This window comes from Odocoileus virginianus, chromosome 13 (genome assembly GCF_023699985.2).
Source record: "Odocoileus virginianus isolate 20LAN1187 ecotype Illinois chromosome 13, Ovbor_1.2, whole genome shotgun sequence".
NCBI lineage: Eukaryota > Metazoa > Chordata > Mammalia > Artiodactyla > Cervidae > Odocoileus > Odocoileus virginianus.
The window spans coordinates 12,650,258-13,197,803 of NC_069686.1; the positions used below are offsets into that span (position 1 = coordinate 12,650,258).

The following is a 547,546-nucleotide window of genomic DNA, read 5'->3' on the forward strand; positions in this document are numbered from 1 at the left end:
TGTAAGTGGTAGAAAGTGAACCCTGCCAGAATTCTGATGAAAGGATTAAGCCAATATGGTATTGATGGGAGATGAACCCACTACTGCAAACCCTCACAGGGGTTTGCAATGGCAAAGAAAAGATGGGTACTCTCTTCAAGTATACTTTTTCTTTGCCATCGGTGGTCCAATTTTGATACAGCCAAAGCTGGTCAGTCTGTCCGTCCCAGAGCTCTCCTCCACTGCTACAGGTTCTTCCTAAAGTCAGTCCTACAAGTAACAAGCTGTGATCCCTTCCCTACCTTCCCCCAATGTCAATGGCCACTTATGCTTCTTAAATTACTAATGTACTAATGTGGAAGAGGAAGAAAGCTTTTTGTGCCTAACTGGGGCCCCAAACCAAAATAACAGAGTTTGTCAATGATGAAAGGAACATTATGTATTTTTATATATCAGATCTTCCTGTATATTAGTAGATAACTCTATTTAGATGACTTTAAATCTCTTCTTTTAGCATTAAAAAAAAACCCCACAAAAATAAAAGAAACAAAATCCCTAACAACTCTGTGCTAATAAATGCTGAGACCTATAAATTACTAACACTGGAAAACAGTAATATCTGAACAAGAAAATTACTAGTAACACCATTTACCTTCAAGATCAGAAACGGAGAGAGAGGCAGGAAAGTTCAGAGTGTAGATTAACAGGAATAGCTGTGAGTAAGCACTTTGGTTATCCTACTGTACCCAGCAGTTTCCCAATTATTTGTGAAAAACAGTACTTGCTTTTTCACACATTCCTGATTTTTGCATCTCAAACATTAATAACTTTCCTTAAACAGTCTGCTAAAGCCTTCCTCCCACCACTTCTGCAGCAGTGTGGTCAGAAAGGCAGTCTCTAGGATGCCATAGGAGCTGCAGTCGTGGTTAGCTTGGAGTTTAGCTAGCTCACGTGGACCTGGACGTTTAGATAGTGGCTACAATTCATAGATGACAGTCATTGGACTTTCTTTTCCTGTGATAACCACTCAAGTGGATTCTCACAGGACCTGTTAACTTTCTCAGAGTGTAGTGGGACCTGCGTATTCTCCTGAGGACAATTCTAACTAAATACAGCACAGTCATTGTAATGAATGAACTGCAATTTCATATTTTAACTAAATATTTCTGTTTGACCCCCTAGCAATACCATACCTTCAGTTCACAGGATCCACTGTTCTTGAGTTACTGTTTCTAGAAAAGGAAATAATGCAATCCATTTATTAGAATTCAGATATTAAAATGGAACTTCTTACCTAGTAAGGATGACCATTATGTTTTCTTTCTTTACTGAAATCATATGTAAAAATAACTGCCATGACTTTTACTAGAGCTTACCACTCACATATGGAAGAAATAAGACTTGCATGTGGCTGTATTGCTGGGTGAAAAGGCTATATAAATATTTCACTTGTTTCTGCCTTTACTGCTATTTGGTTTTATGTGGTCATAAGAAGTTATTGACAGGTAAACTGCACTTAACATATCAAAAGATTTTTTGGGTGCACCAAAAAAACATTCATTTTATAAGATTCACTTTAGGATTGTAGTAATACTTACATACATAGACATGATTTCTGTACCCTTGTGATTATTCTACTCCAATTTTTTAGATACTAATGATATCACCTTCAAGCTCTTTGCCATTTAAAAAGAATGACACAGATTTAGGAATTTCTTCAGAGCCAAAATCTGATTCACTTATTAACATAATTCACTTCAAAATAAATGTAAATAGAAAGTAAAATTAGGTAGAAGCTTTCAGTGACATAAAGCAAATAATTACCATCCTTCAGAAACATCGAAAAACATCTGCCAACAGGAAAAAGCTGGCCTGACATTTTGCTATTTGTGAGACGGCTTGTGTTTTTCAATTTCTTATGGTAATTCATATGTATTGATAACAAATTGAGGGAAAGCAGATGCTTAATTCTAAAAAATGCTCAAGGTAAACAACTTGGCAACTTCTCAGGGTCTTACTTTTACAACAGTCCAGCCTAAGGTCCAATATGTGGGATCTCTTTAGGTCAGTATGCCACAAAGTCAATGCCAATGACTACCTTATCAGAATCACTCAGAGACCCTGACAAAAAACCCAACCCAAACCTAACACAATCAGTGTACCTGCATTCTAAACAAACATATGAGGTGACTCTTGCAGACACCAAAGTATAAGGACCACTGCTCTAGACAATACAAATTCTATCATGTCAGGCTCAATACCTTAGATACCACTGGAATGCTGTACTTTCTGAGAGGCAATTTTACCACCACCTAGTGGTAAGGTCTCTCATTTCTATTTTCTGTTCATTAATATTGAGTAGGTTGAGAACACACTTCTGGGAAGGCTAAAATTTTTGAGTAAAAGTTCCCTTAGTATTTTGTATTAATTTTTAATCTAGGGTTGGATAAAAAAGTTTTTAAAAAAAAGCTTGTAAATAAAATGACACCATACCATATGAATAAAAAAGTTTACATTCCAGAAGAATCTTTCCTAAAAATTACTCCTTCTAATACTAGTGCCCTGTCTGTAGTATGCCTCTAAAAACACACTTAATTCACAGCGCAAACTATGGTCTTTTTTAGAGTTACAGGGCTGGGGTACACTAGCAAATTAAAGGCTCTGGAAGCTTCATGGTCAAAAATACCTGTGAACTAATAATAACTGAACATTTCCTAAACATACCGGACCATGAAAACTTCTTTCCAAAAGAAATACTTCTTGACTTCTCTCAAGACAATAGTGTTTCCAGGAACATAGTTTGGAACATGATGCTCTAGAAGCAGCAAATCTGAGAGCTGCTTTCAGTATGTGATGGACCATAAAAGATCTGACAATGAATTTACAAAAAAGTCTGATCAGGATTTATTTTAAATGTTATTTATTATGCAAACCATATATTTGAAAGAGAAGTTTATTGCTCTATATTGCTTAGCATTTTCTTTGAAATAAAAAAGCACTAATAAAAACCACACTATGTTGGCAATTGCATGGTATCAAAATGTCTATACATTTCATTCTTATACCAAAAGTGCAATTGAGAAGTAAACATTTAGGTGAAGACATAAGCACTAGCTTATTAAATGCTATTTTTTAGGTTCTAGAATTTCCTCATTTTAAGAAAAATGTGACATTCTGGCTTTTAAAGTTTTAGGGATCAACGGCAAGAGACAGGAGAGCGGCAACAAGGCTAAACGATTGAGAGGATTAAGATTAAATGCATATGGAAGCCAAAGTAACAGTTATTCACTGAGGCATGCAATTGGGAGAGAAAACACAAGAGAAAGTTGCACTGTAAAAGCAATGAAGTGTTTTGCAGGCAGAGACTACTATACCTTTTTTTTAAAAGAATTTATATGAAGAATTCAAATAAACATGGACAAGGCACCTTACTGAAATCACGACTGTTTACTGGAACTGGCTACATCACCTTAAATGAAGAATAGAAAACATGGAGGGCTGGAGGGTATATGATAGCTCCCATGTGAAAGAGTCAATTTCTACAGGGTCTAGTGAAAAACTTCAAGAATAATAAGTAAAATAGCAAGAAATGAGGTTTTATGTCAATAACAAGGATTAACCAAACATGCAATGGACTCAGTTAGGCAGTAGGGAGCTTCCTATTTTTACATTATTTGGATTAACCATCTGGCAGGAATATTTGGGGGAAAATTCAAGCATTAATCGAGTGGTAGAGCTAGATAAACTTCAAGACACAATTTAATTCTAATCTGTGAAAATGGAACTACATGTGCAGTAAATGAGTTTGGGATGAATAAATCTATCTATTGGTAATTATTCCCTAATTCTCTTCGGTTAAGTTTTTCATTTCTAAAGACATCACTGGCTTTCTTTTTAAAAGATGGCCTTTGGCTAACAGAAAGATACTTGGTTCAATTCTTGTTCAGTAAGTCTTGCCTGGAAAGATAAGACAGGATATTTTCTTGTCTAAATTCGTTAAAATTAGTGATTCAAAAAAAGGATTTTAAGTTTTTAACAGAAAGATGTCCAAGTATGAAATATATTATTATGCTTAGTGAATTTAATCTTTTCACTGTTTTTAATTTAACTCAGGATGGAAGAAGCATGAGGAACCAATTAAGTGGTATTTAACAACTGTATACCACTTAATGTCTTTTTTAAGGTGCCAAACTCTCAACTTTATACCTTTTTTGATATGTATCATTCACCTCAAGAGAAGATAAAATTTTTTTCTTGCATTTTCAAAATAGAAGCAGAAAAAGTTCATAATTTTTAATTTTTTTTTGAAATGACTGTTCTTCCTATCATAGTTTGTTCTGAAAATTGCTTACATGTCCTATTTTTGGAGCAGCCATTACATTTTATATTTATAAAGGAAAAATGTCCACTTACCAAAGCCACTGGTATTTATTTAAACTTATCAACAATAACTTAAAATTTTTCCTTATCATCTAAATTGCTGTAAATCTTAAAATCCTAAAAGATCTGTACAATATAGCCAACAAAGTATTCTGGTATAACTACAAAAAAAGTATAAAAATATTTCTAATGACACGTCTTTTAGCCCTTGCTTCAGAGTAAGTGTAAGGAGCCAATCTACATGTGTAGATTGAGTAGCAATTACCATATTTCATTGAATCTAAGATGCAACTGACTGAAAAAAGCACCTTTATGTTCCACTGAGAAAGAAAAAAAAAAAGGCTGTTAATTATTTACTGATTGATATCAAAATATTTCCAATTTCAGAGTGTAAAAATGTGAAAAAATGTGCATCTCAAAATCAATGAAATGTCATTTAATAAATTTCTAAACACTGTCTATTAAGTTTTTCTCATTCTTATCTTTCACATAAATAAGGCATGATTTAGTTAACCAAAGAAAACTTTATTTCTGCCACACATAACAACATATTACTCTAAGAAACAACTAATATATTAGTTTTAGCATTAATGTGTGGTTGAAAAACACATGTCAACAATCCTATTCCCCAGACAAAACAATGCTGCGTACAAACTATCAGGTATATGAAAAAAAAGCCGTCAACTGTCCACAGGGAGTGCGTCCAGTCACATTTTCAGTCAGTCAGCTGAGGATTATGTCATTATTTAGTTTTTGTTCTGTAGAAAGAACACAACACAAGTATGAAAATCATCACCTGGAAGGAGAGAGCTGTTGTATATAGTATTCTTAAAATGTTAGTTGTTCCCGTATTTCAATATACCCAATATTATCTGCTTACTTAATCACAGATGTCCCCAAATAAGCAAAACCAAACTTACTGAGAAGGATGATGCAAGTGGGTACTAAATTTTTGGAGGGAAAATGCATACAAAAATCATGCATGATTTGAGGATGACACCTTTGGGTTTTATCCCTACACACCAGGCTGATTGAGTGGGTGCTTGTATTTGTCTTCTTAACCATGAGTCCAACTAGAGCATGTATGCTAAAATATTTTGTTCTTTTAGGTAGCTAAATTTAATTTAACCATAATTGTTCAATAATAATTGAGAAACAAGGATAAAGTTAAGAGGGATTTCCCTCAAAACAGTATGTCAAGATACAAAACAGAGGAAGTGAAAAAAGCAACAGTTGTACAAACTGTTTTATGTGACTAAAAAAAGGAAATGGACCTATACACACACACACACACACACACACACACACACACACACACACAGATTAGGATGCTCTAAAATACTAAAATTCGAGTTTTCTTCAAATAGAAAGAGAAACATATTTTGCACATCAGATCTATCTCAAAATAGAACTCAACAACTTTCAAAGTGATATCCTTAGACCAGTTTCTTCTCCGATTTCCTAGGCACAATTCAGTTAAGCTTATTTCTCAGACTAAAAGAACTAACCTTCATAAGCAGTGTTTGTGTTCTCTTAAAATTAAAGAAACAACTGAAAAAATGTCCCCTCCTGTCTCCCAAAATCTTCAGTGGCTACAATCATGTAAAATTTAGGAAAGTCTTCATACTATTTCATGGAACCTTAAAATAATATATTTAATATACTAACAGAAGAGGTGAATTTCATTATGAAATCCACAGTAAATGAGGATTCAAAGGAAAAATAAATAAAAAAGCCGTGCTACAACTAGAAGACATTCAAAACCAGCACAGTTCATTATGTCCTACCATTTTCAACTCATCTGACCCTACTGTATCTTTGCGCTGAATATGTATAACTGTTCAACAAAGGGAAAAAGGATAGACTTGTATTTCATGACTAGTCATGCTGAAGAATACGCACTTCCTCTAATTAGGGAACTGGATGAAGTATAACCCTTAAACATGGTATTTTAAAGCTTCATTCTCACACACCTGCTGGCCAGAAGGCGGTTTTGTACCATTAAACTTAATTTCTGACCATTTTTGATGATATGACATAAAAAGTTTCTTTTTTTTTTTTTTTTTAGCTGAATCTGTGATGTTTTATTTTTTTAAATATCTGAAACAAATATGCTAAAAGTGTAAAATCAGTTACATTTAGGTGGTATAAGTGGTACCAGTTATATTATTTTTTATAACTGGTATTGTAAGAGTTATTTTTTTGTAACTCTTCTGTATCTTTGCAATATTTTGTATTTTTTTTTATTTTTATTTTTTCCATTTATTTTTATTAGTTGGAGGCTAATTACTTTACAACATTGCAGTGGTTTTTGTCATACATTGAAATGAATCAGCCTCATAAAAAGTTTCAATGAAGTCACCAATACATGAGTTTTAGCTCACACTTGCAAAGTATTTTAAAATTTTATTTTATAAGGAATTTTGCTGACTCATTTTCTCTCAATAATCCTGTGGAGAAACTCAGCCTCAGAAAGGTGAAGATAACTGCCAAATCACAGTTAAGTGTCAGAGCTGGAATCCCAATTCCAGATCTTCTGATTTTAAGTCTAATATCCTCTATACTGTATAAATAATTATTGTATAAAAGGCTCACTCATAGGAGTAATTTATATATTTTCCTCATATTAAGAAGTTAGTATTGTCCTCTTTTAAGGACAAAGATTCTTTGAATAAGAGTAAGAATTACTACCTATATTTTGAAAGAGTCAAAGACATGAATAAGCAACTTTGCATGCTATTTTAGAAGACAGCTTGTCTAAAGAGAATTCAGTTCTTAACATTTTATTTGTAAACACAAAAAGCTGCTTTAAGAAAGACTTGTTAATTCTTCTTCACTGGCAAATTTAATATTTCAACACTGTATGAAGTAATGGGAGTGGATTTTATAACACTTGAAAATATTTCTAAATTGAGATATTCATAATGGCCCAATGGGCACTTCTATCGACAAGTGCCTTCTGCAAGAAGGAAGTAATCATGTGACTTGCTTCAGCCAAGGAAGAGTCATCTGCAGTAAGGACCCAGACAATTCATTCTGATACTTGCGAGTTCTCATAACTGGTCAGAAAAGAAAACCTCATGAAAAGAAAACTGCTTTTGAGCCAGTAACTTCAAACTGAATCGGATGTGCTTACCAGCTGCTGTTATTTGACCAGCAGTGGACTTGGGAAGCGGGTGTGTATGTGGAAACAGGGAAGCACTCAGCTTCCCCAGAAACTCAGAATTCATTTCCAGAATAAAAAAGTGAAAGAGTTGAACAATGCTAACTTTTAATAATGTTTCCCCAAACCGTGGAGATGTGAACTGTCCTATATATAGAAATTTAGGTTTGATTTCTTAATAGTAACAAAAAAGGCATTCAGAAGGCTGTATGTAGTATTATGTATAATTGACAAAGAGTTTTTGGTAAACTGTCAAGGTTATTTTTGAAATTACACATATGTACATGAATGTGTAGTTTTAATGCACTTATTTCTGAATGTGTAGTTTTAATGCACTTATTCACAAATATGAGTCCAGAAAAATACCATTTAGGTCCAAAAAGATGCCTTATAATTCACTCTTGAACAATGTGGATGTTAGGTGTGGTGACCCTCTACACAGCTGAAAATCTGCATATCACTTATCGTGAACCCTTTTATAAATGTGGATCTTTCATACCCACAGTTCTACGTCCACAGATTCAACCAACCTTGGACCCAACCAACCTCAGATCTAGTGTTGTATTACTTACTACTGAAAACATCCACATGTTCACAGTGGATACATGCAGTTAAAACTTATGTTGTTCAAGGGTCAACTGTATTAGATATTGCTTTTTAGGCATTTCACTAATGCCTGTCAAGACATACTTTATAAAGACTGTCATGGGCATGCTAAGTCGCTTTAGTCGTGTCCGACTCTTTATGACCCCATGGACTGTATAGCCCATCAGGCTCCTCTGTCCATGGGACTCTTCAGGCAAGAATACTAGAGTGGTTTGCCATGTCCTCCTCCAAAAGACTGTCATAAATTACCTCAATTCATAACTTAAGATGTTAGCTAAAAAAATCTTTAGAAGTCTTCTAATCCTAGAGTTTATGTAACCATACAGTGAAGTCCAATTCTTAATATCTAAAACATTCACACACATACACAAATACTATTTAATCTTCTAAATTGAAATCTGATTTTATTTTACAGAAGGACAAAAACATTCTCCCAATAAACATAAAAGACTTTTTTTTAAGTTTAAAAAGCCCAAGTTTAAAAAATATATTGTAAAAATTTTCAGCAAACTTTTAAGTCACAGTGTTTTTAACCAACAACTTCTAAATCCCTAAAAAGAAATTCTATATGTATTCCTTTCATTATACTATTTAGCCAATGTGTTTTAGAATTTATATTATAAAGACCTTACCTAAAGAATCAGTAAGTTCTTTGTCGTTTGTTAGATTCTTCTCTTGGGGAGTCTGCCAACATAACTTTGAGTCTGACTCCATTCAGGATCTTTCCATGTAAAGTTGTAATGGCATCGTTAGCACTTAGTCTATCAGCATACTTGGCATACCCCACATTTTTTCCTGACACAAGGTAAACTTCAATCAGGTTACCAAATCGACTGAAAGTTAAAAAAAAGAAAAAGAGATCAACTGAAACTGTTAAGCATAGACACTCAGGTCTAAAAGTCAGGATCCATTCTGGACTCCTTTTTCACTCCTTTCCGCACATCCAATCTAGCATGTGTCCATTTTTCTTGTTAAACATTTCCTCTATCAATTAATCTCTCTTCACTCTCACTCAGGTCTTTTTCCTCATTGTGAGCATCATTATCTTTTTCTTAGTTTATTCTAATACCTTCTTCAACAAAGGTCCGTATAGTCAAAGCTATGGTTTTTGCAGTAGTCATGTATGGATGTGAGAGTGGGACCATAAAAAAAGCTGAGCACCAAAGAATTGATGCTTTCAAACTGTGGTGCTGAAAAGACTCTTGAGAGTCCTTTGTACAGCAAGGAGTTCAAATCAGTCAATCCTAAAGGAAATCAGTCCTCAATATTCATTGGAAGGACTGAAACTGAAGTGGAAACTCCAATACTTTGGCCACCTGAGCTGACTCACTGGAAAGACCTTGATGCTGAGAAAGACAGAAGGCAGGAGGAAAAAGGGAGAGCAGAGGATGAGATGGTGGGATAGCATCACCGACTCAATGGACGTGAGTATGAGTAAGCTCCAGGAGACGGTGAAGGACTGGGAAGCCTGGTGTGCGGCAGTCAATGGGGTTGCAAAGATTCAGATTGGGCAACTGAACAGAAACAACAACAAATACCTTCTTCACTAGTTTCCCTGCACCCTGGGCTTATCCCTCTCCAACCCATTCTCTACCCTGTCTTCTGAGTGATTTTTCTAAAACACAGAAAGGATCATTTCCCGCCACAGAGTCCCTCTGGCCGCTCTTTCTGCCTCCAGGGTAAGGATGAACTCCCTAACAGCTTGTGGGCCTTTCTTGACTTGGGTCCCTGAGCTCTTCCTGCTCCATCTTTCCTCATCTCCTAAATCCTATATTCCCACAACCTCTTTTCATGTTCTCTCTGGCAGGAGTAACCACCCACATGCCCAAGTTTCTTCCTTGGCTAAATTATTTTTATCCTCCAAAGAAACCTTTCTTCTTCCAAGAAGCATTCTCTGACTTTCTAAAGCAGTTGCCCCTCCCATATATTTCATAGCCTGAACATTCCTTTTCACAACACTAACCTCTCTAGTTGTAATTTCCTATTCACTTATCTGTCTCCTACATGTGATCAGTTCTAAGAGGATAAGAACTATTATGTCTTGTTTACATAATATTGATATAATGTTTACACAATGTCTCTGGCACTTAGCAGGTACAGAAGAGAGGTTAATAAATGAAACAGAATCAATTAGTTAGATAAAAATCAAAACACTTGAACCACATTGCTGATATTTTCTGAAACTCTTTAACAAGTTTTCTATCTATCTTTTAATTCACTAACATTGTTGTAAGGCAAATAGGAAAAGATCAAAAAGAATATGTTAAGGTTAAAGAAGTTATACTGGAAACAAGTGTCTTCCCTTTTTTAATACTTATTATATATAACAGTAAGCATTACAATCAAGTAATTTTTTACTCAATGTAATTATATTATCCTTAAGGATCCAATAGCGTGCTGACAAAATAGAAGATGCTTAGTAAACACTGTTTAGTTGATTACAACTGCAAAGGAAAAGGAAAAGAATTCCATAGGCCAGATCTATACACATGTATTTTCTATCAAGAAACAAATGATTTGTTCATTCTATGTATGTAATTTGCAAAATAATACTATATGTTTTATGTCTTCAAAACAAAATAGAAGGAAATTCTGTGTGGGGATTTAAGACATATAAATAACAAAGAAAAGGAGATAACTAACTATGTATTTTTAAAGGTGATATAAAACCACAGACTTTTTACAACCACAGAACAAATCATCTCCACCTGAGAGGTACTGGACACAGGAAGTTTCCAGATTGCAAGAATGCTTAAATGTCTAGTTTACATAAATTATATTATTTTAAAATATTTATTAAAATTAAAACAAACTTTGTTTTGGCTGCTCTACACAGCATATGAGATCTTAGTTCCACACCAGGGATCGAACTTGCATGCCTTGCATTGGAAGCATAGTGTCTTAATCACTGGACCACCAGGTTAAGTCCTGGTATGACTCTGCTCTTCCAATGAAGGTGTGGGTTTGGTCCCCAGTTGGGGAACTAAGATCCTACATGATGCGTGGCCGAAAAAACCAAAAAAGTTTTAAATAATAAGGTAAAATAAAATATAACTCTATGGAACTGAAATCTTACCAGAATATATCTTCTAGTACATCTAAAGGCAAAGGATGTGGATTAAACACGATAAAAAGTCTTTCCTTCACAGGAGTGTCAGGAGGAGCTTTTTTTTTGCATGATGGTAGTGCAACATCCGTCTGGATTTGAGGCAGCTGTGATCCAGAACTTCCTCCAAATTGCTATTGGAGAATTAGGTTCAAAGTGAGAAAAAGAAAAAACCGCACTTTAGGGATTTTATAGTAAGTCAAGAGCTAAAAATAGATGTGTTATCATGGCACCTATGTGGTCTTGAGAAACCTGTATGCAGGTCAGGAAGCAACAGTTAGAACTGGACATGGAACAACAGACTGGTTCCAAATAGGAAAAGGAGTACGTCAGGGCTGTATATTGTCACCCTGCTTATTTAACTTATATGCAGAGTACATCAAGAGAAATGCTGGGCTGGATAAAGCACAAGCTGGAATCAAGATTGCCGGGAAAAATATCAACAACCTCAGATATGCAGATGACACCACCCTTATGGCAGAAAGTGAAGAGGAACTAAAAAGCCTCTTGATGAAAGTGAAAGAGGAGAGTGAAAAAGTTGGCTTAAAGCTCAACATTCAGAAAACTAAGATCATGGCATCTGGTCCCATCACCTCATGGGAAATCAATGGGGAGACAGTGGAAACAGTGTCAGACTTTATTTTTTGGGACTCCCAAATCACTGCAGATGGTGATTGCAGCCAGGAAATTAAAAGACGCTTACTCCTTGGAAGGAAAGTTATGACCAACCTAGACAGCATATTAAAAAGCAGAGACATTACTTTGCCAACAAAGGTCCGTCTGGTCAAGGCTATGGTTTTTCCAGTGGTCATGTATGGATGTGAGAGTTGGACTGTGAAGAAAGCTGAGCGCTGAAAAATTGATGCTTTTGAACTATGGTGTTGGAAAAGACTCTTGAGAGTCCCTTGGACTGCAAGGAGATCCAACCAGTCCCTCCTGAAGGAGATCAGTCCTGGGTGTTCACTGGAAGGACTGATGCTGAAGCTTAAACTCTAGTACTTTGGCCACCTCATGAGAAGAGCTGAGTCATTGGAAAAGACCCTGATGCTGGGAGGGATTGGGGGCAGGAGGAGAAGGGGATGACAGAGGATGAGATGGCTGGATGGCATCACTGACTCGATGGGCATGGGTTTGGGTAAACTCCGGGAGTTGCTGATGGACAGGGAGGCCTGGCGTGCTGCGATTCATGGGGTTGCAGAGTCGGACATGACTAAGTGAATGAACTGAACTGAACTGATGTGGTCTTTTACTATATCTCTGAACATTTTCTTACACAGGTAATAAACAGAGGCCACATTTATTTTATACCCTAATGGTGTACTGTAATGTTAAAATTCTTACCTACTTACCAGAAATTGCTGCTGACTTGGGTTATTCCACACCATTGATGCAAGCTGTGCAGCTACCATCTGCGTTGCCATTTTCCTAAGGAGACTGGAGATAAGAACAGGTAATTTACAGAAAACTAGAAATACTCAAGTCTCTCAACAACAACTTGCTTTGCATGACTTCCTCACCTGAGAGGTCAATTGTTTTCTATTTAGTCATGGCAAGCACACCCAAAGTCTGGCTTTAGACTAGCTCCTGGAATGGTACTTACTCTGTTGCATTACTCCCATCATCAGTGAAGGAAACACCTATCCGATTCCCAGGAGGGTACTGAAATCCATGTAACTTGTATTTTGCATAAATAGCTGATGCTACATTAAAATACTGAACCACTCCATGACCTAGAAAAAAGCAGAGAATATATGGGAATTAAAAAGAAAGGAGACTTAAAACCTAGAGTCTGTGTTGTCACAAAGATAAAACAACATAGAAAGACACAATATCACAACATTAATAATATATAATCAAATGTATCAGAAAACAAAATTCTTTTATATTGATACATGTGTTCAACAGTCATGTTCCTATAAAGCAAAATATGAACCAGATTTTCGTACAAACATGAATATGATATTTTTTTTAAAAAGAGTATCATTAGCTTAAGTTCTATCCAAAGAATTTAAAGATGCTGGCTTTTCTTGTATGACAGAGATACACCTTAAAAACCAACGAAGTTTTCTTAATGTTTCAATTCTATGAAATAAACTTCAAAATTCTAAAATTTTCCGTATCATACTGAGTAGGAAATGAAATGAGAAGTGATATACGAAAAGAATATACAGTCATCTTGGCTAGCTGAAATGACATAGAGAGAAAAAGTGATAAATGTATGAAAACCAAAAAGTAGGGAATAGATAGAGGGTTTCGGATCAGACTCACATATTTCACATTCTTTTGAAGAGCTTTTTGGGGGGGGTGAGGATAAATTGGGAGACTGGGATTGACACGTAACACTACTATATATAAAACAGATAGCTATTAAGGACCTACTGTCTAGCACAGGGAACTCCACTCAGCACTCTATAGTGACCTATATGGGAAAAGAATCTAAAAAAGGGTGGATATAGGTACATGTTTAACTGATTCACTTTACTGTACATCTGAAACTAACACAAGATTGTAAATCAACTGTCCTCCAATAAAAAATTTTTAAAAGTGCCACTGGAGAAAAGCCATTTTAACAGACCACAGTACATTTATAAACAATAAAGACATTATTTTACCATAGTTAGAATAAGGATCTCGTTGGACTTCACAGTATTCCAAGCCTGGTACTATATCAAAAATGCTGAAAAGCTGCTCTTCAGTAAAAGGAACTCTTGATACAACTGACAGGCGTTTGGAGATAGCTTCCTGGCCTCTGTTGTCATTCTTGTCAAAACTTGAAAATTCAGATTGTTGTTCTCCAACAATACAGAAAAAAAAGCAGATCTTTACATTTCTATTCAAAGATTCATTTAACATTTTAAGTACTAGAAAATAAAATGAACTGTCATTAAGTCCTCTGCATTGATCTAAGGCACTGTTTTCTGTAGGATGCTAGTCATCAGCACTATCAGCAGAGACAGGATGAGAAAACAGACAACTGCCCCCATTTCCTCGCCTCTGTTCAAAAATGTAAGCCGAAATGTGTAGTCTAACTTCACAGGAATATGCTTACTATGCAAAATGGCAAAATATGGCAAGTATTTCCCCTAAAAGGATGTTTATGCTAAATAACAGTTACAGGTCTCACTATCATCATACATTTCCCCCCTTTTTTTAACTTTTACTTTTATCATTCTGCTCTTTTCTCTAACCCTAATTTTAAAGCATCAGTAATTTAGGCATAAAATTTTAGGATTCATACTGAGGGGATAGCTATGTAAGTTTTCCAGACTTCTTGATCAGCAACTCAATCAGATACGTAGCAACTCATCGTCACATAATGACAGTGACATAGTGTAACACTTAGATAATGCAAAACTAGCCATAAAAAAACCCTAACTGGAAATAAGTTAAAATAAATGTTAAAGAATAAGGACATTAGGGATCATGACCAACTTAAAAAAAATCCTATAAATTCTCTTATGTACTGTGGGAGATTTAGACTGCTGATAAAAGAATATTAAAAAAAAAAATCTCCAAATCAGACTTAATATTTACTACTTATACCATTAAAGTAAAGATAGCCTACTTACCAAATGAAAACATATTTACCCTAGGTTCATGTCCCAAAGTCTCCTGCCTCATATTACTATAATAATCTTGTTCTGACGATTCAGATGATTTATTTTTAGGTTCAGCCAAGATTGCCCTATAACCTGAAAAAGACAATCTATAAATTTCAAACTTTATAGCAAATTTAACACACTTACAAATATATTCAACTGCTACTGCTTGATTTAGTTTTATAATTGTATAAAACAAAATCTATACAAACAACCATATCCACCAGACTTACCTATATTTTTGTTTTTTTGAAAGATAGAAGAGTAAATGAGAAACAGCAAGAATCCCAAATTATGGGTCAATAGAGACATGAAAGACCAGCGATTCTATCCTATCCTTTCCAATCAATCAATCAATCAATCCCTACTACAGATGACATCATCATCATCATTCATTCACTGATCAATCAATCCCTATTACAGATGACATCATCATTCATTCCCTCAGGCTTCTCAACATCAAAATCTAACAGTGCTTCTTCACACCCAACTGCCATCAAGATTCTTCCTTTGAAATGTACTTAGAGGATGCTACCTTTTACTCCAATTTCCCTGCCTGTTTTAAAATTATATTCTCTTCAATTAATTACAACAATCTTTCGACTGATCTATTTGCCTCTGGGTTAAGAGTTTTAACCAGGTGTCCAAAAATGAGCTTTATGTGTATGCGCACGTGGGCGTATTTCAAAGGGAGAAGGTTCACAGCTTTCACCATATTATTCAGTGGCTCCAAAAAGGATAAAACCACCTTTTGAATTCTTTCTCTGGAAATTCACTCTTGATACTGTGTTTAGATCACTGATCCTGAAATAGTTTTTGCTATTTTTCTTCTCTTGAAGCAATCTTCAAGGGAAGTTCTAATGTGGACTAAGCTTGAACTTTTCATAACCTCCTGAATATGGTTCAATTGTACCTAGATTACTTTTTCAACAGGAATAACAAGGTTTACTCAGATTGTTGCCTTCACACTATAAGGCAAAGATATTTATTTCTTAGATATTTTATGTCTTTACTAACATTGCTCTCATCGTCTGTCCTGGCTACTCCACACCAAATGCAAATTCTACTCCAGATGTATTTTCATGCTGTACTGGTGCACTTGTTTTTCACCACTGATAGGCAATATCACACACTTTTAAACATTTTTTCATCTGGCATATTTTTATTGAGACTACTCTAAATGACAAAATCTTTGCTAGAGATCTCAGTAAGTCTTAACTGAGGGCTCACTACTATACTGAGAACTACTAAGAGTAGGACTAGGTACTTGGGGTGACAGACACTGATAAAGAAGACATATACCTTGCTTTCAAAGAGCTTAAAAAAATCCTCTAACTCTTCAACTATTTTTTGCTTATTAGATCTTGGCTATCCAAGATAATTTATAGCTATAAATTTTAATTTATGGCCATTAAATTTATAGCTATAAATTCCTTAAATGTCAGGATTGCTATATAAATTCCAGTTGTATCCCTCTAGTTATATTGATGAATATACCATAGGTACTCAATTAATGCTGGCTGGTTGATAAATTTAGAAGGATCTAAGAGAAAATTTTGGTGTGTAACTTAGGATTATCTAAGCGCTCTACTGATTAACAATAATTATTTCCAGTATGTATTTATTTTATAATATCCTGAAACCCACTAACTGAAATAAATATTCTACATCTCATTTCTAAAGCTCAATATAATCAGAAGTATGACAACAAAGAATATCTTCCTTGGTCTCTAAAGTTCTAATTCTTCAGAATGTACACCAATAACAGTAATGTCACTCTAGCTTCAAATTAAGCCAATGTGCATTTACTTTCCAAAGTTATCAAATCTTGAAAACCCTATCTTTATTAATTATATATTTATTAGTATACTTACTTCTATTTAGGGTTTAAGTCATACACAAACAAATATTACAGACTACTTGAATTTCTTTAAAATACAAAGAATAAATATTAAAAAAAAACAAAAACAAACCCAACCTGAAAGGGCTAGTCAATGTTTTTAATTTCTAAAATTCTAAAATAATTTAATAAACCCAAAGCCCTGTAGGAATACTAATGAAACTAGGACAACAGCATTTTCACTTAATGAGTTAATGCAGTTGCTTATATTTTTCAAGACAGTGCCTCAATGAATGCTTAATAATAACCCCCAAATTATTTTCACCCTAAGACTGTATATATTTAAATTACCATTGCTGAGATTAAATTAGCAGGTATGGCTATTAGCACAAACAACTATTCAGATAATTAGATTAGCACTTTTTCAAATAACAATGATAAATGAACACATCCTTACTTCGATCACAGTTTTCTATTGCTTGGGCAGCTTGTGATGGTTTTAAGTATCGAACATAGCCCAAGCCTTTACTTTCTCCAGTTACTTTATTCTTAATAATGCTGCAATACTCGATATCTCCAAACACCTATGAGAGTTAAAAGAAATGATCTTAGAGGAGTCAAGATTAATAAACTGAACAGATTTCAGAACTAACTTAAAATCTGTTTACTGATCTTCTTGCTTGCTAAAAAAAGAAAACAGAAACTTTTTAATAATGGAATAAGTATGTCACAAACTAATAAGGTGCTAGAAAAATAATCTTAATGATGATAAAAACCAAATAATAACATAACCAAAATAATGATGCTTTTTATTTACTGAACATTTGCTTTACATATATCACTTTATTGTTACAACAGTCCTTCAAGGATATATATGTTACATTGCTTATTTCACAGACAAGGACACTGGGCCTTAGAGAAATCAAATAACTTGCCGAAGCCATGGAGGTAGAATAAGAATTTGTTCATGGTCTGGACAGCTTCAAAGCCTTACTCCAGAGACTCTGGAACTGAATCTTCTTTATCCAAATCAGCCACTTAAAAACTGGGCAGCTGAGTTGCCCTCTCTGAGTCTATCTCCTTACCTGGTAAATGGGGCTAATAGCTGTACCTACCCAGAGGGTTGTTTTAAGGGTTAAAAGAACAAAATACACCTAAAGTGCCTAAACAGGGGCTGGGACATAGTCAACACTCAGTAAATATTACCTATAATTATTTATCTGCCTTTTAACATAAACATAAATAAATAATTATGTATTCTTTTGAAGCAGTGCTTCTCAAAGTACATCTTTAAAATATCCTGGTTCACTCAAAAAGTTAATACGCTATGTAAGAAATATGTGGTAAGTGTTTACTTTTAATGTTGGGAGAAATACGGGGTATAAATTCTGTTTATTATTTATTTTACAGACACCAATTAGTAACTTTACTATATATAAAAATGCCATATGTGCTCACTCAGAAAAGGATAAAAGTTTGTCAGTATAGAATGTATGAACTGTTTTCTTACTATTGGGAAAAAGTATGGAGTATATATATTTAGTATTTGTTATTTTTCAAGTATTTTATCCAATCCTCATTTAGGTAGGACAGAGGAAGTTTTAAAGTTACTTTTTATTACTTGTTTTCCTTCTTGCTTATTGCCCACAGTGATTCAGTAGTTGGAAAGGCACTGAAAAATAATAAAAAATTACAACTCAAAAGACAATTTTAAAATTACTTTTGAAATAGTTTTTATGAAAGTGTATCACTGCATATAAAATTCAAAGGCTAAAAAGAGATTTTAAGTTGTCTCCAAATTACACTGACTACAATCTAGCTAAAGTAGGTAAACTGAGAGCTATAGGTAATTTTTTTTTCTTTCAGTATAACTCCTTCAAAGGCCTAATTTTAAAACATAAACTATAAAGGATAAGCCTTTATGTGAATAAGTACATCAACACGTCACAAGCTTACAGTAAATGTGAGATAGTACAGTTCAAACACTCAGTTCATACACTGATGTACCTCAGTGAGAGGCAATAGAGACTAGAGTTAAGAGGGTGCTTCGAAATCTTCAAGACCAAGAGCAGATTCTGGATTCAGACAGCCTGGGCATGAAAAATGGCCCCACTGCATAATCAGGTATGTGACCTTATTTAAAACTCTGAGCTTTACACTTCAATTTCCTGAATCTGTATTTTTGCTAAATGGGGGAGAAACACCATCATTAATATTTTCCAGGTTTCATATATATTTTCAAAAAAATTATTTTAGTTTTAACATTTAAAAGCTAGATTGAAATAAGTGACTTAAAAAGTTATTTAATTCTCCACCACCAATCTAATGATCTAACTCAAACAACGTAAGATTTAGTAATTGTACAACCAATTTAAGATTGTAAATTATCACGAACGTCAGCTATTAGAAGCACCTTAAATTTTTCCCGTAGATCTTCTTCTGTGTAGGACTTTGGTATCATAACAAATATTCTTGTAAGTTCTTCATCTTCAACATCTCGGTGACTTCCAGATGATCTGGACTGAGCAATGAAAACCTAAGAAACAAACAAACCCCAAAGAAAAATGCAGAAATATCAGTCAACTGTTTTTCTATTTCTTAAGAATACTTACTTCATTATTAGTGTAAGATTCTTGTTAGGTTACATATAATGTGATAGGATCTCATCAAACAACATTTTAAAGTAAATTTTATTGTAGTGACTTTTTATGAGATGACACTAATCATCACATTATGGTTTTTTTCAAAAATTTTTTCCTTTTGTATTTAATCTGTCCGCAATGTGGAGACCTGGGCTCAATCCCTGGGTTGGGAAGATCTCCTAGAGAAGGGAATGGCAACCCTCTTCAGTAATTCTGCCTGGAGAATTCCATGGACAGAGGAGCCTGGTGAGCTTCAGTTCACAGGATCGCAGAGTCAGACATTACTACACGACTGAGCGACTCACACACACATATACCAAGAGCAAGAGGCAGTGCAGAGAGAGAATGATTGTGGGGTAGTGGTCAACAAATGTCAGTTACACAATTGATTAAGTGTTACTAAAATGTCACACATACTTACTTTGTTTCCTTTTCTATCAGAGACTGAGTGTCAAAATATGATTATGAATTTATCTTTCCTCCTTTTAGTTCTATTAATAATGCTTCATGTATTCTGAAGTTCTACTATTGGCTGCATAAACATTTGGAATTATTTTGTACTTTTTGACTGATATTTTTATTTTTAGGAAATTATTGTTAATACTCTTCCTGTTGAAAACCATTTTTGTCTGATACCATACCAGCTTTCTCTATCCTTTTATCAACTTTTTCTATTCTTTTAGTCAATATTTTCAACCACTTTGTATCTTTATACTTAAACTGCATCTCTTGTAAACAGCACTTAGTTTGGCCTTTAAAAAAATATTCTGACAATCCCTGACTTTTAATAGGAGCCAGTTTATGTTTAATATTGATATAGTTGGATTTAAGTCTAGATGGCCATATTTTTGCTTGCTTTCTAATATTAATCCTTAAAAGAGATAACCCAACTATATTCTGGATCATCTCAGTTACCACCTGAATGACTTATGTGAGCAAGAAAATGCACACAATGAACTGAGGCTCTGTTTCTCTATTAGCAATTTAGATCTACTGAAATATCATCTGTGACATTAGGTTATTACTTGGAGTGTAATTTGCTTTGTGGTATTGCTTTTATTTTTAAAATTGCTTTGGTTTTACACTATTCTAGAAGCATGTGTTAACTACGGTTATGGATTTGTTTATAGAGCTACGAGCATATGGCTACGTTTATTTTTCTTGAAGAAATGTAATAGAATTAATGTAAATCACCATAATACAGGGCCCTTGAATTTCTTGTCTTCTTCTGTCTTTGAAGAGGGGCTATATACCACTCAGTGGGGAAAACTTGAATTTCAGAGGTAGGAGGCAGTAACTAAAAAACCAAAGAATTTATAAGTATTTTAGAAATCCTGAAAAAGAGGGTCATTATATTTGCTTGGAAAGCAGCTGTCACAGAGGTGTAGAACCTTGCTTACAAGATATAGCTGGAGACATCTCTAGAGAACATCTACTTCCATGTTATTCCTTCAATAAACATACCAAATGCCATCAATAAACATACCAAATGCCAAACACTGTATGAGGTATTAAGTATAGAGTACTGAATAACACAGAAATAGCCCACTAGAAAGTTAGTCCAGTGGATATATTAAGTAATGGATGGTCTGTAGGGAAATACAAATAGGGAACCTTTAAGTATATGAGAAGACACTAGGAGAAAAAAAGTCTCAAGTACTCTTTGTGACTGGAGTTGCCATCAGATCACAAGTTTCTAAATTTTAGAAGACTGGAGCATTTCAAATTTCTGATAGAGGAGACAATATCTAAGTAGATATGTATAATAATTAACCACCTACTTGATGATTTCGCCTAATATTTTATTCTTCCAGTTTCTAGGTTTTACCCTTTTCCTCAAGATAATATAGTTGATCACTTATTGGACTCTCATTTGTACAATCCTTTTTGGCTGTAGGCCTGTTATTAAAATTTTCTTATTTATCTTGTAGGACTTTTGAAACTTTGCAAAAGCAAAGTACATGAAGAAAACTGAAGCTGAATTAATTTAACTGGAAATACTGAAAAACAGAAAAAAAAAAAAACACCCCACAACAATGCAGTGGAACACGGTGGGCACTGTGAAGAGTGAACTTAGACTGTCCAGCTAAGCACTGTAGCCCAAAAACCCTCTGGCTGAAACTGAGTGGGCAATATGACAAACAAAATTTAAACTTTATCTTTGGGAACCATTTAATTTCTCTGTGGCTAAAAGGGAAGGATACATTTTAGTGCTGAGACTTTTACTTTTCTTGTAGGAATTTAGTCAAGGAAAGAGGGGGTCTATATGTTTCAAATTTGGGGCATTTGGGAAAGCTTCCCAGGAGACCACTGTGGTTATATTCAAAGTACAGAAATTCTCTCTGCTAAGATCATAGTTGAAAGAAGATGAAAATTATCAACCAAGTGCAGGAGTCAACAAACTTCAACTTCCTGCTTTTCTATAGTCCATAATCTAAGAACTGCTTTTACATTTTTTTGAGGGTTGTTAAAAAACAAAAAGAATGTGTGACAGAAACTGTATGTGAGTCACAAAGCCTAAAATATTTATTGACTCTTTGTAGAAAGTTTGTCCCCTCGATTTTATATGCTGTGGCCTTACACTTAACTTCATTAATGATCTGTTTTGACTTATTTCAGACTGTTTAGAAGGTGGGAGGAGATGGAATGCCTATTGTCTAATGTGTTTGGCATTTCCCCGCTCCTCTGTTTTCTGCTAAAGGAACTATAGGGAAGAGGCTGTTACTATGGACAAACATGGTACAAGAGGGCTTACCTTATACCAGGCACTGTGCTAAAAGGATAGATTAAATCAGATAACCCTCAAAATCACCCTTCCTGCCATGTGTCAGTATACTAATTTTACAGATAAATTAGATGTGGAAACTAAATATAAATACCACCAAAGTGAACTAGGAATATGCCAAGAAGCATTTAATAATAAGACAATTTACACTATCATCACAATGATTTGGCTCGTTTTCCGCTTTTTTTTTTCTTAATTTGGCTCTTTTTAAGGCAGTTTACTTTCAAAGAGAAGTGACAGTAACAAATAATATGACATTAATACCTTCACAAAGGGGCTTATTTATAATCGTAAAAATTACAAATTTTTACATAAGTGTGATAAAGAGTCAATAGTAGTAGTTTTAATTAAATATTATATACATGTATACTTTTGTTTGGTACTGGGAAAATGCCTAACTTCAGAGGGCCACAATTAAATCTACTTTTATCAAGTTGTTAAGCACCTTACGACGTGGGGAAAAGTAGAGTTAACTACTTTTATACGTGGTAAACCAAGACGTCTGAGAGAGGAGAGTAACAAAAGTTCTCATAGCAGGTCACGGTCGGAGTTGGGAGCTGAACTGGTGACGGCGGGAGTGGGGCAAGGCCCAGCCACCGCAGCTCTCCGCCCGAGTAGCCGCAGAAACCTGGCCCGACCCGGAAGAGGGTGTTCTCTCCGCGTCCCTCATCTCCCGCACCCTCTTGCAGATTTTCGCGCAGGGAGGTCCTGGGAAACCCTCTTTGCAACGCGGTCCTTCCCTCGCCTCGCCCCGGACCGCTCCCGCGAGCGAATGCACTGCCCTTCCCGCACCCCGAAACCGCTCCCCTGAGCCCCCCAGCCGGGACATCGCGTCCCGGGCACCCGCACCTTGATAGGCTTGGTGTCGCTGGGGGTGAGGCACTGGCCATGCATCTCCTCCATGGCCCTACAGGCCTGCGAGCTGCGGGCAAACTTGACGAAGGCGATGCCCTTGGACTCCTTGGTGTGCCTGTCCCGCACCACCCAGATGTCCTGAATTTCCCCAAACGGCGAGAAGCGCTCCCTCAGCACCGACTCGGAAGTGTACTTGCTGATCACCAGGAAGATGCGGCTGTTGGGCGGCTCGTCCAGGTTGTCCACGCCCGGGCGGAAGCCTCCGCCGCTTGCACAGCTGCCCGCTTCGTCCATGGTGCTCCACCCCGGAGCGGAATACAGGCTCGCACCCCTTTACTCCTCTAGCTCCAGCCGCGCCAGCCACGACCGTCGCACCACACCCAGCCGTTGCCGGTCAGGGGTCCGTTTCCGGAAGACTGAAAAGTTTGGCTCCCGGCGCAGGCCGGACGCGCAGTGAGACGGCTTCCGGGGTGGGGGGTGCTGGGCAGCCTTCAGCGCCCCCTAGCGGCCCGGGGGAGCCCGACGCAGTCCAGGCCCCCAGTCCCGTGGAGCCAAGGCCCACACTTCAGGTGTGCAACCCTGGTTCCCTGTTGCTAGAAGAGCCCTGTCTGGCGGGAGAGCTTTCCTGTTGCTGGCTCTGCCCATCCTTTACAGCCCATGGACTCTTCCACCAAACCTGCCATTTTGGCCGTAAGCTCACAAGAACAGCTCCATAGGACTAACTTAAAACTGTTCAGCTTTACTGCTGATCATCTAACTCCAGTCTTATTGTTGAGAAGATTGAGATGAAGAATTGGGGCCCATCGCATAACAAAAGGCAACAGAAATATTAATACAAACAGCAGAGCCCTAACCAGAAGACAACTCCATCTTGGTGTGTGCTAAGTGGCTTCAGTCATGTCCTACTCTTTGCAACCCTATGGACTATATAGCCCCCCAGGCTCCCCTGTCCATTGGATCCTCCAGGCGAGAATACTGGAGTGGGTTACCATTTCCTACTCCAGGGGATCTTCCGGCCCCAGGGATCAAACCCACATCGTTTTTGTCTCTTGCATTGGCAGGCAGATTCTTTACCATCAGAGCCGCTGTACTCGATTCCCACAAGCGACCATGGGTGGTTTGAGGGCAGAAAAAATGCAACACGCAACTGTGGAGCTAGGAGAAATGTGAAAGCTAAAGTGAAAGTGTTAGTCACTCAGTCCTGTCAGACTCTTTGCAACCCCTCGACTCCCCTGTCCATACAATTCTCCAGGCCAGAATACTGGAGTGGGTTGCCATTCTCTTCTCCAGGGCATCTTCCCGACCTAGGGTTCCAACAGGGATCTCTTGCATTGCAGAAAGATTCTTTATCCTCTGAGTCACCAGGGAAACCCTAAGGTTCAGATTAAGTGGGAAATCGGTACTGACTTCTAAAACTTGCTGTTAATGGAACTTGAAGACCTGGGTTGCTCTGAATGAAAACATATAAATACTGTTTATTGTGTACCAACTATAATCCAGGATCTATATCTGTTGCCTGGAGAATGCCGTGTACAGAGGAGCCTGGTGGGTTATAATCCATAGGGTCACAGAGAGTTGAACATGACTGAAGCAATTTAGCACATAAGCAAGCTTAATTAATTCATCCATTCTATTAGCTCAGAAATGTTTTTGACTGTCTGCTATGTGTTATGAGTGATATGTGTAAATGATTCTCTCCTTACTTCATGAAATTAATAGATTGGGCTTCTCGAGATAGGATTATTTGAGATAAGATATATGGGACTAATAGCCTAGTGATCAAATGAGACGTGTACAATGTACGATAGACATTTAATTTCTTATTCCATTTGTCTATGGTGTACACTCTTCCATTCTTAATATTGTATAGTTGTATGATGGCAACTGAGTTAGGGATTCTGGGTTCTCACTTAGGTTTTAGCACAAAATTGGTACAGTTTCTCCTTGCATTACATCCTACGTCTGTAAAATGAGGAATCTGTTTACATTGGAGCTTAACAAGTTAAGGAAATACCTTAATTTTCCACTTCTGTTTATCTTGCCCAGACCAGTCAAAGTGGATGAAAACAATGTTGTAATATAATATTTTTTTTGATGTAAAGAAAGTGCAGTATTCCAGCAATAGTATTTGAACACCAGTGCCATCTAGTGGAAAATGCATAATTTTTTTAAACAGCATTTTCTGGGAAATCTCTCTTCTTTGTAAAACAAGATTACTGATTGATATCCTGAGAATTTTAGAGTAGTTAATTTTATTTTAGAAGGAATGAAAGATTGGAAAGAACAAAGCCAGAATCAGAAATATTGGGTAATACTGAGAAAGCAAAATTTCTTTACCATTTAATCATGTGAAATAATACCACATATTCAAGGAAAATAAGAAATTTACCTATATTATAAATTACAGTAAATAAATTTTTCTTTGACTTGTCTATTTTAAACAGATTTATTGCTATATAATTCAAATATATGATTCACCCATTTAAAGAATTCAGTTAATTGCTTTTTAGTATTCCCAGAATTGTGCAACCATCTCCACAGTTATAGAACATTTTCATCACTCAATAATGACAGATTTTTTTTTATTTTTCAAATCATATAAAGTCACATTTGACTATAAATCACATGGAAGTAAAATAGTTGAAAATTCTGAGATTTTAAAGAATGATTACTAATTTGTCTTATATTAGAGAAAAGATATGCTAGGCCATTGCCGATTAAGTGAAATAAAACATGTAGCCTACAATGCACAATTATTAGAGTGATAGACACTGAATTTCACATGAAATTCAGATTTGCCTTGAAATTTTTAATAAGTTCTTACTAATCTTTTTTAAAAGTGATGATATTATAACTTATTTTTGAAATGCAAGGATAAAATAATAAATTCTTGTCATTGCATCCCCAAATTTCTCTAAACTATGATCTAATTACAGGAAGGCTTATTGGTTATTGACATTAGTCTTTGTGTGCTAAGTCACTTTAGCCATGTCTGAATCTTTTTGACCCTATGGACTGTGGTAATGACCACACATATGTGAACAGGCTTCTCTGTTCATGGGATTCTTCAGGTAAGAATACTGGAGTGGGTTTCCATACTCTTCTCCATGGGATCTTCTTGACCCAGGGATCGAACCTGGGTCTCCTGCATTGCAGGCAGATTCTTTACTGTCTGAGCCACCAAGGTTGTATAATTATAATTATACATTATATTTAATTAAGTAAACATGTTTTGCCTTATTTGCAATTTTTTACTGGATTTTACCACTGATATTTATTGGTGATCAATTAGTAACTTTCAGATTGTTCTGCATGAATATGGTCCAGAGTCTCCATTTTACCATCTACAAGTCTACTGATAATGTACGTAAGCGCCTAACTTGGCATGTGGTATGCACTCAAGAAATGGTAGTTTCCTTTTATTTCCTGAGTTTGGTCATCTTTGAGTTTGAGAATAATATTTAACACCAGGTTTTTTTCTCTTTTTGATTCAATTTGATGACACACATCTTTTAAATACGTGGCTCACAGGACAGACACATAGGTACCACTTAGAGTAGTTTCATTCAACCATCTGTTAGTTGTGGCTATTTAATTTAAAATTAATTAAAGTTAACTCTAATTAAAATAATAAAAAATTCAGTTAGTCACATGAGTCACACTTAAAGTGCTCAAAGCTACTTGCAGTTAGTAGACAGGGTCCACACTGAATATTTCCATCATAGTAGAAAGTTCTATTGGACAGCACTCCAGAGAATATGGGTAAATCTTGCACTTACCTAACACAAAATTTAATAAGCTATATTATTTTAATATTTTTATTTCTCTGTTAATAGCCTTTACCACTCACATCTCACTCAGGTAATCGTGTAACCACAGGTGAACTACCTCCCCCCTCACGTTTTCCTAAACATAGCTTTGACTTTCTCACCTGTCTGCCTTCAGTACCCTCGTCTTCTTAAAGCTTTCTCACTCTCCTTTTTATCTCCCTCCCTTGCCGCTTCAGGACCCATTCTCCGTTTCTATTCATACTCTAGTCTGCTGTTCTTTTGGAGATGAAACAGGCAGCTTGCAACTTTGCTGTCAGTTCTTGTTTATTGCACTTTTATGTAGCTCATTTATAGTGATTTAACTTTTAATGTACTTTAATCTTGCCCCAGCTGGATTATACCTCATAGAAAATTGGAACTTCAGTTCAGAGTTTGTCCTTCCAAGTTGCCTGGCACAGCGTCTTGCCCCCAGTAAGCACTTGCCTTGTTCTTTTATTGACGTGATTTGATTCCCACAGTCACATTAATGAATCATTCATAAAATGTTGAGTTCCTACCTCAAACAAGAACTGGTATATACTGTGAATATACATAGATAACTCTTAAGTGAGGTAAAAGTTAAACAAATAAACATTTTGTCACGTTTAGACTCAGTCAGTGACAGCTCTGCAGTGCCAGGTTTTTTTGCTCCTGCGAGAGTTGGGTTCCTGCGGGATTTGAGGACCAATCAGCAGTGCCGACGGGGCCCCGCCTTCCATTGGCTGGCGTCGTCCCGGAAGCACATGCTGGGCTGGGCGAGCAGTACAGTCTTCGAGGCGCTGCTGCGGTTTCGCTAGCATTGATATCAGGACAGACTGTGGCTCAGCCGCTGCAGGTTGACGCTAAAGGTTTTGCAGGGAAGCGGAGGACGGAGCCGCTGGCCCTGAGGTAAGTATGGGAATAGCTAGGAGGGAGTGGCCTGCGAACTCATGTGATCTGAGCACCGTTATGGACCACGATACAATTTAGGCCTGGGTTCACTCAGAGAGGAGTATCCCAACCGTCCGGGTAGTAAGAAGCTCTCCCTTAGCTCTAGCCAGGTGGGGCCTGAGTAGCCCTAAGTGCAACAGAAGACTGTTTCTGCCAGGGGCCTCGCTGCAGCCTTTCTGATTTCTGGATGGGACTGATTTTGAGTGGAACCTTCGGCCCATATTTAGCAGCAGTCAGCCTCCAAAAGGAGGTGGTGGCATGCAGAGATTCAGTTCAGTCGCTCAATGTCCGACTCTTTGCGACCCCATGAACCGCAGCACGTCAAGCCTCCCTGTCCATCACCAACTCCGGGAGCTTACTCAAACCCATGTCCATCGAGTGCGTGATGCAATCCAACCATCTCATCCTCTATCCTCCTCCTCCTCCCGCCTTCAATCTTTACCAGCATCAGGGTCTTTTCCAAGGAGTCCGTTCTTCGTATCAGGTGGCCGAAGTATCGGAGTTTCAGCTTCAGCATCAGTCCTTCCAATTAATATTCAGGACTGATTTCCTTTAGGATGGACTGGTTGGATCTCCTTGCAGTCCAAGGGACTCTCAAGAGTCTTCTCCAACACCACAGTTCAAAAGCTTATCTGAGCTTACTGATACGTCTTCAGGCAACCTTGATTACAGCTTGTGCTTCATCCAACCCAGCATTTTGCATGATATACTCAGCATATAAGTTAAATAATTTGGAACCGGTCTGTTGTTTCATGTCCAGTTCTAACTGTTGCTTCTTGACCTGCATACAGATTTCTCAGGAGGCAGGTCAGGTGGTCTGGTATTCCCATCTCTTGAAGAATTTTCCAGTTTGATGTGATCCACACAGTCAAAGGCTTTGGCATAGTCAATAAAGCAGCAGTAGATGTTTTTCTGGAACTCTCTTGCTTTTTCGATGATCTAGCAGATGTTGGCAATTTGATCTCTGGTGCCTCGCTGCCTTTTCTAAATCCAGCTTGAACATCTGGAAGTTCACAGTTCACCTACTGTTGAAGCCTGGCTTGGAGAATTTTGAGCATTACTTTGCTAGCATGTGAGATGAGTGCAATTGTGTGATAGTTTGAATTTTCTTTGGCGATTGGGAGTTTGGAAAGCTGGATTCTTGTTCCAGGTCATAGGTACAAGTACAGAAGATTAGAAAGGAGAAAGGCTATAGAAACACCTATGCATGTGGTTCATAGACATGAAGTAATTTACCCAGGGTCACATCTTTGTGATACACTCCACTCCAGTGCTTTTCCCCACTACAACATGCATAATCTCACTTAATTAAAAGTCAGTGTAGTATTCATCCTTAAAATATTCTAGTGAGCTTCCCTTTCCTCTTTCATCACTTCAGTTATATGGACTTCTTAGACTTTAATGGTATCTTAATTGTTCTTACCACATTCCTCTTTTTATGGGCGAAATTAGAAATGTCAGTGGTATGTAGCAGTATTAAAAAAGTTTTTCACTTTACTCCTCGTTAAGTATTTTCACTCAGTTTAGCATCTGCAGTGTGTCAGGCATTATGTTCAACACAGAGTTGCCTCAATCACTCTTAGAAGGGAATCGTTGAAATTAAAAAACCTAGGATTATAGATGTAATTCTCTCATCTTTCACCATCTCTCTCTACTTTTCTTCAGCTTATGACTTGAAATGAGCTCTATGTGCTTCATTTTTCTCATCCATAAAAAATGGAGATGTTAATAGTATCTATCTCACATGGCTGGTGTGGAGATTAAATACATTAATAATGTGTACAGGCTTACACATTAGAATATGCTTGGCATTAAGTAAGGATGTGTAATTGCTTGCTACTCTTATCTTGGTCTATTTAGCTTTAGAATTCATTTTTGGATGAGTGATCATTCTCATACCAGATGTCATATCTTTGTCTATTTCAGTGAGATATTTCTTCTTAGTTACTAAGTACTAGTAGAGTGCCAAATGATTATAAGACAAAATGACTTCCCTTGAGATCCTTCCTGGTCTTCCTATGTCCTCCCTTGCTGCCATTGCTGAATCTACTGGTTTAATGCACTTTGAAGAGGGATCTTAGATACTTGTACAGCAGTGATTAAAGATGGCAGCAGTGTTTTGTGTTAAATACCGGTAGTTTGAACAGTGACAGTGTATATTTTCTTAGTGACTTGCATGTAAAATCTGTGTGAATAAGCAATATATTTTGTTTTATCCTTTTTTTAAAGTCTAGTTTTCTGAATTACCAGTAAAATTTAATTGGTATAAAAATCAATCTGATCTTTCTGCTTTATATAAAAACTGGAAAGAAAGTTTCTTTTAGTACTGAGATGACATTTGGGTTTTCTTATTTATTTTAGATTCTTTTTTTAAAATTTATTTTTAATTGGTGGATAATTGATTTATAGTGTTGTGTTGATCTCTGCCATACAACAGCATGAACCAGCCATAAGTATACATATGTCCCCTCCCTAATGTTTTTATATTACACAAGCTTTACTGGTATCAGTTCAGTTCAGTTCAGTTCAGTCGCTCAGTCGTGTCCGACTCTGCGACCCCATGAATCGCAGCATGCCAGGCCTCCCTGTCCATCACCAACTCCCGGAGTTTACTCAAACTCATGCCCATCGAGTCGGTGATGCCGTCCAGCCATCTCATCCTCTGTCTCCCCCTTCTCCTCCTGCCCCCAATCCCTCCCAGCATCAGGGTCTTTTCCAATGACTCAAATCTTCACATGAGATGGCCAAAGAACTGGAGTTTCAGCTTCAGCATCAGTTCTTCCAATGAACACCCAGGACTTATCTCCTTTAGGATGGACTGGTTGGATCTCCTTGCAGTCCAAGGGACTCTCAAGAATCTTCTCCAACACCACAGTTCAAAAGCATCAATTTTTCGGCACTCAGCTTTCTTCACAGTCCAACTCTCACATCCATACATGACCACTGGAAAAACCATAGCCTTGACCAGACGAACCTTTGTTGACAAAGTAATGTCTCTGCTTTATAATATGCTCTCTAGGTTGGTCATAACTTTCCTTCCAAGGAGTAAGTGTCTTTTAATTTCATGGCTGCAGTCACCATCCGCAGTGATTTTGCAGCCCAAAAAATAAAGTCTGACACTGTTTCCACTGTCTCCCCATCTATTTCCCATGAGGTGATGGGCCAGATGCCATGATCTTAGTTTTCTGAATGTTGAGCTTTAAGCCAACTTTTTCACTCTCATCTTTCACTTTTATCAAGAGGCTTTTTACTGGTATAGTGAATCCATTTTACTAAAGGCCATATGTTTATTTTTGTGACTCAGGTTTTCCTCCCTATGTCCTTTGTTCGAAGGTTCAGTGAATTCTGTACCTATACAGAAAGTTGATAGAACTCACCTAATTACAAATTGAATGCAGTGTTTTGGTTTAAGTTTGGAATTTTAAAGTAATCTTCTCTTGGATAAAGTGTCTTCTTACTTCCCTTTTTATTAGACCTAAAGCACTGATTAACAGTTGAATTGTTTTGGATACTGCCCAAAGAAAACTGTCTTCCCTTTAAGTGGATTATTGACCCTGATTTGGGTTTCTACATAGATTAAAAAAAAGAGTAGTGGTATTTTTAGTAGTGCTGGTAGTGGTAAAGAACCTGCCTGCCAATGCAGGAGCCACATCTCTTGCCGATGGAGAGACACAAGTTAGATCCCTGGGTCAGGAAAATCCCCTGGAGTGGGGCATTGCAGCCCACACCAGTATTCTTTCCTGGAGAATCCCACGGACAGAGGATCCTGGCAGGCTGCAATCCGTAGAGTCCCACAGAGCTGGACACAACTGAAGCAACTCAGCATGAATGCACATAGTACATACATATGAAATACTAGCTTCACTTGTAATTGTTACGTTGCGTGCTAAGTCATTTCAGTCGTGTCCGACTCTTTGCTACCCCATGGACTGTAGCCCGCCAGGCTTCTCTGTCCATGGGATTCTCTAGGTGAAAATACTGGAGTGGGTTGCCATGCCCTTCTCCTGGATAGTTACTTTAGTTAAACAATATTGTTTTTTCAATAGTGTCAGAATAACACAAACATTTTCTATTTCTCAACTGAGCTATGAAGGTAAAAATGTGCCTAGAACCTGTCAAAGAATTAGGAATTTTCATGATGTCTGTAACAGTAACTGTTATGTTGGAATCCATCCCCACTTCCACTGCCCCAGCACCCATTCTTCAAAGAACACAAGCTGCAGGAAAACAAAACCAAGGTACTGCAGTCATTAGCATTTTAAGCTACACTTGTTCAATAATTCAAATTATTTTAGTTTTTATATCATTTTAGATGGATGAGGCATTTATTTAGGTATACAGTAGAGTTTTTTTGCAGTCTTAACAAAAATATCTTTGTACAGAATTTATTGTGTATGTCTATCACTGTAAAATCTTTCCTACTTAGGACCACATATTTTCTGCTATGAATACTAATGCTGACTGAACTCAGTATTGTTATTTGATTATTTTCAGGTAATGCTTGATTTAGGCTTGATAGATTTGTTTACAGCTTAGAGTATAAAGTAAACATGAAATTATATAATATATGTATCTTGCCTCATTCCATATGTAGCCTCATTCTGCATGGTATTTTATAGTTTTGTCTATTATTGCAGGCATATAAGTACTTATAATAAATATTGTATTTAATCATCTTTCCAACTTGTTCTGTCTTTATTTTTAAATGCTGCTGCTAGGAAGTACCAATTTAGACATATATGCTTCACATAATTTTTTATGCACATACTTTTTGAAAGTGAAAAGAAAAATAGGATATAATTGATTTAGGTAAATCATTGTAATTGTCTGAAGAAGTGAAGAAGTGAAGTTGCTCAGTTGTGTCTGACTCTTTGCGACCCCATGGCCTGTAGCCTACAAGGCTCCTCTGTCCATGGAATTTTCCAAGCAAGAGTACCGGAGTGGGTTGCCATTTTCTTCTCCAGGGGATCTTCCTGACCCAGGGATCAAACCCAGGTTTCCCACATTGCAAGCATATGCTTTACCATCTGAGCCACCAGGGAAGCCCTTAATTGTCTGAAGGCTGATGTAAAACCAGGTTTATACCAATAGCAGTTTCTAAAGTAGCTATAGCTAGAAATTAAAAGTAAATCTGTAAATGAGATAATTCTTTATAAAACTGAATGCCATATTTGTGTTTTTGAGCACTCAGAATTCAAAGCACATGCTTTAAATTATATTTTGGTTTAATATCATTAATACTTCAGTCAAAGTATTGAAATTTCTTTTCCTCCAGCTTTGGAAATCTGATATTTTCTTTGGTCTGTGGTTTAATATTTAATTGCAGAACAAAATGGCAGATGCTGAAGCAGGCAAGAAGATCTTTATTCAAAAATGTGCTCAGTGCCACACAGTGGAAAAAGGTGGAAAACACAAGACTGGTCCAAATCTCTGGGGCCTTTTTGGCAGAAAAACAGGACAAGCGCCAGGATTTTCTTATACCGAGGCAAACAAAAGCAAAGGTAAAAGCTAGGCGGTGGTTGGAGCGAACCAGAAACTTCGTAGTAAAGAAGAAAGCACAGGATTTGATATTATAATAATTTCCTAATTTGCAGTATTAAAAATGAAATCCACATGTTTATATTACAAAAATATTAATGTATATCAAAAGGTCTGTGTTTGGAAAACTGGTCATGTTTTTATCAGCTAAATTAACAATCCTCTGTAGCATTAATTTTTTTGCCTATACAAGGCACTTCATTTTATTTAATACATTTATCTTGAAAAAGCATAAGCTAAATTTAAAAAATCAAATTATGTTTTAATGGCATAATGGTAATTTTCTATTTGTGTTAGTGATTCTTAGCAGGGTGAAAAAGTATATTCAATTTAAAAACATATATTCAGTTATTTTTCAGCTTGAAAATGTATAGTCAGTCATTTCTTTGTTGGTAGAAGGTATGTAGATGGCAGTTAGTTTTATGTTGAAATTAAAAATAGTTGCAAAAGACTGTAATATGTTTGCAAAGCAATCTATTACTCCTGGGGATATCTATATCTATATATATTTATAAATATAGTTAGCATTCACTTAAAAAATAAAGTACTTCTGTGTTTTGAACTATTCTTGGGATCTGAGCATTTCTTACTGGTCCAAATTTCAGATAACTACTATACTACTGTTTGGAAAGATTTTTATTTTACTTTATTTTATATTTCTTTTTATTTTTCTAGTAGATGAAATTCACATAAATACAATTAGCCATTTTGAAGTGTAAAATTCAGAAACATTTACTGTATTCACAGTGTTGTACAATCACCACCTCTGTAGTTTCAAAGCTTTTTTGTTATCCCAGAAAAACCCTTGTACCCATTAAATAATCACTCCTCATATCTAACTACCAGCCTTTGGCAATCACTTATCTGCTGTCTCTATGGATTTGCCTACTGTGGATATTTCATATGAAAGGAATCATATAATATATGATCTTTTGTGTTTGACTTATTTTGCTTAGCATATTTTCATTGAAATTGAAGCATGTATCAGTAGTTTATTACTTTTTTATGACTGAGTAATATTCCATTGCATGTATATGTGCGTCTATGTATATACGTATATAATTTTTTTATTCATTCATCAATTGATGGACATTTGTATTGTTTCCACCTTGTACCTATTTTAAACAGTACTGCTGTGAACATTTGTGAAAAAGTGTTTGTTTGAGTCCCTGTTTTCAGCTACCTTAAATCTATACCTAGGAGTGAAATTGCTGGATCAGTTAACTACACTTAACTTTTTGAGGAAAAGTCAAACTATTTTCCACAGTGGTTACACCATTTTTCTTTTCCATCAGCAATGGAGGAGGATTCTTATTTCTCTATATACTCACCCACACTTGTTATTTCCTTTTCTTCTCTTTTACTGCCATCATAGTGGATATGAGGGCTTCCTGGGTGACTTAGCAGTAAAGAATCTGCCTGCAATACAGGAAATGCGGGTTTGATCCCTGGGTTGAGAAGATCTTTGGGAGAAGGAAATCACAACCCACTTTAGTATTCTTGCCTGGGAAATCCCATGGACAGAGAAACCTGGTGGGCTACAGTTCATGGGGTCTTAAAAGAGTTGGTCACAACTTAGCAACTAAAAACAACAACAGTGGGTATGAAGTAACGTTGGTGACTTTGCTTTGTATTTCCTTAATGATCCATAATGTTGAACATTGTTTCCTGTGCTTGTTGGCCATTTGTATATTTCCTTTGGGAAAATATCTGTTTATATTCTCTACCCATTTTTTATTTGAGTTGACTTTTTGTCAGGTTTTAAGTGTTCTTTCCGGGTGGTGCAATGGTAAAGAATCCACCTGCCAATTCAGGAGACACAAGAGACATAGGGTCCATCCCTGGGTTGGGAAGATCCCCTGGAGTAGGAAATGGCAACAAGGCTCCAGTATGCTTGCCTGGAAAGTTCCATTGAAAGAAGAGCCTAATGGGCTACAGTTCATGGGTTCACAAAGAATTGGACACGACTGAGCACACATGCGCTGCACTGTATTCTGAACATTAAACTCTTATCAAGTAAGTGACTTGCAGTTTTTTTCTCTTATCCTGTAGATTGTCTTCATTTTTAAAAATAATGTCTTTTGATGAACAGTGGTTTTTAATTTGTATGAAGTCTGTTTATTTTTATTGTTGATGTTGCTTGTGTTTTGGATGTTAAATCTAAGAATCTATCACCATATCAAACGTCATAAAGATTTACCCTATATTTTCTTCTAATAGTTTTAGTTCTTACATTTAGGTCACTGTCTTACCTCTAATTAATTATCATTAACTTTTTATATAGAGTGAGGTAGTGGTCCAACTTTATTCTTTTGCATGTGGTTATTTATTTGTCCTTGCACCATTTGTTGAAGAGATTCATTCTTTCACAGTTGAATGGAATTTACTTGCTTGTTGAAAATCAGTTGACTGTATATGTTAAGGTTTACTTCTGGACTTTTGGATCGCTTCCATTTGTCTGTATGTCTGTTCTTGCAGACATACAGAAATGCAGCCTCTTGCCTTTCTGTTCTTATACTAGTGCCACACTGTTCTGGTTGTTGGAGCTTCCTAATAAATTTTGAAATTCGGAAGGATGAGACCTCCAACAGTGTTTTTATTTTTCAGTATTTTTTTCTTTTCAGGACCCTCTGTAACTTCCTGAGTTTGAAGATCATTTTTCCATTTCTGCAGAAAAAGGCCTTTAGCATTTTGATAGAGATTGCATAATATCTGTAAATTGCTTTGGCAAGTATTGCCATTTTAACAGTGCTAACATTATATTCTATGAACGTGGGATGCCTTTCCGTTTTTTCACATGGGTGCTCAATCCATCACGTCTGACTCTCTGTGACCCCATGAACTGTATCCCATCAGGCTCCTCTGTCTATGGAATTTTCCAGGCAAGAATACTGGAGTGGGTTGCCATTCCCTACCCCAGGAGATCTTCCTGATTCAGGGTTGAAATTCGTGTCTCTTGTGTCTCCCGCATTGGCAGATGGAGTCTTGACCACTGCACCACCAGAGGAGCCATGTTGATCTTGTACTGTGCAACTTTGCTAAATTCATTTATCATCTCTAGTAGATTTTTTGTGATTCTTTAGTATTTCCTTTATAGAGAATTATGTCACCTGTGAATAGAGACAGTTTTACTTCCTTTCCAACCCGAGTAGCTTTTATTTGTTATTCTTTGCTAATTGCTCTGGCTAAGACTTCTGGTAGAATTCTGAATAGCTCTGGTAAAAGTGAGAATCTTTATCTTGTTCCTGATCTTAGAGGGAAAGGTTTCCATTTTTTACCTTAATATGGTGCTAGCTGTGGGTTTTCCATAAATTCTGTTTTTCATGTTAAGCAAGGTCCTTTCTGTTGCTAGTTTGCTGAATGTATTTTTCATCATGAAAAGGTTTTGGATTTTGTGAAATGCTTTTTCTGTGTCTGTTGAGATAATCATGTATTTTTTTTCCCTTTTGCTCTGTTAATGTTTTTATTATATTATTTTCCTATGTTGAACTACTCTTGCATTCCTGGGATAAATCCCCCTTGGTCGTAGTGTGTAATTCTTTTAACAGTACTGTTGAATTTAACTTGCTAGTCCTTTGTTGAAGATTTTTACATAAGAGATAATTGGTTTGTTATTTTCTTGTGATGTCTTTACTTGGTGTTTGAAGAAGTTTTAAATATAGATTATTGGCAGCTGTGAGTCCTTTCATTAGTGATTTGAATTTAGTATTAAAAAATTTCTTAATAGGTTTTATACTGCTTATATAGACCAAATTGGGCTTCCCTGGTGGCTCAGTGGTAAAGAACCCACCTAGCAATGTAGGAGATGAAGGTTCAGTCCCTGGGAAGATCCCCTGGAGAAGGAAATGGCACCCACTCCAGTGTTTTTGCCTGGGAAATCCCATGGACAGAGGAGCCTGGCGGGCTACAGTCCATGGGGCCGCGAAAGAGTCAGATATGACCTAGCGGCTGAATGAGAACAACAACATGGACTGAATTACCTTCCTTGATTGAGCTTTGCAGACCATGTTGTAGGACAAAGGCTTTAATATGGGTAGTTGGCATCTCGTGTACTATTTTTTATTTTTGAGTGCACATGTAATAGCATGCTTTTTGCTGAAAAAGAGATTCTACTTATTTCAGCCTGTATTAATGTTTCTAGTAAGATAGTGTTTGGGGTTGGTCTCAGCCTATTGCATTTCTTATTATGATTGCAGGGTGCACTTTACTTTAGCAACAACCATCAGGAAACTGGACAAAACAAAGTTTATTACTCACAGATCCTTGAGGGTACACAGCATGCCTGGGGCCACACAGTGTGGTTGCAGGTAGAAAGAGAGAGCACGGGCTGCGTGTTTTGCTTTTGTTGGGGTTGAGGATGGGTTGCCTAGGGTTTTATGGGTTCACTCTTTGCTGGTGAATTTAAAATATAAAAGCATGAATTAAAGCCTGCGAAGGGGAAAGCAAGCAGGTCCGTCAGATAGGTGTGTGGGTCCACCAGAGCTTTCCGAAGAAAGGGGACTTCATGGGCGGGCAGCCTGGCTCTCCATCTACTTGTCTAGTTGTTGCTCAGTTGCTCAGTCAGGTCTGACTCTCCGTGACCCCACGGACTGCAGCATGCCAGGCTTTCCTGTCCTTCACCATCTCCCGGAGCTTGCTCAAACTCATGTCCATTTAGCCGGCTGATGCCATCCAGCCAAATCGTCCTCTGTCATCCACTTCTCCTCCTGCCTTCAGTCTTTCCCATCAGGGTCTTTTCCAGTGAGTTGGCTTTTAGAGTCAGGTGGCCAAAGTACTGGAGCTTCAGGCTCTGCATCAGTCCCTCCAATGAATATTCAGGATTGATTTCCTCTAGGATTGACTGGTTTGATCTCCTTGCAGTCCAAGGGACTCTGTGTAGCTGGCAGTGCATTTATTTAAAATGTGTATACTTGAAGGAGTTGCCTCAGCAATTGAAAGCTTAATGTTCAGCACTTACATTACAATCAAAAAGATTAATTGTGAGTTACTTATACTACAGATAGATAAGATGTAGTGAAATTTTTGTTATCTGGAATTTTGAAGAAAGAGACCTTATGGATAGCCAAATGGTTTGAGTAAAAGAAAATTAACACATCTAGATTACCAGCTTTTTCTGTGCATATGTGAAAGTAAGATACTTTTCATTTTCTCAAAGCCTTGAGAGCAGTGCCATTAAGTAGGATGGAGAAGTGGCAAAGCCATTTGTTCCTAGACTTGGGTTCCCAGGCAAACCCTGATGAGGCGGGAAGTACATGCTCAGTCTGTGTTAGAGCACTCCTGGTACATCTTAGCCTTGGAGGGCCATAATAGTTTCCCAGGGCTGCTGTAACCAAGCACCATAATTTAGGTGGCTTAAAACAGTGGGAATTTATGGGTTCAGAGCCCTGGAGGCTAGAAGTGTAAATCAGGATGTCAGCATGATCATGCTGTTTCTGAAGCCTGAGGACAATCCTCCCTTGCTTCTTTCTAGCTTCTGGGTGTTTGCCAGTAAACTTGGAGTTTGGGGCCTTCAGTTGCATGACTCCAGTCTCTGCCCTCATTGTCACATTGTCCCCATGTGTCTGTGTTCATATGGCCTTCTAGTTAGGATACTAGTCATATTGGATTGGGAGACCTATCCTCCTCAGTGTGGCCTATCTTACTTTTCACTTGTGATCATTACTAATCACAGCTGCAGTGACCTTATTTCCAAACAAAGCCACATTCTGAGGCACCAGAGGTTCGGGGTCTCAACACAGTTTTATTCAGGGGACACCGACAATTAAGGACCACATACATATAAAATACATATACAGACAATTGATAAAAATTCTTATATTAAAGCAACATAAAGTTTAATCTTTGTCAAGTCAAGGGTGTTTATCATCTTTTAAAAACATCTATGTAGTTGTTACATTACTTACTTTGGGCTAAGTCGCTTCAGTTGTTTCCGACTCTTTTCAACTCCATGGACTCTAGCCTACTAGGCACCTCTGTCCATGGGATTTTCTAGGCAAGAATACTGGAGTGGGTTGTCATTTCCTACTCCAGGGGATCTTTCCAATCCAGGGATTGAACCCACGTTTCCTAGGTCTCCTGCACTGGCAGGTGGGTTCTTTACCACTAGTGCCACCTGGGAAGCATAGTTGTTATAATACAATATCATTGTATTTAGTATATGTAGAAATGCTGGTTAGTAGATTTTCTTTAATAAAGAATTTGTCTGGTCTTTATCTCAGGTTCTTGGGAGGGCCGTAAAACATTGGAATTTCCCAGTGATAAGAGGGTTTGCCCTGGTGGCTCAAATGGTGGGAAAAAAAAAAATCTGCCTGCAATGCTGGAGACCTGGGTTCAATCCCTGGGTCAGGAAGATTCCCCTGGAGTAGGGAATGGCAACCCATTCCAGTATTCTTGTATGGAGAATTCCATGGAGAGGGGAACCTGGCAGGTTATAGTCCATGGAGTCACAAAGAGTCAGACACGACTGAGAGACTAACGCACATGTGCGCGCGCACACACACACACACACACACACACTCATGGGTGTCTTTGTTGTTCAGGGTTGGGCCTTGCTATTGCAGCCTGAATTTATGCTAATGAGAAAACGTGGTAGGGCTCCTTGATAGGGCTGGGACTGGCCAAGCTGGAAAGACCACCTCTTTGACTGGAGAATTGGGACTTTGGGCTAGGTGATATCAGTCTTATCTCCAGGTATAGGGGGTAGGGGCTGGGGATTGAGTTCAGGCCCATGGTGAATGATGCAATCAGTCAAGTCTATGTAATGAAACCCCAATCAAAAACTCTGACCGCTTTAAACTGGAAGCTCTGCTTGAGCTTCCTGGTTGGTAAACACATCCGTGTACTAGAAGGGTGATGAGTCCTGATTCCACAGGGCCAGGACCCTCTGTGTTTGTGACTTCCCCAGAACTCACCATATGGGTCTCTTCACTTGGCTGATAAACTTTGATTTTTAAGTGGTGCTTTTCTGAGTTCTGTGAATTGTTTTACTGAATTATCATACCTGAGGGGGTCCTGGGAACCCTTAAATTTATAGCCAATTGGTTAGAAGTTTGGATGGGCTGGGGACCCTGAACTTGCAACTAGTCTAAAGTGAGGCAGTCTTTTTTGTTAGTAAGATGGAAGTTTGGTTTTAAATTTTTTTGATATAAATTTATTTATTTTAATTGGAGGCTAATTACTTTACAGTATTGTAGTGGTTCTGCCATACATTGACATGAATCCAACATAGGTGTACATGTGTCCCCCATCCTGAACCCCCTCCCACCTCCCTCCCCACCCCATCCCTCAGGGTCATCCCAGTGCTCCAGCCCCGAGCACCCTGTCTCATGCATCCAACCTGGACTGTCAGTCCTTTTCACATATGATAATATACATGTTTCAATGCCATTCTCCCAAATCATCCCACCCTCGCCCTCTCCCACAGAGTCCAAAAGACTGTTCAATACATCTGTGTCTCTCTTGCTGTCTCGCATACAGGGTTATCATTACCATCTTTCTAAATTCCATATATATGTGTTAGTATACTGTATTGGTGTTTTTCTTTCTGGCTTACTTCACTCTGTATAATAGGCTCCAGTTTCATCCACCTCATTATAACTTATTCAAATGTATTCTTTTTAATGGCTGAGTAATATTCCATGGTGTATATGTACCACAGCTTTCTTATCCATTCGTCTGCTGATGGACATCTAGGTTGCTTCCATGTCCTGGCTATTATAAACAGTGCTGTGATGAACATTGGGGTACACGTGTCTCTTTCAGTTCTGATTTCCTTGGTGTGCATATGCCCAGCAGTGGGATTGCTGGGTCATATGGTAGTTCTATTTCCAGTTTTTTAAGGAATCAAGTGAGGAGGTCTTGTTGGAAACTTCAGAGTCTGTGCTAACTCTAGACAGTTAGTGTGAGAATTGAATTGCATTTATTACAGTAGGTCTTAAACTTGCATTTATTGTTTGCATTTATATGGCTCTTTAACTTTTCAAGTAATATTTTTCTATAGTGTCTTTATTTTATTATCCTCTTATAAGAACAGTCAACTTTTAAAGTCCTGATTTTTAGAACGGTTATTATTGTCCCTCTAGTTGCCAATGTTTTGAAGATTTTCTTTGCTTATTAATATCAATTTGAAATCATGTTAAAATTTATTACAAATATATCTTTTATTATAGGCTATTGTCAAAGATAAAAGGCTTACAAGGCTTGGCTTTAACATTATTTAACAATTAGAAATAAAATTTTCCTGAGTGAGATTGTTTAAGTGGTATTTGTAACTTATTTGGGCATATAAGTATTTGTTAGTTTTACTAACGAAATAAGAATGATAAGTAGCAGAATGAAATTGGACTCTATTGTATATTACTGACAAAAAATAATTTGAAATGCATTAAAGATTTAAACATAAGACTGGAAACCATAAAACTCCTAGAAGAAAACATAGGGGAAAACACTTCTATATTGGTTTTGACAGTGGTTTTCTGGATATGACATCAACGGCACAAGCAAGAAGAGCAAAAATAAGTGAGACTATATCAAACTAAGGTCTTCCCTGGTAGCTCAGCTGGTAAAGAATCCACTGCAATGCAGGAGACCCTGGTTTGATTCCTGGGTTGGGAAGTGCCCCTGGAGAAGGGACAGGCTGCCCACTCCAGTATTCTTGGGCTTCTCTGGTGGCTCAGCTGGTAAATAATCTGCCTGCAATGCAGGAGGCCTGGGTTTGATCCCTAGGTTGGGAAGAGCCCCTGGAGGCGGGCATGGTAACCCACTCCAGTATTCTTGCCTGGAGAATCCCCATGGACAGAGGAGCCTCGTGGGCTATAGGCCATGGGGTCGCAAAGAGTTGGACACAACTGAGCAACTGAGCACAGAACAGCATATCAAATTGAAAAGCTTCTGAGCATCAAATGGGACAGTCAACAAGATTACAAGGCCCCCTGCTGAGTGGGAGGGCATGTTTACAAGCCATGTATCTAATAAGGGGCAAAAATCCAAAATATATAAAGAACCCCTACAACTCAATAGAGAGAAAACCAAACAGCCAAATTAAAAAATTTACAGAGGAACAGAACAGATATTTTCCCAAAGAAGATACACAGATGGCCAACAGATACATGAAAAGGTGGCCATCATTAGTAACCCAGTAATGCAAATGAGATTGTCACCTCACACCTTTAGAGTGGCTGTTATCAAAAGACAGGAAATAACAATTATTGGCAGGGATGTGGAGAAAAGAGAACCCTTTGCATTGTTGGTGGGAATGTAAATTGATGCAGCCACTGTGGAAAACAGTATATAGTTTCCTCAAAAAGTTAAAAATACAACTACCATATGATCCAGTAATCCCACTCCTGGGTATACATCCAAAGGAAATGAAAATAGAACCTTGAAGAGGTATCTATATCACCATGTTCATTATAGCATTATTTACAATAGCCAAGATACTGAAATGACCTAGAGTCCATCAATGGATGAATGAAGAAGATGTGCTATTTATACACAATAGAATACTATGCAGCCATGAGAAAGAAGGAAATCCTGCTATTTGCAACAACTTGGATGAATCTCGAGGGCATCACATGCTAAGTGAAATAAGTCAGACAGAGAAAGACAAATCCTGTATAATATCACTTACATGTGAAATCTGAAAAAGCCAAGCTTAGAAAATAGAGAGTAGAATAGTAGTGACTGGGGTGAGGAGTTAGGGTAATGGAGAGATACTGGTCAAAGGGTACAAATTTCCAGCTACAAGATTAAAAGGTTCAGAGGATCTAATGTATAACATGGTGATTATAGCTAATAATCCTGTATTATATACTTGAGAGTTGCTAAAAGAGTATATCTTAAACGTTCTTACTATAAAAAAACAATGGCAATTATGTGATGGGGTGAGTTTTTTGCTCTTGCTATGGTGGTAATGAAAACCCAATATATAAATGTATCAAATCAACATACTGTACACCTTAAACTTAGGGAATGTTATACATCAATTATATCTCACTGAAGCTGGTAAAACTTAACAGGGTTTTAAAATAATGTTATTTAGAATAAAATAAAGATTTGAAAAATACTTTATCGAAGATAAGGTGACCATAGGTTCGTGGATTTATCTCTGGGCTTTCTATTCTGTTCCATTGATCTATATTTCTGTCTTTGTGCCAGTACCATACTGTCTTGATGACTGTGGCTTTGTAGTATAGTCTGAAGTCAGGCAGGTTGATTCCTCCAGTTCCATTCTTCTTTCTCAAGATTACTTTGGCTATTCGAGGTTTTTTGTATTTCCATACAAATTGTGAAATTATTTGTTCTAGTTCTGTGAAAAATACCGTTGGTAGTTTGATAGGGATTGCATTGAATCAATAGATTGCTTTGGGTAGTATAGCCATTTTGACAATATTGATTCTTCCAATCCATGAACACGGTATATTTCTCCATCTGTTTGTGTCCTCTTTGATTTCTTTCATCAGTGTTTTATAGTTTTCTATGTATAGGTATTTTGTTTCTTTAGGTAGATATACTCCTAAGTATTTTATTCTTTTTGTTGCAATGGTGAATGGTATTGTTTCCTTAATTTCTCTTTCTGTTTTCTCATTGTTAGTGTATAGGAATGCAAGAGATTTCTGTGTGTTAATTTTATATCCTGCAACTTTACTGTATTTGTTGATTAGCTCTAGTAATTTTCTGGTAGAGTCTTTAGGGTTTTCTATGTAGAGGATCATGTCATCTGCAAACAGAGAGAGTTTCACTTCTTCTTTTCCTATCTGGATTCCTTTTACTTCTTTTTCTGCCCTGATTGCTGTGGCCAACACTTCCAAGACTATGTTGAATAGTAGTGGTGAGAGGCAAGGATATACAATGGAAAAAAGACAACCTCTTTAACAAGTGGTGCTGGGAAAACTGGTCAACCACCTGTAAAAGAATGAAACTAGAACACATTCTAACACCATACACAAAAATAAACTCAAAATGGATTAAAGATCTAAATGTAAGACCAGAAACTATAAAACTCCTAGAGGAGAACATAGGCAAAACACTCTCCGACATAAATCACAGCAGGATCATCTATGACCCACATCCCAGAATATTGGAAACAAGAGCAAAAATAAACAAATGGGACCTAATGAAACTTAAAAGCTTTTGCACAACAAAGGAAACTATAAGCAAGGTGAAAAGACAGCCCTCAGATTGGGAGAAAATAATAGCAAACGAAGCAACAGACAAAGGATTAATCTCAAAAATATACAAGCAACTCCTCCAGCTCAACTCCAGAAAAATAAATGACCCAATCAAAAAATGGGCCAAAGAACTAAACAGACATTTCTCCAAGGAAGACATACAGATGGCAAAAAAACATGAAAAGATGCTCAACATCACTCATTATCAGAGAAATGCAAATCAAAACCACAATGAGGTACCATTATACGCCAGTCAGCATGGCTGCTATCCAAAAGTCTACAAGCAATAAATGCTGGAGAGGGTGTGGAGAAAAGGGAACCCTCTTACACTGTTGGTGGGAATGCAAATTAGTACAGCCACTATGGAAAACAGTGTGGAGATTTCTTAAAAAGCTGGAAATAGAACTGCCATATGACCCAGCAATCCCACTTCTGGGCATACACACTGAGGAAACCAGATCTGAAAGAGACACGTGCACCCCAATGTTCATCACAGCACTGTTTATAATAGGCAGGACATGGAAGCAACCTAGATGCCCATCAGCAGACGAATGGATGAGGAAGCTGTGGTACATATACACCATGGAATATTACTCAGCCATTAAAAAGAATTCATTTGAATCAGTTCTAATGAGATGGATGAAACTGGAGCCCATTATACAGAGCGAAGTAAGCCAGAAAGATAAAGACCATTACAGTATACTAACACATATATATGGAATTTAGAAAGATGGTAACGATAACCCTATTTGCAAAACAGAAAAAGAGACTCAGATGTATAGAACAGACTTGTGGACTCTGGGAGAAGGCGAGGGTGGGATGTTTCAAGAGAACAGCATCGAAACATGTATATTATCTAGGGTGAAACAGATCACCAGCCCAGGTTGGGTGCATGAGACAAGTGCTCGGGCCTGGTGCACTGGGAAGACCCAGAGGGATGGGGTGGAGAGGGAGGTGGGAGGGGGGACCGGGATGGGGAATACGTGTAAATCCATGGCTAATTCATTTCAATGTATGGCAAAAACCACTACAATATTGTAAAGTAATTAGCCTCCAACTAATAAAAATTAAATGGAAAAAAAAATCCTTTAGCACAGCTTGATCAAAGATAGACTTGATAAGAATTACTATTGTCAAAATAATATTTTTGGGGGGGCAATGATAATTGAGTAAATTTTAGAAATAAATTAACTCATGATTTGCCTAGGATTCTGTGCCATTGAGTGATATAACTAAGATTCAAACTCAGTTCTTCTTGGACCTTTAATGAAGTCATATCATGGGGTTAACATATTAGCTAAACTAACTTATTATTAGAGATTAATCTTATTCCTTTTATCATAAAGAGACAATAGGACATATCAAATCATAAATGTACTAATAATTTAATAAATAGTTTGAAATCATTTACACTATCTGAACATTCAAATAGTTCAACAGGATAGTCACCATGTAAGTGATGTTCATGTCTCCCTGTCCTCCCCTATTCCTTTCCCTTCACCAACTAATTTCATATGGTAATCATCTTCATAATTTTAGTGGTCATAGTCATACTTTTAAGTTATATCACATGCCTCTATTATTTTATTTAACTACTTACAATAATATCTGTCTATTCTTCACTCTGGAGGATGAGAAAATCAATCAATCAATGGGAGGTTGTACAACCTCCCATTTTTTCCATATTGTCTCTTAACTCTTGCTACTTATGTTTTTATTTCTGCCCTGACATGATATATGTAATTTATATCCTATGTGATTATAATGACCATAGTTGCTTTAACACTTGTCCTGTGTTTAGATTGCACTTATTCCCAGCTTTTACCACAGTGTCTGTATTTATCTTTTGATTGGTAGAAGGTTATCTATCAGTAGTTATGCTAAGAAAGAATTACTGGGGCCATATTATCTTAGTTCTTAATGTTTGAAAGCATCCATGGATTCCTGTTACATTTGAATATTTTGGCCAGACATAAAATAATTGGATGATTCTTTTAGTTCCTCAAGATTTTGTATGCTTTGTGTTGAATTATTCTTTGAAGAAATCTGAAGCCAGCCTGACTGTTTTCCATTATAAGTTAATTGGTTTTATTTTTATTTTATTCTTTCCCCCCTAAGTTTCAGTAAAATTCTTATTAAAATTTAGTAACTTATTGAGTTGTGTGTAAGCCTTGGTTCATCTGTTTCAGGTTTTCCTGGGATATGTGTTCTTTCAGTTGGTAGACTCAGAACTTTTATTTTTGAAAGTTTTCTTGCACTACATGTTTTAAAATTTTTATACTTTTTCATTTGCTTTTTAAAGAAATATTACTTGGGGCATCAGTTGTATATGTTTGGGATATTTTTGTCTACATATCTTCTTTAACTTATTTTTCCTTTGACTGTTTTAAACTTTTTATTTTTTTTCATTTTGTTTCATATCAATACTTTCAAGCCTGAATGTGCTATCAGCAATATCTATTCTTTTCACTGCCATTTATGTCTTCTGGTTTATCATTTTCTCCTTGACCCTTTGTAGCTCTGCTGTAAACCTTTTATTTGTAAAGATCTTTTTTGAATCCATGGGAATGTAGTCATGATTTTTCTGATAATTTCTGATGTGTATATTTCATTTATCTTTTGGTTTTTGTATTTTTTTCTGCTATGTGTGTGCATGTTGTGTGTTTGTGTTTTTAGTACTCTTTCATGCTGATTCCTTTTTGATTACTACTCATCTTTTGATGAGGATGATTCATCAGGATGGGTATTTGCAGAAGGTCAGTAAGAGTGAGGGTCTGAGCTTTCCAGTTGGTTATGAAGTCTTCCTTACCCACAGTTATGTTTTAGAGATATATGTATGTGTGAATGTTGGCTGGGGGTTATTTGGCTCTTCAGCTGACCAAGTCTGGTAGTTCCAGGGTTACCCAGTACCTTTCTCTTCTATCCTGTAACAAGGTAGAGCCTTTCTTTTAAAGATGTGTTTTCTTCTTTAATCCTGGCTCCTCTGGCCCTCCATGATATCAAACTGAATTTAGACTTTCAAAGCCAGTCGATATATACTACACTCTTTTTGGGCCAGAGGGTTATGGCTCTGCCCCTTAGGATTTGTCACCTGTTCTGGAGAACTTTTGTCTTGAAATTAATGACAAGTGTCCTTTCACTCTGGTCCAGGTTTTATGTCCATGGTAATTTTCTAATTGTATCAAATTTGGTGATAGAGGCACTCCCTTGAGAATTTTATTAAAAGTAGAATTAGCATTCCTATTTCTCTTTGTTCATGTTCTTTTCAACTGGTTTCAGAAAGGAAAAAAAGTTAGAGGCAACCTTTTTCTCTGGTTTTAAAACTGGATTCCTGAAGTCATTAAGTTTTTGGTAGAGATCTAGACAGAGGCAGCTTGCTATGATTGGTAAAAAACCAACCAACCAACCCCCCACCCCAAACATGGAAATATGAGTTACTAGTCATAGATTCTTGACTCTGTGTAGCCTTGTCATCTTAAGGTAAGTTATTATCCTTTCTTTGGGTCATCATTTACTTATCTGAAAAATGAGGATTTGGGTTAATTGATCTCTAAGATCTTTTCTAGAATGAACTCTGTAACTCTAGGAGGATGGCATACTGCTTAGGCACAACATGTCTCGCTTGGTGGTTCATTGGTGTACCTTAGATAATCTTAAACAGCATTGGATTTCTATAAGAAACCCAAACAGTAGATCATCAAAGGCTAATTTTGGAATTTTCTTATAGGTCAGAAACTATAAGTATTTTCGGTTATAATAGCCTTCTATTGAGTCCAAAAGTAAGCTTTTGTGCACAAATGTAGATCACATCAATAAGTTTTATAAATGTAATTATGCAAACTTAAAACTTATTTTCACCTTTATAGGCATTATCTGGGGAGAGCAGACTCTGATGGAATATTTGGAGAACCCAAAGAAATATATCCCTGGAACTAAAATGATCTTTGCTGGTCTTAAAAAGAAGAGTGAGAGAGAAGATCTTATTGAGTATTTGAAACGGGCAACATCTTCATGAAATGTTCTTGCAACTTAAAAATTATTAATTATAAACCAAAATTTTCCAATTTCAAATACTACATGTTTAAAGAATTCATATTAGATCTTTCTTGATCAGCCTGTAGTAAGTTTAATATTTTAAAATAAAAGTTGATATTTTTGATTGTGTGTAACCTACTGATCAAATGCCCTTCAGAGTCTGAACTTGATTTTGTCTGGTTGCTAAGGATGTGAACGAGGTCAGGGTGGAGGAAGAGAAAGGAGGAAACTGAAGCATGCTGTTCTTCAGTTGTCTCTACAAGCACAAAATATTTTATAAATCTAGCAACTACAGGTGATAGTGGAAATAGTTTCCACATACTTATTTCTCTGCGTTTTAAATGTAAATATAGCAGACATTAGGTTTAATTTTCATTAAGTTGTTTTGGTTATATTTTTGCCTTTTATTATAAACAATACTTAAAATAACTTTAAGGGAAAAAAAGTAGGGAAAATGAAGTCAAATATATGATCTTATCTAGGAATATTATTGGGGATAAAATTACAATTGTTGACCATAGGTGACATAAAATAAAACCTAGAGAGAAGGAGAAAAGCATGTTCCATGTTAATTGACATTTATATCCATAACATACACATTTTCTGCATTTATCTTTGGGCATTACAATGCCCTTCTAATCCTGAGTAATGTAAGGCTGGACTGTAGGGAGGGGATAGCAGAGTCCCTGAGAGACAGGGAGAAAGAATAACAACCTTCACCCTAGATGTGACAGACCTCCCACCTCACAGTAAGTGGGAGTGAGGCCTGGTGGGGCAGGCGCACAGCAGGCCTATGTAGAAGGGAACAGAAGGCTCTGTGTGGTGTGAAATGACCCTTGTCATCTCCAGTACTCTGTCACCCGAATGGTACGGCCCCATACAAGGAGAAGCTGTTTCCTTGTTGATGGCATGGATAATGGACTTGTTAGGTTCATGATAGTTGAAGATAGGATATCCGTTATCCCATTTGCACTTCACAACATGGAAATTTCCATCTCATTTCCACTCACCACCACCCACCCCGCGCCCCAGCACACACACACCATAAGGAGAAGTTTACCTTCTACAGTGAGACTTGGAGAGGTCTGGTGACAGAACCAAAACTTGGGTCTTCTACTCCAGTTCTTAATAACTTTTTGCCATATAATAGGGATGTGTTAGCTAACATTAATAGATGTTACTACTAAGAAGATATTCCTGTCAGAGTGGAATACGGTTGAAAAGATGGTGATTTCCAGAAGGTTCCATTAAATCCTTTAAGTGCCTGGGACTACTCTTAATGCTTCTAGCAAGTGGGAAAGGATGTACTCCTCCTGGAGCCCAGGTCCACTACTGAATAGGAGAGTGTGTCCCTGGGGGCCAAGAGAAGGCCTTAGGCAAAGCTGACCTTGTGACTGTCTTCCTGGAGGAGTTCTTTGATGAGTTCAGAGACATCTGTAGGGACTCTCAAGCGTATATTAAGGCTGTTGCCAGTGTTAGAGCTGAGTTGAGTTTGCAGTGATGTAGAACTGGGTGACATACCCTCTGTTCTGATCTGCATGAGACATAGAGCTCTGTGAGAAAGAGCTTGAAGTCAATTCATATTCATAGTCATAGTTCAGATTTATACAGTCCTGATAGATAAACTTGGTGGTACTGAGAAAAAGCCAAGTTGCATAGGAGAGTGAAGGCCTCCTGTTTGGAGTTTAAATACTTTTTGACCTAGGAGTAGTAAAAAGACGGTAGTATGAAAAGAGCTGAAATGATAAAAGTCATTTGGTGGAAATGGAGAAGTATTAGGTGGACCTTTTCCATTTCAAAAATTATCAGCTAGTGAAAAGTTGTTCAATGTTGATTTACATTTATGAGTATCCAGGTAAGAGCAAAATAAGTATCTCTTTGCTGGTAGCAATGTTTCTAATATTAGGGAAAACATTTTGAGGAAAATTTTCAAATAAACACATTGATTAAAATTCTGTATTGTCATAGGCTTTACTACTGAATGAATATATGTGGACTTTGAGAGGCTTAAGTCCATCTTAGGATCAATTTACATGAAAGAACTTTTGGGCACTGTGGTAATTTAGCACTGTGCCAACTTAGCTAAGTTGGAACTGTTTTCCAGAAGTTTCTTCTCTGTATGACTCCTGGTTAGGACTGGTCACATGAGAAGTCTGCCTGAGATTTGAAGAGCAGCAGTTAGATGGAAGCCTTTACACCTGTATAGTCAGTGCAGGGTCCCAGGTGCAACTCATAATTGCTGTCACTACTGTTGACAGCAGCCTTTGGGTGGTGGGGCAGCCGCCGGGCTCTGGGCTCCTCCAGCTCCTACTATGTCCCTTTCAGCTCTTCTGAGTCCTGGGCCAGGGGCCAGGGTCTGGGCTGTTTTGAGGGAAGAGACTTAGGTCAGGTCATCCACATAATCAATGTGCAGAATGGTGAGAAACAAACCACACCGGTTCCAGTTTGTCACAGGTGTTTCCTTGCTCTCCATCGTTTCTCCTCAGCTCTTCTTCCCGACTACCTGTCCTGCTGACCTACAGCAACTTTAGGTCGGTCACCAAGATGCAGAGCCAGTCACCTCCTGTCATCTTCTTTAGCTCTGTTTTGTGGTCTTAGGAACTTTGATTCTTTAGCAAAGAATAATTACCTTTACAGTGATCTAATGAGGTCTCCAGTCTTAAAGATTCAGTAGAAGAAGGGTTCATGTTAATAAGAACACATTCTTGTTATTATGAAATCTAAGAGAAAGTATGTATCCTTGCTTTATAGCAACATTAACAGGACCCGGGAGACTTCAGTGACCAGGAAATCTTATGCTGTTTGCATTCCAACACAAAGATATTTGAAAAGTATTGTAGACAGTTGGATGATTACATAAGATGTGCATTTATGACTTTTAGCATAGACAGTTTTATTATATATCTTGAGGATTTGGAAGAATAAAGTGTTACTTAATTAGAGTAAAAAAGTGAGATCATTTAACTTGGCAATTATTTGTGTGTCTCAGAAGGAACAGAGAGAACTCATCAGACAGCAGTGGAACATTGTTAGTTCTTAAAATTTTTTACACTAGCGAGTGAAGTACTTCCCAGATGTAAACCTCTAGTCAGGGGTTCTTGTGGGAAACAACATACCATTTATTACTTAAGAAAAGTAATTTTTTGAATTGTACGCTTGTGTCCTACAAGATGTCATATATAATACAGCATGATTTTGAGAATATTTTATTGGCTTATTCTCTCTCATTATCACTTCTAAAATATTAACATGGGTAGGAATTTAGAATCAGATTTTTTTCTCTGTATTTTTCACTCAGTAATCATTGTCATCAACTTGTGAGTTTGACATCACCATCCCATGCAGTTCTTCATCTTGAATTCCTCATTCTCCACAAAGTTGGGCATCATATGAGACAGGTGCTCAGGACTGGTGCGCTGGGAAGATCCAGAGGGATGGGATGGAGAGGGAGGCGGAAGGGGGGATCAGGATGGGGAACACATGTAAATCCATGGCTGATTCATGTCAATGTATGGCAAAAACCACTACAATATTGTAAAGTAACTAGCCTCCAACTAATAAAAATAAATGAAAAAAAAAAGTTGGGCATCATTTAACACAGAATACTATGGTTGTAGGGCAGCTGAGGATAAGGAGCCACTGTCGGGGTCGGGTGTTGTCCAAAGGAACAAGAGCTGATGACAGGCATGAAGAAGACAAAGGGAAGGGTGTGGAAAGGGACAAAATCTATAAAATTCCTCATCTATAAAATGGGGGGGAAAATAAAATGGGAGACTTGGGCCAGATCTCTCATTTTCAAATACATTTTATTTACAGAACCATTTGTTTAAATGTACTCCTCCAAAGAAAACTGAGTATGTAAAATAATGGTACTCTGACTGAGTAAGAGCTGGACACATCCCTCCTCCCCCATACCTTTTTTCCCTACCTCCAACTGCTTTTGAATAAAGGATATAAATGCTAGAAAATGTTTGAAAACTATTAGCTCTCATAATCTCATTTTGCAGTTGAGAAAACTGAAGTTAGAGACTTCCAAACTCAAACATTCAGTCAGTGTTGTCTTCAAAGCTAGATACTTTGCTGCACATCTGAAATGGGAACGACACTGTAAATCAACTATACTCCAATAAAAATTAAAAACTAGGACTAGAACCTGGGTCCTGATTTCCAAATAACTGATTTTTCAATTTTTTATGTGGGATACTTTTAATTACTGTTATCAAACATACTTCCTCACATTTAATTTTCCTTAAACTACAACAATGATATGGAATCAAACTCTATGAAATAAAATCTTTATTAATCCTGCCAAGAGCTTTATTTTTGGTTCATTTTCCTTTTTTGGAATAGAGTGCAAAAATTATAACTATGTAAATGCTGTTTGATAAGGAAAATAAGGGGCTTCCCAGGTGGCTTAAGTGGTAAAGGATCCATCTGCCAATGCAGGAGCCACAGGAGATGTGGTTTTGATTTCTGGGCCAGGAAGATCCCATGGAGGAGGAAATGGCAACCTGCTCCAATATCTGGCTTGGAAAACTCCATGGACCAAGGAGCCTGGTGGGCTACAGTCCATGGGGTTGCAAAGATTCAGACATAACTGAGTAAGCACACAATGAAAACAAGGGTGATAATCTTATTAAAGCATTGTGTGTCCACAATAAGAATATAGTCTGCTACAGTGGAAGGTTATTAATAAATAAGCTTACTTAATAAATATTTATTGTGCATCTTGGCAGCTGATCTCCAAACATGGCTGTCAATAAACTGGCTTGCAGGTGTTCATGCCTTTGTGTAGTTCCTTCAAATGTTGAATCTGGGCTGACCTTGATTCATTTCAGTGAATAAAATGTGGTAGAAGTGATGCTATTCCAGTTCGGGTCTTAAGTCGTAAGAAGCCTGGCAGCTTCCACTTTTGTACTTTTGGAAGATCTAAGCCACCATGTAAGAAGTTTGGCAATCCTGCTGAAAAGACCACATGGAGAAACCTTATGACTAATGAGAGGGCCAGAAACTGTAGAGAAAGAGAGAGGAGAAGGAGAGGAATTGATTGATTGAACTGGGGGAGTGAGAGAGAAAAATCAACAGATTGAGCTGTTTCAGAGTCCCACTGAGCCCAGACTTTAGATGTCTCTGTGAAGGGGCCACACAGAGTGAGCCATCTAGTCCAGCCAAGCCCCCAGATGACTGCTGCCCAAGGATTGTTTTATGTTTACTGTTTTTATGTTTAACAGTCACAGTTCTTTTTAACACTGTCCTTTAAAACACACTCCTTTTTCTTTTATTTATTTTCTAATTGAAGAATAATTGCTTTACAGAATTTTATTGTTTTCTGTTGCGCCTCAACATAAATCAGCCATAGGTATACATATGTCCCCTCCCTTTTGAACCTTCCTCCCATCTCCCTCCCCATCCCACCCCTCTAGGTTGATCACAGAGCCCCGGTTTGAGTTTCCTGAGACATACAGCAAATTCCCATTGGCTATCTATTTTACATATGGTAATGTAAGTTTCCATGTTACTCTTTTATACCTCTCACCCTCTCCTCCCCTCTCCCCATGTCCATAAGTCTATTCTCTATGGCTGTTTCTCCATTGCTGCCCTGTAAGTAATAAAACACAGTCCTTATTTAAAATACAACCATCTCCAAGCATCTCTTTGATTTTTGTTCTTTTTGTTGATTGTACTTTGTACCTATCAGGGCTTTCATGGAGTCTTATTCTTTTTCTGAGCCCTTTCTTTGCCCCAAGACTATCTTATTTGACCTGTGTTGCAGAGTATTTTCAAATTTCATTTGAAATTGAGATGAGAAACAGTTGTAGCTCTCAGGATGGCAACTGTAGGATTTCTGGGTTCTCTATTTTCCCTTGCATCCTGCTTGTAGATAGGCCTGTTATTTTCATGAGCTTACCTCTTTCCTAGAATCTTGTTAAATATAGCTAGGAGTGACCAAAGTACACTATTACCATTTTGTTTTAGATTCTCTTCACCCAAAGCCATAAATTTATTAGGTTTATTACCTGTTGTTTACATTATTGCAGGTGAAAATTGTACCAAATTTTTGATACTTGTATAACATGATTCACCATTTTTCTAGCTCCAAATTATATAGTTTCCATGCCACCTGATATCTGGTGCAGAAGGTAGAGCCACAGAGCAGCACCCTACTTCTAGGTGCCAATTTCTCTTTTAGTCAACTTTGCTCCAGTAACAAAATCTTAGGGGCTTGCAACAACAAAACATTTCTTTTCTCTACATCCTTGCCAATACTTTTTGTTTCTTGTCTTTTGATAATAGTCATTTTATCATGTATGAGGTAATAGTCTCATTACGGTTTTGATTTGCATTGCCCTTATGATTAATGGTGATGAGCATCTTTTCATGTATCTGTTGGCCATCTCTATGTCTTCTTGGGAAAATGTCTATTAAGTTCCTTTGCCTCTTTTTAAATTGGGTGGTTTTTTCCCCCCTGTTGAGTTGCATGAGTTCATCATATATTTTGGATATTAACCCCTTACCAGGTAGATGATTTGGAGATTTTTCTTGTATTCTGTACGCTGCCTTTCATTTTGTTGATGATCTCCTTTGCTGGCAACTTTGCTACATTCTTATTTCTGGTTTCTGTGCTTGTTTGCATTTGCTTGCTCCCATCTCAGGCTTGCTCAGTTCTGCATTCTGGCTTGTGAAACCATCAGCTTTGCTCTGTCTTGGCTCTCCTACTACTTCTCCAATTCTGATATGTGAGGGGAAAAAAAAACAACGCCTTTGAAAATTCCAATTTTAGATTAACTGTATACTCATTATCAAATTATTGAGCAACTTTACTTGAAGCATGAAAAATTAGTTAATTTTGGTAGCTAGGACTAGACGATTCTATTCCACTATTATATCTGAGAACACTGGTGAACCACTCAAGAAGATAATTTATCATTAAAAGTCAAGTTCTGATTTGGAAGAGACAATCACTTCTCTTATACTTCTAGATAGAATAAACATGGTCTTTCTTCTTGAAGTGTTAATTTTGCTTAAAGATAAAAGCCTTTTTTGAAGTTTTGTTCTTGTGAAAGGTTTTATATTTTCTGATTTGGAAGGATATCTTTGATACACTGTTGAGTAAAGAAAGCAAACTTCTGATTAATGTTATAGAATTGTTCAACTTTATATACAGTTTTTTTTTCTGTGTACATGCAAAAGTATGTATATGTAAAGGTATCTATACAGCTACTTGATACATGCTATATGATAAATGTGTTTCTATGGAACAGGGATGGAAGGCTTTTACTTTTCTTTTATATAATCTTGCTATATTTAAGTTCTTATGAGTATATATTTTTCTAATAAAAAAGAACAAAAGGCACTAAAATTCTGTTACAGATATAAAAGTAAAATCTGCAAATTCTTTTTGTGTGCCAGTAAATTTAAGTTTATAAAAATTTAGAAAGAAGGACATTTCCATGCATAGCGAGCTATTGGGAAGCTTACTGTGTGTGTGTTTCGGGAACGTGGTGTTAGCCATGCCGCCTCTCAGAAGGCATGGTGGCTACTGTGGCAGGGAGTAGTGATGCAGACACTTCCTAAGAGGGCTGATTGTGTTGATCTGCAAGACTCCCCTGAACGTGTGAGAGACTGGCACAGCCAGTTCTTTTGAAAAGCAAGCATGTCATCTTTCTAAGCAGTATTTTTTGTTTGTTGTTTTTTGGCTCCTTGAGTTGGTTCAATTTCCTGCCACAATTGTGCTCCTTCACATGTTTAGTTCTGTTAAATTCTCTCTCTCTCTCCAGTGATTTTTTTTTTCTTCAATTACTCCAACTAGCAGAAATCGTGGTTTTAAAAATAATTATTAACATCAGCATTTATGTTCTTTAAAAATAGTGTGTTCACAAATTATATTTTCTTAAGGAATATGGATTGGTGGTTCAAATAATGATAACAACAACAATAATAGAATAACTAACACTGGCTGAGAGCTTACTAAGTGTCAAATACTGTTCTAGGTGCTGTACATGTATGAACTCATTTCATCCTCCAGACAGTTCTGTTAGGGAAATGATTCACATTTTATAGATATAGAGCCTGAGGCATAGAGAAATAAATTGCCCTGTCATAGCTTGAAACTAAGGAAAATATGCAAAATAGAAATTCTGACCAACCTAAAATCATAAAGGGCAGTGACACAGATGGTCCTGTGCTCCCCACAATGGCCTTCACTGTGATCATGATGGTGACAGGTAGCACCACTTCCACTTCACCAGGGAATTGGCTAAACGAGAAGAACCAGCCTACCAAGCACATAGTTAAGACATGAGTTTGCAATTTCAGAGAAAAAAAAAAGGACCAGGTTAGAAGCAATACAATGAAATTACTCTAACAAGCAAACAAACTAACCGAAACTGATGTAAATTCCCTCCAAGGTCACTGTCAGAGTATCCTTGGAGGGTCATTTAATAGGGAAAATTGGAGAAGCCCATTAGAGAAGCCAAAGAGCAGATGGATGAAAGAGTGCAAAAAAAAAGCAGCCAGGGTGAAAATGACACGTTTTACTTTGCTCAAAAGAGTATTTGGATGAAAGACTGAAATTAACTTCATTCTTTATTTTATTATTATATTGTGGCATGAATTTAATTATTTGGCCAATTTTTTGTTTTTTCTTTAATATATCTGTTATGTTGATATCTGGTAAGACATTTAAATTGGCTTACTTCTTGGTGGTAAAATAACTGTTAAAGAAATTTCCTACACATACAAGAGTCTCATTAAGATGCAGGTTTTATGCTGGAAAAAAAATATACACAAGTGAGAAAATCTTTCAGAGACTAAATTTCAGGGGAAATATCCAGCATCAGGTTCCATCTTGGATTAACTGTTTCCATGATGGCACAAGGCTTCCCAGGTGGGGCTAGTGGTAAAGAACCCACCTGCCAATGCAGGAGATGTGGGTTTGATCTCTGGGTGGGGAAGATCCCCTGGAGGAAGTCATGGCAACCCACTTCAGTATTCTTGCCTGGAGAATCCCATGGACAGAGGAGCCCAGCAGGCTATAGATCTTGGGGTTGCAAAGAGTCGGACACAATTGGAGTGACTTAGCATGCATGCACGCACCAGGCTACACTCATTAGCTGTTCTTAAAGCACATAACAGTGATGTAATTCATTTCTGGGATGATAACTAATTATGTTAGCTGCTATTTCACATTATATAAAGAAGATTAATTTGGCAAGAGGTTCATAGTTTCTCGAAGTTCAAATTGTCTTTAATCTTCATGTATTTATTTTGGGGAAGGTAAATTCTAACATTAAAACATTTATAATGTTTTATGGATAACATATGGTATATTTTCAAAATACATTAGAAACTTATAGCTTGACCTTACCCTCATTTATCATAATCACTTGAACAATAAAAAATAATTAAGAGTTGACATGTTTGCTTTTTTGTGTTAGTTGCTGTTAAAGGTACTGGGGAGTAATATTTCATCTTTGAATCAAACCATAAATAACAGATGAGACAAATGGAGGCTGCCTTTTAAATGATAAGGCATCCTCATTCTGTTCTTATGGTGTTCTTCCTGTAAGACATGTAAAGCAATAACTGGAATGATTGATTACTTTTGATTTAGTGAATGAAGGCATGGCAATTAAGAAAAAGGGCATCAGTGGAATTCCCTGGCCGTCCAGTGGTTAGGAGTCCATGTTTCTTCAGGGGGCATGGGTTCTATCTCTAGTCTGGAACAAAGATCCCGAAAGCTGCCCTGAGAGGCCAAAAAAAAGAGAGAGAGAGAGGAAAGTCATCATTATTTAATATTTATTTCTATCCTTCTTCTTATGTTAATTCCCTAAATGAAAACTAAACCATCTATTGTTGAATTTTCCTTCAATTTTTACCTCCTTTGTTCTGGTATTAGTAGGCCTATACTTTCAATATTAATACTAATTATGAATTATTATTAAATATAAACAATACCATATGACACTTAAGAATACCTCTGATTTCTTTTCTTGATCTCTTTGTGTCTCCTACTCCATCAATATTATCTTGTATCGTCAATTGTACTTCCCTGGTGGCTCAGATGGTAAAGAATCTGCCCGCAATGCAGGAGACCTGGGTTCGATCCCTGGGTTAGGAAGATCCCCTGGAGAAGGGAATGGCTACCCACTCCAGTATTGTGGCCTGGGTCGCAAAGAGGCAGATACGACTGAGCGACTTTCAGTGTGTAAATATCTTATCTCTCTAGCTAGATTATAGGTAATGTTCTTTGAAGAAAGGGATGAACCTTTGACTGTTTTTTTTTTTTTTTCTTTTTAACACTATGGCAGGCAAAGTTTATTTTAAAGGGTATACAAAGCCCTCAGCATAGACACTGAGAGGGTGTGAAGAGTCACTGGAGGTGGGAGTAGCAGATGTTTTTATATCTTTATTGGCCTTGATCTGTTTGTTTTTGGTTAGCCTCGGGCTGGATATGTGCAATTTCTTTCTTTTTTTTTTTTTTTTCATTTATTTTTATTAGTTGGAGGCTAATTACTTTACATCATTGCAGTGGTTTTTGTCATGACTGTTTTATATTCTCAGTGTTTAACTAAATATTTGATTGTTTAAGATATTTTTGCAAAATTACCTTTGTAAAGATTCAAGGAATTTTAAGAATATTGAATTTGTCCACATTCTGCTATCTGAGTCTCCAAATGCAGAGGAAATACTTTGAGACAGTCAAAAGCCAATCAATTTATTTTACCAACAAATCATTCTTTAGCAAGATACTTTGATTATTTCTGATTTTTATTCTGAGATAAAATTCTCAATTGATTTTAAGGAGATGAGGAGAAAACAGAATATATAAGTATTTATGGCATGATATGGAATATTTTTCTGTTATTTTCTGCATATTTTTCAGTTATTCTCACTGGTCATTATTGTTCACCTAGGTATCTTTAAGTTTCATCTTCTAGGTAATTATTACTCTTTAAAACAGTTATGAATGCACGTAGACTTTTTGCTTACAGTGTTTTCAGTTTCTAAATTGACCCCCCAAAAAAAGAGAAATGAAAGAATAATAAAATGTGCTTTGATGTAAAACCTTTTTAAATGGAGAATTAAATGCATCACATTGGGTTAAACAGAGACCAACTATTGAATGATTTATAGCAGATATATGACCAAAATGTATGAAAGCAGGAGGACAGATCACACAGGAAGATAGAACACTGCTTCTCACTGTGGAGGCAGGTAAAACTTCATTTAGGATGTGACATTTCAAATATAGGTCTTAACAGAACAGAGAAGTTAAAGAGCAAGACAGGGGAGAAGGACTTTTCGGGAAGAAACAAGAGGACAGAAGGCATCTGCTTGGAGACTGTGTGGTAGAGAGCCGCAGAAGATGAGAGCAGAGATGACGCATAGAGATACAGTGATGAAGATCTTCTACTTATCTCCCAGGGTTGGCACAACAAATTACCCCAAACTTGGTGGCTTAAAACTATAGAAACTACTCTCTGACAGTGCTGACAGCCAGAACTCCAAAATCAAGGTGCGGGAAGGTGTTTATTTATTTTTTTGGAGGCTCTGAGGGAGAATCCACCCCTCATCTCTCTCCTAGCTTGTGGTGGCTGTCAGCAATCCTTGACGTTCCTTGACCCAGAGAAGTATCATTCCAATCTCCACTCACATCTTCTCTCTACTATCTCTATCTTCTCTTTGCTATCTTATAAGGAAGTGTCACTGGATTTAGGCCTAAATCCAGGATACTGTTATCTTGAGATCCTTAATTATATCTGCAAAGACCCTCTTTCCAAATAAGGTCATGTTCATAGGTTCTGAGATGACATATCTTTTGGAAGGTTGTCATTCAATCCTCTACATAGCTTTGACAAGGACCTAGCTTTGACAAGGACTTAAGTCTATAAATCCTTCCCAGGTGGTAAAGAACATGTCTGCCAGTGCAGGAGATGTAAAAGATGTGGGTTTGATCCCTGGGTTGGGAAGATCCCCTAGAGGAGGGCATGGCAACCCACTCCAGTATTCTTCCCTGGAGAATCTCGCGGACAGAGGAGCCTGGCAGGCTACAGCCCATGGGGGCGCAAAGAGTCAGACATTACCGAAGCGACTTAGCATATATGCATGCAGAAGTCTATAAATAAAAGAGTTTATAATCAAGGCTGTGCCATTATCATACTTGTTATAAGACAGTACTGTTCAGCAGAGAATTAGGCAGTTAATGAAGGCTTGGATTGAGGCAAGTAGGTTAGGAGAAGAGAATCTGGTTTCAAAGAGAAATTTCTAAAGTAAAATATATAGAGTTGAGTGATTTAAGGTAGAGAGGGGTGAAGCGATGTTGGAAATGATAACCTGAAGTGCCTGTAAGACATTTAGGAGTGCATGTCTTGCAGCAATTGACGATGTGGGTAGGAGATTCTGGGGAGAGCTGGTGGCTCCCAGTGTCCCCCACCAATAAAGATGCACATTCTTGTCCCTCCTCTGCAGTTAGCTTGACTATATGGTCGGCTTTGGCCAGTGGGACATTAAGTATGACGCGAAACTTAATAAGCTCTTGCACACTGGGCTTACCCTCTTGAAATACTCTTTCTTGAAACCCAGTGGCCACACAGTAAGGAAGGACAAGCTGTCCTTCTTGAGAGACAAGCCCTATGAAGAAGAACTGAGGATGAGACACTAGGTGGAAGGAAGCTTTTGGAGGAAAACCGATTAGCCCCAGCACTGAGGTCCTGGATGTGCGCAAGAGGCCTTTTCCTGCCAGTTAAATGCAGCCACAGGATTGACTCCTGCTGATTCCAAGTGGAACAGAAGAACCACTGGTTAACCCACACAACTGTGATAAGTAAACAAACAAACAAATCCTTTGTATTAAGCAACTGAGTTTTGAGGTGGTTTGCTGTACATGTTTATGGACTAAATGTTTGTGTCCCTGCAAAGTTCATCACCTCCAATGTGATGGCGCTTAGAAGGGGGGCCTTTGGGAGGTAATTAAAGTTAAGTGAGGTCTTAGGAGCCCTGGTTTGAAGTGATTAGTGCCTTAATCAGAAGGGACACCAGAGAGCATAGGGCTCTGCCATGTGAGGACACAGTGAGAAGGTGGCCATCTGTAAGCCAGGAAGTCAGCTCTCACTAGAATACAACCATGCTAGTATCCTGTCCTTAGGCTTTCAGCCTCCAGAACTGTGAGAAAGTAAATTTCTGTTGCTTAAGACACTCAGTCCATGATATCTTGTTATGGGAGCCCAGCTAAGCAAGATAGCATCCACTGATAGAAAACGGAATCATCTTGTAGCATAATATACGGATTGGAGACTGTGAAAACAAGAGGTGGTAACTACAGTTGCGGGAATGGACCTTAAACGGGTAATTGCAGCTGTTAAGGAAGGCCACAGGAAGTGTAAAAACTAGTGAGGTAAACTGAGAAACGATGGTTAGTCACTCTTTTGAGAGAATGTGATGCAAGTCCATTCAAATAATACAGAATTGGGAAATGGTGCTGTCAAGAGAAAGTTTCATGAACAGAGGACGATCATAAAACTAGTATGAAGATTAAAATGGGCCATTATATCTGACAGCTGGGAGGCCATTGAATGACACTGGTAAATAAACACAGAATCTTAGCACTGCAGATGGTCTTGGGACAGCACTCTCAAATAGAACTTTCTTAAGGTACACACAATCCAACATGGTAGCCACTAGCCACATATGGCCATTGGGCACTTGAAATGTGAGTGCCCAAAGAACTGACTTTATAATTTTATTTAATTTTAATTAATTAACATTTAAATTTAGCTAGCCACATGTGTCTGGTGGACACTATATGGGATAGCACAGTGTTAGGAGCACTAAATCTAAGGAAACTGAGGTCCTTGTAGGTTAAATATGAGAGCAATATTTTGTTCAAAGAGAAGTTTTGGAGAAATAGCTAAAAATGTTAATAGTGAAGGGAGAGGGAAGAAACAATTGAAATGGAGTAAGAAAGAAAATTTAACATTAAAATATTTTAAACAATAAGTGTACCATTGTAATTTACTGTCTTTGATTATTGCTAAGAGTATATGAGTTATTGAGGGCAACCTGTTAATTTGATTAGTGATATAGGAATTAAGTCAATTATACTTCATAAATACAGCTATAATTGTCCAGTGAAAGTGAAAGTCACTCAGTCATGTCTGACTCTTTGCGACCCCATGGACTTAGTCCATGGAATTCTCCAGGCCAGAATACTGGAGTGGGTAGCCTTTCCCTTCTCCAGGGGATCTTCCCGACCCAGGGATCAGACCCAGGTCTCCCACATTGCAGGCAGATTCTTTACCAGCTGAGCCACAAGGGAAGCCCTAGAATACTGGAGTGGGTAGCCTGTCCCTTCTCCAGCGGATCTTCCCAACCCAAGAATCGAACCAGGGTCTCCTGCACTGCAGGCGGATTCTTTACTAACTGAGCTATGAGGGAAGCCATATTTGTGCAGGTGGTGTGTAAATCCCAGGTGGCGCTGCTGATAAAGAACCCACCTGGCAATGTAGGAGGCATAAGGGACGCGGGTTTGATCCCTGTGTAGGGAAGATGCCCTGCAGGAGGAAAAGGCAACCCACTCCAATATTCTTGCCTGGGAAATCCCATGGACAGAGGAGCTGGCAGGCTACAGTCCATAGGATCACAGAGAGTCGGACATGACGGACGTGACTGAAGTGACTTGGCACGCTAGTGTGTGAATACATGCTTCAGAATTTACATGCACAACTTCTTCTTCTTCAGTAAAAGAAACAGACTTCATTCCCAGATGCCTAGCTGGACAGGGCTAATCTAATTTACCCTGCCTGGTGTATATAAACCCACACTGTTACTTTATATACTTGGCATTCTCTTGTGAGTTACTGTGGGTTATAAAGTTTCATGGATTAAGGTGAAATCACTACTAGGATAGAAAGTGACAATTTAAACAGCCACATGTAGAGATTCTACACAAACAGAATAGGGAAAAGGCACTTACAAAATTTAAAACCAGGTAAGGTTCCTGTAATGGTTAATTTTATGTGACAACTTGAGTGTGCCATTGGGTACCCAGATTAAACATCGTTTCTGGGTGTGCCTAGGAGAGTATTTCTGGTTGAGACTAACATTTGAACTGGTTGACTCGGCAACGTAGCTCTTCCCAGTGTGGGTGGGCGCTGTCCATTCCATTGACGGCCTGAATAGAACAAAAGGTGGAGGAAGAAGCAATTCACCCTTTCCTTCTGCCTCACTGCTTGAGCTGGGATGTTTAATCTCATCTTCTCCTGCCCTCTGACTAGGATTTACATCATTTTCTCCTCTTGTTCTCAGGCCTTCAATCTCAGACTGAATTATACTGCTGGCTTTCCTGGATTTCTGCTTTGCAGTCAGCAGATTGTGGGGCTTCTCAGCTTCCATAATCATGAGAGCCAAGTCCTCCTAATCAATCAGTCTTTTCCTCTATCTCTGTCTCTATCAACATCTCTGTCTCTCTTTTCTCTCTCTGTGTAGGCTTCCCAGGTGGCTCAGTGGTCCAAGACTCTGCCTGCCAAGCATGAGACTTAGGTTCGATCCCTGGGTCAGGAGATACTCTGGAATAGAAAATGGCAACCTACTCCAGTATTCTTGCCTGGGAAATCCTATGGATAGAGGAGTCTGATGGGCTACAGTCCATGGGGTCTCAAAAGAGTTAGACGTGACTTAGTGACTAAAACTAAACCAAACAGCATAATCCTGTTGGTTCTGCTTCTCTGGAGAACCCTGAGTGATACAGCACCTCAGGTTTTGGATTTGGTATAGGCTATGACCACTTACGATGTATAGATTTCATATAGATTTGATATAGACTATGACCACCTACGAAATTTCTGTAAACATCTCTGTGGAAGTTTTCATCTTTTTCGAAGGGGAATAACCTATCTTCTCTTTGATCCTGTGGACTCCTATTTCCTAAAAGAATATGATGCCAATTTTATTTTTGAAGTGAAGGTTTCATTTTGAAAGTTGGATCAACCTATCTGATGACGTCTAACGGTCACAAAAATGAAAGTCTGTTTTAGGAGATGGAATGATTAGGAGACAAGTTTAGGTAACAGAAGTTCGTTGACTTCAAGAGGTTGGTATTGAGTTCTGGATGTAGAGGTGGGATGGGACCAGGGGCAGATCAGAGGTTGGACTTGGATGGTGACTGTGGATGAGTTAGATATCTGCTCTGAATCTCAATTTCCACAGGCGTGAAATGAAAGGGAAGTATTAGAAGGTCTCTAAGGTTTCCAGGCTTCAGCAATACGTAAACCGAGAACTTACAGATGTTCAAGCTGGTTTTAGAAAAGGCAGAGGAACCAGAGATCAAATTGCCAATATCCACTGGATCTTCAAAAAAGCAAGAGAGTTCCAGAAAAACATCTATTGCTGCTTTATTGACTACACCAAAGCCTTTGACTGTGTGGATCACAATAAACTGTGGAAAATTCTGAAAGAGATGGGAATACCAGACCACCTGACCTGCCTCTTGAGAAACCTGTATGCAGGTCAGGAAGCAGTCAGAACTGGACATGGAACAACAGACTGGTTCCAAATAGGAAAAGGAATACATCAAGGCTATATATTGTCGCCCTGCTTATTTAACTTATATGCAGAGTACATCATGAGAAACGCTGGGCTGGAAGAAGCACAAGCTGGAATCAAGATTGCTGGGAGAAATATCAATAACCTCAGATATGCAGATGACACCACCCTTATGGCAGAAAGTGAAGAGGAACTAAAAAGCCTCTTGATGAAAGTGAAAGAGGAGAGTGAAAAAGTCAGCTTAAAGCTCAACATTCAGAAAACTAAGATCATGGCATCTGGTCCCATCACCTCATGGGAAATAGATGGGGAAACAGTGGAAACAGTGTCAGACTTTATTTTTCTGGGCTCCAAAATCACTGCAGATGGTGACTGCAGCCATGAAATTAAAAGACGCTTACTCCTTGGAAGGAAAGTTATGACCAACCTAGACAGCATATTAAAAAGCAGAGACGTTACTTTGCCAACAAAGGTCCATCTGGTCAAGGCTATGGTTTTTCCGGTGGTCATGTATGGATGTGAGAGTTGGACTGTGAAGAAAGCTGAGCACTGAAAAATTGATGCTTTTGAACTGTGGTGTTGGAGAAGACTCTTGAGAGTCCCTTGGGACTGCAAGGAGATCCAAGCAGTCCATCCTAGAGGAGATCAGTCCTGGGTGTTCATTGGAAGGACTGATGCTGAAGCTGAAACTCCAATACTTTGGCCACCTCATGTGAAGAGTTGACTCATTGGAAAAGACTCTGATGCTGGGAGGGGTTGGGGGCAGGAGGAGAAGGGAATGACAGAGGATGAGATGGCTGGATGGCATCACTGACTCGATGGGCATGAGTTTGAGTAAACTCCGGGAGTTTGTGATGGACAGGGAGGCCTGGCGTGCTGCGATTCATGGGATTGCAAAGAGTCGGACACGACTGAGTGACTGAACTGAACTGAACTGAAGGTTTCATCCAGTACTAAAATTTAATGGGTCTGCTTCGGAATAACAAAAGTTACCTTGGAAGTAACCCAGGGCTTTGCATGTTGCTCAATAAATGCTAATTGATAATGACAGTGATAAAGTAATGAATACTTGGATCAAGTTATACTTGAAAATGAGTTATTCTTGAAAGGAATAGGAAGGGAAGACCCCTTGATCTACTCCAGGGAGGGGCTGCTTGGTCAATATTTCTAGTCTGGTGGAAGTATAGATGGGGAAGGAGCCTGCAGAGTTTCTCCCTTGAGATGACTGATCTATCTTCATGATATCATATCTTTTCAGGGTGAGTACCATAGGGGGTTTTATTGACTGCAAATGTGGGTGTAGGGTATATTATAGACAGTTCTGATGGAATTAGCAGGGAGCAGAAGAGGGCAGAATTATACAGAAAATTCTTTGGAGTTATAGCATCAGTATTTCCTAAAGGGACTTCCTCCAGGTTCCATATTGGGCCAAGTATTTGTCCTCTACCCCTCCAGATATTACTCAAATCCTGCTCTATTCTCTGCCCAGGAGGGATGACATATGGATTCCATCAACAAGCTCCTCACCTCTAGCTGGGTCTGGTCAGGATAGGAGGGAGAGGGAAGAAGGAGATCAAGTTATTTATTCCTGAGATCCCTCCTTTGAGGTCAGCTTGAGCTGTCCGTGTCATTTGACAGGCTGCCACTGCTTCTCTCCCGGCTTAGTCAATGCACAAGCCTCTCTCCTGCTCTCATCAGATCTAGGGGAGGTGACTTCCTTGTGGCTGTGAGTCCCAGTTCCTTTACTATCACTGTGGTTTACCTATATATTTCACCTTTATAATTAGTCCCTTTGTGAATTTACCCTCTTAGAATTACTTTGAGTGCATTCTGTTTCCTGCTGGAATCTTGAGCAGTGCATATAGTGTTCTACAAATGGAGTATGAAAAGGAAATGGCAACTGGGGCCATATTGCCACACATCTTACTATGTAGCCCTCCACCACAGCCTCTGGACCATATTAATTGTGCTGTCTGTCACCTGTGCATTGTCTTCCTCAGATTGCCTTCTTTAGTGACTTCGTGAGCCAAGCAGGGAATGAGGCTCCAGCCCATTCAAAACCAAGCCAGAAATGCTCAGATTTGCCCCTACCCTTCCCAGCATTCTACTCCCACTGCTCTTGGCAGAGGAGACAGAGATTCTTAATCAAAGGCAGAGGTTTCATCTTGGTCTTCTTTTGTTCCCAGAGCCTGGAACATAATACATGCTAAGCAAGCACTTACATAATGAATACATGGAGGATGGAATTGAGGAAACGTCCATTTATTAAGCCCTGTTTCCAGGCAGCCCAGGGGTGGTCCGCTTCTCTCCCTTCCTTGAAGAAGCTCATTGCTTCTCTTGCCTCTTGCCCAGCAGTCATGTGCTGGTAAATGGCTTTTGTTGTTGTTTTAATAACAGCTTTAATGAGATATAATTCACACGCCATACAATTTTTCACCCTTTTAAAGTGTACAGGTCAGAGGTTTCAGTATATTCACAGATCTGTGCAACCATTACCACATTCAGTTTCAGAACGTTTTGATTACTCCTGCAAAAACCTTATACTCATTAGTGGTTATCCCCCAACACCCAACTTTCCTACATCTTCCCTTGCCCTCATCCCCTGGTAATCACTAATCTATGGATTTGCCTATTTTGGACACTTTATATAAATGAAATCATACAGTATGTGGTCATTTGTAAGTGACTTCTTTCTTTGCACACTATTTTAAAGCTTCATTCAAGTTGGAGCATATTTTATTTTTTTTTATTTTTGGAGCATATTTTAGTACTTCATTTGTTACATATACTTTTTTTCCACTGTATGGGTACACCATATTTTATTTATCCATTCTTCAGTTGGTGGGCAATTGAACTGTTTCCTCTGAAGTCTAGCAGGTATTTAACAACTAGCAATCGGGGGTTGGTGGGGAGGGGGGTAGTCCTGATTCATAGCATTTGTTGATTTCATGGTGTATATACTCCCTATTTTATTTATCCATTCTTCAGTTGGTGGGCAATTGAACTGTTTCCTCTGAAGTCTAGCAGGCATTTAACAACTAGCAATCGGGGGTTGGTGGGGAGGGGGGATAGTCCTGATTCATAGCATTTGTTGATTTCATGGTGTATATACTCCCATCATGGCTGACTGCAAGCTACATGATGTCACTGAACATGAAGTTGGAGAGATGCTAAAACAGGCTCTTGTGAGCCCCTGCAAGCCAGCTCCAGTGTCCCACTCTGATCATGTTTACTGATGAGTCACTCAAGTTACCAGAGACATGGCCACACACTATTACTTTGTGGGTGTGTGTACTCAGTCACTTCAGTCATGTCTGACTCTTTGTGACCCTGTGGACTGTAGCCAGGCTCCTCTGTCCATGGATTCTCCAGGCAACAATACAGGAGTAGTTTACCATGCCCTCCTCCAGGGGATCTTCCCGACCTGGGGATCGAATCACATCTCCTGCGGCTCCTGCATTGCAGGCAGATTCTTAACCCCTGAGCCACCGGGGAAGCCCCAATATTACTTTCGGAAAATAATAATGATAATAATAAAAGTAATACAACAAGGGACTTTATTGAGCACTTTATTTGTATCAGGCACTATGTTAAGAGCTTTACCTCATTTAATTCTTGGCCACAACTCATCCTCTTAGCAGTCTGCAGCTCCAACTACCAATATTCTATGCTTGCTTCACTGTCTCCTGGATGATCTCTCTGCTGTCTCATAAATGCTCCCAACACATTACATCTCACAACTTCAGCACCCTTCCTCTTTCTGGTACACTCATTTCCACAGATATTAGCATAGCTCATTTCCTCATTTCTACCAGATCTCTACTCAGGTAGAGACCTTTTCACCACCTCATCACTTTATTTAATACTTGGCCAAGTTATGTTTTTCTTCATTGCACATATCACTGAAATTCTGCTTTTGTATACAGTTGACCCTTGAACAAAGTAGGGGTTCGGGGTGCTGACCCCTGTGCAGTTGAAAATCTACCTATAACTTATAGTTGGCTCTCTGCATCAGTGATTCTGGCTCATGGATTCAACCAACCCCAGACTGTGTAGTACTGTAGTATTTACTGCTGGAAGATAACTGTGTATTTGTGGACCTTCCATTCAAAGCCCTCTTCTTCAAGGGTCAACTCTATGTATTTCATTTGTTGACTGGCTGCCTCCCCAGCATAAGGTAAGCTCCATGAGGGCAGAGTCTTTGTTCACAGTTGCACTCCCAGTGCCAAGGCCGTACCCTTAATCACAGCACTAAGCTGGGGTGTTTGGAATTTTTGAACAAGTGCCTCTCTTCTCCCTCTCTCCTCCTCCCATGGCTGTCAGAGGAAACTTCAGGAAATGTTTAGAGAACATTCTGCGCCAGCCCCTGCATCTCTGTTACCAGCAGAGCTAGGAGTCCTCTTACACAGGTGGGAGACAACCCACTGATGCGGCTGAGAGTGTGCCTCACTCTGGAGCCAACCTCAGTAGATCTGCATCCTGGCTCTGACACCACCTCACTGTGTGCGTTGGGGACTTTACGCAACTTCTCAGTTTCCCATCTTTAGAACAAGATAATAAGAGTCCCCACATCATAAGTTTGTTGTGAAGGTTAACATGTTAGTTTAAAGTGATCAACATAGCAAGTGTTCGGTACGCTTGTCGTTTTAGCTGTGAGGACATCATCTGGAGCAAGCGTTACTTACTGTGGAAGTCACCTGCCTGTCCCGCCACGTGGAAGCCCCATAAAAATGTCATTACCTGTTCCCTCTGCAGCTTTTCTGTTACCCTCGTTGCTGGCATCCTGTAAGAGCTCGTCTAGATTGTCCTGCTGTCCCAGGGAACTGGATGATTCTCCAGCTGCTCTTGTTTCTCACAAAAGAGGAGACCCTTGGGCTTCAAGAAGGGGTCATCAGGCTGTGTGTCTTTGCCAGGAAATTACCCAAGCTTAGTAAGTAGGCTGGAAAAGGCCCAAGGGAAACCTGGTGTCATTCTTAGCCTAACTAGCGGAGACTAGCCAGATCTGGAGAATCCATCGGGCTGGGGAAAGAAAAGCCTCCTACAGAGGAGAAACCTTTACCCACAGCCCTTGGATACCGAAACTAAAGGAAGCCTTGCCTTTCTTGCCAAACTGAGTGGAGAAAGAAGGAGATGGCAAGTGGTTCAGGAAAAGAAGACTAGGCACCCTGTCTGTATGCAGGAAGCCCCGAGGCTCTTAAGTCTACTTTACTGCGTGCTCCTGCTAGGCAAGGCTCCCAATCCAAGGGACTGTGTTTTATGGCCTCCTTCCATGTGCCACCCTCCTGTACCCAACCCCAGGTCCATGAATTTGGTTCAAGTCATGAATTGCTCAGACGGGGTACTTCATTTAGTAATTTCCGTAAATTCAGTTCCGTACCTATTTACTGAACACCCACAAGGAGCTGGGCAGTATTAGTGGGCAGTCCCAGGAATCCTAGGAGCCAAGAATCCACAGTCACATCCCAGAAAAATAATCCTCCTGTCTCAGAGCATCCTCATTTCCTCGGAGTCAGCGTCTGGGTCTGATCCCTGCAAAACATAAACACTTCCTAGTACTTGGGCTCCCACTGGGCTCCCGCGGGGCCTCCGTGAAACGCTGGAGGATTGAGGGGCGGGGAAGAGGGAGGGCTGGGGAGGTAAGGAAGGAAGGAGGGGGAAGGAACGAGGTGCGTCTCCCCTCTAATCTTGTCCCAGTCAGGAGTCTGCGGGTCGTGTTCCCGGGCGCCGATTCCGGCCGGCCAGAGACTCTTCCAGGAACCGCCTGGCATCCTGGCCGGGGACTCTGGCGGGGCTGGAGCTCGCGTCTCCCTCCTCCCGCCCTGCTCCTCCCCGGGGGGCCCCGCGCCCCGCTCGGGGGCGTGTCCTGCCCTACCGCGCGTCCAGAGCGGTCCACTCATCCGGTACCGGCAGCCGCGGCGGCGGCGGCGGGCGGAGCGAGAGCCGCGCTCGCTCGGCTTTTGCGCGCGAGCTGTAGCCGCGGCGGCAGCGCCGTGCGGGCACCTGTGCGGCGCCCAAGTAGCGGGACCAGGGTGTGGGGTTCCTGCCGGCCGCCGTCTGAGCCCGAAGGAAGGGGCGCCTCCCAGCCCCTCGGGGTTCCGCTGGTCGGCAGAAGCTCGGGGCCGGGATCCTGGTGGGGTAGCCATGGGCAGGACCAGCTAGAGGCCGGAGCAGGGGCTCGTTTGGTCCCAGTGTAGAGAGGCAGAGGGAAAGCTGAGTCTGGGACCATGACGGCCTCCCGCCTGGACTTCGGGGAGGTGGAAACTTTCCTGGACAGGCACCCAGAGTTGTTGGAAGATTACCTGATGCGCAAGGGGAAGCAGGAGATGGTGGAGAAGTGGATGCGGAGGCACGGGCAGGGTCAGGGGGCGGTAGGCCCGAGGTCCCCCCCGGCCGCCGACACGAGCGGTGGCGGAGGCAGCGGCGGCCTTGGCGGTGGCCCGAGACCCGACGGCCCTGCCAGCAGCCAGCCCACCCCGGGCGGTGGGGACTGTAGCGGGGGGCCCATGGGCCCCAGCTGGGCCAGTGGCAGCCGGGGCGATGGGGGCCTGCAGCGGAGAGCTTCTCAGAAAGAGCTGAGGAGGAGTTTTGCCCGCTCCAAGGCCATCCACGTCAACAGGACCTACGACGAACAAGTGACCTCCCGGGCCCAGGAGCCCCTGAGCAGTGTGCGGCGGAGGGCGCTTCTCCGGAAGGCCAGCTCCCTGCCCCCCACCACCGCCCACATCCTCAGCGCCCTGCTGGAGTCGCGGGTGAACCTGCCTCAGTACCCGCCTACGGCCATGGACTACAAGTGCCACCTCAAAAAGCACAACGAGCGGCAGTTCTTCCTGGAGCTGGTCAAGGATATCTCCAATGACCTTGACCTTACCAGTCTGAGCTACAAGATCCTCATCTTCGTCTGCCTCATGGTGGACGCAGACCGCTGCTCTCTCTTCCTGGTGGAAGGGGCGGCTGCTGGCAAGAAGAGCCTGGTCTCCAAATTCTTTGATGTGCACGCAGGGACCCCACTGCTGCCCTGCAGCAGCACGGAAAACTCAAACGAGGTGCAGGTCCCCTGGGGCAAAGGTATCATTGGTTATGTCGGGGAGCATGGAGAGACGGTCAACATTCCTGATGCCTACCAGGTAGGACTTTGCATTGTCCCCTTCCAGAGCCCCATTGGTCTGGGAGTCAAGCCTTCTGTTACCCTTTGGCATCCGCCAACACATTAACTTCGATTCTTTACTATATGAATTTTGCTATTTAAATTCCTTCTGAGTTTAGATTAGTTTGAATGTTACTATACCTTCTTTGACAGAATGGTCTTTTACTAACACACAGTGACTTGTGGAAAATTCATATAACACACATTTTTGTATCCAGTAATACCTCATGTTTCTTTGTCAAGATACCTTGTCTTTAAGAATATCAGTGTGTGGTTTTAGAATGCATTTTTTTTTTAGGTGCTGGAAAAAGATGTCTACTCCAGAATTCCAGTGTTAGTCTGGAGAAAATGGGTATGTTGGTGTCTCTAGTGTCGTTTGGGGACCATAATGCATTTCGTTCTCATTCCAGATTGGGAAGGGGTCAAAGTGCCTAGCTATTTCCTTAGCCCCTTCTCTTACATGAGTTCCAAGGTAAGGAAGACGAAGAAAAGAGGAGGAAAGTCAAGGGAAGAATGGGCCTCTGACCCATTTATGTCTTTTTTTTTTTTTTTTAGCATCTATTTTAACTGCTTTTGTTGTGGAGTTGAGAAAAGTTGGACAAATTGAAGAGTTATTTATGTTTAAATCCAGCATTATCTGCAGTGGGCTCTTGACTGAGCAAATAGGTTTTTAGTTTGTGAAGCAAATGAAAAATGGATAATTTTCTAGCAATTCTAAAGGCAATGAGCACAGTGAATGTGCTGGATTCAGGTAGAAAAGGAAGCCCATCATGCTGTTGTCTGGTATTTCTAAGCCTTTCATTTTCACAGTGATTTGAACTTGCTATTAGATCCTGGTTCTGAAAGTCAGTCCATTCTAATTTCTTCGTATCACTTCCCTGAAAATAATGAAACTGGATGCCACTTTCTAGGAGACTTCCTTGGGGTTCATAATAATGGACAGTTCTTTTCCTTGGTCATGAAAGTTTTGTTGTAATTTGATGAGCATGTCCAGTTGTCTAGTAAAGCTGCAGGTTTCTCTTGAGCTTGATGCTGCTGCTCAGGATAGCAAAAGTGGTGGGAAGGACCCTAAAAGTAAAATTTTCTCTGTTTCATCTGAAACTTGGTAATATTACATAGAAAATTGAGGAGCTTGTCTTGAAACCAAGTTTCTTGTTTTTGTGGGATGTCTATCAATATCATGTTTTAATGTTAAGGAATGCCTACCACAATGTCATTTTTGTTAACTTGTTTATTGATTAGATTCATTATTCATTATATCCTTCTTAAAGACTTTGGTCAGTTTAGGACAAACAAGCAATGAGTGATCTTTAATAGGTGTCTATTTCTCTATAACCCTAGAAAACCATGGGAAGAAATAAAAACATTTATTAATTGAAATGTTGAAGATTCTGTAAAAAGTTGAACAATCACAAACTTTTCTTTCTCATTATTTCCACATCTTTATTGTGTGCTTGGGTGGAAAAAAAAAAATCCCTTCTTGCTAGGATGATGCTTGTTATAGCCTGGAATTGCAGTCTGTTCTCTCTATTGCTTTTACTTTTCTTATTCTTCCCCAATTGATTTTCTCCCATTTCTGTAGTTTTTATTTTTTACTCCCTTCTGATAGTTCCTAACTTTTATTTAATGCTGTTCATACATACTGTCTTCTCTTCAGCAGCATAATTCTCAGCTTCCTCAGCAGTTAACTCGTCTTCCTGCTGCTAGTATTGTGCTAGAGGTGTTATCACAGGCATAGAAAATCAGGCTTTCAGAAGCTGATGTTTCTTCTGGCCCTACTCTTATTCTGAAGACAGAGGGTAAGGCAGAGTTGCCTTTTAATATTGGAAACTGACATTTAGAATGAAGAGTTCTTTTTAACTTCCCCGGGTAGTAATGATGGCTGTAAAGACTGGGTTGGTGAGAGAACTGGCCAAAGGCAGGAAGGGAAAGAGTTATAGAATTATAGAGTTTGAGATCTTGATCCACTCCTTGTCTTCATTTTGATCTGCTTAGGAAATTTCTCTGTCTTTCTTCAGACAGAGAAATTTGGTTTCTTTCTTTGGTTTCTTTCAAAATATGTATTTTTGACCTGGTGTGTTTTGCTTCATTTTTATTTCACTACTTTTCCTTGATAAAATTACTTTTTTTCTTTATTATGGTACACTAGTCACCACTAGTGTGACTCTAGGAGAATTTCTTGATTTCTGAGTCTCAGTTTACTCAAATGTGAAGTGGGAATAATAACACCTCTGTAGTAAAGATCATTGTTTTGAAAGTAAAGTGAGATGCTGCACTAAAGCCCCCCCAACAGTACCTGGCACAATCCAGTTATTCAGGAAATAGTAACAGTTTATGATGACAACAATAATATCTGGTTTACTAGTGTTCTTCTTTTTCCTCTTTCTCTCATTTTTAATTGTTTTTCTTCTTATCTGGGGCTGAGATATGAACTCAGCACATATTGACCAGCCTTATCTTTCCCTAAGTCATACTTCATCCTTAAATTAAATATTTTAGAACTAACTTTTCATTCAAGGAATATGGAAATGTCTACTCTTTCACCCTTTGCTTAAGATTACTCTGTGATTGAAAATTCTTGACCATATCTTATCCTATCAAAAGTTCTACATTTTGTTCCTTTTAGAACTCATGCAATTTAAAACTTTTTATAGTGTTGTATTAATATTGCATCCTTCCTAAGTTAAAGTATTTTCCCTTATCCTTTCCATTTCTTGCTATTATAGATTTCTCTTAGTGAAAACTGACCACCTTCCAAATGCATGTTCTCTTATCACAATATTGTTGTAATTCTGATCATATATGTAAACATCTTGAAGTTCCTATGTGAAAATATAACTGTTCTCTCGGATTTTTTATTAACTACTATATTTTTAAGGCATTTCTTGCTTAAGTTCAACTAGTGTGCTTTTTTTCTTCAGGGGATGAACTTACCACATGGAGTTTGAAAATTTAATCATTTAATAAGATTGATGATCCCCTTAGAGGTTCAGAATGTGGGTGAGAGAAAGGCACTGAAAATGCTTATGAAATTACGATAATAAGCATGGCATCCTGAAGTCAAGAATAGACTAATGTGGTACTAAAGTCGAATAAAAGTTTTGAAAGCAAAAATACTTCTTAGTTTATTTCATTATTTTTCACTACTTTCCTCAGTTAGTCCTGAAAAAAAGACTTGAAATTAGGAGGCAAAGAATTGCAAAAAAAAAAAATAATTCCTTTTACATAGTTAGTGTAGCTCACAGTGACTGCAAGCTACCTTTTCCCCTGTCAGCTCTAAGTTATTAAACAACCCACTTTAATATAGTAATGAAAAAATTGCCCTCAAGAGGTTGAAAATAAGAGCCCTCAAATAACAGGTGTTCTCTTTGAAGTTATTCTAAGCATTCAGAGTATAGCACTTTAAACATTAATAGAAAGTGTGAGATGATATTTTAGTTAGTGTTGGTAATGATGATACAGGTGTTTGATAGGCTTTGGGTTTGAAAAACAGTCAGGATGTTTTGTTAGGTGAGCTGAGAGGAGTAAACGGGATGACGCAGAAGGGTTACGGGTGTGCCAGGCTTTCAGAAAACCTGATCTGTTTACACAACAGATTCATTTATTCATCAGTTTCAACAAATATACACTGCGTGCCTATTATACCTAAGCCCCAGCTAGGGAGCCTGTGGGCGTACAGAAGTAGAGGACTTGCTTCTTGCTTTCCAGGTACTTCCAAGTACAAGGCTGTGGACTATTCATGAACAAGTAATGCCAAGCGGTACTAAATAAATGACACGAACTGAATGGCATTAGTCAGGAAAATGGAGTCACACTGTGACTTGGCTCATTATAGAAGACTTCATGGAGGAGGTGTCATTCAAACTGGGACAAAGGTTAGATTTCACTGTTGGAGATAGTTGTGGAGTGGGGAAAGGCTTCCAGGTACAGCAAAATGACCTCAGCAGAAACACAATACAGGCAACCCAAAATATGTATAGAGGAGAGCGAGTGGTTTAATTTGGCTAAAGTATTGCATATGCTGTAGGGTGAGTATGCAAGAGTAGGATGGCGGCAAAAGAAAGAATCTTGAGTACCCGACTAAAGAATTCCAGCTTCCCTAACAATAAGGCGTGGGGCTTCCCAGATGGCTTCGTGGTAATGTATCCCCCTGCTAAGCAGGAGACATAGGTTTGATCCCTGGAGAAGGAAATGGCAACCCACTCCAATATTCTTGGAAGACTGGAGAAGGAAAGACCCCCCCTACCCCAGGAGAAGAAAATGGCAACCCACTCCAATATTCTTGGAAGACTGGAGAAGGAAAGACCCCCACCCCCCCCAGGAGAAGAAAATGGCAACCCACTCCAATATTCTTGGAAGACTGGAGAAGGAAAGACCGCCCCCCCCCCCCCCCAGGAGAAGAAAATGGCAACCCACTCCAATATTCTTGGAAGACTGGAGAAGGAAAGACCCACCCCCACCCCCACCCCACCCCCCCACCCCCAGGAGAAGAAAATGGCAACCCACTCCAGTAGTCTTGTCTGGGAAATGCCATGGATGGAGGAGCCTGGTGGGCTATAGTCCATGGGGTCACAAAAGAGTTGGACACGACTTAGTGGCTCAACAATGACAACACTAAGCCACAGGAAGCATTGGAGAACTTTTTAGCATGGTCAGAGTGGTGTTTTGGGTAACCTGGTGGTAGTGGCTGAATGGATTGAACAAGGAAAGGCTCAAAACTGTGAAAATAATTTGAAATCTATGATGATGGCATGGTGGAGTCAGATGAACTACTGCACTAAAGCACGAAAAGTAGGAATAGACAGCAGAATTATGTGGGGATGTCCTGCAGGTGTGAATTTGGGCAAGGAGAGAGGGAAGTCGGTGATGACTCAGATTCTACACCTGGGAAATATGGAGAAGGGTAATGCTGTCATTAAAAATAGAAAGAGAAGCTTGAACGAATAGAGATTTTAAGTGGAGCCAGCTACATAATTTGTGGAGCTCAGTACAAAATGATTAAGCAGGAGCCTGGCTGGAGGTGGAGAAGGCAATATTGCCTTCTCAAGGGTCTGCTGCCCCAACCCACAACAGATGTGTGACCCTCAAGTGGTTTCAACGTGCATGCTGAGAAATTCTCAGTACCTGGACTGTGAGCAAGAGGCCCCTTTGAGTGGCCTGCTGAATGCGCCATAGAGCTGCCAGCTCTGGGTGGGGATGACCACCGCCTTGTTCCTCTTCATGATGGAGTGGGGCATGCACCTGACCCTTGCCCCATCCCACCCAGACCCCAGCCAGGAGCAGAGGGCAATGGCAAATCAGTTGGGCCTCACCTCCAGCTGCTTGCAGCTCTGGTCTCAGGGCAGGGCTGACAAGGGGTATACGGGTGGGGCTTGGGGTACCAGGCAGTAAGAATCAGTGGCCGAGAACCAGTCCTAGGCAGGCAGTGGGATGGGAGACCGACTGTGAGCTCTGGACTCATATACCATTGTCCTATTGGACTTCATTTACAAAGCATGACTTCAAAGATAAAATTATTGAGAATTTCACACAGCCACAGCATTAAACCTCAAGCGGGGAGCCCCCCTGCAACTGCACCGGTTACATGCTTATGAGGCCAGCCCTGATTCTGAGTCACACTGGTGGAAGAGTTCAATTTTATTCCAGTCTAGTGTTTACTGCTTTTGTATGGCCTCAGCTCCATCCTAATTAAATTCTGTGCCATTTTAAATGCCCAGATAGTGCTTTTCTATTTCTCTGTATTTCATCCTTTCTGCCAGGACGCCTCTTTCCCCATCTTTGCTCATTCAGGTCTTGCTTTGCTTTCTCATGATATAAGAAAGGAGAGCTGATTGCTTCTCCTTGAAGAGACAAAAAAAAAAAACAAACAAAAAATTATGCAGAAAGTTATATTTAAGAATGCATTGTACTATACTGCTATTATTAACATATATAAAATAATAATACAGTGATTATATAATAACTCATTTTCACAGAATTTCACTGTTCACTTTATTTTAGAATAATTTTCATTGAAATAAATACATTTAAAAATGTTTGGTTTCAGAGGGGATCAATTTCATGTGTATAGAAAGTTCAATGGTGAATATGCTTCATTTCCTGATAAGCCAGTGCTGATCAAAATGGGTCTATAGCCCTGTGATTGAGTTGCTGAGATTTGCTCAAAAGACAGATGTTCATCTCACCCCAACACTAAAATTACAAAACAGTTTCATGAAATCTTGTTTCAGCTTTCTCCATAGTGTTTTAAAAATTCCCTCAAGCCCACAACCATGTTCACTAGCCCAGAACGAGAATTGATTTTGTGTTTGAAGCAGGAAACATTTGCTATTTCAGCTGCTCTTCCTGACAGACACATGATCATGATAAACACAGTGACAAATTGCATTTGCTGCTTTGAACATGAGGAGAGATTACAGAAAAGTACAGTTCCTACAGAATCATGGAGAGGTAATTTAAGGCTAACTTAATTTTTTTTCCCCAGTCCATAAGCTAAATGTTTACTAATCTGACCAATTTATTTTGGTTCCTAAGGTTTGGGTCACCTGTTTATTTACAAGCTGGCTTAATTTGGAAGTCAGTGTTTCATGTTTAATATAGTGTTGAAGAGTCATATGAAGCTTTCCACTGAAAAAAACTTTGAGTTGTTTCATAGGAAAGTCAACAAGATATTTGAGTCCATTACTTGCTACTTTAGTCACTTATTTTAAGGGTGGTTTTCATTTAACCACATTCTTTTGGAAAGAGGAATTTGAATCATAAAAGAAGTAGTTTGCTCATAAATAGTGGGTTGGATTTCTAATATTTTGGGAGAAACTTTGGTTTCCAATCATTCATAGGCATTCAGGCTAAATTTATTTGTTTATTTATTTATTTTTAGGATTAACATAGTAAAGAAATTTTCCTGATGTAAAAAGCTGTTTATTTTCTATAACTCCAAGAGTTTCTTATTAATTGGTTGTTTCAATGACTGAACAGTGTTTCACACATTAATGATAAATTCAGTTTCCTTTCCTAAAATATAGCTTTAGACTATTGCAGATTTAGTCAAAGAGATCTTTTTCACCTGAGTGAAAAAAAATGAGGAAGCTTCAATATGTTTTTTTAGGGTGTCAACTTTTAAAAAATGTAAACATGATAGAAGGGAAAAGGAAGTCCTGCTGTTGATTAAGAAGAACTCTATTTATGCAGCACTAACTATGAACCTGGCATTAGCTATTGAACAGGCATTGCCTCTTTTAATCCTCTCAACAATCCCCAGAGGTAGCTATTACCACCCCCATTTTATAGAAGAAGAAACTAAAGCTTGGAGAGGTTAAGAAATTTGCTGAAAGTCACTCAGCTGTTAAGTGAGGGAGCTGGGATTCAAGGTGAGGTCCTGGGACTGTAAAACCTTCATGCCCAGGTACTCTTAGTGTGGTCTCTATTGACCATTGACTGTTATGTGTCTATTCAGATCTGTCCCTTTGCCTTTCCTTTTTCTCGACTCATTTAAATTCTCTCATCCTTTAAAGCCTATCTTTATGAAACTCTTTCTGATCCCTGGCCCAGGCCACCTGAATTGGATATAATCTCTTCCTCCTTTGAACTTCTGTAATGCTTTAAATCATGAGAAATGCTGGGCTGGAAGAAGCACAAGCTGGAATCAAGATTGCTGGGAGAAATATAAATAACCTCAGATATGCAGATGACACCACCCTTATGGCAGAAAGTGAAGAAGAACTAAAGAGCCTCTTGATGAAAGTGAAAGAGGAGAGTGAAAAAGTTGGCTTAAAGCTCAACATTCAGAAAACTAAGATCATGGCATCCGGTCCCATCACTTCATGGCAAATAGATGGGGAAACAGTGGAAACAGTGGCTGAGTTTATTTTGGGGGGCAAAATCACTGCAGATGGTGATTGCATCCATGAAATTAAAATATGCTTACTCCTTGGAAGGAAAGTTATGACCAACCTAGATAGCATATTAAAAAGCAGAGACATTACTTTGCCAACAAAGGTCCATCTAGTCAAGGCTATGGTTTTTCCAGTAGTCATGTATGGATATGAGAGTTGGACTATAAAGAAAACTGAGTGCTGAAGAATTGATGCTTTTGAACTGTAGTGTTGGAGAAGACTCTTGAGAGTCCCTTGGACTGCAAGGAGATCCAACCAGTCCATCCTAAGGATGATCAGTCCTGGGTGTTCATTGGAAGGATTGATGTTGAAGCTGAAAGTCCAATCCTTTGGCCACCTGATGTGAAGAGCTGACTCATTTGAAAAGACCCTGATCCTGGGAGGGATTGGGGGCAGGAGGTGAAGGGGACGACAGAGCATGAGCAGGTTGGATGGCATCACTGACTCAATGGACATGGGTTTGGGTAGACTCTGGCAGTTGGTGATGGACAGGGAGGCCTGGCGTGCTGCGGTTTATGGGGTTGCAAAGAGTTGGACACAACTGAGCAACTGAACTGAACTGAATGCTTTAAATATGCTTCTTTCTGGGCACATAAATGACTACTTGACTGTGAACTCAGTATCATGACTTTTTTCATTCACTGCAGTGTAGGGCTTAGTACAAGGTTTTCTATTCAATTGAATAATTACCACTGACACCTCCTTATATGCTTAGTTCAACCACCTCTAAGCAGAAATTTTAGCCTATTCAGCTGATATAACTAATATTATTCAGCTAATGTGGACACTTAAACCAGGAAATTCATTTCCTGAGCACATCTTTTAATTGTTTGTACCTTATTTTATAGATAATAAAAATAGGAGCTTATCAAGCCCAGATAACTGGTGAAATTATCTGAACTGCTTTTCTGCATTAATTGATTTTTATGTTAATTGCTGGACCCCACCCCCCCATCTTCTCATCCCCTCCATTGTTGTTTTCCTTTCACTTCATTTCATGTGGAGACCATATTATAGAGAAAGTGGACTGCCACTGACCAAATAGTAGCAACTAGCAACAGCCTACTGCCAACTTCTTCAAAGCAAAAACAGGCTGGGGCATGACCATTCCAGCTAATTGAACTTTCTAGTTTTCTTATGATTACCTCATTCGTAAGAAATGAGGACGACAGAGGATGAGATGGTTGGATGGCATCACTGACTCAATGGACATGAGTTTGAGCAAGCTCCAGAGCTGGTGATGGACAGGGAAGCCTGGTGTGCTGCAGTCCATGGGGTCGCAAAGAGTCAGACATGACTGAGTGACTGATCTGAACTGACTGACCTCATTCATACAGTATAACTTATTGAAGATAAAACATCCCTTCCAGGATTAGGAAGTTAGGATTGAAAACATTAGAATTTTTTCTTTGAAAATATTTTCAGATATGAGGGATTATATTGACCAACCTTATACTTACTTATAATGTGCTTATGGAGCTCTTTATTATATTGACCAACCTTTCAGGAACATTGAACTTTCCAGGTTTATTGATTGCATATCTTATGTTTCATATGCTCAAAAGGTCTCATAAAAATTTTAACTTCTGAGATGATTGCATTTTACATCCTAGTCTTCCCAAGATGTAGTTATTAGATGTCCATTGGGCATGTCTAAGTGAAAGTCATCTCTTTCCCTTCTGTTCCTTACAGTTACCTTCCCAATAAATTTAGCTGTTTGCTACACCTCCTCCTCAGCACTCCTGGTATTTAAGGGTAAACAGTACAGATACGCTTGCTTTGTAGAAATGAACTGCTGCTCCTAGATCTGAAGAGGAGGGCGCAACTACCAGAGTCCTGTGAGAGTTACAGAGCTCTCTTTCCCACAGGGCTGGGAGACGAGCTCAGCCACTGGCAAACCATGACCTGGACCAGAGGGGCCAGGGGAACATTAGCCTTCTCACACCCTCTATGGCCTGCCAGTGCCACTCACTGGTTGAACCCAGGCTTGGTTGAGGTAAAGGGGGCCCTGGTCTTTGGAGTCAGCCTCCTGGCACAGGACAGGACAGTGAAAGGTGGCAAGTGCATCTGGAGAACCAAATGGGGACTATCCAGGGTCACCAGGGATATTAGTTTATTCACCAGGGATGTAAATATGTAGGGACACCAAGTCAGGTAGGAATAGCCTTCACTGAAGACTGAGTTTCATGAGTCTAGTGCACAGAGATTGAAATCTGTTGAAAACAAGTTCAGAAATGTTCTCTTTGGCGCTCTTATTCTCTCCAAGTAGTTCTTGTTACTCCTGATGTCCTGTTTCCCAGAAGAAATCCTATAGGAGGCAACCTGGGCCAAAGACACTCTCAGGGAAGAGATGACCTTGGTCTAGTTTATGGAACTTCTTCCCTGCAATGCCTGATTAATCCCACTTGTTTGAGAATTGAATACTTAGATCACTAATTGTTAAACTGTAAGCCACATCAGAGTGTAAGAGAACATGTTCTAGACTTGGCGACAGGAATCTTGGATTCTATTCTCAATTTTGCCTTAGTTTTTTTCAGTTATGAGGATAAAATGTTCAGACATGTCTACCCCATATGGTATTTTGTGAGGATATAATCATTTGATTCTAATGAGATAGTAGTTGGAAAGCATATTCAAAAGGATAAAGTAAGAAATGTAGGCTTTATTAGTATTTTTAACTGCAGAGTCTAGCAACATTTGTTCACAGGCCTCGCTCTGGCAAGGACCTTGCACATGAAAGAACTTTGACTTAAAACATGGTAGTACCTGTATTTTCTTTCTTTTTTCATTTCTAATTTGCTCCCATCATCTTATTTTGAATTAAAAACCTTTAAAAATTTATTTTTTAATTGGAGGAAAATTGCTTTACAATGTTGTTTTGATTTGTGCTGTATGACAAGGTGAATCAGCCACAGTGATACGTGTATCACCTCCCTGTTGACCCTCCCTCCCTTCCCTCGTCCTACCTTTCTAGGTCATCACAGACCACCGGGCTGGGCTCCCTGTGTTATGGAGCAACTTCTCACCAGCCATCTGTTTTGCACACAGTACTGTATCTATGTCGATGCTACTTTCTCCATTTGTCCCGCTCTCTCCTTCCCCGACTGTGTCCACAAGTCCATTCTCTATTTCTGTGTCTCCATTCCTTCCCTGCAAATAGATTCATGAATACCATCTTTCTAGATTATAAATATATACATATATACATATATATATGTTAATATACTATCTTTCTTTTCTCTTTCTGACTTACTTCAGTCTGTATAACAGGCTCTAGTTTCATCTACCTCATTAGAACTGACTCAAATGCATTCTTTTTTATGGATAAATAATACTCCATTGTATATATGTACCACGACTTCTTTATTCATTCATCTGTTGATGAATATCTAGGCTTTTTTTCTTTCTGTATTATTGGTATTCTTGGCATTTGGGACATCAATCCTGGAGAGACTGCCCATTCGAGGGTTAGCTAATACCTGGTCATAGCAAATGACTCCCCTTTAAGTGCACCTTTAATCTGCAAAGCAACCAATCCAGAGCCCACCTCCCCAGATATCTCTTTTACAAACTCTTACCAATAATCTATTAAACCAATAGCCCCCACCCTAAGTCACTGCAGGATCAGGTCTTGGACAACTGGGAACCACCCTAGGGACCACCCCTAAAGTCCAGAACCTGTTGACTTACTCAAATCATCCCCTGAACCTGCCTTGCACACTCCTTCCAGAGAGAACATCAATAAAGATGCTTGGCCATGCTCTACCCTCTCCCCTTCTGCTCCAGACTGACTCTGGTCCATCCCCATGTGGCCCTGCCTGTCTCCTATTTCTAGGGATCTGGGAGTATAACCCTCCTCATTCATGACAGTCATTTCTGTATCTGCATGTCTTACCATACCTGATTAAGATGAATCCTGGGCACATTTTAATACACATAGTACATGATGCCTTATACACAGGTAATGATTACTTTGAAATATAAAGCAATCAAATGCTTTAAATGAATATTAGACTGTCAGGATTTACTGACCATAGTACATATTCTGTATTTAACAACCATAAAAAAGTTGTGTTAAATATTTTTTCACAATTGATCAATATGCTTATTTTTCTACTTTTGCTATGCCAAAGTTATCCACTGGATTTCCAGGCAGTAAATTCTCATGTGAAATCTCCAGATTGATCATTTGTAGCTTTATTCTCAAAATCCTAGGGATCTGACAATATTTGAATCCACTGTACATATGTGCATGCTACTCTGACTCTTTGTGACCCTATGAACTGTAGCCCGCAAGCTCCTCCGTCCATGGGATTCTCCAGGCAAGAACACTGGAGTGAGTTGCCATGCCCTCCTCCAGAGGATCTTCCCCACCCAGGGGTCAAACCTGCATCTCTTAGTGCCACCTAGGAAGCCCCTACTTCTGAATGAAATAAGCTCTAGCACCTGACATTAAAGGGTAGATGAACATTAAATCTCACTGCTTGTAATCAAGCTAGGTAGAATCTATGACATAATTTTAAATGTGTTGACTATTCACTAAATAAAAGATAGAATCTATCTTGTGGTTTTTTTGGTTAGGACTTGGTGTTAATTTTAGTGCTATGCATTACCCTTTTTGTACTTTTGCTACATATGTTACTTTGTCAGATTATCAGAATGTTTTAACCTTTACTTTTTTTCAATTAGAAAAAATTACATGATACTCATTTTTCATTTAAATGACTACACACAGTTTAATGAGCTAATAGTTTCCATGGGTATTTGGCAACTTAATGTGTATGATTACATATTTAAAGTTTTAATAACGGCTGTGATGGAATTAAGAACTGTAGGTTTGGGACCTTGTGGACAAGATTATCCCAGGGTTGCTAAGGAAACCAATCTAGATTTCTATTCTTTTCTGCACAGAGTCCTCTGGAAAAGTGAAGCTATAACCCTGTCTCTTGGCCACCTTTTATGGAGTAGCCACTTTCCCCCTTAGCCTCCTCCTCCTCTTGCTTTCAGAGGAGCGCTCAGTGGTGGAGTGTGCCCTCTGTGCAGTGGGCAAGTCTGGCTTCTTTTTTCCCACCTTCAGGTATGAGTCTGGGGCCAGATTCTTCTCTCATCTCCTCTGTTTGGAGCACTAGCTTTGAAAGCCCAGGCCAGCTGCAGCCTGGAGACCGTTTATCGTAGCCTGGAGATGCTCATGCAGCAATGCCAGGAGGAGAGGAGCCAGGGGCAAGGAGTGTGCCAGACATTGACCAGGCAGGCGGAGGAGTGCAAAATCTCTGGAGAGGAGGCTGATGGTGCAGCTGGGAGCCCAGGCATCTCTAACTTCTCTCATTTGTCAACCACATCTTAAATGAGCAAATGAGAGGAACAGCTTCTGCTGATTTGGTCCCTCCTTCTTACCGTGCCTGCTGTGAGTCTCATGGAAAAGCCAGAAAGGAACCGGCACACAGGGAGCACCTACTAATTTAAAACAGAAAGGGCAGGAAAACATTTTTCCACCTCTGAATTAATCAAAATGAGATCTACTATGTTAAATTAAAGAATGAAAAGATCAATTGAGCAAAGAGGAGCCACTGTCATCATAGGGATGTTTTATACTTAAAATCTTGGGTTTCTTTTTCTTTTTCATTTATTTTTATTAGTTGAAGGCTAATTACTTTACAATATTGTAGTGTTTTTTGCCATACATTGACATGAATAAGCCATGGATTTACATGTGTTCCCCATCCTGAACCCCCCTCCCACCTCCCTCCCCATCCCATCCCTCTGGGTCTTCCCAGTGCACCAGCCCTGAGCACTTGTCTCATGCATCCAACCTGGGCTGGTGATCTGTTTCACCCTTGATAGTATACTTGTTTCAGTGCTATTTCTCAGAACATCCCACCCTCGCCTTCTCCCACAGAGTCCAAAAGTCTGTTCTGTACATCTGTTTCTCTTTTTCTATTTTGCATACAGGGTTATTGTTACCATCTTTTTAAATTCCATATATATGCGTTAGTATACTGTATTGGTGTTTATCTTTCTGGCTTACTTCACTCTGTATAATGGGCTCCAGTTTCATCCATATCATTAGAACCGATTCAAATGAATTCTTTTTAATGGCTGAGTAATATTCCATTGTGTATATGTACCATAGCTTCCTTATCCATTCATCTGCTGATGGGCAAGATCTTGGGTTTCTGTTAAAGAAACAACCAGTTTTATTCTATAGAGATTGCCTCAAAATAATTAGGATTGAGCATTCATGTATGTAGTAATATAACAATATTAATCATTTCTTGTAGCGACCTTGTGTGTGTAATTTAATGCGGGATTATATGGACATAATTTAATGCAAAATGATATGAAAAAATATGAAAATATAAAATGATATAGATGTGCTTTCTGTCTAGCAAGTGAAGCCAAAATTGACGTCCAAGCCACTTCTTTCTCTGCTCATGGGTGTTGATCTGACCTTCCTCCTCAATGCTACTTGAGCACCTACCACAGCATCTGGCACATAGGGAATATAGTAGGCTCTTTGTAAATCATATTTGAATGAATAGAAGAGATGTTAGTACAACTTTTATTTAACCTTAAGGGTGACATGGACTGAGGGGACCACTCTGTCAGTTCGGGTGGCACTGTTGGCATTTTAGACTGGATAATGCTTTGTTAGGCAGGGAGAGGGGCTCACCTGTTTATAGTAGGATGTTTAACAGTATCCTCTGTTTAACTCTGGCTTCTATCTGCTAGATGTTTGCTTGGTCTTGACAATTAATAGTGTCTCTCAGTTCAGTTCAGTTCAGTCGCTCAGTCGTGTCCGACTCTTTGCGACCCCATGAATCGCAGCACGCCAGGCCTCCCTGTCCATCAAACTCCCAGAGTTTACTCAAATTCATGCCCATCGAGTCAGTGGCGCCATCCGGCCATCTCATCCTCTGTCGTCCCCTTCTCCTCCTGCCCCCAACCCCTCCCAGCATCAGGGTCTTTTCCAATGACTCAACTCTTCGCATGAGGTGGCCAAAGTATTGGAGTTTCAGCTTCAGCATCAGTTCTTCCAATGAACACCCAGGACTTATCTCCTTCAGGATGGACTGATTGGATCTCCTTGCAGTCCAAGGGACTCTCAAGAGTCTTCTCCAACACCACAGTTCAAAAGCATCAATTTTTCAGCACTCAGCTTTCTTCACAGTCCAACTCTCACATCCATACATGACCACCGGAAAAACCATAGCCTTGACCAGACGGACCTTTGTTGACAAAGTAATGTCTCTGCTTTTTAATATGCTGTCTAGGTTGGTCATAACTTTCCTTCCAAGGAGTAAGTGTCTTTTAATTTCAGGGCTGCAATCACCATCTGCAGTGATTTTGGAGCCCCCCCCCCCAAAAAAAATAAAGTCTGACACTGTTTCCACTGTCTCCCTATCTATTTCCCATGAGCTGATGGGACCAGATGCCATGATCTTAGTTTTCTGAATGTTGAGCTTTAAGCCAACTTTTTCACTCTCCTCTTTCACTTTCATCAAGAGGCTTTTTAGTTCCTCTTCACTTTCTGCCATAAGGGTGGTGTCATCTGCATATCTGAGGTTATTGATATTTCTCCCGGCAATCTTGATGCCAGCTTGTGCTTCTTCCAGCCCAGCGTTTCTCATGATGTACTCTGCATAGAAGTTAAATAAGCAGGGTGACAATACACAGCCTTGACGTACTCCTTTCCTATTTGGAACCAGTCTGTTGTTCCATGTCCAGTTCTGACTGCTTCCTGACCTGCATATAGGTTTCTCAAGAGGCAGGTCAGGTGGTCTGGTATGCCTATCTCTTTCAGAATTTTCCACAGTTTATTGTGATCCACATAGTCGAAGGCTTTGGCATAGTCAACAAAGCAGAAATAGATGTTTCTCTGGAACTCTCTTGCTTTTTCGATGAGCCAGAGGATATTGGCAATTTGATCTCTGATTCCTCTGCCTTTTCTAAAACCAGCTTGAACATCTGGAAGTTCTCGGTTCACGTATTGCTGGAGCCTGGCTTGGAGAAGACCGAGCCAGGTCTTTAGATAATGTCTCTAGATACTGACAAATGTCCCTTAGGGGGCGGTTTCTCCCATTTTTAGAAACCACTGATGTAGAATGATTTGGGAGTAATCATGTACTGCCTTAGGAATATTTATAACTTTTGATATAGCAATTCCAGATTGCCCTAAGGAAATTTTTATGGATATGTGCAAAGATTTGTTTATATGAATGCTCACTGCAGTCTTATTTATAATAGTGTAAAAATATCAACTCAAACATCCAACTAGAGGGTTGGATAAATAGACTGTGGTACATCATATAATGGAAAATTTAATCAGAGAAATTGCTCACAAACTATTAAGTGAACAGAGCATATTTAGCGAACAGTAGCATCCCAGTTATGTTAACAATAATAACAAAAGCATGAGGAAAGGGATTGAGTTTGGAATCAGACAGACTGGATTCAATTCTCAGCCCTACCACTAAGAGTTGCATCCTATTTCACCTCTCTGGTTGTTAGTTTCTGCAGTCCTAATGTGAGAATATTGATTCCTGTCTTAAAAGGATGTCAAAATTAAATAAAATTATATATGAGAAGTGCTTAGAATTCTGTTTGTTACCTTTTGAGGATTCGGTGAAAAGAAATTGGAATAGCGCCTACAGAAAGGAAAGCGCTATTTGGAAGATGATAAGCCAAAATATTGACAGAGTGATCTCAGGGTCGTGGACTTATTTTTCTCTTCTCCTTTGTATTTTTAATTTATTTTCCCCCAAATTTTGCATATGTATTAATTGATAGAGAAAGTGTTGTTGCTTTCGTGGATACACCTCCGAAGCTCAGTGGCACACTGGTAACATGACAGAAGCTTATGTCCCACTCCTCCTGAGCTCTCCTCCTTATTGATAGGCTGCTCTCCTCCAAGGATTCCCTCCTTCCTAGGTCTTCACACCTTCAGCATGGGACTTCCAAGGTTGCCCTTAGCATCAACACGGCAGATGAGGGGAGAAAGAACTGGACAAATGAAGTGGGAGGATGTAGTGGGTCAGGTCTGGAAATGGTCCACATCATTTCCTGCTCCCATTTCACTGATTTTCTAGGCTCTAGCACTCAGGCAATCCCTAAAGAAAGGCAATCCCAAAGAATGCTCAAACTCCCGCACAATTGCACTCATCTCACATGCTAGTAAAGTAATGCTCAAAATTCTTCAAGCCAGGCTTCAGGAATACGTGAACTGAGAACTTCCAGATGTTCAAGCTGGTTTTAGAAAAGGCAGAGGAACCAGAGATCAAATTGCCGATATCCTCTGGCTCATCGAAAAAGCAAGAGAGTTCCAGAAAAACATCTATTTCTTCTTTATTGACTATGCCAAAGCCTTCAATTGCGTGGATCACAATAAACTGTGGAAAATTCTGAAAGAGATCGGCATACCAGACCACCTGACCTGCCTCTTGAGAAACCTGTATGCAGGTCAGGAAGCAACAGTTAGAACTGGACATGGAAAAACAGACTGGTTCCAAATAGGAAAAGGAGTACATCAAGGCTGTATATTGTAACCCTGCTTATTTAACTTCTATGCAGAGTACATCATGAGAAACGCTGGGCTGGAAGAAGCACAAGCTGGCATCAAGATTGCCGGGAGAAATATCAATAACCTCAGATATGCAGATGACACCACCCTTATGGCAGAAAGTGAAGAGGAACTAAAAAGCCTCTTGATGAAAGTGAAAGAGGAGAGTGAAAAAGTTGGCTTAAAGCTCAACATTCAGAAAACTAAGATCATGGCATCTGGTCCCATCACCTCATGGGAAATAGATAGGGAGACAGTGGAAACAGTGTCAGACTTTATTTTGGGGGGGGCTCCAAAATCACTGCAGATGGTGATTGCAGCCCTGAAATTAAAAGACACTTACTCCTTGGAAGGAAAGTTATGACCAACCTAGACAGCATATTAAAAAGCAGAGACATTACTTTGTCAACAAAGGTCCATCTGGTCAAGGCTATGGTTTTTCCAGTGGTCATGTATGGATGTGAGAGTTGGATTGTGAAGAAAGCTGAGTGCCGAAAAATTGATGCTTTTGAACTGTGGTGTTGGAGAAGACTCTTGAGAGTCCCTTGGACTGCAAGGAGATCCAACCAGTCCATCCTGAAGGAGATAAGTCCTGGGTGTTCATTGGAAGAACTGATGCTGAAGCTGAAACTCCAATACTTTGGCCACCTCATGCAAAGAGTTGAGTCATTGGAAAAGACCCTGATGCTGGGAGGGATTGGGGGCAGGAGGAGAAGGGGACGACAGACAATGAGATGGCCAGATGGCATCACCGACTTGATAGGCATGAGTTTGAGTAAACTCTGGGAGTTTGTGATGGACAGGGAGGCCTGGCGTGCTGCGATTCATGGGGTCGCAAAGAGTCGGACACGACTGAGCGACTGAACTGAACTGAACTGAGCACTCAGGCAGGTAGCCATACCTAACTGCAGGAAGGCTAGCGAGTATAGCATGTCCTTATCCCAAAGTGGTTCCCAGCCATAGGTCTCATCTAACTCATGCAGGCAGCTCAAACTGCAGTACCTTCAAGTGGGTAGCCATCTCCTCTAGCAGATCCTTCTGTTTTTCACAGGCTGGGACTCATGTGCATGATTAATTGTCCACAGCAAGATCTGAGAGGGAAAATGAGCTGCGCTTTGGAAAAGGGACTTGAGAGTTGTGGGGAGAAGATTTGGCTATTTTATCTGACATTGTTGAGAATGGATTTTATTTGTTTATTTATTTATTTATTTTTTAGTGCAAAATGTATGCTTTTATTTTTTTTTCTTTTTCTTCTCCGTTTATTTTTCTTAGTTGGAGGCTAATTACTTTACAATATTGTAGTGGTGTTTGTCATACATTGACATGAATTAGCCATGGAGCCACACGTATTCCCCATCCCGATCCCCCCTCCCACCTCCCTCTCAACCCAATCCCTTTGGCTCTTCCCAGTGCACCAGGTCCGAGCACTTGTCTCATGCATCCAACCTGGGCTGGTGATCTGTTTCACCCTAGATAATATACATGTTTCGATGCTGTTCTCTTGAAACATCCCACCCTCGCCTTCTCCCACAGAGTCCAAAAGAGACACAGATGTATAGAACAGACTTTTGGAGAATGGATTTTAGAATAGGACTCTGCAAGCAGGAAGTTTTGCCAAGGAGATTGTTGCCTCTAAACTCAAAGGTCTGAGGGTTAAAAGGTCAAGGAGTGGGGCCGGACCTGGGTACATAATTTCTGGGACCCAGAGAAAAATTAAGATGGGGGTCTTGGCAGAAGTCAGGGAAGTCTGTCTCCCCAGCCCAGCCACCAGATTGCAATCTCTGTTAGAACGTGCTCTGTACCTGGATCATGGGTGGGTGAGAGATCACTACAGAGGCTTACTATCAGCATGGGATGGGGACAGCCAGCCCCTTGCCTCTACCATGTGATACGGCAGGGCCCTTGACCCTCCTGGTATCCATGCCCATGACCTCAGTGGGAATGGAAGGCAACACCAGAATGTGGGCACCCTCCCTCCCAACACATCCCCCGGCAACCAGATCCTGTTATGGTCCCGGGTAAAAGAAGTAGAGGAGATGGGGCAGAGAGGGGGAGACTGGGAATCTACCGATAAGCCAGATAGTGTAAACCCCTGGGGCATGCTCCATCAGACTTCACCTACAAAACACAAATTCAGCTTCAGCTTCAAGTGGTGGGGCAGGAAGGGGGGATTCTCACCATGGGGCCCTGTGACCACATTGGATCATACCCATAAAGCCATTTTGCAGCAGCAACTATATTTTGACTTTAAGAATAAATAATGAGGGGCTTCCCTCGTGGCTCAGTGGTAAAGAATCTGCCTGTCAATGCAGGAGACATGGGTCTGATTCCTGATCCCAGAAGATTCCACATGATGCATGGCAACTAAGCCTGAGTGTCACGACTATTGAGCCTCTGCACTAGAGCCCAGGTTCGATCCCTGGGTTGGGAAGATCTCCTGGAGAAGGGAATGGCAACCCACTCCAGTATTCTTGCCTGGAGAATCCTGTGGACAGAGTAGCCTGGTGGGCTACAGTCCGTGGGGCTGCAAACAGTCAGGCACGACTGAATGACTGACGCTGACTGAGAAGCCGGGAGCTGAAACTCCTGAAGCCCATGCGCCCTTGAGCCCATCTGTGCTCCACCACAAGACAAGCGATGACAGAAGCCACGACAGTGAGAAGCCTGCGCCCCACAGCTAGAGAGTTGCCCCTGCTTGCCGGAACTAGAAAAAAAGCCTATGTGGCAATGAAGACCCAGGACAGCCAGAAATAAATAAATAAAATTATATGAAAAAAGAATAAATAATGAGGATGGCAAACTCCCCATGGAAGTTTTTTTTCCTACCTATTTCCATGGCACTTTGCCCATATGACTTTTGCTATTTAGTCCATTTTTGATAATTTCAATTTTGGCTATCCTGTCTTTCTTTCCATTAAGCTATGAGTGCCTTGGGGGCAGATGCTATGACTTCCACAGCTTTGTAGTGCCCCTGTGTGTGGCACAGTGCCTAGCAGGTAGTAGAGAACCCTCAAATACTTGTTCTATAAATAAACGAAGAAAAGGAATATAATTGAGAATTTGGTTTACAAGGGCAAGTCGCTTAGGTATTGTACTAGTACCAGGTTACAAGGTCACTTACGACCAGGGGTTTAGCTAAGAATACTGAAGTAGGCCACTTATAGGCCAAGGGGCCTATCATATCTTAGCAGAGGGAAGAATTAGGATCCCCAGGTCAAGTGGTCAGGTACAACACTCTAGTGGTCCAGGCTATGAATATTAGAGAGAGGAAGGCACAGGGAACCAAGAACTGCATCTATTATCAGTAAAAAAAAAAAAAAAAAAAGAGGAATTAGCAGATTTGGGAGGATAAATACAAGAGAAAAAAAATCAGCTATGACTAATATAGTAATCCTGGGGCTTTGAGAAAATAGTGATTATGTTGTGAGAAATGGCAGTGTTGAAGCAAGGAGGTATAGTCTGTTTTTCATATGTTTATTTAAATGCCAGCAGTGGACTTCCCTGAAGGACCATTGGCTGACTCCCTGCTCCCAAAGCAGGGGGCCTAGGTTCAACCCCTGGTCATGTAACTAAGATCCCACATGGTGCAACTAAAAAGAAAAAAGGATCCCACATGCTGCAGCGAAGACCCAGTGGAGTCAAATAAATACATAGTAAATATTTTTAAAAATAGCAGTAGTGATGTCTTTTAGGCCAGGCAGATCATTTGCTGGGGAAAGTGTAGAAGGTGAGACTGGGATCTCTCAGGGTGATAATTCACACCACATCCATGTGTGTAGGGAGCCCAGCACCTTGGGTGTGAGCAGTGCACACCACCACTGCTTGCACCTCCCCCCTGAGAACCAGAAATATTTATATTTCTTTAGCCTGTACGCCTTTCCAGGAAGCATCCTCCAAGATTGTCAGCTTCTTTTTTGGACTCTAAATTTTTTTTTTCATTTTTATTAGTTGGAGGCTAATTACTTTATAATATTGTATGGCGAAAACCACTACAATTTTTTTTAAGCTATTATCTATTATTACCTTAGAAAAGAGTCAGTCCTTGGAGAAGTATGTAATTCTTCTAAAGTCATCTGTGACCAGTTGTGGTGAGTAGTTAAATGACATTTGCAAAGACAGGGATCACAACTGTTATTGCTTCAAAGTTCAGTGGAACAATATTGTCAACAAGCGTATTTACAACATAGTTCAGAATCCTTTGAGCTAATGGCTTGCCTCAGCCTCTTTCCTTTTCCCCAATTTCCTTTCCTCTCTCATTTCCTTGTCTTATGCTCTCCATTTCCTCTTTTTCTGACACCTCACACCTGTCTTTTTTGTGTGTAACTGCTTCCCTTTTCCCCTCTCAACTCTCCTCCTCCTTATCCTGTCCTTCCCTCCCCATCCTTCATATTGCCTGTGTCTCTTTTTCCTTATTCTTTATTCCCTGTTCCATGTCTTCTTGTCCTCGCTGGTATTACTGACTTTAACATAAAACAGATATAACATGGAAATAGTTTTTTGTTATCATTTCCAAATCACAATTTAAAATCTCATAGATCTCCCTCAGAAAACAACTCTTTTGTTTTTTACTTCCATGTGACCTGTGATTAGTATCTTTCTTTTGAATTTTAAAGTCAGATACATGAAATATTGGCCTTTCTGTTAAAACACACAGATTTTAATTACATTTCAAACTGCTACCCCGTGGGCCCATGATTATAATTTAGTTCCTGCAGATCAATGCCTTGCAATGTAAAAGACTTTGCCTCTGAAGTACATTATAAGTAGAACAAGCAACGGGAAAATTGGTATTTAAACACTTGAAATAACATCTAGGCTTTTATTAAAGTGAGAACAATGATAAATACTATTTTTTTTGACATATCTCTTAGCCTAGTATCCACCAGGAATTCTTAGCAACAGCAACACAGAAGTTACCATGCCAGCAATTCTCAGGCTGACGGATTATTTGCGGTTTTGCCTCTGTTAACCTAAAATTCCTACTGGTGAATGTCCCCTGCAGGGTTGTTTTTTTCCCCCTTTTTGTACATTGAAAAGAAATATTTTCCATCCTCCTGAATCTACCAGGAAGCATGTGGGATTTAATCACCTCTGTTATTATATTGCTTCTCCCTCAGTGTATTAATGCTCTGGAACTTGCTTAGTCATTTGTAAAATTCACCCACAGCACTTGCCTCTGCCCTTCTGTGGCAATCCATCAAAGGCAAAGTCCACCAAACTTTGTGTCCACCAAACTTTGTGAGCTGTGTGACTCTGGTTCCTAGAGCTGATGTTTTCTCTTGATTGAAAACCACGTTGAACCTCAACATCTGCCTCTTGCTTCATTATTTCTAGCAGAATGTAATGTCTGGCTTGTGTGTGTGTGTGTGTGTATTTTTCTTAATTGTCATTCTAGCTTTATGAAAGAATTTTTTCCCATCATTGATAAAGGAATCCATTCGTTAGGAATGTGTTTCTAATTCTCAAATTCTGTATAAATGTACAAAGCTAGAGAATAGGGCAGGTTTTCAATATTTGAAATAGGAAATTTGAATAAATAAGCATTAGGCTACTTTTCCTTTTTTTAACTACATGGCCTCACCTTTGGTAAACTGCCATTTGCTTAAGGAGACATATGTAATAATATGTATGTAATTATTGTTACAATGTAAATGTTGATTTGTCCATTTTTGTATGTTGCAGAAATCCCATTTTTAAGGTCCTTAGTCAATGCCTTTGGAACTAAAAGTAATGTTTCCTGTATCTGAATGTTAAATTGAGCCTGGCATTTTTACAGAGTTATCTCATCTGATCTTCATAGTAATCTGGTGGTAAAGGGAGACTGGCTGGTGTCCTCTCCCTTTTATAGCTTAGGAAACAAGCAAGCACTGAGGCCTTTAGTCCACAGGGCCATAACGGTTAGATTTAGGATTCTCCACTCCTGTATCACTGTTTCTTCTACTCCTGGCTTTGAGAAGATCCAGTAAACAGCATCTCCCTTTCTGACCGAGATGAGAAATAAGGCAAAAGAGGAGATAGTCTTCCAGTTTTGCCCTGCTCTCTTGTGAGGGGCACCGTCCCTTCACACCAACCTCAGAACCTTCGTATGTAACATGAGGGATGAAGAAGCTAGGAAAACAATTTCTAAGACTCTTCCGGCTCTAACATTTCATCTTAATTATGGATCAAAGATCAGAAACCTTACAAAACAGTTCTGCTTCTGAGTTGTAAAATTAATAGTTTGTAACAAGATGTGCTTAGTTTTGAATGGACCTCATGTCTGAGCCTGGAGAAGGAAGTGGCAACTCACTCCAACATTCTTGCCTGGGAAATCCCATGGACAGAGGAGCCTGATGGGCTAGAGTTCATGGGGTCGCAAAGAGTCAGCCACGACTGAGCACACACGCATGCCCGTGTCTGAGCCACTCTCCGTGTTACCAGCTGGCTGCTCCAGAATGTTACAGGAGAGAGGCTCGGGCTGCCATCTGGCTGGCAGTGTAGTCTAGCGGGGTTGTAATAAAGTTCTATTTGCACAGCTACACATTGCCTTTATGTATCTTTGGCAAGTCTGGAGATAATCCATTCCTTGGTATTGTCACTGGTTGATATCTTTAGGAAAGAAATGATTTGGTTCCAGGGTTGCTTTCTGGGTCTTCTGATTAATTGCAATAGAGGATGTAGCCAACTATTATGTAATAGGATATGAGTCTCTTTGTCTCCAAGTCCAAAATCAAAGAAAGTTTTTCTGTGTAATTATTCTGATCTAAGAACTCTAGTGAGTCCACAGGAACAAGATGGGCCTAGACAAAGGAACAGTGGGCCAAAAAATATCAGGCAATGATATTTCCTCCAAACTGACAACTTCACAACCTATACTTCTACTATTATTGCTTAATTTCCCTCAGAATTTCTGGTTTTTCCAACTGTAAGAATCTCCAAACATCTGAGAGCCCATCAGCTGTGAACAAGTTAATTAATAGTTAACACAAACAAAAATAAATTGACCGCTCGGTAAGAAGAAAAATGGGACCAGGATAGGTTTGAAGACTCAGAAGAGTCGAGGAAAGCCACTGAGGACCCAACACTGGGCGGGTTAGCTCAGCTCTGCTGAAGACCAACCGCGGTGGAGTCATGTCTGCCTGACGGGAGTGAGGCGGTTACCAGCCCTCCCTGACTAGACGTCCTCTGAGCTTCTCTAGGACCCTATCCTTCTGAAGTTCTGAGCCAGTTCTTACATCACGAAGACAAACAAGAAACATTAGAAGAAAGGAAGCATGGATGATTCTATTCTATTAACCACCTTCTCAACATGTTTCTATATATTTCTTAGATGAATTCTCCAGGATTGTTAAAGTTTATAATGAACGTTTCAAAAATGCCTCTTCATGTGAACTAAATCTGACATTATAACAGCACAAGGAAAGACTTCTGTTACTGTTGCTAGTAAAACTTCATCTTTACATTTTATCCTTAAAGTATCAGCTGCTAAAAGAATTTTTTGATTAGTTCACAGGCAAATAACTAATTTTCAACTGAACTAGCCAGATTAAAAAAAAATGAATAGCAATAGCATATAATATATGCTAGGCACTGTGCTAAGATTTAGTTTTCTCTTATATTCCTCAAGAGTTCTGTGAGACAGATATTGTTTTGTTATTGCTCGGTTGTTTAGTTGTGTCTGACTCTTTGTGACCCCATGGACTGCAGCACACCAGGCTCTTTTGTCCTCCACTATCTCCCAGAGTTTCCTCAAATTCACATCCATTGAGTCAGTGATGCTATCTAACCATCTTTTCCTTTGCTGTCCCCTTCTCCTCCTACCCCTAATCGTTCCCAGTATCAGGGTCTTTTCCAGTGTGTTGGCTCTTCACATCAGGTGGCTTCAGCTTCAGCCTCAGTCCCTCCAATGAATATTCAGGGTTGATTTCCTTTAGGATTAACTGGATTGACTAGGACAGCAGGGAGACCAAATTCTCAAGAGTTTTCTCCAGCACCACAATTTGAAGCATCAGTTTTTTGGTGCTCAGCCTTCTATATGGTCCATCCATACATGCCTACTGAAAAAAACATAGCTTTGGACTTTTGTCAGTAAAAATACCACTACTTCCCACATTTTACATCTAAAGAAACTGGACTTTGGGAGATTTAGTAAGTTACCAAGGTTTTCACAGCTAGTAAATGGGAGAACCAGGAGGCAAACCCAGGTTATCTAATTTTTTCAGGTCTCTATACTCATGCCTTGATCATATATTCAAGGTTGTAATAGTCCTTTACAAGAAAGAAGGCTCTTTGATAGAATAAGAAGTTCAAAAATGTGTTAGAATGCCTTCCAGAAGGTTTGTCAGCAGTTCACATTCATTGACATGAGGTGTTGATTATTTATAGGCAGAGATCCCAGGAACTGTATCATGTTTGGAGAGTTTGTGACAAGATGCCTCAGAAAATTCCACTGCCTGCAATAAAACCCATTAATGCCTGTGAAGGCAAAGTAGTAATAATAATAAGAGGTAACATTTATACGATGCCTGTTGTGTGCCAGGCATTATCTTAAGCACTTTATATAGCCAACATAACGATTTGTAAGACAGATCTGTTATCAGTCCATGGCACAGTGGAAGTAACTGAGGTACAGGCAAGTCACCTGTCCAAGACCACACTGCTAATAAGTTGGAGAGGCAAAATCTGAACCCAGATTTCTTGGGGCCACAATTTGTGTTCTTAAGACCCATGATCTGTAGCCTGTTGTGGTGTAAACAAGTAATGAGCTCTTCAGCAACATCTTTTCACAATTGTTGTTGTTGTTTAGTCACTAAGTTGTGTCTGACTCTTTTGGGACCCCGTGGACTGTAGCCCACCAGGCTCCTCTGTCCACGGAATTTCCCAGGCAAGAATACTGGAGTGGGTTGTCATTTCCTTCTCCAGGGCATCTTGTCAACCAAGGGATCAAACTCACGTCCCCTGCATTGGTCAGGGGATTCTTTACCAACTGTGACAACTTTGACATGGAGCACACAGTTGGTATTTCTGGAAGCTGGGTAGTGAGTGTACAAGATGAACAGTTCCTTTAGGATGAAATGTTTAAAAACATCACAACTGCTCAGTACCAAAACCTACCGAGAAAATTTGTTTACATCATTAGGATTTAACTGGAGGACATTTTTAACAGATCTCCTATGATATTTGAGCAATATTGATAATTTTTAAAGCAGAGATAGAATTATTCTCTGAAGATTTTGAATTGCATGTGTGCATTGTAGAGTAAGACATGTACCCTTGTTTCTGAGAAAAGAGCTGGAACTTTGGAGTATATAAGCAAAGAAATTATCCTAGAGTAAACTGCTGTGAAACTTTTTGGAAACTATAGGTAAACTGTAAGTAGGGCATTGGCGTTATAGCCATAACAGTGATTTATTGATCCAACAGCTCTTTCCTGTTTGACTAGAAGGCAAGTCCTTTGGCGGCATTTGTTGCTTTAGTCATGGGTTGGTTTGATTGCTGGGGAGAGACACCCACTGAAGCAATCAGAAATAATAAGTCACGTGACGGATGACATCCAGAAATAACATCTAGGGAAATCTCACAGAACTCGAGACAGAAAGTAAGTCAAGCCTTATGGGGACAGAATTCGCAAATTGGAGAGTTCTTAATGCTTCTGGTTGGATTCCTGTTCTGTATTCTGAATGTGGGGGTATATTTCTGTGGAATTTATGATTTATAAAATGCTTCAATCTGTACTACATCAGTTCACCCTTACTGCTGTGAGAGGTCGGAGTCATTATCCGCATTTAAAAATTGAAGAAATGGAGGCTTAGGAAAATTAAATGGCCTAGAAGTTTGGCTCTAAACAGTAGCCAGACTAGGGAATTCAGGACTTCTGGCATCACACCAACGGTTTTCAGACTTCCTGAGAACTTCCGCGGTCAGGAGAGATTTCCAGAGCTTCCGTGGTGGCTCAGATGGTGAAGAATCTGCCTGCAATGCAGGAGATCAGAGTTCAATCCCTGGATAGGGAAGATCCCCTGGAGAATGGAATGGCTACTCACTCCAGTATTCTTGCCTGGGAGATCACATGGACAGAGGTTTAACTCAGGGGATATATCAGGCAATTGTACTTACATATCAACCTTCTGGTTTTAGAAAATTAAGATAAGGATTCTAACTCCACTTTCTTTGGTTATTTCATCATATTTATGAAATGGGCTGCACCTGGGGAAAGATATTTGCAGTTATGATGTGCCTACTTGTCATGAAGCAAGAGCTTCAAACTTTACAGAGATAAACTTAATTCATTCTGTGTTTTCCTTCTGCAGAAGTCAAGCTTTGCTAATATATTTAATTATAGACTAGAAAAATTGTGGCCGTGGCATTGAGCTGGCCAACAAGAAGAAAGACAAACAGTATTAACTTCTGACTCTGTTCTAGTACATTAAGTTGAACATAAACTATTGTTTATTACCACTGACAGATCTTTTTATGGTTTTGGAGCTGCATTTAACACCATGGGCAGTGGCCCCAAACACAGATGGCTAACTCTTCGAAGTAACATAGTATGGTAAAAAGAGTCCAAGCTTTCAACTCAAGCGTCCCTGAGTTATTAGCACTTTAGTTCAGTTATTGGTAAATTACTTACATGGTGTTAAGTTAGCTGTGTTTTCACCTCAGGTTCCTTGAATGTATGATGGGACCAATCATACTCACTTGGCGTGGCTGTTGTGACTATTACATAAATGTGAAACACCTGGTCCAGGTACTGGGTCCATGGGAGGCTCTTGGTAAATGATAGTCATCATTTTTATTATCTGAAGAATCAATTAATTCCATAATTACCTCAATTCCTTTATAATTTAAATAGATCACAAGTCTTGTTTAGTAGCTCTGTTAAAGGCTAACCTAGCACATGCAATGCCGGAGTAATTGGTGTGACACTGTCTACTGTATGCTTGTCTGATGGCTTAGAAGACCAAGGTTGACAGTCAGAGTAACGAACTGCCTGCTGCTGCAAAACCAGATTGCTTTGCAGAGCTGCTGTCTCTTGAGTCAAGTTTAGTGTCAATAGAATCCTGACTTGTCTTTTCTAGATGGAAAAGTGTGTGTGTATACACACACACACACACACATGCACACACACACGGATAGATATATAATGTATATGTTTGTGTGTGTATGTGTGTGTGTGTTTATACACTGGATTTGGCTAAATCTTGAACTTAGTGTGAAGGGAGGGACCTGTGGAGAAATTTCCTAGGGAATTCATGCTATTGATAAGGCATCAATGTGAATCATCTGCCCACGAAGATACTATTTGTGAGGAAAATAGCATTAGTTCCTCTCAAAGCCATGCCATTCCTTAAATCCTACTTCACAAATGCATACCGAATATCTAATGTCCATCAGGTATGATTATAATAGTATAAGGCGACTTTGCACGAACCACAACCAGAAATTGTCTGTATGACATTAGTTAGAATCTGTCTAAAGTTTATAATTCATCCTTATACTGTAAAAGGAAAAAAAAAAACAACTATAAAATCTTTCTCTCCAGCATCATGAATAGGTTCCTCACCACCCACACCAAGGGGGCCAGCATCTCAATTTCTCACCACAGGGAATTGTTTCAGGAGTTGCTTTCCACTATTCTGTGCCTCCCACCATATGTTGCGAATGTGTGAATGTGAATCCAGTCTTCTTTGCGAGTGTATCTAGACTGTTCCTCTTTTCCTTGTCCCTCTGATTGTCTGACTGACTGCCTTTTACACGCTCCTCTCAGGTTTCTTATTTGGCCCTTTTTTTTAACCCCCCTTTTTTTTACCTGTTCCCCACCCTCTTCTGCCTTTTGATCTCAAGAAAGCACACAATACCCATCCCTACACTTAACCAAAACTTTTGCTGTGTGCCACACAGCTCTAGATCCAGTGTCCTGAGCCCTCAATTGACTGTTGGAGGAGGTAGGGATAGAGTTTAGACTTCCTGTCATGAACCATTAAAGGCACTTACCTTTCCTTGGGAATTTATGAAGGAACCTTGGCCAAGAGGCATTGATTTTTGCATGATCAACCCATGGAAGATTATTTTAATAGTGATTATTCCATGTCATGATGGCTTTAAGGAGATTGAATTATCTCTGATTATTACTGTGGGAAGTATACCTTTAAATCAGTTATTTGCAAGAATATGATCTGTAAGAATTATTTCTCATCTGCTTTAATCTCAGTTGAATTTAAGGGATCTGTGGCTAGGAAATTTATACGCTGTCCTGATCCTATTTCATGCAGGAGGCCAGTCTGAAAAGATGGTGTCAAATATTAGGGATGCCCTTGGGTGGACGGTTAGAGATGACAGGTCAAGGAGATTAGGCAGGTTTCTGTCCCTCATATGTCACTCTATGCCCTACGATTGGAATTAATCAGGATGAATTATTAAGGGCCTGAAGACCTCCATCAAGACTAAATTGAGGAGCATAAGACAAAAAAAAAAAAAAAAAAAAAAAATTTTTATTCCAACTGTAAATGTAAGTCTTTGTTAGCTGCTATGGATCTGTACCAAAGTTGGTTCAAGTTTCTCTTCAGACCACATGCCATATAAAATCTGAGTACACAAAGTGGATTTTGAAAATCATGCAGTCCTCTATTAATATCCAGGCTCAGTGCATTGGGTGCATTGCTTAGCTGCTGATTGCCTCAGTTTTTGTATATGTAAAATCACTGCTATGTGGCTCTGATGGTGTTCTTCCCAGCTGACAAGAGCAAAGCCATTAAAGGCATCAGGGTCTTCTGTCATTGGTATTTTGGGTGTATTTTTTTTGTATTCTGAACATCGAAATGGAGACAGGTGTTACGACTGCTTGGAAGCTCTGGAATCCAATGTTGGTGAATTATTTGGATGTTTTTATCCCTCGTTGCCTGCTTTGGTGATTTAGCATGAGGTTGATACAGAGCAGTTTTTCAGGAAAAAGCTGCGTCTGGCTTGGATACAGTTTTCTTTCTCTAACTGTTGTTTTAAAAAAAAAATTCTATGTGATATGATAATAATTTTAGAGACTGCATAGCAGAATATCTTATATCATTTCAGGATTTTAAAATCATTTTTACTATTCTGAATATTACTTAACAGAATCACATACTGAGCCCCATTATGGAGAGTGAAAGATACATCATCTAAAATGGATTACCTATACTTTAGTGTCTTCCTATATACATACAAGTTTGTTTATTTTGATTAGCCATCTACCCTTCAAAACTGGATTTGTAGAAATTTCTGTTAGACCTTTTATAACATAAAATAGAATATATTAGTAGTATGGATTTTAACTATATGTATCTTTAGAATTATTGCATATTTATGTTATATGTGAAGCCAGCTGAGCCTCTGTGAGAAAACTACCACCTCTACCAATTGTCCCCTTTGTTCACACAAGAAAGCATTCTCATCATTTGGATCCCTATAGAAACATAAGAAAAGGATAGTGATATTTATACTATTTCTTTAAAATTTTTTTGAATAAAAGCAAAAACTTCTTATGTGGGAAAATTATTTTTGTGTGTTCATCTGAAGTTATTGTCAGATGATAAATATGAGTCTTATAAGAAACTTATGTTTAAGGGAGTCTTTGAATTCCCAAGCTGGCTCAGCTAATTCTGTTGTAATATCTAGGGGAATAGTGCTTGAAAATATTGTCTTTTCTTAGAGAAGAGGATATAGGGCAGGTGTGAAATTGGACAGGTAGTACATGTAAAAGGGGAATTAAGTGCTTTGGTAGTATGACAGTGACATCTGTCATACAAAGTATTATGGAGAAACTGGAGAACTATTGCCATGTGGACTCCAATATTGGGTTTTGCCACTTTTGACAAACGTTTGCTTTGTGTGTGAAAATAGCTAATTGTTGGTTTTATCCAGTTAGTGGTTGAAGAAATAACATAGGTAAAAAAATTATGATTGCTCATTGTTACCAATCTATATTTTTGATTAGATTATTAACTTAAAATTACATATCAGTAGTATCAAAGTCATAAAAGTTATCAGAACAGAGCAATGTGGAGAGAACCACAGAAAAGGAAGGCAGTTCTGTTTACTAGGTTCAGTTCAGTCTCTCAGTTATATACCGCTCTTTGCGACCCTGTGGACTGCAGCATGCCAGGCTTCCCTGTCCATCACCAACTCCCAGAGCCTGCTCAAACTCATGTCCATCGAGTCGGTGATGCCATCCAACCATCCTATCCCCTGTCATCCTCTTCTCCTCCCGCCTTCAATCCTTCCCAGCATCAGGGTCTTTTCCACTGAGTCAGCTCTTCACATCAGGTGGCCAAAGTATTGGAGTTTCAGCTTCCATATCAGTCCTTCCAATGCATATTCAAAATGTGGTCCACTGGAGAAGGGAATGGCAAACCACTTCAGTATTCTTGCTTTGAGAACCCCATGAACAGTTTAATAGGTTATCTGTAACATATGGTAATGTCAGCACACTAAACGAATGAGAAAAGTGAACAAATTGAGGTGTGTAGTTCTCTGAATAAACATTCCATTTTAGTACCAATAACTCCATGGAGTGAAGTTTTAGTTTAGTGGTTTAGCTGCAGTGTTCCCATTAACATAGTGAGAGTTGGGTTGTTAACTGCTCATGTGCATTGCTAAAGCATACCCCCTGGACCCCTGTAAATGAAAGTAAAAACAAAATGTGTGCTGAACATACTGGCAATGACAACAGCTGTGGATATTCAGTTTTCATTTTTGTCCATTGCTTTTCTTGAAAATTGTGAAATGTATCACATATCCAGAGGGGAGAAAATACGTATGTACAGAGTAAAAAATAATTATAAACTGGACATCCTTCCTATTTACACCAGATTAAAACATAAAATGCTGTCATTACTCCTGAAGTCGTGTGCTGCCCCTTCACAATTTTATTGCCCTCCCTCCTGAATCCTACCCCTGTTATCACCATCCTGTAATTATTGCCTTGCTTTTTTTGTTTTATGGCTTCACTGCCTATGTATGTTTTAAAATAAAATATGCAATTTTATTTTCTCTGTCTTTGAACTTTGTATAAATGGAATCATTCTATGTACATTTTTGTTTATTGCTTTTTCTGCCCAAATGCAAAGTCATAATACCCACTGATGTGCAATTTCCCTCTGAATAAATATATCACAATTTACCTATTCTATAATTGATAGACTTTTGAGTTATTTCTAAGGTTTGCTGTTGTTGTTTTTTCTCTTATAAATAATGCTGTTATAAGCATTTTGTACATGTCCCCTAGTTTACTTTTGTAGTATGTTGAGTAATGGCTTCTCAAAGATGTCCACATCTTAATCTTCAGAATCTATGAATATCTTACCTTATAAGACAAGAGGAACTCTGAAGAGGTGATTCAGCTAAGGATCTTGATATGGGGTGATTATTGTGGATTATCTGGGTGGGCCCAGTGTAGTAACAAGGGTCCTTCTAATAGAGGCAGGAGGGCCAAAGTTTGGAAGATGCTGTACTGCTTTGAAGTTCATTTGAAAATGGAGAATTGGGCCGTGAACCAAGGAGTGCAGGCAGTCTACAGAAGCTAGAAAAGGTAAGCGGAAGAATTCTCCTCAGAGCCTCTAGAAGGGATGCAGCCCTACTGACCTTAATTTTAGAACTTCTGACCTCCTGAAACGTAAGAGAATAAATTTAAATTGTTTTAAGCCACTAAATTTGTGTTAATTTTTTACAGCAGCAATAGACAACTAATACATGTGAGTGAGGTTTCTTTGGGAGTATATACCTAGAAATAGAATTTGGGGGATCGTAATTTATGCACATGTTAAAATTCCCACTAATGACCAATTATTTTTTGTGGGCTTTCCAGGTGGTTCTAATGGTAAAGAATGCACCTACCAGTGCAGGAGATATAACAGATGTGGGTTCGATCCCTGGGTCAGGAAGATACCCTGGAGTCAGAAATGGCAACCCACTCTGGTATTCTTGCCCGGGACATCCCATGGACAGAGGAGAGGGTTCAATCCTTGAGTCAGGAAGATCCCCTAGAGTAGGAAATAGCAACCCACTCCAGTATTCTTGCCTGGAGAATCCCATGGACAGAGGAGCCTGGTGGGCTACAGTCTATAGGGTCACAAAGAGTTGGACACAACTGAAGTGACCCACATAGCAGATTTTCTGAAATAGGGTTGATCAACTGCATTCCCTCTAGCAATGTATTGGTTTCTGTTGCTCCACATTCTTGCTAACATTTGATATTGTCAAACTTTTTAAAAAGTTTTTGCTGATCTGGTACACTGAGAATTGTATCTTATTGTGGTTTTAATATGTGGTTTTCCTTTTCCTGGTGATTAAAGATGTCAATCAATTATCTCTTGCCTTTTTTCAGGAGATGGTGATACCATCAGCATGATTTATCTGTACTATAAAAACAGAAGCACTTAAAATCATGCACATTATTTCCATTTCATGAAACTTCTTTTCACAATTACATAAACTTTCCCAGTATAAAAGACTCCTCACAAAGAGTTTGATAATATTAAACTGAAGAACTAACTTTGTAAAAATAGTGAGTTGTTTTCTAATTTTGGCTTTATTTTCCAACCTATTTAAAGAATAAAGAGTGTTGAGAAAGTAGAGACAAGAGTTTCCAGCTGATGGATCCGGCATATTTGAAAACATAGAAGTAACAAAGGAAGAACTTCAGAGCAAGATGACAGATGAGCAGTTCATGTATCAATTTCTCCTATGGAAGAGATGTGTTCCTAAAAAATATTTGTCTACAGAATCTTCTGTAGGATAGTGTTGATTACCTCCAATGAGTACTAGATTATACTAAACCAGTATTATAAGAGCCCATGTACTTTTCTAAAAGTTCACCCATTCTATCATTTAAATATTTAGTTTTTGGAATGTGTTCAGTATTGGTTACTCCACTGCTATTATTAAGTGTCTTTGAGAGTCTTAACAGAATTATGTTGCTGTTGTCTTATTGTGGATTGAGATATTCTATTTTTGTTAAATATGTGTATTTATTCCCCTTTACATGCTTTAAAAAAGCTACATCTTCATAAAAATCCAAATCCATTTGCATAACACTAGTTTGACAAATAAGTACATCACCTATGCAGTACAAAAGTGCAGGGATCTCATGCTGTTGGAGCTTATCAAATAAATTCTCATATCCTTCCTTGAACATGTTTTCAGATTCTTCCATAATATTTTTAAATTTAGCTTTTGAGGAAGCTTGTCAGCAAGCAAACTGTGACTTATTATACTCTTCAGCCATGGAAAGGTGCTTCTCACCTCTGGTAAGAACTGATCAACTTCAAGAGAATATCTTTCCTTCAGTTGAATATCTTTTTTTTTTTTACATTTATCTGTAACCAGTTTAGAGTTGTCAGTAATATTATGACATCCTGGACATCTTTTTCCTTGTATTTACTTAGTGTCATATCAAAGACTGTTAGTGTCTGAAGTATCACAGCTTCTCCTTTGACAAGACCACAGATAATTTCCTCTATCTTTGTAGAATTCTTGATGTGAGCTGAATGTTTCTGTAGTTTTAGCATCTTTTTTTTTAAAACGACAGTGGACTCTTGATTAGTCATTTCTTAGCTATCCAACATTCATCTCAAAGACCTTGATCTTCCACTGTGTCTTCCTCTTCAAGGTGAATGTGTCTTGGGTCAGCACCACCAACTGCCACCAGATTGCAAACTCTGGCACTTCCTACTGAGTCTGCTCCCATCATAGCCACCTGTTTCAGGGCCTCAGTTGCCTCCCAACCAGGAAAGAAGAGGCCAGTTATAGCAGGCAGCAAGCCATACACATGCTCCATAGTGAACCCTGTGGATAGCCCCTTGAATCATCTCTTCATATATTTGTGTTTTGTATTTCCTTTTCTTTGAATACTTGTCCATGTCAGTTGCCTATTTTTTCTACTAAGTAATCCTTTTTCTTATTGATTTGTAGGAGTTCTTCATACATGTATATATGCATATATCTTTCAAACACCACCACCCTTACTGGTTATGAAAGTGTATTAGTTGCTCATTTGTGTCCAACTTGGCAACCCCATGGACTATAGCCTGCTAGGCTTCTTAGTCCATGGGATTCTCCAGGCAAGAATACTGGAGTGGGTTGCTATTTCCTTCTCCAGGGGATCTTCTCAACCAAGGGATTGAACCAGGGGACTTCTCTGGTACCTCAGCTGGTAAAGAATCTGCCTGCAATGAAAGAGACTCCAAGTTCAATTCCTGGGTCAGGGAGGTCTCCTGGAGAAGGAATAGGCTACCCACTCCAGTATTCTTGGGCTTCCCTTTGTGGCTCAGCTGGTAAAGAATCTGCCTTTAGTGCAGGAGTCCTGGGTTTGATGCCTGGGTTGCAAAGATCCCCTGGAGAAGGGAAAGGCTACCCACTCCAGTATCCTGGCCTGGAGAATTCCATCGACTATATATTTGTGTGTAGCATATTACCTTTTAAATTCATCCACATTGTTACAGATTTTCTTCCTTTTATGGCTGAGTAGTATTCCATTGTGCACATGTGTACTCACACACACACACACACACACACACACACACACACACACACATACTTACACACACACACACACATCTTTATCCTTTCATCTGTTGATGGACACTTAGGTTGCTTCCATATCTTGGCAATTATAATTAATGGTGCTATGAACATTGGGGTGAAATTTTTACTCTTTAAAAATTCTTTTCCCAAATGACATTGATACCTAAAAGTAAATTTTAAGGGGAAGGAAATTAGTATTAACAAAATTACTACTGTGCGCCAAATAGTCAACATAGGTTATTTCACTTAATCCTCACAACTGTTTTATTGCTTATCTTTCTCAACATTTATTAAATAACCCCAATGTGTTAAGCTTTGTTTTTTGAGATTTTCTATGTAAGGTATCATATCATCTGCAAAATAATGAAAGTTTTTGTTTCTTTTTTCCTAGTCCTTTAACTTTCCTTTTTCTTGATTTACCATGCAAGGACTTCCAGAACAGTGTAGAATATGATTGATAAAAACAGGCATCCTTATATTGAAATTTATCTTACAGAAGATGCTGTTAGAGTTTCACTGTTAGTTATGAGATGTCTGTGGGTTTTTTGAAATGCCCTTTATCAGGCTGAGAAAGTGTCTTCTATTCCCAGTTTGCTAAGGAGATTGTTGCTGTTTTTTTTTCACATCATGAAGAAAGTGAAAGTGAAAGTCACTCAGTCATGTCCGACTCTTTGCAACCCTGTGGACTGATACAGTTCATGGAATAGTCCAGACCAGAACACTGGAATGGGTGGCTGTTTCCTTCTCCAGGGGATCTTCCCAACCTGGGGATTGAACCCAGATCTTCCGTATTGCAGACAGATTCTTTACTAGCTGAGCCACTAGATAGCTGTAAAATTTTACCCAGTTTTCCTACCTTTATTAAGATACAATATTTTTCACCTTAACGTGTTAATGTGGTGAGCTACTTTAGTTTATCTTCTCATGATAAACCAATCTAGGATTCCTAGAAAATACCAACTTGGTCATAACAAATTATCTTTTTATTCACTGTCGGATTTGTTTTGTCAAAATGTTTATTTTTAGAGGCTTTGAATCTGTATTCATTCATTAGTGAGATTGGCCTATATTTTTCTTTGCTTATAATATCCTCATTTGGTTTTGAAAGCGAATCTATATCACAAATGATTTTTTTCCGCAGTGTGGAATAGGTTGCATAAGATTAGAATTTCCTAGTGCTCAAATGTCTTGTAGAATTTCCTGGAAATCTGTCTGGTTCCTGTGTGTATATGTGTATGTGTGTAATAGGACTATTTTGAACTGCTAATTCAATTTCTTTAAAGCTTGTAGAACTCTTAATGTTCTCTGTTTTTTTATGAGTTTTTAAAAAACTGTATATATTGTTTACTTCATAAGTTTTCAAGTTTATAGACACAAACATGTTCATAATGTCTTATCTGTTTAATCTCTGTAGCAACTATAGCTTTGCCCTTTTTATTCCTGATTTAAAAAATTTTAATGTCTCTATTTTTCCCCTGTGATTATTTTCTCCAGAGATTTTTTTATGTTTTGTTACTTTTCTGACCTCTGTTGATCCTCTTCATTATATGTTTATTTTCTTTTTCATTAACTCCTGCTGTTATTTTTATTATTTTCTCTCATCTTCTTGAGTTTGTTTTGCTGTTCTTTTTTCTAATTCCTTATGGTTGGTTGATCACTTCAATAAGTTGTGCTTTGCTTTTTAACGGAAGCATCTAAGATGAAATTTTTAAGAACCTCTTTAACTCTGTCCTACCATTTTGGTACATAATCTTTAGTTATAATTTCCATTTTATTTATTTTTTGCTTGATAGTTTAGAAATGCATTTTAAATTTTTAAATATTTTTCCTCTAGTTACTTTTTTTCAAAATAAAGTGCATTGGGATGAAATGATATATTCTGCACAATACCAATTATTTCACATAACTCTTTCAAATTGGCCAGCTTTATCACCTAGCTCGCAGTCCGTTTTCACAAATGTTCAATGTCAACTTGCCCACTTATATGAAGTGTCCTGTTGTGGGGTTTAGTGTCTCCAGATGTATCAGATGTACTTATATATGAGCACAGGAGTGGGTGGGTTATGGTGGGGGACACAATTCCCATTGATGCCCATTGATAATCTTTCTTTTTAAGTGAGACAGAGGGACTTACTGAGACAGAGGGACTCACTAGTAAGTTTTAAAGTTGAAGTTTCCATAGATGTCAGAAGTGCATTATTGCTCTGTCTAAAGGAGCATGTCGAGGGCTTATAGATCCAAGCAACCAAGGATTTGTTGTGGTTTCTGCTTTTGTTATTCCACCCTATGCTGTTCCTAAACCAAGGAAGAATTGTAGTTGGATTAATTGATTGCTTGTTTTATTGAAGCATTTCAGAAGTAAATTATGATTCATAGAATGGTCCCTGATCCTGTTTCTCCTGTGAGAGTGAGTGCTAGCCGATACACCCAATCTTTCTAACCCAGCAGAACCCAGACCTGCAAAATATGATGAATGGTATAACTGACTGACTCTGCAAAGGGCTTGATCCAGTTCATAAAAACACCAGTGTAGCATTCTGCCAGGTGGCCTAGGAAATATTTGGAACAAGGCAGTAGGCAGGAGACCAGTTCTAGGAGGCACTAACCAACTCTGTCCAACGTGGAGTAACTTAAGACAAGGCTGCCAAAAATCAGACCGACTCAGTTCTCCAGGCAGTATGTCTGATAGAAGACTCCTACTTGCAAGCTTGTCTTAGAGAGAACAGCATTGAAACAAGTGTACTATCTGGGGGTGAAACAGATCACCAGCCCAGGCTGGACGCATGAGATAAGTGCTCAGGCCTGGTGCACTGGGAAGACCCAGAGAGATGGGATGGGGAGGGAGGCGGGAGGGGGGATCGGGATGGGGAACACATGTAAATCCATGGCTGATTCATGTCAATATATGACAAAAACCACTACAACATTGTAAAGTAATTAGCCTCCAACTAATAAAAATAAATGAAAAATGAAAAAAAAAAAAAGAAAGTATCCTGGCACTTTATCCGGGAAAAGGCATGCTGGGTGCTGAGTCCACTCCTGTGTCTCTCTTGGCTATTTGTGAATGAGTCCTGCTGATGAAAACAGTCCTCTGGTGGAAACAAACCATGTGTGAACACCTTCAGTTTGGTCCATTACTCTTCCTCTCAAATTTGAGGGCTAGAGATGCGTGCCCCCAGTGTTTCGTGGAGCACATGGCCATATACCTTCTGGAGCGAATCTGGGTACTCTCAGCAGAGCTGCTTGTTGGCAGCCAACCTAGGTGAGCACCAGGGAAATAAAGCCTGGCATGGGAACAGGAAAGAAAGGCGTCAGGGCCACAGTGGCTGACAGTGGGGACGGGCATGTGTATGGAACCAGCCAGGCCCAGGGACTAACCTAGAAGATTAGAGGGAAGTAGTGACATGCTGTTCCCAAGGCCTTTGTGCAGTGAGTGATGTGGCTTTTTCTAAATGGGGTTTTCAGTGGTTGAACATTCTCTTGTGGCTAGAAGATTTGTTCTTATCATTTTCTTCCAAACTTACATCTCCTGGTTCAATAGTTTGGTGAGAATTTTGTTTTAGAAACCAATATGAGGCTACTGGTTTTTGATTTCTGATATTCAACCGTTTTGTAAATCAAATGTTTTCCATCATTTTACTGTTTATGCTATGCTGCGTTAAGATGTTGTGATGTTTACCAGTTAAATGTGGAGCGGGTCAGAGTCTGAGAGAGTTGAAAGATCCATCCATTTCACATATTAGAATATTGCTCAACTATAGTATCTTGGCAGTCTTTTTGTTCTCAGTTCTCTGTGATTTTCAGAAAATATCAAATTCCTTTGATATTCTGTGTAGCAATTCAATTGGGCTTAGTTTTTATGGCAAAGAGCTTTATGGCCAGGATGATAATGACTTTAAAAAATAACAGGGTGCTATGCTATTTTTCACATAATTTATTCTTTGTGAAGATTGACCTACTCCCATCTTGAGAGTTGTCATCTTACCTATCTATTTTACCTGCAACCCAATAATATAATGACTTCTGTTTTTTTCAGGGATACTTTTGAAACCATAGTGTGGTCCTGAATAGTAATCCCATCACTTTGAGGGAACTGTTTTTAAACTTTTTTTCCTTTGTCACTTTCCCATGTCAGAATAAAATTATATATATCATGTATAATAACCTATAATACATTTTTATAGTAGTGCATATATACCATAACAATCAATTTCCTGTTGAATATTTAGATATTTTTCATTTTTTACTTATGAATTTCAAGAATAAAACTACTGTATTGAAAAGTAAGAAAAATTGAAAGGTTTTTATTACTTATTGCTATGTGCACACATGCTTAGTCCCCCAGTCGTGTCTGACTCTTTGTGACCCCGAGGACTGTAGCCCACCAGGCTTCTCTGTTCATGGGATCTTTCTGGGAAGAATACTAGAGTGGGTTACCATTTCCTCCTCCAGGGATCTTCCTGACCCAGGGTTCGAACCCATGTTTCCTGTGTCTCCTGCCTTGCAGGTGGATTCTGCTGAGCCATGAGGGAAAACCATACTTATTGTCCTCCATGTGTATTGCACTAATTTGTATTCTCACTGGCAGTGTAGTATACAAAAGTATTTCCAGAAAAACTTTTGATTAAGTTATGTATCTTGACACTTTACATTTTAAATCTTTGCCAATTTTATAGAAGAACTATAACTGTTGTAACTCAACAGTTTTCATGTATTTATATGAAATATGAAAATTTTTTCCCATCAGTATTTTCTCTTGTTAATTTCCAATTCCTACCTATTGCTCATTTTTCCTAATTAATTTGTAAGAATTCTGTATGTTTAGGATTTAACACTTTGTCAGCCAGGTGTGTTTATATTTTTTCAACTTTATTTTATTCTTAATTCTTTGTATTATTTTTGAGATCTAAAATTTTTAATTTCTATTAGTCAAATCTCTCAGTATTTATGCTTCCTTCTTTTGGTATTATGGGTTGAGAGACTTCCCCTTAAGAGATGAGATAAATTTTCAGTTATATTTCTTTAATTCTTTTATTATTTTACTTTTGACATCTGATTTTTTAATTTTAAAAATATTTGAATATAATTTTCAAGTGAAGTAAATGATGATTTAGTTTATTATGTCATTCATTCTCATACTGAAACTTTCCACCATTTTTATTTCTGATAAGAATATTAGCCAGAAAAAGAAAACAACAATGTTAGCTGAAATGAACAGCTAAAAGAAATAGAATTGATCTTACTTTTACTGATTGTTTTGGTTAAAGGTTTGGTAGAAAAGAAGACCAACATTTGAACATAAGGCCACTGACTTTTTGAGTGAAAATTTAGGATTTATTTGATAATATGTGGGATCTGTGCATTCTCATATTATTGACTATTATAATTAATATCCAGACTTTTTTCTCATAGTATTTCGTGTTAAAATAAGAAATGTATCTTGGCAGGGTTTGAGTAATCTGTCCCACATTTGCAGTTCATCAAGAGATGAGTATATTTATCTCCTTATTCAGCTTGCAATTAACTTTGATGTATAATGTGAGAAAAGAGTCTTACTTTCTCCAAATATGTGACTAATTGAATAATTTATTATTTTGTGACTTATTTGAAATTATATTCTTATTAAGTACATTTATTCACACACATCTATACATATGTGTATATACACATATAAATCTGACTTTCTACTCTCTTTCATCAACTTTATGAACCAGTATCATACTTTTAATTATTGTAGCTTTAAGACATATTTTAATATTAAGTAATCATGTATTTATAATCATGTTATCACAAGAAAGAATGATTCAAAATATTTTTAAAACATTTAAAAATGAGTTTAAAAGTATTTTAGAACTTTTAGAACATTTAAAAGCAAACTTTAAAATTACTTTTTAACATTAAGCTTTTGTCATACAGAAACAGTCACTTCCACTTATTACCAGTAAAACCTAATTAAAATTTGTATTAAAATATAACACTTACACTTTATACTAGAAATTACTATATTTTTCATAAATGTGGGAAAGTCAGATTCTGACTGATACAGCTGTTTACAAATCAGTTACATTTAGAGGCCACTTTCCCTTTGTCTCTGTTGCCCAGAGCGGGAAGAACAAACAGGCTTCCTATTGGAGGCGATCCTTGTTGGTTGTTTTTTTTTTTTTTTTAACCCAGAGCTTTTACTTAATTTTCCTTCCAGTTTTATCCAGATACAATCGACATATAGCACTGTATACGTTTAAGGTGTACAGCATAATGATTTGACTGAAATACATCATAAGATGATTACCACAATAAGTTTAGTGAATATCTGTGATCTTTTATTGAAGGCAAGAGGAAAAGGGGATGACAGAGAATGAGATGGTTGGATAACATCACCGACTCAAAGGACATGAGTTTGAGCAAGCTCTGGGAGGTGGTGAAGGACAGGGCAGCCTGGTGTGCTGCAGTCCATGGGGTCTCAGAAAGTCGGACACAGCTGAGATACTGAACAACAACAACAAATGATCTTGTATAGGTACAGAAGTAAAGAAATTGAAAAAATATTTTTCCTTTGTGATGAGAACTCTTAGGATTTACTCTCTTCACAACTTCCTTATTTAACATACAGCAGTGTTAATTGTTATGTTGTACATTACATTCCTAGCACTTACTTGTCTAATAACTAGAAGTTTGTACCTTTTGACCACGTTCCTCCAATTCTGCTCCCACCTCCCACCTCTGGTTGCCACAGATCTAATCTCTTCTCCTATAGTCCTTGTTAAACAAGTGAATGAGGCCAAATCTCTAGTGTGCCACTGTTAACCTTGACTCCTGATTTAGACCTGGCTTTCTATGCATCACTGTTTTGACCTTGGCTTTTCCTGTAGTCCCTGGTTCCTGACTGTTTGGTGTCTGAACCACAACCCCATGTTGACAGTCCTTTGTCCATAGTCACAGACTTCTTGGCTTTCTTGGTTCTACCTGTAGGCTCACCTCCCTGATTCACCAAAGTCCTTAGATGGCTCCACTGTGCCAGGAAGAAAGGTACTTCTAGCCTGCTGACTTACCATGCCTGTCTCTTCATATGGTGATGCTTGGCTCAGACATATTAATTATACACAATAAATGTTATAGAACATGGAGTTGCCTTTTAACTCCACATACAATTTATCTGCACACTTACAATGTATCTTTAATAGCTACCTGTCCCATCTATTAAAGAAATTTAAGATTTCATCATTTTGTTTCATCCCCTACCACCTCACCAACTTTGGTTTCAGCTGTGCCGTGGTTCTTCCATCTTCCTGTGTCTTGAGATATATTTGTATCTCTTATAAGAAAGATAAATAATAATAGCCATGATGACAACAATAAGACAGGACCAAACAAAAATGCCAACTAAGAGAAAGGAAGAAAAGGGAAATAAGATCAGCAAACTAAGTTGACTTTAGCAACACAGCTGAAGGAGAGTAACTTGGTAATGTGTGTATACTAAGTCACTTCAGTCATGTCATACTCTGTTACCCTATGGACGGTAGCCCACAAGGCGCCTCTCCATGGGATTTCCTAGACAAAAATACCAGAATGGGTTGCCATGCCCTCCTCCAGGGCATCTTCCTGACCCAGGGATTGAACCAGGATCTGCTGCACTGGCAGGCGAATTCTTCACTGCCGAGCCACCGGGGAAGCCCAACTTGGTAATAACAATGGCTGTTTCTAAACCTCATATTAAGTTCTTTTATAGTGTCTGTTAACCACTAATTCAGTTTGGAAGACTTAGATGAATTTAAGGGTGTCCTTCAAGCATTTACCATACCACTTCAGGTCCTTAGAAGAGTAACACTTCAAAAACATACATATTTTTGGGAATATTTTGTAGTATTTAAAACTCTACACTTTTGTGTGTGTGTGTGTGTGTGTGTGTAAAAGAATTCAGAGGGAAGATTTTTGTTTGCTGTTGAGCAATGACATTCTGTGAATACATATTAAGAACAACAGTGATCATTTTGCACTTTTTCTTGGCAAGTATCAAATTAGGATGCTCAAAGCATTAGCTATCTAGTTACCATATGCCATGTCTTTGTTTTTGTGCAGTATATCCTCAAGCCTTCCATCAATTCAGAACAATTAATTATACTTCTTTGTATGGAGAAAAGCAGAATAGTACACTTCAAATCGTTAAAGACTAATCAAAATTTTTGAAAGCTTAGCTTTCCAAGCAATTTTGGGAAAATAAGTGGTGTTTATGATCAGTCATAAATGTGAGGAGATGCTTCTATGAATTGGAATTAAATGGGTGTTACTAACTGATGTACCAATAAAAGCAGTTTTCTTTTAAGCTTCAGACAGTTGGTCAATCTATTGGTTTGCATTTCAATGGCTTATTCATTCTATATTTTATATTTCCATTAGCTTCTCTTCATTGCAGCTCCATAAGGCATTTGAAAGAGGATGTAGATGAGATGTGGGACTGAACTTGGTCTTCAAACCTTTTGTTGTTGGGAGAAGGGCAGTAGGGTTCTGGGTAAGATATGCAGGCCAGTGCACTAAGCCTATGAGGAAAGTGGGTGGAAAATATAACCAACCTAACCAAAACAAAAGCTAACAAACAAATGTTCTGAAAACTCTAAAGTAGTAGTTCACAAGACCCCTCAGATCCCTTGTGGCCTTGGACTTATTAAAGGACCTCTAATTCTGTGGTTCTTAACCCTGACCAACAGTTAGAAGTCAGATCCCCTGCACAACCCCTCCTCCCACCAATTATGATTTAATTGGTCAGGGTGGGGCTAGGGCATGAGTAGTTACCTAAAGCTCTGCAAGTGATCCCAGTGTCAGGAACAGTTGCTAGCAACTGCTCTGTTCTTATGAACACCTAACAACATCTGTAGACTGAAGTATTACTGTATATATACATGTGTCATGTATTACTTTTGCTCTGTAATCTATGGAAACAATAACTCAGATACAAATTCATTAAATGTTTCATGGAGTTAACAGACACTTTTTTGTATTTACATGCTTTCTCATCTATGTCCCATCATGTGGACATTTTCAAACTTGAAGAGTTTGATAACCTTGGCTATGATCTTGGCTATGAAGGGCTCAGGGTAGAGTTGAGATTGTGGTTAAAACAATCACCCTTATAGGTGGTCAAGACTATTTCTTGGCTAAATCACAAGCCCTGGATAATCTTACTTTAAAGTGTTGGGAAGAGAGCTCTTAAACACAGAGAGGGTAAAAGAGGTTTGTGTGATGCATCCTTGCTATGATTCTGAGAACTGAATGAGATTCTTAGCTCTGGCTCCTGCCTTGGGGAACCTGGAGTGGCTTCTTTGAGAAAGTGAAGAGAAGACAGGATAGATTCCCTTTTGCTTTGAGGCTTCTTACGTGCCTCTGAAATATGTCTCCCCGGGGCAGGCCAGGTTTCTTGAGTGCAGTAAACATAGCTCTTTTTTTCAAGGACCTGAAGGCTCAGACTGCAGAAGTTAGTTCTGTCTACAGCTTAAGTGGACCTTGTGGGTGGGACCTGCTTTCTGGGTGTGTTCTGTGGCATCACGTTCAACCCAGGAATGTGCAGAGGAGGCTGCAAGCCCGAGATCCTGGCTCAGAAGTATATCTACCTATGGTTCTCTCTGTAGCGGGCACAGGTCAGTTCCATTGCTAAAAAGACAGAATTGCTTTTGGCCTTATGTCTTGATCTTTTTAAATATTAAAAATCATAGCTGGGTGTCAAATGCAAAAGGTAGTTCTGTACAGAAGGCACTGGGATCCCTGCACTTCTCAAGAACAGTTACACTTAAGATATCTGTGGTAGGAAAAATATTATGACATAAAAATACTCGAAGCAAGAAGAGTCTGCCACAATCATAAGAAACTCATTCCAGATTTTAACAACCTTATTAAAGAAGCTCTTACTTTAATTTATTAGAAATCTCTCCTGTTGTAGATCATTTCTTGTTTTTTATCCTCAGGGAGATGAATACAAATTGAACATCATTCTCCATGTGGTATTTCATTATCGACCTGGAGGCATTTGTTAATTTCCTATTTAAGTTTCTGTCTCCAGCAATAAATAGGCCCAGTGTTTTTCTCTTCTTCCTTCCCCTGTCTCCTCCTTACCTGGCCTTCTGTGAAGCTTTACTGGTGTGTGTGGTGAACTCCTGAAGACCTCTGGTAAAGTTATTGAGCAGAGTCCTTCATTCTTATCTAAGTTCTCCCTTATTGGGAACTTCCCTGGTGGTCCAGTGGTTAAGACTCCAAGCTTCCACCGCAGGAGGCATGGGTTTGATCCCACATGCTGAGTGGCCAAAAAAAAAAAAAAAGAAAAAGAAAGAAAATTAGTCTCTTCTTTGTACTCCAAGTCCATTTCCTGAAATGAGAACACTTTCCTATCTACCTATCTATGTCTCAAACATGGCGATGCTACCACCATGTGAATGGCCCATGGTTCAACCGCAAAACAGCCACAAGGGAACTCTTGTTTCCCGCTCAGAGTTTGTCCTCTTCCTGTGTTCATCACTCAGTGAATCTCTGCACTGGATGCATGGAGTTATTTTTTTACTCCTCTATTAATAGCATTGGCAACCTACATCAAATTAATCAGCAGGTCCTATTGATTCTACCTCCTAAATGTCTTTCAACTCAGTCCTTTCCATCACCCCTCCCACCAGCAGCCACCATCCCAGTCTAGAGATAGTATCTCTCTCACCTGGATCTCTTATTTCCTGTTCATTCTTTACATTTAAGCCATAAGAACTCTTTCTAAAATGAGGAATCAGTCACATTACTCCCTTCTACCTTCTTAAAACCCTCTAGTGACTCCCCGTTCCTCTATGGTAAATTCACAATTCAAAAACCTGGTGACTGAGCACCCTTTCCTCAGCCTCGAGCTGCTCAGTTTTGCTCCATCTCTGGCTCTTCCCTAGAGGACCATCTTCAGCTTCTTTCGTTTCCTCAGATTCCCCAGCTTTCTATTGCCTCCGAGTCTTAAATACTATTCCCTCTTCCTGGGACACTGATCCTTTGGCTGACAGCTTAAAAATTTCACTTTCCTTGAGAGATCCACCCCCACCCCCCACCCCCACACTGTGTGTTCCACAGTGTCCTGAGTTTCTCTTACTACTGTACTCACCTGTGATCATTGCTTGGCTAGCAAGATCTATTTTTCGCTATCTTCCATTTTTAAGCTTTCATTCCTTCTATAATATCAGAGTAGTATGTCCCTTTATCCAGTTATTCTTAATTCTCTTTATCTCCTGCCATTAATTTAAACCTCAATTTTGGGCTCAGCTTTCTTAATTTTCTTAAGTTGGAAATTAATCTAGAGGATTAATATAATTAGGGAAGTATGCAATTGTATCAACTCTCCTGATCTCTCATTAGATGAATTATATCAAATTTTGATTTAATTTGGGAGAATATTCCCATAAATAGTGTGATGAAGACATGGACAAAGTATGCTTTACCATGCGTTATATTTAAATAACCATTAAGACTTAATGAAATGAATCATTCTTCTCAGCTTTTAAATTGGAAGGTTAACACCACATATATCAATATAATTATCTTTTTCTCCTCTAGTTAAAAGTTTATCAGGTGAATGTAGAGAGTTGAAAAGAGGGTGAAGAGGGTTTACTGTATTTTTGTTCCCCTTGGTCGTGACTGAGCATCCCTATGTCTGTTGTTTTCTTGTGGCTTTGATTGTTTTGGCAATGAATACCCCGTAGTCTTGGTGGCTGATTAACTCAGAGTTGAACTGTGGTGGATGAGGCCCTTCTCCAGAGATACAGACCATCACAAAGATAAGAGCAGAAATGCTTGCCTATTCCAGAGTGGATTTTCAAGTCCAGTCTCACAGGGTCCACATCACTAATATATAACCACCAGAATACATGCCATGATATTCTCTTTCTTCCTTCCCATTTTAAGGCTTTTTTCTTATTTGTGAACTGTATTGATCTTACTAGTGACTAAGCTCTTCATCATTTTGTACAATTGGTCTCATATGAGAATCATTTATGAGCATTTAAAACCAATTAAAAACCAAAGCTTCATACTGATTGATTCAACCTTCTCAAGTAATTCTCACCTGTAGCCAGAGTAAAGAACCACTGATTTAGGTCACAGGATGCACTCATTGATTTATCAACCTTCTTTTTTTAAAAAAATTTTAAATGTTTTTTTATCAACCTTCTTGACTTTCTTTATATGTAGACTTTCACCTTCATCTCACCCTTCCCCATCCCAGTAAATGGTGCTTCCATCTGTACAGTTTCTCAAATTAAAACCTGAGATTCTTTATCTTTCTCTAGTTCCCCATCCCCAACCAATGCGTCAGGAAGTACTGCCAACTCAACATATCCATCTATTTCTCCTTACCGCCATTGCTTTCTTTTAACCCAGACCATCGTCTTGCCTTACCTGGACCACTGACATTTCCTAAATGGTTTCTCCTAATCCAACCCTATCTCATCTTCCACAAGGTTCTTAACTTTTAAAAAATAGTCTTAAACTTTTATTGTAAAATATTTCAAACTTTTAGATAAGAATAGGCAATCAAGTTTTATAGAGTCTTAACATTGTACTATATTTGCTTCAAAGTTTTTTTGTTGTTGTTTGTTTTTTAGCGAGGAAAAATCGGTTGTTAGGAGCTGAAGCCTCACCCTCCCTTTCCCTCATGCCATCTCCTCTCTTCTTCCCTGCAGCTAACCAACCATGCATATCAGTTTAGAGTTTATTATTCTCATGCATGCAGTGTACTTTGCTATATAATATTTAGCATTGTTTTTAAATATTGGTGGTATTGTATAGATGGTATCAGATTGTAGCACTTTGCTTCATTTAACATGTTTTTGATATTTGTTCATGTTAATACAAGAACCTTTAGTTCACTCATTTAAATTGTTCTAGAGTATATCAAAACAAGACATCATAATGTATCTTTCTGTTGGCCATTCAAATGATTTTCAGGTTTTTTCTTTTCATAATTGATGTTGCAGTAAACGTTTGTACATCTCTCTCTGGTGCATGTGTGATAGTACCTCTAAATATATGTCAAGAAGTGAAATGTGGGGTCTCAGGGCCTTTTTAACTTTCTAATATTTTGCATAATTGCAATATAGTTTTTAGAAAAAAAGTTCTATTACTCAGGAAAAATGTGGAACACCTCCAGTATGCCAGTATGAAGTAGTAAATGAGAGACAAACGCTTTTCTGTCTTAGATCTTATATACCAGTGGCGGGAGAACAAATAAACTAAGATGATGCTTTCAGAGAATACTGAGTGCTGAAATGAATCATAGCATCCTTCTGCTTCAAGATCTTTGGTGATTTTCCATTAGGAACAGTGCAGCTCCTGCCTGGTCCTGTTAAGACTTGGCACCACCTGCCTCCTGCCTTGCTCTTCCATTCTCCCTTTGGCTTCCTGTTCTCTTGCCTTTGACCTTTGAGTGTGGGGAAACTACGAAGCTTTTTCTTGCTTCTGGACCTTCACATGTGCAATGTTTCAGCTTCCTGGAAAGTTTTCCCCACCATTCTTTGACTGACAAATTATTCCTCATGAATCAAGTCTGAGCTTACTTGTCCTGTCTTCAGAGAGACCTTCCTTGATCCCCAGAAATTAGATCCCTTCTTCTGAGTCTGTCTCATGGCACCTTGCTCTTTTACTGACTATCAGTTACCACAATACATGGTGTAGATTTATAGGCCTGTCACCTGCCTCACCTGCTACACTGCATGTGCCATGACGGCAGGAATGATGCAGCCTGACGCATGGTGGCTCCTAAGTGAATGAAAAACAAAAAATAATAATGCAAAGTAGTGTTTTTCTGAGAGTTTGGTTGCAGGCTCATTTTGAGCAGGAGATTTGGTTTTGCTTGGCTTTTGGTTTCTGTCTCTCCTTTAGGGTTCCACTCTTCCTAACTAAGGGTTTAGAATGGCCTCCAGAAGTTCTGGACCAGAATCAGGTCTTCGTAGGGGAGGGCTCCAGTTTTTTCAATTATGGGGATAACACAACCCTCGTAGAAGGCCAACAGTGTTTGCTCTGGGGGCGCTCACCTCATCCACAGCCAGCCTCGGTAGGCCCTCAGTCAGGTGAAATTCGTAGTTCTAGATGGTGGTAGATGACAGTGCTTTGCTTCTTATTTTTAAGTCTCTTTCAATGAGGAAATGCCAAGAGCACTGGCACTGGCATTTCAGCCAGTTCAGCCCCTAGCTTGAAACAGTGAGCCTGGATCCAGTTTGTCTTCTTCCTTGGAATGTTTTTAGCTCCCATTACCCTGTCAGAAGCCAGTCTTTGCTCTCTCTCTCTCACTCTCTCCTTCCTTCCTTCTCTTTCCTCTCACCCTCCCTTCCTTCTCTTCTTCCATTCCTTCCTTTTTCTTGCTTTCCACTTGAAAGTAAATTGAAGGCATTATGACATTTCATCTCAAAATACTCTAGCATGCATATCCTAAAGATAAGAACATTCTCCTACATCATTACAATATCACTATCACACCCAAGAAATTATATATTGACACATGATATTACCTAATATATAAAGTTCTCATTCAACTTTCTCTAGTCATCTTCCCCCTAAATTGTACAACACTTTTCAATGTCATTTAGGTTTCAGATCTCTTCAGTCTTCTTTAAACCAGCACAGCTCCCATGGCTTTATTTCATCTCTCCTGATACTGACATTTTTGAAGAGTCTAGGTTAGGCTTCCGACAGAACGACTCATGATCTGCATTTTTCCTAATTTTCTTTTCCTGAATTGATCAGATTCAGAGGTTGGACAAAAGCATTCCACATTCTTGATGATGTTGTGTCTTTCTTACGGCATCACATCAGGGAGGCAAATGGTGCTATTTCGTCTCATTAATGGTGATGCTAAGTTTGATCATTTTTAAAATCTTATGTCCATCAGATCTTTTAATAAAAAAGCATCTTTTCCTCTTTGAATTTAATGAGGAATCTGTGGGATAGCCCTTTGAGACTAAGTGAATAACTTGTTTAACAGTATTTTTTCACCTAATGGTATTGGCATCTATTGATAAATGATTCTTGCTTGTATCCATTATTGTATTGGTAGTTGCAAAATAGGTATTATATAATTTTATCAATTCTTCTATGTTTTTAGCTAACATCCTGTAAAGAAATCTGTTACCTCCTTCCTGCCCATTACATTAAAAACATTTTTTAAAGTATTTAAAAAGTATCAGTATGGGCTCATACATTCTATTTTTTTCCACAGGATCATTTTGACTGGAAGAAAAGTGGTGCTTTTCTGCATTTTTTTTCATAAGGCTTAATATATTTATTATGTATTTTTCTGATATAATACTTTGTAGCCAGTTGTCTTTGTGAAATAACATATTTTAGTAAATAGCATAGTGTGAAGTTCTACACAAAACACTTCCCCCTCCGCCAGTTTTGCTATGCTGTTGTGGTGGGGTTTAAAGTTTCTCTTTTCATTTACCGTGGTTAACAACTATGGGGGTGATTTGTTTTCATTTATAATCCTTTGGTGAATTCAACATGCAATCAAATGTGTTGTTGTTATTAAAAATCAGTGAGGTGAGGTTCCCAATGATAAGTTCCTATACACAGAAATAGACAAAAATACACTTCTTTCTCCTTCCTCTTGACAACCAGGCATAGGTAACCAATGCCCTCTCTTGTCTTATTTTTAGGATCGAAGATTCAATGACGAAATCGACAAACTAACTGGGTACAAGACGAAGTCGTTACTGTGCATGCCTATCCGAAGCAGTGATGGCGAGATCATCGGCGTGGCCCAAGCCATCAACAAGATTCCTGAGGGAGCCCCGTTTACCGAAGATGATGAAAAAGTAAGACTTCATGAACTTTGTGCTTTGTACTCTCCTTCTTGATTACTGATTGCTATTCTCCCTGAAAAGGACAGGAATTATGTGAATAGCTGTTGGATTAGACCATTCATGGATCAAAGAACTTTTTCTCCTATGATATGAAATATAATGGGAGCTTTTTATTCTATGTCATATCATAGAATGTAGTATAATTGAAAATAATTACTTCATCTTCACCTTAACTTGCTTTTCATTGCAATCCCCAGTAGTTTTCTTGTTATTCCATAGTCTTTATATTTCTTATAAATAAGCTTTTTAATTGAGGATCATAATACCAGCACACACAGCCCAAGGGAAGATAGGGGAGATAAAAAGATTACTGTGTTTCTGAAACTCAGCCCTTTTCTTCTATTTTTATAACTACTGTGAAGAATTATTTTCTCAGTCCTTCAATAAAAATCTCAATAAAATGAATGTTATTTAATTGTTATTCCAAATTGCTAATAAAAAGGACATTATTTTTGTCCCTGAAGAGCAGTTGACCTTGGCAGAAATGATGTACTCTTTGCTCTGAAATGTTGAATTCTCTCACCAGTATTTTATCCACCAGCTCGTTTTAAAAGAGAGAGCTTCAAAGAGCTGAAGTTCTGGCTTCGAATCTCTTTCCATTCCTGTTGAATAGAACCTGGTGGAATATTTATAAAATCTGTGGCAAAAGCAAATCTCAAGTTAATTTGTTTCAGTTTATGATTGCCATACTCCTGTTTGATTCTAAAAAACACTTTATAATTTAACCTTCTAGCTGTGAGATTGCTGTTTGCCAGTGCAGATTACTAATGCATTAAATTAATACAAATGTTCTGGTATAAAAGGTCAACATAAAATATGATTATAAGGAAAAAGATTTTTAAGAGATTCTTTTATTGAGAGGTCATTTCTCTAGTCAGATTTACATAGCCCAAATCCCAGAAAAGGTTGATAAACTCTTACTCTGTGATAGGACCTCAGGCAAGGTCTTACCCATTTAATAGTCAGCTATAGTGTGTAAGGTACTTATGCGGGGGCCATGAGAAACAAAGGTAAATTCCAGATGTGCTACGCTGTGTGGTCTGCACAAGGAGGAAGGGGAGGAAGCGATTTAGATATTCTAGGACTGCTGTGAGTGCCTAGGAAAGGGAGTGCGAGGCTCCCTTGAAGACTCTGAAGAGGCATCTTGGAGGAGATGACCTCTGATCAGACCTCTGAAGAAAGCTTTTTAGGACAAAGCTAGGTGAGAAGGTGACGCTGTTTAGGAACACAGAAAATGTAGTCGACCTCATTCACTATGCAAATATTTCCATGGAATGTGCAGATAGAACAAACATTTTATTTTGCTCCTTTTGTACCAAATATGACAGAGTCTTATAATAATATACCTCCTATAAGGACTTACGGGCTTCGCTGATGCTTGGATGGTAAAGAATCTGCCTGCAAAAGCAGGAGACACAGGTTCAACCCCTGGGATGGGGATACACCGTGGAGAAGGGAATGGCTACCCACTCCAGAGTCCTTGCCTGGAGAATTCCATGGATAGAGGAGCTTGGCAGGCTACAGTCTGTGGGGTCACAAAGAATCAGACACAACTGAGCAACTTTCACAGGAACATAATAAGGACTTATAGAAGGATTTGAGTTTGGTCTTTCCAAATGTAATAGCATTTCCCAAACAGTTGAGTTTATCTACAGATATTAGTCTTGCCTTGACTCTGTCTCCTTCATTTAAGAGAATTCCATTATATATTTAATTTTCATCTCTGATTGCATTTATGTTAGATTTATTTGCTGAACTTTTCTCAGTGGATTTGTACTTAGAATCTACGACTTCATAAACTCTGGATGATTGAAAGGGAAGGTCTGCAGAGGGCCTTGTTCCTGCCTTGAAGAGCATCAGTGCTTAGCTCTGCTGAGAATGAGGGCTAGGCCCAAGCTTCAGCTTGGCTAAGGACAAACAGCCTGCTTTGGGTGAGCCACTTAAACTCTGACTTTCAGTTTCCTCTTTGGTCAACTAGACTGTCTAGCATTCTACAGCATGAGAGTTTAATAAGGTCATCACTAGCAAATACTATGCAAAGTATAAGAAACTAGGCAAATGTAAACATAAATTTTTTAAAAAACTAACATTTTCCCCAAAGAATTTCAAAGTGTTCTTCTATATTTGTCACTTATTCCCAGGCAGCTTATTTCTTACATTAAAATGTTAGAAATTTACTAAATTTAAAGACATTTAAATGTAAGTAACATTTTATTTTCCAGGCTCCACAATTTTCTCACCTGATTAAAAAACCTTACCCTAGTCTCACTTCTTGGAAAGAAACCTCTATCACCTAGGGCACATAAGTTATATTATTACAGGTGACACCTGGATGGAGAGTATTTTTTATCTCAGATGCTCTATCTGGTGATTGTTCTTTACTGCAAGAACTCTATAGTAAACCAAACAGGAGCTGGGAGGAAGAAAAGCAGAAAACAAATTCTAGAAATGATTAACAGGAAAGAATAAGATCTAGATGCTTTTTTTTTTCATGTAAGAGAAAACTGTGGCACAGTGGGCATACAGGCCAGGTAGGGAGTATGGTGGTGATTTGGTTGCTCAGTCGTGTTCAACTCTTTGCAACCCCATGGACTATAGCCCACCAGGCTCCTCTGTTCATGGGATTTCCCAGGCAAGAATACTGGAGTGGGTTGCCACTTCCTCCTCCAGGGGACGAGTGTACTTGGGTTGAAATTCCAACTCTGCCGTAGCCTGTGTAACCTTGGGCAAGTTACTTAGCTTCTCTGTGCTCCAATTTCCTCCTTTTAGGAGAGAATATAATAAAAATACTCATCTCCTAGGACAATAGGGGAATTAAATGAGAAAACACAAGGAAAGAACTTGGAAGAGCACCTAGCACTTAGTAAGTCTTCATAAAAGATTAGCTTGTACTGAAGCCACATTAGTATATGTGAGATACAGTCAGGTCTCAGTTAAAGAATTACCTTTGTATAATATAAGTCTGTAAGTTTTTATTAAGCATAGTCTATGTGCCAGTTCCACTGTCAGAATTTCAACAACAAAATTAGGGCTATACTTTGTAAATTTACAGTTCTCTTGTGTTTATGATTGTTTATGCACATACTGTTTTACTTGATTGTACAAGATTATACTTATACCAATTTGTATTCTACTTTCTAATTTAAAGTTATTTCTTACATATGTGTCCACATATAGCCTTCATTTGCCATTTTTAGGGATTAGAAATTTTCTTCTTTGTCTGTATAATCTAGCTTGCTTAGTCCTTGCCTTATTACTGGAAATTTGGGTTGTTTCTAGTTTTTCACTAATACAAATAACTCCTGAATGAGCATCTTGAACAAATTACCATTTTCTTTTGTGTTATTTCCTTGGGGTGTATTCCAGAGGCTGAAATTACCGAGTCAAAGAGGAAGAAAAGTTTTATAGCTCTTTTTCCAAGTTATCAAATAGCTTTCAGAAATATTGAGCCCATTTATAACGGTAGCAGCATACCCATACCTCTCTTCACAGAGACCTGCCAACTTTGTTCAATTCACATTTAAAACTCAAATTAGTTTTCCTTAGTCTGCCAGGCAGGCTTCAGAGAACCTCCTCCCACATTTACCAGTATCAACTCCAGCAACAGAATTTTCATTGTTGCCTACAAGTAAGGAAACGAGGGCGGGGAATGAAAGTGCAGTGTTCAGTGTCGGTGAGGGGCACCAGACCAGACAGCCTTCAAGGCTTGTTCAAGTCTTTGCCTGGTGTGGATTAGCAGAATGACCTTCTGCTAAGGTCAATTCCTCCTAGCCTTGGACCTCCTGGGGCTATTGTGAGGAGTTAAGTAGATAATAGATGTAAAGGTCTTATCAATAATGAGCTGAAATCTTACCATCTACTCCAATCCAAATGAATAAAATTTGAACTATATTTGTTATTTTACTTTATACATATAACTGCTATGTCATCATTCATATGGATAGTGATAAATTTATTGCACATTTAGCATAATGTGATTTGTATATCCTGATATCCTAAAATGTCAACTTCTGGAGACTATCAGCTGTGTTATGTTTGGTGTAATTCCAACACATTTTGCCATATGAGAATTGGTAAGTTATTTGCCTGGGATAAATTAAAAATTAAATGTGTTACATTCATTTCTAGGCTATTTACATCTCTAACATAATGTGCATAGGATCCTACTGTGTTTCTTAAAAACTCTATACGTATGTATGTTTTGGTGACTGTGCCATATCATGTAATATTTGATGGCAGCCCCCAGAAAGGTCATCAAGTCCTTTTCCTACAAACCCTGTCCTCATCCAATGCAGAAATCTACCTGACAGATGGTTATCCTGGCTCTGCCTAAAAATTTCCCTTTCAATTATTTTAAATCATCATATTATTTAAAGTTCTTGCATAATTAGCAATAATTTTATCAGTTATGGTCAGGGTTTGTATGAAATATAATCTACCACATGCACATAATTTAATAATTTAAGTTATATAATGACAAATTACTAGTTTGGCAATTCATGTTGCAAGTGCACCTAAAGGTGGATCATACCCAAGAGGTGAGCAGAATTTCCTGGTTCACCTCATGATTTCCAGCATACGTTCCTGTTTTCCTGTGATACATATACACTAGCTGCTTGAGGTGGTATGATTAGACTCCTTGCATCCAATTAATTGATCACTTCATTATTCCTGACTGAAAGGAGGTGTTATCTTGCAAAATAAAATGAGACCTGGATGGGAGCAAATATTTGGGATCTCTCAAGATGTATGGGCACAGCAGGGGAAACCTGGGATATGGAAATAAGCATGGGCTCTTATCCACCCTTCCTAGCTTGTCATTACTTGAGCCCCAAAAGAGCTGTTTATTATGTCATTGTTGAGTGAGGACTATGTCCATTGCAGTTACTTTCCATAACCATCTTATAAGAAGTTGTGGCTTGAAGTTCTTCTCTGGCTTATCGCAGAGGGTTTCTTTAGCCTGTGATCACCTCTCTCCAGCTCACAGTTTGGAGTGTTCAGCTACCCTGCCTCTCTCCTTTGTGCGAGCATGTTCAGACACCCTGCAGAGCTGGGATGCAGCCAACCGAGGTAGGCTGCCCTGGGACTGGACACATTCCAAGAACTTATTATGGTTGATGCTGCCCTGCCAGTTGGTGTTGAGGATGGTGCACGGATGATGCTAATGAGTCTTGCAGAAGCTGGAGTTTTGTTATCTGCAACAGGCCTGAGATAGCCACAAAAGGGAGGATTTCCTAAGCTCCTGGTCTTACATTTTTAAATTGTTCCCGATTTTATGAAGGCTAATGTTTAGGATCCTGGTGAGATATCAAGGGTGCTATAGATACTAAAGTTCACATTAGTGGGGCTGAAGGATGTTGATACATCATGCTGATAGGGGTAACAAATTAGTGGTCCCAAAGAGTGGATGCAGCTCACAGATGTTTGTCTTGCATGGAGTTGGTTTGGTATAGAATTTATTTATTTATTTACTTTTTCAGAAAGCCTTTAGATGTGCCTGTAAGCTCCAATTCTGCCATAATAGACAATCCCCAAATTACTAGTCAATTTAATAAAATCAACTTAAGGAAGCGAAGATGGACAGGTTTCTTCTGTCATCTTATGAAGTTAGTTTCTCTCTGAAGGTACTTTTCAAAAGTGCTTTTCAAATCATTATGTTTAAAAACCTTGTTACATGTGTGGCTAGTGGTATTATAACGCTGCTGCTGCTGCTGCTGCTGCCAAGTTGCTTCAGTTGTGTCCGACTCTGTGTGACCCTATAGATGGCAGCCCATCAGGCTCTGTCCCTGGGGTTCTCCAGGCAAGAACACTGGAGTGGGTTGCCATTTCCTTCTCCAATGCATGAAAGTGAAAAGTGAAAGTTAAGTCGCTCAGTCGTGTCTGACTCTGGGACCGCATGGACCGTAGCCTACCAGGCTCCTCCGTCCATGGGATTTTCCAGGTGAGAGTACTGGAGTGGGTTGCCATTGCCTTCTCCATAGCTCTGCTAGTCAGGTTTATGTGTTTTCTCCTAATACTGCGCTGTCTTTTAGATACCCAAATACTAAACAAACAGTGGGTTAACTAATGTGAACATGTGGCCTTTTTGTCCTCATCTCATTTTCCCCTCTTTCCTGTCTATATTCCAATTAAGTTAGATTTTCAAAACTGTTGCAATAAAATTAGAATTAAAAAATCAGTGTTTGATGAAAGGTTTAAAAACTTCTGGAAGACAACTCTTGATTTCAAGTTATAGTTCATTAATAAGATTTCAGACCTGGAAAAATTTGGATTGAATATTGTAACTTGTTAATTGTAATGTCTTATCTACATTCAAGCTGTTTGTCACTGTACTATTTGCCTTTTAACGTCTATTATCCAGGTCTTATGTGATCACAGTGAAGCTTCAGAGCTTCAGAGACCTGTTTTATGTTCTGTGTATTCCCTGGACTATATCTGACTGAGAATTTCAGAAATAAGCAAGGTTTACAAGAAAAAACTATTACTAACAGAGTATCTGTCAGAACTCTGGTTAAACTTCCAGGATTTTTTTCCTGTTGGAGAACTGTCTCTGACTTTGAGCACTATTCTCTGCCTCGTCCTTAGGCAGGATCTAATGGTGGGGTAAGAATGGGAGTCTGCCTGCCAGGGCCCAGGTTAAGGGTTATTGCTCTAAAAAACTGGTCACTCTGCCCCAGTGTGGTCATGTGCTTCCTACTCCCACAACTTTACTTGTATTCTTATCTGACTGCACGAAATTCTTCTCTTCTTCATCCTCTTTCAAGGTTTAAGTCAAATCCTGTCATCTATTCCAAAAGCGATTATTATTTTTCCTTAATAGTAGTTCCTAATGTTTTATAGTTTAACATTTTTTTCAGACGTCCCCTATGATTGCAGTTGGATTTTGACTAACCATTTGTTGAGCAAAGATATTGCGACTAAATATTTAGGGACTAAGAAAATCAATGACACACCAGTTGACAAAATGAAAGGCAATACCTACATAGTGTATTTTGTATTTCAGATGCAAATGATGTTTGGTATGTTGGCAGATATACATGTCCCTTGCAAAAATTACAGTGTCTTTTGTTGGCTTTTGTAACTTCCTGCTTTTTGAGCTTCTCTTTTTATATTTCTAAGGGTTCCCAAGGAGATGATAAATGCTTGGCCTGTCTCTTTCCATATACTTTGCAGAACCTTGTTCAGTAGTTTGCACTAAGCAGGGACCTGAACGAGCAGGAAATAAATAAATGAACCAAGTAAGTTACAGGGCTGTAAATGTTACAATGCGGAATCAGAGGGATTTTGAATGATCATTAATCTGAACATCATTTTTAATGGCCAAATGATGTTTCATTGTGAAAGATCTATGCATTCATTCACTACTTATTGAGTCTCTACTTAGTAAATACTACTATGTTTGAGGCACTGTTCCACGTATGGGGGTTAAACTGCTTAATGAGAGACAAAAATTCCTGCCCTTTCAGAATTTGCATTCTTATGGTATACACAGACAATAAACAAAGTAAATATCTGAGTATATAACTTCCAGTAGTGATTAGAAATAGAATTCTTATAATTTAGGTAATTCAGCCATTTTTTTTCTGTAACTTGTATTCATACAACTGTGCTTAATTAAGTTTAGGTAAGATTAAAATGTTTACAGTACAATAGGATCTTTCACTAGGCTGGAGCAAGATTTGAGCCAAAGCTTTCTCCTCAGTACCATGTTAAATGGTGATGGACTCCTCAACTGAATCTCTTTTCCCTCTAAACTTCAGGTGTTCACACAAGATGCGTGTCCCTCTAGGCTGCCTTAAGCACTTGAAGTACAAAAAGTGTTGTCCATTATGTTCACGTCAGATATCTTGGTACTGCATCTTCTCATGGGTATTGAGCTGTAAGCGCAGTACCAATTTACCATCACCTGAATTGGAAAAGTTAAGAAAGCCTGATGATCCTGACCTGACGTGGTCAGGCTGCTGACATATAGTACTGGACAGACGGGACTCTGGGGCGAATGGGAGGAAAAGGTGGAGGGCTGAGAGAAGTTCAGGGTATTCTGATTTTCAGAGACCAGTATGTCCATGACTTTTAATATTTGGCAGGTTATGAAACAGCTTATAGTGAAGTCAGTTCTAAAAGTGCAAAATGACACACACACACACAAAAACCCAAAACTGTCTCGTAAACTCTGTCTCAGATTTATACAGGGCTTAGATAAGGGAGAGTGATATGCAATCACAGATTAGAAATAAATAAGCATTTGTTGGGAAGAAGAATGATTATTAAAGAACTAGAACAGGGTATTATGGATTCTTGTTTACTGGAGATTTCAAATTAAGACAGATAATATCTTATTTGAATAAGTAGTGTTTTGTTGTCTGAATAAAAGCACAAGTTTACTTTTTTCACCTTAGAATGGTGAAATACTTGAATTGGAATTTTGAAAATTTAAGTCAAATTCTTTTTTAATTTAAAGTAGAGTATAATTCCAAACGACTACCTTTGATCTGAGCATATTTGTCTTTCTTGGTTTATTTTCATTTCCTTTCATGATAATATTATTTTCTAATTATAAAAATAATACAAACTTACTACATTTTTAAAATACAAAAATGAAAAAAATAAAATCGCCTATAATCCTAATTTGCAGAGGGAATATTGTTCATATTCTTGATATATTTCCTTATATTTCTTTATTTTTACTTACCAATAAAGATATATCTCCAAATTTGCATTATAAAGTATGCATGATTGTGCTTTAATTTTTCAAGGCACAATTCCTATGTGTGCATAATCTTCTATCATGTAATTATACAATGATTTATTAATCATCCCTCAGCATTTAAGTTTTTTCCAAAATTATGTTACAATAAAATTATAATTAATGTACTTTTTATAAATAAATCTAGGACTTCATCATAGGATAGGTACATTAAATTGCTATTTTGTAGGTCAAAAACATTTACAATTTTCTGTGGTTCAAATATAGGATTACTGGTTCAGGCAGTTTTTTGTTTTTCTTTTTTGAGTGTGAGATTTTTTTTAAATTGAAGCATATTTGATTTACAATTTAGTTTCAGGTGTGCATCATAGTGATTCAATGTGTTTTTAATAGATTATACTCCATTTAAAGTTATTACAAAAATAATGGCTACATTTCCCTGTGCTGTACAATATAGCCGTGTTGCTTATTTATTTTATAATGGTAGTTTGTATCTCCCAGTCTCAAACCCCTGTCTTGCCCCTTCCCCCTTTTTTTTCCTTTTGGCAATCACTAATTCTCTATATCTGTGAGTTGGTTTCTGTTTTGTTATATACATTCATTTATTTTATTTCTTAGATTTCATATATAAGTGATACATAGAGTATTTGTATTTTCTCTGTCCGACGTATTTCAGTAAGAATAATTCCCTCTAGGTCCATCCATATTGTTGCAAATGGCAGAATTTCATTCTTTTTTATGGTTAACGTACCGCATCTTATCCATTTATCTGTTGATGAAGAGTTAGCTTGTTTTTGTATCTTGGCTATTATAAATAATGCTGTGCATGTATCTTTTTGAATTATTGCTTTCATTTTCTTTGCATACATATCAAAGCAGTAGAATTGCTGGGTCATACAGTAGTTCTATGGTTTTTTTGAGGAGGAAACTCCATAGTGTTTTCCACAGTGGCTGCACCAATTTATAGTCCCACCAACAGTGTACTCGACTTTCCTTTTCTCTACATCCTCACCAACATTTGTTATTTGTGGTCTTTTTAGTGATGACCATTCTGACAGATGTGAGGTAGTAACTTGTGGTTTTTCATTTCTCTGATGATTAATGAATGATGTTGAGCAGTTTTTTCATGCACTTGTAGGCCATTTGTATGTCTTCTTTGGAAAATTTTCTATTCAGGTCTTCTACCCATTTTTATTAATAAATCAGGTTATTTGTTTTTTTCAATATGGAGTTGTGTCAGCTGCTTGTATATTTGGATATTAACCCATTATCAGTCATATCATTCACAAATATTTCCTTCCATTCAGTAGTTTTTCTTTTTCATTTTGTTGATGGTTTTCTTTGCTGTGCAAAAGCTTTTAAATGTTAACTAGGTCACATTTGTTTTTTGCCTTTGTCTCTTTTGAACATTAATTTTTAATAAAAACTTCAGTCAGTTCAGTTCAGTTGCTCAGTCGTGTCTGACTCTTTGCGACCCCATGAATTGCAGCACGCCGGGCCTCCCTGTCCATCAGCAACTCCCGGAGTTTACTCAAACTCATGTCCATTGAGTCTGTGATGCCATCCAGCCATCTCCTCCTCTGTCGTCCCCTTCTCCTCCTGCCCCCAATCCCTCCCAGCATCAGGGTCTTTTCCAATGAGTCAACTCTTTGCATGAGGCGGCCAAAGTATTGGAGTTCCAGCTTCATTGAGATGTAATTCACATACCACACAATTCACCCATTTAAAGAGCACAGTTCAATGGCTTTTAGTATATTTTCAGAGATCTATGACTATCACCACATTCAAATTTAGGATGCCTTAATCACCTCAAAAGCAACCCCATGTCCATTTGCTCCCAGCTCTTTTAGTCTTAGGCTACTGACAGCCTACTTGCTGTTTCTATGGGTTTGCCAATTTGGGGCAAGTTATGTAAATTGAGCCATACAATATGTGGTTCATTTTGACTGGCTTCATTCACTTAGCATAATGACTTCAAGATTCATCCATGTTGCAGCATTTATCCGTACTATTACTATTTCTTTTTGTGACTAAATAATGCTCCGTTGTATGAACATACCACATTTTACTTATCCATTCATCAGTTGATGAACATTTGAGTTGTTTCCACTTCTTGACTGTTATGAATAACGCTGCAGTGAACATTCACATACAAGTTTTTGTGTGAACATATGTTTTCATTTTTCTTGGAGACAAATCTAGGAAGAGAATTGCTGGGCCATATGGTAACTCTAATGTTTAACCTTCTGAGGAACTACCAGACACTTTCCCAAACTGGCAGCACTGTTCTACATTTCCACCAGCAATATATGAGTATTCCAATTCCTCCAGATCCTTAGCATACTTTAAAAAAATTAATTTATTTTAATTGGAGGATAATTACTTGACATGTTGTGATGGTTTTGCCATACATCGACAGGGATTAGGCGCAGGTGCACTGTGAACCCCAACCTTGCTTCCACCTCCCTTCCCACCCCATCCCTCTTGCTTGTCCCAGAGCAACGACTTTGAGTGCCCCGCTTCATGCATTGAACTTGCACTGGGCATCTATTTTATTTTATATATGGTAATGTACATGTTTCAATGCTAATCTCTCTCAAATCATCCCACCCTCATCTTCTCCCACAGAGTCCAAAAGTCTGTTCTTTATGTCTGTCTCTTTTGCTGCCTTGCATATAGGATCATTGTTACCATCTTTCTAAATTCCATATATATTTGTTAATGTACAGTATTTGTGTTTCTCTTTCTGACTTACTTCACTCATTGTATAACAGGCTTCAGTTTCATCCACCTCATTAGGACTGACTCAAATGTGTCCCTTTTAATAGCTGAGTGATATTCCATTGTGTGTATGTACCACAACTTCCTTATCCATTCATCTGCCAATGGACATCTAGGTTGCTTCGATGTCCTAGCTTTTGTAAACAGTGCTGCAATGAACACTGGGGTACCTATGTCTCTTTCAATTCTGGTTTCCTTGGTGTGAATGCCCAGGAGTGGGATTGCTGGGTTGTATGGCAGTTCTATTCCCAGTTTTTAAAGGAATTTCCACAGTGTTCTCCATAGTGGCTCTACCAGTTTGCATTCCCACCTACATTGTAAGAGTATTCCCTTTTCTCCACACCCTCTCCAGCATTTATTGTTTGTAGACTTTTTGATGGTAGCCATTCTGAACGGCGTGAGATGGTACCTCATTATGTTTTTTATTTCGTTTTCTCTAATAATGAGTGATGTTGAGCATCTTTTCATGTGTTTATTAGCCATCTGTATGTCTTCTTTGGAGAAATGTCTGTTTGGTTCTTTTGCCCACTTTTTGATTGGGTTGTTCGTTTTTCTGGTATTGAGCTGCATGAGCTGCTTGTATATTTTGGAGATTAACTCTTTGTCAGTTTTTTCATATGCTATTATTTTCTCCCATTCTAAAGGTTGCCTTTTCAACTTGCTTATAGTTTCCTTCATTGTGCAAAAGCTTTTGAGTTTATTTAGATCCCATTTTTTAATTTTTGTTTTTGTTTCCATTACTCTCGGAGGTGGGTCACAGAGGATCTTGCTGTGATTTATGTCAGAGTGTTCTGCCTATGTTTTCCTCTAAGAGTTTTATAGTTTCTGATCTTACATTTAGGTCTTTAATCCATTTTGAGTTTATTTTTGTGTATGATATTACAAAGTGTTCTAGTTTCATTGTTTTATATGTGGTTGACCAGTTTTCTAGCACCTGTCATTTTGATTTAGTCATTTTGCTGGGTATGAACTCGTGTTTCATTGTGGTTTTGATTTGCCTTGTCCTGATGGCTGATGTTGAGTCTCTTTTCATGTGCTCATTTGTGGAACTATTTTTTTTTTAATATTCTTGATAAATTTCACCCATTTTCCCCCAGAAAATTGTATTAATACTTAATGCCAATAGCAGTATATCGACTCACTGAAATTTTACCAGCTTCAATATTATAATTTTAAAAGATTGCTTTCCTTTGATTTCTGATTTCACTTTATTTCCACTTCTCTGATTTATTCTGTGTGTGCATGTATTTCATAAGAATTAATTAGCCATTGGTCTCAATGAACATATTTTTTTAACTAGAAGAAAGATTATCATAATGCAAACTGACCTAAGCCAATTTGATCACACACAACTACTAGTTTATTTGTAATAGCTTTTAAGTACATCATAATAGCTGCCTGAAAGCTTTCAGTTGATAGGAGATGACTGCTTTCCTACAACGTTGCTACTTGCTTTTAATGAAAGCAGGTCTCAGACCAAAATCTGCTACATAAAAAGACATTTATCTAACAAAATGTATTGGCAAGTTGGGTCAAATAGTTCCTATACCCTATATAGTAAGTTTCATGAAATCCAAGCTCTCTTTGTTTTAGGTGATCTAAATACCCCTGGCACTGTGTCAGAAGCAAAATCTGGTAGCTCTTGTGGTAGGTATCAGGCAGCCAGACCCTTTGACCCAGTGGCAGGATTGGACAGCCTCAGAGTCTGCCCCTAAGGATACATCACCTTTGGAATTTGCTAGATTTTTACATCTTATTAATAAAAGTGTTGAGGGGTCTCTAGAATATTATTACCAATATACATATCTTGAATACGACTAGTTTCATAATTAGAGTCCATATCTAATACCCATTGTGCTGATTAATAAGCTAGTAGTTTCACCAGTGAAAGTCCATTTCTAACACTGGTAAAAGCCTCACATTCTTTTTTTTTTTTTTGTAAATTAAGTTATTTATTTTAATTGGAGGCTAGTTACTTTACAATATTGTAGTGGTTTTTGTCATACAGTGACATGAATCAGCCATGGGTGTATCTGTGTTCCCCATCCTGAACCCCAATCCCACCTCCCTCCCCATCCCATCCCTCAGAGTCATCCCAGTGCACCGGCCCTGAGCACCCTGTCTCATGCATCGAACCTGGACTGGCGATCTGTTTCACATATGGTAATATACATGTTTCAATGCTATTCCCTCAAATCATCCCACCTGCACTATTGATGGTAGGTAAAGATCTCTGGAGGGGCTTCCTTGATGACTTAGTGGTGAGGAATCCGCCAGCCAATGCAGGAGACACGGGTTTGATCCCTGGATCAGGAAGATCCCCTGGAGAAGGAAATGGCTTCCCACTCCAGTACACTTGCTTGGGAAATGTCATGGACAGAGGAGCTTGGCAGGCTATGGTTCATGGGGTCACAAACGAGTCAGAAATTACTTAGCAACTAAACAACAACAGCAGAGATCTCTGGAGCACTTATGGTAACCACATTTGAGTATGGTTTTCTGATTACTCCTGAAGTGTAAATTCTTGAAAGGGCAACTGTCTGTTCCCTCATAGCATTTTAAACTTAGTCTGCTCTACATGCACACATAGTTTCACAGTATCTTTGCTAAAGAACTTAAGGCAAATTATAGACCTTGAAAGAGCATGCATTGTCTCTCAGTGTTTGGTTTTCTTCTTAAACAAGACAATAACAGAAACTATTTAGTAAGTGCCTACTCTGTGATACATAGTTTGTATTCACTATCTCATTTAATCCGCAGCAGACCTTCAGGTAATTATTATTACTGTCATTTTATGGATGGCTTTCCTGATAGCTCAGTTGGCAAAGAATATGCCTGCAACCCAGGAGACCCCAGTTTGATTCCCTGGTCAGGAAGATCTGCTGGAGAAGGGATAGGCTATCCACTCCAGTATTCTTGGGCTCCCCTTGTGGTCAGATGGTAAAGAATCCACCTGCAATGCAGGAGACCTGGGTTTGATCCCTGGGTTGGGAAGATCCCCTGGAGAAGGGAAAGGCTATCCACTCCAGTATTCTGGCCTGGAAAATTCCATGACCATATAGTCCATGGGGTTGCAAAGAGTTGGACGTGACTTTCACTTTCACTTTTTATGGATGGGAAAACTGTGAGAGATTTTAATAATGTGTCCAGGGTCACCTGATTTGTGTGCATGTCCACATGGCATGTGGAGATTCTTGGTGGGTGGTCATTATTTTCTTATTGTGTCATCTTCACTTCAGAGACTCATACTCACACAGATTATGCTATATCTGATGCATGTGTAGGGATGTTTAATAAATTTGAGATCTGCATACTTAATACATTTGAAGGAGACTGTGTTACTGAGTAAAACATTACTTCTAAATTACATTGCCTTGTGGCATTTTAGCTTTTCATGAATACCTGAAACAAAGTTTGAGCTTCATATCTGTAAGAAATATAGAAAACTAACAGGCTAAGAGTTACAAATTATTATTATTATTTTTATGATTACTTTGAATACATTCAACTCTGAAGTAGATAATGTAATATTTTCCTTTTATCCCATTTTTATGTTTTCACTGACAAATAACAAAACATTTTAAAGTTATGGCTTTTAATGTATTTCTCCCCCACCCCAAGGATGAAAAGGAGCTGAGGATCAGTTCTCATGCTTTAAAAAAGTTGTGCTTCAAGCCAGAATTTGCAAATACAGTAGTGTTCAGTTTCAGTGAGCAGAGAAGTGAGGTGTTCCAGAGTAAATTACCCTGCAGCCTACTTTAGAGGGTTTTTTCTATGTTTAGCAAAATTATGAAATATTCTGTTTAAAGAAGCTACGTGTATTCCTTGTTGGAAAATTTCAAATAGAAGATGACTTTGTAGCATACTTCATGGTTTTTAACAGTATATTTCGATTTTTAAAATATACCTGGCTGTTTATTTTTTCCCTTTTCTTCTTTTTTGTATTGGAGGTGGAAATGAAGCCATTTCTTTTTGTCATTTTCCATTATTTCCTTTTATTTCTCCCACATGCACCCTGGATAATATCCTGGCTAGATATGATTACAGGCTATTTTCCCTGGCAGATTCTGATTCCATTGCCAATCAACAATGTTAAGGAGCATTGTCCCCACCCCTTTCATATTCTGCACACTCCATTTAGAAATGAGAAAAAATCTCAAAGGTAAGTCCTGCTGTATTACCAAAGCAGGCAGCAAAGTACCCCCTGGGAGGCCCCGGGTGGGAGTGAGAGCATGTTAAGAGGGGGAGAAAGTAATGAACAATTTTGAAAAATGAGGTTATATAAGTTAGAGCTGCCCAGAGATGCTCTGAAGGTCTATTAGACACAGTTCTTGAAAAGGGATTTAAATGAACTAAAATGCAATAATGAAACTCTCTCACTGGAGAGAATTTAAAATGATTCCTCAATAGAATTAATTGACATCATCAAAAGGCCAAAACATGCTTTGTCTGTCTGAAAAATGTTTGGTGTTTTGGAAGATTTAATTGTCTGTAGCGTATACTGAGTGACTGGGAAATCAATATCTTTTCTTTAAAGGTGCCACCCAGGGTTTAATTGCACCTGTAATTGTATACCCCATAGCATCTGAGAAGTCTTCACTCCATCTTAAGTGCTTGGTGATTTGGTTAATTTCATTTCCATTAACATATCCATATCTGTTTTTTTTTTTTTTTTTTTGTCTGTCTCTTAAAAAAAGTGTTTCTGAGTAATTTTACAAATCCTTTCATATTGACTCAATTTTGTCGCAATTTCCCAGTGGTATTTTTTGTTTAATATAATTGAAGTTTCTTTTAGGTATTTTGTACACATTTCTACTTTCAAATACAGGATGAGTCTTCAAAATAAGCCTTGAATTATTCTCCCCCATCATGAAGACAGAGAATCACAGCCCTTGAGGAACCTTTAAGTGTCCATTGCTCCTTTTCAATGTTTGACTAAATGTAAAGTCTCAACTTAGTAGTTTGACATGATACCCTTGTACGTTGGATAATCATGGAACATGATGGAGGTTTTGCAGTTCCTATTCTCTTAACCTGTGAGACAGGGTGACAGGAATTATTGTTTTCTTAAGCCTGAAGGCACATTCATTTTGCTCTAGATCCAAAATGCCAGTTGTTTTAAGATTTGATCCTGATGTTTATGACTTGTTACCATGGATGTTTCCATTGTTTTACACATTAAGGACCCATCCAGTTATGAAAAAGAAGAGTGTACAAATCATGGCAAACTTCTGATCTAAGTATGAATTTCTTAGGTAAAAGAAAACTGGAAACTAAACTGCTTATTTCTTTCTTGTCTTCAGATTGTTGCCAGGGGGAAAATTATGCACAGATCATTGGGTTAAACAAGGATTATTGTTCCCCCTGCCATTCACAAAGCAATAAGTCATTCTCCTTCTTGAAATTACATCTTCTCTAGGACCAGTATATAAAACATTGTTCTATTTGTGCTGGAAGTACAAGGTCACAGCCATTCACTTGGAAGATGATCCTTTACAGATATTCCCAGAAAAATACTTTGGAGAAATACTCTCTGCCCTTCATGGTTCAATGATGTAAAATGTTTGTACTGCACTTGTTATGGGCTCAAAAGGCAGAGAGCTTACTCAATAGATAGACCTGTGTGTCTGGTGCTATATTTAGAAAGATAGTCATCAACTGGAAGATGGTAGAATACATGCCAGGCATATAGTTTGTTACATTTACTATCTTAGAAAGCATCAATCATTATAATAATATCAAAATTTGCATTTACAGAGACTTTAATCTTTACCCATGTATTAACTCGTATGATTGATTCTGTCATTATTCTTATGAGATAGGTAAGATTACTGTGAATCTTTTTCTTATTGTTGAGGTAACTGAAGCCTGTCGTGTCTAGTAAGAAGTTTTAATGTGGAATTGGGAAGTCAGTGTTCTTTCCTCTCCTTTTGCCTGGCTTTTCATTTTTTGTAAACAGCAAATTGACTACTAAGAAAGGGCTTCCCTCATAGCTCAGTCAATAAAGAATCTGCCTGCAGTGCAGGAAACCTGGGTTCAATTCCTGGGTTGGGAAGATCCCCTGGAGAAGAAAATGGCAACCCACTCCAGTATTCTTGCCTGGAGAATTCCATGGATAGAGGAGCCTGGCAGGCTATAGTCCATGGGTCGCAAGAGGCGGACATGACTTAGCGACTAAACCACCACCACCACTACTAAGAAAGAGGAGAACTCAAAGCAAAGAGTACAAATGGGTTAATTGTAGCAATCGTGCCTTTTCACATGCCAGAATATACCACTTACCAATCAGTAGGAAAGGGAAAACCATAACAATGAAATCAGTTTTTCACATAAGACATGCAATGAGCTTGTTAAAGAGATAAAGGTGACATGAGAATCTTCCCTGGTACATTCTTACTGGAAAATAGTTAAGAACCATCTGCTCTGAGTGTATGAAAATCACAGAAAGTAAAGATACCTCAGAAATTGTTTTTGTTTGAATTCTTATTTTACAACTTAAAAAAGAAAATGTGAGAAATTTTAAATGATGTGCCCAGATCACACAATTGAAAACAGTAGAGCTGGGAGTTGACTCTGAACTCTAGTGTTCCTGGGCCTTACTCTGTACCATGCAGATGTTCAGCTGCCTTTGGGCAGAAGGTCAGACAACAGTGGGGTCCCCATTCAACTCTGTGGTTCTTTGGTCAGCAGCATCCCATGGTGTAGCCCCATTTTTATAGGTAGGAAAATCCAGGTTGAGGAGTGTCTGGAGCAACAATTAGCAAGTCAGTGGAGGTGGCTCAGTGGTAAAGAATTTGCCTGCCAATGCTGGAGACGCAGGAGATGTGGGTTGCATTCCAGGGTCGGGAAGATCTCCTGAAGGAGGGTATGGTAAGCCACTCCAGTATTCTTGCTTGGAGATTTCCATGGACAGAGGATCCTAGTGGGAAACAGTCGATAGAGTCTCAAAAAGTCGGACATGACTGAGTGCCTGAGCACGCACGCGTGCACGTACGCACGCACGCGCGTACGCACGCACGCGCGCACGGTGTGTCTCCCAAGTGCTTCCTTGCCTGTCTTCTCACAGATGTTGGAGCCTACAGTGTTTCTGCTTCCACAGTAAAAAGGGTTTGTGAAGAATCTATTTCAGCCACAAAGGTTGAGAATGAAAAGAAGAAATTAAGGAAAAAAATCTCTATTCTGTAGTCAATATTGAAGTAAATTACTTATTGTCATGTTCTATGATAATCTCAGTCATGCTGAAATTATGTCAAAATGCTCAGGGGAGATTCTAGGTTGGCATATTTCTGATGCTTTTAAGCTGATATTTGGATAGATGCAGGTTGGATCATGTCAAACCGAGGATTCTTCAAAAACTGTTATGGGAATCATAGCCTGCTTGCCTCAAAAAGTTTCAGAGAAAGCTACAATTATTTAATTGTCTACTGATGATTGTTGATTTTTGATGGTTAACACAATGTATTTAAGAATAAAATGAGCCATTGGAATAAAGTGGGTTTTCCTGATGACTCAGCAAGTAAAGAATCCTGCAGTGTAGGAGATGCAGGTTAGATCCTTGGGTGGGGAAGATCTCCTAGAGGGGGAAATGGCAACCCACTCCAGTATTCTTGCCTGAAAAGTCCCATGGACAGAGGAACCTGGTGCACTACAGTCCATGGGGTTACAGAAAATAGGACATGACCGAGCATGCAGAGATGCTGACAAGATGATTGGAATAAAACTCGATACGAATGTACTGTTAAGAACCATGAGAAGTAAAAATTTTGGTACAAATAGGTTAAGAGTAAGTAGGAGGCAAATTTTTATTGAAGAGGCAAATAGTATGAATGATAGGAATATTTTAGTAATTTCTCTTTATTAACTGTCTATACAGAACATTTCAATTCAGGTGTTTTTGATGCAGGCATTTTGACAGAATTATAGCCAGCAGACACCCTGGCATATAGTTCTACCTTAATCCCCTTCCCAATTCTGGGAACTGTTTACTTTCCACTTTATTAATTTATTTTTTGTTTGGAAGCTTTTAAGCTTCAGGTTTATACTGCTTTTATTTCTGGTTTGAATCTGTTTGGTAGTGTATTAGAGTTTTGTCATATTGCTGGATTTAGTTGACACTTGATAAACGAGATTGAGCTCTAACTTTTTCTCTACTATTTTTATTATGTTAGGCATATTATTTTGGAATTAGGAAAAAAGTAGTAAATATTGTTTAGTCTACTATAATTGGAAAGCCTCCAGAGGGTATCAGATACTCCCCCTAAAGCATTTCTATAAATGAGTTTTATTATAAGTGTAAATGTGTTATTTAGAGAAGAATTAGAAATTTAATTAAGGTCTTGTGCAATCTGAAGCTGGAAATAAGAGATTTCGTTATGGTCCAAGGATCCTCCCTTTCCCGTGGCCCCTAATATATACTAAATTAAAAAAAAACACAGGATACTTACAGGGAGAAGATAACGCTTTTGCTTTAGATAGATGTCTTGCAGCATTTAAAAACTCAAGCCTTCATAAGCATATACAAGAGTCCTATCTTGACTGGACAAGAGGATGTTTTTCTGACTAGATATTCTGCAGTTTGTTTTATGGAAACAGTAACCAATATTTCCATTTCCAAATATAAACCTGTATTTTAAATATTTTTTTCAAACTATTCCCCCAGGAACTTATAACTGAAACTTTCTGCTGCAAATTTTTAAAATAAAAATAAGAAGTTCTGTTATTGATCAGCATCATTATTTAAAACGCAAAAGTAGATAGAATGTCACAATTGTGACACAAAAGGTGGAACTGTAATGTCTGAGATGCAGAAAACTCAAGATACTAGTGAATTCTTGTTGTCGAAGCAGTTATTTGATTGGAAGAATTTATGTTTCCTTCTGAGATGTGTGCATGAGTTCTAACCATATGTAGTTTGTGCAAGTGAAACCAAGTTGGCATGGAAGACTTTCTGCCTTCCATTTCTTGTAGGCAAGACTCCAGCCATTATAACCTTCCATGAGTTCCAAGAGGTGATTGGAACAGTTGCTTATCAATGCAGGAGCAGCCAAGAAGTCACTTGAGGCAAGATTAAAGGGACCAGAGAAGTTCATCAAGATTAGGAGACCTGCGATGAGACTAAGGGAGTACAAGCCCTGCTCACACCTCAATCTTGCCAGAGATCCCACCTTTGACCCACTGTTATAAAAACCCTCATCAAGTTCACTGGAGTTAAGAGACATCGTTTTTTGAGGCAGAAGCTGAGTCAGTGTGTCTCCCTTTACCTGGCAAAACGAATAAAGCTATCCTTTTCTGCTTCACCCCAAACTCCACCTCTGGGGTTTGATTTGGCACCGGTGTACGGAGAGGCTGAGCTTTCAGTAACACTGGATGAAGGCTACTCCCATCCCCACCTGTTTTCTTTGGTGCTAGGGTGAGGTTTACCAGAGAAAGAATGTCAGTTTTTGCCTATGGTTTAATATGTGCGTGTATGCTTTGTTGCTTCCATTGTGTCTGACTTTTTGCAACCCTGTGGACTGAAGCCTGCCAGGCTCCTCTGTCCATGAGATTCTCCAGGCAAGAATATCAGAGTGGGTTGACATGCTCTCCTCCAGGGGATCTTCCCGACCCAGGATTGAACCCGAGTCTCCTGCGTCTCCTGCATTGCAGGCGAATTCTTTACTTCTGAGCCACTGGGGAAGCCCATTATTTAATACATATATGTATCAAGTATGTATACTATATATATTATTTGATATAAATATATACTATGTGTATATTAAAGCTGAAACTGTAGCAGTGGATGTTTTGTTGTCATTATTGTCACTAAGTTGTGTCCTACTCTCTTGTGGCCACATGGACTTCAGTCTGCCAGGTTTCTCTGTCCATGGGATTTCCCAGGTGAGAATACTGGAGTGGGTTGCCATTTCCCTCTCCAGGGAATCTTCCCATCCTAGGGATCAAGTCCACAACTCCTGCACTGGCGGACGGAGTCTTTACCACTGAGCCACCAGCGAAGCCCAGTGTATGTTTTAGGTTGAATCAAAATTCTCTCTCTCCATCCTCCCACCCTCCCTCTTTCTCCATTTCATTCCTTAACGGATTTGAGATAACTGATGGGAAATATTGTGGTATGTGTTAAAGTCTCATGGCCAGATGAGACGACAAGCTGGGAATTCTCAAAGGTTTTTGTTTTGAATGTAGATTTTGGGAAATATAAGAATCTCTAGCTGCTAGGATGTGATGGTGATCTGAGTACATTCGGTCTTAACCAGAGTGTGTCTTGATCCACCCTGTCTCTCTGGCATGGGGGGAAGGCTGGAGGATTCCAGTGGACTCCTGGTATTTAGATAGGTGCACCCAAGTCTCAGGTCAGAGGAATTTGGACCAGGGGCAGTGACTCACTGAGAATTCACAGAACAAATAACACTATTCAGGGAGCTAGAACAGTTTGTGACCTGTCAACTGGGAACACTGCTGTCTCTCAAAGTGGAGAAATTCATCAACTATAATGAAGGATCTTGCCAATGTACCAGTATAACTGTTAAGATTCTGGCCCCAGTGGATCAGTTTGTGGATTCATTTCCCCATTGTGTAAATGGCATAACCCCCCCCCCCCCCCCCACACACACACACACACAGAGTTTGTGAGTAAAGAAATTCACAGAAAGAATATCCTCTGTTTTACAGAGGAAATGAGTCTTCATTTCTTTTCTTATTTGGGGCTTGCCTCAAGGTGTGTTAGGAAGATTTGGGCCTGGGTAGAATATTCCTCTGAACTTCATTCCTTCTGTTCTGTGACTAATAGCTTTTCCTTATAACCACATAAAAAATTGATACTGCTTTAGAAAAGAGCATTCCATGCCTCTTTGGTTGTTCAGATGCTCGGGCATGTCCTACTCTGAGAACCCCATGGACGGCAGCACGCTAGTCTTCCCTGTCCTCCACCATCTCCCAGAGTTTGCTCAAACTCATGTCCATTGAGTCGATGACGCCATCCAACAGTTTCATCCTCTGTCGTGCCCTTCTCCTCCTGCCTTCAGTCTTTCCCAGCATCAGGGTCTTTTCCAATGAGTCGGCTCTTTGCATCAGGTGGCCAAAGTATCGGAGCTTCAGCTTCAGCATCAGCCCTTTCAATAAATATTCAGGGTTGATTTCCTTTAGGATGGACTGGTTGGATCTCCTTGCTGTCCCTTGGATTCTCAAGATCTTCTCCAGCAACACAGTTTGGAAGCATCAATTCTTTGGTGCTCAGCCTTCTTTATGATCAGGCTCTCACATCCATACTTGACTACTAGAAAAACCATAGCTTTGACTATTCAGACTTTGGTTGGCAAAGTGATAACTCTGCTTTTTAATATGCTGCCTAGGTTTGTCATAGCTTTTCTTCCAAGGAGCAATGTATTTTAATTCCCTGGCTGTAGTCACCATCCACAGTGATGTTGGAGCCCAAGAAAATAAAGTCTGTCATTGTTTCCATTGTTTACCCTTCTATTTGCCATAGTGTGATGGGACTGGATGCCGTGATCAAAAAATGTTAATTTTTTGAATGTTGAGTTTTAAGCCAACTTTTTCACTCTCCTCTTTCACCTTCATCAAGAGGCTCTTTAGTTCCTCTTCTTTTTCTGCTATTACAGTGGTGTCATCTGCATATCTGAATTTATTGATATTTCTCCCAGAAGTCTTAAATCCAGATTGTGATTCATCCAGCCTGGCATTTTGCATGATGTACTCTGCATAAAACTTAAATTAGCAGAGTGACAATATACAGCTTTGATATACTCCTTTCCCAGTTTTGAACCAATCTATTGTCCCATGTCCGGCTCTAGCTGTTGCTTCTTGACCTGCATACAGGTTTCTCAGGAGGCAGGTAAAGTGGTCTGGTATTCCCATCTCTTTAAGAATTTTCCACAGTTTGTTGTGATCCACACAGTCAAAGGCTTTAGCGTCGTCAATGAAGCAGAAGTAGATGTTTTTCTGAAATTTGCTTGCTTTTTCTATGCTGTAATGAATGTTGGCAATTTGATCTCTGGTTCCTCTGCCTTTTCTAAATCCAGCTTGTACATCTGGAAGTCCTCATTTTATGTACTGTTGAAACTTAGTTTGAAGGATTTTAAGCATAACCTTGCTAGCATGTGAAATGAGTGCAATTATGTGATAGTTTGAACATTCTTTGGCATTGCCCTTCTCTGGGATTGGAGTGAAAGCTGTCCATGTCTCTAGTGAATTGCTTATCTTTCTTAAAGCAGAGTGAATTGCTTGCATTGTCATTCTTATATATTTTCTGACATAAGTGAAAGTGTCAGTTGCTCAGTCTGTCTGAGTCTTTGCAACGCCATGAACTGCAGCCTGCCAGGCTCCTCTGTCCACGGAATTCTCCAGGCAAGAATACTAGAGTGAGTTGCCATTCCCTTCTCCAGGGGATCTTCCCGATCCAAGGATCAAACCTGGGTCTCCTGCATTGCAGTAAGACTCTTAACCATCTGAGCCACCAGGGAAGCCTTGACATAAGAGCAACACTAAAGCTATCAATTGCTTTAGACTGTATGACAGATTTTGAGGACCACTTAAAAGAATGCTGTGCAAAACAATGAAATAAGACTCTGAGCTCACCAAAAAGTTTAGCATGTGCTGGGGGCTTTTGGCCCAGTTAATAGACAAACCTCTTTTGCTGATTTAGCCAGGCTATCTCTCAGAAGTAAGCAGAAATGATACATTTTTATGTTTAACACACATACCACTGGTGCACCTGGAAGATTCTTGTTAGTTTTGAGCAAAGGAAAAATAAGGTGGTTATAGAAAATGCCAAGAAAGTTTCAGAGGCTCTAATTTCAGTGTATATCTCTTATTACCAGTACATTAGCTGTGGGAACAGGCTTTCCACAGCTTCTGTCTGTGGATCTCGGTTCTACTTGTCCTTTTGTCTTAAAGAATTGATTCTTGACTTAATCCCAGAGGCACAGCAGTGAAGAGAAAAATGGATTTTCACATAAGAATAGACCTAGACAATTCAGACTCTGTGGAACAACTGGCTACATAATTTGTAGGGTCCAGTGCCAAATGAAAATGCTGGGTTCCTTGTCCAAAACTTATTAAGAATTTTAGGCCTGTGACAGTCGGGCATTAAAGCAGGCTCAGGACCCTTTGATGCACAGGGAGCTATGTGACTGCACAGGCCACATGCCAGGAAGCTGGCCCAGCTCTCTGGCCTGGAGATAGAAAGGTCAAGGAAGATTTGCTTAAATCTGAGCAGTTTAGAAAGCAATAACGGAACAGGTGAATTTTGTTTGAGGCATCGCACAGTATTAAATTTATGGAAACCACTGTAGCTCCCAGTAGATGTTATCAGCTACTCCTTCTATGCGAAAGAAGCAAACGTCCTCTTGGAGAAGCTGCACGGGGTGGATCTGAGAGTTTCTTTATTTGTGGCAGCCACAGGTTCAGGTAGAGCCACAGAGGGCTGAGTGGTGGCCTCCGAAGGCTCAGTCTGGGTATAGTTGACATTCTTGATTTCCTGGGGTAATCACAGAAGGCTCATGGTGAATGTTTTGTTTGTGGAACCAGACCTGGGTCGCGTTTATTCTCCACATAAAGTGAAGGTTCTAAAAAAGCTTAGAAGAAACAGGAAAGCATTGCCTCGCAAGGTTTTGTGCGTGGCAGTGATGGCACCCGGTGACTTCTTGCACTTAACTCACTGTGTGTTTATAGCCACTCTTCTCACTGATTCTCAGTTTACACAGCTGGTCAGCTTTTACTGGATGGACTGTAATAATGGAGGAGAAAGCATTAACTCTGAGGAATGTTTCAGAGCCATTGGAAAACTAGTAGGAGACTATTGCTTGGTTCTTTTTGTTATAACACGAAGTATTAAGCAAAACATAAACAGATTTTAATAAATGACAAAAATCAAAACATAACAGAAATTTCTTCTGTGCTTAAATCCATAAGAAAAGAGTAGATGCCATATTTTTCATGCAGTAGTCACATATAAATATTTGTTTCTAAACAAATCATTCTTAGAGACAACATCTTACTCATCAAGATGTTTAATAAAACATCTGTTTCTGATGAGAAAAAAAATAACACATGCAGGGATATGAAAGCAACATTCATGGAGTGGCTTACTGTATTAGGGGTTTCCCTTGTGGCTCAGCTGGTAAAGAATCTGCCTGCAATGTGGGAGACCCAGGTTTGAAACCTGGGTTGGGAAGATCCCCTGGAGAAGGGAATGGCTACCCACTCCAGTATTCTGGCCTAGAGAATTCCATGGACTCTGTAGTCCATGGGGTCGCAAAGAGTTGGACACGACTGAGTGACTTTCACTTCACTTCACTCTAGACACCTTCGTATGTAGCATCCTTAGTTCATGTGACTACCACTTAGAGGTAAGGAAGATGTAGTTCAAAAAGCAAACATTTCACTAACAAAGTGCTTCTATAAGATGTCAGTTAATAGGTGTTCCACAGTAGTCAAATGCTTGAGAAAATACTTCATGTTATCAAGCACTCGAGAAAGTTAGGAGACTTGGACTATATAATTGACATTCTAGGCCCTTTGCTCTTTGCCTTTTTCCCTCTTCTTCCCCATAAGGGTTAGAGGTTTCTTCTGGCCCTCAGTTCTGACAGTAGGAAAAGCTGCTGTCAAAAAGCAATAAGGAAAACAATATCATCTGTAGCCTTGTAGACATCTGCAGGCTGGTGGGGGTATACTTGAGGGACAGAGAGTCTTCATGGAATCCCTGAAATTTTACTGTAAAGTTTTGCTATGTAAGCCAGACATCAGTGGCTGAATCTTCTTCTGTTCCCCAAAATACCCAGAGGGATGTAGTCTGGAATGTTTGCTGAAAAACTCTGGACACTCAGTACTGTAGTCAGTCTTTGGAGTTAGCATTTCAATTTCCAAGATTTGGATCAGTTATCTAAATACAGTTCTTTGAGTGAAACAGATTTAGTTTTAGAGGTACTGTGTACTCTGTAAAATCTGAAAGACATACTAAGTTAGGTTGAAATAGGATCACAATAATAAGAGAAGGCTTCTTATCTGATCTGATGGGTAGATGGTGCAGTGGTAAAGAATCCACCTGCCATTGCAGGAGATGCAAGAGACCTGGATTCAATCCCTGGGTTGGGAAGATCCCCTGGAGGAGGAAATTGCCACCCACTCCAGTATTCTTGCCTGGAAAATTCCATGGACAGAGGAGCATGGTGGCCTACAGTCCATGGGGTTGCAAAGAGTTGGACATGTTGAGCAACTAAGCATGCCCCCAGGTAGCCCCAAATTCATTAAAATCACGAATTATTTAAAAGCAGTACATATACATCTTAAACATTTTAATTAAAAATGTTAATGTACATCCATCAGACAATTTGTTATTGTCAGGCAAGTGTTTCCTTTGATTGAGGATCCATTAAGTAGAGAATCACTTTGTTTTCTTTATATAAACCACACCCATAATGATTTATCTATGGTTGATAATTTAGTTTGATTTAAGATGGAGCTAGAGTTAAAAGGCACTTGTGAAAAAATCTAGAATCCTTCTAGACTTTTATGATTTTTCTCCAATTTTTTATGATTTTCTTTCCTACATCTAATTTGAGAGCTTTTTCTTTTGATGACATAATTTTGTCTCTGTATTTCAACTTAATTTTCTTTTTTTATGTTGTTCAAGTATTGTAATAAAAATATATATGTACCCAAACTTACAATAATAAGTACAATGGACATAAACAGGCTTGGGAACAGATACAGTTAACGCTTGGTAAACAAACACTCTCAGCTAGTAGGGCCAGGTGTATGCATGAGTATTGGTCTCCTAGTTAAACCTTTCAGCATGCTATAGGTATATCGCTGTATTTTACAGAGGTCATCAATTTAAGCTGCAGGTAGAAGTAGAAGTCATTAATGGAGCTTATGCTGTGGTCACATTATATTTTTCTACTTTTCAGCTACCTTTGATACTGTGGTTCTTCAGTTCTTCAGTCCTTTCTATCTACTTCTGGGAAGCCCCAGGGTGATGTTTGACATGCATTCATAAGCAAGTCTTTTTATTTTCCTTAAACGTTGTGGGCATCTGTTGGTCTAAGCCTCATGAAGGCAGCATCTCTTAGTTGACAAAAGCTGGGTTGCCTCCTACCAGACACTACATCATGGCTGGAAACTACTGTTACCCTGGGAGTGAAGAACTTTCATCCCCTAATATAACAGGCTCTTTACATGTTCTATTCATGTCTTTCTTTGTTGGAAATCAAACATCAGTATATGGAGGCGAGGTCAGCCACAATTATGACTGTCAACAAATAGGATATCCTGCTAGTCACTCCCTTTCCCCCAACAACTGCGGCATTGTTACAGGACTAAGGCGTGGGTCTGCCCTTCGCTTTCCTTGGTTTAGTCGCTAAGTCATGTCCAACTCTTATGACCCCATGGACTGTAGCCCGCCAGGCTCCTATGCCCATGGAATTCTCCAAGCAAGAATACTGGATTGGGTTGCCATTCCCTTTTCCAGGGGATCTTCCCAACTCAGGGATCGAATTTTCTATCCACTGAGCCACCAGGTAAGCTTATTTCCCATGTCTTCTCCATGGACTTCTCCATGTCTTCTGCATGGTCTCCATAGACTTCTCCATGTCTAATGCAAATGGACTCCCAGCAAGTCCAGGCTGCCAGACATAGTGCAGACATGGGCCCACAGCTCAGACATTTCTTGAGTGTCCCTATTATATCAGTTCTCCATTTTTTCTTCTGTTAATTGCTGCAATTGTGGTACCATGGTAGGATAATCTAGTGAGGTATTAAAACCCCCATTTTCAAGAAGAGGAAACCAAGGCCCAGAGAGTAAGACATACAACTGGGAAGCAGTGAGTTGGGACTGGAACCAGCTCCTTAACTCTCCCCATGTTTTTCTAAGAGAGAATGCAGAGCACCCACCCCATTCATGAAGCAGGGTCTGTAGTGGGCAAAGCAAGCCCGAGGGGGCTGTGACAAGGCTCTGATCCACTGGCAGGGATGTGCCTGCTTGTCGTCTGCGCTGTCCAAGTACATGGCTCCCCAGGCTGACACTGCAGCAAGGGGAAAAGACGTAGCTGAGGAATAGGGAAGGGAGTCAAGGGTGTATTAGCCTGAAATCTTGAGCTTCCAATGCAGGGGGCCCGGGTTCGATCCCTGGTCAGGGAACTAGATCCCACATGCTGCAACCAAGACCCCACACAGCCAAATAAATAAATCAGTTGGAAGAAAATAGAAGAGTGTATTGGCCTGATGGGAGGTGCTGGGACTTCACTTCCCTGAATGTCTCAACATAGAAGATGATGACAGGTGTGTTCCCACTCCCAGGGACATGATAGTTCAGTGCTATTATTCTTTTATTCCTTTCCATGTCTGTAGTTGCATGCAACAGGGTGGGGTTAATCTTACTCTAGTTTTGGACAAAAAAATTAAGACTCTGAAAGTTAGAGTCCCTTTTTCCCTTTTTATATTTTTCTTGCTAATTGAAATAGTTTGTCAATCTCTTGTTTGAGAAACTTGTACTAGAGCAAAAGGCTTTTAATCTAAGATTATTTGGCTTATGTTTTTTAGGTAACTACTCCTTTTTCCAACATAATGTTTCAACTTTTTCATTTTTTGGGGGGAGAAGGAAGGACTTATTGGATCTTTTCCAAACCAATGTCTCAATGTGTCAACTTTAAAGAAGCAAATATAAGCCCTGGACACTCCTCTGGCTCTTCGTGTAAAGAATGAAGAGAACCCAGGACTCCTGGGTTCCCACATAAATAAGTATTTTTGTTTTTACACTATAACAGTTCTTAAAACTTTAAATTTCAAGACAGAAATCAGCAACTTAGGGACTCTCCGAGTCTGCCCGAGTGTCTGTCAACACATACTGTACTCTTTTGTTCTCCTAATAAATACTTTACTAGTCTCACTGAAAAAAAGAACAGAAATTGTCTTACTTTTACAGAGCAGGAAACTGAGTCAGATAGAAGTGATTTGCCTAATGAGACACGACTGGTTAATAGCAGAGCTTGGATTAAACTCAACATTTCTTAACATTGAGTTCAGACTTCTTTCTGCTACCTTGTGTTGCCTCCTATGCCACTGATGAATGGATTAATGAATTGCTCTGTATATGGTGGTTGAATGCCCCAAATGCCTTTGAAAGTAAGAAGAGAGTATTATTCCTTACTGATTGTTTGGTTTAAATGAATCACCAGAAAATTATAGGAACCTCTCTTAAGCTTCTATATTCCCTGATTTATGTAATTTTAGCTCAAATCACAGGTTCCCCAGTACTCCCAAAAAAGTATGGATATTTGGAAAATGAAAGCCACATATAGATTAAATTAAACAAGGTAAAATTGTGGTAATCCTTCAATACGATTTAGTAATGTTCAGACTCAGTAGTACTCCAAATTATAGTTTTTCCAAAGGTTTACTGTTCATCTACACTATTCATTTCAATTGCCAACCCTGCTTGACATATAGACATGTAGTAGATTTGTTGGAGAAAGCAAGCACTGTTTTAACTACAATAGCCTGAAATGCTAGTAGTCACAGCACAGTGTCACTTGTTAGAAACCCCCACGTTCCGCTACTGGAAATCAGCTACCCACCTTATTTCAGTTCTATCAAATGCCAGTTGATTGATTTATTAGTCTATTAAAGCAGCTGGAGAATATTTCACAAAAGGATTTATTTGTTTGGAGGTACCTGAGAGAAACTAGAAGGTTCTTAGTAAGAGATTTTGAATTTCTACTTTATGAGCTGCTGGCTGGTATAATAACTAAATCGGGACACGGAATGCCTGAGTAATATGCCAAGACCGTAAGCCGGTCAGCCTGGGAGCCAGAGAGACTTCAGGCGATGTGCCCTTAACCACTGTGCCTCTGCCTTCCCGCTGTGAGGTGAGCCAAGGGCTGTGGCATAAAGTCATTTTTTTTTTTGGATTCAAAACTGGGCTCCGCTACTCAGGAGCTGTGGAAACTTGGCAAATGAACTTACACCTTTGTCTCCCCTTTGTTAACAGACAGGGCATTAGGACTAAACTCCTGGGATTTTTTGGTGAGGTTTATGTGAGGTGACACCTACTTACCACAATACCTAGCATCTAATAAGACCTTAGCCAATAGCAGCCTTTATTATATTATTGTTGTTATGACTGTGGGGGACTTAAAAATTAAGAGGTATTTTACTGAATCCAAGGAACTTTTGATTTAGTTGGGGACTGAAAATATAAGTAGGTGCCAATTAATGCAGAATCAAGAATAAAAGCATAAGAAATTAAACCCCATAATTTGAAAATGTTCAAAGGAGGCAGTGGTATAAACAACGTTTACCTCCTTTCTGGGTTTACTTTGGCTCAGTTAAGAGTGTCCATGCAAATTTTTCCATTTGCAGTAACGCAGATGGACTTGGAGGGTATTATGTTAATTTAAATAAGTCAGACAGAGAAAGACAAATACTGTCATGAATCACTATATATATGATGAAATCTAAAAAATAAAACAAACCAGTGAATATAATATAAAGGAAACAGGCTCACAGATATAAAAATATAAAGGTGGGGAGGGGCAAGATAGGGGTAAAGGATTGAGAAGTACAAACTATCAAGTGTAAAACAAGCTACAAGGATATATTATCAACACAGAACACAGCAAGTATTTTCTAATAACTATAAATGGAATATAACCTTTATAATTGTGAATCACTATGTTGTTCACCTGTAACTCATATCATATTGTACATATATATCTCACATTTCTAAAAAGTGTACATGCGCTATATACAAGTATTGAATCATTCTGTTGTGCACCTGAAGCTAATATAATGTTATATCTCAACTATATCTAAATTTTTAAAAAGTGTACTTATGCCAATCATACATACCTTCAGCAATATGCCATTGACTTCATGAGCAAAATTCTAGATTTTTTTATGTGGACTAACTTTTTATTTGCCCTGCTGTTACAGTCTGTTTTAGATGAGCAAGCAATTTCGTGCATTTTTGCTATGCATCATTTTTAGCTCTTCCATTCAGCACCAATCTAAAATCAACATAGTATTAAGTAGATCTTTTTCAGTAGTTGGCAAATTTCAAATTTTTATGTAAATCACTTCTTTTCCTAAGTCCTGCAACAGTTATACAACAAGAGACAGTCATTTTGGTGTAATTGATAGGTTAAGTAGAAGTGAGAATTTCATATAAGGAAATATGAGTACCAGGGCATTAAAGAAAAGATATGTTACTGATTTGTTTTATTAATTGGTGCAACTTTGGGAGTTGAGTTTGTCATATACTCCTAAATAACAGCCCATCATCAGCTTCAACATTCTTGATCTGGAAGGTCACTTTTCTAACTTGTCAACACCAGTTGCCATGCTTGCTTGACTGAAATAATCATATTATACAGACTTGATGACCAAACTTGTTTACATTATGGCTATAACTAGTGAACTATTAATTCTTAGTTTTCAGTCTGTCTTCCAAGTCAACTATAAATTCACTGGTGTCATGTTTTTCAAAATAAAACAATCAAGAAACCCATAACATATGAAAAAGTTTCCTTCAGTCCATCAAGTAACAAAACCCTCATGAATTTCTGTTTCATTTTTTAAGTAACTAATTCTTTATAGTGAATAAGAGCAGTCTTTTGAATAGCTTCTTATGTGTACCAGAACTGGATTGTGTTTTTGATATGATAATTATAGTCAGTTTATTCTATTTATATAATCTTTTCTTGTCTCCATTCTTCACTGTAGTCTTAAGAGTTTTCCAGTTTTCTCTAGAACCGCTTGGACTGGATCAGCTTTTAGACTAGGCGCTGATTACCAGTAGCCCATTGCTTGTAGTGCCACCTGGTGGCCTTCATCTATTACTACTGCTGATAGCAATGAAGCCAACCCTCAGCTGGAGTCAGATCTGAAATTAGCAGTTTTAAAAAATGTATCCCAAGTGCATACATTTTCATATGTTATCCTGAGGGTATTCATTTTCAGATTATTAACTACTTGAGAAAACTGAGGTAAATATAAACTATAATTAAGGGTTCTGTTAGAGAAGATCATTAATGCATTTGAGAGAAGGTGGATCAAAACAGCCCTGAACAAAAAATAAAAGGTGCTGGATTCACTACTGAATTTAGTCCTCAGATATTCCTATTTTTATTTCTTATGTTAATTTGAAGCCTTTGATAGGTGTACCCATGGTTGCAGTGTTAATAGATCAAACCTTCACAGCAGGGTCCAGTTTTTTGGACAAAAATATATGTCATTTTGTAAAGCATATAAACCAGGAATGAATGTGTAGTGTTTTGGCATTATTTTTCATGATGAAAGTGGGGTTAGAATCAGGGTCATGGCAGGAAAACTATGTAAAAGTCTGTATTACTCATTAAAAACATTTAAGAAGACAAAAAAGAAATTGGCTGAGAATTCATTTTGATTGACAAGTGTTTAATTTACACTCATTTAAATTCCATTGAAGAGCCATTCTCTTCCAATTGTGATGAGTACAGTTGAGGTTGTTAGGTGATTAACTAATAGTTCAGATGGCAATACATGCTCTTTTTCTGCAGTATGTTCTTCTGCAGCTCTGGATGCCTAGGCCTATGGCTATTTTCCTTTCCTCAAGACCCAGAAACCATAGGATGACAAAGAAGTTACACCCAGCCATCCCAGACTCAGCTAACTCTGACTCCATACAGAAGTCATTAGTGAAAAAGATCAAGAATTCCTTCCTTTAAAAAGAAAAAGAAACAGAAGATGATTCACTAGAGACGGATATTCTACAGTTTTAATGTCTTCTACTAGCTTATCTCTTGCAAAATATCTCTAGCAAGACAATTTAGTGAGTTGTTATTAGTCAAATTGTGTTCCCTTCAAGAAGATAGGCTGCAGCCGAAACCCCCAGGACTTCAAATGTGACCTTGTTTGGAAACAGAGTCTTTACACAGGTACTTAATTAAAAATGAGGTCATAGGGTGGAAGTAGGGATGAGGGGCGTCTTCCCTAGCAGCCCAATAGTTTAGACTCTGTGCTTCCATTTCGGGGGGGTGAGTGAATTCAGTCCTTGATCAGGGAACTAAGATCCCACATGCTACAGGGGGGTGCCCCCCCACCCAAGTGAGGTCACTGGGGTGAGCCCTGATCCCATATGACTGGGGTCCTTATTAAAAGGGGAAATCTGGTTACAGAGACAGACAAGCTCAGAGGAGAGACCACATGGAGAAACACAGGGAGAGCGCCGTGTGGGAGGAGGAGTCTCGCTGTCACAAGCCAGGCGTGGCGGGGCCCCAGGAAGCTGGAAGAGGAAGGTCCTTCCCCAGCAGGTTTCTGAGGGGTTAGGGCCCTTCCCTGGCGGCTCAGCAGGCAAAGAATCCGCCCTCAATGCAGGAGACCTGGATTTGGTCCCTGGGTTGAGGGGATCCCCGGGAGGAGGGCATGGCAACCCACTCCAGTATTCTTGCCTGGAGAATCTCCATGGACAGAGGAGCCTGGTGGGCTACACAGTCCAAAAGGTCACAAACAGTCGGACACGACTGACCAGGCACACAGCATACAAGGTCTTTCAAATGCCTTGCTAGGATAAAGCACTTCCGTTGTTCGAAACCACTCAAATTGTGCTACTGTGCTATGGCAGCCCTAGGAAATCAATGGAATCATAATATTGAAATAGTACTTACCACACTGCCCTGTGAGCACATTACAGGAGTTGTCTTATTCCCACCTGATAACGACCTTGAGCAGTCTCTTATCTTCCCAAGATACCATGAGATGAAGTCACTAATTTACTGAGGTTAAATGACTTGCCCAGCGAGTGAGCTGGGATTTGAACCCAGGCTGGTTTAATTCTAGACTCTCCTGTGTGTGTTGCAGCCACTGTCACATTCCCCTCGTGTCTCATCTAGAACCACCCACCTCCATTTCAGAGGAGAATTGCTCTTGGCATTAACTGGAAACCCCATTCTTCATCTTCAAGGGCATGGATGCCTCTTCATTTCTCTGACAAGATTCTCTGGTCTCTTTGTAATTCAAAATTTATAACCTTCTTGGCCTCTCCCCCCATACCTCTCCATTTCTTTCCATCTCTTTCCATCACCCAAATCAAAGTTTAATATGTGTAACAGAGTGGAAAAATGACATTGAGTCAATTTTCTGCTTCAAAAGAATTTCTTTTAAAAATCTGCTTTGAACTGTGTGTATATCAGAGATACTAAAAGCTGGGCTAGCACTTAAAACTCAGTGTTTTGTTACTGAAACTATTTTATTACTGAAAATTCATTCTCAGAACATAATTTTTTTTCCTAAATAACAGATTATTTTTGCATTTCAGTTTAACTCTGCTAACTGATCCAGAAAAAGTCAAGAAATTAGTTTATAAAGGGCCATGGGTTGAAGCAGTTAAAAAAACAAATTCTACTTAAACCAATAGTTAGACAAAACAGTTGATTGTACATGGACTTTTAACAGCTCAAGCCATCAGATTAGATTTCTGTTAGCTCATTAGAGAAACAAAGAGGGAATTAGGAATCTCAGGTATACCTGAAACTTCTTATTTATATTTTTGGTCTCGATTTAGTATGTTCACCTTCTGCTTAGTGTTCCACGCTGAAGTGGTAGGTTTCCAACTTTTTTGCCTACAACCCATAGTCAGGGAAGCCAGGGGAGGAGTTCAGGGAGGAGGGATGATACACACTGTCAGCTGCTTGGGGCGGCGAGGGGGGTGGGGAGACCTGATTGAAAGGATGACTAACAATGCTCCATAGTTGGGAGATCAGTATTTATTGAAGAAAATGTGTTTGCTCTTGTTCGATCAAACAGTCATCTAGGAAATATTGGAGCGGCATGAGTAATAAAGCTGCCAGAGGAGTAAAAGTCACTGGACTTGATAAGATTGTGAAGCCAAACAGCAAGAAAATCTGCCTGCCTGGTAGGTGTCCCATGCTCCAACAAACACTGCTGGAGAGACAGCCATCCATTAGCAAGGCCTCAGGCGACTCACAAAACCACAGTCAAGCATGCTGGATATTGGGCCGGCTATCTTATAACAACACAAAAGTAGCCAGCAACCGTCTACAGCACACTTCCTTTTACTTTTCAAATTATTTTATTTTTCTTTTCTGTAACACATTGTTTATAAAGTAGAAAGAAGTTGGCAGTGTATGTATCTGGAGATTAGAATGCATGAAGATTAAATGACTATCTCAGGGTCCAACAGCTAGTGACTGGCTATTCTGGTGAGACTGGGAAGCTCAGAAGCCACCAGCAATGGTCCTGCCCCTGCTGATCCTTTCTGTTTTCAGAGGCTTTTCACAAAACTCTGGACCTCAGCCCTTCTACCTTGCCTGACTAGACTAAGTAAACTACACTAAACTAAACTTAATGACTAAAGCACAGATTTGTCCTGACTTGAAGAATGGCAGATAGGGACCCCCTTTATTGGCTGGTCATGAAGAGGAAGAAGAGAGGAAGTGGTAAGAGAGGCATCAATATTTTATAAAGTCTCATTGCTTAAGTCCACCAGGGTATTTCTATTCCTACCTATTAATAAAATGAAGAAAAAGGACAACAGTATAGTCATTCAACTTAATTGAGAGCTAGTGGGTAACACTAAGAAAATTCAATGAGAAAATTCTAAAAGATAGGAATCTCTAAGAAAATCAGGGATGAAAAAGCAGTTATATAAGTAAGAGGTGATGTTACTATTGAGTAGTGACTTTTCGTCTGGACTGTTGGAACTAGAACCATCTAGATGTCAGTGAGATTCTCACAGGAAAGTAAGTAACAAAAAAGTAAGACTTTTTTGCATCTTTCTAACTTAGATAAAAGCAGTGTTAGCTATAGATATAAAAGCTAAAGCGATCAAAACTATATTTCTATAATAACTTATCAGAGCTACAATGAGAGATTTAGGAATTTTAAGGTAAAAGTGGTAGGCAATGCCATGGAAATGGAAAAGATCATTTTTCATAAAAATGCGTGTAGACCAAGACTAGAAGAGACTTATGTAAAGAATCCTAGTACTGAAGAATAAGCAAAAAAAAAAAAAAAAAAGAGGCAGAGAAGAGATGATCTAGAGACCAGAAGACAATAGTGAGAGAAGGAGGATAGAAAGATTCAAAGCTGTATCTATTATGGCCTCCAGATCAAGAAGGACTGATATTCAAAGTATACCTTGGGATTTGATATTCAAATTTGCCTGCAATGCAGGAGACCTGGGTTTGATCCCTGGATCAAGAAGATCCCCTTGAGAGGGAAATAGCAACCCACTCCAGTATTCATGCCTGGAGAATCCCATGGACAGAGGAGCCTGGTGGGCCCCAGTTCATTGGGGTCACAAAGAGTTGGACACAACTGAGTGACTCACACACACACAACATCCTCAAATCAAATAATACTTAGTCTTGGTGAAAGCTTTCAGTGAATGATGGGGAGAAAGCCTAATAAAACTCAGGCAGAGAATAAATGGAAATGAGTGGAGTGGTCACATTAGAGTAAAGCCATCTTTTAAGACGTTTGTCTCTGACGGGAAGTTGAATTAAAAGGATATTTTATAAAGAGGGAGAATGATCCAAGGGGATGAGTCCAAGGAGAAGGAGAAGGGAGAGCTGAGAAAGCAAGGTTTGGGAAGAATGGGTGGGCACAGGGTCCATTATGGATGTGATGGGCTTGGCTCCGGACAGGAGGAGGATATCCCTGGGATAGAGGCTAAGTTAGAAGATTAGAGGTTGGAGCTTCTGCAGGACACTATCTATGTCACTGGGAAGCCAGTTACCAACTGAGTGTGGGGCCTTGAGAAGTCATTTAATCTTCATGAGTTCTAATCTCCAGATACATAAAACGGCTAACTTCTCCTTTCTGTTTTATAAACAAAACGGCTAACTTCCCCTTTCTATTTTATAAACAATGTGTTAGAGAAAAGAAAAGCAATACACTTTGAAAACAAAAAGTAAAAATGTCCTGTAGAGGGTTGCTGATTATTTTTGTGTTGTTTAAGATAGCCGGCCCGATACGCGGCATGCATGACCGCTTGCTGTTTTGAGTCGCCTGAGGCCTTGCTAATGGATGGCTTGTCTCTCCAGCAGTGTTTGTTGGAGCATGGGACACCTACCAAGCAGGCAGATTTTCTTGCTGTTCAGCTTTACAATCTTATCAAATCCAGTGATTTTTATTCCTCTGGCAGCTTTATTACTCATTCCTGCCCCGATATTCCCTAGATGACCATTTGAGCAAGAGCAAACACATTTGCTTCAATAAGTACCAATCCCCTAAGTTTGGAGCATTGTTGGTCATCTTGCAATACCTCTGAAGCAGCTCCCAGTGTCTACCATCCCTCCTCTCTGAACTCCTCCTCGGGCCTCCTGACTGCCTGCGGCGCTGCTCTGGTCCACCTCCTGCCTCTGTTTCCCCTGTTGTACCTCCTCTGCCCCATTTGCTTTACCTGGTCTTGAAGTGGCGGCAGCTCCAAAGGTGCCATATTCTGCTCTCTCTCCTATTCTCCACTCTAACCCTCAGGAGTCTCCCAAGTGCATGCAAGTACAGCTCTAGTTCTTGTGCTAAATGTAGGTCGGTTGGCTTATTTCACTTCTGAGTCTCCAAGGGTTCCACAGGTCATTCTTCCTTGAATCTTCTGCTCTCTCCCCCATGCAACAAATCCCAAACCATCTATCTCACTGCCTTTCTGCACTGGTGCCCCAACTGTAGTCTTCCTCTGGAGTTTTCTGCGTTACTCCATAGTATCATCCTTCTTTTAGCCACCTGGCTAGCGATGTAGCCATCATCCTTGACTCTACTTTTGAATCTCATGTGCAATATCTAATTGGTTGTCAAATTCCATCAGTTTTACTTACAAGAGACTCTTGGTTCCATAGCTTTCAGAAGAGGTGGTTTATGTCTCACTCTTGATTCTTGCTCTTTCTCCTCTCGAGTCCTATTGCCAGAGTTCTATTTTTACAGTCCTGATGTGACTTTGCTACTCCCTGGAAATCTCACAGTTCTCTATTGTTTCCAGCATAAAACCCAGACGATGGCATTTGAACCACTTCAGGATTGAGTCTCAACTACTTTTTGACTCTTATTTCTAGACGTATTGCCCATACTTATTTCACACTTAAGTCATGTTGAGATTCTTACCATTGACAAGGACACAAATGCATCTTTCCAACTCCTGATTTTTGCTTATTCAATTCCTTCTGCCCAGAGTTCAGTTAATATCACTCAGTTTTATTAAAAGTTTCCTGTAATACTACTCAATAAATTTTGTTGGATTGAAATATAATGATTAGCCTCTCTCCTGAACATAAATATCAAAGCAGAGATCAAATCTTTTTCATCCTTGTATTTCTAGCAGTTAACAGAAATTGATAGTAGATACTCAAGAAATATTTACTTGGAAACAAAAGCTGAAGAATTACTGATCTGCATGGTTATATGTATTTTTAATACCTATGTTTCCCTAAGAGGGACAATGTAGTAAAATAACCAGTTACAGATATAAAATACACATTCTTTACTACCCACCAGCATGAATTGTTATTCACTGGGGGAAAATAGCTGTTTACAAGATTGGTACTGACATAAATAGTTGCAAACCACTCTTTTAGTCCCTAAGATCTGATGTGGATAGTAATGAATATTTGTAGTAAAGAGCTTGTTTACAACTTTTCTCTACATGAAATCTTACATATATAGGACCCTCAGGTTTCAGTATTATAGAGTATTTCAGGTGAAATATCTGTTCCCTGCTTTCTAGTAGCAAAGCTTTCCAACATGAAACATTGGGTGTTTAAATATGTATCATAATTAACAATGAAATTATGGCTATGTTGCAAACACTGGAGAGTTTTAGTAACTGAAAAGTTGGTTCATCCTATAGGAATTCACTTGACTGTGTATGAATATAATATTTTGTTGCGGAAGTTTATTTTTTGAAACAGTTATATTCCTAAGCTTCAGTTTATTTAGCTTGTATACAGTGATTCTTTTTATCTTTTCAACCAGTCAGTATTGATTGGGAAAGCACCAGAATTCAAAATCTTTTTTAGTTTACTACAGAAAAAAACAATTTCTTCCTTAGGATAATTCTATGATACAGATTAAATCAGAGTCAGTCAAAGATGATCTACCAAGTCAGACAAATATTTCTCTTCTTAACTAGGTTTGTTGCTGTTGCTGACAAGTGCTCAGTCATGTCCAGCTCCTTGCAACCCCATGGCCTGTAGCCTGTCAGGCTCCCTGAGTGAATTATTTTATTATTTTGAGAACCTTGATTCGTTGGTGTTGGTATAAAAGTAAATGCATACCTTGATAAACCTTGTGTTTTTTTAGGAGACAAAATGACCTCTTACAGTTAAAGGTTAGGATAAATATGGCCTCTCTGTCTTTTCAGTCTGTGGTACCAAGTCTAGGTGGGATGACTCAAAATGAGCACTTTGTCTGACTAAATTACCAGTCTCCTCTTTGAGAAGGGTGGAGAGTGCTTCAGACTGGGCATTGGCATCGGGCAGACTGTGTCTGGAATTCTACCTTCACCATTTAGTAACAGGATGACATTGGGCAAATGACTTGGTCTCTCTCAGCTTCCATTTACTCATCTGTAAAACAGGTATTCATCCATTCATTTGTTCGTCTGTTCGTTTAGTTATTCAATAAATATTTGTGGAGCAACTATGATGTGCCAAGTTCTGTTAAAGGAATCTGGGTAGCAACAGTGAACACAACAGGAAAAATCATTTTTTTAAATTGAATTATAGTTGAAGTATGCTATAATATAAATTACAGGTGTATAATATAGCAATTCACAATTCTTAAAGGCTGTACTCCATTTATAACTATTATAAAATACTGGCTATATTTCCCGTGCTGTACAATATATCCTTGTCGCTTATTTATTTATAATAGTAGCTTGTAACTCTTAGTCCCCTACCCCTATTGTGCTCTTATCCACTTCCTTCTCCCCACTGGTAGCCAGTAGCTTGTTCTCTATGTCTGTGTGTCTGTTTCTTTTCTGTTATATTCACTAGTTTGTATTTTTTAGAGTTTGAATATAAATGCTACCATACAGTATTTGTCCTTCTCTGTCTGACATATTTCACTTAGCATGATACCCTCTGAATTCATTCATGTTGCTGCAAATGGCAAAATTTCTTTCTTTTTTATGACTGAATAGTATTTGATTGCATGTAAATACACACAGACACACAGACACAGACACACACACACACACACACACACGTCTTCTTTATCCATTCATCTGTTAATGGACACAGGCTGCTTCCATATCTTGGCTATTGTAAATAATGCTGCTATGAACATTGGGGTACATGTACCTTTTCAAATTAATGTTTTTGCTTTTCTCTCTCTCTCTCTCTCTTTTTTGGTATATATCCAGGAGTGGAATCACTGGGTCATATGGTAGTTCTATTTCTAGTTTTCTTGAGAGACTGCCATATTGTTTTCCACAGTGTCTGTACCAATTTACATTCCCACCAACAGTGTATGAAGTTTCCCTTTCCTTTACATCCTCACCAACATTTGTTATTTGTGGTTCTTTTTGACGATAGCCATTCTGACAGGTGTGAGTTGCTATCTCATTGTGGTTTTGATTTGCATTTCTCTAATGATTAGCAATGCAGACCATCTTTTCATATCAGTTCAGTTCAGTTGCTCAGTTGTGTCCGACTCTTTGCGATCCCATGGACTACAGCTTGCCAGGCTTCCCTGTACATCACCAACTCCAGGAACTTACTCAAACTCATGTCCATAGAGTTAGTGATGCCATCCAACCATCTCATCTTCTGTTGTCCCCTTCTCCTCCTGCCTTCAATCTTTCCCATCATCAGGGTCTTTTCCAATGAGCCAGTCTTCGAATCAGGTAGCCAAAGGATTGGAGTTTCAGCTTCAGCACCAGTCCTTCCAATGAATATTCAGGACTGATTTCTTTAGGATGGACTGGTTGGATCTCCTTGCAGTACAAGAAACCCTCAAGACTCTCCTCAAACACCATAGTTCAAAAGTATCAATTCTTCGGTCCTCAGCTTTCTTTATAGTCCAACTCTCACATCCAGACATGACTACTGGAAAAACCAAAGCTTTGACTAGATGGACCTTTGTTGGCAAAGTAATGTCTCTGCTTTTTAATATGCTCTCTAGGTTAGTCATTGCTTTTCTTCAAAGGAGCAAGCATCTTTTAATTTCACAGCTGCACTCATCATCTACAATGATTTTGGAGCCCCCAAAAATAAAAGCCTGTCACTGTTTCCATTGTTTCCCCATCTATTTGCCATGAAGTGATGGGACTGGATGTCATGATCTTAGTTTTCTGAATGTTGAGCTTTAAGCCAACTTTTTCACTCTGCTCTTTCACTTTCATCAAGAGGCTCTTTAGTTCTTCTTTGCTTTCTGCCATAAAGGTGGTGTCATCTGCATCTCTGAGGTTATTGACATTTCTCCTGGAAATCTTGATTCCAGCTTGTGCTTCATCCAGCCCAGCATTTCTCATGATGTACCCTGCATATAAGTTAAATAAGCAGGGTGACAATATACAGCCTTGACATACTCCTTTTCCGATTTGGAACCAGTCTGTTGTTCCATGTCCAGTTCTAACTGTTGCTTCTTGACCTGTGTACAGATTTCTCAGGAGGCAGGTCAGGTGGTCTGGTATTCCCATCTTTTTAAGAATTTTCCACAGTTTGTTATGAGCCACAGTAGTCAAAGGCTTTGGCATAGTCAGTTAAGCAGCAATAGATGTTTTTCTGGAACTCTTTTGCTTTCCTTGATGATCCAACGGATGTTGGCAATTTGAAAACAGGCAAAAATCTTGGCTCTCATAGAATTTACCTCTAGTAAGTCAGTATTAACAGTACCTGCCATCCATGGTTGCTGGGAGTTGGCTGATATAAGGTAGGTTAAACTGCTTAGCACAAGTCCAGCACCTAGTACACTCACTAAGCTTAGGAAAGTGAGTGGTCTGGCTTGACAGGCTTCCTGAGGAGGGTTTGGGAGCACGTGTGGCCTGGGGAGAGGGCAGGTTGGGGTCAGGGTATGTTAGGGTTGTAGAGGCCGAGGTTTTTTGAGTACTTACTATTTGTCAAACTCTGTACCAGGTGCTTTAAAACTTAGAGCAACCATATGAGGCAGATACTGGGAATAAGCTCATTCATTCCTTCAAAAAGCCTTTATTGAGGGTCTTCTTTACACTAGGCGGTGTGCTGGGCACTGGAGATAAAATACGTAAGGAGCAGGGCCTTCACACTAGAATGCTCTCACTAACTGTGAAGGGTAAGTGCAGAAGATACCGTTGTAAAGCACAGAGTGCTTCCGCAGCACCTACGCAGTCTGAAGTAATAGGGCTGGAAGATGGAGACCCGTGGAAACAGCACAAGCTTCAGTTACAGAATGGCTCCAGCTTCTGTCCAGCAGCCCTGCCCAATCACTAACTGTATTTTTTGCCTGCTGAGATCCTCTCCTGACAGTCACCCTGAACTTGTGCTTTATGGTAAGAGCTGGTTTAGATGTTGCATCTCTGAAAACAGATCTGGAGAGAGGAACAGAGCAAGAATGAGTTGGATGTTTCCATGGACCCGCTCTCTTACCTTTTCAGTGGACAAGTGGAGAAGGGCACTGAGGTAACTAACTGCGGCCCAAGGGGGCCTGTTAATGTCACTTGACTGGCCCTCATCTGCCAGAATCAGGTAAAAATACTTCTTTTCTTTGGGGTCGTTTTTGGTACTTGAAGCAGTTGTGCTGAGATAGCTTTCTGCACAGACGTTTTCTGATTCGCCGGCTGAAGGTGGGTCCCTGTAGAGTCACACATCTTTGTGGGTGTGTGGAACACACACCAGCACAATCTCATGCACCATCTTTGTCAATGATTCCCCTAAGCATCCTTGGAGAGCTCGTCCTGAGGATCCAGGAATACTTGTGTGGCCATGGAGTGACTGATGGAATTGAGCGGGGACTCGTCAAAATAGAGCAGAAGATAATTGATAATTTCGAAGCAGTGTTTACTTTATTTCTTTTTTTCTGTGTCTGAGATAATTAAAGGACAAACACAGAAAGTTCATTGACTGTTAAGTTTTATTTATTTTTCCAGTACAAATCATAGGGAGCTGGAATAAGTCCCACCACCTCAAAGAGTTTCCCTATTTAATTTCTTGTAGGCAACTTTTAAAATTGAAAATGAAAACTTTGGCCTTTGGGAAGTAACAATTCAAAACTTAAACAAAATATTTGGATATAATATTATCATAACTAAATCTCCAGTTCAAAGCCAAAAATTCCTGGGATTTTTTTGTGTGTGTGTGTGTGCAATAGAGTTTATTAAAGTATAAAAGGGATAGAGAAAGCTTTTGACATAGACATCAGAAGGGGGCAGAAAGGGTACCCACTTGCTAGTGTTAGCAATGGAATTATATACCTCCAATGAATCCAAAGAATGTATGGAGGTTGTAAAGACCTCACCAGACCTACTCCCATAATTTACATTTTAAGATAACAGAATTAGCCAAAAGGTTTAATCCAGAGACTGTCCTCAGGCAGGATTCATTATGTTATATAATCCTTGTAAAGACCAGACCTACTCCCATAATTACATTTTAAGATAACAGAGTTAGCCAGAAGGTTTAATCCAGAGACTGTCCTCAGGCAGGATACATTATTGTTATATAATCCTAAGGAATGTAGAGGAAAGAAAAAAAAGTTTGTCCTTTCTTCCTCCTTGAGAATTCCAGACCTCTCTCTCCTTGGGGACCCCTGGACTTCTTATCAATCTGCCGAGGAATTGACTTTCTCATTTCCCCCTTTTGTTTAAGGAGGATTATGTTGCCAAGGGAAAGGGGCATTGTTTTCATTTCATAAATACTTCCTGATGTCTAGGGGCATGGTCCCTAAATTGTTAAGGCAACATATTCTCCTAACCCTAAAAATGAGGGTCTCTGATCCAGGGGCCCCAAGTAATAGTTGGAGGAGGCTGTGGCACGCGTAGGAGCTTAGACAACCATTTGTAAATTAAAAGCTTTTCGATGGTTAGAAAACCCCATTATACAGTTACAGAGGTAAGGCAAAATAGTCATGAAACCAAGTTAAAATCAAAACGAAAAGTCACACTATGTCCATAGTTACATCAGTCCATCTTAAGGTTGTTAGAAGAAGCATCACATATGATTGTTGTTGAAGATATTTGCAGACTTGGAGAAAGTCTTTTCCTTGAAGTGGAGGTGTCCACCATGGGAAGCCTTCCACTGATGAACAGGGAAGTACTCTGCAGACCCAGCAGTTAGACCAATTATGAAATGCAGTGTAGGAGTGAGCCCAGGACAGGAAGGCATTGTCTTGAGGATCAAACGGCAAACTCAGGATTTCTGGAGTCAGCAGAAGTAGGCTCACATAGATTATCAGGCCCATCTTTTGGCTCATCCAGACAGTCCCATTATGGAAGCGGATCGGGAAGAAAGTGGGCCAGGGGCTTCAGTAAGCACGGAGTAAGTTGCCCCAGTATCTAAAAGGAAATCAATGGGTTGGCCCCCCACAGTTATTAATACCCGGAATTCTTCAGGTATAATTAGGACTGGAGCTTGTGTGGGGACCGCCGGGCACCTTCATCCTGATTGTCTTGAGAGTCTGACCCCTGAAACCTACGCCTCTGGGGGCAGTCTCTCTTCCAGTGTGGTCCTTTGCAGAGGGGACACAGAGCCGGGGGCGGCTTAGATGCCTGAGGGCAATCCCGCTTGAGGTGCCCCTCTTTTCCACAGTAATAGCAAGCCCATCCCTTTTCACCTGGGTCCCTCTGGGCATTTCTCTCAGGCTGTTTAAGAATGGTTCTGATAGCCATTGCGAGGGCTTCTGCCTGTTCCTTTGTCCTTTTCTGCCTTTCTTTCTTTTCCTCGTATTCCCTACCATAATAGACTGTCTGAGCCATTTGCAACAGATTATCTAAAGACTGATTTGGTCCATACGCCCATTTTAATAGCTTATGGTGGATATCTGGAGCCAACTGAGTGAGAAATCTATCCTTTAAGATCATTTTTCCCTCTTCGCTTTCAGGATCAATCTCAGTGAATCTGAGAAGGGCTTCTCTCAGTCTATCTAGGAATTTACCAGGAGCTTCCTTCTCCTCCTGTTCTATGCCAATTTGGCATAGTTTAAAGGTTTAACACACGCTTGCCTGCCTGAGTCCTTCAAGAATACATCTGACAAAATGACTCTGATCCCATTTTCCTTTAGCTGTGTTGTAGTCACAGTCTGGTTCTGTAATTGGGACCGCCTGATTCCCAGTGGGGAGGGTGGTTATCTCTATCCTCTCTCTTCCCTACTGATTCGTTACCAAACCATTCATCTCCACAAGCAACTGCTTTTCCCAAAATTCGAGTTTTTGAGTCGGGAGTCGGCGTTTGTCCCAAGATATACATCACATCCTTCCAAGTAAGGTCATAAAGCAGAGCAACACCTTTAAAAGCTCTAATATATTTTTCTGGGTCCTCTAAATAGTCTCCCAGATCCTCCTTGATTCTTTGTATTTCTTGATAAGAAAAAGGCTTACTATCTCTCATAGACTGATTATTTCTCCCGGTGGGTGGTTCATTTAGAGGCACCAGCTTGTGTGGCTGTTCCTCAGTCTCTCTGGCTGCTCTGCACATATGATCCCAGGAATATATTGGAGAAACCCGCTTTTCTTTATCTCTTTGTCTCCTGTCCTCCATCTCATCTAGTAAAGTAGGAGGACAGGAGGGAGCTGAAGGAGTCACACCCAAATCTATACCCTTGGACACAAGTCTGGCATATTTCACAGCGAGAAAAGGGGCAACACATATGCTACTTCTACCCATTTCCCTTGTTTTCTACAGAACCAGTCTAATTGTAAAACAGTATTATACTTAAGAGACCCTCCAACCAGCCATGTTTCACCATCCTCCAATGGATACCATGGCCATGCAGTATTACATAGGAAGACCAGGTGTGTCTTCTTCAAGCCCTGGGGATCAAATCTATCCCAGTTTTTTCAGGATACAGTTCAAAGGAGTGAGGCTGGAGTTGTTAGCTCCCATCTTGTCCTGAAGAATCCCGGTTGAGCCCCCAGGATGAAAGGTTGTTGCTGAACCTACAAAAAGACGCCAGGATTCTTGGCCTCCAGAGGAGAATTCAATCCAGGGCCAGAGATGAGACTTGATAGCTCAGAGCTTTTGTGCAATAGAGTTTATTAAAGTATAAAAGGGATAGAGAAAGCTTCTGACATTAGACATCAGAAGGGGGCAGAAAGAGTACCCTTCTGGGATTTCTTTTAAAAGTTTTTCCTCTCCCCCTGCATCTGTGTTCATTTTTAGGATAAAGCACACCTTAATTTAGCTAATAAATATGTTCTCAAAATAGGAAATCAGATCAGATTTAAAATGTAGTGAGGATTTGCTATCTAAATGGCTTCTATTGTAAATTTATTTGCAGTATAAGTCATTTGACCTTAATTTATCTTTGATGTATGCTTGGATTTTAATCTATTAGGTTTGTCTAAATCAAAGCACATCAGTTAATCTTTGGATCTATTCCTGTTTATTACTCTCATAAAATCTAGAGCTATCACTTTGAAAACTTAAAATCCAGAATCTCCTGTGGTTAGCACTCTTACTTCTCACAGTAATATAGAGTTTTTCTTATTTACAGTGTATTTTATATCCAAGATAGTACTATATGTATAAATTCAGTATATAATTAAATGGTCTCATTAAGTTTAACTGAAGGATTCAGTATCTTCATTTTTCTGATTATATAACTACAGATTATGACTAGGAATATTGATATATTTGTGGTCATTTATTAACTGAACCAAACATTTACTTAATGTGCACCATGTGCCAGGCACTGAGCTAAAAACACTGGGAAATATATAGTATGTGATCTCCTTTAGAGACTTGCAATTTATTAGGGGAAACAAGATATAAGCACATAAAAAGTTACATGATATAAGGAAAATTGCAATATGAGACAACAACATAAAGTAGCATCTCTCAAATTGTGGTATGTGAGATAATTTTAGATAGTAGACATGAAGAAACACTTTTTAAATTAATGGTTATATGTACATTTATATAATGCAGTATATTGGAGAAAGGAATGGCAACCTACTCCAGTATTCTTGCCTGGAGAATCGCATGGACAGAGGGGCCTGGCTACAGTCCACGGGGTTGCAAAGAATCAGACACGACTGAGTCACACACACACACACACACACACACACACACACACACAGAGTGCTGTGTATATATTTACAGTTGCCCTCAATATGTGTGTAAAGTACTGTTGGCTTTCCATTATGATTATTACCTAAAATTTCCTATAAAATTAAATGTACTTAATTTAAAATATGGGAATTGGTTTTAGAAAAATGTTAAAGATGAAAACATAATAGGTCATATGTGAATATGAAAAAGACAGTGGAAGGATATGTGAATACTGAGATTTGAGAGACTGATGAAGCAAATGATCTGGTAACAAGGTGCTATCAATGCTATGTGCTAGAGGAGGGAAAGCTCCCGGCAGGCTGGAGGGGTGGGCATGTTCCATGGAGAAGAAAGGACTTAAGACTGGATGGAGAGGAGGGAGGGTGTCAAGGGTGTGGTTCTCACAGTGATAGAAGAACCTGGAGGCTAGAATTTACAATATATTAAGGGGCAACTGGGTCTTAGGAAGCTCTGCTGTTAGTAAAGCTAGTGGATGTGATGGTCTATAGGATGATGCTGTCAAGTGTTGCACTCAATATATCAGCAAATCTGGAAGACCCAGCAGTGGCCACAGGACTGGAAAAGGTCAATCCTCATCCCAATTCCCAAGAAAAGTAGTACTAAATAATGTGCTAACCATCAGACAATTGAACTCATCTCCCATGCTAGCTAGTAAGGTCATGTTTAAAATCTTGCATGCTACGCTTCAGCGTTATGGAACCAAGAATTTCCAGATGTCCAAACTGGTTTTAGAAAAGGCAGAGGAACCAGAGATCAAATTGCCAATGTTTGCTGGATCAGAGAGAAAACAAGGGAATTCCAGGAAAACATCTACTTCTGCGTTATCAACTACCCTTTATTGACTAAAACCTTTGACTGTGTGCATCATGACAAACTGTGGAAAGCTCTTAGAGAGATGGGAATACCAGACCATCTTACCCGTCTCCTGAGAAACCTCTATGCAGGTCAGGAAGCAACAGTTAGAACTCTATATGGAACAAATGATTGGTTCCAGATTGAAAAAGGAGTATGACAGCACTATCTGCTGTCACCTTGTTTATTGAACCTTTATGCTGAGCACACCATGAGAAATGCCAGGCTGGATGAGTTAGAGGCTAGATTCAAGATAGGTGGGAGAAACGTAAACAACCTCGGATATGTGGATGATACCACTCTAATGGCAGAAAGCAAAGAGGAACTAAAGAGCCTCTTGATTCGGGTGAAGGAGGAGAGTGATAGAACTGGCTTAAAACTAAATACTTAAAAAAAAACCCAAACAACTAAGATGATCACATCTGGCCCCATTACTTCATCACAAATAGAAGGGGGAAAGTTGAAAGTAGTGACAGATTTCCTCTTCTAGGGCTCCAAAATCACTGTGGATGGTGACTGCAGCCATGAAATCAGAAGACAATGCTTCTGAGCAGAAAAGCTTAGACAGTGTGTTGAAAAGCAGAGACATTACTCTGCTGACAAAGGTCATATAGACAAGGCTATGGTCTTCCCAGTGGTCACATATGGTGGTGAGAGCTGGACTGTAAAGAAGGCAGAGCACCAAAGAATTGACATCTTCAAACTGTGGTGCTGGAGAAGACTCCTGAGAGTCCCTTGACAGTAAGGAGATCAAACCAGTCAAGCTTAAGGGAAATCAACCCTGAATACTCATTGGAAGGACTGATGCTGAATCTGAAGCTCCAGTATTTTGGTCACCTGATGTGAATAGCTGACTCATTGGAAAGTCCCTGATGCTGAGAAAGATTGACGACAGAAGGTGAAGAGGGTGTCAGAGGATGAGATGGCTGGATGGCATCACTGATGCAATGAACAACTTTGGCAAACTTCAGGAGATGGTCAGGAACAGGGAGGCCTGGCGTGCTGCAGTCCATGGGGTCTCAAAGTGCTGAACATGACTGGGCAACTGATCAACAGCAAAGAGGCAGGGAGGGGGATTCCCTGGTGGCTCAGTGGTAAAGAATCCACCTGCTGATTCAGGAGATGTGGGTTCCATCTCTGGGTCAGGAAGATCCCCTGGAGAAGGAAGTGGCAACCCACTCCAATATTCTTGCCTGGTAAATCCCAGGGATAGAGGAGCTGGCAGGCTACAGTCAGGAGATTGCAAAAGAGTCGGACATGACTTGCAACTAAACAACAACAACAAGGGGCAGGGAGAGCGTTTAGAGTGGAAGGTCTGTGTAAACGAGGATGGGAAGGGAGACGGAAAATGTAGGCTGAAAGAAGAAAATGGTTGAGGGCATTGAACATTATGCTGAGAAATCTGGACTCTTCCTGCGCTTTATAAGAGGAAGTGTTTTATTCTTCTTCCAGCCTCCAGGAGGAATGATTGGGAAAATCTGAAAAGACTTTTGTATCATGTATGTTTCCCATCATGAGATTCTCAAGATTGTCAATACTGAAGGATTTGCTATCTGGGATTAATATCACCTTTACCACTGACTACATGGACAAACCTAGACAGCATATATTAAAAAACAGAGACGTTACTCTGCTGAGTAACTAGACAAAGGTCTGACTAGTCAAAGCTATGGTTTTTCCAGTAGTCATGTATGGATGTGAGAGTGGAACCATAAAGAAGGCTGAGTGCCAAAGAATTGATGCTTTTGAACTGTGGTGTTGGAGGAGACTCTTGAGAGTCCCTTGGACTGCAAGGAGATCAAACCTGTCAATCTTAAAGGAAATCAGTCCTGAATATTCATTGGAAGGACTGATGCTGAAGCTGAAGCTCTAATACTTAGGCCACCTGATGCGAAGAGCCAACTCATTAGAAAAGACTCTGATGCTGGGAAAGATTGAAGGCCAGAGGAGAAGGGGACAACAGAAGATGAGATGGTTTTATAGCATCACCAACTCAAAGGACATGAGTTTGAGCAAGCTCCGGGAATTGGTGAAGGACAGGGAAGCCTTATGTGCTGCAGTCCATGGGCTCTCAAAAGAGTAGGATATGACTGAATGACTGAAAGACAATGTGGTAAAGAACCTGCCTGCCATTGCAGGAGACATAAGAGACAATGTGGGTTCAGTCCCTGGGTCAAGAAGATCCCCTGGAGGAGGGCATGGCAACCTACTGCAGTATTCTTGCCTGGAGAATCAAATGGACAGAGGAACCTGGTGGACTACAGTCCATGGGGTCACAAAGAGTTGGACACAGCTGAAGTGCCTTAACAGCACATGGCTCTGTAGCAGTAACTTGAAAGGTTGGCAAGTCAGAAGGCAGCGTTAGGATATGGGTCCATTTAAACAGGGATGTGTAGAGCAGTGCTAGAACTGCTTCAAAAATATGGGACGCTAGGCAACCCAAGATTACTTTTTCTCAATAATTTTACTTGGGGCTGACCCGTCTTCCCCATACTGCAATGTAGTACACGGAAAAGAATTCCAGTACTGTGTTATTGGATTTGTCATAACATTATAATGCATTTTCTACTTTCTTTTAGACTCAGCAGCTTTTCTGTTTTAGACAATTATACATGACTGTGGCAAGTCTCAAGTTCCTTTACAAACACAATTTGCCCTAGTTCTCTCATGTGATGTTACTTTGGAAAAACCTGGGAGTTAATTTTCAGCATCCTGGGTGTTCCCCTAAGTTTATTCTCAAGTATGCTTAAATAAAAATTTTACTTGAAAAAAATAAACATGAGATGACTCTGGTGTTTCATTTAAAAATTTAAAAATTACTGATTTTGCTTTTCAGCTGAAACCTTGTCATTCGAAATGAGTTCCAAAATGGTACTTTTAGCTTCTTGATAACCTAATGATATCAAAATGGTACTGTTTCAAGTTGTGTTCTGTCCTCTAAAGGCACTTTGAAACTCTAAAATAAAGATGAAAAAAAAAAAAAAACTCATTCATAAGGTACTTCCCCAAGTGGTCCAGAGGTCAAAACAATAATGACAGTGATTGCCCATTACCCCTGCCAGGAGGTGATTAGATAATTACTAAACCTTTTCTGATATATTAATAAACAAGGCCATGGCTACGATCAAGGCTGGACTACTTAGATAAAGAAGAGAGTGTTTTTACTCAGTTACCCTGTTAGAAGTATGCTCTAATGATTTATTCTAATTGTAAACATCAACCAGTATTCCTAATATAAAAAAATTAAATCCATTATGACCAGAGTAAAATTTAGTGAAATAAAAAATATATATCTAACCTCCTCACTAATACTACTTGATAAATTTGTGTATATATTCCTACCTACCTATCCAGATATCTACTTGATTTGACTTTTGGATATTTAATTGATATATCAAATGTAATATGGTACAAACCAAAATTTTGTATCCTCCTTGTAACCTGTTTTCCCCCAAGTCTTCCTTGTTTCAAAAAATCACCCCACCATCCACACAGTTACTCAATGCCCAAAACTTTTTCTCACTGCTCAAACCAAAACAACCCATAGGCAAGTTCTGCTGGCTAAAAATATACCCCAATCTCTCCTTTCTCTCCATCTTTACAACTACCAACCTGGTCATGATCATTTCTTGCCTAGACTCTTGAGATAGTATTCTACTGGGTCCTTCTGATTACTAATGCTCCATAACAATCTGTTTTCTCAGTATGGTAGCCAGAAAGTTCTTTTAAAAATGTATACCAGATCATGGCACCTTCTCTTTAAAACCTATCCCTTCCTTTTCACTCTATCCAGATTCTCAGCCTTGGTTACAAGGTCCTACACCATCTGTGCCCAGTCTTCCTTTGAGACTCTTTTCCTACTGCTTCCTTCCAAGTTTGGTACTCCCCAGCCTCAGGGATTTTTCTGTTCCTGGTACTTGCCAAGCTCATTCTAGTCTTGGGTCTGTTAACCTCTTCACCCCTATTCTTCGAACACTTGGTCCTCAGATCAGCTCTTCTTGTCACTTAAATGTCATTTCAAAGTCTCCATGGGGAGACCTTTCCTAAATTAGTCCCTCTGTCCTCAAGTCACTCTTTTTACAAAGCAGGAAAATTATCACCTTCATTTCCTATTTGTTTATTGTCTGTCTCCCTTCCCTCCCTATTCTTGAATGTAAGCCACACGAGAATAGCAACCTTATCTTCATGAGAACCACTTATTCCCACTAATTAGCGCAGTGCCTGGAACATAACAGGGGCTCAATAAATTTTGTTCAGTTAGCCAGTTTATGGATTCAGTATTTTTTTTCTTCCTTTTATTTAGTGAATTTAAGGAGAGAAACCTTTAGTTCTTTCTCTCAATTTCTGTGTGCCCTTACTATTATAACAATTGCTAACTCTCAAGTGAAATTATATGAAGAGACAGGAAAAATATAGCACCTACTTCTTAACTCAGCTCTGAGAGTTGCTCAGTTTAGGGAATTATGTGTTTTCCTTATGACTTGAGTCTGTTGAATTTCAGCAGAGATTTTAGCATTTTCCCTTTGATAACTATTCTTTCTACTTCCTTCATGAGGCAGAAACCAAAAGAGGGAAATTAATTATTCCCAGTGTGTGCAATAGTAATATTCCATGATTACCTCTTTAAAATTGCAAGGAATAATTTACCCTCTCAACTTTATCTCATTTTACTTTCTAGATAGAGTTTTGTTAGTCTGAGTTTTCTCCTTCCACATTCAAAATAAAATATAATTACCCAACAAGTAGGTAAAATTGCACAAAAATTTAAAGTAGGGATAGAATGATAGTGGTGTCTTGAAGGGCTGGGTTTTGTTCTTGGGATGTGATTGGACTGCCCACCTCTAGTCCTCTCTGCTGTTACTGCTAACTCACTTCAGTCGTGTCTGACTCTGTGCGACCCCATAGACAGCAGCCCTGCAAGCCATTTAATCAAACTCTGCTTTGCCCTTGCAAGTACTGAAGGGAAGAAAGCATGGTGTGATATTTTATGTACTCTCGGGTTCTAATATGTTGAAAGTGTATTGAAAAAACAGAGGCAGGGAAAACATAGTATATAGGTCCTCAATATCTAGTTTTAGAATGATGGATTTTTTAATATCTTTTAATATTTTGTGAACTTAAAAATAATAGCATGTATTACTTTATTATTCTTATGATCAGAAAAAAGAATACTCTAAAAGAGAGAATTATTGGCACTAAAATCTCCAGGTAGGCTGTGAGCTGCCAGGCCTCTAGAACCTTTCTATGTGACTGTCGCTGAACTTCCAAGACTGGTCTAATAACCTGGAAGATCATGTAGCTCAGTGGGCTCTTGTGTTATTTCTGGTTCAGAGAAGCTGGTTTTAGGTTCACAATCGGTTTGAAGTATAATTCTTTTCCAGACAAAAACTGGTTTAAAAATCTCATTGTTATTTCATTTCTTCCTGAACAACATCACCCAGGGGAGTTTTTTGGTTTTGTTGTTTTTAGGAGTTAAAAAAAAAATTGCTTCCACTGAATTGATAATGTTTGGTTCCATGAAAAGAAACACTATTGAATTTAACAGTTCTAACAATTGGAGTCCCCAGACCTTCAAAAATAAAGAATTAAGTTTGCCATCTTCTTTATCACTTTTTGTTGAAAGAAATAGCATGTGTTATACACAATATTAGATTTTCAAGAAAGGTAGAAATATTTGTACATTTATGATCTTTGGCACATGGGAAAGCCAGTAATGTTGAGACATACTTCCAATACCTTGCCATTCTAAATCTGATGTATAAAGCAGCTGATTTAGAACTGCAGACTCTTGGGCCCTCTGTATACCTACTGAATTGAACCAGAATCTGAGGTTCTTAGATGATTCATTTTTTTTTAATTTTTAAAGTTTATTTTATTGAAATATACTATTTTTTATGTTGGCCATGTCATGCAACAATGTGGGATCTTAGTTCCTCTCCCAGGGATCGAACCCATGTTGCCTGCATTGAAAGCTCAGAGTCTTAACTACTGGACCACCAGGTTAGTCCCTATTGAAGTGTGACTGATTTACAGTGTTGTGTTAATTTCTACTGTACAGCAGAGTGATTCAATTATATATATATATATATATATATATATACACACACACACAGACATTCTTTTTCATATTCTTTTCCATTATGGTTTATTACAGGATATTAATATAGTTCTCTGTGCTCTACTGTAGGACTAGGACCTTATTGTTTATCCATTCAATACATAATGTTAGCATCTGCTAATCCCAGACTCCCAATCCATCCCTCTTCCACCCTGTCATCTTGTCGGTTTCCTATGTCTGTGAGTCTGTTTTTGTTTGGTAGGTAAGTTTATTTGTGTCATATTTTGGATTCCACATATAAATGATAATCATATGGTACCATATCTTCTTTATCCATTCATCTGTAAATGGACATTTACATTGTTTCCATGTCTTGGCTATTGTAAATAGTTTCTATATGAACATAGGAGTGCATGTATATTTATGAATTATATTTTTTTCTGGATGTATGGCTAGGAGTGGGATTGCTGGAACATATGGCAACTCTATTTTTAGTTTAAGAACTTGCACACTGTTTTCCATAGTGGCTACACCAATTTTACATTCCAGCAGTGTTGGATGCTTCCCTTTCTCCACATCCTAACCATCATTTGTTATTTTTAGACTTCTTAATAATGACCATCCTCACCATAGTTTTGGTTTGTATTTCTCTAATAATTAGTGATGTCAAGCATCTTTACGTGTGCCCGTTGGCCATTTGTATGTCTTCTTTGGAGAACTGTCTATTTAGGTCTTCTGCCTAAGTTTTTCAGTTGGGTTGTTTTTGTTGTTATTGAGTTCTGTGAGCTGTTTGCATATTTTGGAAATTAAGCCCTTGTCAGCTGCATCATTTGCAGATGTTTCCTCCCAGTCTATAAGTTGTCTTTTTGTTTTGTTTGTGGTTTCTTTTGCTGTACAGATGCTTCTAAGTTTGATTAGGTTACATTTGTTTAATCTTGTTTTTATGTACATTGGATGCTTTAGGCGATTCTTAGGCACATGAATTAAGAGGCATAGTCCTAGTATATTTTGGGAATTTCCAGGTCCTAATTGCTTCATGTACTGCCCTTCCTCCCTTTCCTTCTCTCCAACCCCTGGTGGAAAAGTCCATAAAATAAGAGTTCTAAGCTGGGGTCTGTGGACTCTTAAAGAATTGTAGGTAGTAGTTAGTGAACCCATTGAAATTCTACGTAAAATTATGTGTCCATATGCTTACTCATTCTTCATTAGATTCTCATGCAGCCCCACAAAGGTTATCTATTCCAGACTGCAGAAGGATAGATATCATGTTATGCCTCAAAAGATGGACTAGACTAATGCTTGTAATTACGGGATTATTTCCCTAGAATAACACTTGTAATGACAATTATTTCCCTTGCCTAGGAAAAATCTAGGAGACAACATCAATGAGTCTTTTCTACCGTTTTAATTAAAAAAGTAAAACTGACTGGAGAGTTGATCATAGAGACGAGGAGCTTGTGGAAACAACTTTCTAGTTCCCCCAAGCTGAAGTCCACTCCACTGTTGCTGATGTGTTTAGGTTGGGAGAAAATTGCCTGTTCAGTTCCCATAGGTCCTGCATACATTAGAATAGTTAAAGGAAATTAACTTCCCCATAATATGAGTTTTGGGCCTTTATCTTTTTGATTATTATTTCTAAGGGCAGTGCTCTTCAGCCTTGGCTGAATATTAGATTCATCCCATGCCAGATGAATTGAATCAAAATCTTAGAATCTCTGGGGTGAGGACCAGGCTCACTGGGTTTTGTTTTAATTCTCCTTGGGTGATTTTAAAGTGTAACCAGGTTATGAACTGTTTGCACAGAGCAATGTGTTAGATAAATTCCAGAATGGCTTTCTTGGAGAATAGTGCATCTTTCATATCTAAGAAACACTGATTCTGTTTCCTCTGGACAGTGAAGTTCCTTTTTCTACTGGAATGTTGTTAAATACATGCCCTGCAGTGCTGTCTTCCTTCATGTCCCTGAAGGCTATATACAAAGAAGTTGTTCAAACCTGGAACTGATTCTAAGAACTATTGTATTTTCCAGTTTTTTATCTGCTGCTCTAATTACCAGCCCATCTCAGAAAAGCTCCCTGATTTTTTATAAGTGACTTTTCAAATACAGTAAATCTGAAAGGGTCCTCTCCTAAGCTTCTTTGTGGAGAACACTTGATATGCTATTAGAAATGTTGGAAATGAGTAATTGTGCTATAACTAAATAATTTAATTGTACGTAACTTTTTTTCCTCCATGTAGGAGTACTTGGCTAATACTGTACTTATGAAATGAATAATTGCTGGCATTTTATGTCTAAGAACAAGTAAGAATCTGTAGGATTCAAGATTTCAAAGAGAACAGGAAAGAGCATATAGACTGGCAGTTATTTACAGTCACTAGTAATGTCTCTCATTAAATATAGGAAGTGAACTTCTATGATAGAGTTCCCATTTAAAAGATTGCCCCTAAAACACATTCACAGATTCATGTGGAATTTTACATATTCACATTTTTCTATTTTGTACCCCAAGCGTTTCTAGCATTATTAGATTTTTTAACCAGTCCTCTGAAAAATTACCTAAGAGTTTATTTGTGTATTATCCTTTTCTAAAGGAGATTTCTGGCAGTCTGAGTACTCGCCTTCTCACTCTTTTGGGAATTTTCATGAGAATTAGTGGGATTTATGCTCAACTCATGTTCACCTCTGGGATGGATTCACCAAGGGTTTATTTAATTGCAGTTTCCTTGAAGATCATGAGAAAGCATGCCTGAGAATGATAAATCAGCTTCAACATCATTTAGCGGGATGGGAAATAGGGAGTGGAATTATAGAATAATTCAAGTCTGATGAAGATATTTTTGAAGTAGCAGCTTATACTCAACATTAATGAAAAAAATTGAAACTGAGTACTTTCCTAGTATTAATGCTTCAGTGTTCTCTGTAAACGTTCAGGAGGATATCATGTAACTTGTATGATATTAATTTTTCTTAACCTCCTTCTAGTTAAGAGATTGCTCATTTGTCTCCTAGTAAATGTATATAAACAAAGTGATTTCGTGTTTGAAATGGAGAATGTATGTAGATTATATTTATGCTTTTAATCTTTACATATGACTGCTTAATTTTAGGAACCTCAACAGGAGGCTTTGTGGTAATATTACTCTTCTTCCTGATGGGCTTTAGTATCAGAAAACTTTTTTTTCTTGGTGGAGGCTATGGTTTTAGCTATTACAAAGAAAACAGGTGATAACAAATATTACCAAAGATACGCAGAAATCAGAACCCGTGTGTACTGTTGCTAGGATTGTAAATGGTGCAGTGATTGTGAAAAGCATTATGGTAGTTCTTCAAAAAAATTAAAAATAGGACTACTGTATGATCTAGCATTTCCACTTCTGGTTATGTATCCAAAAGAATTGGAAGCAGAGTCTTGAAGGGATATTTGCACGCCCATGTTTATAGTAGCATTATTCACAATAGCCAAGTAGAAGCAATTTAAATGTCACCAACAGATGAACAGAAAATAAAACATGCTATATACATATAGTGGAATATTATCCAGCCTGAAAAAAGAAGGAAAATCCTATTACATGCTACAATGTAAATGAACCTTGAAGACATTATGCTAATGAAATAAGCAAGTCACAAACACCATATGATTCTACTTATGTGAGATACCTGAAATAGTCAGATTCATAGAAACAGAAAGTAGAATGGGTGGTTGTAGGGCTGGGGGAGGAGGAAAAGAGGAGTTGTTTGATGGGTAAAAAATTTCAGTTTTGCAGAATGAAAAAATTCTGAAGGTCTGTTTCAAAGCATTTTGACAAAGTGAACATACTTAACAGTACTGAACCATACACCTAAAAATGGTTTAGGTGGTAAATTGTATATGTGTGCTTTACATTGATTTTTAAATTACCATGGTCAATGGTAATCATAATATACAATTATGATTCAGAGCAGTCAATGTTTTGGAAAAAATGTGAATCTCTACACCTGGAATATTCCAGGAAAAAGTTGCCCTGCTGCTAAATAAAACATTTGCATCAGGAAAGCAGGATTTTAGGGATTTGGGGGTTTAACTGGTGGGAGAATTTAGAATTAGAAGGAGAGTTAGAGAGGAGAATTAGAAGAAAGTGTGGGGCTGGATCTGGTAAAATCTCAGCGTGGCCACTAACTAGGTGGAAAGGTTAGGGAACGCTGCTTGGTGTCTTCAAGGCATGGCTTCCTGGTCTGTTAAAATGAGTTAATGATACTCAACTCAGAGGGTCTTTGTGAGGATTAAATGAGATATCTATTCAGAATGCTTAGCACAGGGTCTAGCATGGAGCAGGCACTGGACAAGTGCCGGCAGGAGAGGTGCAAAAGTAACTCGTTACCTGGAGGTCAATCTTGGGGTTGTGAAAATTAAGAGCCCTAAATGTCTTGGCTGGTGCTAATTTTTACCACCTAGCCCCCTTCCAATATGTCTTCCAGGTTGATCTGGTCCAAAATAGGGTCACTCTAAGCTAGTTTTGACTTTGATTAAGAAATGTATAAACTTGGAAATGTTAGTATGTATCATAAAACACCATTTCCTTTAGAATCTGTGGAATAGTGGCTACCGTGTGTAGAGCTGTGAAGCTCCAGGAAGTATGCCCAGCTCTGGTGCCTGCTCACCAGAGCAAGGTATGATAAGTACTGCTCAGCATTCTGTTTGGTTCAGTGATTCCTAAGCTTATTTGACACAACTCTTATTAACATCACGCAGGACAAATTTTTGAGTAATTTCTTGATTGTTGTGATTCCTTATTGTTTGCAAAGAGAATTGCTAATATTTAAACAATAGTTTTTTAATGTATCAGAATGTTTTCGAAATGAAATTGATAATGGTACTAGCTAGGAGCACAGCAGGCTAATAGGAAGGCAAATGATTATAAATAGGACTTGCATCCTTCATTCAAGCAGCTGCTGAAATCTCGCCTCCTTTATTAAGCTTTTCTGGAATAAATAAAATAGCATAGATTCTCAAGACCCCATTCTTTCCTAATTATCATTTCATGTACTTGTTCAAATATCGTTCCAATATAATCAGCGCTGCCTTTTGGTCCAAATACCTTTGAAGAAACAGCCCAACAAGAAATAGGTGGCTTGAGTTACTTCAGATATTCTGTCTCTGAAGAAGACATTAAATTGGAGAGAATATTCTTAATGTATGCTGCTGCTGCTGCTGCTAAGTCGCTTCAGTCGTGTCCGACTGTGCAACCCCATAGACGGCGGCCCACCAGGCTCCACCGTCCCTGGGATTCTCCAGGCAAGAATACTGGAGTGGGCTGCCATTTCCTTCTTCAAGCATGAGAGTGAAAAGTGAAAGTAAAGTCGCTCAGTCATGTCCGACTCTTCGCGACCCCATGGACTGTAGCCTACGAGGCTCCTCCGTCCATGGGGTTTTTCAGGCAAGAGCACTGGACTGGGTTGCCATTGCCTTCTCCATCTTAATGTATAGAAAAATCTTAAAAAAAAAAAAAAGAAAACCTCTTTATTATGGAAAATTTCAAACTTGTACAGATTAAACAGAATAGTATCAATTTAATAAGTCCATCACCCAGTTAACACAACCATCTAATCTGGACCCATTCTGCCTCATCCTCCCCTCTCCCCTTCTCCCATCTTATTCTAAAATATCAAACATTACTCAATTTTTATATAAATATTTCATTTATATATCTCTAAAAGAAAAGGATTCACTCTTGTACAAAACATAGTAATACTATTATCACTCTGAAAAATTAAAAATACTTCAGTCAGTTCAGTTCAGTCTCTCAGTCATGTCTGACTCTTTGTGACCCCATGAATCACAGCACGCCAGGTTTCCCTGTCCATCACCAACTCCTGGAGTTTACTCAAACTCATGTCCATCAAGTTGGTGATGCCATCCAGCCATCTCATCCTCTGTCGTCCCCTTCTCCTCCTGTCCCCAATCCCTCACATCAGGGTCTTTTCCAACGAGTCAACTCTTCGCATGAGGTGGCCAAAGTATCGGAGTTTCAGCTTTAGCATCAGTCCTTCCAATGAACACTCAGGACTTATCTCCTTTAGGATGGACTGGTTGGATCTCCTTGCAGTCCAAGGGACTCTCAAGAGTCTTCTCCAACACCATAGTTCAAAAGCATCAATTTTTTTGCGCTCAGCTTTCTTCACAGTCTAACTGTCACATCCATACATGACCACTGGAAAAACCATAGCTTTGACTAGACAGACCTTTGTTGGCAAAGTAATATCTCTGCTTTTTAAATACTTACTTGCCTCATAACATTTTTTACTAGTTCATTAATTTGTTCAGAATAAGGCCCACATATTATGATTGGAAGATAAGTTTTTAACTATTTTAATGTATAGATTCCCTCTCCATCTCGTCTTTACTGTTGCAGTTTCTTTGACGAAGAGATGGCTGGGATGACCAGCTTGTCCTGGTTTGCCCATGACTTTCCCTGTGTTAATGTTGGAAGTCCCATATCTTGGAAAGTTCTTCAATCCAAGAAGTTTGTCCTACAGTTTCTCACAATGTGGGTTTGGCTGATTGCATCCCTGTGGCAAACACATTCTTTTATTTCTGTAAATTTGTAGTCTAATGTCTTGGTTAAATTCAGGTTCAATTTTTCTTTCTTTTTGGGAGGCGAGGTTGCCTTATTGGTTATACTGTTTACACTTCCATTGGGAGGTACACGATGTCTGGTGCTCTCTCTTTTTGTGATGTTAACAGTTGTTGATAAACAATGTCCAGATTAGCAAGACATCTTAAAAATGCTTTCCCAGCTCTTACTTCTTCCTGCATTGCAAATGTTCCCAATTGTGTGTGTTACTAGTCAGCCCAGGCTGCCATAACAAAATACCATAGACCAAATGGATCAGACAACAGAAATTAGTTCTTTCCGTTCTGGAGGCTATAATTCCAAGATGCAGGCACTGACACATTGTTTCTTGGTTGCTCTCTGTGGTGTGTTAGTGGCCGTCTTCTTCCTGCACTTTCATATAGCCTTCCTTCTGTATGGATCTGTGTCCTCATCTTCTAAGGGCACCAGTCACACTGGGTCAGAGCCCACCCATATGACCTCATCTCATGTTAATTACCTCTTTAAACACTAACAGTGGTTATGTTTTGAGGTACTGGGAGGACATACAGATTTTGGGAGGACACAATTCATCCCATAACACAAACCACTCTTTGTTCCTCCTCATTTGTTCTAATAGGAAACCCCCTATGCTTCATTCCCGTAGGTTTCAGAGCCTTATTCTGAGTCTCAGGAGGCTGAATTATGGTTGATCTAAGCCATATGGTGGTCCTATTCTCCTTGCCCAGAAATGGTTTAAATATGGGTATAATATGCCGTTCTGGCCAATGAGATATGAGAGTCTCCTGGGACTCTTCTGAAAATAATTTACTCACTTAGTAAAAAGATGACACGTGGAAGAAATGGAGCTGCTTTTGCTGAAACATAAGGGGAGCAGGTTGAACTGACTGGTTGACAAAACATTCAAATTGACCTGGATGACAGAGCACCAGGGTGAAGTCCTGGAAGGGACTGTGGAGATTAGATTCTGTTGCTGTTTTCAGATGCATCCTAAGCAGCATATCCCTGAACTCTCCCACACCTTCAACAACCCCAAACCCAGCTGTGCTATGCTTCCCTCCTTCCCTCTCCTTCAGACCTCCCCTTCCCTTCCAAGAGTCATTTCTTTTTATCCTAATAGTGATTTTCCCCCGTCCTCTCTTACTTTCCAGCTTCTCCTAGAAACTCCTTATCTCCTATTTTCCCCAGGCTGAAGGAAAATGTTGTGAATACTAACACTTAGGAATTTTGCCTATCTTCATATATATACTTTTTTCTTTTTCATTGCACCTTGTGATTATGCCAATATCTTTGGGTGGTTGGGATGCTCTTCAGAAAACAAGGGGCTTCCCAGGTAGAGCAGTGGTAAAGAATCTGCCTGCCAATGCAGGAGCCCCAGGAGATGGTGGGTTCGATCCCTGGGTCAGGAAGATCCCTTGGGGTAGGAAATGGCAACCCACTGCAGTATTCTTCCCTGGAAAATTCCATGGAGAGAGGAGCCTGGCGGGCTATAGTCCATGGGGTCACAAAGAGTCAGATACAACTCAGCATATACGCATCCATCATCCTCACAAAACAAAATCTGTAGTCATACTCTCTATTCTTGGAAGCATCCTTTGTACTGGGGTGCTGATTAGTGCGTGGTAAGATGTGGGAACCATGAATAATTTAAGCAATTCAGAAGGATTAACAGAGGGACTTCCCTGGTGGTCCAGTGGTTATGTCTCTGTGCTCCCAACACAAGAGGCCTGGCTTTGATCCCTGTCAGGGAACAAGGTCTTGCATGCTCAAACTAAGACCCAGAGCAGCAAAAAAGAAAAAAGAGACTAACAAAGACAATATGCTTAACCAGGACAAGCCTACACAGATTAAATAAAACAAGATTTTAAAATGTCTTTTGGCAGGAATTTTATCAATATTATCAGAAGTCCTGATTGGCACTTATATATGTCTATAATGAATTAAATGATGAGAAACAAATGATTAATAATATTAAATTTAGAGAAAGGTGGTTTTAGAAGATGGGACCCATAAGAGGAAAAATCGCAAAAGATGTCCTCCATAGTGAAAAGCACAGGAATCATTGGATTAGCCTGTGACTAACTGTGAGTCCCAAGGAGAGGTAGGGCTGGCTAAGAAGCCCGAGGGCAGGACTCTCCTTGATGTGCAAGTTCTAGAGCTTTTCCAGTTAAGGTTCAGAAGCCAATTAAGTATCCAGTCCTCTATGGATCCTTAAAGGTCCCAGTTGGTTCATGGATCCTCTTTAGGATCCAGGTTACTGTAAGGAGAGAAACCACCATTTGGGTTTTGTTCAGGGTTCCCAAAGTGACTCTGTGTCTCGTATTAGTTGATGCTTATATATCAATAGTAGCTTCCCTTTGGATACTTGTGGCACGAGGTTCCTACCCATTCTCCTCTGCTCTGCCCCGCATTTCCGTGTAGAGTAAGGTTCAGGCCCCGGGGCATGGTGGTTGTTCAGCATTCTACTTTCAACACTGGTTGCCACTTCTGCCTTTGACCTGGGCTTCCCCAGGATCAATACTGCAACTGAGACCGAGGTTGTATTTTTTGTCTTTCCTGATGTGGTCTCAGTTCATCGACAACTTACCCAGACATTGGATATGGCTCTTGATTACCTACCTGCAAGGTTGGCATTGTGCAACTGTTAGTGCATGCTTGCTTGGATGCAAGCCTTTCACTCTAGAAGCATATATGGGCTGTCTACTGCATGCATTGAGGAACTTGTTTAAGGAGTCAGTTTGCCTCTAACACATCTTCTTTGATTTATTAGAAAAATTAGCTTCAGAAACACTAGTCATTTTATGACAACCAACAGAAATATAAAATGATGTTATAAAATAGCTGCTGAATTGAACATAATTAATTGATCAATTTAAACCTCAAAGAATGAGCTTCAAATTGAGCAATGAGAAATCTAAAGTATTAACTGCCAAATCACATACATATGTTGACAAAGTGAACAGCCCACTCTTATTCTATCAAACTTGTAAATGATGATTCACCCCCATTTCTTCTCAGGGAGTGCATTTTGTTTATTATAATCATATTTATCCCAGAACTTTGGTTTATTGAGTAAATAACTTGTACAAAAGTGGGATTATTGTTCAAATAGCAGTTACTTATTTAGGAATTTTATTGCTGTCTTTAGATCCCTGCTTAGAAGGAGGCTGGAAGAAAAGCAACACTGTGCACCATGATTTCTGTGCTGAGGGTTTAATGTGAGACTGGGGAGAAAGGGAGATTTATAAAATTCTAAATGGAATTTATCCAACTACAAAATTAACTCTCCCTCCCCACATCCCCACATTCACCCACACACAGCCTCGTGAAGTATGTAATTGAGATTAAATGTAAAAGAATACCCCCCCAACTAAATATCAAGTGTACAAATGTGAAAAGAAAGAGAAAGAAAACCACAGAAGCTGCCTCATAGAAGTCATGAGCGGCAACAAGTCTTGTCCTTGTATGGATGACGTTATAGTTTCATCCCACCAGGCTTTTCAATACTAGTACAGTCTATGTGTTATTATTTTTTGGGGGGGGATTTATAATGTTTATGTAATTTTTACATATTACTGTAAATTTAAGCACATATTAAAACATATAGAGTGAAATTTTATATTTTCATAGGTATCCATGAATATGAAAGTATATTTGCAGAATATTTGAAAAACACACATAGAAAGTATGTCCAACTGATGGAGTCTTTACAATATGGTTTTAAGATAAGGTTATTTATTTAAGTATGGTGGTCTTCATTTCTCAAAGTTAATGCATTGCTAAATATTCATTTAGTTTTGATCTCACTGACATCTCATCAGTGTTTCTAAACATTTTACGCAGCAGACCAAGACTCTCAGGGCACTAAAGAATGGTCTCTTTCGCAGATGTAGAGAATGAACTTGTGGACCCCGTGGAGGAGGGAGGGGTGGGGCGAGTGGAAAAAGCAGCACTGACACATGTACACCATCACGTGTGAAATAGATGGCTGGTGGGAAGTTGCCGTGTAACACAGGGAGCCCAGCCCAGAGCTCTGCTGTGACCCAGCGGGGTGGGTCACAGGCAGGACGGGGAGGCTCAAGAGGGAAGGGGTACATGTATCATCACGGCTGATTGGAGTTGTTGTGTGGCAGAAACCAGCACAACGTTGTAAAGCAATCTCCCTCCAATTAAAAACTAAAAAGGATGACTCTCTAGATATGCTCTCCAAACCCCGGAGAATGCCTCCTCCTCTTGGCAGGCAAGGAAGAACACAGGGTTTGGAGCTGAGACCCTGTGGGCAGGCACTCACTGCCCTGGGCAGGCTCTCACTGCCCTGGGCAGTGGACGGGAGGGGAACAGAGCCCAGGCTCAGGCTGGTGACACCTACAGAGAGTGGCTGGATCACCTTAGCCTTCACTTTCCTCGCCTCCAACACTCAGATTTCTCTGAAAACCCTGGCAAGTCTCATACAGGAAAAAGATTCCATTTTTCTATAAGCTTCCCCCCCCTTACTAATCCCTCCACATTGACCTAAAGGAACACAGTGTAGGTTTTTCAAAGTTCTCAAATGCCTTTATTTTGAGAAACATAAAAACTGAAAACATAACTTCAAGATTTATAGACTATTCTATTATTTTGAATAAAGTGAATTCTTCAGTTTCAATCAGAATTAGTTCTTACACAGTAACTGGAGATGCTGAATCTATATTATAATTTTCTATTACTTATTCTTAAACTCACAGAAATAAAATCTTCACGTCTGTCAAGTGATTGTCATGTAGCTTTGTAAGTATTTATTAGATGAGATTTATTAATGGCATTTTCTCTATCTTATGTTCCTTTAAAAATTGATCAATTTTTAGAGCAGTTTGAGATTCACAGCAGAATTCAGTGGAAAGTACAAGGAGTTCCCACGTACCCCCTGTCCCTACATGTGCATTATCCCCCATCTCAACATCCTGCACCAGAGAGGCACATTTGCTCTGTGAACCTACATTGACAGGTCATTATCACCCAGAGTCCATAGTTGAGTGTGGAATAGTCTATGGATTTTGACAAAGGTTATAATGGCATGAATCCACCATGACAGTATCATACGGAAACTTTTACTGCCCTAAAAATTCTCTGTGCTCTGTCTATTCATCCCTCCTTCCCTCCAAGCCCCTGATCTTTTTATTGTCTCTACAGTTTTGCCTTTTCCAGACTACCATATAGTTAAAATCATATAAAGCATAGCCTTTTCAGCTTGACGTCTTTCACTTAGTAATATATATATATAAGATTCCTCCATGGCATCTCGTGACTTGATATCTTTTTTCTTTTTTTGGTCAGAATAACATCCCATTATCTGGATGCACCACAGTTTATTCATCCATTCACAGACTGAAGGACATCTTGGTTGCTTCTAAGTTTTGGCTATTGTGAATAAAGTTACTTTAAACATCTGGGTGCAAGTTTTGTGTGGACATAAGTTTGGGTTCATTTGGGTAAGGAGTATGATTGCTGGATCCTATGGTGAGAGTACTAACACTCATTTAAATAAAATCTACTGTAATAATGTATTGTGAACAACTGTAGCCTTTTAAATCATAGCATAACTCTAGCTCTTTGAGATATTCCTTTACTTTAGGAAAGCAGTTACTATTGGTGTTGCTCATTTAGAGGTAGAGAAAGTAATGCAAAGATTGAGATACTGAAGTAGTTATTTTATTGTTCTATTTTACCAATGACCTGATATATTTTCAGCAAAGCACTTATTAGAATATGGGAAATGTGTTTTTCTCTAACAGAACTCCTCTGTCTAACCATGTGCCTCGGTGCTTTTATTACCAGCCACCCAGAGAGCAGTTTCGCCTTTGACAGCATGACAGCCCACAGACTGGTAGCCTGGAGGGGAAGCGGTTGTTCCCGTCTATGATCTCAGCAGTTAAGAGGCACAGTTTCATCCTCTTGATATTTCCACAGAACAAATCCATGCTGGAGACTGGTTATCTAAAAAATACTTGCTAATTTGACTCTAGTACCAGAAGTGGCAGGTTATATATTAAGGCAGAGAATACTGGAGTGGGTTGCCATTTCCGACTCCACAGGATCTTCCCAGCCCAGGGATTGAACCCATGTCCCTTGCATCTTCTGCAATGGCAGGCAGATTCTTTACCACTGTGCCACCTGGGAAGCCCCATTATCAAATCATTCTCTTATCTGTTAAAAATATATTCCTTGAGCAACCACTGTGTACTAGGTATTAGACTGGAGGTTCAGAAATGTGAACCTAATGGTCTTAAGAACTCAAGAATATTTTCACAAATAGATTTCACATTTATGAACTATCAAATTGGGAAGTAGCAGTGAAAATACCATCTGACAGGAAAGTTAGTGATAATTTTCCCCAGTGATTTTATAACATACCTGTGTACACTTACTATTATTTTGGGCACTCAGCATCTTGGTAGCTGGGCCTTGACTTTCCTCTGGGGAGCTACCCTATCCTCCATTTTCAGTCGTTGTTCCTATCCCAAGCTCAGTGGTGGGCATATGGTTCAGTTCTGGCCTATCAGAGGATTGCTTTTGTTTGGCTTCAAGGATGGGTTCATCAATGATAATGTAACCCAACCTGGGCCAGTGAGGGCAAGGTCCAAGGCCCAGCTGACTTGTGAAAATAGTCAGGGCAAAGAAGTTCTTCCTACATTGTTGCAATTTTACATTGAATGGTATCTAGAGTGACTGCTGTGTTTGAAAATAAAACCCACACGAAGGGGAGCTGAGATAAGAGGTGAGTCCGGGCAGCATTTTATGAACTCATTTGAGCTCTGATCCAGCACCTACACCTGTACTTTTTATTTTGTGGACAAATAAATAAATATTTTAACAGACTCACTGGAGACAACTTGCTTTTTCCATTCTGACTTCCTGTCCCTCATGCTTCCCTCTTTGTCAAGTGTTGTTGGAGGGCCCAGCCCACAGACATTTTTGGGATAGTTAGGGAGGAAGTCAAGTTGGGAATATTTAGGTTGAGTTTAGTAACGAATATGTATATGGTTTTCAATCCCTTTCGTGTAAAATTGTTGCTCAGTTTACCATGTTGGAATAGCTTCCTTGAACACTCTTTCCACCTACTCTCCCAAGTTTACTCAACGCCTTGATGTCGATAGTCAAGGTCAGAGGTCACATTGTGATATGAGCATTTTCTGTAGTATGTGGCCCTGGAACTATACACAGTGGAGGAGAAACAAGATTTGCTATGTATGAAGCCAGAAGCTGGTCTGTGGAAAATTCTTCCATTCGTTATATGTGTAAAATTTGTTTTTCATAGATGCTTAGTCAAAGCAGAAGTTCTCTCTTGTCAGAAGCATACTCAATAATGCAGCACATACAGTGATAAACACACCATGCTTTCTTTTCTTTATTACTGTTCAGTTCAGTTCAATTCAGTCACTCAGTCATGTCCGACTCTTTGCGACCCCATGAACCGCAGCACACCAGGCCTTCTGTCCAGCACCAACTCCTGGAGTCCACCCAAACCCATGTCCATTGAGTCGGTGATGCCATCCAACCATCTCATCTTCTGTCATCCCCTTCTCCTCCTGCCCTCAATCTTTCCCATCATCAGGATCTTTCCCAATGAGTCAGCTCTTCACATCAGGTAAGGATTGGAGTTTCAGCTTCAACATCAGTCCTTCCAATGAACACCCAGGACTGATCTCCTTTAGGATGGACTGGTTGGATCTCCTTGCAGCCCAAGGGACTCTCAAGAGTCTTCTCCAACACCACAGTTCAAAAGCATCAATTCTTTAGCGCTCAGCCTTCTTTAGAGTCCAACTCTCACATCCAGACATGACTACTGGAAAAACCATAGCCTTGAATAGACGGACCTTTGTTGACAAAGTAATGTCTCTGCTTTTTAATATGCTGTCTAGGTTGGTCCTAACTTTCCTTCTAAGGAGTAAGCGTCTTTTAATTTCATGGCTGCAATCACCATCTGCAGTGACTTTGGAGCCCAGAAAAATAAAGTCTGACACTGTTTCCACTGTCTCCCCATCTATTTGCCATGAAGTGATGGGACCAGATGACATGATCTTAGTTTTCTAAATGTTGAGCTTTAAGCCAACTTCTTCACTCTCCTCTTTCACTTTCATCAAGAGGCTGTTTAGTTCCTCTTCACTTTCTGCCATAAGGGTGATGTCATCTGCATATCTGAGGTTATTGATATTTCCCCCAGCAATCTTAATTCCAGCTTGTGCTTCCTCCAGCCCAATGTTTCTCATGATGTACTCTGCATATAAGTTAAATAAGCAGGGTGACAATATACAGCCTTGATGTACTCCTTTTCCTATTTGGAACTGATCTGTTGTTCCATGTCCAGTTATAACTGTTGCTTCCTGACCTGCATACAGGTTTCTTAAGAGGCAGGTCAGGTGGTCTGGTATGCCTATCTCTTTCAGAATTTTCCAGTTTACTGTGATCCACACAAAGTCTTGGGCATAGTCAATAAATTAGAAATAGATGTTTTTCTGGAACTCTCTTGCTTTTTCGATGATCCAGCAGATGTTGGCAATTTGATCTCTGGTTCCTCTGCCTTTTCTAAAATCAGCTTGAACATCTGGAAGTTCACAGTTCACGTATTGCTGAAGCCTGGCTTGGAGAATTTTAAGCATTACTTTACTAGCATGTGAGATGAGTGCAATTGTGCGGTAGTTTGAACATTCTTTGGGATTGCCTTTCTTAGGGATTGGAATGAAAATGGACCTTTTCCAGTCCTGTGGCCACTGCTGAGTTTTCCAAATTTGCTGGCATATTGAGTGCAGCACTTTCATAGCATCATCTTTCAGGATTTGAAATAGCTCAACTGGAATTCCATTACCTCCACTAACTTTGTTCACAGTGATGCTTCCTAAGGCCCACTTGACTTCACATTCCAGGATGCCTGGCTCTAGGTGAGTGATCACACTATTGTGATTATCTGGGTCGTGAAGATCTTTTTTGTACAGTTCTTCTGTGTATTCTTGCCACCTCTTCTTAGTATCCTCTGCTTCTGTTAGGTCTGTACCATTTCTGTCCTTTATCGAACCCATTTTTACATGAAATGTTCCCTTGGTAACTCTGATTTTCTTGAAGAGATCTTTAGTCTTTCCCATTCTATCATTTTCCTCTATTTTTTTTGCATTGATCACTGAGGAAGGCTTTCTTATCTCTCCTTGCTATTCTTTGGATCTCTGCATTCAAATGGGTATATCTTTCCTTTCTCCTTTGCTTTTTGCTTCCCTTATTTTCACAGCTATTTTTAGGGCCTCCTCAGACAATAATTTTACTTCTTTGCATTTCTTTTTCTTGGGGATGGTCTTAATCCCTGTCTTCTGTACAATGCCACAAACCTCCGTCCATAGTTCATCAGGCATTCTGTCTATCAGATCTAGTCCCTTAAATCTATTTCTCACTTCCACTGTATAGTCATAAGGGATTTGATTTAGGTCATACTTGAATGGTCTAGTGGTTTTCTCCACTGTCTTCAATTTCAGTCTGAATTTGGCAATAAGGAGTTCTTCATCAGAGCCAGTCAGTTCCCAGTCTTGTTTTTCCTGACTGTATAGAGCTTCTCCATCTTTGGCTGCAAAGAATATAATCAATCTGATATTGCTGTCGACCATCTGGTGATGTCCATGTGTAGAGTCTTCTCTGGTGTTGTTGGAAGAGGGTGTTTGCTATGACCAGTGTGTTCTCTTGGCAAAACTCTGTTAGCCTTTGCCCCACTTCATTCTGTACTCCAAGGCCAAATTTGCCTGTTACTCCAGGTGTTTCTTGACTTCCTACTTTTGCATTCCAGTCCCCTATAATGAAAGGGACATCTTTTTTGGGTGTTATTTATAGAAGGTCTTGTAGGTCTTCATAGAACTGTTCAACTTCAGCTTCTTCAGCATTACTGGTTAGGGCATAGACTTGGATTACTGTGATATTGAATGGTTTGCCTTGGAAATGAACGGAGATCATTCTGTCGTTTTTGAGATTGCATCCAAGTACTGCATTTCGGACTCTTTTGTTGACTATGATGGCTACTCCATTTCTTCTAAGGGATTCCTGCCCACAGTAGTAGATATAATGGTCATCTGATTTAAATTCACCCATTCCATTCCATCTTAGTTCGCTGATTCCTAGAATGTCGATGTTCACTCTTGTCATCTCCTGTTTGACCACTTCCAATTTGCCTTGATTCATTTATTACTGTTAGGTGGGGATTATTGGAAACATAATTTATCAGGATTCCTGCATCTGTAGGACACAAGCCTGTACTAGTAGTAAAAATAGGAAATATGTCCCTGGGTGAAGTTATATGTGTTATGCATCCAAACCCTCAATAATATAAAACAAGTTTTGAGTGATCATGCTAGACTAAACTATTTTTCTGTGTGTCTATACAAAACAGTATTAAAAAATTATCACATAGAAAGGCAGTCAAAAAACACAGGAAAAAATGCGGGGAAATTAACATAAGTATCATGCCTTTTTTCAGATGTTGTAATGGCTGTGGTATCTGTCAACTTATAAAAATTTGTAATATATTGTGGTTTCTTACCTTATTCTAAGTAAATGTTCATTTTATAACTAATTTTGGCTTCATAATTTTGTATTTTTTTTAAGGAGATCCTTTCCCAAATGTATAATATTCAGGACTTACAAAATGTGAACTTGCCCCTGGTAAGACATGAGCACTTTTGAATGATCCTGTCAGGTTATTTTCTTGAGATAAATTTCTAAGAGTAGAATTTTAAGGACAAAAAGGTCTGTTCTTTTTTTTTTTTTTTTTTTAAAGAGAGAATGGGGAGAAAGTTCACATTTATTAGTTAGGCCTGTTCTTTTTAAAGGCATTTGACATATTTCACAGGATTGTTCTTCAGAAATGCTACACCAATTCATCTCCCTCAAGAGATATTTGTCTCCCACATTATTATTAGTTCTGGATATTAGTTTTAATTTTAATATTTGTCAATAAATAGGAGAAATGTGATAAGTTTTTAATTTAATTTATATTTCTTTGGTAATTAGTTCTGTTCTAATTAATGTACTGAAGGTTTTTTCATATATTTTTCAGTTGCTTCTTTTTTGTGTGAATTTCCTGTTTAATCTTTTGATCATTTTTGTGTTTTTTTTTTAGATTGATTTAAGAGAATTCTTTTCCTATTTTAGGGTATTCACAATTAATCATAAACATTGCAAATCATTTTTCTCATTTTGCCTTTTAGTATTATTTTATATCTTGAGATATAAATGTTTTTACTTGCAAATGTATCCAAAGTCTCTCGTAGAATTTCACATTTTGTGTTATGGCTGGAAAGGACTTTCACAATTAAAGACTACATAAATATTTGCAACATTTCTCCTATAGTTTATAGTTTATCCTATAAACTATAGTAAACATCCTGTATTTTTACTTTTTATCCTATCTTTAATCTCGCTGGAATTGTTTTTAAAGTTTTTCTAATATGTAGGTTTTTTTCCCCCCAAATAGTGAACTATTTGTCTCAACATGATTTGTTAACTAAATCCGTCCTTTTCTCTTTGATCTGAAATGCCACCTTTGTCACATACCAATGTGCTGTATGCACTGTGCTGGACTTCTGTTCCATTATGTTATGTGATCATTATGTCCCTGTGTTGTGCTCAGTCATGTCTGACTCTTTGCGACCCCATGGGCTGACTGTAGCCTGCCAGGCTCCTCTGTCCATGGGGATTCTCCAGGCAAGGATACTGGAGTGGGTACCCTATCCCTTCTCCAGGGGATCTTCCTGTCCCAGGAATTGAACCTGGATCTCCTGCATTGCAGATAGATTCTTTACCAGCTGAGCTACCAGAGAAGCCCCATTATGTCCCTAATACTATTCTATTTTGATCATCATATGCTTACTTTTTATTTAACTTACTTCTTTTAATGTTAGTTATTGTACATGTTTCATTCCATTTAAATTTTAAAATTACTTAGCTTTTCAAATTCCAAACATATCATTGCAATTTTCACTAGAATAAATTTATAGCTTAATTTGGAGGGAAAATTGATTTGTTTTTAATATTGAGCTTTTTCATTTAGAAATATGGCATGTTTCTCCCTTTAAATATCTTCTTTAATATCCTTTCTAGCTTATTAAAAAATTCATAGCAAATGGTTCTTATCAAGTGACTTCTTAGAATATTAAAGTTATCCTATTTTTTTCTTTACAAGTTAATATAGTTTATATTAATTTATTTTGCAGTATTGAACCATAAGTTCAGTGACTAGAGATTCTTGGTCTTGTCCATTATTTTTTAATATTTGGGTAAATTCGGTTTTTTGATATACAAATATGTATACAGTCATCCTTCAGTATCTGTGGGGGATTGGTTCCAAGGGCCCCATGAATGATAAGTCCATGGATGTTGTAGTTCCTTAAGCAAGATGGTGTAGTACAGTGAATACATGTATTTACTATATGAATATATACTTAATCTTCTAATATTTCATATAGGATATTTCCTATCTGTTTTCATAAGGGACTTATTTTCTAAGTTTAATGTTTTGTGCTATTTTTTTAGAATATTCTGTCAGAACTATTGTATCTTCAAAAAATATTTGAGGATTTTCTACATTCCTCTGGATTCTAGAATAGTTCAAATAGCATAGGAATTGCTTTGTTCTTGAAAATTTGAAAGAATTTGCCTATAAAACTATCTACCCTGGCACATTTTCTAAGGGCAACTACATTACAATTCTCTCCATTATTTATTTCCTTAGTAATTGTTTTACTCCATTTTTCTCATTCTTCTTAATTCAATTTTCTTAATTTATATTTTCCTTAAAATTCACAACTTTCCATAACATTTTCAAATATATAAGCTTGGGGCTATATGCAGAGTCTATTATAATTCTTTTATTTCTCTCCTTCAGCTGTTATTATATTTTCTTTATCATTTTTGTTTTAATATATTTGTGGGTTTTCCACCTGTTTAAACTAGCTAGTGATTTATATGTTTTATTGATTTTCCTTTCAAGAATCTTTTCTGGAATAATTTTATCAGTTTTGTTGATTGTTTTTTGACTAATTTTCAGTTTTTATTTTTATTAATTCCTTCTTTTTGTTTCTTTGTGTCTGTATTTTTGTTCTTTGGTTTCTCATATGAAATTTAGCCCTGAAAATAAATTGTTGAATTACAACAAGAAACGGCACCTACAGGAAGCAGTGAAACCCTGTTGCTAACATACTGAACTTGGGTGGAAGTAGGGAGTGTGGATGGGATGGGGGAAGTGAGACATTTTGGTTTTGAAGATGGCATCCTAGCTTGTCAGCTAGACTGTTGTAAGTTACAGAACGAGAGACCTTAGCTGAACCACCGATGAACCATACAGAAAGCTTCCCCCTTGCCTCTTTGGGTTGATATACCACTCTGGTAATAAACAGTTAGCCCTTCACAAAATTCTCTTTGTTGTTAGGTCAAACTTTAAGCTCTCTTTGTGTTCAATGTTATCTGTTAAGAATGTCCTGAATTTACTAGGTACCAACTCTGTGTTTTAGTTGCATAGACACAACTCACAGATCTGATCAAGGCTCTTAAATTTATAATATTCGTTTTAGGGTCCTATTACATTAATTAAATATTAATGTTCTAAGCATATTTTTCATAGCCTTCTCTGTTTCTTCTCCACTGGAGAATATTGCTAGAAATTAAAAAATAGTGTGGTTTATTATTCATGTCATTGGTGTTACATTTTGATGATAAATTATTTTTGGAAAATGAAAAAAAAAAGATAAGTAGAAGAATCCCCTCTGGGTCTCATGCATTTCTCTGAATAGCAATTTTATATTTCCTCACTGTTTTTCCAGAGATTATTGCATATCTTCCATAAGCATCTATAAAATACCTAGCCATAGTCTTAAAAATTGGAGATACTTTCTGAAGAGCTTCTAATGAGATTAAAAAAAAAACTGCTTGTGATATAAAAATGCTCACACAAAATTAGTTTAAAAAAAACCTAGTTTTTAATATGTGTAGGCATTTATATAGTTTCTTATATTTTTTACTTATGACAACCGTGCACAAGGGGATGAACAATCAGTGTATTTAAAACTCGTGACTTTTCTGTATGGGAAACCTGAGGTTAATAAGTTCTTGACACATCATAAGGGTGAGGGGCTCTTGGCCGCTGTTAAATAATCCAGAGATGGTGAGGGATGGCAGTGCTGGGCCAGAGAAGCTCAATGGTATGGTGATAGAGGCTTCAAAAACTGCTGACTTGCTGTGATGTGCATATGTCTATTTATGGACAATAATTGGAGAGGACTTCAGGGGTTTGGAAATGGGTGATTAAGTCATTAATGATTCTTTTGGTAGGTAGGGCCTTTTGGAGGAGGAACCTTTTTCTTCAGGAGGACAGGGGGATTGAAATGACAAGCTTGGTTTTGGAATGCTGAGTTTAAGGCATTAAACTCAGGTTGAAATGTCTTATAGGTAACTGGTGGTGCAGAGAAAGGTCAGGACTAGAGTGCCAACTTTGAGTATCGTCCCAGAAGTTACCATTGAGACACACACAAGAGAAAGAGACTTTGGCACCTGTTTAGTTAATATGGTTGAATTCAGAGTTGAGTTCAGCCTAGGACCAGGAATGCTAAAATTAGACTGTAAGATAGAGGAAGCAAAGGTTTTCAGAACTCACATTGGTGAACTGGGATCAGAAACTCTGAAGCATAAATCTGAAAAACAGCAGAGGAGGGCTGAGAAGAAAACGGGTGGGAAAATCAGAGAGTGAAGTCAGAGGCAAAATAAATTAACAACAGACCGAAGTTCAAGAGTGAGGCAGGAAAAGCAAGTGAGCAGGAGGAAGTTTCTCAGCCTTCTTCAGTATCTGGCTGCACCAAGTTCATTGTCTTTTTTCACTGACTTTTGGTCAAAGGTTAATCCTTGTGTGGCCAACCCACCTTTTTTGCAGGATATTTACATTGTAAGAATAAGTCAGTTCTTAGAGGGAGATTGTAAAAAGGGAGAATTAGAAGGCCAAACACCAAATCCAGAATTATAGCTTAAATGGGGAATCAGAAACACAGAAATAGAAATAGGAGTTTATAGTGCAGGGAAACCAAGATTTTAATATCTTGCTGGTGATTGAGTGTTAAAGGCTTCAAAGAGGACTTAGAATAACTGATGGGTCTTGTGATCCAGTGATTGGAAAGTTATAGACAAGCTTCCTGTAGACTGAAGATTGTAAGCTGGGTGGTAGAATGTGAGGAATTGAAGACGAGCAGATGTAGGTCACATAGTGAAGATGGAAACAGCAATACCAGGTGAGAGAGAATACATTCCTCTTTGAAGGGAGAGGAGAGCAGCTGGAAACAGGAGACAGAAATGATGATGATAGAGAGGAAGATTCTTCAGAAAAGACAATGAAAAACTCCGGCAAATGCCTTGTCTCCATAGACAAGCCATGCGTTTTTCCTTGGGCCTAGAAAAAAGGAGATTGTCTTGGGTGGACTTGAGATATTGAGATAAGATTGAGAGTGGAAGAGAAAATATGTTCAAACTTTGTATTAAGCCTAAATTTATCTGGAATCAGAATACAAACAAAAAAATCTGATCAAGCTTTATACAAAAATAACCTGTAATATAACTGTGAATAATAGTTAGAACTGGACATGGGACAACAGACTGGTTCCAAATAGGAAAAGGAGTACATCAAGGCTGTATATTGTCGCCCTGCTATTTAACTTATATGCAGAGTACATCATGAGAAACGCTGGGCTGGAGGAAGCACAGGCTGGAATCAAGATTGCCAGGAGAAATGTCAATAACCTCAAATATGCAGATGACATCACCCTTATGGCAGAAAGTGAAGAAGAACTAAAGAGCCTCTTGATGAAAGTGAAAGAGGAGAGTGAAGAAGTTGGCTTAAAGCTCAACATTCAGAAAACTAAGATCATGGCATCTGGTCCCATCACTTCATGGCAAATAGATGGGGAAACAGTGGAAACAGTGTCAGACTTTATTTTTCTGGGCTCCAAAATCACTGCAGATGGTGATTGCAGCCATGAAATTAAAAGACGCTTACTCCTTAGAAGGAAAGTTATGACCAACCTAGACAGCATATTAAAAAGCAGAGACATTACTTTGTCAACAAAGGTCCATCTATTCAAGGCTATGGTTTTTCCAGTAGTCATGTCTGGATGTGAGAGTTGGACTATAAAGAAAGCTGAGAGCCGAAGAATTGACACTTTTGAACTGTAGTGTTGGAGAAGACTCTTGAGAGTCCCTTGGGCTACAAGGAGATCCAACCAGTCCATCCTAAAGGAGATCAATCCTGAGTGTTCATTGGAAGGACTGATGCTGAAGCTGAAACTCCAACGCTTTGGTCACCTCATGGGAAGAGTTGGCTCCTTGGAAAAGACCCTGATGCTGGGAGGGGTTGGGGGCAGGAGGAGAAGGGGATGACAGAGGATGAGATGGTTGGATGGCATCACCGACTCGATAGGCATGAATTTGAGTAAACTCCGGGAGTTGGTGATGAACAGGGAGGCCTGGTGTGCTGTGGTTCATCGGGTCACAAAGAGTTAGACACGACTGAGTGACTGAACTGAACTGAACTGAAAACTGCTCTAAAAATAAAGTCTATTAATTAAAACAATTTTTACAAGGATTAAGTACTGAGGCATGTTATAACATGGATGAAGCTTTTTAACAGAATACTACATGAAATCAGTCAGCGAGACACAAAAGGCCAAGTACTCATGATTCCATTTATATGAAATGTCCACTGCTTTAAGAACCATGAGTTATTTTTTTAAAAAAAAGGCGCTAGATAAATGAGATGGTAAAAGGAAGGTGTCAACTAAGAAGACGCACAACCTAAGAGCTGTAAGTTAAATTTTCTTGGGGGTAAAATGAGGCCTGCGGCCCAGGAGACAGCACCTTAGATAGCTCTGAGAGACTGCTCCGAAGAGGCGGTGGGGAAAGGTCAGTATATAAGATTTTGGTGAAGGGGGAGTTCACTGCAATCGAGCATTTACGTGAGGAGCTAACTCTGTTAGCTCCTTTCTGTTAGTCACCGTGAAGGGATTTTAGTGCTTTTCCAGATATGAAGAGATGTGAAGATTGGGATCATGAAATCAGTTCCTGAAAATATATTTCTTTTTTTTTTTTTTTTCTGAAAATATATTTCTGAAGCTCCTTTCCACTAGTGTGGAACAGAGCGCTTCACCCTCCGCCCTGAATCGCCCTCAGGGGATGTTGAAGGTCAGCAGTTGCAGCGACTCGGGGCTCGGTTTCCGCAGAGGCAGATGGCAAATGCCCTCGCTGGTGTTCAGCCGCTGGCAAATGCTCTTGGCAAATGCCGATTCACAATTGACTGGCAAGTGCCAATTTGGGGTTGACAAAGGATTGTGCTACTAATGTGAAGAAATCATGTGAATATGCTTCAAATATAAAAAAATATGTATTTCTCTTCAGAAAATAACCTAAAAGGAATTTTTCTATTCATATGTTGATTGCAATGCAATAGAATTTTTCTAGCATCAGAATGTTGAAACCATGACTAAATTACTGTGTAGTATAGCTTCCTGCCTTTATACCTTTCCTTGGTAAGTGAAAAGATCATAATGATGTTAATAGCTAAGACTCAAGAATGCCTGGGTCAAACTATAGCTCAAACTGATTTCTTACAGGAGCTTTTGAGTTATAAAAATGAACAGAGATACTGGGAAGGCTGAGATATGTAGGTCAACCTACTTACAAAAATAACCTTGATGGAGTTACATAGGTAGATATTACTGTAAAATTTCTTCACACAATGAGAGGGAGTTGGCCAAACTTACTGAGCCATATTATCTATTCATCTCAGACAAAGCAATCGTATCTTGTAGACCCATTGGACTGTATCACATAGATGACAGTTGCTAATTATCAAGAAAGAGTCATGATTTTCAAAAATGAAAGATGGTTAATATTCTTAGAACATAAAGAGTTCTTATGAAGCAATAAAAATAGATAAATGTCCAGTAAAAAAAAAAGAAGATAAATAGGCCACAATAAAAAATAGAGATAGCCAGCAAATTATGAAAATTGTTCAATATCATTAATAATCTAAAAATATAAGTTAATGCAAAAATGAGTATTGATTTAATCAACCATATAGATATAATTTTAAAAGAATGATAATACCCAGTGTTCCATGAGTAGGGCATTACTGTTAGTGGGTATATAAATTGGTAGCACTTTTTTGGAGGCTGATTTGGCAATAACTAGTAACTTTTCTTTTAAATGCACATATACCGCAACCTTAAAATTTTAATTCTAGGAATCTGTCCAACAGAAGTATTATTCAGGTGCACAAAGATATATTTGTAAGAAAGTTCATGACAGTGTATTTGTAATAGGGAAAAATTGGAAACAAGGTGAACGTCTACTAATAGGCACATCCACCCCCTAGAATATTTGGCAGAGATTAAAAAGAATTAAGTGGATATCTTTGGGACTGACATTAATGATTTCCAAGATTTATTGCCAAGTGATAAGAAGGTGTAGAACATAACTTACAGTCTGATCCCTCTTGTGTTTACCACCACTCCTAAAACTAAATATGTGCATGTGGTTCATAAAAAGGGATCCAAAAGAATACACTGTAAATGCTAACAGGGTTTTCTCCTTGGGAGAGGAGAGGGTGGCAAGATAGGAAATGAAAGGGGATCTGTGGTTATTTTATTGTATGCACTGCTATACTGTTGGATTTTTTTTTTTTTAACAAAAGCTAAAAATTTGTTTCTTGTTAGGAGTTATTTACAAGTGTACACATGTCAATGAATGAATACACTAGTATTAATATTCTAAATCATTTAGAATATTGCCTGGTACAGAGGAAGTATTAATGCCATGTAAATGTGTGTTAAATTAAATACATTCAAATATTAGAGCTCTATTTTAAGAAAATAATCATGGGATGTGCAAAGATTTAATTGCAAGGCAACCACTAACCTACTTTTTTCTCTATATATTTTCTTTTTCCAGACTGAACAATGGAATGTTTTGCATTAATAAAAATTGGTTATAATAAGTTATAGCTGGTTATAAAAAGCAAAGAAATGTAGAAAACAAAATATTACATGTAGGATTTTTATTATTATATAATAGGCCTCTTTGAGTTTATGTGAAGAGAGAGAGAGAAGAAAACTTGAATGATGGTTTCCAAAATGTTAATAGTGGTTACCTCTGAGTGATGGAAATGAGTACTTTTATTTTCTGTTGAAATATTGTGACAACGCAAATTATCTTAGAAAGGACATGGATCGCAAAATGGGATCTTTCAGGGTTTTCCCTTCGATGTCTGTGAGAGGGTGGAAATGTAGAACTGTCACAAGAGGATTATTTTTCCAAAGTCTGAAGGGTGGGGAATGGGGTCACATAGAGATAAGGGCTTCCCTGGTGGCTCAGATGGTAAAGAATCCACCTGCAATGCAGAAGACCTGGGTTCCGTCCCTCGGCTGGGAAGATCCCCTGGAGGAGGGCATGGCAATCCACTCCAGTATTCTTGTCTGGAGAATCCCCATGGACAGAGAAGCCTGGTGGGCTATAGTCAAAGGAATTGCAAAAAGTTGGACATGACTAAGCAACTAAGTCATGCACAACTCATCACAGAGAGATAAAGCTATCGGTTAATGTGACTGGTACCTGCATAATTCAAGTGCTCAGCAGACCAGAGTCTCTAAAAAGTCCAAGAGATTAGGTATTTGATACTGAACTGCAACTTGCCAGGAATTGAACTCAGCCTATCAAGGAAAAGCTTGGAATATCCATACTCTTTGGAATATTTTAGTCAATACTAGCTTCAAGGAAAGAGCTGAGAATAGTGGAAGGGTCTTCACTCCAATTCTTCTGGGGGCCCAGCTTTAATACCCAGGGCAGAGGCAGAATCTCTAACATCCCCCCTCTGCTAAGAAGGGGAAGTGGAGGAATAGTGAACTTTTCCTTCCTTATTTGCCGTCTTGTTCTCTCTTATCTTTTATGACTAAAATTCTCCTTCTACCCATTCTCTTAGTGTCTTCATTCTGAAAGTGGGCAGTTTCAGAAAGTATGTAATTGGATCATCTATTCCAGATGCCAGTGTTTCATTTAAACAAATTTGTACTTTATGCCTCTGTGTATTTTTTAGAGACTTTTCTTCACAGAGGGCACAGCTCTGAGAGGAAAAGGCACGCTTCAGCCAAAAGTATATACTTTGATGTGATCTGATAAGATACATTTATTATTCTGATTCTTGAAATAAAAACCCAACCTATTTTAGTTACTGAATTTGCATAGAAAGATTACAGTGTACTAAACTATACCTCTGGAAGCAGGAATTTCTTCCAGAGTTTCCAGAGCTTCAGACTAATTTTTTCCTATTTCAAGTATTCTATTTCTGAAAGATGTGGAAAGTGTTTCATTATGTGAAAATCCTGTGACTGGTTCCTATTTTGATGCTTTATTTTCCAAATTACTCTATTTGAAGAGTTTATTTAGCTTTTGAATTACAACTGTTAGAACACCCCCAGTTCCAAATCAGCAGGGCTTGAATCAGCAAAGTGCCTTATAGTTAATGCCTCAAGGCAGATCTCAGGATCTGCACAGAAAAGCAAGGTGTGGGTCGGACCCCCTAATTTGGCTGACAGTGACGTGGCACCTCCAGCTGTGTTGCCTCTAGGAGTGGGGTTCATAAAGGGGATGGCCCCAGGCCTCTCACTGCAAGCATCCAGTATAGACCCCCAGTGTTCTTTAATGATGTGTAATTGGACCAGACTAGACCATGGGGCTTGAATAGCCTTTCTCTGCAGTCAAAGTGCTCAGTACCTACTGTCTTTCTTTAGGACATTGATGGATGGTCCCAGTGCTCAGATTTTATGTTTATTAGTGATACTTTTCATGAGTTTCCAGGGCTAAAGTGACTTTTTCACACTGTTTAATGATTTTCAGTTTAACTCCCTTTCTGAGTGGGATGTTGTAAAGATTAATTAGCCAGTGTTCATAAAGTGCTTCCAAGCTGAAAAGTGCTGCACAAGGGTGTACAGACTCATTAGCTTCTTAGTCATTAAGGCTTTTTAGACCTTTTGGCCTTCAGAAACTAGATGTGAAAACCAAATTAGTATTTTTTTCTTGGAGGAGGGGGACTTCAGAAAAAGCAGGATAGAACAGTGTTTCTTTTTCTAAAAAAGACATGTTTTGCACTGGAACTGAAAAAGGATATACGATTTTTTTTAATCATCTCCTATTTCCGTAATGCTTCAGCTTCTTCTCACTCCCTTCTATTAAATTGTATTTGACTGTTTCTCCTGCATATGTATTAAGAAATTCTATACTTGTTGCATAGGCATGGTGGTGGTGGTAGAGATGGTGGGGGACAGGGAGGCCTGGCATTCTGCTGTCTGTGGGGTCGCAAAGAGTTGGACATGACTGAACAACAACAGCAGCAATGGAGCTGAGTCTGACCCCAGAAAGTGTTGAATTGTTGTGCCAGTGAATGGCACAGTATAGATCATTCCCTTTGTAAGTAAAGATCCCCTTTCAGTTTATAGTGTTTCATGAAGGTCTGGTATTGTCTCCATCCATAGTAATCTTTAGATATATAATATATAGGATTATATATATATGTCATTGTTGTTCAGTTGCTATATCATGTCTAACTTTTTGCAACCCCATGGACTGCAGGGCGGCAGGCTTCCCTGCCCTTCACTGTATCCCAGAGTTTGCTCAAATTCATGTCCATTGAGTTGGTGATGCTATCTAACCATGTATATATACACATATGTATGAGTTCTATATAATTCAATTAAAAGCATTTTATTGAGGGTGGAAAAGTACAAAAAGACATAGAAAGATTGAAAAAAAAAAAAGACAGAGATGAATTATTTACCAAGAATTAGATTGACAGTTGACTTTTCAACAGCATTAACTGCACGTGATAGGGGAATATCTTCTAAGTACTGAGAGAAAACAGCTGTCAACTTAGAATTGTGTACCCAAATAAATTAACTTTTAAGTTCATAAAATAAAAACATTTTAATACAAAACAAGCATTTACCACCAATGCTGAAGAATGTTCTAAAGGATTGTCTTCACACAGAAAGAAAATTATCCTAGAAGGGAAGAAGGAGATACTGGAAGAAATGAATAGGGAAATATTGGTAAGCATGTGGACAAATCAAAATAAGCACTGCCTAATAACAATAACAAAATAATGTCCAATTTGTAGTAGCAAAACCAGATAGCACTAGAAAAAAAAGGTAACAGGGAAAAAAAAGTATATCAGGAAGTAGTATTGAGAGTTAAAGTATTCCAAAGTCCTTACCTTATTTGTGAGGAGACTAAAGATGTTAAATTTAGATTTTATTAAGTATGTGCATAAAATTTGTCTTAAATAAAGGAAGTGTAATGTAGTAAAGGGGAGAATCAATGGAATGAGGAAACAAAATCAGTAGCAACTGACTCAGTAAAAAGACAGTAAGGAAATTTAATACTGACTTTAGTAATTGTGAATCTCTTGCCTTAACATTACATATACCAGGTAACTATGTGTGAACTTCATACACACACACAACACACACACACACACACACACACACACACCCCCTTACAGGGAAAATGAAAAAAAAAATAGTGATATGTGAACAGGTAGTTCTGGCTTGGGATAAGATGTTTAATAACAGCATCATACAGATTACATAGGGCATGCATTACCAGAGAAGAACCTGAAATGTAGGGAACCAAAATCTTTTATAATAGACAGTAAACCCACCTGACCTCTGCCTCAGAGAGAGGCATTATCTTCATTATACTGCATAGTAAGCATTTCTGCTCTTTGTTCTATTTTACAAGACTGTTAACTATATAAACACTCTGGAAAGATGAGCCGTTGCCTTTGTTTGCAAGATGTGCAGAAATGTGAGGAATACATGGAGAATATTTCCCAACAAATTTGATAAATTTGTGAAGCCTGTTTTCTCATCTGAAAAGTAGAATGAAGAGTATAACTGTAGTTGTGAGGATCAAATGATATAGTGCATATAAAATGCTTAACATCATATCCAAGGACTTTGTCAATATAAGCTACTATTATAAATGATTATTTCTTGAATAAGATGTAAGTGTGTTTATTGAATTCTTTGTTTTCTCTAATAAATTGTGAATCACTATGTTGTACACCTGAAACATATAATACTCTACATCAACTATATCTCAGTAAAAGCAATTGGGGTCTCAGCATTAGCTTCTACAGCCTTGTGAATTATTAAGACTTTTAGGGACACTCTGTCAGAGTTGAGGATGCCCAAGTAGCCAAAGCAAGATTTTAATAGGAAAGAAATGATAGAAATTGTGAAGTTCCCTTCGTCTTTAGACCATCTCCAGCCCTCTACAAAAGCACCTCCCACTCCAAGTAATTTCATTCTGGGTATCCCAGTGTGGCCGAAATCCTGGGCTCTGCTCTCTGGTACCAAACTGAAACACAGAGACAGAATTTTGGGTGAAGTAGAAAAGAGTAGCTTTTATTGCTTTGCCAGGCAAAAGAGGCCATAGTAGGCTAGCGCCCTCAAGACTTTACCCTCCCTTGGGAAAAATAGGAAGGGGTCTTATAGTTCAGGAGGGGGAGGGAGTGCTGCAGATAAGAAGTAGGGCAGGTGCAAGCTTGCATTCTTCTCTCCTGTTGGAAAGCCTTTACATGGTCAAAGTCGGGGTCAGGAGGTCTTGGGAGGGTTCTGGTTGTCCTTGAGGCTATCACATCTTGACTTTTTTTTTCTGGAATAAAGAATACTCACAAAAGAAGGGAGTGTTAGGGAGGGCTTCCTCAGAGAAGCAAATACCATGTGCATTGTAGAGCTCTGATTAGAAAGAAATTGTTTTCAAAATGTAATTAAGTAAGAGAAACATTTCTGAGAAAATGGCTGAGTGGCTTAAAAGAATAAGGCCTACATTCTGGAGGCAACCTTAACCGATTTCTACTAACACCACGAGTGTCTCACACCTGCTCCTGGGTGGATCCTCCCTTGCTGTTTTCATCCCTCACCGTCAGCGAGCTCTGCACTGCCTCTTCTGGGCATGGAAGGAGCTGCTTAGTTTTGGCACTGCTCCGCACCTCTTGACATGGCATCATACGGGTGTGTGTGTGTGTGTGTGTGTGTGTGTGTGTGTGATAGAGAGAGAGACTGACTGTCATATAAAACATGCCCACATGCCCTTTTGCCTCTACTTCAGAGAAGTCCCAAGGCATTGTCTCTTGTCACAATCCCTTACATTGTAAAGAGTTTAGGGAAATAATTATTTTGGCTTTTACTTGAAACATTTCCTCTCACTAGAATCAGAGATTCTGCAGATGAATTTGAGTGAGAGTGCCAGGAAGTACTGGAAATCATGAGACCTAGACCCCCTGTAATATGAAACTTTTTGTTTTTTATTGTTTGTTTCGTTTTGTTTCCTAAGACAGGCCTTTCTTATCAGGCCTGTCACATGTGGCTGTTTCTCCCCATAGGAAGAATGCTCACCTAAAGGATCCCCAGCCTCTCCTCAAACCAGCTTCTGTAGCACCAGCCCACTGATCTGCATTCATGTCTAGTTATGTCAACAGAATGGTGGGTTCAATTTGAACCCTTCTGTGTGAGGCTCCTAGGCCCTCTGGCCCCTCAGTTCCTACCAGGCCCATTCTAACAGTCATACACAAGTCTGAAGCTGGCAGGGTCCCAGGGTCAAGCTGAGATCCCTGCTACTGATACATATGTACAAAGAAGTTGGCTTATATCCTGCCTACTTCCAAGTGTGAGTATGTGCATTGCCTTAAATTTTAAATATATCAGACTTCCTCCATTTACTCATTTTCCATTGATCAACGAAGGCATACAGAGATGCCTTTTATACACAGTTCCTGTATCATAGCTATCACAGTCTGTTTCTCATTTTATGTCTTCACAGATGTGACTGTCCCTAGTTAAAACCTGAGACTACAGCATAGTTAACTCTGAAGAATATTCTTTCTGAAGTTAAGATATTAGCATCAACAACACTATATTCTGCCTCTGTGGTTGAAAAAAATGTATTAAAATCAGGCATGTGAAGGAAATGTGGAATCTGGCTCCATATTTTTATGGTTTAATGTTCTTAACACTCTCTTTGCCCCCAGGTCATGCAGATGTATCTTCCATTTTGTGGAATTGCCATATCTAATGCTCAGCTCTTTGCTGCCTCAAGGAAAGAATATGAAAGAAGCAGGGTGAGTAGAAAGAAGCATTGCTGACAATCCTCAGAGCTCTTTGTCTTTCAAGTGTCTGTGAGTCATTATGTCTTTTAAAAACAGTAGATGATCTTTGAATAGTACAGAAACATTTTTTTTAATCTGTATAATCCTTCAGGTCTGTGGTTGATGTTCTCCTTTAAGCAATAAACCCAAACGGAGGTGGATATAAATCCTCTGTTGTTGTGCAGGGGAAATAACTTCTTTTAAAAAGGAAATTAATTTTCACATCTATACTACAAGGCAATAGATATATTCTAGCTTACTTACAGTTTTGAAACAATAACACAATTAGTGATCTTTTTACAATTTAGTTCCTTTAAGAAGCAAAGTATGTTATAGATGATTTCACCCCAACTCACAAATTATGTTTGTGAATTGAAAGTTTTCCTGGAAGAGAATGATAATGTTGCAAACACCAGCTTATAGGATTATAAAGAAACACAGATACAGGGATTACTGTCATATACCTTCAGCAGTTGTAGGGCTAAATAGTAAAAAAGAAAACAAAAACAAAGACTGGTACTCAAAAAATTGCTAAATAATCAAGTAGAGGTTAAATATATTAGACTCACTCTATTTTTAAATATAGGGACATTACTGTTACAATTTAGAAATATATTTAACAAGAAGATGTTCAGAAAGGTTAGAAACCCCCAGTTGATTGGAAATCAAATTGATTAAAAGTTTCATTTGCTCAGCATTATGATTTACGAATATTGCACAGGAAACAATTGACAACTACAGCCATCTTCTTTAGCACAGCATACAACCCCTTTTCTCTGATTTGGATCCTGTTTTCATCTTTAGCCCCATGTCTTACCATTCTCCTCCTTTCATTGGGCACTCCAGCAGTATAGGCCCCAATTTCCAGAAAACAGTCTGTTTCACTTTCTCATTCTCTTAGTAATATTTCTCCCTCTGCTTTCAGTGCCTCATGTCCACCTTTTTCTCCCACTGCTTTTGCCTTGCATTTCTCTGAAGACCCAGCTCAGTGTTCCACTTCATCTTTCCTTCTTTGCTTATTATTTTGTCTTATATTTACTGCCATTGTTTTATTGTGGACACTTATCACACTGTATAGTATTTATCAATGGCCCTCTTCTCCAACTACCATAAATGTCATGGTAGTATTTTCCAAAGTGTATTCTTTAAAACACCAGTGCTATGGGATTCTATGGTCAAGTTGAATAGGCTTTTCTATCTCAGTGTTTTGTAGAGCCTTCAAAAGGCTAATGTGGGTGGTGAATATTCAAGAATCACAGGAAGCATTTCTCAAACCCACTTGGCCAGAGCACCCCCTTTACATGCAGCACCTCCTAAGGCTAGCATTTTGTGGGGTGCCCATTGGAAAGCAGCGTGACAGGATCCTCTAAAGAGCCCCTCATTCAGTTCAGTTCAGTTCAGTCGCTCAGTCGTGTCCGACTCTTTGTGACCCCATGAATCGCAGCACTCCAGGCCTCCCATCACCAACTCCTGGAGTTTACTCAAATTCATGCCCATCGAGTCAGTGAAGCCATCCAACCATCTCATCCTCTGTCGTCCCCTTCTCCTCCTGCTTCCAATCCCTTCCAGCATCAGGGTCTTTTCCAATGAGCCAACTCTTCACATGAGGTGGCCAAAGGATTGGAGTTTCAGCTTCAGCATCATCCTTCCAATGAACACCCAGGACTGATCTGCTTTAGGATGGACGGGCTGGATCTCCTTGCAGTCCAAGGGACTCTCAAGAGTCTTCTCCAACACCACGGTTCAAAAGCATCAATCCTTTGGTGCTCAGCTTTCTTCACAGTCTAACTCTCACATCCATACATGACCACTGGAAAAACCAGCCTTGACCAGACGGACCTTTGTTGGCAAAGTAATGTCTCTGCTTTTTAATATGCTAGGTTGGTCATAACTTTCTTTCCAAGGAGTGAGCATCTTTTAATTTCATGGCTGCAGTCACCATCTGCAGTGATTTTGGAGCCCCAAAAAATAAAGTCTGACACTGTTTCCACTGTTTCCCCATCTATTTCCCATGAGGTGATGGGACCAGATGCCATGATCTTAGTTTTCTGAATGTTAAGCTTTAAGCCAACTTTTTCGCTCTCCTCTTTCACTTTCATCAAGAGGCTTTTCAGTTCCCCTTCACTGTCTGCCATAAGGGTGGTGTCATCCGCATATCTGAGGTTATTGATATTTCTCCCGGCAATCTTGATTCCAGCTTGTGCTTCTTCCAGCCCAGCATTTCTCATGATGTACTCTGCATATAAGTTAAATAAGCAGGGTGACAATATACAGCCTTGACGTACTCCTTTTCCTATTTGGAACCAGTCTGTTGTCCCATGTCCAGTTCTAACTGTTGCTTCCTGACCTGCATACAGGTTTCTCAAAAGGCAGGTCAGGTGGTCTGGTATTCCCATCTCCTTCAGAATTTTCCACAGTTTATTGTGATCCACATAGTCAAAAGCTTTGGCATAGTCAATAAAGCAGAAATAGATGTTTTTCTGGAACTTCCTTGCTTTTTTGATGATCCAGCAGATGTTGGCAATTTGATCTCTTGTTCCTCTGCCTTTTCTAAAATCAGCTTGAACATCTGGAAGTTCTCAGTTCACGTATTGCTGAAGCCTGGCTTGGAGAATTTTGAGCATTACCTTACTAGCGTGTGAGATGAGTGCAACTGTGTGATAGTTTGAGCATTCTTTGGGATTGACTTTCTTAGGGATTGGAATGAAAACTGACCTTTTCCAGTCCTGTGGCCACTGCTGAGTTTTCCAAATTTCCTGGAATGTTGCATGCAGCACTTTCACAGCATCATCTTTCAGGATTTGAAATAGCTCAGCTGGAATTCCACACATCCACTAGCTTTGTTCATAGTGATGCTTTCTAAGACCCACTTGACTTCACATTCCAGCATGTCTGGCTCTAGGTGAATGATCACACCATTGTGATTATCTGGCTCGTGAAGATCTTTTTTGTATAGTTCTTCTGTGTATTCTTGCCACCTCTTCTTAATATCTTCTGCTTCTGTTAGGTCCATACCATTTATGTCCTTTATCAAACCCATCTTTGCCTGAAATGTTCCCTCGATATCTCCAATTTTCCTGAAGAGATCTCTAGTCTTTCTCATTCTGTTGTTTTCCTCTATTTCTTTGCATTGATTGCTGAGGAAGGCTTTCTTATCTCTCCTGGCTATTCTTTGGAACTCTGCATTCAAATGGGAATATCTTTCCTTTTCTCCTTTGCTTTCGCTTCTATTCTTTTCACAGCTATTTGTAAGGCCTCCTCAGACAACCATTTTGCCTTTTTGCATTTCTTTTCCATGGGGATGGTCTTGATCCTTGTCTCCTGTACAATGTTACGAACTTCCGTCCATAGTTCATCAGGCATTCTGTCTATCAGATCTAGTCCCTTAAATCTATTTCTCACTTCCACTGTATAGTCATAAGGGATTTGATTTAGGTCATACCTGAATGGTCTGGTGGTTTTCCCTACTTTCTTCAGTTTAAGTCTGAATTTGGCAATAAGGAGTTCATGATCTTAGCCACAGTCAGCTCCTGGTCTTGTTTTTGCTGACTGTATAGAGCTTCTCCATCTTTGGCTGCAAAGAATATAATCAATCTGATTTCGGTGTTGACCATCTGGTGATGTCCATGTGTACAGTCTTCTCTTGTGTTGTTGGAAGAGGGTGTTTTCTATGACCAGTGCATTCTCTTGGCAAAACTCTATTAGCCTTTGCCCTTCTTCATTCCATACTCCAAGGCCAAATTTGCCTGTCCCTCCAGATGTTTCTTGACTTCCTACTTTTGCATTCCAGCCCCCTATAATGAAAAGGACATCTTTTTTGGGTGTTAGTTCTAAAAGTTCTTGTAGGTCTTCATAGAACCATTCAGTTCAGCTTCTTCAGCGTTACGGTTGGGGCATAGGCTTGGATTACCGTGATATTGAATGGTTTGCCTTGGAAATGAACAGAGATCATTCTGTCGTTTTTGAGGTTGCATCCAAGTACTGCATTTTGGACTCTTTTGTTGACTATGATGGCTACTCCATTTCTTCTAAGGGATTCCTGCCCACAGTGGTAGATATAATGGTCATCTGAGTTAAATTCACGCATTCCAGTCCATTTTAGTTCACTGATTCCTAGAATGTCGACATTCACTCTTGCCATCTTCTATTTGACTACTTCCAATTTGCCTTGATTCATGGACCTAACATTCCAGGTTCCTATGCAATATTGCTCTTTACAGCATCGGACCTTGCTTCCATCACCAGTCGCATCCACAACTGGGTATTGTTTTTGCGTTGGCTCCATCCCTTCATTCTTTCTGGAGTTATTTCTCTACTGATCTCCAGTAGCATATTGGGCACCTACTGACCTGGGGAGTTCCTCTTTCAGTATCCTATCATTTTGCCTTCTCAAACTGTTCATGGGGTAAGTGCTGTAAAAAAAAAAAAAGAACAAAGTGAGATAATGGAATACAAATTAGTTGCTGAAGGGTAGTTTAGGATGATGTTTATTTCAGAAGGTGATCAAGAAGGTCTCTATGAAGACGTCATATCTGAGCAGAGACCTAAATTAAATGAAGGAGCAAAGCCACACAAAGATCTAGGAAGAAGATTCCAAGCAGTGGAAATATCAAGTGCAAAGGCCAAGGGGTAGGAGAAGCTTTGGTCCATGTGTCTAAAGAGCAGATAGGAAAGACCTCAGATAGCCAAAACAATCCTAAGGAAGAAGAACAAAGCTGGGGGCACCACACTTCTTGATTTAAAACTATTCTTCAAAGCTATAGTAATCAAAATAGTATTGTACTGGCATTAAAAACAGACATACAGACCAATGGAATAGAATTAAGAGCCCAGAAATAAACCCATACATACAGAGTCAACATCTGTTTGACTAGGGAGCCAAGAATACTCAATGGGGAAAAAGTAGTTTTTTTTTCAATAAATGGTTTCGGGAACCTGGATATTCACATGCAAAAGAATGAGATTAGATTAAACCTCTATCTTATATCACTCACAAAAATCAACTTGAAATAGATTAAAAGCTTAAACTTGAGACCTGAAACTGTAAAACTCCTAGAAGAAAATATGGGTGAAAGCTCCAGTGATTTTTTTTGGGGGGTCTGATATAAAAGCTCAGGCAACAAAAGCAGAAATAAACAACTGAGACTACCTCAAACACAAAAACTTCTTCACAGCAAAAGAAACAATCAAAAAATAAAGAAGTAAACTATGGAATGGGAGAAAATATTTGCAAATCATCTGTATTGATAAGGGGTTAATCTCCAAAATATATAAGGAACTCACACAACCCAATAGCAAAAAAAACAAAAAACAAACAAACAAAAAAAAAAACCACCCAAAAAACAAGCAAACAAAAAACAACCCCAAATCATCCAATTAAAAAATAGAGAATTTGAAAAGACATTTTTCCAAAGAAGACATACAAATGGCCAATAGACACATGAAAAGATGCTCAACATCATCAGGGAAATGCAAATTAAAACTATAATGAGATATCACTTCCTACCTCTTAGAATGGCTGTTATCAAAACGATATGGGAAAACAAGTGTTGGTAAGGATGTGGAGAAAAGGGAACCCTTTGTACACTGTTGGTGGAATATAAATTGGTGCAGCTACTATGGAAAACAATATGGAGGTTCCTCAAAAAATTAAAAATAGAACTACCATATTATCCAGCAGCTTCACTTCTGAGTATATATCAAAAGGAAATTAAATTTCTAGCTCAGAAAGATATCTGCACTCCCATGTTCATTGCAATATTATTTACAATAGCCAAGATATAGAAACAGCCTAAGTGTGCATTAATAGTTGAATGAATAAAGAAATTGTGATACACACATACACACACACAATGGAGCATTATTCTGCCATAAGGCAGAAGAAAACCCCATCATTTGTGACAACATGGATGAAACTTGAGGGCACTCTGTTAAGTAAAATCAGTTCAGTTCAGTTCAGTTCAGTCACTCAGTCATATCTGACTCGCGACCCCATGAACCGCAGCACGCCAGGCCTCCCTGTCCATCACCAACTGCTGGAGTCCACCCAAACTCATGTCGAATGAGTTGGTGATGCCATCCAACCATCTCATCCTCTGTCATCCCCTTCTCCTCCCACCTTCAATCTTTCCCAGCATCACAGTCTTTTCAAATGAGTCAGCTCTTCATATCAGGTGGCCAAAGGATTGGAGTTTCAGCTTCAACATCAGTCCTTCCAATGAACACCCAGGACTGATCTCCTTTAGGATGGACTGGTTGGATCTCCTTGCAGTTCAAGGGACTCTCAAGAGTCTTCTCCAACACCACAGTTCAAAAGCATCAATTCTTTGGGTCTCAGTTTTCTTTATAGTCCAACTCTCACATCCAGACATGACTATTGAAAAAAGCATAGCCTTGACTAGACACACCTTTGTTGACAGAGCAATGTCTCTGCTTTTTAATATGCTGTCTAGGTTGGTCATAACTTTCCTTCCAAGGAGTAAGCGTCTTTTAATTTCATGGCTGCAATCACCATCTGCAGTGATTTTGGAGCCCCCCAAAACAAAGTCAGCCACTGTTTCCACTGTTTCTCCATCTATATGCCATGAAGTGATGGGACCAGATGCCATGATCTTAGTTTTCTGAATGTTGAGCTTTAAGCCAACTTCTTCACTCTCCTCTTTCACTTTCATCAAGAGGCTCTTTAGTTCTTCTTCACTTTCTGCTGTAAGGGTGGTATCATCTGCATATCTGAGGTTATTGATATTTCTCCCAGCAATCTTGATTCCAGCTTGTGCTTCTTCCAGCCCAGCATTTCTCATGATGTACTCTGCATATAAGTTAAGTAAGCAGGGTGACAATATACAGCCTTGACGTACTCCTTTTCCTATCTGGAACCAGTCTGTATGTTCCATGTCCAGTTCTAACTGTTTCTTCCTGACCTGCATACAGGTTTCTCAAGAGGCAGGTCAGGTGGTCTGGTATTCCCATCTCTTTCAGAATTTTCCACAGTTTATTGTGATCCACATAGTCAAAGGCTTTGGCATAGTCAATAAAGCAGAAATAGATGTTTTTCTGGAACTCTCTTGCTTTTTTGATGATCCAGTCTGTATTATTTCACATATATATTGAATCTATGAAAGCGGAACTCAAAGAAGCAGAGTGTAGTATGGTGGTTTCCAGGAGCTGGAGTGTCCAGGAAAAGGAGAGATGTTGGTCAAAGTATACAGACTTCTAGTTATAAGATAAGTAAGTTCTGGAGATCTGGTGTTCAGTGTGATGACTATAGTTAATGATACTGCATTATGCACTTGAATATTGCTGAGAAAATAAATCTTAATGTTCTTACCACAAAAAAATTGTAATTATGTAAGGTGATGGATATTTTAACTAACCTTAGTGTAGTAATCATTTTGCAATATATAGGTGTATTAAATCATCATGTTGTACACCTTAAAGTCACACAAAGTTTTATGTCAATTATATCTCAATAAAGCTGGTGGTGGGGAGAAGTAATGTAGCTGGACAGTGAGAAGTGAGAGATTCTCCAAAAAATTTAGCAGTGAAATATATAAGGCCTACTGATATGGGAAATGAATGAAAATGACTTTAGACTTGTACGGGTGGCAAGTAAGCAGTTGGATATGGGAGTTAAGAGTTTTGGAGAGATGTGAAGACTCGAGATTAATGTTTGGGAACCATCAGCATATAGATGGTATTTAAAACTAGGGTACAGGTGGGAAAAATATATGGATAAGAGAAGGGAAAAGGTCCAAGGATAAGTCCAGAAGCAAAAGAAGGTCTGAAGAAGGAGCTGGGGACATGCAAGTGACATTGAGAAACAGGGAGTGTTCAATTGTGTGCAAAACTTCCATGTCTGTCGCATTGCATGTCATCCTAGATTTTCTTCTTCTTTTTTTTCCTCCTATTTTGAAGCCAGTCTGCATTGTTATTTGTGAAACTTTTATCACTTGTTAGTAAAGCAGCAATTTTTAATTAGAAACAATAAAATTACTATAATGCGATTTGTCAGTACAAAACTCAAGGCACAATTAGTTTTTCCTCCGAGATAAATGTTCCTGTATATGGGTCCCAGAGGCCCCATCCATGCAGTCACACCAAATTGAAAAGTTAAATAATTGTTCAGTTAATATGATCCATCTGAAGAACTAGTCTGGATGATTAAGGAAATAATGTCTCCTCCCTTAATAACAGGGGATTTTGTTGGTAATTATGCAGACAGTTGCCTTATTTTTAATATTATATTTGCACATGAAATTACCAGACATTGACCTCTTACAGCGATTTGCTGTCCAAATGCCAAATGGACAGAACACACTTAAAACTTTTTTCAACTCATAGTGTTTCTCTTTGCTTTGGAATCATAGAGCAATGCACAGCCCTTGGCCACAGTCACAAGCTCTCTTTAGAGAAAACACTGTCCGAGATTTTGGGTCTGCTTTGAGATGCTTAGGGAAATAGACTCATTTCATGGATCCCTTAACTCATTCAAATACTTTTCTACCTGAATAGACTCAGAGAAGAAATTCTCACATTTCAAATGGTTTCAGGACAAATCAAATCATTACCAAAGTTGAAAATTAGTCAACACCACCTATCAGAATAGATGTGAATTTGAAAACCCATGAAATCCTTTTGTGACAGGTCAGACTGGAGACATCACATTAAATTCTGTTGAATAAAGCATCCTCTGGCCAATTCACTGGCTGTGTAATTTTCTGATTGCACTTTGATAGAGGCAAAATATCTACTACCTGTAAATGGCTCACTGTTCCTCAATCTCTGGATGTATCCATGTAATTAAAAATTCTAAATAAATATTATTTCAATGTACAAATTGTAAGCTAGCTTAGCTGGATAAAATGACATGTTATCACAATTTCATTTTTAAATGAGTATACAGCTTTCAAATTAGAATTTAAATTTTTTCTTTAATTTTTATGCTTTTTATTTTATTATTTTAATAAATTTTTAATGATTTTTTTGGAGATGTATAATGGCATTTCAATGTTCTCCTGGACAAATTTCTTGTGTAGGGGAATTAATAGGGGTTTTATATATATATTTTTGAAGGTTTTGAAACTTAACTAGCATCCATTACTATAATTCTTTAATAGTTCTGTGAGAGATATATATTAGTGAAAATAAGTCTTGAGTTTGACCATGAAGCTATTTCTTCCAGATGGTGAGGAAGAGATGCTTTGTAATTTTCTGAAATAAATGTATCTTGGAGAGAATCAAGTATTTGGTATTCATAAAATGTTGATTTTTAAACCCAGTCATGTTTTTTAAAACATTTAAAAATCAATTTTTAAACATTGCAGAAAAACTACTGTAGGAGCAGAAAAGCCTATCAGTAATGATTATATGAGATCATGTAGTCATTAACTGTATGGAATATAGTCATATAGATATATGAAGAATTTATGTGGGATTATATGGACTGGTGGGCTACTGTCCATGGGATCATAAAGAGTTGGACATGACTGAGAGACAGAGCAACTCAGCACACGCGCACACACACACACACATATGGACTGGCACTATTCTCAAGTTATATTTTATAATTCAAGACCGTGTTATGAAAGGAAACAATGGAAATATGTCAAAACAACCATAAACACTTTAAAATTTAGCCACACGAAAATATTTATATTTTTATTGCAAAGACTAAATGGAATTTTTGAGAGACAAATTTTAATTCAGTCCCTTAGCCACCTAAATACATACATTTTCTCTTTCCTAGGCTTTGCTAGAGGTGGTTAATGACCTCTTTGAAGAACAGACGGACCTGGAGAAAATTGTCAAGAAAATAATGCATCGGGCCCAAACACTGTTGAAATGTGAACGCTGTTCTGTTTTACTCCTGGAGGACATCGAATCACCAGTAAGTCATCTTTTATCTGTCATCTGTGTTAAGAAATCAAGTTTAGTTTAGTTGTAACTAAGTTCGTGAAATTGCGACTTGAACCACCCTTTTGTGACTCTTCTAACATGAGGTGACTTTTTATAAAATAAAGTTTTTTATTTCCTGTATGTGTTTTTTCAGTCTTGATCTGCTGTCATCTGAGAAACTTTGACGACCTTGAGGTCTAGCGGAGCTCTGTGTACACAGATGAGGCAGCTGGGGGACGGGAAAGTGAAAGTGAAAGTCGCCCAGTACTGTCAGACTCTTTGGGACCCCATGGACTCTACAGTCCATGGAATTCTCCAGGCCAGAATACTGGAGTGGGTAGCCTTTCCCTTCTCCAGGGGATCTTCCCAACTCAGGGATGGAACCCAGGTCTCCCGCATTGCAGGCGGATTCTTTACCAGCTGAACCACCAGCGAAGCCCAAGGGATGGAAGGGGCTGCCCGAACTCACTCAGCTGAAGAGAAGAGAAGCCGGGCTGCCAGCCTCCCGTTGAACCCACACAGCAAGGGAAGGCCGTCAGCACGCGTGAGCATGGACTACAGTCCACACAACACTCCACAGCCCCCTTCCGGGGTGGGGGTCGGGGAGTGGGCAAGCAGTGCTCTTTGCGCTTGCGCTCAGTGGGGTCACCCCAGCCTCAGTGGGGCGGCACTCTCCAGCAGAGGTTTGTTCCGCCGCTTCCCACGTTTCCACCTTCTTCTACTGCTGCTTCGGGCCTGTGGACACTAGCTCGGTGCGCGCCCGTCAGGAGGCGGAGGCTCCTGCCCTCCTCACGCAGGGGCTACTTACTCTCACTTCAGGGGCGAGCAGCCCTTGTCCTGGGCCTCGGGCCTGCCTTATCTTGGCTTTCAGGGTCTTTTAGGTCCTCTGGCTCTTTGTGAGAAGTCTGCTGGGTACACACACAGCAATATTGAAAATAATGACCATCATCCATCTAACTTCTTGAAAGCTAAATGTCTACACCCTCAGCAGCAGTTTAATATCTTTGCCGTGAACTCTCTTCAAAGACCGGGAATTGTCTAGCAATTAAGTGCCGTTTTAATACCCCAGAGAATGATGTTTTACTGTAGTTACTTAGAAAGGTTATTGTCTTTGCCTTTAGCTTTGATTTCCTCAAAAAACAAGAACCTGGCGCAAATTTTGGAGATTTAATAATAAATATTGTAAAACTTAAAATATTTTAAGTTTTTAAAAAAATTTCATTGATATATAGTTGATTTACAATGTCGTGTTAGTTTCAGGTGTTCAGCAAAGTGATTCAGTTATATATATCCTTTTTGGAATTCTTTTCCATTATAGGTTATTACAAGGTATTGAGTATAGTTCCCCATGCTATACTGTAGGACCTTGTTGGTTATCTATTTATCATTAAGCTTTCAAAAATCTATATACGTTTAAAATGCTTAGGAGTATTTCCCCATATCTTCGCAGTTCAGTTCAGTTCAGTTACTCAGTTGTGTCTGATTCTTTGCAACCCTGTGAACTGCAGCACGCCAGGCCTCCCTGTCCATCACCAACTCCCAGAGTCTACCCAAACTCATGTCCATTGAGTTGGTGATGCCATCCAACCATCTTATCCTCTGTTGTCCCCTTCTCCTGCCTTCAATCTTTCCCAGCATCAGGGTCTTTTCAAATGAGTCAGCTCTTTGCATCAGGTGGCCAAAGGATTGGAGTTTCAGCTTCAACATCAGTCCTTCCAATGAACACTCAGGACTAATCTCCTTTAGGATGGACTGGTTGGATCTCCTTGCAGTCCGAGGGACTCTCAAGAGTCATCTCCAACTCTACAGTTCAAAAGCATCAATTCTTCTGTGTTCAGCTTTCCTTATAGTCCAACTCTAGAGTTTTGTGTTATTTCTACTCAGCAAATGTGGTTTAAACAAACAATAGCCTTGCAATTATCCTGTGGTTGTGTAAAAATCAGTAGATCCTGGGTTTCTCAGATGGTACTAGTGGTAAAGAACCTGTCAATGCAGGAGATATGAGACACAGATTTGAACCCTGAGTCAGGAAGATGCCCTGGAGGAGGGCATGGCAACCCACTTCAGTATTCTTGCCTGGAGAATCCCATGGACAGAGGAGCAGGGACTCAAAGAGTCAGACAGAACTGAAGCGACTTAGCATACACAGCACAATAGATTCTTGGGAGAACACACACACACACACATAGCCCGTATATGTGAAGTGCTTCTGGATGCTTCATGAAGCATTTTGGCTCATTTAATACTTACTGCATCCTTATGAGGCAAGTAGTATTATCATCCTCATTTATTGATGAGGAATTCAGGCTCCAAGAGTTGACTGACCTTCAGGGGTATTCCCCAGCACCTGGCAGGGATGCCTCTGAAAGGAGTGGGAAGAGGTGGGATGCTAGTGGGTGCCTGGCTGGCTGTGGGCTCTCCTTGAGCAAAGGCAGGAAGGGGAAACTGGTAGGACTTGTTTCCAGGGTTTGCGAGCCACTCCCAGGTCCTCATGAGGGTGGGTGGCTGGGGGGCCAGGTGGAATCTAAACAGGGACAGATTCACTGTTTGCTTGGTCAGTTAGAACAGACATGGAAGTAATTTAAATCAGCTTAGGGTGATCATTTTTTGCAAATCTTCTAACATGGAGTAACTTTTACCCTGTAGTCTTGCTTTTTGGCAAGTGAGATGAAAAAGTACAGATGACAGAAGATAATATGGAAGGCGGGGGCAGAGCTGGAGAGGATAACAGTGACAGTAAGAACTTCAGGATATAAAGTAGGGAGAGGTCAGAAACCACTCCCTAGACTAGATGGCACGTGTGTGTGTTCAGTCACTCAGTCATGTCCGACTCTTTGTGACCCTTTGGACTATAGCCCACCAGGTTTCTCTGCCTAAGGGACTTTTCGGGCAAGAATACTGGAGTGGGTTGACATTTCCTCTCCAGGGGATCTTCCCAACCCAGGGATCGAACTTTCGTCTCCTGTGTCTCCTGCATTGCAGGTGAATTCTTTACTTACTAAGCCACTGGGGAAGCCAGACTAGATGGTAACATGCAGTAAAGGTGTTGGTGTAGTTGTGAAGATTTAAAAGACCTTTTCCCTATCACAGCTGAACATTCTAAGATTTTTTGAAATGGCGGAGTCAGGGCAGAAAACCTGGAGCCAGTCTATCTTTCTTCTCTTTGCCCATCCCCTCCCTCTCAGAGTGAGAATGAACTCCTTCAGTCCGGAGAGACAAGGTCAGGGGTAAAAGTGAACTATGTGCAAAAAGAGGAGACCCATCTATTTGGTGCCATTTGAGAAGCTGTAAAGAATTTTCATCAAGGTTGCTAGGCAGGTGGTGGGGGAGCTGAGTGCAGGGGCAGGACGGCAATATATGTGGCATCACCACGCAGAAAAGTCATAATGCCCTGCTTTCCTTTAACTTGCTTCTCACCAAAAGTTTCTTGAACTTCAGACTTAAAGGGACTGATCACTGTTCTGTGCAGTACCCTGATTGTCAGGTAGAAGGCTGGGAAGGAAACCATATACAGTCACACCATGTATAAGAGGGGAAGACAGCTGAGCAAGACGCCAGGTGGCAAAAGCTAATGCTGCCACAGAGGTTTCAACAAACAGAAAATCCTGCCCTGATGAAGTTCTCTGGCTGAGGCTTCCTCACCTTAGAATGGATGGATTGATAGTAAATTTTTTAGGCTTTGCAAGTCACATGATCTCTCTTGCAGCTACTCATGGTAGCATGAAAGCAGTCTCAGTATGACTGTGTTCCAATAAAGCATTATTGATAAAAGTAGGTGGTGGGCCAGATTTGGCTGCAGGCAGCAGTTTTCAGATCTCCATCCTAGATAATCCTTGGGTGGCCTTTACTTTCTTAGGATGCTGAAAAATGAGCTGCCCACTTTTTTGTCTTGTTTCTGTGAAGTCAATATAAATTTCAGATGGAGCAAAGATTTGTGTAAAAAAAGAAAATTACTGGTGAGTATTGTTCTATAGTCATTTGGTGGGGAAAGGTTTTCTAAAACATTCACACAATTCCTTAGAGAATATAAGCACATTAAAACACTTCTATGATTTTTTTAACCATTGAAATGGAAAAGACTTAAGAGAATTATAACAGCAAGTATGAGTGTGGGTATAAGAAAATGGACATTCTTTTTACTGATGATGAGATTTTAAACTGGGGTAGCCTTTATGGATTATAAGCTTGGTAAAATATGTTTCAGTTTTAAAAGAGCATAGCCTTTGCATTCAGCAATTTCTCCTCTTAAAATTTAGCACAGTGAAAGAGATAGAGAAGAGTAAGAGAGCAAAATCAGTATATAAGAAGTTTTACTGCAGTATTTATAGTTGTAAGAATATAAATCAAATAGCAACAGAAGTTTTATGTAATGAAATGCTATACATCCTTTAAAATAATGATGTTTATCTATATGTATAGGAACAATATCCTTGATATATTTTTAAGTAAGTAATAAAGGAGAAAAAACAAGTATAAAAGGAAGTGATTTTTATCAAAATATGGGTACATAAATGAGATCATATTTTCACAATTATTAAATTGATGGGGGCTTAATTTTCTCCTTTTGAGTTATGTTATCTTGCATCTTATCCTCCCAAGCAGAGTCAGAGTTTATCATCTCATGGAAAAAGGGGGCAGGTACTGGACCTGGCAGTAAGAGAGTGAACTTGAAAGTCAGGGTGTCATGAGAAAGGATCTGCTAAATGGATTTTTATTAACTTCTGCCAGTTAAGGACCAACTTAAAAACACCAAGGACAAGGAATAAAACTATAATTCACAAAAGAGAAAGTATTCATAACTCTATACTTCAATCATCACCCCACCCATGGCTCACATAACATAGTGAAAATTGGGTGGGGTACAGTAGAAAGCTGAGTGAGGTTGCCTGCATCCAGCCATCTTGGACAGAGTACAGTGTTCATCACAGTACGGATGGGTGCCTGGGCAGGCTCAGGAATGTTTCTTGAGTCCTCCTTGCTGCCATAGAGTGGCAGGAGAGGTGGGGTGGAACAAGAAAATTTCAGACAAGCTGTCTTGGAAACAAGGCTGTCAGGAGAGTTGACAATGTGAGTGGCGAGTCACCCTGCAGCTGCTAATCTTGGTCTCCTGGTGAGAATTTAAGGCTTTAATCACACAAAAATATCTATGTCGTATAGGACTTCATAGTAAGCAAGGGCAGCCTCTGTTTGGCAGGAGTTGCCTGGAAGAGTGTGTTGTTGAAAAAGCACTCAAAGACAATAGACCAAAATTCAAGTGCAGTCATCCTTACCCACTGTCCTGATGTCACCCCTTCTCCATTATTTACTTAAAGATGTGGCGTGTGTGGGTGCTCAATGTCCAACTCTTTGCGACCCCGTGGACTGTAACCCACCAGGCTCCTCTGTCCATGGAGTTTTCCAGGCAGGTATATTGGAGTAGGTTGCCATTTCCATCTCCATGTGATCTTCCCGACCCAGGGATAGAACCTGCATCTCCTGCACTGGCAGATGGATTCTTTACCACTGTATCAGCCAAAACAAAAAGCCACCATCCTGGAGCTTATGCAAAGATAGTCAAAAGAAAAAAAGGAGGAAAAGAATGTAAAAACAAACACCAATTGAGAAACACACACCAGAAAAATTGCTAACAATTCTCCATGAAATGAAATTCAAGATAGTGTGATTTCGCAGGGGAAAAAAAGTGTTCAAAGAAGAGATACAAGGACTCAAGGAATAAAAGATAAACAGTAAATAGATAAGAAAACTGAGTTGGCAGAGCTTAGAAAGAAATAGAAGAAAATATGTAATTATACAGAAATGAACATTACATTAAAAACAGAAGAAAAGAATTTCTAACATATTTTCAGAGGCATGGAGGATAAACTTAGAAGTGAAATGGAAAATAATACAGTATAAAATGATAAGATGAATGATAAATATGGAGTAAAAAGAAAGTCCAAAATAAGGATACTTGGTATCTCTGAAGAGAACATGAGAAATGAGACAGGAGGAAAAAAAAAAGAAGAAACCTGTATGCAGTTAGAACCAGACATGGAACAACGGACTGGTTCAAAATTGAAAAAGGAGTACGTCAAGGCTGTATATTGTCACCCTGCTTATTTAACTTATATGCAGAGTACATCATGAGAAATGCTGGGCTGGATGAATCACAAACTGGAATCAAGATTGCCAGGAGAGATATTAACAACTTCAGATATGCAGATAACACCACCCTAATGGCAGAAAGCAAAGAGGAACTAAAGAGCCTCTTGATGAAGGTGAAAGAGGAGAGTGAAAAAGCTGGCCTATAACTCAACATTCAGAAAAATAAGATAATGGAATCCAGTTCCATCACTTCATGGTAAATAGATGGGAAAAAAATGTAAACAGTGACATACTTTATTTTTGGGGGGTTCCAAAATCACTGCTAATGGTGACTGCAGCCATGAAATTAAAAGACACTTGCTCCTTGGAAGAAAAGCTATGACAAATCTACACAGCATATTAAAAAGCAGAGACATCGCTTTGCTGACAAAGATCTGTATAATCAAAGTAGTAGTCATGTACAGATAGTAGATGTGAGTAATAATGTCATGTACACATGTGAGAGTTGGACCATAAAGAAGACTGAACACCGAAGAAGTGATGCTTTTGAACTGTGGTACTGGAGAAGGCTCAAGAATTCCTTGGACAGCAAGGAGATCAAACCAGTCAATCCTAAAGGAAATCAACCCTGAATACTCATTGAAAGGATTGATGCTGAAGGTGAAGCTCCAATACTTTGGCCACCTGATGTGAAGAGCCAACTCATTGGAAAAGACCCTGATGCTGGTTAGGATCGATGGCAGGAGGAGAAGGGGACGACAGAGAATAAAATGGTTGGATGGCATCACCGACTCAATGGATATAAGTTCAAACAAACTCCAGGAGACAGTGAAGCACGGGGAAGCCTGTCATGCTGCAGTCCATAGGGTCACAAAGAGTCAGACATGACTGAGTGACTGAACAACAATGGTAAAAATAGGACATTTTATTGCAATGAAAGCAAAGCGGAATTTACAGACTGAAAGAACACGTCATTTGAGGAGAAACATGCTCACTGCTTAGTATTGAAACATATCCAGTGCTTATGGATTTCAAAGATAATGAAAAAGTTCTGTGGACATCTAGATAACATCGAGTTACCTATTGAAGGAAAGTTCGTTCTGGTGTTAGCCTTCCTGGTTGCACTCTCCAGTGCAAGAACACAGTATAGGAACAGATACCAAATCCTCAGGGAAAGAAAATATGACTCTTTAATTTAAAACCCAGCCAAATTCATATTCAATTACATAAGCCACAGATAGACATTTTAAATATGCAAAGGAGAGTGTGGGAATCTTAGTTCCAAGAAGCCCTTCCTGAAAAATATGACAGGTTGAAATCAAGCCAAGCAAGCAATGGAGAAAACATAAGCATAATATTGAGTTCTGAATACATAGAGCTCAGGCTAACAAGCTGTGGGTGTATATTATACTTATAGAGGAACATTGCTCTTAGAGAATAGATCCCTTATACATTGAGTGGTATCTAGCCTGCTGTTTGTCTGGGGAGAGATGATACCTCATTGCTCAGATGTTCCTGGTAAACACAATCCTGAGAAATGAACCAGATAGAAAGTAGGACCTTGTGGTCTTGGCGTACACAGCCAAGACTGCACTCAATGCTATTCCTCTTCCAACAGGTATCTTAGTTGCATGGACTATTTTAATGTGTCAAATTTATCAATCTTCCTTTTTGATTTGTGACTTACAGGTTTTGTTTCTTAAAATTCTTTGTCTGCCTCCATGCTATAATGACGTTCCCTTTAATCTATCTGATATTTATGGGCTTTTATGTCCATCTAGAATTTATTTTTGTGTATAGTGTAAAGCTGTATAAGTATAACCAGTTGTCTCAGAACCATCCCCCCTTCTGTATCACATCAGGTTTCCATACATCACTATGTGATTCTGAGCTCACTATTTTGTCCCACTGCTCTGTCTATTTCTGCACCAGTATCACACTTTCTCAGTTTCTATAATTTTATAACCCTCTTTTATATTTGATAGGACAAGTCCTCAATGTTGTTCTTCATTAAAATTGGCTTGCGTATTCTTGACCTGTTGCTCTTTCATATAAATTTTAAGAGCAGCTTATCCAGTTTCATGAACAACTGCAGATTTTGATTAAAATGGCTTTAATCTATAGATCAGTTTAAGAGATTTCTGCAAATAACAGAATCCACAAGGGAAAATGGTTTAAACAATAAGAACATTTGTATCTTACATGATAAGAAGGCTCTGGGAATGGAGCAGCAGCAGATGATGTAAAATCAATGACCCAGACTGTCCATTTTCCTATCTTAGTGGTTAGCCTTCCCCGGCTGGCTTCCACCTTCAGGGTCCAGGAACCTGGTACAGATTCAGATAGCATGTCATCCTATAAATGTATTCCAGGAGAAGAAGGGAAACTTCTTTTTACATATCCTTCTTTTCCTCAAGGAGGAAAGTCTTTTCCAAAAGAATTTTTTTTTTCTAGCTGACTTTTCCTCCAGGCCCATAATCAAAAACAAGATGTTCAAATCATTTATATTCTTAGTATTTTTTGTTAGCCATCTATCATTCTCAGACAGAAGTGTGTTCAAATCTTCAGTGTTGGAGAACAAAATGGCAACCTACTCCAGTATTCTTGCCTAGAGAATCCCATGGATGGAGGAGCCTGGTGGGCTACAGTCCACAGGGTCACAAAGAGTCAGACACTACTGAGCGACTTAACTAACTAACTAACTAGCTAACTATCATTCTCTGATAGAAGTGTGTTCAAATCTTCAGTGTAACCGATTTATCACTATCATCTTATTCAGTTCTTTGGGTTGTTGATTCAGTTATCTATATTAATACTAATTGTTTTTTTTTTAAAATTTGGGATTAGAGCTCACTTTAATTGGAGGGTGTTTTGTTTGTACCATTGTTTTCTTTCATTCTCTCTTGTACTCTTCCCTTCCTAATAGTTTGCACAGTTCCTTAGCCCCTAATCAAGAATCAGGTCCTTATTTATATTGGTGGCTTGGGTCTCCTGCTGTGTGGTAATATTACACTAGCCAGAAGCAGCATGGTTCAGTCTCTGGGGGTGAAACTAGGCCACCTGTTTCAAGTACCAGGGAGTACTTTTAGTTCCCAAAGCTCAGTAGAAGATGCCTGCCTGTTTCTGGACTTGGAGCACAGTAGGTCTGAGTCTTCATGTTGGTGACCTTAGAGATATTTTTTCTCTCTCCTATTCTCCCCTTATCTTTTCTTTGCCTTTAAATTTCCATATGTCTTTCTGACTTTCTGTATTTTATTAATCTTTGTTTTTGGAAGAGAGCAGAAGAATCAAAGCATGAACCTATAGCACCATCTCTACTGGCATTCCACACACTATATTTTGCAATCAGGAAAAAAAAGTATTATTTTAGGGAAAAAAGAATCTCCTCAGTTTCTGTCCTCTGAACATAACTTTTGCTCTTCTCTATTTTATTAGAATCATTCCTAGAAACAAAGCCTTCTGATTTTTTTTTTTTTTTTTTGAGTGTGTGATTTGAATACTCTTCAGTTCAGTTCAGTTCAGTCACTCAGTCGTGTCCGACTCTTTGCGATGCCATGAATCGCAGCTCTTAAAGGCTGGTTATTGAAGGGAAGAGGGAGAAAAAACATTTAAATCTAGTTTGTAGAAACTCTGATTTGTCAAGCTCTTAACTCAGTGTTGAGACCGCTTTTGTCCTCTTTAAACTGGGCAGTCGGGTGTAAACTGAGTGGTTTACTCAGTGGATGGCAAAAATAGGAACGAGGAGTGCCTTATTAGCCCATCTCTCCTGCCAAAGTTAATATTTTACCCTCCTTTGCTCTTCTTTAGTGTTTTAGTCAAGCAGTCTTAACTGACTTTGTCAATGGCATTTTCCACCAGACTGAAAAAAATAAGATTGTTCCATAGCTAGCTGCTGTCAACATTAGGAACTACTTGGTCCTATGAACTGAATATTCCCTGCTTAATGTTTTTCCATTCCATGAACCTGTCTAAGCAATTCCTATCACTTCCCTCGGTTCTTTTCTTTTCAAGCCCATATAGTTACTATTATCTCTATTTCTTGGTGTGCTTAGTGGAGGAAAGCAAGAATGTAGACATTTTAATCTTCTGTCCTGAGGCGCTGTCTCAGCACTGGTGTTTGTATGTGTTCTGTTTCATGGATTATCCTGATGGCTGGCAGCTATTTCGTGTTCAGAACACCATGAAGTACTTTATAGCTGAGCTTATCAGTATGAGGCTGGCTTATTTTCTAAACCATGAAGCACAAGCTCCACTTGTTTTCTAATGTGTTCCTTAACTTCTTGGTTCTCTTGTGAATACACATACAATTAAGCCATTGAACTAGGTGATCTTCCTGAATCCAGCACTTGAGAGGAAGAGATGAAGATAGTAATGGCCATCTGATAGTTCTGAAACAGCCTCAAAGTGGATGGTAAAAATTGCTTCAGGCTTTCCTTTCTGTTTGACTTTCTTTTCCATTTCCCCGTCTTGCTTTCTTTAATATTCCTTCTCCCTGTAAGGAAACCAGCTTAAAGCCTATTTGATTTTTGTTCCAAGTTCTTTTTTCTAGAGTGCAAAATGAAAGGCATCTAAAATAATTCTGGTTATTACCCCAACAATCATTGTTTTGTATATATGTATGTATATACTCACATCATTAATCATTATTATATCATATTATGTCTTTGTGTATATTGACTCATTTTGTTAGCAATTATATGTCAATATATTAACTCACATTATTAATCATTTATATATGTTAAGCATACATATGTATATATATATGTGTGTGTGTGTGAATAGATATATGTATATGTATTTGTGTGTATATAAGCCAATTCCTGAAGTTTAGTCCCCACTGCCCATCTGCGCCACAAGCTGCCCCAAATATTTGCCACTTCTGAGATTTACTATTTCAGTTAATAGAATCATTATGTAATAAGTAACTGAAACTAGAAACCACAGAGTAACTCTGTGTGTTTCTTACCATTTACGTTCAATTGCCTCAAAGTTCTGTTGCTTCTACATTGAAGCATCGGTTCTAGCCTCTCCTTCCCAGACATTCTACCACTGTCTTTACTCTGACTTTGATAGTCTGTCCTGGAAATTTTCCTGTGCACTTGCTTCTTCACTTGCAGACAGAACACTCTTCCTTTTTATCAGTTCTTAATCTGACTTCTAGTTATATTTCTAAAACATACATTTGCTTCTCTCATGCCTCAAAACATTTGATAACTGTCTGTTGTCCTACACAATAAAGTTCAAACTGCTCAACATTCAAGGTCTAAAACCTCCGCTGCCAGTCTAACTTTTGGCTTTCCTTTCTGGTCCTCAGCTTCACTCTATCCTCGTCCCTCCTCCCCGCGGTCAGCTGATGCTTGTATTGACTCTCTATTTTTGCATATGTCGTTCCTGTGAGAGATATAATGTACCAGACAACTGAGATTATTTCATCTGGGCTGTTGCAATAGGAAGAACGTTCATTTATGAGGAACATCTCAAAAGAAAGGGAGCCTGGGGTCTTTCAGATGCATATAGACAAAGAAGCTAGATGCATCATTTGTGCAGTGTAGAGTAGTCATGAGAATGATAGAGACAGGTCTTATTTTGAAATGTTCTAGGGGAGGGTGGTTCGTCAAGGTTAGCCAGATCTTGAGGACAAAGCAGTGGAAGTATTTCTTTATCATTATGCCATTTTGGGGGAGCAGGCCTCAGGTAAAGTTCAACACTGTCACTTCTGTACTGACTGTTAATTGCAAATCCCACTTCCCCCATCTCTTATTGGGTTTTCTTCCTTTAGCTCAGTGCTTTGAAGGTTGATCCATATGTACTGAACCACTTGGATTTTTTTGTCCTCTGACTTTCAGGTGAGGAATCAACAGGAGATTTAAGAGCTGAAGGAGAGAGAGGCTTGAGGTAGTTATTCTCCTTGTCCTTTTCTCTGCCAGTTGCGGAGGTGGTTGGGTTCTTCCAAGGCCCATCACACCACGGCCCCAGCTCCTCCAGGTCACCAATAACCTCATCCCCCTCCCTCCTTCACTCCCTCCTGTGTCTCCTCAGAGCTAGGGGTGTTAACGACTCTCTGTCTAGTCCCAGAGAAACTCACCATTCCTTATTGGTTTCTTTACCTATTCCCTTTATTGAATTCGTTTCAGTTAAAACATTTTGTGTGTCCTCTCTGTTTTCTGGCAAAACCTTGAATGATTCAGTCCCTCAACCTGGAAAAGTTCCTCCACTTTTCAGCCTAGAGTATATCTGCTCCCTGTTTAGGACATATTTCACACAGAAATTTCTCCAGCACCCTCTTCTGTGCACTTGTAGAATTTTGACCATGATTTGTGGTGTGATTATATCTTTGTGAACAGTCTCCTCCTCTGTACTTTGTTGTGAGTACAAGGGGAGGACATAATTTCTGCCCGTTGTTATTTCCAGACCCTATCACAATGCCTGGTACCATAAGTATTTGGGAAGTGTTGATTAGCTGAATAAATGACTAAATTGCTTCATCATCATAATGAGGGATTTATCAAGAAAGATGGAAGTGAATGATCATTTAATTCATTCTTTTGCCCTATATGTTAGTCCTCTTGTGGAAAAAAAGGAATTAAAAAAACTCAGTTCAGTTCAGTTCAGTCATTCAGTCATGTCCAACTCTTTGTGACCCCAGGGACTGCAGCACAAAAGACCTCCCAGTCCATCACCAACTCCCAAAGTTTACTCAAACTCATGTTCATTGAATCGGTGATGCCATCCAACCTTCTCATCCTCTGTTGTCCCCTTCTCTTCCTGCCTTCAGTCTTTCCCAGCATCAAGTTCTATTCAAATGAGTTGGTTCTTTGCATCAGGTGGCCAAAGTGCTGGACTTTCAGTTTCACCATCAGTCCTTCCAATGAATATTCAGGACTGAGTTTCTTTAGGATGGATCTCCTTGCTATCCAAGAGACTCTCAGGAGTCATCTCCAACACCAGAGTTGGAGCATCAGTTCTTCACTGCTCAGCTTTCTTTACAGTCCAACTCTCACATCCATACAAGACTACTGGAAAAACCATAGCTTTGACTAGACAGACCTTTCTTGACAGAGTAATGTCTCTGCTTTTTAATATGATGTCTAGGTTGGTCATAACTTTCCTTCCAAGGAGTAAGCATCTTTTAATTTCATGGCTGCAGTCACCATCTGCAGTGATTTTGGAGCCCCCCAAAATAAAGTCTGTCACTGTTTCCACATCTATTTGCCATGAAGTGATGGAACCAGATGCCATGATCTTAGTGTTCTGAATGTTTAGCTTTGAGCCAACATTTTCACTCTCCTCTTTCACTTTCATCAAGAGGCTCTTTAGTTCTTCTTCGTTTTCCTCTATAAAGGTGGTATCATCTGCATATCTGAGGTTATTGATATTTCTCCTGGAAATCTTGATCCCAGCTTGTGCTTCTTCCAGCCCAGCGTTTCTCATGATGTGCCCTGAATATAAGTTAAATAAGCAGGGTGACAATATACAGCCTTGATGTACTCCTTTTCCTATTTGGAACCAGTCTTTTGTTCCATGTCTAGTTCTAACTGTTGCTTCCTGACCTTCATACAGATTTCTCAGGAGACAGGTCAGGTGGTGTGGTATTTCCATCTCTTTCAGAATTTTCCACAGTTTGTGGTTATCCACACAGTCAAAGGCTTTGGCATAGTCAATGAAACAGAAGTAGATGTTTTTTTGGAACTCTCTTGCTTTTTCGATGATCCAACAGATGTTGGCAATTTGATCTCTGGTTCTTCTGCTTTTTCTAAATCTAGCTAGAACATCTGGAAGTTCACGGTTCATGTACAGTTGAAGCTTGGCTTGGAGAATTTTGAGCATTACTTTCCTAGTGTGTGAGATGAGTGCGGTAGTTTGAGCATTCTTTGGCATTGCCTTTCTTAGAGATTGGAATGAAAACTGACCTTTTCCAGTCCTGTGGCCACTGCTGAGTTTTCCAAATTTGCTGGCATATTGAGTGCAGCACCTTCACAGCATCATCTTTCAGGATTTGAAATAGCTCAACTGGAATTCCATCACCTCCACTAGTTTTGTTCATAGTGATGCTTCCTAAGGCCCACTTGGCTTCTCATTCCAGCATGTCTGGCTCTAGGTGAGTGATCACACCATCATGATTATCTGAGTCATGAAGATCTTTTTTGTATAGTTCTTCTGTGTATTCTTGCCACCTCTTCTTAATACCTTCTGCTTCTGTTAGGTCCATACCATTTCTGTCCTTTATCGAACCCATCTTTACATGAAATGTTCCCTTAGTATCTCTAATTTCCTTGAAGCAATCTCTAGTCTTTCCCATTCTATTGTTTTCCTCTATTTCTTTGCACTGATCACTCAGGGAGGCTTTCTTATCTCTCCTTGCTATTCTTTGGAACTCTGCATTCAAATGGGAATATCTTTCCTTTTCTCCTTTGCCTTTTGCTTCTTTTCACAGCTGTTTGTAAGGCCTCCTCAGACAACCATTTTGCCTTTTTGCATTTCTTTTTCTTGAGCATAGTCTTGATCACTGCCTCCTGTACAATGGCATGAACCTCCATCCATAGTTCTTCAGGCATTCTGTCTAATCTAATCAGATCTAATCCCTTGAATCTATTTGTCACTTCCACTGTGTAGTAGTAAGGGATTTGATTTGGGTCATACATGAATGGTCTAGTGGTTTTCTCCACTGTCTTCAATTTCAGTCTGAATTTGGCAATAAGGAGTTCTTCATCAGAGCCAGTCAGTTCCCAGTCTTGTTTTTGCTGACTGTATAGAGCTTCTCCATCTTTGGCTGCAAAGAATATAATCAATCTGATTTCGGTGTTGACCATCTGGTGATGTCCATGTGTGGAGTCTTCTCTGGTGTTGCTGGAAGAGGGTGTTTGCTATGATCCAGTGTGTTCTCTTGGCAGAACTCTATTAGCCTTTGCCCTGCTTCATTCTGTACTCCAAGGCCAAATTTGCCTGTTACTCCAGGTGTTTCTTGACTTCCTACTTTTGCATTCCAGTCCCCTATAATGAAATGGACGTCTTTTTTTCAGTGTTCTAGTAGGTCTTCTGGTCTTCAATAGAACCGTTCAACTTCAGCTTCTTCAGCGTTACTGGTCAGGGCATAGACTTGGGTTACCATGATATTGAAAGGCAAACGAACAGAGATCTTTCTGTCATTTTTGAGATTGCATCCAAGTACTGCATTTCAAACTCTTTCTTTTTTTTTTTTACTGTGATGGCTACTTCATTTCTTCTAAAGGATTCTTGCCCACAATAGTAGATATATTGGTCATCTGAGTTAATTTCACCCATTCCAGTCCATTTTAGTTTCCTGATTCCTAGAATGTTGACCTTCACTCTTGCCATTTCCTGTTTGACCACTTCCAATTTGCCTTGACTCATGGACCTAACATTCCAGGTTCCTATGCAATATTGCTCTTTACAGCATTAGACCTTGCTTCCGTCACCAATCACATCCATAACTGGGTGTTGTTTTTGCTTTGGCTCCAGCTCTTCATTCTTTCTGGAGTTATTTCTCCACTGATCTCCAGTAGCATATTGGGCACCTACCAACCTGGGGAGTTCACCTTTCAGTGTCCTATCTTTTTGCCTTTTTGTACTGTTTTTCGGGTTCTCAAGGCAAGAATACTGAAGTGGTTTGCCATTCCCTTCTCCAGTGGTCCACATTTTGTCATACACAGAAAAATACACAAAAGAACTTTACAAAAAAGATCTTCATGACCTAGATAATCATGATGGTGTGATCACTCGCCTAGAGCCAGACATTCTGGAATGTGAACTCAAGTGGGCCTTAGGAAGCATCACTATAAACAAAGCTAGTGAAGGTGATGGAATTCTGGTTGAGCTATTTCAGATTCTAAAAGATGATGCTGTGAAAGTGCCAGCAAATTTGGAAAACTCAGCAGTGGCCACAGGACTGGAAAAGGTCAGTTTTCATTCCAATCCCTAAGAAAGGCAATGCCAAAGAATGCTCAAACTACCACACAATTGCACTCATCTCACACGCTAGCAAAGTAATGCTCAAAATTCTCCAAGCCAGGCTTCAACAATATGTGAACCATGAACTTCCAGATGTTCAAGTTGGTTTTAGAAAAGGTAGAGGAACCAGAGATCAAATTGCCAACATCTGTTGGATCGTCAAAAAAGCAAGAGAGTTCCAGAAAAACATCTATTTCTTCTTTATTCACTATGCCAAAGCCTCTGACTGAGTGGATCACCACAAACTTTTAAAAATTCTGAAAGAGATGGGCGTATTAGACCACCTGACCTGCCTCTTGAGTAATCTATATGCAGGTCAGGAGATAACAGAACCATACATGGAACAACAGACTGGTTCCAAATAGGAAAAGGAGTACGTCAAGGCTGTATATTGTCACCCTGTTTATTTAACTTATATGCAGAGTACATCATGAGAAACGCTGGGCTGGATGAAGCACAAGCTGGAATCAAGATTGCAGGGAGCAATATCGATAACCTCAGGTATACAAATGACACCACCCTTATGGCAGAAAGGAAAGAAGAACTAAAAAGCCTCTTGATGAAAGTGAAAGAGGAGAGTGAAAACATTGGCTTAAAGCTTAACATTCAGAAAACTAAGATCATGGCATCCAGTCCCATCACTTGATGGGAAATAGATTGGGAAACAGTGGCAGATTTTATTTTGGGGGGCTCCAAAATCACTGCAGATGGTGACTGCAACCGTGGAATTAAAAGACGCTTGCTCTTGGAAAATAAAAATTTATGACCAATCTAGATAGCATATTAAAAAGCAGAGATATTACTTTGCCAACAAAGGTCCATCTAGTCAAGGCTATGGTTTTTCCAGTAGTCATGTATGGATGTGAGAGTTGGACTATAAAGAAAGCTGAGTGCTGAAGAATTGATGCTCTTAAACTGTGGTGTTGGAGAAGACTCTTGTGAGTCCCTTGGACTGCAAAGTTCCTTGGACTGATTTCCTGAATATTCATTGGAAGGACTGATGTTGAAGCTGAAACTCCATTACTTTGGCCACCTATTGCGAAGAACTGACTCATTTGAAAAGACCTTGATGCTGGAAATATGGAAGGCAGGAGGAAAAGGGGACAACAGAGGATGAGATGGTTGAATGGCACCGCCGACTTAATGGACATGAGTTTGAGTAAACTCTGGAAGTTGGTGATGGACAGGGAGACCTGGCGTGCTGGTCTGCTGCAGACTGGTGTGCTGCAGTCCATGGGGTCGTAAAGAGTCAGACATGACTGAGTGACTGAATTGAAATGATCTGAATTGTTCATGGGGTTCTCAAGGCAAGGTTACTGAAGTGGTTTGCCATTCCCTTCTCCAGTGGACCATGTTTTGTCAGAACTCTACACCATGACCCGTCCGTCTTGGGTGGCCCTACAGTGCATGGCTCACAGTTTCATTGAGTTAGACAAAGCTGTGGCCCATGTGATCAGATTGGTTAGTTTTCAGTGATTGTTATTTTCAGTCTCTGCCCTCTGATGGAGAAGGATAAGAGGCTTATGGAAGCTTCCTGTAGGGAGAGACTGACTGAAGGGGAAACTGGGTCTTGTTCTGATGGGCAGGGCCATGCTCAGTAAATCTTGAATCCAATTTTCTGTTGAAGGGCGGGGCTGTGTTCCCTCCCTGTTATTTGACCTGAGGCCAAACTATGGTGCAGGTAATGAAGATAATGATGACCTCCTTTAAAAGGTCCCATGCACACACTGCTACACTCAGTGCCCCCAGCCCTGCAGCAGGCCACTGCCAACCCACACCTCTGCCAGAGACTCCCGGACACTCACGGGCAAGTCTGGGTCAATCTCTTGTGGGGTCACTGCTCCTTTCTCCTGGGTCCTGGTGCACACAAGGTTCTGTTTGTGCCCTCCGAGAGTCTGTTTCCCCAGTCCTGTTTAAGTTCCAGCGGCCCTATGGTGGGTTAATGGTGACCTCCTCCAAGAGGGCTCATGCCATATCCAGGTCTACTGCACCCAGAGCCCCTGCCCCTGCAGCAGTCCACTGCTGACCTGTACCTCCTCAGGAGGCACCCAGACACAGTTCTGGCTCAGTTTCTATGGGGTCTCTGGGTCCTGGTGTGCACAAGGTATGTTTGAGCCCCCTGAGCATCTCTGGAGGGTATGGGGTTTGATTTAAGAAAAGTATAACCCCCAAAATGGTGATTACTTATTTGATCAGTTGTATTTTCTTTTTGGTAGCAGGAATATCTGTTTGAGCATAGCATTTTTTTAAAGTTGTTTTTAAATTAAAAAAAGAAGAAAACAGAGAAACCAGGCCAACTAGTGCTTGATAAATATGCAAATCAAAAAGGCTTCTGTCCATGGAACTTTTCCAAAGAACAGTCAGAGATGCTGGGGGATATTTTGTTTACTTCCCTGTGGCATGAGTACTGCCTTCCCCAGGGGGGTGTAATGCCTAGGGCTGATCAACAGCCAGAGGAACTTGGAACTGTTTGTTCAATTTCATTGACCTATAAGCCACTTATGATGTTTCTCTTGTAAGATTCCCTTTTTACTTAGTGTATGTGTGCATTTATATATTTATTTAATCTACATTCATTTAGTGCATCTATAATGAAAATCAAAATTGGAATTAGAGAATAGATTTTTAAAATTTAGAAGCTAAGAACCATTCGAATTGTCCAAGTCAAGAATAAAACATGTACTTTATTCTCATTTGTTTGTGCTTTCATCTATTTTTTATTGGTCATAACCTCCATAGTGACACTACATATCCCATTAGATTGCATCAAAATTTTTTAGCTGTTTTTGCTGTTTCAGTTTTTTAACCCAGGTGTCTGACTGTAAATAATTTTCAACTTGGGCACATTATATTTTTAACAAATTCCTTTTAAAAATATAAGTTGTTTGGCCATGGCTGCCTAGAGTTTTGCTTTTCAAACAAAGATATTTTTGAAAGTGAAAGGGGCTACTTTTAATAATTGTCCCATGACAACAAGTTCAATCAGAGTGGGATGGTCCCATGACAGCTGGGACATATGCATGTCCTCAGCTATACTCCCCAACACTCATCCTGGTGCCTAAAATTTCTATCATTACAGTGTTGTTTCAAATGAAAAGATTTTTATTCCAGGAATCTTCTTTCTGAACTAGAGATAAATTACATGGGAACACAGATATGTTAATCTATCATCAGCCGTTAACAGCTTGGCAGAAATAACTAGCTGACTTGTTTCAGAGATCAGTCTGGACCAGAAGTTAGCAATTTTTTTTTTTTCTGTAAAGAGCCAGCTGGTAAATATTGTCGACTTCATGGACCATGGGGTCTGTGCTCAACCCTACTGTCATAGCAAAAAGCAGCCATAGGTAATATTTAAATTATTGAGTGGGCTCTGTTAAAATAAAACTCAATTTTTAAAAACAGATAGGGGCCAGATTTGGCTTACAGTGTTTTTTTTTTTTTTGCCTACTGTGGCTCTGGAGGAATGGGAGGCAAGCAGGTGAGTTTATAGCTATATAAAACTGTATATATTTACAGAACTATAAAACTTCTTTGCCATTTATCTTGCTGTCCTCAAGGCCAAGGCCCATGTGTTTGTTGCCTTAAGGGCTCAATATTCTTGTAACTTTGAGATTATAAACTTAATCTCAGATTGCCCTAAATTCAGAAAATCTGTGAGGGAGTTCCACTGGCAATCTTGTGTTCTTGAATATGTGATTTAGAGTAAGATTTCTGTGAAAAATCTTAAGATTTACTCCCGAATGATTTTGAAGCCCTTTGCAGTCTGATGGTTTGGAACCTGACTAACTTTATGCACCATATGGAGCCAAGGATGGGTTTTGCCACATCCTTGATCATATATGGCTGACAGTCAACAATGCGTTTGTCTTCAAAGCTTCACTGCTCTGTTTATATTTAATCACTGTCTTGATGAAACTCAACAAAGCTTGTGGAGGTGATGGAATTCCAGTTGAGCTATTTCAAATCCTGAAAGATGATGCTGTGAAAGTGCTGCACTCGGTATGCCAGCAAATTTGGAAAACTCAGCAGTGCCCCCAGGACTGGAAAAGGTCAGTTTTCATTCCAATCTCTAAGAAAGGCAATGCCAAAGAATGCTCAAATTGCACTCATCTCACACGCTAGTAAAGTAATGCTTAAAATTCTCTAAGCCAGGCTTCAGCAATATGTGAACTGTGAACTTCCAGATATTCAAGCTGGTTTTAGAAAAGGCAGAGAAACCAGAGATCAAATTGCCAGCATCTGTTGGATCATCGAAAAAGCAAGGCAGTTCCAGGAAAACATCTATTTCTGCTTTATTGACTATGCCAAAGCCTTTGACTGTGTGGATCACAATAAACTATGGACAATTCTGAAAGAGATGGGAATACCAGACCACCTGACCCACCTCTTGAGAAACTTATATGCAGGTCAGGAAACAACAGTTAGACATGGAACAACAGACTGGTTCCAACTAGGGAAAGGAGTACATAAGGCTGTATATTGTCACCCTGCTTATTTAACTTACATGCAGAGTACATCATGAGAAACGCTGGGCTGGAAGAAGCCCAAGCTGGAATCAAGATTGCCGGGAGAAATATCAATAACCTCAGATATACAGATGACACCACCCTTATGGCAGAAAGTGAAGAAGAACTAAAGAGCCTCTTGATGAAAGTGAAAGTGAAAGAGGAGAGTGAAAAATTTGGCTTAAAGCTCAACATTCAGAAAACTAAGATCATGGCATCTGGTCCTGTCACTTCATGGCAAATAGATGGGGAAACAGTGTTAGACTTTATTTTTCTGGGCTCCAAAATCACTGCAGATGGTAACTGCAGCCATGAAATTAAAAGATGCTTACTCCTTGGAAGGAAAGTTATGATCAACCTAGACAGCATATTAAAAAGCAGAGACATTACTTTGCCAACAGAGGTCCATCTAGTTAAGGCTATGATTTTTCCAGTGGTCACATATGGATGTGAGAGTTGGACTATAAAGAAAGCTGAGAGCCGAAAAATTGATGCTTTTGAACTGTGGTGTTGGAGAAGACTCTTGAGAGTCCCTTGGACTGCAAGGAGATCCAACCAGTCCATCCTAAAGGAAATCAGTCCTGGGTGTTCATTGGAAGGACTGATGTTGAAGCTGAAACTCCAATTCTTTGGTCACCTGATGCGAAGAGCTGACTCATTTGAAAAGACCCTGATGCTGGAAAAGATTGAGGGCCGGAGAAGGGGATGACAGAGGATGAGCTGGTTGAATGGCATCACTGACTCAATCATGAGTTTGGGTGGACTCCGGGAGTTGGTGATGGGTAGGGAGGCCTGGCGTGCTGTGGTTCATGGGGTCGCAACGAGTCGGACATGACTGAGCGACTGAACTGAACTGAACTGAAGCCTGCTTCTCTTTTATTCTTGCATTGTTTGTTATCAGCTTATTGTTGTATTTCTCTTACCCACCATTTCAGATTCCCATCTGTGTCTCTGAAAAATACTCTTTTACATAAGTTATTGGGGGTTCCCAGTTTGCTCAGTGTTAAAGAATCTGCCTGCCAATGTATAAGAGACTCAGGTTCTATCCCTGGGGTCAGAAGATCCCCTGGAGTAGGAATTGGCAACTAGCTCCAATATTCTTGCCTGTACAATTCCATAGACAGAGGAGCCTGGTGGGCTACAGTCCATGGGGTGGCAAAGAGTCGGTGGACTGAGCATGCACACACACACAATGGCCCATAATAGCTTTGTTCAACTGTAATTAACTTTACAGAAGCAAATTTATATTATTTCATGTGTAAAAGTATTTTTATATACTTCATAGATTTTCCAAGTATGTAAGTACTTCATCTCCTTTTTGCTTATACTTTTACTCAATTAATTACCAAAAGCATTTAAGGCAACCCTCAGCAAAAATATAAAAATTCATAGTGAACAAATATTTTCTGAGTGCTTACTGTATGCCAGACACATACTGGAATGCAAGGCCAACTTTCAAGTCAAAAGGAAGAAAGAGAAAGTAGATGTAAGTAAAATGAAACCAAATCAACAAACTCAAAACCAAATTGTGCTACAAGAAATGATACAACTTTGAACCTAGGGATTTTTTCTGAGCTTTTCAAAAGCCAAAGTAAAAGGTAAAAATGAATAGATTTTATAATTCCTTTGGCTTAGTAAAAGGAACACATCAAGAAAATTTCCTCTGCTGTTTTTCAGAATTAGGTTTCAGAGTGTCTGATCCCGATTCACAAATGTGAATTTTGAAAACATTTGCTTTCTCTTACAGTCTAATTTTCACTTTTAAGTTTGATTTTTTTTCCTCTTTAAAATATTAATTCTTGGGAATTCCCTGGCTGTCCGGTGGTCAGAGCTGCACACTGTCATTGCTGAGGGCCGTGCTTCCATCCCTGATTGGGGAACTAAGATCCCATAAGCCATATGACACAGCCAGATGTTTTTAAGAAATTAGTTCTTTTAAGTTTAGAGACATTATTTTGTATCTCTCTATCTTTGCTATCCAGTACTTGATACACATTGGATGATCAATATTTAGCCAAAGATGCATCAAAATTAGTATTATCCTCATTTTTCTTCTAAAGACATAAGAACCTAAAAATCATAAAAGTTGTGAGGTTGGGGAACATAATCTATAGTACTGCTTTCACTTCTGATAACAATTACAAGCTCAGGAATTCTCAAGACCATGCTCAAACTCCATAATTTGCTAGAAGGTCTCACAGAATTCACTGAAAGCTGTTACACGTATGGTCATGGTTTATTATGAGAAAAAAATACAAATTGAAGTCAACCAAGGGAGAGGTGCATAGGCAGAGCCCAGAAAGGTCCCAGAGTGGTGCTTCCAGTTGTCATCTTTCCGTGGAGTCATGGAGAACATTAACTTCTCCCAGCAGTGATATGAGACAACATGCATCAAACGTTGCCGGCCAGGGAAGGTCACTCGAGCCTTGGCATCTAGAGTCTTAGCTGGGGTTTGGTCACTAAAACCTATATGGCTGCCCTCTCTCTCCACGCCCTCTGGAGGTCAACTGATATCATGTGACCCAAAGCCTCCACCCTAAATCACATTGTTGATGTGCCTCAAAGCCACTATGCTAAGTTATGTTGTTATTGTCTGGCTTGCCCAGGGCACCCAGGTAAACAAAGACACTTTATCAAGGCTGGACATCCCAAGGACTTAGAGGTTACCTCCCAGGAGACAAGAGCAAAGACCAGACCTTTCTTTGGGTGAGCGTACTTCTTTCCTACGCACAAGGTCAACACCGTGGTTAGTGAATCAAATATCTGATGTTGACCAGGACACCATGGGCTCGTTTATTGGGGAACACAACTAGTACTTTCCATGATATAGAGTGCTAAAGTTGAAATAAGCATAATCCTTGACTTTCCCTTTTTAGAAAATAAAACCCTAAAATAAAATAAAATAAAATAATTGACCCTGTTTTTCTTTTGAGCATGTGATTTATGTTAGAATAAAAAGTTCAAGCATCTTAGAAAAAAAATTATTTCTTCCTTTTGATGGTTTTAAAAAGCTGTCTTTTACATTTCAAGAGTTCTGACATTTCATTGAGGTCCTTGTTTATCTTATCCATTCTCTTTATGATTCTAAAGCTATAAGTTACATAGCTTTAAGATTTTAGGATTTCATGTTACATTTCTTTTAAGCTTCTATTCCTCAGAGGGGTTTTTTTTTTTAATTCTTAAAAGGTCTTTATTCTTTTTTAATCTCTGAGCATTTTTCAGGTTTGTTTCTTAAGGTATAGAAAGCATAAGTTGCAAAACAGAAAAAGAGACACAAATGTATAGAACAGACTTTTGGACTCTGTGGGAGAAGGCGAGAGTGGGATGTTTCGAGAGAACAGCATCGAAACATGTATATTATCTAGGGTGAAACATATCACCAGCCCAGGTTGGATGCATGAGACAAGTGCTTGGACCTGGTGCACTGGGAAGACCCAGAGGGATCGGGCGGAGAGGGAGGTGGGAGGGGGAATCGGGATGGGGAATACATGTAAAACCATGGCTGATTCTTGTCAATGTATGACAAAAACAGCTACAATATTGTAAAGTAATTAGCCTCCAACTAATAAAAAAATAAAAAAAAAAGAAAGCATAAGTTCACTTTTTATTCCAGGGAGCACTAATTTTGATGATTCAGGGCAAATTTATCTCCCTCTGTAAAGTAAGCTCCATGCATGCAGGAATTTTTTTTTTTTTTTTTAACTTTCACATGTGTAGCCCTGGTGCCTATTTCACTACTTGACAAATGCGCTCAGTACATATTTGTTGTGTCAAATAACAGTTTTCAAAAAGTTGAAAACCTAATCCTTGCAAAAAGCTAAAATAAGCATGTATCAAAGATGTAGTTAACTCACTAATGAGAGAAGTCAACAAGATAGTGGTCAGTTCTAAAATAGGCACTGAAAGAATGCAGGCACAAGATTGCTGTGTGTGGTTGCTTACTAAGTTGCTTCAGTCATGTCTGACTGTTTGTGACCTGATGGACTGTAGCCTGCCAGGCTCCTCCTCTGTCCATGGGGTTCTCCAGGCAAGAATACTGGGGTAGGTTGCCAGGCCCTCCTCTGGGGAATTTTCCTGATCCAGGGATCAAGCCCACATCTATTACTTCTCCTGTATTGGCAGGCAGGTTCTTTACCACCTGTATCTTCCAGGGCTTCCCTGGTGGTTCAGATGGTAAAGAATCTGCCTGTAATGCGGGAGACCAGAGTTCAATTCCTGGATCAGGAAGATCCCCTGGAGGACGGAATGGTTATCCACTCTCCAGTATTCTTGCCTGAAGAATCTCATGGATAGAGGAGCCTGGCAGACTACAGTCCATAGGGTTGCAAAGAGTCGGACATAACTAACACTTTCACTGTCTTCCAGGACAATAAAATTTTTAATTATGGGCTTATCTTTTCTTCTGCGCAGAAGCCATTCCCATTTCTACTTGAATAAAATTCATTTGCATTGCTACAGGACATCATTTTCATAATGTCAAGCTATTCTTTCTTGCCCCAGTGACTTCCTGAGTGACAGCATTCACCCTCCTTGTTTTGAACTTCTGTTCAGTTATTGCCCAGTTATTACTGGGTACCCATCCTCAGCATATGTGTTCAGACCACAAGCCTCATGATGATTTCCCTGTGTTTGCTTCTTATCTCCTTTCCGTGTAGACCAGTCACACTCAGATTACAAGGGGCAAGCTTCCTGAGTGCTACAAGTTACCCTCCGTATGACGCTCAATAAAGGCCCTTACCCAGGGTCCTTGGTCTGCCCTCTTCCTTTTGTGACCTGTAGTGACCAAACTTTGAGCTTTGGGTGGCTTTCTGTGGTCTTTTGGGCATGCTATGCCCTCCTCTCCAGGACCTGTATGATAAATCATTTAGTTTCACATGCCTTTCTGAGTGTAATTTCTGTAGCCATGTTTAGAGTGAGCCTCAAAGACCCCACAAAGGGGACTTACCCCCCCCCCACCATTTACAATCCAGTTGATATCAGTTTTTCAGAAATTAACCTCTATCCTTTCAGAATTGTAAAGTATTCTAATCAGTAGTAAAAATTAATCCAAGTAAAGTTCAGGTATGACCTAAATCAAATCTGTTATGATTACACAGTGAAACTAATAAATAGATTCAAGGGATTATATCTGATAGAGTGCCTGAAGAACTATGGATGGAGATTCGTGACACTGTACAGGAGGCAAAACCATCCCAGAGAGAAATGTGAGAAGGCATAGTGATTGAGGAGGCTTTACAAATAGCTGAGAAAAGAAGAGAAATGAAAGGTAAGGGAGAAAGGGAAAGATATACCCAACTGAATGCAGAATTGCAGAGAGAGCAAGGAGAGATAAGAAAGCCTTTTTAAGTGAACGATTCTTGCCACTTCTACCTAATCTCTTCTGCTTCTGTTAAGTCATTACTCTTTCTGTCCTTTATTGTGCCCATCCTTGCACTATTCTTGTACCATCCTTGGTATTTCCAACTTTCTTGAAGAGATTTCTAGTCTTTCCTATTCTGTTATTTTTCTCTATTTCTTTGCATTTTTCACTTAAGAAAGCTTTCTTATCTCTCCTTGCTCTCTCTGCAATTCTGCATTCAGTTGGATATATCTTTCTCTTTATCCCTTGCCTTTCACTTCTCTTCTTTCCTCAGCTATTTGTAAAGCCTCCTCAGATAACCACTTTGCCTTCTTATATTTCTTTTTCTTTGGAATTGTTTTGGTCACTGCCTCCTGTACAGTGTCACAAACCTCCGTTCACAGTTCTTCAGTCACTCTGCCTACCAGATCTAATCCCTTGAATCTGTTCATCACCTCCACTGTTTAATCATAAGGGATTTGATTTAGGTTATACCTGAATGGCCTAGTGGCTTTCCCTACTTTCTTCAATTTAAGCCTGAATTTTGTAATAAGGAACTGATGATCTGAACCACAGTCAGCTCCTGGTATTATTTTTGCTGACTGTATAGAGCGTCTCCATTTTCCTCTGCAATGAATATAATTAATCTGTTTTAGGTATTGATCATTTGGTGAGGTCCATGTGTAGAGTCATCCATGTATTGTTGGAAAAAGCTGTTTCCTATGACCGCTGTGCTCTCTTAGCAAATCTCTGTTAGGCTTTGCGCTGCTTCATTTTGTACTCCAAGGCCAAATTTGCCTGTTTCTCCAGATAGCTCTTGGCTTCCTACTTTTGCATCCCAATCCCCTATGATAAAAAGGACATCTTTTGTTTTGGTGTTAGTTCTAGAAAGTGTTGTAGGTCTTCATAAAACCGATCAGCTTCAACTTCTTCAGCCTTAGTGGTTGGGGCATATACTTGGATTACTGTGATGTTGAATGGCTTGCCTTAGAAACAAACTGAGATCATACTGTCGTTTTTGAGACTACACCCAAGTTCTGCATTTTGTACTCTTTTGTTGACTATGAGGGCTACTCGGTTTCTTCAAAGGGATTCTTGCCCACGGTAGTAAATTTAATAGTCATCTGAGTTAAATTTGCCCATTCCCGTCCATTTTAGTTCACTGTTTCCTAAGATGTCAATGTTCACGCTTGCCATCTCCTGCTTGACCACGAACAATTTACCTTGATTCATGGACCTAACATTCCAGGTTCCTATGCAATATTGTTCTTTACAGCACTGGACTTGACTTTCACCACAAGATACACCCACAATTGAGTGTTGTTTCCACTTTAGCCCTGCTGCTTAATTCTTTCTAGAGCTATTAGTGATTGCCTTCTACTCTTCCCTAGTAGTTTTTGCTGTGTAATAAATAAGCCCCAAATTGTTTATGCCTACAGATCTTATACATTTGGAGAGGGAATAGCCAGGATGGTTTCCCTCTTTCTAGGATATCTGGGACCGCACTTAGAAAAATTTGGAGATCATGGGTAATTTAATGGCTGGGAACTAGAATCATCTGAAGGTTTGTTTGCATATATGTCTGGCACCTGGGCTGGAAGGGCTTAAAAACTGGAGCTGCTGACCAGAGCATCTACATGTGACTCCTCTGTATGGTTGCCTCCCTTTAAGCGTAGTGTCCTGAGGGTAGTTGGGCCTCTTACATGGTGTCTCAGGACTCCGGGCACAAGTATTCCATGCAGATGACACAGAAGCTACAGTGGCTTTTATTGCAACCTCAGAAGGCACATTTGATATCTCTTCTATATATTCTATTTGTTGTAGTGGTCTGAAGCCCACCTGGACTCAAGGGAGGAAGCATAGACCCTACCACTTGGTAGGAGGGTGGAAGAATGTGGAATAGGAGAGATTGCTGTGGCCATCTTGGAAAATGAAATTTGCCACAATGAGTGATTTTGTAGAGGCTTATTTCATATTAGCATATGAAATGAAATATGTCCTGTAGTTGTGAAGGGTATTTCCTTTTAGTTGAGCTATTGTCACTGTCCTGCATTTAGCTAGTCACACGCAATTTTCTTTGTGATGGGCTTTTCTTTCATCTTTTTCCTAATGTTACATTTTCTTAGTTTGGGTTCATTACCTCACTGATAAAGCTGTTTTAATATTTAATCTATTCCCAGTTCCAAAATCATTTTCTCAAGTGCCCATCAATTCCTTATAAGTGGTTAATTTAAATGGCCTTTGAAGCATGACTGCATCTGGCTAAGGCAAATCTAAATGTCAGCCTTGGAAGCATCCAGTGACATTCAGATGACTCCTTTCAGTACAGGGACTCTTTTTCTGTCACGTGGTCTATCTTGTCAAAAGAGGGCCAGGAATCGTGCCTTTCCCACTCCATATTTTTAGTGTTGTTGAAAAAAACTGGCACTCTAGAGGCATACAGACCTGCTTTAATCCCAGTTGCCTCATTTAGTTGTGTGAAGCAGTGCAAGTTTCTTAAAAATTATAGGTTAGTTTCCTCATCTATATACTGAAGGTAAAAATCCCCATTTTATAGAGTTGTAACAGGGAAATTAAATAATCAGAGAATCTTCTGATGTAGGGCCTAGTTTATAGGAAGGACTTAATAATAGCTAATGATGAGTTTGTAATAGGGAAATTAAGTAATTAAAGAACTTTCTGATGTAGGGCCTGGTTTATAGGAAAGACTCAGTAGTGGCTAATGATAAGAAACACTGCCTCTGCGTTTTCTGTGTTCATAAATTCCCTGTCAGTGTAATAGGTCTTAATCAAGCTCTTGCACCAATCATGCCGGTTTCCCTAGACAGAGAAGGGAGGAAGTATCCACACTAGGGATGATCTTTGAAGAAAGTGTCTTTTTTAAAGTTACCTTTTGCAGGTGGCAAAATAAAATTCACCTGAGAACAACCAGGGATGGTAACTTTAGGAGCCTGGAGTTGATGGAGGGCAACCCTTTGAAGGATATTTTGTCTCTACCAGGTTCTCCATGGATGGTGAACTGGGTTGCTAAAAGGGCAGGAAAAAAATTATTTCAAACAAGATGTCCCTTTGCCTGACCACCACAGGATTTTTACACCTTATTGTATATATACTAATATATGCACATTTAGAAATATATTTAGACTTTAGCAATATGTGCCATGTAAGAAATGTTACCAAATGTAGGATAGAATTTTCTCGTGTCCCTCAGGATTTCTCCACTTAAAATCTGTCTTTAATCTCCAATTATTGTAATAGTCATTATAGAGATGAAAAGTGTTTATTGGATTATTTTAAACTGTGAGAAAGCTTTGATTGACTGGGATTTATTGTCTTTCTGTGCGGCAGGTGGTGAAGTTTACCAAATCCTTCGAACTGATGTCCCCAAAGTGCAGTGCTGATGCTGAGAACAGGTAGGCGCGTGAGTTTCAGTTTTGTCTTTAATCCTCATCTTCGATCCTTGGTGTTGACAGCACTGCATAATTTCTGAGGACAGGAGTTGTTCTTTCTTCAGATCAGCAGGTGAAGCCAAGTATCACCACTTCTCTGTATTTCAGAGTTTAAATAAAAACTACACATAAAAAATACATGTATATATATATCTAAAACTGCTAATGAATAAAGTCGATTTTAGATTTTCCCTAACTACATAGATAACTTTTTTTTGTTTGCTTTATTTAGATCCTTTGTTTATCTTTCTCCCTTTTGTTTGCTTGTGTCTGACCAGTAACCCCGGGGGAAAGAGTAAGAGCTTCCAGTACTTCATTTTTCGGCCCCGTTGGTATCTTTGAGGTTCTAGCAGGGTAAAAGTAAGGGTTAGGGACAATCAGTGAGCTTTCTGTTAGCTTTGCATTACCCTCAATAATAGTTAAGCTGCTACAAAAAATATTGATTCTTTTTATTTTGGTCAGCTCTAGAAGTGCTTAAAAAGAAAAAAAAAATAGTGAAATTGACCAAAATGCAAAAATATGGACAAAGACAAATAAAGCATGATAATGATAATGATGACAATACCAGTGATGGTAATATCAGCTAGATAAGCTATTTCCATTCATTCGGTGCTGAGTGTGCCAGGTACTATCTAAATACTTTATAAACATTGAATTCTGCCAAACAACTCGATGAAGTAGGTATTATTCCTCATGCATGACAGAGGAGAAAACCAAGGTTCAGTGCATTTAGATGACTTGTTCAAGGTCCTGCAGCCAGTGAACGGTAGTTATACCTCAGAACAAGATCATCCAAGACCCTCTCAACCTCTGAATTTTGATCCCACTGCCACACATGGTTTATATAGAGTGAATGTCTGCTGGATTAATGTTGCCCAAATCTGGCTGGATCAATCAGAATCAAACCTGGAGAATTGAATAAAAACTAAAATTTCAGGACCCACATGAACAATTTTGATTCGATATGCTGAAAGTGAATCCCTAAAGATCCATGTACATATTCAAAAGGCTCCCTGGGTAATACCTGTTTCAAGATGTAATTGTTATGGGTAATTTGATTTTATATATCTATTATTGCCTTTAATTCAGAATATAGAAATCAGTACATTAAAATGGGCACTTCAGCTGCTTCACTTTTATCAAATGTATGAAATTTAATAAAATAGTCCATTTATAATTCCATTTATATTCTTTTTTTCCTGTTTTTGGCCACATCTCAAGGCATGCAGGATCTCAAGGCATGTAGATTTCCTGACCTACAAGGGATCAAACCCATGCCCTATAGGTAGAAGCATGGTGTCTTAACTGCTGGACTGCCAGGGAAGTGCCTATAGAGAATTCTTGAAAAAGCAGAATTATAGGAGCAGAAAGCAGGTCAGTAGTTGCCAGGATATGGAGGTAGAGACAAGGGTTTACTGCAAGGGGGTACAGGGAAATTTGGGGTTGTGAAGGAACCATTCTATGTCTTGCTTGTGGTGGCAGTTATATAGCTGCATTTGCAAAAACTTGCAGTACTATGCACTTAAAAAGCATAAATTTTACTGTTTATAAATTATACCTTAAAATGGGAAGCAAAAGACCTTCTGTAAGAGGTTTTTGTTTTCAGGAAATTGTATGCTCACATCCATATTTAATGTCATCTAATCTATACCTAACAAAGATTTAGACATAAAGTTACTAGTGATGTATTCATTTTCCTAAAAATTTCATGCAAAGTAGCATGTAACATTGGGTTGGCCAAAATGTTTGGGTTTTTCTGTAGCATTTTATAGAAATGTAAATGTTCTACTCATACTTACTCCTTTGGCTAATTACCACTTCATACAGGTTCTCTTTCTCATATGTGAAGGGGAAAGATTTCCTTTGAAATTCTAATACTTTAATATTGTTCTTAAAAAAAATACTAAATATGCCCTCATGGTCACTACAGAGTTAAGTATTTCATTATTTTTACTGCTGAGAGTACTTCTGTGTCAAAATGAAATGACCCAAGGCCTAGACTGCCCTTGGCAAACTTCTGATAATAAAAAAAAGGAAAGAAAAAAAGGTCAGATTTTCTTTAAAGAGGCATTTGAAAAGTGCCTTTGAACTTTGGCATTATGAGATAGTATTCTCCATCATTCTATTTGTGGCCTTTATGTAGAATATCCATTTATCCATTTATCTCAGAAGACCTTTCCTGCATTGTCTAGTAATTGTCCTCTGGTGGATGTGGGATCCTTTGGTCATTTATTGAAAGTTAAAGGAATAAAGACAAGTGGCTCTAGCATTTACTTTGCCAGTGGCCATGGAAGAGACATTGAAACAGGCTATGAGTCTACAAATCACAGCCTGCTCTCAACGTGTTGTAAATCTTTTCTTTAACCTTTCATCACTTAACATCTTCACTATAGCTAAAGTTCATTAGATACCTTAGTCCTCTGGACATTGTTCAGAGTTATGATAGGATAGCTCTTGAAGGTAATGTCTAGGGCTTCATCCAACAATGTTTCAGGACACTATTTTAATTCTGATAACTTAATTTAATTTAAATTAATTTAATTCTCCGATTTAAAGCTTGCTGATTTTTATAGACAGTCCTTGAAGACTTTTAAAAACCAGTTCTGTTGCTGACCCATCATTTCTGCCTTCTGTCTTCTGTGGGTAACTGTTTTGTTTTGACCAGTCTCCTCTTGGTCTCCATGTAATTAATACGAAGCAGTTTGAGAGCTGGAAATGATTGACCCATCTCTCTGCATGGGTATCTCTTTTGGGACATTCTTGATAACTCTTCTAGTGAAAAGATTCTCACTGTGTCATGATGGGCTTTTTCCACTGATAGGGAGTTCTAATTGTTAGAAAGCCCTTTTATGTTGAATCAGATTTCTGTGACTTTGACCTATTTATCCTTTGGAGATAGTTATCCCTTCATTAATTTTATCATTTCATTCAACAGACATATGGCGAGTATGTCTGTTTATTTTATTTATTTTATTTATTTTAAAATCATCAGTCTCTGACCTCATGGATCTCAAAGCCAATAAAGGGGGTAGGAGTAGGTTAAGAATGTAATATAACCATAACCAGATTTCACCAGCCCTCCAGACCATGGCTATAAGTAAAGTCACAGTAACAGTGATAATTTAGACTTGACTGCTTGGTCATTTCTCCCTTGTAGCATAAGAACCCAAGCCCTTTGCAAAAGCCACTCTTGAAGTAGCTCTGGGAATCCCCAAGATTTCTTGAAATTTTCGTTGCTCACTCATCATTTCTTCAAGTGTCCCTAAGTCCTCTTCTTCTAAACATGGCAGAGTGGAACCTGTTGGCATGGACTCCTGGCCCACTCCAGATTCCCGTGACCTCACTGGGTTCCTCACCAGTGCTGTACCACAGCTCCCCGGCACTGTCTCACATGCACCGGTGGCCTTTCCACATCCAGATAAGGCTGGGTAATCAGTGCAGGAGTGGGAAGAAGGTTCGCTTTCCCTACCATGTATTATAGTTTGCTGCCTGGCCCTCAATCAGTCCTGTGTGTACCTCATTTTTCTTTTTTTTAAACCAGTCTTTTAGTTCTTAAAGCTTTTATCTGCAGCCCTTCTTTCTCTATAGGATTTGGACCAAGTCCATGGGATCAGGCTTAGAACTGAGTCCCCAAACTGAGGGCCAGCCACTAAGTTATTGTTTTGATTTCCCCACCTTTCTTCCATCTCTGCCACCAGGCTCTGAGGCTCAAGACCTCCTCCTCCCAGGAAGGCCCTTTCCTTCTATGCATGTCAGTTTATACAAATAAATGCCCCCTTATGTAGAGATGTGTCCCAGGTTAAGCTCATGGGTCCTCCTATCAAGTAAATCATGATGGCAAAGCAATTCAATATTTTCTGCGAAAGTTATGTATATGTTAACTGGAGCTTGCCTGGTTGCTCAGACGGTAAAGAATCTGCCTGCAATGCTGGAGACCTCGCTTCAGTCCCTGGGTTGGGAAGATCCCCTGGAGAAGGGAATGGCTACCCACTCCAATATTCCTGCCTGGGAAATCCCATGAGCTCATGGGTGACAGATGAGTGTAGATGAGTGTCATCTGAGTGAGTGACAGATGGGCTACAGACGTCCTACAGTCCATGGGATCACAAAGAGTCAGACACAACTGAATGACTAACACTCTGACTTTTTTCATATGTATAACTGATTCACTTTGTGGTACAGCAGAAGCTAACACAACATTCTAAAGCAACTATACTCCAATAAAAATTAATTTAACAAGTAACAAAATGAGTTTCCCTGCTAAAGAAAAGTTTTGTACTAGGTGACATTTTAATATAGAGGAAGGGACACGCAACTCCTCTGGGGAAACCTGGAAGGTGAGCCTCTGGGAGAGCTTTCAGACGTGGTGGGACTTCACTTAGGTCCTGTAGGATGATGTGAAGTTAGTGACACCGCCACCTCCCAGGGAAAGGAAGCACTGTAACAGAAGCAAAGAAGTGGGAGAGAAAACATGGCATGTTTCGGGATCTTTAATTAGGTGGCAGAGAAAATGCGGTGTGTTTCAGGATCTTTAGGAGCTGTAACCTGTTGTCAGGAGGCTCATTGTAAACGATGGTGATGGCCCTTTGCTCCTCCGGAGGTTATGCAGCTCCCCAGAATGCCGTCTGGTGGGGATTTGGGAACTACCTGGTCCTTCTCAGCTGCTCAGACCCTCTTAATTGTCCTAGAGCCTGACTACATGCCTGCATACTCATGGGAGAGTAAGCAGGTAGTGCGTGGCATATTAAGATTTGTCTTGAAAATCATCTGAGCAGTAGTGTGGGAGGACCAAAGAATGGCACGCTGAAGCCACCAAGGCTTAAATCTAGTGCCTTACCCACTTGGCACTGGTTCAGTCCCGAAAGACTGCACTGATCCACTGTACTTACCTTTTCCAGGTCAGCAGCTGCTATTTTTAGACTATTTTCATATTTCATGGTCCCAGACTCTTCACCACTTTTTTGATTTTCCTATGGATATGCCCCAGCTTTCTTGAGTCCTTCTTATTCTCCTGTTTCTTAAAAATGGAACACAGTTTTCTGTTTGTTTGTTTTTTTTCAGAATCATACCAAATTAGAAAGGACATGTGCCTCTCTTTTCCAGAATGTAATATTGCTGCATTTATTAGTCCAACCTTCTGTGTTTATGAATACTAACTTTCAATACTGACCTTACAAAAAAATTAAGATCTTTTCTGATCTATTTGACCCTCCCCTTCCTCAGATCTCACTTTAGGACTTCTCCTGTGAAGCCTGACTTAATAATATTTAGTGAATCAGCCTGAATAAATTTTCTTGAATCTCTTATTCAAGCTTTAATGAACCTCTTTCTGCCCTCAATGGAAATAGGTAGTCTGAATTATCATATGTACCTAAAAGTAGGAATGAACATTCATGAACATCTTAAGAGTTAGAAATTTTTATTTAGTATAAAATATATTTGGCTGGATTTTACTGATGTATCACCTAAGCATAAATATGGACACTTTGGAAATTGCACTTTCTCAGCACTGCTACTTGAAGAATTTTTTTTTAAAGTTAAATGTCTGTAATTTCTAGAAGGTAACAACTGACTAAGAGGATATTTTCACTTAATCATTTAATGGATTATAGTGGAAATAATTATTTTTTAAAGCCCAAGTTCTGTAACCACTTCAGCCTTTGGGGAGTAAGGGAGTTGAAGGGAAAAAAATTTACTTCAATGGGAAGCAATCTTTTTTAAAGAAAATTTAATCTTCTTACTATATTTTTTATTTAGTGCAACTGGAAGGGGAAGAGGAAAATAAAAGTAGAAATCTCAGAGCAGTTAAAAGGCAAGCCTTTCTGTTTAATGAGCCTGTCAGCATGCACGTCAGCTTGGAGGGTGGAGAGCTAAAGCATTCTTTGCAAAGACAAAGGTGTATGTACAGTAGGCAGAGTAATGCCCCCCTCAAAGATATCCAGATCTGAATATGTGGAATCTGTGAATGTTACTTGGAAAAGGGACTTTGCAGATGTGATTAAGAATCTTGAGATGGGGGCATTATCCTGAATTATCTGGATGGGTCCAGTGTAATCAAAATGCAGCATTTCAGCACGAGGCCATGCATAACATCAGATGGTTAAAACTTGCCACCAAATTTAATTTTAAATAACTAAGTCAAACTAAAGGTGGTAGACAGAATTTGGGCCCCCATGACCTTCACCCACTCTTGTCATATTCATGAATATGTTACATTACATGGCCAAAGAGACTTTGCAGATGTAACTAAGGTGGTTAATCAATTGATGTTTAAATAGGGTGATTATTCTGGGATTAGCTAGGTGGATACAATGTAATCACAAACTCTTAGATATAGAGTTTTATCCCAGTTGAGGATTAAAAAGGAAGTTAGATAGGTGCAGCAGAAGGCGGGAATCAGAGAAATTTGAAGTATGAGCAGGATTCAGCACATATTGCTGGTTTAAATACACACAGGACCACGTGTCAAGGAGATCAGGACCTACATGCTACAACTACAGCAAATTGAACTCTTCCAACAACCTGAGTGAGCTTGATTCTTCCCCAGAACCTCCCGAAGGGAATGAACTTCTGCAAGCACCATGATTTTGGTCTTGTGAGATCCTAAGCAGCAAATCCAGCTGACAAACACCATAATAAATTTCTGATCTCCAAGAATTGTGTGATAATAAAAAAGTGTTGTTTTAAGTTTGTAATAGTTTGTTATGCAGAAATAGGAAATGAATGCAGTATTAGTGAATGAGTTTGAACCCCGTATCATATGAGAATAAGATTGAGCTCAGTGTTGCTGTGTGTGTGTGTGTGTGTGTGTGTGCGCGCACATCTTTTCTGCCCCGTGGAACACATGACCAGGAGCCCTACATGAACTTCCAAGTTATGTTAGGTCTTGACACAGTTTTCAAACATGTATCTGCACAGTCTAATAAAAGAATTGCTGGTGGTATGGCTGGACAACAGCAAACCCTTAAAATTTCTGTCAACACACCAAGTAAGGGATACCTGAGGAAGGAAGGTGAGTCTGGTCGTTATCTAAAAACCTGCCAATGATACCTCTTACTAAGTTCAGTAGAATGGCAGCATTGAAATTTACAGGAGGGGTTTGCAGCTCAGAAGAGAGTCCTACAGTTGATAGCGAAGCACTCTTCTAAAAAAGGCTGCATCCTGGTGACTCAAAGCTCATATCTGTGAACATCGAAGACTCTGTATTGAAAAGTGATTCAGAAGAGTGACACTGAATTTGAAGAAATTTTAGAAATGTCTTAGTCAATTTCTTTTGCTCATAAGTTTTCCTTCTATATATAATCAACTTACATAGTTAAAATTTTCCTTTGAGAGTGGCATATGTTAAAATTTATGTCTAATCTAAAAGATCTCTAAAATAAGGTGAAAATATTAATATTTTAAGTGAAAAGAATACATTGACTCATTGCAGCCATTTTTTGTTTTCTTTTAGTGGTTCAAAAGTAACAGTGCATTTTACAATTGATTTATTGCAGATTCAATGAAATAGTATGGCCCTTTCACATGTTTTTCTTGTGGATTTTCTATCCCTTAACTTAACTACATCTATCCCCTGAGGGTACATCTCAACTTTAAGAAGTATCTTGGAGACTTTTAGGGTTTATTTCATATCTCAGATTGGATAGCCCTATGATTCTTCTCAACATTAGTTTTCTGCATTGCATTTTTGGGATCAAAATACTGAAAGTCAAGTTTCAATGCCTTATTGATTTTTTTTTTTCTTTTCCTTTTCAATTTTATGTGGAATTTAGTTTTATGAACGAATTTTTTCCTTTTAGCACTCCTCACTTCTCTGTAACTGATTCTTTTAGGCTTCCAGCCCCCATGGCCCAAATCTGATCTTTTGAGAGGTGGGAAGGAACTGACTTCCATGAGATGTGACTATAATGAGACAAAACTATGTGATGAGCTCTAGCCTTGGGTCAAGAATCTGTAAACAAGACTCCTAGAGATGTTCTTTGTTTTTGTCCAGCAGCAGTGACATTTTCAGGAATAAACTTGGAATAGATTGTGTTAGCCTGGAGAGACTAAGTATGATGAGGATTTTGTTCATCACAATTTACTGTGATTGTACCTTACAGTCATATTGTACATTTCATAACTCTGACATGAACCTGGCCCAGGTGAGGTGATCTCCAGCAGTTATGTAGATTATGAATATGATTTGGGGCTTGTGCTTCCAGAAAGTGTGATGTGACTCATCCCTGCTTTGACGTTACCACTGAAAAGCATGCCATCCTGATGATGCCTTGGGAAGTAAGAATTCTGCTCCTACCATGGACAACGTTGCTAATATCTCTACCGTGAATCCTAACTGTGCCAACTTCACTGTGTATCCCCTAGCTTGTGACTTTCAACCTTTTTTACTGCAACTTACAGCGAAAGTAAACACTTTATATCCAAACCTAGTTAATGTATATAAATATGTACACAAATGCACACACACACATATATCTAAAACATGTTTCTTGAAACTATACTTACTTTTACTGTGTATATATCTTCTGATTTAGTCTGTTCTTTAAAAAAAAAAAAAACCCGCCTGCTGTCTGGACCCACAGAATTAATTTCATTATTCACTATATTGTTGTGACCCACAACAAAACTTTAGACATTTAAGACATTTTTGATTAACACTTGCAGTGTGTGTGGCCTCAATCAGAGCCTATATGGTTATTTTAAAATATAAGAGTTGTGTGACACTGATTTTTCCCAAACATTTCAGAACTTCTTCACTCAAATACATTTTGTTGTTGTTGTTCGTGCCCGACTCTTTGCAACCCTATGGACTGCAGAACGCCAGGTTTCCCTGTCCTTCACTGTCTCCCAGAGTTTGCTGAAATTCATGTCCATTGAGTTGGTGATGCTCTCTAACCATCTCATCCTCTGCTGTTCTCCGCTCCTTTTGCCATCAACCTTTCCCTGCATCAGGGTCTTTCCAGTGAGTCAGCTCTTTGTATCCGGTAGGCAACGTATTGGAGCTTCAGGTTCAGCATCCATCCTTCCAATGAATATTCGGGACTGATTTCCTTTAGGATTGACTGGTTTAATCTCTTTGCTGTCCAAGGGACTCAAGAGTACTTTCCAGCACAATTCAAAAGCATCAATTCTTCAGTGCTCAGCCTTCTTTATGGTCCAATTTTCACATCTGTACATGACTACTAGAAAAACCATCTGTATGTGACTACTAGAAAGCCAAAAATTACTAGAAAAAAAGCTTTGACTATATGGACCTTTGTTGACAAAGAGATGTCTTTGCTTTTCAATATGCTGTCTAGGTTTGTCATAGCTTTCCTTCCAAGGAGTAAACGTCTTTTAATTTCAAGGCTGCAGTCACTGTTCGCAGTGATTTTGGAGCCCTAGAAAATAAAATCTGTCGCTGCTTCTATGTTTTTCACCTGCTATTTGCCATGAAGTGATGAGATCAGATGCCATGATCTTAGTTTTTTTTTAATGTAGAGGTTTAAGCCAGCTTTTTCACTCAAATACATATTGTACTTCAAATTAGGCACCTTGGGGAGGATTTGTTTGAGGTATATACATTTTCATCTTTTTACTTTTAACCTGTTTGTGTCTTTGAACCTAAAATATGTCTCTAATAAACAACATATAGTTGTTATATGGGCTCATGTTATTGTATCTGTTCTGCCAGTCGTTGCCTTTTGTTTGGGGTGTTTAATTCATTCATATTTAAAATGATTACTTATAAAGTAGAATTTACAGTACCTTTTTTGTTATTTGTTTTCTACATGCTTTAAGTCTCTTTGCCCCTCTATTTCTTCATTTCTGCCTTCTTTTGTAGTAAACAGATAGTTCTTAATGTGCCATTTAAATTATCTTGTCATTTCTTTTATTATTTTTTCAATGATTTTCTTAGTGATTGCCTTGGGGATTACAATTAACGTCTTAACTTGTAACAGTCTAATTTGGATTAATACCAATTTAAATTTTGTGTACAAAAAGATTTACTCATATAGTTCCCACCCTTGTGTTATTGTTGTCTTACAAATTGTTTTACATTAAAACCCATAAATAAAATTTTACTATTGTTTCATTATGCAGTTGTCTTTTAAATGAGATAGGAGAGAAAAAAAAAAGGTTGCAAACAAAAAATACACTTATGCTATCTTTTGTGTTTATTATAGAGTTACTTTTTCAGTGCTCTTTTCTTCTTCATGTGGGTTCAGATTACTCTCTAGTGTTCTTTAATTTCAGCCTGAATGACAACCTTTAGTATTTCTTCTAGGGCACGTCTGCTGGTAATGAATCTTCTCAGTTCTTGTTTATTTGAAAATGTCTTAACCTTTTCTTTATTTTTAAAGGATAATTTTGCTGGACATACAGTTCTTCCTTAATAGTCTTTTTCTTTGAGCATTTTGATTATGTCTTTCAACTGCCTTCTGGCTTCCATGAGTTTTCAATAGTCTGTTAATGATATGTCTAGGTGTGGATCCATGTGAGTTTATCTTACTTGGATTTTGTTGAGTTTCTTAAATGTATAGATTAATGTTTCTTTTGGTCAATACCGAAATCAGATTGAATATATTCTTTGCAGCCAAAGAAGGAGAAGTTCTATACAGTCAGCAAAAATAAGACCAGGAGCTGACAGTGGCTCAGATCATGAACTCCTTATTGCCAAATTCAGACTTAAGTTGAAGAAAGTAGGGAAAACCACTAGACCATTCAGGTATGACCTAAATCAAATCCCTTATGACTATACAGTGGAAGTGAGAAATAGATTCAAGGGATTAGATCTGATAGAGTGCCTGAAGAACTATGAACAGAGATTCATGACATTGTACAGGAGTCAGGAATCAAGACCATCCCCAAGGAAAAGAAATGCAAAAAGGCAACATGGTTGTCTGAGGAGGCCTTACAAATAGCTGTGAATAGAAGAGAAGTGAAAGGCAAAGGAGAAAAGGAAAGATATACCCATTTGAATGCAGAGTTCCAAAGAATAGCCAGGAGAGATAAGAAAGCCTTCCTCAGCAATCAATGCAAAGAAATAGAGGAAAACAATAGAATGGGAAAGACTAGAGATCTCTTCAAGAAAAGTAGAGATACCAAGGGAACATTTCATGCAAAGATGGGCACAATAAAGGACAGAAATGGTATGGACTTAACAGAAGCAGAAGATATTAAGAAGAGGTGGCAAGAATACACAGAAGAATGATACAAAAAAGATCTTCATGACCCAGATAATCATGATGGTATGATCACTCACCTAGAGCCAGACATCCTGGAATGAGAAGCTAAGTGGGTCTTAGGAAGCATCACTATGAACAAAGCTAGTGGAGGTGACAGAATTTCAGGTGAGCTACTTGAAATCCTAAAAGATGATGCGATGAAAGTGCTGCACTCAATATGCCAGCAAATTTGGAAAACTCAGCAGTGGCCACAGGACTGGAAAAGATCAATTTTCATTCCAACCCAAAGAAAGAATGCCAAAGAATGCTCAAACTACTGCACAATTGCACTCATCTCACACGCTAGCAAAGTAATGCTCAAAATTCTCCAAGCCAGGCTTCAACAGTATGTGAACCGTGACCTTCCAGATGTTCAAGCTAGATTTAGAAAAGGCAGAGGAACCAGAGATCAAATTGCCAACATCCGCTGAATCATCAGAAAAGCAAGAGAGTTCCAGAAAAACATCTATTTCTGTTTTATTAACTATGCCAAAACCTTTGACTGTGTGGACCACAACAAACTGTGGAAAATTCTGAAAGACATGGGAATACCAGACCACCTGACGTGCCTCTTGAGAAATCCATATACCATCCAGGAAGCAACAGTTAGAACTGGACATGGAACAACAGACTGGTTCCAAATAGGAAAAGGAGTACGTCAACGCTGTATACTGTCACCCTGCTTAACTTATATGCAGACTGCATCATGAGAAATGCCAGGCTAGATGAAGCACAAGCTGGAATCAAGATTGTTGGGAGAAATATCAACAGCCTCAGATATGCAGATGATACCACCCTTAGGGCAGAAAGTGAAGAACTAAAGAGCCTCTTAATGAAAGTGAAAGAGGAGAGTGAAAAAGTTGGCTTAAAACTCAACATTCAGAAAACAAAGATCATGGCATCTGGTCCCATCACTTCATGGCAAATAGATGGGGAAACAGTGGAAACAGTGTCAGACTTTATTTTGGGGGGCTCTGAAATCAGTGTAGATGGTGACTGCAGCCATGGAATTAAAAGACACATGCTCCTTGGAAGAAAAGCTATGACCAACCTAGACAGCATATTAAAAAACAGAGACATTACTTTGCTGACAAAGGTCCATCTAGTCAAAGCTATGGTTTTTCCAGTAGTCATGTATGGATTTGAAAGTTGGACCATAAATAAAGCTGAGCACCAAAGAATTGATGCTTTTGAACTGTGGTGTTGGAGAAGACTCTTGAGAGTCCCTTGGACTGCAAGGAGATCCAACCAGTCCATCCTAAAGGAGATCAGTCCTGAATATTCTTTGGAAGAACTGATGCTGAAGCTGAAATTCCAATCCCTTGGCCACCTGATGCGAAGAACTGACTCATTTGAAAAGACCCTGATGCTGGGAAAGTTTGAAGGCTGGAGGAGAAGGGGATGACAGAGGATGAGATGTCTGGATGGCATCACTGACTCAAAGGACATGAATTTGAGTAAACTCCAGGAGTTGGTGATTGACAGGGAGGCCTGGTGTGCTGCAGTCCTTTGGGTTGCAAAGAGTCGGACACAACTGAATGACTGAACTGAACTGACTGAATGTTTATTTTAGTCAAATATGTGATATTTTCTATCATGTTTCTTCAAATATCCTTTCGTCTCCATTTCTTGTTTCCTCTGTGTCTGAGACTTCCACTATGCATATGTTTATATGCTTAGAAGTTGCTAAGACTCTTTTCTTTCATTCTTTTTTCTTTCTGTTCCTCAGACCAGATACTCTCTATCTTCAATTAACTTATTTTCAAGTTAAATGGTTCTTTTGGCTTCTCAAACCTCCTGTTGATCCCTCTTAGTGAATATTCATTTCAATTATTATAATTTTCAATTCCAGAATTTTTTATTTGGTTCCTTTTTATGATTTCCATCTCTTTATTGATATTCTCTATTTGGTGAGACATTATTCTCATGTTTTTCTTTAGGCTCTTTTTTTGAGTAGGGTGGAGTATGGTTTCCTTTAGTATTTTGAACACATTTATAATAGCCAATTTAAAGTCTTTGTCTGGTAAGTCCAATATCTGGGCTTACTCGAGGCAGTTTCTGTTGATTGCTTTTTTTCCTATTTATTTTTTTATTTATCTCTCTCTCTCAGTTTAAGACTGAATAATTTAAATGAAAACCGGAAATAATATCAGCTCCTCACTCATTCCATCTAGGGTTTGTTGTTGTTTATATTTGTTTCTGTTATTGTTTTTTCTGCTCTTTGTTTTACTGATTTTCATGAACTATCTTTGTTGTGTGTGGCAACTGAATTCTCTGCTTAGTTAGTTCAGTTGTCAGCTAATGACTGGGTTGAGGTTTCCTTAAAAAAAGAATGAACCAATAAGTCTTCCAGCCTTGCTGAGCAGATCTGTGTGCATGTGTGGGGTACCTTCAATTCTCTGACAGGAAGTTTACTTAGCTTTTACTTTCTGCTTTCACAGAACATCAAGGTCAACCAGAGATGGGAGTTTAAGACCTTCTCTGGTCTTTTCTGAGCATACATTCAACTCTATATTTCCAGGAATATGTCAGAACGTTTCAAATCTCCCTAGTAATATCTTATTCCCACACTTCTTCTTTTAGGTTTTCTGGTCAGCTTCTTGTTAGCTGTAAGTGTTTCTCTGTCTAATGCAGTTGTGATATTAAACAATAGCTGCCATTTTTGTCCCACAAATGCTTTGGGATAAAGGGTGTTCTTAGTGAGCAAGCTCCAAGTCAGGTCAAATAAAAAAAGCTTTATGAGTGGAGGTTTCCATGGAGCTGTCAAATAGGTCAAATAACAACAGTTCTCTAGGGATGTGGCTTTTGGGGAGCTCCAAACCCATTCTTCCTCTGCCAGTGGCTACTTGGCCACTGATTTTCACAGCTAGCATGATTATGAGTCTGTTGGTTTTCACCACTACCCCAGAGCTTGAGATAGGGAGATGAGAATAAGGTAAGTTAAAATAACACACAACTTCCTCTCCTTATAGAGATTCAACTGTTTTTCTTGAAAGAACACTCTTTGGATTTTCGTAAGCCTCTCTTTAATTTCCACAGTTTTCAAAAAGTTGATTTTGACCATTTTTTGCTAGTATTCTCATTCTTTTATGGAGGGACAAATTTTTAGTGGGCTTTAGCAATTTGGAAAGTCTCTCTGTTCTACCTATCTTCTTTGAAATTTCTCTATTACCTAGAATAATAGGTTAGACAAACTTACACACTGATGTAAGACAGAATACTTCTATAATATATCACGAATATATTCTCTTTTACTTTCTTGTTCATGGATCTCCTTTCTTTGACTGTACTTCTGCTAGGAAGCATGTGATTGGTGTTTTGTAGTAATAAAAATGTGATACTTTTTCTAATTTCAAGGAATGAAGAAAATCTTTAAAATATTAAACATTAAAATAGCACCATCACCACCATGACCAGTCATCTTGAAATGTAAGATTTGTGTTGTTGTGTAACTTCCTTTAAACGAGAGCCTTAGGACATTCTTTTTGATTGTCTATTGTCTGGCAAATTCAGGGCTGCTGAACCTTATTATGCCAATATTTAATGTTGCTAGTTGAAAAATAAAAGATCCAGATGGCCCAACTCCCTTTTGATAGTTTAACAAGGAAGTGGATCAGTAGATCTGTCTTCCAGGTACTAGCAACTGAGCTCTGAGGCTCCCACTTGGTGACAAGGCTGCTTCTTTATCAGGAAGCTCCATTGTTAGAGTCATCTAGTTATATCCAACCTCCTTTTCCCACAAAATATAGAGAATGTTATATGGATGGAGTGTTGACACTGGAATAATTTATGCCTGACCTGATGCTTTTGAACTGTGGTGTTGGAGAAGACTCTTGAGAGACCCTTGGACTGCAATGAGATCCAACCAGTCCATCCTAAAAGAGATCGGTCATGGGTGTTCATTGGAAGGACTGATGCTGAAGCTGAAACTCAAATACTTTGGCCACCTGATGCAAAGAGTTGACTCATTTGAAAAGACCCTGATGCTGGGAAAGATTGAAGGCAGGAGTAGAAGGGGACGACAGAGGATGAGATAGTTGGATGGCATCACCAACTCAATGGACATAAGTTTGGGTAAATTCCAGGAGTTGGTGATAGACAGGGAGGCCTGGCGTGCTGTGGTTCATGGGGTTGCAAAGAATCGGACACGACTGAGCGACTGAACTGAACTGAACTGTGCAGGGATAATATCACTTTGATATTTCTGGGCTTATATGGCCCCAAATCCCCCTCCCCAAATATAGCCCTAATTTATAAATAACCTCCATAGCAGTAGTAATGTATGTGTCTATACCCTATTTGCATAATGCTAATTATAATAATTAAACATCAGTGAAGCAAAGGAAATATTTCTAATAAACTTTTGTGTCTTCCAAAAATCTTAGGAAACTCAAGGAAACATTTCCTAAACATCTAACTTTCACCTCTCAAATATATTTAATTTATTTTTTTTGCTTTTTCCTGACTTAGAATATGAAGACTAAATGAAAGACAAACCTTCTCATTACCCTATTCATTTTGGGTCAGTGGCCTTGTCACTTTAGTAAAACTGTCACAGAGAAGGATAAAAGCTATAAAAACATTCCATGAAAACAAGGCACATGAAGAAGTACTGATATCAAACATAAAATAGTAGCCTATGTAGGTCAGCTGTCCCCTATATTGATGCCACACAGTAAACAGAATCATGGCAACTTGGAAGTCTTAATGTTTGGTTTTTTTATGCTTTACTCTCTCATTTTTTTGGTCTCTCATTTAACATGCCTTCGTTAATATATTAACTAACTTAAAATATTTTAAGTTAATATTTTATAATAAGTTAATATTTTAACATTGAGTCCACTTCTCCTTTCTTGCTGTGTAGATGTATGCACAGGACCTGTGGGAAGGTATGCCCTTAATCCAGAGCAGATGGGTGGAGGTGCCCACAGGCGCCCCAAAGGGAAATGTGATAGGGCTACTTGACATATCTAGATGGATAGAATTTTAATTTTATCCTTTATTGTCAACAGTTTTACCAGCTAGCATATTTTTACTTCAGCACCTCTCCAAATCTGACAGCAATGCCACAGCCAAAAAATAGTAACATCTTTCCTGTCCCAGTAGATAAGCAATTAAACAGACCACACCTCACCTAGTATTTTTAGTAAAAGAAGAATCTTTGGGCTATAAGGAACTAATAGTGAGAGCTTTCTATGTGCTATGCATTATTCAATATTATATTATTGTATCCTCAAGACAACCCTGTAAAATGGGCTGTTTTTCCCCTAATTTCTATTATGGAAACTAACAGTCAGAGTTATTAAAATTTGATCTGTTATTAAAATTTGCTATGAGACTTCATAGCAAGGAAATGATGTTGGGCCAAGATACAAAGAAAAACAAAAAACAGAAACAACCCCCCAAACCCAGATTTGCTCAGCTATGAAACCAAGCAGTTGTCACTACATGATACTCAATTGTAAACACCAACTACTCAAAGTAATGCCATTTGACACCCAACTGAGAGGTGCAAGACGCTTCTCAAAATGACACCAACTCCTTGGAGTGATAAATCTCATCATTCCAATTGTACAACTTGAGGAAATGAAGGACAGAAAATGTGTTATTTGGTTTCCAATGCCTAAAATAAGAAATACAAGTGTAATGAAGTGTCCTCAAGATAGACCATAACGGCAAATCCATTAACAGGTTCAGGTCATGATCAAATTCAGGAAGGTCTGCAACTTAGAGCATCTTCCTCTCCCATGACAGTATAACAACTGACAGGCTGGTTCTACTTGCTAATTAAGTTCTCTCCCTTTACCTTTTATGTCTAAGACTTACTTGGTAACCTTCAAAGATATACTGAGGGCAGTGGGAAATTATTAATGTCCTAGATCTAGGCATTTGAGATTCTCCTGCTGGGGTCCAAGCTTTGAGTTCAACTGATATTGACTTAGTTCCTTAATCTCCTAATTAAAAGACAACTTCAAATAATGTTGCACAGCTCAAAGCTTCAGGAAGGACCCAGGGATAGACAGGCTTACTTGAGAAGAAAAAGTAAGGAAGGGCATTTCTCTTTGTGAATCAAAAGTTCAGACTGACCTTCAGTCAACAAAGCAAGATGGAAGCTAGTACCAGGTATGAGTTATAGATCAAAAACCAGTTTCTGTTTACAAAGCATAAAAAAGACATTTCTGATTCTTCGTCTCTCTGAATCCTACCCCTACTGGATAATACTCAGCCTATCAGAGGGCAATTGATAATCAATCATGACCTGAAAATAAGAAAACAGATTGTTTCTATGTTGAAACTTCTATTCCTTACCCAGTGATCTGTGGCCACAGTTTGTTTGTTTTTTATTAATGATTGTTAACCCATCAAGGAGAGTATGTTAGTTCAATATTGCAAATGTTAAATTTGAGGTGTCTGTGGATAACCAGGAGGAAATGTCCAGAAAGTGCTTAGATGCATATGTAGGGAACTTAGGACTCAATGGGCTGCTGACATGTGTGTGGGAACCATAAGTATAAATGTAGTTGTGTTTGTGCATGGGACCACACAATATAGAGGCTGGCCTCCTCTATTAGAGCTTTATTCATCACTTCTACCATTTAGTCTAAGTTTTAGCTCCACTGTTCATTATACCAGGACAGAAAACCTCACACTTCTAAAGCTTTAGTCCTGTTGTGGTTTTGTCTGAATTGCTTTTACCTTCTTTCTCTGCCAGATGACTCTTCCTTATCCTCCTTGTAAGATCAGCTTATACCAACTTCCTTTGTGAAGTAGTTCCCAAATATCATTTCCAGCCTAGGCAGAACTGATCCTTCTTTTCTCTGTTTCCATAATGTCTTTACATCTTCATTTAGGGCATCACAATCCATTGTCATTGCTCGTGAGCTTCCTGAAGGTGGGGCCTCTTTAGCTTCTGTCTATATCTCATTCTGTACCGGTAGGGGGAGGGGCTGAGGAGACCATATGTATATAGATGGGTTCCTATGTATCAATTCCCTTTTGTCAGGAAAAAAAGAAAAGACCCTTATAAATCACTTGATCCAAGATTCACTTACGACTTTCCAACATTTTGCAGCAGCCCAACTAATGGTCATTCCTGAAAGACTGAAGTATTGGGAGTCTCTAGGAAAGACAAGTCCCATCACTTCATGGCTAATAGAAGGGGGAAAAGTAGACACTGTGTCAGATTTTCATTTCTTGGGCTCCAAGTGACAGTGACTGCAGCCATGAAATTAAAAGACTCTTGCTCCTTGGAAGAAAAGCTATGACAAACCTAGACAGTGTATTAAAAAGCAGAGACATTACTTTGCTGATAAAGGTCCATCTAGTCAAAGCTATGGTTTTTCCAGTAGTCATGTATGGATGTGAGAGCTGGATTGTAAAGAAAGCTGAGCACTAAAGAATTGATGCCTTTGAATTGTGCTGCAGAAGACTCTTGAGAGTCTCTTGGACTGCAGGGAGATCAAACCAGTCAATCCTAAAGGAAATCAGTCTCTCTGATTTTGAGAACAAAACGATCAATACCGACACAGTCTAATGATTAACATTATTTTATTCAGATATTTTGTCTTCTAATTTAGAGGCTCATTTTGAGAATTAATTCTAAAAAATAGTCTTATATTTATTTTCATACAGTTTTCTATGTTTGAACCTTTAGCTGAGAGAGGTTTTTCAGACAACTAAACCTGGTGAAGTTCCTCGTCCTGGGGTATTTTATTTGTCTGATCTGTTTTACTTGTATTGATTTCTCTCCTATGCTGCTTGGCACCTTGTCGACCCTGATGTTTATATTTACTCACTGGGCCTCATTTCACGGACAGCCACATTTCAGGAATTATGTGTTTTGTGCAATAGGGCAATTCTGTTTTATCCCCCCACGGTCACTATGTTTAAGCTCATGAAGTTCTCTTTGAAGTCAGTGTGAGTCTCACACTTGGAATCAAGATACCAGTGAGGAAGAGGAATCAAATTTACAGGAAACTCACTTAAAAACCCAAGCTTCTTATGCACCTGGTCCTAGTAAAATACAAACTAAAGGATTTCTTTACTATTTTCCTGTTATTTTAAACTAATCTTGATCTTAACTCTTTAAAGAGTTAAAAAAGCCTAACTGGTTATTTTGCAGTTATGCACATGGCAACCGAGATCCACTGAGCTAACACGATCTCATCTGCACTCACAGCCTATGGAGGAATCAAATTATTGATGTGTTTCTAAACTGCAGTGAATCTTAGATTGATTATGAAAGTGAAAGTGTTAGTGACTTAGTCGTGTCCAGCTGTTTGTGACCCACCAGGCTCCTCTGTCCATGGAAGTCTCTAGACAAGAATATTGGAGTGGGTTGTCGTGTCCTGCTCAAGGATATCTTCCCGACCCAGGGATCAAACCCCACTCCCTTGCATTGCTGGACTGCCTGGTGGCTCAGATGGGAAAGAATCCTGCAATTCAGGAGACTCAGGTTCAATCCCTGGGTTGGGAAGATCCCCTGAAGAAGGAAATGGCAACTCACTCCAATATTCCTGTGTGGAGAATTTCATGGACAGGGGAGCCTGGTGGGCTACAGTCCATGGGGGTGCAAAGAGTCAGATACGACTGAGTGACCAACACTTTCACTTTCACTCTTGCATTGCAGGCAGATTCTTGACCATCTGAACCATCAGAGAAGCCCTTAGATTGATTATGGCCCCAACTGACCTTCCTAGCCTCCCCCAACCCCAGCATATCTTTCTCATTTCCTTCCCTAGCGCATCCCCAGGGTCCTACCACAGCTCTTCTCATCACACTATAGGTCAGCACTTTCTACACTGTTTCATCACAGAAGATGTAAAAAAAAAAAAATTATGGTACACAAGCAGCACAGAATGAATCAACTGATCGATGAATCTCTGCAAGAAATGATCAGCATTCAGTCACATCCTTTTAAAAACTGACAAATGACTTCATTAAATTGGATCCTTATATCAGGTGCATTTTCATGTTTCTTCCTGTATTCTGCTTTCATTGCAGCACAATGTGAAATTTCACTTCTCATGGGCATAATAAACAGAAAATAGAACGTGGACTTTTTTTGTTGTCCATTTGCTTGTTTGGGAAAATAAAGACCTTGTCTTCCCTTTGAAGTCCTCAGTCTTTTTACTTCTTTGATTTAGCCACCACCAGAGAAATTCACCTCTTCTTTTTATTAATGCTTCCATTTTCGGCAAGAGATCCATAAGGAATAAGTTTATGTACAAGTAACATCTAATATGCAATAAGGACTGAATAACAAGCATCACAAATCCATGTTGAACTTATCAGATGCAGACCAACGGTCATTACAGATGAGATGTATTAATGGTGGTAAATACTGTCTGTGCTTCCCTCTCATTCACGTATCCAGTGGACTCTGCATGCTAGTTCCTGGCATTCCCAGTACAGCACAAATTCCACACAGACTCATTATTGCATAGTAACAATGACTATGTACAGAATTTAGTGTTTTTCTTATGTACACTGCAGCTTAGATTAAAAAGTCCATAGGGTTATTATTCTTACTATAGTACACTCATTAAAATCTTCAGGAACCCAGGGTTCCACAGAATGTAGTTTGAAAAGCATTGCCCTGTACACTTACATTCATTTACATAATTTCAATTATCACTGGCCAAGCCATAAACCTAACATCCTCCAGGAAATTTTCCTTGATATTGCTAATTTGAATAGTACTCCAGTTTGCATTTCTGCAGCTCCTGGCAGTGCTCAGTGGGTACAGGAGGAAGAAATGATGGAAGGGAGGGATGAAGTGGGGAATCTTACTAATTCTTATGGCATTTGTGTAAATTTGACCTTTGTAGTGAAAGGGGCACAGGGGAAAGTTAACAAAATCATTTAACATAAAATTCCTTGTTAAAATCATACATGGATGTATTTTAAATTATTAATGTCAAAGGTAGAATTAAAACATGTTTCTCAGTGAGATTTTGTAAGTAGGAAATGTATTTTTGTTAAGAAATATACTCTGAAACTACAAAAAATGGTTACAGAACACTAAGATGGAGTCTAGACATGCTCGTTTGCTACACTTAAACTTTTGTAAATTTTCAATTTATTTCTGAGTTCTTCCTCATTCTTGGGCTTTAGTTTCCCTAGTATCAAGCTTCTAGTCTGCTCTGTTAAGAGGTGTGGGCTTAGGAGGGTGAGTGTAATTTATTATGCCATGGCATTGGCATCTTATTGTCAATTTTGGTCATTTCCAATTATCTGTTCTACCTCTGCCTGCTTTGGGGACTAAATAAAACCTAGAGTTGTTCTCTGGATCGTAAAGAATCTATAATTCTACCCATGGAGCTGATTATTTTACAAGATAGCAGGTAAGTCATTTTGACATAGCTGCTGCTAATTACCTTGCTATTGTTCTGTGACTAAGGTCACATACCCCTTCTTGATGAGGATGGATAGTACCTGCTACGGGAGTACTTTTACAGGTTAGCTTTCAGGTAAACTGATGTTTTTCTCTTTTCTTTCTGCCTGCCTTGGTGTTCTGATAGTTTCAAAGAAAGCATGGAGAAATCATCGTACTCCGACTGGCTAATAAATAACAGTGTTGCCGAGCTGGTGGCTTCCACAGGCCTTCCAGTGAACATCAGTGATGCCTACCAGGATCCCCGCTTTGATGCCGAGGTAAGAGGAGGCCTCTGGTTGCATTTTTTAAGGCTCCATTGTCACCCTGTGGATGCATTGCCGATCAGAGCCCCAAAGGAACATCATACAAATCCACAGCAACTCCTGAGTTGACTGGCAGTTCTTCTGAATCTTTCCCCTGTGATCTGACTTTCTGCATCTCCTACTGCTGACTGACAGGCTTCTCCCATGGCTCAGTGGGTAAAGAATCCCCCCTGTAATGCAGGAGACCCTGGCTGGATTCCTGGGTGGGGAAGATCCACTGGAGAAGGGATAGGCTGCCCACTCCAGTATTCTTGTACTTCCCTTGTGGCTCAGCTGGTAAAGAATCCACCTGCAATGCCGGAGACCTGGGTTCGATCCTGGGTTGCGAAGATCTTCTGGAGAAGGGAAAGGCTACCCACTCTAGTATTCCAGTCTGGAGAATTCCATGGGCTGTAACGTCAATGGGGCTGCAAAGAGTTGGACACAACTGAGTAAAATGCTGTGTTTGACAGGAAGTCTTCCTCTCTCTACACTGATTTGTGACAAAATGGCTATATAGTTTCACTGCATATAGCTGACCCTGCCACTTACATTGTTCCATTTTACACACCTCTGAACTTTATATAATTGAATTATACTGTGTGTATTCTTCTGTCTTGCTTTTTCATTCAGTGTATGTTCCTGAATCACACGCGTGTGTAATTCATTCATTTATTTTCACTGCTGCAAAGTATTCCATTGTATGAATCAGCATCACTTTTTAAATCAGTTTTGGTGTTGAAAGACATTCAGATTCAGTGTTTCACTGTTAACACCCATAACTGCCAAAGACACTCTTAACTCTGTAGCATGATGCTCTTTTACTATGGGGAACATTTTATATTAAACATGTAATTAAACCCATGCAATTAAATATATTCAGGCACATTTTGTGTTAAACATAGTTTATGTTAAACAATGAAATGGTTAGTAATAAAAATGTGTATATAACATAATTATTTCCCAATAGATATTAGAACAGCTACTGTATTTTAAAAGATTGCTCCCAAGAAATAGTACATTGGCTTCTGTTACTGTTTAAAGTCAATTATGTAGGTGTGCATTGCACTGATGTGCAGAATATATTAAGACAATGTAGATTCTGACTTGGCAGAAGTTTAATTCTAAGGTGGTATAGGGTGTCATATAGATAAATTTACTTGAACTCACAAAATGTCTCCACACGTGTGTATGTGTGGTGTGTATTCAATAAATTAGCAGATTAAATTACTAGGTTACCAAGCTAAGGTCTGAATAGTAGCAGGAGTGTTATGGTGACGATGGTGATGAGATATGTGTTCCAGGCAAGGCTGAGAGCATGAGGAGTCTGGGAACAGAGATGAGTTAACGTTGCTGGAAAGCCGGGTAGATAAGGCGGGAGGAGAAAGCAGGGGCCAGATCATCCAGAGGCTTTGAAAGACATGTTAAGAAGTTTGAGTATTTATCATGGGCAAGAGGGAATCAGTAGTCAAGTTATCAATGAGGGAGAAGAAGGAGTTATACTTTAGGAAGATCACAGTGGCTGAAGAACAGAGACTAGATCAGTAATGATAACTGAACATTTAATTGGAAGTGAGATTTAGTCCTGGTTTCTCAGACTCCAAAGCCCAGCCTCTGAATCCTGCCCTATGCTGTCCCCAGTGTCTGGAGTGGGATGCAACAATGGTGGGGAGGTTGGAATCCAGGTCAAATTGATAACTTCATTCAGATCTTTGCAAATCTCTTCATGGGCTTCCCAGGTGGCACAGTGGTAAGGAATCCACCTACCAATGCAGGAGCAGCAGATGTGGGTTCGATCCCTGGTAACCCACTCCAGGCTTTTTGCCTGGGAAATCCCATGGACAGAGAAGCCTGACAGGCTACAGTCCATGCGGTCGCAAAGAGTCAGACACGCCTGAGCGACCGAACATGGCATGGAAAGCTTAAATTCCTGAGATTTATGTTTCTACAGCTGCCTAGAATTCTCTTCCCCCAGGTCACATCTTCTATGTATTTCCTATTTATTCTCCAGCATCTAACTGAGATGCCTGTATCTTGGACATCCTTTCGTGAGCTCCGTCTGGGTTGGGTGTCTCCGGTGTGCTCCCTTAGCTACCCCAGTGCTAACCACCCCCTGGCTATCTTCAGTTTCTGATACATTATTTCTGAGCTTTGAGGTACCTTCCTTGGGAAAGTAGACAGTCCAGAACTTCTTTAGTTCTCCTCCTATAAAGTAAAACACCACCAACCTTGGTTCTGTGACTAGCAGAGCAGAAATGATTTAAAGGTATCAATATTTGTATTAACATTATGATTGGGTTAGGACTGATGTTCTAAAGTTTTGCCTTTTGCTAAGGTTCTTTCCTTCTTGATTTCAGAATGTTGAACAGCAGATTTGTAAACACACAGTTTTATGAAGAAATGATCTCAGTATTATTAACATCAGTAGTACTGAACAAACTGAAAGGCTCACTACAGAAAAAAAAAACAAACATTAATTGCCCATTCATTGTTACGAAGTCAACATATTATATTAGATAGTTAAGAGATGATGGTCAATTCCTACCCTTTGGGGTATAATTTGTTATAGTGCCGAATTTGGCATGGATTGCTCTTATTCTGCTCTTGCTTTGGGCCAAAAGTCAAATTCTGGGGAAGCAAAAAGAGTCAACATATTTACACCATTTAAAAGTTGGTTCATAAGACATATGCAAAAGTATAATAATATATATATTATATATAATAATATATAATATATATATAATAAAACATGGTGAATCTTCCCAATAAAACATGATAGAGTAAATGCCCACCACCCAATTTAAGAGAAAGAACTCAATCATTGCTTCTGAATCCTTGTATTGATCTTCCTTAATTCAGTCTCCTTTATTCCCCACACAGAGGTAAACCACTATCCTAATTTAATTTAACAATTTTTTGCTTTTCATTGGGGCTTCCTGGTGGCTCAGTGATAAAAATCTGCCTGCCAAAGCAGGAGACATGAGTTCAATCTCTGGGTTGGGAAGATCCCCTGGAGAAGGAAATAGCAACCCACTCCAGTATTCTTGCCTGGGAAATCCCATGGACAGAGAAGCTTGGCAGGCTACAGTCCATGGGGTTACAAAAGAGTTGGACACGACTTAACAACTAACTAAACAACAATAGTTTCATCATGTAGGTTTGAATCCCTGCCAAATATATTACATTTTTTACATGTTATTACATGTTTTGCACATCTCTGAACTTTATATGAATTGAATTATGCTGTACATCTTCTTCTGTGGCTTGCCTTTTCAAATTCAGTATAAATTCCTGAATCATGAGCACTTGTAATTCATTCATTGGTTTTCAGTGCTGGTATGTATTCCACTGTATGAATGTGTCACTTCATCCACTATAGTGTTGATGGACATTTACATGATGTTACATGCATAACATAACTACATTCTTAGTCATTCCTGTCCATACGTCCAAGTACACATGTGCAAGAGCTCTTCTACCATCTGTACCTAGGAGAGTGACCTGCTCAGTCACAGGCTACAAGAATCTTCACATTTAACTGGAGAATAAAAAGTTCTTGCCCAATCATTGCCCTTTTTCCTTATGAAAAACAGCATATGTAGCAAAAAACAAGTAGTATCTTAAGAATACTTCTTGCTAATACAATACAATGAGCTTGAATATCCCATATCCTTATATCTACAGGCAGACTCTTACCACATCTCTTCCTGATTACTGATTTACTGTCAATTTACATTATCCTCATCACTTACAGCCCATTCCAATATAAGACAGCCTGCTCGCTCATTTACAAAAAAGAACAATTTGGGCTCTTGAGCAGAAATGCAACAGTTAGTTCTATGGGATTGAACATAAAAATTTCATGCCCTGATCCAGTAGTTAGAAGCAATGGTGTCTGAAGACAGTAAACTGTGGTAGGTTAAGCAGTGACCATTTTGTGAAATCACTTTCTTCCCTATGATAAAATAAAGCAAGTATCTAGACCATCATTATTTCTTGGCCAATCTGCCACACAACTAACACCAATTTTAAATGCAAATCTGGTAATATATCATAATTTCTACATGTTCTCTTTGAGTGGTGCTGAAATTTAAAATTTCCTTATGTTTCCTTTCTCATGTGGAGGAGGAAAATTGGAAAAGAATTAATCAATGCAGATAGTGGTGAAAGAGAGTGGGAATTCTGCCTAAATAGATTGTCCTACAAATGTATGTGTATGGTGTGTGTATCATGTATCATACTAGGAAAAGAAAATTATTTATCTGCTTAGGCTTCCTCCCTTTTCAAGGATATTTGCTTCACTGATGGGTGTCAACTGCTTGTGTTAATGATGAATGAAACAGACTCCAGACTGAGTCACCACAGTGCTCTCCCCCAAGAGGCTAAGAAGCATGAACCTTCTTTCAAAGCCTGATGTAAGATGGTATAGATCATAACATAAAGACCATCAACTCAGATAATTTCTTTCATTAACATAGTATTTTCCTCAAGGTAAAAATATACTAAGGCAAAATGGAATTGTTTCACCCTTTCACCTGAAGGTGAAAGGATTGTCTTAGAGGCAGAGGGTACCTTTTAGAACTGTGCCATTTTCTTGCAAAGGTTTGAGTCCTCTCTTCTTAAGTCTGGTACACGGGTCCATAGTTTTTCCCAGTAGTTATAAGAAGTCATTGTTTATCAGTGGTAGAATATAAGGAAATCATTTTTTAAATATAGGATTAATGGATTATCTCTAGTAGGTATCTCCACTGGAGAAAGCGTGTGCTTTTATATTCTCTACCTTACTGACTTCCCCAAATAATTTGAAGTTGGTTAACAAAAATGATAATTTGCAGAGAAGTTTCATGGGGAATCCTTTTCAAAGCATTTCCTACCTTTTCTTACAGATTTTCTCAATATAAGTTTATTCTGAGCACTGGTATCTATCCTACATTTTTCAGTGGCTCACTGGCTAATCCTGGACATTTGAATTCTTTTCACTGAACATGAATAAGGACCCCAATCATTAGAGAGTAGTGAACTGGAATAGAGCTCCCCTAGTGGATTGGCCTTATTTCTGGGGTTTCAGACTGTACATACAGCAACTTGCAGTTAATATAAATATTAGAGGTTTCTTTAATTTACAAGTGAGGAAGCAGAGGCTCAGAGAGCTGAAGTGACTTGCCTCAGGCCACACAGCTTCCTTGAGATCGGGCACAGAGCAGCCTGTGAACTTTCTGGTACCTAGTTCACTCCTCTCTCCCTAAGTGGCGTCTCGGGGGGACCAGCTACTCAGGGGCTGCCTGGAAAACGGGGTCACCACTCTGTCATTTCTCTCTCCACAGAGACGTGAACTTGTGGCCAGCAGACCAACCTTTTTGTCCCATCTGCTCCAGTCACCAGCTGGGTAGTCTTAGGCTTATACTACTTTTATACATATTGTAGCATATAAAATTCTATATAAATGTTTTATAAATCATGCTTATAGTTATAGTCCTGTAACTATATAAATATTTAAATGTCAGGTGAAGATTTTAATCTGGTTGAGGACTAGGTTGTTGGTTCTGAGGGAGTGCTGGAGGCAGCTCCTTTCTCTAAATGAGAACATCTTTACATGCAACCACAGATGAGCAGACCTTAATCATGGACAAACCAACATGAATGTCCTCTTCCTCCAGAGACACAGTGGGGAAGAGGAAAGTCTCTAGCTAAAGAAAGGAATAAAGCATGATTGTTCGTTGGCAGTAAAGAAGAGATGGTGGCAATAATCTGATGACTTGTAGGTCTTCGAGAAAGCCAGGTCTTTACCTGCCTGGCCAGAGAAGAAAAATAGCATGTGTTAGCTACAAAGATGTACAAGGCTGGACATATGTTCTGTGGCCCCTGGGGGGGATGTTCACCATATCCTCCCACGTGGGGACCAACCATATGTGACCCTGGCTCTTCACAAGAGTGGCCGGCCAGTTATCCAGGGCCAGGCTACCTATAAACATTGTTGTTGTTTAGTTGCTAAGTCATGTCCAACTCTTTTGTGACCCCATGATCTGTAGCCTTCCAGGCTCCTCTGTCCATGGGATTCCCCAAGCAAGAATATTGGAGTGGGTTCCCATTTCCTTCTCCAGGAGATCCTCCCGACCCAGGGAACAAACCTGCATCTCCTGCATTGCAGGCGGATTCTTTACCACTGAGCAACCAGGGAAGCCCACCTATGCACATAAGAGATGATCAAATTTGGGGAATTAGCTACACTGTCCAGGTCCAAGCAACCCACCAATCTTTAAAACATACAACAAAAATCCAGTGGCTAATCAGAGAATTTATTCCATCAAGGTTTGCCTTAGCTGTACTGTTAAAGTAGGAACTGTATTTCTAACTTCTTTGTCTTCCCCTGTTGTGTGCTAAGTTGCTTTAGTCACATCTGACTCTTTGCAACCCCACGGACTGTAGCCTGCCAGGCTCCTCTGTCCATGGCATTCTCCAGGCAATAATACTGGAGTGGGTTGCCATGCCCTCCTCCAGGGCATCTTCCCAACCCAGGGATCGAACCCAGGTCTCCTGATTGGCAAGTGGATTCTTTACCGCTAGTGCCACTTGGGAAGCCCTCTTTGTCTTCACTATTTTGAAATCTCAGTTGTGAAATTACCAGTCCTCTTTTTGATAGAATCTACAAAGGGATGTCATTAATGTGATGTAAACCTCCTCCCAGGTGCTGTCAGGCACTTGCTGTGAGGGCTGTGGGGCAAGTGATCATCGTTGTCCACCTGCTGCGTGTTCTCTTTGTGACTGTTTTAAATATTTCATGGAGCTCCCTCCTTGTGGCGAACAGAGCGGCTCAGCCAGCGAGGCGCAGGGACTTGCCTTCGGTCTGCCTGTTTGAGCTGACTCCTGAGAGTGGTGCCTGCTGGGCTCGATAGCATGCTTGGTTTTAAGGCCAAACTCTTTGATTTATGTGTGGAAAATTATGACAGAATGGTTACATAAGATAGTTACCAAGTCAGAATCAAATTTCTGGCATTTAAATTCTGTAGTCTTATGAAGATTACTGTATGTTTGTTCTATTATAAGGTTCTGCAATCCTCAAAAAGAAAAACAGAAAAAAACCTATTAAGTATAACTGATTATATTTACTAATAGTGACTCAAGAAACACTCATTTTCATGGGTTATTATGCTAGTGAGTTTTGTAGTCTAATCAGTCATTTGCTCCATGGTGGGGGTATTCAGGCTTGGCTTCTAAAGACATTGACAGGAATATCATGTATGTTAATTTTCTTTTGCTGTGTAACAAATCACTACAAATGTAGAAGCTTAAGGCAAACATCTGTTTATTATCTCATGGTTTCTGGCATGGCATCATTGGTTTCCCTGCTAGAGTCTCACGGGGTGGAAAGCAGGAGCTGGCCAGGTGGCATTCTCACTTCATCCTGGCATTCTTTTCAAAGCCTGTTCAGGTTGTTGGCAGAATTGAGTTCCTTACAGTTTCAGACTGAGGTTCCCATTTTCTTACTGACTGCTGACCGAAAGTCTCTACTTGCTCCCTGAGCTTGCCTTCAGGTTCAAGCTACATGGCCGTCTCACAACATGGCAGCTAATTTCTTCAAAGCCAAGAGGAAGAACTCCTTTTGGCTCTCACAGAGGCTCACATAATGTCAGGAGTGACTTATGTATTCACAGAGATGGCTGTGCCATCACCTTTGCCTTATAACATGACCCGGGAAGTGACAGTCCTGTCATATTCCCAGGTCCTGCCCACCCACACTTGAGGAATGGGGATTATACCAGATCTGTACAAAATGGAGAGTGGGCACGTGTGAATCTTAGCAGCCATCTTTAGAATCCTGCCTACCACACCATAATAAAGACTAAACTTGAGTCTATACAAAGTATCCCATGAAATAATCTGTATGTCCTGATATGGAAAAGTGTCCACAAGAACAAAAGCAAACATAGAGAAGTAAGTTTAGAATAATATACTTTTTAAAAAGTATATATAGAATAATATATGTGGATATATATATATATATATATATTTCTTTTTTCTCTAAAAGACACCTCAAACTTAGCATGTCCAAAACAGAACTCACAATCTTTTTTCTTCCAAGCTTGCTTCCACTTCGTGACACTCAGCTGCTACCACCCAGATCCAGGCCACCATCATCTCTGGACTATTTCTAGGGTGTAACTTCATAATCTATTGCTTGGCTTCCACTCTTTCCCTCCACACCCTGTTCTTAATACATTAGCCAGAGGTTTAAAGTTTTTAAGTATGCTGTATCACAACTCTGCTCACAAACTCTTCACGGTCTTATTTCACTAGAGTAAAATCCAAATTCACAATTCTTTCAGAGTCTTATAATGCCTTACACAATGTGTTGCCTAATTATCTATCCCCAGACCTCATTCACACTTCTCCAGCCACGCTGGTCTCCTGGTTATTCCTAGAACATGCCACTCTCTCAGGGTTTTTGTACTGACTACTCCTCTGCCAAAATACTCTTCCTTCAATATCTGCATGGGTCACAGCCTTATTCTTATGGCCATTATTCAAATATTATCTGTTAGTAAGGTCTGGCACCCTTGTGTTTCTAATCCCTTTTATCCTGCTCTACTTTTTCTCCATAATTTTAATATCTTCTCACATATGATTTATTTATATATTTTTTGTATTGTTTACCATCTGTCTTCTCTCACTAGAATGTGAGCTCAGTAAAGGTAAGAATTTTGTTGGTTTTACTCACTGATGTATCCCTAAAAACTAACAGGCATTATTGTTGAATATTGTTCAGTATTGTTGAACATATTATCTGTTATTTATTAATAATTATGTATTATTGAATATGTTATAAATAGATATGTAACATATTAGATATTTTCAGGAAAAGATCCAGAAGAACTTATCCCAAATGGTTAATAGTTGCCATTTCTTGAGATGGCAAGATTATAGCTTTTGATTTTAACTTAAAATTTTCACAAATATATATATTATTTTTATAATCATGCAAAATTATAAAGATGTTTAAAAGCATTAGACCTTTTATATCTTTAGTGAAATTATATTTTATCAGGCTATTGTGAGCCTTCTAAAAACTATAAACTGCCACTCAAAACCAGAATTTAGATAATGCAAGATCTAAGTACACTAACTTGCCTTGCTGTATCTTTGAGGCATTATTTTTCATTGCCCTTGCCAGCACAGAGTTTTGGTTGGATTTTATTCTGAGATCCTTGTCTGAGGCTGTCCCAGCAGCATGTATACAAACCATTTGCAGATGACCTGCCCTTGTATCAGGTGGCTTCTTGAAACACATTCTCTATTTATAAATACCTTCACCATGAAACATTTATTCTGGCCTTGCCTTTAGAAGGCATTGTGCTTGCGAACTCAACTCCCAATAATTAGTTGCACTTTAGCACATCATCTGTGCAGCTTTCTGCCCTTTTTTTCATACTAGATGAAAAGAACACCTTAAAACAAGCACACTAACGCACAGCCAGCTATTATTTAGTCAATATAAGGTATACTACTCTTTGCTTAATTTAATATTTCCCTCCATTTGTATAGTTATGGGTAAAGAGTTTTCTGAGCCATTTCATGAAGAATTTGTTTTCTGCCTGCAACAAAAATGAACAATTGTACCCAACATTTAAACAAGAAAAGCATTCAGCAAGGGGAATGGCAGAAAGTAACTAAGAAGTAGGGCAAGTCTTCTGCATGGATGGTTTGGTGGTCTGTGTGTTACAGAGTCAGGAGTGGGGGAAAATCCATCAGCACCCAGCTCTCCTCTGCCATGGGGAACTGATCTCCAGAGTTACTCAGTTAAATCTGAGGTGTCAGAATATTAAGTCTGTCACTCTTCAGTCTCATGCAGTTCTTCCCTGTAAAGTTCTTTCTTTCTTTTTTTTTTTTTTTTTTTTTTTTGTATTAAAGCCTGTTATAGAAAAGTCAATAGTTCTTCCCCTTGCTATGTAGCACTTAAGGATAATGGGGCTTCAGGCTCTGAGATCTTTTGACTTAGAGCATTAAAGCTCCTTTCACCTGCCAGATCTTCACAGCAAAGCACTGCTGCAATCTGGGATACTGAGTGCTAGCCCGGCAGGACAGCTCCTTTTTCATTCTTTATGACGCCTTCTGGTCTATCAGTTATGCTTCTGTTACAAAAGGAAATGTGCAAAAATGGAAGCATTAAGAGACAGGGCTCTGTGAATCTGCCAACGTGTATTTGCTCCCAGTAATCTCTCAGTCACTGATACTTAGTGTAAACCAGTTCGAGAGCCTTTCCAGAGAGTAGGGTTTGGTAGGGAAGACTGGATAATGGATACTGGATTTCCAGATGACTAGGAGGACAAGCAGAGTCAGCAGGATTACTGAGACTTCAATAAGGTATCCAATGGGGAAGTTTTAAGTATGGGGTCCCATAGTTCTAAGTCAAACAGACTTTGCTGCATCAGTGATGGATATGATGCCTCTGCTTTAAGCCCAAATGTTGGCTATTTTTGAGGAGTGCTTTTGTCAGAAATTTAAGGAATCATTTGTTGGCAGTGTTCTAGAAGCCTACATGCAGATGAGGTTGGTGTAAAGAAGTGTCCCTTTGTTCCAGAGAAGTCAGGGGACAGATTCAGAACATCTCCCTCACTTCTCTTAGAGCCAGAATTTCCCACTGGTAGATTGGCATTTGAGGGGTAAAATATTACCTTAGATTACTGTTAAAGTTGCACATATCGTTCTAGAGAAAGAAAACACATTATACAGTAATGAATAATATTATGTTATCACCAATTCTTTTAATATTGCCTTTGGGTGCCTTTGAGTGCCTTTGAGAGTCTGGAAAATATGACTATATTTTGATGGCTCCATGAGGTAAACAGTCTTAAATTATATCCATTAACTGGAAAGACCCAGTGAGGACAGAGACTAAGCAAAAATTTTGGTATATGCATCTTTAATTGGAAAGAACTAGGCATCCCTAGATAATATATTTATTTTAATGCTAGCCTCCTGGAAAGGCTACTTAGTCTCACATGGCCTAACATTTGAGATTCTAATGGTGTAGATTTTAATCTCAGAATGATGGAGCAGGGACCCTGTGGATCAATGGAGCAAATATTTCTGGAAAGGTGTTTTCTTTCAATACTAGTAATATTGACTAGTAATATTGTTTTGATGACAAACCATCTTACACAGTTTGAAGCCCTTTCACACACATATTCTTATAAAATGACCTGGAAAATAAGAAAAAGCAGAATGAAGAAATGATGAGAAGGTGCTCTAATGCCAACATCTGGAGATAACAAGTGTTAATAGTTTGGTGTGCAAAAGGTAAACATTGATGAGAAAATTGAGGCATGACGAATTCTGGGGACTTGGTCGGGACTGAGAGGCCAACAGATATTTTTGAGCTCATTGACTGATGCGATCTGCAGACTCGGGTTACCTGATGCACAGAGATGATTCCGCCATTCTTTCTTCTTCCTCCTTACACTGTTCGGCATTCATTTTTCAAGATCTTGTGCCTCTATGAGGGCTTCATCTCCCATCTCCTTCTCTTGCAATCCCTACGAGGGATCGCGAGGCACTCCCAGGCCTTCCTATCTCATGTAGTCATATCAGTTCAGTTCAGTTCAGTTCAGTCGCTTAGTCATGTCCGACTCTTTGCGACCCCATGGACTGCAGCACGCCAGGGTTCCCTGCCCATCTCCAACTCCCGGAGCTGTAGTCATATAACCTAACCTAAATTAGCTTAACCTTCCAGAAACAATGGCCATAGCCACAAACAGACAACCAGGGAATTGCTTTAATGATCTTAGAATCAGAAAACTCACTCTCGTCACACTCTGTCATCCTTTTTCCTTCCCCTCTCCCGTCCTGTCGGGCTCATCAGCCAGCACATCGTCACCACCCCTTCTCCTCTGCTCTCATAGCCAGTGAGTGCTGTACCGCTTCTCTCCTTCAGCCACGGTGGGAAAGACTAGAATCATTCTCAGCGTTCTCAGTCACCTCTCCCCTCCTCCTGGGCTCAGCCCACGCGGGACTCTAGCTCTGCTCACTCAGCGTGGCCTTCCTCGCCTCCAGAACTCACCGCTTAACTTCTGTTCCTGATCCCACTCCTTCTTCCCTTGACTGTATTTGCCATCAGCTATCCTTCTGTGTTACTAAAGCCAGTAGCCCATTTTCAGCACTTACCCTATTTGACTGTTCTGCACCATTGGACACCATTGTTCCCCTTTAGCTCTATTTAGAAAATAACCATTTCTCTTGTATACAGGTAATTCATTATCTAAAATTTAGAATATAGAAGCAGTAGTTAAAAAAAACTCCCATAGGCAAGAGTTCTTTCACGGCATATACATATATCAAATCATCATGTTGTACACTTTAAATAAGTTACAGTTTTGTCAATTATACCTCAATAGAGCTAGAAGGAAAAAGGATCAGTGATTGCCAGAGGGATGGGTAGATGACTAGGTGGCATACAGAGGACTTTTAGGGCAGTGAAGTTACACCGTATGATCCTATAATGGTAGATATGTGACGTTATAAAGTTGTTAAAACATAGAATGTACAGCTTCGATCGTGAACCCTAATGTAAACTATGGAATTTGAGTAATAATGATGAATCAGTGTGGGTTCATCAGTTGCAACAAATGTACCACTCTGGTGAGTGATGTTGATAGTGAGAGGTGTGTCACTATGTGTATATGTGGTAGTGGAAAGTATTTGGGAACTCTGTATTTGGTCTCATTAGTTATGAACCTATTTGTTTTTTTTTTTTTATTTTATTACAAATAAAGCCTATTTTAAAAGCAAAGAAACAAACACTTCTGTAAACAAACAATTCAAGGGGAACTATTAAGCTTATAATTTTTCCAGGATTTTCCAATGTGCATAATATGTACTTATATACCCACAGGCACTAAGACCAGTAGCACTTAATATATTAAATGTTTCCCTGTTTATATATATTCTTCTACAGCATGATTTTAATTAGATGGATAATATTCCACTGTGATGTGATTTACTTAATCAGCTTCCTCCAGTGTAATGTTCAGGCTGTATCCGGTACATCATTAGCATAAATAATGCTATGGCTTGATTTCTTTGGGATGTACATTGTGATGTTTTAACTGGAAAAGAGACAGGCAAGTATATGCATTAAAATTATGTCTTTTTAAAAGTTACTTTTAAATGCCTGTTATGAAGAGTGGTAAGCCATATGTCAGAAATGGGTAGATAATATTTAATTTTAATTAATTACTTTCATATGTCCTAGGCTGACCAGATATCTGGTTTTCACATAAGATCGGTTCTCTGCGTCCCTATTTGGAACAGCAACCACCAAATAATTGGTAAGACATTACCTAGATTATCAAACTTCTTTTGTTAAAACAAAAATGCAATTTACTTTAAAGTATATCTATAGTTTTTTTGAATGTACCCCTTTTCATGTCCAGGACTCATCAACTTATGTTTCATAGTCTTGTGTAATCTCACAAGTGAAGACTCCTGATGAATCAACATTAAGCAGGACAATGCACAAATATTTTTTCCTTTAAATAAGAACCAATCATTTTGAAGTTGGTAGGGATTTCAGAAAGCAGCTAACTGAACTCTTTTATCTTCCTCTGTGGAAATTGAGTCCCAGAGAGAAAATATTTGAATAAGGTCACAAAGTGAGTTATTAGCAGAATCCCAAATAAAACTCAGGCTTCTTAATCCTAGTACATCTATATGTTTTTACACATGGGATAAATGCAAAGGAAGCATTGTTAGACATAGACTGAATGTGTCTTTCTGCCTCGATGGTTCCAAGATAGGTTACCCTTTCCCCTGAATGTGGAAATTGTGGGCCAGAGCAGTTTCCAATTTTTCTCTCTCTCCCTGCTCCTTTCCTTTCCCTCGAAAATTCATTCAGGAAAATCTCAAACCTAAAGTTAAGCAAGAAGGGGTCAGTAGTTAAAGTCAAAAAGTGGGAAGACAGTAGTTGTTTAAACATAATGAAAATGTGTCTTTCTTCTAACAGACATAAGGTAACTAATACATTTGGGAACTAATATAAATTTATCTCTCTTTGCTTCACCCTAAGGCTGCCTCTTAAACTCTAAGATATTGGACTTACCAAAGGATTTAGTTTTCTATAAATATTAACACTTGAATTCTAAGAGAATTTTTTCATCAGTTTTCTAAATTTGCAGAAAATATTAGTATTTTTAACATAAAGTATATTCTAAGATTTGAGAATTTGAATCTCTAGAGCAAAGCATTAAATTACATCATGTGTCAAGTTTTAAATATATTTAAGGTTTTCTTGTTTATTTTGGCTGTGCTGTAGCATGCTGGATCTTAGTTCCCATATGAGGGAACCCCTTCCCTCTGCAGTGGAAGCATGGAATCCTAACCACTGGACCACCTTGGGAAGTCCCAGAATATATTTAATGAGAAGAGAAAGTCCATGAGAAACAGCTTACATTATCTGTAGATGTCCAACGGCAATCTCACATGCAGTCTTACATTTCATTCTTAAGTGTAAACATCTATTTTCTTTCACAGCTAAGACTGTAGTTTTCCTGTTACACACTAAAAGCTTTGTATTTTATTATACATGTCTTCTACCATATGATGGCATCACTCCGTGATGGGAAGTCAGGTGTTTTTAAAAAATAAAAGCATTTAGAATTACAGTTGTGTGTGTGTGTGTGTGTGTGTGTGTGTATACACAGGGACACAAGGGAATGTTTTCAAGATTGTTGAATTTTTCTAGTTAAACTTGTTTTCTTTGATAGTACCATGATCCCTGGGTCATGCCCAAAACATCTAGTATAATTCTGGACATGAACTTTGGAAGGAAGACCCACATAAGTTAAATTTTGTATTGTTTAGCCCCATTGGTAGCAGGCAACAAAACTAGCCTTCCTTTGAAGGTTAACTGTATCATAATTCTTAACATTTCTTGAATGTTCTTTCCATGTGGAGCAATATGCTTTACAAACATTATTCAAATGTTATTTTGTTTAATCTTCATAACCCACTGAGATAGTTAACATTTTAATCCTCATTTTACCAATGAAGAAATTCAGTGTTAAGTTAGGTAATGTGCTCACAGTAACACTACTAACAATGGAGTTGAAATTCAAACCAAGGCTGTTTAGCTCCAGAGCCTATGTTCTTAATCACTATGCCATGCTGCCTCATTCAAGCACTATGCTTCAGAGAACTGAAAACATTTTAATTATATATTTTTTTAAACTTGTACATTTATATAATTATATATGGCTTCCAGGAGATACAGTGGTAAAGAATCTGCCTGCCAATGCAGGAGGTACAAGAGATGTGGGTTTGATCCCTGAGTCAGGAAGTTCCCCTGGAGAAGGAAATGGCAACTCACTCCAGTATTCTTGCCTGGAAAATTCCACAGACAAAGGAGTCTGGCAGGCTACAGTCCATGGGGCCACAAAGAGTCGGACACAACTGAGCACACACACACACACACACACACATGCATATATATGTATATATGTGTACACCATGATATATCAATTATTGTACACAGTCATCTTGAAAACCATTTTTTGGGAATCTGGTTAATACCTGGTAGAACTCCAGGCTTCAGTGAGACATGGTCTGGATATCAGAGCTGGAAGATAGACTGCATCCCTGTACATCTCATATCTGCTCTCACAGAGGCAGCAGGTGTTAGAGCAACCTGGGATTAAGCTGAGTGTCTGCACTTAAAGGAGGCTAGAGTCATCTTGAGAAGGAAATGGCAACCCACTCCAGTACTCTTGCCTGGAAAATCCCAAGGACGGAGGAGACTGGTAGGCTACAGTCCATTGGGTCGCAAAGAGTTGGACACGACTGAGCGACTTCACTTTCAGAGTCATCTTACTGTACTGTAGGAACACGATGTCCAGTGTCAAAAATGACCACATCTCCCAACCTCTTCTCCCAGGAGTGGCTCAAGTGTTAAATAGACTCGATGGAAAACCTTTCGATGATGATGATCAACGACTTTTCGAGGTAAGAAAATAAATGTCTGAACCAGGGGTTATAGCTGAGTCAGTAGTAGTCTCCTGGTTATAGCTTGCCCACACCAGGAAGGATAAATAATTATTAATGGATAATTTTTAATCATTATACTTTGACAGCATGATGAAATTTAAAGGAAGATTTAAAGAATGTATCCGTGTTTAGGTAAGATTTGATTCTCTTTTTCATGAATCAGGTTTTGTTTTTATCCTAATTGATTGCTTTTTATGGAACTGAATTGCCTTCTTCTTCTCTCTGAAGTGTAAATCGTCTTATCTTTTTCTTGTTCGTGTGTGTTCAGCCTTGAGGCCTCTAATCAGCTCTGCCAGGTGCACTGCCATCCCCTGTCTTCTGTTCCCAGGCTTCCATTTATTTACTCCTGTCTGCCCTCAGCTGGAGAGACTAGCCTTGAACAGGCTTCCTGGTAGACTGCACCAGGAGCCAACATGAAAACCCCATGATTGTTTTTCTCTAGCTGAGAATACGTCAGAGCTTCTTTACTAACTGTTTCAAAATCTGAATCCTCCTCCATCCCGTTAACATTTACCTTATGGATACAATCACTTGGTTTCTTTACCAAACTCTTTTATACCCTAGCTTTTGAAAGAGGTTGATTTTGGTTAAATGGAATGAAATGACCAAAATCAGTTCACAACCTAAATAAAGTAAGAATGCGTTTAAACGGACTATATGTTTCTAAATGTATAAAGTTATTTCTTCACAATAACATTAAATTAATAATTTTTCTCTTGTGCAGTGTGAGCAATAAAGCTGTTACATGACAATAGTAATTAAGAATTTTATTGTACATATTTCCCTAAGGCCTACCTCTGTGTACAATAAAATTATATTTTCAGGCCCATTCCTGATGCCTGTCTACTTTTATATTAGATTATGCCAATGAGTTATTGCAATTTTTAATTAGTGAACTCTCTCTTTCCTAGGCTTTTGTCATCTTTTGTGGCCTTGGCATCAACAATACAATTATGTATGATCAAGTGAAGAAGTCATGGGCCAAGCAGTCTGTGGCTCTTGATGTAAGTGCAATATATTTATGTCAGAACTTATGCTAAAAGCCCTAATCTTTGAGCGGAAAAAGTCCTTGTTAAAGAGTTTAGCTTTTCAATTTTTAATTATTTTTTATGGGGTCAAATTTTAGTGTCATAGATTTGAATTTGATAAAAGCTACAGACCCTCTCTAGAAAAATATACATGTGCACAATTTCAGGGATTATAATTCAGGGATAATCACAGATCCCCTGCAGCCCAGCCATATATGTTGTATAACGCATGAGTGGTCAGTTGTGTCTGACTCTTGGCGACCCCATAGACTGTAACTCACCAGGCTCCTCTGTCCATGGAATTTTCCAGGTAAGAATATTGGAGTTCATTGACATTTCCTACTTTTTACCTATTCTTTACCATTGCATCACCTGTGTACAGTTATTATAAGTACAGATTTAAAATTTTAGGTTTACTAAAAGGGATGATCCAGAATTAATTTGTCAGGATTTAAAATGTATTAAGAATGTATTTTGAATATGTATAGATAATGTGGAAATTCACAACTTTTATTACTGCAAGAAAAAAACTCCACTGTGATAATGTATGATGCAGATGGGAGAAACTGATCTTGTCACCATGCAAGCCCCTCCCTGCTCCCCACCACAGAAATGAGCATCCAGATGGGAACTTGGCCTTGTTTCCCGGGCCTGTACTCCATCTCCTCTCAGACCCACTAAGTTTTAAAAGTATAGCTCTACCTTCTCTAGTTGCTTTAGGTGTAGAGTTAGGTTATTTATTTGACTTTTTTCTTGTTTCTTGAGGTAGGCCTGTAATGCTATGAACCTTCCCCTTAGCACTGCTTTTACAGTGTCCCATAGGTTTTGGGTTGTTGTGTTTTCATTTTCATTCATTTCTATGCATATTTTGATTTCTTTTTTGATTTCTTCTATGATTTGTTGGTTATTCAGAAGCGTGTTATTTAGCCTCCATATGTTTGAATTTTTAATAGTTTTTTTCTTGTAATTGAGATCTAATCTTACTGCACTGTGGTCAGAAAGGATGACTGGAATGGTTTCAATTTTTTTGAATTTACCAAGGCTAGATTTATGGCCCAGGATGTGATCTATTCTGGAGAAGATTCCATGTGCACTGTGAAATTGATTGTTTTGGGATGAAATGTCCTATAGATATCAATTATGTCTAGCTGGTCCATTGTGTCATTTAAAGTTTGTGTTTCCTTGTTAATTTTCTGTTTAGTTGATCTATCCCATAGTTGTGAGTGGGGTATTAAAGTCACCCACTATTATTGTGTTATTGTTAATTTCCCCTTGCATACTTGTTAGCAATTGCCTTACATATTGCAGTACTCCTATGTTGGGTGCATATATATTTATAATTGTTATATCTTCTTCTTGGATTGAACCCCTTGGTCATTATGTAGTGTTCTTCTTTGTCTCTTTTCACAGCCTTTATTTTAAAGTCTATTTTATCTGATATGAGTATTGTGACTCCTGCTTTCTTTTTGTCTCCGTTTGCAAGAAATATTTTTTTCCAGCCCTTCACTTTCAGTCTGTATGTGTCCCTTGTTTTGAGGTGGGTCTCTTGTAGACAGCATATATAGGGGGTCTTGCTTTTGTATCCATTCAGCCAGTCTTTGTCTTTTGATTGGGACATTCAACCCATTTACGTTTAAGGTAGTTATTGATAAGTATGGTCCCGTTGCCATTTGCTTTGTTGTTTTGGGTTCATGTTCATACCTTCCTGTATTTCCTGTCTAGAGAAGATCCTTCAGCATTTGTTGAAGAGCTGGTTTGGTGGTGCTGAATTCTCTCAGCTTTTGCTTGTCTGTAAAGCTTTTGAATTCTGTTTGCAGACGACATGATCCTCTACATAGAAAACCCTAAAGGCTCAACCAGAAAATTACTAGAGCTAATCAATGAATAGAGTAAAGTTGCAGGATATAAAATTAACACACAGAAATCCCTTGCATTCCTATACACTAACAATGAGAAAACAGAAAGAGAAATTAAAGAAACAATACCATTCACCATTGCAACAAAAAGAATAAAATACTTAGGTGTATGTCTACCTAAAGAAACAAAAGACCTATACATAGAAAACTATAAAACACTGATGAAAGAAATCAAAGAGGACACAAACAGACGGAGAAATATACCGTGTTCATGGATTGGAAGAATCAATATTGTGAAAATGAGTATACTACCCAAAGCAATCTATAGATTCAATGCAATCCCTATCAAGCTATTCTGTATTCTTCACAGAACTAGAACAAATAATTTCACAATTTGTATGGAAATACAAAAAAACCTTGAAAAGCTAAAGCAATCTTGAGAAAGAAGAATGGAATTGGAGGAATCAACTTGCCTGACTTCAGGCTCTACTACAAAGCCACAGTCATCAAGACAGTATGGTACTGGCACAAAGACAGAAATATAGATCAATGGAACAAAATAGAAAGACCATAGATAAATCCACATACCTATGGACACCTTATCTTTGACAAAGGAGGCAGGAGTATATAGTGGAAAAAAGACAACCTCTTTAACAAGTGATGCTGGGAAAACTGGTCAATCACTTGTAAAAGAATGAAACTAGAACACTTTGTAACACTATACACAAAAATAAACTCAAAATGGATTAAAGATCTAAATGTAAGACCAGAAACTATATAACTCCTAGAGGAGAACATAGGCAAAACACTCTCCGACATAAATCACAGCAAGATCCTCTATGACCCACCTCCCAGAATATTGGAAATAAAAGCAAAAATAAACAAATGGGACCTAATTAAGCTTAAAAGCTTTTGCACAACAAAGGAAACTATAAGCAAAGTGAAAAGACAGCCTTCAAAATGGGAGCAAATAATAGCAAACGAAGAAACAGACAAAGGATTAATCTCAAAAATATATAAGTAATTCCTGCAGCTCAATTCCAGGAAAATAAATGACCCAATCAAAAAATGGGCCAAAGAACTAAACAGACATTTCTCCAAAGAAGAAATACAGATGGCTAACAAACACATGAAAAGATGCTCAACATCACTCATTATCAGAGAAATGGAAATCAAAACCACAATGAGGTACCACTACACACCAGTCAGAATGGCTGCTATCCAAAAGTCTACAAGCAATAAATGCTGGAGAGGCTGTGGAGAAAAGGGAACCCTCTTACACTGTTGGTGGGAATGCAAACTAGTACAGCCGCTATGGAGAACAGTGTGGAGATTCCTTAAAAAACTGGAAATAGAACTACCATATGACCCAGCAATCCCACTCCTGGTCATACACACCGAGGAAACCAGATCTGAAAGAGACACATGTACCCCAATGTTCATCGCAGCACTGTTTATAATAGCCAGGACATGGAAGCAACCTAGATGTCCACCAGCGGACGAATGGATAAGGAAGCTATGGTACATATACACAATGGAATATTACTCAGCCATTAAAAAGAATACATTTGAATCAGTTCTAATGAGGTGGATGAAACTGGAGCCCATTATACAGAGTGAAGTAAGCCAGAAAGATAAAGACCGATACAGTACACTAACGCATATATATGGAATTTTGAAAGATGGTAACGATAACCCTATATGCAGGACAGAGAAAGAGACACAGATGTATAGAACAGACATTTGGACTCTGTGGGAGAAGGCAAGGGTGGGATGATCTGAGAGAATAGCATTGAAACAAGGGTGAAACAGATCACCAGCCCAGGTTGGATGCACGAGACAAGTGCTCAGGGCTGGTGCACTGAGAAGACCCAGAGGGATCGGGTGGAGAGGGAGGTGGGAGCGGGGATCGGGATGGGGAACACATGTAAATCCATGGCTGATTCATGTCAATGTATGGCAAAAACCACTACAATATTGTAAAGTAATTAGCCTCCAACTAATAAAAATAAATAAAATAAAATAAAATAAAAGTATAGCTCTAGTCTCCCCTGAATCCCAGCTTGTTTAGACCCAATATGTATTTTTTTCCAACTTCTATTCTATAGCTATTAGCAAAGATTTTATTTATATCTATGAAATAAGTTTGCTTCCCTGGTGGCTCATTTAGTAAAGAATATGCTTGCAATGTAGGAGACCCAGATTTGATCTCTAGGTCGGGAAGATCCCCTGGAGAAGGAAATGGCAACCCACTCCAAAATTCTTGCCTGGAGAATTCCATGGACAGAGGAGACTGGTGGGCTACAGTCCTGGGGTCACAAGAGTCAGACACAACTGAGCAGCTAACCCACATGGAATAAGTAGAGCAGATAAAATGTCAGTGTCTAGATAACATATGGTACAGTATGATAGAAGACATGTACAGTCTTCAAAATATTCTGTGTATCAAGTGAGGCATTGTTAGGAAGGGAAAACCAAGGAAGAGGGTAAATAGGGGAGTCAGTGATACCTGCAGAATTCTGGTTTAAGGTTTAGAAGACTTAAAATTAATAGCCAACCATCTATGTGGGGCTTCCTCACATAGATCTATGTGGTACCTCAGCTGGTAAAGCAGGAGACTCCCAAGTCATTTCCTGGGTCGGGAAGATCCCCTGGAGAAGTGATAGGCTACCCACTCCAGTATTCTTGCATAGAGAATCCCCATGAACAGAGGAGCCTGGCGGGCTACAGTCCATGGGGTTGAAAAGAGTCAGACACTAAGTGAAGCATGACCATCTACATACTTTTCCCTTCCTAACCAGACCTTGACATCTGGAAGCAGTAGGGATCTGTGTCTTTTTTTCCAGAGTCTAGCAGGGTACTTTGGTATTTATTGAATAGTTTTGGATGAATAGATGAAAGGGAAAAAGAAGGAGGAAGGAAAGAACGGGAGGAAGGGATTTTTTGCTCCCCCTCTGAGATGGTCCAGCTTTGTTTATATGTAACATCTCTCCAATAAGAAATAAACACAGTATCTACAGGTTGAGTTAATATACAGGTGAACTTTAAACATGCAGCCAGCAAATAAGAATCACTAGTAGAACATTAAGGTCTGTGTGCAGAACCGTTTTTAAATGTTGGCTCTGTCACCCGCCTCAATGGTGAGAATTAAATGAGGTGATATATGTGAAGATTTTAGGATGTGGTCAATAAAATTATGGCAATAATAACAGTCACTTTATTACTTATAATTGTATTTTTATTAGTGAGAAATTATCATGAATTGGAAGAAAGAGCAAAAGACAGGAATTTGGAACATCAAATGTTGAGTCATGCCTCCTTCACTCTCACTGAATTCGGATCTCTAGAGAGTTACTTCATCCATTGTTTCAGAATTTCTGAAACTATATAAAGGAGAACACACTATAAACTAGCCCCACTTAAACCCTACTTCATATTGCCATGATGGAATCCTCTCTTTCTCTCTCTCTTTCACACACACACACACACACACACACACACACACAGAATATCTCATGTAAACTCATTTTCTCACTCCTTGCCTACTTCCTAGTGGCTACTAAAGAGGGCCAAGATAACTGGGTTGAAGCATGAAGGGCCATTTACCAATGAAAGCCAGCATTCTCACTGGTTCCACTGCTTTTTAAAAATTGAAATGTAGTTGATTTATAATGTTGTGTAATATACAGCAAAATGATTCAATTATTTAGATAATCTTTCTCAGATTCTCTTCCTTTATAGGTTATCGTAACTTACTGAATGTAGTTCCTTGTGTCATACAGTAGGACCTTGTTCTTTATCTATTTTGTATATAGTAGTGTGTCCATTCCTCCCCCACCCTTTCCCCTTCGGTAATCGTAAGCTTGTTTTCTATATCTGTGAGTCTATTTCTGTTTTGTAAATAAGTTTATTTGTATCATTTTTAAATGATTCCACATAAAAGTGATATAATACTGTTAGAATAGGCAAGTGGCTAGATAGGAGCAGAGAAAGGGGTCATGGGCCAAATGGCAGGAAACCATACATCTTGTGAACAACGGGGATCTGTGGGCAGACAAAGAAAAACAGGAACATCCAGACTGACAGGAAACCACACATTTTGGGGTGACAAAGGTCCTGGAGGCAAAGATCTATCTGACTTACTTTGTTTTCACTGGTACCACTTCTTAATTATCTACCTACCAGACCTAGGGAACCCCATGATTCCCATTACCTAGAAAGTACTATTATCGTAGTCTCCTTAACCCAGTAATTGATCATTTGACCCGCTTGTTTGTGTGACTCAAATACCTCTTGTCCTTAGACACAAAAATTATTCCTGACACTCCCAAATTTTCAGCCCATCTCCGAGCCTTGTAGCAATCTCACCTTTTAGAGGCTGATTTATTTGTGTGGACTTGTATGTTCTGTGTGCTTTATTTGTGCCAGTGTCAAAAGTAGCATTCCCAGTCAGAATTCTGGTGTTGCCATCTTGGTTTTGTCCCTCCACTCAACCCCTACCCCACCAGTCACCAAACTCTGTAATAATCAAGGGGTATCCATCACCCTCTCTAGCCCAGGAATCCATATGCAAGAATATCTGGAAGGATTTCTTATCTCAGAACTTTATGAAGACAGTATGATGCTTTGAGAGCTCCTAAACACAAACTTTGGAATGAGATCTACATATGCTATAATATACATTAGCTTCTGAATGAATCTGTAGTTTAAAATTATGTATTTGTAAATATTATACATGAATATGAATAGTGTAATATTTACATAAATATTTAATAGAATTATGTATCTATATCTATGTACTTATGTCAGTGTAGTTCAATGAGGGATGTAAGGTACTTTGCAGGAAAATTTAGCAAGCCTTTTTAAGGGTAAAATAGCAATAATAACAATAATAGGGAAGAGTGAAAGAGAGAGAGGGAGACCATGAAAGCAAGTGAGAGGCCGTGTAGGCCAGGGGGACAGAACCCTGCTGGGGACAGAACAGCAGTGCTGTCCTTGTACCATCTCCCCCAGGACAGGACCTGGGCTCGTCCACTCCCCTTATCCCATCGTGGCCAAGCAAAGGTTCCCACTTGGCTCGGGACAGGTTCCTCTTGTGTTGTCTCATATTTGCTTATTCTCTCCAGTTTTTATTCTTGTCCCAAGATCTGTGTCTGAGTGTGGCTTTCTCCTGCCCCTAATCTTACTGCACTGTCTTTTTTTTTTTCAGTTGGTAATGACAGGGGAAGGAAATAATCTAGGCCCCAGCCCCCAGTGAGAGTATCCCCACCCCTACCGCACATCCCACCCCCTAGACCGTCCCCTCTCCAGAGGGAGGCGCCAGAGCTCCTGGCCTGGAGCGGTCCTCTGAATACACTCCTTCCTGCTGCCCTTAAGACCTTAAGAAGGCACAATGCTCTCTTCTTTGTTTTAAAAATTCTTTCCCCAGGCACTTTAAATAAAAATACCCTTTTGGTACATCCTCAGGAAGTAAACATTCTCCAAATAAATTCTCTGGGAAGGCTAATCCTCACAGGTGCTCCCAGAAATGTTCAGAGCTCACTAGAGGTACACTTTTAAGGCAGGGGCCCCCACTCCCATCCATTTTCCCCTGCAGAAGGAGGCTTCAGGCTTTATCCTAGTGAAAGGCAGTGCAGGGAGAAGATTTAAAGCCTTGTCTTTGGCATTAGTCTGGTTAGGATTGAATCCTGGTTTAGTAGCTGTCTATCTTGGACAAGATACTTACCCTTTCAGTCTTAGTTTTTTTCACATATGCTAAGAAAGTTGCTTTGACAGTTAAACAGCTAAATCGAGTAGGATAAAGCTGGAGAAAATAAGCAAATGTGAGACAACACAGGAAGAACGGTCCCGATTCGAGTGGGAAACCTTTGCTTGGCCACTTTGATAGGATAAAGGGAGTGGGTGAGCCCAGGTCCCAGGGGAGATGATACAAGGATAGCACTGCATGGGTTCCATCCCCCTGGCTTGCACACCCTCTCACTTACTCTCAGTTAAATAATGCAGGGAAAGTGTTTAGAGAGAACCTTTAGTTACAGCTAGCTATTCTATTACCCAGAGCACTCACTGTCCCTAATCAGCACTGAGTTCTGAATCTGCTCAGCCCAAGATTTGCTGTAAAACCACTGACTGAGGGGCTGGGCAAGAGCTGTAATTTTTTGCTTCTTTTATTACAAGGATAATTTCCGGCTTGAGGTGAGAGCTGAAAACAGGCCACTCATTTCCTGATTCCTCGACAGAATTCCCCATGTCAAAAACAGCATGTAAGTCATCCAAAGTTGCACATGTCCAAAGGCAAAGCCTCTCCCAAAAGATTTGCCATACTAACAGTTTCAGCTCATTTTAGTTTAATTCACAAACGGTGAAAAATAGAACTATAAGCATACAAAATATTTTCTACTTTTCTGGCCTTCAAAAATGAAGTGACTAACACGTTATCTGGATTTTGCTTAACAGGTGAATTATAAACTTTGTTTATAAACTTCATAAATAGGTAAATTATAAATTAGTTACTTTTCTGATTGCTTTTCTTAACTGTTCATGATTTAGTTATGTAGTTCTATTGTTAAACTCTTTTGTGCCTAAATATATATAATTAATACTCTGAGGCTTTTAGAGAACAGAGATGCTCTTAAAGCTGAATAACAGAACAAAAAGAGGAATTTACTATCATGTTTAATAACTTTACTTCTGTGATCTTGATTTTCATTTTGCATGAGCAGCAGAAATTTCACAAGAAATGTACTGATGTGTGTTTACATTTTCTGACAGTAAGGATCCTATGATAAGAGTGGGAAAGCTTTACCTCTAAGTCTATAGGTAATACAGAGAAACTACAACACAGCTGTAGATATAGCATATTACTTTTTCATTTTGAACATCAAGAATTGTCCTTTGGAGTGTCTTTCATAGAGACTGCAAATGAAGAGTTACCTAACACTGATAAGAAATTTTCCAGGAAATATAAATCAGGATATTAGGGACACCTTATACGCATAAGGGCTTCCCTGGTGGCTCAGCGATAAAGAATCTGCCTGCAATGCAGGAGACCTGGGGTTTGAGCCCTGGGTCGGGAAGAGCCCCAAAAGAGGGCAAGGCAACACATTCCAGTACTCCTGCCTAGAGAATCCCACAGACAAAGGAGCCTGGGGGTGCTACAGTCCATAGGGTCACAGAGAGTCAGACACGACTGCCGCGACTAAGCACGGGCAGCAGCACACACCTTTACAATCAAACGAGGAAAGGAATGAAGGGCAAACAGGTCAGGAGCAGCCCCATTGATTCTCCCTCGAAAAAGCCTCTTTCATCCATTTCCTCCTTTCCAATTGCCGCAGCAGTCTTCCTCTTAGAGGCTTCATTGCCTTCTGACTGAGCAAATGTACTAGCCTTCTATTTGTTCTTCCTAAACCATATTTTAGATTGCATCATTCACCCACTCGCAAACCTTAAATTATTCCCAAATTACCTATCAAAGTACAAACTTCTGGCCTTTGAGGTCCCTGGAAATCACATACCAAACAAACTTCCTGCCTCTGGCCCTCATTTTTCTTCTCAGAGTATTCTGTGCTAATTACAAAACTCAGCTACATCATAGTCTACAAATCAACCACCTGCTTCTCTGCCCTCTGATTTTTGTTCTAACATTCTCTCCACTTTATTCTGTTCATTATGCCATCTCCTCTCAAAATTGTCCCATCATTCAAAGCTTGATTTACATGTAATCTTCTCTGTATAAAGCTTCTGATCTCATGGTTATATGTTCCTCTCTTTGCCCTATATTGCAGTTAATGGCGAGTCTGTATTTTCCTCTGTTAGAACATGTGTCCATAAAAGCATATGATCATGTCTTAGCTTCCTTTTATTCTGTTTGATGTTTTATATAAATATAATGGTACTCGATACAAGTATATTGAATAAATGAAGGTGTGAAGCCATGAATTTCTCCATGAGAAATCTCCTAAGCTCCAAGAGGAGATTTCTCTCTAACTGGGTGATTGAAAATGTTAGACTCCTAAGATGCCAGCAGAATGATATTTGATTCTTTCTCAACCCTCTTCCTTTAAAATTACTCTGCTAAATCAGTCTTCCCCACTCCAGGGTGAACTCTGGTAGATTCTACAGCTCTTCTGACATACTCAGGAGTTATACAGCCCCCGAGCTGTTCCCCTTATTTAGGATAAGAAGCCTGTGGCCAGGAGAGGATCATTTGTGTTATGCCCGATGTCCGAATCCCCGAGAGGGAAGAGAGAAGGCTTCCAAGACAATGCAACTCGCAAAAAGGGAAGTTTATTGCTGACTCGAGTCAGGGCTCCTGCCGCATCCAACGCAGTGCAAGCCCAAGCTGTTATACAAATTTATAGGGTGAGCCTAAGCAGTTGGTAGCTGGCTTAAGCGGATTGGTTACATGTTTGCAAAGCAATTTTATTGGTCCAAACTTTCGCGGGCTTTTTTCAAACTTAGGCATTCTCGGGCTTTTCAGCTTTCCCTTGATATGTTCCCTTTTTCTTACTGGGCGCATGTTGATTGGCTGGCTCCAGGTGGCCTGATGGGGGTAGGGAATCTTACCATTTCAGGGGAAACCGAAACTTAGGTCCGGGCCGCCTGTCATGGTGTTAGCCCTGGCAGCCTCACAATTTGTTGTTCAGTCGCTAAGTCGTGTCTGACTCTTTGTGACCCCATGGACTGTAGCACGACAGGCTTCCCTATCCCTCATCATCTCCCGGAGTTTGCTCAAACTCATGTCCATTGGGTCCATTGAGTCCATTGATTCGGACATGGAGAGGGTCACATTACTCTTGTTACTGAGCCTTGTTACTCTTGAGCCTTGTTACTCTTCCTCAGTTCACTTCCTCCCCCAAGACAGATGCAGGGAGGTTGGATGAGAGGGCAAAGCCTTACTTGACAGATGCTGCCCTAATTTGGTTTCAGGGCCCTCTGTATCAGACAACAACATTCTCTTTCTATCATGAGTTGCTTTTATAAATTCTTCAGAGGACTCTTAGGAGTAGCAACCTCCTGATGGCAGTCCCTAATATGGGTGTGCCTCTCCTGATGACTGGTTATAATCCCCCCTCAGCCCCTGGCTTCCAGGGGCCCATCCACACCCTTCTTCATGGGGATCATCTCATTCTTCCAGGAATTCCTCTTGGTCAAGGCCTATTTTTGTTTCTTATTTTTAACTGTGGTAAAATAGACACAGCATAAAATTTACTATTTTTAGTTATACAGTTCAGTGGCATAAGTACATTCACAGTGATATGCAACCATCACCATCATTCATTACCAGAACTTTTTCATCTTCCCAAAGTGAAAGTCTGTGCCCATTAAACATTTACTCCTCATTTTTCCTTGCATGCAGCCCATGGCAACCACCATTCTCCTTTTCATCTACGTATTTCTCTACTCAGGGTACCTCATATAGCAAAATCTTAATTGTCCATATGTGCATGGCTTATTTCACTTATTTTCAAGATTCATCTATGTTGAAGCATGTGTCCAAATTTTCTTCCTTTTTAAGGCTGACTAATATTCCATCGGTTATGGTTTTTCCAGTGGTCATGTATGGATGTGAGAGTTGGACTGTGAAGAAAGCTGAGCACTGAAAAATTGATGCTTTTGAACTGTGGTGTTGGAGAAGACTCTTGAGAGTCCCTTGGACTGAAAGGAGATCCAACCAGTCCATCCTAAAGGACATTAGTCCTGGGTATTCATTGGAAGGACTGATGCTGAAGCTGAAACTCCAATCCTTTGGCCACCTCATGCAAAGAGTTGACTCATTGGAAAAGACCCTGATGCTGGGAGGGATTGGGGGCAGGAGGAGAAGGGGACGACAGAGGATGAGATGGCTGGATGGCATCACTGACTCAATGGACATGAGTTTGAGTAAACTCTGGGAGTTGGCGATGGACAGGGAGGCCTGGCGTGCTGCGATTCATGGGGTCGCAGAGTCAGACATGACTGAGCGACTGAACTGAACTGAATATTCCATTATATGTGTCTATTACACGTGTTCATTCATTCATCTGTTGATAAGCACTTGGGCTGCTTTCAGGCCAAAGTCCTTTTAAACCTGGATATCTTTCATAGATCCATTTGATCTATGGGGAAAATCACATGTTTTCAACCATTAGATTGAAGTGCAAGTCCTCCTCAAAACACCTCTCTCTTTATGCTCACTAACTTCTGTAGTTTTTAGGTGTGAATCAGGTACCAGTCTCTGTTCCCACACAAGGTGAAAGACACAGTAGGTCCCCCAAATGATTCTCTGGAAGGAACTCTCAAGAAACCCTAAGATATTCTCAATATGCATACTCAGTTGCTCAGTGTTGTCTGACTCTTTGCGACCCTTTGGACTGTAGGTCACCAGGCTCCTCTGTCCATGGGATTCTTCAGGCAAGAATACTGGAGTTGGTTGCCATGCCCTCCTCCAGGGGATCTTCCTGATCCAGGGATGAAACCTGCGTCTCCCTCATTGGCAGATGGATTCTTTACCACTGAGTCATCAGGGAAGCCCATCTCCTCAATATGGGGCTCTCATAAATTGTTATCCTTTTTACACAATGCAGAGTGGGAAACAAGCGCCTTAACTTGGAGGCAGGAGAACTAGTTTGGGGCACCTTCTTTCCAAGTCCTACATAAAAGGCCTAGATTGCCTGGTACTCCCTTTAGAATGTAGTACCTATTTGTCTCAACTATAAACTCAGGCAAAAAGAGTCTCATTTAAACATCCTATTTTGTCTACCAAAATAGTTTTTTCTAGACCAGGTTACTGTCAGACCACAATCCAGTGACTGCCCAAATGATAAGTATCAACCCTGGAAAGACCCATATTTATTTGTAGGTACAATGGATACAAGTGTGCAATTACAAAGCCAAATGCAATGTATCAACAGAAATGGAATTATTCCCACTTGTAAATTCTTTTTTACTGACAATATGATGGATTATGTAAACACTTCTTTTGAAGAAAAGAAAAAAAGAAACACAAATTACTCTCTTCAAATGGTTATGTACTAATTAGTTCCCTGTTGTGGTCACTACTACATCATTTGTTGTTCAGTTGCTCAGTCATGTCTGACTTTTTGTGACCCCCATGGACTGCAGCACACCAGGCTTCCCTGTCCTTCACCATCTCCCAGAGCTTGTCAAATTCATGTCCATTGAATCGGTGATGCCATCCAACTGTCTCATCCTCTGTCATCCCATTCCCCTCCTGCTTTCAATCTTTCCCAGCATCAGGGTCTTTTCAAATGAGTTGACCTTTTGCATCAGGTGGCCAAAGTATTGGAGCTTTAGTTTCAGTATCATTCCTTCCAATGAATATTCAGGGTTGAGTTCCTTTGGTGTTGACTGGTTTTATCTCATTGCAGTCCAAGGGACTCTCAAGAGTCTTCTCCAACACCACAGTTCAAAAGCATCAATTCTTTGGTGCTCAGCCTTATTTATGGTCCAACTCTCACATCCATACATGACTACTGGAAAAACCATAGCTTTGACTAGATGGACCTTTGTCAGCAAAGTAATGTCTCTGCTTTTTAATATGCTGTCTAGGTTTGTCATAGCTTTTCCTCCAAGAAGCAAGTGTCTTTTAATTTCATGGCTGGAGTACCATCTGTAGTGGTTTTTGAGCCCCCCAAAATCAAGTCTCTCACTGTTTCCCCATCTATTTGCCGTGAAGTGATAGGACCAGATGCCATGATCTTAGTTTTTGAATGTTTAGTTTTAAGCCAGCTTTTTCACTCTCCTCTTTCACCTTCATCAAGAGGCTCTTTAGTTTCTCTTCCCTTTCTGCCATAAGGGTGGTGTTACCTGCGTATCTGAGGTTGTTGATATTTCTCCCAGAAATCTTGATTCCAGCTTGTGCTTCATTCAGCCTGGCATTTCTCATGATGTATGCTGCACATAAGTTAAATAAGCAGGGTGACAGTATACTGCCTTGATGTACTCCTTTCCCAATTTTGAACCAGTCCATTGTTCCATGTCTGGTTCTAACTGTTGCTTCTTTACCTGCATACAGGTTTCACAGGAGGCAGGTAAGGTGGTCTGGTATTCCCATCTCTTTAAGAATTTTCCACAGTTTCTTGTGACGCACACAGTCAAAGGCTTCAGCATGGTCAATGAAGCAGAAGTAGATGTTTTTCTGGAACTCTCTTGCTTTTTTGATGATCCAACAGGTGTTGGCAATTTGATCTCTGGTTCCCCTGCCTTTCCTAAATCCAGCTTGAACATCTGGAAGTTCATGGTTCACGTATTATTGAAGCCTTGCTTGTAGAATTTTGAGCATTACTTTGCTAGCCTGTAAGATGAGTGCAATTGTGTAGTAGTTTGAACATTCTTTGGTATTGCCTTTCTTTGGGATTGGAATGAAAACTGACCTTTTCCAGTCCTGTGGCCACTGCTGAGTTTTCCAAATTTGCTGACATATTGAGTACAGCACTTTCACCTTATAAGTTACCTAAAAAAAAAAAAAAAGATTTGGAAGCTGTTCTCTCTGAAAATTCCAGGGTCTTATTGAGTTGGTTTATTAATATAAATTTATGATCGTGCATGTGTGCTCAGCCATGTACGACTCTTTGTGACCCCATAGACTATAGCCTGCCACTCTTCTCTGTCCATGGAATTCTCCAGGCAAGAATACTGGAGTGGGTTGCCATTCCCTTCTCCAGGGGATCTTCCAGACCCAAGGACTGAAATTTTGTGTCCTGTGTCTCCTGCATTGACAGGCAAATTCTTTTTTTTTTCCCCCCACTTTATTTTTTAATTGAAGAATAATTGCTTTACAGAATTTTGTTGTTTTCTGTCAAACATCAACAAGAATCAGCCTGAGGTACTCCTAGTACCTAAGACTACTCCTTAGTCCTCTTCCTCCCAAACTTCGCTCCTCAGCCTGCCTCCCATCTCTCTCCCCATCCCACCCTTCTAGACTGTCACAGAGCCCCTGTTTGAGTTCCCTGAGTTATAGAGCAAGTTCCCGTTGGCTATCTATTCTACATATGGTATTGTAAGTTACCATGTTACTCTCTCTATGCATCTCACCCTCTCCCTCCTCCCCGCCCCCCATGTCCATAGGTCTGTTCTCTATGTCTGCTTCTCCACTGGTGCCCTGCAGATAAATTCATCAGTACCATCTTTCTAGAGTCCATATATATGCATCAGTATATGATATTTCTATTTCTCTTTCTGACTTACTTCACTCTGTATAGTCATTTCTATGTTCGTCTACCTCATTAGAACTGACTCAAATGAATTCCTTTTTATGGCTGAGTAATATCCCATTGTAAATATGGACCACAGTTTCTTTATCCATTCATTTGTCAATGGACATCTAGGTTGCTTCCAACTCCTAGCTATTGTAATTAGTGCTGCAGTCAACATTGGGGTGCATGTGTCTTTTTCAGTTTTGGATTCCTCAGAGTATATACCTAGGAGTTTTTTGCTGGGTCATATGGTGGTTTTATTCCTAGTTTTTTAAGGAATCTCTGTACCATCTTCTGCAGTAGCTGTATCAATTTACATTTCCACCAGCAATGCAAGAGAATTCCCTTTTCTCCACACCCTCTTCCAGCATTCATTGTAGACTTTTTGATGATGGCCATTCTGACTGGTGTGAGGTGGTATCACACTGTAGTTTTGATTTGTATTTCTCTAATAATGAGTGATGTTGAGCATCTCTTCATGTGTTTGCTAGCTGTCTGTATGTCTTTTTTGGAGAAATGTTTGTTTAGGTTTTTTTCCAATTTTTGATTGGGTTATTTGTTTTGTTTTGTTGTTGTTGGGTTTTTTTTTTTTTTTTTTTGGTATTGAGTTGTATGAGCTGCTTGTATATTTTGGAAATTAATTCTTTGTCAGTTGTTTCCTTTGCTATTATTTTCTCCCATTCTGCTTGTCTTTTCACCTTCTTGTGGTTTCCTTTGCTGTGCAAAAGCTTTTAAGTTTAATCAGGTCCCACTTGTTTATTTTTGTTTTTATTTCCATTATTCTAGGTGGTGGGTCATAGAAGATCTTGCTTTGATTTATGTCACCAAGTGTTCTGCCTGTTTTCCTCTAAGGATTTTACAGTTTCTGGTCTTAGATTTTGGTCTTTAATCCATTTTGAGTTTATCTTTGTGTATGGCATTAGGAAGTGTTCTAATTTCATTCTTTTACATGTAGCTGTCCAGTTTTCCCAGCACCACTTATTGAAGAGGCTGTCTTTGCCCCATTGTATATTCTTGCCTCCTTTGTCAAAAATAAGGTACCCATAGGTGCGTGGGTTTATCTCTGGGCTCTCTATCTTGTTCAGTAGGTCTATACTTCTGTTTTTGTGCCAGTGCCATACTGTCTTGAGGACTGTAGCTTTATAGTATAGTCTGAAGTCAGGAAGGTTGATTCCTCCAGCTCCATTCTTCTTTCTCAAGACTGCTTTGGCTTCGGGCCTTTTGTGTTTCCATATGAACTGTGATTTTTTGTTCTAGTTTTGTGAAAAACGCCATTGGTAATTTGATAAGGATTGCATTGAATCTGTAGATTGCATTTGGTAGTATAGTCATTTCCTACCCAGGAACATGAAATATCTCTCCATCTGTTTATGTCATCTTTGATTTCTTTCCTCAGTATCTTATAATTTTCTGTATACAGTTCTTTTGTCTTCTTAGGTAGGTTTATTCCTAGATATTTTATTCTTGCAGTGATGAATGGGATTGATTCCTTAATTTCTCTTTCTGATTTTTCATTGTTAGGGTATAGGAATGCAAGTGATTTCTGTGTATCGCCCTTGTATCCTGTGACTTTGCTGAATTCAGTGATTAGCTCTAGTAATTTTCTGATAGCTTCTTTTGGGTTTTCTATGTATATATCATGTCATCTGTGAACAGTGAGAGTTTTACTTATTCTTTTCTGATCTAGATTACTTTTATTACTTTCTCTTCTCTAACTGCTGTAACTAGGACTTCCAAAACTATGTTGAATAATAGTGGTGACAGTGGACCCCCTTGTCGTGTTCCTGATCTTAGACGGAATGCTTTTAGTTTTTCACCATTGAGAATAATGTTTGCTGTGGGATTATCATATATAGCCTTTACTGTGTTGAGGTAGGTTCCTTCTACGCTCATTTTTTGAAGTGTTTTTACCATAAGTGTGTGCTGAATTTTGTTGAAGGCTTTTTCTGCATCTATTCAGATAAACATGTGGTTTTTACCTTTCAATTTGTTAATACGGTGCATCACATAGATTGATTTACATATATTGAAGAATCCTTGCATCTCTGGAATAAACCTGAGTTGATCATGGTATATGAGCTTTTTAATGTTTTGCTGAATTCTGTTTGCTAGAATTTTGTTGAGGATTTTTGCATCTATATTCATCGGTGATATCAGCCTGTAATTTTCTTTTAGTGTGTTGTCTTTGCCTGGTTTTGGTATCAGGGTGACTGTGGCCTCATAGGATGAGTTTGGATGTGTTCCTCCCTCTGCAATTTTTGGGAGGAGTTTCAGAAAAATAGGCATTAGCTCTTCTCTAAATGTTTGATAGAATTCCTCTGTGAAGCCCTCTGGCCCTGGGCTTTTGTTTTTTGGGAGATTTTTTTTTTTAATTACAGTTTCGATTTCAGTGTTTGTAATTGGCTTGTTCATAATTTTATTTCTTCCTGTTTCAGTCTTGGGAGGTTGAACTTTTCTAAGAATCTGTCCATTTCCTCTAGGTTGTCCATTTTATTAGCATATAGTTGCTCATAATATTCTCTTATGATCCTTTGTATTTCTGTGTTGTCTGTTGTAACCTCTCTTTTTTCATTTCTAATTTTGTTGATTTGATTTTTCTCCCTTTTTCTCATGATGAGTCTGGCTGGTGGTTTGTCAATTTTGTTTATCTTCTCAAAGAACCAGCTTTTAGTTTCATTAATCTTTGCTAGTACTTCCTTCATTTCTTTTTCATTTTTCTCCTCTGATCTTTATGATTTCTTTCCTTCTGGCAGATGAATTCTTTACCACCAATGCCACATGGAAAACCAAACTGTGACTTTAAAAAAAATCCCTAAGAAAATATTCATGCTAAATTTCTTGTACTTCTTTGATAGCCCAGTAAAGACAAGCTAAACATATAGTGTGAGCTTCAAATTTTCATTTGCTTCTTTCTGTTGGCCAAAGAAAGATCTCACAATGACACATGGATTGAACTTTGGGATATTCTAGCATAGCCCACAGATTATAATAAACAGGGGTGCTTTTTAAAAATACTGGTGCCTGGACCCTTGTCTAAACTGACTGGATCAGAAATCTCTGAAAGTGGAGACTAAGCATATGCATCTACAAAAAGTTCTCCATGTGATTCTGATGTACAAAGCGAGAAGCATTGATAGAGAGTGATCTATTGATATTTGTGTGATAATTTCTCCAATACTTTCTTTCACAAAAGGCAACCATTATATTGGATATTAGTACTTCCTTTATAAATATTTGTTGAAAAATTAGATTGAAGAGACTAGGTGAATTGAAGTGAGGTTAAAGGGTGCTGTCTCCTCCCTGCTCTGAATACCCATTTATTCTTTGACTCCTTCTAATGGTTTCCATCCTCACCTCTCTTTGGAGGTATCGTCTGGAAGGCTATCAGTGAACACCTGTGTTCAGTTCCCATTCTCAGTTCTTAACTTCTCTTACCTGTTCATGCTGCTGACTCTTTTCCCCCAAGCACAGAAAAGAAAACCAGTCTACTATGGTAATTAACCTGTAAATGACTAGTTTATTTCATGGTCATAGGATCCAGAGCAAAGATAGATGAACCTTAAAAACAAGAAACGGGACAACAATTTTAGTATTACAAGGCTCATTGTGTAATTTATTAGAATTTTATAGTTTTAAATTTTTCTTTAGTAAAAGGAGAAACAGTTTCTATTCCAATGCCTAGAATAGTATTAATACTTGACATATATTAAATACAAATATCTGCTTAATGTTATCATTTATTTATTTGTTTATGAATGAACATAATTTCATACCTAATCTTATACCTAATGGTATCTGAAGCATTTTGTGACTTACTAACAGCTCCTGTAAGCACCTGTTTTTGCAAATTTAGGACACAGACTAGTGAAATATCTATGAAAACTGTGATTGCCAGTTTATAACTTTGCACATGAAGTCCACAAATTTTGTGAAGCTGGATCTGTGGGCCATTCTTTGAGCTAGCAATGAGGAAGTATATATGTTTTGTTTCTTTTGTCTCAATAATACCTGCTATAGATTATTAGGGTCACAAAGTATTTTTTTAAATCTTCTTGTTTGGAGGCAGATCAATCATAACTCTAGCAATTTTTCTGCTTTCTATGTTTTCTACTATATCCTCCCTTGGCTTCTATGACTCTACTTAAGTGATTCTTTCATTCTTAAATCTCTTCAGCCCTCTTCTGAATATTCTTTGACGTTGAATCATGTGACCTATTTGTTCCTATTTTCTCTCTGTACACTTTATCCCTGAGCAATTTCAGCTACTCATTTGGCTTTAACTGAGATGACTCCCAATATGTATTCCTAGTTCACTCTTTCTCTGTCCTTGAAGCTTCAGATTTTTATTTCCTTCTAATTCTTAGCTCTTGTTTGTACCTCCAAAATTTCAGACTTAACATATTTAACAGTTACAATCCCCATTAGAAAAAGAATATACATATATTCTTTTTTAATATATTCTTTTAATATGTATATATATATTTATATTATTATTATTAATAGAATATTGAGACACTTCCCTGGGAGTCCAGTATTTAAGATTCCTTGCTTTCAATTCAGAGGGTGAGGGTTTGATCCCTGGTCAGGGAACTAAGGTCTGCATGCTGTGGAGTGCAGTCACATAAATACACATTAAAAATAAATAAGTAGGGCTTTCCTGGTGGCTCAGTGGTAAAGAATCCACCTGTCAATGCAAGAGCCACAGGTTCGATCCCTGATCAGGGAAGATACCACACATCACGGAGCAGCTAAGCCCATGTACCGCAACTATTGAGCTGTGCTCTCGAGCCCAGGAACCGTAACTACTGAGCCCACGTGCCGCAACTACCAAAGCATATGCACCTTAGAGCCAGTGCTCCGCAACAAGCCACTGCAATGAGAAACCCACACCGGGCAACTAGGGAGTGGCGCCTGCTTGCCACAACTAGAGAAAAGTCCGAGCAGCACTGAAGACCCAGCACAGCCAAAAATAGATAAATAAATAAAAGTATAAAATGAGTAAATAAGTACAATCCATCCTTTGAAAAAAACAGAACAGTGATATGGTGGTTTCATTCACAGTGGTTTATCACTATCTTCTCCCTGACTTTGCACATCTAGCCATTTGCCAGGCTGTCGTTTGCTTCCTGCACCATCTCCTTCTTCACTGCTATCTCTGTAGTGCAGGTCTTTATTTCCTCTTTCCTGTATTGATGCTGCTTACTCAAGCTGATAAGCCTGGCTCTAGTTTCTTATTTTCCCTGTGCATAATACTCACAATATTTGGATTTGTCTTCCTAAATCATAATACTGGTTGTACCTGCTCTAAAAAAAAAATTAGTGACTTCACATTGCATACAAATTAGGACTTTCAAGATCCTCCCCTATTAATGACAGTATTTTTTTAACCTTAGTTTTCATTTCCTCCATCTAGGAAAAAAATCTCCATTATTATGTGTTTCTCAAAAATATCTTGAGATTCCCATTCTGGGTCTTTTCTGCATCTGCTTAAAAAAACCTTTCAACAGACCTCAAATTTCACCTTTTCTTCTAATGTTTCCTGTTGTGTCCCCAATAGATGTGATTGTTCCTTTCTTTTAATATCTTTATTTAAAAGGCTATTGTCACATGAAATCTCTGCTATGTTTGTTGATATTCAAATAGAAATATTTTGCAAAGACTAATAAAAACAGTGCTTACCACTTAGATATTTGATAATAAAGATAAAGATTAATCAAATTGTTTTCTTATGATTCTTTTATACTAGGTATGACACCTATAGGATATAATTATTTCTTATCTTTTAAAATGTTTTTAAGTTAAGTTTAAATAATTTATCATTATAGAGATATAAAAAGTCTTTAGAAGAAATCAAATCAGTGGTAACCCATGGCTAGAGTTTACTGCCTTTTCATTTAGGTTGACAATTTTTTCTTTCTTTTTTTTTTTCTTTCAGCCTTTTTAAGATGTCAATGTTATACAGATTCTACTGTTACTAATGAAAACTCTGCCCTTATTTTTGTAAATGTGATGTTTTTATTTCTTATTTCTGTTAACATTTTCTTTTTAAGCTTTGCTTTACAGTCGTTTGATTGTGATGTATCTAGGTGTGTTTTTCTTTGCATTTCTTTTGCTTGGGGTTCATTGAGTTTCTTGGCTCAAAGGGTTGATAGCTTTCATAAATTTTAGAAAATATTTGGCTAATATCTCTTCAAATATTTATTTTTCTTTATTCTCTCTCCTTCTGGGCTCAGTTACATGCATGGTGAATCATATAATATTGGCCTACAGATCTCTGACACATAATTTTTTCATTTTTTTTTCCTCTGTGCTTCAGTTTGGGAGTTTTCCATTCCATTTTCTCAGAGTTTGCTGATTCTTTTTTCTTTCTAATCTTCTATAAAGTCATTTTCTATAAAGTCTTCTATAAAGACTTCTATAAAGTCTTCTATAAAGTCCATTTCTGATATTTTATGGTACTATGTTATATTAATACTGTTTGTTTCAATTCTAGACATTTTGACTTGGTTCTTTTATACACTTTAATTTCTCTGCTTGAAATATCCCAACCATTACTATGTCTAACTTTTCCTTTAAACTTTTAACATACAGTTCTTCACAAGTCACTTTATATTCCTCATCTTTTTTTCTAACATCAGGGCATCCATGAGTCTGCCTTTATTGATTGCTTCTTTTCTCAGTTAGGAATCATATTTTTCTGTTTCTCTGACTGTCTTTGTAAATATTTATTGCATACCAAATATCTTGTGTAGAAGAACAAAAGTAGATAAAGTTTTTGGTAGATACTGTTTGAGTTAAATAATATTTTTTATTGTGTTTTGTTTTTCAGGATAGGATATGAGAGCATATGTGATCGCCTTATGTCAGAGAGATCTGACATAAAGATTGCTTAGAGATCTGACAGCTAGCATGAGAAGCTGATCATTCAAATTCAGCTATCTGTAGTGCTTGGCTGAAAATAGGTGAAGTTTTTATTACCTTCAGTTTATTTCTGATTTCCAAAGAGACTGTAGAGATCTCCTTTTGCCCTTCAACCCAACCCCAACTGCTCAGGCTACACTGAGTGGGTGGCCACGTTTCGGATTTGAGTTGAAGGAGTTTGAGTTGCAGCGTAAGTTCATTTCAGTTCACTTCTGGGTTCAAGTCCACTGGGGCCTGAAATCTAATAGGAATATAAGACTTCTGTTTTCCAGCTCTGCACTCACCATCACTTTCACAGGAAACTTCCCATGGAAGAGATTTCAAGCTGAGGATTTACATCCATGGCTGTTCCAGATACTTGTGTGTTATGCCAAGCCACACTGTTATTAAAAAACTTGGCTAGCTCTCTTACTTTCAGCAGTCACTCTACTGAGCATAGGCTCATCCTCCTGCTAGAAGCTTTGGTCCCAGCTATGGAAGCAGCCTCTCCTCTGCATTCATTTATAAAGGACATCTCTTGACTGGAATGTAGCTCATTTGGATTTATCTATGTCCACCACTCACTCTTTGATAGCTTTAAAATGAAGTGTGAATTTTATTTTGTCTTTTGTTCTTATTGCTATAAAGGGAGTAGCAATATTTTAAGATATTTTTTATCCTATTAGGAAGTGAAAACGTCTGGCCAGTTCTTTTTACTTTCCGTAACTGATATCATCTTTTAGATATTAACTTTTTTTTGGTAATTTCATTGCATTTTGTTAGGAAGGGAGTTGAATATTTTTATAGTGTGTTTCATCAGTCTTCTGCTTGAATTGTTAATATTTCTTGGGTTCTATAATTTTGATTTCATATTTCTTGCAAAAATAGATTCACAACTGAGAATTGTTTCTTTGACAGATTTGAAATTACTCTTTTTATTCAATCGCTTTTCTCTTTGAAAACTCCTTTGTTTGAAATTAATGTTGTCATCTGTGTTCATATTTTTTTGTTTATTGTATTTTTAAGAATACATCTATTCAATGAATATTTCCTATGTTCCAAGCACTTTTCTGGTCACTGGAGATAAAGCAATGAGCAAAGCAGACCTGAGGCCTTTCTTTACAGAGCTTAGAATGTGAAGTAAACAACAACCGAAAAAGTCATACAAATCAGAATCTAATCAGTTGTGCTAAATTCTATGTGGAAAAAATACAGGATGTCATAAGAAAATCTAGTGTGGGACATAAACTGGGGTTTTAGGTAAGTCTTCTATAAAGGATATATGTTTACATTGACACTTCTTTACTTATTCCTTTATTACTTCTAGGTAATTTTGTTTTAGGCATATTTCTTATAAACTGCATACATCTGAATTTAATTTTTTACTCCATTCTGAGAATCTTTTTTTTTTAAAACAAGGGGTTTGTTTTTATGTCTATCATCTCATCACTCTGAATTTTTACTATGTTTTTCTTTTTCTGAGTTTTACTATACATATTATATGAAAGTTATCATGCTCCTTTGACAAAAGCATTCTTTAATCAATATATCTCTAATTAATAAAGACAAAATTAAAACAGTATCTTCTAACTCCCCACTATGTAGGAAAATGAATTGAGTATGTGTTTACCTGCAGTTTGCTTGTTTTTCTTCATGTAGTAAAGGATTTTAATTACATTATAAATAGTAAATTGTTGCATTTACAAGATGCATTATTTTCCCAAGCAACACTACTTATATTTATTCATATTAATGTAACTATATTTCTAATATTAATTTGAACATAGATTTTGCTTGGTAATCTAATCTTGTCTATCAAGCCACCCCAAACTTGTTAGCTTAAAATAACAATTTGTTTATTTCTCAGTTGAAAATACATCTTTATATGTCATCACCCCAAAAAGTTCCCCTATGCATCTTCCAAGAGACACCCATCTCCAGAGACAATTACTGTTCTAATTTTTCCACCAGGGATTAGTTTTATCTGTTTAGAATTTCATATAAATGAAACTATACAACATGTACTCTCTTGTATAAGGCTTCTCTCAATCAGCATAATGCACTTGAGATTTACTCATGTTGAATATGTAAGTTTTTCCTTTTAATTGCTAAATAGTATTCCATTGTGGGATTATACCACAGGATTTTTTTAATCCATTCTCCTGTTGATCAATACATCAGTGCTTCCAGCTTGGGGCTATATGAATTATTGCTGTGAACATTTTTGTGTACGTATTTTTTGTGACATATCCTTTTCTCTTGATCTAATACATAGTATTAGAATGACTGGTCCAAAGGTCAATGTATATTTAGTTTTTCTGTTTGTTTTCTTTATTCTCAACACCTCCCTAAAGAGTATCTTTTTTTAAAAAAATTATTTAATTAATTTATTTATTTGGCTGTGCCGTGCAGTTTGTGGGACCTTAATTCCCTGACAGGGATTGAACTCTGGTTCCCAGAAGCGGAAGTAAGGAGTCCTAACCACTGGACTGCCAGTGAACTCCCACTGTGCATTTAGTTTTACAAGAAATTACAAGGTTCTTTTTCAGAGTAATTGTACTATTGTAGTTTCCTACTAAGTAACTATTAAAGTTTCAGCTGTTTCACAGTCTCACCAATATTTGGTGCTATCATTGTTTTTAATTTTAGCCTTTCTAGTAGGTCTGTAATAGTATTTTATTGTGGTTTTAATTTTCATTTCTGTGATGACTAATAATGTTATATATTTTTCATGTACTTATTTACAATTTGTTTATCCTCTCTTATGAACACTCCAAATTTTTTGCCACATTTAATTGGACTATCTGTCTTTCTATTATTGAGCAGTAGGAGTTCTTTATATGTCCTAAATACCAGTGTTTGATCAGATATATGCATTGTGAATATTTTCTCCAAATCTGTACCTTGCCTATTCATTTTCTGAAAAGTGTATTTTTAAAAAAAGGTTTATTTATTTTATTTTCTTTCCGGCTCTTGTGAGTCTTTGTTACAGATATATGTAGGCTTAGTCTAGTTGCGGCAAATGGGGTAGCAGTGCTATTCCACGTTGCAGTTTTCAGGGGTCTCACTGTAGTGGCTTCTCATTGCAGAGCTTGGGCTCTAGGCACCCGGGCTTCAGTAGCTGCAGCGTGTAAGCTCAGTATTTGTGCTCCACAGGCTTAGTTGTTCTGCAGCATATGGGATCACCCCAAACCAGGGATCAAACTGCATTGCAAGGCAGATTCTTAACCACTGGACCACCAGGGAAACCCTGAAAGGCATCTTTCTTTGTCTGTGTGTCTGGTTCACTTCTGTGTGTCCAGTGACAGCACAAGACCTGGCACATGGTAGACACCCAAAAAATATTTGTTGAATGAATCCAGTAAAGTACAAGTAAAGATCACAATTAAAGTACAGTAAGAATCTCAATCAATCCTCAGTAAACGCTGCTAGTAGGATTTTTATGAAGTGCAATAGAATGATTAAAAGTGTGGGCTTTAAAATTAGACTGTTAGGATTTTCATTCTAAACACTTTCTGTGTATCTCTCAGCAAGTTACTTAACTTCTCTGTGCTTTGTTTTTCTCACTTCCAACCTTGTTGGATTGTAATGAAGAAGAAAGGATATAATGCAAGTGAAATCTTTAGCACAGTGCTCATTAAAGATCAATAATAATTGTTACTTATAACATCCCCTCATCATAGTGTTTTATTTGCAGTGATTCTGTCCCCCAAGGAAATAGCAACCCACTCCAGTACTCTTGCCTGGAGAATCCCATGGATGGAGGAGCCTGGTTGGCTACAGTCCATGGGGTTGCTAAGAGTTGGACATGACTTCACTTTCACTTTTCGCTTTCATGCATTGGAGAAGGAAATGGCAACCCACTCCAGTATTCTTGCCTGGAGAATCCCAGGGACAGGGGAGCCTGGTGGGCTGCCGTCTATGGGGTTGCACAGAATCGGACACGACCGGAGCGACTTAGCATGCATGCATGCATTGGAGAAGGAAATGGCAGCCCACTCCAGTGTTCTTGCCTGGAGAATCCAGGGACAGAGGAGCCTGCCGGGCTGCCATCTATGGGGTTGCACAGAGTCGGACACGACTGAAGCGACTTAGCAGCAGCAGCAGCTGCCCCCCAAGATGAAGGCTAATACTTCAAAAACAGCTGCCATTCAGTAGGTCACCTGATTAATTTTCTGGTTAGTGCAGATCCTGGGTCTCTGAGTGAGAGCCCTGACAGCAGGGAGATGGGCAATGTTCCGCCCAACCCCCATCCAGCTCCTTTCAGGCAGGGAATGCTTTATTTCCGGAGTGAAACATGGTTATGCTGCCAGGCGTTTTCCTCACTTCAGTTGCCTCTGCCTTGTAAATGGGGGAAATCCTTCCCGGAATCTAGCAGTGGGTGGTCAGTTTTAGTGATGATTTCTGGATATTCATTTAGGCGTTCTGTACAAAGCAGGAGACCCTACATGGAAAATCAGCCAGGTAACATTTTAAAAAATAAACTCTGTTTTTAGGACAGTTTTAGATTGACTGAAAAATTGGAAAGATAGTACAGGGAATTTCTACATATGCTGTACTGAGTTTCCTCAGTTATCAGCATCTCATATCAATGTGGTATATTTGTTATAGTTAATAAACTGGTATTGCTACATTACTATTAACTACAGTCCATATTGTCTTCATATGTAGTTAGCCTTTGCCTAATATCCTTTTTCTTTTCTAGGATCCCATTCAGAAAAACCTATTACATTTAGTTACCATGTCTCAGGCTCCTCTTGGGAAACATTTTTTCATGCTTTCTTTTTTTGATGACTTTGATATTTTTGATAAATACTGATCAGGTATTTTGTGAAAATGTCCCTATATTGTTATTGTAAGAGGTAAAGTGCTTTTCATCACATCATGTCAAGGTTACATACTTTGAAAATGTTAATGTGGGCCTTGATGACTCGGCTGGGGTAGTGCTTGTCAGGTCTCTCCACTGTGGACTTTGTCTCCCCCCAACGTCTCCACACTGAAATCTGGGAAGGAAGTCACTATGCACAGTCACACCTAAGGAGTGGGGAGTTATGCTTGACCTCCTTGACGAAGAAGTAGCTGCATGTTATTTCGAATAGTTCCATACAGGATGTTTGTCTCATTTACCCACTTATTTATTCAATTATTTATTTGTCTCAGTATGGACTCAAGGATATTTATTTTATACTTTGAGTTATAATATAATAATAAATAAACTACTACTTTATTTATCAGATATCACTTTATACCAGAATCCAGTCATGTAAATTCTTAATGACAATGAAGAACTCATGGATATAAACAAGTGGTACTTTTCTGCAAAAACAGTCAACTGGGAAGTCTGTGGGCTTCTCCAGTAATCCTATCATCATTTAACTATTTCTGAAACATTTTAGAAAGGACAGAGGAAGCAGAGATCAAATTGCCAACATCCTCTGCATCATTGAAAAAGCAAGAGAATTCCAGAAAAACATCTATTTCTGCTTTACTGACTATGCCAAAGCCTTTGACTGCATGGATCACAATAAACTGTGGAAAATTATTAAAGAGATAGGAATACCAGACCACCTGACCTGCCTCTTGAGAAACCTGTATGCAGGTCAAGAAGCAACAGTTAGAGCTGGACATGGAACAACAGACTGGTTCCAAATAGGAAAAGGAGTACGTCAAGGCTGTATATTGTCACCATGCTTATTTACCTTATATGCAGAATACATCATGAGAAACACTGGGCTGAAAGAAGCACAAGCTGGAATCAAGATTGCCAGGAGAAATATCAATAACCTCAGATATGCAGATGACACCATCCTTATGGCAGAAAGTGAAGAAGAACTAAAGAGCCTCTTGATGAAAGTGAAAGAGGAGAGTGAAAAAGTTGGCTTAAAGCTCAGCATTCAGAAAACTTAAGATCATGGTATCTGGTCCCATTACCTCATGGGAAATAGATGGGGAAACAGTGGGAAGAGTGGCTGACTTTATTTTTCTGGGCTCCAAAATTACTGCAGATGGTGATTGCAGCCATGAAATTTAAAAAGACACTTACTCCTTGGAAGGAAAGTCATGACCAACCTAGACAGCATATTAAAAAGCAGAGACAACACTTTGTCTACAAAGGTCTGTCTAGTCAAGGCTATGGTTTTTCCAGTAGTCATGTATGGATGTGAGAGTTGGATTATAAAGAAAGCTGAGCACCGAAGAATTGATTTTCTGAACTATGGTGTTGGAGAAGACTCTTGAGAGTCCCTTGGGCTACAAGGAGATCCAACCAGTCCATCCTAAAGGAGATCAGTCCTGGGTGTTCATTGTAAGGACTGATGTTGAAGCTGAAACTCCAATACTTTGGCCACCTGATGTGAAGAGCTGACTCATTTGAAAAGACCCTGATGCTGGGAAAGATTGAAGGCAGGAGGAGAAGGGGACTACAGAAGAGGATGAGGTGGTTGGATGGTATCACCAACTCGATGGGCATGAGTTTGAGTAAACTCGGGGAGTTGGTGATGGACAGGGAGGCTGGGCGTGCTGTGGTTCATGGGGTTGCAAAGAGTTAGACACGACTGAGTGACTGAACTGAACTGAAACACTTTAATGGAAACAGTGAGGTTTGCAAGAAGTAATCATTATTATAATGAGTGGATTACCTGTTATGTGCCAAGAATTCACTTAACCCTGAATATACATCCAAACCTCATACAGTACATACTTTTTAATGTCTCACCAAAGCAACACGGCCTGGACAACATGTAAATTTCATAAGCCATGGTAATTTCAGTGTAGTAGAGGATAGAGACAGGTGACAGAGTGGTTGTCACACAGGGTGATCAGTTCTAGCAGAGGTTTAAAAGCATGAAGGGGGTGTATCTAAGGCAGAGAGTTCAGCTGTTGCTGCTTTGCAGAGAAGGTAACTTCTGAGTGACAGGTGTCAAGGAGCTCTACAGTTTTGAAAGACAGGAGCACTCCAGGCAGAAGGAGGCCTGTGGCAGAAGCAGGGAGGGCTGAGGTGATGCTGTGCTGGCTGTCTCAGTTCACCCCTGGACAGAGGCAGGGCCTGAGGCTGCAGAAGTAGCAGGGACCAGATCATCAAGATGCCTGTGTTGCTGGAAGGAACTGGAACTTGATCATGAAGGCTGTGGAGAATCGCTGGAGGAGTTTTGAGCAAGAGAGAAACATGATCAGCTTGACGTTTTAGAGGGTTTATTCTGGCATATCATTCTGGCATCTACAAGAGAAAATTCATCTCAGTACTTCATAGTCATCATACTTTGTTTTTTTAATGGAAAGTTGACCATGTTTTCATTTTATTTTCTGTTCAGTGATATTTGGTGGTTTTCCAAAATCAAATCCATGCCCAAATGATTTGCCATCTCTGTTGTCTCAGGAACGTGCTTTGGAATCCTGGACAAGAGTTCCCAGACAGCAGGATGTTTGCATAGTCCCCATGCATGGTAACTTGTTCTGGCTTATTTGCTTAAACATTTTTTTTCTTTCATTAATTTACATTCTTACTCTTTCTCCTCCTTTCGTTGTTATTCTTTGGTACTTTTTATAATACCAAATGTCAGGCACTCTGTTAAGTTATATGTGCATTTCATTTAGCCCTCACCAAATACTCATCTCATTTAACCTTCAGCAAAGCAGCATGAAGGAGACAGCATCATTGTGTGCATGCACAGTCGTGTCCGACTTTTTGTGACCCTATGGACTATAGCAAGCCAGACTCCTCTGTCCATGGAATTTTCCAGGCAAGAATACTAGAGTGGAAATTGCCATTTCCTCCTCCAAGGAATCTTTCTCACCTAGGGATCGAACCTGAATCTCCTGCATTGGCAGGTAGATTCTTTACCACTGTGTCATCAGGGAAGCTCAGACAATATCATTACTATTTGGCAAATGAGCAAACTGGGGTTCAGGAAGATTTAGAATCTTGCCGAGAGAGGTTTTATGGCCTGCTTTGCACCACTGGAAGTGGGGCCAGGGTTCAAGCTCAAGCCTGTTTCAAGCTGTGCAGATTGTGTGACCAGCTGTCCTTCAAGGGCTGTCGCGTCAACTGCAGGACTGCGTTTACCGCTGGAGCTCTTGACCTGCCTGGAGCTTTTGATGGGGGTGGGAAGAGAGTCAGAGTCAAGGGCCTCTTCATGGGTTAAGGGACAAATAATGAAGAAGAGCCAGTTGATCTACAAGCTCAAGTTGAATAAAGCACCTTGGAAATGAATTGTCCTCCTCCTCTTTTGCTTCACTGAAAGTTACGACCTTTATTTGTCAGTAGGGAAACTGTTCCTTTCTGTCCTACAGTGCAGATTCTAGGAGCGATAGCCTGGGTCTATGCTGAGCACCAAACACCGTCTTTAATTCCATCTCGACAGAAGCAGATGCTGAGCCGGGTCGGTTGGCGCGGGTTACTCCTCAGTGGGAGAACTGTGTTCTGCAGAGGGGCAGCCCTGCCCTAGGGCCCGCTTCTCTAGTGACATGCTGGCCTGTGAACCCAAGCTGAGTAAGAAACAGACCTTCGCTCAGGATCCGGCTCAGGATCTGGATGCTGAGTGTCTTGATAGTGCTGTAGTCCAGGGAGCAGAAAGGGGCTGCCGCTTTCAAAAGGTGGTAAATCACACCCAGGAAGCACCCGCTGGCCCCAAGCCCACAAAGCCTCCCTCCTCTCCACAACCCACCCGCTCCCTGCACTGTGCTCAATGTGTACATGTGCGACCCTCCCAGCCCGCGCGTTCCAGCCCCTGTCCACAGCCTGGCAAATAGCCCCCACCTGGAGCTGCACTCAGAGGACGCCACATCTGGGGAAGAAGCCCCGTGCAGGTCCTGGCAGTGGGCTGGGGCCTGTGGGGTGCCTAGGGGACATTCTGGGGTGCCTGGAGTTTAGTCTGGGTGATGCCAAGTATCTCCTACATAGTCTGGGTGGACCTGTCCCCTGGACCCCAGGGACTTTTCTCCCCAGGAGGGTGGACCACAGCCCAGGAGCACCAGAGCTGAGCCCTTCACTGCATAGCGCAGACTTGGATGGCCAGGGTCTCAAGCAAGACCATTGTGTAAGCGTCACAAAGAGGAAGACAGAGCCTGAGCACTCCCCTGGTCCTGGTTCTTTTTTCCAGATTCCACAGACCTTGATCCCCACTTCTACTGTCCTGGCCCAGCTGCTGTTCTCTCTCTCCCTTCCACTCTTGTCTACCTCCAATCCATCCTGTATAGCAACTGAGATCATGTTCTACATGTAATGAAAATCTGCTTTTCTTAGTTTAGGAATAGGCAAAACTACATAATATACCGAGGGAAAAAATGCCTTGAAAGTAGGGGTGGTGGTCACATCTGGAGTGGAATAAAGTGTGCATAAAGGGCTGCCCAGGTCACAGTCAATCTCTTACCCCAAACTCCTCCGTGTCTTCCCACTGAGGACAATAAAAATCCTTTATTAACTTAGAAAGCTCTGGATGGCCTTCCCTCTACCCAGCCCACCCTCCTCACCTCAGGTCTCCCCTGCCTCACCCACATTGCCCTCCAGGCAACTTCACCTTCCACCCAAAATACCTTCCCTCTGCCTCTTGCCCTGGCTAGCTCCTTTCTATTTTCTGGGTTTGGCTTAAAGTACCATCTCAGAGAAGGAGTCCGTAACCCACTTTCCTGCCACCTTCCCGCACTCTGCCCACCCCCTGTTGTCTCTCTCAGCATTTTGCTAGTTGACTTTATAGACATTATTTCAGTGCACATGTTTGCCTGTTCAGTGTATATCTCTACTGCTAAAGCAGAAGTTCCATTAAGACAGGGATCATGTGCAGAGTGCTTGGTGCAAATCAACTCCTCAATAGATTTTTTTTTTAATTTATCTTATTGAAACATAGTTGATTTACAATGTTGTGTTCATTTCTGCTGCACGGCAGTGATTCAGTTATACACACAAATATATATTCTTCTTTATATTCTTTTCCGTTATGGTTTACTACAGGATATTGAATATAGCTCCTTGTGTTATACAGTAGGACCTTTTTGTTTATCCATTCTATATACAACAGTTGACATCTGCTAATCCCAAACACTGAATCCATCCTTCCCACACCCTCCTTCCCCGCTGGAAACCACAAGTCTGTTCTTTGTGTCTGTTATCTGCTTCTGTTTTTGTAGATACCTTCCATTTGGTTCATATTTTAGATTCCACATATTAAGTAATATGGTATTTTTCTTTCCCTTTCTGACTTACTTCATTTAGTATTAATATGATAATAGCATTATTTCATTCTTTTTTATAACTAAGTATTCCATTGTATATATATACCACATCTTCTTTATCCACTTACCTGCTTATGGACATTTAGTTTGTTTCCATGTCTTGGCTATTGTGAATAGTGCTATTAAGAGTGTAAAGATGCATGTATCTTTTGAATTATAGGTTTTTTTCTGGATATATGCCCAGGAGTGAGATTGCTGGATCATATAGCAACTCTTTTTTGTGGGTTTTTGAAGGAAACTCCATACTATTTTCCACAGTGGCTGCAACAATTTATATTCCCATCAATAGTGCAGGATGGTTCCCTGCACTCTCCAGTATTTATTATTTATAGACTTTTTTATAATGATGGCCAATATGACTGGTGTGAGGGGATGCCTCATGGTGGTTTTTTTTTTTTTTTTTTCATGGTGGTTTTGATTTATATTTCTCAACTAATTAGTGAGGTACTCTGCATAGAACTTAAATAAGCAGGGTGACAATATACAGTCTTGACATACTCCTTTCCTGATTTGGAACCAGTCTGTTGTTCCATGTCCAGTTCTAACTCTTGCTTCCTGATCTACATACAGATTTCTCAAGAGGCAGGTCAGGTAGTCTGGAGTTCCCATCTCTCAGAATTTTCCACAGTTTATTGTGATCCACACAGTCATAGGCTTTGGCATAGTCAATAAAGCAGAAATAGATGTTTTTCTGGAACTCTGTTGCTTTTTCGATGATAGCGGATGTTGGCAATTTCATCTCTGGTTCCTCTGCCTTTCCTAAAACCAGCTTGAACATCTGGAAGTTCACAGTTCACATATTGCTGAAGCCTGGCTTGGAGAATTTTGAGCATTACTTTACTAGCATGTGAGATGAGTACAATTATGTGGTAATTTGAGCATTCTTTGGTATTGTCTTTCTTTGGGATTGGAATGAAAAATGACCTTTTCCAGTCCTGTGGCCACTGCTGAGTTTTCCAAATTTGCTAACATATTGAGTGCAGCACTTTCACAGCATCATCTTTCAGGATTTGAAATAGCTCAACTGGAATTCCATCACCTCCACTAGCTTTGTTCATAGTGATGCTTCCTAAGGCCCACACATTTCACATGTCTGGCTCTAGGTGAGTGGTCACACCATCTGATTCCAAATCAGGAAAGGAATATGTCAAGGCTGTATACTGTCACCCTGCTTATTTAACTTATATGCAGAATATATCTTGAGAAACACTGGGCTGGATGAAGCACAAGCTGGAATCAAGATTGCTGGCAGAAATATCAATAACCTCAGATATGCAGATGACACCACCCTTATGGCAGAAAGCAAAGAACTAAAGAGCCTCTTGATGAAAGTGAAAGAGGAGAGTAAAAAGTTTGGCTTAAATCTCAACATTCAGAAAACTAAGATTATGGCATCTGGGCCCATTACTTCATGGCAAATAGATGGGGAAACAGTGGAAACAGTGGCTGACTTTTTGGGGGGGGGCTCCAAAATCACTGCAGATGGTGACTGCAGCCATGAAATTAAAAGAAACTTTCTCCTTGGAAGGAAAGTTATGATCAACCTAGATAGCATATTAAAAAGCAGAGACATTACTTTGCCAACAAAGGTCCATCTCGTCAAGGCTATGGTTTTTCCAGCAGTCATGTATGGATGTGAGAGTTGGACTATAAAGAAAGCTGAGCACCAAAGAATTGATGTTTTTAAACTGGGATGTTGGAGAAGATTCTTGAGAGTCCCTTGGACTTCAAGGAGATTCAACCAGTCCATCCTAGGGGAGATCAGTCCTGGGTGTTCATTGGAAGGATTGATGTTGAAACTGAAACTCCAATCCTTTTGCCACCTCATGCGAAGAGATGACTCATTTGAAAAGACCCTGATGCTGGGAAAGATTGAGGGCAGGAGGAAAAGGGGACAACAGAGGATGAGATGGTTGGGTGGGATCACCGACTGAGTGGACATGAGTTTGAGTAAACTCTGGGAGTTGGTGATGGACAGGGAGGCCTGGCGTGCTGCAGTTCATCGGGTCACCAAGAGTCGGATACAACTGAGCAACTGAATTGAACTGAACTGAACTAATTAGTGATGATGAGCTTCTTTTCAAGTGCATTTTGGCCATCTGTATGTCTTCCTTAGAGAAATGTCTACTTAGGTCTTCTGCCCATTTTTTTGATTGAGTTATTTGGGTTTTTTGTTATTGAGTTGTATAAGCTGTTTATATATTTTGAAAATTAAGCCCTGTCAGTCACATCATTTGCAAATATTTTCTCCCAGTCTTTTTGTTTTGTTTATGGTTTTCTTTGCTGTGCAAAAGCTTATAATTTTGATTAGGTCAAAGTTATATATATATATATATATATATATATATATAATTATATATGCATATAATTATATATACATATATAATTTGTTTATTTTTGTTTTTATTTCTATTGCTTTGGGAGACTGATCTAAGAAAATGTTGGTAACATTTATGCCAGAGAATGTTTAGCAAGTCCTTAATAGATACTTCTTGATTGAATGGCTCATGATTTAGATACTCAACTGCTTGTATACTATTCCCTGACTTACTCCCTCAGATCTAATCTTATCTCTGTAGCCACCAACCTTGCCCAGACAGCTTAAAAGCTGCTCCTTTTCACTCTTACTTTTGGACTTCTCTTTCCTCCACGGCAACTGTTTGCCCTTGTGGCCCCAGTCAGTTTGACTGTGGCCCAAACTAGGCCTCGTCCCTTCTTACTCCTTTTACTCCAGGGGTAGCTTCAAGCAAAACCACACTGCTTCAGACATAAAGTTCTCTATGGTGTTCCTGCAGAGTCAATGCAAATAATCAAGGTATTTCTTCTCAGATCATCAACCATGGTAGTCTTGTTGATTATGCAAAAACCATGAGGGGAGAGGTACAGAAAATAAATATGTATTCAATAACAAGCTACTTTGAAACATGGCATTAAGTGAAATCAGATCTGGCATTAAAAAATATCAGTTCCAAATATTTAAATTATAGATTTCAAAAAGCATTGACACATATTATAGTTGTTTTAGAAACAGAAATAACCAATCCAAGTTGTTCAATTAGTCCAAAAGAATGCTATGTTCTCTTCTTTTGCTATTAACAAATAAGAAAACAAGTAAGCAATGAGTTCATTAGAAAAGCACTTGTGAAATATTAATACTCTTAATAACCTACATGATTAAAAAAACAGCCTCACTTTCCCACATAATGTGGGGAGTTATGCAATTGTGAAAAAGGAACATTTATTTTGAAACAGTTGTAAATTATAGTGTAATATGCATATGTATAGAACTATATTAAATTACAGTAAGAATTAATCCAAAAAAAGACTTTTGAATTTAAGTGTTAATGGCTGAGATCTTTTATGAGAAACAATTAAAAACTTTTTAAAAATTAGAATTATTGCTACATGCAGCTTTTTGGAAAGAAATAGACTATTTCTTTCACCCTAAGGACATTGAAGTGATTGAAATCAGTAGCTAAGCAGTTCCTAAAAGCTATGGAGCTGAATTAACCCAATAATAACCTTTCATTATAATAATTTTCTTCTATGGGTATCACAATGTATTTAGTCAAATCAGCAATGTTTAATGACCATATGCTACATGTATTACATATGTTAAGTATAAAGAATGTAATAAGGTTATACCATAATCCCACTTATTTGAAGATCCTGTGTACCACACATAACTCTCTGAAATACAGAAGAGAATCAGGAAAGAAGCAAAAATTAAAAAGCACCATAAAATTCGTATGCTGTGGTTCATGTATTGGATTCATTTGCCCTGATTTCAAAAACAATTCTAATTCTACTTGCTGTTTGACTGACTGAACCTTTGTGGTGGTCTTTAGAGCCCATCACCTGCTGAGCCTGCTACAGGGTTATACCTTCCACTCCCCTGAAGTTAAACAGAGCCATGGGACTTTCTCCAGCTAGTGAAATGTGAGTGGAAAATGCAGATATTCCCTGCTTTTTACTGATAGGTAACTGAGACTCAGCAAGTTTAGATAATTAAGGGCTAGTGGACCAGGATTATGAGCCCAGGCCATCTAATTCCAGCGTCCTTGTGTCCAACCAAGAGGCTATGCTGCTTCCCAATGCTGGTGTACTAAGTGACCACAAATTAAGAAGATGAAACTACTAAATGGAAGAAAATGACCTGCTGTAAGAATGCTATAGATAATTCATAAAGCAATTAATCTACATAAGCAAAATCAAGTACTACTACTGACCCCAATAGACAGGGAGAAAATGAAGTCATTCTCTAAACCAGTGCAATACGGGGGATAAATTCTGATTTCTGGGCCCAGAAATGTCAAAGAGTTGACTTACATGATGACATAATTTTAAGCAAGATCTTTACCAAATTGCTTGCATAAGCCCAAGTGTTCTAAATAAATCCAACGAAACTAATTTCACAGCATTTTTATCTCCATTGTCAATGAAATTCAGAAGTATAAAGAAATACAGTCATGAAAACCAACTACAAAATAAAACTAAAGAAACATTTCTAAGCATCTTAAAAAGAAAGCTATTCAAATCACACTGGGATTTGGGAGAAGACCCAAACCACTTTATTTCTTTCATTTCTGCTCACTCCTCCCCTCTAATCTAGACATTTTAAACCTAGAATCCATTGATGGGAATCAGAACAGTGGTTCTCACAGTGTAGTTCCCAGACAAGCAGCATCAACCTCACCTGGGAACTTGTTAGAAGTGCAGCTTTTAAGGTCCCACCTTAGCTGCACTGAACCAGGAATTCTGGAGGCAGACATCTCTGTTCTGATGCATGTTAATGTTTGTGACCCACTGAGCTAATGAATGACTTAAGAGGTGTATGAGAATTTCTGAAGTGTAAGAATGTAGACGAAAAATTATCTTAACTTTGGCATCGGGATTCCATGGGAAGATTCTTGACAAGCCCTCCCAGGACAGTAAATATAAGAGGGAATAAATTTTGACTGCCTCCAACAACCAGAGGATTTGGAAAACCATTCTCAACGATAAAGGAATAGAATGTTATTATTTTACATTTGAAATGGAGAAATAGGGGAGAAAAGGTGAAAAGGAAGGTTATATTGGAGAGAGCTCCTGCTGCTGTTGTTCAGTCGCTAAGTCATGTCAGACTCTTTGTAATCCCATGGACTGCAGCATGCCACACTTCCCTGTCCTTCACCAATTCCCTGAGTCTGCTCAAACTCATGTCCATTGAGTCAGTGGTGCAATCTAACCATGTCATCTTCTGCCACCCCTCTTCCTCCTGCCCTCAGTCTTTTCTAGCATCAGGGTCTTTCCAAATGAGTCAGCTCTTCGCATTATGTGGCCAAACTATTGGAGCTTCAGCTTCAACATCAGCCCTTCCAATGAATATTCAGGGTTGATTTCCTTTAGGGTTGGCTTATTTGATCTCCTTGCTGTTCTAGGGACTCTCAAGAGTCTTCTCTAGCACCACAGTTCAAAAGCATCAATTCTTCAGTGCTCAGCCTTCTTTATGGTCCAGCTCTCACATCCATACACAACTATACGGACCTCTGTTGGCACTGACATCTCTACTTCTGTAATGTGCTGTATAACTTTGTCATAGCTTTTCTGCCAAGGAGCAAGTGTCTTTTAATTTTGTGGCTGCAATCACTGTCCACAGTGATTTTGGAGCCCAAGAAAAAAATATGTTACTGTTTCTACTTTTTACCCATCTATTTGCCATGAAGTGATGGGACCAGATGCCATGATCTTAGTTTTTTGAATGTTCAGTTTTAAGCCAGCTTTTTCACCCTCCTCTTTCACCCTCATCAAGAGGCTCTTTAGTTCCTCTTCACTTTCTGCCATTAGAGTGGTATCATCTGCATATCTGAGATTATAGATATTTCTCCCAGCAATCTTGATTCCAGCTTATGATTCATCCAGCTGGGTACTTCACATGATGTACTCTGCATAGAACTCATGCTGAGCTCTTCCTTGAAAATGAAGTGAAAATGTTAGTTGCTCAGTCATGTCCAACTCTTTGGGACTCCATGGACTGTAGCCTACTGGGCTCCTCTGTCCATGGGATTCTCCAGGCAAGAATACTGGAGTGGGAAGATCCAGGGGATCTTCCTGACCCAGGGATTGAACCCAGGTCTCCTGCATTGCAGGCAGATTCTTTACCATCTGAGTCACCTTGAGCCTCAACAAAGCACTGTATGAAGAACAGTGCTTCATACAACTACCAGCATTCAAATAAAACTGAGGCCTCCAATTTCCTCATAGCTCAATCGGGAAAGAATCTGCCTGCAATGCAGGAGACCCAGGTTTGATTCCTGGGTCAGGAAGATCCCCTGGAGAAGGAAATGGCAACCCACTGCTGTATTCTTGCCTGGAGAATCCCATGGACAGAGGAGCCTGGCAGGCTACAGTCCATGGGGTCACAAGAGTCAGACACAACTTGGTGACAAAACCACCACCAATAAAATTTATTTGCCAGGATAGGAAAAAGAAAACCAAAATATCTATCACAATGATTTACACATAGTAGGCACACAATACATATATGCTGATGCGAACTACGAGTGTGACCCTTCTTTCCTGCAGGTAGTAGTTAAAAGGCAGCTGAACTGACATCATTCTGACAATTGACTGTTTTGTTTATTACCCTAGATTCTGCAGGAATCTTTTATTCTACTTTAAATTCCAAAAGATTTTGTCTTTTTTAGAATATTAAAAATATGTTTTATGACAGATATAGTCCAAAGGCTGTGATAACAGGTCACTCAGCAGACACAGTTATTTGAAGTTATCTTTCTGAACATTTTATTCCATTAAACAGCAGACACTTTCTTAAATATTTAATAGTAGAACCTGATGATTTCTCAGTTTCCCTGAATTCGTTCAGTTGCAGGGTCTTTGAAGCCTATCATCCTCTTGTTAAGAAATTCTAGAGAATGGCTCTTTACTCAGATAGCCCTTTTATCAAGTCATCCCAAGTAAATTGGCTTTTCATTCCTTGTGGTTTGCCACCTTTGGCAGAGGCCTGCTGCTGATCACAAAGTTTCTTTACTTCTTCTGAGCTCATCAGTATAAAGTATTCGCGATTTTCCTGCAGGCCACCTTCACTCTGATACCAGTTTTGTCCAAATGCCACCAAGTGCCACCTTGCCTCCTGAGCTGTAAACACATGAGTAAATATTCAGGCCTCCCGAGACAGCCCATCTGGGTCCTCAGCAAGGTCTGCGTTCCTGCTCCCTGTTAAGTGGTTCTTTATGTTTGTACTTCTGGCAGCCGGCATTTGCAATGGTTCATTTCTCATTCCAGGAGCAAATGGCTTCCTAGATCCGCAATAAATTAACATTCAGAACTCTCTTGTCAGAGATTTGCCCTCCGCTACTTAGGGGCAGTTCCTGGGATTGCAAGGCAAGCATTTGGCTCTGGTCTTGAACCGCGTATGGCAGAGGGCAAGGCTTGCTAGAGTGGTCCTATTGCATAGCTCTGCTCATTGTTTTTCTTTTGAAATATAGTTAACTGCCTTTTCCTGCTGTGGAAACACCACACAAAAACATGACTTCTTTAGTCTGTTGTGCATGGGTCTAACAGTTGCTTTCTTTTACATTTTCTTGCCACTGTTTCTTTGTTTTGCTAGGAGCAAGTTCAATCCAAAAGATAATTAAAGTTGGTAGGGTTTTGCAAATAGTGATTTATTTTTGGAACTATAGAGATTTCTTCAGTCAGAGCTCACCAGTGAAACTGATTTACTTTAAAATATTTTCAAAAGTAATACAGCTACAAAAGATAAAGCTATCAGGAATAGACATTTTCTTGTAAAAGTTTAATGTTTGTTAAGTGCTCTGTGGGTCAGCTGTTGTTAAGTGTTCTGTGGGTCAGCTGTTTACTTTTGTAAGTAAACTTTATACAAATTCGATTTAGCTGTCAAAAAAATCTTGTGAGTGTGTATGTAATGGCTAAACTCTCATAAACTAACAATGTTCTTCATAGAGAAAGTGTATATATAAGATTTGCAAATGCTTCTTTCTTCAAAACCATTACAGTACATTCATTTAAACCTTTTTTATTCTATCAAATATATTATTACTCAGAAATAAATAGTATCTCTAGCTCCTTGGTATGAAATAAATAGCTTAAGGGATTCTTTTAAAGTTAATGTGCTCTAGAAACATGGAGGAAACCTTAACTTATCCAAAAGGGTTTAACAACAATAGTAGCTTAAAAAATAAATTCTTTAACTTGTTTTTTAATTCTCTACCACTGAAATTTGCATGATTTTTAGTCATCTGCTGTGCCATCTGGTCATACCTGCATGTGTGTGCACGCGCACACACACACACACACACACACACACACAGTGATTCTCTTTGGAATACTGGTTATGCTATAAGTAATCAGGAATTACTTTGATCTGATTATAGTTCCTTCAATGGCATCCATAGGTTAGTCTCAGATCTTAGATTATTGAGGTTATTTGATTTTGCTGAAAATACTCTAGACTTGAGATATTTGGTAGGTTTGCCAGATAAAATACTGGGAAGAAAAAGTCACTGGGAGGGGTTGAGTGAGGAATATGAAAAAATTTTGGAATGTGGCTTCAAGTTTTCCATATTTGTTTCCAGACTTTTTAATTTCATGAGGGGAGAAGTAAGGTTACTGGGTAAAAACAGAAAGACAGCCAGTTAAATTTGAACTTTAGATCAACAACAAATAATGTTCTCAGTATAACTATGTCTCATCTAGTGCAGATATTAGTGATTTATCTGAAATTCAAATTCAATGGGGTCTCCTGTATTTTTATTTCTTAAAACTGGCAACCCTACCTACACTGTTCAGTTTATGCTCTAAGACATATCATGATTTTGTTGAGGAAAAGACATAAATACAAGCAGAGAAGCATATGAGATGAGAAATAGATTATTTTCTTTTAAGATTATTTTCTATTGCATGATTCATTAAATATTTGCTGAGTGCCAACTAATTATCAGGCATTCTTCTAGGGACAGGTTATCCATTGGCAACCAAAACCAGATCTGGTCCTTGACTTCATGGTGCTTGCGGTCTAGAGGGGGAGGCAGGTGACAAACAAGCTAACACATAACTCCAACTGTGATAAGTGGTGTGAAGAAAACAGCCTGTGAATACAGAGTAATGGTGAGTGAGGTGGTTTCTCAAGGCACTGATTGAAGACCTTATTGAAGAGGTAACATTTAACTTAATTTCAGAAGGATGAAAATATCAACCAGGAGATAAGGGCAAGTAAGGCTGTAAGATGGAAAACAGCTTGGTATATAGAAAACCAAAAAGGAGGCGGCATGTCCAGAGAATATATAGAAGAGAGTGCAGTGCATGCAGTGTGATTTGAGAGGGCGCCAGGGGCCACATCGCAAGGACCTGTCAGGTCACTGTCTGGAAATTGAATGTTATTCCAAGTGTAACCGGAGTCACTGATGACTGATGAGTTTTCAGCTGGAGGATGGCAAGATCGGATTTATATTTCTTAGGTATCACTCTGGCTGATGTATGCCAAAGAGAACAGAAGGGGTCAGGGTAGAAAGATTATTGTCAGGGCCCAGGTAGGAGAGGATGGCGAACTGGACCTGGGTAGTGGTGGTGAAACTGGAAAGAGTCAGGGTACAGGAGTGGAAGTGACACATTGTTCTGCTGGATTCAGTGTGAGGGAAAGAGGGAGGGAAAAAAAAAAAATCAAAGATCACCCTCAGGTTTTTCTACTTTAAATAATTGATTGGATGAAGTTTCATCATGTTGCTGGGAAGACTGGAAGCAAAAGAGATTGGTGACATCCATTTCCCCTGGCTCCTATAGCAAGTTAGCACAAACTTTGTGGGTTAAAACAACAGACAGAACTTTATTATTTTGAAGTTCTGGAGGTCAGAAGTCTGAAATGGCTCTCCTTGAGCTAAAATCAAAGTGTGAGTAGGATGTGTTTCTTCTAGGGGAGGCTCTGGGGGACAGTCTGTTTCCTTGCCTTTTCTAGTTTCTAGAGGCTTCCTGCATCTGTGGGCTCATGTCTCCCTTCCATCTTTAGAGTTAGCAATGGAGCGTCAATATTTCTCGTGTCACATCACTGATTCTGACTCTCCTGCTTTCTCCTTTGATTTATAAAGACTCCTATGGCTACATTATGTTCACCTAGATAATCCAGGATCATCTTCCTATCTACAGATTAGCTGATGAGTGTCCTTAAATCTACTGGCACCTAAATTCCCCCTTGCCATGTAACATAAATATGTTCACATTTCAGGGACTGGGATGTGGACATCATGAGGGAATGAGGAGCACCATTCTGCCTACTACGATGGGAAAATCAGTGGGCATGTTTAGGTGTGTTAAATTTGAGATGCTACTGAGTCAACCGAGTTGGAAGTTAGTGACGTAAACAGCAAGATATGCGAGTTTGAAGCTCAAGGAGAGATTAGGGCTAAATTTGAAAGTTGCCAACCTATAGATGATATATAAGGTCATGAGCATGTGTGACATCACTGAAGAAGAGACTGAGTAGATGTTTCCATTTAAGTTCAAATAGAGGAGGCAGGCTAAAAGAACACAGAGAAAGAACAGGCAGGAATGCGGTATGACAACCAAAATAGTGTGGTGTCAAGAAGACCCTCTTCAAAAACAGCAAGAGCAATCACCTGCATTCAGTGTTGCTGTGAAATACATTTGCAGATCTGTCCAGAGAGATTTGGATCTGATAGCAAGAAATCAAAAACCTTCATACAAGCTGTTTCAGTGAAATTATGAGGGAACAACCAAAGCTGATGCAGTTTGAGGAGTAAAATGGACGTGATCCCTGACCACAGGTGATGAGGAAAAGTCCTGCGTGCCCCCTTTGTAGATGCTCATTAGGAAGAGTGAGGTGGTCACGTTTGATCAGAGGCTTTACTACCGTGAGAAGCTAGGAGCTAAGCAAGATCGCTGTTGTGTATTTCTGTCTGGTCAGTTGCGTGGTAGCTCATGATGCTGTACATGAAAGGGGGACAGACGTTACTAGGTTCTCATCGCTGTGCTCCGCGTGTAAAGCACATCCTGAGGGTAACTGGAGCAACGACACATGATCACCTTCCTGATGCATTCCAGGAAACCCTTTAGGACCAAACAGCAGAAACTGCTTGGAAGGATAAAATCAGAGCATTCTATGGCAGGATGCAAGGCTCTCTTGTCCCGAGGAATCTGCTTTGCTGGCTTGTTGCCCTTCTAGGGATTCTTTGAGGGGACAATGTTGCCTCCTCCTAGACTGGAGCTTACCAAAGGGCCTGCTCCTGCGTGAACAAGGTACTCTTCCTGGCTGATGATACGGCCCTGCTCACCAACAAGAGACTGTCAGTATCACAAGAAATCTATTACTTTACTTTTCAGAGAAAAATATGCACTGAGATTCTCTAAAGCTGTAGTTGAAGAGGGATTTAAACTTTCTCAGATTTATTTGATATTTGTATAGATTAAGGATGGAACTGGTAGCATATGTATAATATATACATTGTGTTTGTGTGTGCATGAATGTGTTCATGTGCCTCGTAACATCCAATACTGACTCAAGGAAATATGAGTTTATTTGTTCTACAGAACAATAAGTCTGGGACAGGGCAGACCAGGGTCAGCTTCATTTCTCTTTCCCTTTCTGCTCTAGATTTATAACAAGGCATCTATTCACACTTGTAACCATAACCTCATAGACGACAGATTTTGCTGCCTGTCTAGGCCTTATAGCCGTTTTCCAGGGGAAACAAAGAAAGGATGCAGGCAGATCCAACACTCCCACGTATATTTCATCGATCAGAGGAATGTCACATGGCCACCCCACATGACCACCCCTAGTGGTGGGGAGCCTGCCAATTGAGTTTTTGATTTTCAAACTCTATCAGTAAGTTATGATGTGATGATAAAGCACGAAAGTTGATTTCTTGCTCATTTGCCACAGCATCAGCAGTGTGTTGGTTAGCTCCATGCATCTCCTTCACCTGGGGACCCAGGCTGAGAGGGGCAGCACCTCTCAGGGCCATGCCCTTCCCACAGTGGAGGGAAAGAATATGGCAGAACCACATGATGGCTCTTAAAGGCTGTTCTCAAAGGTGGCATCTTCACTTTCCTCCACCATCCGTTAACTAAAATAAATCATATACTAAGGTTGATGTCCATGAAACAGGGAAATATAATCCTCTTACAAAAAACATTGCAGGGGGCTTCCTTTACAGTCCAGTGGTTAGGAATCTGTCTTCCAGTGCAGGGGACGTGGGTTCAATTCCTGGTCAGGAAACTAAGATCCCACATGCAACAGGGTATGGCCAATGAAAAAAGAAAATTGCAGATGGCTGGGAATAACAATATAATCTTTCCTAGAGAACAAAAGCAGGCAAATGAGAATAGACCAGAAATGGAAGTTGAGTCAGCAAGTTACAGTGTCTGCCGCAGGACACACACATAGACACATACACACAATTATGCACATACATACATGTGCACACACGCACACATACCTTTTAATTTATTTGCATTTCAAAGCGTTTCATGGGAGAAATATTCACATCTTGGGAACTGTGGTCTTGAGCCACATCATGTCTTTTGGGTAAAGTAACTACTTATAAAAACATCCTGGTATAAAATATGTAGCTTTTAACATGGACTGCCATTCCATTCCTCATTGTAATAGATTTCACTGTAGCTACACAGGAGATAATCTGTATCACAGATGGTTACTGGGAATTTCTCATCATATATTAGCACCACTATTATGTCAAGCTGGTGTACCTGAACAAAGTTTAGTTTTGTGCCAGGAGAATTGCAGAAAATCAAGTCATGTCTAGTTATTGAAGGTTTTTTTTTTTTTTTTCCTGAACCAGGTGCTATCTTATCATGCAACATGTTCAAAAGCTGAAGTTGACAAGTTTAAGGTAAGGAAGCAAATAGTGCATAAAGTTAAACTTCCCAGGGCTTTTGGGCCCTTTGTCTCTTGTCTCTACGACTAGTCCTGCCCGCTGGATGTTGGGGAAATAGAACTGGGTGAGGCCCATTTGCATATTTCAGTTTTAGAGGGGAAAAGAAATTTATGTATAACTGAATGGCCCACTCCTAATCATTTAAATGATTCAGTATTTCTTTCTTTCCTTTTTTAAGTATGCAGGATATCAGGAAAAGAAAATCTGTGTAATATGATGAGAATCGGGATACCTGATTTTGGCATTTGTCTTACCTCTAACTTTCTGTTCACTTAAAATCTTAGGGTGTATATCTTCATCTGTAAAAATAAGTAAAGAGATGATTAGGAGAATAGTAGCTACCATTTACCAATTGCTTATTATGGACCAGGTACAATACAAAGCGTTCTATCTGTATTAATCTGAGTCTCATGCTCCTATGAAGTAGGTACTATTTTACAGATGAGTAAACTGAAGCACAAAGATATTGAGCAGACAGGCCAATGTCAAACGATTGTAAGGGGTACAGTCAAGCAATCTGGCCTTAGAACTGGAGTCCCCTAACCACTGTGCTACACCGCTACCCAGCAGGACCCCCTTCCAGCTCTGACATGAGTCTCAGATGTTCCTTTCCCCTCGGTCACCCCCCTTCCCTTCAAGGCAGGTCAAGATTCTTGCTCATCTCCCTGCACTTCTAAGTGGTCAAAACAGGGGAGTATGGGCACCCTGATTTTCCCTCCTTTGGGAAGTTTAGGTGTCTGTCTTTTTCAGATTTTGCAGAGGTCCAGAGAATTATCGGGCTTCCTTTGTGGCTCAGCTGGTAAAGAATCCGCCTGCAATGCAGGAGACCTGGGTTTGATCCCTGGGTTAGAAAGATGCCCTGGAGAAGAGAAAGGCTACCCACTCCAGTATTCTGGCCTGGAGAATTCCGTGGACTGTATAGTCCATGGGGTTGCAAAGAGTCGGACATGATTGAGCGACTTTCACTTCACTTTAGAGAATTATCAGCTAAGTTACTACAATCGTAAGAAAGAAAATGTAATATGTATTCGTAGTAACACTTGATGGTGGCTGCTCTTGAGCGTGTCATTTGAATATAAATGCATTTTTGTCTTCCCAGGAAAAGGGGCCTGGAGACCTTTGGGCCTCATGATTGAATCAGATCATTAGGGTTCAGTCATACTGCTTAAAAAAAGAAAACAAGGGAAAACCCTAAACTCAGAGCAGGGATGAGGGAACTGCTAGGAAAGTCAGGGAGCAGCACGTGGGCAGCAAACATAAGGTGAGCTGCTTGGACTCCATCCAGGGATATAGTTTCTCATTGGCTTGGAGAGATGCTTAGGGAAAAGACCTGCCATGATGACCCAGACCAAGAGAGCCACAGTGTCAGTGAGGTGACAGCAGACAACAGAGGAAAAGACAGGGGAATCAAACCACAGCAGTCGGGGTCTGTTTGCTGTGGACATAAACATGCTACGTAAGCCTAGAACCAGGGCAGTGCTTTTTATATACTTTGTTCACTGTTCTAGCTCTTCCGCACACTGTTCTAGCTCTTCCATCTTTCACAGTTCTTGGAACATAGTAGCACTCAATAGATACTTGTCAAATGGATGAATGAATGATTGAATGACTAAATCAACCCCAAAAGCTTTAGCATTCTATAACTCAAAACAGTTATTCATTAAGAAAATGTTAAAAAATATGGTGATATATAATTATATTTTATTTATTTTTATATTTACTTTTATAGATTTTGTTGTTTTTTTCTTTATTATTGAAGTATAATCGGTTTACAGTGTTGTGTTAGTTTCTGCTGTATAAAAAAGTGAGTCAGCTATGTTATTTTTTATATTTTATATATATTTTATAAGCATTTCCATCAAAAATATTAAGGCTTTTTTACTCTAATCATGTTTAGTTATGTAGACATTCCATATAAATATTTTACTGTTTTATGTTTTATATTTTTACTATTTTATAATTATCATCATTGCTAAAAGATGGAAGGGGCAGGCAGGCAGAAAAATAGCAAAGCTCAGAATGGACTAAATATGATGGCAAGAGCTATGTGATGTGACATGTCCAGTACTGAAGCAGCCAAAATCAATAGCTGTGTACTTTCTAAAAGTCCTGCCCTATGTTCAGGCTTAATTCTTTCCTTAGAATAAGGAAAACACATCATCTTGGAATTTGCCGTGCTTTTTTATTTTTAGCTCACAAACATACTAAAAATATGAAGTATTTAAATTTGAGGGAAAAAAGGGTTATTTCATCTTAAAATGATCAAGATTATTAACTAAACTGATTTATTCCAGATTTTTATCCTGTAAGATATTAGTGAATATTTTATTAGAATCTAATTGAGATATAGTAGATAATTTTAACTTAGTGGCTTTTTTTCTTGAAATATAAAGTAAATAAAACATTGTCATAATTGGTAGCTGATGTCTTATAATTGCAGCAATAACATGAAAATGTAGTGGTCTTAAAATAATCCTGCACATAGAAAAGTATTTACTGAAATTTCACACTAGAGTATGTGCAATGGCAGTCTCCTAACATTGTAGCTAAATAACAGTGAATAAGTGCTTTGTTTTACAAATAAATTATGCATATATTAAAAAATATTATAACCTTGGCTACTACAATACTTTTTTTAACAGAGCTGCATGCTAAGTCGCTTCAGTCATGTCTGACTCCTTGCAACCGTATGGGCTGTATCTTGCCAGGCTCCTCTGTCTATATATATATATATATACACACACACACACACACACACACACACACACACACACACATAACTCTAGTTATAGAGAAAGGGAGGGAGAGAAAGGAGAAATTTGAAATATAGAATCAGAGTTATCCATGAGATTTCATAAGGGAAGAATGGCTGAGTTTCAGTGTGTTGTATTATACCCAGTTGGGACCAAGCTAGTGATCAGTGATTCAGAGATTAGGTCAGAATTTGGGGAGAAAATGGTTTCATCATCGAGTGCTAAAAAGATCTGGAGGTCAAACTCCAGATCAGTCAGGTCAGACTCCAGTTGCAGCCTATGCTTCACCACATCTGGGATTTAGACATGTCTTAAAGACCAGTGAGATGTGGTCTGTTTACATGAGAGTCCTCTGAGTAAAAAATTCTTCCTATTGGGAGTTGAGGCCATGGGCTTCAGTGTCTGGATAACTCCAAGTTCAGCATGGAGTCTGCCTCTTGGATTTGTCTCTTACTCCAGCCTACCACGGGTTCATGTTCTCAGCTAAGGACGTGAGTGGACACAAAAGCCATGGACTTAATATAGTTTCAGTGAATTAAACTCCCCCAAGAGCACAGGGATTCCAGAGTGTCAGTAGCATGCAACAGGATGCAGCAGCCCAATAGAAAGAAGCATTGCTATGACCAGAGGCAAAGCACCTGCCTACCAGTATGACCAGCAGAGGCTGAAGGAATCACTGCAGACTGAGTGGTCACATCCTCAGGACAAGAACCTTGAGAGATGGAGAGCCCCAATACTGGAGGCTGTGATACACACCATTAATCACTTTCAATTCACTATTATCTGTACTCCTAGGTGATATGGCCTAAAGCAACACAGACAGATTTTCTATATGATAAACCTGTAGTGAATCTTTAATAATCATTCATGCTAGGCTGGTACCACATTACTTTTCCTTGTATCTTATCTTCTGATTTCATACTCTTCCATGTTGGGGATTTCTCTTCCTATTCTAGAATGCCATACGGTGGGGGGCAGTGTTTTAATTTCTGTTTTGTTCTCTTAATCCTATTTCTCCTGTAGGGAAAAGTCTCCTTGAGGGGTATGTGGTGGTGGGCAGGGGGTGGGCTAGAGAGTGAAAACCTTTCTAGAAGTGTCCCTGGATTGTCTAACCAAAATAAGTAGGTGAAACAACATATACTCGCTCATCCAACAATGTCAGAACCTAAGCCCATTTTTTGTCTTTCTGATACATCATTTATACCTTGGGTAACAGTCCTTGCTATAGGGCCACCTGTGCACAAAAAGATTACAGAACTTCCTTGAACTAATGAGCTAAGTTTTTAAGAGTACAGGTTATAATATAACCTGTAAGTTTTTACATAATATATAATATTATATAGTATTTAAATAGTGTTATATACATTACTATATATAATTATATATTACATTTTATATAATATAATATAGCCTTAAGTTTTTAATGAGTACAGGTTATAATATTAATTTATCACTTTATGGGTTGGTCACCCTATGCATTGAATGAGGAAACCAAGATCTAAAGAATGGTTTTTATCCTCATTAACATTTACTGATCATTCTTGAACTTGAAATAAGAAAGATGTGTCCAGAAAAATCTGTGCAGATTCTAGTGCCTGTGTACTTCTCTTCTGCTCTGTGCAAAGAGGAATAATGTATAAAGACCATATTGACAATTAGATCTCTTTGAAGATGACTGGTTTTTAAAGGCTTTTAATAACCTGAAGATGCCAGCTGGGATAACATAAGAAAATGAGTTTAGTACACCAATTATATGCTCCCATAATTCTATGCACTTTCCTAGGATCCCGATGCAGCGGACATACCAAATAGTTATCACTGTATATGCCAGTTTACCAATTAAAATCAACTCATGGTCATCTTCATGTTATATTGCCACCTTCTATCATCCCTTCTTTCAATTCCAAACTGCAAGGGTTATGGCTGCAATCAAAGCTGAACTCGTTTACAGCACTGTATAACTGCCTCAGTAATTAAACACCAATAACTCACACTCGGTATTTGGGTTTGGACTACCTCTTGCATATTTTAAGTTTTCAATGTTATTGTCTAGGCCACAGACTAATATCCTGGTAAAATAAAGTGCCGAGAATAGGTACGCCCTGTGGACTTTACCTACAAAAATAGGAATGACTACATCAAAAATACGGTTTCCTCTGTGAAAAGAAAGGCATGGGCCAGCTGGGCAATGAGAAGGGCTGTGCTAGCCTCTTCTTTTGTTTTTTAAGTAGTCAAGTTTCAGGAGATCCGTTCGATCCATGAAATAGTCTGATGTTATAAGAAATCTCCGCCCTCAAAACTGTCCTTGCTGTCCTGCAGGAGATGTGTGTGTCACAGGCCTTGAACAAGCGTCCCCGCCTGTGCAATGATGATGCTCAGTTGCCCAGTCATGTCTGACTCTTTGCAACCCCGTGGACTGTAGCCCTCCAGACAGACTGTAGCCTGTCCATGGGATTTCCCAGGCAAGAAAACTGGAGTGGGTTGCCACTTCCTTCTCCAGGGGATCATCCCAACTCAGGGACTGAACTCTCGTCTCCTGGTGGGCTGGCAGATTTTTTACCGCTGAGCCACCGGTTAAGCCCTGCCTGCACAGAGGAGGCAGTCATGGGGACTGACCCCCACCTGGCTGGCAGGTGCATGGGATGCTGTTTAGGAGTTGAGCCTCCAGAGGGCGCACCTTCTTCTAGTTGCAGGAAGGCAGATCATGTGCTGGCCATCACCTTTCCAATCTCCTTTGAGTGGAAAAGCCCAAGCCTTGCAGCCGCTTGTTGCACAGGACAAACGCACCGTGTAGAGAGGGCCTAGAACCTTGACATTTACCCAATGCCAGGTGATCCGGCGACTCCTGAGGAAGGGAGCGGAGGGCAGGGCCTGGGACACATGTCCCCCACCCCAATCGGTAGTGAGCAGCTCCCAGCTCCTCTTCCACAGGCTGGTTACCTTTGGGAATCTCAACAGCAGTAACCTTCCAGTTCACTCCAGCTTATTTCTAGGCTTGTTTATAGATGATCACACAGCATTATGAATGGAATTTGGGTATTATCTTATACCTAACCTATTCTGTCTCTTCTCTGAGCCCCCAACCTCTAGAGTCAAGGCGGGTTGTTTTGACTTTAAATAGTATTTATGCCAAGTTTAATATGTGAGGTTTTTTTTTCATCGTCAGTGAAAGTTATTGAACCTTCAGCGGGAAATTGACTGTGGGGGACACGGCTGAGTCAGCATCTTAAAGGGCACGTCCTGCTCCTAAGCAGCAGCCTGAGCCGACGGCCTCGCTACTTAGGACAGGACCATAAATATGTGGGTGCCTTGTGTTCAGGTGTCTGCGTGTTCATACAGGGTTCTCTTTATGAATTGTGTCTTAATCCAATGCCACATCAGAGAAAAGATGGCTGTACTTTGTCACTCTTGAGTATTGAAAATATTGGGGGCGGGAGGTGATGGAAGGGAAGGCAGGGCTGCAAGTCCAGGCTGACCTCTTCTCCTGCTGAACTAAGCGGCTCTGCGTGGAAGGCTCTTCAAGGACCCACCTGGTCAGGTACATCCTGTGGTGACCCTGACCTCCTCTCAGATCACCTTAAACAGCCACTGTCTGTCACTTCTTTCCATTTGAAAACTGTCTCCCAGAGGACACTATGAGCAGCTACTTTTCCTGGGAGAAGATTCTCCCACCTTCTCTCCTCCACCTATTATTAACACAGTGGGTTCAACTGCATTCCTTACTTGAAGACCCAGAGAGTCTGAGCCTGAGGGAATGGAATCAAAGGCAGTTCAGTTTTCGTTTCAGAGCAGTGACAGCCCTGCCGGTCCAGGCAAGACAGCTTGGAGGGCAAGAGGGAGGCTGTTAGAGCCCCAAACAGCGAAGGGAACTGTAAAGGCCAAGGGGTCAGAAGCTTCCAGAACATTAGGGCCTCTGGGCCTGGATCACTCTCCCTTCTTTCCTGGTTTTCTCTAGTTAGAGCCCTCAGCCCCTACAGAGATGGAATCGGAACTGAAGAATTGATAGCCCCTCACTTCAGTGATGGGCTTCCTCGATGGCTCAGCGGGTAAAGAATCTGCCTGCCAATGCAGGAGAAGGGGCTTCCCCGGTGGCTCAGAGAGTAAAGAATCTGCCTGCAATGCTGGAGACCCGGGTTCAATCCTTGGGTCAGGAAGATCCCCGGAGAAGCGAATGGCGGACCTGCTCCAGTATTCTTGCCTGGAGAATTCCATGGAGAGAGGAGCCTGGTGGGACACAGTCCGAAGGGTCGCAAAGAGTCAGCTATGACTTCAGTGATATGGGCGGGGCTTAGCCATCACGAGGGTTTCTTCACTTCACCCAGAAACTGTGAACTCCTGACGGCGATGCTCCGCTCAGCCTCCTCTTCAGAAGCCCACCGTGGATGTAACTGTACAGTTATCTTTGCGTCCTCACGCCCCCCGCTTCCGTGCGCCGTCCCCTCCAGTCTGACTAGGACACCTCTGGTCATCCTTGCAGTCCCCGTAGTTCACATCCGCCTTCCCTCTTATGCAGACGTTGACTAGGTGCGCACTCCGGTCCGGGCCCCCTGCTCCACCCCCAGAGGGGTCCTGCACACGGCTGCCAGATCAGCAGCAGTCTATGTTGGTGCCAGTTTCCTTCTGACCAAGCTTAGCATCTTCTTAAAGTCTTTAGAGTCTATCACTTCAAATTTCTTTAAATGGGCATTAAAAGTGCTCTGAGCTCTAACCTCCAGTTCACTTCTCCAGCCTGTTTCTCAGGCTCCCACGTACCCACCCTTCACAGGCGTTCCAGGTGATGTGTCCAGTCCATACTCTGCCCTTCCTATCTTTGTCCCATCCTCATTCCTCTGTCTGCATACTTAAAGCCTCCACCATCTGTCTGATCCTGCTCAATTGCCCTCCCCGGTGAAGTTGCTCTTACTGTCCTTCAGGCAAAAGTGATCTGCTCATTCTTTCATTGTAATTATCATGTCTACCTTGTGATATAAATCTTTGTGCACCTGTCATCTGGTTAAACTAGGAGAATTTTTCGGGGAGAATACCCTTGTCTAATTCATTTTTGTAACCCTTAAATCACCTAAAGCCAAGCCTTGCTCCTGGTGCTGAAGAAATCCCTACTGAGTGACCAATTCATGGATCTATTTGCAATTTTGATGGCAGAGGAAGTTACAACATGTGAGTAGAATTCTGAAGCAGGGCTCTGTAACAATGAGAATGCTGCAAATCCTCTCAGCCCCTTGTTTTAAGTTCTTGATTTTTAATTTCCTGGATTTCCCATGAAGCATTAAGTATATGAAAATAAAGGGATTCTTTGTCTTTGTTTAAGATGTTCTCTTTGAGTATTCAGTAATGACAATATCTGCCCTTCTCTGGCCTACAGCAGGGCAAATGTCCCTTGCCATTAATTCTTGGTTAATTCAGCAATTTAATATTATAGAAATTGCTGAAGTGAGATTCTTCATTCATATGTCTCGCTACCACTACTCTGATGACTAAATTCTTTAAAACTATTATCTTCTTGAATCTTGAGATTTCTCCTTCTTTTTATTTGTATGGTTCTATATTCTGTCCCTTCTACCTATTTTTGAAATTATGTACTACTTTGATAATTCTGTATGTTTTTTCTCACTTGAAAATGGATCTATTCAAAATCTTACAAGCATGTACAAATCATGATTGTGTTGGTTCCAAGGTACCATCTGAAATATGAAGTCAGGACATACTATCTGATCTAAGGGTTTTCTACAGTCTTAGTAGCCAGAGCTCCCCTTTTAAGACAGTCTTTATAAGGCTGCAGACACAATAAGATAAGAAAGAGCAAACATGTCAGCAGACAAAGCAGCCCCTAGACCTCTTGGCTCATTTAAAATTTCCAGGCCTCAGATTTCCAATCTGAAAAGCAAAGTGATATCCAGCTATAACATGCTATCACTTTACGAGCTTGTAAAACTTATATCTAGAAGGGAAAGGGAAAATAAAACACAAAGCAACATAAAGTTGACAAAACATTTTGGGGTCCTTAGAATTTCTAAATACCCAAAGTTTTAAATATAAGCTCTATTTAAAAATGTGAGTATTTTGTAGAAGACTTGGCTTAACTTGATGTCATTATATATTATAAGTGATTTCCAAAGCCCACCATGGCTCTGTTAACATTTGAATGGTAATATAGTATACAGTTGGGGCTTCCCCAGCGGCTCAGCAGTAAAGAATCTGCCTCCAATGCAGGAGCCGCAGAAGACATGGGTTTGATCCCTGGGTGGGGAAGATCCCCTGGAGGGAGGGCATGGCAATCCACTCCAGTACTCTTGCCTAGAGAATCCCATGGACAGAGGACCCTGGCGCACTACAGTCCATGGGGTCGCAAAGAGTCGGACTTGACTGAGCAAGCTAATCACAGCACAGGTGGCGCTGGTGGTAAAGAATCCGTCTGCCAGTGCGGGAGACACAGGAGATGTGGGTTCAGTCTCTGGGTTGGGAAGATGCTCTGGAGGAGGAGCTCACTCCAATATTCTTGCCTGGAGAATTCCAGGGACAGAGGAACCTGGTAGGCTACAGTCTATAGGGTGGCAAAGAGTTGCACAGGACTCAAGTGACTTAGCACGCACGCATAGTATACTATAGTACTTGTGCAGAAGATAAGTGATTATTTTAGGTAAGATAAGAATCTCAGTCTCATCAGTATAAAGACTTACACTTGTGCCACCTCTAAATGTTTAAATAGTAATATCTTAAGTACTGACTTGGCAGTGTATAAAACCTCTTCTCTCACATGAGTCTCATAAGCTCTTGGTGAGGGCTGCTTTATTACAGCTGCATTTTACATGTGGGACAATGAGCACCATAGCACCGGAGATAACGATGCACGGACTTGGCTTTGATTCCCGCCACCCCCCCCCCCCCCAGTGTTCTGTTTTGGTTTTGAAGACAGTTCTTCTTTTTAAGTAGCTGAATAGGAAAACATAAGCAATATCATGGAATTTTATGTTGAAGTCACTTCTCTTGATTTAACTTTTATCTTGGAACTTTTGTGGCACATCAACAGCCTGGGGAACCAAACAAGCATGAATGGTGGATGAGGTCTGAGAAAAAAAGAATTTTTTGGCTGAATTTAGGCATTGAAAAAGAGACTTTTCATGGTATTCTTTGGACAATCAATATATTTTGTTATTAACTATTTTGTTAGAAGCATCTCTTTGTATTATGGTTGTGTCATCCATGTGACTTCTTGCCCTAGGGTTTCACACTGCTTAGAAACCTAAGGAAATTGGAAATAGCAAACGTTATGAAGATATTGCATCATTCTCAGCAAGAGGGTGTATGATCCATTATTCTGACATCTTGCTTGTCTTCTTTACAGTCTGATTGGTTATCTAGCTGTATAGAAATCTCTCAACATCTGGAAAGCTCAAAGGAAAAAAGAACAGACCCACTTTATTATCCTGTGTTCTCCAGGCCTGCCAAGTACCTTATAAGAAAGATAACAGGGATATGAGATTGCAAACATCAGTTTAATGATAAAGCACTTGTCAGGAGATAAAGTCTTATGTTTAAGGCATGAGAACTCATGAGCTAGAGACTATTTGGGGAAGATATGAAGTAAAGAATGTGAGGCTGGGTTAATGTTTGTATGGTATTTCCTAGGGTGATGTATGACATTAGGGACATCACGGGTAGTGATCTGCATATGTGCACTATGATGACTTTAACCCAAGACATTGATGGTAAATCTTTGAGGCTTTTTAGAAGTTATTCTGAATTAATCTCTGTATACTGCCCCAACTTGTGTGTGTGTGTGTGTGTGTGTGTGTGTGTGTGTGTGTGAATGCACATCAGCTTAAAACAGATAGTCAGGTGATTTGGAGCTTCAACTCTGGCTCTAGAAAAAAGATCCTGTGGCTTTCATTGTTCCCAAAGAGAAAAGCCAACAGAAAAATCTTCAAGGAAACAAGATCTGAGATGAAACACTTTGGCCACTGGGTGCCATCCTTGCTCCACGCAAGGATTTGCTGAGCTGCCTTTCTAGGAAAATGGTTAAAACCCAAAAGACAGTAATGTAAAAGTAATTCCAAGATATAATAATGTTTGTGTGTGTGCATGACCTGGAATATGTTAGTGACACAGGCAGCTTATTCATTTGCCCAGGCGCGAGGCCAAAGAACTGGGAAGAATCTCGGTTCAGCCTTATCAACAAAGCCTGGTCCAGGCGTCCGCTGGCTCTGTCCCAGCCAGTGGGTGTCAGGGGAGGGGCTGGGAGCTGACAGTGAGGTGGTGGTCTCAGACGCTCCACTAATGATCTCTACTGTTGTGTGTAGCACTGTGTGTGACAGGGCTTGAAGCTCGTCATCTGTGGGCTGTGCGCTGTCCCCTCCAATGCAGCCCTTTCATTCCCAGACCCGGGGGACCTTTTCCTCACTCTCCTTCCTAGGAATGCTGCTTGTTGGTGAAATAGTGAATCTATTTCTGGTCCTTTTTGTCTCCCTAGAAGCCATTCATGGAGCTCATACAGATACCACCTCAGAACCCCCATAGTCAATAGCACAGTATCTGTGCAGGATTTTGCTATCTTTGTATTAGACACTTCTATACAGAAAACCAAGAAATTAAACTTGGCATTATGAACAAGAATAGCCACAGAGAGTATTCTCCGGCTGTCATGTAATACAGGCTGATGTTTCCATCCAAGGCCTCAAACATTTCGTTGGGATTAAGAGGAATTAGGGTGTGAACAAGGAAGAATTTTAATAAAAATTGAAAATTGGTCAGTCACACTCTAACAGGGAAAACTCTAGAATCCTTTCTGTGAGATCACCTTATGGATGGGATCCAAAGTCAGGATAGATTTTGCCTCATTCCTCCAGGTGGGGAACCATGCAGCTGGCCTCCTAGTTGGCCCTAGAAGGTGGCACAGTGATGCCTACGGGTACTTCTTTAGATTCACTGTAATCAAATCCATACCCCCATGAAAGGACAAAGGGTGAGAAGGGCTGGTGAGAACTTACCGAAGGGCAGGCTCTCTTCAACCTATCCCGGGATAAAAGGCTTATATACTATTCCACTGTTAAGCATCTCCAGGTGGACGGACTTTAGAATACATTTTCTAGGCTTACTGCAGGATAACCTGATACCAATCATTTTATACTTCTAAATATTGCTGTTCGCTCAAAGCAGTGCTATTATAGCTATAGCATTCTTGCTGATTCCAAGAGCTTTCATAGCTCTTATTTCATTGAATGTTAACAGAGCCTTTAAAGAGGCCTTGGTGGCCATATCCTATTTATGGATTGGGCAGCTGAGGGAGAGACAGCTCACTGCCAGTTTTGGGGGCCTGGCTTCTCACTGCTGAGTTCTTTTGCCTAGACTCTCCTGCTCAGCACCTGTGCAGTCTGCTCTGTGTGACAGTCACCTGGAAAACAACAAATGTCTCATGAATGTTTTACCATGTGCCAGGTCTGTTTCCAGTGCCTTACCTATAGTAGCTCACTTAATCCTCAGAAAACCCCAACTATTATTTTTCATATTTTCTAGATGATGAAACTGGGGTACAGAGAAATGCCCAATTAATTATAGTGTACAGATTAAAAAAAAAGCAAGGTGAAAGTTGTCACGCTGAATTTGTTACATTCCCTTTCAAAATGATGTGGAGCCCTGTTTGTTTTAGGTTTTTCTGGTCCTGGTTTGACCCTGTCCTTATGGTCAGATTATGAACCTTTCTGTAACCATGGCTTAGTTCCTTAATAGACGAGTTCAAATTTCAATAGTCTCTGATGTGGCTGTTTGGATTGGTTGGTTTGTTTTTAAGCTTACATAGACTGTGAGGTTACCCGGCCCTACTGTTTCAGCAAATGCTCTTTCTCTGCCTTCAGCATGCTGAAAAAGCAACTTCAAGGGAGAGGTCTGTGAAATCTAAAAGCAATTTCCCCCCCAAAGGGTAAATCCCAAACATATCTTGTGCTGAATGATCCCATTCCTCTCTCTCCTGGGTTTATTTTCCTCACATACACTGTAATTCATCTTAGGCCTTTCCAGAGGTGGAAGGAAGTTCTATGAAAACCTAGCTTGGTGATGGTTTCTGCAGCAACAGGTGGCCATCCTCACCACTGGGCTTACGTTTGTCAAACAACTCCATGAAGCCCTGAAGTTGGAGCCTAAGGGAGGACACTTTGTATACTTCCCTCACCATCCAGAGGAAAGCCCTAGAATTCCGAAAAGAAAGACAAGAGGGGGAGAGGCTTTCTGTGAGTTCATTGCTCCAAAATGAAAAATCATGGGAATCTGTCTCCCTTTAAAACCATGGAGAAATTTATGCTCCTGCCTGAAATATCTTTCAAATCATCCATGATCTCGTTAAAAATAGCTTTCCTCTGGTTCTCTGAGAAGTTATGTTGAGAGCACAGGCTGAGTTATTTTGATAACCCCCTTAAACACCAAAGGTCCACGTGTCATATTTTTGGGGATATCTCTGTGTTTGCTGGGCAGCATTCAGCATCTCCCCCACTGGAGCTTTGTGCAGGGAGAGCCTGCGCCGTAATTCTCTCAGGAGGAGGCAGGATTGCTTAGGGTGTGAGGTCCCAGGTAAATATTCCTCTATATATAAGCTCAGAGTTCCTCCCAGGAAACATGACAAACAAGAGTATGTGTGTGCATGTGTGCTCAGCTGCAACCAATTCTTTGCACTCCTGTGGACTGTAGCCCGCCAGGCTCCTCTGTCCATGGGGATTTTCCAGGCAAGAATACTGGAGTGGGTTGCCATGCCCTCCTGCAGGGAATCTTCCCGACCCAGGGGTGGAACCTGTGTCTCTTGCATCTTCCTGCCTTGTCAGGCAGATTCTTTATCACTGAGCCAGCTGGGAAGCCCCAAACAAGAGTACACTGCATACCAAAAAGAATATCTGCCCCACGAGATTAGACTCGAGAAGCCACCTGACCCGTTCTGGAATGGGTGGCAGCAAGCCTCTGAATGTGTCCTCGAGTCAAATGGGCAGACCACATCACTGCAGCATTGAGGCCCTGGTTGTGCTGACTACAGCCTGGCTTTGCTTTATAAAGGAGTCACCATGGCCTCTATCAGGGCCTAAGTTTCTCATCTTTCAGCAGCCCCCTCTAGAAAGAACTGTTACCAAGTTCCAGTTTGGAGAATGTTAGGGAACTTTTCCACTTGGTCCAGTTTGGGCCAAGTGGCCATCCCGGGACCAACCACCTGTGCCAGGGCATAGTCACTGAAGAACATGTCAGCTCCCAGGTGCACACATGGTGTGAGTGGGAGAAGGAGCAGTGCCCTGGAGAGGAGAGCAGTACTGGGTGGATAGTGTCACGGCTGTCCTTCACAGGGGAGTGTATCTGCATGGCACGCTCAGATTCCCTGAGCAAAGGGGAGGCACTCACGATTCATAGTTTGTAGACACTGGGTGACCCCTGCCAGGGACCTACCTGCTGAAGTGGTTTCTCGAGAGACTTTGTCTAAATCACATTATTAAAAAAAAAAAATTATGTCCTCAAAGCATTTCTATATCCACAGCTAATCCCACTAATGGTCACCCTGATTTGGCTCTCAAACTCAGCCAAATCTGATAAGGCAAATAAATATAACTTCCAGATATGTGCCAATTAAATCGGCCCAGGAATTCCTCTTTAACAACTGCTTCAGAATCTGGTCATAGCATAACAGCATCTCTATTGCACGTGGACACTGGAGGCTCTGATATGTACTATAACCAGAGAAGGCCCCTTCAACAGGATCCACCAGTAACCCACAGATACCTTCTGGAATAGTTTTTTCATGAACTAATTAGGACCTACGGAAGGATTAATCAGATCAAAGTCTAACATCCCTATGTCTGATGTTTGAAACTCACAGTAAAATAGTTCAATTCCTAATCTACTTCCTGGCCTCATTAGAATTCAATTAATAGAAGGACATTCTTTCCTAGAGGCTCTTTGGCAGATTTGTGTATGAACAGTTAACCCGGTGTTAGCAAAAGCAGTTATTTGTATCCAAACAGCTCTCTGGCAGCAAAGAAAATCCCAAAGCTGTTTAGACAAGACTTTGCTTGGTCCTCCCACCAGGATGCAAATATTTGAAGTGGACAGAGAGGGATAAAATGCAGTCCATGATGATCCCCACACTGACCACATCCTGTGGCTGCCGGATATTTGGACTTGAAGGTCAGGGGAGGAAGGTGAAGGAAGGGGCGCTGGAGACAAGGAGACAAAAGAAAAATTTAAAAGGCCTCCTGACAGTGTTTAAATTATTTCCCTGAACAAACAAGTCTGGATTTTAAAATGTATCAACAAACAAGTACAAAAGATACAGAGAAATGCACATATATTTCTAGGTAGATCTGCTAATCAGACCATGAAAAGCAGGATATTGAGGGTAAGACAACCTTGAGGGTTTTTTTCTTTCTTTTTTCCCGTAACTGTTCTTCAGATGCCTAAATGTAGACTCTGGGAGATTTATTTTTCTTCCACGGGGTATGTTATAGTTGTCACTCAGCCTTGAAATAGTTTTCCTCTCCAGTGGAACATCAGGCCAGTGATATATTTGCATAGCTGTTCCCACCTGTCACTCATGTCAGCCTCATGCGTCACCGTGCACAGAATGCTCACCCAGCCAATGGCAGGCTTTTAAGCTGCTGCATTTACGGGACATGTTTTCAAAATATTCGCAGTCACCCAGCAACAGGAAAAGGCATTTCATTGGCTCTCTCCCTGTCAGCTAGGAAAGAGGACAATCCAGATGGACTTCAGCTGTGAAGAACAAGAGGAGGCAGTGGAAAGGTGGGGAGGCTGGATGTCCGAATACCCGAGCCTCTCGGCGACAAATGTGATCTTTTATCAATACAAAGCATGATGCTTTTGTCCTCCCCCCACCCCCGCAAATAAAAATCCAATTTTAAAGAATAACACTGTCATGAAGCACACAGTTTTCATCTGCAGGGTCATAAGGATGCATAAAAGATCAACCTTGGCCCCCAGTGTTATCTGCCTGATCAAAGGAAGTCTGCTGAACATGGAGCCTCCATGAGAAATAAATTCAGGCTTTTTGCTATGGAAACAATTAGCCTCTCTCTGATAGAGGTGAGATGCCATCGATAGTGGGTATTCTAAATGTGATATAGACCCCTTAGGTTACTTTACCAGTATCTGATCTTGTGAATTATTTTGCTCTTAGAAAGTTCTACCTCCTCTTCAGGCTACCTCTCCCCCAACCCACCCAACTCCCCACCCAGAGAAGAATCAAGGAGAGAGCCAAGGAACAAATCAAGGTGACCTGGCCCTGATCAGCCAGCTATCTGGCCACCCAGGCTCCTCCAGTTTCTCCTTCACAGGGTCCTGTGCAAACCACACAGGAAGACAGGATTTTCTCTTTGTTTCTGCTCTTTTGTTGTGACTATGGGACAGCAAATTAATATCGACTGCATGCATAGGCGAAATCAAAGCAATTAGAGAACCGAAGAGCAAATCAAAGCTCTGAAATGAACTCGCTGCAAACCAGACAAGGAAAAAAAATTAGTGAGTCAACTGACAACCCCCAGTTCTTGCTGAGGTCCCAGCCTCCCCTCACTTCAGGCTGTGTGACGGAAGGGCCTACGCTTTTAGTGTAGTGATTAAACACAGCTAAACTCGAAAGGCTTCGACGCCAGAAATGCGTGCATGTCTTGTCGCTGATTAAGGACACTGGCAGAATGCAGAGCAGGCAGTGGGAAGTGGAAACTTGCTCAGCATAACTCTTCCCTGCCCACTGCCCTGAGCAGCCACTCTTGGCTGGCTCAGAACAGCCAGATGGAGGGAAGGTGCTGTCTGCTCTTTCTGAGAGTCAGTGACGTTGGAAATTAACACAGTCGATAGTGATTATCATTAACAAGTCCATTGTTAACTGGGCTTCCCTGGTGGCTCGATGTTAAAGAATCTGCCTGCAATGTAGGAGAACTGGGTTCAATTCCTCGGTCAGGAAGATCCCCTGGAGAAGGAAATGGCAACTCACTCCAGTATTCTTGCCTGGAAAATCCTATGGACAGAGGAGCCTGGCTGGCTACAGTTCATGGGGTCACAAAGAGTCAGACACAACGACTAATACAAGCAACGTATTAATAGTAGATCCAATACTATTCCATGCCTATTAATTCTGTAGACTCACATTAATAAATTAGTACACGAGTGTCATTTCTGTATATTTTTTATGGGTATACAGATAATACAGATTTGCCTTAGCTGGACTCTAAGCTACTTGAAAGTTGCTGTATCTTCAATGCCTCACACGGTGCCTAGCACATAGTAGGTGCTCAATAAATATTTCTTTAGTGACTGAAACAGTAAATTGATGACTGAACTAATGAATTCACAAATGACACAGAATCTATGAATCTGTGTGAGTTTCACAAATGACAAGCCTTGGAAAGTTGTAAAACATTTCAATCTTCTTTTAATTGTTTGAGTGTATGTGTCTTGTTCAGTTGCTCAGTCTGACTCTGATCCCACGGACTGCAGCACGCCAGGCTTCCTTGCACTTCACCATCTCCTGGAGCTTGCTCAAACTCATGTCCACTGAGTCGGTGATGCCATCCAACCATCTCATCCTCTGTAACCCCCTTTTTCTCCTTCCCTCAGTCTTTCCCAGAATCAGGGTCTTTGCATCAGATGGCCAGAGTATTGGAGCTTCGGCTTCAGCATCAGTCCTTCCAATGAATATTCAGGGTTGATTTCCTTTAGGAGTGGTCCTGAAAAGCCAGCACATCATCAACCCATGGGCTAAAGCTTCAGGAGCAATTATAATTCAGATGTGATCCCAAAGAAGGCCTTCTCCGACACGTCAGAGCTTTGGAAGGCTTTTTTTCTCTCTCACTTACTAGAGCTCTGTGTACTAGAAAGAAGGTAATTGAGAAGCGGGGGAGGCCTCAGTGGCAGGCCTAGGTCAGAGTGAGTGTCCTGGCTGGACATTAAACTCACCTAGACACCAGAGCTCTTAAAAACAATACCAATATGTGAGCATCACCCCCACACAGTTTGGAGGAAAAAAATGGGGCAGAGGCCTAGTACTGGTATGTTTTAAAACTCTCAGTTCATTCTGTGATGGAGCTAGGAATGAAAAGCCCAGATCTAGGCTGGTTCCCAAGTTGGTATCTCACAGAACACCAAGTAATATGTGCCGCATATCTACAAAAAGTGTTCTGGTGAATACTCAACTAATAAAGTTAAATAGTTGACTTTTCTGAGACTTCATACCCTCCTGGGCATTGTGCCTTCTCTGGTAGGGTACGTACCAACTTTTGCCCACATCTCTGTCCAAGGCCACCTGCTAATGGCGTCTGTAACAGAGTGCCAGGGAGCACCAGCCTGGGCACCCTGTGCCCTGGGTCCTCACATCATCAAAGGAAGGAAAGGCACAGAGAGTCCTGAGAAGAATGAGTCGGGGCATCCGCCAGGGGCCATGCTCTGTAATCTGAAAAGCCACGGAACATTCAGATCCTAGCATTGATTCTGTTCAGAGAAAAAGCCTTTTAATTATTGTGCTTATCATTAAATAGTAGTTGCAATAAAGACTTGTCTCAGGAATTTCCAAAGAGCAAGTCACTTAAATTACAGCAATGGATATTTCAAGGCTGTTCCCATTTTTATTGTCAATATTTCTACCCTGAAAAGAAAATGCATAGCTGTTTTGAGTTGTAAATTGCCTCAAAGGATGGGCGCTCCTTAAGATTCATCTTACCTTAGAATATCCACAGACGCCCAGAGAGCAGGGCTTTACTTCCAACTGGGGATCTTAGAAAGGAGGTGGAAATAAAACGGAATTGACAGTGATACTGATCCCAAGTATGTGCAAGAATTAACGATGTACTAACTATCTAACTGCCTAAAATAAAAATTGGTAGTTGGTGATTTGTGTTTTACTGGGCAGAGGTGGCAAGGTTTCTTATGTGAGATTATGTACTGTTGTAAATGAAACCTTGACTCCAGTTTTCAGGGTCTGAGAAGGGAGCCATATGAGCCTGCATCTGCATCTTCCCTTCTGCCCAGGACATTCTCTGAATATCTGACTTATTCCCTTTCCCAGTGACCTCATCATTTTTCCATTCACAATGTCAGTAATATATAACAGTCAGCAATTTCTAAGTCACAGTAAAATAGTGACTATACTCTGTCACAAGCATCCTCAGAAATTATTCAGGTTGTTTGTGTTTAAAATAATAGCTTTAGCTATTATTATTATTACAGCTATCATTTATTGAGCACCTACTATGTCCCAGGCACCTTACATGTTGTATAGTAAGTTAATCATCAAAATAATTCTCTGAAATTAGTGATTTGTCCCTTCTTGACTCACTGACTCATTTGAAAAGACCCTGATGCTGGGAAGGATTGAGGGCAGGAGGAGAAGGGGACGACAGAGGGTGAGATGGTTGGATGGCATCACTGACTCAATGGACATGAGTTTGGGTGAACTCCAGGAGTTGGTGATGGAGAGGGAGGCCTTGCGGGCTGCAGTTCATGGGGTCGCAGAGTCGGACATGACTGAGCAACTGAACTGAGCTGAACTGAACTAACCTGATGGGGCGCTATAGTTTAGAGAGAGAAAATGACTTGCTCAAGTCAGTATCAAAACTGGGATTGGAACTACTGTCTGTAAATGTTCTTCACAGTAAGGTATGCTTTTAAATGTATGGTATACCTTGTTCCATTAGTTAAGGGATATAGCAATTAATACAAAGGAGATAATGATATGTATTTATAACTTCATATGTGAACTCTTTCAGTATAATGAGACTTTAATCTCTAAATATAACTTTACAGCATATTTTAATTTTTAAAAGAATATTTGGCATCATATAATTGTGGCCCTTATTTGCAAAATGGTTTAGGGGCTGAAAATAGCAGATTAGTGGATACATATATATTTATACAGACATGTGCCAACTTTGATTTTGTCTAGTGAGCATCCTTTGATGTCTTCATCAGGGGAAGATGACTTTCCAGACTCATCTCTGTGACATGTTAACTCCTAGTTGTTTGGGGAGCTGTGATATCTGGCCACATTCCTTTAATGAGCCCTTTCATGATACATTTATTGATGAGAAAGCTGGCTGAAATGAGGACCCTGTCTGTAGCTGTAGAAAGTAACAAAGCTAACTAGCTCCTTAATCTCACTGTCACTGCCCGGAAAGAGAAGAATAATTTTGACATCCTTAATCTGACTTAATGTTTGATGACATCTGAAAGAAAGTGTTAGGAAGGATGATAACAACAACCAGAAAAAAAGCAGTTAAAAGATGAATTCATATATGTCCAGCAAAAATAATAGTAGACGGTTGCTAACATATATTGTGTCTCATGAGAAACTAGTCTATGCTCACCTATGCTTGCAATAACATACCCTGTATTTGACTCAAAGAAAATATCTTTTGGCATTTATCCACATTATTTTTCACCACCTAATTCAAAAGCAAAAAATTTCTAGTTATTTCGATATTTTATTTTTATTCCCCAGAAAATAGCTTCTGCTGCCAAACAATAGTTTTATCAATATAAATAATCTACCTTCAGGTGTTTTATATCATATTCAATGACAAACTGTGAAATGTAGCATTTTTTCTTTGACAGCCCATGAAATCCATCATCTGTTTTCATAGATCTTTCATTCAGAAAAAGATGTGAATTTTAAAGATTTATGGCCTGATATTTGATTTTAAGATTTGCAGCTTTTAAAGTCAATAACAGGATTTACTAGTAAAAATCTAAATTCAGTGGGTGAAATGTTATTGTAATCATTTATCCTTTGTGACCTTTGAAAGAATAAAAAAATAACTGCTGTCTCATGCCTATAGTTTATATCCAGTGACGCTAGATAAGAACAAGAAGCTTTTTTCCTTCACCTTGCAGTTCATGACTCTTCCAAGAGCTGCTCGTATACTGTCGCTCGGGGCTGAGCACACTGAATGATCTCAGTATTTAATAAGACATGACGAAATAAGACAGAAAAGGGCTTTACTCACCTGGTATGTGTTTATAAGACTAACTGGCATGATGAGAAATATGACCTGATTCATTTTTAGAAGATAAATTTATAATCCATTGACTCTCTTTCTTAGATGGGTTAGTGTACAGATCTCCTATATGGTCCATAAAATGGGTTCCATCTAAAGGTTCCATGTAATCAAATTATTATTATAAAAGAAAACTATTCTCCGGGGTAATTACAGTTTTTAAGAATATTCTCTTTTGGATAAACTGTATTATTTACTCTTTATTAGATGAATCAAAAATATTTCCATGTGCTGAAATTCTCCTGGTATAGAGGTATAGCTATGACCATGATGCTAAATGCATCATTGAAAATGCCTCATAGTCAAGGCAAAGCCACAGAAGGCTACTGAGTAGGTCAGATCTAAGACAGACTTGGAGCAGAGCACCCTGAATGTTTATAAATCCTGCCTCAAACTGGAAGCGCTGGACAGGGAATCAGGAGAGCCTGATCCTAAATCTGACAACAGTTACTCTCGCCTTGGGCAAGTCATTCAACCTCGCTGGCATTAGACCAGAAGGAACCAGTCTTCTATTATTTACAGACTTTCCGAGTGATATTCAGAGCCCCACACCTATTCTCCTTTGTTTCTAATATGCTGAATAAGATTGAGACAAGGTCTCAAAGGCTCTCCTGAAGTCCCAGAATGCTACAAGCAATCCGTTGAAAGGAAGGCTGCAATTCACCCAAGAACCCAAAGATCCAAAATGGAGCTCAGAATTAGAAGAACCACAGGTAAGGATGGAGGGACTCATGTCAGCTTCCCTAAGGATTTTAACTGGTCCAAGAGAGCTGTTTGGAACACTCTCCTAGAACAATTCTGTCCTGAGCTTGGAGACCGGAGCCCCCTGGGGCTTGGCCCAGATTCTCCCTTGCAGACCCCGTGTGCTGCCTTCCACCCACCCATCAGTGCAGCGTGGTGACTCAGGTGCAGGGAGGGCAGAAGCCAGCTGCTGGGAGTGCAGGGCCCACAGCAGATAAGTTCAAAGTGGAGCGTAGAATAGGGCAGAGCAGGGTGGACTCAGCCCACCTGTCAAAATGGGGCCCAGTTGAGGGATCATGAGGTAGCATTTCAGGAGCAGTGAAGCAGGTCCCTGAAAAAATTTTTGGTGCTTCTCAAGCTACTTCTTCTCCACTAGTGAGAACGCCACCTCCAGAATACTTGGTATCACGTGGAAGCTACAAGTCAACATTTCACACTGCATCTTCCAGCACCAGCTAAGTAAACCTTTCAGACATATCCGCTCCCCTTCTCCAACCCGCTGAGATTGCGGGATGTTTTCTTCCCTGGTCTTCCCTCCTGTGCCCACCTACTTCATCTCCATCACCCCAACCCTCAGTTTTGCTGTCACAGTTTAATACTTTCTTGTGGATAGTTATTAGGTTTCCCCAGGCAATCAATATCTATCTTATTTCAGTAATGTTTGATACTTAGATAATCCCAGTCAATCTTCTATTGTCTCTCAATTAGACTGAGCTCCTTACATTGCAGGTTTCATCCTTAACCACCTTTTTCCTCTCCTCTTCATCTCTCACCCTCTCAAAATCTCTGCCCATACCCACTTGTTTGATTAGGGGCTGTGAATCCTCACCTAGCATGAATAGCTTTCTCTCTCCTTGGCAGGTGAAGCTCCTCTTTGCTGGGTGTATGAATCTAGATTTGCTTTTTTTTTTTTTTTTTTGTCTCACTTGTGCAGAGATGTTATCTTTTTGTGTTCAGTGTTGTATTGAGAAATCAATACCAGTCGGATTATTTTTCCTTTTTAAGTTACTGATTGTTTCTGTTTGGCAGCTTCTAGATTTGTTTTTCCTCCAACCTTAGATTTCAGGAATTTTATCAGAACATGCCTGGGTGTAGGCATCCAGATTTCATCATTTCTGTAGCCTCTGGTCTTTAATCAGATTAGGAAGATGGCCTATTTCGGTTATTTAATTATTTTCTGTCCTCAATAGGTTCCATATTCCCCTTCTGGAATTCCTGGTGTTTGCTCATTTTCCTCCTGGATCTATCCTCCAAGCATTTTGTTTTTCCCTCTAGATTTTCAAATGTTTGTGTTTTTCTTTGTGTGTCTTTCTTTTCTTTCTTCTACTTGATCTTCCAACTCACTACTTGGAATAGGAATCATCTTCTTTATTTATCCACTGAATTTTGTTTCTAAAAATTCATTTTTGGTCCCATTTGTCTGCTGTTAATCCTTCAATGTGATGGTGATCATGGTGATAATCCTTAAATATTGGTGATGATGTGTGTGCATGCATGCATGCTAAGTTGCTTCAGTCATATCTGACTCTGTGTGACCGTAAGGACTGTAGCCCACTGGGCTTCTCTGCCCATGGGATTCTCCAGGCAAAGATACTGGAGTGGGTTGCCACGCCCTCTTCCAAGGGATCTTCCCGACCCAGGGATCGAACCCACATCTCCTCTGGCTCCTGCATTGGCAGGAGGATTCTCTACCACTGAGCACCACCTGCAAACCCCACAAGTGATGGTGGTGATGTGGAAAGTGTCTTCTGTCTCCTCCATCGGCTCTGTTTCTCTCTGGCTCCTGGGTCCCTTCCTAGCGTTGCTGTTTTCTTCTGTTCATGGGGGCTTAGGTCTACCTCCTGGGAGACTTCAGTAGCATCAGTCCAAAGAGCATGGAAAGATGCAGAGACCCCCTGGGTGAGCTATGAGCTGATAGGCAAGTTGTTAACCTCTCTGGGGACTTCAGCGAAGATCTCTTGGCTTCCTGGGTCCCTTGTCTGACTGCAAAGGCTGATGCCATTCCTGCTTCTCAGCAGTGGAGGAGGACTGAGCCCAACTGATAAGCCTGGGGAGAGGGTGAGGAGGAGCGTGGGAGGAAAGATACTCATGTCATTGCTACATCCACCCTCTCCACAAAGGGCCACAGGGGGCAAGGTGCTCCTCCAACTTGAGGAGCTCTCCAGCACTGGACCCAGACTCTCATCTGGCCCAGAGAAGCCAGCCTCCAAGCCAATCTTATCAGAATCCTGGCAGAGCCTGGGTTTTCCTAGCACCCTCAAGGGCCTGCACGCCTGCCAGTGGAGGCGGGGCTGGTGATGACTTTCCAACCCAATGTCTCATCAGCTAGAAAATAAGGAGTCTAGGCCCCCATCCTAGACTTACGGAATCAGAATCTCAAGGCACAACCGGGAATCTGTATTTGTCATCTACTCAGGTGAGTCAAGAGCAGAATTGAGTATTGAAACCACTGACTTAAGCTGATGCTACCACCTAAGGGTACTAAGAACCCATTCTAGATGTGCTAGGAGCTGAAGGTGCCCTGGTGAGAGTTCTGACCCTTGTGATTTTACACCCAAGGGTGCTAACTCACCCAAAGACCTGACGTACACTTAGACTCTTTTACTTTCTCAATAGCCAGTTTTCCTTTCTCTCCTTAGACCATGATTTTTCTATGACATTCAAAATCTGCTACAGTTGGGATAAGAATGAAAAATATTCCAGAATGGAAACAATCATTCTTTACTATGGACACCAAACCTGTAAAGCCAGGGCAATATAAGAGGGTACAGAGGAAAGGGTCATTATAGCAACTGAGGAAAGAACCATAACAAAGGTTTGTTCTAGCTGTCATTATGCGTCAGCTGTGGGTCAGCTATAGCTCTGTGGCTCCTCCCACACATCTTCATTCTAGGATTCAAGCATAAGAGCTGTCAAAACCACACAACAGCCTTACAGATTTGCTACGTGTGTATGTAGGGAGGGTTGGTACAATCATCTCCACTCACCTTCCTTGGACCAAAGCTGGTCATGGCCAAGCCTGAAGTCAGTGGGCAGGGAAGTATCTCCATTCCATGGATGGAGCTAGGTCATTGGTGGTACAAGGGCAAGTGACTCTTTTCACATGGACATGGAGGAAGCAAATAGTCAGGGCCAATAGTGCCATTCATCATACTTACTGGGCAGGAAAACATCTCTTTCAGAAATTATCCCAATTAAGAGGCCTAATAAGGAAAATTACCTGATAGGCAGGGACTGAATATAAGGACGAGTGGCCTGTTGTTCCTCCCAACTTGTGGATCTGTGGGAGGTCCTCTGTGGTTCAGGAAGAGGGGAGATGTTCTTTCTCTTCTTGCCTTCCACAGCGTGAATGTAGAAAAAGGAACTCAAAGAAGGTTTGCACATACTTTGGGTTCATGCTGAACATTCTAGTGTCATTACACAAATAAACAGAGCATGGAGCATTAGAGCAGTCCAACCCGTCACCACTATCCCACAGCACACAGCATCACTGTCAGACCTTGGGGACATCCCACTAGGACACCAGGATGTAGTTCTTCTCTTGCCTCCCACTCAGAGCTCTGCCACACACTCTTTTCTTCCCTTCCCCCAGTATCTCAGGTTTCGCTCTTTCTAGCCCTTCAAGATCCCCTCCTCCCTGTTTTCTAAGCTGGTGTCTCCCTTTGGTCTTGGAAATGTTTAAGTCTCCAGCCCAGCTCTTCCCTTCATGGCTGGGCAGGGGCAGAGGAAGAGGGGAAGGGAGAAAAGCCCCAAGGTGGTCTGGATGCCAGGGAAGCGATCCAGATGCCTAAAAACATGAGCTATCTCACCCAGCCAAGGCTGACATAGATTGTAGGCTCCTCTGCTCACACGTTCTCTCGTTTCCAACTTGAATTTCATGCTTGGGCCTGTCCCATGATCTCTTCCTGATTCTTGGCTGTGAGAGTTACATAACTGTCCAAATTCTTATGCTTCCACCCCTCTCCCCTTTCCCTTTGGATTTTTCACATCTTTTTAACTTGTTCAAGTTTCTTACCAACAAGTTGGTTAACCTCTGTGAGCCTCAGAGGGGTGTGAGATTCAATGAGGAATTCGTTGCAAGTGGTGTGTGTGTGTGTGTGTGTGTGTGTGTGTGTGGACACACAGTTATGTCCAACTCTTTGTGACCCCATGTGCTGTAGCCAGCCATGCTCCTCTGTCCATGGAATTTTCCAGGCAAGAATACTAGAGCGGGTTGCTATTCCCTCCTCCAAGGGATATTCCTGACCCAGGTAGCTGCTTGGAAAATGCTAATTCTATTTCTCTTCAAAGGATCTGAGTGTACCACTGCTTCTTGGCCATCCTGAATTAGATTAGATGAGGTTGATTTTAGAGGCATTTCTACACTGTACTCTCTTATCGGATGCTTGCACAGTTCAAAGCATACAGTAGGTGCTCAATGAGCACTTGATGAGCTGGTGTCCCTTCTTCCTCCCTCACCAGCCTTCCCCTCACCTCATCAGCTCCACGCGCTCTCTGCACACGTCCTGTTCTTCGCTCCGTCACAGGGGAAACCCTGAGAGCGGCACTTGCTCGTTTGACTCATGGGTGGGGCCAACAGTCTGTGACGCTAGTGGTCAGAGATGATGAGAGTTTATCAGAAAATCAGGAAGGCAGTGAAGTACCATTGTTTAAATCTTCAGTTCTACTTCCCATGTCTGTAGTGAGCGTCTCTATCAGGCTTTGACTCTTCAGTCCCTCTCCTTGTCCCAAAGAGAACCAAAGACAAACCAGTATAAATGGCTTCACCAAGCAACTTTTCACATCATTAGATCACTTTGCTGTTTATGTAGTGGCAGGACACAAATTCAGAAACACATTACACACAAATTGGGTCAGCAGCAGAGGAAAGAGCCGCTGCTACAGAGCTGCCTGCTGACCGTGGACGTGGTTGATGAGGTTGGTCCCTAGCATGACCCTCCTGCTCGCTCGGCCACGTCCCCTCTGAGCCAGGGTCCCCTCTTTTCGAGTAGAAATAGAGTTGAAACCTCTGTTACCTCTCTTGCCCATTGGAAATGGAGCTTTTCCTCAAAACCCAAGATCCCGCCTTCTTTACATTCCTAACCACCTCTTCCTTCAGAGGAAATTGTTCTCAGAGAAATTATCCTTTTACATCTGTCAATCAAATTAGGCTGACTTTTCGGGAAAGCCATCTGGATGGTACGGAAATGAACCTGACACAGATCTGTTCTGTCCTGCCCTCCAGGGGTTCCCTGTCTAGTAGGATGAATGAACGCACATCTCTCTGCAAGTACCTGGCATACAGGAAGCCCTCACTAAGTATCTGTTGAATGAATGAGTGAAAGAATGACTGCACAATAATTTTAACAGATGATAGCAAATGCTATAGAAGAATAAAGGACAAAATATACTGGGGGACTTGACTTGAGAGATGTGCTGTGGTTAGAGGCTTCAGGGTGGGCTTCATGAAGGGAGACAGATAAGACCAGAGCCTTGCAGATGGAGGCTGTTGCACCTGGGAGGGTGAGACAAATTGAGGATGGCACGCCGGGGCTCTCCTGGGAGAAGGAATCTTTCCTGGGCCTTATTTCAGCAGCACATCCCCGCAGTCATTTTCTAAATAAGCCACGGTAAGGGCTCGCTCAACAAGATCTTAGGCCGAAGCATAACACGGTCGCCAGCTCTCCACAAGAGGATCACAGCCCTGGGAGGATGGGCAGCCTGATTTCAGATTCAACAAGGTCACAGTCCCCTTGATCCTTATCTTTTGAGATGATGAACTTGAACTTGGTGAATCATGTTTTTCTCCAATGTGTTTTGGATATCCAAGCCCAGAATACATTTCTTTGCAAGAGTGGATACGGCACAGTTTGCTAGGGAGAGGAAGCCTTTCTCGATTGCCTTCTCTAAGGAACCAGGGAAAGACGAGACTAGAACTGTCATTAGGATACTTTGGAAGACGGCCACCATGGATCTGGCGTGAATATTTATCTTGGATTCCTGGAGATTTAGTATTCAGTTCATCTGCGATAATGGTAATTATCTGTTATGGATGGAATTGAATTTCCTTCCCCTCCTAAATTCATATGTTGAAACCCAACCCCTAGTACCTTGGAATGTGACTGTATTTAAAGATAGGGTCCTTAAAGGAGTAATTAAGTCTAAAGGAGGTCGTGGGGGGGGGTGCTAATATAAAATACTGGTGTCCTTATAAGAAGAGGAAGAGGCACGAGGGATGCACACACACGCATACATGCGCGCATGCATGTGTGCACACACACACACAGAAGAAAGGCCATGTGAGGACAAAGCAAGTCAGGAGCCATCTGCAAGCCAAAGAAAAAGGTACAGGAGAAACCACACTTGCCAACACCTTCATCTTAGACTTCCAGCCTCCAGAACTGAGAGAAAAGGAATCCTCATTATTTAAGCCCCCCAGTTCAGTTCAGTCACTCCGTCGTGTCCGACTCTTTGTGACCCCATGAACCACAGCACACCAGGCCTCCCTGTCCATCACCGACTCCCAGAGTTTACCCAAGCTCATGTCCATTGAGTCAGTGATGCCATCCAACCATGTCATCCTCTGTCGTCCCCTTCTCCTCCTGCCCTCAATCTTTCCCAGCATCAGGGTCTTTTCAAATGAGTCAGCTCTTTGCATCAGGTGGCCAAAGTATTGGAGTTTCAGCTTCAACATCAGTCCTTCCAATGAACACCCAGGACTGATCTCCCCTAGGATGGACTGGTTGGATCTCCTTGCAGTCCAAGGGACTCTCAAGAGACTTCTCCATCACCACAGTTCAAAAGCATCAATTCTTTGGCTCTCAGCTTTCTTTATAGTCCAATTCTCACATCCATACATGACTACTGGAAAAACCATAGCCTTGACTAGATGGATCTTTGTTGACAAAGTAATGTCTCTGCTTTTTAATATGCTATCTAGGTTGGTCATAACTTTCCTTCCAAGAAGTAAGTGTCTTTTAATTTCATGGCTGCAATCACCATCTGCAGTGATTTTGGAGCCCTCCAAAATAAAGTCAGCCACTGTTTCCACTGTTTCCCCATCTATTTGCCATGAAGTGATGGGACCAGATGCCATGATCTTAGTTTTCTAAATGTTGAGCTTTAAGCCAACTTTTTCACTCTCCTCTTTCACTTTCATCAAGAGGCTCTTTAGTTCTTCTTCACTTTCTGCCGTAAGGGTGGTGTCATCTGCATGTCTGAGGTTATTGATATTTCTCCCGGCAACCTTAATTCCAGCTTGTGCTTCTTCCAGCCCAGTGTTTCTCATGATGTACTCTGCATAGAAGTTAATTAAGCAGGGTAACCATATACAGCTTTGACATACTCCTTTTTGGTTGTGGCAGCCCTAGCATGGGAATACACTGATATATATTGAGGGCCTCCTATGAACCTGGCACAAGTATTTTATCTCAATTTTTTTAATGACTATGAGAAATAGTTATTATGTTCCTTTTTCAGAAGTGACAAAATAGATGCCCAACGCTATAGCTCTAGCAAGTGGTGCAAACTCAGAGTCTAAGGCACATCTGTCTGGCTCCAGACATGATGCACTTAGCATACCACCAACCCACATTTGTGATGTACCAGTCATGAAAGAAATACTAGGCTGTAATAATTGCTGACATTTGAGAACTTAAACCTTTCCTTATGGAACTTATAAATGATGAGAGACAGACTTACGAAGATAAATAAATAAATAAGTACTGCCTGGACCAGACCGTCTGGAATCAATAATGCCATGGCAACGCCACAGTGAATCTAAACTGAGAGAACATTCAAATGATTGTGAAGACAGCATAAGGGAGTGGCTGCAGACCTAGGGGCTGGGGGAAGATTCAGCAGCTTTCTAGTTAGGGGAACTTAGGCTTTTATTCTTACTTATATCCTTAACCTCATCAGTTTCCTCATCTGTGCTGGGGGGCTAAACTGGGACTAATGGTGGAATATTACCCCCTGGGTTGTTGGAGGATTAAATAAGATAATATAAAGCACTTTTCATGATGCTTGGTACATAGTACATCTCAGTAAATGCACCATGGTGGGAAAAAACATTCTACTAATGCATATTTTACTAGGTACTAACAAAAGAGCCAACCCATTAAATGTGTTTGAGTTCCTGTTTAAATGAAAACTCTAAATGTTGTTAAATTTATGTGTATTTTCACTGACACTTATATGTTTCCAAATATAATTTCGTTTCCAAAATATGTTTGCCCTCTCAGGACATTCAGCTTAAATAAATACCAACATATACCATCACCAGCACAGTCAAGGCAAAATTAAAATGTTCATCAGTGCGGAAGGACAGTCCGAAGAAAGGCAGGACAGAAGGGACTAATAAAATACTGATAGAAGTCAGAGCAAATTAAAAATAATGTGTGTGTTTTTGTGTGTGTGAGAGAGAAAGAGAGAGAGAGAGAGAGACACTGCGTACATTGATGAACATGTGAATGTGTTTTGGGGCACACCTGCGCCCATCTGAGAATAAATGCAGGCACAATTCTAGACAGTGAATTGTGCCTGGGGAATCTGTCCCCCACCCTGCCTGCCTTACTTGATAGATTGTTTCTTCACTGCAGGTGATTGCTTTCTTTGGCCTCAAGAGTAGAAACTTTTTTATAATGCTTCCTGTGCTTTTATAGCAAAAACCAATATAAATATTTACTGGATCTATAAGTAAAAGAGTATAAAGTCTTATTTATCTTGCTGCATAGAGAAACCATGAAAAACATGTGGAAAGTTGAGTCTATTTTTCTCCAGGAAGACATTCAACTATATGCTGCTGCAAAGCAGAGATGCTTAGTTTCAGAGATGACAGAGGGACTCTGCTATACTTTTGGTTCACAGGATTTCCATTGTTTCTGCATGTGCGTGAATATTAAAATATTTCTCTGACCAATTCTTGGGAAATGATACTGCCTGGCCAACCACATATGTTTGCAATGACAGGTTGCACCCCTAACCCCAACTAACAGGCCACAATGATGGGGCTTCAGATGCAGAACAAGGGGAGAGAAAGTGGGATCAGGCCAATGGACCGAATGGAAAACCCAAGCCAAGCCATGTGCTGGTCGGCAGCCCTACACGCTCCCTCCCAGCGTGGCGCCACTGTGGCTATCAGCTATGAGTTCTAATCCCAACTGTCAGGTTTTGCCCCTCCCTGGTTCTGCTCCCATGGAGGGGTGTGGAACTTTGTAACAGGGCACTGGGACCCATCATCCCAGCACACGAGGGTAAGATCAGGTGGGACTTTTGCCAGAACCACAAACAGGGGAGGCTGAGGTTCCAGTTCCCTCTGATGCCGTGCGTTGTCCTTCTCTACCGCTTCACAGGTCTCCAGGCTCCATCCGCTTGCTCTCCCCTCTGCTTTAGGCATAGCGTCATGGTTCAATATCAGAGTTCACTTATTCCTGTGATTCTTACTGCAATCCTTGTAATTTCAAACTGCAGAAACAAAACAATGTGATGTTCCTTAGCCTTTATCTGTGTGTTAGTCCACTCACCTGGTCCTTATTGCGCTTAGTCGCTCAGTTGTGGCCGACTCTCTGCGACTCCATGGTCTGCAGCCCACCAGGCTCCTCTGTCCATGGGGATTTTCCAGGCAAGAATACGGGAGTGGGTTGCTATGCCTTCCTCTGGGATTACCAATTTCCAAACCAAGATCCATAATCAAGAGCTGATGTCCTGGACAGCCTCAACTCTTTCTTACAAAGTTCTTTCACCTTCTTTCTCCTTCATTCTTTTCTATCTGGTTGTCAAGTTGTTGTCACATTTCTTAGAGAATTATTCTCATTTTCTGTCCTGCTTTATGAGCCTTTCCTTCCACCCCATTGCCTTCAAGGTATTTTCACTTTAATAGGGAATAATTCTCTGATTTATGTTAATGAAACTCTAATGATGATGTTTCAGGCAGGCAGAAGAGAGCCCTCACCTGAAATTTTAGATCTTTCCTCCCAGCCTGGAATGCAAGCAGTTATCCTTTCAACCTGTGTTGAAATCATATTTGTCCATAAAACTGCATTTTTTTTCCTTTGCACCATTCCCATCAACGGTTGGGAATTTCTGACCATGTTTTATAAGTTTCTGTTTGTGAAATTAACATCTGAGTCTGCTCACTAAATTCAAACCTTTAGAAAAACTGCAGCATGCTGATGCTAATAGCAGAAAAGTTAAAGGTGCTGGGTGAAGTTTTTGTTTTCTAAGATGCCTAGATTGTTCTGAAGCTAATATAGAAGGGCTCTTGGTTAGAGTAGTTAGTATTTGAGCTATAGGAAGCTAACATTTGAAGTGTCTTTTTGTAAATGGAAGCAATGTTGAGTAAGTCTGTATTATTCATTACAGACTCTGTATTACTTCCTAAACGATGGCCGAGGTTATCGTCTATAAATCTCTTTAGTAATATTGTTTAATTTCCTACCCTCTTTTAATACTCTTCAGGTGGACTTAGAGACTTAGATAAACTACCAGTGAGTGCAGAGCATACCCCCATCCATCTCACAGTTACAGAATCCTTGCCATGTGCCCTGTAAGCTGCCAGGCACTGTGGAGCATGGAAGAAGCACATCTCAGGTGAGGCTGCAGCTGAGAGGGGCAGCAAGGACTCAAGCAAAACCCACAGCTCAGCACGTTGAGGTTGGGGTGGGCAGGAAGCCATTCAGGTCCAACCGAGGGTATCAGTCAGAGAGGCAGTGTCCACACGGGAGGGTGGTTCTGTCGGAGCCAAGACTGAAGGCGACAGTTCACTGGGCTGGAAAGGCCATGCTGAACGGGCAGCACTTGCTTTAGGGTGTTCTTATCTCACAACTTTCTAACAGGTTGCCAGGTGATGTTGACGTAGTTGGTCTGGGGTCCAACTCTGAGAATCACCGGCTTGGGAAACTTTTCTATGAAAAACACAGAAGATATATCTCTGTAGATTCAGAAATGACATAGCTATGTCTCTGTGGGTTTCCTTTGCCCCTGCCTTTTTTTAAAACCTTTTGAACACTGTAAATCATCTAATATATCAGATTATCTTTGTAGTCATTATTAGGAAGCCTGCAGACTAACTTCTGGCTATCCTTACAAATGCATTGCTGCTGTGGCATGCATTTTGTCTAGTAGCTTCATTTCTGATCATGTTTTACATTCCTATCCTTAGTTTCCCTTTGATTTGTCTTTCTGGCCTATTTTTAATTTCTCTTTTCTCTGTTATTGCCTGGATCTTTGAAATCCACGTTAAACATTTTTAACAGGTTTAACAAAGCAGGTTATGTCTCTTTCACTGCCACCAGCAACAACAAAACAACCCTTTGATATACTATATTGAGTAAACTTTAGTAAGAAAGCAGTAAACTTTAATAACAGAAACATTTTCTTCTCAAAGAGAAATTACTTTGGAGTGCCAGCCTCACTTAGGGACCATAGGCTAGATGAGCAGACATTTGAAATTAAAGTTTCAGATTAATTTAATTTGAAATGAAAGTTTCAACACATCATCTTCTCTTAGGGCTGGTTCTATTTACCAAATACAGTGCTTTTAAGATCACCGTAACAGACAAAATCCAAGGTGGATTAATCTTGCAATCTTATTGTAAACAATCTTCTTTCATAAAGCAACTATGGAGAACATGGAAATACATAGTCATATACTATATCAGTTGCATGTGTTAAAGAGGAAACACTTGATACCTTTCTTTTAAAAACTTGTACTCAATGGTATGTAAGTAATTTTTATTTACCTCTTTATTTGTAGCTGTGCTGGGTCTTTGTTGCTATATGAGCTTTTTCTCTAGCTGTGGTGAGCGGGGGCTACTCTCTAGTTGTGATGCCCTGGCTTCTTATTGCCATGGTTTCTTTCCTTGCAGAGCACAGGCCCTAGGCACCCGGGCTTCAGGAGTTGCAGCATGTGGGTTCAGCAGCCGCAGGTCCCAGGCTCTAGAGCACAGTCTCAGTAGTTGAGGTGCAGGGGTTCAGTTGCTGTGATGCATGTGGGATCTTCCCAAACCAGGGATCGAACCCGTGTCTCTTGCACTGACTGGCAGATTCTTTACCACTTGCCCACCAGGGAAGCCCAGTACTGAATGATTTTCTATTTTATTTTAAATGTTATATACTAGGAAAAAAGAAAATCTCTTTTGAAATGACTTGTTTCTGTTGAAAAGCATTATTTAAATTTTCAGTGCTGCTAATGAGAACTGTTTCTTTGACAAACGTAAATAATGAGGGCATATTACTAGTAGAACTCTCCAATAGCCATGGTTGAAAAGACAGTTCACATAACAGAAAGTTTTTCTATTTCAAAAGGAGGTAGCCACCATGATGTTTCTTTTTCTTTTGCTTCTCACCATGACAAGAAAAAGATGTGGGAATGATGCTTTCTCATGAAGGTTGTGTTGCTGCGTGAAAGATAACAAAGGCAGTTTCTGAGATTAACGGGAAACAGTTATAGGTAAGATTGTTTCACCAAAATAGCTCAAGCAGAAATAAAGGAAAGGCCCTATGGTTTTTAACTTACGGTGAAATTTCTGGAAATCACATATGAAGAGATGATAGAAGTTTCATCCTCCTATTAAGAGGAACAAAGTAATAGGTCTGTTCAAGCCTAGAAAACCAAAGTGAATGATACAATAATTGAGAATAATTAAATTTTAGCAAGAGAAGGGAAATGTTGCACCCAGAGCTTGTATTTCTTTAAACTTTGCTCTCTTTTTCAATATAGTGATATTGACTACTAATCTTCCTTGCTTTTATACACTTAAAAAACACAGATATATAAAATGCCATTTGACTTACTTAGCCCTGTCATGGGAAGCTCTGCCATTCCATGGAAAGCTTAGGTATTCACAGGTACCAGAACCCTAGGGACTTCCCCAGCCTCTAGGGAAGTTCTTCTCAAACACGAGTGTGTATAAGGATCACCTGGGGATTGTGTCCAGTTAAAAACCCATGTTAAACTACAGAGGAATCAGAATAAAGCTTTGGACCTCCTTCTCCAAATCACACATAAACACATTCAAGCCAATTTGCCTACATGATTCAGGAACCTAACTCCTGCTCTAAGGGGTATATTTGAAAACCTCAGTATAAAGTGACTATAAATGTTATAGTGATCTATACAACTACAGAGAAGGGCACGGTCACTGTGGGATAAGAAGGGAGGAGTGAATGGGAATGAACTTCTACAGAAGATGAGACTTGAATTTCAACTGGCAGAGTAAGGAGGAAGTCAAGCCTTGTGGCCGGAAGGGTAGAATAATCTGAAGCCATGGAGGTAGAGATGACAAAAAGGAGGATAAATCCCCCAGCCTGATGGTTCCATGGAAAACTAGAAGATGATAACCCTGGATGGGCAATGTGGAGCCAGTTTCTGAAGAACCTTGGATGCCAACTAAAGAATTCACTTCATTCAAGAGGCCACATTCAGTCCTTAAAGACATTTAAAGAGGGAATGACATAGTAAAAACAGTATGGGCTGAATTAAAAGGATAAAGTCTAAGTTTTTACATGTAAACATATACTATGTTTATTATTGGCTTTAGCATGAGATAGAATAGGGCCTTGTAATTCTTTTTTAAAAACGATTTCTTGGCAATTCTTGGACATTTATATTCACTCTTGGGTTCTAAATTTTACTGCTTCTGCATATAAATTTAGCCCATGAACTGCAGAGTTTGACTATACCATTGTGTGCCTGGCCCCAAGAACACGAGGAGGACTCAGATCTTCTCATCCCTGCCACCCGTGCCAACAGATGGCTGCCCAGCCTTTTCCGGTTTCTGTGTTTTGTGTAGCCTGTGAATGTGCTGGGCCCACACCTTCTTAGTCAACTGATGGTGCACTCCCTAAGCTTCATTGCTCCCTCTCTTTGAAATTCTGTGTCTTTCCCAAGTTTCACATGCAGTAGAGAAGCCTGTGAGTCACCTAAATACCCTGGCTTTCCCTCTTTAGAAGTTGGTGTAAGTTCAGTAAGCAGCCTCATATACTGTGCTGTGCTCAGTCATGTCCGACTCATTGCAACCCCATGGAATGTAGCCTGCTAGGCTCCTCTGTCCATGGGATTTCCCAGGCAAGAATACTGGAGTGGGTTGCTGTTCCCTTCTCCAAGGGGTCTTCCCGACCCAAGGATCGAAGGATCGAAGCCTCATCTCTTGAGTCTCCTGCATTGGTAGGAGGATTCTTTGCCACTAGCGCTAGCTGGGAAGCAAGCCCTCATGCTGAGATTCATAAGGACCTGTGTCCTCCTTTCTTTAGGAAGAAAAAATTAGTTACAATTTCTTCCTTCACCACCAGAGAGGGGACTGGGGACCATCCAAATTACCAGTTACTTCTGGCTATCCTTACAAATGACTAGTAACTTTTGTACTACTAAGTCCCTCTAAAGCCTGAGTGCATGTGTTTTGAGCATATCTCAGCTGTGTCCCAGATGTCCAAGAGAAACCTTCCCAGAAGCCCATCTGGACAGAAGGCTCCCTTGTCTCCCTGCTCTCCACCCACCACCCCACCTGCTTGCTGCTTCCCTTGTTTTACTCTGCTACCTTGCCCAGCCAAGCGTGGTGTCAGAGTCCCATCAGTCTTCTGCGGGTCAGTGCAAGCTAAGGTCTTTTGCCTGAAGTCTGCCTCTGCTCTTGCAGAAGACAGGTTAGTTTTTTCAGGATGGTCTTGAGAGTATTGAGCTGATTCTGTGTTCACATTAATCAAAACAAAGCCAACACCTGGAGCTTATTCCAAGAGCAGTTGTGAGTTTAGAGACCTCCCCAAGTGGATTCATCCAAGTACATTGTCCCTTCAAATGGATTCAGGTTGACCATCATAAAAAATGGATCAAGAGGCTAGTCATGCAGGAATTCTAAGCACTGTTCACGGTGCACCTACATTAGCTGCATAATGCAGGCTTAGGAAACCCTTTGGCTTGGCAGTGGTCCATTTTTAGAGGCAGTATAGTAGTTAGGAGCCAGGCTCTAGAAAAGATGCCTCAGGTTCAAATCCATCTCTATCAATCACAACTGTGCAAATGTGAACAAATTGTCTATCATTTGTTCCAGTTACCTCATCTGTAACATGAGATTAGGAATATTCCCTACCTCTAGGGTCCTTGTGAAAGTCAAATGAATTAACATACATACAGTGCTAGAAGAGTGCCTGTCATGTATTTAGTGAGTGCTATAACAGTGCTGGCAAAACAAAGAACTTTGCAGTCCCTTCTGGATCACCACAGTCCAGGGTCCTGTCTTCATTATTTCATTCATCCCAGGATCTTCTTGTCAAGAGGGATAAGTGGGTGAGTGGCTCGGACTGGCAACACAGTTCCCCTTTCAATTGCTAGGGCAGGACCACCATCCACTTTGTTGTTTCTTCCCATTTTTTGAGCATCATAAAATGTAATATTCATGTGTCAAGGGATCCAGGCTAGTATTTTAACATTTTACAGCCTCTTTGTAAAGCTACCTTTTCAGTTTTAGAGGAGGCAGTTTTATGACTCCCTTTGATAACCACTTAACTGTGAAGACCCAAACAAAGAAGAGGAATGGTCAGAGGATATCAGGAACTCCCAGACAGCTAGAGTCTCACTTCTTGAACATTATTCAAATTAGCTCCAGGACTCATAATTCTGTGTTTTCATTTATTGCTGCAATAAAGTAAATGGTTCTTTTATCCAAATGTTATTTCCTGGCTATTAATTCAGTAGCTATTTTGGATTGTAGCACTCCTCTTTGATTTAGGGAAATGGTACCTTATAAATATTTAAAAGTTGAAGACTGACAGTTGGGAGAAATTGACTTTGATTTGTTTTGTTAATATCCTATGGCTAGAGTCATTACAGATTTGGAAGCTGTGGTCCCATTCTCTACTTATAAAAGATGGGGTGCCTGTGGCTCTATAACAAGGAAATTTGGGGATGCTCTTCTCAAATATTTTGTGGACTAGATCTCCGTGTACGCCTCCAGGGGACACACACGACTCTTTCTTCTTCGTATATTTCTCCAGAAACTGCTTTTGAACCCAAGAATGTAGTTGAAAACTATCAATACTTCTCAAAATAGCTGAAAAGGGTCATAGGCTTGGGACCTTTTCTGCATCTACGAGTGTCAGCAAGGGCTTACGACAGGGCCCAGGATGATCTATACACTGGTATGATTTAACCATGGATCAATCAACCTATTAGGGGGAAAAAGACAAGGTCAGTAGGGATGGGTCCTGGTGAACCAGAGGTCATCCTACATTTTTCAACCTAATGTTCTTATTTCCTTTCCATTAACATTTCATAATGAAAAAATGCCTATATTCTTTAATTTTTAAGATAATTAAGTGAATTTAGTGCCTTTGAAGGATAGAGGATTTATAATGGCATCAGGGAATACACGATAAATAACCCGCGAGACAAGGGCCACCTGGAAAGCAGCAGTGCAGTCCTCATCATTGCTGCCTCTTAGCAACGAGCTGTAAGAGGGTTATCTTCCTGGGCCAGCGCAGAACCAAACACCAGAAAGGCCTGCGTGTTCTGGGACAGGGCTTCTGCCCTCTTGGGAAGTGGGTTTCCAGCTGTGTTTGAATTTGAACAGATTATAACAAACACAGAACATTCTAAGTACGTGGCATTCTCTGTATGCAAAGCCCTGAAATGTGTGATGGAAGTAGACCGTCATTCTGGAGCTTCTCTAAGGGAAAGAAACATGCCATCTGTCTCTGAGATCGTTACAGCCTAGTGAGTGAGGTCAGGATGACACAAGTGAACATGCCAGGGCACAGAAGCAGAGAGAGAGGTCTACATGGTTACAGCCAGCCTCGTGCGCATAGGTACAAAGGGATTTCGTCCAAAGGCTGGCTTACCTGTGAGCTCTCCAAGCTGACCATTAAGGCCCTATTTAATAAAGATCATTTCAGTGATTACTAGATAAAGATGGTAGAGTGAATACACTCATTTTCTTTTGTTCAAGCCCAACTACAATAACAACAAAAGGACATTTTTAAGGGCATGTATTCTCAAAGATATAGAAATTGGGCAAGGACTTAACAATGATAAACTTTTGAAGCTAGAAAAGAGACAGATAAATACTAAGTAATTCTGCAAACCCAAGAAAGACAAAATAAACTATCGGTGGGAAAAGCTGAAAGGTAAACAGGTTTATACCACAGACCCCTCTCCATCAAACAGCTCAGGAACTGGCTAAGTGAGTACGTTTGGAAATAGAGATGAAGGGAAGGCTACAAACAAGAAACAGAATCTAAGAAGCAGTTTGATCTCCAGATTCTTTATCCCACCCTCCACTCTATAACGACTAGAGGCTTATCCTCTGAAGAGGGTATAACAGCAGGTCTCTGGGATGGGGTTAAACAAGTGCAGAGCTTGAGGGTAGGAATACAGGCTGAAAACAAGAGGATTGAATGAAGTTATAGACCAGTGCTGAGCTTCTTCTCCAATTCCTGTTCCTGTAATACCAGAAGATTCTTCTCTGGGGAAGCTGAGTATCTAAAGTGCAAAGACCCAAAGATACAGACATTTGATGGCTTTCCCAAGGAAAGGGGTCAGTCAGATCCCTGTCCAGAGAAGCCCCCAGAAGCTCTGATAGAAGGAGCTCTCAGGGCTCTGCTTTTAAACAGGGACAGAAAACTGAAGATCACCACACAGCTGGGCAAAGTATTACCTCTAAAGCCTTGACTATGTTAAAATGACTTAAGGAAGGATAAATTGACTGAGAGACTAAACTATCAACCATGAGTGGATTAAGAATGTATTTACCATTGTGCTGAATACCTAGAATGGAATATTATTCAGCTTTAAAAAAGAAGGAAATACTTTTCTATGGTACCTTGTGGATGACCCCTGAAGACATTTTGCTGAGTGAAGTAAGCCAATCAGAAAAGGACAAGTATTGCATGATACCATATCTGAGGTTTCTAAAGAAGTCAAACTCATAGAGAGAAATAAAAATGATTGTTTCCTGGAGCATGGGGGGGGCAGTGGTGGATGGAAAGTTGTTCATTGAGTACAGTTTCAGTCTTGCCAGATGAAAAAGTTCTAGACATCTGTTGTACAATAATGTAAATATAGTAAATAATGCTGTGCACTTTTAAAAATTTTAGAGGATAAATTTATGCCATATTTTTTTAAGGGAAGCTCCCGTGGCTTGATGGTAAAGAATCCTCCTGCCAATGCAAGAGACATAAGAGACACAGGTTCTATCCCTGGGTCAGGAAGATCCCCTGGAGAAGGGAATGGCAATCCACTCCAGTGTTCCTGCCTGGGAAATTCCATGGACAGAGGAGCCTGGCAGGCTACAGTCCATGGGGTCACAAAGAATCAGACAGGACTTGGGAATCAAACAACAACAATGTATGTTTTTTTTTAACCACAATAAAAAAAGAGAGAGGCTAAAACAAAATGAAGAGAGTGACATAAACTCTGAAGGGAGAAGAAAATGTCAAGTAGAATTATTGACATCCTCAGAGTGGTAAGAGAAGATATTGTATCCATGAAACAAAATTAAGGTGCTATTAAAAAATAATTTTAAAAAAACCCAGACAAAAAGAAAACTCTTAGAAATGAAAGCTATAGTATTAAAATATTAAGGAGAGGTTATATTTCCTAGAAAGAGCAAAAAGAAATAATATGAAATACAGGACAGGAGGGAAAGGAAAAAAGAAAAAAACAGCCCAAAGTTCAGATAAAGGGAATTCCAGAAAACTAACAGATGGGTGCATTTTCCATTTTTTTTAGAATTGCAGTTCATGGTTTTCCAGATTAAAAGACACACAGAGTACCTAGGGTTATAAATGAAAATAAGCTCACACCTCAGCACCTTTTCATGACATTTCAGAACTCTAGAAGCAAAAAGAAGATCCCACAAAAACAGAGAGGGAGAAGGAATCATTTCCAAAGGCAATGGGTTCACAATAGCTTCTGACTTCTCCAGAGTAGATCTAAAACTAAAAGAGAATGCCCTCAACATTCTACTGGCATGACTTCCAACCTAGAAACTGATATACAGACAAACCTTCAATCAAGTGTGACAATAATATGAAAACATACCAGACATGCAAGCTCTCATAAATTTACCTAGCACATGCATCTTTTCTTGGGAAGCTATTGTAAGATGTGTCTCACCAAAATAAGAAGAGAGCCAGGAAAGAGAAAGATGTGGGATATAGAAATAAAAGAGAGATGAAGACACCCCCATAATTATGGTGAAGAAATGTCTAGGATGAAAGCTATATACGAGGCAGAGAAGACTGCAAGTCCCGATTATAGTTCAGAAAGTTCCAATGGAGATTTCTTCATAAAACTGTTGGAATACCCAAAGCATCTGAACATTTTCAGATGAGATTTAGTTAATTAGTGGAGAGTTAAGAGGTTGAATTAGTGATCAGGGTGGAAAAAACTAAGTTCACATTAAAGAAGACAGTTCTTAACTGTGAGGATACAAAATTCCATCAAGGAAAAGTAATCATAGTAAATTGCATGACTTAGCTGTGAATTTCTTTTACAGAGTCATTACACTATAAATCCTGAATATTTCTCCAAAAAAAGTTACTATATTATTATACTGAGGAATGAAAAAGGATGGTATATGAGGTAGCAAAAGTTGATAGATACAGAATAAGACAGCTTCATCTTCATCTTCAACAGGGAGGAAGCTAATAGATAATGCTTAAAACAGAAAATCATTTAAAAATAAAATCAAAAGCACCTTCCTTAGCCAAATACACACACACACACACACACACACACACACACACACACATATATATATGATTTGAAAGTGGTTTCCTCGAAGTAAGGGAAAGTTTTGGCACTCAAAGAATTCTGCTAGTGTGTGTCACTAACCTTGCAGATCTAACTCACTCTTAAAACTATGTGCATGTATAACTTTGATTTTAAATTATTTCTAAAGCAAAAAAAAAAAAAAAAAACACACACAACCAGATAATAAAGTGCTTAACATGAGTCCAGGAACTCCAAACAAGGACACCTCCACACAAAGACCGTTTCCACCACCGCCGTGTTAGAATTTCAGAAACCTTACCTTTTTCATTCCAAGGAGTTAGATTCTACAAATATGTTACTATAGTAAAGTGATTCACTGAAAGATAAGCCGACTAATTTTTTTGAGCTACTACTTTTAAACTGTATTTGTGTGTTCATTTTTGGCTGTACTGGGTCTTCCTTGCTGTGCGCAGGCTTTCCCCTGTCGTGGGCAGGCTTCTCATTGCAGTGGCTTGCCTTGCTGCAGAGCATGGGCTCTAGGGTGCATCTGCTTCAGCAGCTGTGGTTCCCAGACTCTAGAGCACAGGTTCAATAGCTGCAGCTCACGGACTTACTTGCTCTACGGCATGTGGGATCCTCCTGGGTCAGGGATCCAGCCTGTGTGTCTCCTGCATTGGCAGGCAGACTCTCCACCACTGAGCCACCAGAGAAGCCCCCAAGCTGATTAATTTTTAACAAAATTAAGCCGCAGAATAGCAGGCAGAGAGTCTCTATGTAGTTGTTCATTGTTCTTCCACGTTGTGGTGAATAACCAGTGCTTGGATTTTAACCTAGAGATGTGTGTTTCTGCGGAGGAGAATGGGGCTGGGAAGGAAGGGTTGATTCAGTGGTTTCTGGGATGCTTACAGGGAGGAGAACTGAATTTTACTGCTCAGTCTAAGTGGTCCCAGAGCATAAATTACTCCTTGGATAATTTACACCCAGTGAATAGACTAGGACTCTGAATACAGAATGGTCCCTGATAATCCGAAGATATAGCAATGATTCCCTTACCAAGCGTGGCCCAAAGAATATGGTAAACCCAGTGAAACTAGAAAGAAGAAAAACATTCCCAAAGAAGTTTTCTTGCCTTTAAATTTGAGTAGGGCAACAGATTGACAGCTGCCTAACATGAGTGTTTTGAAAACACTGAATCTGTACGACCAGTATTATAACGACGTCTGTGATGCTTTTATAGAATGACACTAAACTATATTGCAAATTTATTCCTTCAATGAAACATATGCCCTCATTAACCCTCCAAACATCTCTATCCTATGAAGAAATACATTTTGCACTAGAGACGTGTTGTCTAATCCCTTCCATCTTTCTGAATATACAGAATGCATGTGTAACAAAGAGCAAGCGCACAGCGACAGGATATAAGGCTGCAAGAAAGACGGCAGAGTGTGTATTCCCCTGTCCTTCTCCCAAATAGCAGCAATTAAAATTCACAGCTGCTGGCTGCCTGGATGTTTTTTGCATTCGGTGCTCTGTAATATGCATCTGAATATACTGTCTGACTGCAGTTTCAGTAAACTAGACAGCTTTGTATTCTAAATTCAGCAGACTAGATCCAGTGTGTGTATTTTTTCTCCAGATTAGCTTCCCTCTCCCTTCTCCCCTCCCCTCCTCTTCGTTTGCTTGGGGCATGAGCAGTTCAGAAACAAAAGACATTTCTAGCTCAGAGTTTAGCTGTATCAGAGTGTAAGTGCAGGTCAGGTCTGATTTATGTGGCATGTCTGATAAGCAGGAGAGGAGAGAAGGATGAAGGGCTTGGAAAAGCTGGTGAACTTGGCTTGACTTATATCTGGTGCTTTTGTAGGCAGCCAACATCCCCCTGGTGTCAGAACTTGCCATCGACGACATACACTTTGATGACTTTTCTCTCGACGTTGACGCTATGATCACGGCTGCTCTTCGGATGTTCATGGAGCTGGGGATGGTACAGAAATTCAAGATTGACTATGAGGTAAGATGTTCGGTCATGGGGATCCCAGGAGTGCACCCAAGAACAACGTGGTAGCCACTTTGAGCCTTGGGTTTCCCAAATATAAATCGGGGGTGATCATACTTTCCCTGCATACCTGGTGGGATTACTGTGGGAATCATGTGAGATGTTTGTGGAAGGACCTTAATGTTGAGGGTTCCTCAGACATAAGGTATCATTTTGATCATGGCCCACTGGAGACACATGCAGCTGCCTAATGTAAACTTTCCCTTCCCATTTCAGACACTGTGTAGGTGGCTTCTGACAGTAAGGAAGAATTACCGAATGGTTTTGTACCACAACTGGAGACACGCCTTCAACGTGTGCCAGCTGATGTTCGCCATGTTGACTGTAAGTGTGTTCGGTGACAGTGGAAGGTCACCTGTCACTTGTGAGGACCTACTGACTTCCCCTTCACATTCCCATTTCTCTGACAAACTGCCCTGTGATTAACTTCATGTTGGAACTTACCTACCCTGGTGATGGGAGTGTATATTTCACAACGACCTCTGAGCTTTAAGGCTGTAAAATCACTGACACCTTGGAGCAGGTATAGTCTTTGAATGATTGCTTGAGTCTCTTTTTAATGTTTTATCTTGGGAAACTGGGTTTTTATAAACAAAAGAAATGCTTGGGTTTTCAAAGCCACCTTTTTTGCAGAGAATGTGGGGATGAATGACTAAAAGAGATCTGCTGGATAAGACCTCATAGGCTGGTGGAAAGCCAAAGAAGGGATGTGTGAACATTACCCACAGCGACATGGGAATCCTGAGAGATGCTTATCTGGAGAAGGTCCAGGGAGGCCCTGGGAAGGAAGAAGTAGGAGTGTATGTTCTCAGGGTTTAGGGCACACCAGGCTTCAAAGCTCTGCTCCAGGCACTGTAACCTAGTAAACGTGGCCAGTCTGTTTTATAGAAACAACTGGGGCAGCTGGCCAGAGGTAAGCCTTGGAATTTAATCTAAAAGCAAATGTTTGTGGCAAAGACTAAAATAGAATCCTGTCTTCATCTCCATTTTCTGGCAAGAAATAAGGCTCATTTGGTCTTATTTCTACTCACACTGTCAAGCTATTATCAATTAAAATGGTTTCTGGCTTAAATATATTGGTTTCTTTAGCCTCAAGGTGATATGTACATACATGTGTGTCCATATGTGTGTATGTAAGCATACCTGCCACACAGAAAAAGAGAAGATGAGTTTAAGAGTCTCATAATGTAAATCTAAACACCTTACATCTTTGCACCCAGATTAAAATTTAAATCCGAAAGAGGGAGCGCCCAATGACAAACATTTTCCTTTGGTCCATGTGAAGGGAGATTTCTGCTCCTTCCTCATGAAGTGCTCTGTGCTCTTCTCTGCCTACTAAAATTTTGCTCGTTCTTTAAAATACATTGATCTAATGCTGACTTTCCCATGAAGTCTTTCCTTTTCAATAATCATCAATAATTTCAATGATCATCAGTAATCGTCAGTAATTACTTATTTCTCTGCACTGTGTCTTGCACACACATCTTTCTTTTCTGCTGTGCATCTGAAGCTCAAGATCTCTCATTCTCCTACAAAGTAAGCAGCTTGAGGCTAAAGTGATCATTTCTTGTTCTTGCAATAACCTTCATTTATTTGCTCAACATCTATCTGTTGAGCATGTCACCAGCACCCTCTACTCAATCCTGTACTTGGTAAGCTTTCAACAAATTTGTGTTGGATTGATTTGAACTGAAATACACATATAGCATAAAAAGGTGGGACCAAAATGTCTTCACTTTTACACTCAAGGACTTGTTTTTTTGCCGGGGGGAGAAGGGTGTCCACAACTGCTTAAGGAGCAAGAAAAATAACCTGGAAAAACTGGACATCTCACTGTAACATACACCATGAAAGCAGGCAGCCAGTCAAATGAGGAAGGAAGAAGCTTTGAGCTATGGCCCTTAAATGTTTAAGAACCAATGTTTCATGAAAAAAAAAAAGCCTCTCATTTTACTTTTCCAAATCAGATCTCATAGACAAATAATAATTTTTTGTGTCCAGAGTTCATGTATATGGCTCACAGAGGATATCCAATAAAGAAATTATTGACCTATTATTTTGGAAAACCTATGAATTTATGGTGAATCACCAAGATAAGTAAGCAGGAACCTTGTTCAATGAAGGACTGAATTGTGTGAAGTATTAGTCGCTTGTCTTGTCCAACTCTTTATATCCCCATGGATTGTAGTCCAACAGGCTCTTCCATGGAGTGGAAAGCCATTCCCTTCTCCAAGTAGGAAACTTGTTCAGCGAGGGATTAAACATGTCATAAACAGAAACAGATTATACAATAAGCCCTAAAATAGTCCATCCTAAAGGAAATCAGTCCTGAATATTCATTGGAAGGACTGATGCTGAAGCTGAAACTCCAATACTTTGGCCACCTCATGTGAAGAACTGACTCATTGGAAAAGACCCTGATGCTGGGAAAGATTGAAGACAGGAGGAGAAGGGGACAACAGAGGATGAGAAGGTTGGATGGCATCACCGACTCTATGGACATGAGTTTGAGTAAGCTCCAGGAGTAGTTGATAGACAGGGAAGCCCAGCATGCTACAGGCCACGGAGTCACAAAGAGTCAGACATGACTGAGCGACTGAACTGAACTGAACTAAAAGAGTTGGGATAGAGGAAACTGGTAAGAACTGCATGGTCAAGTGGACATTTAGGAGAAAAGGGAATTCATACCCAGTTTTCTTTAGTAAATTTTTCCACAATATGGACAATCATGATCCTTTTCAAGAAACTGAAGAAAGCAGAGCTCTCAGAATGTTACCACTATGGAGATACTCATTCTGCCTAAATATGTCAAGGGTAGAGTTGTTTTTGCAAGTCTGCTCAGCAACCTTGAAGAGTAGCACTGTTTGAGAAAGTCTGGGTTTTGTTTTTGTATTAATGCTAGCTCAGAAAGAGAAGAATTTACTCTTAAAATTCTCTTGGCCAGGGGGAGAAGGGGCTAGAGGTTGAAAAATAAAAGCATGACTTTGGAAAGAATACCTTGGTGAATGTTATTTTTTTCTCCTTTGCCCTGCATGGAATAGCCACATTTGGAAAAGATATTATTTTCTGTTCTTTAAATGTTTCCGAACTAAGGGTTACAGTAAGTTGAAAATGTCAGCTTTGTTGGTAACATAAGCATTCTCCTCTCCCACTTGACCATAGTCAGACTGGTTAATCAGAATGTTTTCACTAAGAAAGTAAATATTAAGATAACAGAGATTACTTGATTAGGGACAAAAAAAATGAGCGTAATTCGCTCATCAATTCTAACTTCTGGAATACGACCTTAGTAGGCAAAGGAGGCAAAATGATAACCTCCTTATTTCCATGAGTGACCCATACAGCTTCAGGCTTCAGGTACTCCTGAAGACTGTTAGGTCTTTCACTGTTTTGCTCTCATCAGTGATTTTATTTCCATTCTAGTTATCTTATATTCCACTTCCACGTGTTGAATTAGAACTAAAATTCTCTATTAATATGGAAGAAAAGTTCTAATTAACCCCTGGATTCATTCAGCCGAGTTACAAAGGCGAGAGAGCAGGGCGCATGTGCGCCGAATTTTCCTCTAGATGGCGCTCCAAGGCCAAGTTTCCCAGCCAGTTGCCTGGAAAGAAAGGGGGTGGATGGTGTTGATCTTGCCAACATTTCCTGAAAACGCTTCTTTTCTTCTAAGACAAGGAATACTGAGACACGCACCCCACACTCTTTTCTTAAAAGAAACATCAGCAAGGCCAGTGTGTCTGAAAAGAACCCTCTGATCAGGACAGACCTGTATTAGGGCTGTCTCCTTGCCTGCCGAGCTGTTAGTGCAAATAGTCCTGGCGTCTCCCGTGTCTTTCTGTGGGTGTGTATTTTTCCAAGCCCATTGTCTCGAGGAATGGGAAGATGCATATTTGTGTGCCACTGGTGAGCAAACCATGACACGAAGTACAACAGGGCAAGCAAATCACACGTCAGAATCAGCTTCCTAACCTTTAACTCTACAATCATTTCAAGCCCAGAAAATAGCTTGATTCAGAATTGTGTTTTGCAGAAGTATTCAAGCTCATGTCTAGGTAACAAAAAGGTCTTGTCCCTTTAGAAATTGAAAAGAAAAAGAACAAACTGCATTGTCGAATAGGCAGTTTGATGTATAATGGTGGAAATTTAGTTCACGGGGAACCCTGTTAATGACTTATTAATTTATTACAAGCCTCTGGTGTAGAATTCCAAATATTAAAATGAAAGTGTCAGTCTTATACTTTGCTCCTAAAGAGAAATTAAGGTAGTTAAAAATTATCAAATATTTTTAATTCCTCCGATAAATGCAGTATAGAGTGCCAGTTACTATTTGCAGTTAAAACAGGGAACAAAAACCTGCTGATAGATCAAGAATAATTATACAAATTCTCTTTATTTATAGAAGCTTGTAGAATAAATATTCCATCAAGCACATACATAATGAAAGATAATAAGCTCATTTCTTATATGTACAGTGTAGACCAGATAAAGGAACCGACCACGCTTTTGTTTGTATTCTGTAAAATAAAAAGGCATGTGGTGATGTCAAGGTTGCAGAGACATTTTAAGGTTTTATAAATGATGTATGAGCTCTGACAGATTTTCCAGGGGGAAAAAAAAGGTTTCCTTAAGAGTCAGTATTCTTTACTATCCCATAAATGTACTCATTAGCACTTTGGGCCATGCCCTGTATCCTGTAGGGCTCAATAAAGATTCATTGAATGAGTGGATTTAGTTTAGGGTAATATTATTCAGGGAACTATGCTGCTCAGTGTCCAGTTTTTTCAAAAAACTATAAAATGATGAACAACTATCGTTGCTAGAAATCTTGTTCTTTCTCCATATCACACTAAGGTTCAGCTAGGGTTCATATAGAATATTATGATCTTGCAGAATTCACTGGATATGAAAAGAGACGAGCACATGATCACATTAAAATTGATGGCGGCACTGGTGGCTTGGTGCTGGTGGGGAAATGCAGTTAAACACTAATAATAACCAAGTATCACAGCAAACACACTGACACCTCCTGACGTTTACGGTGGCTTCTTAAATCTTAAATGTGGAGGTAGTGCGTTTAAGTCCGTATTTGGATTGTCAACAAGGTTATTTTCAGAGATAAGCCAAGTCGTTTTATTGATAATTCAAACTAGAGAGCAGAAGGGACGTTTAGGAAGAAAAATCCATCCTGTTCACTAGCTTGAGGATAATGTGCTGTCCTCTGCCGTTTTCAGGGAAGTCCTTGATTTTTGAGGTAGACAGTTTCTGCAGGGAGATCTTAGAAACGCAATTAGAATTCCTTTCCCCCTTAACCCAAAGAAGGACAGAACCAGTTGAATTTTCAAATAAAATATTTTTGCTCTATAACCAGACTCCTAACCTCAACAGAAATCTAATTTCTTTGTAGATTGTAATATTGTAAGGTACAAAGAGATCTATGGTTTTATTCTATAACCACCAACAACAAAGTAACAAACAATAATTGCATTTGTAATCATCAAACATCATTTTTACATTGTATTTCCTTATCAATATAAGTAATAACTAGTTATATTTACTTGAAAATAAATGGCAACATTATCCTAATAATACAATAAAATCTGCATATTAGAAAAACCAATTCTTTGTCATGTAGGTATACCTTGATTTCTGGTGTACCTTCAAAGAAAGCACATTTTTAATTGAGGAAAGGAGTGATTCTTTTATGTTTTTGCAGAATATCAGCACTGGGTGCTGTAAATTAACTAGGGAGCTAATCAGTTTGAATACTGTGTCTAAATTACATTTAAGACTCCTGGCTTTTAATCATTTTAGAAGGTTTCTATTTTTATTCTCTCTGACCACCTCTCAGAGCTCCAGTAAGGCACTCTATGCTTCTAGCTGACACTCCCTTTATCCACATTTATTTCACAAAAGGAAAAAGGCAAAGCAGCACATAATTAAGAAACTGGTGTGCTAATAATCAAACATACAATTGGGCCGAGGGATAATCCAATCCACTTCCTCACACAGGAGAGTAACCTCCATAACTCACTTTAAGCGCTGCCATTCATGAGTTATTGGTCATTCCCTTTCTAGTGAAAATAAATTCTCCCGCACCATCAGCCAGAGCTGAGTATTTTTCTTAGGACATGTAAATTGTAGAAGTATATGAACATAATCATGCTGGCATTTGGGGGGGAGTGCAAGCTCTTGCCTGTGGACACAGGCTTGTAAGGAAATGTGTATGGTTTCAGGGCTGCGGTTGCCTGGTTACAATATAGGATTTTTTATTAAAGTGAATTTATTCCTGAGATTTTTATGGTGTTGGTAAACTGCTTAATCTGTCGCTCTGTATTTTATGACTCCAGCCAAATCCTGCAGGTCAGGGAGACCCAGCAGCGGGCCATGGTCATTCATCACAGCCTCTGTTTCCCACAGCTTATGACTCAGTAGTGGCAGTTTCTTGAGGCTGAATGAAACTTGGCACCTACGGGTGTCAAGCTGGGGACTTTATAAAGTTTTAATGTTTTCACTAGTCTCGTGTTCAAGGTTAGCTCAGTGATGACTAGTGAAAATTTGGGTAAGTTTTGAAGAGGTCTCATATTCTCGAAATTCACCAGTCTGGCTTCTTTGTGGCACGTGAAGAGGACTGTCTCTCTGCACAATGGATGTTTATCAGGTGATCTGCTTCATTTTCTGTGCTCACACACCGCATGTTCTATTCAATTCACTTGTAGTTTATCATAAAATATAAACTATATTTCTCAACACAAAAAAGCAGGCTGTCTTTATCCTCAAAAATAATAAAGCATGTTCTCAGTATTGAAAGCCAAAAACGTTAAACATCTAATATGTTTTTCCTTTTGTATTTTTTTGAATTACAGTATGCTTGCTATATACATACATGTAGCTTTGCTTTTGTATTACCTAAATTGAAGTAAAACTTCAACTTTTAAAGGCTTATTAGCTATTTACTCTTTTTCTACCATTTGTATTTGTTTTCATACATTTTATCGAAATATGAGAGCAGAGATACATTGACTGATTTTTATTTGACCACATCATGACTTCCTGAGAATGAAATGAAGAGTATTGACAGATGCCAGAGGTTTGCTTTGAAATAGTCTAGCAAATAAACAAAACAGAATATGTGAAGGGATATATGAATCAAGGCAGCAGAACGTGGCTTCCTGGTAAAGTTAGGTAACGAGTATTTGGGTATTCAATACAGTATTCTATTTTTCATATGTTTTTAACTTTACAAAATAGGTAATTTTTTAAAAATTAGGATAACAAGTAGGTTAAAATTAAGTCAAGGAGGTAGTTAAAACTAACTAAAATTATTAAAGTCAATTCATTTTTTAAATTCACGCAACAAACATTTACTCAAACGTATATGCTTGTACCAGTTTTGAGAGGCTTCCCTGATAGCTCAGTTGGTAAAGAATCCACCTGCAATACAGGAGACCCCAGTTTGATTCTTGGTTCGGAAAGATCCCTGGAGAAGGGAAAGGCTACCCACTCCAGTATTCTTGGGCTTCCCTTGTGGCTCAGCTGGTAAAGAATTCACCTGCAATGCGGGAGACCTGGGTTCGACCCCTGGGTTGGGAAGATCCCTTGGAGAAGGGAAAGGCTACCCACTCCAGTATTCTGGCCTGGAGAATTCCAGGGACTGTATAGTCCGTGGGGTGCCTGGCCATTCTGAGTCTTACATGAGTAAGCATTTGTGATACTGAGATTCAGAGAGAAGTTGTGTCCAAAACATGACTTAGATATTTCAGTTTGATAATAAGTGCCTTCAAGAAGCTTCTGCTTGTAAAAGTATTTAAGTGTAGACTGTAAGGTCTTCCCAACTCTGAAGTTGATAAGCAAAGGATCACTGCAGACTTAAATCAGTGTTTAATTAAGGCCAAATCAATATTTGACTACATTCATCTTGAAAATGAAGAGAAGCAAATTTGATCAAAACTGTCCCACACCTTGTACACCTGAAACTAACACAACATTGTAAATAAACTATATCCAATAAAAAACAAACAAAAAACCCAAGCTATCCTACTCCCATGGAAACTAGACAAACTACAACTGGTTTGCATTGTATCACATGCTTTGGTAAAGGAGCCGTGTAAACATGGTGTTGGTCGGTGGTCCCCTAACAACTGGCCAGGTTCTGGTTTCTGGACCTCAAAATAGGACTGAAGTGCCGTTTCTTCAGCCTGGCAGATCCAAATATTGGCAGACAAACATTACTGTAAACACCAATGTAGATCTAGATTTAGATGCAATCTGGATCTAAATCTAGATGCAATAGTTTATCTAGCAGGGTTTCTTTTTAAATAATTTTATGTATCTACTTTTTGGCTGTGCTGGGTCTGCATCGCTGTGTGGGCTTTTCTCTAGCTGCAGCGATCAGGGCCTACTCTCCAGTTGTGGTGCATGGGCTTTAATTGCAGTGGCTTTTCTTGTAGAGCAGAACGTGGGTTCTAGGGCACGCGGGCTTCAGTAGTTGCAGCTCCTAGGCTCCAGAGTACAGGCTCAATAATTTTGGTGCATGGGCTTAGTTGTTTAGCAGCATGTGGGACATTCCAGGGATTGAACCCAAGTCTCCTGGATTGGCAGGTGAATTCTTTACCACTGAGCCATCAGGGAATCTCTCAAGTAAGGGTTTTTTCCCCACAATGGAAGATTGCGTTGTGAATACCTGTTATTCTCCCTCTGAGCTTTCATCACTCACTGTCTCTTGTTGGCAAAGAGAGGATCTTTTTTAAAAAAGAGGATAGGATATGGCATCAAGTATAAATTTATTCATAAGCACTCTTGGTAAGCAAGTGAAATCTATTTCCGTCGGAAAGCTTGAGGAAGTCCTCTGCTTAAAACCATTGCTTTGGAGCAAATTGAATAGGTTGGTATCCATCAACCTGCCCCCAGGATTTGCATGTTAATATGTGTGTGCTCAGTCATGTCCAACTCTTTGCAACCACATGGACAATGGCCTACCAGACTCCTCTGTCCATGGAATTCTCCAGGCAGGAATACTGGAATGGGCTGCCATTTCTTCATCTAGGAGATCTTCACAACACAGGGATCAAACCCACATCTCTTGTATTGGCAGGCAGGTTAAGCTCTTACATTGAAAGGTGGCCATTCCATCTTGAAGCGAAAAATAGAGTCCCAAAAAAAAGCATGCTGGCTTGGCTGCAAATACCTGTGAAGCCCAAACATGTGCCTTAACAATTCTTTTATTATTCTGATCCACTCAACTGGGATGTGAGCTGAATTGGGAGGGTGATTGAGGCACCATTCTCATAGAACCTTCTGTCCTTGGTTAGGAGATCTAAGTTTCACGGACAGACACCACATGTGACGGAGGGCCTAGCACAGCTGGACCAGCCATCAGCCTTGCAGTCTGGGGTGTTCTTTGGAAGACCTGAGCACTCTGTATGTGGAATTTACAATGAAACCCTCAATGAAACGAGCACTCTTTGGCTACAGAAAATTTGATTTTAATTATGTACCAAACAAAGGCCCCAGACAGGGCCCCCTGCAACAATGCATACCAGAAATGAAGAAATACAAGAAATTAAATGCTGCCTTTCAGCCTCAAGCTCACATCACACTTAGGGTATGAAGTCATGTTTAGATCAGTTGAGACATGATGACACAATTAGGGATTCGGCATGCAGAGTCTTCTAGAGGAGGCACTTCCTTGAGAAACCATGTTCTTCAGAACGCCTCAGAATGGTCTGAGCGGCCCTCTTTGCTCTCCTTGTTCAGAAGAAAGAAAGATGAAGAGGAGAAGAAAGATTCTACAGAAGCCCATCACGTTCTCTGTCAGCCTCAGCCAGTCCCCTGATGGCTCCACGGCAGTGCCCGTCGCCAGCATCCATAGAGGAGCAGTTGAGCCGAGGACCTTCTGGGACTATTAGGAATTTCCAGCACATCACTGGATTCCCTCCCTCTAAGTCCATCACCTGCCAGATCTCAGAATCAATAGGATGAACTTGGCAAATTTCTCATCATTCAGTACCTCTCACAGCGGAGTTCTGGCATCACCTTCTCAGATTCCCGCACTGCGGCTGCATAGGTGACAAGGGTCATGCAGACCACGACGCACCATCTCCAGAAACAACGCAGGAGTGGCTAGCCACTTTCTCCATTGCTTTCTTCCACAGATTGCCACGGGTATTGTGATATTAATAGTTTCTCACTAGAAAAGGGGCATTGTTCTGGTGGGCATGTGGCGTGACCAGACTATACACATGACAAGGGCCAGACATGCCCGTCTTCTTCAAGGCTCTGTTCTAGCCTGCAGAGGAGTACATGTTGAATCAACATTGCTCAATGAATGAATGAACGGACACTTTTTAGGATGTCACTATTTTATTCCAAGCTAGGACAGGTTGATAAGACATGGGCTTATTTCTAAAACAGAAAAGGACTTACACATACAAATTCTGGAGTGGGTAGCCTATCCCTTCCCCAGTGGATCTTCCTGACCCAGGAATAGAACTGGGGTCTCCTGCATTGCAGGCAGATTCTTTGCTAACTGAGCTATCAAGGAAGCCCTAGGCATACGTAATGTATATATATTCTGATGAATAAACATTCTTTAAGGAAATTTGCAGCACAAAGGAAAAAATCTAAAGTCACGTATGATCTGACTACTGGTAACATTTTGAGGTACGTCCTGACAGTCTTTTTCTATGAATGTATTAAGACATTTTGTAAAGTTGGATTGTTGTACACAAACCATTGTATCTTTCTTTTCTTTCTAAACCTCATTTTAAATCACTATATATTATTAGCCACATCTTGATGCACCAGAGCTGTGTTTGGCTCAAGATGTCCAGTGGCTCTGCAGTATTAACCTCTTACAATTCAAGAATAAACATCCACTGTTGAAAGTCCCCTGGTGACCTAGGGATTAGGATTCTGGGCTTTCACTGCCTTTGGCTCAGGTTCAGTCCCTGACTGGGGACCTGAGATCCCCCAAGCTGCATGGTGTGGCCAGAAACAAAGATAAAGAATAACCTTCGTGGTGGACTAAAGCACACTCCAAGTGATTCCTTAATATCCTGCCATCATTCTGTTATCACATTCTCTTTAAAAGCTGCACAACTGCACACACACTCTCACCTTAGTGGCTGGGTTGCACAGTGTGTGAGGACACAGACTCCGGAGTCAGGTTGCCTACCTAGAGTCTAATCCTGTCTCCGTTTCATTCCAGTGGTGTAGTCTGGTGCTTTGAGATCTTCATCTGTAAAGTGGGAGAGATCAGAACAGTTTCTCCTTCAGAGAATTCTTGTAAAGATTAGACTTGTAAGGATTAGATGGGTTAAGGTACTTGAGGGTTTAGAACAGTGCCTGGCACATACGAAATGCTACAGAAGTGATATCTGTTGTCAGTATTATCCCAAGCCTCTCTTCTCAGATAGATCAGTTACTTAACACACACTAGGGTTGGTTGGAGAAGGCAATGACACCCACTCCAGTACTGTTGCCTGGAGAATCCCATGGATGGAGGAGCCTGGTGGGCTGCAGTCCCTGAGGTCACTAAGAGTAGGACACAATGGAGTGACTTCACTTTCACTTTTCACTTTCATGCATTGGAGAAGAAAATGGCAACCCACTCCAGTGTTCTTGCCTGGAGAATCCCAGGGACGGCGGAGCCTGGTGGGCTGCTGTCTATGGGGTCGCACAGAGTCGGACACGACTGCAGCGACTTAGCAGCAGCAGCAGCAGCAGGGTTGGTTGCTCAGCTGTGTCTGACTCTGCGACCCCATGGACTGTGGCCCACCAGCCTCCTTTTTCCACGGAGAATTCTCCAGGCAAGAATACTGGAGTAGGTAGCCATTCCCTTCTCCAGAGGATCTTCCTGATCCAAGGATCGAGCCCAGATCTCCTGCATTGCAGATGGATTCTTTACCATCTGAGCTACTAGGGAAGCCCACTAAGAACTGAACATTTTCGTTAAATGAGCGAAGCCTCTATAGCACCATCTAATGTCATTATGGCTGTTGTTTTTTATACTTCTGGATTCTACAGAGCCACAGGTGTTAGTCGCTCAGTCGTGTCTGATTCTTTGTGACCCCATGAACTGCAGCCCACTAGGCTCTTCTGTCCATGAAATTCTCCAGGCAAGAATCCTGGAGTGGATTGTCATTCCCTTCTCCAGGGGGTCTTCCTGACCCAGGGATCGAACCCGGGTCTCCTGCATTGCAGGCAGACTCTTTGCCACTGAGCCACCCGCAAAGCCCCAGAGTCAAAAAGCAACTGTCGGTCTTTCTCTGGCCATTGTGTTCCTCTGTTCCTCTGACTACCATACAGGATCAGCTTTGACCTGGTGGCATATCCTCACTGGTTTGAATTTTATGTTGACTGAATGGTAGGAAATCACCGGCTAGTTTAAGAAACACTTCATCTCAGTTTTACTGTTTGGGTCCTCTGGAGTTCCAGTGATCATATGCTCGAGTGGCTGGGGGCAGGGTTATCCCAGCATACGTTTAACCCAACAGAGGACTGTGACAGGAGACCTGCTCAGAGGGTAGTGACAGGCTTTTCTGGAGAGGGTGCCATGGACGCTAACTCTGTATGCCGTGGTTATCTTTTTACTTAGATATATGATATTCCCTGCTTTACATTTCTGATATGGGCCGTGAGGGAATACAGGTGACAGGGTAGAGTAAAATAATGGTCAATAAAACCCATTATTGGTAGTTACAGGATCAGTAGCAGCAAACATATCATCTTATTTGAAAATAAAAATAGAATTAAGCATAGGAGAAACACATTAAAATGTACTTCCTGCTGCCACTTTGTTTTCCTTTGAAAGTATATTGTCTTCAGCAGGCAGTTGACTTTTTCTCCCCAGTGCGTGTCAAGTGTGGGTCAGAATGGATAGGACTAGAAAGAAGATGGATGGGGGTGGGGGAGGGGCGAATGGACACTTAGTAGCAGGTGGACACATCTCAGGCCTGACGAGCCTCAGAAACCATTTACCAGGCAGCTTTAAATCACAGTCAAGAGATAGGTGCTGCTTCAGTAACTCAGGTATCACAGCCAAGAGAGGTAAATGTGCTTCATGTGACTGCTGCGCTTCAGGGATTCTTTATTGTCAGGACCTAGAGATGGGCTCCATGGCCTTTGAACACCATGAAGTTATAGAATAACTTCTGGGAAGAAGGTCCATGGTTTTTATTAAATTCTCAAAAATATCCATGATACAAATAGTTTAAGAGCTCAATGCTGGATTTCCAAGAAGGGGGCAGGGTAGTTGGCTGTGTAAGACCTTAAAGTATATTCCATCATAGTATACAATGGGTGATAACTGATAGCTTAAAAATGATTCCGGATTTTGAACTTGAGTCTGTTACATGGCATTGGATTTTATCTTCTAATTAAATTTCTAGTTGAATTATCTTATTTTGACATTATCCCATCCCTATTCTTACTGTTCCAATTCATCAGCTCGTTCTAAACAGCAACATTTTCACAGGCAACAGTCTCTCTAAATTTCAGTGCATCTTCATTGTGTTTATAGCACTGATTTCCAGAATACAGTGTATAATTATTTCATGCTTGATAGACTTTCAGGATTTACTTAGTATTAGCAAGATCCAAACCCAATGAAGCTGTCTTACAGTTTCAAGATGACAGAGAAAGACACTTGCATCCCTTTCTCCTTTCAAAAAACACCCCCAAAATAACAAGGAGTGTAAGAAATGGACACAAATTCCACTGTTTTCATGGAAGGAGAGAGATTTGTAGATTAACAAAGAAAAGGACGGTCTGACCCAAATGCCTTCAGGATGAGTAGGGAAGGGGTACACATGCGAACCAGTAGTCACCTAGAAGCTGTCAAACCTCAGGCACTGGAAGGACCAGATACCACAAAAATGGGGTGAAGGGGAGTGAGGGACGATGAAAACACTGATCCCCCAAATTTCCATCCCCTCCCCCTGTAGCCCAAGACCTACTCTTCCCCTCGTCTATGCAGGAAGCCCGAGTATTTGCCAGAGAGACCGAGCCCCAGACTTGGGGACACCGGTAAAAGAAAAGTTAGGTGAGTCACACCTTGAAAGTAAGAGAATGAAGTGAAAGTCTCCATCACGAGGGTGAGAAGCCACATACCCTTTTCTCAGAATTCCAACACCTGTATTTATGCTACTTCTGAGCAAGAGATTGGAAAATCCAGAGGAAGAGTTTAGAGTACCTACACTGGCATGTGGGGGTCTACGGCAGGACCAATTGGCCATGTGCTCACCAGTGATGAGATCAGCCATGTATAGACACCACCTCTATTCATGGGTGTGTGGTGAATATAGGCTCCCATGAGCAAGTAGACTACCAGGGATATCAGGCATTTGAGGAAACCACCAAACACAGAGATAAGCAGTTCAGAAGAAATAGGCAATTCAGGGAGCAGAAGAGAATTTCAAAGGAATTATAATTAATATCTTCAAAAGAGAAGAGACCATAATGCAGCCCTGTTAGAAGAACAGTATGATATTAGAAAAGGAGCAGCAGACAGGAAAATGCTTGTAAATTTAAAATATTATTACTCCTGGACAGTAAGAGGAGAAAAGTCAATATGAGCAATGGGAAAGAAGAAATGGAAAATAAGGAAATGAATATAAGAAGTCCAATGTCAAACCAATTGGAGTGCCATTCAAATAGGACAGAAAAAATAATGAAGTTGAAATTATTAAGGGGGGAAAAAAAAGATGAGAAGAATATTGTGCTGAAGAAAATGACCCTTCACATGGAAAAGGTTTACCAAGCAATGATGAGGGAAAGTCCCAGACCAAAGAAGATTTTTGTGAAATTGGCAAACCCCAGGCATAGAGAGAAGCGTCTAGAAGAGAGAAAATCAAGTACCATTCAAAGGATTAGGAACAAGAATGATTTATGCTTTGCTAAGGCAACTTTGGAAGTTAGGAAACAATAGAGCTGTCCTTCAAAATTCTGAGTGAAAATGTTGCAATTGTTAGGCAAGCCAATGATTGAGTAGGAGAATAGATTAAAGACATTTCAGTTGTGCAAAGCCTCAAAAAAAAAAAAAAAAAACCAATCAACTTTCTCAGTGTTAAAGAAGTATTAACATCCTTTCTGATGAAGCTACTGGCAGATGTGTTCCTGCAAACTGAGAGAGAAAACGAGGAAAGAGGGAGATGTGGGATGCAGGAGACAGGAAACCAGCCCCAGGAGGGGGACGCCGGCAGCAGACAAGAGAATCCAGGGCAAATATCAGCACTGGGCCAAAGCAGAGAACCCCAGGACAGGAAGGGACCTGTCAAAGGTGTGGCTGTTCAGAGAGTTGTGTAGGATGTAAGTTCACTTAGATGTTGAAAGAAATCTTAACTCCAGGAAGCTAAACATCTACATAACAAAGGATGTAATCATTGGATACTGAGTGGATAATATTTACAGATTGATCATCAGATAGGCACTTTCTGAGACCCGGGGCACTTACATTTCTTTGTGCCTTGGTTTCCTCACCTTAACTGGCAGACAATAATAGTTCCTGCCTGTTGCAAGAAGGAAGTTGCCAGGCCTCCCTGTCCCTCACCGTCTCCTGGAGTTTGCACAAGTTCATGTTCATGCCTCGGTGATGCCATCCAGCCATCTCATCGTCTGACACCCTCTTCTCCTGCCCTCAATCTTTCCCAGCATCAGGGACTTTTCCAAAGAGTTGTCTGTTCACATCAGATGACCAAAACACTGGAGCTTCAGCTTCAGCATCAGTCCTTCCAGTGAATATTCAGGGTTGATCTCCCTTAAGATTGACTGGTTTAATCTTCTTGCTGTCTAGGGTACTTTGAGGAGTCTTCTCCAGCACCACAGTTTGAAGGCATCAATTCTTTGGCATTCTGCCTTCTCACAACCATATGTGACCACTGGGAAGACTATAGCCTTAACTATAGCCTTTGTTGGCAGAGTAATGTCTCTGCTTTTTTTTGTTTATGCAAAAGTAGGAAGTCAAGATATACCTGGAGTAACAGGCAAGTTTGGCCTTGGAGAACAAAATGAACCAGGGCAAAGGTTAACTGAATTCTGCCAAAAGATTGCACTAGTCACAGTAAATATCCTTTTGCAATAACACAAGAGACGACTTCACACACGGACATCACCAAATGGTCAATACCGAAATCATTAATTACATTCTTTGTAGCCAAAGATGGAGAAGTATGTTAAATGGTTACGGTTCTCTTAGGACAGTGTCTGGCACACAGGAAGGACTCTAGTCACATGGGAAACCCCTGAATAACCAAGGGCTACTGACATGCACCTACTGTACAGTAACATGGAGGAAAATTAGACAAAGTACCTACCAAATTAGACAAAAAAAGAAAATGGAAAGTGCTTGCCTTTCGGAATCAGGATAGGGGAAGGACGAGGGACTGTTGGTTTTGGTTCTAAGTTTCTAACTACAATTGAATTTTTAAAAACTATTGCAAGTAATGCCTTCAATAAAATAAAATTAACTTAAAATCAACAGCCAGCTCTGAATTTTAAAATGATGGACACACACTGCTTAGATATGGATTACTTAATCCTGCCCAGATAGTTTATAAACATTCCTATTTACTATGCAGATGAAATTATATGTATTATGAAATTATATGTAGAAATCTTTTAAAATAAAATTGTCGACACAGAAACTTTATCATTCAGTTATTTCTGCAATAAAAACATAATTAACTAAAAAATAAAGTGTTTTTGGCTGTAAGAGAACTGTCTTAATAGATATTAGCTAGTGATCCTAGATGTGGAGAAAAAGCGCACATGAAAAGGGAAGCAGTTTGAACTCTACCTTTCCCCTTCTCCTGCCCTCTGATAAAGATTTTAATGAGTACTGAAAGGGGAGGCTTACAAGTTAAGGGGGGCGGGGGGGGAGGCAAAAAGGCCTTAGATCAAGCAAATGCATAGCCCTGCATTTCTATAAGTTCACCTTCTCTTCTAAACTAATGAAAGGCCAGCAGGAATCAGAGAAGCACTGCTGCTCTTGGTTTTACATCACCCTGCTTCCCAAAGATATCACACCACACCCATGCACTTCACAAGCAAGCTATCCGAGGATCATGAGGAAAAGAGTTGCATGTAATGGATTCCCCACCTGATCCGATGTCTGGATCGCCTAATCCTCTGCCAAATTCTAGTTTTCAAGATAGGCATTGCTTATCTGAAATTCCACCTGTCCTCCAAACTAATGTGAATTAAGTTATAAGATAACTTCTAGAATATTATCATTTAACAATTTGAGTACTTCTAAGTTGCTTTTTCTAATAGACACACACACACATATTTTTTAAGGCATTTTCTCTTGCCTACTTTCATCTAAATGGCATCTGGTAGCTACATCACTCAGTTCTAAACTCACAGCCCCCTCTCTCTCCCTACCCCTAGATGCTCAGCGTTTTGAAACGTCGAATCACAAAACACATTTTGCTCCAAGCCTTTGCCAGACGGTCACTGTATCTAGACAGCGCAGCTTCTTCTCTAAAAAGGGAACAAAATAGTCTGAGCTCTGTCCTGGAGTGCCAGCCAGCGCGGGCCACCGTGCCGGCTAATTCATCACCGTGGGGCCCCTGGGCTGTGCAGCCCACCACGCAACTCACTAGTCGAAGGGGTGGCAGTTAATCATTCCCTTAAATGATATGGGTATGAACAGAGCTGACGGCTGCTCAGCAGACGAGCCTCAGCCTTCCTCCCTGCCCCGAGCAGTGACTGTGGCCATTTTCCCATCTTCCCAGACCGCCGGGTTTCAAGAGATTCTGACCGAGGTGGAAATTTTAGCGGTGATTGTGGGATGCCTGTGTCATGACCTCGACCACAGGGGAACCAACAATGCCTTCCAAGCTAAGTAAGTGTTCTAATTGTTGTTATTTTAATGCATTTGCCTTTCTGTTCAGAGCCAAAGGTGACGCGCGCGCTAAAGAGTAAAGCATTAATTTCTGGCGTCTGAGGCCAAGGCCACGCAGGCCTGGGCGCGGGTGTCACGGGGCTCATCCATCTTTATAATTCCTTATTCCTCTTTTAATTGCAAATTTGCCCTTCATGTCATGCTTGTTGATTTGGTCTGTCTCTGTTGACCTCAGTCGGATAACAAAGCTCAGATTTTTAAAGGGCCTATTTTTTTTTCCCCCTCCCAGAATGTTTGCCTTCAGGGGATCATAGGTTTCTTGGATTTGCTATCCTGGAAGTCTGGTTTTGAGACTATTAAAATAAAAGTGGAAATTTATGAAACAAAAGATCTCCTCCTTCCCCAGTAGAATTTCGTCCAGGTTCTTTTGATGTTGGGTGTTGTATAAACTGCAATGAGATGGAGTGACGTTGGAGGAGGAAGAGGGTCTCTGCCCCTGCCAAGCCTCATCCCATAGAAAGGTGGGAAACAAGAAAAGTAACTCCACCAACACAGGGGATGTGGAGGTGCGCACAGTGCAGGGACAGGGCGGTCTGTCCCTGAGCAAGGAGGACAGGTCCGGGAAGCCCTTGCTTGGCGGCTCACCCTGGCGCCGAGGCCACAGAACTTACGGGTGCTGGAAATAAGACCAAAACCCAGGTCTCCTGGCTCTTGTATTCAGGTTCCAGTTTAACGTGCTTTTTACTACCTGTCTGCAAACAACATGGGATGGGACTTCAGAGCCTCAAGAGAAAAATGTTTGGGGATGGAGAGACTAAGGGATCTTCAACAAAGAGGTAAGACTAGCTTTCAGGTGACCAGTTTCCAAGCCCCCGGAGCAGGTCTTCTTCTGTGATCTGAAACCCCAGAGGCCCACGGTGTGTCAGCAGGTACCTTGCAGCTCACCACTTTTTTCCCTGTAACACCTACATTCTAAGGCCTTGGAGCCCTGGGCCCTTTTATTTGCTCCTGATCTAGCAGATGAGTATCGACTGTGTGCCCTCTATCCATCCTGAATGCAGAAGCCCATCGCTTCAACCTGCTCTTTTCTGTGTCCTGTAATTTCCAGACCCTCTTACCTTTCTGTGACAGCGACTCTGCAAAAACTCAGCTCTGGTTCAACCTAACAATTCAGCTTCTTGCTCTTCTATCCAGACTTTTAAAGGCTTTGGGAGAAAGTGTCACAGCTGTGAGCCTGAGGCATACCCCATAGGTATTCTCCCAACTAGGCTAAGGGCTCAGCACTCCCCACCAGCCTCTCTGGGTCCCTAGCCAGCTCCATGCTCCATTCTGATCAGCAGTTATAGATACCAAATGTTCCTCCTCCTAAACTGCCTTCTATTCCACCACCTCCCCCCATGCAGCTTGCCTCCCCCTTCACTGAGAAAATTGAGGCCATCAATCGAGAACTCCCTCAATTTCCTCCCCTGCCATGAACGAACTTATCTGTCTGGCCCCATCCTTTCCTCCTTCCCTCCTATCTCTGTGAAAAGGCTGTCCCTCCTCGTGTCTGAGACTAATCCTTCCACCTCAGCGTTGGATCCCTTCCTCCCTCCCTCCTCCAGGACCTGGCTCCATCCATCTTCCTCTCTCTGCCCTGTATCTCCCATCCTATTAATATGAACAGTTCTCCCCATCTTGAAAAACCCACCTCCATCCCTGCTTCTCCCTCAAGCTTCCGCTCCATTTCTCCTCCTTCCTTTCCAGCCAGTCTTCTTGGAAAGTCATCTGTTCCTTGTCTTCACTTCCCTCCCACACAGCTTCCAAGTCTGCCCACCAGGGGAGCAGCCCTCAGTAATGCCACCAATGACCCCCTTTCCCAAAGCCATAGGACACTCTTCCAGTCCTTCTTTCTTGATCCTTCTTGCCATGACACTGTTTGTGATGCTCTCCTCCAAAGAGCTCTCTTTCTTCCTTTGTCTGGGAGAGAGACGCCTTCACCCGCCTTTCTAGCCTTTCTTCTCAGCTTGCTCCTCCTGCCCCAGCCTTCACTGCACACGTTCTCTCCTCCTCTCCTGCTCTGCTTTACCTTTCATGCTGGACCACCTGCTGATCGGCCCCAAACCCATACCTATGGACCATAATTTGCTACTATCTCTAAACACTTCTTCCAGCTGCTTGAGGAGCTCCTCCTATCTGAAGTCTCATCGTCTTTATCTCTACACCCAGTCCTTTTCCTCTTATTCTCCATCCCAATGAATGGCACCACCAGAAGTCCACAAGTCACTCAGATCTCCTGAGAGTTGACATCTCTGCATTCTTACAGTAACCACTGCTTCTCTGCATCCCTCAGATTCCTACAACCCACAGCCCAACTCTCCTCCTCCAGTCTTCCCTACCTTGGAGCTCCAGAATATTCTCTTTGTAATTCACAAATCTCCTCGGATTGCTCCCCTACTTAAAAGACATTCACTGGCCTCTTGTGACTCTCAGGATAATGTTCAAATTCCTTCGTTTAGCCCGTAATGCCTTTTTCAATCCGGCTCCTGCCCATTTCTCCAGCACAGCACTCACACCTGCCACCCCGCCCTCACCTATGCATCCAGGTTCAGACACAAGGGGTTACTTAAAGTGCTCAATGGGGTCCAGCTAATTCTCTTTTCTCTGCTCACGGTCTGCTGTTTCCCCAGCCCAGAATGCCCTTCTTCTTTCCCCTAGCCTCCTCTGAAAGCTCTACCCACCACCCCCCAGATTCTATCCTTGATGACCTTCCCTGCATCAATCTTCTGTGCCCACATCATGCCCTGGCTATGCTTTTTCAAAATTGCACATCTCACACCACATTAGTTGCTGATTAACAGGTGTGTCTCCCCTTCTCCTTCAGTACCTGTGATGTGTACAAGTACCAAGAACATGCTAAACCCACAGGGAATGTTTGCTGAGTGAATGAATGATAAGTGCATGAATGGATGAGGCTTTAACTATTTTAATATTGCTTTTCAGTAAAGCTTTCTTAAACAAGTGCGATCTTTTACGGATTATTATAAAACGTGGTTTTTACATACCTTGGTTTGATGTTGTACTGATGACAATAGCGTCCCTGGGGCCTGCTGGAGTGTAAACTGTATAATACACTTTGATTATAGGGTCTGACAGTTCCTTTTGTTTGAGCTCCTGGCCTGTGTTTTGTTATTATGAGTATTTTAGGGTACCCCTCTCTCATGCCAATGGCACCATCATCACTGTCTTCCTGGAGCACCCTACCGTCCTGCCACTTACACATAAAGAATTGTGTCTATGAAGCAACAGCGAGCACCTTGTAGGTTCTTTTCAAAAGAGTCAAGTGCGCAATATATGTACTCAGATTACAAAAGCCTCCACCCTGGAGAGAGCCTGTGTATCAGACCAGGAGAGCCAGGCCTTCTTGCTAGTTGACCTCTTAGCTCGTTGGCCCAAGACCACACACCGAATCCAAACCCAGCCAATCATATCTTATCTCCCAGGAGTCTGGTCCTGGATTACCATGATATTGACTCAGTTAGCTGTTGAGGTCCAAGCTGCAGGTCCATGGAGACCTGGACACTGAGGCTGCATTTGGGGAAACCAGTGATGAACAGATTCCGAGTGAGTAAGAGAAGCAAGAGAGCAAATCTGCAGAGAGAAGAAAGTCAATATTCAGAAAGGAGCAGAGAAGATACTGTACAATTCTAGAGGAAGACAGAGATTCCTGGTTTTCCATGCCTGCCCCTACTTCCAGAAAATCCAGCCATGCTTGTGACCATGGGGCTTGCTCAGAGATCCTGGTTGCATTTAATCAACTTTTTTTTTTTTAAGTGAAAGTGGTTCTAATTCATTTCCATTCTTTGCTGTGAGTGGTCCCTGAGACAAGGAGAATTGCAGTTATTTGTTGTTTACTATCTCAAGCGCTCAACTAATATCCCTATAGCTAGATATTTTTGTCTCCATTTTACAGAGGGAACTGGGCCTCAGGAAAGTAAGTGACTTGCCCAAATTCACCCATCCAGAAGGTGGCAGAGTAGTGTTTGGACCTGGGCTATCTGACTACAAGGGCCGTTTTTTAACTTTATTCCACCCTTTTTCATGACTTTGTGGTATATATTTTAGGCTTTTGAATTTCCAGCTTATTGGCTGGCTTGTGATATATGTGAGCCCTGGAAAACTAAGATTCATTTTGACATCCAGAAAATCAAGACGTGGAGCTGTAAAAATTGTAGAACTCAACTAGATCTCAGTAGTCATATTCCTTAATTTTCAAAATTTTTTTCATATGCCGTAATTTTTAAAAATTGGAAACTGAGGTCCCCAAATCTCAAGTGATTTGGGTAATACTGAACAGTTTTCACACATATGAGATAGCTATGATATCTCTGATACTAGAATTCAAAAAAAATTTTTTGCATCCTCACACCACATGATCAAATCTATGCGTTCCAAGATGGTCTGAGCTGTTTCCTCACAATGGCTGGCCTTTTACAGCTTGCCAGCCCGTGGGGTGTCCATCAGCCCTGCCCCTCCCGTAGAGTCTCATTTAAGCTTAGCATACCAGATGCCATCACCACTCCACCTCAGTTACAGTTTTCCTCAATAAACACTGAAAAGAGACCCTTTGACATCATGGTGAAGGAACTACCATTTTACTGATTAGGATAAGATTTACTCAGCAAGTTTGCCATTGTTTAGGAAAATCCCTCAGAAGAAACCTATATCCTTATTTCCTTACTTATTCCCCATCAATTGAGTGCTTTCTAGGTTCAAGGCACTGTGCGAGGCATTGTGGGGGAAATAAGTGTAACAAATAGTCACTTTCCTTAAACTATTCACCATCTAATTCCAGCCTTTTAAGTGGTTTGGAAATGGGATTTAAATGCACCAATTATTATGTGACAAAGCATATGCTACCTTTTTTTTTCATATATAAGGCTATAAAGAAACAGGAGACATTTAGCAAGGGACAAATTACTATATAAAATGCAAAATGCCTCTACAATAAAAAGTTGTGATTTTAGTCACAGCACAGTGTGATTTATTCTCTTAGCCTTTCTGATAAGTGAGCCTTCGCATTTTCATATTTTACTCTTAATTTTAAAGTATTGGAGTGCGTGCAGCGCATGATCAATAGGCAGAGAGGGCAGCGATCCCATGGCGCTTTGAAACTGCTCTGTTCACACCTCTCTCCTATTTTCTCCAGGGACACTGTTTCCCACTCATTGCCCTTCCTATTACAGCTGCCCCTGATGATTAAATATCAGTACCAAGCAGCTTTGTAGTATATTCTCCTAGGAGACTTCCTCTATTCATTTCTAGCATAATCTCTTATACTCATTTCTTGGGAATGAAAACCCATCTTGTCGCTTTCGGCCAGGTCCCAGAAGTGAAATACGGGGGCACATTAATCTGCCATGACAGCCTAATCCCATTCCTCCCCACCTCCCAACAATTCTCAATTTCCTAATTACCTTCAGTAGTTTTCCTTCTGAAAGTTTCCTGTAAGCTATGGCAGCACACTTCCATTAAGTCTCTTTTTCAAAGAATATGCATATCCAGGGAAGATATGAGGGTCCATAGCTCACAGTTATGAAATTTCCTTTTGCACGCTTATTTTTGGTGCCTGTGCAAAGTGCCAAATGCCTAGAGGGGAGAGCCATTTTCACACTGACTTTCCTTTTATCTAAGTTTCTCCTCAGTGTGCTGCCTGCTCCCAAATGAAAAACTTTAGTATGTTAGGATGACCTAATCAATAATGAGCATCATAAATAATCACAGGTGTAAATCTTCCTGTGTGTAAAGGATCTGGAGTCTCCTCTCTTCTCCTCTCCCCCTGTCTCCACACACCCTCCATGTATGTGTAATATTTTCACAATTACAGTCTGTGTGCCCCAGAGCTACTGATATGATGGATATACTTACCACAGACAATTAAAACGAGGTGTGGTATTAAAGTCATTTTTTTTCCATAGGTGATTGATTGGAGGGTTTTTTCCACATTTTACATGAAAAAGTGTCAGTATGCCCTTTACACGGAGTACATTACATGAAACACATGTCGTCTTTTTAAAAAATGGTTTAATGATCAAGTAAGTTTGGTTAATACTACATAATATGTTCCTTTCCTGCAGAATCACAGTACATATCTCCACATATTGATGCCATAGATAAATCCTAAAGTATCTTAACAGTTTAACTTCTTAAACCCAGCATTTCCCAAGTGCATTTAACTCTGAGACCCTTTTTATTTCTGCCCATAATGCCATTTTACATCCCAAAGAACTCGTATTCTGTCTAATGCTTTCTGATAGAGTTTATCCTAACAGTTCAATATTTGCCACTTTTATCAAGTTTTCTGACCATGGACTTCACTCTTGCAGTGCTAGGAGATTCATAACATGTGTGTGAGTAATGGCAGGTTCAGGCAGCATTCTCAGTGAGCCTCGGCCTGAGAGAGAAAGCACCAGGGTGTCCTGGAGTCTCAGAAAATCTGACAGAGACCAAACCTAACAGTGTAACTGAAGCAACCATAGGGAAATGGAAGCATTCTTGTTTAAATGATTTTATTCTAAAGAAAACTCAAAGTAGAGATAGTATCATGTTCTATTCTGTGAATACTAAGATGGCACCTTGCTTGCAGAAAGGTGAGCATTGTTAATGAAAGTGTGGACAGAGAAAGTCTTAAGTGCAGTTATAGGGACTGTGAACTTCCTGAGGGTAAGAGCCATTCTTTATCTACATATCCCACATGCTCACAGCCTCGCATCATAATAGTCCTCAGTCCTTGTTAGGTGAATGAATGAATGCATCATTAGTCTGCTTCTGTTGCAAAATCTGCATACTTGTAATTGGCTCAGTGTTGTGTGAGTGTGTGGAACATGTAAGATGGAATTACTAAAAGGAACAAAGAGGATGTTCCTTTGTAAGGATGAAGACTCTTAAAGCGTGGACCTTCAGATGCATTTGCTCAAGCACTCTGAGAGTCCTCCTGATGAAACATAACAGTTCAGAAGCCTCATGGATCTGGGGAGAGCAGCGGGCAGCGGAGGAGGCACCAGTTGTTCCCTGGCTAAAGGGCACAAACATCCTACTCATCCTGAAAAAAAAATATTTAGTGATTTGTGATCATCTAGCTGATTTAACTTGTGAGGTCTGCTAAACCAACGTGATAAAGGCGGAGATGATATTTTGCATCTCGGCCCCACTTTACACCAAGGACTCTCTTAGGATTCACACCAATAACTGGGGCATGTGGCTGGTTGATAGAAACCAGTCTCAGGAATCTGAGTCTGAAGTTAGCAGCTATAACAGGAGAATTCTGAATCACATTTTGAAAACTTCTTTCAAAGAAGGTTTGATGACAACCAACTTGGCAAAAATGTAGACTCGGATATAAGAAATGTGGAAGTTAAAATTCTCTTTCTCATTATGTAATCAGAAAAACTTCAGAATTTGGGTGCCAATCTAGAACTGGTAACTTACTAGCTCTGTGATCTTGGAAAAGTAACATACCTTCTCTGAGCCTTGGTTTTCTTATCTGTAAAATGAGAAAATAATAACTATTTCATGGTTGTTGTCAGTACTAGATGAAGTAATATGTTGCGGTGTTAACATATTGCCTAGCGCATGATAGGTACTTACTCATAGAGCTATTATTATTAATAATATTATTTTAAAATATGTTAATACACATTACTATCATCTCTAGACGTATCACCACAACCTTATTAGCCAAGTGGCTAATATTTTTTAAGCAGCTACTCCATCTAGGCATTTTAAATACATCCAGGCATTTGGATTTTCATCCTAGATTTCCAGCCTAGATTTTCAAAAGTCATGACAAATACAACACAGTGTGTTGGCACAATACAGTGTGCATTTTGAAAAACGCATTTTCATAAAAATGAACTGTATGTTACAAAAATAGTAACTAACATTAACTCTTTTTTTTTTAATTTTTTTAAATTAAAAAAAAATTTTTTTTTCCATTTATTTTTATTAGTTGGAGGCTAATTACTTTACATCATTACAGTAGTTTTTGTCATACATTGAAATAAATTAGCCATGGATTTACATGTATTCCCCATCCCGGTCCCCCCTCTCACCTCCCTCTCCACCGGATCCCTCTGGGTCTTCCCAGTGCACCAGGCCCGAGCACTTGTCTCATGCACCCAACCTGGGCTGGTGATCTGTTTCACCCTAGATAATATACATGTTTCAATGCCTAACATTAACTCTTAATCACATACTGCTAAGATTAGCCTAACAAATTGTCACTTATTAAATGATATAGGTTAGGGCAAGATTGAAAGAGATAATACCACCTGATTAAAACTTATAGATAATTCAAAAGAATCCTTTCAAGTATCAATTAACATTTTATTTATTTTAAATGGAAATGTCTGTGTGTTTTAACTAGTATAGACTACAACCTACTTACATGCTTGGCACTATGAAGGGCACTTAGAAATATTTTATTGTAGTCTCATAAATAGCAGGTAAGATAGAGAGTATTATCATAATTTTAGAGACAAAGAAAGTGATTCTCAAACAACCAAGTAATGACCCAAAGCTGTTACTGAGAGGTGAGCTCTGACTCCACGTCCAGGGAACTTTCTGAAGTTGCACACTGAGATATCATATTGTGACCATAGGTTGGAAAACCATAGTTGAAGCTTGTCAACCTTACATGTAAAGTAGATTAAATGGGTTGTACATAGTATTCACAAGGTCTTTCCCATGGAATAGCAAATACACTTAGTATATGACATTTGTCCTGGATACTCAGAAACTTTATAAGGTTTAGCTCATGAAGCCTACCCTGATCCCCAGAGCCAGGAATCATGTCTCTTGTCCTCAGAACACCAAGAGCTCTTTGACTGAACTGAAACACTTCCTATGGCATTTATATTGTGTGCTCTGTCCATTATTTTCCCTTAGGACCACATCTCATCTCCCTACTAGTTTGTACATTTCTTGGCAGCATGGACTATGTCTTTTTCATGGTGGTATCACCTACTGTGTCTAGCCTAACACACAGCAGGTTCGCAAAAGGTTTACTTTATGGCTTTGTGAACTCCACAAGTGGTTACCTGAGAATGTATCTGCTCATGGTCCTTCGTAAAAATAGGAGCAGCAATGTGATCCTAAGAGCTGGTGTGGGGGAGGTCACTGATGCAGAAGGACCTTGGTCACTCATGCATCTGTCCTCTTTCAGGAGCGGCTCTGCCCTGGCCCAACTCTACGGAACCTCTGCCACCTTAGAGCATCACCATTTCAACCATGCAGTGATGATCCTTCAGAGTGAGGTAAAAACCCAACATTCTGCTTCTCTCCTTGAAAGAAACTCAGTGAAATGATGCTTCCTGCTTCTCTTTCTTTGCAAGGAGAAATACAGAGAATCAGAACTATTGGATTTCTTCTTTGTGGCTTTTAAAAAATTCTTTCAGATGCCTGACCAAGGACCTTGTTCAGATTCTTCCTGAGCTAATTCATTTGGGTTTTCATTATTGGTTAGGGGGCTTTTCAGATTCATTTAGAGCAGACTGTCCACTGCTTATCACCAGAACATGGCTTTACATTTCTTCAGGGTACAGAAGCCCAGTAACAGACCCCAGAAGTGAGTGGCCCAACATTTCCATTTTGTGAAACCCATTTGAAAAGATGATGGAATCAGAAACAGGGTGAGAGAGTTACACTTTATTTACATAATTGAGAAAACTATAAAAAAGATAAAAGAACTTAAAATTGCTGGTGGGACAATTTGGACGTGAGAACTGCAACTATAGACCCAAGCTGGGCTGGGGGCCTTCTTTTGCTTCATATGGCATTGCAGGCACTGGAAGTGGTTGGTCTTTTATACTTTCAGCTCTCCACAGAGAAAAAGTAAAACAGCTAACTGACTCTAACTGAGGCATCTGAGTTTGAAATTGCCAAGAAAGGATCTGTTTAATTTTCTGCAGGCATACAGACTTTTTTTTTTTTTTTTTTGAGGCCAGGAAGGGATCATCTGTTCCCCATTATTTGTCAGTTCTCTAGCTGTGCCATTAATTATTATTATTATCATCATTAAGGCCCTGCTTCCCTCGAATAGCATCATTAAATGTGGAGGTTTTTTTCCTCCAGCCTATCTTGAGAAAGCGTGTCTTTTGCAATATCACGAAAGCCTTCTTCGACCCCATAAAGGAGAGTCAGCACTCCGGAACCTGCCTGCAGCTGTGGAAGGCAGACCCGTCGGGGGAGATGGATTTTCAGTTGAGAATGAAACATCAGGGTCAGGCTCTCAGAAACTCTGACAGAAACCAGTGTCCCAGCACCCGTGGCTCTGGAATTCTTCTATGAAAGCCATGTTTTAGCTGTGTGCAGAGGGGAATAGGAACGGGAGGAACTTGGGATCAGACTGTCTTTTCTGTGCTGGTAATATGATGGGCTTACACCCCTGAGGCCAGACATTCACACCTTTGTAATAATTGATTATAAACAGGAGGTCACGTTTTCTCAGAAGGTCATTTGCTTGTGCAACAGAGCCCCACTAACTCAGAATTTGTCTTCACACAAGCAAAATTCATCAGCTGCCCTTTGTGCCGGGGTTCTCTATGAGCAACGCAGAATAGCAGTAATGGAACGAAGCGCTGCCTCCCCCTTCTCCCCATCCCCATACTGCCCATTAGAAAGGCAAAAATGCAGATGTCATTACCACCCCACTTTCCAAATGATGCAGAGGCATAGGGAGGTTGGATGACTTAAAGACAGTTGATCTAGATCTTTCTTCCTCTACAGTTTTTTCCCCCATCAACACCACTCCTTCCTAAACAAGAAATAGAAGTAGTATTTCAGGGAGACTAATCTGTTTTAGAGACCAAACCCTTGAGGCACCATAGAAGCCAGTTTGCATATAAACATACACTGATTACAAATTAACTTATAATTACTAAATCTGACCTGGCTAGCTTTGTCACTCTGTCAGCTATAAACTGTGTTAGTTACTGTATATCCTTTAAAGGTAGCAAAACTCACTCTCACAAAATAATCAACATTGTCAGATTCAGACCAGTTTCCTCCTGGTCTTCACAGTAGAGTTTACTATAATTTGCTCCTAATAGCTCTGTTTCTTTCCCTGAGAAATGTTAGATGTGTGACTGGACCTAGGTGACTGCTTTTCCAGAGCTCCCAACCATTTTTTCCCAGGCCCCAGGATACCAGCCTGTGGCTGATCCAGGGGCAAGGCTCAGGCAAAGACACCCGGGCAGAATTATGGTGCGGCACTCCTTCAGTTATTTCTCTTCTTCCTAATGGCTGAATTAAGGGTCCAGAGAGTTTGTTTGAGAATTATTATTAATATTGGACCTTGCCCCAGATGGAACCAATATACTCTAGTCTTTAAGGAGTGATGGTTCACCTAATGAGATAAACTCAAGGGAGCAGGCGATCATCTGGTGCCTGGTACGTAGTAATTTACTAATTGATATTTACTAATTGATATTCTGGTCCCCAGAAGAATTAATTTACCTCTCACTGGAAAAAGCTCTCAGGCAATCACTTCACTGCCTTTCTTTTGCACCATCTTCTGGTTCTTGATACTCGGTTTAAAACTGGCCCAGTTCCCAGACCACCTGTTGGTGAGTTGGTATCTCATGCTAAGAAACCCTGATAAACGAAAAGTCCTGACTTTCAAAGCAAATTAAGTGAAGTGTCCGTCACTTTACAGACAGACTTTTTCACTTGACTAAAAACACTATGGCACTGTCTAGTGTAGCTGAAACAAAGCTGGATGGGAAAAATGTGTGCTTTTCAAAGGAATGGAGATACAGGTGTATTTGTAGGTTGTTCTATGCAAAAGTCACTCTTTTAGAGTCCTCCTGTGCCAAGAGCAATATCTTATACTTTCTAGCTACTCAGCGATTACTGTACTATAATTATGTCACACACTTCATCCAGATGTATCTTCATCTAGCCTAACACAGCATTTCTCACCTTCATCAGTATTGTCACTTTGGGGCCAAGTAAGTCTTTGTTGTGGGGGCTGTTGGGCGCATTGCAGCATCCTTGGCCTCTGCCCACTAGATACCAGAAGCACTGTCCATCAGCGTGACAATCAAAGTGTCTCTAGGCCCTGCCAGAAGTGCCCATTGTCAAAATCACCCCCATTTGCGTGCTTGCATGCTCAGTCGTGTCCGACTCTTTGCAACCCCATGGACTGTAGCCCTCCAGGCTCCTCTCTCCATGGGATTTCCCAGGTAAGAATACTGGAATGGGTTGCCATTTCCTCCTCCAGGGCATCTTCCCAACCCAGGGATTGAACCTGCGGCTCCTGCGGCTCCTGCAGTGGCAGGTGGATTCTTTACCGCTGGTCTAACGTTTCTTCTCTTCCTTGAGTCATTTGTTGCAATAGCAACTACTTCCAAAATGCCCACTTAAGTCTTTACTAGGGAGACTAGTCTGTATTCAGGGGTCAGAAAGTTTCCCAGAAGTTTTGTCGATTTCTCTGCTCAGTGATCTCACAGGAAATGGGCAGTTAAATGGAGTTGTTGGCACAGTCATAGGCTTAGTAAGAGGAGTTCAAACACTTTCCAGTTTTCTCTTCGAAACTGGATGTGATAAAGTGTCCCTTGGTGGTCCTCCTCATCAGTGATTATGATTGCACTGCTGGCTTTGGTCTGTTTGCCAGGGAATCTGTTTGTATTTGCACAGATTGTCATTAAGCTTTTTAAAGAATTATTTTATCATGTTTCTAGACTGTTTTTGAATAAAAGTAGAAAAAACATGTAGTTGCCAAGCTCAGATGTAATGCTGTCTTCTGTGACTTTTTACTTTCTTGTTCCAGGGTCACAACATCTTTGCTAATTTGTCCTCCAAGGAATACAGTGACCTTATGCAGCTTTTGAAGCAGTCAATACTGGCAACAGACCTCACGCTGTACTTTGAGTAGGTATTGGCATTTGATCTATTTGACAAATGGATATCTAAAGTGTCATCCTGTAATTAACTTTCAGGTCCAAACTGGAGGTTGCCTGTTATTCTAACACTGATGTCAATGTGTAAATGAGCTAAAGTTTTTGTCATTGTTTTTTTGTTTTTTCCCCTCATCTAAAAGAACCTCATTAGTGTGCTGTCTGTGAAACAAGACAGTCAGGACTACAATCACAAGATATATATTTTTTCCTCCTGTTTTATGAGCCTTGTTTGGGACTACTGGCTGAAACTAAGTGATGGACATTTTTAAAGACTGGCTAAGATTGCTGTTTTATTTTTGGCCACTCCACAAACTAGGGAGAATCCAGTTCCCCAACCATGGATGGAACCTGCGCCCCTTGCAGTGGAAGTGTCGAGTCCTAACCACTGGACCAAGTCCCTAAGATTGCTATTGTAGATTACTGCTAGTGCTTAGATCTCTAGTGGCATCGATGATGCTAATGAAAAACTTGTGTTGCTGAAAGGATGACCAGAAATCCAAGCCTTCATTCTTCACCTCTCCTCTAGCTCTCTTTCTCAGAAAAGCCATCCTTCTTTTCCCCAAAGCTCAGGCTTCCACCTGAGCTGGTGATGCCATCCTGCTCATTTCCTGTGAAACCTGTTCCATCAGGAACCGCTGCTTTTGGTGGCCTGGTCATCTCTTCCTTCACTGACATGCACAGTTTTCTCTGACCTTAAAGACCAAACAACTTTTCTTCCTTAAGAAATTCTTTGACCTGACCCCCCTGGCCTTTAATTGCCTTTCACTTTACCTTTCTTTTACTGCCTACCTTTTAAAATAAATGGAGCAAATGACTACTTTTATTTTCCTAGCACCTAGGTGCACTTGCAGACCAGCATCCACCTTCACATTCTGCCAACATTGTACTTTCAGAGGTCAGCAGAGACTTTCTTGTCCCCAGATTCAACGTCTTTTACTCATTCCTGATATTTTCTACCTTCTTTGAGACATCTGCAGGTTTACTGACTTCGTATTGTCAGTGTCTACCTTCTTTTTTTCCCCAGCAGGCGCCTGACTTCCTCTCTCCTTTTCTGGATCTCTTATAGCTTTCTCTTCTCCTTGCTTCTATGTATGAGTTCCAGTTCTTCTTTCTCTGCTCACTCTCCTGGCCTGAACTCTACATTACCTCTCTATAGAGGCATAGAGAAGACCCCAAAACTCTTTATCCTAACCCTCCCTCACATTCTAGACATGAGTCTCCAACTAGCATCTCAAAAGGCTTCAGTGGCCTCATATTTTTCAAAGCAACCTCTAACCTTGGTTCATGTTTCAAGGTTCTCCCACCATAATCTGCCCCCAACCATTTTGCATTCTTATCTCTCACTTCTCTCCTATATGATTTGTGCTTCAACTCGACTGGTCTATTGTTACCCTTTGTATTTTGTTTTTCAGAAAAAATAAGTTTTTTTTATTAGTTAACTGCATGTTACCCTTTGAAAGCAGCTTATGCAGTGCCCCTTGTTCTCCAGCCCTATCACTGTTCCTCCACTTCCCCATCTGGCTGAACTATTTCCTACCACCTTTCCTAGGAGGCCTATGTCACTCTGTTCAGATCTTACGGTGCTTGGCATGGCATCAGTGAGAATTAGCTTCAATTATAAGGGACAGGAAACCCAAAATCACAGTAGCTTACTTCTTTGTCACGTCAAAGAAGTCTGGAGATAAGCAACCTGCAGTTGGTAGAGTAGTTCCATTGTCATCAGGGACCCAGGCTTCTTTTTCTGTGTGGCCACATTCAACACCTGGTTTCCACCTTAGCCCAAGGTAGCTGCCCATGTTCTAGGCACAAGGTCCCCATTCCAGCTATCAGAAAGAAGAAAGGAACAAAAAAGAAAGGAGCCAAAGGTAATACAAGTTATTTCTTAAAAGCATTTTCTGGAAACTTCACGTAACGATTCCACCTACATTTCATCGGCCATCCCTAGGTTAGGATAGGAAGGCTTTGTGTTGGGTAATTACATGTCATGCTAAAGTCTAGGAGTTCTATTACTAAGAAAGAAAGGCAAGAGAGATATTGGAGTAGACAGCTGACATTCTGTGCCACAGGTATTTCTTGTTGGCCTCTGGTGAATGGGTTGTGACATGGCAGAGAGGAAAGAGTAGAGGCTTTGGGATGATATTGGTCTGGATTTAAGTTTCATTCTGGCATTCTAGTTAAACCTGGCTTACTGAGCCCAAGTGTCTATGGTTTCTCCCTTCTGAAACACCACTTGAACAGCACCAGATAAATTTAAAAGCAAAAGCAAATCTACAAGGACAAAGGGAGAGGACACACCACAGTTGAGAACAGGTGTCAGTGTGTTTGTGGAGAATGAAGGCCCACTGATGGTCGGGTGTTCTGGCAGAGTCGTGTGGAAAGCAGGACGGCTCTGAGGAGTGAGCTGTAGGCCCTGCAGAGCCTCACCTGGGGCTCAGAGACAAAAAGCACCATGAAGAAAGGAATGTGATGCTCACAGCTTAAGATGAGGAAGTAACTAGAAAGTCAGTTTTCAGGACACTCAGAGCCCATGAAGTCCTCCACCAAAGTAGCCAGAACTCCCTCTCTTCTATCCCTGGAGAAGGCCAGAAGTTTATCCTCTGGAGTGATGAAAGAAAGTGCTCTGGACTGAGCAAAGTCAAGGTGGGAATGGGATGCAGAAGTCAGAAGACGGGATGAAGTAAAATGGATTGAAAACTCAAGCCCACAGCCCAGTCAGCCAGCGGCCAGAATCCATAAGCCACATATCCAGGTTCCTCAGATTCAGCAAATGGAAGTACAAGAAGTTAAATTTGAATTTCAGATAAACAGTGAATAGCTTTTTAGTATAAATGTGTCCCATGCACTGTGTGGGGGACATACATATAGAGCTTCTGCTTAGCCTTTTAATGTCGTTCTATTACACACAGACACCAAGGACCACAGAACATTTTATGAAACCCTCCCATGTGAAACAGGGCTTCCTAGGTGGCACAGTGGTAAAGAATTGGCCTGCCGATGTAGGAGACGTGGGTTCGATTCCTGGGTTGGGAAGATCCCCAGAAGGAGAAAATGGCAACCCACTCCAGTATTCTTGCCTATTCTTGCCTGGAAAATTCCATGGACAGAGGAGCCTGGCAGGCTACAGTTCATGGAATCACAAAGAACTGGACATCACTTAGCAACTGAGCACACATGTGCGCCCATATGAAAACAGAGGCCAAAACAAAATAAACAGCATTAAGAGAAAACAGGGGGAAGAAGAAAACAAAAACCCAAAACTGTCGTCAGTATCGTTAGAAAACTAAAACATCATCTCCAGGAAATAAGAACAAGATGCTTTAAAAAGTAATAGGAGCAGCTGTAGAAGAAGAAAGAGCTTTTGGAAATTAAAAGCACGGTGGCCAAATTAGGAATCACATGAAAGCATTGAGAAACACAGTCAAAGGGCAGTAAAGCAGAAAAATGAAAAACACTGCTTTATTTCATCACACGCTTTCTAGTGCTGTTTCATTTGTTAACTGTGTGTATGTATTACTTTTACAAATATACATTTTAATTAATTTTAAAAATAACTTTGAAAGTAAAAGCCCAGCTCTGCCACTAGATAGCTGTGTGTCATCAAATTACTTACCTCTCTGATCCTGTTTTCTTCATGTGTAAAATAGAGATGATAGTACCTACTTTATCTGTCTTGTAAATGTCTTATGTCTTGTAAAGATCTTGTATGTCTCATAAATGGTGGCATCCACAACCTCATTTGCTTTATAGACGATTTATTTTGCACATTTTGTGGCCTTCGTTTTGACTTAAGTATCATGATATTCCTTTTTTTATTTTTTTTTCTGAATTGATACTCTTGGATTGGTTGCTTATGGAGACCTGTATATCTTTAATATTTTTATTTCCCATGTCTGATACTTGCAGGGTTTTACATTATTTTTCTCAAAGGAGAAGCATTTTGCCAAGTCAAGTTTCCAAGTAACTTCTAAGGGAGAAAAAATGTCAGCAGCAAGAGTCCATTCATCAAGGCCGGTTAGGGACGTGACGAATGGCTGAGTGATGCAGTCAGGGAAGTTGGTGGCACTTGTTTGCTCATTACTCTGCTCTTATCTTAATGCTACAGCCCCTGCTAATGTTTGCTGACTCCAAAGAAGCTGGCTTGTTCTCTTTCTGTGAGTGTTATTGTGTTTTGAGGCTCTGAATAGCTGCTCATTCTCTAATCTAAACCTTCAGGAGGCTGATTCACTTGCCTGTCTAAAGTTGCATTAAAGTATTGCATATTTTTAGGCAAGACAACTCCTCGGGTTAATGAAGGGGAAAGCAGTTACTACAAACTATCTCCCAGTTACTTTTATTTCACAGAGATACAGTGGTGGAATTGAAAGGATTGTTAGCAATGATGTCATCCAACTCATCGCCTCTATTTTGTAGATCAGGTACTAAGTTTGTAGGTTAATTAGTGTAGCTTGGCTCACATAAGTAACTTGTGGATAAGCTGGAACCTCCTCCTCTGGTTTTGGGGCTTTTCCACAAACTGTATTCTTTCTCTAAAGGAAGAATCAAGTACTTGTCGTTTAAGTTGGGGATGCATTACACATGGAAATATTGACCTTCCCAGGTGTACATGAACCGGTTTAATATGAAAATCAGCATGAGTTCCCTCCTCCCTCCCAAAGCAGAGCCAGAGACAAGAGCTTGCATGCACATCGTCTAGTTGTGGGATGGCCTTGTACACTTTCTAGAAGTTTGGATTTTGCTTGGTTCTTCTGTCCTGGCTACTTAACTCTAAAGCCTTGATACAGTTGAGGCCAACCAGAAAGGAAGTTCACTGCTTTCCTCCCCTAAGAAGGGGCAAGTCACTCTAGAAGGGGTCAAGGTGGACAGGGAGAAGATCCAGGCCTTTGGGGGCAGGGGCTGAGGGTTATGACTCATTCCTAGTGGCAGGATATCCTGCCATGTGCCCATAGGGAACAATGGAAAATTCCTGGAAATATGGAATTCTTTTAAAAACAACCACAAAACCGTGTAAATTCAATTTCTAATGGCTTTGGATATGCTAAAGATCCTATTACTACAAATGATGGGTGAAAGCAGAATTCACAAGTTTAAACAAACAAACAAACAAAAATCAAACAAAACCTCAGCGTGAATTTCTAGGCTTCATGACCTTAAGTCTGGGGGTTAATTCTTCAGTCTGATTTTCCACCTCACTGAAAACATTTTCCAGTTACCACTGAGTGGTTTTCTGAAATCGATTTCTGTGCCTATTTCTGAGTCCCTGCAGTGAATAGAGCTTTCATAATTAAATAGTAATTTCAGCATCTCAAGCAGGAATTAGATATCCCCCATTGGTTACCAGCCATGTAGCTTTGAGAGAGTCACTTAATCTCTCTTTGCCTTAGTTTCCTTGTCAGCAACATAGGGACAGGTACTTCACCCATACTGATCTCCTAGAGTCCTGGTGGTGGCCAAAGGAGATTATCTGTATGAAAGATGATAAAAATTTAAGTAATCTAAATAATTTAAATTTGATAACATTGACAATTTTAAGTACCTTATAAAGAAAACAATCATTCAACCAGAAAGGTTAATGAAATTTGGACCATAAAAGATAGTACTTGTTGGGGCAGACAGAGAGAAATCCAAAATTACAAATGTTAAAACTTCGAGATGTCACAGTTGTCCTGGACTGACTGTCTGCCTGTAAGTTAACAAAGATGACCTTGCATATTCCACAATTGGTGGAAACAGTACCTAAAATTCCCTGAGTGCTCACTTGGGAGTTTGATATACACATTATTCTGTTTAGCACTTACAGGGATTCTGTCAGAGCAGGTACTATTATTGACCCCATCATACACACGAGGAAACTGAGGTTGGGAGAAAGGCAGTGTATTGCTCACCGTGTTGAGTGGTAAAGCTGAGATTGGGACCAAGTATTTGGATTCCAAAATGTCTTTAACTACTCTGCCGTTCTCTCTGCAGTTCTATAACTGTTAGTTTAAGAGAACCGGAGGGGAAACTGAGGCCACTCCTGAGAACATTTGGGCACCAAAGGCCACAGTGGCACCAGTTCCAAAACAAGTAGATATCATGCAGGTGTGGTTCAGCTGTAGATGTCATCAGCAAGTTGGGATGGGCTGAGACTGCAGGTGAGTGTTGCCCAGGAGACTCACCCATGGCGCTGAGACTGCAAGCAGTGGTTCCTTGTCTGTAGCTGAGCTAAACTGGGACACAATAGAGGTTGGTCCTTCTTTAGCTTTAATACAGTCATGAAAGGTGTTCGTCTAGGGTAGCAGGAGCAGTGTAGCATTCATCCCCAGGAGGCTGTGACCACAGAATACTGTATCCCTCATCTCAGGTGCCTGCGGCTCCTGCCCTGCACTGTTCTAGAATTACAGTATCTTCTTGTATCACCTTTAGAATGGGAGCTCTGTGAATGCAGACATCTTCCTCTGTAGCTCACTCTTGGAGCCCCCACACCTGACCCACTGTCTGACATAATAAAGTTTCAATATTTTAACTCTCTGATATTGAATTGTCGTATCAACCTGCAAGGTAAATATTGTTATCCCCATCTTCTAGATAAGGCTACCTGGGCTTAGACAGAGTACGTGATTTGCCTAAAGTCATCAAAGTTTCTGTGCTCATATCTCCATGCCACATTGCCTCAGATCACTATTTAAATAGAGAATTATCCAAGAATTCAGATTTTATATACCAATTTGGGTGCTTAATGCTTTTCCGGTTGGCTTTCTAAATTAATCAGACTAATCTTCAAGTTGAAAATTTTTCACTTCCCTTTGTGCTCTGCAAACATTCATCAGCAATTACAGAAAACACCCAGTCTAATGGTTTCTTTGTCTCTGTCTTTCCAAAAGGATGCAAAAAGGAGCATTTCTAAAAGCATCTGATGATGACAAGATGTACCAAATTAGCTTAGATTGTTAGGAGCTATAGTTTGACCATCCTTCTAAAAAATTAGACAAATATCTAGAACAACTTATTTTATAAAACACAATAAGAACCCAGCAAATATTTCTACTGCTATGCAGATGGGAATATTCATTCATTCATCATTCAACAAATGTTAAAGCTCCACTATGTTCAATGTTTTCAACTCCACAGTTGCCTGCACTTAACTAGTCCCTTATTGGAAAGGAAGAGGATAAATGAATGCATAGTGAGGTGTAATGATTACAGAGCTTAACCCATTGTTCCTTTGCAAACATTCTTATATTTTAACAGAGCTGATTAATTAACCCACGGAAATTACTCTAATGGTAGAACAACATAGTGACAGGTTAATGGAAGAAATATTTTGGTACTTTCTGATGAACATCAAAGCATTTTAGATCTATTCATCCTCATGAGTGAGTGAAAATCACTCAGTCATGTCTGACTCTTTGCAACGGACTTCTCCAGGCCAGAATACTGGAGTGGGTAGCCATTCCCTTCTCCAGGATTCATCCTCATATCTCCATCCATATGATACTGCAACTGAATAAAACATGAGAAATTTATCCAGTAGCACTTACTGATGCCTTCTTTATGCCAGACACTGTGCTAGTTGCTGGGAATGCACAGAGAGAGAAGATATCATTCTTACCTTCAAGGACTCAGAGCCCAGTGTGAGAGTGAGAAAAATAGTAATACCCCACCTTGGGGAGTGCTACATGCATGCATGCTCAGTGCTCGGTCATGTCCAACTCTTTGTGACCCTGTGGACTATAGTCCGCCAGGTTCCTCTGTCCATGGGATTTCTCAGGCAAGAATACTGGAGTGGGTTGCCATTTCCTCCTCCAGGGAATCTTTCCAACCCAGGGATCAAACCCACATCTCTTGTGTTTCCTGCACTGGGAGGCGGTTTCGTTACCACTGTACCGCCTGGGAAGCCCACGAAGAGCACTAGGGGCCACATAAATGCAGGGGCAACTAGGGCACGCACCATCCAGCAACCCCTTGAATCTCTTCTTGGCCTGGAGATTATAGATCAACCAAATTCACGTGTAGGGTCCTGTATTGTCTTAATTTTCTGCCATTATCAATACTGAGAGTTGTTCTGGTCTTTCCATTTCTTGCATTTGCCAGTTTCATTTGTGCTGTCAACAACAGCACAGCCTTTAACGGATAATTTTATTCAGGTATTAACGCTTAGCTGGCCCTTGTGCTATCAGGGCTAGTCTAACGCAGGGACACAGTTCACTTTCAAAGTGAAACATATAACTTTTTTTTCCCCTTTAGTCATAATTACTGGGATTAACATCTGCCTACTAATTTATTATTCCTCTGTGGTGCTTTTATGCCCAAAGTCCAGAAATCTCTCCAGAATCTGCCTTTAGGAATCAATTGCAGATGTATGGTTTGCCTGTTGATTGAGCTGTAAGAACACTGAGAGAAGAGACTCCTACTCCCCTGTACCCATTTTACCCTGTCCCCTGCCACCCTGTCTGATAATTCTGGAGTTGATATTGCCACCTTGACAGTAAAAATCTTCCTAACATTCAAAGACTTTTAGTAGCCTCAGAACAGTTAGATAAATGGATAAAGAATATGTGTACATACTTATATATAGAGTTACAGAACATTACAAAAAATATTCCCAATTAAAATATACATAGGATTGGTGATTTCTCACTTTACAAACAAAAGGTGCCTTGCAGATAAATTAGAAACAAGAAAGACTTTCAGTGTAGTGATGGGTGACTGGTAACCAATCTTTAGAATTATTTCTGAGGGTAATTTTACCAGTTCTGTTCAAATGATGCTTTTTTAAAGACTGCTATTTTTCTGAGTGGAACATATGTCAGGAGAGCAGGATAAAAGCCTAATAAAAACATATCTGATTATAAATGAGATTTTCCAGTAAGTTGCTTTTCACTAGCCAAGGTATTTGCCATTGTCCTTGAAAACCAAGGTTGGCAATGATATGCTTGAAAAGTTAATGATACAGTTCCTCATGACAGAGGCATCTGGATCCAGGGAGTATTATAACTTTGTGGATTTTCAAATGTTCATTTTAGCAGTCCCAGGTTTTTAAAAGTGCTCCTAACAGTTTCATATATGTTGATTTTGACTCTGTATAGTCTAGACACAAATAGATGCTAAAAGGGGCAACGGTATGGACCAGTTCCTTTCTCAAAAGTACAGTGAATTTCACATCATTGCTTTGTCATGAGCATCACTAAGGAGGAGGTCAGAACTACCACCAAAGCCGAGGACCACGAGTCTGGTCTGCGCCATGCGCAGCTCTGGGGAGCATCTCCTTGTTGATGGAAACTGCTGTCTGGTTCAGTACAGCAGCTGTGATGCTGCCACATCTCTGTCCAGACGCTCACAGCAGGCAAGGCTATTCTGCCCCCAAGGCTCATGCCACCCACAGTTTATAAAGATTATCACACAGGCCACAGCAGGGAAGCTGGGGGCCTGGAATCTATCTAGATTTATTCATAACTGCCCTGGGATCCTGGGGAAATCGCTTCACCTTCCTTCACCTTGAGTTTCCTGACCTATAAATCAGAGAATTACAGCAGCCTTTTTCAAAGGTTACACATGCCCTTAACAATCTATATTTATAAAGAAAACTCAAATTAAACATAGGAATCATTCTATGACCTAGCAATTTTGCTATACATTAGTGTATGAAGTGAAGCGGAAGTGTTAGTCATTCAGTCGTGTCTGACTCTCTGCAACCCCATGGGGTGGCCTGCCAGGCTGATCTGTCCATGGAATTCTCCAGGCAAGAATACTAGACTGGGTTGCCATTTCTTTCTCCAGGGGATCTTCCCAACCAAGGGATCAAACCCACGTCCCCTGCGCTGCAGGCAGATTCTTTACTCTCTGAGCCACCAGGGAAGGCCCTTTGCTGCTTGGGGCAACTGTTATTCCAAAAGCTTGTGTTGTGTCCCAGCTCTGCCACTCACCAGCGAGGGCCAGTATACCCAATGCTTCTGAGCTTAATAACAGGAGCTAATCCTTACTCAACAGCTACTGTGTGCCAGGCACTCTGCCAAGTGTTTTACGTAAATCCTCCCACCAACCCTAACTACCCAAAGTCAGTCATGTCGTTAGTAAATGACAGAACCCAGGAAGTCTGCCTGGAACAGTAAGGACCCAGCTGGTGATGGGGACTCCAGACAAGAAACAGGGGAGCCAGTAGCACTCAGCATCTTGTCCTTTGTCCCCCAAACTACAATGAGTCAGACTAAGTGTCCAAGATCCTACTCTGATTTCCACCATAAATGCCATGGTAGTATTTTCCAAAGTGTATTCTTTAAAACACCAGTGCTATGGGATTCTATGGTCAAGTTGAATAGGCTTTTATATCTCAATGTTTTGTAGCGCCTTCAAAAGGCTAATGTGGGTGGTGAATATTCAATAATCACAGGAAGCATTTCTTAAATCTACTTGGCCAGAGCACCCCCTTTACATGCAGCACCTCCTAAGACTAGCATTTTGTGGGGTGCACATTGGGAAGCAGTGTGACAGGATCCTTTAAAGAGCCCCTCATTCAGTTCAGTTCAGTCGCTCAGTCGTGTCCGACTCTTTGCGACGCCATGAATCGCAGCACACCAGGCCTTCCTGTCCATCACCAACTCCCGGAGTTTACTCAAACACATGCCCATCAAGTCGGTGATGCCATCCAACCATGTCATCCTCTGTCATCCCCTTCTCCTCCTGCCCCCAATCCCTCCCAGCATCAGGGTCTTTTCCAATGAGTCAACTCTTCACCTGAGGTGGCCAAAGGATTGGAGTTTCAGCTTCAGCATCAGACCTTCCAATGAACACCCAGGACTGATCTCCTTTAGGATGGACTGACTAGATCTCCTTGCAGTCCAAGAGACTCTCAAGAGTCTTCTCCAATAGCACAGTTCAAAAGCATCAATTTTTTGGCGTTCAGCTTTCCTAACAGCCCAACTCTGACATCTATACATGACCACTGGAAAAACCATAGCCTTGACCAGACGGACCTTTGTTGGCAAAGGAATGTCTCTGCTTTTTAATATGCTGTCTAGGGTGGTAAAAACTTTCCTTCCAAGGAGTAAGCGTCTTTCAATTTCATGGCTGCAATCACCATCTGTAGTGATTTTGGAGCCCCAAAAAATAAAGTCTGACACTGTTTCCACTTTCTCCCCATCTATTTCCCAGGAAGTGATGGGACCAGATGCCATGATCTTAGTTTTTTGAATGTTGAACTTAAGCCAACTTTTTCACTCTCCTCTTTCACTTTCATCAAGAGGCTCTTTGGTCCCTCTTCACTTTCTGCCATAGGGTGGTGTCATCTGCATATCTGAGGTTATTGATATTTCTCCCGGCAATCTTGATGCCAGCTTGTGCTTCTTCCAGCCCAGCATCATTTCTCATGATGTACTCTGCATATAAGTTAAATAAGCAGGGTGACAATATACAACCTTGATGTACTCCTTTTCCTATTTGGAACCAGTCTGTTGTTCCATGTCCAGTTCTAACTGTTGCTTCCTGATCTGCATACAGGTTTCTCAAGAAGCAGGTCAGATGGTCTGGTATGCCCATCTCTTTCAGAATTTTCCACAGTATATTGTGATCCACACAGTCAAAGGCTTTGGTGTAGTCAATAAAGCAGAAATAGATGTTTTTCTGGAACTCTCTTGCTTTTTTGATGATCCAACTAATGTTGGCAATTTGATCTCTAGTTCCTCTGCCTTTTCTAAAACCAGCTTGAACATCTGGAAGTTCATGGTTCACGTATTGCTGAAGCCTGGCTTGGAGAATTTTGAGCATTACTTTACTAGCATGTGAGATGAGTACAATTGTGCAGTAGTTTGAGCATTCTTTGGCATTGCTTTTCTTAGGGATTGGAATGAAAACTGACCTTTTCCAGTCCTGTGGCCACTGCTGAGTTTTCCAAATTTCCTGGAATGTTGCGTGCAGCACTTTCACAGACTCATGCTTTAGGATTTGAAATAGCTCAAATGGAATTCTATCACCTCCACTAGCTTTGTTAGTACTGATGCTTTCTAGGGCCCACTTGACTTCACATTCCAGGATGTCTGGCTTTAGGTGAGTGATCACACCATCATGATTATCTGGATTGTGAGGATCTTTTTTGTACAGTTTTTCTGTGTGTTCTTGCCACCTCTTCTTAATATCTTCTGCTTCTGTTAGGTCCATACCATTTCTGTCCTTTATTGAACCCATCTTTGCATGAAATGTTCCCTTGGTATCTCTAATTTTCTTGAAGAGATCTCTAGTCTTTCCCATTCTGTTGCTTTCCTCTATTTCTTTGCACTGATCACTGAGGAAGGCTTTCTTATCTCTCCTTGCTATTCTTTGGAACTCTGCATTCAAATGGGAATATCTTTCCTTTTCTCCTTTGCTTTTCATTTCTCTTCTTTTCACAGCTATTTGTAAGGCCTCCTCAGACAACCATTTTGCCTTTTTGCATTCCTTTTCCATGGGGATGATCTTGATCCCTGTCTCCTGTACAGTGTCACAAACCTCCATCCATAGTTCATCAGGCACTCTGTCTATCAGAACTAGTCCCTTAAATCTACTTCTCACTTCCACTGTATAGTCTTAAGGGATTTGATTTAGGTCATACCTGAATGGTCTAGTGGTTTTCCCTACTTTTTTCAGTTTAAGTCTGAATTTGGCAATAAGGAGTTCATGCTCTGAGCCACAGTCAGCTCCCTGTCTTGTTTTTGCTGACCGTATAGAGCTTCTCCATCTTTGGCTGCAAAGAATATAATCAATCTGATTTCAGTGTTGACCATCTGGTGATGTCCATGTGTAGAGTCTTCTCTTGTGTTGTTGGAAGAGGGTGTTTGCTATGACCAGTGCGTTCTCTTAGCAAAACTCTATTAGCCTTTGCCCTGCTTCATTCCCTACTCCATTGCTGCTGCTGCTGCTAAGTCGCCATTCTCCATTAGAAAGTGCCAAAAATGTGAGATCTTGGGAAATGATTCTTAAAGAACCAAAATGGTGATGTCTTTTTTCCTTTCTCATTATAAAAATGAAAAATCATAAAACTAGATTAAACAAAAGTTTTGAAAATAGGAATGGCAATCCTATTTTCACAACTTGAGAAGTTTCCCTTCTTTTCTTTTCCATATACACACATCTCTAAATGCATTTCCACATGCTTGTGTATCCGGCACTTAAAATGTGCTGACACTAATGCTAAACACATTGCTTGTCATCTCACTTAATCCTCACAATAACTCTGAGCCAGCAGATAGGACCCTCGAGTTAGAGATTAGGAAATTGAGGTTCAGAGGGTTTAAGTGACTTTCCAAAGTTGCACAGCAAGGAAGTGACTGAGCTGTGGTTTAAACACAGTTATTTCTGACTCCATAGCCTATGTGTTAAAGCCCTGAAATGATGAAATGGTTACTTTTTAACCTCTACAAAAGTATTTGTTCTGAATTTACTACCAGGGAGTTTATATTATCTTGGATGATCATACAGCTCAGTTCTACTTTGAATGATAAAAGAACATTCTGGAACTGTTCCCACTTTTTATGTGTCCTTGCCTCCCTTCTCTGACTTTTTCAGTAAGAGTCACAGGGCTTCACAGCAAGTAATCCCAAATGCGGGACCACACTGATTTCTGTTTTATGGCTCGATAATCTTTTCTGTTGTAAATACATTTGGAAATGACTGTGGCTTTTTGTCAAAGCCTCAACATTTTTTAAAAAGTGGTTTATTTTGATAGCACTTTAGCCTCATGATTTCAAATATTAAATTACTTGGTTGAGGTGGTCTTATATTTTTCCCATAAATGTGTTTATATCACCACACAGACTGAGAATTTTCATTTGATTTCATGCAGGAGGAGAACAGAATTCTTCGAACTTGTCAGTAAAGGAGAATATGATTGGAACATCAAAAACCATCGTGATATATTTCGGTAAGAAAAAGCTCTTGTTTGTGTGTTTATTCAGTGTTTGAAGATTTACCAATGCCTTTTTGACAATGCTAAGAGTGCAAAAGTGATATTTAAAGTAACAAAGCTTACATTCAAAACATTCAGAAACTAGTTGAATAATTAGAGAAAAGATAGAGAATATGTCTTTTCATCTTCTGATTTATTTTATATTGCCTCCTCTCCATACATTTGCCTTCAAAATTAGAAGATGTTTGAACTGGTTGTGTTTCAGGAGGTGTGCAAATTGCATTGGAGATGGGATTTTTGAACCTTGGAAAACAGTTACACAGAACAAAAGAAAGTGGAGAGTTACGTTTGGGTTGTTTTGTTTTTAGAGATAGTAGGCATTTTAGATGGAAAACCAATCAAAAGATTTTTGTGCTTGGGATAAGGAATCTGCTCTAGACTTTTCATGGGACTTCTCAGTAGTTTAGGAAAGACAGCACAAAATCTCATTTTCCCTCCGCATGTTTTAACCACTTTTCCCCACTGCAGCCACTCCAGCTGGACAGGCACTGTTCCTCTTTGCCTCATGCCCCATCCTTCCACTGTCCTCACCTCACCCACCCTCAGACTTAGCGCCTTGGTCCTGTTCCACAGCTGTTTAGTGTTTCTGGGAAAGCTTGTGAGGCCAGGATTCTGGGTTGAGTGCATCTGCTCCACAGCTGGGCACCCCCTGCAAACACCCCCGGGGACCCTACCCCAGCCCCCAGCCTCTGCCTGCATCTCACACGCAGAGCCTGCCTGCCCCTTGCCTCCACAGCTGACCCCCTGCTCACTGTCTCCCCAGAGGGCCCTCTCCTCCCCCTTCTCTGCGTTCATACTTCTCTCTGTTATCTTTTCAGATGACATTCTCGTTGTCCTTCCCGAGGTGGTACTGGGGGGCTCCTCTTGTCAACACCTCCATCTCAGCTTCCTATTCTAGTTTCCTATTCCGGGCCCTCCTCCCCCATTCCCCACCCCTGACCTCTGACCTTGCTGTGTCAATTTTACTCCTTTGGGCATTTTCAAAATCTGGCTTTTATTTTTTTCCCCAACATGACCTGTCTAGGCTAAGAAACATGCTTCCATCTCCTCCGTTAAACAAAAAGTCATCCCTAAAGTCTGCCTTCTTCTTGAGGTCCAACTGTAGTTTTCTCCTCTCCTTCAATCCCACAGTTCAGCCACACTCCTCTAACTTCATACTAGGCAGTTTCTTTCTTTTTATATCACTTAATTCCACAAATAATGATAGGAATACATTTTTCTGTAACAAATCAGGACATTATAGACAAAGCCCCAGTTCCTGGGGTATCACTCCCAGTTCCCATACTGTGCACAGCTTTGCGCTGTTTTTAATTCCTTGTTTATTTTCAGACTACTATCAGAGCTTTTCCATACATGTGTACCCATGGGAAATGTACTATTTAGCATCCATCTGTTTGTTTAACATAAATTACATATTTACATATCAATCTGAACTAGCTTGTTCACTCAACTGTAAGCCTTGGAATTCTTTCCAAGTCCATAGCAGCAGCATCTTTGATTGCTGCATAGTATTCCAAAGTGTATCTAGTATTTAGAGTAAATTCCTCGACTGAGGAATTTAGTTGCTAAAATGTGATTTCTGCACTTTTTGAAAGTCACCAGTCACCTCCCAGGGATCATATCCTATGACCTTTGTTCTCTCCAGCTTCCTAGATCTCTTCACAGTCTGAACTGTGTTGGCCTTTCCTTCTTAAAACTCTCTCCTGCCTTGGCTTCTGCAAAGCCCATGCTCTTCGGAATTTTCTGGTATCTTCTGACTCTTCTTTCTCCTATTTGTCTTTGCCTTCCTTCTCCCTGTGTATGTGTGTGTGTGTCTGACTTTTTGTGACCCTGTGGACTGTAGCCTTCCAGGCTTCTCTGTCCGTGGGATTTCCCAGGCAAGAGTACTGGAGTGGGTTGCCATTTCCTTCTCCAGGGGGTCTTCCTGATTTCCCGCATTGCAGGCAGATTCTTTCCTGTTTGAACCACAGGGAAACCTTCCTCCTCCTTACTACCCCCTAAATGTAATCGCCCCTCAAGGAATTCTTCTCTTGTTCCTCAGCATCCTCACAAATTCTCCTACCAGAACCACTGGGGTCTGGCCTCTCTCCAGAGCACAGCTCCTAAAATGCCAGTGCTTATTGTGTTTCCACATGAGTGTTTTCCCACAGAGGTTTTCAAACTTTTCTGCAGGGAACCCTATATGTAAGAAAAAGCATATTTGGAGGCAAAGTACATAAAGCAGAGATGAAGTCTCCAGGAACTCTCCTTTCTCTCCAGCTCTGCACCCCCACCCCATTTCACAGCTGGACTCTGACCACGTGCATGTGAAGGAGGGGGTGGTCTGGGAAACACCATCCCAGCGAATTTTAAAATAGTAATGAAACCAACTAAAAGTTAGCCTGCTTTTTATCATCACCATGTGCCTGCAATCTAAACAATGTCAAGGATGAGACACTCATCCCAGAGAAAATTCTTTTGTTGGTATAAATTCTAAACAACCGTTGAGGTTACTGTTGAGTATCAAAATAATTGCTCTGAAAGCTTCAAATTAACACAGTATTACTCATCCTTTCATTGTGTATGGATTGTACACATGTAAGTTAATTCCCAAAACACCCAGTTTTCCCATCAGCCCTGACACAGGTGGACTCGGGATGCACTTTCAAGAGTAAGTAAGTTCCCAGCGATTCAGAACCTTTTGGCCTCACTGCACATGCACTCCGCGTGCAATTCTCCAACCTTTGGGAATGTCACCTTTCTGCTTTTAAACAGTATATTCAGAATAAACAATGGTAGCGCGGTGATGGTAAAGCTAAAGAAACAGAGTGAGTTACTTCCATACTGTCCTTTTATGTTGGCCATTTGGGATCTGTGTTTGTGTAAATTTTAAAGCAGTGGGACAGACTGTAGACTGCAAGCTGTCGTCTTTTTGTTTGGTAAGCATAAAATGCAGTTCATACATGTAATCTTTTACTGAATTGAAAATATCTTTTAAATTAAAATGTCTTCCTTTTTAAAAAAATTACTGAAGTATAGTAATTTTTTAACTTACTGTATTTACTATGTTGCCGCGATTTACAATGTTGTGTCAGTTTCAGGTGTAACAGCAAAGTGAATCAGTTATACACACACACACACACACACACACACATATGCACTCTTTTTTAGGTTCTTTTCCCATATAGGTCATTAAAGGGTCCTGAGTAGAGTTAACCTATGCTATACAGTAGGTCCATATTAGTTATCTATTTTATATATAGTACTGTGTATATGTCAATCCCAGTCTCCCAATTTATCCCACCCCCACAAATATTTCTCTTTTTAGTTGCTAATGCTTTTAAAACTAGAGAACAAGTCAAGAAAGTAATGATTATCTCAAGATAATTATGGAAGTAGTTTTGGCATCTGGAGGAGAGTCTTGGTAGCAGTCATGACTGCAAGTCTCAGGCTCTCCAGGGTCACAGGACCTTTGCTGACCCCATGGCAGGCGTTCCTGACCTTCATTTCTGCAGCTGCGCTAAGCAGATTGCACCATCTAACTGTAAATCAGATTAGAGTTATGCAGACGTCAAGACACAAACAGTTGCTGCAAGCTCCCTCCCTCCTCTCTTATTCCAGAGATGGCCTTTTAAGTACAGAGACTGACTCTAAAAAATAAGATAAAACTGCCCATTCACCTCCTTCCATTCTTCCCTTGTAAGTGCTCACACTTATCCTTGTCTTTCCATCCCCGCCTTTCTTGGTTTTATGCCCTTTTTAATTATGCTTTCCTACCAGTCTCCCTGCTTCCACTCTTTCCTTCTTTAAACTATTCTCACATCTATTAATACTTCTTAATTAATAAGAGGTACTAAAGTCCTCTCCTTGAAGCTTTGGCCAGGTCCCTCCTTAACTGAACCCCCAACTTTAATTGACTCCCTACACCAATTGGATAAAGGTTTTAGACATCTACTATCCTCCTTCCCAGCCTTTATTCTGTCTCCTTTCTCCATACAGACTTTCTGGCTCCACTGTATTCACTGAAAGTAGAGATGTTCTGTCAGACTGTTTGGATCCCAGCCCTAGTTTGAAACCACCTAGTGATGTAACCCATCTTTGCGTGAAATGTTCCCTTGGTATCTCTAATTTTCTTGAAGAGATCTCTAGTCTTTCCCATTCTGTTGTTTTCCTCTATTTCTTTGCATTGATCGCTGAGGAAGGCTTTCTTATCTCTCCTGGCTATTCTTTGGAACTCTGCATTCAAATGGGAATATCTTTCCTTTTCTCCTTTGCATTTCACTTCTCTTCTTTTCAAAGCTATGTGTAAGACCTTCTCAGACAATCATTTTGCCTTTTTGCATTTTTTTTCCATGGGGATGGTCTTGATCCCTGTCTCCTGTACAATGTCACGAACCTCCATCCATAGTTCATCAGGCTCTCTGCCTATCAGATCTAATCCCTTAAATCTAAGGCTAGAGATCTCTTCAAGAAAATTAGAGATACCAAGGGAACATTTCACACAAAGATGGGTTTGATAAAGGACAGAAATGGTATGGACCTAACAGAAGCAGAAGATATTAAGAAGAGGTGGCAAGAATACACAGAAGAACTGTACAAAAAAGATCTTCACGATCCAGATAATCACAATGGTGTGATCACTCACCTAGTGCCAGACATCCTGGAATGTGAAGTCAGGTGGGCCTTAGAAAGCATCACTATGAACAAAGCTAGTGGAGGTGATGGAATTCCAGTTGAGCTATTTCAAATCCTAAAGCATGGGTCTGTGAAAGTGCTGCACTCAGTATGCTAACAAATTTGGAAAACTCAGCAGTGGCCACAGGACTGGAAAAGGTCAGTTTTCATTCCAATCCCTAAGAAAGGCAATCCCAAAGAATGCTCAAACTACCGCACAATTGCACTCATCTCACACGCTAGTTAAGTAATGCTGAAAATTCTCCAAGCCAGGCTTCAGCAATACGTGAACCATGAACTTCCAGATGTTCAAGCTGGTTTTAGAAAAGTCAGAGGAACTAGAGATCAAATTGCCAACATTAGCTGGATCATCGAAAAAGCAAGAGAGTTCCAGAAAAACATCTATTTCTGCTTTATTGACTTCGCTAAAGCCTTTGACTGTGTGGATCACAATAAACTGTGGAAAATTCTGAAAGAGATGGGAATACCAGACCACCTGACCTGCCTCTTGAGAAACCTGTATGCAGGTCAGGAAGCAACAGTTAGAACTGGACATGGAACAACAGACTGGTTACAGATAGGAAAAGGAGTATGTCAAGGTTGTATATTGTCACCCTGCTTATTTAACTTATATTCAGAGTACATCATGAGAAGCGCTGGGCTAGAAGAAGCACAAGCTGGAATCAAGATTACTGGGAGAAATATCAATAATCTCAGACATGCAGATGACACCACCCTTATGGCAGAAAGTGAAGATGAACTAAAAAGCCTCTTGATGAAAGTGAAAGAGGAGAGTGAAAAAGTTGGCTTAAAGCTCAGCATTCAGAAAACTAAGATCATGGCATCTGGTCCCATCACTTCCTGGGAAATAAATGGGGAGAACAGTGGAAACAGTGTCAGACTTTATTTTTTTGGGCTCCAAAATCACTGCAGATGGTGACTGCAGCCATGAAATTAAAAGACGCTTACTACTTGGAAGGAAAGTTATGACCACCCTAGATAGCATATTAAAAAGCAGAGACATTCCTTTGCCAACAAAGGTCCGTCTGGTCAAGGCTATGGTTTTTCCAGTGGTCATGTATGGATGTGAGAGTTGGGCTGTTAGGAAAGCTGAATGCCGAAAAATTGATGCTTTTGAACCGTGGTGTTGGAGAAGACTCTTGAGAGTTTCTTGGACTGCAAGGAGATCTAGCCAGTCCATCCTAAAGCAGATCAGTCCTGGGTGTTCATTGGAAGGACTGATGCTGAAGCTGAAACTCCAGTCCTTTGACCACCTCATGTAAAGAGTTGACTCATTGGAAAAGACCCTGATGCTGGGAGGGATTGGGGGCAGGAGGAGAAGGGGACGACAGAGGATGAGATGGCTGGATGGCATGACCGACTTGATGGGCATGGGTTTGAGTAAACTCCGGGAGTTGGTGATGGACAGGGAGGCCTGGCGTGCTGCGATTCATGGTGTCGCAAAGAGTCGGACACTGATCGACTGAACTGAAGGGATGTAACCTCAGGCAAGGTACCTAACCACCTCCCCCCACCCCTCCCCATCCAGGAAGGCAAAACATTCTCTGCTTTGTACAATGGAGATAATAATGGAAACTCTACCTCAGAGACGATATAAATCACTCTCTAATGCCTATTCAACGTGTGTGTGCTAAGTCACCCAGTTGTGTCCAACTGTTTGCAACCTTATGGACTGAAGCCCACCAGGCTCCTTTGTCCATGGGATTCTCCAGGCAAGAATACTGGAGTGGTTGCCATGCCCTCCTCCAGGGGGTCTTCCTGACCCAGGGATTGAACCTGGGTCTCCTGCAGCTCCTGCATTGCAGATGGAGTCTTTACCACTGAACCACTGGGAAAGCCCAATTCAATAAATGGTAGCCATTAGAATTCTCATCATCAGAGCACCTTGCAGATACTCAATAAATTTGTTGATTGACTGATTAATGTTGACATGAATTTGAGAAGTAAGCTTCAAATTATTGAGAAGATGAGACTTAAGTAATGATCAACTATGGTACAAGTAGGCAAGCTCACAGAGATTTTATTTCCTGTCTGGGAGAGAGACTACGAAGTCCAATGCATTACCTACAGTTTTGTCCCTCTCTGGTCCCAGCAGAACCTAAAATGAAAAGCACTGGAGTGGAGCAAGACGGGTGTGGCAACTTTGTGATAAGCACGGGATCCTGAATCCTTTCCTTCCTTTGGGAAAGTTACTTAATCCCTCCACACTTCCACTGACCTCTCTGGAAACTAGAAATAATAGCACCCTGTGATGAGGAGTCATTTAGTGAGTCATTAGTTAGTAGGTAGTTGGTACAGTGCTTAGTAGAGAGGCAGGCACATGGCAAGGACTGCGGAATCGCTTGTCACAGAAGACCAAAGATGAAGAACAGGCTGATGTGTCTCTCTGCACAGGTCTTAGCTTGGGAGTGTTTGGAGTTAGATGCTGCCTGACTCTGAGAGGGCTGCTCCTAACGGGTGCTGCCTGAGTGCACTTTGAAAGACCTATTGTTATCTGCTGGTCTGCCTTGCTCCCTAGAGTAGTTTCCTGGGGAAGTGACACAAACCTCTCACCACCGTCCAGGCATGCTCTGCCATCTGGGAAGCAGACTTGTTTCTAAGGCGGTCAAACCCAGCAGGGTATGAAATGTTAACACCTGACATCAGGACAGCCCTCTGACCTTTAACAACACACCCCTTTCTTCCAAAAGGAGTGAGCCAAGATGTGGCTCCCCAGTTCAGATCCGTCACTACTTATCACACGCAGCTAGCTTTAATACAAAGAGAGATTTGGGACAAAGAGCATGCCTGATTTTTTCCCCTTCCCACCACACCCAGTTAGGAGCACCAGAGCTGCAACTTATGATGTCATAGCCTCACTCTCTAGAATTCTCCAGGAGATGGTGTCTGTTTGATTCTTTCTCCTTTTAACCCTTGTCTTGATTTCTTGCAGACCCTTGTCTGCCGATTCTTTATTCTTCCTTAAAAAGGATGTCTGTTTAGGGCTGAATTGTACACTGTTTTTCATGGTTTGCATGATAACTTATGTTAATATACTCATGTATATTTTAAGTTTTGAAACCGGTGTTCCCCATGTTTTTTACATCCAGGGTTCAGTGTGGATTCTAGATAAACCAATAGAAATCTGCCCCTCAAAAATCTGACCCGGATCTTGCCTGTATTTTCTTATGTGCTCAAATTAATAAAAGCTGTGGCTGAATATGTTTCTTCTTCGTAACGCTTGTAAAACAGGGTTGTAGCCAGGTAGTAAACTGGAGTGAAACCGTGTGTCTCTCTCTCGTAAATCTTAGCTCCGTGGAGCCGATAAAAATGCCGGAGCCCCTAACAGGGCAGGCTATTTGCCTTTTTGGTGTGGGTTTTCTTCCATCCCCATCCATCAGTGATACTTTGGTAAATAGGTTCATCAGTTATGGGTATAGTATTATATACTGATTCCCTTGCTGAGTGTTAAAAATAAAAAGCATTGTCCATTACAAATTACTTTCAGCAGAACTTGCTTGGTTGAGGTATGGAGAAAGCAGGGCTTGGCTTTCCTTGATCTACCGCAGACAAAAGAAAAGGGCCACGGAGAGGGAGTGCGAGCTTTGTCCTCCGAAGCAGCGTGGCCGCACGATGGAGATGCTAAACACGGGACTATAAACAGTGCTTCCCTTGTGGAGGTAAAGAAGATGTGAGCTGGCCTAGGTCCCATTTTATTTATTTATGTATCTAGGACGGGTTTGTTTAGGAATGCAACAAAAGATTATTCAGGCTGTTTTGTTTGGTTCTGTTTTTCAGATCAATGTTAATGACAGCCTGTGACCTTGGAGCCGTGACCAAACCGTGGGAGATCTCGAGACAGGCGAGTGGTGATTAATGGCAGGGCTCAACCAAGGGGGGACTGGGGGGGGACAGTATTCCCAGAGCCCTGTCTGCCAGGCACTGAAACCCGAGTCAATTTGCATCAGTATTAACGCGGTATAAAAAATAGCAGGAGGCTGAGGGGCGACATAGTTTATTGCCCAGCCTTTCTTTATCATGCTTCCACTGAGAACTAATATTTCTGACTCTGTAAGATTTTTTTTTTCTTTTAACACACTAAATCCAAATAACACTTTGGCCATTTCTTAAGGCAGGAGTTTCAAATGTAGTGTTTTTGAATAGGTAACCATGTTTTAGTACAAGATCCAATTTTTCACATCTGGTAAAAAAAAAAAAAAAAAAAAACAAGGAGGTAAAAAGGAAATTTGATTTTTTTTTAAAAAGCCTATTTAGAAATCAGAGGGCTCTTTGGCCAAAATATGAGGGGTATCTAATTTAATTTGTACCAAAAATTTAATGCATTTACCACCTATCTGGTTTCATTGATCAAAAGTGTTAGTTCTAGAGCAAGAATAGTTTTTAATCTCATAACTTCCCAACTTAAGATTTGATTAATTTAATAGCTCTTTCCATTTTATGAGGCACCTCCTGGGTGGGCTGTGGGGTCTAAAGCAGTAACTTGTTATCTTAAGACTTGACATTTGAGGGAAAATAAGATACATTCACATAACAGTAAAAACTAATATTTATTGACTGAATAACTGTTAATGTCTGCTTTGTAAGTGTTATATCATTAAATCCCCTGAGGTGGGTATTGTTACTGTAGGGGCTGAAGAATGGCAACCCAAAGCATCACGTCCTAATCCCTGGAACCTGTGTTACCTTAAAAGGAAAAAGGGTCTTTGCAGATGTGATTACCTTAAGGACCATCATTATCATCATCTGGATTATCCAAGAAGACCCTCAATTCAGTCACTAGTGTCCTTAGAGGAGAGAGGCACGGGGATGGCACGTTCAGAAGAGGAGAAGGCAATGCAAAGGCACGGCGGAGACTGGAGTGATGTGGCCCCAGGAAGAAGGATGCCGTCAGCCAGCAGGCAGTAGAACAGGCGAAGGACAGATCCTCTCCTCCAGACTCCGGGGGACCATGGCCCTGCCAACACCTTAGTTTCTGCCCAGTAAACTGATATTGAACTCCTGCCCTCCGGAACTAGGAGAGATGTCATTTCTGTTGCTTTAAACCACCATGTCTGTGGTAGTTTCTGGCAGCCCTAGGAAACTAATACAGTGATTATTCCTATTTCACCAATGGGGAAAATGAGGCTTAGAAAGGATACATAGTCTGAGATCATACAAGTGGAAGTTGCATAGCTAGGAATTCAAGTCCTAGCAGATTAAGTTCCAAAGTCCTTCCTTCTTAACAGTGTTTTATGCTTTCTTACAGAGGAGGCACCACTTAGCCTTTTTAAATAATTCAAGTGCATTGGCAGAATGGGTGTGTTACCACTAAGCTCAAGATCTCAGTAGCTTAAACCAACAAATCACCTGGAGGCACATGCCTCGGGGTTGGCTGGCGCCTCTGTGTCCTCACTCTTGCCTGGGGCTGAAGGAGCAGCCACTGTCTGGATCATTCCAGCAGGGACCCGGGTGGGTTTTTCAATGGAAGTTAAATGTCATTCCCCCAGCAATTCATTGGCCAGAACGTGTCAAAAGAGCCCATCCAGACAGGAAATACCATCCTTCCCGGTGCCCAGAAAGTAGAAAGAAAGGAATAGTTGGTGAAAACAAAACTACCACAGTTTGCCCTTCTAATAACCAAAAATGTGATTCACTCTCCTTGCTGCAAGCGAAATATACTCATCCTCCCCTCCAAGGGAGATGACCCAAACAGCCCATTAGTTGAGGGATTAAGCTCAAAGTCCAGGATCTCTGGGTGATGTGTGCACATCCCTACAGCACATCTGGATGTAAACCAGAGGCTCACACACACCCAAAATGCTGCACATGGCACACACCCATGCCACAGAACACTCATATGACACTCCCAACTCCATGTGGCCTCCTCTGGGAGGGCCCTGATTCTCAGGGAGATGCTCCCCAATTTGATATTTTCTATGGTTTTTAGATCCATCCTGGGAAATCATTCCTTTTCCACCGTCCTCCTTGGTGAGAGTCAAAGGTCAAACTCTCTCAGCCTACTTCCCTCTAAAGAAGGTTGAGTGCCCAAGGTTTAAGTTTTACATAGTCACAGGCTTGTGAGGGGGCTTTAGCACCAAAAGCCTCTTAAACATTGAGTCACCTTCTTGGGTCTTTGATCCCAGTCATTTCCATTTGCTAATAATCATTTCCACAGTTAGATACTATACAAACTTCTTAGATTTCCTGTTATTTCTTTGCTTCCTTACATTCAGGAACAAGAAAATAAAGCACATGTACATCTTTATTTCTCTCTTGACAGTTAATCCCTAGTATTTGGTACCCAGTATTTGGCACCAGTGAGAAAACCATGTAGTCAAATTATTTCTCTGGGCCATTTTGTCTAACTGAAAGGATGTTGTGTGTGTCCCCTAATTCATTCAGAGTTTTTAACTGTGTGTCACTGGCCACACCTTCTATTTCATTCTTGTTGTGAGGCTAAATAACTCTTGAGGTCTTTGTCATTCAAAATGTATCTCAATTTTTACTTTCACAGTTTGGGGTTAAGAAGCAACTTCATATTCTATCCTTATTAGACTCAGAATTTATGACTTTCTCTGTTGCCTTTCATTTCTAGTTATACACCTGCCAACCCTTTTCTGAGCTCATTTCTTATAATCCCGAGCAAAAAAGTCAATAGCAGCCATCACGTGCTATTAACTTTCTTTTTCAATCTCTTCCCCTAAGGCTGTAAGTTCATTAGATACAGCATTTGCTTTATTTCCATGAGAAATATACAAACTATTTTGCCACCATGTAAGATGGATCATCATCCCTATAGCTTCTAACAACCACTTCCTCACTTTTTTATACCTGACTCTCAAGTCACATATTTTAGGGTATTTTCCTCTTTCTTTTCCTTCCTTCCTTTCTGTTGAATAGCAGTACCTCACTTCCATACCAATTTTTGTGTTAGTCAAGGCTAAGCTAGGCTTGACTGCAGTAACAAATATATTCTCAAATTCAGTTGCTGAACACAAATGAAAGTTTTTATCTTGCTCACATCACAGCTTGGTGCCAGTGGTGCTGTTTTCCTACAGACTCTCCTCCAATAAACAGACTCTCTACCAACCGAGTCTTGGTTTTCACTTTAGTGTGACATGATTGAAGTGGCTCAGACAGTTAAGAATCCACCAACAATGCCAATAAAGGTCCGTCTCGTCAAAGCTATGGTTTTTCCAGTGGTCATGTTTGGATGTGAGAGTTGAACTATAAAGAAAGTTGAGCACTGAAGAATTGATGCTTTTGAACTGTAGTGTTGGAGAAGACTCTTGAGAGTCCCTTGGACAGCAAGGAGATCCAACCAGTCCATCCTAAAGGAGATCAGTCCTGGGTGTTCATTGGAAGGACTGATGCTGAAGCTGAAACTCCAATACTTTGGCCACCTGATGCAAAAAACTGATTCATTGGAAAAGACCCTGATGGTGGGAAAGATTGAAGGCTGGAGGAGAAGCGGACAACAGAAGATGAGATGGTTGGATGGCATCACTGACTCAATGGACATGAGTTTGAGTAAATTCCGGGAGTTGGTGATGGACAGGGAGGCCTGGAATGCTGTAGTCCAGGGGGTTGCAAAGAGTCGGAGATGACTGAGTGACTGAACTGAACTGAACTGACAATGCTGGAGACCTGGATTCAATCCCCAGGTCAGGGAGAGCCCCTGGAGAAGAGAATGGCTACCCACTGCAGTATTCTTGCCTGGAGAATTTCACGAACAGAGGAGCCTGGTGGGCTACAGTTCATGGGGTCGCAAAGAGTCAGAAATGACCGAGCAACTAAGCATGCACACATGCTTGAAGTTAAAAAGCAGGTTATGGTGGAGAATTTGTTGGTTGTGTAGCTCATTTCTTCATCTATGCCCACCTTTCCCTCCCTCATGTGGGATGGCCTCCCTTAAAATAAAGTATTGGGAATATACTGCAGAGAAGATGTAGGTGACTTTTCCAGGTACTATGGGGAGTGGCCTCTATGATGGGGTGGAAGGTGGTGGAGAGTAGGAAAAAGTTAGGAGGAGCGAGGATAATAGAGAAGATTAGAAAGGGGATGGATGAGGGATGCTGTGCCAGGGCTATCAGGACCCCAGTGAAATGCATGTCACAGATAAAGGAGCAGCAGCCCAGCTGGGAGTCAGAAGGTGACAAAGTGCTTGAAAGGGAAAAAGTTACTGCATTGAGATTATAGAATGAAGAGGCCCAATGGCCACTTGTAGGTGGTCTTCTTGGTCCCTGATATAAATATTAGTTTCTTTTCAAGATTTGAATGTCAGCTCACTGATGCAGAAACTCATGAAGTCAGGGAAATAAAACATAAAACCATGTTTTTCTATCAGAAATCTTGTTTCCATCAGAAATCTTGTCACAACTCTAAACTGAAGATCTCATTTTTGTCTCCAAATTGAATGAGTTAAATATTATCAAAAACTTACAATGTATGACAAAAACCACTACCATATTGTAAAGTAATTAGCCTCCAACTAATAAAAATAAATGAAAAAATAAATAAATAAAATGGAAATAAAAAAAATAAAAAGACTGAGGAAAAAAACTTACTTCTAGAAGGATGTTAGGAAACAGTTGGGCAAAAACAATAGAAACTTCTTTTAAAAATAGAAATGTATTTCCAATTTCCTGGATGCTGATTTATTTTTTTTTAATTCCTTTTGAAAATGTTTTTTCACTGGAGTCTCTTTCACTTTGCCTTCCTTGCACACAGGACTCTAAGCATGCGGGTTTCTCCAGTCATTCCCCCAAGGCCTGATTAGCATCTCAATTTCCTTCTTTAATAAAAAATTCAATCAGGAGCTACTTAATAGGCCTGCTTGGGTTTTTAAGTACAAATGAAACAGTGGTACAAGCTGAGTTGTGAAAGAAGCTCGGGGGAAATACCCAAGACCGCTTTAGAAAGCTCAATACAAGGATTTTGTTTTAATTTCTTTGCTTCCAGGGACTACTGACCTCTTCAGGACTCCACCTCAGGGTGACCTGCCATATACACATACATTCTTTAGTGCAAAAGACCCACCTCAGAGGAGTCCGAGGGAGAGTTCTGGAAGCTGAATAGTGAGGCCAGGTCCTCAGAGGGCCATTTCTTCTCTAAAGGAAGGCCAGAGAGCAACAGGAGAGGCTTGGAGGGCTAATGTGAAAGGCAGTGGCAGAGACTAGAGAGAAGTGAGCCGGAATCCTAGGAAAATTAAGTCAGTTCCACCTAGTTTTATGCTATTGGATTTGTTACATGTTTAAAATCTGCCCTGGCCATTTTATTTGTTAATAAACGACTTTATACTTGCCACTCTCAGGTGTGTGTGCGTTACATATTCTGTTTGGCTTATCAATGGCTGCCATTCATGGTTGTTAAAATCTCTGGAGAGATGTATTTAGGTAAATTATCTTGATTCTCTGCACTTGACCAAAATTAAGCCACTCTAACCTTTGCCAGACCTCAGAACCTCATCTTTGTAAGAGCTTGGAAATCAGATCTTCTTGCTATCAAGTTGTCTGGAATTTGTTTTCTGTTCTTTCAATATTTTGTAAATCCAGCTAGTTCATCTCAGAGATTTCCCAGATGTTCACCACGGTGTTGTTGAAAATATCTGGTCAGTGCTTATCTGTTATATCAGTTTTCTTCTCATAAACCTATTGATAGAAGCACAGAGTCGGGGAAGGGGGTGGAATCTCTGTAAGCCTGACCGTGATCAGTAGCTTCTGATCATCCGTGCTAATGGATGAAAAGTAGAAAAATATATGTCCTTACTTTGGAAATATCTGTGTGGTTTACAGTAGAACAGCCATTCCATTGTGCTGTAAACAACTAGAATGCACCATAAATAAACAGTTATTTACTATGTGATGGAGGCAGCCTAAAACCAAATCACATTCTTCAAGTCATATTATAACATACTATAGGACTTTGCTGGTGGTACAGTGGATAAGAATCTACCTGCCAGTGCTGGGGACATGGGTTCGATCCCTGGTCCGGGAAGATTCCACATGCGGCTGAGCAACTGGGCCTGTGCAACTACTGAAGACCTTTCACCTGGAGTCTGTGCTGCACACCAAGAGAAGCCGCTGCAGTGAGAAGCCCAGGCACTGCAGTGAAGAGCAGCCCCTCACCGCAGCTAGCAGCCCACAAGCAGCGACCAAGACCTCGTGCAGCCAAAAATAAATAAATCATGATTTTCAAAAAAAATACCGTAAACGTCTGGTGTGAACAATGAATCTGGCATTAGTCCTGCCCCTTGACTGATTGCTACAGTAGGAAGCAAAGGGTGGGCCCTGGGGTTAACCCTTCCAGGGTGCACACAAATACTGGTAGGGTGACATGGTTAAGAAGTTTCTACAGTGGCAGAATGTAGCCAGGCTAAAATATGTGTGCAACAAAGTAAAAAAAAATCTGCCCAGAAACAACCAAAAGTTGGCTGAATGATTATTACAAATATAGTATGATAATCTGTTATAATGTCAATTATTATTAGGTTATTCTTTGCTTCATTTTTCTGGATAAGAACATTCCCTCCCTTGAAGGTTACATATCCCTGTCTCATCTGAATATGTAAGCTCTACTCTTAGAGATTGTCTATTGGCATGTATCTAAGGATTGCAACTGTACTTCAACTCTATCTCAAGAAAAATAAATAAAAATACAATGCACAAGATCTGATTAAAAGGAAATCAGTTTCATTGATTAAATTCTGTCATACTTTCAAACACAAAAGGTTAATGAACGTCCTCATAAGCTTTTCAAACAGTCTGTCTTGAAGGTAACTGCCATAGACATAAACCAGAAATAACTTCTACGTCTCATGATGAATTACATATGCCCATTAATTAAAATATTTTTGTGTTTCAGGTGGCTGAACTTGTAACCAGCGAGTTCTTTGAACAAGGAGATCGGGAGAGAGCAGAACTGAAACTCACCCCTTCAGTAAGATCATCCTTTTCTTATGATGTATTTACCCTTTCGAATGACATTTCAAAATAACTTCAGGTTGCACCTTGAAAGGCTGAGAATGAATTTAAGGAGGCACTCCTGAAAGTTTCAAACTTTAATTAAACTTAGATGCTAAACACTCTTATTCCCAGGTTTCTGATTAAGAGGGCTGATTACTTAACAAGCATTTTCTGTGTTCCCACACTGGGAGAAATAGGCACAAGGGAGGATTGCAGACTAGTACTTGAATAACTCAAAGCCCAGGGCTGGTGCTTCATATGCAGTCAGTGACTATGTTGAGACAGAAATACAGGGGAAAAAAAGAAAACCTAAAGGCAAGCTCTCCAGCCTTGAGGGGCTAGAAAAGGCAGGTGCAGTAAATAATGGATATTCTGGATTTTACTTTCCAATTTTGAACTTTTCCAAATTCTGAAAGCAAATCATTTCAAGTCTCTGTTTCTTTTTTGCATGATGAAAAGTTGCGCCTGGGAAACTAGGTTCTGCTGATTGAAATGCTGTTTTTATTGGATTCATCCATTCAGTTACTATTTGAGAATGCTTATTGTAGGCTAAGGATGATTATGTTTTTACCCACCAGGAGACAAAGATATAAATGCCCCAGTCACCAACCTCAAGGAGGGGGCAGTCTCTTTATTCTTAATGAAAGAGTAGCTCAAAACATATCACCCAGTGATCCAAGAATGGTCCAGAGTATTCTAAAGTCTGCCGGAGCACAGAAGATCCAGTGCAGCTCAAGGAATGTGTCAGTTATCAAGAGTGTCTGTTCATGAACAGATCAACTAGGTTTGAATATTTGGAGTTATTTATAAGATCTTCAAGTTTTAAAACATTTTTCTTCACTGACATTTAAAAACAAGGAAAAGCGGCAGAAAAGCTCCTAGCTTGAAGAGTTTCACCTGCTTGAAGTCAGAACTCAGACTTACTAATTTCGACTATTCTTTATTTGTTGTTGACCCATAATAGATCAGGAGACTACATAGGTTAACACACCCATCAATTATTTTAATTTCCAAAGCAACGTCTGTTTATACTGTTTTCAAAACATTCCTTTGTTCTTTTTTGGTGGTGTCATCAAATTTGGTTATAAAATAAAGATGCTAAATTGGGATACATAGTTAATGTGTAAAATGTAGTACAACCCAAATTTATGCCAGCTATTAGTATATCTGTTTTCAAGTAAAAGATTTTCTTCTCTTTTAAAAAACTGTTTCCAAGGCCTCCTCTGAAGGCCTTACACTGCAGCAATACCACAGGTCGTTTAATCAAATGGAAAAAGCATGAGTTAATTGCCAGCATTGACAGGCTGGCAGGTGTGGTGGCGCAGCACTGAGGAACTTTTGTAGAGTCAGGTAAGGGTTTTTCTGGAGACATAAATGAAATTAATTTTGTGGTGGAAGCATAGCTGTATGTGCTACTGTCTCCCCAAAGGGGCCTGCTTAGTACAACTGCTGACCGTCTCCTCGGGAGAGGCCTGGCTTCTGTAGCAGGAGTATCCCACATGAGTGCTTTTCCAGAAATGTCTAGAAATGTGCACACCCAGATCTGACACCTTCTGTGTCCATCATTCCTTGCTATTTAGGGATAAAATTGTCCAAGAGCCCTTTCAGGTGTCATAGGCCTAAAAGGTCAACAGAGGCACTTCATCCAGGTTAATGCTGGAGGCAGTGAGTCGGATAACAGAACGTGCTTGACCACCTTCAAGTATTGAGCACAGTGCACCAAGACATGAGGCGGCACCATCTTCCCTGCCCTCGAGAAGCTTGCCAACTGGCAGGAAATATGGACATTAAATAAATTTTCACTAATAACCAACTACAAGATGCAAAATTCTGTAAAGGGAAGCATAGGACAAAGTGGTATATCACACTTCCACTCATCAGACATGTGTTGAGAAGTGACTAGTCCAGAAATGACCCCTTACAGTTATGGCCCACTGATTTGGGGCAAGGGTGCCAAGATAATGCAATCAAGAAAAAATAATCTATACATAAAATGGTGCTGTGACAATGGAATATCACATGCAAATGAGAATGGACCTTCTCTTTCACCAGACCCTAAAGTAAACTCAAAATGCATCATAGACCTAAATGTTAGAGCTAAAACTATAAACTCTTAGAAAAAAACAAGATATAAATCTTCTGGATTGGATTCAGCAATGATATTTTAGATATGATACCAAAAGCATAAGAAACAAAAGTTAAAATAGAGAAATTGAACTTCATCAAAATTAAAAACATTGTGTATCAAAGGACACTATTACAAAAGTGAAAAGACAACCCACAGAATGGGAAAAAATGTTTATAAAGCATATGTCTGATATGGGCCTAATGTCTAACCAGTGAAGTTGCTCAGTCCTGTCCAACTCTTTGCAATCCCATGGACTGTAGCCTACCAGGCTTCTCCATCCATAGAATTTTCCAGGCAAGAGTACTGGAGTGGGTTGCCATTTCCTTCTCCAGGGGATCTTCCTGACCCAGGGATCGAACTCAGGTCTCCCACATTGCAGGCAGACACTTTACTGTCTGAGACACCAGAGAAACCCACCTAATGTCTAGGATATATAGAAAATGTTTCAGTATATGTAAAATATTATATAAATGTATAAAATGTTTTATAAAATAGATAGCATATAAAAACTATTGCAACTCAGCAACAGAAAGACAACACAATTTTTTAATGGGTAAAGGATCTGAATAGACATTTCTCTAAAGAATATATATAAGTGACCAATAAGCACATGAAGAAAAATGTCCTAAATCATTAATCATCAGGGAAATACAAATCAAAACCACAGTGAGATACTACTTCACACTCACTAAGATGACTATAATTAAAAAGACAGACAGTAACAAGAGTTGGCAAGGATGTGGAGAAATTGGAACTTTGTACATTGCTGGTGGGAATTTAAATGATGCAGCTGCTTTGGAAACAGTTTGGCAGTTCCTCAAAACATTAAACACTAGGGTTACCATGTGGCAAGCAATTCTACCTCTAATTATAACCCCAAGAGAAACAAAAGTATACATCCACACAATAAAACTTGAATGTAGTAGCATTATACATAATAAAAGGTCGAAACAACCCAAATGTCCATCTACTGATAAATGGATAAATAAAATATGGTATATCTATACGAGAGAATATCATTTGGCAATAAAAATGAAGTGCTGATGTAGGCTTACACAGTAAACCTTGAAAACATTATACTAAGTTAAAGAAGCCCATCACAAAAGACCACATATCATATGATTCCATGAACATAAAATGTGCAGAACAGACAAATCTATAAAGGCAGAAAGTGATTTTGTGAACTGCCTAAGTATTAGGGGATTTGGGGAAGAATGAAGAGAGATTGCTAATTGGTATGTGATTTTTTTTTCCCCCTTGGACCGATAAAAATATTTTAAAATTGACTGTTTTAATGGTTGCTAATTGTGAATATTTTTTAAGTGAATTAAAAAAAAAAATAAGTGTATCCTATGTACCAGAAAGAGTCATTAAACAAATAAGAAAATTTCAGATAATATTAAGAACTAACCAGTGAAGTTGCTCAGTCCTGTCCAACTAAGGACATGTCATGAGTCTGCCCTCATGACCTATGTGAACACCAAAATTATGTGGATGCCACATTGAGAAGAAAGACAACACCTACTGTAAGACAGTAAGGCAGGATGGGGTTTCTTCTTAGACCCTGGCCTTACTCTTTAAGAATAAAGGAATTAGCCTCTACCTGCCCCTGAGCTGATCATGTCCATGACACATTTGATACAGCACCTGGAGTCTGCAGCATATCTTATAATGTTATGACTCCTGCTTAGTGCTTTACAATAATAGCCATTGTGTGGGTGTCATCTAAGTTAAAGACAATCTCATTTGTATCTGGGCAAAACATATTTCATGTGTATGTATTTAAAATTTATTGATAAGTTGAGTCTATACCTGAAAATATACCCTCTGGCAATAAAGTTTATATACATAAAAAAAGAACAAAGGGAGGGACATTCTCACTGGACTACACTGGGCAGTGTTTGTCCAAGGGATCCAGTTTAGCCATCCAGTGACAACTTTGCGATCCCATGGACTGTAGCCTACCAGGCTTCTCCATCCATAGAATTTTCCAGGCAAGAAGACTGGAGTGGGTTGCCATTTCCTTTTCCAATTATCCATCCAGTGATAGATAAAAATTTAGGAATTTGTTAATGACAGGACCTTATTGAAAAACACACAAAATTGTCCCCACTCTGAAAAATTAACACAAATAGTTCCTATTTAAAATGACATTGCTTTTAAGGAGCTTTTCCAATCTATTCCATAATCTCTCACTATAAAAATAAAAGCCTGCACTATTTTGTGGCAATAAAACATTCCCCATTCCTTTGACTTGTACCCAGTTCTCAGTGACCTGATGACTGATTTAGTAGCAGTTACCTATATCTGAAGACAGATTTTGGCCCCAAGGAGTTGCATGCTATAAAGTCCAAATAAATCCGCTTACAAATCTCATAAAAAGAGGTGAAAATACTTTATTTCTCATCACAGATAAAGGAAAAGAAAGTACGTGTAAAGGTTGATTGTGATTTGTGAAGTGTTCAGTTGGTAAAAATCGGATCATTGTGGCAAAGTGTTTGACAAAGCACCCGTAAAGTCTCTGGTGTAATAAAGCAAGGCTCTCCTCCCCCATTCCAGGCTATTTTTGATCGGAACCGGAAGGATGAGCTGCCTCGATTGCAACTGGAGTGGATTGATAGCATCTGTATGCCTTTGTATCAGGTAATCATGATCCGAGAGGGTCTGTGTGTCTTCACCAAGCCAGGAAGGAAAAGCATGTACCGCATTTTCCCAAGTATTGGTTTTAGGACACCCTCCCAGGGTATGTGTGTTGCCGGGAATGGTGGTTGCAGCTTATCTTTTCTTGGATTTCTGATCAGTCCACTGAGAAGACTTGGTACTCGGAACCCAAAGACCCGAGTTCTCCTTGGGCCTCAACTCCCTCATCTATAAACCAAGTATCGTAATATTATATCTCAGTATTTCTCAAACTGTGCCTCTAAGGAATAGAAGTGTCCATCCATAGCCTAGTGAATATCTTACTAGAAAGATGTCTCAGGCCCAATAATTGGGGCTTCCCTGTAGCTCAGATAGTAAAGAATCTGCCTGCAATGCAGGAGACCTGGGTTTGATCCCTGAATCAGGAAGATCCCCTGGAGAAGGCACTGGCAACCCACTCCTATATTCTTGCACAAAGAATCCCATGGACAGAGGAGCCTGGCAGGCTACAGTCCATGGGGTGGCAGAGTCAGACACAACTGACCGACTATCACTTTCACTTTCTTTTCCTGCACGTTAAAATACTGAAGCCTCAGAAAAGTACTCCAGGAAAGAAATATGTTTAACCTTGATTAATTCTGAATTTCTTAAACATTTGACCATGGACATCTCTTTCAGTTTTTTTTTTTTTTACCATTTTTCTTTTACTTTTATTAATATCATGTGAGACTTGAGAGTTCCATGAAACATAGTTTTCTGCTTTGACCCTATGGCCTGGGCCACAGGGTGTTGTAAAGCCTCTTGCGTCTTAAATATCTGCCTCTGTCTGAGATGCGTGACAAACGACAACCACTGAACGCTGAGTGAGGTGGTTTCCAGCTCTGCTGTGTGGGTTCGAGACCCTGCTTCTGGCAAGGAGACTGGTGTCACCAGCTCCGGATGTTCACACTTCTCTTTCTGAGTAGGATTAGGGCAGACATCAGTTAACACTCACAGTTTAGTGTACACTGGCTTTTAATCCTACTTCTAAGCATTTGCTCTCATGTGAAAAACCTGGTAAGTTCTTTACCCCCTACCTACCTCAATCAGATTGAGCTGCTTTTTTGACTTCAGAGTGAGAAACACAGGCAGGGAAAGCAGAACAGCTTCATTTCTCACTCTAACGCCATTAAAAACACAGTATTGTTTTTTAAGGACTTCACAACCATTAAGTTTCAGGCTTATCTACCACTTCATTCCCAGCACTTTTAGGAACTGCTGAGCCCTGTCACATTATCCTAAAAAATAAAAAAAACATAGAATACTGTCTTGAAGATGGAAATGTAATTTTTAATGACTATAAAAAACAAAAGTAACTTTTTTGTTTTATATTATCCATTAAGTACATGATAGCATAAAATCAGAGAAGTAAAGCTTTAAAAGAATCTGAAATGAATTATTTTAGTTATACCTGGGACATAATGCTCTTTTATTTAAAAATGAAAGATTGGGTGAAATATCAAGAATAATGTCTATGTTATTATAAGAAGATCTGCAACTTTCTTTTCTCCCATCCACTTCTACCATCCTCCCTCCTCTGGTATCTCTGAATAAGCTGGGTTGCCAGGTGTAAGGCCCATAGCTGTTGGGTCAGGTATATTTTGCTTTGCGAAATTGACCTTGACTACCCATGTTGAATTATTTTTTAATTTTACTCACTTTCCTATGCATTCTTAGGCAATAAATGAGATGAATTTCTTGCAATTAATAAATTCCTTTTACTGTGGGTAAAGCTTAGGAGTATGAAGACATGTATTTGTGTGGCTGATAAGTTTTTGGTGTTAGTCTGCAAAGCCACTTTGAAATGAACTCAACTCTACACACCCTTCCTACATGATTAGTTGCCGTAAATGGTGGAAAGGACTCTTGTATGTTTTTCCATGTTAATTTAAATGTTTCATTGCTGGTTCACAATCACTTGGGCTTATTTTTATACTTCCCATTAAATACTTTAAAATCTTCAGGTTAAAAAGTAAGTTATTTTGAATTTAAAATGCAAATAGCAGTTTCCAGAATTTAGGGGTAATATTACCCCATCATATTATCTATCATTCCTGATCTTTCACATGTTTTACTTTACTGCCTAGCTGTGATATTAGATACACTTGCTAATTTTATCCACAGGAAACTGACATTAGAAAGTTCAAGTGACACTCCCACCAAATTAGATTGTGTCCCACTCATCTGTGGCCTTGGTTTTGTGTAGTGGCCTTTCTGCCTCATTTCACCTCTGTTGTATATTCACCCACGATCTTATCTTACTAACCAAATGGGGAAAGTCACAGCATCTAAAGAGGAATGTGGAACAAGCTGTTTATAAAAGTTCATATTCATACCTGCTGCTGTATCTTCTCAGTGAACAAAGCATGAAAGTCATGCTCTTTTTCATAACTTATTTTTTAAAAACCTCATGGATTTCACATAAATTCTTTATAATATTTATAAATTACATATATAGATTTTGCATATATAATATTTATATATTAAGTTATAGACAAATGAATATATAAGTTTATATATTCATATGAATACATATTTATATGAATATATAAATTGATCTAATTTTGAAATCAACATTTCAAAAAGCCCTCAAACTGAAACCTTGTAGAATGACTTTAATTAGTCTCCTTGAGAATCCCTATTTTGTCCCATCTTGAGCACTGGGATGTTTTTCATTGTTTAACTGGATAATCTCACATTAACTGTTGTTGCTTTGCAATGGAAATGGAATCAGTCAGTGGGAAGGAATCACCATGAGTATTAAGACACAGAACCTTGAGGAAATGACTCACCAAGCATGGAAGGTCCCTAACGGGAGGCCAGTCAAATGTCCAAATGTCTGCAGGAATTCAGGTTGTTGCTGGAAGGTCAGCCTGGGTTTTTTAATGGGGAAGTACACTAATAGAGTCTGAGAGGATAAAGGCAAATGGGGAAGCATGCAGCTGGCAGGAACCCCAAACTCTGAGAGATGACATCATCTTCCTCCTATGGAACATAAGAATGCAGTGTGGCTTTGCTGAGTTAGTCTGGGCAGAGGGCAAAATGATATAGAAGAGTAGCTATGAGACCTTTTAATGGCCAGAGCCCTGACCCTAAGGTAGAGCAGGTTTGAGTGGCAAGAAACCTCACGTAGAGCCTAAAGCAAACAGATACACACATCATGATCAGAAACCTCCTTGCAGTCAGAGCAATGTAGAAAGATGAGGGCCAGCAAAGAGAGAAGCTAACCAAATGCACTGTGTGACTGAGGCTGCTTGGGTGCAGCCCTAGACGGGAAGGGGCTTGTGGGGGTGAAGAGGGAGATGTAGCCCGGCAGTAGACAGATATGGTTCTAGGGCTGCTTTTTACTTCATTGACTTCTACTGGGTAGATCAGCTTAAGAGGGTTGTGCTTGGTCAAAATAGATGAAGCACTTTCCACTTCCACTCCAGTTTGCTGAGTTTTGTCTCTTCTCCAAACAAAGAGTAGATTATTAATACTCTGCGGTACCTGAAGGGCTGTTTATTTGTGTGCCTAGGTGGGAACCCACGAAAGTACACTGGTAGATTTTGAATGTCCATTGCATTTAAAAATGGAAACTCTTACCTCTGAGACAACTTCAAGTCCCAACTTGTGCTTATGCTGAAGGAAAACAATGAAAACCCCTCAACCCCTCAAAATCTGTTCATCAGGAACTTTCCAGAGTAATCTAGTGATTGACTGAAAGTGACTGACAGAAAATATATAAACATACCTCATAAAGTAATGGGTCAGGAAGGAACATGCAGAGAATAGTCCCAGACACATGGATGGTTCTACAGTAGGGAGATGTGATGTGCTTATATACATGTTTATATGTACACATAAAATTCTCTAGAATGTGCTCATCTCTTTAATCTTATGTTTCCAAACTTTTCCTTAAGAAAAATAGAAAATGGTCCCAGAAGTCATGATTTTTAAGTGACAGCATTTTAATCAGGAAGCATATAGGAAGCCAAGAGTGGGCAGGGAACCATCAAAGCACATTCCCCAAGAGAAGTCTAAAGCCCTGGTTAGTTAGCTGTCCTAGCAGGGTATCTCGCAGGAACACATTGACATCTGATTCCCGCACTTTCCGCTGTCTTTGCACCCTGCTGGGGATCCATTAGCCTGCTGCTCAATTTCTTTAGAGAAAGAAAAAACAGGAAAAAAAGAACGAAGACAAAAACCCCAGACACCATCAAACTTTGCAGTCACTGCTGCACCAGCCTTAGGGATAAACAGAAAACCTGATGTGGCAGCGTCACACTGAGCCTGTCTTTGCAATAGCAGGCTAAGTTTTTGCCCTTCATTTTCATTCTCGACTCAATCAAACTTCAGTGCACCTAGAATTTCAATGATGCACTATAAATCACTATAAATCTTCTGTCTGTTAAAGGTTGAGGGATTTAATTTTTGTTATGAACATAATCAGATTTTCAGCTCATCCCAAACTGGCTCTTGATTTTGGAGTATTTGATCAACAATAACAACAACAAAAAAAGAGCTTGACCCGGCCAGGTTCTAGCTGGAATAATGATCTCCTGTTAAAGAAGATTTTGGCAAGAGTGTTGCCTCTTTGTGAGAATGTCAAGGCATTTCTGCAACAGGCAGGGCTTATGAAGTTATGGTTATAGTAACTTCTGACTTTTTTTTCTGCCTTCATTTGTCAGGGTTGATTTGGAAAATGCATTCCACCTAACGCAATTACTAACATGCTCTCTGAAAAGAAGGGAGGAAAAAAATCTTTAAAATACAGTTCAAGTTGTAGAACCTGGGAGTTAGAATTGCTAAACTGGAAAAGAGGAAGTAAGGCGCTACACCAAGACAACTTTTCTGGATACCAAGAAATGCACTTCAAAAACAACTCAGTGTTCCCCAGATGGTCCATGCCTTGTGTTCAATTTAGAAAAAAAGAAAGAAAAAGTAGTGAGCTGCAGAGTGAGTAGTTAGAACTCTCCTCTTAAAAGCCTACAAGGAATGGAATGTGGTTAAAGAGGGGAACAATTTTATCACGTACTTAATAAAAGTAGGACACCACCCAAATCAGTTTCTTATAAATGTTTTTCTCTACGACATTTCGTATTCCTATGAATGAGAGAAAGGAATAGTTAAGGCTAACTTCTTATTTGTCTCTACAAAGTGGGGGACATATGTGGAATGACATAACTCCAAAAACTCAGGAAGAAAGAAAAGGTGGGAGGGAGGGAGGAAGGAAAGAAGATGAGGGAGGAAAGAAAATAACTTCCTTTATTCATTCTCTATAATGTATCCGGCTCCACCTTCTCCTGGTGATGGGTTGGGGGTGTTCAGGGACTGGTTTTAAAGCATCTCAGTTATTTCTGGTTAATACAAGTCCTTGGGAAGACTAAAATGTGAATTGTTCTCAGTCAGAGCCATTCCTTCTCCCCAGCTGACATCAGGTGCTGGGGAGCTTACCTGTCCTTGTCACGGTTCTATGACTGGGGGGTGAGAGGGACGGAGAGCCGTGGCTGCCTGCGGGGTCAGGGCTCTGGCTGTGATGCGGGGCTGGCCCCTGGGGCTGCGGGGTGGCTGCCACAAGCACTCCCTGCAGGGTCTGACCCTGGCTCCGGCTGCCGCAGCTCGGGGTCCATGGCGAGCCGCCACCTGCTTCCCGGTCAGCTCTCAGCGGCTGGTTCTCTGACATCACTCAACCCCTGCAGAAACCCCAGCTACTTTCTCTTCACCCTGGCGTCCACACAGCAGCTTCCACAGTCCTTTCCAGTATGCCACCAGGGTGGTGCCAGCTCATTCTAAGAAATTTCTGTCATTTTCCTGAATCGGGCTCTGAGATTCAAGAGATGAGCCTTCCCCTCATCTTCAGGGTTTGACCCCCAAGGAGCATGAAGCCAGGACACTCACATCTGATCTCATGCCCCACCTCAGCCCCTCTCTCTCTCTCTCTCCTCCCTCTTTCTCTCCTCTTCTCTCTCTCCTCCTCTCCTTTCTCTAAGACAGGAGTGGGAAGTTTATGAATTTCCTTTTCCTAGTCTGATGGGAACTCTCCTTATATGGTCTCCTCTATGCTCCCTGCACCAGAGCTTTGTAGTCACACTTGATGATCTGCTTTAGCCAGGCTTGGTTCTTAAGAGATAAGAGTTCTGGAATTTAGAAATCCTGTCTGTGGCTCAGATGGTAAAGAATCTGTGCGCAATGTGGGAGATCAGGGTTCAATCCCTGGGTTAGGAAGATGCCTTGGAAAAGGAATAGGCACCCACTCGAGTATTCTTGCCTGGAGAATCCCATAGAGGAGCCTGGTGTGGTGGGGAAGGGGTCACAAACATGTTCACTTTCACTTTTCTCTCCACACAAAACCAGCACTGAGACCTATTCTCTCTGAAAGCTGGGTGATGACAGCTTGCTGTTTTTAGCAGGGAGCCACCACTTGCTGAGAGGAGGAAAGTCTGCTGAGCTGATGGGCGGGGAGCCATGGGCATCATGGTTCAAGTGAAACAAAAATATATTGGTTTGATATTTTCAAATTCTCCTCCTTGTTACATATAGGACAGTGCTATCTGATGCTATAACCCAGTCTGAGGGCTGATAGTAAAACCTGTTCAAAATTTTCTATGTACTATTAATCAAATACAAATGGAAGAGAAAATATACACATTCAAATGTATCAGTTTTATGTAGTTTATACCCTGTCTTCCAAACTTTTGCCAAAATGATCTTCAAAAAAAAAAAAAAAACAACTATATCATGGTATTCTCCTGCTTAAAAGCCTCAGGTTACTACCACCATCTCTAAGATACCTCCCAGGCTCCTGGGTTAGCCTTCTTGTTCTGAGGCCCCTGCCTCTTGACCTCACGTCATGTCACCCAGGCACTTTTTGCCCCAAAGCACAGGCCTCACAAACCCTCTCAACTGTCTTCCTTTGCCTTTGCTTATCCCTCCCTCCCTCTTCTTTTTGTCTGGAAGAAGTCATCCCAAGCTGTCCCCTCCTCTGAGAAAGCTTTACTGCCCTCAGCATGACTACAGCACCCTACCGATCTCTGCATAACTACATACAACACCCTGTGTTGTGGTCATCTTTCTGTCTGTTTCTCTTCTGCATTAGATTAGTTTCCCTGAACCATCATATTCCTGGTTCCCAGAACAGTGCCCAGTATATTCAAACTGCTATCGGTTGAATAAACGAGTGAAGAAACAGAAGAGTAAATAATGCAATGTGGGGCCACAGAATTAACAAGCAGTGGAATGTACGAAGTAGGGTTATAGTGTCATTTTAAATTATCATCTATAAATACATAAAACCTTTCATCAGAGTGTGCACTGCCATCTTCCTGCCCATAATCTGAAGTATATGGCCTATGCTATCTTTTTAGAGAGCGGTTTGGTTCTCATCATGGTTGAATTGGCCCTTAATTCTAGTGTAAAAAGACCCATTTATAGCCATGAATTTTTCAGAGCTTTAACTTTTTCAACTAGGAAATACATAAAATTTTCTTTTCTTCCAGCATTGGCTGAAAATATAGTTATTTTAATATCCAAGTTAATAGGGAGAGTTAACACATGTACACAGATTTCAAGAAGGTATGTATATACATACAATTTCATGAAATTACAATACAATAAAACACTAAATTATCATGATTAAAAATAACTTTCCATTGACTTAGAAGACTTTTCAGATCCTCCAGTGCCTGACAGTTATCAATACAAACATGAACTAGCAATGTGATCTGCAGGACGAAGTGCTGAATAGCCGAGAGGGCTCATTATTAGAAGAACATTCAAGTTCATGTCACTCCCTGCGTCGGGCATGGTATGTGGCCAGTGAAGGCATCACACACCTTTGGCTACATCTCATGGTTCTTCCTGAATACCTGACATGCCAGACTGTTTGATTTTGGACAAAGTCTTCCACCTCCAAAAAATGACTTTGATTTTATAAAGCAACCAGCTCTGTGTACATTTTCTCGTAAACAAAATGGACTTTGATTTATTTCATGTAGCTTTTTAAAACCTTTTATTTGTACAGTAGGACTCAATTTCTATTCATATGCATTTTATGAGCCCAAGACTGCCATCATGGATCTGTATTAACATGCTGGAATCTGGTTTTAAAAAAAAAGTTCTAATACACTCCCTAATAAGGCTTTTGAGGGTAGAATTTAAGATAAGATCTAATTCTCCCTCTCCAGCTGACCAGCATAAATAACTCTTTTTAAAAATGTTTCTGCTTTGAACTTATGAAGCTAAAAATCACTTAACCCTAAGTCCATACAAGGCTTGGAATGTTGTCTTAAGTTACTTTCCAGTTCCTCTACTAGAAAGCATGTTTAAAATGCTGATTTACCTCTTCATGGCCTATCTTCTCTTAAGAAGAAAATGGAAAGAAGGAAGAAAGTAAGGGAGAAAAGGAGAGGGGGAGGGAGGAAGGAAGGAAAGAAAAAAGGGTGGGGTGGGAAAGAGGGAGAGAGAGAAGAAAACTTTCATTTTTCACTAGGAAATGAATCAAGTCCTCTTTTAAAGATCGATTTTTGCATTCTAAGGGTGCCTCTCCAAAATTTCTGCAATTTAATGTTCATTTAAAGGGTCAGCATTGTTTTTGCTCCTGGGAAGTGAGGCATGAAATAAACATAAAGCATTCTCATTATGCTGTTGCCAAACAGAATCCTCTGTATTATTTGAAATGTTTCCTAAGAGAATTCAAGGAGGCAATATCTGGATCCTCAGCTCTCACTACTCTTATATTTAGTTATCAGAGCTGCAGCTGTAAAATGTTAAATACATCACTCAAGGTACATTGCCTCATCTTAACAAGCAGATGCTAAATGACAATGTGATCAGAGGGAGCCAGGCTCTCAACCTCATGTACAGTGAACGTGGCAGCCCAACTGCCACGCTCACTGTTTTTCATTATAGATGATAATTTAAAATGTTGAGTCTGTTAGGCAGTGTCTAAAACAAAGTTAAAGATGTCTAACAGACTGAGCTTTTGGAAAAGAATTTCAGTATTAAAGTCCAGAAAGACACAAAGGTGTCCCTGTATGTATTATCTCAGCAAGCAGACACCTATTGAATACTGACTCTAGTGGCCACTGGATAAGGGCTTAAATTTTAAAGTTTGCCAGTTGCTTTTACACATACAATGTAATTTGACCGCAGCTCTGTGAAGGAAGAAAATACTTCATTCTGGATGCTATAATATCTATGGTCTAAGTTTTACATATGAGGAAATGAAAACCTACTGAAACTAATGGACTTAACCAGAGTGAAGCGGTTAGTACACAGCAGAGCCAAAATTTCAAAGCCAAGTCCTCTCGGCCTTATTTTGCTGATTTTTCCCACCACACTGCCCCGAGGAAGTGAAAGGCGATTCCATTTTTGTCCAGCAGTGCTTTGCCTCAGAAACCTCCCATTTACGAAATAAAACTGAGTTCTTCGGAGGGGAGGATACAGGAGCTGAGTAGAGATTCTAGAGAGAGCAGTTCCCAGAGCACTGAATGAGCTAATAGGTTCTGTTTAGCTGGTTACCAGAGAAATATTCTCTCAGAAAGATTTTATGTCAAGTTGTCCTTGACCAAACACTTTCACCTGCAACTGAGTTGATGTTGCCAATTAACAATGTCAGATCGACCCCCCTAGTTTATTCCACATCCTTCTGAGGATTCCATTAGTAACAAAGGAAAATTTTTTTCTGAAAATTTTTAAAGATACAAACATTCTTGGGAAATGGAAAGAGGCTGGAAGAATTTTAAGGAACATGATAGAAAAAGCCTACAGTGCCTTGAACAGTCTGTAAGTAAGGATGTTAACAATCTGCTGTTGAGGACCCAGAAGGAAATCAAGGGTGTCAGGAGAGAAAATACACATGGCCTCACAGAATACCTAAATCCTCAAGAGCAGACTGTGGGGATAAGTCAGGACTCACGTCCTCTTCTTCCTGTGATGCCCCCTCATACTGTTGTCCACATGCAAACACATTTTCATCCAGGAACACCACTGTCTTCTGCTCTAGCCACTTAACATAAACTTCAAAATGTGTTTCCAAATGCCTAACATAATTTCCATATTATCCTTTGAAATGGCAGCCTAGAATTCCAAAGAGTGACTTGTCACAATTGGTTCAATCATTTCCTACTTTTTTGGGTTGTTTTGTTGTTTTTGCTAATTGAGATAATTATAAAATGAGCACTTTTGTTCAATATTTTATTGACTTATTTAATGCTATTAAGTGTGGTTAGGAATAGTAATGTTGCATTTCTTTAAAAAAAAAAAAGGTATAAATTCTCAAAGACAATAGAATGTAAGAAGGCATAAAATATCCTCAAAATTGGAGGCTGGAAAGGAAGTTATGTCCCAGGATGTCTGCAAAAGGGGACATCAATAGGAAGAGAACTGATCTGTCTTTCAGGAGTAGGTTCAGGATGTCAAGGGTCTAAGTTCAGCCGAGAGGGAGTCTATTAATTTCCTACTGCTGCCTAGCAAAATACAAGAAACTGGGTGGCTTAACACACCAGAAATCTACTCTGTCACAGTTCTGGAGACTAGAAGTCAGAAGTCAAGGGGTCAGAAGGGCTGGTTCTTTCTGGCAGCTCTGCAAGAGAATCCATCCCATACCTCCTCCTGGCTTCTGGAGCCCTTGGCATTCCTCGGTATGTAGCTGTGTCACTTCCATATCCACCTCTGTCTTCATGTGACATTCTGCCACATCTCTGCATCCCTGTGTCTTCATATGACCTTCTTATAAGGACACCAGCCATTGGATTTCGGGCAAACCCTAAAACAGTATGTCTTTGTCTTAACTTGTTAACATCTGTGTGTGCATGCTCAGTCGCTCAATCGTATCTGACTCTTTATGACCCTGTGAACTGTAGCCCGCCAGGCTCCTCTGTCCGTAGGATTCTCCAGCAAGAACACTGGAGTGAGTTGCCATTTCCTACTCCAGGGGATCTTCTCCACCCAGGGGTTGAACCCACGTCTTCTGCATTGGCAGATGGATTCTTTACTTCTGAGCTACCTGGGAAGCCCCTGATAACATTTGCAATGACCCTATTTTCAAATATGGTCACATTCCCAAGTACCAGGGTTAGGAATTCAGCATATCTCTCTGTTTCTTTGAGGGGAGGGTGTGCGTCAAAATTCGATCCATGGTAAAGAGACTGAGGCTTGAGCCTGGAAACAAAGAGAGGTTGGAAATGGGGTCCCTGGAGTCTCCTACTCTCTACACAGCCAGGTAAATAGCCTTTGCAGCCGCTGCCAACTCAGGAGACCAGAGGGCTCTTCTCTCAGAGCACTAACTGGGAGAACCTGGGACTGTAATCAGAAGTCTGTGGAATGACAGACTAGACCCCAGGAGGCCTCCCCATACCTCCCCCCCCACCCTACTTTGCACTCAAGATGCCAGAGGCCAGATAGCCCCAGAAACAGAAAAGTGGGATTCCTCTTCAGGGAAGGAGAACAGCCACAGAGAGAAGACCTGTACGTACTTGCATTTGGGATTCCCTCAATGAGAGTTTTGGCTCCCTGCAGAACGCCCTTAAGATGAAGCACCCCCCACCCCCCGCCCCTGCCACCACCGCCAGCAGCAATCACAGCCTCTCCTGCTCCCCCGCCCCACTTTACTCACTACCCAGAACGAGTCTTTCAGTGCTGCGTGCTTAAATATATGCTAACAGATTAGGGCCACAGCATGTTTGAAGAGAGCTTCCAAAGTGAAGGAATGGAAGTGAATCAAAACACTGAATTGAAAAAGGATTTCAGAGCATACAGGGGATGCAAAAAACAAAAGACAACTTCAGAAAGCCTCAACTATCATCAAAAAGACAAATAGGTTCTAAAACAGGACCTAATACCTGATGCTTTCCTTCTCCAGTACTTTCTAGTTGCTACATGATTTTCTCCTCCTCTGGGACCTCCCATCCTGGGCTCTCCTGACTCCGCCCCGCTGCCAGTGGCCTCCACTCAGACCTTGTCAGGCTCACAGCCGCTCCCCACTCTCGCCCCCTAGATTCCATCATCGCAACACCAGCCTTATCTTCCTAGGGGAAATCTGACTGTGGGCCCTTCAGATCCTCCCTTCCCATCAAAGAAGAAAAAATCTGAGCTGGCACATTGGCCTGCCCATGCCCACCTCCTCGCCCCCCACCCTGAGCCCTCTGCTCTGGACACGCCCACCACTGTTATTGTTCAGTCACCAAGTTGTGTCCGACTCTTCGTGACCCCGTGGCCTGCAGCATGCCAGGTTTCCCTGTCCCTCACCATCTCCTGGAGTTTGTCCAAGTTCATGTTCATTGAATCAGGGATGCCACCCAGCTCTGTCGCCCTCTTCTCCTTCTGCCTTCAATCTTTCCCATCATCAGGATCTTTTCCAATGAGTCAGTCTTTCGCATCAGGTGGCCAAAGTATTGGAGCTTCAGCATCAGTCCCTCCAAAGAGTATTCAGGGTTGATTTCCTTAAAGATTGACTGGTTTGATCTCCTTGCTGTCCAGGGGACTCTCAGGAGTCTTCTCCAGCACCACAGTTTGAAAGCATCAATTCTCTGGCGCTCTGCCTTCCTTATTGTCCAGCTCTCACATCCACACGTGACTACTGGAAAAACCATAACCTTGGCTGTACGGACCTTTGTTGGCAAAGTGATGTCTTTGCTTTTTTACTCCCCTACTCATAGTCCGTGCCCGTGTCTTTGCCCACACAGCTGCCTCTGCCAGGCCCACCCTTCCCTCTTCTCTCCAGCAAGTCCTTCTCTGACTGCAAGAATCTGCTCAGGTGACAAGCTGCCCCCCGGAGGTGGATGTCCTGCTTTCCAGGGTCCACTGCATTTTCCTTTATTAGCACATTATTCTCATTTGCATTCCCTGTGTCTGTTACTCAGCTGTAATGCCTTCACACATTGCATGCCCCCAACCTCTGCCTTGCCCCGGCTAGAGCAGGAGTCTCTAGGCTGTGACTCAGCTGCCTGCCATGAGACCCCTGGGGGCTGCCTCCATCAGCAACACAGCCAACATAGCAACAGGATGGGGAAGGAGTGGGTTATTGCAAAGCTGTTAGGAAGATCTTGCGTTTCCCCAGCATCGCGTGCCTTCTGCGTTGCCTGACATAACCCACCATTCCTGAGCTGCCCTGTGGCGGGCTTTAGCATTTCCGTCTTTATTTCATGGCTGAGAAGCTAGGGAGGTTATAGTAACAGAAGAGGGAGAATGATTCTCCAAGTCCCTGACTTCACATGTCACCTATGATCACGCTACAGATGGTCTGAACAGCTGAAAACCCTAATATGACACGAGAAAGAGAGCAACAGAGACATACAGAGAGGAAGGAGGCAGAGGGAAAAGAGAAAAGATGAACAACAAAGGCCGAACATTTTTATAAATCCCCCCTCCTTACTTGTAGTGAAACCTACAGCTCCTTATCCTCCACACTATTTTCATGGTGACCACCCCGGGCTTTTAGGCTTGACTGTGAAAGTGTTAATAACTCCACTGTGCTACATTTCTAAGGCATTTGGCCTTACAAAGTGACTTTCTTTTTGGAGTAAATGGAATTGATGATAGTTAATATCAACCTTTCCAAGAGTCTGAACCAAGGGAGACGGGATTTGTGGAAATGCTTTTGGGAAAGTAAACTTTACATGCTAAAGCCCTCCATACATATGTGCCGTTATTGTTGTTATTAGCATTAATAGCCTCTCTAAGCCTCAGTAGCCTCAGTTGGAACTTTGGATAAAAAACTAGCGAACTGTGGATCTCACTGCGATGTAGTAAATCTATAACAATAACATTTCCTAGACACTTCTTGTGTGCCAGGCACTAGACTAACTTTCCAAGTCTGATTAAATTTTCTTAGTAGTATCAAGAATGGGGAAGGAATATGTTATCACAAAGCTGCTATGAGGATTTTGCATGCCTGATATAACCCACCACTCCTGAGTTGCCCTGTGGGAAACTTTAGCATTTCTGATCAAGATTGATTTAACTTTCTTAGCCATATCAAGATAGATCCTACTACCACCTCCCTTTTCAGATGTGAAAACTGAAGCTAGAGAGTTCCTATAACATGCCCTGGAGTATACAGATATTAAGTAACAGAGCTTAGGTTTTTTTCAGCCTTCAAATCTGGACTTCTGGTTGATAGAAACTTGTTACCACCTGAGATGCTGAGTATGCAGGCATCAATGTACAAACCTCAGGTCCTTACTGAGTCACCTGAAATGGAAGCAACACACTATTGTCTTACCGAAATGCTTGCCTAGAAGCAAATTTGCAGATCATCTGTAGGGGAGTGAAACCCTGGAAGTTCCCTTGTGACCTGCCTTGATGGTGGCAAAGCTAGGTTTAGAAACCAAGACTTTGACGTTCGGTGTAGGGTTTGTCCTGATACACTCTGCTACCTACGTATAAAATTTGAAGCATATTATTGCCAAGTTTTCAAAGCTGTCCTGAAGGAACAAAGTTTAAAAAGCATATCTGAGTAGTGATGCAGATTTCAAACACACAGCAAGCAAGGAGTTTGTTTTGAAGGACAGCATGGTGAACCAAGATGTCTCTAAGAACAGGGGAAATGGAATGAAAAGTCAGCAAGCAAGGTAGAAAAGACAGCCCTGAGAGGGCCTGAGAAACTGAACAGAAAATCTGAAGGAAGATAAATGGATAATTTAACAGCCGTTCAGTTTTTAAGAAAGACAAAGAACAAGCTACATTGCATCAGAAAAGGCCTAGAAATGATGATGGATGGGGCCCTTCAAATGAGTGGTGAACACAACAGAATCACAGTCGCAGGCACAATTCCCAGCTGAGGGCAAATTTGAGGAACTAAATAAGGATATGAGACTGATACGGATTGAAGAGTTTTTCAAAATCCATTTAATGGCCAGGCAGGGGACATTGATCGCTTTTCAGAGGAAATGTTTAGAATCAATGAGTAGTCGGCCCTTATTGGAATGTGGAGGGGGGAGAGGAAGGGAGGCTTACACACAACATTAGCATGCTGTGCATTAAGGTATTGAGATAATTGTTGAATTATGGTAGCAAAGCACTAAATTACTTTGATCTTTATGAAATAAGTATTTCTCTTTTTTATCCTGTACTCATGAGCTTTATGAACAATGAAATGACTTGAGTAATTCTAATGCATGATCAAAGGTTGCTAATTCTATTATCAGTGCATGTTGAACTTTTAAATAAAATATTTTAGTGTTAAATAGTTGATACATGCCCAGTGAACAAAATTCAAAAGGCACAAAAGTATTAGAGAGAAGAGGTCCTCCCTCACACTTCTGTCCCCCCGCTACCCAGGTCTTCTCCTTCAAGGCAACCACTGTTACCCAATTTCATCCAAAGACAATCTATGTGAAAGCAGAAATATAGTGTTTTTTTAGCTTTTTCTTTTATTCAGATATGTGTATAATACACGTATGGATATACATATACACATGTATACGTGTGTATATATCTATATATACACATATATGAATGTCTATCCTGCTCCATACCTTATTTTTTTACACTTAATATATTTTTGAGGTTACTCCTTTTACATGTCCAGACAGCAGCTGTCTCATTAGTGTTGATGGCTGCAGAATATTAGATTTTAAAGATGTAAAATGAATTATTTAATCAATAATTATTATTTCTGAACACTGATGTTGTTTCTAATAATTGGCTATTATTAACAGAGTGCTATAAATATCCTTGTAAATGCATCATCTTCATACTTTATTTGTAAAATAAATACCTAGATGTGGAATAACTGGGCACTTGGCTTATGGGCATTTGGAATTTTGATAGATATTGCCAACTTTCTGTGGAGTTTGAACCAATTTATATTTCCACCAGCAATGGCTGAGGTGCCTCTTCCTCTATGCTCTTACCAAGACAAGCTATGGTATTTTCCATACCATAAATGAGTTTGATCATGTTTTTAGTATAGATTTATTTACTTAGGAGTAATTGTATTTTTTTCCTGTAAACTCTCCACATTTTGCCCTTTCTTCTATCGGGCTGGTGGTCTTTTCTTATTTAGTTGTAGGAGCTCACTGTATATTAAAGAAATAGACTTTTATCTGTAGTGAAAGTGGCAATTTCCCCACCACCCCCACCCCAGGTGGTCATTTATCTTTTCACTTTGTTTATGCTATACAGAAATACATTGATTTTATGTAGTCAAACTCGTCTCTTAAGACTTCTGGGTTTTGTCATACAGATCATGACTTTCCCATTCCAAAATTAGAAATTCTTTAAATTCTCAGAACTTTTTTCAGTACTTTATGGTTTCATTTTTTATATTATATCTGTGACTCATCTGGTTTTATTTTATTGTGTTTGATATAAAGTTTCTAGATGGCTACCCAGTTTTCCCATCAGTTTTTTACTAATCTTTTTCCTTATGTTTTAAAAGGTCATCTTCATCATATACCAAATTCCCTTAAACAATTCTAGTTTAACTCTTTCTATTCTGTCCTATTACTCTCTCTTCCTAGTCACGCTCTTTTAATTAATACTGCTTTAGAGAATGTATGTATGTGTGTATATATAATATTTATTTATTTATGGCTGTGCTGGCTCTTCACTGCTGCGGGGCTCCTCTCTAGTTGTATTGTGAGGGTTTCTTATTGCACTGGCTTCTCTTGCTGGGAAGCACGGGCTCTAGGGAATGAGGCCTGTCTCAGAGCTGTGGGCTTGGTAGTTGCAGTTCCCAGGCTCTAGAGCACAGACTCAGTAGCTGTAGCTTATCAGCTTAGCTATCCTCTGGCATGTGGGATCCTCCTGCACCAGGGATCGATCCCGTGTTTCTCACATTGGCAGGTGGATTCTCCATCACTGAGTCACCGAGGAAGCCCCTAGAATATATTTTAATGACAAACCTAGTTTCACCTTCCCCGTTACTCTTTCAGTAGTTTCTAAGTATTCTTGCTTATTTTTCCATATAAGTTCTGTAATTCAGTTCAAAAACAAATCTAGTTTGTCTCTTTATTGGGATAAATGATCAATAGCTGAATGTTAAATGAATGCAAAACTTACCAACATTGAAAAGATGAAAAATGGTGCCTATTAGGAAATTTTTATTCATAATATCCTGATATTCTCTTCTTTAAACTGAACCTCAAAATTTAATTTAAAAATATTCAGAGTATTCAGAGTATTGGTCCTGCTATCCCCAGACATTAAAAACTTTCCCCATATCTTGAAGTTTTGGGGAGAGTTAGCAATATAATAAAGAAGCCACAATAGCGTCTCTTCCCTCAGTTCTAAATGGTGACACTTTCTATGGACAAAATGCCAGCTAATGATACACCCAGTGGAATGTGTAAAATATCTTTTGTCGTATTAGTCTTTCTCCCCCAATCTTTATTATGCTGTAAAATTAAGAAAAAGTAGTTTCTCCTGCCATATGGAAAGAGACCACTAAAATAATAGAGGATTTTTGTCTCCAAGGATGTTCATCTAAAGACAAGCATCCCTCATGGATACTTTGGTTCTGATTCTCTGTTGATCTAGGGCAGTGGGACTCACAGGCTTTCATGGTTCCCTCCCTGCCTCAGATCTGAGCCCAGGTTGGTGCTGACATGAGGACCACCTTTAAACTCACAAGAAATGCTCAGGTATCATAAGATTTGCCCGGCACTCACCAAGCAGTTCATTAGTACAAATATCAGGTAAAAAACAGAAGAGCAAGTGTTAATAGGGTATTATAGAATCCATTCTTGAAGGTACCTTGGTAGTTTACTCAGAACACCACTCACACTAAGAGCAAGGAACTCCACATTTTTACAACCCTCTCTGACTCAATGGACAAAAATTTGAGCAAACTCCAGGAGATAGTGGAAGACAGGGAAGCCTGGCGTGGTGCAGTCCATGGGGTCACAAAGAGCTGGACACCACTGAGCAACCGAACAACAACAGCTCTCTCCCACACAGGTACCCTAGCCTTATGTTTGGAGAACCTTGAGCCCAAGGCTTGTGAGAAGTATACAAAAAGTACATAGGAAACAAATGCTTGCAGCTCAACAAACTAAATTTTTTTTAATGCTTCTTTTTGCACATTGAAATTTGTAAAAACAATAGATGATATATATGTCTATGGCATCTCAAGTGGCATAGTTTTACCGGGAAATATTTTGGTGAATGGAGAGGTAGATTGTTACCATGTGGCTGTGTTTTACTTATGTGTTCCAACCACCTCTTACAGGAGGCCCCATTCATCAAAGCCTATGGCTTCTGGGTCAGCAGCTTATTCCTTCCAAGTCCAGATGTTGCCTACACAATGAGCATGATTGATTAGCTACCAATGTGCTCTGAAAACACGACCAACAGGGTAACCTAGGACGATCTCCTAGAGGGGCTCATTATAACAGAAGAAGCGGTTCTCCCTGCTGCCGTGCGCGGGAGCCTCTTTAGGCTTGCCTATGATTTACTACTTAAAACCCTCATTTTCTTTTCCTGGGGTAAGCTCGAGTAGACGAGTCACAGATGAAAGACTCACTGTCTACACCTAATGTTTGGGAAGTGGTGCTGTTTCATTCCTTGGTGAGGCCACCTCCCTCCTGTGACTTTTTCCCAAAACAGTGCTGAGGACACTAGAGCAGAAAAGTTGCTCCACGGTCCAGACGCTCCAGTCAAGTGTGAGACACAAGTTGTCACCAGCAGCCTAGTTGAGATCCCTCAGGGAAGACTCCATAGGCTCTGTCCTCAGACAGCCTGCATGACATTCCAGCTCGCTGTACACTTAGCCAGGTAAACTCTGACCCTTTTCAGTTGATTTTGCCCAATCTCAGGTTCCTTATCTGTCAAAACAGGGTCAACATCACCCATCTCTGCACTGATGCGAGGTTTAACGCGCTCACATCTGGAGAGGCCCTAGGATGGCACCTGGATCACAGGACACATTCAGCACTCAGAAGTTATTAGTTCACTTTGGCAAAATGTGTTTTACTATCTGTCACTGAGAGCAAGTGGGTGGCCTCAGAACAGACCCAGCCCTGTTTCATTCAGTTGAGCACTGTTTATAAAAGTGTAACATGTTCCATTTGCCATAGGCCCCACCTCTCTCAGCTGTATCTCCCAGCCTATTTCATTCATTAACTTTACTGGCCTGGCTTGGGTAGACATTTGAGTTTAAGATGCTTGCCCTATGTTGTGGAAATAACAACGCTATTAATCCAAGGAGACTAAATTCCTGCCTCATTAATTCCTAATGTTAATGTAATTTATAAATATCAAATCTCCACAAAGGAATCCCTTGAGCATATAAATAAAATAAAAGTGAAACAAGTATCCTCTGAGAGATTAAAAAGAAAATGGAAAGAGAAAGAAAAGAGGCAGAGAAAATTGCAATAGAGTATTTTCTTTTTTACAGGCACTAATCTGCTTCAAACCTTGGAAAGAAAATGATCTCATTCTAAGTTATTAGTAGTACTGTGATTAGCTTTCAGGAGATTAGACATTGATGCTGCAAACATCAGTGTTATAACTGAGCTAGACTGTGCCCTTAGGATTCCAAGTATAGATTTGCCTCATTCTTACCCTGGATACGAGTGAACTTGCTTGCCCTCCTCAAACCAAGTATTACCTCTGTGGCTTTATCGTCTTTACTTACGATTCCTATCTGGATAACTCTCTCACATTATTTAGGTTTTAAGTTCTCAAATATCATTAACAAAACAGAAAGCTCTGACAGTAATTTTTGGCACTTGCAAAAATCAGAGAAAAAAATAGCAAAATCCGCTATTGCTGAGTAGATCCTACAGCTGTCACTGCTGTAAGGAATCTGCCGAGTTAAGATCACGTATAGAAAGAGAGTTTTCTCAACTGGAAAGAGAAGCTCACCTGATGTGATAAACGTGGAGTAATACTGAACTACCACTAAGGAGAAAGTAACAGCTAGTTGCTGTTTTTCCTGTCTGAGTTCATCTGATCATTAGGAACAATCCAGGCTAAATGAATGCCAAGTCACCCCAGACCTATGAGCACTCCTTCCTTGGAAGGCGAAATCCCATAGGTCTGCTGACTCGCCACTAGGGGAGCTGGCAGTCTCTGCTGGTGTCTTCTGAGTCCGCACAGCATGGGAGATTAAGACTCAGTAACCTTTAAAACCTTTTATTAAAGAGTCTATTTGACAGACTCTAGTGGTTCAAGGGAAGGCACTGGCACCCCACTCCAATACTCTTGCCTGGAAAATCCCATGGGCAGAGGAGCCTGGTGGGCTGCAGTCCATGGGGTCGTGAAGTGTCGGACAAGACTGAGCGACTTCACTTTCACTTCTCACTTTCACACATTGGAGAAGGAAATGGCAGCCCACTCCAGTGTTCTTGCCTGGAGAATCCCAGGGATGGCGGAGCCTGGTGGGCTGCTGTCTAAGGGGTAGCACAGAGTCGGACACGACTGAAGTGACTTAGCATCAGCAGCAGCAGTGGTTCAAGGAGAAGGGATATAAGTGCTAGCTGGCCCCTGACTCTAATGAACTTGGGTGGAGAAGGCTGACCCTTGAGTATTAGCAGCAACTTTTTTTTTTTTTCCCCCCCCCTCGGGGGTACTTTATTTTTTTTTTATTTTTTTTATTTTTTTTTTTTAATTTTTATTAGTTGGAGGCTAATTACTTTACATCATTACAGTAGTTTTTGTTATACATTGACATGAATTAGCCATGGATTTACATGTACTCCCCATCCCAGTCCCCCCTCCCACCTCCCTCTCCACCCGATCCCCCTGGGTCTTCCCAGTGCACCAGGCCCGAGCACCTGTCTCATGTACCCAACCTGAGCTGGTTATCCGTTTCACCCTAGATAATATACATGTTTCAATGCTGTTCTCCTGAAACATCCCACCCTCGCCTTCTCCCAGAGTCCACAAGTCTGTTCCATACATCTGAGTCTCTTTTTCTGTTTTGGCAGCAACTTTTGAAAAAATATTTATTTTTGGCCGGGCTGGGTCTTCATTGCTGTGTTGCAGAGAGTGGTGTCTACTCTCTTGTTGCCATGTGCAGGCTTCTCATTGCCGTGGTTTCCCCAGCACGGCCTCCAGGCACATGGGCTGCAGTAGTTGCCACACGTGGGCTCAGCAGCTGCAGCTCACCGACTCCAGAGTGCAGGCTCAGTAGTTGTGGCTCACGGGCTTAGCTGCCCTGCAGCATATGGATCTTCCTTGACCAGGGATCGAACCAGTGTCTCTTGCATTGCAAGGCGGATTCTTAACCACCTGGATCTCCAGGGAAGCCCAGCAGCAACTTTTTATGTTGGGAAACCCCTTATGGCAGCCACCAGTTCAAAGTCTAGTAAGGGATTTCAACCTTAAGTCATTCCTCCAGGTGACAGAGAACAATAAGGGACGACAGCCAAAGGCCCAGTGTTTGGAGCTCAGGAGCTCCCTCAATAAGTTTGAGCAGAAGTGGGAATTTGCTGGTTTAAGCAGCCTGGAAGCTTAGAGGTACAGCCGATTGGGTGGCATGTGGACAGATCCAGAGGACTCAAAGGCCATCATAAGGCAGATGCCCCCATTTCTCTGCCTCTAGGTAAGTATGTTTTGCCTTCATTCTCAGCGAAGCTTTCCTCACACATCCTGGCAGCAAAGAGGTCACAAGTTCATTCTAGGTATTATCACACCAAAAGAAAGAAGGAAAAGAAAAGTTCATTTCCAGTAGTTCCAGGGGAAACCTTGCAAGACCTTGGATTTCCTTGGCTTGGGTCACATCCGATCGACATCTCTCCATCAATCACTGGTGTCGGTCAGGCCTGAATGATGTGCCTACTCAGAGCACATGGAGTGAACTGACCTGAGGAAGGGCAAGGGGACAGGATCAAGCCTCTGCTGCCTACTGCAGTTCACTTATAACCCACTGCCAAAAAAACTTATCTCACGACTCCTTGATGCAAAGATCAATGTGTCCAAGTATCAAGATGGTTAGAACCTTTTGACACCTGCACAGGTAGCCATAAAATAGAGACCTACATCCTAACATCAATTCTCTCAATCAGGAATTGCATGTGCTACTAGTAACAGAGATCTGAAATCACAGTTCAGTTCAGTTCAGTCACCTAGTCGTGTCTGACTCTTTGCAACCCCATGGACTGCAGTACACCAGGCCTCCCCGCCCATCACCAACTCCCAGAGCTTACTCAAACTCATGTCCATTGAGTCGGTGATGCCATCCAACCATCTCATCCTCTGTCATCCCCTTCTCCTCCTGCCTTCAATCTTTCCCACCATTAGGGTTTTTTCCCATAAGTCAGTTCTTCACATCAGGTGGCCAAAGTATTGGAGTTTCAGCTTCAACATCAGTCCTTCCAATTAATATTCAGGACTGATCTCCTTTAGGATGGACTGGTTGGATCTCCTTGCAGTCCAAGGGACTGTTAAGAGCCTTCTCCAATACCACAGTTCAAAATCATCAATTCTTCAGCGTTCAGCTTTCTTTATAGTTAAACTCTCACATCCATACATAACAACTGGAAAAACCATAGCTTTGACTAGATGGACCTTTGTTGACAAAGTAATGTCTCTGTTTTTCAATATACTGTCTAGGTTGGTCATAGCTTTTCTTCCAAGGAGCAAGCGTCTTTTAATTTCATGGCTGCAGTCACCATCTGAAATCACAATAGCTTCAACAAAATAGAAATTTACTTTTCCCTCTGATAATAATAAGGCAAATAAGTCAATTCTAGGTTTCTATGTTATGGCATTTCCATAACAGTCAGAGACCCAGGCCCTGTTTATCTTCCCTTAGGACGTGGCTGCCATACTCAAGATTGCCTCGTGGTCACAAGATGGTCACTGTAGCTCTAACCATCATGCTAATATTCCAGCAGCAAGGAGGAGAGAGGGGCAAGGACAAAAGGATGCACCTCCCAAAAGAATATACTCTCATTTAAGAGTCTTCTCAGAAACTTTTTTTCGAAATTCTTCTTGCTCCTCCCTGGCCATTCCTAAGCTTTGTTATTGTTACTTTTTAGTCGCTAAGTCATGTCTGACTCTTTTATGACCCCGTGGACTGTAGCTGCCATGCTCCTCTGTCCGTGGGATTTTCCAAGCAGGACTACTGGAATGAGTTGCCCTTTCCTTCTTCAGGGAAGCTACCTGACCCAGGGATCAAACTCAAGTCTCCTACACTGGCAGCAGATCCCTTACCACTGACCAACCAGGGAAGCCCCTACGCTTAAGGGAGGCTAAAATGCTTCCAGGAAAGGCAACTAACAATCTCTGAGAGAGATACCACAGCCCTGGTGGAGTGAATGACTCCCTCCCCAAATGGGAAAGAAGTCATAAGGCTTTTAAACGCCCGTTGTGTTCTAGCCTGGGGGAAACCCAGCAGCACATGGTGCCCGGAGCAGGTACACGTGTGACATTTATAAACGACTATTATTAATTTTCCAGCCTGAGTCAATTTCACACTAAAGGTTTGTTTTAAAGGTAGTCTATTTAACGCGAATGTCTAAAAATATTTATCCAAGAAAGTCTTGGTTCAGTTCTGTGTTCACCATTATTGTTTGATTATTTGTTTTTTGAAGCAAGTTTTAAAATCTGCTGGAAGCCTCCTGTGGTAGTTAATACATTATCTTAAGCAATTTAATGCAAATTAATTTTTACACAACCTTGAGTTTCAGAGGCCACTGAACTGGGGAGGGAAGGAGTGAGGTTTAGGAGGAATCTGTCTGCTGCCTCCCATCTGGACCCCACAGCCAGCTCCATCTGCTCTCACATGTAGCAACTAACACTTCGGCTACTCCCTTGCCAAACACACCATGTGGAAGTTAGCTTATTTTTTTACCCAGAAAAATGGTAAAATGCACAAAAAGGTGTGCATTTCATGTTTTCTAGAAGACTCAACAGGATTATTTTAGTGTTTCAATATTCAGTTTTGTACTACAATGCTAATTTTCCATTCAGCTTTATGGTTCTTTTTTTGTGTTTGTTTTATTTCTGGATTTCGTTACCTTTTAATGCCACATTTCTCCTTTCCTAGTAAGGTCTTGTAACACATTCATATCATATAGGAGCCACCGAAAGGTTCAGGGTAGAGAGCAGCAAGCTCAGATGTGTGGTTTTGATTGACCAGGATAGATGCAATGAGAGTTCACTGGACAGGACTCAAGGAAGCAGGGAGCCCAGGTAGGAGCTGAGGAGATTAAGGCAGTGGAGAAGGCGAGGGTAGCCTGAGCTTGGGTGACTGAAATGGCACTAGACCGACACACGGGGACACTTTGGGAGTAGGATTGAGAGGACTTGGTGATAGTCTGGATATGGGGGAAGACAAAGATGTCATGAATGATCTGTAGATTGCTGGGCTGGGCGGTTGGGTGCAGACAGTAATACTTAATTCCCTGAGGGAGTAACCCTGACAGCAGGGTTCACAGGAAGGCAATGAGCTGAGTTCAGGACAATCAGGTCATGATCTGGCCTTTACAACACGATGGAGGAGTAGAAGGCTGACAAGCCAAATGGGATTCTTAGCAACCACACCATTGCAACATGGCATGTAAAATTCAGGAATATGGCAGATGCAATCAGAACTAATCCTTACCTTTGAGAATCAGGGAAGATTAGCAGTTCAAAAGTTCACTCATTTAAAAGTTGGGATTTGCTGCACAATTGGCCACTTCTCTCTGAAGTCAGAAACCTTCAGTCGAAGCCTTCTTGTTTCTTGGAGATGCTCTTTACGCATGTGACTGGCCAGTCTTGAGAATTCTAAAGAATTTCAGGACCTGCCACCACTTGCATGCATTCTTGCTTCTCCTGTTGAAGGTTTGAGCAGAGATGACACCAGCTGGTCATGCCACCAATGACTTTCCATTTCAAAATGCCAACCCCCGAGTGGGCTTTGACATTTTCATTGAGGAAGTTAAATGATCATGGTTGCAAGTAATCACATCTTCATTACAAGTATAATGCCTCAAACAAGACATTTAAGAGGGGCTCCAAGTCTATTTTTAAATTTTACCCCCCGAAATCAATATTTTTAAAATATTTTAATTTCTCTTTTCTCTACCATGCCATCATATCTGTTAGTTTCTGATTATTTCTCTTGAGTAGGGTGGGGATGGAGGAAATCAGAAAATACAGTTCTTATTGCCAACACCCTGGGAATATATGAGTCAACAATAGGAAGTAAAAACTGTCTTCTCTCTTTGGCCTTTAAAAAAATAAATAGCTCAGATAATTGCCTCAAAGTTTGTTTTAAAGGTATTAATGATGTAATTGGACATTTTCAGGTTCAAAGGAAGTCTGCCTTTAATTTGGTGGGGTTCCTCTCTGCCCCTTCTCAGCAAGAAAGTAGGAGTAGGGACTTCTAAGAGCACAGCTTTGTGTTGGCTTCCTCCCCTGTAGCGCATCTGCCTCCATCTATCCAGCAGTTGAGTTCCGAGAAGGGACTGTGGTCGGCTGAGAAGCACACGCCGGCCAGATGGTGGCAGATGTGGATCCTGGTGGTGGAGGGAAAGCAAGGCCAAACTCTGCCTCCCAGCAGCTTAGAGAGCTGCTACAAACACGGTCTCAGGAATTATGGTAGTGAGACAGAATACTGTATTCATTTCCCAAGGGGGTCATTCTGGGGTTGTTTTTACAGCAGGATTTTGTAGCAGGTCAGAACGTCCTGACCTTACTCATCCTGACCTTCCCCTGTCTTCCTGCCACTGCTTTGTGGGCAGAGTGGAGGAGGGCTGCTGTTCCCAGAGCTAGAGATCCAGAGATAGAGGCCTTGTTTCCACTCTCCCTTGGAGCTTATGGGCTGGGACCCAAGACAGAGTTGTTTAAAACCAATGACAGCGACTTCCACCGCTGGACCATGGTAATAGGGGGGATAAAACAGCAAAGACCCAAAAACAAACAGAAAAATACATCAAACAAGTTTTCAGACAGTGGAAAACAGCAACACAATACAGATTTGTGAGAAAGGGGAACAAATGAAACGGGCCCGCCAGCTGTCCCAGCTCACTCCCTGGGGGGAGTGACCCGGCCACAGGAGAGGGAGGAGCACCCAGGCAGAGTCGGGGGTCTCAGTGGGATAAGGAGGCAGAACCAGGAGTCGAGGGAGGCCAAGGGGGTGAGCGTTCCGGGAAGGGTGGCAGAGAAGAGACGCTGCGTGAGACAGCTCCGGAGATCTGCAGTGGCCTCTTGAGTCTTCAGTGCCATTCGCTCCCTGCACGTGAGGAAACTACTGAGGCTGGAAAGAACTAGCAAAAAGCAGCAAGCAGAGGAATCCTCAGAGTTCACACGGGCAGGGAAGTAGTCCCTGCTTCCACCACCCAGAATTTTAGAGAAAAACCTTGAAATATATGACGTTCTGGGCATAGTTCTCAGAAGATTACTGTCTTAATAGTGGGGCCAAATTAGCCCTAAAGTTTGCTCCGGAACCACCAAGGGAAGCTTAAAGACAAGCCTCAAAGGATCATGTTATTTCAAAGTAACCTAATGCTTTCCCCAATAAAACTGAGGGAGGTTTAAAGTAATGGAAAAAGAAAAATCCAGCACACATCCCCTGAAGAACAGAATGGCTACCCAATTCCAGTATTTTTGCCTGGAGAATTCCATGGACAGAGGAGCCTGGCGGACTACAGTCCATGGGGTCACAAAGAGTTAGACATGACTAAGCAACTAACACTTTCACCTTTTTTCATATATGTACATAATATACATACTTATACTGACATAGGCCTAAAATGTTTCTTGAAGGATACCCAAGAAACTGGTAACATCAGTTGCCTCTAGCAACAGAAATTAAATCTCTGGGGCAGGGAGTGAAGGGAGATGTTTAACCCTGTACATATTGGACCCTTTGTATTCACTAGACTACATGTCTAGTGAATGTATGACTTATTCATAAATATGGAATAAGACGTATGCACTGGTCACAAGTGAGCTCACAAGTGAAGCCTGACTGGAATCAGGAAGGACATGAGACCCCTCAGCCACCTGGCTGGACAGATGCCTTGGGCTGTGTCCCCAGGGTATACAGGGTCATATCAGCGACGGGCCACTGACAAGGTTGGGGAGCTGAAATGGGCTTGGGAGCCCCCAGGATATCCATCTGTAGCCCAAGTTGGGTTTTGGGGTCAGTAAATCCCTAGCCTACACTTGGAGGTGCACAGGAGTCACTGGTTTACTGCTCAGCTCAGCTCAGTTCAGTTCAGCCGCTCAGTCGTGTCCGACTCTTTGCGACCCTATGAACCGCAGCACACCAGGCCTCCCCGTCCATCACCAACTCCCGGAGTCCACCCAAACCCATGTCCATTGAGTCGGTGATGCCATCCAACCATCTCATCCTCTGTTGTCCCCTTCTCCTCCTGCCCTCGATCTTTCCCAGCATCAGGGTCTATCCCAATGAGTCAGCTCTTCACATCAGGTGGCCAAAGTACTGGAGTTTCAGCTTCACCATCAGTCCTTCCAGTGAACACCCAGGACTGATCTCCTTTAGGATGGACTGGTTGGATCTCCTTGCTCAGCAGATTTGGGTTTAAAGGGAGAGCGCCCCGAGGACTAGAACTGTTAGGTTGCTTACGGGGATATGTATTTCAGCTCAGTAGAAAGAACAACATTCTAAAATCAGGATGAAAAGGAAACTGGACATACCCACCCAGGGAGGTCATGAGTTTACTACCTCTGGACATGTCTAAACACTGACAGGCCACACCGAGGGATGTCACCGAAGGGACTCAGCATCCCATGGTGGATGACACCACGCACATAATGTTTAGTATCCCTCTGCGTGTATAGTCAGAGTGAGCAGAGGGTGACATGTCCCTTTTCTCTTTTGCTAAGAGAAGAGTTAGTCAAACAAGACAGATCCCAGTAGCATTTGCACAGAATTTATCGGGTATCACTCACTGATGAGAAGTTTGTAGGAATACCTGTATCTTTCTAGATACTGGGAGCAATTCTCTTGCTGACGGTACATTGCATGTAATCACCATAAACCTCGGAATTTAAATTTGTGGATCATGCCTTGCCTTCCTAATATTCTAATAGTTCCATATTCTCCAAGCTAACTGGATTTATGTGTAACAAATTTATAGTGCAAGAATTATTCTTTAAGATGAAGTTCCTGCTCCCTTTGCCGAGAGCCAGCACCCAACTAGAAGAAAATGATATTCCAGTATGGCGATTCTGTATTTAAGGAGAGTATGAAATAAAGAGAAAAAGGAATACTGAGAAATATGTACCACCCCCTCAAAAAATTTTATATTCAACACAAAGGAAGCAAGACAGAGAACAAAGAGCTAGATAAAAGAAAGCAATCTGTTTGGGGCCAAGCCAAATAAATTTAAATAGTTTTAGAAATAAATTGGTGGAGTAATTCGAATCATGGGCAGGTGCTATGAATGTAATTTAGTAAATGCTCGGGAACCTGCCAAGGAAGAGAAAAATGTGTTGCTTTTGAGATCATTTCCCAGCAGCTTCATAAAAGAAAACTGATTACAGGAATTTAATAAGTAAAACAGAGCCAGAACTATAGTAATCAAATGAGTTTTTAATTACATTTCATGCAGAAAAAAATTCCAATTTGTGCTCCTGGGATTAAAAAAAAAAGTTTAGAGAAATGCTTTTGTAGCAGGAAAATAACATAAACACTAATTTCCATAGGAATTATAGTGGTCGGTTTAATTAAAAGGCTTGATCAGAGCAAAGAGGAGGCAGTGCCAAACTATACTAAAAACCATGGCATGCGTCGCCCCCTCTCACACTATTTTCTAAATAAAAACTCTGCACTGAGTGAAAACAGGCACCTGCATTTTTCTCGTGATGTAAAGGGGATTTTGATGGCTGCCTGAATTATTATGCTGCTGTGATTTATCATCATATGGAATAACGAATACATCCAATTTCAAATTAGACGTCGTTGCTTGGTGTGATAAATATCACGATAATATGCTCTGTTTAGGGGATGTGAATGTGAAGGGGCATCACCTAGGCCAGGGTGGAGTGCTCACTGGTCAGCAGGCTCCCCGATTATTTCTGGACTTCCAGCCCCCACTTAACCTACATCTAGTTGCATCACACTTGGATCTCTGAAACTCCCCAGAGCGGAGTTATTTAGGCAATGCTTCAGGCCTTCCTAACACACTGCAGTCATGATCAGGGTATTCCGTCCTCAGCAGAAACAACTCTTCTTCCTGTTGGCGGACTTCGCCCTGGAGCACCTGCCAACCACCGGTCAGGCTTGAAGGCTTTCCAGGAGGCGTCCTACAATGGCGGTGGTTTAGTCACATGGTCACATTTTGTCTCCCTTGTGATGAATGGGACGCACCTGCAGGGAGTCTCCATGGGACTAGCGCTATAATCTGTGGCCACAGAACGCTGACCAAGGCATTTCCCGAGGCTAAGCCCTCACAGCTCCATGATCCTTGTTTTATTCATTGCTTTGTCCCAGTAGAGCGGTGATCCAAGATTTGTGAGGCTCGAAGTTTGTACTGTTTGGGAATAGGGGACCATTTTTTTTTAAATGATACAAAATTAAGTGCAAAACAGATATATAGAAGGGTCTCCTGCAAGTGAGCAGGCTGGATCCTGACCTTTCTTAGCCTTGGGGGTCGGTCAGCCTCTGGCCACACCCTACATTTTCTCTCCCTCATTTCTTCCCCACCCTCCATCTGTCCCTCTCTTCCACACCCCTTTTTCTTTTCTCTCATGTCTATTTCCATGCATGTTCTCATGGTGATCTGTACATTGAGCACAGTTCCCCGATCCTGCGCTTTAAAAAATGAGCTCCTCTCATTTCAGGACTTTACCTGGCCTTTCTCATTCAGGTGAATCCACCCAGAATCATCTATGGTAGAGCAAATGGTAGGTTTATTTTTGTAAAAATTTCAGTTCCTGGTCTATTGAGGTCCAGAGCCCTCCTTAGCAGGCAAAGATACACATATTAGTAGACATGTGAGAGCTGAATATTTTGTTTCCTATTTGATGTGAATTTAAAACAGGATCATAATCAAATTGGCTGGCGCCCCCTGGAGCAGTACACAGGCATCTGTCTTATTTTTTCGTTTTCTCTGTAAGTTCTATTAATACAACACAGTGATGTTAAGTGCATATTTGCTTCTTGTAAATAGGTCATGTTTACCAAAATAATCATCATTTTCATTGCTTACAGCCCATTTCCATTCTCCTCACAAGTGAAAGCTAGAAAATCACGGCCATGATTGGTTCATCTCTCCCCCACCCGCTTTTGTTTTCTTGTAGGCACTGGTGAAGGTCAATGTGAAACTGAAGCCGATGTTGGATTCCGTGGCCACCAACAGAAGTAAGTGGGAAGAGCTGCACCAGAAAAGGCTGCCCGTCTCCTCGACTGCCTCCGCCCACTCTGCCAAGGTCACGGAGACCAGGGATGACAGAAACTAACCCTCCAGGCCAGCCACTGCTGCAAAATGACTGCGCCCCGAAGAGCCGGCTTCCGTCCCGCACACCATTCTTTGGTTCCTTTAAGCTCAAACAGACATACAACCTCAGGGATGTGCTGAGAAGCATGCCTGGATGTTCACCTTGAAGCGTGGTATCAGCACAAAGGACAGAGGAGGAAGCGGGGACAACAGGCAGACTCCAGGACCCTCACCTTTCCCCGATGAGCACGGAGATTCTGGGCTGAGAAGATTCTGGGCAGAGGGCAGCTGTGGGGCCAGGACTGAGGATGGCTGGCCCTGCTCCCTCGGAGCTAAGGGGACACTGAACAGTGAAGGCATCATTAGCGCTGCTTCATTTTGTATATGGCTATTCTGTTTGTTACAAGCCAAACAATGCCTGCCTCTGCTTCCTCTCCCAACTCCCTTTTGTGCCAGACTGTCCCTAGAATCCTAATTTGTATTCTGTGGAGATATCTTATTTTTAATCCTAAAGCTTCTTAATGATAGATCAGAGCCTTCAGAATTGCCTACCTAAAAGAGACACCTATATTATCCTTACAAAAACCAGCCACTCCTAGTTTCCCCTAAAAAGGTCCATAGTAGCAAGACAGCAGATGTGTTTGTCTGATTGGTGTTTACACATGATTCGTAACACTGCATTGGGATTGTGGTCCCCTTTTTCAGTTTTTAGATTCAACCTTCAATGTAGATCAAGTCTTCTCCTAGCAGGAATGGATTGGTAGACTTTAGTTAAACTCTGGATGAAAGAAAATCTATAGGTGGATTTACCATGAGTGACACAAGAACATTCAGAACTATTTCCAACAGTGAGACATTTCACAGGACACAGCAGAGCCATGGAGAATGATCATTGACAACCTTTATATATATTAGAGTTCTCCTAGTGATGAGTTTCAGTATAAAGTCTAAGGTTACTGCCAGTGCCAACTGAAAGCCAAATGGAGAGCTCCCCAATTTTGGATTTTTCCTTAAGTGTAAAATATAATGCTTGAAAGATTAAGAAATAACAGTCTGGGCAGTGAACAAATATCCTACAGAAATCCAGATTTATAAAAGGTAAGAATGTGTGCATGCTAAGTTGCTTCAGTCTTGACCAACTCTTTGCAACCCTATGGACTGTAGCCCACCAGGCTCCTCTGTCCATGGGATTCTCCAGGCAAGAACAGTGGAGCGGTTGCCATGCCCTCCTCCAAGGGATTTTCCCAACCCAGGGATCGAACTCGGGTCTCTTATGTCTCCTGCACTGGCACCACTTACTACTCGCACCACTTGGGAAGCCCATAGATAAGAATAAGCTATATTAAACAGATGCAGAGATTAGAAAGCTGAGAGACTGAGGACAGGGTATGCCCTATCCAAAGTCCCCGCTGTGGGACTTTCCTGGGGGTCCAGTAGTTAAGAATCTTCCACCACAAAGGAACTAAGATTCTGCATGCCATGAGGTGCAACCAAAAAAAAAAAAAAGAGAGAAAAAAACAAAACAAAACAATGCTGGGCTAGAAGCTAGACTTGTACCCTAGCTCTGGCACTATTCACTGGATGGCTTTAGACAAATCACTTAACTTCTTCCTTTTTCCTCATTTGTCAAATGAGATTACACTAAGAAATTATTTTCAAACATAACTTAGCCTTAGAACTCTTCATTCAAATAAATCTTACAAAGACTCCCCAAGACATAAAACATCTAAAAGTCCAAGTCCTCTGTTTGAAGCTGGGTTGGGGGAGCCCTATGAAGCCTCATCTCCTTGATTACATACCTAGCAGCCCATAAAGGGCCTCTGAGGAATTTGAAAATCTCTGGACCGGATAAACCTTGAAGTCCATTCCAGTTCCAAAAAAATCTAAAATTTAAAACCACTTCTGTTCTTGTTGTTGCTGGTCAGTGTTAGTTATTAACTTTACTCAGAGAAAGAGGGGCCAAGTTCCACCAAGGACATTGTTTTCCTGGCACATGGTAGACATTGGGGAAATGTTTAAAGAACGGGTAAATTAAGGAACCAAAACAGAAGGGAACAGCAAGGTAACCATGAGGAAGAAGAAAGATTCTACATGATCAGAAATGGAGCAAAAGAAAATTATAAACCAGGCAAATGGAGGAAAAGAGGAGGAGGGGAACCAAAAGAAAGTGACTAACAAGAAAATATAGGACCCAATGCAGGTGGTAAGAGATGGCCAAAGGGAAGGTGAACATTAATCCAAACACGGAAAAAACGAGACTTGTTATAAAAAAAAATGAAGGTACGTCCTGTCATCAACTGCTCAGAAAAGAGAGATACTTGAGTAGGGAGGGGATTGACAAAAGAGAAAAGGAAGGAGTGGGAACCCTAAAAAATAATGTTCCCAGCTACCCTCTACCACTGTCTCCAGGGGGAAGACTGGAGAAACTCGAGGAGAAAATAAGTGCAGGAAAAATTGCCTCTGCAGAGCTGGTAAGAGGAGGTTGTTCAGATTTATGGATTTTATGAAGCCAGTTTCCTGAATCACTCAGCTATAAAGGAAAATAGCTTCTGCTGGGCTGTCTCCCTCCTTCAGGTGAGGAAGAAAGGGTGGGTGGAAGCAGGGACAGAGCCTGGTTGTGTGTCTGCAGCGAGAAGCACTGCAGGTGTTTCTAGCTGCTGTGTCACATCATGTTTGTATCACAAGCGGGAATTGAAAATCAGTCCATGTGAGGCAGAGATGGACCCACATCTGTCATCCTCCCCAACGATAAATAAATAAATAGCCCAGAAAGATGGATGCCAGTGTATCTAGAGCAAAATTTTAAAGCATGTGCTTTATGATAAAACTAGACCCAGGGTCCGATGGAGACTGCAGGCGGCTACATGCACTGTGGCTACCCTGAATGTTGATGCTGCATATTGCTGAGGGGAACGTAATTTATAGCAGAAACCCTCCGGCTTCCACTAAGGTTGAGTTTTCCTCTCATTTTCTTGCCTTTTTATTGGCTTCGCTGCACGGTTGCCAATAGCAACATCCACTGGTAGCAAGGGGAGTTCAACACCATTGCAATCTGCCATACAGTGGAGCCCTGACAATGTCAACCATCAATCAAGTGGCTGTTTGTAATTGCCTCCATCTATTTTTCCTGTCTCAAGGTATCTTTTCTATTGTGGGTCAAAATTCAGAAACTGCTGACTAATGCCCAGGTCTGTTCCTCCATGACCATGAAACAGTAGAAAAGGAGGGTAGCAGGCTCCCTGGAGCCAACAACCCAGAAGGTTAGAGGTTGAACTTGGGAGTTTGGGGTATTTTAAATCCCTTTTCTAAGTAATGTATAACTTCAGAAGAATTTGAGGTATGCTTGGTTACCCATATAATCTGCTTTCCCAAAACAGAAAAAGAGAAAATTTCCCAATTGTTATTATTAATATTTATTTCCTATTGGAGGAAGGCACTTAAATGTGAATCTTCTTATAAAACCTCCAACTGACCAAATGTTTGGTTCTCTTGGCATTTATGGTTGAAATGACTTCATCCTACTTTGTCCACGAGGTGTATTTTTCTCAGGCAGGCTATTTATCATTTTATTAGTCAGTAAGTGGATAATACATGCACAACCTACAATATAGCTGGCAATCCCGGCCAGGAGGGACAGCTTGGCAGACTGCAAAGGGCACCGCCCCAGTGCACAGTGGATGGGGCTCTCCCCGGCCTGGCTTGTTATCTTGGGACCCTCAGGTCTCGGATTTTCCACCTGTAAAATAAAAGCCCTGACTTTTATTCAGTTCATTCCTACACCAAAGGACCAAGCTGTGTTTAAAAATTTATTCCATGTAATTGTCTTATTCACTCTTCTCAAACAAGATAGGGATAAACAGGTCATCTCCTCCCTAAAGACAAAATAAAAAGTTACATACATGGAGTAGATACGAAAACAACCTTACCACAGATATGTCTGAGCCTGACTCAAATGATCATAAAAGACATGGTCATCAGTATAATTTTTTTTAAATATACCCTTTTATTCCATAAAGGACAGCTTTAGATTATCTCATAGCATAGATATCCCATAAATGGTAGTCAGTTTAATTTAGAATTTATAAAGTGAGTCAAAAGAAGTTAAAATTGCACGTGATTTCTGTTTCTGAAATCTGCAATGTCCACATATTTCCAGGTATTTTCTATTTAAATACCCATTGGGTTGGGTTAGAAATAATTGTTAAAATTTTGTTAGTGAAATAACTATCTAATATTAATGCTACAGGAATTCAGTTGCTTTTTTCATGTATCAAAATGTATCATATTTGATCCACTTACCTTAGGTCATTAAACAGAATCTGCTCAATTTACTTTGTGGTAGAATTATTTTAAAATCCATTCCTCCTGCTGACTCAATGAATTACAGAAAGATAAAATACAGTTTCACCTCCAATAATAGTGTGAAAAACTCCTGCCAAGTGGGACAGAAATCTAACAGATTAAGGGAAGATTTACATATAAAGAAAAATGTTTTGGCTGGAAAAACAATATCCAAAAAGGATTCATTAAAGCAAAAGAGTAAAACCTAGTTTGGGATCCTAAAAACTATGGCAGGGCCACTGCAGTGAAATTTCATTGTCTGCTTCAGAATAACAGTCTCTGAAACAGTTGTCATGCGCTGTAAAGAACTCCCAAACCTCACATGTATCAGGAAATTTAAAGGTTGAGTCTGGCTATAAGAAGACCAAAATTTCCTAAGTCTCATAAGTGAACAATAATAGAATAAAACATATAGATGGCAGAAGTGATGTGTCTGGGGAATTTCACGTTGAGCACTTGGACTTAACAATGCCTGAGGTCCTGCTTACATGGCTGTGTACCTTTTCCGCAGCTGGTAATTTGATGTTGTACATCTTTTCTAATTTAATTTTGAATGTGTTTACATATTTAGTCCCTCTCTCAATAGCACTAAAGATAAGTTATTCACCTGTGTAGCACATCTCTACTAATATTGTTGAACGTATATACTGGGACAAAAATATGTTTGTTTTACTAAGTGAATGGAGTATTTGCTGTAAAAAAAAAAATGTGTTATTTCAGGCCACCATTTATCTTTGTGCTCATTTTCTGTGTATGTGTATTAGAATCTCGATTATTTTTCTTTGGATTTAGATTAAATCATATTTAGATGAATTTTTTAAAAACACAAATAGCATTGTATGGAAACAAGAGTTTAGGTGTTGGCAAATCTCATCCTCTTGGGGAAAAATATTTTTGCCATTTTATTTTGATGTACAATCATCTAAAAAGGATCCCCTACTGATTTGCTTCTTAATTATTATTGTTTTACACAAAAGAAGTGAAATATATCTTCAACTGACTTATTGGACATCACCCCCTTTGTGTAGATTTCCCAGGCTGATGTGTCATTATAGGAATACTACATTATTAGACTGCTTGACCATGTCACAAGCATCTAATCCATGATTTTGAAACTGCTTTAAGAGAACTAAATATCTTTGTTTTTAACAAAATGCTTAAAGCTTAACTAAACCTCTGAAATACTCTTTATTTCCCTTGAGAAGGATGATTTAAAGGCTGAAAGAGGCAGGCATGCATCCAAAGACCTAGGATTTAAATTCTGACTGTCCATTTATCCCATTAACCTTATCTTCATCTGTGATGTCTGCTTGTGTAAGAAGATAGTGGGACAGCCCTGTCCACGGAGCATCTTAAAGATGACAAAAGGTTCTTAGAATTACTGAAGTTTTTCTGGAGGGATAAGAGTCTGCAGCCCAATGCAGACGAGTTCCCTGTGCCTGTTACAGATTGCTCAAATTTGCATGGGCAATTACACAGGGGGATCGCATCAATGCAGGGCCGCCAGCCACTGACGCCGTACAATTACACCGTGGCTTCGGTGCTTAAACTTTAAAATTCTTACACCATTGTGCCTGTTCTATTAGAACAAACTGCAGCAAATGATCCAAAGCGGATTCCAACGACTGGAGAGGAGGTGCTCGGGGGAGAGGAAGAGGTGCAGTCTGGCCCCTACTGGCCAGCTTAGGCAGTCACCAGTCCCCACACGCGACCGAGGCAACCACGGCTTTCTTTGTGCTTTGTAGTCCAAGGTCTTCAGGCGGAGCCAACGGTAAGAATTACCTAATTCACAGTAGGGCTGTGAGGATTAATGAGGGAAGTTAGGCAAAGCAGGACCTGGCCCTGGTACAGAAAGTACTGCGTAAACACAGGGGCTTAGAGTAGCTCTTTGTTTGGATGGTTGATTGATTCCATCAAATGCAAGTATCCACAGTTGTGCCTTCTCTGGTAATTGCATTTATAAACAGCAATCTTATTGTGCTCTTCCTAATAAGTTAATTTCGATAATAACACCATAAGCCCCCAAATATAAGGTACTTGATTTTAAAAAAAAAGGTATATCCAAGAAGGAAATCTAATTAAAATATTAATAAAGCTGGAACCACCAGTGAAAGGAGAATTCATGAGGTGAAATATCTTACCATCTGAGCATAAATGTTCCCAAGTGTTGATCTGGTACACAATTTTTCCTAAACTCTTAAAAGATTGAATAGATGCTCCGAAAAGTCAATCTATTATATTACCAATTTGACAAAAATTTATTATTTCTGCCCCCTTTGTGGTGGAAGATTTCGGGGGGTGGGAAGGAAGACGTAAGGGGACTAAACAAATAAGGGGGCTGGCTACATCCTGAAGAAAATGGCTTGAGATGAGAGGGACCAGACATAACAACTGGAAAATGGTTTGGCAGAAAGTCTTCCTTTATGAAAGAAATTGTCTGACCCCAGCTACGGTTGTTGAGATGTTCATAAATTACCAACGTTTACCAAAAGGAAGTAATTACATTTAGAGGGTAAATAAGAAAACATACTTTCCAACTAGTTTTAAAAGAGAATGTCAAATAGATTATACATAAAATAGGATATGGAATTTGGTCAGCTCACATTTGACAGGCAGAAATATAAGCATGTTAAGAACCAGACATCATACTTTTAGCTCCTATCCATTGTGCTCAAATGAAATTCTTCTGTGTGGTAAATATGCCTCCCTTTACGCAGCAAAATCCACCCTGAGTCCAACACCATTTTCCTAAAGTCTAATTCCTTTCAACAAGGCACTAAATCTTTTTACTGCAGCCACCAAATGTTTTCTTATTGCTAGAAATGGTACAATACACTAACTTTTTGATACATGCTCCAGCTTTCCAAGATTGTCTTGGAAACAAAATGATCCTTTATGACATTTTATAATATCCCACCCCATTTATTGCTTTCCAGAATTTCTATCATTAATTAAAGGGCCTTCTTTCACCATCCCCCACCCCCCCAAAACCTAATCTATTCCCCAACTGCCTGTCATAGACTAAATAAAAGTCGGTCTATCACAGCAGCAGGCATGGTCATGCCAATTTCACAGTGTGATTTGTGCACTCATTTCATTTTGAAAATGACCCTGCCCTCCATCTGTCTAAGCCGAATGTCCTGCTTTTTTCAAGCCAGGCCTCAGGAGCAGCAGCACATGAAATAAGGAGGAAGAACAGCTTCCCTCCTGCCCACTTCAGCAGCCATGCTCACAGACAGGTATCAGCACAAAGAGGGGAACTGAGCTCAACTGATGCCTGTAGGGATGGGAGAAATCTAGGGGAGAGCACAGGCCTTCTATTTTGCTTCCATTCCCAAGAGGCCATTTGAAGATGAATGCTTTCATGATGCAAATACAACCCTGAAAACCGGACTGATTGATTAAAGATACAAATGACAATTTCCCATTTCTATATTTAATAGCACCTCACCCAAAGTATCAGATCACACAAAAGGATTTTAAAATATTAATATTGAGCCTGAGTTTCCAAGGGACAAGTATAGTCAGGTAGTCATAAAGTTGAAGACCTTCCCCCAGCCACCCACCCCACTCCTGGATTACTGAGCAGCACTAGCAAGCATCCCTCAGCCCAAGTACCTCCCTGGGTTGAAGGCCCTAAAAGGGTATACCCAGAGATTGAGTTGAAAGAAGCCTCAGAGTACAGTTATAGTAGACCTTATCCATTGCTTTCTCTGGGGATCTTAGGTGGGCCAGAATGCTATTCAACCCATCTGAAATGGGTACACTTTGTCCCGTTCTCAGTATCATGAAGTGGAAGGTTTCTTGTCTGGTCCCACCCAGAAGAACAGAGATCTGTCAATTTCTCAGCAAGGAAAGCTGAAAGAGCAGAGAAATTCAATTGCTTTGGATATAAGCAATCACAGAAGTCTCCTGCCAGCTATACTAGGTGACTAGGAACTATACCAAGCCCATTATTTTCTAACACCTGCTCATAGCTACAATTCAGATATGGAAGTTCAAATGTCTATTGCCCACACCAAGTTGATTGGTTGTTTTAATGGAAGGAAAAAAGGCACTACTTTTCCAGCACACAGTGTGGCACCAAACACAGTGCCTTCACAAACTCACCTATAGGAAATACAGGGACTAGGTTACAAACAGTCAATATTTCCTCCTGAAACCAGCTGCTGAATATCACGGCACTACTGCTGTGTGCACTTGAGCAAATTCTTTGCTCAAAAAACTAAATTTGCTGGGTGGTCTTGAGAAAATTCTTTAAAACTTTCTAGTACACAGATTCTGTATCTGTAATAAAGAGAACACACGGTGGTGATTAAGATTAGAAATAAGGTACATTAATTGTCTGAGTGCCATACAATATGGTTAGTGGTGGCACTGGAATTTATAAATAGAAAAGATGTTATGGGAAGAAAAAGGACTTGATTAACTCTTTAAGTACCAGTAAAGAAATGCTTTTATTTGTATGCTGTTTACTTCGGTACTAGATAGGCCAGTGTAGACAGATCATGGATGATCAATGGAGATGTAGGGGGATCGAGGAAGATTGGCTTCTTACTTGTAGTGAAAGCTGGGGAGCCAAGCCAATAGATATGGCCAAGATTAAACACTCACGTCTACTCAGTAATAACTGTTCTTTGTGGAGGGCGGAGGGAACACCTGGATCTAACATTGAACGTCTTCCAGGACCAGATAATATTCACAAAACCATTTCCCATCGTTAACTTGCGGAAACGACAAAAATAAGAATTATCTTTATCTACTGCATATTACGTCTTAGAAAATGTGCCCTCAAGGCAGCTTAAAAAGAGAAGCTACTCTAATTCCAAGGGAATTCCGAAATGAATTCTTTCTCATTAATTTATAAAAACGACACCATGAGTGTATATTGCAAAGTGTATAAGGTTAAAAACGTAAGGGGCTTCAGATCGCAAACCTTTCTTCCCCGAGCCAGAGACAGGTGACACAAAAGGCTGCCAGCGATTTTAATCAACAACATTAATGGCAGGCAAGTAACATCTCACTTTCGGACTCCGGAGGGGCCGTCCTGCAGAGACTACGCCTCCCAGCATGCAGCGCTGCACGTCCCGACGCCGGCGCGATCGGACCAGTGCATGCCGGGAAGTAGAGTTTCCGTTTCTGAACTGCCCCGACGCGTTTCGTTTATGTTGCGTGACTCACGACTTCCGCAGCCCGGAGTCCTCGAGGATTAATACAGTAATTTAAAAATTCACTTCAGTGAGTCTTTTATATTCCTTACGCAGTTTTCCCATTGCCAAGTAACATCCGGACAAAAGAGTTTTCCGTTTCCGGTTGGCATGTTGCCTTGGTAACTGGGATGCACAGCCGCGGAGGCAGTTATGGCGGGGCTGGGCGGTGAGCCCATCCCCGACGGGGAGTTCACCGCGGTTGTGTACCGGCTCATCCGGGATGCCCGGTACGCCGAAGCCGTGCAGCTGCTGAGCGGAGAGCTCCAGCGGAGCCCGAGAAGCCGCGCCGGGCTGTCGCTGCTGGGCTACTGCTACTACCGCCTACAGGAGTTCGCGCTGGCGGCCGAATGCTATGAGCAGCTGCGCCAGCTGCACCCGGAGCTGGAGCAGTACCGCCTGTACCAGGCCCAGGCCCTGTACAAGGCCTGCCTCTACCCAGAGGCCACCCGCGTGTCCTTCCTCCTCCTGGACAACCCCGCCTACCACAACCGGGTCCTCCGTCTCCAAGCCGCGATCAAGTACAGCGAAGGCGACCTGCCCGGGGCCAGGAGCCTGGTGGAACAGCTACTGAGTGGAGAAGGAGAAGACAGCGGGGGCGAGAACGAGCTGGATGGCCAGGTCAATCTGGGTTGTTTGCTGTACAAGGAGGGACATTATGAAGCCGCGTGTTCCAAGTTCTCTGCGGCCCTGCAGGCTTCGGGCTACCGGCCTGATCTTTCCTACAACCTGGCTTTGGCCTATTTCAGCAGCCGACAGTATGCATCTGCCCTAAAGCATATCGTGGAGATTATTGAACATGGTATCCGCCAGCACCCAGAGCTGGGTGTGGGCATGACCATTGAGGGCGTTGATGTTCGAAGTGTTGGCAACACCTTAGTCCTTCACCAGACTGCTCTGGTGGAAGCCTTCAACCTCAAGGCTGCCATAGAATACCAACTGAGAAAGTATGAGGCGGCCCAGGAAACCCTCACTGATATGCCACCAAGGGCAGAGGAAGAGTTAGACCCCGTGACCTTGCACAATCAGGCACTAATGAACATGGATGCCAGGCCCACAGAAGGGTTTGAAAAATTACAGTTTTTGCTCCAACAGATCCCCTTTCCTCCAGAGACCTTTGGCAACCTGTTGCTGCTCTACTGTAAATATGAGTATTTTGACCTGGCAGCAGACGTCCTGGCAGAGAATGCCCATTTGACTTACAAGTTCCTCACACCTTATCTCTATGACTTCTTGGATGCCATGATCACTTGCCAGACAGCTCCTGAAGAGGCTTTCGTTAAGCTTGATAGCCTAGCAGGTATGCTGACTGAACAGCTCAGGAGACTCACCAAACAAGTGCAGGAAGCAAGACACAATAAAGATGATGAAGCTATCAAAAAGGCAGAGAATGAATATGATGAAACCCTTGAGAAGTACATTCCTGTGTTGATGGCCCAGGCCAAAATCTACTGGAACCTTGAAAATTACCCAATGGTGGAAAAGATCTTCCGCAAATCTGTGGAATTCTGTAATGACCACGATGTGTGGAAGCTGAATGTGGCTCATGTTCTGTTCATGCAGGAAAACAAATACAAAGAAGCCATAGGTTTTTATGAGCCCATAGTCAAGAAGCATTATGACAACATCCTGAAAGTCAGTGCTATTGTGTTGGCCAACCTGTGTGTTTCATATATTATGACAAGTCAGAATGAAGAAGCTGAGGAGTTGATGAGGAAGATTGAAAAGGAGGAAGAACAGCTCTCTTATGATGACCCAGATAAGAAAATCTACCATTTCTGCATTGTGAATTTGGTGATAGGGACACTTTATTGTGCCAAAGGAAATTATGACTTTGGTATTTCCCGGGTTATCAAAAGCTTGGAACCTTATAATAAAAAACTAGGAACTGATACGTGGTATTATGCCAAAAGATGCTTCCTGTCATTATTAGAAAACATGTCAAAACACATGATTGTACTTCGTGACAGTGTCATTCAAGAATGTGTTCAGTTTCTAGAACACTGCGAACTTTATGGGAGGAACATACCTGCTGTTATTGAGCAACCCCTGGAAGAAGAAAGAATGCATACTGGGAAGAATACAGTCACATATGAATCCAGAGAGTTAAAAGCTTTGATTTATGAGATTATAGACTGGAATATGTAGTAGTGTCTAATGATGGCTTTTGTCAAAATGGCTCTGTTAACTTTATATATTTGCAACTCTTTTATCTTTGTCCTTTGGCATCTTCACATTTGTTATACATTGAAATTTGTACACTTGAAAATTATAATGAAAATAATTTAGATGTATCTTTTGAGAAACATCACAAAAGGATTATAATAAAAAGAACTTGAGCCCTAGAAAGATTTATGAAAAATTCAAAAGTGAATGGGGAAATGTGTCATAGTATTTGTAATGCCTACATCTCCTCTCCTTTTTATCTTTTGTGTTTTGCTATACTCTGAAAAAAATCCTGCATGAGAAGATTATATCCTCCAGGGACCAAGCACTGTCAAGTCCAGAACTCAGTTAATATATAGGACATCTGGAGATTAATAATAATCTCAAAGATTTCATGTTATACTCCAACAATTTATCTTTGAGTAACATTAATGTGTAATGCATATGTTTTGCATAGATTTTAGTATGTCTTGGCAGAATTTTCCAATACAATTGTAATGCTTGCTTTAACAAAAATTCTTTACATTCCAAACTTTTTTTTAACCTGCAAGATTTAGTAGGAAATCATACCATAACAAAACTATGGTGCTGTGGTGTGGAGACAATAAACAACTGACATTCTCATGGTTCTCTTTTGTCCATTTGTTAATAATTTGAATATATGATGTTACTCTTTTCTTTAACTGATTAATAACACTTATTAATAAAGTTCTAAGATACCCTTAAAACTTGGTTTTTAATTCTTGTTTCTACTTAGGACACATTAATACTGGACTTTGTTTTTATGTTGTAACCTCTTGGAAAAAGAAAAATACACTATTCCAATCACCCCATCAAAGTCTTCTATTCATACCATAAAATGTTATCAATGGATTCTGAAACCTTATGACATTTAATTTTCTACAAGCTACAAGAGTTTCATTATTTCTTTCCTCCACCCCTATACCTTTGTTCTTCATAAAAGTGACTGGCATGGCCACTTAACCTTGTTTAGAAAAGTCAACAACATTAGGTTGAATCATATGAAATTGCTGATTTTTAAAAGTTTTCAACCGACAAAAACAGTAGCTCCCATGGTTCAACCTAATAGCTCTCAATGAACAGTAGGAATTCCTACTATAATAATTTTTTTTTCTTCAGGGAGGAAAAAAATAATGGCACCCAGGTGAAGCATGCTGAGAATAATTGTGTAGCGTAATATCTTTGGGTACTGAAATTCTATATCTGTTTGAGAATTTGGCTCATTGTGAATTCTGCATGGGCTTGAAACTATGTTATATTTAGTCTGTTATCTGAGCTAATACTATTTATCTAGCTGATGGTTATGGCCCCATATTTGGAAGGAAATTCTAAAGGGATTATTAAGTGAGTTTATATGTTGGACACTGGAGAAAATTTTCCATTTCCTTACAAAGTATAGATAACATGCAGTGTCCTTGCTCAAGGAAGTGACTCCTTTCCAAACCTACTAGTTCCAAATAAACTTCTGGAGCATGTTAAGTACATGTTTTGCAGTTTCAGTTTTCCTGTTGGCATGTTAACTTAGACAAACGATGTGCATAACTGCTGTTAACTGAACTATTCCTGAAAGAAGAATGTGAATATTGGAAAGAACACAGGCACATATGAATCCAGACAGAAGCTTTGAGTCACGAGATTACGGCTCCCCAGTGGAAAATTCTTAAAGAGAAGGGAATACCAGACCACCTGACCTGCCTCCTGAAAAACCTGTATGCAGGTCAAGAAGCAACAGTTAGAACCAGATGTGGGACAATGGACTGATTCAAAATTGGGAAAGGAGTATGTCAAGGCTGTATATTGTCACCCTGCTTATTTAACTTATATACAGAGTACATCATGTGAAATGATGGACTGGATGAAGCGCAAGCTGGAATCAAGATTGCTGGGAGAAATATCAATACTCTCAGATATGCAGATGACACCACACTTATGGCAGAAAGTGAAGAGGAACTAAAGAGCCTCTTGATAAAGGTGAAAGAGGAGAGTGAAAAAGCTGGCTTAAAATTCAACATTCAAATACTAAGATCATGGCATCTGTCCCATCACTTCATGGCAAATAGATGGGGAAACAATGGAAACAATGATAGACTATATTTTCTTGGGCTCCAAAATCACTGCAGGTGGTGACTGCAGGCATGAAATTAAAAGACGCTTGCTCCTTGGAAGAAAAGCTATAACAAACCTGAACATTGTATTAAACAGCAGAGACATCTACTTTGTCAACAAGGGTCCATATAGTCAAAGCTATGGCTTTTCCAGTCGTCATGTATGGATGTGAGAGTTGGATCATAAAGAAGGCTGAGTGCTGAAGAATTGATGCTTTTGAACTGTGGTGTTGGAGAAGACTCTAAGAGTCCCTTGGACTTTAAGGAGATCAAACCAGTCAATCCTAAAGGAAATCATTCCTAAATATTCACTGGAAGGACTGATGCTGAAGCCAAAACTTCAATACTTTGGCCATCTGACTCATTGGAAAAGACCCTGATTCTGGAAATGATTGAAGGCAGGAGGAGAAGGGGATGACAGAGGATGAGATGGTTGGACGGCATCACGAACCCGATGGACATGAGTTTGAGCAAGCTCCGGGAGTTGGTGAAGGACAGGGAAGCCTGGTGTACTGCAGTCCATGGGGTCCCAAAGAGTCAGATATGACTGAGTGACTGAACTGAACTGAACATACTAGTAAGAATCATTCACATCTGTAATTCTAAGTGTACACAGTTCAAATATAACAACTGCAAAGTTGTTGGGAAAGATTGAAGGCAGGAGAAGTGGGAACGACAGGACGAGATGGTTGGATGGCATTACCAACTCCATGGACATATTTGAGCAAGCTCCGGGAGTTGGTGAAGGACAGGGAAGCCTGGCGTGCTGCAGTCCATGGGGTCAGAAAGAGTCGGACATGACTGAGCAACTGAACAACAACAACGTGAGATTATAGGTTGGATTATGTAGTAATGCCTGATAATGGCTTCTATTTAATTCTTCATTAGCCCCATTTCACAAATTTTTAAAATCTATATTTATCCTTGACAACGTTTTGGCTGTTCACTCAGTCGTGTCCAACCCCATGGACTGGAGAGTAGCAACCCGCACCTGGAGAGTAGCCCCTGCTCACCACAACTAGAAAAAGCCTGCATGCAACAATGAAGATCCAGCACAACAAAATCAATTTTTTTTTAGAAAAGGGAACATGCAGTATAAGCTAAATCACTTTTGCATTCTCTCTGCCAGTAATAGTCACCAGGTATTGGCCTCAAGCAACAGTTGCTAGAGTGACATCTTCGTATAAGCAAGTAACCATAAAGAGCAATTTCTTTTCTACTTTAGGCTATAGAAAGGGCTGTGGCATGAGCCAAAGAACTGTTAAGAGTGGGTGTGTTTGCATTACTCTGGTGACCAGTACATAATGGTCCATGGCTGGACCATTTCTTTTGGCAGCGCAATGTGGCATGCAGGACCTTAGTTCCCCCCACCCAGGGATCAAACCCAAGCCCCCTGCAGTGGAAGTGCGGAATCTTAACCACTAGACCACCAGGGAAGTCCCTGGACAATTTATTAATCAGCAAATAAACATAGGCTCATTGTGCTATCTCAGGATAGACTGTGCTGTCCAATAAGACCAATTCTTATTAAAACTTAATGCCTTCACTCTATTTTTTAGTCCTTCAACTTTGTGGATCTCAGCAATGTTGAGTTTGGACCCTGGGCTAAGTTCTTTGAGAAGTACAAGTACTAAGTGAATAAGAACAGTTTTTTTCAGGTATGAAGTTTGGTTCATGACTTCATTTTTCTTCCATAATTTGGTTGCTTGATTGGTCTTAAGTTTTATAATCAAAATTCCCCTTTACATTCCATTTTTTATTTTTTAGAATCGATTGTGCCTCATTGTGAATACTAACAAATATCAAGTAGAGACTATAATGAGTTCAAGGTAGGAGGAAATGAGCACCAAGTGATAATGAAAAGACTAAGGTATTGAGTTTCAGACTTTCCCCAGTCAAGCTGTACGCCTTAAGAAACTCACCCCTTGAGGTCCCAGTCATTTGAACTACTAGATGCTCTTCACAGTTACTTCTGGCTACAACATCTGCTTCTGTATAAGTCATACAGAAGAAAGCTGCCTCCTTCTATGACCTGAATATATAGTAATAAACAAGTCACTCAGGAAACACAATATATATTTGTATTAACAAATGTTTTCTGGTATTTTTACTTATGACAGTAAACATTAACCCCACAGGTAAATGTTGTTGTTATCTCATTGGATGCATTAACATTTTGACAACTACTAAGAAATTTGGATTTTTGTCTTTTTTTTCACTTGGAGATTTGCTTATAGCTCTAGCTATGAAAATGTATTATAAGGCAATCCTCGTTCTCTGCTATGGTTGTGCGTAAATTAAGAATTTTGTAAATATTTATAAATTACTTCTCAATTTCTCTCTTTATCTACTGATGTCTATTTATTGGAGAAGGGGATATGTGCTTTTAATTATTCCCTAAGATGGTATACCAAAAATGGTATATACTTCTGGAGTTTTATTAACACGTTATTATAGTATGTATTTTTAAAATCAGTTATTCTTGAAATAATTACAGTCTCTCATGCCCCTGAAGTGAGGCCTCCAGCTGCCAGTCTGCCAGAAATTTGGAAAGAAAGGAACATTGAGGTGAAGACGAAACAGAGCTTTAGCTATGTGATTTACTTTATGGCCCACCTTGGATCCCCTTCATGTCCAAATCTCGGTAGTTAATCAAATGTCTGCTGCCATTAACGGAACAGCAGTAATGGATAACAGAGTGGAAGTAACAGATGCCAGAGCTACTTCTGGAACTAACTCACTCAGTCATCAGTCCTCACACCCTTGTTTTAATACAAGGAGGAGAGGTCATGCAGACTTTCAAAAGGACAAAGCCACAATGAACAAGAAGAGAATTTCCAGTTTATAAAGCTTTCTTTTGGAGCCATTTCTTTTTTTGCATTCAAAGGGTCTATTTAGGAGGTAGTAGTGTTTATTGCTATAAAATGTATCACAAGACAAGAAATGAAAAATATCTCTCCCTTACCACACACCCCCATTTCTTTTTCTTTTATATCCTTTATTTTCTGCCTTTTGTCAATTATAAAAGGGAGTAATTTTCTGATGGCTGGTGGTTGAAACCATAAGCAGGTATTAAACATGCATACCAACGTTTTAGCAATGTGTCAGGTAAGCTAGCACTATGATTATTAAGATGACTTTAGAACAATTTAACCATGCATTTTTGCAAATTGAAATAACACATCAATAAAAAGTAATTCTTAAATTAGTAAAGCCAGAGGAAAATTTTAAAAGGAATCACTAAAAGCACTGGCTCTGTATAATTTGTAGAATACAGTAAGCTTTGTTTGTATACTTGTAGGAACTCCTATACTTTTTTTAAAAACTTTCTTTGATCTCAATAGAATAACAGTGACTGATGAAGATGTACAATATTGTTATTACTTAAAATGTTCCATGACACTGGGGATTAATTTGACTCTTAAGTCTAGAGCATACTTGCTTCTCTGTATCATAATCATTTTATATTGAAAAACAGAGCTGGGGATTAGCCATAAGGTAATTAATTCATCAGTTATAGTGCAGTCTTTTTAAAAATTTTGTTTTATATTAGGCATAATGTCTTTTTAAAAAATATTATCTTGGCTGGAGACTGTATGGGGGCAGCTTGAGGTGATTACTTTGTACTTGAATCCCCCTATTAATTGAGGTTCTTTTGGGTGTTTAAATCAACTCTCTTGGATTTGGGCCAGGTTTGATCTATCACATACTGGACTCTTGTCTACAGCAAAATATGTACATATTAGAAAATGAATTGCCTTCATAGAGAAAAACTATTAGAAAATAGAGTTCTATGCATATTCCTAGTATGAAAAATGAGCATTTGTTAAAGTAGGGTCAGTCAATAACTTGACTGTGAATGTTATTAGGTGAACATGTATACTAAGTCCAAGTCCTTGCTCAAAAGTGCAATTTGCACATATTTGTGAAATTAAACATCATTTATCAATGACTGGGTACTCCAACTAGTAACTGGCTAAAAACTATAAAATGGCTAAAACTGTACTGCGCTATCAGGACCCAAGCAATCTGTGTGAGCAAGCATTTGTTGTTAGTATTTTATTTCCAGTTATTTTAGTACAAGAGGCAAATGCCTGAGATAAAAGACATATGATGAAAGGTTTCACCAGCACTCATAGCAATTGCTCTAAAAAGTTTGTCCACAGAGTATCCAAAGACTCTTGAAGATCCTGTCAACTCTCCAGGAAATTACTGGCTGGTTAGTATTTCTGTCTCTGCTATACGTGGTGAGAGCTTATTCTGTGAAGAGTCATCCTCTTGGTCTCAGTTATTCCAAATTTGCCAAAGTCATCTCCTATAATTTATGTAGTTCATATACCAGAAAGAAGAATATACACTTTGGAGACTAGAAGACTTTTAAATTCATCTTTAAGTCAGGAAACACAATATATATATAGCACAAGAGATGGTTACATCCTAACATTATAAAGTAAAATTGGGACTTCCTGGTAGCCCAGTGGCTAAGACACTGAGCTCCCACTGCAGGGGGCCCAGGTTTGATCCCTGGTCAGGGAACTAGATCCCACATGCTGCAAGTATGAGTTTGCATGCTGCAACTAAGGATTCTGCATGCTGCAACTAAAAGAGATCCACATGCTGCAACTAAGACCCAATGCAGACAAGTAAATAGTTTGTTTTTAAAGTTTCAAGAATCAAATCATAACAGGAACAAATGGGAACAAATCAAAGATAGATGTGTTTCTATAGTAAAGGAAACCATAAACAAATGAAAAGACAACCAATGAAATGGGAGAAAATATTTGCAAATGATGTGACCTATAAGGGCTTAATTTCCAAAATACGCAAACAGCTCATACAACAACAAAAAAACAAACAACCCAATCAAAACATGGGCAGAAGAAATAAGTAGACATTTCTCCAAAGAAGACAACATACAGATGGCCAGGAGGCACATGAAAAAATGCTCAACATCATTAATTATTATGGGAATGCAGATCAAACTAAAATATCTGAGGCTCACAGATATTACTAGGACTTGTCCAAGAACAAATAGAAGCCATACCAGGATCAGAATACAGAGCTCCTGGCTCAACTCCTGTCCTCTTTCCACTTGACTTCATTCCATTTCTTAGGTATTTTTTTTCCCCCAAATTATTCTTACTCTATCAATGTTAAGCATTCCTTTTTCCAGAGCCATGACTTTTACTACATCCCTTGTTGCTAATTATTTAATATGATATTTACTATTTATAATATCTTATAAATGGTTTTGATTGGCTTTTAGTTGAGTTCAGTTCAGTCACTCAGTCGATTCTGACTCTTTGCGACCCCATGAACCACAGCACGCCAGGCCTCCCTGTCCATCACCAACTCCCAGAGTTTACCCAAACTCATGTCCATTGAGTTGGTGATGCCATCCAACCATCTCATTCCTCTGTCATCCCCTTCTCCTCCTGCCCTCAATCTTTCCCAGCATCAGGGTCTTTTCAAATGAGTCAGCTCTTTGCATCAGGTGGCCAAAGTATTGGAGCTTCAGCTTCAACATCAGTCCTTCCAAGGAACACTCAGGATTGATCTCCCTTAGGATGGACTGGTTGGATCTCCTTGCAGTCCAAGGGACTCTCAAGAGTCTTCTCCAACACCACAGTTCAAAAGCATCAATTCTTCAGTGCTCAGCTTTCTTTATAGTCCAATTCTCACATCCATACGTGACTACTGGAAAAACCATAGCCTTGACTAGACGGACCTTTGTAAGTAATGTCTCTGCTTTTTAATATGCTGGCTAGGTTGGTCATAACTTTCCTTCCAAGGAGTAAGCATCTTTTAATTTCATGGCTGCAATCACCATCTGCAGTGATTTTGGAGCCCCCCAAAATAAAGTCAGCCACTGTTTCCACTGTTTTCCTATCTATTTGCCATGAAGTGATGGGACCGGATGCCATGATCTTAGTTTTCTGAATGTTGAGCTTTAAGCCAACTTTTTCACTCTCCTCTTTCACTTTCATCAAGAGGCTTTTTAGTTATTCTTCACTTTCTGCCATAAGGGTGGTGTCATCTGCATATCTGAGGTTATTGATATTTCTCCTGGCAATCTTGATTCCAGCTTGTGCTTCATCCAGCCCAGCATTTCTCATGATGTATACTGCATATAAGTTAAATAAGCAGGGTAACAACATACAGCCTTGACATACTCCTTTTCCTATTTGGAACCAGTCTGTTGTTCCAAGTCCAGTTCTAACTGTTGCTCCCTGACCTGAATACAGGTTTCTCAAGAGGCAGGTCAGGTGGTCTGGTATTCCCATCTCTTTCAGAATTTTCCACAATTTATTGTGATCCACACAGTCAAAGGCTTTGGCATAGTCAATAAAGCAGAAATAGATGTTTTTCTGGAACCCTCTTGCTTTTTTGATGATCCAATGGATGTTGGCAATTTAATCTCTGGTTCCTCTGCCTTTTCTAAAACCAGCTTAAACATCTGCAAGTTCACAGTTCACGTATTGCTGAAGCCTGGCTTGGAGAATTTTGAGCATTACTTTACTAGCGTGTGAGATGAGTGCAATTGCACAGTAGTTAGAAAAGCATTCTTTGGCGTTGCTTTTCTTTGGGATTGGAATGAAAACGGACCTTTTCCAGTCCTATGGCCACTGCTGAGTTTTCTAAATTTGCTGACATATTGAGTGCAGCACTTTCACAGCATCATCTTTTAGGATTTGAAATAGCTCAACTGGAATTCCATCACCTCCACTAGCTTTGTTCATAGTGATGCTTCCTAAGGCCCACTTGACTTCACATTCCAGGATGTCTGGCTCTAGGTGAGTGATCACACCATCGTGATTATCTGGGTCATGAAGATCTTTTTTGAATAGTTCTTCTGTGTATTCTTGCCACCTCTTCTTAATATCTTCTGCTTCTGTTGGCTTTGGATGCATCTAATTTGTTCTCCTAATATGGACCACATTCATCTGGTCTTGCTATAAATATGAATTCCTCCAAACTTGACTCAAATCTCATGTGTGCATTTATATATTAACACTCACCTTTTAAAATTCACTTTGCAATAAATAAATAAATAAATAAAATTCACATTGCAAATGCAACAATATTTAATGACTACAGTGGTTTATAATTCAGCGTCCATTCCCTACTATTCTGTCCCCACTTCCAGAAGTTTGGTCTAAATTTATGATTCTCAAATGCTTAGCTACAAATTAGAATCACCCACAGAGCTTTTACAACTCTCAATGCCCCACACTGCATCCTAGGGTCTCTGAGTATAGAACACAGGTATCAGTATTTTTCTCAACTTTCAAAATGCAGTTGAGAACCACTCATCTAAGCCCACTGTTGAAATACCCCTTTTCGTGACTAATTTAGAAAAACCCGTGTGAACGAATATTTTCCAAGGCATGGGAAGGGCTGCTGAGAAAGTTTTCTTCATCTCTTAAAAAAAAAAAAAAAGGATGTAAGGAGGACTCTTTCTTTCTCTGTGTGTTATAGATCTGAATCTGCTGCCACCACTGTATGACCATCACAGAAACCAATCTAAAGGGTGAAGGTGACTTTGAAGATATCAAAGAAAAAGAAAGAAACTCGAGTCTTTGATGATATCTTTGAGCCGCTGTAACGGCTGTTCTAGAGCCTGACTTACTACTGGGTCTCCTATACAATGGAAAATATAACTGATTAAATTTATTTGAGCCAAATTTCTCTGTTACTTGTGTCTAAAAGCATCCAGACCACATTCACCATATTTAGGTCATACATTTTGAGTGTTGTCCAGGAGGTGATGAATTTTTATCCATATTCCCAACACATTAGTCATCCAGTCGTCCTTGAGATCCAGCACCATTCCTTAGGCACCAGTGATTCAGTTGGCCTTTGTAAAGACATTGCCTGCAACCTTGACTTCATTAGTATTAACTGCTCATCCAGACATTTGAAATTGCAGTGGCTACTTATAAGATTTGGTGTGCCTTCGTAATCCTGGGTGAGTGTTCACTTATGTAGAAGTAAATGAGAATTGTTTTGCCCTACCCAAACGAACTGTTGTCAAGTCTAAGCCTTGCTCACTGTTTCTTGGCAGAACCACAAGATAAATATCAATGTGTATAGTGACTCATGTGGAAAATAAATTTCTCAATCTTAGAATTTCCTCCACAGTTATGTAAGACTGTTTCAGTAAAAGCACAGTTATAATAGAAGAGTAAGGATGAAAATGAAAACAACAGTAGTATTTACTCATAAACAGTAAACCTAAGCGTTAAAGTGAGGCAACCTCATCTTTTTTCCAGTGAGAAATGCTAGCCTACGTACTGCACGATTTCAGCTTTGGCCCTTTCCAGTCATAAATCTAGTTACAGGAAAAACTTCATAAAAAATAAATACTTTAGTTCTTGATAATCCTCCCAGTACTGCATTCCACCTATCTGTCCCACTTGTTCTCAATTGTTGGCTATGTCGGTTCTCTACAAGCAAGACAAAAGAAATTCAAATTCAAACTGGATGGTCCATATCACATAGGGGGATTGGGACAGTTGATTTACTAATATAATCTCTTTAAACATCTACCGGGAGAGGTTCTAAGACAGAATTTATTGCCTCCTTCTGCCATCTTTGGGCCTACAAAAAGCAAAGTAAAATCCCTCTATGAAATCTGAAACTCCAGTCACTGGTTTCCTGGCTGATGTCATTTCAAAGGCGCAGTATATCCCTGTGATGGCTACAGCAGAAATCTGCCTCTCTATGGGGTCTCCATCTGTTTGCCATCAGAAAGACTCTCTTCAGGAAGCCATGGTACATGCATAGCACCCACCCCTTGCAGGGGACCTGGAGTCTTGCACTAGTGTTTTTAAAGTCAGTTGTTGTTAGGATTGAAGATGCTTAAATTTCCCCTTGAATAAGAAAGTATATAGAATCATATTGCTGTAACTTTAGTTTCAATTTATGTTTGGGCTTCTCATAGGCTATTTTGTAAACATTTTCCACATGTGAAACTACTATGTAAATATTACCAAAAGAAAAATTCAGTAACTGACATGCTTTCCTTTGGGAGAAGAGTTTTCTCTGCACTTCTTATTATAAAATGGCTTGAATTTGGAACAACTGTTTCTGAGCTTAAAAATATAAATATTTCTGTCAAAAGGTTATTTATTCACTTTTCATTAAGGGTCAACAGAGATGAAACAATAGGTTAAACAAAGAAAATGGATGATAATGACAAGAGATTTCAAAACTGATCTTTTTCAGATCAGCTTCAATATAGATAATCCACTGTAAATAATGGGGGTTCATCCTGGCACCAAGTTATAACTAACTGGCAACTGAGTATATTCATCCAGCAATAAATGCATAATGAAGCCCTTTATTCCAGAAGAAACAAAGCTTGGATTAATTCCACAGGAATGTTTAATAAAGGAAAAGATTTCATGAAGATCAAACTTTTTCTCATCTCCATTCTCCCCTATAGGTATTACAGCTTTCACAGTGCCTGAACAAAAACAGACTCTCCAGTATATTCTTCAAGGAATCATTTATTAAATGTGTTTTTATACATTGGACTTTCTGTGTTTATGTGCCATTTCCTCAGAGGAGGCTGACTATAAGGATGAAATAGAAATAACATCACTTTTCAATATTCCTCAAGCCTCAATTCCTAGAAAAAGACAAGAATACAAAGGTCTTTTTATTCATTCTGTCAAATCCCAGTTTGTTTCAATACAGTTTCCTGGAGTTCGATATCAAATGAGGCACAGTCCCCAGTGGGCCATAGAGAGGGAAAGTTTTCCTCACCTCATTGGGGAAAAGGAAATGTGAATACTGAACCAAAAGACTGAAAGAATGGAAACGGGATGAAGGAAGACTTCAAGACAGGGTGTAGGGCAGGAGGGAGAGACCAGGTGAAGAAAAGCAATAAACAACTTGCCGTTAATGGAAAAATGAAATTATGGCCACTATATTTACATGATTTAAATGAGATAAATTTACCTCAGTGTTTTGTAAAGCACTTTATATATGAGATAGTTAAGAGATGAATTTAATTGACACACAAAAAGAACATTGTTGGGCTTCCTGGTGGCTCAGCGGTAAAGAACCTGCCTGCCAATGCAGGAGACCTGAGTTTGATCCCTGATCCAGGAAGATCCCACATCCCTTGGAGCAATTAATCCCATGTGCCACAACAATGAAGCCTGTGTTCTGGAGCTGGGGAGCAGAGCCGCACCCATGTGCCACGATTACTGAAGCCTGAGCGCCCCGAGCCTGTGCCCCGCAACCGGAGGAGCACGGCAATGAGAAGCCTGCACACGGCAACTAGACAGCAGCCCAGCCCACAGGAACTAGAGAGAAGCCCGCACAGCAACAAAGACCCACACAGCCAAGATGAAAACTGATAAAAAATTATTTTTATAGAAAAATGGTTTACATCAAAAAATCTTTTGAAAAGAACATTGTTTCACACGGACACACACACAACACAGTAAACTTGAAATTTCATAGATTCTATTGCACAGGAAGAGGCTGAAATTAAAAAATGACATGAGTGAAAGAGAAACATTAAGACAGAGTACTTGGCTATGGCAAAAAGCAGGTCAGTGACTTGAATGACTACAGTTTAGAAAACCTTGGTTTAGCAAATGGGGTACAGAACTTCATGTGAGGGTGAGAGAACCGTACTTCCCTGAGCAAAAATGGGGTTTGTATCCATTTTTGAGGGGCTTCCCTGATGGTTCAGCAGTAAAGAATCCACCTGTAATGTAGGAGATAGGGGCGTGATCCCTAGGAGGGGAAGATTCCCCTGGAGGAGGAAATGGCTACCCACTCCAGTATTCTTGCCTGGAAAAATCCCATGGACAGAGGAGCCTGGCAGGCCACAGTACAGAGTCACAAAGAGTCAGACACGGCTGAACACACAGCATTCATTTTTGACTCGGTGAGGACTTGTCAAGAGGTTTCTATTTTCAGAAAGCTAACTTCACATTTTTAACAGAGATTTTTGCCACTTATATGAACATTTCCTCAGAAGAATGTTGCTAACAATTTTATGAGCAAAGTTTTAAACTTTCTAGATCCATGTTTCCTTGTCTGAAAAGTTGAGATTCTTAAACTAGCCATTTCTTCGTGTTTCTTTGTAATTCTAATCTGTTCTGATCCTATGATGTGTTTTCCTCCCATTTCTCACAAACCTATCAAGTTCTGATTTTTTCGTGGACGGTAGATCCTACCAGTAGAGGGCGCCTTATTCTACTTGAGAAGCATTCTGAAAAGTTGAAGGGATGGTTTACTCCACTTGAAAGAGGAAGGCCCATCCACTTGCGTGCTTAACATCCTCTCACTTTTCCCTGAGTTAGTCATTTTAAAACAAGCCTACTAGCCTACAGATCAGTCTGGCAGTGAATGTGCTCTCACAAATCCAGTTTGAGATCCAGTCTTCAGCTTTCCTAAGGATCTGGTGAGCCAGTGTTCAACACTGAATGCTCTCCTTGCTACCATATTTTTCATTATGTATGTTCTGGGTTGACTAGGCTGGAGTCAGCTTGTGTCCATTTCAAGTTAGATTCAAATCTATCCCAACGCCCTCAAATCACAAATGAAGGATAGACACTCAAAGATCTGATGTCCCACCAAAAGGCACTAGTGTGGAAACAGAACTGCTCAGCTTGTATTTTTAAACAGGCACTTACAGGCTGTTTAATCCTGACTGCCCCCGAGGAGCTGTGTGGCAGGTTATTTAATGTCAGGGCCTCAGTTTCCTTTTCTGCAAAATAAAGGCATAGGACCAGTAACAACTAAGATCACTTCAGCTCCATTTTATTAGACTCTTGGTCTCTAAATGATTATTGCTTCCATTTGCAGGCAATTCTAACACTTCTTGTTTATTGTTCATTCATCTCCTTTAAGTTTATAAATGTGTTTCACCTTTATGAGTATAGAAGGGATTAAAATTCAACTATACCAAGACAAAAACCTATAACTCCATTATGAATGCACCAATCAAAAATATAATCCAGGACAATAACAGAATGTGGAAACAGAGTATTAAGGCTGAAAACGGTATTAAGGCTGAGAATTAGAAATTATTTGTCTTCTAAAATAATGTCTAGAATCACTGTGTAATGAACATAATTCAAGAGGATAAAAAAGTCAATCTAAAAGGTAAAGTGGAGGTTAACAAGTACCAAACCATGACCAGGTAGAGCTCTTAGAAGGGGGAATAAAAGCAATCAACAGACCCACATGCACTCGCCCTCAAGTCCCCCACTCCTGGTATACTTCAGCCTTGCAATAAAGCTTCCCATTTTTCAGGATATTAAATTTGAGTTCAGGGAAAGCCAGACATCATGTAATCACAGTTTGGTATTACAGTGTATATTTAATAAAAGCCACAGAACTTGCACAAAAAAAAAAGTCAGAGTCTTTTAAAGAGCTGTGTGTTTTCTAAGGAGGAAGGTGGGAAAGAAATCATGTGTAAAGGAAGCCTTTTCACAGAACCAAGGGAACTCCAAACCAGGCACAGATACTAGCAGATCACAAAAAATGGGAACACCCACCCCTCCCCCCACAAAAAAGGAAAGTTCTTCTTTGAAGGAAAGGAAAGAAGAGGAACAGGGAGTCAGTCTCCACTACAGAGTAAAGACACCTTTGTTCAGAATGGATTCTGGGGAGGCCCACCGCCCATCCTCTTACCCCTCTGATATCACTGCTCTGTCAAGAGGACAAAGTTCTTTCTCTGACTACTAGGTAAGATTCAGGCAGCAACGAGCTTTGATGGCACATCCTGCACATTTGGATTAATTCTGCTGGAGACACAGGGCCAACGCTACGGATGGCTGTGCAGACACACGAGGCTCTCCGCGGAGAGGAGTCCCTCTGCTTGCTTTAACCCTCTGCAGTCACCGTTTTGAAATTCTTAATAATTTATAAACAAGGGACTTCACATCTTCATGTTGCACTGGGCTTCTAAAATGAGGTAGCTGCTTTGGGCTGGGCATTTTTGAGGCCGTTCATATTATGGCATGTATTTCTTACCTGGTTGTTCTGTGTTTAGTTAGCCTTTTGAACACACTCAGCTGTGGCTTATGGTGAGTTCAAAAGTCTGTCTTCCTGAGCTCCAGATGGCAACCTGTGGGCCTTTTCTGTGAAGATGAGTCATTTCTCACCTTCTAAACTCCGGATCAGAGCCCATGTCTGTTTACATACCATCCAGAATGCTTTTTGTTTCTGCCCCAGATTGTCTCCATGCCGTGGCCACACTAAGGATGCTCTGCCCTCTGAGAACCAACATGAAAAGCTGGTGGGTCCTTTTAAAGCACTGCCTGGGACAAAGGTTAGCATGCACTCCTGCTGCTGGGGGCTCCACCTTGACCTGAATCAGGCCTGCGTGTGGCAAACAACAAACAGGACCCAGTGTTCTACCGTGTCTTGCTTAAAACTCTGTTAACCCTTAACCTGGTCTTCTGCTGATCAGGGTCTGCTTTAAGGCTGAAAGTGGTTCCTTTTTGAGAGGCTAAAATATAACAATTTAACTATAACTGTTTATTTCTACAGTCAAATCCCATGGGCTAAGGCAAGAACCAGCAACTTTCCCACCCTTTGCTGTGCTTTTCACTCAGTCGCGTCCGACTCTTTGCAACCCCACAGACTGTAGCCCATCAGACTCCTCTGTCCATGGGATTTTTCAGGCAAGAATCTCAGAGTGGGGTGCCACTGTCTACTCTGGGGGATCTTCCCAATCCAGGGATCGAACCCATGTCTCCTGCACTGGCAGGCAGATTCCTTACCACTAGCACCACCAAAAGATACTGGGCCATTATCATGGTCTAATAGAGAAACCACACTGTTTTTGTTCACCATCCAGAGGAACTCTGTGGAAGCAACATTTTGCATCAAATTGCCATCTAGTTTCTAAAACACAGATGCCCAAGATAGCCTTAACATTTACCTCAGCTTGATTAAATTCTGGATAGGTTTCTTCCTGATTCTGGTCCCTGACTTCCCTTTTCCTAGTGCATTTTCTTTATAAAACTTTTAAGTTCTTTTTCTACCCCTTCAATGTATATGTAAATCTTTTTTCAAAGTCCCTTGACAGTTTGACAACCCAGGAATATACTTCTCAAGGACCCGGGAGCTTAAAATATAATCATTAAAGCAGACAGCACCACCATCTTTCAGTCCTGATGGGATAGTAAGAGCCCAACGTCTGTGGGCACCTCACCTCAAGACATAAGACTGCCTCTCATTGTAAAGATATGTTCATGGCCCAGGATCTTCCTTTCACCCTCAGTGTTTTTTGTTTCAGTGGAGCTAATTTCAGACTGAGTTCTGGCATAGCATCACAATATCCTTGAATAGTCTTCCTCGAATGTTTAACTTTATCCAGGGCAATTTTGCTTTGACGCCAACAATGTAAATACAGTCAAACAAAATGTGTCATGTTCCCATAGACCACAATTGCTTTACAGACTGAAAAGATCAGGGGCCAAATTGTGTGAAGCAAAGTGCCTCCTGGTTTGTGCGTCTCCATCGGTGATCCTGAGAAGGTACATCTGGGTCAAAGCTGACAAGGAAGGACAGATGTCACCTCTCTCCAAACCTGGGACACCATCAGGGAACAAGAAAGGGCTTGCTGGGGTTGGCCTTCTGTTGCCCAATGTACAGCCTCACTGGATTTGACAAAGCCTGGTAGAGCCCTCACTTTGCACCAGGCACTACCCTAAGCACTTTACAAATGATAATAATTTAATTCTTACAATAATTCATGAAGCAGGTTTTATTAACAGAACACCCTCATCTGTATTCAGTAAGGCATACCTCTGACACCAGAGAAAGTGTAAGTGAATTTGCTCAAGCTCACATCGCTGGGAAGCATACAGCCCTGGCATTTTGGTCCCAGCACCTATGTTTTAACCTCTTAATTCTATTGGCAAACTCTACAGCTAGAACCAAAGAGCACAAAATCCCAGGCCCAGTGAGACCTGACCAAGAAACTAGGCACATGTCCGTGAAGTGTCCAAGTGTCTGCCAGAAAGTGAGCCCCTATTTCAGAACTAACGCAACCTATGATGGGCCACCACCACATCCCCAGGATGTCTGCTATCCCACAGGGCAGGGCTCTTCTGCATCAGTGTCCCCCCACTTCCTAAGGTCAGAGGGGATTCCTGGACAAAGGCTCTAGTAGATCCTGTCCGTAAATCTGCTTTTGCAATAGGCACAGGCAGGGCCATTCCCGGGGAAAGGCCTGTTGTCCTGCAAAGGGTTGCACAGAGGCGGCAGTGTCTGAGATCAATTGAACGGTACCCAAGTTCTTTCTTCCCTGCAGTTCTGAAGCTCAGAGTGGCTCTTGCTGATCTCTGCAGTACATGCTGAAAATGAAACAGCAGCTCTGGCTGCCTTCAAGGGCAAACCAGAGTCCACATCCAGGGCAAGCACAGAGGACATTTTCTCCTCTCCCCTTGCTCCCTTCCAACCTACATGCCTCCTTCCTGCTTCAAAACGTTCAAGAGAAGACCTCTGGCAGAAGGAGCTGATGTTTGCACAAAGGGAAACAGCACAACTGGCACTTGGACTACACAAAAACCGCATCCCTTCACTGGGTCCCCCTGCATAGCGCCAGGAAGTCTTTCTGCAGCAGGTTCCGGGCGAGGCACCGGCTCACCGTCATTCTCTGAACTCTCCTTTCTTCAGGGGTGAACAGCGAATCCCAGAATCTGTGCTTTGTTCTCTCCAAGGCCGTTATGAGGCTCAAATGAGATAATGTATGTAAAGCGCTTTGTAAACTGTAAAATGCTCTACAAATGTAAGGGATTATTATAAACCACAATACAGCGATGTTTTATGCTTTTATAAAATTACTGGCTGGAACTGCAGGAAGGGGAATCCCTCTGGTGATTTTTATTTTGCAAACATGAGGACGTGGGTTTGCCTCTTTGCCAGGAACTGGATTCCTGGCAGCAGCTGTTTATTCCATTTCGCTGGGCGACGCACATATGGCCGCCGCGCGCCTCCCGCGGAGCTGACAATATGTACTACTTTGTTGGAGCACATCAAGGAAAAGTGTCTTTCGCCTCCCCAGCTATTTCTAATTTGCCAAGTCTAACACCTAGGCAATAGAGACTTTCAAGTCGCACTTCACCATGGCAGCATTTGTTTTTTCAGATGAGATTTTTTTTTTCCTCCTCCTTAGCAACCAGAAATTTACAGCCAGACACCCCCATAAAAACAGCCTTCCCTGGAGCAGATTAAAAAAAAAAACAAAAAACTCGGGATGCTGCTTTTATAAAGCGTTGCCGTAGTTAAAATGAACATGATGGTAATATTTGTCCTGGGACTAAGTCTGGAACAGCTGGAAAGGATTAAGCGACGAACAGGTTCCTTTTTCCGCGTCTCGGCAGCTCACGGTTAGGCGGGGCGCGCCGATGACAAAGCTCAGGTTTTCCGCGACGGTGCTGAGCGGCCTCAGCATCCTGCATCCTTGCCGCAGCCTACGTTGTTTTGAGATCACTGTACGACGAAGAACTACTACTTGCTTGTAAATGTCAAGAGGAATTATGGACATTTGTAGAAAAACAACTGTTTGACTAATTTCCGGTCCCGTGGAGCAAATACACTACCCTATGTATTCAATATTTAGAACCTGTTGCTGACAGCCAGACCGTGGCAAGCTTCAACGTTATAGAATCGTAAATGGAATTAGATAACCCAGAGCGTGGCTCAGACTCCAGAACTTTAAAAAATATTATTAAAACTCCGGGGGGGGGGGGGGGGCAGGAAAAAAAATTGAAGGGAAAGTAAAATATAACAGACTCCCAAGAAGAAAGAAAAGGAATTCTAGACTACATGCTAGAATAAATAAATATTTTAGAACACAAGACATAAAGAAATAGGTGGTGATTAATAGCTCAGAAGGATCTTTTTTTCTATTAGATTTGAGCCATGGCAAAAAGAAAAGAAAAAGATGAAGAACATTTATTGAGAAGATCAGAATAGGCAGTAAGAATTTGCAATTCCAGATAGCAGAATGCAGTGCATCACCTGGAAGTCTTTGCATTTTAAATTATCTGTTTCTTTTTAATTGACCAGATTAATTATTTCCACCTTGCCACTTGGCAGGTAGGTCATTGTTCCTTTTCACAGCATTAATGAACCCATTCACTTTTTCTCCATGTAATTAAGACTGTGAGTTACAGATCACATTCTTAAATTGGCTTAATGTACAGTCAACTCAGTCTTTATTAAGCAAAATATATGACACATCAGGTATTTCTCATTGACAAAATGTTGACTTTCTACTGAGTTTTCCTCCAATTGTTGTGAGAGTGGTGACTTTATGGTTTTTTGTTTGGGTTTTTTTTTTTAAATATAAGAAATAAAGACCTATAAAGGTTATAGCATCTAGGGAGGTGTTTCATTCTTAATGTACTTAAAGTCTGGAGACTTAAAAGGCAGTCGATAGATTCAAGTATTTCTATTGCCACCAAAATTCTGACTGAGGTCTTTCATGAGCTATTTGAAAAGAAATAACTTTGTTAAAGTTAGTTAAGTGAAATGTATTGCTCTCTTCTGTTAGTTTTATTTCCAGGCCATTTAGGAAACCCTAGGAACATTAAGAGTTACTCAGTGCATTGAATACAGTAGCAGAACACAGTAGAGAAAGCTTTATTTGTAGTGTCTACAGCCCTCAGGAGACAAGTTTTAATTTAAGCCAACCCAAGCTGTCCCTCCCAAAGCATTCAGTTTCATTCAAGACTTCTGGATCTCAACTTGCTTCCCAGAAAAACTAAATTTAGAACTAAAGGTTAGGCTGTTTTCATCTTTCAGGACTTGAACTGGGACTTGCTCCATAAAAATGAGTCTGGTGGAGCACCTCATCAAAAAGGAAACTGTTGGATAGAGATCTTAATGGTGGTCATCATCCTGCAGGCAAAAGACTAGCAACACAAATTCACCATAGTAATATGAGTTCATTGTTTTTGCATTCTGAAAGCTTATGAGAAATTCTATTTGCCTTGTCTGAATACAATGGGATTGGGATCAAAGACGTAACAATGGACATTTTTTTCCCAGTTCTTATTCCATTTCTTCATGGAAATGAAATCTTTTAAGCACAGGTAATAACCAAGCTCTACTAATCTCTCTGTTAAAAAAAAAAACAACAAACTACTCAGGTATGTAAGATAACATAATTTCCTAAATTTTTAAATGGAACTTATATTTTGCAATCTTTTGTCTCGAAGTTGTAAAACTTTATGGCTTTCTCCTTTTGTCTACTGAGATTTCAGGTGGTTAACTGCTGTATTTCCTTCCAACCCAAACACAAAAGCAGTAATGATATCCATGTGCTTCAGTAAAGGCACGCTGGCCTGTGGTTATGTTTTAAATAAGTGCCTAAATTCACATTCTCACACAGAGTCAGAGTCAGCTGGAATGGCGTTTTATCTTGGTTCCATCTATGGCAGACTGTGGTAGTGACAAAAAACACACAAAGCTAATTGCAGCATGGCTTAGCATAGCTCTGTCTTTGGCACTCAAAGGGAGGACTTAAATGTGCTTCACCCCTTGTTGGGGTGGCTTGAAACAGCATGCAGTCTTCATATGAACAGGGCATTTCAAATTCATGTCATAGGCATGTGTGGGAAGAGAGGTGATGGGAAAAGAAACATATCAATTTCAGACACTGGAGTCTTTACACTCTCTGTTGGAGTCCTCTTTGGAGCCTGGACCCAAATTGTTTTGTGCTGGGTAAGACTGAAGCCTGGGGCCCTGGAAAGCACAATAATTAAAGGGAAACCTGCTTTCCATTTCCAGGAAGCTAACCAAACTAGGGGACCACCTCAACACATTACCAGTTCTGGCTGACCAGTTTCACCATGGGGACAGTGTCATGCCAAATGATAGCAAGTCTATCTCTCTGCTCTCTCCTTCAGGAATAGGCTGCCATGGAACAAAAACATCTGTTTGGAGGAAATCTTTGGGCATCATAAAAGCTCCCTGCTCCCTTCTTCAACAGGATTTTACTTCTGTGCTGGCACAAGACGGCTGCCAGACATAGCACTTAGGAAAACCTGCATGTTATAACGGCCAGCTCAGCTGCTCTCACTTCTGGCTTGGCTCTCTGGAGCCACATCTTTAGCAACACCTCCCTCCTCACCTCTCCTAGCCGGTCTCCCTCCCCATCCCAGAATATGCTGGAGTCTGGATCAGGACTGAAAGCAGAGAAAAGCGGAGCCATGACTGGACTAGGTCTTAAGAACATTGCTCTGTGTAAAATACTGTATAGGCCATTTTAAAATAATAATCATGAGGAATCTATCCAGTAACTGCAGTACTGGCTTTCAGTTTTCTGATGTTTCATGTAAGATGCTATTTTATGTTCAGAAACACTGACATTTTTCTTGGTGTAATAACGTTATTTTGGTCATCAGTTAACTGGGCTCTCTCCAACGCCACTTGCCCCCTACCTCTCTCACCCCATCACTGATACCCTCACCACACGTCCTCCTAGCCCCTCCGTACCATGCAGCTTTTTAAACTCTACTGTTCACATCTTCCCATCCAAATTGCCAATGGCTTAACTGGACTTGGTGGGAGGAGCCAGAGCTCCCTACTAGGGACAGGGCAGGGTAAATCCCAAGGGGGCTCATCCATCCTGGTCGGCAGGAGAAAAATCATACTTCTACAACTGAAATTACTGGCCACATTGAAACACAATGCCTGAGAGCTCCAATTCAAGAAAGCCAAACGTGGTGGAAGGATGATGTGCTGCTGAGCCAGTGACCCCAAAGGTGGCAGCTCCAAGGGGAATGCAGGGTGGAGTGGGGATGGGTACTGAAAGGAAAGTTAAGTCAGGAGCAGATGGTATTTATATTAGAATGGCAGCATATACTTGTCATTTATATTTGTATGAATTAACATTTTTACTTGATATTTTTCAGTAAGTTAAAAAAAATTATACATGAAATATAGTAAATGTTTGCTTTCACTAAATTTAAATATTTTAAAAATTAATTCTGAACACTTTTTAATAAAATACTTTCCAGGAAGCTATTTACACAAAATAAATTCTCCATCCCCAATCCTTGGTGGTGGTATTTTGCTTCAGAATTGTGATTGTTTTAGGGAGACCTCCCCTTGCCCTGGGACCCAAGACTATCACATCAGAGGCAGTGCTCACATAACTGATCTGCATTATTATAATTAAACCACAGAGTCCAACAGGGCACTTTAGAGCCATTTCTCTCCTGTTATCAATTTCCCTTTCTAAAGGTTCCATTTCAACTGACAATGCTCACAAAGGAAATTGAGAATCTTGGATTCCCTGAAATAAGGAATTGCATTGTTGATTTACCCGAAAATACCTAATCTTGGTATCTTGATATCTTTGGCTCTTGGCTTCCCCAGTGGCTCGGCAGGTGAAGCATCTGCCTGCCACGCAGGAGACATAGGAGACACAGGTTCAATCCCTAGGCTGGAAAGACCCCCTGGGGAAGGAAATGGCAGCCCACTCCAGCATTCCCGCCTGAAGAATTTCACGGACGGAGGAGCCGGGCGGGCTCCAGTCCATGGTTGCTGAGTCGACACGACTGCGAGACGCAGCACAAGCACCCAACCGTGGCGCTCGGCTCGTCTCCCTCTCCCCTACAGTGCGGCACGGGGAGAGGGCCAGGTGGGCTTGAGGCTGGGCCTGCTTTGCCACTCACCACCTCCATCACCTTGAGTAAGCTATTTGATCTCTTTGGGTAACAATCATCTCACCTGGAAAATGGTGATGATGTTATGCATTTTTCAGGGCTCATGTGAGGACTGTATAAATCCCAGATCTCCATGTGTGGTATTCATTCCCCAAGTAAATGATAGCTTTTGTTATTATTGACCCAGTAAATTCTTCCTGAACTAGGATGATAGCCCACAATACCAAGGAAACTATCAGAGTTTCATATACAAGTCTTAGAATCACTGACCCTTCAGCCAAGGCAAATAGAGTGTTGAGGATTTTGCTTCAAAAAGAAATGAAATGTTTCCAAAATCTACCTGGAAATAGATGGGCCCATTATTAATCAGGATAGGTTAAGTTTTTTTAGCAGGAAAAAAGTTCCCTGCGCTTCAGTAGCTTATGATACCTGAAGTTTATTTTTTGTTCAGGCTGGGTCAGCTGCGGCAATGCCACACTTTGTCTCCACTTCAGGAGCCAGACTGATAGGACAGCCCTTGTACAGAATACTGACAGCCCCCTGAGACAAGGAGACAGTAAATACTGGGAAGCCACAAAATGCCTCTGAAAGCTTCTGCTCACAAGTTGCACATGTGACTTCTGGTTACATTTGATTGGCCAAAGAAAGTCATATGACCAATTCTGACATCAGTAAGAGGAAGAGTATAATTCTGCCCCAGAATGGTGCAGTAAATATTTTGAACACTATTGCTATCTATCACAGACCAACTAAACAAAAATATGAAGCTAAAATCTGGATAGTAATGAAAACAAAAAAGGTAAGCTACAGGAAATGAAAGACAAGACATTGGTCAAAGTTGAGGAGCTAAAGAAAACTTGAGGTCTGATCATAATAAGGCCATGCAAGAGTCTAGGTCTCATGACTTACTTGGGATATTTTATAAATGACCTGTAGAGAATCTGGCAGGACTGGCTATCTATAACTAGGTGCTGTAGTGCTTGAGGCACTTCTAGTAATATGGTTACAGAAAGTTACTACCATTTGTTAATATTGGGGAGGGGAACTCTGTCATTTCTTAACAAACAAGAAATGGTTCTCTCTACAAAGAAAGACATCTAAGGTCACATGACTGTGGTCAGCAATTTGGTGATGAACAACAGATTGGTTCCAAATAGGAAAAGGAGTATGTCAAGGTTGTATATTGTCACCCTGCTTATTTAACTTATATGCAGAATACATCATGTGAAATACTGGGCTGGATGAAGCACAAGCAGGAATCAAGACTGCCGGGAGAAATATCAGTAACCTCAGATATGCAGATGACACCACCCTTATGGCAGAGAGTGAAGAGGAACTAAAGAGCCTCTTGATAAAACTGAAAGAGGAGAGTGAAAAAGTTGGCTTAAAGCTCAACATTCAGAAAACTAGGATCATGGCATCCAGCCCCATCACTTCATGGCAGATAGATGGGAAAACAGTGGAAACAGTGTCAGACTTTATTTTTTGGGGCTCCAAAATCACTGCAGATAGTGACTGCAGCCATAAACTTAAAAGCCGTTTACTCCTTGGAAGGAAAGTTATGAACAACCTAGACAGCATATTAAAAAGCAGAGACATTACTTTGCCAACAAAGGTCCATCTAGTCAAGGCTATGGTTTTTCCAGTGGTCATGTATGGATGTGAGAGTTGGACTATAAAGAAAACTGAGCACTAAATATTGATGCTTTTGAACTGTGGTATTGGAGAAGACTCTTGAGAATCCCTTGGACTGCAAGGAGATCCAACCAGTCCATCCTAAAGGAAATCAGTCCTGAATATTCATTGGAAGGACTGATGTTGAAGCTGAAACTCCAATACTTTGGCTACCTGATGTGAAGACCTGACTCATTGGAAAAGACCTGATGGTGGGAAAGATTGAAAGCAGGAGGAGAAGGGGATAACAGAGGATGAATTGGATGGCATCACTGACTCAATGGACATGAGTTTGGGTAAACTCCGGGAGTTGGTGATGGATAGGGAGGCCTGGCATGCTGTGGTCCATGGGGTCGCAAAGAGTCAGACACAACTGAGCGACTGAACTGAACTGATAATATGGCCCAGAAAGGAGTGTGCCGCCTGGAATGAGGAAGAAACATTACAGTTGTAATGGGGCCAGTCCCAAGGGGTGGAAGCTCTATGAGCTAGGATATCTTTGACTTCCACCTTCTGTTGGTTACATAATATGCATTATTGACCTCCACATCCACTCATCTGGTGGCCTGGAACAGGAATCCCCTTCTGAGATTCCATGGAAAGGGCTGAAAGGTCCCTTCCCATTTGCTTGAGCCTCACTCAGCCAGCTAACAGCTCTGAGCAGGCTGAATCTCCTCTGTCCACCACTCCTGCCCCTCTGGCAGATCATAAGGCAGATATTTCTATCTCTGCTTCCACCTCTGCCTGGATTACAGCTGTTCAACCCAGGAACCAGCCTGAATTACTTGTGTCTTCCTCTAAGGTTTTGTCCTTGCCTGGATGTGACTGCAGTCTGATACAACCCCACTGAGACCCAACTGCAGGGTTCCTTGGGGTCCTGGAAGGCAACCTGAGTGAGTGGCAAAGGGCACAGTGGCTCTCAGTTATGACCCTTTGGACTCTCATGCCCAGAAACACTTAACTTAGCTGCATGCTCACTCACAAGGGGGTGGAATCTGGTTGAAGGGGATGGGATCTGGTTGCTGCTGCTGCTAAGTCACTTCAGTCATGTCCGACTCTGTGTGACCCCATAGACAGCAGTCCACCAGGCTCCGCCGTCCTTGGGATTCTCCAGGCAAGAACACTGGAGTGGGTTGCCATTTCCTTTTCCAGTGCATGAAAGTGAAAAGTAAAAGTGAAGTCGCTCAGTCATGTCCAACTCTTCACGACCCCATGGACTGCAGCCTACCAGGCTCCTCTGTCCATGGGATTTTCCAGGCAAGAGTACTGGAGTGGGTTGCCATTGCCTTCTCCGGATCTGATTGCAGCTGCTCACATAACAGCACCTACTGTTAACTAGAAGTCATGTAGCAGGCCTGTGCTGACAGGCCCTCACTGGCTTTTTGCCCTCTCCCCATCTGAGACGTGAGGATGATTAATTGGAAACATTCTTGTTAGAAACTCACCATCGTGCAGTGCCTGGCTATTCCTTTGCATGCATTAATCCCACCTCTGTGTATCCTAGGTCCTTCATGTAACTGTGATAACTGGTTTTGAGGAGGAGGTCTAGAACTACCACAAGCAAAGGTGAAGCTCACTGAGATGAATGAGTGTGAAATAATTGGATCACATACCAGACCAGGTTCGAAGGTGAAAAATGCCTCTAAGACTAAGTTCAGTGACAGATATGCAGCAATGCCAGCCACGCTTATGCAGTGGGAAATCATAGGGATCCACTAGTGTTATTTTTTTAAATGCTTTTCTGCTTAGGACCCTTCTTCCAAAACACACTCAGTCTTCTGGAAGGCCACGGGAGTGGGAACATGTAACACAGTTTGGTCTAATCATAGTACTTCATATGCTTGTTTCTAATCCAGCTGTGACTGAACAGAATCTTTCTCCGAGATTTTTAAATAACTTGATTCTTAGATCAGTGAACTAGGTCTCCACTAGAGGAGGCTAATTAAAGGAGTTACACTCTATGAGGAGAGAGACTTTGTCTATTTGTCACCACTGTATTCCTTGCTCTTTAATCATTTCTTCCCCACAGTGTCAGCTTTCATGTCCAAACATGTCAGTGTACAAAGGTTTCAGCCAACCATGGTTCCAGCTCAACCTTAGACCAGCTTTATGTTCCTGGACTGCCTCCATCTCTCCATAGTCTCCAAATCAAATTTCCAGAAGCACAGATCAGATTGACATGACCCATAATTTACCACCAGCTAACTGAATGGCTGCTCTAGGTGAAGTGCCCAGCCCAGGTCCAATCACCCAGGCTGCAGGGGCAGGTCACATGGTATCACATTGGGCTGTCTTGACAGGAGGACTGTGATCATGGTTATTTTCTTAGGGGATGCGATGTGGGGGGAGGGGGCACGGTGAGTCAGTGAAGCAGGCACAGGACTGATACACCCTGTACAGGTCAGAAAAGAGAAAGAAAGAAGTAAGGACCACATTTTATACTTACTAGCATCCCTAATGCCCATACAGTGCTTTCATATATATTCAATGGATGAATGAAAGAACATATGAGAGAATAAATGAAACTAATGAAGCAGAACAAGTGCTACTCGGAAGACAATTACTCTAACACCAGGACAAGAAGGATTTGGGACACCGCACAGCACCCCCTCCTGAACTGGAGCTGTTCTGGCATGCTCTCATGTTCCCAAACTCCAGACATCCCCCCTTCACAGGCTGCCCTCTCAGAGGGTAAGCCAGGAAAAACCCTGTCTGCCAGGTGTCTTACCCAGAACCTCCCTCTGGCCCTGAAAATTGCCCCCTGCCAACAACAGGAGTTTGACCCAAGAGGCATCTGGAGAGAGGACTTTATCTGCACTCTCTAATCAATCTCAGGTTTGGCAAGAGTGACCAGGAGTGTCAAAAATCTCTAGGCAAACAGATGCTTCTCCTGAGCTCTCACAACTCACAAAGTTGTCAACTGTGTTAAGGAACAAGAAGCCATAATACTACCTGATTCCAGTACCCTTGTTAGAGATGTGGAAGGGAAAGCATTGGGTTTGGGCCCCAAAAAGGGTGAATTTAAGTTTGAGTTTGACTTTGAACAAGTTACTTGATCTCTAAGGCACTCACTTTCTTTGGAAAGAAGGATAATTATATCTACTCTCCCCACACCTCACTGGTTAGAGTGAAGAATAATTTAGACAATATTTGTGAAAAGCATTTGCAAATGGGTGAAATGTTGTACAGATGTGAGAGGTTTTACTAGCATGAGCACGCAATTAACAAGTAAATGGATTGGTGAAATCCTTAGATAAAAAGCTAAGTTAAGATGCTGCTGCAGGTCACCAGCTATAGGCAATGCTAACTTGAACCCAGGCAGAAGCAGTGGGAATGGAAGTAAGTGGCAGGGACCCTCTCAATTTTCTGGCCTATATGAGGCATCTAAGTTTTTAAATAAATGAATGAAATATCTCGATTCATTATAAAGAAATCATCTTTTCAAAACATTACCTGTTACAGTAATTTCTGAAATTCTGAATTTTACTCCTATTTTTGTTAACACCAGTGAACTTGGCATATATTTTATTATTGCATTTATCATCTCGATTTAATGTATTTGTTAAATTTTTCATCTCCTCTTCTAGATTCAAATCCCTGCAGGGCAAGGGCCATGTTTTATTAATACTGAAATCTCTCCTGGTGCCTAGCATACTGCTTAATGCATAATAACAAGTAATGTGTGATGCATGCATGAATAATTAGTCATACCACTATGGATTTATTTATTACTGCAAATCTTCACAATAAGCTTGAAAGGCAGGTATTTTAATTCCCATTTTAAAGATGAAGCAACTAAGACCCAGAGAGGTTAAGAAAATGTTACCTAAGGTCCTATAGCTGGGAAAGTCTAGATTCAAGTAGGCTGTCCCAGAGTCCACATTGTCTCTGCCCATTTCCTCAGGGCTCAGCTACTAGTAACAGCCCTGGAGGGCTAGGCCCTTGCCTTTTTAGATGATGCAAAAATTGTTGAACTCATATCCAATCTGGGGCTTGTTCTGGTTGGACACACATTTCACTTTAGGAAGAAGTGAAAGAGCCTCTGGGAGTAAAGCAATACTGTGAAGACCACAGGGAGGACTGAGTATGGCAGACCACTCTCTTCTGAGAATGATCAGCTTTTTCTGGGCCAAGCCTCTGGGATAATGTATGATAAAGACTCAAACAAAACTAAAGGAATTGTACACTGACCTGAACTTGAGGAAACCTGCCATATCCCTCCTTGTCCTATGGATTCCATATCATTTCAAGACAAGGACAGCATGGGAAGGGGAGGAAAGGACTCTACATCTTTCTAGCTAGGAAGGCAGCTGGCATCAATTGTCCAGGTAGGAGAGGGGGCTTCTGGCACCACTAGTAGTCCAGAATGTGTGGGAGTTTTAAGGCTGCATGTCATTGATGAGGACAACCAAACTGCTATTCTATGCTTGCTATGTCCTTGTGTTGTGTTACTGTTTTTTCACACTCATGAGCATATCTAAACTGCCTGGTCCAGCAAACATGCTGATGCTCAAACATGTCCCTCTAACAGAGAAGCCAGAATTCACTGTGCTCTTTGTAGAACACCATTAGAAACTGCTCCATTAAATTTCACTATGCAAATACATGACAACCTTCTTAAAAGACAAGGTAGCAGGCACTAGAGATTTAATGGTATTTAACTAAACTCAGAGAGTAGGGAAAGGTATAAAATATAAATGTACAAAGTGGTACAAAATGTATAAAAAGTAAGTGTCTTCTTCCTCAACCACCACTCATCTTACTCCTTCCCAGAGAGAACCACTATTGACAGTTGCTTATGTATCCTTCCAGAAATGTTTCCATGTCTATATAAGCATATATAAGACATGTATATCCTTTAGCAGAAAAACAATAAGGAGTTCACAATACAGATACCCTTTTGTACGCTGGCATATCCATAAACAACATAGTATACATAATAAAAGAGTTTATTATTAAATGGTTCTGAAAGAAATCATAAATGAATTATGAATCAGTAAATGAATGAGATATACTGTCTGCCTTCCTGGAGAAGGAAATGGCAACCCACTCCAGTACTCTTGCCTGGACAATTCCATGGATGGGGGAGCCTGCTGGGGCTGCAGTCTATGGGGTTGCAAGGAGTCGGACAAAGCTAAGCAACTCACACACACACACACACACACACACACACACACACACACACACACACACACACACACACACATCTGCCTTGAAATGGCCCTGAAATGATCATTTAGCTGTAAACTATCCACAAACCCTGCTTTTACCTCCCAGTAGGTCCCACTTTCTGGTTTCTGAAAGGCACCCTCCTCTCCTCAGTCAAATAGAATATTTGTGAGCATTGACCTCCACCTTACTTTCTCATCTAGGAACCCCAAACAAAAGCACCTGGGAAAGACAGGAGAAGCAGGCTGGGTTTTTCTTTGACAACATAAACACCTACCTCTAAAATCTCACTAATTTGAAATGAGCCCGAGTAATAGGAAAATTCTGTACATAGATTCTCACTGACACTAAAAACACTTTTTTTCAAATAACATTCAGGCCAAGCCTGCCTTAATTTAAGAAAGAGCAAGATTCATATACTACTTGTTCAATCCTTTGCTAAACAACTACAGATATTCTAAAGCCCTTAGATCAGATTCCTATTAAATACCTTAGCAAACACCTTCTGGGCTGCTGGAACCAAGATCAACTTCATTCCAAATCAGTCAGGGAGAAGGAGTGAAATTTGACCAGATTCCTGGCCGAGCTGGAGCTCCCAGGGCTGGAACCCCCAGGTGGCTGTTCCACTCCCATCCTTCCATATGGGTTCCCTGGGGCTGGAGTGGGAGGGGGCACTGAAGGCTAACCTCACCTAACCAGCACTACTGAGGTGCTGACCTGCAGCTGGTCCCTTACAGGGTGCAGAGAGCCAAGGAAGTTTCTAGAATCTCAACCTGCTTCTGGGACCTTGGAGTCAGAAGCCCAAGCAAGGCTGACGTCATGGTCCCACACCCTGGCTCTTCCCACAGGCGAGCTCCTGGCTCCTGGCTGGCTCCCGCCACAGCCCCTATGATTGCATCTGGCTGGCCAAGCAGCCAGGCGTGCAGATTTGTTCCCAGCAGCAGTGGCCCTCTCTACTGCCCATTTCAGAGACTCCCTCAAGATGCCCACGTCCACCATCCCATGCCACACAATGAAGATTTGAACCAATCCAAAAGCTCTGAGGGGACAGGGGACCTGGTATCTGGAAGGCTCTCCTCACCTCAGCTGAGATCCATGGAAATGATGATTACAGAGCAGCTCACCTTTCCTCCAGGAAGGAATCAGACACACGGGAATTCATATCCCGACTCCTTCACACAGTAGACTCATAGCTGATGAGGTTACTGGACTTCTCTGAACCTCACTTTCACAATCAACCAAATGGGAAGAACAATACCTCCTTTACAGGACTGTTGTGACAATGAAACTAAACAGCATAGTAGTTCCCCATGACAGGTAGCAATACTAATATTAGTTTCCATATTTTTGCTTTCATCTTTAAATTGGGACCTCTCACCTAGGTTAACACAATCTCTCACCACTGATGATAATAACTCTTATCATGTACATTTATTGAGGAAGGAGGAATACATTGCCTGGACTCTAATTGAGGACAACTGTAGTTCTGAGCTGAATTTGAGTCAAGTTTTAGACCTTGAGGTCAGTTACTTATGATATGGTCCTACTCCTCCACTAGAGGGGCAATCAAGTTCCTCAAGGGCTTCCCCAATGGCCCCTAGCATAGTGCTTGGAACATAGTAGGTGCTCAGTAAATGATAAAGTAAATTCACACTCAAGGCTATCAGTGGCCTGCTATTTGATACTCAGCCAGCACACACAGGGGACAGATAGCAGCTGCTGACTCAGGGCAATTCTAAGGTTATTGTTATTGCATTCCTGATATTTCCTTGTAGACATATATGGACACAAACATCTGTGTATGAAGGCTCTTTGACAGCTGACTTTTGGAGGAGGGTGGGGAGGGGAAAGGAAGCAGGAAGCCTCTTTGTTTAAAGGAAGCTCAAAGGGGTAGAGAGAGAGACAGGAGTGAGTTCTGATCCAACTAGTGACAGATGTTCTGCAATCACTCCTGGCTTCAGAGACAGAGTTGCAGCTCCCAGGCGGCTGCAGACCTGCATGAATGTGACAAGGAGGCCCATTTGTTGAAGCCCCCACACCATTGCCAGAAGCTGGATTCGGGGTACTGGGCTGGGTCTGCCTCTCCAGGCACACAACCTGGGCCTTGAGGCCAGGAGGGTTACCGTGACGGCCTCAGCGATTTGGCAGAAATGAAAAGGCACTGACATCCTGGGCAAGCTGCTATTAGTGACCGTGTCTGAGATCTTCCGGCACTTGCAGCCCAGCCTGGCTGGTTTTGCAGTTTGCCCTGGCATGGAAACCTAGCATTTCAGAAAATTCTGACATGCAGCAGAACCTAAGAAACAGTACCTTTAAAAAAAGGTGGAGAAAGCTATGTCGTGTCTGCAAAGCTCACCCGGGGCCACCTTCATCCGTCGTCCCCTTTCTGTACGGCTCTCCATGTCTCCTCACTCTTTAGTGACCAGTGCCTGTGTTGTCCTCGCCATGCCCTTGGTGGGGAGAGGCCTGTGGATGGTCTTTCACTGTCCACTGCTTTATGACTCTCTCCTACTTACGGTTTGACAGCTGGGCCAGACAGCTGCAGAAAGTCCCATATGGATTGTCAGCAAAGACTGGGGTGGGTGAAAATGGTTTAGACATGCAGCAGACACACCTAACTCCTCACCGCAGATGGGCACAGGGGCTTGGGCAGAGAGAGCAGTGGCCATCATGAGGCAGAGTGAGTGGTCTCGTGTCTCCTCTGTAGCCCAAGGCAGCCCAAACAGGGCCAGCTGTGGGATACAGGGCCTTTCCTGCTACCCTCTAGGCATTAGCTAGGGTTCCCTTGTTGCAAGCAACAGAAACCAAGTAAATTATGAAAAGAATTTGTTGAAAGGATACAGGGTAGATCACAAAATCAAAAGAAAAGGCTGAATAGCTTAGTCGTAGAAAAGGCAGGAAAGAGGGAAGGTCTTGGGACCCAGGTAACAGCAGAAACACACTTATTAAACTCTTTGAACCATTTTTTGTCCCACTATCCAGCTGTTCAAGATTCCTAGCAAATGAGATTGGCTTTATTTGATTGACAGACCAACCAAGACTTCACAGAGCACAGGGAAGGCTGGTTCCCAAAGGGAAATCAGGGTTCTACCAAGAGACAGTCAGACAACAGCTGGGTGGCCAAAATGAATAGGTGTCCACCAACTCAAATCACAGAACCCCTTTCTCTTCACTTGCGTGTTTGCTCTAACTTGCCATCAACTAGATTTTGCTATGAGATAAGTGGTGGAAAATTTAAGGCAATCAAGAAAAGGAGGGAACTCGGTTCCTGATGCCAACTATCTGACAATAGACCTTGAGAGGGGAGTCCTGGAGCTGTTTCCACTTCCCTGAAAAACTGAATAGAGAAATAGTATTCATCCGAGTCAGAAAACTGGGAGACACCTAGATGCCTCTCTTTTATTTCCTCTTTCTCCCCCAAGTCAAATTGGGTACCAATTTCTTTCACTTTATCCCCTAAACATTTCTCATCTCTACACAACCCTTCAGGCCTCCAATTTTTCACCTGCCCAGGGGCAGAGCCTCCTAACTAGTCTCCTTTCTTCACCACTTTCACCACTCAAAATTTCACATGAAATTAATGCCTGCTATCTATCTGCTTTGAAGAAGTGGGTAAAAGAACTGTCTTCTCCCACTGTCTCAATACAGGATGCTGCGTACTGGATTATGTCTCTGAAAATTCAATGTGGAAGCCCTAATCTCCCCTGGGACTGTATTTGGAGAAAGGACATATAAGGCCATAGTAAAGCTTAAGTGAGGTCACAAGGGTAAGACCCTAGCACAGTAAGATATCCTAATAAGATGAGTAAGAGAGACCAGAACTCTCTCTGTGTGTCACACAAGGACAGTGAGGAGGCAGCCACCTGTAAGTCAGGAGCTTCCACCAGAAATCAGACCTTTATCTGGGACTTCTAGCCTCTAGAATTGTGAGCATGTATACATACACAGGCACAAGCATGCACAGTCCTCTCAGGAAGTCCATTACACACATGCATGCACACACAGGCACAGAGACACACAGGCCAGGGAGCCCACAGTGGGCCCTGCTGCTAGAATAAAGCAGCACAACATAGGTCTCGGCGACACCACGTCCATATCCATGTCCAGATGGTTGCTCTGGCAGAGTGGGACAGACTCTGCTCAGACCACACAGGGAGTGCTTAGACTCTCCTCCACAGCACAAGCCACAACCACCAGCACTCCCCAGTGCTTCCAGCCATTCCTACCGCAATCCGCCAACAGGGGAGAAAGGGAAGCGATTCACAGATACCATCATCACTCGGGCAGCAATGAGGACTCCTGACGGCTCTTGCCCCGGGACAAAATCAAAGAAGAGAAGGATTTAAGAAAAAAAAAGAATCCTCCTAGACAGTAAGACCCACAATGCTCTGGGGTCACATCTAATTACCTTACAGCCTCTGATGTCAACAACTTACAAGGCTGGCATGGTGTATTTGCAAACACATTCCAGAAGGGTCAACATGATCTGGTGTTGACACAGGCCCATAACTGTCAAAGGCAGTAGTTTTCGATTTATAGATGCTGTAAAGCTTTGGCAATATGATTGCTACAATGTGTGGTGTGTTTTTTGACAAGAATCAGGAGGTGGGTGTTGGGAAGTACTGGCTCCACATTTGGTCATCGACTTGGGCTTCTGAGGGCAAAACTGTAGTGATTTCTCCTATGGCAAGACAACTGCAATAGTAGTTCCAAATGATGAACTCTAGAATGCTATATGGTTCTTTACTAGCAAACTCTAGACTTCTACATCAGACCAAAGGCACATTATTCATTCAGTAAACACTGATTACCATCTATCACATGCCAGGCACATAGTACAGAATCGGCACCACAGGAGCACAAGCAATGGGGGATAAGTTTACCTCCAGGAGACTCAATAAATGTTAGGTTTCATTGCTTCCAAGGACACTCCTGGAAGGACAGTGATGGAAGGAAAATAAAAACAAAGGAGAGGGGTGGTAATCATAGCTACATCAGCCTTTGCTCCTATTATCTCAAGATGCGAGTGTCCACAGACACAGGTGTGGGACTTATTTGTGTGGGCGGCAATAGGAAGAGTGACTTTTCATTGTCTGAGACCCAAAGATAATACTGGGCCTGATTATTGACCAGAATAAAACATCACCCAAAATATTCCTAGTTTATTATCACTTACAGAGCAAGACCGGCATTTGGAGGTACTGAGAGTCCAGGGTTCAAAAGTCCTGACAATATGGTTCTCGACTGTGCAGAAGGGTGCCTGCTGTTTTTTGTGTGTGTGCATATATACGTGCATGTGTATGCACAGGCCTACGTGCTGGTCTAAATCTCTCCAGATAGATCCCTTATGGTTTTCAAAAGCAGAGGTAGCCAGATCATTGACAGCCATGATGCCAGTAAATATTTGCTAAATACCTCCAAGGTGCAAGCATGCTGCTGACACAGAGAGGCTAAAGGAAACTGTGTGACTCTCAGAAGTTAGCGCTCATCTGCTTAAGAACAGAGAGAATATAACATAATTAGATTCAGATTCACACACTCATTTTTTCAGGCAATTCCAACCAGGAAAGGCTTTTTATCTTTACCCAAAGAGAAAAGGGGCAGGGGGGAATGGTTACCTCTGCCAACTAGAAAGGCTAAAATTCAAAACAATGACAACACCAAGTGCTGACAAGACATGGAGCAGCAGGAACTCTCATACATTGCTGCTAGGAACAAAAATGGAACAGCCACTCTGAAAGACAGGTTGGCAGTTTCTAACAAAACTAAACACTCTTACCATAAGTTTTGGCAATCAAGCTCCTTGGTATTTATCCAAAGGAGTTGTAAGCTTATTCCCCAACCCCAGAAAACCTGCACATCAATGTTTAAGGCAGCTTTATGCATAACTGTTAAAACTTGAAAGTAAAAATAAACTGTGATTCTATCAAACATTTAGAGACGAGCTAATGCTTATCCTTTTGACACTCTTTCAAAGAACTGCAGAGGAAGGAACACTTCCAAACTCTTTCTATGAGGCCATCATCACCCTGATAACAAAACCAAGGACTACACACAAAAAAGAAAACTATAGGCCAGTATCACTGATGAACACACATGCAAAGATCCTCAACAGAATTTTAGCAAACAGAATCCAGCAACACATCAAAAAGCTCATACACCATGATCAAGTTGGGTTTATTCCAGGGATGCAAGGATTCTTCAGTATACAGAAATCAATCAATGTGATATACCATATTAACAAATTGAAAGATAAAAACCATATGATCATCTCAACAGATGCAGACAAAGCATTTGTTTGACAAAATTCCGTGGCTATTTATGATTAAAACTCTTCAAAAAATGGGTATAGAAGGAACCTACCTCAACATAGTAAAGGCCATATATGATAAGCCTACAAAACATTATTCTCAATGGTGAAACACTGAAAGCATTCCCCCTAAGACCAGGAACAAGACAAGGGTATCCACTTTCACCACCATTATTCAACATAGTTCTGGAAGTCCTAGCTACAGAAATCAGAGAAGAAAAAGAAATAAAAGGAATCCAGATTGGAAGAGAAGAAGTAAAGTTCTCACTCTTTGCAGATGACATGATACTGTAGATAGAAAACCTTAAAGATATTATCATAAAATTACTAGAGCTAATCAGTGAATTTAGCAAAGTTGCAGAATACAAAATCAATACACAGAAATCACTTGCATTTCTATATACTAACAATGAAAAACTGGAAAGAGCAATTAAGGAATCAATCCCATTCACCATTGCAACAAAAAGAATTAAATATCCAGGAATAAACTTACCTAAGGAGACAAAAGAACTGCACACAGAAAATTATAAGACACTGATGAAAGAAATCAAAGATGACATAAACAGATGGAGAGATATGCCATATTCCTGGGTAGGAAGAATCAATATTGTGAAAATGACTATACTACCAAATGCAATCTACAGATTCGATGTGACCCCTATCAAATTACCAATGGCATTTTTCACAGAACTAAAACAAAAAATTTCACAATTCATATGGAAACACAAAAGACCCCGAATAGCCAAAGCAGTCTTGAGAAAGAAGAATGGAGCTGGAGGAAATACTCTTCCTGACTTCAGGTTGTACTACAAAGCTACAGTCATCAAGACAGTATGGAACTGGCATAAAAACAGAAATATAGACCAATGGAGCAAGATAGAAAGCCCAGAAATAAACCCATGCACCTCTGGGTACCTTATTTTTTACAAAAGAGGCAAGAATATACAATGGGTCAAATACGGCCTCTTCAATAAATGATGCTGGGAAAACTGGACAGCTCCATGCAGAAGAATGAAATTAGAACACTTACTCAGGGAAGGCACTGGCACCCCACTCCAGTACTCTTGCCTGGAAAATTCCATGGACGGAGGAGCCTGGTAGGCTTCAATCCATGGGGTCACTTAAATTTGGACACGACGGAGTGACTTCACTTTCACTTTTCACTTTAATGCATTGGAGAAGGAAATGGCAACCCACTCCAGTGTTCTTGCCTAGAGAATCCCAGGGACCGGGAAGCCTGGTGGGCTGCCGTCTATGGGGTTGCACAGAGTCGGACATGACTGAACCAACTTAGCAGCAGCAGCAGCAGCAGAACACTTCCTAACACCATACACAAAGATAAACTTAAAATGGATTAAAGACCTAAATGTAAGACCAGAAACTATAAAACTCTTAGAGGAAAACACAGGCAGAACACTTGATGACATAAGTCAAAGCAAAATCCTCTATGAGCCACCTCCTAGAGTAACAGAAATAAAAACAAAAGTAAACAAGTGGGACCTGATTAAACTTAAAAGCTTTTGCACAGCAAAGGAAACTATAAGCAAGGTGAAAAGACAACACTCATAATGGGAGAAAATAATAGCAACTGAAACAACTGACAAAGGATTAATTTCCAAAATATACAAGCAGCTCATACAACTCAATACCAGAAAAACAAACAACCCAATAAAAAAGTGGGAAAAAGACCTAAACAGACCTTTCTCCAAAGAAGGCATACAGATGGCTAACACCTGAAAAGATACTCAACATCGCTCATTATTAGAGAAATGCAAATCAAAACTACGATGAGATATCACCTCACACCAGTCAGAATGGCCATCATCAAAACGTCTACAAACGATAAATGCTGGAAAGGGTGTGGAGAAAAGATAACGCTCTTGCACTGTTGGTGGGAATGTAAATTGATACAGCCACTATGGAAGATGGTATGAAGATTCCTTTAAAAATTAGGAATAAAACCACCATATGACCCAGCAATCCCACTCCTAGGCATATACCCTGAGGAAACCAAAATTGAAAGAGACACATGTATCCCATTGTTCACTGCAGCACCATTTACAATAGCTAGAACATGGAAGCAACCTAGATGTCCATAGACAGATGAATGGATAAAGAAGTTTTGGTATATACACACAATGGAATATTACTCAGCCATAAATAGGAATGCATCTGAGTCAGTTCTAACAAGGTGGATGAACCTAGAACCTATTATACAGAGTGAAGTGAGTCAGAAAGAGAACGATAAATACCATATTCTAACACATATATACGGAATCTAGAAAAATGGTATGAAGAATTTATTTATAGGGCAACAATGGAGAAACAGACATAGAGAATAGACTTATGGACCTGGGGAGAGGGGAGGTGAGGGTGAAATATATGGAAAGAGTAACATGGAAACTTACACTTCCATGTGTAAAATAGATAGCCAACAGGAATTTGCTGTATGGCTCAGGAAACTCAAACAGGGGCTCTGTATCAACCTAGAGGGGTGGGATGGGGAGGGAGATGGGAGGGAGGTTTAAAGGGAGGGGATATTTGTATACCTATGTCTGATTCAACCTATGGTTGAGATTTGACAGAAAATAGCAAAATTCTGTAAAGCAATTATCCTTCAGTAAAAAATAAATTAATTTAAAAAATAAAATAAACTGTGGAACATCCAGACAGTATATTATTCAGCATTAAAAAGAAATGAGCTATCAAGTCATAAATAGACATGGAAGAACCTTAAATTCATATTGCTAAGTGAAAGAAACCAATTTTAAAAGGTACATATTATATATTCCAATTATATGACATTGTGGAAAAGGCAAAACTATGGAAACAATAAAAGGATTCATGGTTTCCATGGGTTTAGAGGGAAAGAGGGATGAATATGTGGAGCACAAGAGATATTTAGAGCAGTGAAAATATCCTGTATGGTACTATAGTGATGGATACTTACACATTTGTCGAAACTCATAGAAGATACAATATTGAATTCAATTGTTAACTGTGGGCTTTGAGTGACATGTCAGTGCTAGTTCATCAGCTGTAACAAATGTACCATTTGTTTGGTACATTCATTTGGCACATTGGGAGGTTGGTGAAGTGGTAGGTGGTATATGAGAACTCTCTATACTTTCTGATCAATTTTTGTGAAACTAACACTGCTCTGGGCTTCCCTGGTGGCTCAGAGGGTAAAGTGTCTGCTTGCAATAAAGAAGAGCTGGGTTTGATCCCTGGGTGGGGAAGATCCCCTGGAGAAGGAAATGGCAATCCACTCCAGTACTCTTGCCTGGAAAATCCCATGGACAGAGGAGCCTGGTAGGCTACAGTCCACGGGGTCACAAAGAGTTGGACATGACTGAGTGACTTCACTTTCACTTTCTAAAATTGCTCTAAAAATAGTCATAAGTAAATAAATAAGGCATTTCGAGCTGTGCACACTTGTAGAGTGGATATCATAGGTAAGTTTCTCATCTGGGGTCCTCAGAAGATTTCTTAGGTTCTTTTTGACATGAAAATACTTTATATTTTTATACTGGAAACTAATCCTTCTGAGAGCATATAGCCATGTTCAGAAGTGGGATAGTGACTCCAATGAGCCTGTACCCAGCCTTAGGAATTAGGTCATTGCTTCCAACCCAGGAGCCAGACAAGGTCTACACAAAGAAGCTGGTGCAGACAGGAGCTCTTAGTGTTCCATGGCCAGAAAGAATTGTATTGAAGAGTGAGAATCCTTGAGCAGGCGCAGTAACATGGGCTGTGACATATTAAGTGAAAACAAGTACTGTGCAAAAGAGCCTAAACAGGATGGTCCCAATTCCATTTGATCTTAGACAAAAGACATACCAATTGTTATCACTAGCTGTCTCAGGATGACAAGCTAATGTGACTTTTATGCTCTGCGTTGTGCACCCCTACATTCTAAATTTTTTACAACAGATATATATTATTTTTTAATCAAGGGCAAGAAAGAGAAAATATGAGAGAGAAAGGCCATCCATCAACAGAGTCCACTGAGGGTTTGGGTTTATCAAGATGAAAAATGACCAGCAAGAAACCCCTCATACATCCAGCTTAGAGCTAGCTTCTGAGGGCTAGGATACACTTGTGTTAAAAGGAAAACAGTACACATGAGAACATAAACCCATATGTATCATTTTTAAGCCAGTTACTTGGGCCACAGAAGTAAGGATCTGCCCAGTTCTTGTCCACAGGCAGGAGAAGAGAATCAAAAGACCACAAAGTATTTGAACATGGCAGGTTTCCCCATCAATGCCCAACCTCTTTGTGTGGGGCAGGAAAAGTCTCTCTCTAAAGCTAAAGGCAAGAATGGTGGTATCTATAGCCCCCAAACAGATACAGATTAGACAACCTTAATTATGGATCTGAGGATTTAAATCTTAATAGATTGAGAGTAGGGAGATGAGAGGAGGGAAGGGGAGAGAAATCAAATAAATATGAACCACAGCCAGGGATCAAAACCTAATACCTTCTCCTTGATGTGATGTCTCTTCCAGGAGACTGTTAACACCTCGTAACTTAACTGACACCGACAAGGAAAACACACAATAATCCACACACCCAAAAGTGATCACAGCCTCTGGAGCAGAACAGAGAATTCTTTCAGAAAGTTTCAGCAGTGAAGAAGTAAGAGAAAAGGGGGATATTTCTTAAATGTCCCTCAATATTTCTGAGTGTGGCTTGTCCTTTCAAATCCTGTTTCCTGAGTGCACACATTTTTGTATTTTAATGAAGTGTTCATGTTTGATGTGTGAGGTAGTGGGTTTCCAGATTCTGTCTAGGGGGCTGGATGAAAAGCTGAGGATGGGCTGTGAATTCCAACCAAGAGTTGCCATGTTCACAAAGAGGTGCTGCCAATCCTAGTCTTGACATGGTGAGAAACATCCTGGGTCAACGTCACTGCTGAGGTTGGAGCTCTCAGTTGAAGGCCAGATCTGTGAAGCCAAGCAGGTGTCATTCTATCTTGGGCTTATTTTTTAAAAAAATAACTACAAGGACTTCTCTGGTGGTCCAGTGGCTAAGACTCTGTGTTCCCAATGCAAGGGCCCAGGTTTGATCCCTGGACAGGGAACTAGATCCCACACTGCTGCAACTAAGAGTTTGCATGCCACAACTAAAGATCCCGCGTGCCGCAACTAAGACCCAGTGCAGCCAAATAAACAAACACATTTTAAAAAATAACTAGAGCTTAAGAATTCTCAGAAGTCACGTGAATTGACAAGACATTAGGGCTTGGAGAAGTAGGGTTAGGGTTAACTATGTGTTTAATAATAGTCTTCTAGATTTTTATGATGTATGAATAACACTGATAGTCACATATCCTTTATCCTCCACAATGAAGTTGTATGGGAAGTAACAGTGTCACTTCCATTTTATGTGAAGAAACTAAGCCTTGGGGAAAATGATTTCCTCAAGTTGTTGAGCTGGTAAGTGCCAGAGCTGGGATATGAACCCAGATCTTCTCACACAGAATTCTGTCCGCACTGCCTGCCCTAGGGCAGCTGTCAGAGCACTAAGAGTCTAGTTCCAAGCAGGAACTCACAAACAGGGCTTGCAACGGAAGCCTGGGCAGTCTGGGAGTCTTTTTCAGGACAGGGATCCTGTCCTGTTTTCTTCTGTCTCAGCGGTTGATATATGGAAGACTCGTCATGAATGGTGGGTGAAGGAGGGAAATGGGTCAGGAACACCTGAGGTACCCAGTGGGATGCAGCACCAGCTCACAGACTGATGAGTTTTGGTGATTCAGCATCATTTCCACCAGGGGCTCCATTAGGAGGAAAGCAATGAAACCTTCCACAGCAGTTGCAGCACCGTGGCTGAAGCTGTGGGCATATGTTATCTACCCTCCTGACCCTTTGAGGACTTTCAGAAACAACCTTGGGCCACCTCGAAGGTCAGGGCTGGGGCAAGTAGAGAGGGAGGAGGGAGACTTGAGCCACTGAAGACTGAAGCGGTGATGTTTAAGTTACTTTTGTGTTTAAAGATAGGATCATAGCTGAACTTACCAATCTATAGTGGGCATCTTTCTAAATCAGTAAAAATATACACCTCTAACACCATGGTAGATATCTATATTGTTCTTCACAATATATAAGAATACAATAATTTATTTATCTGACACCCTTTTGAGGTGTCATCCTTATATCACTTCCTCTTTTTTCTGTTATAACCATGCTACTGTGAACATCCCTTCAAACACAATTTTCAAACGTAATAGAAAGGATTGGATAATCAGAAGAGAAAAGGTGACTTTCAGCTTGAAGAGGAGCACTGGGGCAGGCTTCATGGCACAAAGAAGTGTGAGCTGGACCTGATGGTTAGGTACAGAGACTATGAGATGACAATGAGAAACAGGCAATCCAAGCAAATGGCTGAACCAGAGCAAGGGGACAGAGGCAGGAAAGCAGGAGGCGCCCACAGAGAATGAGAACATTGTGTGATGAGACTGGCGCACACAGTGAATGAAGCAGAGGAGCTGGAAATCGGATTCCCAAGTATGTTTGGACAGAAGTGAGGAGGACTTGCACCATCAGCAAAGGGATTTATTATTGTAGACCAACAAGATCAAGTTCATCATCTTATAGGTAATTCAAAGTCAATTCATCATCAATAGGTAATTCAAAGTCAATTCTCCTGTTAATAATCACAATGGAAAAAGAATGCCCTTGATTCCAGGCTGGAAGATTTAAAAGAAAATTCAAACCCAAAAGTTCAGTGAGGTGTGCATGAAAGAACTTGGCATGGACTTGTCACACAGTTAAGTGCTTAATAAAAGCTAACTCCATCTGAAAAATCATAACAAGAGGTAATTTTTAAATTCTGGGATTCTGAACTTAGAAACTTAACCTTTTTCATGTTGACTTTACTTTGCCTGTTTTGTGATTTTAGTTTCCAAGAAAGTCACATGGGGAGAAGACAAACTTGCCTCATGAAGGAAAAGCCCCACATATCCAGGTGGCTCCTGAAATTAGTTTTCAGACTGTTTGTCTCTTTAGTATTCAAACTCTCACCATCTGATCATCAAATTCACTCCAGTCTAAACTGGCCTATGATTTTTTTTCTGTGTTTGGAGTTTATATTAGAAATTAAGATTTACTGCATTTGCAGACCATTTTTAGCCTTTTTATGAAAAAAGTGGAGGCAATAGAGACCCACTTGTCCAATGTGTCATTTTCAACACGGTGGGCAAGCGGAGGGTGGCAGCTTTATTTATCACTGCCCGCTTGCTGGAGTGCTGGTAAATGGAATTGCTTGCTCTGCCAAGCACATGGGGAATAAGCACAGCAGTGAGGCTGGGTTTTTACAGCAGCTCTGTGATCTTGAATTATGAAAGGATTAGACAAGATTTGAGAGAAGGGAGCCTCTGTTGTTTTTCTTCCCTCTTTCGTAAAGATTTGAGGGTGAGGAAAAGCCTAGTATAAAGACAATTTAGAAAGTCCACCAGATGATGTTCTTTGGAAAATGGGTTGGGAGATTTCTGATTTATTTCCTCTGGTTAACTGCCAAGTAAGAAATCACGATGCAAATAATGACTTTTCTCTCTAGCGTGAGGAATTCATTAGTGTTTGACCCAAAGTCCTGCTGTGGCCCTGAAGCACTGCTTTCACCGCCAAGCTTAGGGCCCACATACTATTCTGTTTTCATGCATCTGAGTTGAAGCCCAGGTCTGCTTAACAATGTTATTAGTAAGTAAACTCTATTTTTTGGAGGTGCTTATCATTTCTAAATTTTATTAAATCCAATGGGTCTGCAAGCTGATAGTATTTGGATATCTTTGTTAAGGAAGTTTGGATACCACTAGTACCATTTTTGGCCAACCCCCTTCCTGCCTAACCTTTAGACCATGCCCACAGGTCCCTCTCTGCACATCCCATTACCCTCTTGTGCCTCTTCAAGGCAGGCCCAACTGAGGCTGACATCCCAACGTCCCAGGAGCCTTATTCAGGGGCTTTAGCGCAATGAGAGGCTCTTCCTGAAGTTCCAGCCTCCCTTTCCATCCTCTGTGGCAGCCACCAAGCTCCTTGAGTAAGTCATGCACTATCTTATTTCTGGGACAGAAATAAAGGCTGGGTCCCTTGGAAAGAAAAACCCATCTGTCTCAGTCAGTAGGAGCTCTCATAACAAAATACTACAGACTGGGTGGCTTAAACAACAGAAATTCAGTTCCCATGGTTCTGGAGGCTAGAAGTCCAAGGTCAGGGTGCCAGCAGGGTTGGATTCTACTGAGGACTCTCTTCTTGACTTATAGATGGCTGCCTTCCTGCTGTGTCCTCAGGGGGTGAAGAAGAGAGAAATCACTTTTCCTCTTCTTATGAGGACAGTAATCCCATCATGAAGGTCCCACTCTCATGACCTCATCCAATTCCACCTTCCAAAGGCCCTATCTCCAAATACCACATTGAAGGTTAAGGCTTCAGCTTATGAATTTTGGGGGGCGATAGGAACACTGGGTTCATAACCATTGAATATGGTTTGCTTTAGCACTTAACTAAAATGATACTTCTGTAGGGAGAGTTTCCTACAATGCCTAAGACTATGTTCTCTCACACTACCCCATGTTTATCATGGTACTGACCACACCATATTGCAACTGTTGGTACACCTATTACATCTTCTCCTACTGGACTGAACTCTTTGATGGCAGAAAGTGTGTGTTATTCACAGATGTGTCCCTTCTACCCAACATAAAATCATGCATATAGTCAGTATTTAAATGCCTGTTGCCTAATGCATTAGTCAGGGTAATGTGAGTTGTTTCAACAAAATTTAAGAGAGAGAAGTTTGGACTTGCCTGGCAGTCTGGTGGTTATCTAAGACTCCGAGCTTCCATTGAAGGGGGCATGGGTTTGATCACTGGTCAGGAAACTAAGATCTCACATGCCGAGTGGCATTGCCAAAAAAAAAAAAAAAAAGACACAAATTTGTTTCTCATGCATGTAACAATCCAGTGCAGTTTTTCAGCAGGCAGCTTTCCACAGGGTGGTTGAAGACTCAGATTCCTTCCACCGGGTAGCTCTGCCATCCCCTAGACCTTTAGAGTACTATTTCAGTCAGCAGATGGGAAGAAAGGATGAAAATGATATACCTGCTTCCTGATTATTTCTGCCTGGAAGTGACATGCTTCTTGTTCAATCATATCACATTGGTATGAAATGGCCCCAGCTAGATGAAAGGGGTGAAAGGGCAGTGGAGAGCAGGCTGAGAAATACGAACCCTCACGGGCAGCTGTTTCCAAACAACCACCCTTTACTATGGGATGAATGAATGAATCAAAGAATGAAATCAAAAGATATGGTATAGTGGAAAGAATGCAGGAATGTGGTGACCAAGAGGGAAAGCACATTAAATCCCCAAACACTTTGATTTTATAAAAGCAAGAGGTCCAAACTAGATAACTTAAATCCTAATTAAATTATCTGACCCTCAATTACACAACTATTTAGTGAGAGGCATGGTCCCATGCACAGAAGAGCAGGGCAGGCTACAGTCCACGGGGTCACAAAGAGTCGAACATGACTGAGCCACTAAAGCATTCAATGCGTGGTGATTAAACCCAAGTGATTTTGGTTCTTGTCCTAGTTTGTTGAATGGAAAAGTCGCTCTTCTCCACATCTCTATGAAACTGTATTATCATCTGTAAAATGAGAGTTTTGTACCAAAGTTTCCTATGATTCAGCCCAGTAAAGGGACCACAACCAAGAACTTAAAGGCTTATTCTGAAAATGAAAGAAAGTGAAAGTCACTCAGTGGTGTCCAATTCTTTGCGACCCCATGGACTATAGTCCATGGAATTCTCCAGACCGGAATACTGGAGCAGGGAGCCTTTCCCTTCTCCAGGGAATCTTCCCAGCCCAGGGATGGAACCTAGGTCTCCTGCATTGCAGGCAGATTCTTTACCAACTGAGCCACACGGGAAGCCCTATTTTGAAAATGGTACAGTTCAAATCCCTGGAATCACACTGACAACCAGTTTAGAAGAGAAAATGCAATCCATGAATCAGCTGCTTTATCTGCACATCCTCTGTGCTGTGCTGTGCTTAGTCACTCAATTGTGTCCGACTCTTTGCGACCTCATGATTGTAGCCCACCAGGTTCCTCTGTCCATGGGGATTCTCCAGGCAAGAATATTGGAGCAGGTTGCCATGCCCTCCTCCGGGGGATCTTCCCAACCCAGGGCTTGAACCCACATCTCCCACATTGCAGGCAGATTCTTTACCAGCTGAGCCACCAGGGAAGCCCTTCAATGAAATGAACTATGTGTGAAAGTGTTTAGAATTAGGCAGATAGAACACTGTTTATATATCTTTATTCATTCAAAGTGGTCTGGCTTTGCTCTGAGGTCAGTGAGCATGGCCTGAACGCCTGCGTCATTCCTCAGGCAGACCTTAGACCATCGCACAGTGAGAATGAGAACAACTGTTTCTCAGTTATTGGAGATAAGCATTTGACATCTGATGGTCTTCTGATTGTTAATACCAACTCTGTTCTTTCTCTTTAAATAATTCTAACCAAGCAGTTCATGCTATTCAGATGTACTTTAAGTCTCAAATTTTTAAATAACTGGGTAGAAAAGATAAAAGAGAGCTGAAGAGCATGCTGACTTCATCAGAAGCCTGTTTTAGGAAATTATAAAAAAAACTTCTATGGTAGAAGTTTTCAAATGGAAACGAACTTCCTAGTCATTTTTCAGAAGTTACTGAGAAGCTGCAAGTGTTTTCCAGCTCTAAGACTTTAGTAACTTTTTAGAATCTCATATCGCTAAGTGACTGAGGCATTAGTCCTCAAGGACTTCCCTGGTGGCTCAGCTGGTAAAGAATCCACCTGCAATGTGGGAGACCTGGGTTCGATCCCTGGGTTGGGAAGATCCCCGGCTTGGGAAGATCCCCTGGAGAAGGGAATGGCTACTCACTGCAGTATTCTTGCCTAGAGAATCCCATGAACAGAGGAGCCTGAGTTGGACATGACTGAGCGGCTAACGCTTTCACTTTTCACTTAGTTGTCAAAGTACAAATCAGTAAGAATGTGTCCTAGAACTCTTATAAGCTTTTATTTTCAATTAATCATTATATTTCCTCAAGAGAAAATAAAAGGGATCCCTAGAGTTCTGAAGGCTGTACTTTCTTTCCCATGCATATGTCTCAATAAGCATAACCAAATAAACAAACATAAGTAATCTCTTATATGCCCCACAAACTGTGGGAGTATCTCTTATATACCTTACTGCGACATCTTATTCTGACTTAAGTGTCTTACTTCCTTGTCCTAGCTTTTTTTCCCCTCTGTATCCCTTGGGAAGAAAGTCTTCGTCCTGAGGATGGCAAAAGGGTGGCAGAGAAATGATGCTACTTTGGAAATGACTGGCAAAGCACTCCCTAGGTTCCACCTGCCAGGGGAGGCCTCCCTGCCCAACACCGCCATTTCACACAATTTACCTTCCACCCCAAATCTGGAGCACCAGTCTATAAAGAACAAAGGGGAAAGCAAGCTGTCCCTTAAAGAATTAAGGACTCTTAATTCTTTTTCATGGTATAAAGCAACATGTTATGTGACTTTTGACCTCCAGGGGTTGGATTAGATGATTTTCCACATGGTTTATTGTGAAAGGTTTTATTGCACATTCACCTCCCAGATCCCCCAACAATTTAAATGCCATAAAAATGGCTAACATATGTGGCAGGTTTTAAAAATGTCCATCCGCCAAATGGATTTGCTTCTCATGCGGCCACCCGGAGCTGGCAGCGTTTCCTCCACACACCTAGAGAAGGTTCTAAACGGGAGGGTAGAGTCACTCTGATGAGCTGTAATGAATGTGGCTCCCAGGGTAGAGGTGACAGACTTCTGCTTCTATGACCCTCAGAGACACATCTTGGTTGGCTTTCCCCCCCGCTCCCCAATACTGGTGGGAGTTTTGTCTGCTTGCTTTTCTTCTCTGGGAAGTGGGTTTTTAAAAACATTTCTCTGTGGGTCACAAAAAATCTGTACTCCTAGATTCCATGAAGGTAGAATGAATTAACATGGCCCACAGCCACTGTCTCAGTGGGCTATTTCAATTCTCATGCTCTCCCAAGTGTTCTCATTTGTAAGCCACCAACGTTATTCACCTACCTGTTAAAAAGCATAGGGAGAGAAATTTATCGTGATTTACTAGGAGCAATGCAGTCTTTTCCTTAGCAGGAAGTTATTGTCTTTATATCCATCAGCTAGCAACAACAATACTAAAAAAAAAATTACATACATGGATGCAGTTCTCTTTTCATAACAGATGTGACTTCTCAAAGCAAGACTGCCTGCTGAGAATTCCTTCAAGGTCTAGTTAATTAATGCCTTTTCCGTAGATCCAATGATCAGAAATGATTTCTGTCTTGACCTCTTTTTTGGCACTCATCATAATGTCCCCTAGATATCCCTAGGGACCTAAAAGGAAGCCTCATAAGGGTCTGAGAACCAGTCTGTTAACAGTGGTCCCTGTCTTTCTTCAGCACTGGTTCCCCCTCTGTCTGCCTACAACCCAGCCTGAAGAGGACACTACTCGTCAGAGGAACACTTTTATCTGTCCCTGGGTGCCAGCCAGACATAATCCAGGCACCAGAAGGAAGCTGGAGGCCAAGGAAGGCCTCCTCCTGTCCCCTCAGAGCCTCGCCCTGTCACTTGGCTTGGGCATCTCCACTTAGGACCAGTGAAGTTTCATGTGGGCAGCTTTCTCAGCTTCTGATCTGCAGCCCTCATCTCACAGTGGCTTTAAATTAATCCAAAGGACCACTGATGGTCCTTCCATTTTTCATCCTCTTGGTTCAACTGGCATTTATGATTCCCATTTCTCTCCCCTTTAATAACAGTAAGGGGGAGGGAAACATTCTTTTTAGAAGTTAGTAGCAGATTTCACCAGGTGGAGATTTGTCTTTTGTTTACCAAAACATTCCAGTACACCATTTTGGTTGAAGCAAGATGGTCCTCAGGACATAGGTGGGATGGAGACAGAAGTTTATAAAGTGAGAATTTTTTAGTTTCTAGGAGCAGTGTTGGAGGAATGGGGTGCCCAGGAAAGAGGATAAGCTAGGAGAGATGAGAAGGGATGGCCCAGCAACAGAAGGGAATCTATGATTCAAGGAAAAGAGAAAGTGAGTGAGAAACTCACAGTGAAGGATATGACAGATGGACTTTTTAGAATAGTAATGGTTAATGTTTTCAATATAAAGTTGTTTATTCTGTTCTGGACATCAGTCTCATATTAAAAGGAGCAGGATTAAATCTGTTCAGTGAAACAAGCTATAGGTTTAAAAATAATTATCATTATTAACAAATGAAGATCATTTAAATTAGTTCAAAATAGCAAAATATGTTGCACATATTGTTGTTGTTTAGTCACTAAGTCTTGTCCAACTCTTTGCAACCCTCTTGAGTGTAGCCCACCAGGCCTTTCTGTCCATGGGATTTCCCAGGCAAGAATACTAGAGTGGGTTGCCATTTCCTTCTCCAGGGGATCTTCCCAACCCTGGAATCAAACCTGTCTTTCCTGTATTTGCAGGTGGCCTTTACCACTGAGCCACCAGACAAGCCCATGCCATACATACAGGCACCCAAACAAACTCAATTTCTTTTCCATGCACACCTATACATTGTATCTAGAATAAGACACAGAGTTTTATAGCTTCAGTTAATACAATTATTCTCACATGTATCGCCCTCTTCAGTGTTTCTCCTATTCAGTACCTTGCTGGGAATGGAATCTGGGAGAGAGTAAGGAAAATGAGCGTATTCCATATTTGTATAAGACCATAAACCTAAAGGCTTCCCTCATAGCTCAGTTGGTAAAGAATCTGCCTGCAATGCAGGAGACCCAGGTTGGGAAGATACCCTGGAGAAGTAAATGGCAACCCATTCCAGTATTCTTGCCTGGAGAATCCCATGGACAGAGGAGGCTGGCAGGCTACAGTCCACGGGGTTGAAAGAGTTGGACACCACTTAGCGACTAAACCACATAAACCTAAAGAGGGGATATGCAACAAGGAGTAATATATAAGAGAAACCAAGAATTCAGTGGAAGTGAAAAATCTGAGTACAAAACATTGGGATGGAGTAGGGTCTCCAGATAAAATAAGGAATGCCTAATTAAATCCAAATTTCAGATTAACAAATTACTTTTTATGTCCCAAATATACTTCTCCTTATACTAGATGCCCTTAGTTGTATTTGAGAAAGTTGGAAGACCAAGAGTAGGAGAATTCTGGACTCCATCAGAAGTAAAAAACATTTAAAATGCATTAGAACAGTATGGCTTAGATACAGTCAACACCTCGGTTAAATAATATTGTGCATTTTCAGAAGTGCTGTCTTTAGAGTCAGGCTCAAAGCCCTTCACAAACTTTTATAAGTTACATGGTTTTTCAGACTATGAAACACATGATGTGAATATTCACTCTCAACATCAACACTAACCATGAAAACTTCAAGGAGGTCCTAACACCACTGTCTTACTGTCAAAAAAAACCACTGGCTAGCCTATCTCTAAAGGGAATTCCTATTTAAACCCTTAAACTTATAGTGAAACTAATTTACTAGAGAGGCAAGTGACTATTTCCTCCCTTAGCTCCTTCCCTATAGGGTAAACAGAATGAAACATAGCCCAGGGACCCTTACCTAACAAAACTAGGCCAGCTTAGTTACCATACTGTCAAGCAGGGCCCTGTCCACTTTACTACTACCTGATTTTATCAGGCAATAACAATCGTGCTCTTAAAATGTTCGAATTTCCAAAAGATCCAAGCCATCCGCAGTGCCATGTGAAACACTAGGAAATACTTTTCAATTAAAGAAAAAGGTCATTACAAATGTGCTTAATAAAATACAAGGTAAATGTACTTAATAAAGTTACAGCTTCAAGTGAAATGCGGGAAATCTCTTTCATTTTTATTAAAGTTGGATTTACTGCTTTGGTTTATTGGTTTGCATTCTCAGAACTTAATTTAGACTCTAGACAATTTGCTCAAAGGAAAGTAGATGGGTCAGCTGTGTTGGCCTATCTCAGCCAAGCAGTTGTGATAGAGGTACTAAGTAATCATGGCCTGTGCCACATGTCCTAAACATACAAAACCCATTCAAAGAAATCTTTCCAACTTACACCACGTTTGAGCAGGATGAACTTTCTACAAATATACCAGGTGAGGTTTTTTTCTTTTCACTTTTGCACTGAAATTCCACCTCTCTCTCAGATCTGCCAGCTCGAATCTTACTGAATCTTTAAGGCTTGTCCACAGGGTCACCCCACTTCTCCAGCATGTCAGTTCTCAATGGGAGCTGCACTACACTAAGGCGGCACTTTGAATATTTGTGGGGATGCTTTTCTGGTGTTAGTGTGATTAAGCACTTATATATATTACACTATATACTGTAAACCATTTTTCATCTATTTCCTCTTTATATTACAGTAGGGATATTATGTTGATTTTTAAAAATTAAGTATGGAAGCAAAAGTAAAAGACCAAGAAGAATCACGACACTTCACTTCTGAAAAAGGAAAGTATGAGGGGTTTTTCCCCAGCCACCTGTAGATCTTCAATGAAGCTATGGAAATTAAGACCATGTTATGTTGGTTGAAAACTTGATAAACTGACAGTGGAAAAGAATAAAAAGACCCAAAACAGGCCTATAGAACTTTGTCTCTTATACAGGAAGCATGCCAAATTGATGTGGACTGAGAGACTTCAATAAATGGAACTGAGAAAACAGGGTTATCTATTTGGGAAAAGAACCAAACTGAATTTCTTTCTTACATCATATACAAAAATCAACTCCAGATGGATTAAAAATGTAAGTGCAGAAACAAATATATGTGTGGAAAAAAATATATATGTGTGAATATAATTTAGCCATAGAATAGGGAAAAAATTTTTAAACAAAACATAAAAAGCACTGACTATAAAAGGAAAAGGAATAAATTTGACTACATTAAACTTGTTATTTACCTTAAAGAAAGTGAAACATTACAAACTAGCAGATGTTTGCAATTCACATAACTGATAAAGGATTAGTATCAAAGTACATAAAGAACTCCTAAATATCAATTAAAAAGCACACACTAACATGCGCTGAAGAATTGATACTTTTGAACCATGGTGTTGGAGAAGACTCTTGAGAGTCCCTTGGACTGCAAGGAGATCAAACCAGTCAATCCCAAAGGAAATCAGTCCTGAGTGTTCATTGGAAGGACTGCTGCTGAAGCTGAAACTCCAATACTGTGGCCACCTGATGTGAAGAACTGATTCATTGGAAAAGACCCTGATGCTGGGAAAGATTGAGGGCAGGAGAAGGGGGCAACAGAGGATGAGATGGTTGGATGGCATCACTGACTCAATGGACATGAGTTGGGTAAACTCCAGGAGTTGGTGACAGACAGGGAAGCTGGGTGAGCTGCAGTCTAGGGGGTCCCAAAGATTCAGACACAACTGAGTGACTGAACTGGACTGACTGTTGAACTTTGCAGTTTGATATTGGAATACATTCTTAAATAAATGTGGTTATGTAATACACCATTTTAATGTGCATTTCTCACTTTATGTTTTTCTGCCAATGATTTATTACTTGCTGTTTATTTTATATTTATTTATACTATAGAAATTATGTCAGACAAGAAGCAAATTCAACCGATTTTCTTATTCGAGTTCAAAATGGGTCACAAAGCAGTGGACACAACTTGCAACATCAACAATGCATTTGGCCCAGGAACCGCTAATGACCATGCAGCAGTGGTTCAAGAAGTTTTGCAAAGGAGACGAGAGCCTTGAAGATGAGGTACATAGTAGCCAGCAATTGGAAGTTGACCACAACCAACTGAGAGCATCATCTATGCCAATCCTCTTACAACTATACAAGAAGTTGCCCAAGAACTGAACATCGACCATTTTGTGGTTGATTGGCATTTGAAGCAAACAGGAAAGGTGAAAAAACTCATGCCTCATAAGCTGACTGAACATGAAAAAAATCATCTTTCTGAAATGTTGTCTTCTCTTATTCTACACAACAACGACGAACCATTTCTCAATCGGACTCTGATGAGTGACAAAAAGGCGGATTTTATACAATAACCAGCGATGACCAGCTTAGCAGTTGGACCAAGAAGTTCCAAAGCATGTTCCAAAGCCAAACTTGCACCAAAAGAGGTTATGGTCTCTGTTTGGTGGTCCGCTGCCAGTCTGATCCACTATAACTCTCTGAATCCCAGGTGAAACCATTACAGCTGAGAAGTATGCTTGGCAAATTGATGAGATGCATCAAAAACTGCAACGCCTGTAGCTGGCACTGGTCAACAGAAAGAGCCCAATTCTTCTCCATGACAATACCCAACCCCACTTTGCACAACCAACACTTCAAAAGTTGAACAAATTGGCCTAGGAATTGTTGCCTTATCTTCCATATTTGCTTGGTCTTTTACTAACAAACTACCACTTCAAATATCCCGACAACCTTTTGCAGAGAAAACACTTCCACAACCAGCAGGAGGCAGAAGATGCTTCCCAAGAAGACCGACTCCCGAAGTATGGAATGCTATGCCACAGGAATAAACAAACTTACTTTGTTGGCAAAAATATGTCAACTGTAATGGTTCCTATTTTGATTAATAAAGATGTATTTGAGCTTAGTTGTAATGATTTAAAATTTCCTGTTCAAAATAGCAATTACTTTTATACCAACCTAATATACACTCCTAGTGGAAATTAAATTAGAGCAACTATTGTGGAAAACAGTTGATTTTGCCTACTAAAGTTAAAACATATCAGTACTCTAATTACACAATAATTCCATTTCTAGGTTTATATACAGGAAAACTCCTAGACATACATGCCAAGAGACGCGTACAAAAATTTCCACAGCAGCACTTTCCAAATAATAACTATTATATTTAGAAAAACTGAAATGCCCATTGACAGAAGAGTGAGTAAGTCATGGAATATTCACATGATGTTATACAGCACAGCAGTTGAAACCACTGAACCACACTGCCACATGCAACAATATGGATGAATGTTAGAATTACAATATTAACTGAAAAGAGAACATGCTATGTAAACTTTTTTCTTAAGGCTGAAACAATTAAAATGAGAATGTTTAACAAATTCATACATATTCAATGAAGTTATATAAAAAAGGAAGCAAGACATGACCAACATGGAATTCAGGGTAATGGTTACCTAAAACAAGGAGACAAAAAGATAGCAGGGAGGGATCTGCATCTCCAGGGTCAGATGGAGGTTACAGTAAAGGTTCTATCTTTTCTGTTGGGTGGTGGTTTCAATGGTGATTATCACATTATTTAAAATACCTAGCTAAACAAACAGCAGACTAGAAGAGGACCACATACAGACCAACAATGGAGAGTGTGTCAATGACCAAGGATTATGATTAGTTATTTCACACACCTACAATTTAAGAGAAATAAGGAAAGAAAAATGAGACAAGAAAGAAAATAAATTATGCATGTAGAATGTTACATATTATATATAAACTTCATTTCAAAACAGTAAAGAGGGCCTTGGACAAGATTTGTTATAAAAGGGAGGAGCAAGGTATTTGATAGGGTTGCAAATCACTGCTCCAGCCAAATGAGGTTCATTGTCACTATAAACTCTGAACCTCCATGTCATGTTATATCATTCTTGCATGCATGCGTGCTAAGTCACTTCAGTCGTGTCCAACTCTTTGTGACCCTATGGATTGTAGCCTGCCAAGCTCCCCTGTCCATGTGGTTCTCCAGGCAAGAATCCTGGAGTGGGTTGCCATGCCCTCCTCCAAGAGATCTTCCCCACCCACGAATAGAACCCACATCTGTTTGGCAGATTCTGCATCTCTTGAGCAGATTCTGCATTAGCAGGAGGGTTCTTTACCACGAGTACCATCTGGGTAGCCCTATATCATTCTTAAAGCACTGCATATGCTGCCTGGCTTATGATTTTTTTTAATGTATTTATAGTATCTCCCCTGGACTGTATGTATGCTCCTTGAAGATTCTGGACTCTCCACAGTATGCAGTACCTTGGGTAGAGTAAGCACTCATTAATTTGTTGAATGAACAAAATATAATTAATTTGGTGCTTTAATTTATGCCAGATAACAGCCCTTCACATTCTGGAGTTTATCAGAATTCAGGAATACAACATCTGAAGTATCAGGAGAACATCTACTCCTGGATGGCAGATGTTTAACTCAGTAAATTTGTCCCATACTTGTTTAAGCCAAAAATACTCTAATATGACTCCAAAGAAATCTCAATAGCTCCATATATGTAATAATAATAAAGTGCATTAAGTATTTACTACAGGCCAGTGTGTGTGTGTGTGTGTGTGTGCTAATTCGCTTCAGTCTTGTCCGGCTCTTTGAGACCCTATAGACTGTAGCCTGCCAGACTCCCCTGTCCATGGGATTCTCCAAACAAGAATGCTGCAGTGCGTTGCCATGCCCTCCTCTAGGGGCTCTTCCCAAACCAGGGATCAAACCTGTGTCTCTTCCATCTCCTGCTTTGGCAGGCAGGTTCTTTACCGCTAGTGCCTGGGAAGCCCACTATGGGCCAGACGCTTTGTATTATCTTGAACAAAGAAATGATTTTGGTCTCTTTTACCAATAAGGAAGCCATGATTCAGTGAGGCTAAGAACCTTTTCCATGTCTACATTGTTGGTATGGCAGAACAGTGATTGGACTTCAGGTGGCTTTATACCAAATTAGCCTCTTTCAAATACGTTATGCCACCTATGGACATCTTCATGTCTTACTCAATTTTTTGTTTATTTCTTTGCTTTTTTGTTATTATAAGTCTTTTGCATATAGAAGGGAAAGTCTCCAGGGTTCCATTTGCCAAGGCCAGAGAAGGACAAAAGTTAAAGGCTTCATGAGGTTCCCACAGGAAAACTCTTAAATAAGAAGGGAGATAAAATGCCTTAAAATCTTTGTAAGAGTTCCAGTAAGAGATGAGGGAAAGCCATATAGGCATGTTGCAAATCTAGGAGATGGTGGTGGCAGAAACCAGAGCAAAGGCAGTAGAAATTGGAGAGAAACATAGAGTTGAGATATTTCAGAGGCAGAATTGTCAGAACTTGATTCTCTGGACGTGAGGAATGTGGGGGCAGGAGGCTTGAAGGACAGACTTGACTTCTGAGTTGGTCTCTTAGTCCACCAGCACAGACCCTGGGCATGTATTCCATAACTCTCCACAGAGAAAGCCTTAAAAAGGAGTATACTACTTTTCAACAGGATAGCTGGTTATCAACACCATCATGGATGGCTCTCTGATGGAAAAACATTTTGGAGGCTTCGCATGTCAGAAAATGTGTTCAGAGGCTGATGACATTTTTCTTTTAGGAATATCATCTTTTAACCATATATTCAAAGACCTTTCCCATCCAATTTATTATTTTCATAGCTGTACTGCAGAAATGAAAACAAGCATAGATAGGATATATGTGACTATGAAGGGTACCAGTCTTGGAAGAAAGAAATGATACCATGAATCATTGCCTATTGGAACTAAGAGCAGTGAAAAAAATGCTCAAATGAACTGATTTAGGTAGCAGCCCCAGCAGTGCATTCCACAGCACACTCTAGCTGCAGGGAATGAATATTTCAATGGCAGTACACAAAGTTGTGTGTTCTCTGCTAATTCCTTTTTATAAATCATAAAGTTATTGTGTTCTGCCTAATAAATTAGTTTGGATAATAACATCATAAACCTTAAAATAGAAATCATTTGATCAAAAGCAAAATATACCAAGGAAATACATTACCATCTAAAATATTAATAGAGTTAGAACTATTGGGGAAAAAAAAGATTAAGCTCTCAATGAGGTTCCATTTCTCACCATCTGAGCATAAAGATTCACAAGTGCTGATTCAGCATATAGTCTTTTCAAAAAGTCTTAAAAGATTGAACAGATGCTCCTAAAGGTTAGCGAACTTCATTACAAATTGACACTAATTCTTTCTTTTCTTCCCTGTTTTTGGGGTGGAGGGGTAAGAGGCAAGAGGTGGTGAAAGAAGGATCAATTCTATCATTATCAATGGACACACAGGACCAAAAAAATCAAGCTGGCCTCCAGAGGAAGCCAGGAAATTGAGCCTCTCCATCTTCCACCCAGCATAAAAATAGTCTAAAATAAATGGGAGACAGAAATAACAACTTGGAAAATGATTTTGCTGAATGTCTTCCTTTCTCAAGATGTCTGACCACAGCTATGCTTGAAATATTCATAGATGAACAATATTTGCCCAAAAGATGTGGTTATTTTTACAAGGCAAATAAGGAACAATCATTTCCAATTATTTTTAAAAAGAAATGCCAAATAGAATATACATAGGATTTGATCATCTCAATTTTGACAGGCAGAAAGATAAGCATGTTAGGAACCAAACATCATACTTTTAGCTCCTATACATTGTGCCCAAATGAAATTCCTGTGTGGTAAATATGTCTCCCTTTATGTAGCAAAATCCACCCTGAGTCCAACACCATTTTCCTAAAGTCTAATTCCTTTCAACAAGGCACTAAATCTTTTTATTGCAACCACCAAATGTTTTCTTATTGCTAGAAATAGTACACTAACTTTTTGATACATGCTCCAGCTTTCCAAGATTCTGTTGGAAAGAAAGTGATCCTTTATGACATTTTATATCCCGCCCCATTTATTGCTTTCCAGAATTTCTATCATTAATTAAAGGGCCTTCTTTCACCATCCCCTGCCACCAACACCCCCCAAAAAACCTAATCTATTCCCCAACTGCCTATCATAGACTAAATAAAAGTCGGTCTATCACAGCAGCAGGCATGGTCATGCCAATTTCACAGTGTGATTTGTGCACTCATTTCATTTTGAAAATGACCCTGCCCTCCATCTGTCTAAGCCGAATGTCCTGCTTTTTTCAAGCCAGGCCTCAGGAGCAGCAGCACATGAAATAAGGAAGAAAACAGAATGGCCTCCCTCCTGCCCACTTCAGCAGCCATGCTCACAGACAGGGGAAGAAGCACAAAGAGGGGAACCTCAACTGATGCCTGCAGGGATGGGAGAAATCTAGGGGAGAGCACAGGCCTCTATTTTGCTTCCATTCCCAAGAGGCCATTTGAAGGTGAATGCTTTCATGATGCAATACAACCCTGAAAATCAGACTGATTGACTAAAGATACAAAACACAATTTCCCATTTCCATGTTCTGTCTTGTAACCTTGATTTATAATAGCATCTTACCCAAAGTATCAGGTCATACATAAGTATTTTAAAAGACTGAGCCTTTTGGATAATTTTTTTCCCCAAGAGCTAAGTATCAATCAAGCAGGCATGAAGGAGAAGGCACCCTATTCCTTTACTACTGAGCAGCACTAGACAGCATCCCTCAAACCATGTACCTCTTTGGGCTGAAGACTGGAAAGGATTTCAGCAGAGACTGGGTTGGAAGAAGCCTCGGAGTCAGGTTACTGAGTTATGACCAAAGTCTTTCTCAGCTGCTTTCTCTGGGCATCCTGGGTGGCCCACTCAAACCCACTGGAAGGAGTGCAGTGTGTCTTTTACTTGGTATTCACGCAGTGGACAGTTCCGTGTCCAGTTTCATGCTTCAGCAGAACACAACTCTGGCAAACTTTGCAGCAAGGGAGAGGAATGGATGAGAATATGAAGTCAATTTCTTGATAGCATATCATTCAGATGTCCTACTGAAGTCTCTTCTTAGCTATAACAGATGATTAGGAAATTCACCACCTCCCACTCATCACCTCCTTAACTAACATCTGCTCACAGCTGCAACTCAGGGAAGAAAGTTCAAATTCTACCAGCTAAAGTTGCTTGTTTGTTTTAATAGAAAAAATAACAACTAAGAAAGCAAGACACTGTATTCCCTCAAAGCTGGGCCCTTATGTGATACACGTGTGTGTGCTCGGTCGCTTCAGTCTGTCCTACTCACTGCGATCCTATGGACTGTAGTGTGCCAGGCTCCCCTGTCCATGGGACTCTCCAGGCAAGAATACTGGAGTGGGTTGCCACTTCCTTCTCCAAGGGATCTCCCTAACCCAAGGATTGAACCTGCATCTCTTATGTTGCCTGCATTGTCAGCTGAGTTCTTTACCATTAGCGCCACTTGGGAAGCCCCATACTGAGCACTATTATATTCCAAAGAATTTATACACAAATAGACCTAAAGGTAGTAACACAAAATCTAGGGCATCTATTCCAAATACATAAGAAAGGAACACAAGAAAATCCAGCCACAGATTAAGTAGGTTGGAAAGTTAAAAGAGTTAACGGTGCACAGAAAAGGGAAAACTTGAAATGTGCTTCCTCCTCGCCTCCACCCTTCTTGGAAAACACGAGGTTGTAGATTTCTGCAAGGTTTTTCCACTTCGTGGTGAAATATGGAGAGTCAAGGCAGACTACAGGGCCAAGTTTAAACGCTAAAATGAACTTAGTAATATTTGTAGTTACGGAAAAACGGGGGGAGCGGGAGGGGTAGTGCGAGCAGGAGCGGAGGCGCTTGAAACTAAAGCCAAACCTAAGTAGCACATAAACTCCAAGCACTCTTTCCTGCTATCAACCTCTGAAACGACAAAGTAAGAACTCCTGATCGCCGCACTATTTTGTTCTTAGAAAGTGCGCCCACGGGACGACCCAAAGACAGAAAGTCCACTGTAACTCGGGGAGAATACCAAACTGACATTCCTCTTTTGCCATTCCCGTTTCATTCACCAAAACAACGTGAAACAACACCATGTATATGCACTGCACAGTGTCTAAAGGCTCAAAAACGGAAGGGACGTCGAACCGTAAACCTTCCACCTCCGCGCCAGAGACACAACAGGCAGTCAACAATCCTCATTTACCACAGAACGGAAGGTGACCACGACCTCATCTCCCCTCACCCCAGGGTCCGCCCCGAGGAGACTACGCCTCCCAGCATGCAGCGCGGCTACGGCCGCTGGCGGCGCGAACCGGTGCATGCCGGGAAGTAGAGTTTCCGTCTTCGAACGGCCAGGAGGTCTTTCCTCTCGCGTCTAACGCCGCTCACACTCTGGAGTCTTCAGGGACCAGGCCAATAATTGAGATACACACATTAGTAACTCTTTCCAATCTCAGGTTGATCGTTCCGCTGCAAAGTACTTTAGGAGCAACCACCCCCCCTCCCCCAAAGCCCATTAAAAACACCAACCTTCTTCGCAGCCTTCCGTTTCCGGTTGTCTTGTTGCCCTGGTAACGAGCGTAAGCAACCTCGGAGGCGGTTATGGCGGGCCTGGGAGGTGCGCAGATCCCCGACGGGGAGTTCACCGCGGTTGTGTACCGGCTCATCCGGGATGCCCGGTACGCCGAGGCCGTGCAGCTGCTGAGCGGAGAGCTCCAGCGGAGCCCGAGAAGCCGCGCCGGGCTGTCGCTGCTGGGCTACTGCTACTACCGCCTACAGGAGTTCGCGCTGGCGGCCGAATGCTATGAGCAGCTGGGCCAGCTGCACCCGGAGCTGGAGCAGTACCGCCTGTACCAGGCCCAGGCCCTGTACAAGGCCTGCCTCTACCCAGAGGCCACCCGCGTGTCCTTCCTCCTCCTGGACAACCCCGCCTACCACAACCGGGTCCTCCGTCTCCAAGCCGCGATCAAGTACAGCGAGGCAGACCTGCCCGGGGCCAGGAGCCTGGTGGAGCAGCTGCTGAGTGAAGGAGGAGAAGACAGCGGGGGCGAGAACGAGCTGGATGGCCAGGTCAACCTGGGTTGTTTGCTGTACAAGGAGGGACATTATGAAGCCGCGTGTTCCAAGTTCTCTGCGGCCCTGCAGGCTTCGGGCTACCGGCCTGATCTTTCCTACAACTTGGCTTTGGCCTATTACAGCAGCCGGCACTATGCCCCAGCTCTGAAGCATATCGCAGACATTATTGAGCGTGGCATCCGCCAGCACCCAGAGCTAGGTGTGGGTATGACCACTGAGGGCATTGATGTTCGAAGTGTTGGCAACACCTTAGTCCTTCACCAGACTGCTCTGGTGGAAGCCTTCAACCTCAGGGCCGCCATAGAATACCAACTGAGAAACTATGAGGCGGCCCAGGAAGCCCTCACTGACATGCCACCAAGGGCAGAGGAAGAGTTAGACCCCGTGACCCTGCACAATCAGGCACTAATGAACATGGATGCCAGGCCCACAGAAGGGTTTGAAAAATTACAGTTTTTGCTCCAACAGAACCCCTTTCCCCCAGAGACCTTTGGCAACCTGTTGCTGCTGTATTGTGAATATGAGTATTTTGACCTGGCAGCAGATGTCCTGGCAGAGAATGCCCATTTGACTTACGAATTCCTCACACCCTATCTCTATGACTTCTTGGATGCCATGGTCACTTGCCAGACAGCCCCTGAAGAGGCTTTCCTTAAGCTTGAGGGCCTAGCAGGGATGCTGACTGAACAGCTCCGGAAACTTACCATACAAGTGCAGGAAGCAAGACACAATAAAGATGATGAAGCTGTCAAAAAGGCAGTGAATGAATATGATGACACCCTTGAGAAGTACATTCCTGTGTTAATGGCCCAGGCCAAAATCTACTGGAACCTTGAAAATTACCCAATGGTGGAAAAACTCTTCCGCAAATCTGTGGAATTCTGTAATGACCACCATGTGTGGAAGCTGAATGTGGCTCATGTTCTGTTCATGCAGGAAAACAAATACAAAGAAGCCATAGGTTTTTATGAGCCCATAGTCAAGAAGCATTATGACAACATCCTGAATGTCAGTGCTGTTGTGCTGGCCAACCTGTGTGTTTCATATATTATGACAAGTCAAAATGAAGAAGCTGAGGAGTTGATGAGGAAGATTGGAAAGGAGGAAGAGCAGCTCTCCTATGATGATCCAGATAAGAAAATGTACCATCTCTGCATTGTGAATTTGGTGATAGGGACGCTTTACTGTGCCAAAGGAAATTATGACTTTGGTATTTCCCGGGTTATCAAAAGCTTGGAACCTTATAATAAAAAACTAGGAACTGATACATGGTATTATGCCAAAAGATGCTTCCTGTCATTATTAGAAAACATGTCAAAACACACCATCATGCTTCGTGACAGTGTCATTCAAGAATGTGTTCAGTTTTTAGAACACTGTGAACTTTATGGGAGGGACATACCTGCAGTTATTGAAGAAACCCTGGAAGAAAGAACGCATATTGGAAAGAATACAGTCACGTATGAATCCAGAGAGTTAAAAGCTTTGATTTATGATATTATAGGATGGAATATGTAGTAGTGTCTGATAGTGGCCTTATCATAATGGTTTTATATCTCTTTCACTCTTGTTTTTTATCTCCAGTTAGCTAGTGACATCTTTACATTTGTTATATGTTGGACTTTGTACAGTTCAAAATTATAATAAAAATAATTAGTATTTTTAAAAAATCTTCACAAAGTGAAATGTAAGAACATCTAGAAACATTTATGAAAATTCAGAACTGCCTGGGGACACTGTTTCTATTAGAACTTGTTAGAACCCATGTTCCCTCTCTGTTACCATTTGTGCTTTGTATTTTGAGTGACCTGCATAAAGGTTATATTATCCAGGGACTTGGTACTAGTCCTATCAGGCCCAGAACTCTGTAGTTAATGTATAGGATTTCTAGGCTTTTAATAATCGCAGGGATTGTGTGTTCTAATTCATAGTTTGTAATGAATACATATTATATAGCATTAGGATGTTTTTCAGAATTCTCAATATAAAATATAATGCTTTATGTAAACAAAATACCTTACAAAGATACCTTATAATTTTTTTTTGTTGCTGCTGGTTTTTTAATGTGCAAGTCAGTGGGAGACCTTCTGCCCTTAACAAAGTTATGGTGCTGTGGTTTAGAGACAATAAACAGTTGTCGAAGAACTTTACATAGTTTTCTTTTGTTCCACTTGTTAGTACTCTGAATACATAAGCAACATACAGTGTTTTTCATAACTCTGTTCTCCTTTAACAATGAGGAATAGCAGAGGTCCCATGAGAACTCAGTGCTTACTTCCCACGTTTGTATTTGTAATTCAGGATGTTAATGCTGGCGTAGTTTTTGTGTAGTAACCTCTCAGGAAAAGAAAAATCTAAGCTATTTCCATGACCCCACCAAACTTCTCTTCCACCTCCATCACAGATGAAAAGGTCAATTCTGAAACCTCTGGTAGATTCATAATGCTGTGTTATGGCCACAACCCTTCCAATGAAAACCCCACTCATTTTGCTTAGGCATTTTTATTTTCTGAACCATACAAGAGCTTTACCTTGTTTCCCCACCCCTTTTCTTTCCATAAATCTGTCAACCCCAACTCTTGACCTGGCTTAGAGAAAAAAAAAGTAGCTTGAATTATATGAAATTGCTGGTTTTGGAAGTTTTTAAACTATAAAACTAGCAATTTTTTATGGTCCAACCTAATAGTGTTCTACTGAAAAGACAGTGAACTCTGCTGTGATGTTCAGTTCAGTGCAGTCGCTCAGTCAAGTCCGACTCTTTGTGACCCCATGGATTGCATCATGTTAAGGCTTCCCTGTCCTTCACTATCTCCCAGAGCTTGCTCA

General features: G+C 40.3%; 5 protein-coding genes, 1 long non-coding RNA gene and 1 pseudogene across 6 annotated transcripts; 5 read left to right on the plus strand and 2 right to left on the minus strand.

Annotated features, from left to right (window-relative positions):
• Positions 1-4,863: 4,863 nt before the first annotated feature.
• On the minus strand, positions 4,864-23,394 carry RBM45 (RNA binding motif protein 45). The gene is made up of 10 exons (XM_020908352.2): positions 22,950-23,394; positions 19,087-19,209; positions 17,131-17,257; positions 14,804-14,926; positions 13,847-14,026; positions 12,835-12,964; positions 12,584-12,668; positions 11,205-11,368; positions 8,761-8,961; positions 4,864-5,117 (listed from the first exon to the last, which is right to left on the minus strand). The coding sequence occupies exons 1-9, from the start codon at positions 23,247-23,249 to the stop codon at positions 8,769-8,771; spliced, it is 1,425 nt and encodes a 474-aa protein (XP_020764011.1). The 5' UTR covers positions 23,250-23,394; the 3' UTR covers positions 4,864-5,117; positions 8,761-8,768.
• Positions 23,395-27,497: 4,103 nt separating this feature from the next.
• On the plus strand, positions 27,498-48,559 carry LOC110147071 (cytochrome c 2). The gene is made up of 3 exons (XM_020908332.2): positions 27,498-27,652; positions 33,021-33,195; positions 48,267-48,559. The coding sequence occupies exons 2-3, from the start codon at positions 33,027-33,029 to the stop codon at positions 48,413-48,415; spliced, it is 318 nt and encodes a 105-aa protein (XP_020763991.1). The 5' UTR covers positions 27,498-27,652; positions 33,021-33,026; the 3' UTR covers positions 48,416-48,559.
• A 22,333-nt stretch (positions 48,560-70,892) lies between these two features.
• Positions 70,893-472,962, plus strand: PDE11A (phosphodiesterase 11A). The gene is made up of 20 exons (XM_020908326.2): positions 70,893-72,101; positions 123,763-123,921; positions 210,282-210,371; positions 220,144-220,284; positions 249,537-249,601; positions 271,368-271,500; positions 284,771-284,846; positions 287,447-287,514; positions 288,468-288,560; positions 333,594-333,644; positions 376,755-376,901; positions 377,163-377,270; positions 394,682-394,791; positions 403,994-404,084; positions 407,600-407,700; positions 421,519-421,596; positions 430,093-430,156; positions 437,158-437,232; positions 441,946-442,029; positions 472,195-472,962. Exons 1-20 carry the CDS (start codon positions 71,202-71,204, stop codon positions 472,351-472,353), a joined length of 2,793 nt encoding a protein of 930 aa, XP_020763985.2. The 5' UTR covers positions 70,893-71,201; the 3' UTR covers positions 472,354-472,962.
• Positions 106,509-107,360, minus strand: LOC110147112 (cytosolic 5'-nucleotidase 3A-like; annotated as a pseudogene).
• Positions 340,737-349,292, plus strand: LOC110147081 (uncharacterized). Its single transcript, XR_011490895.1, has 3 exons — positions 340,737-340,832; positions 341,508-341,599; positions 349,143-349,292. It is a non-coding gene; the product is annotated as an uncharacterized lncRNA (long non-coding RNA).
• Positions 472,963-481,802: 8,840 nt separating the features above from the next.
• Positions 481,803-484,773, plus strand: IFT70A (intraflagellar transport 70A). Its single transcript, XM_020896979.2, has one exon. It carries the CDS (start codon positions 482,033-482,035, stop codon positions 484,025-484,027), a length of 1,995 nt encoding a protein of 664 aa, XP_020752638.1. The 5' UTR covers positions 481,803-482,032; the 3' UTR covers positions 484,028-484,773.
• Positions 484,774-543,973: 59,200 nt separating this feature from the next.
• Positions 543,974-546,870, plus strand: LOC110139300 (intraflagellar transport protein 70B). The gene has a single exon (XM_020896980.2). The coding sequence runs from the start codon at positions 544,247-544,249 to the stop codon at positions 546,236-546,238; it is 1,992 nt and encodes a 663-aa protein (XP_020752639.1). The 5' UTR covers positions 543,974-544,246; the 3' UTR covers positions 546,239-546,870.
• Positions 546,871-547,546: the final 676 nt, after the last annotated feature.

Coding starts and splice junctions, on each gene's coding strand:
- RBM45 (XM_020908352.2), bottom strand. CDS start 23,249: ATGGACGAAGCGGGCAGCTGTGCAAGCGGCGGAGGCTTCCGCCCGGGC. Junction 19,210..22,949: donor GCGACACCAAGCCTATCAAG/GTGCGGGTGCCC, acceptor TTTGTTTCTTAG/GTTTTCATTGCTCAGTCCAG. Junction 14,027..14,803: donor GGTAAATATGTTTTCATTTG/GTAAGTAGGCTA, acceptor GTATTGTTGGAG/AACAACAATCTGAATTTTCA.
- LOC110147071 (XM_020908332.2), top strand. CDS start 33,027: ATGGCAGATGCTGAAGCAGGCAAGAAGATCTTTATTCAAAAATGTGCT. Junction 33,196..48,266: donor CGAGGCAAACAAAAGCAAAG/GTAAAAGCTAGG, acceptor TCACCTTTATAG/GCATTATCTGGGGAGAGCAG.
- PDE11A (XM_020908326.2), top strand. CDS start 71,202: ATGACGGCCTCCCGCCTGGACTTCGGGGAGGTGGAAACTTTCCTGGAC. Junction 220,285..249,536: donor TGGAGGACATCGAATCACCA/GTAAGTCATCTT, acceptor TCTGTGCGGCAG/GTGGTGAAGTTTACCAAATC. Junction 377,271..394,681: donor TGATGTTCGCCATGTTGACT/GTAAGTGTGTTC, acceptor CCATCTTCCCAG/ACCGCCGGGTTTCAAGAGAT.
- IFT70A (XM_020896979.2), top strand. CDS start 482,033: ATGGCGGGGCTGGGCGGTGAGCCCATCCCCGACGGGGAGTTCACCGCG.
- LOC110139300 (XM_020896980.2), top strand. CDS start 544,247: ATGGCGGGCCTGGGAGGTGCGCAGATCCCCGACGGGGAGTTCACCGCG.